The sequence below is a fragment of the Ictalurus punctatus genome, chromosome 22 (assembly GCF_001660625.3).
Source record: "Ictalurus punctatus breed USDA103 chromosome 22, Coco_2.0, whole genome shotgun sequence".
In the NCBI taxonomy this organism is placed as follows: Eukaryota; Metazoa; Chordata; class Actinopteri; order Siluriformes; family Ictaluridae; genus Ictalurus; species Ictalurus punctatus.
The window spans coordinates 12,773,419-13,278,796 of NC_030437.2; the positions used below are offsets into that span (position 1 = coordinate 12,773,419).

Sequence of the window (505,378 nt, forward strand, 5' to 3'; positions counted from 1 at the left end):
GTGAAAACATAAATGTGCTTTTTTAAAGCAATATAAACGTACATTTTGTCCCAAGCAAGATTTCATACACTGTTAAACATTAATATATTGTACATCTATTAGTCACAGTGGCTTATTGTTCTTTTAGCCTGGACTTTGAACTGAGCTGAATCATCACACTCTTACACATTTGTTGTTGCCGGTCAAAATAAACCAAATTTGTTGCGTTCAATACAATCAACAAATTCACAAATTTTACACAATTGAATCTTGTTGTAAATAAGCACTGTGAGAGCATTGTGTTTTAAACTTACTGTGTTCAATTCTAATGAGTCGGTGAATTGCATGTGTTAATGGTTCGCACAGTGTCTGCATTGGGTACTCGAGGCCAAACATTACACTGTGGCTGAACACAGCAGTCTTGCCAAAGGTATTGACATTGCAACATATTAATAAACATATCAATGTGTCAAATTTTGAGGAGGAGAATGTAGGCCAGGTTTTGGTCCAGCTAGTACTCTTAAGCACTATGTGGTAGTAACTAGCTGTTTGTGTGCTTTGAAGAGCACCTGAAAAGTTCTCTTCTATCTAAAGGCAAGACTCGTTTGAGCGATTCTCATCCTCAATAGAGAGCAGTATCAGCACTTTGAATGATTCAAATCCTCAACAGAGGGAAGTGTAAGTGCTTTGAATGATTCTCATCCTCAATAGAGGGCAGTATCAACACTACTTATAAGTGCTGTCTGTTATTCTCTGGATATGAACACTTGTCGTGCATTTAAATATGGCCTCAGCTCTGGCAGTCCAGAAAGGAAAGAAGTAGAATGGGAGGTTACATACAGTATCTCACAAAAGTGAATACACCCCTCACATTTTTGTAAATATTTGATGATATCTTTTCATGTGACAACACTGAAGAAATGACACTTTGCTACAATGTAAAGTAGTGAATGTACAGCTTGTGTAACAGTGTAAATTTGCTGTCCTCTCAAAATAACTCAACACAGCCATTAATGTCTAAACCGCTGGCAACAAAAGCGAGTACACCCCTAAGTGAAAATGTCCAAATTGGGCCTAAAGTGTCAATATTTTGTGTGGCCACTATTATTTTCCAGCACTGCCTTAACCCTCTTGGGCGTGGAGTTAACCAAAGCTTCACAGGTTGCCACTGGAGTCCTCTTCCACTCCTCCATGATGACATCACAGAGCTGGTGGATGTTAGAGACCTTGTGCTCCTCCACCTTCCGTTTGCGGATGCCCCACAGATGCTCAATAGGGTTTAGGTCTGGAGACATGCTTGGCCAATCCATCACCTTCACCCTCAGCTTCTTTAGCAAAGCAGTGGTCGTCTTGGAGGTGTGTTTGGGGTCGTTATCATGCTGGAATACTGCATACTGATCATGCTCTGCTTCAGTATGTCACAGTACATGTTGGCATTCATGGTTCCCTCAATGAACTGTAGCTCCCCAGTGCTGGCAGCAGTCATGCAGCCCCAGACCATGACACTCCCACCACCATGCTTGACTGTAGGCAAGACACACTTGTCTTTGTACTCCTCACCTGGTTGCCGCCACACACGCTTCACACCATCTGAACCAAATAAGTTTATCTTGGTCTCATCAGACCACAGGACATGGTTCCAGTAATCCATGTCCTTAGTCTGCTTGTCTTCAGCAAACTGTTTGCAGGCTTTCTTGTGCATCATCTTTAGAAGAGGCTTCCTTCTGGGACGACAGCCATGCAGAGCTATTTTTTATGCAGTGTGTGGCGTATGGTCTTAGCACTGACAGGCTGTCCCCCCCACCCCTTCAACCTCTGCAGCAATGCTGGCAGCACTCATACGTCTATTTCCCAAAGACAACCTCTGTATATGACGCTGAGCACGTGCACTCAACTTCTTCGTCGACCATGGCGAGGCCTGTTCTGAGAGGAACCTGTCCTGTTAAACCGCTGTATGGTCTTGGCCACTGTGCTGCAGCTCAGTGTCAGGGTCTTGGCAATCTTCTTATAGCCTAGGCCATCTTTATGTATACAATTTTCCCCAACACAAAGCAATAATTTGTTGTTGCAATATGAAATAACCCATCACATACAGCATGCATAATGCACTATCATGCATTATCTTACAGTTCATGTGCATTACGATAAAGAGAAAAGAAAGTTATAATGATAATGAGTTATCGATAGTTAATAGTTAAAGTTAATGAGTTTATTGATCACATATACATTACAGCACAGTGAAATTCTTTTCTTCACATACCCCAGAACATCAGGAAGCTGGGGTCAGAGCACAGGGTCAGCCATGATAGAGCACCCCTGGAGCAGAGAGGGTTAAGGGCCTTGCTCAAGGGCCCAACATCTTGGCAGTGCTGGGGCTTGAACTTCCAATCAGTAACAAAGAGCCTTAACAGCTAAGCCATCACTGCCCCAAAGCTGTGATAGCTACAGCTATACCTGCTGTGAGACTTTTCATGCCCCTAAGCTGACTTCTCTTTTGAGAACCACCTAACAGCAATCTAAAGAGGCTTGCTGGAGCTTTTATTTGGAGTTTCTTCCTGTGATTTGGGATTGAGACATTCAATCATTATCCATCTAACATGGCACTTTTGATCCAGGCCTACTTTAGCGCAGTGTCTCATGTTGGACTCAGCTCCTATTTGAAGTGCACAGTCTCTCTTTGAGGTTTAGTTCTTATGTCATACCGACCATATCTAATTGCATTTCAAACTCTACATAGCACAGCAGGCCATGTGATAATAGAAGTAAAAAGTGGCCTGACAGATCAGCAATCAGTAGTATTAATTGAAGCACACGAGACATGAGAAACTGTAATTTACCTGCAAGAACTTTGAAATGGATTTGCATTTGCCCATGCGCACTCCCTGACTAAATTATTTAGTATAGTAATGTTACCCTGCCTTGCAATACCTAGTTTCTCTAAGATTTATCACAGTTATTATTAATATACACAATATGTGTCCTCCTGGATGACAGATCTGTGTGCACAGATGTGACTGTATAAGAGATAGAGGGAATAGGATGAACTAAAGTTAGCATTGTGCTTCATGCTTCACAATACTATTCTTTTGCATCATCTTAGACTTCGTGTGGGCATGTGGGTTATATTAAATGGTGTGCCAGGCACTACTGTCCTTATATAATCATCATATTCTATCCCAACTTCTTTGTATATAGTATATATTCTTGTAAGACTCTCATATAAGGACAGTGGGGTATTACTTATTTTTTGGTTTTTGGTACATGACCTCAAATGGGATATCATCTCCCTGTACTGGCCTCACTCCACTGCTTACTTAAACATATAAATGAAAAGCTCTACATGGCACAGCACCAAGTTACATCTCTGACCTCTTCTGCTCCATCTCGAACAAATTGCTTTTGAGGTCTTGGTTGAGATTAAAAAACGATCTGACTTTTTCCCAAGATTTTGGAACAGTTTTCTCAGACATTTTAATAGAAAATTTAAATCCAAATAAATACATTTTACTTTTCCCAGGTTTTAGAGTCTTACTACGAACTATAGCATCCAGGGATCAGTTCTGCCTTGTTATGGCCTTATGGCCGTATGGTTATGGACTTATTACTGGATATATTTCATACGTATTGTGATTCATATTTAATTTCATTTGCATTAACCCACTCTTGTTGTGCTATATACAGCGGGGTCCAAAGGTCTGAGACCACATTGAAAATCTGGGAATTTGGACCCCACTGTATGTGCCATATAAATAAATCTAAACTGACCTAAGTTGACTAATTAGTCTTAGCCTTCACTGACCTAAACCTAATCTTTGTAGGTGGCCCAATGGTGCAGCAGATAGCACAGATCCTGGGTTCTGAGATCAATTTTAGTTCAGGTTACTGACTGCGTGGAGTTTCACATGTTCACTCCATGTTTGTTGGATATTCTTTTACCTCCAAAAACATGTCCAAAGATAGATTGGCTTCTTCTTCAAATTGCCCCTAGGGGTGTGTGTGTGTGTGTGTGTGCGCGCACATGTGCCCATCCCACCCAAGATGTATTCCACCTCTTACCCTGTGCACCTGGGATAGACTGTAGAACCAGCGCAACTCTGACCAGGATATAGCAGTTACTGAAGATGAATGAATGGAAAATGAGTTATTTCAATCTGAACACAACTAGAATTAAGAATTAAATGATTAAATGTGGTTCTGAAGTCCAGGGTCAGGTTGATCAAGTCTAGTCAAGCATATAGCATAACAAATCATGACATACAGTAAATATTACTTTTGATCTCATACTAGAAACAGTATAATAGAGATTGATCTGAAATGTGAGCACTAGTGTCCAATTAATTTTCATGGACACTGTGAAACCAGTCCCATTGCTGACACACAGTATCAAATGGCTGACTCACTTCAATGTGTCATTCATAATGACAGCACATTCTGTCCATGTTCTGTGTAAGCCAGTGTGAAACAAAGACATGCAGGTTATTACTACAATGTGCCTCAGCAGGCTAGGAAGAGATATAGGTAAATAAGCAGTCAGACAATGAAAGCGTCGATATTTTCACAGACTTGTCTGCACTATGAATAGTTACTGGAAAAAACGTGATAAGGAAGAAAAAAAAGAGAAATGAAACATGCAAGGAAAAAAAAGAGTCAAATAATTGTCTAGTGACTATGAGCAAATATAATGGTACAATACAATATGATTCCTCTTACAGTGCCTTCAAGGATTATTGGCATCACTGGTTAAAAAAAAAGAAAGAAAGAAAGAAAGAAATCCATGAAAGAAAAAGCTTGTTTAATATCCTTCATCAGACTTTCAAGATTCTTTCTATACTATTAGAAAAAATATTTTTATCTCCGTAAAAGAGAGAAATCCTAACGCGTTTTGATAAAGAAGATGTTGTAGAGTTTTATACATAGAACCTTTAAGGGTTCCTCCAGAAGCACAACCAAAGACCTCTTGACGATATTAGATATACCGTTTTCTCTAAGAATATAGTCTACACTTACATTTACAGCATTTAGCAGACACCCTTATAGAAGTTTGGGTTCTCCATCAAAAACATACATTCATGCTAGGTCACTAGGTCAGCGACTAAGAATACCATTGAGCTAAGAACCCTGTTATGGAGGTTAGTACAGGCTGAAAAGAAAATACAAAAGTCAAGGGTTTTAAACAAACTAACTAAGTGCTAATTCAAGTGTTTGGTGAAGAGGCAGTTCTTTAATCTTTGTTTGAAGACAGTGACTCAACCAGTGAAGTTCTTTTCTATAACATGTCCAGTATAGTTGCCATACAGTCAGCAGTGACTTCTTAGAAAGCATGGTCCATCAGGCACCCTTAAGAGTTTTTCAAGTTGTCCCTCTTAAGGAACCCTGAAACGTTCTATGTAGAATCCCACAAATGAAGGTTCTGCTTTAAAAACAGCCATTTAGAAAGACTTGAGAGATGCAAAATCATAATTCCAGTCTAGACATCAAAAACTCAGGTAACAAGCTGTTTAAACTGGTGTCTTTTTAGCAGTCCTGAAATCTAAATTTACAAGCATCCAGTCACCAGTGCAGAACCTTAATCACTAAGCCACCTGTTTATTTTGAATTCTCTGTTGCCTGCATGACTTCCATGGAAAATGGAAAATTCCTGAGCCAGGAATCCTAAAGTATATACTTCAACAACTAATGCACCATTTTTCCTTTAAGCATAACCTACGCTTGAGAGGTTTCCAGATGGACAGTTTAGAACATTGGGGGACGTTAAAAAATCACATTTGTGCTAAAGTAAATGTAAGGTGTACCCTCTGCTATTAACATCTGCAATTTCCATAACCATTAATGCTCAATGACCTGAATGGAAACCATGTTTTGAAACAAAGTAGCTTCCTAGGAGAGTAAGAGCAAAATAAATAAATAAATAACACACATTTAGGCCATACACAGACTACATTATTTAGCATTATGTTCCACCAAGACATTTACCATATTTCCTTAACTGTGGATTATGTCCAAGAGACTAATCACATTTATCCGAAGCATTCCAAAATTTTATTGAATGTGTGGATGTTATTCAGAAATGCATTCTTTTAAGCTTGATCATTCTTTCTCTTTGCTGTTTACATATAAACAGCATATAAACAGCATAGTGTTACTATATATATATAGTATAGTTAACGTGTATGCTACTAAAACACAAAATTAGATGCTGTCTCTTGGCAACCAAAATTTGATGGTGACAGATGTAGTATTGCCATCTGTTATCTGATGTATTTTATTATTATAAAATGATTAATTTGATAAACATATCATTTTTTATGATTCTATTACTGAATTAATGAAGAGTGATGCTTGATGTTTGAGAAATATAATTTGGTAAAATAATATAAGTTTTACTGACTGATGAAACAATAGTGATTAAAAAAAAAAAAGAAGACATTTTCTTCAATATGCCAAGAAAACTTTTCATAATTCATCAGTGTGATAAACAAACTGTTTATATGGAATTCACCACACATATTTATGTAAAAGTCAGATGTAGCAAATTGACAGGTCATGTGTCGTGCTACATAGTCAATGTTCCACTGATGACGCACAGACAAACCCAATTTCTGTGAAAATTCTCAGGACCAGGTGCTAAAAAATGACTACATTCATTTCTCCAAAGTTGACCTGTGTGTACAAATTTTCACACACACATTTCACAGAGCCTGAGAGCTACTAAATAGTGATCAACCATTAGCTAAAAGGTCGCGGCTCTCCCACGCTAGGGTTTGTGATGATCTATAGTGTCCTTGGGGTGCAGTTTGATTTAGTGGCTGTCTACATGGAGTTAAAGTATTACTCGAAAGATGTGATAGATTGTTAAGTTAAGAAACATGTGATAAGGGAACATGAGTAATGAATTCAGAGCATTTAGAGTCCCTAAGCACTTAAGTGTGTTAAAGCATGATCAAAAGATACAATGCGAAATGACAAGAATGGCATTTCATGCTTTCCGTGTGTGTTAAATCTTTTGGAGAGCCACCTGTTTGCTCAGCCTTATTCCAGTCACCTCACAGTGGGCCTACAAGGAGACATTTTAATAACACACAGTATTGGAAGCAAAGACATCTGAAAGAATAGTTAAGGACTCCTAAGACAGTTCCCGTCATCGTCAAAGCAGTCTGACACACCATGTGCCTCTGGCGCATTCCTCAGCTCAGGCTGAAGCACAGGAGCAGAGCGGGACGTTCTGTAAAAGAACAGACAGGAAACAATACCAAACCCAACCTACACAATATAAAAGGGGACCAGGGCCAGCTGGTATACAGTAAATAGTGCTAGCAGGGTTAAGACCTCCATCTATTTCAAGAAAATATACATGAACAAAATAAGGCTCAATTTTTGGCCGCCACATTGTCTAATTTGCTGAAAACAAATGGCTTAGAATGTTTGTTTTTTACTCTTGTTAAACCAATGAGAGGCAGGATTTGAACCCCTGACCCCAAAGGTACAAGGCAAACATGCTAAAAATTCTAAAGTCTGAAACCATTGAAAACTTGCCAGGACGAGGCACATACTGAGAGCACTATGCCCGTTAACATAGTGAGAAGGAAGACCTCACAAGCTGAAAAATGTTGTGTTAAAATAAAAAATACTGACCCTTTGCATTTACATTCAACATATCACTCAGTATTTGTCATTTTTTTTATAAGTTAATTTGCTCATGTTCATGACAGGTGCTAATAGATCTGGAGTTTGACTGTGAGCGATCCAGTCTGTTTGATAATGACACGTGCACTGCCACTTCAGTGTTCCATGTCCTTTAATGTCATCATCTTTGAAGATGGAAAGATGTAAGCAGATATGCTTATATATTTTCATTACCGAAAATGATCATACTGTTTCCCCTTCTACCTGGAACAGAATTAAAGTCAGACCAGACAACGATCTACTGGTCAAAGTTGGATTATTCTTTACTGGCCAGTTTAAGAGGAGCTGGGAAGTGATGTTAGTTCTGAAGTGCATCAAGAGATTCAGGCTGTTTCACGGAGTTCAGTTATATCCGGTGAGCCAACGCCCTCCTGTGGCCAAATTACACCTGACCCATGAAGTAGAAATACAAGCATCCATCCGCTTAGCTGTTTCACAGAAGCGCTGAACCATAATGTGTGAAAAAGCCTTTTGAAATTTCATGTAATTCTTTTGATTTATTATTTCATTATTTCAAATCAATATCTTGTTATATTAACTCAGCTAATTATTTCAATATATTATTTCTTCATTTCTGACATAGCAAGTCATTATTCTGACATAACACTATTTTAAGATATCACTATTTTGATTTCATAACTCATTTCAAGATATTATCTCAGCATAACTATCAAGATATTATCTTATTTTGACTTGTCATATTTCAAGATACTTCCCCACTGTGATCTATTAAGTTAAAGTAATGCTACTAAGTACTAATGTTATTAAGTTAATGTCATGTTACTAACTTTTTTTTGAAGATATGATCACATGACATTTTTCAACTATTATTAAGATTATTTAGATTTATTAATTCCTTGCTTTGACGTAAAAAAAAAAAAACTCATTATTTTGACTTATTTCAAGATAGTATCTTGCCATTTTGACTTAACTGATTACCTTCACTTAATGACTTGTTATTTCAAGATATCTTGTTACTTTGACGTAATAGCCTGAAATTTCAATAGATCATTATTTTGATTTAGCAAGTTGTTATTTTGTCTTTGTTATTCATGTTTACATGTTCTCCCTGTGCTTTGAGGGGTTCCTCCCCCAGTCCAAAGATATGCACTGTAGGCTGACATTTCCAAATTGTCCATCGTACGTGAATGTGTGTGATTGTACCCAGCGATGTGTTGGCATCCCCTGGCCTTGTGCCCCACGTTCCTGGGATAGACTCCAGGCTCCCTGCGACCCTGTGTAGGATAAGGCGAAGTTCACACTACACGACTTTCAACGTCGGCAGATCGCTGTGCTGTTCACGCTACACGACTTGCTCTCCTGCAATCGGGAGTCATGACGTCATTGTGGTGCTCACACTGTGTGATTGCTCGGAGACAGGGGTCACACACTACAAGATCTCACAACGACTCCATCACCCGATGACTCGATCTGTAAGTGGTGTGGAAAATGGATATCAGATGATGTCTGAGCACCCATTTTCCTGAAGACATATTCATATCAATTAAGATTCAGTTAAATATCATGATGTTCACAAAATGCTATATAAAAGCTAATGAACACAAGGATCTTTACACTAGGACCAAATTATTGTCTATTTTCCATGACATGAAAGCACAGTCCTCCCTGGGATGAATGAAGCTGTGAACTGATTCATCCAACCTCAAACTGGCTCAACTCACTGCTCACAGCCATGAAGTTAAAACTCTTATCACTATCCATCACACTATCTATCTATCTACCTATATCACCATCTATCTACCTATCTATCCATCACTCACTCACTCACTCTATCACTATCCATCACTCTATCTATTCATCACTCACTCCATTACTCACTCAATCTATCTATGGATGGAGCCCCATTTTTGTGCTTAATGCCCAACATAACACCAGATCAGCTAAACAAGCTTCCTTCCAGAAGCTCACTCGATAGTGTCTAGCAGAACAATGAGAGGAGGTTAAAGACTCAGAGACACAGACATCCATGTCAAGTGCCATTAAAGCAATGGCAAGTAGATGGCAGCATTCAGCTCTCTCTGTCACTGTGTAGCAGCATGACAAGTGAGCCTCAGATGATGTCATGATTAAGAATCAAAAGGTTCATGCAGCTAGCAGGAAAATTCCTTATTATTCCTTATCAAATTCCTGATCATAGTAAAGTACAAATTGCTATAGTTACAGCTGTTCCTTTAGGTTTTCAAACACTGGACAGAGGACTGTTTATCGCATATTTGGATCTGCGAGGCAGGAAAACAGTCTATCGCAGTTCATCATACACACACCATATACAGCCATTGGAACACACAGACACTGACGCATTCATTCACACTTGCGTCTAAAATATCTTTAATCCCCCTACAGGCATGATTTGGGGTGACAAGTGATCAGAGAACCTGGAGGAAACCCACAATGACCCACAGGAAGAACATGTGAAACCCCACACTAACTCTCTAAAACTCATGATATTTTATTAACTACAGAACAAGTTTGCTTGTGTGAACTTTTAAAATCGACTGTTACACATAAAACAAGACAGGAAAATCTTGCTCAAACATTTTATTACACTATAAACAGCATTCAATATTGTACCACAAAAGTCTTGCGAGTTACACATTTTTCTCTCATTTCCACTGCATACCTTGTGTGTGTGTACATTATTTACAAGTTTCTCAGAAATAACAATACAGTGTATTCTATCATGGCTGAAAGGAAATGCTAATGTTATTCTGAAAAATGGTCTTGAGAAAAGGCCAAGCAATTATATCTATTACAACATCCTGTTAATATTCATCAGGTGAATCAGACTTAAAAACAAGCAATGTTTTATTATCTAGCAGTAAGGGAATGACAGTCAATAAATTTTGCAACGTTTGCAGCATGTCTCAACAATAACCAATTTCGGAAGATGCAACTGTAGTGGAATAAAACCTCTCGTTATGCTAATAATTCAAAGTGCAAACAACAAAACGGCAACCAATATTAGATCAATATTAGAGTATTCCTAGGATTACACATTAGATACCACAGCCCTGTCATTTATGTGTACGATTATAACACTAGGATTATTTCACTCCATTTATAAACTTACTCCATGTTTTGCTCTGTTTTACATTTATTTAGATCTAGACAAAGAACCTGACAAACTTGCAGGAATAAAGTGAGGGGGGAAAAGTAGGAGAAAATAAACACATGAATAATAATAATTAAAAAAAAAAAAAAAAAAAAAAGACAGATTTTTCTCTGGTTTTCAGCTGATTAATTTTTACTTTCACTGTAGTGGGTTAGATATTGGCACTAGCTCTGTGGTTTACAAGCCTTGCCTATGGAAAGAAGAAAATCTGAAAGAAAGAAACATGGACATTGCATAGTAATCATTACCCTATTCCCTTCCCATCATAAAATGAAAGACCCACCTTAATAAGAACCTATAGGTACAATCAATATTACTATTCATTTAACTACTGAATTACTCTATTGGTACAAAAGTCATGTCAGGTGACTGCGGACTCAGTGCAAAAGATTGAGAGCTATTTTGTGACCAGGAGAAATAATGTATCTTACTCAAAAAAAAAAAGGGGGGGGGGGGGGGGGGGGGTTGGCAGGTGTTGCAACAAAACAAACATCTCCAGCTATAATTATATCAACAGAAATGAGGTGTATTTACTGGCTTTATCTCTTACCAAAGTGTCTACATGCTTTATTCTGCAAGTTACACAAAAAAAACAAAAACAAACAAACAAAAAACCCAAAACCCGAAACACCACAAATCTCCAGCTGTAATAATATCAAGAGAAATGAGCCCTGCGTCCCAACTGGTATACTATCCATCCTAAATGGTATCTGAGATCAGAATTAGTGTGTTCCAAATGTTGAAATGAGTATCCCAAAAGGTACTCAGATGGGTCTACTATTCCCAGTAGACATTTTCGGCTAAAGTTGCCCGCGGCTCCTTGTGCTTTGCCGAATTCAAGGATGCATTTTAAAGAGGTGTAAATGAAATGTGGAAATTTAAATCAAAGGAATGCTAAATATAATTCTATAGTGTAAATGATAAGGAATAATGAAGGAAGAAAAGCTGAAATGCAACCAGGGGTTGATGATGTTTATGATGTCAGTGCTCTCGTCCGGGCAACAACGCTCTCTTCCATTACACGATGCGTTAGTATGTCCCAGTACATGCATACTCAAAAGTATGTACTTTTTCTTCACAAAAAGAGTACATACTTTGTGTACATAGTATAAGTATGCCAATTGGGACGCTTTATCTCTTACCAAAGTGTCGACATGCTTCATTCGCTAAGGTAGAAAGAAAAAACCCAAAACCTGATTTTGAAAGTTAGCACTATGGAGACAGGTGATGGTTTTATACTTTTTTTTTTTTTTTAAAAAAAAAAAAAAAAAAAGAAGAAGAAGAAGAAGAAAAAAAAAGAAAACATGACAAATCTCCAGCTGTAATAATATAAACAGAAATTAAGTGTATTTTACTGGCTTTATATCTTACCAAAGTGTCTACATGCTTCATTCAGTAAGTTACAAAGAAAACCCCAAAAGCGGATTTGGGGGAAAGTTCGTGCTATGGAGACAGGTGGTGCTTTTTCACAGAACAGTTACCATTTGCAGGTGGACATACGCCAGGCACTTACGTAGATACGATCAACTTTTTAGAGAAGAGGTCACACAGACATTAGAAACACAAGGAGTAATCGCCACCTAAGTTAAAACCATGTAAAAGACTAATCCAGGAGCCAGTCCCACAAACCTGTAAAACGACAGAGAAAACAAAACCAGGCTGCTGTGCACAGTAATTAGGGGAGAGGGATAAAACAGCGATTCACTTAGTCTATCTGTCTTTAGAGGTCAGCTTCTCAATCAGCTCCTGAAGAGGCGCTAGCTCTTTCCTGTCAATCAAGTTGAACTCCTATAAAAGAACACAAACAGATGAGACCTGAGAAAGTAAACAATTTTACTCAAATCAATCAAGGATTATTGATGATTTGACTCATTAGTTCACTTCTAGAATGAGAGAGTGAATAAAAAACAGTGAGAGGCCAGCATGTGGAAGTAGAAAACTCTCAAAAATGTCAACATGCTTTGACTTTCGTTTCCTTTCACGGGTGTACCGATAACAGACGCACATACCTGAACGAAAAAGATGAAGTGTTTGAAGGAGGTGTTGAGATGAGCCTCCTCCTGCAGTTGGATGACCGAGTCAAAGTGCTGGTGGTAGATGTGGGCGTAGACACGGAACAGCCGCTTCAGGATCGTCTTCGCCACCGACATGAAGTTCTTTGGGAAAGGGACTCCTGGGATGCAGACAGTTTAACATTATAATTATGTAACAGACTCAGAACTGGCTATGTAAGAAATAAAAAAAAAATAAAAAAAAATGTGCTGTTATAACAAAATAATCAACAACAGGTTGTTGTGTTTTATTCTTCTTATACCACAACGATTAGCCAACACTAACAATTTTATTAAAGAATGACACGTCATACTTGTGATCCATCTATAATGACAATTTTATGGGCAGTCCATGAAGCTCCATTTAATTATTTTTTTTACACTTTAACTCACAACCTGAACTGCATTCAAGATGCCACACATCCACGACTTCACACGAAATTAGCGATCTGTCTTACAGCCACACTTTCTCTCATGTTACAAGCTTAAAAGCGACCAGTCAGTTCCTGTAATCACTTAGAAACAGTAGTTTCCTCACCAGCCTCTCTTCTCGTCTCCCTCTCGAAGTTACTGAGAGGAAAACAACACGGTTTTTATGTCACCAAAACCATTAAACCTTCTGTCCGGTCAGAAAACGTAAAAAGTTACCAATCTCAATCGAGCATTCTACAGGGCTAAGACTAAAACTGATTAGATAACTGTATGGTTTATTATACTTAAACAAACCTGTTTAAAGTGTCTGAAATAATACTGAGGTTACTTCATCCTGCTCTCGGATATGAAACGTGCATATAATTCAACACCCTCCATATACGTCTTACATCTCTACTCAACAATCCTAAATCCTGCTGCTGATCAATCTACATTAGCAGCTAGGCACGAACATGGGATGTCTGTGTTTTGGGATACTCTTCCTGCCACACTTTTTTCGTTTCCTCAACATCTCTTGCTTTTGAGAAAGGGAGACCAGGAGAGTTTCTTTACTTTGACGAGGAAAATATTTAATTTACTGTTCTGTGTAGTCGTTCTTGAATGTTATTGGCTAATAGGGAAATAAGCCCAACCCCTTTCTGTGTCCCATTTCTCTAGAGAGCTTATTGACATGTATATGACGAATTGCTCTTTTGCAATGTAAGTCACTGACTCAACATTGCGTTCAGTATGCTGTAGTAGAAGACATTTTTCACTATCATTTTCCATTAAAATGCAGAAAAAAAAAAAAAAAAAAAAAAAAAAAAAAAAAAAAAAAAGGTCTTCTTTTTTTCAGTGGCTCACAAAATCAGAACACTTACAATGAAACATTACAGTACATTCAGTTCTGGCTCACCTGTCATCATGTAGTGAATCATTTTAAAGGGGGGACAAAAAAAAGGTTCACCTATTTTTGAAGGGAAAAGTGTTTCATCATCAAGCTGATCCTGAACCCAGGTCATCAGGTAATCAATGTACTTTGGAGCAGAGCATTTGATTGGCTTTTTAATGTTGGTCCCATCAGCCCAATGGTATTCATACCTGAAGATAAAACATCACAATTTAAAGATGTAGGCGTTTTTTTTTTTTTAATGCAACCTCTTATTACACAATCACCCTCATACAGAAACTTCTGAGGCTCATTTTTTGAAATCAAAAACAGAAAAATAGTTGGAATCAGATGATCAGCACACTTATTTCAGAAGCATGCGAAGTAAAAAGTAGGTCTTACTTCGGCCCAGCAGACATTAGTGGGCAGCTTTCTTCGGTGCAGAAATCAGTGATGGTCCCATACAGCATGTTGATCTGATTAAAGAAGTCCACAGCTAGAGAAAAACATAATGCCAAGCATTAAGAACATCACCACAAACAAGCTGATCATTTACAATTGCCCAAATTCCTGAGAATGAATCGAATAAGGAAAAGAGGCCATATTCATTCATTATTGAATTGGAAAAAAAACAAAACAAAAAAACCCATGACTTTCAAAATGTCCAGAGCATTCACCCTGTTGACCTTCTGTCTAAAATCCCTTGAGCTGACATGACGAGTTCAAGGAACATTTTCAAAATAAGAAAGGAATAAAACGCAATGGGCTGTTAGAGGAAAAATAATCAATGACAGGGTAGCGTGATTATGTGTTTATTTGTTAAAGACCATGAATGAATGAAATAAATAACACATGCATGAATACAAACCTGTCATTAAAATTACAGCCGACCCTACTGTCAGAGCTGCTGTTACAGAAAATTAATCAACACATTCTAACCGATCAGGTATAAAAGCAAAATGCAATGCAATTGAGTTCAATTTCAAAACTAACAGTTCAACACACCGCTAGACACGAGGACACATTACAGCATCAATGGAAACAAATTAGTCTGTGTTTCAACACTGAGTTGCAGTAAAGGTATCCCTTACAGCAACGAGATGGACAGCTGGTCTCATTTTCTCTAGCTAGGCTGGAGAGTACAGGCTACACCCATCCTTTCTTATTCCTCTATAATTAGATGAAATCAAACACTTCACTCATCTCAAGCAAGCCCCTGCAGTAACAAATACACCCTTCCCTGAGGCGATCACTTACAGTCAGTCATTCACGCTACACTGCAGTGTCTTTGGTGTTATTAAAAGACTGCACTAAAAGGCAACAGCACGGAGCACATGCCTTGGGTCTAATTGGTTTAGAAAATGTGCAGTGCACTAGAAACAGGTCAACGGTGTACATCTGAATAGAAAGAAAGTGCCATGGTATATGCAGTGCAAAAATAATAAATAAATAAATAAATAAATAAATAAATAAATAAATAAATAAATAAATAATCACTATTGGAACATGCCTAGGACTACAACTTCCTCAACCATTCACAGTTTTTTTTAGTAATATATTTCTTCTTGTTACGACTTTTACTTCCTCTAGATAGTCACGCTTGATTGACTTCTTCGAGCTCCGCCAAGGCCCGCAAGGAGCCCCGGCTGATCCGAGGACCTCACTAAACCCTCCGATCGGTAGTAGGGACAGGCGGTGTGTACAAAGGGCACGGACTTGATCAACAGCGCTTACTGGGAATTCCTCGTTCATGGGGAATAATTGCAATCCACAGTCCCAATCACGAATGGGGTTCAGTGGATTACTCGCGCCTCTCGGCGTAGTGTAGGCACACGCTGATCCGACAATTGTGGCGCGCATGCAGCCCCGGACATCTAAGAGCATCACAGACCTGTTATTGCTCCATCTCGCATGACTGCACGCCACTCGTCCCTCTAAGAAGCTGTACCCGTCTTGTTGGGCCACATATTACGAAATCCTCTCAGTGAAACACGAGTGGAAGAGTAGAGACTATAGTCAGTCCTTCCGGGATCTTGTAATCGCATAAATGAACACAAAATCAAGCAAACAAATGGCGCAATATTCGGAAGAGCTTGCAATTTTTCAAAATTACCACAGATTTTCCGCAGATCTGGGCCAAGACAGGTCATGTGATCTCATCACAACGCACATTCAGCCAAAGTGCTCTTCAATTCACGTACGTCAAACATGAGTACAGGTAAAAGGTCTCATTAACCAGCAAACATCACTGCGGAAGACTTTATTGCATTGCAAATTTAGAAAAAACCTGCAGCAAAATCGAGCGTTTTTGACCGCAACAATTACCAAAAAAACCTCCATAAAATCCTGCATGGACTGTATAGTGGCTCTAGCATATTAATATTACATGTGCTGAATACTGTACTAATATTAGGGGACTAAATCTGGAACACAGTGCTCAAAAACACACATGGGTGTGATTTTTAGGTGGCCACAACCTTTGGCCATGGAGCGTACATCAAAGTATATATTCCATCAAGTGCTGTGTCTGTCAAAACTGAATGGGGAAAATGGACCTCTGAACCATGAGGAACTTCTATAACATTATAACATCTATAACATTATAAGTTATATAATGGCTTTCAGCATCTAAAGACGTAATCTCTCTCTCTCTCTCACACACGCACACTAATAATCCGTACACTTTGTATACAAGAAAGCAGAGACCTGGTGAGTTTCAAGCATATTACCAAAAATTCTTTATATAATTATTTAAAAATAAAAAATAAAAAAAACAAACATGGAAAACGGAAAGCCCCGTCCAATATCGTTCACACTTAAAACCCGAACTTGTGTTCATGCTTCCACACATCGAGAGCTGGAGATTAATGATCTGTCCTACAGCCACACACTGCTTGTTCCAAGCTTGGCTGCATCTCTACATTCATCGCCTCAAAGCTTCAGCAGATCTGATTTTCCAATTTCAGAATGTTACTAAAGCGCTTCTCTTAAGTTTTTAGTTCAAAAAGGAAACCGTTTACCACAATTTTATTGTATAACTTCACTAGCTGCCTTCACTAGCTGTTTTTGGAACGTACTATTATGGGGGAAAAAATTAACACTGGGGTGGGGTTACACATGGAGCAGACAGAACTAGCCTAAAGTTGATTATATTTCTATAACAGCATTTCTAGAAGTGTTTTATTTCTCTTATACGACAGCAATTTTGCATCTATTAGCATCGTAACGCCTTCAACAGTTTATAGTTAAGGTTAATGTTGCGGAACGGCCAAGAGACAACTTAGTTCCCGTTATCGCTTATGGTTAAACGTCTATAAATAGTCGTTCCGGTTGTTCCTGCTTACTGTTTACTGCCACCCATTCATTGAGGTCTTCTCCATCTGGGAGCATGACAGCCATGCGCAGGTTGCCGCTGCCCAGCGTCGCCTCGGCATGCTTCAGCAACTCATACTGGTGCGAGCCCTCCGGAATGTTCTTCTTCGGCTTGAAAGTCTTCGATGAGCGACTACTGCTGTAGAGAAAGCAAATACAAATAAATATTTTTCAAGAACATTTATGACTCTGTGTCCAACACATACGTTATACTTTGCCTACAAGCAAATCTTGGCCAGTAATCAATCTGATCGTGGAGGAGTTTTGGGTAGAGAGAACATTCTGTGTGTTCTTCAAAAGCACGGTGTTCATATTAAGACTCAAAATCTTAAGTCCCCAAGTGCAGCTTTTAAATTTAGTCTTTCATACTGGAACAGTAAGAAACAGCACTTATCCGTCAGGCTTTAGAGAACATGGAACCTCACAAATGCTAAAAAAAGATCAAAGCATTTCCACTGGTAAAAATGAGGACATGAGCAAACACAAATATTGCATGATGTTGGTCACAAATAAGAAGAAGAAGAAAAAAAAAAAAAAAATCAGGAACAGGAAAATGCAAATATGCTTAGCATAGCTTAGCCTTTCATGTGAAGTATTCTGAATGGAGGTTGATTATATATATATATATATATATATATATATATATATATATATATATATATATATATATATATATGTGTGTGTGTGTGTGTGTGTGTGTGTGTGTGTGTGTGTGTGTGTGTGTGTGTGTGTGTGAATTCCCCAGATTTTGTGAAGAATATTTGTAGAGTAGTATATTTCATATGTAGTTAATGTTAATGAGTTAATATCATCAAAAAAAAGGTTTATATTAGGCCTATATATTACCAGTTTTATGTCAGTGAAGTAGAAATGTGGTGAGCGAATGTGAAGCCTAACAGGAGGTTTTTTAGAATTCAGTCAATGTTGATATGAATTAATAACATTCAATAAGTTAAGAAATCTTACTTTAATCTTCAGAGTTTAGTTTGTGTTAATTAGAGTAATGTGTTTTCTGTTATGAGACCAGTTACTGTGATACAACTTGTTGAAATGGAGTGAATAAAGTTATTTGCATTCCTTTCTGAATTGTGGAATTAATTATTATTAATTTAAAAGGCATAAAAGGCAGAACTATCGGTAGATATCACTCTGAATAATCAGTATTGGCTGAGAAATTGAGTATCAGTGCATCTCAAATATATATATATATATATATATATATATATATATATATATATATATATATATATATATGAGAGAGAGAGAGAGCTTTTAATTTTACTTTAATTCATTGCTGACAAAATAGAGCAGTGAGAGATGAGCCCAATTCTGGAAACAAACACAAACATTATCACAGGAACCCTATAATTATACACGTCTAAGCCTAAACATGCAGAACCAAACAACAGGAAGGAAGCTCGGGAAGGACATGCTTGGGCAATGACTCCTTAAATATAAATATCAAGAAGAAACAAATGAACAGGAGAGCCAAAACAAGTCCGTCTTTAAAGCCTGAGCCTGAAACACCAATGTCTGGACTTCAAGCAGTGTCGGTTTTTACTGTGATCTCAACCAGGTACAGGACAACGTGCAATACCCATACTGTATATGATTCCATAGAGCGTGAATAAGTATAAAACGAGCTGTGTACAACTGCAGTGCATACAATAGCAAAGCAGGTGGATCTACATAACAATAAAGTGCACTGATTTCAGATTAAACACAGGACAGGAGCAGTATTGGACTAAACCAGGAAGCGTAAACCAGCATTATAAGTAGCATGAATAAGAAAGCATAAGTCTGGTGTGTTTTCTTTCCAATCAACTAGCACACAAAGCACTTCTGTAAGGCTACGTTCACCCTGCAAGCTTATTGCTCAATTCCGATTTATTGCACAGATCTCATTTTTTTGTTTGGCTGTCCACGGTTTTTATTTAATTTATTTATAAAATGTTTATTTTATTTATTTATAAAATTTATAAATGACCAATATCAGATTACAGTGCAAACTGGTTGCGGTCTTGAACTGACCCGCACGCACAAAAGAACAATAAACACGTCAAAGCAGCACGCAGTCACACGGAGGCCAGTGAAGTCTGCATTAACGTGTTGATTTATAAAGTGATGTGCAGCAGAGGCCAGGGACTTTGTGGGCAAGCGATAAGAGGACGAGGATGAGAATAAAGCAAACTTTTTAAATTTTTTTATTGGCTTTTTGGAGCAATGGCTGCTTCATCAATACAGAGGTGTGTGTGTGTGTGGATGGGGAGTCGGTGCTCTAACACCTCACGGTCCCTCTTCTGACTACCTTTGCAGCAGTTTTCCATATTCACAGGGCGACCAAAGAACTACTAGCATTTAAAATCTTTGGGAGTGACTCCTGCCAGTGCAGAATGATGACGCATGACGATCTAGAGTGATGCAAAAGTCACATGAACTCCGGTTTAACTGTTCAGACTGAAGTAGCGTTGCAAAACATCTGACCTGTATCGGACTTAGGACCATATGGAAGTGGCCCATAGTGGAATTTAAAAGATCAGATTCCATGGAAAAAAAAAAAATCTGATTTGGGCCACATTTACCTGCAGTCTGAATGTAACCCAAGTCACTCTGGATAAGGCTGTATGTTAAACACTGTAAATGTAACTGTTAATGTAAGTGTAACGACTTCCATTTGTTATTCAGTCCAGCCCCAGACACTGCTGATATGAGACACTGCTCCTGACTCCTTCCCTTGGGCCTGGCTTTTTCAACACCTTTCAGCGGTGGAGCAACGTCGAGTGACTCATTGTTATTTTTTAGGAGCTTCAACTTAGGCCTGATTTACATTTCTGCCTGTGTGCATGCACGTACAGTGAACGTACGTGCTAAGTGCCAGGGTTACAGGTAACAAAGAGGAATATACAGAAAAAGAAAAACCAGACGGAAGTCCTGCATTTCAGTGCAGCAGGGAGAATGGAAAGAGGTAGTAATGTGTTGGACGTGATGAAGGAAAATGTTGTTTAAACTTACTTGAAGCTTATTAAAGCCTGTTTATTGGAGACTAAAACTCTCGATGAAACCTGCAGAACAATGGTCACAACGTTTCCCTGGTTTGTAACCGGGAACATCTCTCCCTGTCTCAACCAATCAGGATTAACGTGAAGCCGCACTAACGCACAGGACCGAAGGTGCGCATGATTCGCTGTTAGGGTTTACCTTACTTTCAGGCATTTCTCTTTCCCCAAGTGTCTATTTTACTCTCTGACTCATGGCCTACATTTTGCTCATTCTGAGGCTGCCCACTCCCAGTTAATATTCATGTCATCTTCCTCGGTTGACTTACATAAGTATCAGTATACACCAGACCTGAATGCCACAAAAAAATGAGGAGGAAAGAGTGCAAAAATATTTAACCTACTTAACTGTGGGACACATTAACATACCACATCACGTCACTCTTACCGTCAGTGTTTCTAACCAGCGTCCATTCCAAACCTGAGCAGGAACACGTTTATTCATTATTTCACGTTAAGAGACCACAAGCTAAATCGATTACGTTTGTCATGATTCTCAGCGCATGCGAGAGAAACGTGAGGAAAAAAGCTGGGAGACGACTGGGAGTTCTTTTCCTGAATTCTCTCGTCATCTAAAAAACTTCACTTGAGCTAATAAAGCTTTGGAAGAACTTTTACAGATGTGAGAGGAATTCCCCAGAGTGGTGAGCTAAAGTCAGCGAGTTAAAACAGGACTGAAATGCAACCAAATGTAAAGGTAAAAATGCATTAAAGACTTCCTGCATTTTTGTACTGATTGCGCAGTCCTGAGGATCAGCTGTGGAGCTACATTTCTGCACTTTGTCATACGCAACATACTCGAAACGAGTCCACTTACTGGAGCCACAGAGCGCTTTATTCCAGAACAAAACGACATTATTCATATATGCCTAATTATTTCAATTGTGATTGAAATAATCTCCTAACTAATAAATATAATAACGTTGATAATGGTTATGAACTTGGTGGTAAAAATCTAACATGGTCTAAATAAACAGCATTCTTTATTAACAGTTTTCTAAGCTTCCTTTTCACTAATCATGGTTTATAAATGCACTACCAGAGTTTTCATTCATGCTCCACAAGTTTATGTTCTCCATTCTGGCACAAGCCTCTTGTGTGGGCGGGCTTAACAGCGACTCACTCTCATTGGCTAGTGAGATTTGGATCAACGGCTCCCTGACCAAGTAGTAGAGACTTCAGTTCTGGATGCGGTTATAGTGTCTGCACTCTGTAGTGGAAATTGCTTACTTACTTAGTCAATATATTAGCTAGTAATCAATATTTGAGGCTTGGGTAGTCTCACACGGCTTTTATTTTTTGGATATGAGCTCTCAGGAGTGGTGTCATGTCATCGTCCTCCTTCTCAGCTGGACACTCAAGCTGTTGATCCAACTCTCCCTAGCCAGTGAGAGTAAACTGCTGTTAAGCCACGCCCATACATGAGATTTGCGTCAGAATGGCGACCATAAACTTACGGCGCTTTTGACAGCGTGAACAAAAACTCTCGCAGCGCGTTCATAAACCATGATTAGCGAAAACCAAACTTAGAAAACTCTTAAAGAATGCTGTTTGTTTGAAGACTGTCACATTTTTGTCACCGAGTTCACCGTTTTCAGTTTCTGAGAGTTTTTCTTCTCACATACTGTATATTTTCGTTCGTTTCTTGAAAAGATATGTTCAGTACTTTCGGCACAAACGTGATTCCACAGATCACCAACACTGTAACTAAATGAAACAAAAAAACAAAAAAACAAAAAAAACAAACAAACAAAAAAAATTCACAGACCCCCTGTCTACAGTTGACAAACCCATCGGGGTCCCTGGACATCAATTTGAGAACTGCTGACCTACAGAACACCGGTTGTGTCCTACAATACAAATAAGAACATTTAGATGCTACTTAGTAAGGCTCTGTGTACTGGTGAACTTGCTGTTTCGCTTTTTTTTTTATATATAAATCTAGCCACGTTTGTCTGAGAACAGGGAGCTATGAATAATCAAGTTCAAGTGGTTTTATTGTCATTTTAACCATATACAGTTGGTACAGTACACAGTGAAATGAAACAACGTTCCTCTAGGACCATGGTGCTACATAAAACACCACATTAACCACATGAGACACAGAACTAAATAAGTACAGTAACTACTAAAACAGAACAATAGGCACAGTAAGTGACCGTGTAGCGCCGAACAGTACACTGTTTCAGTTTGGAAGTTTCTGATATAACAGGTAGTGCAGAAGATAGGTGCCAAGGAGTAACACTATCATTTAATAATGGTATCAATGTAAACAAAACATGCAATGACTGAGTATTCAGCAAATTAGCTTATACCAAATATGGACACGGCAGTATAGTAGATGCCATATGGATGCAATATGGTAGATGGACATAGTAATGGTAGAGCGATGGAGTTTAGCTGCATGTTACAGAACAGATCGAGTGTCATTCCCTGGGAATTAGAACTCACAGTGGTTTGCTGTTCTTTAATTAAAAGCATCATGTGAACTACATTTCCTCAGGTCTGCTATGTGTGATGAAATAAATGCTCGACGCTGTGCAGAACAAATCACATGCCCAGATAATAAAGCTCATGTTGACGTTTTCTTAAACGGAGGAGCTGTTGTAACAGTGTGTGAGGGCTGTTTTGAGGAACCGCAGGTTTCATGAAACCAAAGGCGAATAACCAATGGGGGGGGGGGGGGGGGGGGGGGGGGGGGGAGTCTAATATAGAGTGACAGCAGAAAATACTGACCTTTTACAAGTACAAGAATAATATATGTAACTCATTTCTTCCATTCAAGGTCACGAGTCATCATAAAAACGTGCCCCTTTTAGTCCTTAATCCTAAAAAGCTAATTGGATGGTTTAACTTAAATGTGTTACTAATACATTTAAGTTTGTAATACTAAAATAATAATAGGTTTACATGTTCTTCTCTGAAGGATCTGACATGACAGAGTGCCTGTTGAGCTGGTTTTACACTCTTTAAGATGATAACTCGTCACACCGCATAGACGAGCGCCGCATTCTGCTTACATCAGTCACAGAGATCTGGTTTGTGCAGAACATCACATAAGCAGAAACAGAAAGTCGCTCTCAAAACTGAGCTTGGTGGAAATAAGGATATTTTCCTCTGTATACTCTCATGTTGTGTCAGTTTTTGTCCTGTCATGAGAACTGATGAGACGTTACAGAGGCGTTGTCGTTGCTGCCACGATTCAACAAACCGCTCTTCTTTAAACCCCATATGTTTCGTTTATGTTTCGCCATCACCGCTAACGTCTTTATAGCTGCCTCATGAGTTCCGTCTAATCCTACGCCTTCCTCCTATTGGTTGACTTTAGACGAGTGTCATTGATTTGAAGCCCAATTTTCAGACACTGCCAGAACATTGTCGCCAGCTGTCTTTGGTCACACTGGCATCAAATCAACCCCCAGTGAGAGACCAAACTTAACGATCCTTTACGATGTGCAACTGTGCCTGCGACAGTCAAATTGGGCCAACAGTCTTACAGTGTAAAGCCGGATTTAAATAAATGTCATAGTATGTCGTAAAACCAAACTTTTCTGGCATTGTCAGAACTTGTTCATCGAATGTCTTTGGTCACAGAGTCACTAAATCAGCCACCGCTGAACATGTCACGTTACGCAATCCGAGACGGCCGACCAAAGAATTTTTACAACGACTGATTTTAATCTGCAACAACAAAATTGGCACAGTAGAGCCAGTTTAAGTTGAAATAATTATTATAATTATTATTTTCTATAACAGCGGCTCTGACATTATTTCCAGCTGCAATGTTTATATTAATGCGCTTAGTCGAATGTGTTATATTTCCTATAGTAACGTCTCACTCACAGGGATTTCTACGTCACATGCCTGACAAACAGATTTAAAAAGGGCAACAATACAGTGAGGTTTCCTGTAAAGAGACCTTTATTTAGCTTTCCGGAAGGAGTCTCCGGTGTCAGTTCTCCGTAATAAGCAGAGGTAAAGTGGGAATATGGAAAAGTCTGTGCGGTCTTTCAGTAAGTGGACAAGCTGCATTTTTGGTCCTATTATATTCAAGAGAGGAAAAAAAAAAAAAAACAATAAACAAAGGCTGGTGAGGGAACGATTATTCATAGCTGCTATAAATGTACATATGTGATGATGTTTCGCAACCTTTAATTATAAATGGATAATAAGTATGGTGGTGTTCTTTAGTGAATAAAAAAAGGTTATCAAATTGCTGCAGTATGAGGATTAAAACGTGTAGGGACATGCTGTTGCTGGAAAATAATCAGTAACCACACCACCGTGCTGTTGATTATTTTGCTCTAACAGCACAGCCCATTGCAACCAGTATTATCTGAAATTAGGGAGGAGTGATATGGACTTAAATCCAGATCATGATATTTTCTGGTATTTTATTGCGGTAGTGATGTCAGTGACGATGTAAATATAGTACCGTTCACCACTGTTTTTGGCTCCAAGTGACGGCCACATGCAGTCCTGAGAGCCTCAGAAACACAAACCTTGATCTAAAAGTAAAACTGATTTTCTGTAACCAAACCAGTTCCAGACTGTACATGTAACTCCTCGTTTAGCGATAAACTCCTCCTCGGCTTCACGTCCGCTTTCTGCCGTACTTGTTTTTGCTCTGCACGTGAGCTGCGAACAGGTTATCATTTGTGATATACCGGTAAAAAATAGTATTCCAGTGGTTATTGAGACGACTTATTATTATCATCATCATCATCATCATCATTATTATTATTAATATTATATTATTAAGTCTATTTATAATTGTTGACATTCCTAACTTTACAACATTCATATTTTGAGTACTACCTTAGACATTAAATCCAGATTAGATCCTTCAAAAAAAAATTTTTTAAATAAAAAATAAAATCCCTGAAAAATAGCATATGATCCCTAATGTAATGTTTTGTCCTCTAACAACCAGATTCAATTATACACACACAGGATTTCATTCTGCTCGCCTTCAATGGACACTTTGTCTGATTTTTAGCTTTACTGAAAAGCAGAAACTGAGAATAACCAGTAAACATATTGTTTGCTATTTGAGTTTCTTCCCTTTACTACTAAAATCAGATCAACAAGCAATAAGAATATATATGTATATATATATATATATATATATATATATATATATATATATATATATATATATATACACACACACACACACACACACACATATATATATATATATATATATATATATATATATATATACACACATACACACTGGATGAATCTCAAACCTATGCATGTTTTGACATGTACTGCACTAGGTAGGGTTCAGATGTCATTGTGTCAGGCTGCATTTGGAGTGCATGTGTAGGGAGGAGACAGGCATTTGGGATTAAGCCTAAATGAAACTATTGGTTAGCACGAGAAAATGGAGTAATTTATCAAATATTCGTGACAGAACAACACTTACACTGCGACAACCTTTAAGACAATATAGTTACGTTTTATTTTCCTTTTTAAACGTTACATAATGTTAATTCACAAATTCCCATTACTGTTTCAGCATGAGGGGGGAAACAGCAGCTATTCGCAAAACCAAACTAGCCATTAGCCGGTGACTAGCTTAAGCAAACTTAAGTTTTTATTATTTTTACATCAGCGGATAGTTCATATATTATTTGTTTTCGTGCTCCCTAGCTAAGCGGCTGAGTTATTTAGTATAGTAAAGAATAGTATTGTAGTTCAGTTAAACAGATTAGCGCGTCCAAAGCTTCCTAAAAGTAATGTCGCTAGCTAGCTTAGCTCCACAGCGACCACCATCATAACAACAGAGAGGAATAAAAGAATAATTAAACAGTTCATACTCACAATAGAAAGCTCATATCTATCTGCGGGGTTATCCAGTTATTAAATCGCTATTATAAGCGTTGAGACAGTCGTAAACGGATCAGGATGTGAGAAATCTCCGACTGACGGTTGACAAACAGACACTCACGGACAGGTCGCTCTTCTGTGCAACAAAACTTCTCCTCGCTACTCAAAGTCTCGTCGGCGCGGTGTTCTCGCGAGACTTGAGAATACTGCGCCGTTCAGCAGCAACGTGAGAATGTTGTTCCGCGCGCGAGCTTATTGGAATTCGCACGAAAGATATAACTGCTATAAAAGATATCAATACAGTAAGGAGAATCAAACAAAGTGTTAAATACACCAGAAAAGACAAGTGGGAAACTTTTGACAAGTGTGGATGAAACCAAGAACAACAGTAGAAAAAGGAACCGATTACATCCAGTCCCAATCTTTTTTCAAAATAAAGGTTTAAATGCAACTGTGCGTGAAAGTAATGACTGAGGATTAGAGATGACTGATTATGTGACTAGGAAGCCAGGCACACGGTGGTTGGTACGTTCGCCTCATACCGCCAAAGTTGGGGGCTCGATTCCCACCATTGCCCTGTGTGTGTGGAGTTTGCATGTTCTTCCCGTGCTGTGGGGGTTTCCTCCCACAGTCCAAAGACATGCATGGTAGGTTGATTGGCATGTCCAAAGTGTCCATAGTATATGAATGGGTGTGTGATTGTGCCCTGCAATAGATTTGTCCAGGGTATACCCCGCCATGTGCCCCATTGGATAGGCTCCCGGCAACCCTGAAGGATAAGCGGTATAGATGATGTATGTATGGACTAGGAAGCCACTAGAAAAGCAACCATAATCAGAATGCGCAACACTGTGTCAATCTTGAGTCGGTTGGGCCACATAAGGTTAAAATATGAGGCTACAGTGGGCACATGTTCACTGAAACTGGACTGATGAAGAGTGAAAAAATATTTTTTAAAATCGCGTGGTCTTGTTGCAATCTTCAATTGTCCAGTTTCGGTCACGATGTGCACACTGTAACCTCTTATTCCTGTTCTTGGCTGATGGTTGTGGAACCCGACGTAGTATTCTGGGAGCCAGTCTCCCTTAAGGTTCGGTGTTTTGTGCAATCTGATAAGCTTTTCTGCTCAACCATGGTTGTAAAGAGTGGTTATTGAGTTATAATAGTACTCCTGTAAGCTCAAACAAGTCTGGTCGTTGTCTTCTGTCCTCTCTCATGAACAAGGCAATTCTGTCTACACAATTGCTGCTCGGTGGAAGTTTTTTGTATTTTCACTGTGTATTCTTCTTTCTGTCAGTCCTGTTATTCATTGCATTGTTATTATTTTCCATCCATCCATCCATCCATTTTCTATACTGCTTATCCTACAGGATTGTGGGGAACCTGGAGTCTATCCCAGGGAGCATGGGGCACAAGGCGGGATACACCCTGGACAGGGTGTCAATCCATTGCAGGGCACAATCACATACACATTCACATACCCATTCATACACTACGGACACTTTGGACATGCCAATCATGTTTCAGTTTCTCATAATTAGGCCTTGGCTGCATTATCCTATAGTTTATTTTTTATTCCAAATGTGATCAAAATTTGCGTAAGTAGTAGATGTGTAGGGGAATTTAACATGTAACATTTTAATTATATTCTGCTGAAATGAATGAAATGCGTTCGCAGTAGTGACGGGAAGTTCGGATCATTTTACTGACTCGAATCTTTGAATCTCGTTCAGCAAAATGAACTAATCTTTTTTCATGTCATTACGTTCATTTCAGCAGAATATAATTAAAATGTTACATGTTAAATTCCCCAACACATCTAGTACATTTATGAAAAAAATAAACTATAGGCTAATGCAGCCAAGGCCTAATTATGAGAAACAGAAATGATTAATTAATAGCTTGGCTGGTCTTCAGGCTATGCAGTCTGTTAATTCACCAAACCTCCCGATCCGAGCCGTTCTATCTTTTGTCACATCACATTTGTCACGTCTGTTCCCCGGGAACAGAAAGGATTGGTTCATCTCTCAAGACTTCGGGTTCGAGTCATTCGTTCATCCCATGACTGCCCCATAGGCTGAATGCGGTGAAGCTGTGACGTAATGAACGAATGACTCGAACCCGAAGACTCCAGAGGTGAACTAATAATTTCTATTTCCGGTACAGAACCTATGAGGATGTTGCAGCGCATACGTGGTCTAAAATGAACGAATCACTCTCTGAGACAACTCGTTGTTCCCGAGTTATATTAAATATTCGTTCAAAATGAACGACACATCATTACTTCTGGGGTGCACAGTGGCTTAGTGTTTAGCACGTTTGCCTCACACCTCCAGGGTCTAGGGTTCGATTCCCACTGTGGCCCTGTGTGTGTGGAGTTTGCATGTTCTCCCCATGCTGTGGGGGTTTCCTCCGGGTACTCCGGTTTCCTTCCCCAGTCCAAAGATTGGACTGATTGGCTAATTGACATTTCCAAAGTGTCCGTAATGTGTGTGCAATCCTGCGATGGATTGGCACCCTGTCCTGTGTACCTCGTGCCCGATGCTCCCTGGGATAGGATCCAGGTTTCCCTGTAACCCTTAAAAGGATTAAGCGGTATAGAAGATGGATGGATGGATGGATGGATGGATTTACTTACATTCTGCTGCAGCAGCCGGCTCTGGAACTCTTATTTTGAAAAACGTGATTGTGTCTTTATTATTTTCCTGTGCTTAACTTCACATAGCATGCGTCATCGTGTCCTCTGCCGGTGCAGGTCAACGTGATAGTTTCTGAACAGCATGTGGTAGTTAGTTGGGAGTTGTTGGGGGTAGTTTTTGTATGTTTCTCAGTTGTTATTTTGTGTAATTTCAGTGTGTTCAGCTCGCTGTAATGGCAGCTTCCGGAAGGATGGCGCTTGTCTCCGCGCTCGTGCGCCATTTCAGTGGGGGACGCTCGTCATGCGTTAGGAAGCTGCTCGAGACGAATCAAAGGCTGCGAGTTGTGTCTAATGTAAAATTCGGACTAGAGAGAGACAGTCATGTCTGGGCAGTGAATCCCGCCAAGGCTCCATTCAGCTGGGACACACAACGCAGAGCTCTGTCTTCTGAAGTAAGCACTATAAAGCTGCTCTACACGGAGCTCTCAGTAGCTTGCTCTTGAATGTTATTTAGGATCTGGTCTGTGTGAGTGTAGGAGAGATGTTCAGTTAACTCATGTATGCTGTTTAAGAATCTTAATAACATTATTTGAAGCTAATGGTGTGTCTGGGAAGAAGCTTTCCATCTCTGATGTTCAGTCTTGCCAGCTCTTTTCAGGGGAAAGTAGCCAATGCATCCTCAGAAGTTGACGGATGACGTCATGGATTTGCATATTTGTTGAAACGTCATGCTCATTTGCATATCAAATCGAGTTACTTGTGTTTTTATTCTCTGCAGACATGGAAAATTGAGTAGAACAGAAGGGGGCGGGGTTATCAAAAGAGGAAAATAATACATCACTTACTTCCGGAAGATAAATATGAATATTTCCAGTGAAAGCTTTGGCTGAAATGTTGGCCACTAGCTATGTTTCCTTCCATGTATTTTTCATTTATGTTTACATTTACATTGGCCAGAGAGACTAATGATTATCGCTGAGCATTGAAGGTTAAGGGCCTTGCTCAAGGGTCCTGCAGTGGAAGTTTGGTGGTGCTGGGATTTGAGCTCATGACCTTCCAATCTGAAGTACAATGTCTTAACCACTTCCTCCATGTGTATGTGAATTATGGGGTAAAATAATAAATAATTTTTAAAAACCTGTTGGGTGGAGAAACCAGATGTGAATCAAATTTCCAATTAGTCATGTGACTTCTTTGTCTCAACAAATCACGTGATTGGATAATTGGCTCAGAAAAGTAAAAATGGCAGAGAGAGCGAGATGCACCACTTTCCCCAGAAGTGATGATTTTGTTCTCTTCGACACATGGATTGGAAACGGTGCTTTATTCGCAAATGTTTTCTGTGATATTCCAATTTTTCACAAGTTAAATTCGCAACTTGGATGGAAACATAGTGACTGACTTGATGTTTTATTGACAAATCTGAAGCACCTTTGAAGAAGAAGATAATGATCATATGCACGTTCCTTTTGTTTTCTCTGTATTAACACTCATCACTAACTTGCCATTTGTTATTCCATTACGTTAGCTACTACATTTTAGCCAAGGCAACTGAAACATAGATCTGGAGCTTCCACTTGCCTGGTGTCCGAGCTAATAAATGTAATTATTTATGTATTTGTTCTCCCTTGAAGTAGCTGATTGGTTGTTAAAATCCCTTTTTGTACCAGCTCTTTCTTGGACCTGAGTAATCTTTGTAAGAATATATATATATATATATATATATATATATATATATATATATATATATATATATATATATATATATATAAAACTAAAATGTAAAAAAAAATAAAAATTAAATGTGTGCAGTAGGTGGCGTTGTGCAGTTTGATTCTGAGTTTTGCCTGCTCTCGTCCTTACGTGACGCCCTTATCCAGAGCGATTCACATTTATCTCATTTATACAACAAACCTTGCTCAAGGAGTGTACAGCAGTAGAAGCTTCCGATCAGTAGTCCAATAGCTACGTTCAGCTTATTTCCTGCGTTGTAGATCTGCTCAGCACAAACGTAACATTTAGTTGTTTCTCTTAGACGCCATACAAAGAAGACGATTATCCCCCTCTTCCAGAGTACCCTTCGACTCCAGAGAGCAATCAGAAGGAAGTGTTCATCGTCCGTGTCAAGGGTCTGCCGTGGTCTTGTAGTGCAGAGGACCTGCTGAAATTCTTCTCTGGTACGTTCCGCTGTCTGTTCTAACAAATGTCAGTCACCATCTGGTATAGTCTGTAATGATGAATGAGTAGACCATTTACCATCAGCTGCTTGTTGTTTAAGGTAGAATTTACCTTCATCTTTAAGAGACCCATCACCGCAGCAGTTTATTTGTTCGTACAGAGTGTCGCATTCACAAAGGAGTGAACGGAATCCATCTTATGTATCACAAAAACGGCAAGCCAACAGGACAAGCTTTCATCGAGCTGGAGGACGAGGAGGATGTCAACAAAGCCTTGGAGATGCACAGGCAGTATCTTGGACCTCGCTATGTAGAAGGCAGGTGCAGCAAATTTAAAATGTATTTATGAGAGCGTAACAACTTTAAAAAGTACTAACAATGGGCATCTGGAATTTATTATTCATTTATTATTATTAGTTCATTTTTGGCCACAGTGTTCGAAATCACATCTGCATCTAGAGGATAACATGGAATGATGCTTATTATTGCAGTATATGAAGTGACCAACAGAGATGCGGAGGCCATACTGAAGGGCACAGATGAAAACCAAGACGGAGTGGTTCGCATCCGGGGTCTGCCCTTTAACTGCGCAGAGGAGGAGGTTATCCAGTTTTTTTCAGGTGAGAACCTCACTTAGCAGGCCGCTCAAACAAATCCTATTAATTTGAGACCTGATTCACTTCATAAAATCGACTCTTTCAGGACTGAACATCGTGAACAATGGGGTCACGCTTGTCATGGATCGCTCGGGTCGGAGTTCAGGCGACGCGTTTGTGCAGTTTGCTACACAGGAGATGGCCAACGAAGCACTGAAGAGAGACCGAGAGGTTATTGGAAACAGGTCAGACCATGACATTAGACTAAAACGTGCCTCATTTGACTGTTAGATATAAGTCTGGTTTTAAGTTTATCATGTCTTGGCCGATGTCTTAGCCTTTGACATCTGCAAACGTTGACTCCCTGAACAGGTACATCGAGGTGTACCCGAGCAAGAAAAGCGAGATTCAAGCGCAGTACAGCAGAGGGAGAGGGGACACTACAGTCACTGCCGTCCGCGCACAAAAGAGTACGTTAATAATAGTTAACTTAACTTAATAATTAGGATTCTGGTATTGAATTGTACATGGATGCCACTTCAAGCAGTTTTGGCTCATATAGCGACATGATCATATACACACCTCAGCCACTTTATTAGGACCATGGTATTAATACTGGGTAGGTGCCCCTTTGCTCTTAGAACGGCCTCAGTTCTTCACGTCACACAAGGTGTTTCTTTGAGCTTCTGGTCCATGTTGAAATGATCGTGTCACAAAATTGCTGCAGATTTGTCAGCTGCACATGCTGTGAATTTTTAGCCACAGATTCATGTTTTTGGATGACTCTAGAGGAACCCGATTTGGTCTTCTGCTGTTGTAGCTCATGTATCTCAAGGTTCAATTTGTTGTGCGTTCTGAGCTTCTTTTCCGCTCAACACAGTTGTAAAGAGAGATTGAATTACTGTATCCTCGGCAGCAAGGCATCCAGCTTCAGAACTGCTGCTCACTGGATGTTGTTTTTTTTTTTATTTAAACAACATTCTGTGTAAAAATCCCAGATGATCAGCAGTTTTTCAAGTACTCAATCCAGCATGTCCGGCATCAACATCCATGCCAGGGTCAAAGTCACTGAGATGACATTTTTTCCACATTCTGATATTTGCTGTGAAAATTATCTGAAGCTCTTTTCTTAATCTGCGTAATTTTATTTACTGCACTGCTGTTGCCACCTGACTGGCTAATTGCATAAATGAGCAGATGTACAGTTTTCCTAATAAAGTGGCTGATGAGTATGTATCTGTACATTGTTTACTAATAATTCAAAGAGTTTCAAAATACTCTTACTCATTCAGTTTACTCATTATGATTTGAAAAATCTGTGGAATACATGTAATCTGAGGCTATGATGTATTCATAAATGTTTGTCCTTCTTTGCAGCCAGCAGCGTCCCTCTTCCCACGCACTATGTACACATGAGGGGTCTACCATATCAAGCCACGGCTGGAGACATAATAAATGTGAGAACTTATTTAAAACTATAGTGTACAGCTTATCAACTTGACATTTTGTTTTGAATTCTACCGAACACCAAGTTGCAGGTTTATGAGGTAAACATATATTACATATATACTTATTGGCCATTTGAACAAATATAATTACATATAGGTCACTGGTACATATAGCTGACTTTGAAAAGGACCAAAAAGATTTGCCTGGCGGATCAGGCGCAGCAGTGTTTCTGATGAAACAGTCCCACAACAAAGAATATCTAGCTAACTGGAACCCTGTGGCAATAAACTGATACTGATGAAGGGAAAGGACAATTACCACACAGCACATGAAGAAAGATCTCTAGTCTCTAATTGTCCACCTACAAAGTGCCTGGCTGGTTTAAAAAAAATTCGACATAACCGCTGCACCTGGTACAACATGATCTGAACATACTGGCTGATTAAGAGAATCTCATCCTTTTCTGCAAACATGACTGAGTTTTCCCTGATTCAGCTGTATAATACAAGATGTGTCAATTGGCAGATTGGAGTCCAGCAAAGGATTTACACAGATCAAACCAAGCACTTTAAATATACTTCAGCAGAACCATCAACTCCAGTTTTCTAAACATGAACCCTCTGTAACAGATCCTCTCCAATAGCAGATCCAATCACGTTTCATAATGTAAATTAGTTAGGTGGGGTGGGTTATGGAAAATGGATGGATTGATGGATTTAGCTGAAGGAGAGTTTTCAGAGACTTTCATAGATTTATGTACATAGATGTAAGTGATGAGGTGACTTAAAAGAAAAAGTTGAGGATGAAAGCGTGATGTTTAAACTTGATTAGACAGATCAGTTCAAGTTCAAAATTTATGTCTCATCTGTTCAAGATCCATGGCTCTAGTTAACAATGGAGTGCCAATGTGAAACAAAAGGCACGTAAAATGATTAAATTGGTTAAGCAGTAAAAGCTGTTGTCACCATATAGCTGGTTTTACTCCCACATTATCTTTGAAGTGTAGTGGAAAGGGAAGTCACAGGAAGACTGTGGTACAACGTTCCTGCACAACCCCGGATGCCCTGGTGAACACTATTCTCAAATGCTGCAGTATGCGACTATATACAGTGTTTGAATGCAATAAACAAGCAAGTCTGTGTACAGTAGCAGGTGTATCCATACCAGACGAATGACCTTAATATTGTGTGCTGGTAAGATACAATTCTCGGCGTATAATTTGTTTTGTCTTCAGTTCTTTCACCCTATCAGAGTGGCAAAGGTTCTGCTCGAGTACGGACCCGACGGGAGACCTAACGGCGAGGCAGGCGCTCACTTCACAACACGACAGGACGCGCTGCAAGCAATGACCAAAGACAAGCAGTATATACGTAAGCTTTATTTACGGAGGTTGAAATGTGCTTGAAGACACACTTTCGCTGGCTTGTTTCTATCCAAGTGTCTTACAAATCTAGTAGATTAAAATGCCAGCATTTGCATTTCCATCCGTTGCAGTGTTAGGGAGAGAGTGAAATACACACTTGTTGCATCATCATGCTATTGCAGCTCATCAAACTTCATCATAGCTTGTCTCTGTGCACTGTATGAAAATGTGCCTCAAAAGTAATGGAAATGTATTGGTAAAAATGTGCATGAACCCTGTGTTTTACTGTTACAAGTGTGAATTAATTTATTTTTCTTGTCAATACAGAGGACCGATATATTGAGCTGTACCTAAATTCCACATAAAAGGAGAAAGAGAATTGAAATGGTATGTTTAACTTTACGGCTATTTTTTAAATCCGTATTAATCACTACTTTGCTCAGTAACACTTCTTATTTTTATTTCTCTCTAGGTGAATGGCTGTCATCTGTACAAAGCATATTGGTGATATTTATTTGAGATAAATATTGGGGAAAAATGTCATTAAACCTGCTCAGTTATGGAGTACATCAGCATTGTGTGGTTTCTTAAAGTAGTATTTATTCAGAATGATTAACACAATCAAGACAAAATACAGTATTAACCAATCCTTTTCCTCATTACATTTGACAGTCTATGACCGATGAAATGTTTACTAAAAAATAAAATCTCTTTCTTTAGATAAAAGGACATATCTGTTTGGAATTGAATTACTCTGAGGAACTATTTTGACATATTATATATTATAATAAATCTTTATTGAGCCATTAGAGCTGAGAAAAACACACAGGGGAACAAACTGTTCTTATTACATAGTCAGTCTAAGTGTAAGTTAGTTTAACCATGCCCATAGCTTGATAAATATGTAGAGATGATTCTGCATGTTTGAAAGCATAATTAGCTTTTAAAAAGCTTTGGCTCCAGTCTGCTAAAAAATCCTAGTGTATGATTAGACATTTTAGCAAATGTACAAAATTCTCTCTAAAATAATTAAAATCATTGCACAATTTATATTTCTCACCCCTGACATCACTGTAGATATCTTGCTCTGTGCTGTATAATCACCATGATATACAGCTGATTTCATAAACAATTCAAGTAGTACTGCATAAGTCCACTTGGTGGACATCTCTCATCTACAACATGATGCTGAATTTGATGCAAATAACATAAGAATTAAGTAACACAAACACTCCCTTTTTGAAAAAAAGCACAACTACACAGAAAACCTCACTGCTGGTGATGAAAGCTTAAACATGGATTAAATCGGGTCTGCTCCGGTTTTGAATATTCTTTACTGAAAGAAGAGTAGAAGTGACTCAGGATGGGTTTGAGGCGTACTGCTGCAGTAGCTGGGAGTAGCACACGTCACACACACGTTCTGGGGTGATGGACGATGGCAGGGGGATTTCGTTGAGCATGCAGTTCTTGCAGAACACCCCTCTACAGTTCTTACACTCCCACTAAAATGATAAAGCAAGAGAAAATACATTTCAACACTGTCCTTTTAGAGGAGAGCTCAATTTCTCAGTGTTGAATATACCATGTACAGTCCTCTCTGAAACTACTGGAACGGCAAGTACGATTCCTTTTTCGTTTTTTGCTGTAGACTGAAGACATTTAGGTTTGAGACCAAAAGGTGAATATAAAAAGAGTTTTGAATTTCAGCTTTTATTTCCTGGTATGTATATGTAGATGTGTTACATGACATAGAACATGGCATATTTTGTATCTGACCACCCAATTTGTAGGTGAGCAAAAATATCGGAACATGCGACTGGCTGGTGTTTCTTGTTACCCTGTTAGATTGATTGTTTCAACAATAAATAGCGCTTAATATCTACTCTTGTAAATAAATAAAATAAAAAATAACTAAAAAGTTTATTATTATTATTATTATTATTATTATTATTATTATTGCTGTTCCAATAGTTTCAGAGAGGACTGAATGAACTCAAGTGTCCAACAGCAAGACTACTAGATTTAAGTATAAAATAATGTTTGAAAATTAATGATAGGATTAATTAGCAAAATCATTAGCAATACTAATGAATGAGAATTTCATTAGATTTCATACAAATGAAGTATCAAAGCTCTGACTGGTAATATCCACCCTCTTTAAGCTGTGTCATGCCTTACAAATTTGCAATTGTTAGAATTTTTAAAAGAGATTTTCTAAATATAAAATTAAAAGACAAATTTCCTGAATAAAAGGGATTAATGAGGAATTTACAGTTTCCTTTGAACTACTCAAAGGCCAAAGAAATAATGGCATTAAATATTTTTATACCACGCTGCTGAACTCTTGAATTTGATTGGTCAGAAGGTGTTCATTATTTATTTATTTTTTTTAAGAACAGCAGCTCTGAAGTAGTTTGGCCTGCAGGGAAAAGCACAGGTTTATATTAATGCACTCATTCTAATGCATTATAGACTTTATAATGACAACTAATTTAGAGGGACTTGGGGATGATAAAAAAAAACTTTATTTATCAAAGAAGTAAAAAGTAAACAAAAAAGTATAATTGTTAAAATGGTGGAGTTTTCCATTATGGCAAATCTCTGATGTATATAAGGCATGTTACATACGCTATGCAAGAACCCAAACACGACCAAGTTGATGCAATTACTTGCACACCTTGGGCATGTTCTGGCACCGTGCCAGAGGTTAACGGCTAATCCGCAAAAAGGGGCAGCAAAGTAAAGGCAGCAATGGGTCAGAGATATGAAACGGCTATTATTTATGGAAATGCATTCTTCTTTGATTTTGATGTGCCTGGGGTAATGCCTCTGGATGCACAAAAATTCTACGTGTATAGCCTGGGAATGCCCCTTGTGTATTTAGCCCCTTGTGTATTTAGCAGGCCTAAATAAAAAAGAAACTTTGCAGCACACCACTGTTTACTATTTTCCAAGAACAATCATGTTTTAATCCTTACTTATGATAATGAAATCTCACCCATTTCTATCCTAATCTTCATGATCTTCCTTGAGAGAGGATAACTGATACCTTAGGATTGCTTAGAGCTTCCGAATGTTGGCACTTTGAGCAGATAGACAGCTCTGGCTCTTCATCAAGTGGCTGGTTCTGCATGAAAGAGAAATAAATTACACATTACCACACAGGACACATTCACCATGCTTACATTCTTACAGAACATGTACATAGAACGATTAGTTTCTGTGCATCAACAAAAAGAATGACTAAACTGTAATGTACCTGTTCATCTTCATGTGAAAGTGACCTAGGCAACAAAAAAATAAGTAGCGATTGAATTTATTTGTACTTTTGAATCACTTCATGCATGATGCAAAGATTTACTTAAACACTGCAAACGCATGTGCTCGTTTAGGTTTGAATAAACAAAGGCTTACAAACTCGAACCGAGACTTGTTTTCTCTTCTAACACATTTCGAAGTGTGCCGTTCTCTTTTTTGACCGCTTCCAGCTCCTGAATAAATAAATTAAATAAATGAAAAAACAATTCATTAAAACAGAAATAATTCTGCAGTTTGAAAATGGCAACTCATTTCTCATTTTCAGATGGAGTGTCACCTTTCTGATGTCCTCTACTTGTTGCCGCATGTCTCTGTTCGGAGGGGTTTTTCCCAGCAGGGTATCTGAATGCTGACTGCCCCGCCTCCCTCGCTCCTTCCTCAGCTCCTGCTCCAAACTGTTCCTGCTCCCCCACCCCCAAAAAACATCATACACAGTTTTAAGTCGTGGTTTGGACTGGTCTGTATTCATTAAAAAAACTTTTTTTTCCATACAGACACAAGCGAGTAGTCAGATAAAACAAAACAAAACAAACAAACAAAAAATGAACAAGAACTGCTTGGTCATGGTTGCAGTGGTTTAAATTAGGCTACTAGTTTGTTTATATTATGGGAAATAGAACCAACTAAATTTGTTAGAAAATACTACAGGTAGATTAAAAAAAAAAAACAACAACAACAAAAAAAAAACACAACAACTGCACCTGCTGGATTAAAAAATTCTCACACACATGCCTAGTTGAGACCAAGTATGAAGTGGAATTATGGAGTGATGTAGCGGAGTTTGAGACAGTGCTGCCATTTCTACCTCTGAAGTTTGCACCTAGTTTTTCAGTGTTGTCCAGTGGCATACTGGTAGGGTTCATATTTACTTACAAAAAAAAATAAATAAATAAATAAATAAATAAAAAAACCCACACACAACCCCACACCTTGTGGTTTAGGCCAAACTTGCTTCTGATTTAAATCCAAAAACAGCACTATAGCACTTTGGAGCACTATACAGATAAATATATGGTGGCACTGCGTAAATAAACTCAGTCAATCAATAAAATGAGTAAAATGAAGGAATGCTGCATACCTCTGCTTTTGTAAATGCTCCACTTCTTGCTGCAGACTCACAATTTTGTCTCCAAACTCCTGCTTGAACAGCCTGTTCGCCTCCTCGGCCAGGTCCCTCTGCTTCTCTGCCTGTTTAGATCTGTAGTTGAGCCAGATGAACTTAATGAGGTAAAAAATGAGAACTAAAATGCCATGACAGGGAGGAGAATCTCAATAACGTCAAACCGAAATGAACAAGAAAGAGACAAAAACAAGCAGGAAAAAAAGTAAAATCCTAAGACAAGGGGATGAGTGTAGGAAATGTAGAGGCTATATGGAAAGTCAAAGAAAGTGAAGAAAGCTCAAGTGTTGGATTTGATCTTTATTATGCTACTGTACTACATTTTACATAGATTGTTAAAGTCCACATACACTTTCATCATTTAATTGCAATCGAGAGAACAACCTCGTGTACAGAAACCTTGAAGAATTTATTTTGGGGTTTAATAGAGGACCACACCGTTCACATTTGGCATTAACCTCCACCAGCATCACATCTGCTGTCAGTTCGGACTCGAGCTGATATTATGTCAATGTTATTTAAGCTCACGTTCTTCTACCAAAGCGAAATCTCCTGAGTGTATGCTTTCACTTTAATCAATTGCATATTTTTTTTACACTCAGGAGCATAATTCAGTACACTCAACTTACACACAGGTGAGTGGTCGCTTATCAAGGTCCATTTCACTTCTGCAATATCACAGGGCTTAAACGTCAAAACATAAGTTAGGCCAAAATATGAAGTTAAAAACTGGCCAGAAAGAGTATTGAAAAAAATGACGTACTTTGCAAATAACTAATGGTACATGTTTAACCAGATCTAGTTACCATGTTAAAGCTTTTGATATCCAAAGCCTCCGTTCTAACATCCTGAAGTTCGGTTATTCAAAGAGTAAAGAGATACACTGTAGAGATACGAGAGATGCATTGTTATGTTAACATTTCCTACATATAAACTCAGAACCCCCCCAAAAACTTAATCAAACAATAAAAAGCTGTTGGATATTAAGCAAATCTTGAGTCTTTCTCACACTATCTGAAACTGCTGTATTTTGTATCTGGCGAACCACAAAAAAAAAAATGCTGGAAAGACTAAGAGAGGAGGAGCGCTTGTGTGGAGTGTGATATTCACAGTAGAAGCAAAAACATGGTAGTCCATGAGGAAAGAGAAAGGAATCGCGACCCCATTCGAAAATAAATATCCTAGTTGTTTCTATGATATGCAAAGTCAAATTGAGGATATGTATTGATGAAACTATTAATATGCGTTTGCAAAAATGATCTATTGTTGCTTTTGCAGCAGTTTTCCTGCAGCCAAATTCAAGTTCCGTGCTTGCTTGACCACGTCTTTCTCGCTGACGAGAGGAACAGAAAAGAATGGATGACATGGAAGGGATGCAAAATGAAAGAACAAAGCAAAACAATAAGAGACATAAGGCAGAGAGGAGTTATTTCAAGAAAAGGTGAGTGCAGAACTTGAAACAGAGCAGATAAGCAATCCAGTAATATTTATGTTCAGCCTAATTTGCATTAGTGGCTACAAAAATAAAAAGGCACGAATTTCCAACATGACTTGTGTAAGTGTTCAAGCATATGAGAGCTTACCTGTGCTCCAGTTGTTTAATAGTGGCAGCCATCTGGTTTGTTTTCTCTTCAAAGCGACTGATGATCTCACTCTTCTGTTTCACACTGGTCTCTGAGCTCTGCAACGCACACAAAACACACCCAGACTCATTAGCACATGCATAAAACCTATTTTTAATGTTGTGTTTAATAGGGCTGTACAAAGGTCTAATTCAATGATATTAATTATACATGTGAGAAATAAAAGCTGACAGGGCATGCTGTTGTAGGAAAATAATCAATGATGGGCTGGTGTTGATTAGTTTCCTTATAACAGCATGTCCCCAAGTGTTTTATTCCTCTTATTCAACAGTCATTTTTATCACTAACGACTTTTTATTTCTTTAAGAATGACCCCTTGCACTTTGTATCCATTTATAGTTAAATTTAATCTTGCGGAACGTCCGCTAGACAGCTTGTCATGTTACCAAGATACCACAAAGCGCAAAGTCCTCCATTCTGAAAACTCTCCCATGTCTGAAACCTTTAACTCTGACTCTCACAAAATGCTAACACTAGAGACTCTTTCCAAAAACTGCAAATAAACATCTGACAGGAAACATCACCATATTAATGATTAAACATTTTAACCACTTATGTGGAGCATCCACCATACTAGTCCTTTAGAATTAGCTGTTACTATAGAAATGATAATGTATGTGAACGAGCGTGTGCATATAAACCTGAGATTTGCCTTGAAGCTGGAGCTGTTTTAACAAATTAATCAATTCACCAGTGCTGTGGTATACTCTTAGTTATACACGTCGGTGGTGATTATACTTTTGTACCTGGGTCTTGTGGGAGAGCTCATGGTTGATTCTGCGCAGATCATCGAGCTGATGTCTGAGCTCCACCAGCGCATCGTGTTTCTCACAAATGTCCTTCTCCAGCATCTTCATAGACAATTCCATCTCCTGTCTCATCCCGATCTGCACCTCCAGCTCTTTCTCTACATCCTACACAGAAGCCATCAGAGTAATGTTTCATGTTTCAGCACCAATTGTTTGGCTAATCACTGCCTAAATGCACATCTCCGATGTTCTTAGATATGAACTAGCTAAATAAAGACATGTCTACTCTAGACAGCGTGCCGCAGTCTCAAGATCTAACTGACCAGTCTGAGCTGAGTTTCCTCTTTGAGCTGCTTGCGAGTTTCCCCAAGTACTTGGCCGTCTGCAGCTCCATCTGGTCTCAATGACTGTGAGAAACACACAGAACTGCATTTTAGTTATGTTTAAATCATGTCAGGTTATTTAAAGCACTTGATGATATTTAAAACTCTGAAATCCCTAAGTAAATAAATATTCTGACATACACCTGGACACAGTTTGTGCACAAAAGGTGATGGTGATATACCGGGTGTCCCAAGTGTCTCCATACATAGGGGAAATTAACACTTTTTAGCTATACGTCTTCCAAGATTTTTCATACTTAGTTTATATTATAATATAAAAACATTATATAATATTTTATTTTTTCAGACAGCCTTTAAGAAAGCCTTTGATAAAAGGAGAACTTATTAAAATCAATCTTGTGGTTGGATCGGGAAGCTGTCGCAAGCTTGTGATAGACTTTAACAGGAAACATGGCCAGCACATCACGCACCACACTGTCGGAAAACTTACTAATAAATTTTAAAAAATTCTGGAAGTGTTGAGGACCAACCGAGAAGCGGACGTCCACCAACATTGATATAGAGCTTTTCTAGACACTCAAAGTGCTTTACATAGTATGGGGGGGAAATCTCCTCAACCACAACTAGTGTGTAGCATCCACCTGGATGATGTGATGACAGCCATAGTGCGCAAGAACGCCCACCACACACCAGCTATTAGTGGAGAGGAGAAAGTGATGTAGCCAATTCAGAGGTGGGGATTCTTAGAGGGCCAATGGGGGAATTTCAGCAGGACACCGGGGTATACCCCTAATCTTTTAAGATAAGTGTCCTGGGATTTTTATTGACCACAGAGAATCAGGTTTAACGTCTCATCTGAAAGTTTTAATGTTTTTACAGTATAGTACAGGTGCTGTTTTTACGGTATAATATAGTACAGGTGCTGTTTTTACGGTATAGTACAGGTGCTGTTTTTACGGTATAGTACAGGTGCTGTTTTTACGGTATAGTATAGGTGCTGTTTTTATGGTATAGTATAGTACAGGTGCTGTTTTTACGGTATAGTATAGTACAGGCGCTGTTTTTACGGTATAGTATAGGTGCTGTTTTTACGGTATAGTATAGTACAGGTGCTGTTTTTACGGTATAGTATAGGTGCTGTTTTTACGGTATAGTATAGGTGCTGTTTTTACGGTATAGTATAGTACAGGTGCAGTTTTTACGGTATAGTATAGGTGCTGTTTTTACGGTATAGTATAGTACAGGTGCTGTTTTTACGGTATAGTATAGTACAGGTGCTGTTTTTACGGTATAGTATAGGTGCTGTTTTTACGGTATAGTACAGGTGCTGTTTTTACGGTATAGTATAGTACAGGTGCTGTTTTTACGGTATAGTATAGTACAGGTGCTGTTTTTATGGTATAGTATAGGTGCTGTTTTTACGGTATAGTATAGTACAGGTGGAGTTTTTACGGTATAGTATAGGTGCTGTTTTTACGGTATAGTATAGGTGCTGTTTTTACGGTATAGTATAGTACAGGTGCTGTTTTTACGGTATAGTATAGTACAGGTGCTGTTTTTACGGTATAGTATAGGTGCTGTTTTTACGGTATAGTATAGGTGCTGTTTTTACAGTATAGGTGCTGTTTTCATGGTATAGTATAGGTGCTGATTTTACAGTGTAGTATAGGTGCTGTTTTTACGGTATAGTATAGGTGCTGTTTTTACAGTATAGGTGCTGTTTTTACAGTATAGTATAGTACAGGTGCTGTTTTTACAGTATAGTATAGGTGCTGTTTTTACGGTATAGCATAGTATAGGTGCTGTTTTAAAAGTATAGTGTCCCCATAACTATACTGGGGCATTAGACCCCACACAGACCACAGGTTGAAGGCACAACCAGCGTGGTGCTGGCAAACACAGTCCGATGTATGGAAACTTTTGGGACACTTTGTAGAGTAACAATACTGTACCTTGCGATTGGACTCCACAAGGTAAGAGCTTTCCTCCTTCATCCTCTCTACTTCCTCTTGCAAAGTGATGATTCTGTTGTTTGCAACTGCAAGCTGTAATAATCAGACAAAAGATTTAGTGGCAGCAGGAACAGATTCCAGTATTTTCCAACCTCTTCTCACAACAAACATCTTGCTGCTTTATACAATGGCAAAGGAAAAGAAATGCAATAAGGATACAAATGAGGAGTCAGGCTACTGAAACCTGGATTGGAGCCATTTTTATATTTATAACCTATAGTGGATTACACTGTTGGATTTAAAATATTAATACACACCTCCTCTGTAAGTTTTGTGTTGGACTTTTCAAGGGCATCGACTTTGGCTTGAAGATTATTCACAGAAGCACTGTCGAAGAGGAGGGATATACAAAGCGTTAGCAAAACAAGGCCAAACAAATCATAAACCAAAGAAATAGCTGAAGCAGTTACTCTACCTTAAATGTCTGTTGAGCTCCTCAACATAATTTTTCTGGTCAAGGATTGCTGTGATTTGTCCATCACTAAAATAGGACAATATAAAATATTGTAATGAGTAATGGTCAAACTATCAGAAGTCATCTCATTCATATTACAAGGCGCAATGAATATGAACTCACCCCTCTGTGCTCTTGCTGCTGTGACCTCCATCTTTTAGATACATGGAAAAATCGATCACACCAACCTGCCGAGATAACACGTGAGTTTAACACACACCCTAACTGGAATTGAAATTAAAGTACAAATACACGGCATACAGTTTTAACCCTACCATCACACTAGCAAGTTAGAATAGGTGATATAGGTTAAATCATGTGGTTATGACATTTCAGAGGTGTTCTATAAAATAAGAAAGTACCTGAGAGTCCAAATCTTCTCCCTTCATGCACAAATTTGCATCAATCACATTGAGTCCCACCAACAATCCAGCAATTACAGCTCCCTCTTCCTCCATCATCAGAGCATTGGGCTCATAGAACTCACTAAAAGGGGGTCCAAACATTTTAGAAGCAGGGCGACATGAAACGTGTCTTTTCACATGCATGCTTGCACATTAGAGCCCACCTTAAAAGATCCTTTCTGTTAATGATGGTCTTCATGTAGTCTGAGAGCTTCTTTTGCATGAGGGCCAGTCTCAGCCATGCTCTGCCTCTTCCTAAAGGAGTTCTAAAAGAAGAAACCGTATCAGTACCAGGAATTATGAATTATAAAACATGTTCATTAAAAAAAAAAAAAAAAAAAAAAAAAAAAAAACAGCAGGCTTGACTTACTTGAGGCCAGGAAGGTCTTTGACACTAGCTGTGATTTCACCAGCTTCTGGAGTCAACTTCTCCACTAGCTCCAGAGGACCCCAAAACGACTTGTTCTGCCCGAGGAACGTCTTCTTGCCTTTAATACATTATGAGTTTGGACAAAGAGAGAGAGAGAGAGAGAGAGAGAGAGAGAGAGAGAGAGAGAGAGAGAGAGAGAGAGAGAATAAGAACAATGGAAAAGAACAAAGAAAGTTGAAATGATTTACGCTCCAAAGTATGCGTCATACTTTTGAGTCCATGTTTAAGACAGTGCTCCATCACGACGAAGAACTGCTGAAGTGGGGCGTAGTCCGAGTCCAGTGTGCGGCCCAGGTTTAGAGCTGACTCAATCAAGCCCTTGATGCTCAGCTTGGCCATGTTCATCAGGTTAAGCCTCTCAATGGCGATGGGGTCCTTGGGATCTGAGGGCACATGAAACACCACATGAAACATTATAAAGCACTTACTGTCAAATAAAATGATCACAAGCTGTTGGCTTGAAGAAAAACTTAAAGTAGAACATTTTGGATCAGTCACTCTGCACAATATAATGGCACAAACAATGCAGTACATTTCTTTCCATATATTTTTCCTTCTCATTTCTATTCACCAGACACCTTAGTTCTTAGACTGCAACTTGCATAATAAGTATAAGAAACTGCAGCATGTGTGACTAGTATGCTAGAAAGGTTACATACAGTACGTAATAAGAACAAATAAGAATCACCAAATATAGGTGCTTAACTTGAAACCATTTAATTACCAATCAATATCCTCAATTTAATCTCTACTCAAACAAAGTGCGGGCACTTTTGTTTAACGTCTCATATAATGGCACCTTCTGCTCTTCAAATGCTGAACCCACTTTAAAGAGGTCACTTCAGTGCTCGGAAAAAAAGACCAAACTTTTTTTGAAACAAAAAAGCACAAATTTAACTTGTTTTTTGGGGGGTTTTTTTGATTAAGAAACAACTGCAATGACCTGAGAGAGAAAAAGAAACCACTTAATCTGCACTTAAGCCTGTAAGCCATAAAGTAAAGCCTTGTTAGTTTCTCTAAATGTCCAACACCTTCCAGTTACATGCAATTAATTACACACAATTACAAGTATGATTAATATATCTTGCATTCTGCAGGACATATTAATGTTTTATTCAGTGTTTGAGTTAAATAAGGCTCATCATTATCATTATAGATAAACACCTATATAATTATTGGAACAAATGCAACAAGACATGATTATGAGTAGAGGTCGACCCATTGTGGATTTGGGCAGTACTTGCCGATAACCGATTAAATCAACAGATTTTTTAGAGTTGATACTGAAGGAAAACCCTCCAAGTAAAATATTACTGAACTTTAGATAAAAAATAAACAGTACTGACTGTACCATGAAAATGTACTGTACTTTAAAAAAAATAAAAAAATTATATATATATATATATATATATATATATATATATATATATATATATATATATATATATATATATATATATATATATGCTATTAATTAATATTAAAGTAAATAAAAGCGATATATATAACTGAACCAAAAAGTAACACTCCAGAGGCCGCTTTCATACTGTATAATGACAGCAGATGCAACCAGGAAAACTATCGGTGTGGATTTTTGCCGATAACAGACAGCTCCAGCAAATCGGTTATTAATAGTGGTAATTCATCGGTAAACTGATCGGTCAACCTCTAAACACGAGTCTAGATAAAAGTGTGCTTTTACCAGAGCATAAAGTTTTCAGCACCAGCATCCTAATGCAAATTGAACACTATTAGCAGTTATTAACCTAGACATGTTATTAAAGTAGACATGTGCGCCCCATAATGTGTAACAGGAATACAGATTGTTGTTGCTCCTTAAAACTGAAAGTGTCAGTGAATTTGATCCCACAGAAGCATAAACTAACCTTAAGATCTGGTGTCAGACAGATGGTTTCAGTTCTCATTTAAAGGAAAGTGATAAGATTTGAAGAAGTGTGGGTCACACCGATATCGAAAAATCTATGCTACTCACAATGTTTTTTCTTTTTGTTTTTTTAAAATCACACTTACAACCTCCATCTTCAGCAGACAGGCGGTTTTGCAGTACTAAAAGTCAGATGCGGTTACAGGATATTCTTGAGACAAGCAAGCCAAAAAAAAAAAAAAAAAAAAAAAAAAAAAAAAAAAAAACACCTTCAACATCTCAGACCTGCAGGAACTAATTAGTGGTGCAGTGCCCTAGGGAATTATAGTGAGTGTGAAATGTCTAGAACACCATGCAAGTGCCAGGAAAAAAAAATCAGCCAGAGAGAATGGGATGTGGCAGACAGTGAAGCAGGATCTGAGAAAACAGACAAAGAGAAACAAGCTCATCTATACAGTGAAGAGAAAACTAAAGAGACAGAATGAGAGACAGTAAACAACTGTGACAGAGACGGCCAATGAGAACTCAAGCTTGACGGTAGCCGTGCGGAACGGTGTTCAGAGGAAATGGAGCTAATGACTGATTGGAGCAGGTCTTGATGGCTACGTCACACAGCTTTCAAATGATGCCTGAGGAGGTGCGAGTGAAGTGAGGAAGCGATGCCGCGATACGCACCTTTGAACTCATCAAGCATTTGCATTTGTTCCACCAATTCTGTGAAATCTTCCCATGAGTCTTTGCAAAGGACAATGGAAAAGAATAAAGAAACAAAAACAAAAAATTGTTTGTGTTTCCATGCATTTCATGGATGTAGACTAAAATCAACTACAAATGCATCAAACATTTTAACTACTTAGGCTGTATCATGCACAAATTTAATTCAAATGATCCCCAGTGCTGATGAATTATCTATTCTGATTGGTGTCGATTCATTTTCTGTTAAAACGGCTCCGAGAGCAGTTCCAGCTGACAGGCTGTATTCATGCATTCCTTAACTTCATGAGAGAAATGTGGCTAGGAAGAAAATGACCGTTTCTAACTGCTGTAATACAAGATAGAACAGGAAATAACTTGTTTCGCTGACGTTCCACATCATCAAACAACTAGAAAGTATGACGTCATTCTTTAATAAATAATAATTGTTAATGTTGGCAAACTGCTTTTGTCCAAGAGGAATAAAACACAATGGGTCATGCTGTTATAGAAAAATAATGAACTGTGTGGTGTAAATTAATCGCACCATTCCGTCGTTGATTTCCTTTCAAGAGCAAGCCCTGCCAACTTTTATTCCTTATGTTAAAACTGTGTTTTGTATAAGATACCTCCACTTTGGCATCATTCGTTCACATATATCTTAAATCAGCCACAAGTGAAAGCATTAAAAACGCTATATTCTTTAATCACTTACTGCATTTGCCCAACCGCCAAAGCCACAGAAATTAAATGCACTGGCCTGCCATAAAATGCACACACCTTTGAAATCTCTTCTCTTCATGGCAGGTTTATGAGCTTAGTAACATGAAGAGAGTCATAAAAAGGCCTGATTACTGACTGAGCCTCAAAGACAGCACAAGGACTTGTCAGAAAGAGACCTTTGCTGATGCAATTGTGTGAATAATGTGAAATCAGACTAGACACTGCCTGTGCACACTCTGAAACAACATTACACCCTGGAAAATATGAGCATTGAACAGTATTATACAAGCAGAAATATGTTTTGATCATTAAACTATATGGGTTATAGTAATCCAGGGGTACAGTGTCACTGCTGTTTAAAATAAAAAATAAAAAAAAAATAAAAATACATTTTATAAAAAAAATATAATGATAATGAGTCTTTATTGGTCACGTATACATATGCACAGTGAAATTATTTTCTTCACATACCCCAGCATGTCAGGAGGTTGGGGTCAGAGTGCAGGGTCAGCTATGATACAGCACCCCAGAGCAGAGAGGGTTAAGGGCCTTGCTCAAGGGCCCAACAGTGGCAGCTTGGCAACCCCCGACCTTCCACTCAGTAAACCAGAGCCTTAACCGCTAAACCACCACCACCCATCCAAAATAATAATAATAATAATAATAATAATAATAATAATAATAAATTAGTTTCATAGGTTTAACATAGCTGAAGTATATTCTCTCAGTCATTATTTCGATTATTATTTCAATAGATTTGTACTGAAAAGGTTTGGTTTTTTGTGCAATATACTTTGTTTTGTTGTTAATCAATTAAAACACCTGTTCGAGATCCGAGGCCTTTCCACAAAGCCACAACAGAATCAGTTTTATTGAGCATATTACTGCCATAACTTCAGACCCACTCCAAGTGTTAATACAGTGAAAATCAAAGTGCCTTAAAATAGCACCATCACAGCAGAACTGTGCACAGAGTACATTCATCTCGCTTAAACAACATCCAATGTGTCTGAATAAATGTCTCTGAGAAACTGCACTTTTAAAGAGCAAACAGCCTGCAGTTCTCTCTTAAGCGCAGTTCCTCATCGCAGATTACACGTAACACCCAACCGTAAAAGGCTCTCACCGAGTCGAATGCATTAAAATGAGCGCTCAGCACAATGGCTAAAGCTGTCCATACGTATAAAATGTTGCTAAAGAGCCTTAACGGATGAGGGGCAACACACAAATGTGAGCTGACTCCTGTCACGGCACTGCATGTCCCTGTGAAGAACACTGAAAGGAAGATTAATTGGTGATGATGGATGTTTATTTAAAAAATTTAATTTAAAATAAAATAAAAACCACTGCACTGCATGTTAGGTGTAAGAGGAACATGGGATACATTGGATTAAATCAATCAATACTGATCAATAAATCAATACTGAAAGAAAAAGACATACAGTGCTATCTTGGTGCTGTTTGGTTCAAAGGTGATTTCTTTAAAACACGTTCATTTGAGCTAATAACATTTTAAAAAGAGCAGACGACTCTTAAACGCTACATCCTGCAACTCTAACAGTATTGCACTAACTAGAACGACAGATGCTGTCATTCAACCCAGAGCTACAGAGAGCATCTCCGCCCTTTAATCACGACTCCACGCGCAATCACACTGAGCGTGTTTACAAGCACACTAATGGTACAAAGCTTTATCTGTTCCCAGATGATCACTAAAACTGCCACAAAGGAATCATAAATAATTTTGTATTGGACCGGATTTGGGTTATTCAGCAAACGTACACTGTTACTTCGATACTGTTTGCTTTTCTTGCCGGATAGACCTGCTCCAAAAGCATTAATGATGTTTAACAGCATGAGAAAAGCGGAGCATTATGCCCAATGAAACGCAATAAGTATTGTTCAGTAGAGCGTTTATATGCAGGTTGCAATGCAGCTGTAGGGGTGCTTCGTGAATTTAGAAAGAAATCGAATTATTGACACGTGTAGACTCCACAAGATTAGATTACGTAATAGCATGCTCATACGTTAATGCAAAATATGATCTGTTTTTTTAGGAATTGTAGCATTGTGTACAAGTAAACGTACTCAATGAGAGTCCACGCTTCAGTGTAACTTCAGTATCTATGCTTTGAAGCTTCAGGATCGACCTGAAAGCTTGGTCAGCACTGGATCTTCACTTAACACCCCTTACAGTGGTTTAAACAATTTCCTCTTTCATAACTAAAATCCAATTTTAACTAAATCAAGTTTACATGCGAGAAGTAAAACAGCTCATTTGTTAACCTGAAACGTACTGTAGGCTTCCTGCAAAGAAGACATAATCCTGCATATAATTCAATAATGATGATCGGACGCGTTAGCGAGACAAAAGACAACATGGCAGAGCCGCAGGGTTTCCTCTTCGATCCTTAATGCTTCAATTCTACAACATGACTACAATTTCTTCAGGAATGCATTTAAGACAAGAAGACAGTGGATGGTTTGTTGAAGAGGACCAATAAAAAACAAAACCAGAAAAAACAAACAAACAAAACAAACAAACAAAAAAAAACATCTACACGCCTACAAAACTACATTTCCCAGAAGGCTCACTGAGCAGCATGGCGGCCCGAGCGCCTACCTTCGTGCGCTGGCTCAGGTTCGGGAGTGAGCGAGATGTCATTGAGTTCACGCAGACACAGCCACTCGCCGTCCACAGACACGCGGAAGTTGCACAGGTAGATGGTCTCGCGGGCAGCCTGCGTGATCTTGTCTGTGGTGGGGGTGGGCGCCTCGCTCTGTGGCGTCAGATCCGACATGACTCAGCTGTGAGGCCCAGTGACTACGACAACAACAACAACAACGATGGCCTCCCTCACCCAAGGGTCCAAATACAGAGCAGAATACAGATTAAATAGGAATGAAAACAACCTCCTACCAACAGCCCTTGAAAGCTAGGAGGACGAGGAAACAATGGGATAAAGAGCAATGAAAGGAAAACAGCAGCCACGGCAGTACTAAGCAAGATGCTTTTCTTCTTGTGTGGATTCCTTTTTTTTAATAAATAAATAAATAAATAAATAAATAAAGTCCCCTTTTGTGTCCCCGAGTGAATCAGGAGAAAATCCTTTGCATAGAATTTAGGCTGCTTTCCGTGCTCGCTCAGCAGGACAAGAGGACTGAGATGCTGCAAACAGCTCAGTGGTGGAGCAACAATCACAACTGTCTCTCTCTCGCTCTCCCCGTCTCACTCCGCACAGCCCCCACTCAAGCTAACTGGATTGGCTGTGTGCGCTGCAACCGAGTGGGTGTTGACCAAGATGGCTGCTGTGATGCTGAGCAGCATTGTGGGAGTCACGTGAGCAGATGGTGCAAGCGGGGAGAGAGATGAATTCCCGGGGGATCAGGATGATGCAGGAGTGTGCTCATCTAGAAATCCGTTTCTCTTGGCTCAGTGAGCACGCCTCAGTGAAAAGCACAGGCTTTACTAATCGAGCCTCATCAACAGAAACCATTTGCTGTTTAGTGACTTCTATATTGCACTGATAAACAGTGATTACATTTAAACCTGACCTGCTGATCGTGCAGAAAAGCAAGACGATTTTTTCCCCCCAACGGATTTATGCAACTCAGTGAGCAATACTCAAACACTAGTCAGGAAATACCACCAGATCAATAAAAGGTGACGAATCAATCAGTGCCTCGCAAGGACAGAGCTAGCAGGTTCAGCCATGTGTGGAAAAGAAAGTATATAAGCCCTCACTAATAAACGTAAATATAGTGTACACAGCTACAGAGTAGAAAGGATATTGGTGCTGGAGTAAGAAACATAAGCAGCAAATTCTACATGATAATGCAATTACTCAATTATAAAGAACACACATCACTTACTTCAGTATACAGAAAGCTTAGCTTTTTTTTCTCCTTCATTTTAAATCAATATTACCTTTGCACTTCAGTGATTTCAAGAATATGTCTATGGGGTTCTTTCTCCCCATTTATGAGCATAAAATATTAATGAAGCTTGCTTGCAGAACGATTATTTCACTGCTAACAAACAATATATACACATGTATGTATGTATGCATGTATGTATGTGTGTGTGTGTGTGTGTGTGTGTGCGTGCATGTACACACGCACATTTAAGAAGGGAATGTATGGACTAACTAGTATCCTCACTGTAACTGCAGCAAATTCAGTTCTGGAAAAAACTGCTTTTAATTATTAGAACATGAACACCAGTCATCTTGAAGCAGCCAGATGCAGAAAAGTTGACTGCTTCAAACCACAATCAAATCAAGATTTTGGTTTGTGTGTACTTCACTGCTTGTTTATCTAGTTTAAAAATAAATTAAAAAAGCTGAGAAACTATTAATTAATAATACAGTAAAATGAGCGTTACTGTCCCCTTCGCTATCCAGCAGGAATATCCACCTCTACCAAATAGTCTCACACAAGTCTATCCATCACTTACCCTACACACACAGCTGCGGGGAGCCTGGAGCCTATCCCAGGGGACTCGGGGCACAAGGCAGGGGACACCCTGGCTGGGGTGCCAATCCATTACAGAGGACAATTGCACCACACACTACGTACAATTCAGAGATGCCAATCAGCCTTTGGACCAGTCTTTTAGGAAGAGCAACTCAGGCATATTTACAGCAACCATGTATACAGGAATATTCCGATGCATGTACGCATATAAACATTGCATTCGGAATATGGCTGCAACCCGAATATAGATCTTAAAAAAGGAACTTGAGGTGCATGTAAACGTAGTCAATTAAAGTAAGAAGTGAGTATATGGTTATTATTTTCTTCTAATAAACTGTCTAATGCACATCATGTTTGTGTCCTTGACAAATAAATGTCAGCACGTTGTTTGCCATGAGATTTGGTGTTCTTCGTAATAAACATATGACATTTAAAAAAAAAAAAAAAAAAAAAAATATATATATATATATATATTTTTAAGTCAACAAGAAGTTTTTTTTTTTTTTTTTTTTTCGGTTTTGTGGTTGTTAAACAAATATCTTGGACCGGAACTCTGCTTGTCCTGCAGCCCAGACTACTGCTGTGTCCACCCCTGCAGAACTGAATTATTTACACATTTAGACTACAAGACACAAAGCTAAAACTGCTGCACGGTGATCACAAGGGCAGACTGTTCGTGTAAACATTCTTAATGTTGACACTTGTTTGGAAATGAGTAACGAAACCCTTCCCAATACAATGCACAGTTTTTAGGTCGTTCTTAACGCAGTAGATCATCAATAAAACCCTCAGTAATGGATTGTAAGAGTACTTGTGTACATTTTCCTCTTACAAATCCAGCTCAAAACAACAACAAAACAAAAACAACAACCCTGGGCTCACTTTTAGGGGTTCATAAAGAAACGTGAAGCTGAAATGAAAAAGGAAAACAAATCTGAAATATAAAACTGTGAGTGAACATGACCCATGATGTTGAATGTGGAATGGTGCAATAGACTTGACTGCTCTGGTTTAACGACCAGCGCTTCATCACATTAGCTCCGTTCATCAACAAAAAAAATTCCACAGCGACTGCAAAAATGCTCGGCTAAGTGTGACCTAAATTCCTGAATGGCCTTGCTCCAGCGTAACAGGACTACACACACACACACACACACTTCACAAGGTCTGGGATCTTAATCAGCATATACATTGTGAAAAATTAAGTAAGAGCGAGAGAATCAAGCTCAGATGTAGGTCTTTACTCACATACTTGAAAATTGGCCTCTTTTTTTGGTTTGTTTTTCAGATGAAAGCTGCAGATCTCAGCATTCACAGAAACAGAATTAAGGTAAAGAAATGGTTAATGGGTAATGGATGGTTTATGGTTTTGCGTTGGCTGAGTACACTACTTTCTGTAGTCTCAGCTGGCACTATTATTGTCATCATAAACACCACGTGTCAAGTAGGCTACTGTGTGCTCCAAACAGATTTAATGACCTGTTATGTCTTTTGTCATTATGCTGTATGTGCACTCCGTTGTATCTTTTGTTGAGCTGTACGTGCACTCCTGTCGAATCCGGCCTGCTCGCTGGACCTCTACGAGTCAACTGCATCGCTCATTCAAATCCATCTAAACCTTCTAATGCTGCCTGGAAGCCACAGAAATAAACACTTCCTCCCGGGGAAGACCAGAGGTTGGCGGGCTTCCCATTTTTATTCTGAGATTCTTCCTCAGAGGAAAAACCCTTCCTAAACAACCTTCATATAAATATGTATACTCTATGTGACCTTCAATAGTCCAAAAGTTTATTTTTTGATTAAAATATGAGTTGAGTTTTGTTTTTTTTGTTTTGTTTTTTTAAACATCTATCATTGACGTGCGGGTTTCCTAAATGACCCACGATTCCAAACAACTACCTGCTGACACCAGTGCCAGTGGGATTTAGCTCTTCTTCATCTCTACCTGAAGAGCACGATGCGGCAGGGCTTCATTTTTTTTTAGTCCGTCAGCTCTCTCACCTCCTCATATGCTCAAACATATCAGCTTCCAAAGCTTCAACCTGCTCTCTTCTACCACTCCTCCCTTGGATTTCTCACTATGACGACGTCGCTTTCAAGATCAAACAGCAAAACCGGATGGTTGAGTTATGGCTGAGATTGTTCAATTTCTTTCACCTATCAAGTGCATTAGTACAGTCACACTGTGACCTCGGCGTAGCAGACAACCACTACTTTCTCACAGGAATAATCAAAATACAGCACCAACCAACACATTAGCACCAGAATCACTTAATCTAGCGTAAATGTGTCAATATACAAGTATATGTTATGAATTTCAGGCTAGAGTTTTCCTTTCAGGAGTTTCCTCAGCATGTGGACTAAAGCTTGCAGCTAATCACTTAGACATATTTCTGTAAACCTGATTTGTCGTGACTGTTGCGTCAAAACCAAGAGAGAAACCAGTCTCCTTCTCTTCAGTCCCATGTCAAGGGAGATGTTTGGACAGATTAACACTAAGAAAGTTAATTTGTTCAGTTTAGTGAGGAAAGAAAGAAAGACACTCTTGTGTACCAAACATTATAAACATTAGTAAATGTGTAATAACAGGTGGGTGTCATGGAGAAGGCTGACATATGGTAATTGTTGATGGGGGGAAGGGGGTAAAATTTCTTACTTACAGGTGGACAGTAAGTAAGGATTCATAAATCTGTGAATACAGGTGTTAGGTTTTTATTTTTACTGAAACTTTAATGGCAGATTAACTACATTACGTGGCGGGGGACATTTTATATGCTGCCTCACAACAATTGTGTTCGTTTCCTTTAAATTTGTTTTTTTTTTTTTTTAAACAGGATTTTTTTTTTATTATTATTATTATTATTATTATTATTATTATTATTTTTACAAAATTAGTTTTCCCCAACATATATAAATAAGTAACGTAAATAACAGTGTTACACAGTTACCAGTTTATATTGCGGTTAAACCAGCCGTTCTTCCTGACAGCACACTTAATCTAACTACACATACATTTTCAGGGGCGCGGCTTTTACACACTTTACGGTAATAGCGCCGAAAGCCGAAAACGAGCGTCCGCGAGCTCCCACACAACAAAAGTAAATAAATGAGTAACAAAACCAAAAATTTACAGCGTTTGAGTTTACAGGCTAAAAGTTTTTTTTAAACAGATATAATTCTTTACATAGTAAACTGGCAAAAATCTATCCAGTTTTACACACAACACATAAAATATTAAGCTGAATACAAGTACCTCTACTAAAACATATTTTAAGAAACTATATGGTTGTCGCTGCTACTGTTTTTATAAATCTAACCTACTCTGTGCTCACAATAAAGATCAGTTCATTTTACTGTAGAAGTAATTGCTCTTCAAAGTCATTCAATCTGTCAATATGTTTGAACCAGAAGGCACTTTTTATAAAATAGATGTTTCAAGTTGGTAGACAATCAAACCCACTTATATCAGTTGACACTACTCCACCTACTCCAGGGGTTCCCAAACTTTTCCAGGGCAAGGCCCCCCAAATGGCATTAACCTTTGACCGAGGCCCCCCTTTTGCAAGATGTCTTTAATACACATTAAAAATACAGACTTCTGAATATATCCCCCTCTTTTATTATTAATAATTACATCTTACATCGTTACATTACATTAGGAATTGATAGTGTGTGTGTGTGTGTGTGTGTGTGTGTGTGTGTGTGTGTGTGTTGGGTGTGTGTGTGTTGGGTGTGTGTGTGTTGGGTGTGTCTGAGAGTGAGAAAGAGAAATCATACTAGTGGGAGGGATGGGCAGACCAAATTGTTGAGGCATCCCAGGCGCATTAATTTTACTGTAGAATTTTAAGGTAATTGCGATTCAGCATCACTGGATCGGTCAATAGAATTGTTCCAGGAGGCACTTTTTAATCAATTATAGTCAATTTTATAATGAATTAAAAAGTGCCTTCTGGTCAATCATATTGATAGATCCAATGATTTGAAGAGCAATTACTTTAAAATTCTCCAGTAAAACGAGTTGATCTTTATGGTGACAATAGAGCAGGTAATTGTGAACTGATTTAACTGGGTTTGATTGTCTACCAATTTGAAATGTCCATTAAAATGAATTAAATTTGTAATATTTTGGAGTCAGACTTCCTCTGTGAAACGAACCATCTACACATTAAAAAAATTATTCATGGTTAGATATATAACTACAATAATAATAATAATGTTATATTTGTTTTGTTACTTATTTATTTAAAACTATCGTCTTGTATAAAAGTTGATTTGCTTTTGTTGTGTATGAGCTCGGGGACGCTCGATTTCCGCTTCCGGTACTGTTACTGCAAAGTGTGTAAAAGCCGCGCCCCTAAATAATTTCTATGCTGCTAATAACCGGGCTTTCACGGCTGGCTTAACCGCAGTAGTGAAGCGAGTAAGCTCCACGTAGAAAGCCAGTTAAAACGTCTCACACACATATATACAATATAGTTATTAAACACAGTAACAAACCCTCACTTTTGGTTTTCTTGGTTGTTTCGATGTGAAACTCATACTTCACCGTGCCAGGAGGATTCGAGTCTTTCTTGGCAAACTGGATGCTAGCAGAAGTCAGGGCTTCTTTAAAGTAAATTACGGAGGTGGGAGTAAACGCGTCTTCCTCCGGACTGCTTGGAAATTGTCCGTTATTGTCGTGAATGGAGGGTCGGCCATCTATTTCCCCCGAAGAGATTAAACTTTCCTCAACTCCTGTGTTTTGATAGTCAGTGTTTGAGTCCAGCTCCGCCGCCATGTTCCGCTTAAAAATGAATCTGATCCCTTTTTTTCCTCAGCTACAGCTAAAATAAAGTTGTCAGCGCTTCTTATTTTTCATTTCATTTCTCACAGTCTCTCGTGGCATTTTAAAAGGAACTCTGAGAATGATGTCTAGTCCCTTTGACGTGTTCTTTCCTTCATAAACACGACAAAACTTTGAGCAGTGGGGTCACGTGGGCATCACGCGGTCACGCGGTGCAGTGCAGAGGAAACACCTTCCTCCTGACCTGGGGTTATTTACTGTGATGGCGGGTCCAGATATTAGCTGGAAGCAGGTGTGGCTGGTATAAATGGACAAATACATGTCTTTATTATTATTATTATTATTATTATTATTATTATTATTATTATAATTTACTTTTGTTGAACCTAGTACAAGAGCAATACCAGCAATTGTAAGAAAAATACACAGAATGGTATGAAAGTAACACTGGAGCTGATTTCTGTCTAGCCCGACTGTATAAGTGTTGCCAGGTCTTAACAAAATATCCAGCTCAGCTACATCTAAACAAAAAATTGCACGAAAGACCTAAAATAGCCCCAAAAATTCTTAAAAATTGGAAAACAGAGACGTCCCTACTGAAATACAAAACAAAACAATAGAATTTATAATGGTTTTAATGCTTATAATGGGAATTGTATTTGTTTTAATGGGAACTGTAATGGTCCCTGTGGGTCCTACTGGTAATTTGTTCCCTTCTATTGGTGGTATGTTATGTGGATACCATTAAGGGTCAATAAGGTTAACTGATGGGTTGTAATGGTATTTGTAGTGGAAACCATTAGAATTTCTGTGATGGTTTCTCTTGTTTGTTTGTTTGTTTGTTTTTTGTTGTTGTTGTTGTTGTTGTTGTTGTTGTTGTTTCAGCTTGGATTTTCTCCTTTACTTTCATCTTTGCTTGAGTACTTGGGAACAAATTCACCATGGTAACAAATTTCTGATTTGCAGTACCTGCAATATGCCTTTTTATCACCATTTGGTACCACCATTATAAATTCTACAATCCCCATTTCCCTCTTCCAGACTTTACAAAATATCTTACAGCAGAAATGATTTGTAGATACGCTGTCTGTCTGTCACTTTCCTTTTGTTTTCCGGTTGATTAGATTTAATTCTCATTATTTGCTTTAAAACCATATTATGGCGGTCATGGATTATGTTTAAACTAGCTTGTTTCAAAACTAGACCAATTTGGAATATACCTCATGATATAATGCATTGCTCAACCCTAATAGTCGCGTTATTGAGCGAATGATAGATGTTAGATTTTAGCCCTCCCATCTAATGTCATGATCAGCCACCACTGCATGGAAGGCTAAAATCTAATGTCTATCAATAATTTAAAAAAAAATAAAAAAAAATAAAAAAAATTAAACCCTAATGGCTGCTGCAAGTGTTTCAAGAATGTATTGTCCTAATGGCTTCATGCCACGTTTCCAATATTTGGTATATCCAAATACCAAACACAGTGAAAAGTACCCAGGGAAGTATGATAGAGTAAATAATACACCTTGTTTGAATTCATTAGACCCATGAATGTGTTTCACATAAGGTTTCTCAGTCACTGCTGATGACCTGTCACTGACGTGTCAGCAAAGCAGGATGAAAAATATCAGGAGCTTTTTGAGCTTGGTTCCAAAAATAAAAAGTCTAAAATAATTCACCTTAAGACATTTATTAACAGCAAGTAATCTGATTTGGTTCTGGCTACACTAAATCTGATCTTTACTGCTCAGAAAGCTGAGCATGATGTGATAATTTAATCAAATTATGCAACTTGTTAAACTGAACATGTTGTTGATCTATTTATGAAGACACTACACATGCAGTATATATATATATATATATATATATATATATATATATATATATATATATATATATATATATATATATATTTAAATATGGGCTATTCAGTGTGATTTGCAGTATTTAAAATTAATTTGCAGTATTTTGGCCAGAACTGATTAAACCAAGACTGAAACCGTAAATGGTGACCGTGACAGACTTCTCCACTAGATGGCACGCAAATACTTCAGATCAATTATCATCTTCCCTGTAATTGATGTAGGTTCCTGCCATTCTGGTTAGTTAAGATTATCTGCATTTTGTTAGCACTTAATGACATTCAAGAGACTTATAATATAACAATATTGTATTATCAACTTGCTTCTACTATATCAGCTTGAAAATATTGTTTTTAATGTATTCTTTATTAGCATTTCTTGCAGTGACTGCAAGGCAGATAAGATGGTCTCTAACACGGAGCTGTTTTACATCCCTTCATATATGATTATCTATCCTAGCTACATACATTTATAAAGCTTATGAAGTATCATACTGCAACAAACCTGATCTCATGAAAAACTATTTTGGTATTTGAGTGAATGAAAGTGACAGAAGTTTAGTTTCTTTTTCATTTTTCAAATGAATAAAGCTGTAAAAACAAGGTAAATGCTAACTCCACCCCTAGCCTTAATGTAATTTGTAATATTAATTGAGTTGTACAAATTTGCAAGTGTGAATGCTAAAAAGATTTGAGGCTAGAATATTTATTATTTAAATAATAAATAATTATTATTTACCATTAACTGTAAAAAAAATATATATAAAAAAGGTATGCTTAGTTTGTTTTAAGCGATGACATTTGTTTAAATAAGATTTAACCATGTGTATATTCTAATGTATGTTGGTGTATGATTTGAAATGAATTTCGCAACTACACAGGACACAAATGTGCATTTCTTAGTAACCCAGTTCATTTCCAGTGAAAAGAGAAATCAGGAAGTTTCGGTTTCTATTGTCCCTTTCAGGGGATGCTTGTAATTACCCTTCTCAACTTTGAATATACCGCTGTGCCAACAACAACAACAACAACAACAAAAACAGTTCTCCTTTCTCTGTAATCCCATTATTACAGAATACCTGAATAATTTCAACAATGCAACAAATCACAAGGAAAGCCAAAAAAATTGTGATTACACAAAGAGAACTTATGAATGTGTAAATATATACTGTACATATTTTGAATTACTGTTACTGTTTACTTACATTTCAAAAGAAAATCCATCTTACTTTCTACATTATATTTGTTAAGTCATAATGTGACTTTTTGGGCATCTTAAAGCTTCAAGGGCTTGATCAGAATTCCTAATAAATCAAGAATGATGCATTATACCTATCACTGTTTACATTGCATTTATCAAGGCAGCTAGTTCTAAGAGTATCATCCAAATTATTACCATCAACCTAACACTTGAGAAATTACGAATAAAGGTGTTATTAGTGCACCATAGCTAATATTTTACTATCATTCTTGGTTCCTTAGTGAACTTCCATTAACTAATACCAGTGTGTGATTTGAGGCAGACATCTTTTTTTATGATTCTTTATTCTGTCCTTGTACTTTCATACTTTAAGTAAATTGATACTTTTCTACATTTCTTTAACCATCACTGATGAAATCCAATGAAAAATTCTTCAAAGGCCATCACGCCTTCAATTCGGACAAATTTTGCATAGAATCCAGATTGAAAGTTTTCCTATGTGTCAGCTTTGATAATAAAGTTGCAGACTCCATTAAATGAAAACCCAAACAAAGTGATGAACGTTTGCCGCAGACACTGCTGACTATCAAACAAACCAGTTCCAAGAAATGAGAAAAGAAAGTTAACGCCAGAGGAAGTACGACTGGAAGTGAAAGCGATTCAACTATAGGGAGGAAGACAGGGAAACACTGATCTGAGCGTATAAAAGAGGAGTAAACACACTCATTCATTCACACAAGCTTCTTGATCAGTGACCAGAAAATCATTAAGAGAATCTTCAGAGCATCGAGTGTGTTCAAGAGCAAGAGGAAAATGAAGTCTGCTGCAGTTTTTGTTGTGTTTGCCTGTCTACTTATTGTTCATGTACAAGGTAAGATTCTGAATCCTCATCTGCACCTCTTTTAATGATATACAGGATTACACAGATTTGTAATAACTCAAAATATGTACAATTTTCTTCTGTTTGCAGGACAGGCCAAGATGAGGTGTTTGTGTCAGGGTCCTGCAGCTAACGTAGTTCATCCACTACGTATTGACAAGATTGACATTCATCCTGCAAGTACATCTTGTGAAAATAAGGAAATCGTGTAAGTTCAGTAACTACTAATATCCATAACAATGTATAATACAACATAACTGAGCTCTATTGAGTTATCTAACTTGCTGTTTATCTCTGTAGTGTCACTCTGAAGAATGGTGGAGGAAAAAAGTGCTTGAATCCGGAATCTGAATTTACTAAGAAATACATCACGGCACGAGGTATTATACCTCATGTACAAGGTAAGATTCTGAATCCTCATCTGCACCTCTTTTAATGATATACAGGATTACACAGATTTGTAATATCTCAAAATGTTCTTCTGTTTGCAGGACAGGCCAGGACCAGTGTAAGGAGGTGTTTGTGTCAGGGTCCTGCAGCTAACGTAGTTCGTCCACAACGTATTGACAAGATTGAAATTCATCCTGCGAGTGCAACTTGTGAAAATGTGGAAATCATGTAAGTTCAGTAACTACTAATATCCATAGCAATGTATAATTCAACATAACTGAGCTCTATTGAGTTATCTAACTTGCTGTTTATCTCTGTAGTGTCACTCTGAAGAATGGTGGAGGAAAAAAGTGCTTGAATCCGGAATCTGAATTTACTAAGAAATACATCACGGCACGAGGTATTATACCTCATGTACAAGGTAAGATTCTGAATCCTCATCTGCACCTCTTTTAATGATATACAGGATTACACAGATTTGTAATATCTCAAAATGTTCTTCTGTTTGCAGGACAGGCCAGGACCAGTGTAAGGAGGTGTTTGTGTCAGGGTCCTGCAGCTAACGTAGTTCGTCCACAACGTATTGACAAGATTGAAATTCATCCTGCGAGTGCAACTTGTGAAAATGTGGAAATCATGTAAGTTCAGTAACTACTAATATCCATAGCAATGTATAATTCAACATAACTGAGCTCTATTGAGTTATCTAACTTGCTGTTTATCTCTGTAGTGTCACTCTGAAGAACGGTGCAGGAAAAAAGTGCTTGAATCCGGAATCTGAATTTACTAAGAAATACATCACGGCAGGATTAGAGAAAAGGTGGGTACATTTTTATTGAATATTGTTTCATTATCGTAATATTGGTCTGTTATTAATATAAGAGATAAAACTAAGTTTTAAAATCTGTTTCTGTTTTGCAGGAGTGCAGTGTAAAGCGTGCACCGTGTCGTTACTGAACAGAAGAGGAAGACGAGAGACAGCTTGCTTAAAATATTTTAAATGTTGTAAAAAGTGTACATGTGGTATGTCTAACTGTTTAATTTATGAGCATCACATCTGCATATGGGTCAATGTATATAGTTTTTGAATAAACATGCAAGATCTTTAAAAAAATATATTGTTTCTGTACCATGACATACTAAATTATAATATAATCAGCACTTAACGGTGCTTAAAAACTAACAAAAACAGTACAATGTGTTTCTTATTAGCCAGACATCAATTACATTTTTATAAAGTTTGGCCAATATCAGACATCCTATAAGCTTCAGCTGTTCAGCAAACTACAGACACATCACTGACACACTAAATTCAGCAGTAAGAAAAACTCACCTGTGTTAAAAGCAATGTTCACTGCAAAATCAGGAGTAGTGTCTCACTACTGCATATTCATAATAATTCACACAAGTACGCTAGTGAAAAGTTATTTTGTGAAAGGTTACACACAGTCAGTGGTGGCATGGTGGTTAAGCAGGAAGTGTTGCTGTTTCACATCTCCACTGAGGCCCATTTCAATTCTGACTGTCTGTGTGGAGTTTGGCGTGTTCTCCCGATGTCTGCATGGGTTTATTCTTATTATTTATTAGTGGAGGCTGTGGCTCAGGTGGAAGAGCGGGTTGTCCACTAAACGTAGGGTTGACAGTTCGATTCCTGGCCCACATGACTCCACATACCCAAGTTGCTCCTGATGGCAAGTTAGTGCCTTGCATGGCAGCTCTGCTACCATTGTTGTGTGAGTGTGTGTGTGAATGGGTGAATGAGACACAGTGTAAAGCGTTTTGGATAAAAGCACTATGTAAGTGTAGACCATTTACCATTTATTCTGGGTTCTCTGCTCTCCCGCAAAAATAATCTCACATACGTGCTCAACTGATTGAAATCTAGTGACTGTGAAGGCCATACCATATGATTGACATCAATTCCATACCCTCAAACCAATCACTAAGCCCTTGTGCCCTGTGGATGGAGGCAGAGTCATCCCGGGAAGAGAGTACTCCCATCAGGATAGAAATGCGTTATCACAAGATTAAGATGATCAGTCAGAACAGGTGTATTGATTTATAATGACTCTACCCTCCAAAGGAAGGTCATCACCTGAGGGCAAGGAGGTTGGGGAGCTTCTCCTGACCTTAACCCAAGGTTCAAATCGGGTAGCAGAGTTCGACCTGAAGTTCCGCACGAATAAAGCTGGTAGAGGATGGAACAACACAGCCCTGAAAGGCACGTTTCAATGAGTTCTCATGGAGATGGCATGCCACATTGAACCGCTCACTTTTGACTCCCTCATCAACCTCGCCATCCGCTTAGACTACCTGCTGCACAGTCATTGCCCCCACCGGGAAACTCTGGGCTCTCAGGGAGCAAGCGCCTCCTCTGAACCCATGCAACTGAGGCACACCAAGCTCAGCAAGGGAGAGGGGGAGAAACAATGCCGCAAGCACTGACGCTTCTACTGTGGCAGCCCCGACCCCTCCTACAGGGGTATATCCGTGGGTTTCTTCTTTGTGGAAAAGAAAGCGGGCATCCTCTAGCCATACATCAACTATCGAGGGTTAAACCAACTTACTGTCAAATCCCAGTACCCTCTGCCTTTTGTTTCGGCAGGCCTCTAACAACTTCATTCCGCCCAGGTTTTCACAAAACTAGACCTCCACAGTGCTTTCAATGTGGTGCATATTCAGGACGGACATGAGTGGAAAACAGCATTTAGCACCACCTCTGGCCACTATGAGTACTGTGTGATGCTGTATGGGCTCTCTTGCATCCCCTCTGTCTTCCAACGTCTGATAAATGAAGTCCTGTGGGACATGCTGGGGAAATACGTCATCACATATATCAATGATATGCAAGCTATGTGCTGGACCAAACTAAAACAAATGATATTTTCTGTATATACTGAAAAAATATTTTATTCTACATCCTGCCCAGTGTTTGAAAAATGTGCAAACTGAAGACTTTGAGAACAAATGTAAATTAATCTAGGATATGCCATACATTATGGACACAAAAAAGGTTTCTAATGTAATGTTTACATTTGAAACCTTTTTTGTGTCCATAATGTATGGACACAAAAACGAACTATTCACACTCGAACTATTCACACTCACAGCAAACTTCGCCTGTTTAATAGCATCATCATCCCAACCGCCATCTATGCATCTGAAACTTGGAAGAGCTCAAGGGCAGTCATCCACAAGCTGAATGTGTTTCAGCAACGATGCCAGAGAAGAATACTTGGTGTATCATACCGTGATCGTATTTCAAATGAAGAAATTCTAAGAAGAACAAACTCCCGCAGCCTGGCAGAAATGGTCGTAGAGCGACGAATGCGCTTTGCAGGACACATTCTACAGATGTCTGACCACCGCCACGCAAAGATCGCGCTGCACTGGACGCCGCCATGGGGGAAAAGAGTAGGGCGGCCGCATAATACATGGCGACGAACATTCATGGAAGATCTACGAGCGCTCGATGTCAAGTGGGAAGATGTGGAAATCGACGCTGCCGACCGAGCCCGCTGGCGAATGCTTGTTGCCTGATGCTGCGCGGACGGAACTAACTAACTAACTAACTAACTAACTAACAGTCCACTTCCAGTAAAAAGAGAAATAATGGCATTTCAGTTCCATTTGTCGCTTTCAGGAGACATGTGTTATTATCCTCCATTTTAATTACACCATTGAGCCAGGAAAAATACACTTCTCCTTTCTCTGTAATCCTACTATTCCACAAAAACCCCAGACAAACACTTTCCACAGCGAAATCAGCAATGGAACAAATCAATATGAAATTCATTATAGAACAGTTCACTGCACATGGAAAGATAAAAACTGATTTCTTACAGAAAAAAGTATGAATGTGTGAATATATTTTATGCTGTGCATTATTTATCTGGCTTTTAAATACACGGCTGTTTATTTTACTGCTTCAAAAATTAATGAAGCAATTTCAAATATTGGACTTTCGATTTCAACATGGGCTTAAAGAGCTCATGGTCTCAAAATGTGGATGACAGCTGCAAGGGCTTGATCAGAGTTCCTAAGAAATCTAAACTTTAACGGATGTGACAGAAGGAATGAGACCGATATGAGACCATCACAGTCATTATGGAGGTAGCTAACATTTGAGAGATTAGCAACGAACTACTGTTTGTTGGCTTTAGCTAATATGTTCCCACGTTGTTATCTAATTTAACATTTGGAATTAAATGTGTGATTGCAGGCTGACATCATTTTCTTTTGGGAATTTTTTCCTTGTACATTTATTTTCATAATTTAAGTACATTTAAGAGTTTATGATGGATCTTTCAAATTCTGACAAATTGTGCATAGAATCTAGATTTAACGTTTAGCCATGCGTCAGCTTTGATAATAAAGTTGCAGACTCCATTAAATGAAAACCCAAACAAAGTGATGAACTTTTGCCTCAGTCACTGCTGACTATCAAACAAACCAGTTCCAAGAAATGAGAAAAGAAAGTTAGCGCCAGAGGAAGTACGACTATAGGGAGGAAGACGGGGAAACACCGATCTGAGCGTATAAAAGAGGAGTAAACACACTCATTCATTCACACAAGCTTCTTGATCAGTGACCAGAAAATCATTAAGAGAATCTTCAGAGCATCGAGTGTGTTCAAGAGCAAGAGGAAAATGAAGTCTGCTGCAGTTTTTGTTGTGTTTGCCTGTCTACTTATTGTTCATGTACAAGGTAAGATTCTGAATCCTCATCTGCACCTCTTTTAATGATACACAGGATTACACAGATTTGTAATATCTCAAAATGTTCTTCTGTTTGCAGGACAGGCCAGGACCAGTGTAACGAGGTGTTTGTGTCAGGGTCCTGCAGCTAACGTAGTTCGTCCACAACGTATTGACAAGATTGAAATTCATCCTGCGAGTGCAACTTGTGAAAATGTGGAAATCATGTAAGTTCAGTAACTACTAATATCCATAGCAATGTATAATACAACATAACTGAGCTCTATTGAGTTATCTAACTTGTTGTTTATCTCTGTAGTGTCACTCTGAAGAACGGTGCAGGAAAAAAGTGCTTGAATCCGGAATCTGAATTTACTAAGAAATACATCACGGCAGGATTAGAGAAAAGGTGGGTACATTTTTATTGAATATTGTTTCATTATCGTAATATTGATTTGTTATTTATATAAGAGATAAAACTAAGTTTTAAAATCTGTTTCTGTTTTGCAGGAGTGCAGTGTAAAGCGTGCACCGTGTCGTTACTGAACAGAAGAGGAAGACGAGAGAACAGAGACAGCTTGCTTAAAATATTTTAAATGTTGTAAAAAGTGTACATGTGATATGTCTGACTGTTTAATTTATGAGAGTTTATTCTGTATATTGCTGGATGTACATAGTTGTTAAAGAAACATGCAAGATTTCTTAATATATATTGTTTTTGTATACTAAAGTACTAAATTATAATAAAATCAGCACATAACAGTGCTTAAAAACTTCAGAAAGCAATTCAATGTGTTTCTTATTACAGGATATCAATACATTTTTATAATGTTTGCCCAATATCAGATTTCTGATCCGTATTATTTGTAGGTGTGGACTGAGATGAAAACTGACTCTTCATTCATGTTATAACACGAATTTATTAATGAGATAATGAGAGGATGGGAGGAGGAGAGGTACTTAACATATCCACACCCACACCTACAGCAGAGATATTCAGCAAACTACAGACACACACATCACTGAAACACTGAATTCAGCAGTAAGAAAAACACACCTGTGAAACCTTTGAAACGATACTAAAAGCATCGTCTGTTATTTTGCTCTCTGATAAATAATCAGTGATTGGTATTGCTGACAGTGTCACACTACTGCATATTCATAAGAAATTCTCACATGTAAACTAGTAGGAAATGTACACACAGTTAATATTATTGGGTGGCACGGTGGTGACGTGGGTATTGTTACTGTCTCACAGCTCCAAATTCTCCAACAGGTCTTTAAGTGGGTTGAGATCTGGAGACTGTGGAGGTCATGTTATGTGATTTACATCATTTTCATTGTCTTCAAATCATTCAGTGAGCCCCAGTGACTGTATATGTGGGTGGGCTTTGTATTAGGGATTTGAAAGTGCAGCCAAAATGTCTCTGAGGCCCTCTAGTGGCTGGCTGTAGTACTTGCATAAATTCTATTTAGCATTTTACATATTAATTGATTAAGAATGCTGTTCTTATCACTTTGAGATAGCATGTAATGCAACATTATTAGCTGCACTTCAGGTAATAGCTCTCAATGTCCACACTACCAGCATGAAGAAGGGGAATGCTCATCATCAATGTGGCTGGGCAAGAAGTGGACCCACTGTCCCAATGGTACTATCTACTGAGCATGCTCGGACTCCGTTTATCACAAGATGGTAACCTTTAATTCCCAAAAAAAGCTTTAAAGCTGCACAATGGGAGTAAATGGCACCATATTGTCCACTCATATATGCAGTCATTGGTGATCCCTCGTGCACTGTGGATGGATGCAGAGTTATCCTGGAAAAAAGCACTCCCATCAGCATAGAAATGTTTCATCATAAGACACAAACGTGTATATTTAATGACCCGGTTCATTTCCACTGAAGAGAGAAATAATAATCTTTCAGTTTCATTTGTACTTTTAAGGAGTCTCGTGTAATTACCCTCTTCCACTATAATTACACCACTGAGCCAGCAATATACACTTCTCCTTTTCCTAAGAAATCCCTGTTTTGGAAAAACCTTATATGAAATTACAATAAGATATACTGAATGCTCACATTACAGGGTGGACATGTTTTACTATCTGGTGCAGAGAACACATCATGCTTCAAATTCAGTGCCCAGTAGTTTTTATCAATGAACAGTTAGTTATCTTTCAGTGTAAGTATTTTTAAAAAAGTCACAGTAATCACAGTGAAGCAGGATGGACAACAGGATGTGCAAAAATAATTTAAAAAAATCAAAAATTAACATAATAATAATAATAATAATAATAATAATAATAATAATAATAATAATAATAATAATAATTAAGTAGTAGATATTTGACCATAGCAATATTTACCACTGACTATAACTAAAGATAACAGAAAAAAAACATGTAAAAGTCAGTTTTAAGCTATGATATTTGGTTGAAATACAGTTAAGGTTTAAGCATGTGCATATTTGAACTTCTGTTGCAGTATGATTTAGATGAAATTCTGAACACTTTGTATACAGGACATAAACGTGCATATTTAATGACCGAGTTCATTTCCACTGAAGAGAGAAATCATGACCGTTCAGTTTCATATGTCGCTTTAGGAGACGCATGTTATTACCCTCCTCCACGTTAATTACACCACTGAGCCAGCAATATACACTTCTCTTTTCTCTGAAATCCTACTATTCCACAACAACCCCAGACAAACACTTTCCACAGTGAAATCAGTGATGTAACAAATCCATATGAAATTCAGAGCAGAACATTTCACTGCACATGGAACTATGAAAAGTGATTTCATGGAGAAATAAAAGTATGAAATCATGAAAATATCATTTAGATACCTAGATTATAAATGCATACATGACTGTACATTTTACTGCTTCAAAGAATAATAGTCATTTTATATAGGCATTCATCAGGTACCTTCAAGGAGGTGATTGAAATTCCTAATAAATCTGAACTTTTATAGGTTTGACAGTAGGAATGGAGCTAGTGTAATACCATCACAGTTATTATCATGATAACTAACATTTGAGAGATGTTGCTAGTCAGATTTAGCTAATGTGCTCACACACGGGTTCCTTGGTGAAAGAGACACTAATTTACAATCAGAAACTAAAATCCGTGTGTGACCTGAGGCAGTTATTTTTTCTTTAATGAATATATTTTTACACTTTTACTTCCATAATTTAAGTAATTATAAGACTTTATACTTTTCTACTTTCAAGTGAGTTAAAAATTGTAAAGCTTTACCAGAGTATTTTCTATGAGTAATTGTACTTTCATCTGAATAAAGAATTTAGGCACTTTTACCCCTCTGATGAAATTCAACAAAATAATCTTCAGTGGCCATTGCTCTTTCAAATTGTGACAAATATCTTGATTGCATAGAATCTAGATTTAACGTTTAGCCATGCGTCAGCTTTGATAATAAAGTTGCAGACTCCATTAAATGAAAACCCAAACAAAGTGATGAACTTTTGCCTCAGTCACTGCTGACTATCAGAGAGACCAGTTCCAGGAAATCAGAAAGTTAGCTCAAGAGGAAGTACGACTGGAAGTGAAAGCGATTCAACTATAGGGAGGAAGACAGGGAAACACCGATCTGAGCGTATAAAAGAGGAGTAAACACACTCATTCATTCACACAAGCTTCTTGATCAGTGACCAGAAAATCATTAAGAGAATCTTCAGAGCATCGAGTGTGTTCAAGAGCAAGAGGAAAATGAAGTCTGCTGCAGTTTTTGTTGTGTTTGCCTGTCTACTTATTGTTCATGTACAAGGTAAGATTCTGAATCCTCATCTGCACCTCTTTAAATGATACACAGGATTACACAGATTTGTAATATCTCAAAATGTTCTTCTGTTTGCAGGACAGGCCAGGACCAGTGTAAGGAGGTGTTTGTGTCAGGGTCCTGCAGCTAACGTAGTTCAACCACAACGTATTGACAAGATTGAAATTCATCCTGCGAGAGCATCTTGTGAAAATGTGGAAATCATGTAAGTTCAGTAACTACTAATATCCATAGCAATGTATAATACAACATAACTGAGCTCTATTGAGTTATCTAACTTGTTGTTTATCTCTGTAGTGTCACTCTGAAGAACGGTGCAGGAAAAAAGTGCTTGAATCCGGAATCTGAATTTACTAAGAAATACATCACGGCAGGATTAGAGAAAAGGTGGGTACATTTTTATTGAATATTGTTTCATTATCGTAATATTGGTCTGTTATTTATATAAGAGATAAAACTAAGTTTTAAAATCTGTTTCTGTTTTGCAGGAGTGCAGTGTAAAGCGTGCACCGTGTCGTTACTGAACAGAAGAGGAAGACGAGAGACAGCTTGCTTAAAATATTTTAAATGTTGTAAAAAGTGTACATGTGGTATGTCTAACTGTTTAATTTATGAGCATCACATCTGCATATGGGTCAATGTATATAGTTTTTGAATAAACATGCAAGATCTTTAAAAAAATATATTGTTTCTGTACCATGACATACTAAATTATAATATAATCAGCACTTAACGGTGCTTAAAAACTTCCAAAAACAGTACAATGTGTTTCTTATTAGCCAGACATCAAATACATTTTTATAAAGTTTGGCCAATATCAGACATCCTATAAGCTTCAGCTGTTCAGCAAACTACAGACACATCACTGACACACTAAATTCAGCAGTAAGAAAAACTCACCTGTGTTAAAAGCAATGTTCACAGCAAAATCAGGAGTAGTGTCTCACTACTGCATATTCATAATAATTCACACAAGTACGCTAGTGAAAAGTTATTTTGTGAAAGGTTACACACAGTCAGTGGTGGCATGGTGGTTAAGCAGGAAGTGTTGCTGTTTCACATCTCCACTGAGGCCCATTTCAATTCTGACTGTCTGTGTGGAGTTTGGCGTGTTCTCCCGATGTCTGCATGGGTTTATTCTTATTATTTATTAGTGGAGGCTGTGGCTCAGGTGGAAGAGCGGGTTGTCCACTAAACGTAGGGTTGACGGTTCGATTCCTGGCCCACATGACTCCACATACCCAAGTTGCTCCTGATGGCAAGTTAGTGCCTTGCATGGCAGCTCTGCTACCATTGTTGTGTGAGTGTGTGTGTGAATGGGTGAATGAGACACAGTGTAAAGCGTTTTGGATAAAAGCACTATGTAAGTGTAGACCATTTACCATTTATTCTGGGTTCTCTGCTCTCCCCCAAAAATAATCTCACATACGTGCTCAACTGATTGAAATCTAGTGACTGTGAAGGCCATACCATATGATTGACATCAATTCCATACCCTCAAACCAATCACTAAGCCCTTGTGCCCTGTGGATGGAGGCAGAGTCATCCCGGGAAGAGAGTACTCCCATCAGGATAGAAATGCGTTATCACAAGATTAAGATGATCAGTCAGAACAGGTGTATTGATTTATAATGACTCTACCCTCCAAAGGAAGGTCATCACCTGAGGGCAAGGAGGTTGGGGAGCTTCTCCTGACCTTAACCCAAGGTTCAAATCGGGTAGCAGAGTTCGACCTGAAGTTCCGCACGAATAAAGCTGGTAGAGGATGGAACAACACAGCCCTGAAAGGCACGTTTCAATGAGTTCTCATGGAGATGGCATGCCACATTGAACCGCTCACTTTTGACTCCCTCATCAACCTCGCCATCCGCTTAGACTACCTGCTGCACAGTCATTGTCCCCATCGGGAAACTCTGGGCTCTCAGGGAGCAAGCGCCTCCTCTGAACCCATGCAACTGAGGCACACCAAGCTCAGCAAGGGAGAGGGGGAGAAACAATGCCGCAAGCACTGACGCTTCTACTGTGGCAGCCCCGACCCCTCCTACAGGGGTATATCCGTGGGTTTCTTCTTTGTGGAAAAGAAAGCGGGCATCCTCTAGCCATACATCAACTATCGAGGGTTAAACCAACTTACTGTCAAATCCCAGTACCCTCTGCCTTTTGTTTCGGCAGGCCTCTAACAACTTCATTCCGCCCAGGTTTTCACAAAACTAGACCTCCACAGTGCTTTCAATGTGGTGCATATTCAGGACGGACATGAGTGGAAAACAGCATTTAGCACCACCTCTGGCCACTATGAGTACTGTGTGATGCTGTATGGGCTCTCTTGCATCCCCTCTGTCTTCCAACGTCTGATAAATGAAGTCCTGTGGGACATGCTGGGGAAATACGTCATCACATATATCAATGATATGCAAGCTATGTGCTGGACCAAACTAAAACAAATGATATTTTCTGTATATACTGAAAAAATATTTTATTCTACATCCTGCCCAGTGTTTGAAAAATGTGCAAACTGAAGACTTTGAGAACAAATGTAAATTAATCTAGGATATGCCATACATTATGGACACAAAAAAGGTTTCTAATGTAATGTTTACATTTGAAACCTTTTTTGTGTCCATAATGTATGGACACAAAAACGAACTATTCACACTCGAACTATTCACACTCACAGCAAACTTCGCCTGTTTAATAGCATCATCATCCCAACCGCCATCTATGCATCTGAAACTTGGAAGAGCTCAAGGGCAGTCATCCACAAGCTGAATGTGTTTCAGCAACGATGCCTGAGAAGAATACTTGGTGTATCATACCGTGATCGTATTTCAAATGAAGAAATTCTAAGAAGAACAAACTCCCGCAGCCTGGCAGAAATGGTCGTAGAGCGACAAATGCGCTTTGCAGGACACATTCTACAGATGTCTGACCACCGCCACGCAAAGATCGCGCTGCACTGGACGCCGCCATGGGGGAAAAGAGTAGGGCGGCCGCATAATACATGGCGACGAACATTCATGGAAGATCTACGAGCGCTCGATGTCAAGTGGGAAGATGTGGAAATCGACGCTGCCGACCGAGCCCGCTGGCGAATGCTTGTTGCCTGATGCTGCGCGGACGGAACTAACTAACTAACTAACTAACTAACAGTCCACTTCCAGTAAAAAGAGAAATAATGGCATTTCAGTTCCATTTGTCGCTTTCAGGAGACATGTGTTATTATCCTCCATTTTAATTACACCATTGAGCCAGGAAAAATACACTTCTCCTTTCTCTGTAATCCTACTATTCCACAAAAACCCCAGACAAACACTTTCCACAGCGAAATCAGCAATGGAACAAATCAATATGAAATTCATTATAGAACAGTTCACTGCACATGGAAAGATAAAAACTGATTTCTTACAGAAAAAAGTATGAATGTGTGAATATATTTTATGCTGTGCGTTATTTATCTGGCTTTTAAATACACGGCTGTTTATTTTACTGCTTCAAAAATTAATTAAGCAATTTCAAATATTGGACTTTCGATTTCAACATGGGCTTAAAGAGCTCATGGTCTCAAAATGTGGATGACAGCTGCAAGGGCTTGATCAGAGTTCCTAAGAAATCTAAACTTTAACGGATGTGACAGAAGGAATGAGACCGATATGAGACCATCACAGTCATTATGGAGGTAGCTAACATTTGAGAGATTAGCAACGAACTACTGTTTGTTGGCTTTAGCTAATATGTTCCCACGTTGTTATCTAATTTAACATTTGGAATTAAATGTGTGATTGCAGGCTGACATCATTTTCTTTTGGGAATTTTTTCCTTGTACATTTATTTTCATAATTTAAGTACATTTAAGAGTTTATGATGGATCTTTCAAATTCTGACAAATTGTGCATAGAATCTAGATTTAACGTTTAGCCATGCGTCAGCTTTGATAATAAAGTTGCAGACTCCATTAAATGAAAACCCAAACAAAGTGATGAACTTTTGCCTCAGTCACTGCTGACTATCAAACAAACCAGTTCCAAGAAATGAGAAAAGAAAGTTAGCGCCAGAGGAAGTACGACTATAGGGAGGAAGACGGGGAAACACCGATCTGAGCGTATAAAAGAGGAGTAAACACACTCATTCATTCACACAAGCTTCTTGATCAGTGACCAGAAAATCATTAAGAGAATCTTCAGAGCATCGAGTGTGTTCAAGAGCAAGAGGAAAATGAAGTCTGCTGCAGTTTTTGTTGTGTTTGCCTGTCTACTTATTGTTCATGTACAAGGTAAGATTCTGAATCCTCATCTGCACCTCTTTTAATGATACACAGGATTACACAGATTTGTAATATCTCAAAATGTTCTTCTGTTTGCAGGACAGGCCAGGACCAGTGTAACGAGGTGTTTGTGTCAGGGTCCTGCAGCTAACGTAGTTCGTCCACAACGTATTGACAAGATTGAAATTCATCCTGCGAGTGCAACTTGTGAAAATGTGGAAATCATGTAAGTTCAGTAACTACTAATATCCATAGCAATGTATAATACAACATAACTGAGCTCTATTGAGTTATCTAACTTGTTGTTTATCTCTGTAGTGTCACTCTGAAGAACGGTGCAGGAAAAAAGTGCTTGAATCCGGAATCTGAATTTACTAAGAAATACATCACGGCAGGATTAGAGAAAAGGTGGGTACATTTTTATTGAATATTGTTTCATTATCGTAATATTGGTCTGTTATTTATATAAGAGATAAAACTAAGTTTTAAAATCTGTTTCTGTTTTGCAGGAGTGCAGTGTAAAGCGTGCACCGTGTCGTTACTGAACAGAAGAGGAAGACGAGAGAACAGAGACAGCTTGCTTAAAATATTTTAAATGTTTTAAAAAGTGTACATGTGATATGTCTGACTGTTTAATTTATGAGAGTTTATTCTGTATATTGCTGGATGTACATAGTTGTTAAAGAAACATGCAAGATTTCTTAATATATATTGTTTTTGTATACTAAAGTACTAAATTATAATAAAACCAGCACATAACAGTGCTTAAAAACTTCAGAAAGCAATTCAATGTGTTTCTTATTACAGGATATCAATACATTTTTATAATGTTTGCCCAATATCAGATTTCTGATCCGTATTATTTGTAGGTGTGGACTGAGATGAAAACTGACTCTTCATTCATGTTATAACACGAATTTATTAATGAGATAATGAGAGGATGGGAGGAGGAGAGGTACTTAACATATCCACACCCACACCTACAGCAGAGATATTCAGCAAACTACAGACACACACATCACTGAAACACTGAATTCAGCAGTAAGAAAAACACACCTGTGAAACCTTTGAAACGATACTAAAAGCATCGTCTGTTATTTTGCTCTCTGATAAATAATCAGTGATTGGTATTGCTGACAGTGTCACACTACTGCATATTCATAAGAATTCTCACATGTAAACTAGTAGGAAATGTACACACAGTTAATATTATTGGGTGGCACGGTGGTGACGTGGGTATTGTTACTGTCTCACAGCTCCAAATTCTCCAACAGGTCTTTAAGTGGGTTGAGATCTGGAGACTGTGGAGGTCATGTTATGTGATTTACATCATTTTCATTGTCTTCAAATCATTCAGTGAGCCCCAGTGACTGTATATGTGGGTGGGCTTTGTATTAGGGATTTGAAAGTTCAGCCAAAATGTCTCTGAGGCCCTCTAGTGGCTGGCTGTAGTACTTGCATAAATTCTATTTAGCATTTTACATATTAATTGATTAAGAATGCTGTTCTTATCACTTTGAGATAGCATGCAATGCAACATTATTAGCTGCACTTCAGGTAATAGCTCTCAATGTCCACACTACCAGCATGAAGAAGGGGAGTGTTCATCACCAATGTGGCTGGGCAAGAAGTGGACCCACTGTCCCAATGGTACTATCTACTGAGCATGCTCGGACTCCGTTTATCACAAGATGGTAACCTTTAATTCCCAAAAAAAGCTTTAAAGCTGCACAATGGGCGTAAATGGCACCATATTGTCCACTCATATATGCAGTCATTGGTGATCCCTCGTGCACTGTGGATGGATGCAGAGTTATCCCGGAAAAAAGCACTCCCATAAGCATAGAAATGTTTCATCATAAGACACAAACGTGTATATTTAATGACCCGGTTCATTTCCACTGAAGAGAGAAATAATAACCTTTCAGTTTCATTTGTACTTTTAAGGAGTCTCGTGTAATTACCCTCTTCCACTATAATTACACCACTGAGCCAGCAATATACACTTCTCCTTTTCCTAAGAAATCCCTGTTTTGGAAAAACCTTATATGAAATTACAATAAGATATACTGAATGCTCACATTACAGGGTGGACATGTTTTACTATCTGGTGCAGAGAACACATCATGCTTCAAATTCAGTGCCCAGTAGTTTTTATCAATGAACAGTTAATGTTATCTTTCAGTGTAAGTATTTTAATAAAGTCACAGTAATCACAGTGAAGCAGGATGGACAACAGGATGTGCAAAAATAATTTTAAAAAATCATTAATAATAATAATAATAATAATAATAATAATAATAATAATAATAATAATAATAATAATAATTAAGTAGTGGATATTTGACCATAGCAATATTTACCACTGACTATAACTAAAGATAACAGAAAAAAACATGTAAAAGTCAGTTTTAAGCTATGATATTTGGTGGAAATACAGTTAAGGTTTAAGCATGTGCATATTTGAACTTCTGTTGCAGTATGATTTAGATGAAATTCTGAACACTTTGTATACAGGACATAAACGTGCATATTTAATGACCGAGTTCATTTCCACTGAAGAGAGAAATCATGACCGTTCAGTTTCATATGTCGCTTTAGGAGACGCATGTTATTACCCTCCTCCACGTTAATTACACCACTGAGCCAGCAATATACACTTCTCTTTTCTCTGAAATCCTACTATTCCACAACAACCCCAGACAAACACTTTCCACAGTGAAATCAGTGATGTAACAAATCCATATGAAATTCAGAGCAGAACATTTCACTGCACATGGAACTATGAAAAGTGATTTCATGGAGAAATAAAAGTATGAAATCATGAAAATATCATTTAGATACCTAGATTATGAATGCATACATGACTGTACATTTTACTGCTTCAAAGAATAATAGTCATTTTATATAGGCATTCATCAGGTACCTTCAAGGAGGTGATTGAAATTCCCAATAAATCTGAACTTTTATAGGTTTGACAGTAGGAATGGAGCTAGTGTAATACCATCACAGTTATTATCATGATAACTAACATTTGAGAGATGTTGCTAGTCAGATTTAGCTAATGTGCTCACACACGGGTTCCTTGGTGAAAGAGACACTAATTTACAATCAGAAACTAAAATCCGTGTGTTACCTGAGGCAGTTATTTTTTCTTTAATGAATATATTTTTACACTTTTACTTCCATAATTTAAATAACGATACGACTTTATACTTTTCTACTTTCAAGTGAGTTAAAAATTGTAAAGCTTTACCAGAGTATTTTCTATGAGTAATTGTACTTTCATCTGAATAAAGAATTTAGGCACTTTTACCCCTCTGATGAAATTCAACAAAATAATCTTCAGTGGCCATTGCTCTTTCAAATTGTGACAAATATCTGATTGCATAGAATCTAGATTTAACGTTTAGCCATGCGTCAGCTTTGATAATAAAGTTGCAGACTCCATTAAATGAAAACCCAAACAAAGTGATGAACTTTTGCCTCAGTCACTGCTGACTATCAGAGAGACCAGTTCCAGGAAATCAGAAAGTTAGCTCAAGAGGAAGTACGACTGGAAGTGAAAGCGATTCAACTATAGGGAGGAAGACGGGGAAACACCGATCTGAGCGTATAAAAGAGGAGTAAACACACTCATTCATTCACACAAGCTTCTTGATCAGTGACCAGAAAATCATTAAGAGAATCTTCAGAGCATCGAGTGTGTTCAAGAGGAAAATGAAGTCTGCTGCAGTTTTTGTTGTGTTTGCCTGTCTACTTATTGTTCATGTACAAGGTAAGATTCTGAATCCTCATCTGCACCTCTTTTAATGATACACAGGATTACACAGATTTGTAATATCTCAAAATGTTCTTCTGTTTGCAGGACAGGCCAGGACCAGTGTAACGAGGTGTTTGTGTCAGGGTCCTGCAGCTAACGTAGTTCGTCCACAACGTATTGACAAGTTTGAAATTCATCCTGCGAGTGCAACTTGTGAAAATGTGGAAATCATGTAAGTTCAGTAACTACTAATATCCATAGCAATGTATAATACAACATAACTGAGCTCTATTGAGTTATCTAACTTGTTGTTTATCTCTGTAGTGTCACTCTGAAGAACGGTGCAGGAAAAAAGTGCTTGAATCCGGAATCTGAATTTACTAAGAAATACATCACGGCAGGATTAGAGAAAAGGTGGGTACATTTTTATTGAATATTGTTTCATTATCGTAATATTGATTTGTTATTTATATAAGAGATAAAACTAAGTTTTAAAATCTGTTTCTGTTTTGCAGGAGTGCAGTGTAAAGCGTGCACCGTGTCGTTACTGAACAGAAGAGGAAGACGAGAGAACAGAGACAGCTTGCTTAAAATATTTTAAATGTTTTAAAAAGTGTACATGTGATATGTCTGACTGTTTAATTTATGAGAGTTTATTCTGTATATTGCTGGATGTACATAGTTGTTAAAGAAACATGCAAGATTTCTTAATATATATTGTTTTTGTATAATAAAGTACTAAATTATAATAAAATCAGCACATAACAGTGCTTAAAAACTTCAGAAAGCAATTCAATGTGTTTCTTATTACAGGATATCAATACATTTTTATAATGTTTGCCCAATATCAGAATTCTGATCCGTATTATTTGTAGGTGTGGACTGAGATGAACACTGACTCTTCATTCATGTTATAACACAAATTTATTAATGAGGTAATGAGAGGATGGGAGGAGGAGAGGTACTTAACATATCCACACCCACACCTACAGCAGAGATATTCAGCAAACTACAGACACACACATCACTGAAACACTGAATTCAGCAATAAGAAAAACACACCTGTGAAACCTTTGAAACGATACTAAAAGCATCGTCTGTTATTTTGCTCTCTGATAAATAATCAGTGATTGGTATTGCTGACAGTGTCACACTACTGCATATTCATAAGAATTCTCATATGTAAACTAGTAGGAAATGTACACACAGTTAATATTATTGGGTGGCACGGTGGTGACGTGGGTATTGTTACTGTCTCACAGCTCCAAATTCTCCGAAAAGGTCTTTAAGTGGGTTGAGATCTGGAGACTGTGAATGTCATGTCATGCGATTTACATCATTTTCATTGTCTTCAAATCATTCAGTGAGCCCCAGTGACTGTATATGTGGGTGGGCTTTGTATCAGGGCTTTGAAAGTTCAGCCAAAATGTCTCTGAGGCCCTCTAGTGGCTGGCTGTAGTACTTGCATAAATTCTATTTAGCATTTTACATATTAATTGATTAATAATGCTGTTCTTATCACTTTGAGATAGCATGCAATGCAACATTATTAGCTGCACTTCAGGTAATAGCTCTCAATGTCCACACTACCAGCATGAAGAAGGGGAGTGTTCATCACCAATGTGGCTGGGCAAGAAGTGGACCCACTGTCCCAATGGTACTATCTACTGAGCATGCTCGGACTCCGTTTATCACAAGATGGTAACCTTTAATTCCCAAAAAAAGCTTTAAAACTGCACAATGGGAGTAAATGGCACCATATTGTCCACTCATATATGCAGTCATTGGTGATCCCTCGTGCACTGTGGATGGATGCAGAGTTATCCCGGAAAAAAGCACTCCCATCAGCATAGAAATGTTTCATCATAAGACACAAACGTGTATATTTAATGACCCGGTTCATTTCCACTGAAGAGAGAAATAATAACCTTTCAGTTTCATTTGTACTTTTAAGGAGACTCGTGTAATTACCCTCTTCCACTATAATTACACCACTGAGCCAGCAATATACACTTCTCCTTTTCCTAAGAAATCCCTGTTTTGGAAAAACCTTATATGAAATTACAATAAGATATACTGAATGCTCACATTACAGGGTGGACATGTTTTACTATCTGGTGCAGAGAACACATCATGCTTCAAATTCAGTGTCCAGTAGTTTTTATCAATGAACAGTTAATGTTATCTTTCAGTGTAAGTATTTTAATAAAGTCACAGTAATCACAGTGAAGCAGGATGGACAACAGGATGTGCAAAAATAATTTTAAAAAATCATAAATCAAACATAATAATAATAATAATAATAATAATAATAATAATAATAATAATAATAATTAAGTAGTAGATATTTAACCTTAGCAATATTTACCATTGACTATAACTAAAGATAACAGAAAAAAACATGTAAAAGTCAGTTTTAAGCTTTGATAATTGGTTGAAATACAGTTAAGGTTTAAGCATGTGCATATTTGAACTTCTGTTGCAGTATGATTTAGATGAAATTCTGAACACTTTGTATACAGGACATAAATGTGCATATTTAATGACCGAGTTCATTTCCACTGAAGAGAGAAATCATGACCGTTCAGTTTCATATGTCGCTTTAGGAGACGCATGTTATTACCCTCCTCCACGTTAATTACACCACTGAGCCAGCAATATACACTTCTCTTTTCTCTGAAATCCTACTATTCCACAACAACCCCAGACAAACACTTTCCACAGTGAAATCAGTGATGTAACAAATCCATATGAAATTCAGAGCAGAACATTTCACTGCACATGGAACTATGAAAAGTGATTTCATGGAGAAATAAAAGTATGAAATCATGAAAATATCATTTAGATACCTAGATTATGAATGCATACATGACTGTACATTTTACTGCTTCAAAGAATAATAGTCATTTTATATAGGCATTCATCAGGTAGCTACAAGGAGGTGATTGAAATTCCCAATAAATCTGAACTTTTATAGGTTTGACAGTAGGAATGGAGCTAGTGTAATACCATCACAGTTATTATTATGATAACTAACATTTGAGAGATGTTGCTAGTCAGATTTAGCTAATGTGCTCACACACGGGTTCCTTGGTGAAAGAGACACTAATTTACAATCAGAAACTAAAATCCGTGTGTGACCTGAGGCAGTTATTTTTTCTTTAATGAATATATTTTTACACTTTTACTTCCATAATTTAAATAACGATACGACTTTATACTTTTCTACTTTTAAGTGAGTTAAAAATTGTAAAGCTTTACCAGAGTATTTTCTATGAGTAATTGTACTTTCATCTGAATAAAGAATTTAGGCACTTTTACCCCTCTGATGAAATTCAACAAAATAATCTTCAGTGGCCATTGCTCTTTCAAATTGTGACAAATATCTGATTGCATAGAATCTAGATTTAACGTTTAGCCATGCGTCAGCTTTGATAATAAAGTTGCAGACTCCATTAAATGAAAACCCAAACAAAGTGATGAACTTTTGCCTCAGTCACTGCTGACTATCAGAGAGACCAGTTCCAGGAAATCAGAAAGTTAGCTCAAGAGGAAGTACGACTGGAAGTGAAAGCGATTCAACTATAGGGAGGAAGACAGGGAAACACCGATCTGAGCGTATAAAAGAGGAGTAAACACACTCATTCATTCACACAAGCTTCTTGATCAGTGACCAGAAAATCATTAAGAGAATCTTCAGAGCATCGAGTGTGTTCAAGAGCAAGAGGAAAATGAAGTCTGCTGCAGTTTTTGTTGTGTTTGCCTGTCTACTTATTGTTCATGTACAAGGTAAGATTCTGAATCCTCATCTGCACCTCTTTTAATGATACACAGGATTACACAGATTTGTAATATCTCAAAATGTTCTTCTGTTTGCAGGACAGGCCAGGACCAGTGTAAGGAGGTGTTTGTGTCAGGGTCCTGCAGCTAACGTAGTTCAACCACAACGTATTGACAAGATTGAAATTCATCCTGCGAGAGCATCTTGTGAAAATGTGGAAATCATGTAAGTTCAGTAACTACTAATATCCATAACAATGTATAATACAACATAACTGAGCTCTATTGAGTTATCTAACTTGTTGTTTATCTCTGTAGTGTCACTCTGAAGAACGGTGCAGGAAAAAAGTGCTTGAATCCGGAATCTGAATTTACTAAGAAATACATCACGGCAGGATTAGAGAAAAGGTGGGTACATTTTTATTGAATATTGTTTCATTATCGTAATATTGGTCTGTTATTTATATAAGAGATAAAACTAAGTTTTAAAATCTGCTTCTGTTTTGCAGGAGTGCAGTGTAAAGCGTGCACCGTGTCGTTACTGAACAGAAGAGGAAGACGAGAGACAGCTTGCTTAAAATATTTTAAATGTTGTAAAAAGTGTACATGTGGTATGTCTAACTGTTTAATTTATGAGCATCACATCTGCATATGGGTCAATGTATATAGTTTTTGAATAAACATGCAAGATCTTTAAAAAAATATATTGTTTCTGTACCATGACATACTAAATTATAATATAATCAGCACTTAACGGTGCTTAAAAACTTCCAAAAACAGTACAATGTGTTTCTTATTAGCCAGACATCAAATACATTTTTATAAAGTTTGGCCAATATCAGACATCCTATAAGCTTCAGCTGTTCAGCAAACTACAGACACATCACTGACACACTAAATTCAGCAGTAAGAAAAACTCACCTGTGTTAAAAGCAATGTTCACTGCAAAATCAGGAGTAGTGTCTCACTACTGCATATTCATAATAATTCACACAAGTACGCTAGTGAAAAGTTATTTTGTGAAAGGTTACACACAGTCAGTGGTGGCATGGTGGTTAAGCAGGAAGTGTTGCTGTTTCACATCTCCACTGAGGCCCATTTCAATTCTGACTGTCTGTGTGGAGTTTGGCGTGTTCTCCCGATGTCTGCATGGGTTTATTCTTATTATTTATTAGTGGAGGCTGTGGCTCAGGTGGAAGAGCGGGTTGTCCACTAAACGTAGGGTTGACGGTTCGATTCCTGGCCCACATGACTCCACATACCCAAGTTGCTCCTGATGGCAAGTTAGTGCCTTGCTTGGCAGCTCTGCTACCATTGTTGTGTGAGTGTGTGTGTGAATGGGTGAATGAGACACAGTGTAAAGCGTTTTGGATAAAAGCACTATGTAAGTGTAGACCATTTACCATTTATTCTGGGTTCTCTGCTCTCCCCCAAAAATAATCTCACATACGTGCTCAACTGATTGAAATCTAGTGACTGTGAAGGCCATACCATATGATTGACATCAATTCCATACCCTCAAACCAATCACTAAGCCCTTGTGCCCTGTGGATGGAGGCAGAGTCATCCCGGAAGAGAGTACTCCCATCAGGATAGAAATGCGTTATCACAAGATTAAGATGATCAGTCAGAACAGGTGTATTGATTTATAATGACTCTACCCTCCAAAGGAAGGTCATCACCTGAGGGCAAGGAGGTTGGGGAGCTTCTCCTGACCTTAACCCAAGGTTCAAATCGGGTAGCAGAGTTCGACCTGAAGTTCCGCACGAATAAAGCTGGTAGAGGATGGAACAACACAGCCCTGAAAGGCACGTTTCAATGAGTTCTCATGGAGATGGCATGCCACATTGAACCGCTCACTTTTGACTCCCTCATCAACCTCGCCATCCGCTTAGACTACCTGCTGCACAGTCATTGCCCCCACCGGGAAACTCTGGGCTCTCAGGGAGCAAGCGCCTCCTCTGAACCCATGCAACTGAGGCACACCAAGCTCAGCAAGGGAGAGGGGGAGAAACAATGCCGCAAGCACTGACGCTTCTACTGTGGCAGCCCCGACCCCTCCTACAGGGGTATATCCGTGGGTTTCTTCTTTGTGGAAAAGAAAGCGGGCATCCTCTAGCCATACATCAACTATCGAGGGTTAAACCAACTTACTGTCAAATCCCAGTACCCTCTGCCTTTTGTTTCGGCAGGCCTCTAACAACTTCATTCCGCCCAGGTTTTCACAAAACTAGACCTCCACAGTGCTTTCAATGTGGTGCATATTCAGGACGGACATGAGTGGAAAACAGCATTTAGCACCACCTCTGGCCACTATGAGTACTGTGTGATGCTGTATGGGCTCTCTTGCATCCCCTCTGTCTTCCAACGTCTGATAAATGAAGTCCTGTGGGACATGCTGGGGAAATACGTCATCACATATATCAATGATATGCAAGCTATGTGCTGGACCAAACTAAAACAAATGATATTTTCTGTATATACTGAAAAAATATTTTATTCTACATCCTGCCCAGTGTTTGAAAAATGTGCAAACTGAAGACTTTGAGAACAAATGTAAATTAATCTAGGATATGCCATACATTATGGACACAAAAAAGGTTTCAAATGTAAACATTACATTATTAACTGTTTGTCCACAGCAGGACAGTTTAACAGGTAAATGTAGAAAGCGCATTAAACAGCACTCGCAACTGACAGGGCAATGGACATGAAACTATTAAGAGTTTAATAAAGTTATCTTCTGCTTTGAACAGCACATTTCCTGCAGCTGCTGGCTCTGTGACTTCAGCCTTAACCCAGGCCACGGTCATCACAGTCACCGAACTCAGTTTCCCAGAACACACCACAGCCTACAAACAGTCTCCAAGGACTACACATCCTAAGATAAATGCGCCTTATTACATTCACAGTCACCTGATATCTAAACCATGCACACCTGTCACTGATCACCAACAGCACTTTACATTGGACTTTAACATATTTATATTATATTTATGTTATATGTCTGTGTTAACTGTTCTGGTTTTTGACTTTTGCTAGCTTCTTTGTTTTTGTGTTTTTGCCTTAGCCCTGATTTTCTGTTTTCTGTTTGTGCCTCGCCTGACCTTGACCTGTTGTTGACTTTGACCTTGCTTAACGTTTTTGGATTTGTCTGCCTGCCTTTCATTAAAATAATGAATCTCAGAATCCATCTCAACCTCCTATTTCATGACAGTATGATTTATAAAAAACAAAACAAAACAAAAAAAAACACTGAACACTTTGTATTTAGGATACAAATATGCATATTTAATGTCCCAGTTCACTTGCGAACGTGCGAATGTTGTACCAGTGTGGGAGACTGGAGCAGCTTCTGCACGAATTCGACAATTACCGGCTTGACATTCTTGGTGTCAGCGAAATGAGGTGGACGGGTAATGGAAAAATGACAAGCGACGGGAAGATCGTCCTGTATTCGGGAGCCAAAGAACATCATGTGCACGGCGTCGGGATGGTCCTGAGCAAAACCACGGCACAGGCACTCGTTGGATGGAAACCGATCAGTGATCACATCCTTACCGCCTGATTTCAGTCTCGCCATGCTAAAATTACTGTTATTCAAGTCTACGCGCCGACAAATGAGGCAGATGATGAAGAGAAGGACGCCTTCTACGACCAGCTGCAAGACACAATCGCGGTTGTCCCCAACCATGACATAAAGATCCTCCTTGGCGGCATGAATGCGCAACTCAGCAGCAACCGTCAGGGCTGGGAAAACGTGATCAGACCTCATGGATCGGCAGCAGTAACGAGTGATAATGGAGAGCGTCTCCTATCCCTATGCAATCTTAACAACCTTTGCATCGGGAATACATATTTCATTCACAAACGGATTCACAAAAAGACGTGGCGGTCACCAGATGGGGCCACTCACAATGAAATCGACTATGTATGCATCCATCGATGTTGGCGCTCGGCTTTACGTGACGTACGGGTTTTTCGCGGCGCCGACGTCGGATCTGATCACCACTTGCTTGTGACCTCAATCCGACTAAAATTGAAAAGAGTGGCCGGACACAACACCATTCGGTCATTTGCGTCCGAGAAATTGAAGGACCGTGTGTTCGCCGAGCACTTCCACATTCCGCAGCGCGATCAAGCAAAGACTGAAGAGGAGCGAAATGAAGCATCGCAGGCGTACCGAGAACTTGACCGCAGGGTCAAGAGGAGTTGCCGAGCAGACAAGAAGGACTGGCTGGACCGGAAGGGCACTGAAGCACAAGTGGCTGCGGACCAGGGTGACAGCAGGACTCTGTTTCGTGTGGTCAGAGACCTCACTCGGGCCCGAAGCGGCTCCACTGGGCCGATAAGGGATACAACCGGCAGGATGCTAGTTAGCAAAGAAGAGCAGGACGCGCGTTGGGTGGAACATTTCAAAAACACCCTAAACCAGCCGGCTCCCGTAGCCACGCACGACTTTACAGTCTTTCCTCCTCCCAATGAGCTGGAAGTGGACATGAGTGACATCATGGATGCTGAGGTCGCTGCAGCGATTTGTCATCTGAAAAACAACAAAGCACCTGGTCTTGACCAAATCTCGGCAGAAATGCTGAAAGCGGGTGGTGATGAAGTTGTACGGGTGCTCACGACGCTGCTCAATGACTGCTGGCACATGGAACGTGTCCCAAATGACTGGAGACAGGGTGTCATCGTCAAATTACCTAAGAAAGGTAATCTCGCAAACTGTAACAATTGGAGAGGCATCACCCTTCTGTCTGTCCCAGGCAAGGTATTTTGTCTCGTCCTCCTCAAACGGATACTGCGAGCAGTCGATCAGGCTCTACGGGACGAACAGGCCGGGTTTAGAAGCGGTCGGTCGTGCACTGAACAAATCTTTGCTCTTCGAAACATCATTGAACAAAGCTCCGAATATCAGAAACCGCTCTTGGTCAACTTTATAGACTTTAAGAAGGCGTTTGACAGCGTCCACCGGAAATCGCTTTGGAACATCGCACGGCTATATGGCATTCCACAGCGGTTTATCGCCATTTTCCAGAACTTATATCAGGATTCTAGCTGTTGCATCCGGACGGACACAGGTCATACTGCCTTTTTCACCATCGAGACCGGAGTCAGACAGAGCTGCATTCTTTCACCATTCTTTTTCCTCATGATGATGGACTTTGTCATGCGACGAGCACTAACACAGCCAGTGTCTGGAATTCCGTGGACAGGCCAGGGACGCCTGACCGACCTGGAATTCGCCGACGATATTGTGCTATTGGCGCAGAATGGGAAAGTCTTACAGGAGATGACCACTAACCTGGAGCACGAAGCAGCCAAAGTTGGGTTACGGATCAGCACTGACAAGACCAACATCATGGCGGTCGGCCGGATGACGCCGGTGCGGATCACGGTGAGCAACCAGCTGATCGAAGAAGTCAAACAGTTCGCCTACCTTGGCAGCATTGTGGCTGCGGATGGTGGGACTAACGCGGATGTCAATCGCAGAATCGGCAGAGCATTTGCAGTCTTCCAGCAGCTACAGCGGATTTGGGCTAGGCGAACTATTCACACCCACAGCAAACTTCGCCTGTTTAATAGCATCATCATCCCAACCGCCATCTATGCATCTGAAACTTGGAAGAGCTCGAGGGCAGTCATCCACAAGCTGAATGTGTTTCAGCAACGATGCCAGAGAAGAATACTTGGTGTATCATACCGTGATCGTATTTCAAATGAAGAAATTCTAAGAAGAACAAACTCCCGCAGCCTGGCAGAAATGGTCGTAGAGCGAAGAATGCGCTTTGCAGGACACATTCTACGGATGTCTGACCACCGCCACGCAAAGATCGCGCTGCACTGGACGCCGCCATGGGGGAAAAGAGTAGGGCGGCCGCATAATACATGGCGACGAACATTCATGGAAGATCTACGAGCGCTCGATGTCAAGTGGGAAGATGTGGAAATCGACGCTGCCGACCGAGCCCGCTGGTGAATGCTTGTTGCCCGATGCGCCCTGCTGCGCGGACGGAACTAACTAACTAACTAACTAACAGTCCACTTCCAGTAAAAAGAGAAATAATGGCATTTCAGTTCCATTTGTCGCTTTCAGGAGACATGTGTTATTATCCTCCATTTTAATTACACCATTGAGTGAGGAAAAATACACTTCTCCTTTCTCTGTAATCCTACTATTCCACAAAAACCCCAGACAAACACTTTCCACAGCGAAATCAGCAATGGAACAAATCAATATGAAATTCATTATAGAACAGTTCACTGCACATGGAAAGATAAAAACTGATTTCTTACAGAAAAAAGTATGAATGTGTGAATATATTTTATGCTGTGCGTTATTTATCTGGCTTTTAAATACACGGCTGTTTATTTTACTGCTTCAAAAATTAATTAAGCAATTTCAAATATTGGACTTTCGATTTCAACATGGGCTTAAAGAGCTCATGGTCTCAAAATGTGGATGACAGCTGCAAGGGCTTGATCAGAGTTCCTAAGAAATCTAAACTTTAACGGATGTGACAGAAGGAATGAGACCGATATGAGACCATCACAGTCATTATGGAGGTAGCTAACATTTGAGAGATTAGCAACGAACTACTGTTTGTTGGCTTTAGCTAATATGTTCCCACGTTGTTATCTAATTTAACATTTGGAATTAGATGTGTGATTGCAGGCTGACATCATTTTCTTTTGGGAATTTTTTCCTTGTACATTTATTTTCATAATTTAAGTACATTTAAGAGTTTATGATGGATCTTTCAAATTCTGACAAATTGTGCATAGAATCTAGATTTAACGTTTAGCCATGCGTCAGCTTTGATAATAAAGTTGCAGACTCCATTAAATGAAAACCCAAACAAAGTGATGAACTTTTGCCTCAGTCACTGCTGACTATCAGAGAGACCAGTTCCAGGAAATCAGAAAGTTAGCTCAAGAGGAAGTACGACTATAGGGAGGAAGACGGGGAAACACCGATCTGAGCGTTTAAAAGAGGAGTAAACACACTCATTCATTCACACAAGCTTCTTGATCAGTGACCAGAAAATCATTAAGAGAATCTTCAGAGCATCGAGTGTGTTCAAGAGCAAGAGGAGAATGAAGTCTGCTGCAGTTTTTGTTGTGTTTGCCTGTCTACTTATTGTTCATGTACAAGGTAAGATTCTGAATCCTCATCTGCACCTCTTTTAATGATACACAGGATTACACAGATTTGTAATATCTCAAAATGTTCTTCTGTTTGCAGGACAGGCCAGGACCAGTGTAACGAGGTGTTTGTGTCAGGGTCCTGCAGCTAACGTAGTTCGTCCACAACGTATTGACAAGATTGAAATTCATCCTGCGAGTGCAACTTGTGAAAATGTGGAAATCATGTAAGTTCAGTAACTACTAATATCCATAGCAATGTATAATTCAACATAACTGAGCTCTATTGAGTTATCTAACTTGCTGTTTATCTCTGTAGTGTCACTCTGAAGAACGGTGCAGGAAAAAAGTGCTTGAATCCGGAATCTGAATTTACTAAGAAATACATCACGGCAGGATTAGAGAAAAGGTGGGTACATTTTTATTGAATATTGTTTCATTATCGTAATATTGGTCTGTTATTTATATAACAGATAAAACTAAGTTTTAAAATCTGTTTCTGTTTTGCAGGAGTGCAGTGTAAAGCGTGCATCGTGTCGTTACTGAACAGAAGAGGAAGACGAGAGAACAGAGACAGCTTGCTTAAAATATTTTAAATGTTTTAAAAAGTGTACATGTGATATGTCTGACTGTTTAATTTATGAGAGTTTATTCTGTATATTGCTGGATGTACATAGTTGTTAAAGAAACATGCAAGATTTCTTAATATATATTGTTTTTGTATACTAAAGTACTAAATTATAATAAAATCAGCACATAACAGTGCTTAAAAACTTCAGAAAGCAATTCAATGTGTTTCTTATTACAGGATATCAATACATTTTTATAATGTTTGCCCAATATCAGATTTCTGATCCGTATTATTTGTAGGTGTGGACTGAGATGAAAACTGACTCTTCATTCATGTTATAACACGAATTTATTAATGAGGTAATGAGAGGATGGGAGGAGGAGAGGTACTTAACATATCCACACCCACACCTACAGCAGAGATATTCAGCAAACTACAGACACACACATCACTGAAACACTGAATTCAGCAGTAAGAAAAACACACCTGTGAAACCTTTGAAACGATACTAAAAGCATTGTCTGTTATTTTGCTCTCTGATAAATAATCAGTGATTGGTATTGCTGACAGTGTCACACTACTGCATATTCATAAGAATTCTCACATGTAAACTAGTAGGAAATGTACACACAGTTAATATTATTGGGTGGCACGGTGGTGACGTGGGTATTGTTACTGTCTCACAGCTCCAAATTCTCCGAAAAGGTCTTTAAGTGGGTTGAGATCTGGAGACTGTGGAGGTCATGTTATGTGATTTACATCATTTTCATTGTCTTCAAATCATTCAGTGAGCCCCAGTGACTGTATATGTGGGTGGGCTTTGTAACAGGGCTTTGAAAGTGCAGCTAAAATGTCTCTGAGGCCCTCTAGTGGCTGGCTGTAGTACTTGCATAAATTCTATTTAGCATTTTACATATTAATTGATTAATAATGCTGTTCTTATCACTTTGAGATAGCATGCAATGCAACATTATTAGCTGCACTTCAGGTAATAGCTCTCAATGTCCACACTACCAGCATGAAGAAGGGGAGTGTTCATCACCAATGTGGCTGGGCAAGAAGTGGACCCACTGTCCCAATGGTACTATCTACTGAGCATGCTCGGACTCCGTTTATCACAAGATGGTAACCTTTAATTCCCAAAAAAAGCTTTAAAGCTGCACAATGGGAGTAAATGGCACCATATTGTCCACTCATATATGCAGTCATTGGTGATCCCTCGTGCACTGTGGATGGATGCAGAGTTATCCCGGAAAAAAGCACTCCCATCAGCATAGAAATGTTTCATCATAAGACACAAACGTGTATATTTAATGACCCGGTTCATTTCCACTGAAGAGAGAAATAATAACCTTTCAGTTTCATTTGTACTTTTAAGGAGACTCGTGTAATTACCCTCTTCCACTATAATTACACCACTGAGCCAGCAATATACACTTCTCCTTTTCCTAAGAAATCCCTGTTTTGGAAAAACCTTATATGAAATTACAATAAGATATACTGAATGCTCACATTACAGGGTGGACATGTTTTACTATCTGGTGCAGAGAACACATCATGCTTCAAATTCAGTGCCCAGTAGTTTTTATCAATGAACAGTTAATATTATCTTTCAGTGTAAGTATTTTAAAAAAGTCACAGTAATCACAGTGAAGCAGGATGGACAACAGGATGTGCAAAAATAATTAAAAAAAATCATTAATAATAATAATAATAATAATAATAATAATAATAATAATAATAATTAAGTAGTGGATATTTGACCATAGCAATATTTACCACTGACTATAACTAAAGATAACAGAAAAAAACATGTAAAAGTCAGTTTTAAGCTTTGATAATTGGTGGAAATACAGTTAAGGTTTAAGCATGTGCATATTTGAACTTCTGTTGCAGTATGATTTAGATGAAATTCTGAACACTTTGTATACAGGACATAAACGTGCATATTTAATGACCGAGTTCATTTCCACTGAAGAGAGAAATCATGACCGTTCAGTTTCATATGTCGCTTTAGGAGACGCATGTTATTACCCTCCTCTTTTCTCTGAAATCCTACTATTCCACAACAACCCCAGACAAACACTTTCCACAGTGAAATCAGTGATGTAACAAATCCATATGAAATTCAGAGCAGAACATTTCACTGCACATGGAACTATGAAAAGTGATTTCATGGAGAAATAAAAGTATGAAATCATGAAAATATCATTTAGATACCTAGATTATAAATGCATACATGACTGTACATTTTGCTGCTTCAAAGAATAATAGTCATTTTATATAGGCATTCATCAGGTAGCTACAAGGAGGTGATTGAAATTCCTAATAAATCTGAACTTTTATAGGTTTGACAGTAGGAATGGAGCTAGTGTAATACCATCACAGTTATTATCATGATAACTAACATTTGAGAGATGTTGCTAGTCAGATTTAGCTAATGTGCTCACACACGGGTTCCTTGGTGAAAGAGACACTAATTTACAATCAGAAACTAAAATCCGTGTGTGACCTGAGGCAGTTATTTTTTCTTTAATGAATATATTTTTACACTTTTACTTCCATAATTTAAATAACGATACGACTTTATACTTTTCTACTTTCAAGTGAGTTAAAAATTGTAAAGCTTTACCAGAGTATTTTCTATGAGTAATTGTACTTTCATCTGAATAAAGAATTTAGGCGCTTTTACCCCTCTGATGAAATTCAACAAAATAATCTTCAGTGGCCATTGCTCTTTCAAATTGTGACAAATATCTGATTGCATAGAATCTAGATTTAACGTTTAGCCATGCGTCAGCTTTGATAATAAAGTTGCAGACTCCATTAAATGAAAACCCAAACAAAGTGATGAACTTTTGCCTCAGTCACTGCTGACTATCAGAGAGACCAGTTCCAGGAAATCAGAAAGTTAGCTCAAGAGGAAGTACGACTGGAAGTGAAAGCGATTCAACTATAGGGAGGAAGACAGGGAAACACCGATCTGAGCGTATAAAAGAGGAGTAAACACACTCATTCATTCACACAAGCTTCTTGATCAGTGACCAGAAAATCATTAAGAGAATCTTCAGAGCATCGAGTGTGTTCAAGAGCAAGAGGAAAATGAAGTCTGCTGCAGTTTTTGTTGTGTTTGCCTGTCTACTTATTGTTCATGTACAAGGTAAGATTCTGAATCCTCATCTGCACCTCTTTTAATGATACACAGGATTACATAGATTTGTAATATCTCAAAATGTTCTTCTGTTTGCAGGACAGGCCAGGACCAGTGTAAGGAGGTGTTTGTGTCAGGGTCCTGCAGCTAACGGAGTACGTCTACAACGTATTGACAAGATTGAAATTCATCCTGCGAGTGCAACTTGTGAAAATAAGGAAATCATGTAAGTTCAGTAACTACTAATATCCATAACAATGTATAATTCAACATAACTGAGCTCTATTGAGTTATCTAACTTGCTGTTTATCTCTGTAGTGTCACTCTGAAGAACGGTGCAGGAAAAAAGTGCTTGAATCCGGAATCTGAATTTACTAAGAAATACATCACAGCAGCATTAGAGAAAAGGTGGGTACATTTTTATTGAATATTGTTTCATTATCGTAATATTGGTCTGTTATTTATATAAGAGATAAAACTAAGTTTTAAAATCTGTTTCTGTTTTGCAGGAGTGCAGTGTAAAGCGTGCATCGTGTCGTTACTGAACAGAAGAGGAAGACGAGAGAACAGAGACAGCTTGCTTAAAATATTTTAAATGTTTTAAAAAGTGTACATGTGATATGTCTGACTGTTTAATTTATGAGAGTTTATTCTGTATATTGCTGGATGTACATAGTTGTTAAAGAAACATGCAAGATTTCTTAATATATATTGTTTTTGTATACTAAAGTACTAAATTATAATAAAATCAGCACATAACAGTGCTTAAAAACTTCAGAAAGCAATTCAATGTGTTTCTTATTACAGGATATCAATACATTTTTATAATGTTTGCCCAATATCAGATTTCTGATCCGTATTATTTGTAGGTGTGGACTGAGATGAAAACTGACTCTTCATTCATGTTATAACACGAATTTATTAATGAGGTAATGAGAGGATGGGAGGAGGAGAGGTACTTAACATATCCACACCCACACCTACAGCAGAGATATTCAGCAAACTACAGACACACACATCACTGAAACACTGAATTCAGCAGTAAGAAAAACACACCTGTGAAACCTTTGAAACGATACTAAAAGCATTGTCTGTTATTTTGCTCTCTGATAAATAATCAGTGATTGGTATTGCTGACAGTGTCACACTACTGCATATTCATAAGAATTCTCACATGTAAACTAGTAGGAAATGTACACACAGTTAATATTATTGGGTGGCACGGTGGTGACGTGGGTATTGTTACTGTCTCACAGCTCCAAATTCTCCGAAAAGGTCTTTAAGTGGGTTGAGATCTGGAGACTGTGGAGGTCATGTTATGTGATTTACATCATTTTCATTGTCTTCAAATCATTCAGTGAGCCCCAGTGACTGTATATGTGGGTGGGCTTTGTAACAGGGCTTTGAAAGTGCAGCTAAAATGTCTCTGAGGCCCTCTAGTGGCTGGCTGTAGTACTTGCATAAATTCTATTTAGCATTTTACATATTAATTGATTAATAATGCTGTTCTTATCACTTTGAGATAGCATGCAATGCAACATTATTAGCTGCACTTCAGGTAATAGCTCTCAATGTCCACACTACCAGCATGAAGAAGGGGAGTGTTCATCACCAATGTGGCTGGGCAAGAAGTGGACCCACTGTCCCAATGGTACTATCTACTGAGCATGCTCGGACTCCGTTTATCACAAGATGGTAACCTTTAATTCCCAAAAAAAGCTTTAAAGCTGCACAATGGGAGTAAATGGCACCATATTGTCCACTCATATATGCAGTCATTGGTGATCCCTCGTGCACTGTGGATGGATGCAGAGTTATCCCGGAAAAAAGCACTCCCATCAGCATAGAAATGTTTCATCATAAGACACAAACGTGTATATTTAATGACCCGGTTCATTTCCACTGAAGAGAGAAATAATAACCTTTCAGTTTCATTTGTACTTTTAAGGAGACTCGTGTAATTACCCTCTTCCACTATAATTACACCACTGAGCCAGCAATATACACTTCTCCTTTTCCTAAGAAATCCCTGTTTTGGAAAAACCTTATATGAAATTACAGTAAGATATACTGAATGCTCACATTACAGGGTGGACATGTTTTACTATCTGGTGCAGAGAACACATCATGCTTCAAATTCAGTGCCCAGTAGTTTTTATCAATGAACAGTTAATATTATCTTTCAGTGTAAGTATTTTAAAAAAGTCACAGTAATCACAGTGAAGCAGGATGGACAACAGGATGTGCAAAAATAATTAAAAAAATCATTAATAATAATAATAATAATAATAATAATAATAATAATAATAATAATAATTAAGTAGTGGATATTTGACCATAGCAATATTTACCACTGACTATAACTAAAGATAACAGAAAAAAACATGTAAAAGTCAGTTTTAAGCTTTGATATTTGGTGGAAATACAGTTAAGGTTTAAGCATGTGCATATTTGAACTTCTGTTGCAGTATGATTTAGATGAAATTCTGAACACTTTGTATACAGGACATAAACGTGCATATTTAATGACCGAGTTCATTTCCACTGAAGAGAGAAATCATGACCGTTCAGTTTCATATGTCGCTTTAGGAGACGCATGTTATTACCCTCCTCTTTTCTCTGAAATCCTACTATTCCACAACAACCCCAGACAAACACTTTCCACAGTGAAATCAGTGATGTAACAAATCCATATGAAATTCAGAGCAGAACATTTCACTGCACATGGAACTATGAAAAGTGATTTCATGGAGAAATAAAAGTATGAAATCATGAAAATATCATTTAGATACCTAGATTATAAATGCATACATGACTGTACATTTTGCTGCTTCAAAGAATAATAGTCATTTTATATAGGCATTCATCAGGTAGCTACAAGGAGGTGATTGAAATTCCTAATAAATCTGAACTTTTATAGGTTTGACAGTAGGAATGGAGCTAGTGTAATACCATCACAGTTATTATCATGATAACTAACATTTGAGAGATGTTGCTAGTCAGATTTAGCTAATGTGCTCACACACGGGTTCCTTGGTGAAAGAGACACTAATTTACAATCAGAAACTAAAATCCGTGTGTGACCTGAGGCAGTTATTTTTTCTTTAATGAATATATTTTTACACTTTTACTTCCATAATTTAAGTAATTATAAGACTTTATACTTTTCTACTTTCAAGTGAGTTAAAAATTTTTAAAGCTTTACCAGAGTATTTTCTATGAGTAATTGTACTTTCATCTGAATAAAGAATTTAGGCGCTTTTACCCCTCTGATGAAATTCAACAAAATAATCTTCAGTGGCCATTGCTCTTTCAAATTGCGACAAATATCTGATTGCATAGAATCTAGATTTAACGTTTAGCCATGCGTCAGCTTTGATAATAAAGTTGCAGACTCCATTAAATGAAAACCCAAACAAAGTGATGAACTTTTGCCTCAGTCACTGCTGACTATCAGAGAGACCAGTTCCAGGAAATCAGAAAGTTAGCTCAAGAGGAAGTACGACTGGAAGTGAAAGCGATTCAACTATAGGGAGGAAGACAGGGAAACACCGATCTGAGCGTATAAAAGAGGAGTAAACACACTCATTCATTCACACAAGCTTCTTGATCAGTGACCAGAAAATCATTAAGAGAATCTTCAGAGCATCGAGTGTGTTCAAGAGCAAGAGGAAAATGAAGTCTGCTGCAGTTTTTGTTGTGTTTGCCTGTCTACTTATTGTTCATGTACAAGGTAAGATTCTGAATCCTCATCTGCACCTCTTTTAATGATACACAGGATTACACAGATTTGTAATATCTCAAAATGTTCTTCTGTTTGCAGGACAGGCCAGGACCAGTGTAAGGAGGTGTTTGTGTCAGGGTCCTGCAGCTAACGGAGTACGTCTACAACGTATTGACAAGATTGAAATTCATCCTGCGAGTGCAACTTGTGAAAATAAGGAAATCATGTAAGTTCAGTAACTACTAATATCCATAACAATGTATAATTCAACATAACTGAGCTCTATTGAGTTATCTAACTTGCTGTTTATCTCTGTAGTGTCACTCTGAAGAACGGTGCAGGAAAAAAGTGCTTGAATCCGGAATCTGAATTTACTAAGAAATACATCACAGCAGCATTAGAGAAAAGGTGGGTACATTTTTATTGAATATTGTTTCATTATCGTAATATTGGTCTGTTATTTATATAACAGATAAAACTAAGTTTTAAAATCTGTTTCTGTTTTGCAGGAGTGCAGTGTAAAGCGTGCATCGTGTCGTTACTGAACAGAAGAGGAAGACGAGAGAACAGAGACAGCTTGCTTAAAATATTTTAAATGTTTTAAAAAGTGTACATGTGATATGTCTGACTGTTTAATTTATGAGAGTTTATTCTGTATATTGCTGGATGTACATAGTTGTTAAAGAAACATGCAAGATTTCTTAATATATATTGTTTTTGTATACTAAAGTACTAAATTATAATAAAATCAGCACATAACAGTGCTTAAAAACTTCAGAAAGCAATTCAATGTGTTTCTTATTACAGGATATCAATACATTTTTATAATGTTTGCCCAATATCAGAATTCTGATCCGTATTATTTGTAGGTGTGGACTGAGATGAACACTGACTCTTCATTCATGTTATAACACATTTACAGCAAACTACAGTCACATCATTGAAACACTGAATTCAGCAGTAAGAAAAACACACCTGTGAAACTTTTGAAATTAAAAGCACCGTCACTTGAAACAAATATGATTCCTAACCTTTTTATTCATACAACATCTATTATTAATATTTGTATGTTTTTACTTATATGTCCATATTAATTAAACTTTAACTAAGGTAAAAGAATTGAAGTATGAAAGATCATGTCTTTTTTATTTGTTCAGGCCACAAGGCTTGGTCAGTAGGTTGAGCTTTGGGTACTGTGCTTCCTATTTCACTTTTTGCTGTTGTTCCAGCTGTGGCATTGTCTCATTCATGACTCAATGACTTCCACTCTCTCACTACTGTTGCCTTTGACCTCATGGCTACTTTCCGGCCTTTCACTCTTTTTGCTGTGTGGAAATTCCACCTCACAAACACTCTCTGGCCTTTCACTCTCTTTGCCCTGTTGATGCTCCGCCTCAAGGTCACACTCTTGCTCCTCTCTCTCTTTGTACAGTAATAATTTGTACAGTAGGTTGTGACAACATGTTTTTTCCCATTACTTTAAAATTTTAACTTGATTAAACTTTTTAAAGTCAGTTTAGTATAATTTAATTAGAAATTATTAATTTTAAGGCAGCCAGGATTTTTATTTATTTATTTTTTGTTGCAGTAATTTGTTCAGTAATTTATTTACAGTAACACGCTCACCCACTGTTTGGGATAATGAACAGTTTTGCCTACTCTATACAGTAAAATGAAGAAAAACAGATAATTATAGATGAACACTTAAATTTAGTCATAATATATTTTGCAGTGCAATGTCTTAAATATGCACTAAATCAACTGCTAGTGGAAGTGAAAGAGACAAACTTCTAAGCAGAAAGAACAGTTCATTTCTTCATAAAATTGTACGCTTGTTTTTCAATAGATTTAACACTGTATTTATGATTTAAAGACTAAAATTAAGTATTTTTGAAACATTAAATATGCTCTAGTTTGTTTGCACTTTGACTTTGAACAAGAGGAAGAAAGCATTGCTTTAAAACTGACTTCCTTGTATCAAATCCATTGGAATGTCCTGGTGTGAGGACATAATGTTTGAGTAAACATTCATATCCAGTTACTGCTTAGACCTCACAGTTGCCTGGGCAGTAAGAAGCATACTTTAAAAACAAGGGGAAGATTTGCTGTAGCTCTCATTGTGCTTGAAGATAATAATGAAGATGTTATTGTCCTTTTTATTATTGTGTCTTATTGCTTGACTACAGCTCCTTTAATGATATAGAATTTAAAATAAATGTGAAATAAAGCAGAGCCATGTAGCATTTCTTTCTATTTTCAGTACAGTCCAAGACCAGCGCAATGAGGTGTGCCAGGGTTCAGTGGTAAACATGGATAATCATATAAAAGTGTACAAATGAAGCAGGCTGAAATATTCATATCCAGAACTATGTACAGTGCCCTCCACTAATATTGGCACCCTTGGTACATATGAGCAAAGAAGGAAAAATGGTCTTTATTGTTTAACCTGATATTTTGTTTAGAAAATTTACAAAAATACTCTGCTGTTATGTATATCAAACAATTGCGAACAAAACACAGGTTTATCCAAAAAAATATGTTTGTTAAATATATGTGAGGCACAATTATTGGCACTCCTATGAATTCATATGAGAAAAATATATTTGAAGTATACTCCCATTGATAATTTTAGGACACCTGGGTGACTAGAAACAGGAAAATTGTTCAACCATGACTTCCTGTTTCACAGGGGTATAAATATATGGTAACACATAGGTCAAATTCCCTTAGTCATTCATAACAATGGGTAAGACCAAGGAATATAGCTGTGATATGCGGCAAAAGGTTGTTGAGCTTCACAAAATGGGAAGTGGGTATAAGAAAATAGCACAAGCATTGAAAATACCCATTTCCACCATCAGGGCAATAATTACAAAGTTACAGTCAACTGGAAATGTTATGAATCAACCTAAATTTGACGTGTGTCTATATTGCCTCAACGCACTGTGACGAGGATGGTTCGAGTGGCTAAAAAATCTCCAAGGATCACAGCTAAACTTGCTCTTTTTCCAATCTTCAAATGTTTAATTTTGTTGGTCAATGAGGATATTTCAGCTCAGGAACAGTTTCTTCCCTCAGGCCATCATACTCCTCAACACAGACATGTCCAACATACAGATCCCTTAGGACTCCATAAAGACTCTACAGTCACTCTGCACTAAAATGACACTCTGCACACTGCACATTGTGTTGTTACTACACATAGTGTAACATACTGCATATTTTGTCCATCCATTTTTTTAACCTTCCCTGCTTATATTGTACGTCCCTTTTTCACATCCCTGTACATATATTTCACATATCTTATCTTATTTCCTATTCATTTTTTTATTTTTAAAGTTTTTTTTTTGTTAGTATTTAATACACACTCTAAAGAGTAGACCAAGTTTTCATTTCACTGCAAGTTAAATGTACTACTGCATATAATTGTGTATGTGACAAATAAATCTTGAATATATTTCTGTCATGTGGAATCCATTATTCTACAGAGTAATGTAACAAAAGTATTTTCTGGTTGTTCCAGATTTGTTGTTTTCTTCTCACTGGGTTTTCCCAAGAGGAAGGAATAGAGCATATGAAAATATAATCTCTGGTCAAATGAAAAAGTGAAAGTCAAATATAACCCTCCTCCCCACTTCTCTTACTATACTTAACTCCCATCACTTCACCTTGTCTTCCACAATATCAGCCAAGCTTCACGATGAAGGCTGCAACTCTCACAGTGCTGCCCTTGATCATCTTTGCACTGACTGCAATACTTTGTGAAGGTAAGCTGGTCTTTATCAACATCCTTAAAATATGCTTGTCTACTCCACCTATATACAGATAGAAGTGCTGCAAAAAAAAAAAAAAAAGTTTCTGCAGGATGGGGAGAAGGAAAAGCAGAGCGTTGTTTCTGCCAAAAGAAAGCAGTGGAAAAGGTAAGACCTGCACTTGTGAAGAAGTTTGAGGTATTCCCTCCAAGTGCCTCCTGTTCAAATACTGAGATCATGTGAGTATCAGTCACTGTTAAACTATTTGCCATTACACAATCTAATACCGCTTACACTTTATGTAGTTATTCATTCTTCATTCATTCATACTGTGCAATAAAAAGAAAACTACTGTAGGTTGATGAATTACAGTCCACATCTGTGCTTTTCAGATTATCTCTGAAGCAAGGAATGAAGGTCTGCCTGGATCCAGAAGGAAACCAAGGACAGAAAGTCTTAACGTGAGCAGACGCAAAGAGAAAGCTTGATACACATAAACACATATTAGCCTTGCTCAAGTACTAATTGATCATGCTGAGATCTTCCCAAATCTTTAATTAAGACAAAATATCGAGTGCTTGCTAAACACACAATTATGCTCATTATGTTTCTTTTATGATTTCAGTGGACAGAAACTAAAGATAAATTCCAAGGGAAGAAGGGGAAAGAAGCAGAAGAAGATCAAACGGCAAAACTGAAGTTTACAGCTGGAGAATTCTACACATATATGATTGCTCAACCTTTTCGCATTACTGTTTCATATGTGATTAGTCAGTCAATATAATAATCTCACTGTGCTCTCTGTTGTTTCAAATGCATTACTTTCCACAGCTAAATCACAGGCCATGAGGTATATATGTTAACTGCATATATATAAATGTAGTAAAGGTGATTATTGTATGTGTATCTTCTTGCTCGTATTTACTCTGATTTATAATAAATGATTAGCTATGCCAAACACTCGCCTGAAGAAATCATGTATGTATTTGTGTGAGCAGATGAAACCTATTCTGTCTTTTTTCTATCAAGTAATTATAAGAAATTGAGCAATATTTTTTTAATTACTTCTAATCAAATTACCTGACAGTGTATTAATAGATAACACACAGTTCGTTACACAATGTATAATGATATTAATATTATGCACACAGTGATACTACAAAATGAACATTTAACAATAGATGTTAGATTGATTGACTACCGGATGGATTGATTGAAAGCTGAACCAAATCAAAATAAAACCTTAATACAGTTGTAATGTATTAACTTTATTTATTTATATATATATTTAATTATTTGTTTATTCTGAGGAAGAACGTCATGTAACACCAATTTGGTACACATTGTTTTGTTTTGTTTTGCTTTGTTTTGATCCATTATTTTATCAGATATTATCTCAGTGCATGAGGTTGTAAAAATACATTTTTAAAAGTAAGCAAATTAAATGTCAAGCTAGAAATGTCAGATCAGCAATGTTTGTGGCCTCCAATGTTGGACTTAGAGACAAAGTTTTGATAGCTGCAAATCACAAACATTATAAAGTTAGAGTTATAATCAGTGAAATAATGAAAGACATGACTTTTTTTCAGTCTCAAAAATGTCGGATCTTGTAACCAGGAACATGCTTTTGTAAACAAGCTGGCAACGGCACTCACACCCCTATGCAACCATAAATCAAACAGTGTGACGCAATTTGAACTTAAACACCACTGAAGATAAACAGACATATTTCATAGGAATTTTGCACAGAACAGAGTAACAGAGTAGTGACACTGAAATGCTCTGGTCTAGCACAAACCTGAACATATAAACCAGTAAATATGTAAGTAGTTTCTTGTAAGACAATATTTATTCATTAAATTGAAAGAATAACACCCTGTATATTTGTTAAATTCTTATTTATAGTCCTGATGTCTATACTTGATTCAACTAAAACCTAGACTGTAAAATTCAAGGCTTGTGTTTAAATGTAATGGCGCAGCCTTATTCCTTTACTGGTTAAATCCCAAAGTTGATAAGACTGTGTTTTACCTACAATAAAAAAATAAGTGTTGCTGTAAATTGTAGAAAAAAGTATAGTGCAAAGTTTTTAGAATTATTAGAAGTATTTAGAACACTTGGATGGATGGATGGTTGGATGGATGAATGGATGGATGGATGGATGGATGGATGGATGGATGGATGGATGGATGAATGGATGGATGGATGGATGGATGGATGGATGGCTTAGACATAATGCAACATCACTGTCTTTTTTTCAAGATCCCAGGAGCAGTATCCTGCCATGTGCATAGAATGTGGTCTGCGTGGACTTTATGGGATGGTGGAGCAGGGGTGGGGGTGGTGTTTTGTCAGGGTTGTTGAGTGGTCAGCACCAAACAGAGCAAACAAAGATTTAATGAGCAGGAGAGAGCAAAGCTCCCGAAAAAAGCAAGCAACATGCCATGCACTGAGCATGGAAGATCCAAGCCAGGGAAAAAAATAAATAAAAATCAGAACAATGTATTCATATCTGGTCACATCCTTAATAAAACTGTAAACGCTGTACAAGATTACTGAAATAATTTTCAATATGAAACATTTGTAAAGTGTTAAAAAATAATCTTCAAGGTTTCATCATAATAATATCATACATGTGTAACTGCAAAAACTGTGTACCCAAAACAAAAGTACGCATTTTCTGTAATGTAATGAACAATTGATATGGCAGTAAATTGTATGAAAAAAATAAGATTTTAAAACAAAATCTAACAGAAATCAATTGTTTTAGATTGATGCTACATATATTAAGAGGCAAGATTTGACCAAAAATATAGTGTCATTTATAGCTGAGGAAATTTAGTCCTTATAGTAAAAATATCATATAGAATCATCAGTCCTCAGATTGATCAAGCTGTTTTCCTTTATATTTATACAGTATACCGTATTACTGCAATATAATTGACCTGATAGCCAGAAATAGTTGGTATTCAAAGACATGAAGAGAAATCACAAAATTTCAGTTTCATTTGTTTCTTTCAGGAGAACCATGTAATTACCCACTTCCACTTTGGATAACCCAACAAAATGTTTTATTTTCCCTGTAATCATACTATTATAGAAAAGCACACTGTATATGAAATTCAGAGGTCAGAGCAGCAAAGTCCACTGAAGTGGGATAAACAATATTATTAGTGATTAGTGAATATCATATTATTTTTCTGCTTAAAGGTACAATAGTTTGTTTGTTTGTTTGTTTATTTATTTATTTATTTATTTATTTATTTATTTATTTATTTATTTATTTATTGCATCTGGAAAATATGTGGAATATGGTTAAAAAAAAATTAGGCCATTGTCTCAACACAAGTGTACACTGTATTATGTTTCTAAGAAAACCAGTTTTGTTTGTATTTACATGGGCCTCTTGTCAGTTAATTGTACTCCTCAATGCCCAGTGCAGCCAGATAATTATCCTGTGGCAAAAACAAAAAACAAAAACATAATGACAAAAACACAGTAAAAGCAGAATAAACAACAGCAGCACTTGTCCATGATGGAGTAATTTATTTCTGTTGAAAGGGATGAAGATGGATGTAGAATTAGCTTTGTCGATACATGACAGATCTTTAAAAGCAATCTCAATGAAGCTTTGAACAGTTTGAATGTCTGACATTATATAACAAATCAAGCAGATACTTTTTTATAGTTTATTTTTGTTTATTGTGTTAGAGCTTGACTTTCAAGCAGCTGGATGGATTATCATGTGGCTACAAATTCTCCAAATGCAAATAACAGAGCTTAAAAGCTTAAAAGACATGTTTTTGTCTTTGCCAGTTCAGCTACATCTATTTTTAGAGATCTAATCTTGGCAAATTTTGACAAATTTTGCCTAATGCGTCTTTAAAAATCTTAATCCCTTAAATCAGTTTAAATTCTTTTTGCATTGGTATTTTTGTTAGATGGTAAACATGTCTCATGCACTGGTTTGTGTTATAAAGCTGCAGATTCTGTTCCACACTGTGCAAATAAAGTGAAATTTTGCCTTAGTCACTGCTGAGTATAAAGCTAAGCATTTCCAAGAAATAAGAAGGTTTTTCTCAGAGGAAGTTGAAAGTGAATGTGGTTTAATTGGCGGCGGAGAGATGGTGGAAGACTGATCTGAGGATACTGCATAAACTTTATACAGTAAATATATATACTGTATAAAGAAGAGTAAACATGCTCATTCATTCACCTCTTCACGCTACAGGCTTCTGGAGGAAAATCAACAGAATCCTCAGAGAGTCAACTCCGTGCAAGATCAAGAAGAAAATGAAGTCTGCTGCAGTTTTTCTTGCAGTTGCATGTCTACTACTTGTATATGTACAAGGTAGGATTGATAATCTCATGCTTCAGATCACAATCCTTTTGAACACAACTGCTTTGTTAATGTACTGCGTTGAATATGTAGATATACCATCATTGACAAATGATGTAATTGACATCTCTCTGCAGGACTACCGAGGATCAATTCCAGGAGGTGTTTGTGTCAGGGTCCTGTGGTTAACGCAGTTCGTCTACAACGGATTGACAAGATTGAATTGTATCCTGCAAGTGCAACTTGTCAGAAAGTGGAAATTATGTAAGTTCAATAACTACTAATATCCAAAACAACATACTGTACTGCATCATTATTTAGTTTCATACAGCGATCTACATTGCTATTTATTTCTTTAGTGTCACTCTGAAGAGCGGCGCAGGACAAAAATGTCTGAACCCAGAATCCGAATTTACTCAGACCTACATCACGAAAGCCATTAAAAAAAGGTGAACACATTTCCACCTAATAGATAGTATGTTACTGTAGATTGTTGTATTATCTGAGCTATACTTAAAATTGTAATAACATTTTATTTTGATTATAGGAAATGTATTTTTTCTTTAAAATATTTATCTGTTTACATCTTTCAGGAACGCAGAGTAAAGAGTGTGATGTGACACTACTGAACTGATGTGAAACGATCTTATCTGCATGTCAACATTTTCAATTCCTGAACTGCTAAAGCTTGTCTTACTACTATATTTTTTGTCTTTGAATATTGTAAAAACTGATTTTTTTCTATATCTACTGTTTACTTTATGTCACAACTGTATATTGTAAGTCACTTTTGGAACAAGATTTTTCTTTTTACATAATTTATTATTTTACATTTTTGTAAACGAATCTACATGTCTTATGTATAAAGAATTAAACACAGAGGTTTCTTAACCTTTCTGAAATTAGTAAAATTTCTTTCTCATTGAAAAGGTGATTGTAGATCAAATTAATTTACATTATGTGCGTCATCTTTTAACTTAAGTCATTTTTAGAAACAAATATTTAGCAGGATAATGTGCAAGCATTAAAAAAAAAAAAACATATACGGTGGTGGCTCTTGAATGTTTTGGGGCTGTTTTTCTGCCAGAGGACCTGGACATTTTGTTAGGATACATGGCATCATGGACTCTTATCAAATCTCAACAGATATTAAATGAAAACCTGACTGCCTCTGCCAGAAGGCTTAAAATGGGCCATGGTTGGATCTTCCAGCAGAACAATGATCCAAAACACACATCAAAATCAACACAATAATGGTTTACTGACCACAAAATTCAAGGTCCTGCCCTGGCCATCCCAGTCCCCTGACTTGAAACCCATATAAAACCTGTGGGGTGAACTGAAGAGGAGAGTCCACCAGCGTGGCCCTCGAAATTTGAAGGATCTGGAGAGATTCTGTATGGAGGAATGGTCTCAGATCCCTTGCCATGTATTCTCCAACCTCATCAGGCATTTATAGAAGAAGACTCAGAGCTGTTATCTTGGCAAAGGGAAGTATTGACTAAAAGGGTGCCAGTAATTGTTACAAACCTATATTTAACAAAGACAGACGCAAACGTGTGCAACAGCACAAGACAGTACAACAACTACAAACAGGACAATAGGCACAGTAAAGGACAATGCTGCACCGACCAGTATACGGTTCTTGTGTGGAATGACTTGCCAAGGGATATTATAATATAATAATAAATATTGTAGATGTAAATATAACATACAAATTAGCAGCAGAAATGCAGTTGGGCAATACAGTCATTTGTTTAGAGTGATTTATCAGCAATTGAAGAAAGAAATGTGCAAAAATTGCAGAGGTGTTCAGTTGAGTATGAGTGTGTGTGTGTGTGTGTGTGTGTCTGGGTTGGTCTTAGTCCAGTCCCTGAGTACAGAGGAGTCTGATGGCTTGGGTGAAGAAACTGTTACACGTTCAGGCTGTGAGGGCCCGAATGTTTTGTTGCCTTTCTGCAGATGGCTGGAGGGTGAAGAGTTTGTGTGAGGGGTGGTTGAGGTCATCTGCAATGCCGGTGGCTTTGCAAATTTTGCGAATTGTTCATTTTTGATAGTTACATGAACAAACCTACTTTTATTTATGCAGTGATCCTACTGACAGTAAAGTCTGAATATGTAATTACTTCAGAATATAAAACTGTGCGAAAATCATGCAGAATGAAAGTAACAGACTAGTTTTGGGCACATGATTTATTCAATACAAGGAGGTATTGCTTTCAAAACTGAAATCGACCTCCTTCCCTTTTGCATCAGAGCAGAAGGAATGTTCCTGTTTCTCCAAGATGTTTACAGTAAGCATACTTACTCATCCTCAGCGTTGCCCATCTTAACATTTTAGGGAGTTAACATCTCAAAGGGTTTTTCCTTGCCACTGTCGCCACCGGCTCGCTCAATTAGGATTAATCCACACACTTAAAATCTGTATCCTGTGTTTATATATTTCTGTAAAGCTGCTTTGAGACAATGACCATTGTAAAAAGCACTATACAAATAAAACTGAATTGAAAAATTGAATTGAAACTGGAACAGGTACAGTATACTCAAAAACATCAAAACAGTGTGTACAAGTTCAAGAAAAGTGGGACATTATGTTACATCATGCTAGTCAAGACATAAACTTAGTAAAGATGATGAAATGACAAAGAACAAGTGTTCTTCATGCTTTAGGCACATGCTTCTTCTGTAGCTGGTGACCAGGAGAGCCTGTATTCAGAGCTTTGAGGAGTGGAAGTCTCCATTGCCTCCATGTTGTGAGAGTTCTGTATCACTGTGCATCTTTTTCATGTATATTAAATTCCATTGCACAACCTGTGAAGAGAGGAACTGAAAGGCTATTTTAGGTGCTCATGAGTGGCACAATCAAATTCCAATGATGTCACAGCCATCTGTGTCCAGGATCCAAAAGAGCAAAATTGGTGGTTGGAGTTGCTCTCTCCCTGTCAATCAGAAGGACTGTAGCCAAGCATGGGCATCTGTATATGGAAGAGGGCAGTTAGGTTTGTTTTCTTCTGTGTGTGTTGTGCTGCCTTGCAATGCAGTGACTGGCGTCTCATGTCTTAGGGGAAGTACGTATTACCCCTTACCATCACTCAGCTGGTAGCTTTTGTGCAATAGAGGACAGCTGGCTAGTTGGTGGGAATTTGGGGAAATTTTATTGACATCATTGAGAAAGCTACATAGTTCATGAGTGTTATACAGGTAACACTGTAGTATAAAGCCATAACATGATGCAGGATCAGCATTACATTTTCTGCATTATCTATATGGATATTACAAGAGAGACTGATCAGCTGTGGATTTAAATTGCATAAGTAAGCTGATTTGGCTGCGATGAAACTTTGGGAATGGAGCAAGAACAGAAAACATGACATTTGTAATGGCATCACTCATGAGCAAATAATATTTAGCACCCAGACCTCATGACGCTAGGTCAAAAACTGCTTGCACAAGGAACAGGAATATGGACAGGAGCTAAACTTCACCAGCTTTATCAGACAATCATTAAGCACAACGACAATGAACTTAAAATTTGAGTCTATTTTTAATGTGTTGCTGAAATATGAATTTGTGTGAACTCATGAAGCCTTGATGACATGTCAGCATTTTCTGGAGTCAAACTATTTGTAGGAGTTCACTTCAGTAAACATGACAAGCTTGTAGAAAGTGGTAGTGATTAGACCAGTACTCCTTTCCTGGAACTGCAAAAATGATCCTTCATAACCCTCACACGACCCAATAATCACGAGATGGAAACTACAGGCATTATAGCTACCTGAAGTAGGACATATGTTATTAGTGTAGTTATATCATGGTCTGTCCGAATACTCGATTCTGATTGGCTGGAAGGTGTGCGTTAAAACTGTGTACACCACAGTTAATTCCAGTCGGTTTAATCACTGGTGTAAATTAATGCACTGCCTATAAACAACTGTAACCATAGTAAAATACAGTTACACTCGCAGCTTCATAATTAGTAGACAGACATCGTAATTCACAAACGCACAATCTCCCTCTCTCTCTAATAACTATTTACTATAATTAATTTAAATATCTCATTCATTCACTACTTTATACCATGTATAAAATAACTAACTAAAATTCGCCGTTATTTCGATCTTTTCTGTCAAATTTTGCCCTGTAAATATCAATGACTGATTTTGGCAGTGCTGGCAAGTGACCCTGGTATAAGCAGGATAATCGCTTACATATAGCTTAGGGTAAAGTATCTTGCTCCAACACAATAGGAATACCAAGGGATTTTTATTGTGGATAAGGGGATATGTCTGTCCCGGATTTTCCACTAGGTGGCATGTCTTTTCTAAGCATTTATTTATATATTTATTTATTTGGCATTTCCTGTAATTGATGTGAGCTCTGGTAATTCTGCTTGGGAAATAGAGAGACCAAGAAAACACTATTAAAGTAATAACAAAAAAAAAATCCATAAAATGTGCTAAATTGATCATTTATATTTACATATCCAAATTTTGCACCAGAAACCCTACATGAGCACTTCATCATATATATATAGGCTAAATTGTGTAAATGCATGTTTAATAATATTATTATACTATATTTGATTACTTTATATTAATATTTACCTTGAAGTATGATAATTATGAGAATTATTCTCCCTTAATTCTTATTTGCATTGTTATTTTCTCGCAACTCATATACAGTATTTCTCTCATATAAAACTATTTTTAAGTATAATAATTTTGTTTTGGCTATGCAACAACAGCCCCTCACATGGTTCTGCATTCAGTGGCAACTCAGTTTAGGACGGTGTTGTTCTGGGTTTTTCCCACGAGGAAGAAATGTGGCACTTTAAGATCGAACACCTCTGGTCGAACGGAAAAGTGAAAGTCCCAAAAACAGACACCCTCCTCTCCACTCCTCTTATTTAGCTCTCAACCCATCAATTTGTGCTTCACATTACTAGCCCAGCTTCACAATGAATGGTGCAACTCTCTCACTGGTGTTCTTGATCATCTTTGGTGTGACTCTGATGTTTTGTGAAGGTAAGATGGTTACTAACATTCAATTGTATCAATTTCTATCAAATATGATTATTTACACATGCTATATGCCTTTAAAAAGCTTACTATTACTGTATACTTCCAGAAAGAAGCTAAAACTAGAACTCATTTAAGGTACTAGTCAAATTTTAAAATTACAAAACAAATATCATTCCTCAGGACGGATTGGAGGAGCAACAGAGCGTTGTTCATGCCAAAAAACAAAGCTGCAAAAGAGCATAATGCCTGAGCTTGTGGACAGGATTGAGGTTTTCCATCCAAGTGCCTCCTGTTCATACACTGACATTATGTGAGTATGCTTCAATCACTGTTAAACAATTACACAATACTCATATAATCACTCTAATATCTACTGCATGTACCTATTGTTTCTGATGTATAATTATTAAGCCAGTAGTTTGATCAAATGCAATACCTTATAAGCAGCGTTCCCAAATATTCCACTTCCTTATTTCTTAATATTTCTTAATACTTAATATTTTCTGCTAATTTTGTACAGAATAACTTCAAAAAGAGGAAGAAAGTTCTGTCTGGATCCAAATGGAAAGCAAGGCAATGTGATTTTGAGGTGAGAAACCTCTATTACTTGTAAATCACATGATTTCAGGCTCACAGGTTCACAGGCCAAGCTCTCAAATCATGGAGAGTGAAATTGCACTCAGTTGTGCTCATTAAATTTCCTTTATGCTTTCAATAGGCAGAAGGCACAAGGTGGAAAGAAGAAGAAGAACAACAACAACAACAAGAAGCCAAACTGAAATGCACAGCTAATCACTACTAATAGCTAACAGTCTGTAACTTTTTCATATAGCAAGTAGAACATGTGATAATCAGATATAAAGTATAACTCTTTGATTTTGAATATATAACTGTGTCAGCCACCATCATTGTCATTTTCTATTAGAGACAACTGGCAGATCTCTCTTTCAAAGAGAATAAATGAGTCTGTGTGTACCTGGTATTTAGCAAAGTGCAAATAAAATGTCTACAACCTGTTCTGCTGTTTATGTGTTCAATTCCCATCAGATATTAATAGCTATCATGGATGGACACAGTGCCGTAGCTAGGGAATGCCATATTGAGAATATTGATTCTATGGTGACATGTAACCTAATAGGGATTACTTACAAAATAATCAAACAATGTTTTAAATGTTTAAATATTACAACAAAACAATGGCATTAAGCCATTAATAAATTCTTATGAATCATTGTTTAAGTTCTCAAGCAATTATTCAAGAGAAACTAATAAAATAAAACAAAAGACCAGAAATTATATATATATTTTTTATTATTATTATTATTTTTTTTTTAAAGTACCAATAAAAGTCTTTTCAGTCAGTCTGGTGTCTAACAGTTGAAGTAAACATTCAGAAATTGAAAAGAATGCAGTCAAATGTAAAAACAAAGACATCTGACCATCACAGACATATATAGTTCCACCCCAGGCTGTTGCCACAAATTCTGAAGCACACAATTGTATAGACTGTCTTTGTATGCTATAGGATAACAGTTTCCCTTCACTGGAACTAAGAGGCCCAAATCTGTTCCAGCATAAAAATGGTGATGTGCACAAAATGAGGTCCATGAAGACATGGTTTGTCAAGGTTAGAGTGGATGAACTTGAGTGTTCTGCACAGTGCCCTGGCCTCAACCGCACTGAATACTTTTGGGATGAACTGTAAAGCAGACTACATGCCAGGTCTTCTCACCTTACTTCAGTGCCTGATCTCGTTAATGCATTCCTAAATTGCCTTACACTGTTCAGTGAACGTTTAGATGAAACTCCTTCTTGTGCTGGGGCAGTTTTTATGTTAAAATGTTGTCAGAGCACTGGAATGTAGGCTACATGAAAGGTCTTCTCACCTTACATCAGTGCCTTGCCAGAAGAGTGGAGATTATTATAACAGCAAAGGAGACAATAAATCTGGGATGGGATGTTTACAAAGCATTTGTGCTTGTGATGGTCAGGTGTCCACAAACTTTTGACAGTAAATTGTCGCTGTATATGTTACTTTCAGGACCTGGGAAACACAACTTGTAACATATGTGTCATTTGAAATCTTTGTTTGTTTGTTGACATAATATTTTAGTGACCTTTTTATTTTGAGGAAGAGCATCGTGTGACGACTTTCAGTATAACTGAGCCTCACCACGGGTCTGGTGACATCAGAGTGGCACGTTATGCTGTTCAGGTTTTATGTTAAAATGTTGTCAGAGCACATGCCGGTTATCCATGCAAAGTAAATGAAAATACACAAAGAAGAGTTTCTGTTGAACTAGTTGTAGAAATATGAACACAACAGTTATAAATGCATGGAACAAGATTTTGCAGTGCTGAGAAATACATTGTTAACATTTAATTTAAGAGCCATAGTGTGTACAACATGTGGGAAACATTGTAAGCAGACATTCAAAAAGGACCTGCATGTAATTTTGGCCCTTGTGAACAGGACCAGCAGTAGTAATTGAATGGCAGATGGCCTTTAATGCCTACTCACTCACAACCCAATCTGTAAAGCATGATCACAAACAGTGATAAGAGCATACCAGACAAGTTCCAGTATTACACTGTAACGCACATGGAAAACATCACACTCATCTAAATATAGTATTTTATTGTAAAAATTACAGAAATTCTTCACCGTGTTGCATTTTAGGATTTAATACACACATGTCACATGTAATAATGTTTTTCATGTGATTATGTGAGTAACATGTGAACACGTAGAGGAGTGTACAGTATCAAATTTCAAATGCTACCCAGATGAGGATGGTTTCCCTTCTGAGTATAGTTCCTCTCAAGGTTTCTTCCTCTTAACATCTTAGGGAGTTTTTCCATGCCACCGTCACCACTGGCTTGCTCAATTGGGATAAATTTGTACTTTTAATATCTGTATACCGTGTTTATACATTTCTGTAAAGCTGCTTTGAGACAATGTCTATTGTAAAAAGCACTATACAAGTAAAATTGAATTGGATTGAATTGAAATGCTCTCATTGCTGTAAGTGAGTAGTTTTTCTCTGGAATTGTACTTTATTAATACTGATATCCGTCCATCCATCCATCCATTTGATGGATCATGCAAGCCTCTGGCACACAAATACATTTTGTCTTGTTAAAAATAATAATAATAATTCCAGGCTGATTTGAACTGGTATGTGCTATTATGTTGCTGGTGTTTGCTTATTCTGCCTACGCAATCCTCCTGGTAAAACAGGTTTCAACGGTTGCTTGCTTTCTATGAGCAGAATTATATTGCTCAAGATGATAATTAGTCTAAGATCCTTTCTCTTCTGCACAGATTATATTACATTACATTCTAAATATGTATATTAACAATATGTACATATAAAGACTTTTAATAAGGAAATGACATTTTAGTCTCAGTCACTGCTGAGTATAAGTCAAAAGCATATCCAAGGAATAAAGAGAGCAGGTTCCAGAGGAAGTAAGACGGAAAGCAAAAGTGACTCAGCCTAAAGCAGAGAGATGGAAAACACCTAGATGTGTATATAAAAGAGACAGCACACTCATCCCTTCAGTTGTCAGTCGTACATGATCAGTTAACAGACTCTTCAGATCCCCACCAAGAGTGTGCTCCAGAGCAAGATGAAAATGAAGTCTGCTGCGGTTTTTGTTGTGATTGCCTGTCTGCTTATTGCTCATGTGGAAGGTAGGATTCTTAATTGCATGATGTCTCAATTAATGTGACTCATTTTTTAAAATACACGATTAAGGTGATTTGTAATCATTTGTTATTTCTTCTTCTGTTTCCAGGAGTCAGGACCAGTGTAAGGAGGTGTTTGTGTCAGGGGCATGGGGCGAACGGGGTTCGAGTACAACGTATTGACAAGATTGAAGTTTATCCTGCTAGTGCATCTTGTGAAAATGTTGAAATCATGTAAGCTCAATAATGCCTAATATCCATAGCAATGTAGCACAGTACAACATAATTCGCTTCTATTATGTTCATCTAAATTGTTTTTGTTTCTTTGGTTTTAGAGTTGTTCTGAAGAATGGAGCCGGTAAAAAATGTCTGAATCCAGAATCCAGTTTAGCCAAGAATTACATCAATAAGGTCATTCAAAAGAGGTGAGAACATCAGCATCATCAGTATTCATTGTTGTTATTTTATTTGATTTTACTTATAACAATGATGGGAGACATTACTCACTGTTTTCATCTTTTTTTTTTTTTTTTTTTTTTTTTAGAAGACAACTGCAGGAAAACAGCACTCACTAAACGAAGAAGGCAGAGATGTGAAAATGTTTTTGAAAATGATTCCACTGTGCCAGTGTGTTTACTTGTATATTTATTCAATAATTATTTGAATATAATTATTAATTTTACTTCAGTGTTTAATTAGTTGAGTGTTTAATTTATTAGATGCCCCACTGAATATTGCTGGATGTAGGCTATTGTTTATACATTTTGTATCTTTTGTAATATATATATATTTTTTTTATGTTTTACTATGTTTGCATGTTATTTCCTGTTGTGATAATAAATATAAACATCTGAAAAGAATGTCAGCGTTGTTTTTCAATATTAACTTGCATATGAAATATTTTGAAATATGTCACCAACAAGGCTAGGTGACTGGAACATTGCGTATGCTTATGAGACGAAAGCAAGCATTAAAAATCCTTTGTGAATACTGTTAAATAGCTAAAACATAAGAGTCGGAGGGCCAATTTTCACAACTTATGATTACTTCAATATTTTGTCTAACTTGCAATAGCACCAATAATTTACAAATATGCCGTTTAACATCCACATGCAGTAATGTGCTGCTACGGAATCATTTTAAGTGACCATACTGCTGACACTGTTCACCCCACCAGATCTGTGGTTATACTGTATGCAGGTCACAGAGGCTCACCTCTGTAAATGTGACAAGACAAGACAAAACTCCTTCCTTATTTAAAGAAAAACAAACCCACAAATTTTGTATCGGTTTCACACTCTTTCAAAATGAACCCATATTCTCCAGCAATGTTAATATTGTCAGAGTTCTGATTCAAACGTAATGGAATTGGAAAGCCATTGAAAATATTCAGTAGATTACTGTGCGGATATTTCTAGAGGATGCGAGGCGGATGCAAGCGCAGATTATTTATTAAGTATTTAAAAAAAAAAAGAAAAAAGACATGAACACAAGGAACATAAACATGAAAAGAGGTTAAAAGCAAAGAGCATACAAACGATGAGTGATACTGTGGCACACACAACAATACACAAAGACAACAACAAACTCTTGACAATGAGATGCTGAAAAACAGAAACTTATACAGTGGTGCGTATCAAGGTGAGACGAGATGTGATGTGTGCTGATGGGCTGATGGGTAGTGTAGTTCTGCACCTCTTTGGCCATGACAATTATAAACATCAATAAACCATGTAGTATGATTTATAGGCTTTTGTTTTGAAGATAAATACAGTGTAAATCCAACTGACACATCATAATTTCATAATTATGGAAGGTGATTTGTTTACTATGAAATACGTTGTCTAATTCTGATTCGAATTTTGGTTGAATCTTTAATGGATAAAGAGCTTTCTATTCCAGATATGCATATAAACTATATTATTAGGGTGTGTTACGTCTATTATCTAATTTCTATTAGAAACTTCAGAGTAAAAGCTCTATGCATTGAATCTACATGTAAATAAGAATAAAAAAACAAAAACTTTGCTTGTATTTTTCTCATTTGTAAGTCACTTTGGATAAAAGCATCTGCTAAGTGAATAAATGTAAATGTAAAAAAGAAATGTTAAAAAATTCAAATCAAAGGTTCTCTTTGTAATAACATGTACATACCTCTCTGGTTAGATTTGCTGTAATTATGAAATAATGTATTAAATATTATGCTTTAAAGCATATATTTTAAGTAGATAAAAAAGACTCAGTAAATCTATTTTTAAATGTTTGTCATAGTTGTGCATTTTTTTTAAGAATCCATGGGAAAATGCGAATATAAACTATCTCAACATATGTATACTAGTGTACAGTATACATCCTTCAACACATTTGCTGAATTATTAAAGCCCTGAGGCAGGATGACAGGTATACAGTATCTCACAAAAGTGAGTACACCCCTCATATTTTTGTAAATATTTGATGATATCTTTTCATGTGACAACATTGAAGAAATGACACTTTGCTACAATGTAAAGTAGTGAGTGTACAGCTTGTGTAACAGTGTAAATTTGCTGTCCCCTCAAAATAACTCAAATTTACACTGTTACACAAGCTGTACGCTCACTACTTTACATTGTAGCAAAGTGTCATTTCTTCAGTGTTGTCACATGAAAAGATATAATCAAATATTTACAAAAATATGAGGGGTGTACTCACTTTTGTGAGATACTGTATCTGCACTTAATAACACTCAGAGAAAGTGATTCCAAGAAACAAAGAATCGAAAAAGGAAAACAAGAAAAGGGGAAACAAAGAGTAGAAGAAAAGGGAAAGTTAAACAAAGCATAGCAACAAAAAGTAAATACAATTACTATGATGCAAGTTTAAAAGGGGAATGCCCTGGAGTCTGGAGTCTAACTGATTACAGACTTACAGCTCAAATTTCCACTGTAGCAACTTTTCTTCTGTGGTAAGATGATGAAATGTGTGAAATGTGTTGAGGAGTCCTGTACAATACATTGTACAGGACTCCTCAAAATTAGATTGAGAAGGTTACACTTTTGACACCGAACCCTTCTAATAAAAAATTTAAAAAAACAACCCAGGAGATCATGTACATGCTGTGACTATTATTAAAAAAAAAATTGCTATTCACTTTAGCACAGTTTTACACTTGTTCTCATGTGCAGTGTCACTCTGAAGAATGCCATAGAAAAGAAATTCTTGAACTCAGAGTCTAAAATAATTTCAAACAAATGCGATTTTTAAGAATTTGCACAAGTATATTTATGTTAAATTCAATGAAATCCAATAAATTTTGCATGAGATGAGAGCTAACATTCAAACTGAATTTATTTCAGATAATTGTACTGTGTGTTGATGACGATCACTTTTTTTTTTTTGGCCTTGTGCCAAAAAAACTGCTCATGTCCTCATTCTCACACACAGATTCAATAGATTTCTGTTTGGAAATGTTCCACTAACAGTTAAATATTTTCCACTGACTTTGTGAGAACAGAGAATCCAAGAATGTAAAGGCCATTCATAATAGCAGGCTTTTCAGGTTTTCTATGATCAATCTGTTTGCTCCTGGAATTATATATTTCCATAACAGCATTAAAGGTTGTTTAATTTATATAATTACTCTTTGTTTTGCTTCCTATTAATAGGCTTGTTTAAAAAAAACAAAAAAATAAACGTGTTTCAAGGTTGAACCTGGGGCTTATTATAGTACCTGTAGATAATACCAGAAATTTCACACACATTATTCTCATTCATTCACGCAACTGTTCAGTCAGTGGAGAGTTGGAAAAAACGTCAGTTGGTCTTTTGGCAACTTCAACAAGTTTCACTGAGCCTGTTCCCACTGTAGCCTCAGATTACTGTTCTTGGCTGACATGAGTTGAACCCGATGTGGTCTGTTGCTGTTGTAGCCCATTTATTTTCGGGCTTTTTCTGCTCACCACAGTTGTAAAGCATGGCCATTTGAGTTGCTAAAAACATTCAGTCAGCTCTAACCAATCTGAACATTTTCTATTATCTCTCTCATCAACATGGCATTTCCAACCGAACTGCAAGTCAGTGGATGTTTTTGCTCAGCACCATTCTGTGTAAACTCTAGAGTATGCTGTCCAGCATGTCTGACACCAACAATCATGCCGAGACAATCATAACGAGCTTCCGATAATACTGTTTCCGGGTCCGAGCTTGGACTGCGTTGGCCGACGCTGTCATATTTTTAACATGCCGCAGTGCTGTGTCTCTTGTTGTTTGAATAGATCGGAGTCCAAAAAATTATAAAGCTTAGGATCATGATTTTTCAATAGTACTACTGCACACCGTGAGTGTATTTTAGCAGCATTTGGCAAATACAGTTCATCTTCACATAATACAATGGCTTTTAACCACATAACGTTAAGCAAATCATTCAAACAACATTAGCATCTATTGCATATGTGTCATCTCAGACACCCTTTGGCTGCAATTTCTAAAACCTACAACTACTATGGCCAAGACAGTTCTTGGAATTTACATTATCAATACCGTAGCTGTATTTAGACCCAAGTCAGAGAAGATTTCGTGAAAGATCTTTAACTGTCAGTGGCATTAATTCTTCTCATGAGAATCAAGTGTAAAATGCGCCGTCTGTCCTGTTTTGCCAAAACACGGTGAGAGTGGGAAACCCCTGTGATGTTGAGCTCTGACACTCAGCCATATTACATATAATGAAAGCATTGGACAAACTCTACAACACCATTAATGGACTGGAAGTTGCACACCCTGGGGCTGCTTTCATCGTTGTTGGGGACTTTAATATGGTGCACTTATATAGTGCGTTTATCCAAAGCGTTTTACACTGGTTCTCATTCACACACACACTCACACACCAATGGTAGGAGAGCTGCCAAGCAAGGCGCTAACTTGCCATCGGGAGTAACTTGGGGTTCAGTGTCTTGCCCAAAGACACTTCGGCATGTGGAGTCATGTAGGCCGGGAATCGAACCACAAACCCTACCATTAGTGGACAACCCGCTCTACCACCGGAGACACAGCCGTCCCATATAGCAAACTTGAGCAAACTTCTTCCCAAATACTACCAGCACATTGATTTTCCCACACGAGGTGATCAGATGTTATATCACTGCTATTCACTGCTATAAAGGACAGTTACAAACCCCTCCCCCACCCTGCCTTCGGCAAAGGTGACCACATTAGCATATTGCTGAGACATGCCTACAGACAATGTTTCAAACAGGAAAAACTGTTTTTGGAACAGTTTACAAATGGAGTGAGGATGACATCTCCAGACTGCACAACTGCTTTGAATCCACAGACTGGCAAATGTTTCACAATGCAGCAGGATACAACATAAATGAATACGCAGACTCTGTGATAAGCTACATCAACAAATACACAGTCAATGTAAAGTAAAATGGGTCAGTGGCCAGGCTGAGAGCACGAAATGTAGCCTTTAACTCTGGGGACCAGACTGCCTACAAGAATTCCAGATGTGACCTTTAAAAAACTATAAGATCTGCCAAAAGAGACTTCAGGGACAGAGTGGAGTCAGACCATTGCAGCGTTGATCCCAAATGCATATGGATCCATCTGCATACTATAACAGACTACATAGGCAGGAAAAGCAGTGATCTACCACCTTACCAGATGAGCACAACACATTCTACACTTGCCTTGAGATAAGCAATACACTCCATGCTTGTAAAAATACCTGCTGACCATGACACCTGCCCTCTGGCTCTAACTATACCCAAAGTGAGCAGGGCCTTTAAGAGAATCAACACTCGAAAGGCACCAGGACCTGATGGCCTCCACGGACGTGTCTGGAAGGTCTGTGCCGACCAGTTAGCAGATGTTTCCACTAACATCCTTAATCTATCTTTGAGTCTGACAATGATCCCCACATGCTTCACGCAAATCACCATCATGCCTGTCTCCAAGAAAATTGCTGTCTATTGCCTGAATGTCTACAGCCTTGTAGAACTGAGATCTGTGATCATGAAGTGCTTTGAGCGTCTTGTCAAATCCCAGAAACCTTGGACCCATTCCAGTGTGCTTACAGCATTTCAATGCCCAATGTACCCAGTGCAACTGTGCAAATGACAAATAAACAACTCTTGACTCTTGATGTGTGAAGTACTGTGTCGAAAAATAGATAGCATAGAAGCATGTCGACGGTTCAACTTGCTAAGAAAACCCTGACTTAAAAACTGTAGACTAGAAGCATCTCAGGAAATTTCCAAGTTCAAAGGTCTTTCACATGATTGTATTACTGAATACGCTAGGGATAAAATAACAGGAAATACATTCTGTCTGCAGCCGTCGATCTGCAGCACTACCCTTGAGGTTTGCAACCAACCACACACTTCCCACGCTAATACAACAGGAGTTGTATTGATGTTGAGGTGTACAGTGTCACTAATCACTGGTTGTATCAGCTCAATATTTAAGATATAACGTCCTTAGGTGTCGGTGTTTCTGGATTTGGAACAGAAACAGAAGAGGAAGTGACAACAGGTTTGGCTACTATCAGAGCTAGTAAATGTACCCAAAATTCTTTACTCAAGTAAAACTGCAGTTACTCATCGAAATAAATCCTGTGGTAGAAGACAAGGTGCAGCTTTACATTCTTCACTCGAGTTAAAGCAGAAAACTGTAAACTCTTCCATTTACTTAAGGAAAGCAACATTACAAAGACTGCCTCAAATCACACACTAATTCTAATTGCTGATGGAAAATTTGTTCCTTATTCAAACTTAAAATAAAAGAAAATTCATAGCTAAGGCTAACTAACAATATATATATATATATTTTTTGCTATAATCTCTTAAATGTTGGCTAGTATTATAATAACCTTGCAAATAGCTAGCTGTCACAATACAAACTAGATTGTGATAAGTATCATCGCTATCACTTATCACTACAGTGATAAGTATTAGATTTTGTGGTAACTTTTGTTAAGTTTACATTTGCGAGGAATTTCAATCTTGAGGTCGTCTGATGCTAAAAAAAAATTCACCTTATGACAACAAGTATACGATTATAATGAAATGTAGTAGAGTAGTGTCTGGAACTGTAACAAGTAGATTTTTTTTTTCTTTTGAAAAGTAGGAAGTAAAATTCAAAAGGATAAGGTGAAAGAAGAAGTACAAATACTTCAAAATCAGACTTAATTACAGCAAAGTAATTGTACTTTCTTATTTCCCACCTCATTTTATAGCTAACCATGTGGTGTTGCCAAACTATCATCTGTAATGTTTTTTTATGTGATCCTCAGTGGCACTACTACATAAAAATAAATAAAAATAAACTAAAATAAAATGATAATTCTACACCTCAAATGTGATTCCAGTTCTGCCCCACAAACGACAACTTAAATTAAATTCTTATTATGACCGAACAGCTCAAACATATAGGATGCTGATAAATGATGACATTTAGAGAAATGAAGAGCTCAAAGTGTCACATTACAGGCAAACCCATCTGACTGTTCGGTTCATGTCACAGCAGACATCAAGGGAAATAACCACATGCTCGATAGAAGTGTGGCTTTGAAAGATAAAATATCATCTTAGATTATTTGCTCACTGGATACCAAAAGTCTTTCTGAAATTGCATAAAGCATCGAAAGACCTCTCCAGCATAGGATATGACATAATAATAATAATAACCATTACACAAATCAGAACATGACAAATTATTAGAATATTTCAAAATGCCTTTGAACTATGGCTGTCATTGTTTTGGAGTGAAGCTTAGGCATATTGAGCATCATTCTTAGATCAGAAATTTTTCCATTAGGCGATATGCCAGTGGGAAGTCCCTATGTTTATCACCCCAGACACTGCTCCCTATAAATATAACTTCCTAACGTTATCTTGTAGCCAGTCAGTCACTTCTACTTCTACTTCTACTGCTAGAGAGTGAGAAAGGAAAGTGAAAGCGCTAACTATGAGCCGATACGTTCTGCTGCTGCTGCTTGGATGTTGGATGTGGGCTTCATTTTGTGCAGGTATGTTGATCTGTGTGCATGAGCTAGTGAAGCTGACACAATTATATAAACAATTGTCTTTTACTCATGGATTTGTAATGCTGTATGACAATTAAAACTGAAGTTATGGGTAGAATCTTATTCGGTATAATATACTGTATGGTGCTTTGTGAAAGATGAATAGATTTTGATGCTGTGTATCACTGTTCCTGTTTAACTTGTCCACACCAGTCCAGTTCCCTAATCATGAAGAAAACACCATGTTGACATTTTTATTAATTCTAGAAACATTAAGATTCATCACTGCTCCGTTTTTGTAGATGCCACTTGACAGGTTTGACTCAGTGTGATCTCAGGACTGACATGAACAGATATAATCAGATGATAAAAGTGCCAGTAATATTATAAAGTATAGCAAAAACTACAGTGCTAGTTAAGTTTGACAGTTTTGTGTGTCATCGTTTACAAATCTTATCTGCTGACAACCCTGTTTCATGGCTTTGCGTGATAATGTCACATACAGTAAGGCAATTATTATATAGACAACTATAGTTGCATTCCAATGCATTTGGCATTGCAGTTTTTTTCCCCTCAGCAAAATAAGCATTTTTATATGGTAAATGTTCTGTACTGACAATAACTTCTTTCTCTGTGTTTCAGCATTCCGAATGGAGAGATCTGAGCGCTGTCTGTGTAAGAAGCTCTACAGAGTCCATCCCGTGAAAATCTTTCAATGGAAACTGTTTCCTCCAAGTGCATCCTGCAGTGCTTATGAGATTGTGTAAGTTGGTCCAAAGCCAAATCTGATATACTACATACTACAGATCAAGAATAACCTGAAAATCTGAGTTTTAATGCTTTTGTTCTTTTACAGGGTGACATCAGTGGTTGGTCGGAAAATATGCCTCCACCCAGAGTCAAAGGCATGGAAGCTCATAATGAGTGGAGAGCGTAGTCCAGTATAAAGCCTAAAACAAGACTCTGGCTGTCAATGTCCAACCCCAAAGTTCACAAATTGGTCAAAAACCCTGGTGAATTTGAGAAGGTATAAAAACCTGTTATGTGTGGTGTCTTAATGATATTGCTATGTGTGTGGTTGAGTACATTGTGCTTTTGGGTGGTACTCGCCCCAGTCACACCCAGAGCCCCAGGCGGGCAAGATAAGTTACATCACTATACAGATCTCACCATCTAGCTGTTGTGTCTATACTAAAACTAGGGAATTGTGTACAATGTTCTACCATATGACCTGTGTCTGAAAGTATTTCTGAAACTTGTATCAAGATAGCAAAGATACTAAGATTTAAAAAATATATATATATGTTAATTAAGTGTCATATATTTTTATGTTTATTATTAAAATCTGAAAATAAGAAAAAATGTGTCATGAGCGTCATTCACTTCACTTCAATTCAATTAAATTTTATTTGTATAGCGCTTTTTACAATAGACATTGTCTCAAAGCAGCTTTACAGAAATATCAACATGGTATACAGATATTAAAGGTGTGAATTTATCCCAACTGAGCAAGCCACTGAGTGGCGACGGTGGCAAGGAAAAACCCCCTAAGATTCAGAGGCCAAAATATGTGCAATCTGACATCACTGGACTATTCATGTTGCGTCAGTGATATTTGACCAGTCCCACGAGATTCTTCATAATAAAGCTGCCTTCTTTTAGACGTGGGACTGACAGGAAATCATGTGACTATGAGGAGGTTGTTATAAAGTCACATGAATTCAGTGTTACAGTGGCTTTGTCAGATTTTGGCAAAAAATCTAACAAAACTTTTGGGAACTATGGGGAATCCCAGCTACCCTACTGGTACAACCACCACCACACAACCACACACACACACACGTTTACTCTCACTTTCAGCAAATATCATCTAGAATGATAGCATTGACCAACTATGAAGAATGATCTATTCACCATGTATGAAGAAGAATTACAGTTTAATCACAGATTTCACATAGTCAGAATATCCCATTTACATAAACGTCACGTTGCTCATTTATTGCCAAAATTTGGGATAAAAATATTGAAGGGTGGATTCTGGAATCCCCTGCCTCTTATATATATATATATATATATACATTGAATTATTTATAATGAGTTATTAATCTACATTTATGTTTCAAAATATGTGATGATATCATATGTGATATGATTTGAATAGCTTGTTCAAGCTTATGAGATTTACTATTCTTAGTTAAAACATTTACTCTACTTTTCCTCTTCACTTGTCTTCACACTATAAAATAATGACAAATATTGTCTGAACTTCTTACTGAGAGAAAGTATATCTAATCAGTATGTTTTGGGAAAGCTTCCTGGTCAGACCAAATACAATCTTGAAGGAACTGTGCATCTACGTGTGTGTGTGTGTGTGCATGTATGCGCACTCTTTTGTCACAGGATGTTCGGAGGTGATCATCTGATGAGACAACTCAAAGCCTAAAAACTCAGATTGATGACCTCAGTGCTTCACGGTGTGCCCCTAAACCAGGATGTGCCTGACATCCATATACTCGATGAGGATATTCTTCTGACGTACACTCATATGTGGAAATTTCCAAAGTTTATCTATGCCTTAAATAATCAGATTCATTCAGCTTGAGGTATTGAATAGTTTAGTGATTGTATGAGAGTATAATTGTTGCTGTCATGAGTGTGTACGCAGAGCGGCCTATGAACTCCTTGCTGAGTGTGAAGCTGACTTCTGCTGATGAAACTGCAAACTATTCTTCAGTAAAACTTTCTTCAGTTGAATGCATCTCTTGACTCCTGGTCTTCATTGTTCATGTCTGGCCCCAACTGGGTCTTTAACTGTAAATTCCCCTGCACTATGTGAAGGTCTCAGTATTCTTGATTGATTTATTTATCACTTTTTCACAATTTTATTTATTCTTTTAATACTGAGAATACTGAGACCTTTATACAGTTTCAGCCCCAATTCTTTCAAAGAATTGTTATAGAATGAGTAACACACTACGTACTTTTACGACATACTGGTGGTCTAACACCCGATTTTAAATGGCTTTGGATTGGACGCCTTTGTCCCTGACCTTAAATTCATTCTGCTTTCAAAAGAGAATAACAGAGCTGTTGTCTTTCAGTGTCGCGTGAAAAGAACTTATTTTACCCAGTCACTGTGACAGCTATTGTTGTTGAATGAATTGAATTTCAACCCTGTTTACTGGAGAAATTTATCAAATCACATAAAATGTAATGCTAAAAAAAAACCTAACATTTTTGTAAGTATTGTTCCACAATAAACAATTACAACACACAAAGTATACGCTCAACTGCATAAAGGAAAAACTTGTGCCACTGTCTTATGAGTGGCACATGAGTGTCCTATGCACCATAAACAGCCACATTATTAGGAACACCATATTAATACTGGATTTGTTCTGAGAACAGCCCAAATTCTTTGTCACATGTTCTTTGTCAAGTTACATTATTTGGAAACAAACACCATGTTGACATGTTTACTAATTCCATCAATGTTCTGCTTTTAAATGATACGTGAAAAACTTGCCAGTAATAGAGGTCAATTGACAATGATATGAATAAAGATTTGGTAAGTGTTCTGTACTGACAGGAAATCCTTTCTCTGGGCTTCAGTGTTCCGAATGTATTCAAAAATAATACAATAATACAGTTTCTAAGAATCAACAATCACTATATTGATCAGTAAACAATAAAAAACCTGGATCTAAATCTAAACTTGGATCTAAACCTGGATTAATCCGGAATTACACACATTTGAATCTTTCAGCGCTTGGCTTCTCAGGCCTCTAGCTCATCAATCCTATTTAGATGCCTCATTAGGGTGACACTACTTAAGCAGTGTGAATCTTGCTTTATATATTGGTCAATATTCTGAATTAAAAGCTGTTAACCTGTCTTCCATCTTTGTATTTTGCTTTCTCTGAAGTGATCCACTGTCAGAATAACTCTGGTGTTTTCGAATTTGTGGATTTGCATAAATAGTCTCAGCCACTGTATTCAAATATGTCTCTGCCATGCCCGAAACAAATAAGTTGTGTAGTTACACAAGTGAGGAATGCAAGATGAAATACTGGACTTGTATAATAAATATGGTTAGAAGTAACTTAAAATTAAGAATAATAAATGACAGGGTACAGAACGGGACATTATTAGACTGGTAATTCTATGGAACTTGGGACTTTTTTGCGAATTGTCAGTATAGACACTACTTTCACTGTAATGCATTATGTTTAAAAATTGCATAATAAGCATGTCTTTAAAGTTGACTTTTTAAATCCTTATAATTAGCATTACAACCTGTTATGAATGTGTTCATGGTTTTCATAGGCTGTGTTAGTGAAAAAGTTTTTCAGTAACATGGCTTGAACAGAAGATGGTGCTATTTAACTTCACAAGCATCTTTCTTATAAAAGTTGCAAATAAGGAAAAATTAAAAGATCATTTAAACATTTATAAAGTTAAATTATTGACTAATGATTTGATGACTACTTACCCATTTATTATGAACATCTAGCTTATACTTACATTAATCAGCTCTTTATCAGGTTTGCATACTATATAAGTGCACTCTGTAGGTATACAATTACTTATTGTAACCCATCTAAACTTAGCAGGCCCCCTCTACCCTGTCCAAGAAGGAAAAAGGCCACCTCTAAACAGATATTTATTTGGATGGTGGAACACTCCCAGTTCAGCACTGACACTAACACTAACCCCCCAAAAATGGAGGGATAGAAAACTGAGCACGTGAGTCAAATGAAAACCTTACTTTCTCAATTTTATTTTGCATGGTGTATTGCAAATAGGTATTACAATAGTGTGTCCGGTTTAAGGTAGCAGTAAAAGGGGCTATTTGAGAACAATAATACACTTACACTTTTGCAAGTATAAGTTTAATCTAGGGGGGCATGATGAATTAGTGGTTAGCATGTTTTCCTCATACCTGTTGGAGGTTCGAATCCTATCACTGCCCTGTGTGTGTGTGGAGTTTGCATGTTCTCCCCATGCTTTGGGGGTTTCCTCCGGGTACTCCGGTTTCATCTCTCAGTCCAAAAACATGCATTGTAGGCTGATTGGAGTTTCTAAGTTGTCCCTAGTGTGTGAATGTGTTGGCACCCCATCCAGGGTGTCCCCTGCCTTCCCTGGGATAGGCCCCAGGCTCCCCTGCGACCTTGTGGAGGATAAGCAGTACAGAAAATGGATGGATGGATGTTTAATCTACTATTTCTCTATTTTACATCATACTTTTAAGGTTTTATTTGAATAACCCTCATATTTAACAAGTAATCAGACAGCCACTGAAGCTGAAGCATGATTTCATGATTTATTTATTTTTTGCATGTTTTTACCCAATCTGTGTTCCCTGTATTATATGTATAATTTGTTCTGTAGCCTGTCAAAAAAAAAAGCTTGGCACAAACAAGATAATAACCCATTAGCTAAAAGCCATACCGGAGGAAAAAAAAAGACGTGGCTCGAATCATTCCCTCTTGCCTAATACTTGATATACTTGAAATCTAAATTGCAGAGAAACTGCCTTAAGTCATTCCCTGCTATGATGCGAGTTCTCTAGCTCAACAATTGGTCAATTGTGTAAGAATACAAATATCAGAACATAAATAAATAGCAGTGCATCTAAGCTGATGTGTAATGCCTACATATGAGTTTCCTGCCTATTCTGACCCAACAGCCTGCTGTGAATTACTATTACAGGACTGACATGGTGACACTGCCACTCAGGAAAATCATATTACAGCGTGTTTTTTGTCCCCTAACTTTAATATGGTTGAGAAATGTGTAAAAGAAATTAGTCATTAAATGCTTAGTAACCTCTTCCTACCCAGTTCTGACAAGACACAAGTACTTCTACCACAGCCATAGGAAGCTAGAAAGAAAGTTGCTGTAGTAAGTCTTAATGGTCTTTCAACTGCATCATCTACAAATGCACTAATCGATAATCACTAACCTTGCTGTGATTATTGATTCCAGTGTCTCATTTGAAGCTCATGTAGATAATGTTACTAGGACCGCCTTTTTCCTCTGAGAAACATTGCTAAGCTAAGAAATATAATGCCCTTAAAGAATGCAGAAAAACAAGTTCATGCTTTTATCAGACTATTATTAACAGCTTGCTGTCTGAACGTTGGTGTATAAACATGCTCCAGTTTAGAATAACCAGAACGTTCATTCTTTCATCTTTACTAACCACTTGATCAGGTCACCATGCACACAAATATCCACACCTTAAGGGCAAATTAGTACAGTCAATCAATCTACAGCCAGGTGGGAGGAAACCAGAGAGCCCAGAGCACACAGGAAACTCCACACAGACAGCTGGTCATTTCATTTCTATTTTACATACTTTACTTTGGCCCCCAGTCATTTTTTTTTCTGTTTTGGTTCCTCTGTGGCATCACTCTAATTGTCAGGTACCTTTATTTTAAGAGCATAGATGGTAAATGACACATTGCACATAGCAACAGTTTACAGTTGGTAACTGATTACCTACAAAGTGCATCTATATGGTAGGTTTTACCTCATAAAAGAGCCAATACATAACAAGAATTATTGTTAATACTAGGATATCCTACATGTGGTCATATGCATAGTTTTAGACTTGAAGAAGTCTTCCCTTTCTGTAACCAGTTTCAAGGAAGAAAAAAATATTTGCCTGTGGTTCCCCCACAAAAAAAAAACCCTCAGACACCCAACACATCTGTATTAGTATAAATTGGCATTAAAAATTACATTAAGAATTATTTAAATATAAATAATATATGTCAAATATTCAATTATTGATATAATATGTTTTGTTGTTGATTTGCAAAACGTAATCATGTGCTGGGTCAAAAAATTTAACTGGGCTAAGTTTCCCAAAAGCTTTGCTGCACAAGTATCATTTAACTAGTAGACGTGGGATCTTATTGAATTCCCTCTACCAGTTAATTAACCTGATTAGTTAGGACTTCACCAGTATATATACAGTAAGTCCTGTACATTTCAGGTAACAGTAACAACAGTTTGTCATTAGTTGACCCCAAAAGTTTATTTCAAATGAATGAATGAATGAATGAATCACAAAATAAAATCTATGTCCCTCACATTGGGCCTCATTTATCAACATTTTGGTTAAGTAGCGTGTAAGTGTCTGGGAAACCAGAAGGGACAGCACATGCCTGGCACAGCTGATTTGCATTTGGTGATGCCCACAAAACTCCACAAAAGTCAAAGCTATAGCACTAAAATGACAAGTACAGTAAACTGCAAAAGAAGAGACTTCCCCAGAGGTAGAAGTGAAAGTTATTTTGACTCACTTCTAAGCTAATGAAAATATATTTTGTTTAACTGCATAACAGCACCTGAAAATCTGAGAATCTGGAGTTAAATTACATACAAGGTGAATTACATGTGAATTAAGCGAGGTGAAAAAAAAACAGTTCGGCATGAAAATAAAATATATGCTGTATCCATGTGATCGTGGACACCAAGCACATCACACAGGGAAACTGCTTTTTTTTCTAAAGCAAAAGCTGATTAATTGAGGTTTACATTAGTTAGTCTTCTTATGCATAAATGTACAGAAACTGAGGAGCATGAGTAAGATACAAAGCGTTTTGGGTTTTTTTTCAAAATGACAAGATTTTTATGAATACCACATTTCTTGTGTAAATGCTTGTATGAAAGATTTATAAATAAATCTATTTGTATTAAGTTTCATAAATGAGCTTATTAAGCTTATTGTCATTATTACTGTTCATAAAAAAAACATTTGGCCACCTAAACCTATGTATGTTCACAGAGTTTGTGAACACGGGTTGTGAAAACAGTCTGAAACATGGAATATTTCTACAAATTGTAACAAACATTACTGTTTGTTTGCTATTATATTACTATTTAGACAGTAAATGTCATAATGCCCTTTACATCAAAGGGGATTTTTACTCATACTTTCATGTCCTTTACGTTTGCAATCCTATAATTTGTTCCCCCACAATGATTAGTCCTCACTGTCATCATGCAATACAGCATGAGCCACCTACAGTTTCTCATCAATATGTCTAGCAATCCTTTCCTTAGAAATGTTTCCAATACCATATCAATGCCTTCATTGCAGTTTTTTCAGTAGTTTTTTAGTAGTAGTACTTAGTAGCACTACAAAGTTTAATAATATAATATAATATAATATATAATAATGAATTAAAGCTACTTAAATATCATGAATAAAGGCTTATGATGTCATTAATAGCTAATACAATTGCAATATAATGTATTAGGAAAAAATAAGTTTTTTAATGGTAACCTGTTATAATTAATAAATAATAACTCTTATGGCTTACTTACTAGCTTAAACTATACTTAAGCATGGAAAAAATTTAAATTAGCAACATAATCAGTTCAAATTTACCATTAGAAATAATAACTCAGGATATGACAATTTATATTAAATTCATTCATCAGTCTTCAGTATGTAAGATACTGCAAAACCGAGAGGAAACCCACACAGACACGGGAGGGTGACACAGCATGTAACGACAGTTCATGATCGACCCTTGATGCTGTGAAGCAACAACCTGCTGTACCAATTTGCTGCCCTTAAATGACATTATATATGCTGTATATTTAGAGGGGTAACAGTAAACCTAAACAGATACAGAACTCAATTTCTAAGTAAAAGGAAAGAGATTTCCCCTTTCCACATCTTTTCTGTCATGGGTTGCAATCAGACAGACAAAGCATGTGAGCTGAATGTGCAAAATGTGCATTTACAGTATGCTTGCTCTAGTGCATGTGCAAGTGTTTGCAACCACAATTCCAAAAAAGTTGGGACGCTGTGTGAAATTGAAATAAATGTACATGAAAATAGAATGCAATGATTTACAAATCTCTTAAACCCATATGTTATGCAAAATAGAACATAGAAAACATATCAAATGTTTAAACTGAGGAAATGTATCATTTTAAGGAAAAAATAAGGTAATTTGAATTTGATGGCCGCAGCACGTGATAACGACCACTGAATTGCTAAAGAAGCTGAGGGTGAAGGTGATGGACTGGCCAAGCATGTCTCCAGACCTAAACCCTATTGAGCATTTGTGGGGCATCCGCAAACGGAAGGTGGAGGAGCACAAGGTCTCTAACATCCACCAGCTCCGTGATGTCATCATGGAGGAGTGGAAGAGGACTCCAGTGGCAAGCTTTGAAGCTTTGGTGAACTCCACGCCTATGAGGGTTAAGGCAGTGCTGGAAAATAATGGTGGCCACATTACATATTGACACTTTGGGCCCAATTTGGACACTTTCACTTAGGGGTGTACTCACTTTTGTTGCCAGCGGTTTAGACATTAATGGCTGTGTGTTGAGTTATTTTGAGAGGACAGCAAATTTACACTGTTACACAAGCTGTACACTCACTACTTTACATTGTAGCAAAGTGTCATTTCTTCAGTGTTGTCACATGAAAAGATATAATCAAATATTTACAAAAATATGAGGGGTGTACTCACTTTTGTGAGATTATATATATATATATATATATATATATATATATATATATATATATAAATTTTCCATATGAAACATAAATAAGGTACAGTTATTTAGTACCTTTTTTCTGAGAGTGAGAGGACAGAAGGTGCTACTAGTCATCTGTGTCAGGGTGAAACATATGCAATAAAATATTAGCTGGGTATATGAGCTGGGTAAATTTACACACATATGTTGTTATGGCTAGAAAAGGACTTTGCATTTTGTTTATACATTGTCAGAGAAGTACCTTATGGATATGTTTTTCTTCCTCACACTAAAAACTCTTCTTTTTTCCTGTGCCTTTGGCACTTAGCACTTTATTTCTTCTTAATTATTTATATATGCATTGTATGTCTTTTATTCCTGCAAAGCACCTTTAATTGTGTACAAACCTTTGTGTACAAATTGAGCTATAGAACTAAACTTGCCCTGACTTCATAACTACAAACCATTCCTATTAGTTTGACTGTAGCTTTCATGTACTGTATATTACTGTTATACTATTATACACCCCCCTCACACCCCCCTAACCCAACCAAAGGGCATAAGGACAGCATTTAAGGTCACTGGCTATATTGCTTCATGAGGATAAAGATAGACCAAATGCTAAGCAGAGTTGACATCTTTCTCTTCCTTATTCTTTGGAAAAAAATAGGGACAGGGAGTTCTAATAAAACATTTGTTAACCCACCTTAGTAAATTGTTTAACAGTGAATAATAATCGGTAATACATTTGCATATTTTCCGTATTCTATCCAAATCTTTGAAACATTTTTCATAAGATGTTTCTGGGTAAAGGGGAAAAAGTGCAAACACTGCAACAGGAAGCCAGCCTAGACACAAAACCTGAAACAAGCAAATGCAGGTTTCCTCGGAATGTTCATATCTACATCGTACACATCCAGACCACAAATTTGTGGTAAACTGTTTCAGCATCTTGTCTACAGATGGAAACTTGTAGATGTTTACAGAGACATTGATTTATGATATGAGATGTCAGGGTATTGAGTTAAAATTTCTAAAACTACTCAATTATCAAAGTAAGTTTCTATTAGAAGCTACCGCTCTTACAGTATAACACTCAGTGTCCACTTTATTTATGCAGGTACACCTACACATTCATGCAGTTATCCAATCAGCCAATCATGTGGCAGCAGCATAATGTGGAAAAAAACAAAAACATGCAGATACCGGTCAAGAGCTTCAGTTAATGTTCAACATAATCGTTATATTTATAACATAATCAATAATTAACATAATCAAACATCAGAATGAAGAAAAAGTGTGATCTCAGTGACTGATTGTGGCATGGACTCCTGGGATCTCCTGGGAATTTCACACATAACCATTCTGTGTAAAGTCTTGAAACTGTTATGTGTGAAAAGCCCAGGAGATCGGCCGTTTGTGAAATATTCAAACCAGCCCATCTGGCACCAACAGCCATGCCACAGTCAAAGTCACAGAGATTACTTTCTTTTTTCTTCATTCTGATGTTTGATGTGACCATTAACTGCAGCTCCTGATCTGTATCTGCATGATTTTATGCACTGCACTGCTGCCACAGGATTGGCTGATTAGATAACTGAATGAATGAGCAGGTGTACAGGTGTTCCTCATAAAGTGGACAGTGAGGTTATGTGTGTGAGGGGACTTTTTACATGATTATAGGATCTTTACCCTTACACTGTATATACTGGATAACAGACCCAAAAAATGCTGAATGGGACATTAGTCAGCAAAAGCTTTGCAACATCATGAAAAAAACCAGACATACTGTATATACCTGCCCCTATCAGTACATATTCCTATTCCCGCCCCCATTTTCCAGTCAGAGGCTCACTATTCAGTCTTTATTCTATAATTAGCAGTCAAGAAGTTCCATTACTTCCTTTTCTGAGCATCCTTATAAACCAATCACAGCAGCCTGTTAGTCCCAGATCCACTCCACTCTCCACTGCAACCTGTGCCATCATGCCACTCAGAGCCAACCTGCTACTGGCAGTAACTGCCCTCTGCTGCTTTGCCACAGTGTTTGGTAAGAGACTATTTTGCATTTACATACAAGCATTTTTAACACCACTTCTCAGTGACTTAGTAATTGCAAGACAACAATGATGCATGATGCGGACACAAATTATTTTGTATTAGTATATGCAACATTAACAGTAATTTTTGCCATTTTGACAGATTTATAGTCGTTTGTTATTGCATTAAGTGATTGCTAATTGATTGAATATGAAATGGTTCCCAATTGGACATTAAATATCCTAATAAATATGGGACCATTTTGGAACTGTGCCCTCGTCTTATGTATTATGGCTTTTTTTTTTGCAGCCTTCCCTATGGAGGGATTTACCATGGATCACCAGTGCCACTGTTTAAGCACCACAAACGACTACATCAACTCTCGATGGTTTCAAAGAATTGAGATCTTGCCTGCTGGGTCACACTGCCGCAAAATTGAAATTATGTGAGTCAGGGGTATCTACATTTATGGGGTATGCTTTGAAAACATTGGCTACTTCCAATGTTACATATCAGTGTACGTACTGTACAGGATAACATGTCATATTATTATAACAGGATATGGTTTTGGATTTAGTCAATGTTTACAGAAGTTTTGGATGTTATTTTATATATACTACACTACACTTTGCCAATCCACTGCCCGTATACTATTTTGTGCTAACTTGACCAGCATTGTAATTAAGTAGCTAGAATTAATGTTAGGTGATAAACTGATGACTTCCAAAGTGCACAGAACAAGTGTGTTACATGCTGTCATTTTTAACTAAATCAATTGTATGCTAGCACTCACTTTTTTTTTCTTTTTTTCTTTCCATTCCCAGAATCACCTTGAAGGACAAAAAAACTGTGTGTGTGGATCCTGAGGCAAACTGGGTCCAAAAACTCATCAATAAAGTCATTCAAAGGTAAATAGATGATATTAGAAATGATTTGCTATTTTGACTTATTTGTCAACAGGTTTGCTGATATTGTTCAGATAGCAAACACTGTGTAAGCTTAGGCTAGTTTCAATAAGCTCAAAGGTTATTTGTTATTTAGCTTTTCAAGTTAAAGCATTATGTACCGTATATTGTATACCACAGCAAAGAATTCTCAACTCTGATTGGTCAGAAGGTGTTGAGAATTGTTCTGTAACAACAACTCTGATAATAGTTCAAGCTCTAAGGTAAATCACAGCTTTATATCAGTGTGCTCATTCTAATTGGTTATTTTTTCTATATTAACAACATACATAGGGACTTGTATGGTGGAGCCTGCGCATAAATGATTTTTTTTTATTTTTTATGTAGCATTTATGGCAGGAGTCTCCAGTGTCATTGCTTCAAAAAGCCAGAGATAAAGCTGTTTCTTTAAGTTTTCTGACACAGAACATGGCATGCTGCATTTCTTTTACCGTATTAACTACAAGAGTGAGGAAAAAAGAGACTGTTTGCAGCTGTTATAACAAAAGTAATAACAGGATCTAACTTGTTCCATGGATATTCCACAATATGTAACAAAAAAGGATCCATGTCATTTGTTAATAAATAAAAAAAATCTACCTTTGGCAATTCGCTGTGGTATAAGAGGAACAAAACACTTCAAGATGTGGTGTTATTGTGTCAGGCTGCAAGTTTTATGTTATAGATACTTGTAGAGAAACCATGCAACAATGTGTCAGTGTCTTTTTCAAACTGTTGTGGTCAGTAGATTTATATGTAACATGTTAGCTAATCTAAGTTTCTTTTTTGAAACAGCCGAAAACGTGGGCAGAAGTGAGAAGTGCCATCTGTGTAGCCTGAAGATGACGAAAGTGCACACTTTCTCTTCACTCAAAATGAACTTGGCATTTCATCATAAAAAAAGTCTATGCTGATGAAACTTTTTAAAACATCTTTTTTTTTTCTTGTTGAAAACTGTTGAAAACCCTGTTGAAAACTGTTTAGATTGATATAGTGCATAAAAGACTACCGTTACAAAGTGAGCCCTGCTTATAGAATATGTGTGACACACAAACATATTTGGTCTTTGTGTATGGGAAAACTTATTAAACTGTGCTTCATTATACCTGCCATATGCTATAACTGAATAAATCCTTATAAAGCAAATGTAGACTTTGAGATATCCTTTTTTTATTTCATAATTGCTCTAATTGCACATAATTGCATTTTTTTATTGCAAGACGTTTTGCACTAAAATCACAACAGATACACTCAAAAAATTAATTAAATAATCTTACTTAAATTTTATCGAAGAACGTTTTTACACAATTTTATTTAGTTCATTCAAAATAAAATCAGTTTAATTTGTTCAACACAATTTAGTTGGTTTAGGTCAAATAAATTTACTCTAGTATGTTTAATTAACTTTATTACATTTGTGAAACTAAATGTTCTTATGTTAATGTTTAAAAAAAATTACTGAGGTTTAATGAATTTTCTTATGTTTAAACAAGCAGTTTCATTCATCACACGATGGTAGTCGCAAAATTCAAAAACTTTAGGGAAACTCCTTCAAAATGTCCAACGTTACTGAACATTAAACACTAACTCTTTCCCTTTACTGAAAAACACATACAATAACTAATTAATTCCTAAATTTTAAATTTGGGATATTGAGCCTAATGTATTACCCTCAAAAATTATGAAAGAGTGTGTGCTAGTGTATGATACAGGGATGCAAACTCATCAGGGGTGAAAAAGGTGACAAAGATGCGAGACCAATATGATGTAATCAGTTTAGGGCACTTTAAAAAAAGAATAAACAGTCAAGTGAGTGTAGAGCTGGGTCCAAAACTGTGTTAAAGTGCATTGAATACACTATACAATAAAGCACATCAAACTAAAATAAAAAATAATATGCACAACACCAGGCAAATCAAAATTCATTTTTGGTGGACAAATAAATTCAAAGCTAATCAAACACCACCTCAAAAAAAAAAAAAAAAAAAAACAAGCCTGTGGTCTGCTAAAAACTGGCAGATGTGTTTCTTCATTGGTGGTTGGTGGTTCTTTCCTTTTGACACTGGGGTTAGTTACCCCACATTATTATGTTTCCTGGGTCTGCGCTATTCCCTTCAAAGCAAACAAACCAGCGTCTTTATTTGTTGCTTAGTGGCGGCTGTGTTGACGTAAGCCAGAAATATTCAGCTATATTTAATATTCACATTGACTCATGAGTTGAGTATGTGCGCTAAATCTGCGCAGATTAAAATCAACTTCACCAGCAAATTGAGTGAACATAATTTGTGAAACCTGCCAAATTGGCTAGTGATTTCACATCATTACCCGCCACAGTTGATTTTTAATTTCAAACCCTGTCATTATGAAATTGCACAGAACATCTTGTGTGTGAAAGCGAACTGTGTAATTACGTTGTGGTTATGACAGTATAGTATGGTAGAGCTCAACTAAAGTTGTATTCGTTGGCAAAATGGTAATGTTAGTAGTGTTCTACAAGTTGTATTTGGAATAATAAAAAAAAAGTAGCTAGCTAATGTTAGATTCGGTGGAAATAATGCGAACAACGTTAAGTCAAAACAAGACAGCCATGTCAGGCTAATTAACAGTCCCAAGCTTGACATATCATTACTTAAGCCAATTAAGGTTATCATAACGCTACTTTAAGAGATTCTTACCTTTAGGCATGTGGGCAGACCTCCAGACCTCCTTTTCTTATGTAACTGGAAAAAGAGTGCTTTAATTTAAAAAAATGCCGTGTTACGAAACCTGGAGGAGCAGTTTGCACTTCCTTTTCTGCAATCACATGGCATGGTGTTAGCCATCAAATGAGAGCTCTCTAAATATGATAATTTTTTCAATATTTAGGCAAAACTGCTTAAAGGAAAAAGAAACACTATCTGAGATAAGTTAACATTTGTCATTTAAACAAGTTTATATATTTTGAATATTCTGTTAAATGGTCAAATGTAATTGTTGCCATATGGCAACAACATGCGATAATGGAACTGTGGTATGTGCATTCATGAACTGAAACAGGCCGGCATAGGAAAAAATTAGACACCATTCTTCACTAATAGTATATTTACATTTTTTTCCACATTGAAAGTAAAAAAAAAACTGTTGCCATTTCAGAGAATTTGCAATTGTACCTTATTTTCTAAATTTTATGTTTGAAGAAAAAGAATTAAAAAGATCCTTCACCCAAAACATCCATCCATCCATCCATCCATCTTCTATACCGCTTATCCTTTTCAGGGTCACGGGGAACCTGAAGCCTGTCCCAGGGAGCATCGGGCACGAGGCGGGGTACACTCTGGACAGGGTGCCAATTTCACCCAAAACATGTTTGGATCTATTTTTTTGTATGTATTTTGAGTGAGTAAATCAACTGTAAATCCTTTCTAGAAAATAAAACTTTTATATGCTTACTAGATGGGGAAAAAAATTCAGCAAATTATAGTTTGGAAAATGAAGTAACTGGAATTGTAATCTCATCCATTTTGTGTTATTTTTGGCTATATGATACTTACCACGATTGTACATTGTTGCCATGTCACCCTGCAGCTCTTGCCTGTTTTCCCACTGAAGCTAAGCAGGGTTGAGCCTGGCTCGCACCTGAATGGGAGCCCTCTTTGAGAAACCAAGGTTGTTCCTGGAAGTGATATTATAGAGGCCAGCAGGGTGCGCTCACCATGTGGGTCCTAACGCTACACTATACTGTAAAAACAGCACCATCTTTCAGATGAGACGTTATCCAAAGTTTCTGACTCTCTGTGGTCCCAGGACACTTCTCATAAAGAGCAGGAGTATAACCCAATGCCCTGGCAAAATTCCCCCATTGGCCCTTATCTATCATGACTACATCACTCTCCTCTCCACCATTAGCTGGTGTGTAGTGTGCGTTCTGGCACACTATGGCTGCCATCACATCATCCAAGTGGATGCTACACACTATCATACAATATAAAGCACATTGAGTGCCTAGAAAAATGATATATAAATCTAAGGAAATATTATTAAATCTAAGGAATTAACAAATGTACCAACTACATCCTTAAAAAAATTGTTCCAATTTTATTTATTTATTTGAGATATTTCTAATTCCCTGCTTTAATTTGAATTCAAGTAATAAAAATCCATATATTTTTTATGTAAATATAATAATTAAGGCAGTAGAGGGTTAGGCGGACCTAATAAAATGGCCAAAGTGGGTATTTTTTTTTAAAAAATACAGCGGCCACTGAATGAAACGTCCAGGAGATCCTCTCCACACTGCAATCGATAGCCGACACGTAACTTTGATCATAGCATGGTTTTGGTGTCAGACAGGCAACCTTGAGGTGGATGGGCTACAACAGGAGATATCTGGGTTCCACTTCTGTCAGCAAAGATCAGGAATTTGAGGCCGTAGTGGGTACAGGCTTAACAAAACTGGACAGCAGGAGCTTGGAAAAACATAATCTAGTCAAAAGCTTCATTTATATGATGGAAGTGGTCTCCTCCAGGATGACTCCACCCTCATCCACAGGGAACAAGAGCTCACAAAATGGTTTGATGGTATGAGAATAATGTATATTATATAATATGGCATCACAAGATCTAAACCCAGTTAAATACCTATGGGAGATTTTGGACTGCCATTTCAAACAGCGCTCTCTACCACCATCAACCAGTACCATTAGAGGGAATATCTTTCGGAAGAAATGTTCATCCCTCCAGAACCATTGCAGAGACTTGTAGAATCTATGATGAGCACTGAAACTTGTTGGTTTTTCCTATATTTTGTCATCCATTTGTATACAAAAGAGCTTCAATTTATTGCTTTACATCTTCACTTACAGTGCACAGCCAAACAAACTCACAGTGAAACGGGAACTACACAAGTCACTATGAGAACTTTTACCGAATTTTACAAGGTAAAGCCGGGATCTCGATGGGCACAGCTTACAAGCAGATAATAAAAATTATTTGGCACATGGCCATACTGAATAAAGAGAAATAATTATTAGTCAAACCGAAACCTTGAATACATTTTTAGTTCTACTTCCTGTAACTATATCTATAGACATTCTCAGAATTATGCAGGAACAGTCGGAGGGAAGACAAGGGATGATACGAAGTGTCAGCAAAAGACCGGACACCCGGACACACGGACACACACCAAGCAGCTAGGTTAAAATCAGTAGGGCTGGGATCCTCTTTAATGGTGTCCAGTTAGGACATCACACAAGTTCATTTTGCATAATTTCTGACATTGCAAATATAGAAATTTACTTCTCTCATCTTGCTTTCTCCCATTTCAGGCATGTATCTACCATAAGCAAAGACAAAGATAGATGTGGGGTTTTTCCTTGTAAAGTACCAGATGCTGCAATAACATAATATACAATAATGCCATATTCTTGTTTGATTGTTTTGCATAAATTCGTAAATTTACAAATGTGGCATTTGTTCTGTTAGAACTTTCAATGGATAAAACACAAGGGGACATATAAAACATGATTACTGACAAAAGTAGAAAACACTTAACACTATTAGTGGTATGACAATGTTATGCTACATAACAGACATCTCAGTCTTTATATATCTGTGACATACACACACCGACACTGCAGAAGTTATATAATCTCAGAACTGACATTCAGTCATCGACATGGACATGAGAGCTGCTTTTGGATTCAGTCGTTGGTATCAAATGTAGAACCCCAACCCTAATTTGGTATTAAGCTTTTTTTTTTTTTTAATAACGCTGGAAATGTACTAATACAATTCTGTGCAATGGTTAAAAAAAAAGGAGTGACTGGGGGAATATTTCACTCCTAGATGACATTTGTAGAAATTTTGGGATGTGTCCGTTAGTGGAGGGTTTTCTTCTTCCACCACTACCTGTGGATGGGAAGGTGCAGGCCGTTGAGGGACGACAGGAGAGGGTGGTACTCCAACTGAGCCAAGAGGGAAAAGTGATCAGAGGGGATGTGTGGGTGGGGGCATCCGGTGATGCAATTATCCGCCAACCACTGGGTCTCAAGAGGACCCAGCAGGCCCAGCACATTCATGTGGGTCTTTGAGAAGAAAATGTAATCGATCACACCCTGAAATGAAAGAAGTGATGGCTGTTATAGAATGTGTCTTTTCTTTAAACACAATTTAATGTAATGAACACCTCTGCTTCTGAACTGGTCACACCACTTAAATGTTGATGGTGTGTGAAATAGAATGACTCTATAATAGGGCTACATATGCAAGAAAAATTTTAAAAACTGTTATGTGTGATGTCTTGGGAAAAACCATCAGAGGTCACCGAAGGTGGCTTTGGCTGTAAATACCAAAACACTTTTAACACTCTAAGCCTAGTGTATGTTATTATGCAAAGGATCAACAACACCTCAGCATTCTGGAAGAATTTCACAATTAGTAATTGCAGTCAAAGCAAAGCAGACTGTGCTCTCTGGAAACAGATTATTCCTACAATACACGTAACGTGATAAAACATCCTATATATAAACTCCGCAAAAGGACTTCATTGCTAGCAGCACATAACAAAAACCAACACTGCAGTAAACACAAGCTAGGCAAGGAAATTATGTAGACAACCAAAAGTGAATGAAAATGCCCTCTTACCCAGTATACTGTTCTTGACGATAAGCAACGGCGAGAGATTCTATAGCCGTGAAACCAAACCCACTCTCTACTGCAACCATACTCGATCCAAGGTAATAAATGTAGCTTGCTAATGTTCTAAAGAATGCAACCAATAGGCTATGCATGTCTGCATGAACACACACACGCTTTTCATGACTACTATTTAAATCAGGGAAACAAACCGAGCTAAATAAAATGTTCCATGATCTCCCTGATTGATTAATACTAAATTGTTTACTCATTTGGTACTGATGAATACCGGAAACCATGAAAAAAAAATGAGTATTGATGCATCCCTACTCAAAACAATATGTAGGTCAAGGGTTCCAGATTCCAGTTCTGGAGAGCAAGAGTCCAGCTCAGGTTTCCAGGTTTAGCAGATACCTGTATGTTAGAGGACGGAAACTGTACTGGGCATTGGCCTTCCAAGACCAGAATTGGGAATCCCTGATAAACTATAGCATAGCTCTTCACCTTAAAGTCATAGGTGTAATTAGTGTAAGGCATCAGATTGCTCTCATAGGCGCTCTTCAGCTGGAAACTGTGGGTGATGCTGCCGTCTGGTTTGCTGTTCTTGCCGTTGCAGCTGAAGTTGGTCAGACACTCACTGTAGCGTAGCTCTTTGAAGTCTTTGTGATTCTCAGCAACCCCGCCATTGCTCAGGTATTCCACAACACCTTCAAAAGCATAATTTTTTTTTTTTAAATCTTAGCTCAATAAATAGCCAGCATTAATCTGGATCAATGACAACAGGCAATGTTAGAAAAAAAAACCCATCCTGAAATAGTTTCATTATAAAAAAGAAAAAGAAAAAAGAGAAGCACGACAATTTAAGCCAGTTGATTACACTAGTGGTTTTACTGTGGTTCCGGTTTCTCTATTGGAGTCTAATATAAGGCTTGGAAATGTCCCAAAATCAAAATATCCAGTAACACAAGCCATTATGTAATAATAATAATAATAATAATCTGATTTTAAACACCACAAACAACTACATATGGCAAAAGGAGTCCTGAAAGAGAAAAAAAAGGAAAAAAAATCTTAAAGTAGTTTATACAGTCATGTAAAAAAGTAAGTACACCCAATTGGCTTTTTTATGGTGATGTGACACCACCACAGGTTGCACTTTCATAGGCACAGTTGAAATAGTGCCTATGAAAGTTGATATTCTTGAACAAAACCACAAGGAAAATTCTCTTTTTCAATCATTTATTCAACAGAAATATCAATTGATGTGATATTCCTCTGTGGATAAAGTACATCCTTGGCCTCTCAAGCTAGTATTGCCTCCTTTAGCAGAAATAACTTCTTGTTGTTTTGCATAATTGTCCACCAGGCTTGCTGGAACTTTTGACCCCTCTTCCATGCAATATTCTTTCAGTTGCACAATGATTGAGGGTTTTCTTGCATGTACTGCCCGTTTCAAATCCCCCAACATTTCAATGGGATTCAAATCCAGCCTTTGACTAGGCCATTCCATAACCCTCCATGTCTTCTTTTTGAGCCATTCCTTTGGATTTTCTAGTGTGTTGAAAGTTCCACTTTCAGTTCAACTTCAACTTTCAGACAGATGGCCTCACATTATCTTCAAGCACTCTGATATGATGCAGAATTCATAGTTGAATCAATGAATGCAAGCTGTCCAGTCCTAAGGAAGTGAAGCAACCCCAAACCATAACATTTCCACCACCATGCATGACAGTTGGTATGAGATGCTTCTCCTGAAAAGCTGTCTTTGGTCTGCACTAACGTGTCTGCTGTTACTGTGGCCAAACAACTCTATCTTTGATTCATCTGTCCAGAGCACATCATTCCAAAAGGCCTGGTCTTTGCCTATATGCTTATTGGCAAACTGTAGTCTCGCAAAGGCTTTTTCCTGGCACGCCGCCCATGCAGGTTAAATTTCTACAATCTCTTTCTGATTGTAGAAGCATGCACTTTGACACCAACAGTTGCAAGACTTACTAGCAGATCCTGTGATGAAATTAAGGTTTTTGTAGACTTCATGTTGCATCAGATGGTCTGGTCTTTGGAATTTGCTGGGACGGCCAGTCCTGGACTAACTGGGAATCGTTTGAAATCTGAGCCATTTGTAGATGATTTTCCTTACAGTGGAATGATGTATTTCAAATAATTTGGAGATCTTTTTAAATCCCTTGCCAGACTCATAGGCATCCACAACCTTTTTTCTGAAGGCCTTACAGAACTCTTTAGATCTTGGCATGATGACACCACACACTGCAATAGCAAAGGGAACACCAGACACTAGATATGAGAGGAGTATAAATAAGACAGGTTCCACCTGCACTCCCTAAGCAGGTTCTAATCACTGACACCCAATCTTGAACACCTGATTCAAATTTTATGGATTTGAAGGTATGATAAATGTAGTGGTGCATTTACTTTTTCCATGTGACTGATTTTTTTTTTTTTTCCATTTAAATTTCTATAAAATGTCATTTTATGTGTCATTTGATAATGTATTTGATAGAGTGTATTAACTTTATTAATAAGCACTGTTTCAAAGAGGGTCAAATGTTTGCTTGACCAAATATGTCAAAAAAGCCAACAATTTTACATGGGACGTACTTATTTTTTCACCTGATTGTAAAGAGAAAAAGAAAAAAGAGAAGCAAGACAATTGAACTTGTTTTAATTTACACAAGTGGTTTTACCGCAGTTTCGGTTTCTCTAGCAGAGTCTAAAATAAGGCTTGAAAATGTCCCAATATCCAGTAATACAAGCCCTTATGTAATAAGAAACATATTATCAATACCACAAACAACTATATATGGCAAAATGAAGATTTATAAACCAAGGGATTTTTGGTCTTTACTGAAAAATGGTGGCTGGTCAAATGAAAAAGAAAGGAAAAAAAAGGTAGCTATTAATTTGTATTAAAAAAAGATTCCGTTGTCAGTCTTCGTGCTATACTGGGTAAATTGGTCTTTCCCTTACCATGTAATGATGCTGCTTGTGTTATTAAGTTAATCTCACATCTAATTTGCTTGAAAAGGCAAAATTTGACACATTCTTTGGTGCTTTGTTATCAGAATAAACAGCTTCTTGGTGATCATACCAGAGTCTGGAAGCGAGTTGAGGTCAGCACATAGGACAATAGGGAAGGAGCTGGAGTCTGAGCTGGATGAGGTGGACCCAGTGGAGCTTAACGCCCTCTCAGCGATGCTTTTCAGCTCGGACAGGAACATGACGGTCTGGATGAGTTTGACGTCTGAGTATTCGGGGTCCCAGTGCATGTGAGCGTTAGCCACCAACAGAAGCTGCTTTTCTGACGGTGGTTTCAAGCCTGCAGTACAACATTAACAGATTACCCTCAATTAAACAGCATGGACAACACAAAGTGATGGAGGTCTTTCAAAGAGCATGAAGAAAATCTTTCATTAATTACCAAAAGACTCTTAATAACAAGAGACTCTAAAAGTCCTATTTTAGATCAGTCAAATTTAACAGATCAGTTTGGAAATCTACAAATTGCTTTTGGAATTATTATCAGTAATTGAGAGGCACCAACTTAACACATAAATTTATCACTCAGCTTGTGCCATGTCCATGAGTTTTTAAGTCTCCACCACATCTTGACTTTATAATATCTCCAATTTTCCCAACAATTTCTTTTTTATTTGTTTTTATTTATATATTTGGGGAATGAGGAGGGGGTGATTATAAACAGATCTGTTTACGTAGGCATATCAAGCATTATGATGACGGTGATGGAAATAACGATGAAAGCACCATTGCACATAGTATCATTTGTGATGGTGACACCTTGCTTCAACTGACCATGAGCATGGAAGTAATCCTGCCATATGTGCGAAAGTCCATAAAAGAGTGAAAAATGGCATGCTCAAGATTCTGATTTAGGCCCTTTGTTTTCTCTGGATATGTAATTTGTAAAACATGACTTTGGCAAGTAGATGCAAGTAGTTTTAAAGGCAAAAGTTTGGCTGAACAAGAACTATCTTCACCACATTTATGATAAAATCATAAAATGAAAGCATCAATGGTAGGTTTCCATTCTGCCCACAATGATTTCACCCGAGTGCTTGATTTTTCTGTGAAACCAAATATTACAGTTAAGAACAACGTTGTAAACCTTGATGCAGGTCTGTAAGCTACAGTTTGTTCCTGTGTGAACACATTGGCTCCACTTGTCATGCACATCTGGCGTGAAAGTGATTGAACAGAGTGTTGCAAGCGGTGCCTCTGTGGTTCTAAAGCAGCATGATTACCACGTGTGAAACCGATTCATATGGATACATATTTCTGCAGCATGCAGAACTTCCTTTCTTCATAAGCTACACAAAGTGTTAAATGACTCATTAATGCCTGTAACAAATGCTGCAAATTCACACCTCTTAATCACATTCTGATCTTTCCTATCTCAAACTAGAATATGGAAACTCACTTTGAAATTGATGACTGTCTTGCAAAATATATAGTGCCTGTGGAAAGTCTGAGTACAGAGTGGGTTCTTGCTAGAGGCTTATCGATTGTGTCAAACAAAACTTTAGGCCTATCGCTTGCTTTATTGATTATTGTGGAAACATAATTAGATCACACAGAGTTCAGAGCAGTTTTGTATGTGTTGAGGTGATCAGTAAAAGCTAGATGGTACACAGTAAGACCAGTTTTCCTATAAAGCCGCTCAAGCCGTCTACCAATTACTTTTAAGGCCCTAAGCTCAGGTGTATACCAGGAGGACGTTGCGAGGAGCGTGCTTAAGCAAAATATGTTGTATTTTGAGAGTATCATTGAAGGACAGAAGATATCAAAACATCAGAAATTGTAGATGAAGCAATGGAAGCAGAAAAGTAATGCTGCATCAGCAGATTTAAGGTCCCGATAGGATATCATTGTGTTTGGATCATTTTCAACTCCGGTTTCTTAAAAAGATAACATCGACTCATTTGTACAGACAGTATATATATCAGCTGTTTTTTTTTTATTCAACATACACTCACTGTCCACTTTATTAGGAAAACCTGTACACCTGCACATTCATGCAGCTATCTATTTGCTGATCAAATGCAATCAAGTGGCAGCAGCACAACGCAAAAAAAAATAAAATCATGCAGATACAGGTCAATCGCTTCAATTAATGTTCACATCAAACATCAGAATGAAGGTGAAAAAATGTGATCTCTGTGACTTTGACTGTTGGATGGATGTTGGTACCAGAAGGGCTGGATTAAGAAGTTCCTAAACTGCAGATCTGGGATTTTCACATACAACAATCTCTACAGTGCAGGTGTAAAGGTGTTCCTAATAAACTGGATATTCAATTATCAGTTACACTATATGGCTAAAATTATGCTGACACCTAACCATAACACCAATATGTGGTTCTTCCCCAAAATGTTGCCACAATGTCTGAAGCACACAAATGTATAGAATGTCTTTGTATGTTGTGGCATTACAGAAATACATGAAGACATGGTGTGCTGAGGCTGGCGTGGAAGAACTCGAGTGGCCTGCACAGAGGCCTGATCTCAACTCCACTGAACAACTCTTTGATGAACTGAAATACCGACTGTACTTCAGATCTTCCTGCCTGACCTCACTAATGCTCACAAATCCCTAAAGTTACACACCAAAATCTAATGGAAAGAAGAGTGGAGGCTTTTATTATAGCAAAGGGAAACTAAATCTATAATGGGATGTTCAACGAGCACATGAGTGACTGGTCAGGTGTCCACATACTTTTGCAATATAGTGTATGTGGTTACAGTCTATAAATATTTTACTGTTCATCATAAAATTAGAAAGAGAGATACAGCCTTTGCTGAAGTCAAAGACATGGAGGTCTGTGATCACAGAGTGATTCTGAAGCTGCAAGTTTCTGTTATCTGCTAATGAATCATATGAAACCACAAACTACCCATTAGCATTAATAAGAAATTCTCAATTTGTTATTTACTGCCATCTAGTGGAATACAATAACTGCAACATTAGCAGACACAACTTCACTAAACGAAAGTTAACAGTCCACTAGCAACTTATCCAGCCATTATGAAATAAATTTTTACAGCCACCAATAAACCACTTAAATTGGGTAGTTTAGTAGAAGATAATAAACTAATCGCCTGGCATTCATTGGTGTCTTATGCGATAGGAGTAACACATCATGCAACACTAAAAACCAGACTGTTATTACTAGCGTCCCGTCCGAGTCTGAACTGTTTACTGCTTGCCATTTGTTGTCAGCCATGACACACACTCACTGAGCACTTTATTAGGAACACTATACTAATACTGGGTAGTGCCTTCGTTTGCTCTCAAAACAGCCTGTGCCCACTGCAGCCTCAGGTTTCAGTTCTTGGCTCACAAACATGGAACCTGTTGCTGTTGTAGACCATATAATTGTACAGAGTGGTTATCGGAGTTATTGCAGAATTACTGCTGTTCGCTGTATGCTCTTTTCTTTATTGCACCGTTCGGAGTAAACTCTAGAGACTGTTGTGTGTGAAAATCCAAGAAGATCAGCAAAGCAGACTGTCTGGCACCAACAATCATACAACATTCAAAAATCACTGTGATCACAATTTTTCCACAATTCTGAAGCTTGATGTGAACATTACCTGAAGCTGCTGGCCCGTATCGGCACGACTTTATGCACTGCTGCCAAACCGGTGATTCAATAATTGCATGAATGTGTAGGTGTTCCTAATAAAGTTCTGAACAAGTGTATTCTGTTCTATTCTTGGTTTTATTTGCATTTTCATCTCTTAATTCAAATAACCATGTTGCAACACAGCAAGTGGTCCAGACGTTACATGCTTACCTCCAGCAAACAGCTCTTTCTTCAGCTCTAGCAGCACGGCTACTCCGATGTTGTCTTTGGTCATCACCCGATTCAGCATGACCTCTGAGCCTTCAGAGTTGGCCATGGCTACTTGATTAAACTCCACTGTGTGTTTCTGAACCAGTGCAAATCTAAAAAAAAAAAAAAAAAAAAGTAAATAAAAAGTGACAACAAAAAAAAATTGTGACATTTTGACACCCACAAAAACCATAATAGCAAATATGGACTCACTTTTCTGTTTTGAAGAACACGGCGCAGCCATCCACGTGCTTCCTTTCCTGCTCAGACATGAGTTTGGCACGAGACTTTGGACAAAAATACCCGTCGTATCCACGCTCCTTTAGAGTTTCCAGAAAAAATGTGTAGTACTGTTCTGTTTCCACCTCCTGCATGAAATAGGGTGGAGAAAAAACTCGGGCTGAAGAAGCACCATGAAGAAATGAAAATAAGGCTGTGTGTAAATGTTTAAGTTTATTTACAGCAATCTGTTTACATTTTTTCCCATTCTTTAAATAATCTAAATCTCCACATAGCCCATGCCAATTTCATTTACAAGTAGAGATGCACCGATACTAAATTTCTCAGCCAATACCGATAACCGATAGTTCTGCCTTTTATGCCTTCTTTTAAATTAATAATAATTAATTTAATAAGTTGTTACACAGTACCTGGTCTCATAAACAGAAAACACATTACTCATTAACATTAACACATGAACTAAATTCTGAAGATGAAAGTAAGATTTCTTAACTTACTGAATGTTATTAATTCATATTAACATTGAATTCTAAAAATCCTCCTGTTAGTCTCACATTCACTCACCACAAACAAAAGCATTTCTACTTAATCACTGAACATCAAACTGGTAATATATAATATTAACTTAATATATTAACATTAACTGGATATGAAATACACTACTCTACAAATATACATTTCTGTGCAATATATACTTGTTTGTCAATTCATCTTCATTTAAATTTTTCATCAGTGTACTGGTGCTTTAATTCAGTGTGAGCAGCTCGAGCAGTGTGGCAAAAAATAATAATAATTAGACTCGACGCCGAAACTCCCACTTCACTTCTGATCACTTCTGCTGTAATATTTTAGCATTGCAGAGATTACAAATTGAAGTTTTGTCATCATTTTTACACAAAGCACAAAATCCATGTGTTTTCCCACCCTCTTTTCATTAACAGGATATAATCTGCCCTGATCGGATGTTTTTAAACTATCGGCCAATAGCCGATAGCGGGAAAAATAGCCTTTATCGCCTGAAAAACTTGAGTGCCTCATTCAATTTTACTGTTTCATGGAAGAAAAACTATGTCATGATTGAAAAAATATTTACGGGAAATAAGATATGAGTGACTACAACAGGCTTTCATCATTTTAATTACTGCTTTATATGCAGCTATTAAGAAACTCCTGGCTCGTATACCTGCAAACTGATAATGTCAGCATCACAGCTGGTGATCTCCTCCATGATGCCTTTCTTCCTATACTCCCAGTTGAGAGCCCAGGAAGGACAGTAGCCATACAGCTGCCTTGTTGCATATTTATCACAAAGCACGTTGTAGCACATTACTGTGAAAACAGCTAGAGGAGGGAAATTAGGAACATCTTTAGCCAGTATACTACACACATAAAAAAAAAAATAAATTTACATGACGTAATCATAAGAAAATGCACAATATTGCAAGACACACGGAAACGTCAAGTAGACATGTCCATATCGTTGAAGATTAACAATTAGAATATGATCGTTCATCGGCATACACTGAAATTTCACTGAAAGTCCAGGCCGCCCATATTACATAACCAAAAGCAAAACATAAATCACATCATATCGTATATATTCAAAACAGTGCAGTGCAAAAGGTATACACTGTCAATTCATTGTGCGGTGCTGTTGTTAATCTACTTCACAGGGCTTCTTTACACCATGAGACACTGGGTTTGTTGGGGCTACGGTAATGGTGGCAAACATATCCAAATAAAGCTAAGTGTGCCAATAAGAGAATTTTGAGCACAAACTTTAAAAAGCACACAGTACAGATCATGAGGTGATATTTATGTGTACCTGCATTCTGTTTTACTGAACTACAATGCTGTTATGTTATACCCTATGTAGTGAACACATACATTATACAAGAAGCCATTTGGAATTCAACCTAACTATGTTGGAGGAGCTTGAATAAATAAATAAACAAACAACCTGCATGACGGGTTGAAAATGAACATTAAGGTTTATAATAGAACAAGTGACATTGATGGTTTATCCGATTTATATGGTACATCTAAAGCAGGGGTGTCCAATCTTATTCTCAAAGGGCCGGTGTGGGTGTAGGTTTTCATTCCAATCAAACGGGAGCCACACCTGGTCCCACCTATTTAATCAGTTGAGCTTGGCTTTCAATAGACTCTCTGCTTGGTTAGAGTGAAAGCCTGCACCCACACCGGCCCTTTCTGGACAAGACACCCCTGATCTAAAGCATGAGCACATGCTCATTACAGGCTTATTAATATTCAAATACTTTTAAATGTGGCATTTATTCAACTGCCTAGTTTTTACAGCTAAGAAACAAACTGTTATGCTTCTGTTATTAATTAAACTGGTGTTGTTAAGTAAAACTAAATAGTTTCACATGGCTGGCAGATTGACTAATCCATGACTTGGTTTTTTTAATGTTTAATGGATAAGATACAAAGTTACTCAAAATGCCTACTACCATAAAACATTTCATTCTAGATTCAATGATAGTGAGACTGATGACTGTAATCAAAACTACAAAGTTGGTAATGTTTTGCTATTGAACAACTGGTCGGGGAAACGTTCTGTACCTGAGGGCATCATTTGGTCTCGCTCCCTCAGTGTGATCCAAGGTCTTTGAGGGAGTTGTTCTGGGTGGACTGATTTCACAAACATATACACACACACACAAATGAGTGTATTATTTAAGAACTTGCTCAAACATTACTAAATGACCACTGCGAAGATTTACCAGTTGTTACAATATACAGTATTTGAACTCCTCAACAGAGACATCACCTGCAAGATTGTCTAGCATGTAATTCAATAGTTTTCTTGTGCCATCAGGCTCCTGGTAGAGGTTGAGTATATCCTGGGACAGCGGGTTACCTGTGAATATTACACGTCACGTTAGAAAAGTGTGTGAGGACGACGAACGCTGAAAATAAGCTGAAACGTTTGAAACGATATCTAAATGAAACAGAAAGAGACGTGCCTTTGAGACCGAGAGTTTGTAAGCGAAACAGCCGTCCAAGTTCGTAAGGCAAAACCCGTAAACAGTTGTTGTTCAAAAGCAATTCCCTGTGGAAATCATGAAAAGAGCTTTATAGCATACACAAGAACATTCATCTGGAATCCAATGTTTCTGTTGGATTGTGTTTATTGTAGGAAACAGTCAGTAATTAAGACCAGAAGAGAATGTGTTCCCGTTCGGAGCCTTTCTTTATACCTTATTTGGGATCTGTTTTTGCCATCTGTGGTTGCCTTGCTTATTTGTGAAACCCACAATTCTGCAAAGCTGCTTTGTGACAATGTTGTAAAAAAAAATAAAAATAATAATAATAATAATAATTAATTAAAAATAAATAAATAAATAAATAAATAAATAGAAGATGATGTTGAAATATATTTCGACGGAATTTAATTAAATTACTGTTTTCTGAACGGTCTTTGAAAAGTATTATTAAAAGAGTATACCAAATATGGACAGTGGAAATAATTTGTATGCGTGCATGACTGTTATAAAATAGCACACTGTATACATAAAAGTCAGAACATGTTCATGCATGGCCTTCAGAATGAAGGCGTCTCTGGCACATATTCACTGAGAGACAGTCTAAATATTGAGATAAGTCGCTCTATCAGTCATTAGAGATTAAGATGTTTGTACTGTCTTTGTTTTACTGGCAGGACAAACATAAAACTTACTGGTGCAGATTATAGTATTTTTTTTTTTTTTTTTTTTAGTTTGAACAGATCCTCTCTATACAGAACGGCACTCATAAAATAATGTGGAACACACTATCCTCAAGCTAAATATGAACGGTATGTACGATATGTGCTGTTATAACCTAGAAAAACTAAAATGCTTAATATCTTTTCATTGTTTCATTTCAGCACAATCTCAACTCTGCCCCTGAACACATTTTATACTAGTCCATCATTACTTGAACACTAGAGATCGACCGAAATTGATTTTTTTAAATAACCGATACAGATATTTGCATGTTTATGCGCCCGATAACCGATAAGCAGAACCAATATTTATTTATTGTTTTACTTCTGTTTTAGACACAATGATAACAGCACTGAACTGAACAAACTGTTTTATTTATAACAATTTAGTCAATTTCACTTCCTCCTTGCAAACAAAACAAAACTCTTATTTATACAACAAAAAATAAAGGGGTGTGAAAGAGTGCAAAAAATGAACAAAAAAAAGGTACTAAAGTGTCTTTTTTTTTTTTTTTTTTTTTTAAATAAAAGCATCGATGAGGTAAACAGATTACGTGACTCTGTGAGTTTGTCTATATTTCTTAGCACCAAGCTGCTTAAACTACATATCATACATTTATGTAACACATCTAATTCGTACGTTAACGGCTGTTATAGCGGTCCTGCACACAATGCTCAAAACGTCCACAAGATGGCGCCATTTATCGGTAGATCCGATATTTTAAAAACCGATAACCGATTAGGGAAAAATTTTTGATATCAGGGAAAATATTGGTAAAACCGATCATCGGTCGATCACTTTTGTCATCATTTCATAAAGTGATATATTTTAAATAAAAGATCCAACATGTAGTAAATTACTGTTGAAATGTTATATTGGTGAAAACTGAACTCTACCTGAGAGACACCATGTTGCCGAGTTCTGCTGGCAGGCTGCGTAGTTTGTTGGAGGACAGATTCAGGTAGACCAGGTGAGGGAGCTTGGCGATTTCAGGAGGGAGTCGGCTGAGGTTGTTGTTGTTGATGTGCAGAGCGGTCAGATGGGTGAGTGTCCATAGCGAACTGCTCAGGTTTCTCACCCGCCCTGTCCAAAATCAATGATGAAGAATTCTTTAAATCCTACGAGAGATCAACTTAAATCTGCATTAACGTGATCAAACAGGCTATTAACCAAAAAATAATGCTTATGTGAGTGGAATAGAGAACACTTTCTCAAAGCAGTGTATTAGATGCTTAACTAATAAGCCAAATAGAAAATAATTAAAGCCACATGCAGAAGAACAAACCGGTAATCTCTAACTCAGCCCAGTGCGACTTCTTCCCACTGGCTGCCTCCTCTGCCGACATGATAGTGTACAGCCTGCGCGGGTCTGGAGGCTCATATTTCTCCTTTGGCATACCTGTTAATCTGGAAAACAAAAAGACATCAGACCTGTGCCATGCGCACAAACAATTTCCCTTCTTAAGTGTGTGATCAGACACTAGATCTGACACTTTTACTGCAGATAGGAATCTATAGAATACCTATTCACATCTAGTCTCAGCCTTGGATGCTTCAAACATCCAAATCTTTTGTACACTTTTCTGGCTACGAGCTTCAAAACGTTGAAAGTTGCAGTCTGACTGACTCAGCATTGGCGTGTAAACAAACTTCTGAATTCCAAACACTTTTCTGAATTGTTACTGGTAGCACTGGCCGGCAGGACGATATAACGTTCTGCATTTACTAACAAAACGTACCAGACTGTCTTGCAAGTGCTAGCTTTTGAAACTAGGTCATACCTGACTTGTCTTCAGTACCAGCTGACTGGATGAACAGAAAAGGCACCTTTCCTTTCACTGGGTTCGTTATGTAAACCTTTCAACAAGTGAGCTTTTGTAATCTGATATCCAAAGCAACGTTAAGAACCTGTGTATTACATTCATGAACAAGCAAACTGCTTGGGTAGTTTACAATCATATTCAGATCAGCTGGTGTAAAATTCTATATTAAACAAAGTGTGAATGAGTTAATGCACTCTAAGACCTAATACTTCTTGGCAGAAAGTTAATCATCCATATCTTGCTAGGAAATCAGAACCTGGGCAAGATTCAAATAATAGCACACTCACACTGGCTCACATTGGAACAATTAAACAAATTAGAAGAATAAAGCACTGGAAAAATCTTAAATAAACTAATAGTGCCAATCCTGAGTACCTGTATCGGAGCTGATAATCTACATTGCTGGACTGGTATCCAAACGAATCTGACATTTTCCAATCCACTTAAACACACTGTGTTAAAGAACTTCACCATCACACCTCCCATGTTTTCACATTAGAAGCAGGAAGAGCCTTTGTTCGGTTAAAACAAGGATGTTGGTAACAGATCAATATCAGGTCTCAGCTCATAGTCAGAGTGGAATCTGCCCCAGTGTGCAAGAGCACCCCGTTGTATGTTTTATTCGCAACATGTCCACATTTCACAGGATTTACAGGATACTGAGACTTTAATGAACATGCAGTATTTGTAATAACTTATGCTAGGCACTGAAGAACTACAGAACAACATACAGGCATATCTCTTGAATTTGCGATTAGTTAAGCAGACAAGGTCGGGTGGGTCTCTCCTCACAAGATAGCAGGCTGCTGCTACACGACAACTGTCAACTGTCTATATGCAAGTAACTAAAAACAGCACTAAATATATATCAATCATTTCTGAACACTGGAGGAAACTGCCTCATTTGGAACAGAATGAGTAATAGGAGTTCATTTACTTTCTATGCAGCTCTAATGCAGCTGTTGCAAAGCAGAACAATATAAATGCACTTTGACCAGTGCAATCATGGCAAGCAAAATCCACACTTAGCTTTAGGCCATGTGGAATATTTCCCCAACTTACTCATATCAGCTGTACACATTGTAACCCGATCGGTGTGATACACAGATTGGGCACTAATGCCGGCCAACAGCTGGAACCTGATCGCAGGAGTTACAACAGGTCATGGGGCTTAAAAACAAGCCAGGTGTAAAGATTAAATATATATATATATATATATATATATATATATATATATATATATATATATATATATATATATATATATATATATATATATATATATATATATATATATATACATACATACACACACACACACATACATATACCTACACACACACACACTCACATACAGTGCTGTGAAAAAGTATTTATGTTCATCTCATACTAAACAGTTTTAGATCTTCAAATGAAATGCAACATAAAACAAAGGCAACCTGAGTAAACACACAATACAGTGTTTTTTTTTTTTGTTTTTTATTGAAGCAAAAAGTTATCCAACAACTATCACCAATGTGAAAAACTAATTGCGCCCTTAAACTTAAAATGTGGTTGTGCCACCTTTAGCAGCAATAACTGCAACCGAACACTTCCAATAACTGGAGATCAGTCTTTCACTTACTTCTAGGACTAGGACTTACTCCTGTGCTTTGGATCATTGTCCTGCTGCATAATCCAGTTACACTTGAGTTTCAAGTTATGGACTGAAGACCGGACATTCTTCTTTAGGATTTTCTGGTAGAGAGCAGAATTCATGTTTCCCTCAATTATTGCAAGTTGCCCAGTTCCTGAAGCAGCAAAGCATCCCCACACCATCACCCTTCCACCACCATGCTTGACCATAGGTATGAGGTGAAATTCTGTGTTTGGTTTACGCCAGATGTAACAGGAGCTGTCTTCCAAACAGTTCCACTTTCGACTCTTCAATCCACAGAATTTTGTCCAAAAAGGTTTGAGGATCATCAAAGCGTGTTTTGGCAAAATGCCTAGTGCTTAGCACGTCTGCCTCGCACCTCCGAGGTTGGGGTTCAAATCCCACCTCTGCTTTTTGTGCACACAGCTTGCATGTTCTCCCTGGGTGGGGGATTCCTCTGGGGCCTCCGGTTTCCTCCCCAAGTCCAAAGACATGCATTGTAGGCTGATTGACATTTCTGAATTGTCCGCAATGTGTGTGTGTGCACTGCGATGGGTTAGCACTCCGTCCAGGTCCCCCTACACTGCCTTGTGCCTCAGATGACCTACCACTTCCACCTCAATTCTGCAGTATGGAACCACTGGACACTGTGGATTCTGCGCTATCCCATAAGGCAACCGGACTGGTGCAGAAGAGCTGTCAGAGTCCGTACCACATAGTACGTCCAGATTGTATTCATGCTTACCGTTTCTACTGATCAGTACATTTATTTACCAGCTGGCAAAGATGGTCTAGCGGTTGAGCAGATCAGGCTGTTTTGGTAGCTGGCCAGAATAAAAACTGGATTTTTTCAGTGTGTGTGTGTGTATATATATATATATATATATATATATATATATATATATATATATATATATATGTGTGTGTGTGTGTGTGTGTGTGTGTGTGTGCACGCACAGTACTTTGCTTGCATAGATTAGGGTTAGGACTTTTGTCTGAAACTTTCTGTTTCTGGAAACGTTGTGTACTCTGGTTAATTTATTATTATTATTATTATTATTATTATTATTATTATTATTAAAGTGCACTGCAATTAGTCCCTGTATTCTTCCTCAGTATTGTGCATATATTTATATACTATATGTGTCATGTGTCAAGTGTTGAAAAGTGAAGAAACAGAAGCCCAATGTGAAGCAAAAAGATCATCTGCAAAATGTTTTAAACAGAAAAGTTTTAATCCGAGTACAAGAAGTTGTTGTTGTTTTTATATTTGGTTACCAGCCAAAGCGGACAGGTGAACTATTACACCGACAGGCTGCTGTTCAAGCAAACTACATTCCAAAACTGCAAATGTTTCCGTTTAAAAAATAAATAAAAATTAAATAAATAACTAAAAGTCAGTACCTCACTGCATTGCCCGGGGCTCTCACTGTTCCCTGGTTATTAACAGGACACTTATACCGTTAGCTAGCAGTGCTAAGTCTCTCCTTGGGACTTGGGATAATTTTGACACCGTGACAGCTGCAAAAAAGCACATAGCAAACATAAAAATTACATCATGTAGCTAAGCAGAAGTTGCTTACCTGCATTCGGAAGGTGGTAACGCAAATGTTGGGGTGATATTTTCCCAGACATGCAGCCAAAGCTCGTCTTCTCCACTGTTCAGTCTCCCAACAGGCAGATGGAAGGACAACAATCATGGCTCCCGCTCGACTCAAAGCGCCCATTCGCGTCATTTTTTTTTCTGCTACCGCATTTCGTGTAACGCACTTGGATTGGCTGCTGGTTTATATAAACAAGCATGCGACATTCTTTATTGGGTATACAGCACGTGAGGATTAACTACTAACCAATCGCTGCGGGGAGGCGGGGTCTTCCTGAATGCGGGTGTGTAAAATAACTCTCTGCATTCCCAGGTCTGAAATAGCCACTGGGAAAGTTTGTAAACAGGCACTACTGTAATTTATTTATAAATAAAGTCGTACACAGTATATTCTACATAATGTCACGTGAATGGTTGATAATCCACTAAATAAGAACTTTTGAGATAGTAAATGTAAAAAAAAAATTAGATAACGTTAACATTTAGAAATGATAGACATTATAATGCTGCTGCCAAAAATATAGGAAACTTTTACTGCATTTTTTTCTTTTCTTTCTTATAAAATTTCATTTTTATCGTCTCTTACGCTTATGTCAGATGTCTCTCATGACCTTTACCTGAGGTACTATATACGACTTAAGACTAACATTAGTTAAATAACTGTTAATGCAGTTATTGAGACAAGCTGCTAATTATTTTGAAGGTTGTTATCTTACTTTAAACACTTTTTTTCCATTTCGGTTAAAACTTCAAATTAAATTCTAAGTCAGCTTTACATTACTCAAAATATTTTTTTTTACTCGCAATATTTTATAAGTGCGTTACGTTGTAGTACCGGAACTATTAGACACATTTTGTGGTCCCACACGGAAAGTAATAACAGCGGCACCAGTAAATATGGCAGCCTCCGCCAGGAGCTTATTAAGAGGTCAGGTTTATAGATTTTTTTCTGTTGTATAAAATATTGTAAGCATGCTGTATTAACATATTTTATGTCTCATTTCAGCATGAATGTGCAGTTTCTCATAACCTGTACTGCGCTGTCATGCGAGTAGCTATTTATTTTGTACAGTATTAGCACTAGAACTAGCAGCACTAGCTGTCTAACATGCTGTAAATTCTGGATGTTTTGTCTCACAGTGTTGGCTGGATGTCAGAGGCAGATCCTTATCTCCAGCGCTTCATCTTCTTTATGTCCGTCCCAGAATGCAGCTAGGCATCATCCTGTCAGGACGTATGCTGCAGCAGCCAAGTTAGCATCATGCATTTAAGTATCTTTCATCAGGAAAGAAAAAAGATAAGCACAGCAGACAAGGGAATTAGAGAATATTTCTCGTTCAGAAAAGCAAGGGCACATATTTGAACCATTTAAAAATTTTATATAAATATATATATATATATATATATATATATATATATATATATATATATATATATATATATATATAACTGTCATTGTTATATGTTGTTATATATAAGAACTGTTTTGTTGTTAAGAAATATATATATATATATATATATATATATATATATATATATATATATATATATTCTATTTAGCATATTAATGGATGCATGAAACAAATAGTGCTTCTTTCCTTTTGTTTCGCAGACCATCTAAGAAGGAGAAAAAAGGTGAAAAGGGAGCAGCAAAGGAAGTAAAGCAAGAAGAGAAGAAGAAGGAGAAAAAGAAGATCGATGATACCGGTCGTCATAAGCCGTACGGCCTGACAGCCTGGGTGCCGATCGATGACGTGTATGTAGTGAGGCACTATCCTAAACAGGTGTATGATGCAGATGTAGCTGTGGACATGCTGAAGAGCTTTCAGAAGCTGGACTTTACCCCTGAAGATCAGCCTCTTTTCATTGAACTGATGCTGGATATGAAACTAGAGAAAAAGGTGCAGAACCCACCTTTCTAATCATGTTTCTTTACGCTGTGTATTGATTATTCTGTTACAAATTTCTAGAAATTTGGAAATATTTTAAGTGCTTCGATGTAATAGGGAAAAATGCTAGAATGGGACAATAATCATGTTCAAATATTTTTGGTCACATTTGGTCAAATAAGCTCTCAATACAGTAGCATTTCTTTTTTTTAATGAATAGATAGTCTACTGTTTTTTTCTCTTTCCAGAACTCATTATATAACTCAACTTTGTTCATGAATATAACAATAAATAGTTACATTTTTAAAATACATTTAGAATTAATTCAGCCAAAAATATGGATGTATTGCAGCTTTATAGCCTCACTAAGCTGACTTCAGGCCAGGCACACTGGAGCTTTCACTTGCCCCATGGCCTAGCTAAAAAAAAGTTGATGATTTGTTCACCTCTGTAATCGCTCAACATGTATACCCAACCTAACTCTCCTAACTTATTATACAACAACTGCTTATGTTAAAAAGTTTCTTTCTTTTCCTCTTCCCTCAGAGAAAAGTAGACCCCTTTGTTAGCACTGTCCATTTACCGCATCCGTTTAAAAACGATCTGAACAAAGTCATGGTTTTCACAGAGGTGAGTATCTGCTTCTAAATCTGCACATTTTAAAGTCTGCGCATGCACTCCGTTCAGTTGAGTGTGAATTAAAATCCTGTTTAAAGCATACTGATTGTAGTACAATGTTCTGTCATGTGTCTGTATGACTGGGGTTATTTTTAGGATCCAGAGGAAGCCAGAGTGGCCACTGAGCACGGAGCAGCTATAGTGGGAGGAGCCGAACTTGTTGAAAAGGTACGACTTATTGATGTTAAAAGCAAACCTTCAACCAGGTTAGTCACTTCTCCTGAACAGCCAGATTTGTAAGATTGTATTAGCCGTAAATGAGTCAGTTAATTGCTCAGTCAGTCAATAACCAACCAATTAATTTGTCAGTCAATCAATCAATCATTAAACCAACCGATTTATCAGTGATGGGACGGTCACACTAGGCTTTAAGCATGCGTATTTTTGTCGGACTTCGCTACAAATATGGACAGGAACAGGAACTAAAAATAATTACTATAGAATGTAATGTAATAATAACGTCCACAGAGCACTGAAGTTTTCATATGTAATTACATTTTACAGCAGTAAAATGTCAGACAGTATTTCAGTCAATCCTTATATCAGTCAGTCAATCAATAGTAAACCAATTAATCAGTCTGTCAGTCAATCATTCAATAAACCAATTAACAGTCAATCAATTATTCAGTTAATCAGGTGATTATTTAGTCAATCAATATACCAACCAATTATTCAGTCAGTCAGTGTTCAGGCAATAAACCAATTACTCACTCAATCAGAAAACCATTAACTTAATTATCCAATTAATAAATAAATAAATAAACTAATTAATAATTCAGTCAGTCAATCAATCAATAAACTAATTAACCAGTAGTTAATCAGTAAGTTTGGCATTCAGGTCAGTAAACCAACCAACATCATTCAATCAAATAAATATTAAAAATAATTGAATGGTTAAAAAAAAATCAGATTTAGACGGTAATTTGATCAGTAAGTTTACATGCACTTACAACTTCATGACTTCATACCTCATACAATTTCCACAGAAGTAGCATGTCTTAATTTACATATGCTGTAACAAATTTCATTTTTAATGGGAGTATCTTTACTATATTAATTTTGTGAGTTTACTTTCTCATAATTAATACAGGGACCCAGAGACCCATTTTAATGTCACATAAAATATGAATAGCCTACTTCCTGAATATTGATCGCAAGTCAAAAATACGGTATTCGTTTCATGAATACGTTATGTAGACAACCTTTTCGAAAACCTGTAGAATAATCAGACAAACACCTAAAAAATGGAACTGCACAGAGAGCTGGGGAAGCAGACTTATTGCTTTAATCAATTATCATTTTTCAGTGTATTTAAACTTTCTTGTTATGGGTGGTGTGCGTGTTTGTGTTTGACAGAAGACAGTAATACAGAGGAATAAAAAAAGGAAGCAAAAGCTTCATTGAATGTCAGTTGATATATATATATATATATATATATATATATATATATATATATATATATATATATATATATATATATATATATACAGGCTGCCGCTGTTGGGCCCTTGAACAAAGCCCTTAACCCTCTCTGCTCCAGGGGCGCTGTATCATGGCTGATTGCACTCTGCACTCTGACCCCAGCTTCCTAACATGCTAGGGTATGTGAAGAAAAGAATTTCACTGTGCTGTAATGTATATGTGACAGTAAAGACTCATTATTATTGTTTGCCTGTAGCTCTACTATAGCAGCACACACTCTGTCACACTATCACCCACTCTGGCATTGTGTTCAATCATCTAACTACCTCTGAGGACACAGACGTGAATATCGAATCGGATGAACAAATCTGACAGTGGCAATGCAGTCTTATAATAATCTAGTGGTCAGTACCAATATTTGCATGTTATATTTAATAAAGGTGAGTGTACATAGTAAAAAAGCTGATCTCAGAATTGCACACATCGGCATTCAGAGATCAGAATGAATTACATGCAGTTGTTAACCTTAAACTCAAATCCATTCCATGAAATCCAAAGCAAGAAGCAGTATCACATCCAGCGCTGCTGTCTGATGAGTTTATTGTACCACAATATTTCATTCATGCACATGTTTTGAGCATTGTAAATACACCCCATGTCTGTGGAATGGTATTCAAGGGCAAACAAAAAATAATCATTTGTGCGCATACAGAAGTGATGAAACTCATAAAATAAAACATTCTTGTTGGTAGTGGACTCAGACTGATGTTTGTATTATTCTTTGTAGATCTTGGAAGACGAGATCACAGCAGACTTTTACGTGGCTGTTCCCGACATCATCCCAAAGCTCCTGCCTTTAAAAAACAAACTGAGGAAAAAATTCCCAAAGAGCAAACGAGGCGAGTGTCTTCCTCACATCCAAATTCTGTCTGTTTAGTGAGAAAATGATGACGTTTAAGTCGTCCTAAATGACTGTTCATGCTGGTTCAGGGTCAGTTGGGGTGAACATTCCTAAAATGCTGCAGTTGTTCAGGAGCGGACATGAGTACATGGTGGAGAGGGATGTCTACGTCATCACGCAAGTTGGAACGGTAAATCAAATTCGAAACCTTACAGCATAGCAATGATTACAGTAAACCATTAGGTATTTCTAACTGTAGCTCTAATGACATTTTACAGTATAATCATTTCATTTCGTAAAATAACAAACAATTTATACAGTTGAGCTCATAAGTTTACATACGCCTTGCAGAATCTGTAAATGTTAATAATTTTTTTTTTTTAAAAAGAGAGATTATTAAATTGCATTTAGTTTTTTTTTTAGTCCTGCCCTGAATAAGCTACTTCACATAGCAGATGTTTAAATATAGTCCACAAGATACAATAATAACTGAATTTACTCAAATGAACCAGTTCAAAAGTTTACACACGCTTGATTCTTAATACCGTGTGTCTTTACCTGGATGATCCACGACTGTGTTTGTTTTGTGATAGTTCTTCACGAGTCCCTTGTTTGTCCTGAGCAGTTAAACTGCCCACTGTTCTTCAGAAAAATCCTCCAGCTCCAGGTTGCTGCTGCTGCTTCTGCATCTTCTTCTCCTGCTGCTTCTTCTTCTTCTGTTGCTGCTTCTTCTGCTGCTGCTGCTGCTGCTGTTTCTTCTGCTTGTTCTGCATCTTCTTTTTCTGCTGCTTCTTCTTCTGCTGGTTCTTCTGCTGGTTCTTCTGCTTCTTTTGCTTCTGCTGCTGCTGCTGATGCTGCTGTAGCTTCTTCTTCTGCTGCTTCTTCTGCTTCTGCTGCTGTTTCTTCTTGTGCTGCTGCTTCTTTGCTGCTGATGCTGTTTCTTCTGCCTCTGCTGCTGCTTCTTCTGCTTCTGCTGCTGTTTCTTCTTCTTCTGCTGCTGTTTCTTCTGCCTCTGCTGCTGCCTCTTCTTCTTCTGCTGCTGCTGCTGTTTCTTCTGCCACTGCTGCTTCTTCTTCTTCTCCTTCTTCTTCTTATTATTATTATTATATGATTTTTTGCAAGGCATATGTAAACTTATGATCTCAGCTGTAGTAGTAGTAGTAGTAGTAGTGGAGGTAGTAAGGTACACGTTATAAAATGTTATTAACCAAAAGTGCCTTATCATTTGGTTAATAATATACTGAAGCAGAAGCTTGACATGTTGTAATTAACCAGAGTAAATGTATAGCACATTCATTTTACTGAAATGAATCATGCAATACTGAATTCTTTCAAACAGCTGGATATGCCAAAGGAACACATCCTAGATAACATGCGGGTCATCATTCAGGACGTTGCATCCCACAAGCCATCAGAATTCGGTGAGTGTTTCGTCACTGCGCTGCATTGACACTGTATTTCAAAGCATTTCAATAAAGCAAACAATATCGTGAAAACAATAAAGTGTTCAAACGTAGCTTCAAACGAAATACAACATAAAACAAAAGCAACCTGAGTTAAAACACACAATGCAGTTTTTATTTAATTTTTTTATTTTTTATTGAAGCAAAAAGTTATCCAATACCCATCACCAATGTGAAAAACTAATTGCGCCCTTAAACTTAATGTGGTTGTGCCACCTTTAGCAGCAATAACTGCAACCGAACACTTCCGATAACTGGAGGTCAGTCTGTCACTTACTTCTAGGACTAGGACTTACTCCTATGCTTTGGATCATTGTCCTGCTGCATAATCCAGTTTCAACTTATGGACTGAAGACCGGACATACTACTTTATGATTTTCTGGTAGAGAGCAGAATTCATGTTTCCCTCAATTATTGCAAGTTGCCCAGTTCCTGAAGCAGCAAAGCATCCCCACACCATCACCCTTCCACCACCACGCTTGATCGTATGATGTACTTTTTGTGGAATTCTGTGTTTCATTTACACCAGATGTAAAGGGACCCCTGTCTTTCACACCGTTCCACTTTCTACTCATCAGTTCACAGAACTTTCTCCCAAAAGGTTTGAGGATCATCAAAGTGTGTTTTGCCAAAATTCAGATAAGCCTTAATGTTCTTCTGGGTTAGCAGTGGTTTTCACCTTCTCCACTCTTCAATGGATGCCATTTTTGCCCAGTGTCTTTCTGATAGTGGAGTCATGAACAATGACCTTTATTGATGCAAGAGAGACCTGTAGTTCATTTGACGTTGTCCTTGGGTCTTTTGTGACTTCCTGGATGAGTCGTTGCTGTGCTCTTGGAGGAATTTTGGAAGGTCGGCCACTTCTGGGAAGCTTCACTACTGTGCTGAGTTTTTCTAGTTGGGGATAACGGCTCCCACTGTGGTTCTTTGGAGTCCCAGAGCCTTTGAAATAGCTTTGTAGTCCTTCCCAGACTGATGTATTTCAATCACCTTCTTCCTCATCATTTCTGGAATTTCTTTCAGCTTTGGCATGTGTGTTACTGGGTAAGACCTTTTATCCAACTTCATGCTGTTGAAAAAGTTCTAAGTGTTGATTTGATTGAACAGAGTTTGCAGTAATCAGGCCTGGTTGTGTCTAGTCCAGCTGAACCCCATTATGAATGTAGTTTCATAGATTTGGGGAATTAGTAACTATGGGGTAAATACATTTTCACACAGGCCCAGTTGGTATTGAATAACATTTTTTGCTTCAATAAATATCATTATCATTTAAAAACTGTATTTTGTGTTTACTCAGGTTGCACTCAGGTTTTATCTTAGATTTTGTTTTAATTTCTGAAACAATTTAGTATGAGGTATACACAAAAACAGAAGAAATCAGGATGGGGCAAATACTTTTTCACAGCACTGTAAATACTATTTTTATGTCTTGAATAAGAGAAGTGGTATTTTGATCAGAAACAAAGCATTTGTATGAAAATGCATATTTGTATAATAAAATCTAGTACATACAGTACAGATGTGCAGTCTTATTCCCTCCACTTTTATACATTAGATGTTAAATGAAGCTTATGATCTTATATGTTGGCTCAGAGGTGATGCTCCTGTTTGATACAATGATTGTATTTGTACTTTTATGCAGGTTCCATTATTGAGAGAGCCATCACAAACAGTCAGACGAGCGAGGCTTTACGCATCAAATATGAAGCATTTTTACAGCAAGAGGTGAAGGAGGCCTGAGTAAAGTCCTCATAGTGTATATTTCATTGTGCAATGACATATATGTAATAAATTTTCTCAAATATGTAATATTGTCATCTGGTGTGTAGGTTTTATTAATAGGGTGCAGAGATGGGTGCAATTTTTCTTTTTTCTTTTGTTTTTTTTGTCCAGAGAGAAGGCTGGATAGTTACATTGTAGTACCGTTGGTGAGCACCAGGTGGCAGTCTTTCTCCCATCATTATTCACCTGCTGCATCCTTATAACTGGCGCAAAAATGCAGAGCATTTAACGTCTCTATTTGATTAGCATAAGCACTTATTTTTCATTTTATCAGCAAAAAACATTCATGGTTTGGTCAGTAACTAATCAATTCTAGTTTTTCTACAAATACACCTATGCAAACATTTGAAACTTGCTATATATGATCACACATTTGATCTCCCCAGGCTTAACACATTTGGTGCTGCCATTTGAAGATACAGTCAGGTTTGTTTCTTATTTGAACATTATGTCAAGACATACATGCATCGAAATGATTTGGTGAGGCTCAGGTCAATTGCTTACATGTAAAATAAGGCACACTATATACAACACCACACACACGAGTAACAGTCTAAATGTTCTCCACAGGTATGGACACGTCTCACAAATCTCATATTTTCCTCACTAAATATTTAGTCACATCAGTAGCTATGCTACAATTTAGTGTGCAATTCATGATTATTTGTCACACTTGAACAGTCTTTGAACCAATATTATGCATCACTTGGTGCATGACGCCCTGTCAGTGTTGCCAGGTCCATAGTTTTCCATTGAAACTAGTCTACTTTTACTTTAACTCTATGAATGCACTTGTGCTTCAGATAATTAGTTTATTCATTCTCATAGTTCTACATTGTGACTTTATACACCATAGCGCCATAGTTGAATTCTCTATTCTGATCGGCCAGAAGGTGTTTATTCATTTTTCATAGCAATGCTGACAGTACTGTTTGAAAATACAAACAAATCAGTTTTTTATTAAGACTTTCCTTCTAATATATTATTATTTATATGGTACCTTCTCATTCAAAGCGGCAAATACTTCACATAAAGAGATTTTCGAAACTTGTAATTGTTGGCATGATGACATTTTCTGTAAGGGCGCATTGATTTTGGAATGTCTATGCTGTCAGAGTTTTGTAACAGTCAGAGGTAAGGCTGTTTACTTTTTCAGACACAAGAAAGTCTTCAGGAGAGAGGTCTTCGCTTTCCAGTTACCTGGTAACATAACAAGCTGCATTTTGTCTTATAAACTTCAAGAAAGAGAAAAAAAATAAGAGTATGGTGATGGACTAATGAGTCTTTATAGTCACATATACATTAGAGCAAAATTTATTTTATTTTTTGCATATACCAACATGTCAGGAAGTTGGGGTTAGCCATGATACAGCACCCCTGGAGCAGAGAGGGTTAAAGGCCCAAGAGTGGCAGCTTGGCAGGGCTGGGGCTTGAACCCCCGACCTTCTGATCAGTAACCCAGAGCTTTAACCTTCAAGACACCACTGCCCTATGACTGTTTATTGACACACATGACATGAATGACTGTTTATTGCTGCTATAATGTAAGATATAACAGGAACTAGCTTGTTTAACTGATGATCCACAACATTAAATGTAACTGTAAATGCTTAGAAAGAAAGACACATGCTTGTTAGTAAAAAAAGATAAAGAAAGTTATTATTAACCATCAGGCTTGTCAATAACTATCACTCACTGTCAACCTTGCAATGTTGCCCATTGCAATGGCATTTCCAAGTTGTCCATAGTGTGTGAATGTGTCTGCCATTGTACCCTGCGATGGGTTGGCACCCCGTCCAGATTGCCCCCTACCTTGTGTCCTGAGTTCCCTGGGATAGGCTCCAGGTTTCCCTGCAACCCTGTGTTGGATAAGCAATACAGAAAATGGATGGGTTGTTCTACATTGTAACTGCCAGTGCATATAACAATAAACTCTTGAATATCTCCCTCAAATTTTATTCCTTGCATATGCAGTGATATGCTCCAAGCAATTTTAAGACCTTGGTGAAAAAAAAAAAAACTTTCTTGAATGCTGCTTCATTTCAAATGTATTATATGATATGAACATGTATAGATGATTTAACAGTGGACTTTTGAACCCGCGTGTTTGGGTGTCTCAGTACTAGTGGACTTCTCATGCAGATCTGGCAACCCTTCTCCCAGGGGTCTGTACAGTACCTAAACAAGACTACAAAATCCTATAAAATTCCTAATATCTCTCCCTGAATTATTATATCTTAATCCACGCTGCCATGGGAGCGTTTCCTCCACCATAATACCTAATAAAACCAAAAAGGGAATATAGAGATAACTATGTCGATGCGATATTCGTAAATAAAGCTAAGATACTAACTAACGCGCGCGCATGAAGTAAACTGTGCATGCATGAATTGAAAATACTTTGCAAACACTAGACGTGCGTAAAGCTTTGGTCCTCAGTGAAAACTTGAATGAAGACACAAGAGCATTGCAGCGATGGTGCACTGACTGGAGCATGGGAGGGGGGGGGGGGGGCGTCCCAATTCTCTAATCAATACCTAACTTCCCCTAGCCAGTGCTCAGAGCTCAGAGTCCTCAGCGCGAGTCTCTCTCTCTCTCTCTCTCTCTCTCTCTCTCTCTCTCTCCACTATAATTAACCAGACTAACTAGCCGTTTCCCACGCAATGGGTTCTCACCCTTAAATTCGAGTGGAGTTATATTTCAGCTAGGAACTGAAGTTGTGTGGACTAGTAGCACGCACTGGAGCGCGCGGATCACTGGCTCGACTTGCACCTCTTTCCTTTTCTTCTTATTCTTGTAGGATTATTGAAGCGACTTGTCTCGAGCCCTGGTGCATCTGCACACCTTCAGAGACCACGATGTTTCACGGAAATTCTGATTTATCCTCTAGCTAAAAACCATTTCGAGGTTGTTTCCTTTCATTATTATTATTATTATTATTATTATTTTATTATTAAATGAATGACTGAAGATTTTCTAAAGTCATAATGGACCTTGTGTGGATTCTTCTCGCCGTGTGCACTGCATTCACTGCGATCACGCGAGGAACCGAAGGTTTGTGGCAAAGTTAATTTTGCTTCTTAAATGACTGTAGTGCTTCATCCAGCTTGATAAAGTTGCTCTTATAACAACAACAACAACAACAACACTACTGTGTTTGTTAATAATTTCAAGCTGTTAGACATGTGTGGTGCGCGTGCTGTTGAGGAATACCTGAACTCACCACTCACATTATGTTTATAATTGCTCGCAACATTTGATTGTGCCCTATTCAGCCCGTTATAAATCATCATTTCAATGCTTTGACAGAAAAAAAAATGCATGAGTTAGAAGTGTGGAAATGTGCTTTGTTATGAATGAAAAGTGGAGCGCGTGCGGAGCACACACTGCACTCAGTGTAACCCAAAACATGCCTTTTTTCGTGCACCATTGTAACAGGTCAAGACTTCATTCAGCTCTCTAGGTGTGTGCACTTCAAATTGTTTTTTTGTTTGTTTGTTTGTTTTTTAGGTTATAAGAAGGAAAGCTCTGTAGCTTATAGACACTTTGGGGTTTCTTGTCAGAGCAAAACTTTGATCTTACTATCTTTAATCTCTGACTTATAAATAATGCTACATGATATTACAAAGACTTTGAATAACCAAAAAATCGTATGCATGGTGACTCATGCATGCTATTTTTTTTTTTTTAATTTCTTTTGTTTGCACAGAAAAATGCTGGCACTGCCTGTATTTCCTGATTCATTGTAATGTATAACAGAAAAGTCCCCAGTGTTGAATTACATCTTAGTGTTGCATTAACAATGGCTGTTGAATTAATTGTATTTGTATCCAGACAGACTAAGGCGTTCATTTCACACTAGGAATCTTTCTGTGAATGTTAAATTTGGAATTTATTGCCTGAGATAAGACTCCAAAGTGGCACATCCGCTGTAGATTTGCTCTAAAAACGTTGGAATGAGCTGGAACTGTGTTTCACCATCTACATTTTTACACTGATCAATAAGCCAAGGAAACACATTTAGAAGCTCTGATAGGTTTGTTCATACTGCCAAATGTCTGTAAGCAAAGTAATCAAACAAAACCAAATAACAAGGTTGGGAGTGAAAGGGGGGAAAAAAAGGAAAAGAAAATCTATTTACCATTTCATCTACAAAAAAATTGTATGTAGATTGCATCCTGTAACAAGACAGCAATTCAGAACATTAGGCAAAACCAACAGGAAAATGGCTTGAACATAACTGAACTAAAATATTGGTACATAACAGATACGTCCAAAAGAATGTGCGAAGCAATCTGGTAGAGATGTTACTGTAGATGAGGATACCAAAGCTGCTCAGATAATATGAAAAAGGTTGGTATTACATGTATAAAAGCAAAGCCTGGGTAAACAAGTGATCACATTCTATGTTATCGTATCATACAGAAAGTGAGATGCTTTTCAAGTCTTTTGAACTGCGAATCATGTATTTATTACTATAAATATCTTAACATACACTATTTGTCATCTTTATTTAGTTTTCAAGTTCTTTTTCAACTCTTACCTGCTATATCATAAGGGAAGCACAACACTTAATTTGTTGATATGTAGCTTGTATAATTATAATAATCCAATATCTACAATTGACATATGCTGATGAAGTTATTAGCCTATTATAATCATGTGCCATTTATTTAAGGTGAATTGAAGTTTTATTAAGGAAAGCATGTTTTCTAAGCTGCCTTTAAAGCTTTTGATGCAACTGTAAGTGACATGTTGCTTCTTTTCCACTCCAATGCCCCTCATCCCTACTCATCTACAGGAGCTTGTGTCCACCAAGGAGTCCTGGTTGCGGTATGTATGTATGGATTTCAGTTACTGTCTTTATCGTAATCAGACTGCTATATCTGGTTTAAGTATGTATCTGCAATTATCCAAGCTTCAAGCTGTAATTGTGCTCGATTTACACAAGCTGGACTTGGCCTCGTTAATAATTCATGAGAAGTACATTATCATGGTGCCGCCTCTGACAGCTGCGGGCTGATTAAGGATCAACGAGAAGAGACCGAATAGTAATGCTGATGAGCAGAAGTACCTCGTGAATAATGAATGCCAGCAGACTTTTTGAATGTTAATGGGGCAGAGAAATAAGCTAGATTCTATGTTGTGATAAATGGATCACTGTCTCATTGAGAGACATCTCACTGTGTACAGGTCATTTTTTCTTTCTTTCTTGTAGTTAGAGGTCTGTGACTAGACATGTGGTAAGATCGTGAAGATGTTTAACAACTCATGTGGCTCCTGAGTTATAACTATTGGTGACCAATTCCCAGATTTTTAAATGTGGCTCAGGGATGAGTGGCAATCTGTGTTCAGGTTTATACCATAAATCCAAATCCATTCCCAGGGGGGATGTCTCCGGAGGACCCTTAACCCTTGTAAAAGCTTGACAACAGAGGGTTTCCAAGTGGAACCCCTTTTGAAATCTTGAATGTCTTGTAGCTGTAGATCAAAATGACCTGACTTGTGGTAAGATCTTGCAGATCTTAAACAACTCATCTGACTCATCCGTTATAGCAATTGGTCACCAGTTCCCATGCATTTAAACATAGCTCTGGGATGAGTGACAAAATGGTCTTCAAGATCATACCATACATCCAAATCCAGTCTTTGGGAGAAAAAGTTCTTAATCCTGGTAAAAACCATACAACAGAGGGCTTCCCTTTTTATAAACTGTTCCATGTGGAAAGCTATGATGTCTCATAGTTGTGGTTGTGATCAGTTATAACAATTAGTGACCAATTCCCAGGCATTTAAAAACAGCCCTGGATTGAAAGGCACATGTCTTAAAATTTCTCCTGTTGGGAAAAGGATCCATCTAACACACTAGAGTCTGAGATATGGATCTCTGGAGAGCCCTTGGAAAGCTTCAGTCCTTAACAATATGAAGAAATGTCTTGAGGAATCCGTCAAGACAATGTTTGAGACATTGTGTTGAGAACCTGAAAAGCTTTTCCATGTCTGAGAACATATCTGAGAACTTCATTTCTGGCTTTCTGAGTAGTAAAGAGCTAAAATGTAGTTGCTGTTGAGTTGCCTCTCTTACTGATGTTTGTAATTTTCCAAGTCTTGCTTGAAATTTCACTACCACCGTTTTGACTCTGACATGGATTTAAAAAAATGCAATAAGTTGCTACCTATTTTTCCCCCAGCTTGTAATGGTGTGTAAAGACTAATGCCAGACTATGAACCTTTGAAACACTAGTAATTACAACCCCAATTCGAAAAAAGTTGCAACGTTGTGTAAATTGTAAATACTTGAAAATAAAAACAGAATGCATTGATTTGCAAATCTCATAAACCCATATATTATTCACAATAGAACATAGAAAACATACCAACTGTTTAAACTGAGTGCATGTACCATTTTAAGGAAAAAAATAAGGTAATTATTAATTTGATGGCTGCAACATTTCTCAAAAAAGTTGGGACGGGGCAACACAAGGCTAGAAAAGTAAGTGTTACTAAAAAGAAACAGCTGGAGGTTAATTGGAAACTGGTCAGTAACATGACTGGGTATGAAAAGAGTATCTTAGACAGGCAAAGTCTTTAAGATGAGCAGAGTTTCACCAATCTGCGAAAATCTGCGTGTACAATTTGCAGAACAATTTCAGAATAATGTTCCTTAGCATAAAATAGTGAAGACTATGAATATCTCATCATCTACAGTACATAATATCATCAAACGATTCAGAGAAACTGGAGAAATCTCTGTGACAAGGGTGAAAATCAATATTGCATGCCCGTGATCTTCGGGCCCTCAGGCGGCACTGCATTTAAAAACAGGCGTGATATGTAATGGAAATCACTGCATGTTCTCAGAAAGACCTCCAGAACTCATCGTCTGTGAACGCAGTTCGCCGTGTCATAAAGCTCTGTCATGCAAAGGAGAAGCCGTATGTCAACATGATCCCGAAACGCTGCTGTCTTCTGTGGGCCAAAACTCATTTAAAATGGACTGAGGCAAAGATAAAATTGTTCTGTGGTCAGACGCATCGAAATTTTAATTTTTTTTTGGAAACCACGGACGCCGCGTCCTCTAAACTAAAGAGGAGAGAGACCATCTGGCTTTTTGTCAGTGCTCACTTCAAAAGCCTGCATCTCTGATGGTATGGGGGTGCATTAGTGGCTATGGAATGGGCAGCTTGCACATCGGGAAAAACACCATCAATGCTGAAACGTATATATACAGGTTTTAGTGCAACATATGCTTCTATCCACATTCTATACCATCTTTAATTCTGAAAGACACTGCCTCTCTAAAAACTCTTTTTATACCCAATCATGTTTCTGACCTGTTGCCAATTAACCTAATTAGTTGAAAAATGTTCCTCCAGCTGTTTCTTTTTAGTTACACTTACTTTTCCAGCCTTTTGTTGCCCTCGTCCAAAATTTTTTGAGACGTGTTGCGGCCAACAAATTCAAAATTACCTTATTTTCAAATTCAAAATTACCTTATTTATTTTTTCTTAAAATGGTACATTTACTCAGTTTAAACATTTGTTACGTTTTCTTGGGTCTATCGTGAATAACGTATGGTGTTATCAGATTTGCAAATCATTGCATTCTGTTTTCATTTACATTTTACACAGCATCCCATCTTTTTTGGAAGTGGGGTTGTAGATTGAAGGTAAATATACAGCAACGGATTCTCTCCTGTGTTGGCTTTCTGTTAACCGATAGCTTTGAGAACCGTTGGTATGCGCCTATAGTGCGCTACAGCATGGCTATGACCTAAGAATGGGGAGGGTTCCTGGAGAAAGAAAGAGGCACAGAGGGGTAGGGTGATGGAGGTGGACAGGTGGAGACATGCTCATACACATTCAGGAAGAGGCCCTTTTGCAGTTCAAAGAGAAAGGCTACCCAAAACACCTGGAGAAAGAGCCAGTCTACACCAGTGGAAATAATGACATTTAGGCAAGACCAAAGACCTTTCATTCACCTTCAAGTCCTTATCCAAGTCTGGAGCATTAGCACCAATAAAAACTGATAATGAGCAGATATGTTTTAAGGGAAGTCTTTGCTGAAGAGAGTTTGCTAAGTGACTGGGGCTAGTCGACCATTGAAGGGGTATTCCGACATGGAGAAAGACTATTAATACCTCCTAGTGAAGCAGTACTTGCCCTTTCTGTAATACTATGTACTCTGAAATACAGTACACCGCAACCAAATATAACACTTGTGCCTCCGGGCAAAAATTCTTGGCATTGCAAGTAGACATCCTTGAAGAAATCAAAATCTAGGGCACTTGGTGAATAGAACTGTCTAAACAGAGACCTCTGGAAATGACAGATGATTTTTATTTTATTTTCTTGGGAAGCATGTGGTAATTCGGGGCAACGTTTCCAACCTGTCAGGAATCTCACAGGTTTTGTACTTAAGTTTCCAGGGAATTAAAGGGAATAGTTTGCATTTCAGTAACTTCTGGCTGGGCATGGACTTTTAATGGACATGATCAGCTTTTAAGTACGCTTTTGAAAAACAAATTGTTTAGCCTTTCTCCAACAGATATGAAGTAATTCCAGTGATAACAAGGAGCATACTCTTGTTTCTTGCTACCATTGTATGGAAACATCACAGATAGACAATGGCATTCCAAAAGACACAGATGTTTAGTTGTTATGTTTATTGTGTCTGATCATTTAGAAGCAAAGATTGAAATACATTGTTGACAAAATTCAGCTATTATTTGTCTGGTAAAGTGATGGAAGCCTTGACGTATGTTGTATTCAAATCAAGGTGAATTCAGTAGGCCTTTTTATATTCCTCTTCACCATATTTTGAAGTATTTCATTATTTAGATGGCTGACAAAACCACTGAACAAAACACTAAAACATGTGTGGCGTTTATTTATCCTTGAAAGCAACCATCTGTGTCAATTGTACATCCTTTCATTCGGAAACTGTATCTAAGGTACAGTGCTCAACCCAAGTGTATGACCAATAGACTTCTACTATATTCATAGTTTAACATGACTCCAGTTCCTGTTGTGAATAACTACATAGTTAATCCAGTTCAGATGTTACTAACATGCTGCTCTATTGGCACTCATCCCATTCTGGCCAAGCACCGAATGCCTTGGAGTTTTTCTCACTGATTTACCTGACGACTATCAATCTTGTTGAATGGTTACTTTCTGTAGAGTGAACTAAACGATGTTTGACTTGCCCTATTATAATTTCCCAAGACTATTACATACTAAAGTGTAGTAAAACTGTGTCAATTTATACTGTAGTTACCAGCCCAGTAGCTCAGCATCAGCAAGCACCAGGTTTGGCTAATAGACCAACAAACAAATCAAACAGACGTCTTTTCTTAGACTGTTTCTGTTCTGCTTGCCCAAGGGCCTTCTGGCTTTTGTCTTGTTGTCCATTCCCAGTGTTAAACCCACAGCCCCACGTTTATACTCTGTCTTTGTGGTGAATAGTTTTCTAATCCCATTTGTGCTTTCTTTGGAAACAAGCCTACTTTTTGAGCGTGCTTGCATAAAATTAAATTAAATAATGTTTACTTGGTCTCAAATTTACAAAAAAAAACAACAACAACAAAAAATCAAGTTAAGTGGTTGAACATTAAAATGAATAGATAAAGCATTCACATTCTATGTAGACTGAGATACCCATACAGTGCCCTCCACTAATATCGGCACCCTTGGTAAATATGAGTAAAGAAAGCTGTGAAAAATTGTCTTTATCGTTTAACCTTTTGATCTTTTGTTAAAAAAAAAATCACAAAAATACTCTGCTCTCAATGATATCAAACAACTGTAAACACAACACAGGTTTATATATATATATATATATATATATATATATATATATATATATATATATATATATATATATATATATAAATCTTGTGCTGCCACAAAGAAAAAGGCACGGGGGCCAAAGTAAAGACCAAATGTAGCCTAATCTGCAATATCATCGCACACAATACTGGTTTATTCAACAAGAATTCCTGAGAGACTAGTACTACTGGTCGTAGAAGGATGCCTCAAGCAGCACTTGAAAATGTGGCCTGTAAGTTTTTGGCATGTCTGCTTCAATCCATTTTTTTCATAGGGTATCAAATCCCCTCTAACGTCCTCAGAGACCAAAACCTCATGTCATGTGTCATGCCTTTTGATGAACGTGAAGCAAGCTATGACAAATGGAAAGCCAAAAATGTCCCCCCAAGTATATCTCCTGCCAAGAGTTAACTTAAATGTCACTCAAAAAGGAGGGGGGAAGGGGGGACTGTTTCAGCACCACTCATAAATTTACATTTTTTATGGACCATACATTATGGACAGCCTCATCAACTGGGAAATGTATTCAGATGTATAGATCTGAAACACCTGTTATCATGGTCAGGTGAAACTAACTTTAAACTTTTTTGCCTAATCAAACTTTTTTATTTATTTATTTATTTTGCTTAGGTAAATTTTGGAGGTTCTTCCACTGTGCTTCTCTTTCATTAATCTCTTTGAGCTGTGGTTGAAATTTGGAGCATGGTTTCCTCTGTGAATACCACAAAGATAGATGATGTCAGAGTGGCATGTGGCAGTTTGAGGAAGATTAAGATCCAGACCAGGCCTGTCTTTTCTTTAGTTTCCTTTCTGCTTCTTAATTTATGGTTTTTATTCATGTTCCTCCATGTTCAAAAAAACAAACCAATCCTTGTTTAGCTTGACTTGGAGAAGGAGAGGAAATAAATCCATCCCTTATGTAAACCTTCTACACAAAACCCATAGGAAGATTTTTGGGTTGTCTACCTGAGTATTAGTGAAGGTAATGAAAGACTGTCTAAGCCTGCTCGAATCATTTTTCAAGCTTATTGTGCCCTTGCTTTCTGTGTCTTCTCAGTGTTTTAATAATTTAGAGTTGAGAAAAGCAAAGTGATTTCTACTTTTGTCTGGTCTCTATGCCCTGTAGTCATATTTCACCTGATTTATTTTTAAATGACTGGCTTGTCTTTAGACAGAGAATTCTCAGCTCTGTTTTCATTATGACTCATTGATGATGCTCTGGCAGAAAGTTATAATGTGGTTTAAATCTGTGAACAATGCGATCATAGCCAGTTTAACATAAGCCATCTGCAGTCCCATTTCAATGAAGTATAATGGAATCCTTTATTGTATTAGTCTTATTTGTGTAGAGAGTACAGCAGTTTGCATCTTACAGGCTGAAACAAATAGCTTGAATTCTTGAGCGTGTTTAGAAGGATTGCACTTGCATGTAATGTTGTTTTTGTAAGCTTTAAAGAAGCCTGTTGCCCCCGAGTCTTTATTTGTTTGCCTCTTTTTTGACTCAGTAGTATTACTGATTACTGGTTGCATGGATTAGAAGAGCTGCCACATGTTTTCCAAACAATTCCCAACACTTGGTATCTTTTGAAAACTGAATGAACTTCACCTCGGTTTGACAGAGGGTGAAATCATTTGTATGCAAGAAGCAGAGTATCTCACAGTTCCTTACCACATGAGTCCTCTAATTAAGCAGAAATTCAGTTCCGATGGAATATTTGATGAAACACTTCCTTATCACAGTGAAATATTTGGAAACATTCGACCATGTGCAGTTTGACCATGGTGTACTTTAAAGTGTAACCTCCCCCTTTCAAGAATACCCGCCTCAGGGAGAGAGAATGGAGATGCTTTCAGGCATTAAGGAGTGAATAGAGCACAATGGAAGTGCAGGGTTAAGTGAAGATTCCGGAGGTGAGTGACCCCATGCCAGTATTGAACCTCCCACATTGCTTTTGTGTGTGTGTGTGTGTGTGTGTGTGTGTGTGTGTGTGTGTGTGTGTGTGTGTGTGTGTGTGAGTGAGTGTGAGTGAGTGAGAGAAAGAAAGAAATAAATCCCTTCTTCAGATCAGTTCTAGAGGGTTATGGGATAATTTTAAACAATTTTGTCTGTTGATTTTTGTCATGTTGGGATGCACACATTTGCACTGGACTGTAAGTAGAGAGTAGCATTGTGCCACAGCATGTAAAATTGCTGTCTCACAGCTCCAGGTTTCCTTTGGGGTTTCCTCCCACCTTCCTAAAACATTCCAGTAGGTGGATCGAATATGCTAAATTGCCCTTGGTGTGAATGAGTGTGTGACTGTGTATATGCATGGTGCTCTGAGATGGACTGGCTTCCGAACCTGGGTGTTTTCCCACCTCACTGAAGAGACTCTTGCTTCACCACAACCCTGAGCAGGATAACGTGGTTACTATGAATGAAGGAATGTAAATAATAGAAAAGAATAGTATGAGCAGTTGATACATATTTTCAAGTTAGAATTTGTTGATTTAATGTGTAGGCTGTCTCAGATGAACTTTGAGCAAGCTTTAAGCAAAAGTTACCTAAGTGGCTCTTATTTTTTCCCCCAGTGTAACATGATGACAGGTATGCTTTATGTCAGCTCTACATAAGCAACTACTATTGCACTTTGTTTCCCTATATTTCTCTCATTGTATGTCCTGAATGCTTTCCTGTTGTGTTATTTAACTGTTGTCTTGGGCAGTTATACATAAAACTACATGTAGGGCAACTATTCACTCTTCAGTCTGCTTCCATATTGTTAATCCATAACTAACTTTGGAAGAAGTCTGCGGAGCAAAGTTTAATTTGTCCTTAGTTGAACCGACTGTGCTGAAGTTTCAGCAAGGATTATTTCAGCAAATCTTCAGGGTCCTCTTTAATCCGAGCTTGTCGATGTGCTTAGGGATGAAATAATAGCGAACATTTACATCTGCCCCATCCTCTACAACTTTTATGTCTTTTGGTATACATGCGCTTTATCCCAATCTTTCAAGGTAGTGAATCAGCAAAGCAAACCACACATTGCCCTTCAGCATAAGAGATGTAGCAACACATCCATCATTGATCTCAGCAGCGCCAGGTCTGGCCTAGATAGCGAACATCAGCTCCAGAACTGTGGCCTGCACCCGGCTGTTTTCCCTTTCCCAAGGTTTCTGTTAGATGTCTGGAACTAAAATAAAATGGCACTGATGTTAAATGAATTGCCTCTAATAACTGTAGTTACAAATACAAACAATGTAACTACTACAAATACAAACAATGTAACTACTGAGGATTTTTGCAGTGTCCCAGATGGATTATTCCAAAAATGTCTTCTGTAAGTACACATTACGGGTGCAATGCAGTGCCATTTTGATCTGTATCTGTTTTAAGTGCATTATGATGATGATTTAATCATCACTCGGATTTTGTGTAGGAGTTCCGCAATGTAACATCGGAGTATGCTGATTTCGCAGACATTCCTCAAGAATACACCAAAAAAAAAGAAGCCTTTTTTTCCCCTCACTAAAATGGAGCCACCTTATTGTATATATCGATCTGGAATGATTTGTGCAGGTGGTTTGAACTCTCTGATATTAACTGACACCACCTGGAAGCCCCGCCCCCTTCCCCCAGAATCACGTGCTCTTGGCTGGAGTCGGAGCGCACCCTTGCTTTCTGTCAGAATAAAATGGAGAATGGTTTGAGTTTGTTAATGTGAAATAAAACCTGTCGTTGTGTGTTTAACTTGCTCAACAACTATATATTTAGCATCAATTTAGTACGGATGTTACTGGAGAAATTCCGAAAGTGCTCTTCTAAACCTTCGGTGTTTGTCCGAAAGAGAAAATATGCAAAATTTGGACCTAAAAAAAAAAAGATTAAATAGGCTCAGTACAGTTATGCCAACATACATTATATGACCATGTGATCAATGATCAACAAGCACTTATTATAATAAAGGTCACATAATCAGTTTGTGCACATAGTATGCATGATTTTTTTTGTGTGTGTGTGTGACTGCTGAACCCATGCGAAATGGTTACTGCAGACATCCTCCGACAACATTATTTAACAGACGTATCTGTAAATCTTATCCCATTTGAATAGTAAGAATTTTTTTATCACGCTTACTTCATGCTAAATAATGCAGTTTTGGACAACTGGAATCCTGCTACCAGAATAAGATACGGCTTTGTGCGTTGATCACAACTTACCCTGCAATGGTTCTTTTTTTTTTTTTGGTTCTTTTTTTTTCCTCCCCACTGTAACATGATATTAGGTAGAGTGGAATGCTTTATGTCGGACCTACAAACACGGCTAGTTTTTTTTCCTCATGTCTGTCATCCTGTGGCACAGAGCCTCAGTGCCTCCCCGATGGCTCTCTGCTGAAAATAATGCCCTTGTTCATGGGCCTGTCTGTCTACAGCCTTAGGTCGAGCACTGGCTAATGGCCAGGCACCGGGCGATAGCTGATGATTCACACACACAGGCAGTGGCGTGAGCCTGGCGGCACTCAGACTCTGTGAGCTCTCCCTGTTGTTATCTTTTGTACTGTGTCCTTACTGCCTGCTCTGTCATCCACCTCAGCATCAAAGGAATGCTACAATTAGCCTCTTTAGATTCCGGTTTATTACAGATGTAACAGATTGTTACACAGGTGAAACACCTGGAAATCTTCTGCGAGGAATAGACTGTAATTTGCAGGGCAGAGCTGAGAGTGGGGGGGAAGGTAGAGAGGAAGGGAAGCAGAAGTCTGTCCTTCAAGGGCTTTTCATAAGCAAGCACCTATCTGTCATTAGATCAGGCTCGGTACTCATTTCCCAGGCATGCTGGGGGGAAATTGTTGCTCAAAACTGCTATGAGGAATTCGTTTGTTCGGTGTAGAAGGTGTGTATTTACACACAGACCTCGAAAACTTTAGTGCCATGAATTTTTTGTCGTCTTAAGTGTATTAATATAAAGACTAGGGGTAACACAATGTCCCAATCTGGGTCTGTATCTGTTTAGTGCTCCAAATATTCATATCTCTATCTGTATTTGGGCCAATGTTACATTTAGGCTACAGTCTTCTTCTTTGGTTAGCAACAAGCTAGCAAGCTAGCCAGCTAACTGTGTTGAGTGGTGTATAGTACAGTTTCCTCCTCAAAACAGTAAACTGTCTTTAACAAGCTAATACTGTATGTCTGTATGTCGATTAATGCAAAGCATATACTTGTGTATGTACAAGGAGACCATCCTGAGTTTCTGACCTAGCTAGTAGTCAGAGCTATATTCAAATACAGCAGTATTAAAACCGGAAGTGGGGTGTGCATGTAACCAAATCAAAAAAAATATTTACTCAGAAGTATTCTCTAATTAATTAATTTAGTTGGTTCACTTTTTCCAGCAGTATTGATATAAATGAAAACAATGAATGCTGTAAATGTATAGTTTAAGTTCAGTTTAATAAATTAATATGAAAATCTAACATCTGAAATGTCTTTCTTTTTTTCCCCCTGAGCTTTATGTCTGACTACTCACCCACATGAAAGTTAAAACCTCCCACTCCCAACTTTTTCTTGTATCCTGTTGGATCCCAGTCACGATGCGCTCCTCCAGCCTCAACCAGATGCCCTGTGAACCTATCTGGCAAGCTTTCTTTAAAAAGAAAAAAATATGTGATCACATTATCTTTTCATTCCAAATAACACATTCATATTTGGATGGTTTCTTTATACTTTATTGTGCGCATGAAATGAACAGAAAGCAAAAAGGAAACAAAACTATTTGTACCACAGTGTTGTTGAATTCTCTTATTTGAGAAGGTGTTGATTAATTTTCTGTAACAGGGGTTGTAGGGGGAAATTTAAAGTTCACATCTGTCCTTTTGAGCACGTCCGCTTCACGCCTCCAGGGTCGGGGGTTTGATTCCCACCCTGGCCCTGTGTGTGCAGAGTTTGCATGTTCTCCCCGTACTCCAGGGGGATTTCCAACGGGTACTCCGGTTTCCTCCCCCAGTCCAAAGACATGCATGGTAGGCTGATTGACGTGTCCAAAGTGTCCGTAGTGTGTGAATGTGTATGATGTGATTGTGCCCTGCAATGGATTGGCACCCTGCCCAGGGTGTACCCCGCCTTGTGCCTGATGCTCCCTGGGACCGGCTCCAGGTTCCCCGTGACTCTGAAAAGGAGTAAGCGGTATAGAAGATGGATGGATGGATGGATCGATCTGTCCTTTTGCTACTAAAGTATTAGACCAACGCTATAATTATCATCCACACTATATGCTAGTCCATTTCTGAACCGTATATATATATATATATATATATATATATATATATATATATATATATATATATATGTATGTATGTGTGTGTGTGTGTATGTGTGTATATATATATATATATATCTATATATATATATATATTTATATATTCTTTATATAATATATAAATATATATATATTTATATATTATATAAAGAATATTTAAATTTAATGTAAACTATTTTGTTGATGTAGCTTGACTATGCACATACTCTATACAGTGGCATAATAAACCAATAATGAATTAAAAATCTTCAGTAGAGTTTTATGGCACTTGGCAGACACCCTTATACAGAGCGACTTTACAGAAGTGCTTTGTAGTCTCTATGAAAAAGCACATCTTCATGCTAGTTCACTAGGTCAAGGACTAAGAGTGCCATCAGTCTAAAAACCCTGTTGGGGAAGTTAGTACAGTATGAAAAAACACTAGGCAAGGATTTTATTTTAAATAACAAAAGTGCTAATTTAAGCACTGGGTAAAGAGGTAGGTCTTTAGTGTTCATTTGATGACAGCCACAGACACTATTTGGACAGCCAGGGGAAGTTCTTTCCACCACCTAGGTGTCTGGACAGAGAAAAGCCTTGACACCATTATTTGCATCTCTAGAGTCCTTTTCACACTTAAACTTTGACACGGGAATGTAATGGCAAATAATCATGACAAGGTTAAGTGTAAACACAAACCAGAGTTCCAATACTTGTGTGATGGGACATTTGTAGCAAATGTAAATATGTGCATCCTGGTAAATTTCCATTTGCAAGTGTGAATGACACACAGCCCAGCATTACTGGTAAAGGTATGCCAGTGACCTCCCAGGCTTTGGGCGTGAAAACTCTAGCGAAATGTTTGTAGATGACAGCTGTGAGGAAAACAGGGGGCGTTTTATCACACTCCTCGGACAGTTTTTATGCCTTTGAGTCCTGTTCATGGAAGCTGTAATGTATTAACGAGCTCTGATTTGAAACAACAGAAGTGTTGACTCAGTCCATGTCTGGTGATCTGATCTGACAGAATTATTTCTCAGAATGGTTCTGATGTCACTGTTGTAATTTACTTTATGTGCTGGTCACTGTTGCAATTTGATGAAAATAATGTTTTCATTTAGTTATTATGTTCCTGATCAGTGAGAAACTAAGCAGCCAAGTTTCTGTGTGATGGTTTGGACTGTTTCTCTCCACGTAAATCCCACGAGCGTTATAGACACTCACTTTGTTTGCTTAATGATGGCTTCAAAGTTTGGAATCGAGAACTCTCACCATGCATTTTATGGGTTAAGCTCCATTTAAAGAGCTTTCATTCCTATACTGGTGTGTCTCGGTGTATTTCGAATACCAACATCAGTCCTCGTCACATTGAAGCTGTATGTCAGGGCTAAAAGCCAGACAGTCATTTCACTCCCTGCCCTAGAGACACACCGTGACAAAGCCAGATTAAAGGACACTCCAGGCTATGTCTCAAATAAAAAATTCCCCCCTTAGCCCTTCCAGGATGACAAATGGGTGATACTATTATCATTCATTAACATCATCATCCCACTATCCCTTCCCCTGTCCCCTTTAAGGTATGGTAGTGGGACTGGGAGGAACCAATTCATGTTGGTACCCAACAGGGGATCTTGTCCTGATTGTTTATTTACTGTTTTGTGTAAACAGATTAAATTAAGACGCCTGCAGCCCCATTCTTGGAGAGACGCATAATACTGCCTTGCCCCATTTTCTCACTGAGATGGCTTTTGTCATCAACATACGTTGGTGATTCACGAGCGGGGGTGAATGGCTGCTGGAATCTGAGGAAATAGTGGGTTATTTGAAAGGTCATAAGCTAATATCTGTTGTCATTTATGCAAATCATTCTCTAAAAATAAGGAAAATTGTGGGGTTTTACCTTGTCTCGGCAGTACTTTTTCATTCTTTTATTTCTGAAACTGGTCATCTGAAGATGATCTTTTTTTAATCTTCAGCTGTCCATTTTAGCCTCAAATTCTTGTTTTTGACTGACAGGAGTAGAAACCCGATTTTGTCCTGTGCTGGTCCACATACATCAAGGATTGATGTGTTGTGAATTCGGAAATGTTTTTCTGCTCACCGTGGTTGTAAAGAATAATTATTTGAGTTACTGTAAACATTCAGTCAACTCAGACCAGTCTAGGCGTTCTCCTCTCTTAACGTCAAGGGGGAAAACAAACAGTAGATGTTTTTTGTTGTGTTTCACACCAATTTCTGTAAACTCTAGAGACTATTGTGCTTGAAAATATTGTGCATGAAAATGCTCAAACCTGGCCATCTTGCACCAGCAATCATGCCATGATCAAAGTCACTGAGATGACATTTTCCCCAATTCTGATGTTTGATGTGAACTAGGGTTGTCACGGTATTAAAATTTCAGTAGTCGGTCCCAAAGCCAGTAAAATTCCACAGTACTCGGTTCCAAATTCGGTACCAAAGCAAAACGCAAAAACATGCTAATTAAACAACACACTATGTTATTAATAAAGTTAAATATAAATATAAAATGTATTTTTAAAAATGCCATTCTGTATACTTCATGTGTATCATTATTAAAGCTACTAGAGTTATCCAGGCAAGAGTAGAAATGTTTTTCTGACTGATATTAAAGACATAAACAGTCCTAGCCACACATCTATTATTTTCTAACATATATATCGGATATATCGGTCATGAAAAAGCTCTAATGTGTAAAATTAGTAAACCCCATCATGTCCTCCCATTTATTTTACCCCATTAAAAGTTGTTAATAAAAGCATTAAATGGTTATATGATAACCATTAAGTAAGCAAAAATGAGGATGTTTTCTTGCAATAATACACTCCAGTTAAACTATGCTGCAACATTCATAATGAAACCACTACCATAATTTGGAACTCACCTGCTTGATCTGCTTGAATAAATACTGCGGGTAAGCAGCCACTCTTCCTGAAAGCACGGTTAATCTATCCGCACATAAATATTAGGGGTGCGGCTTTTACACACTTAGCGGTGTAATAGAACCGAAAGCAGAGAACGAGCGTTCGAGAGAAATATATGTATTTCGCTGCATTGAGTTTTGTAATTAATAAAAGGCCACTTGGCACTTTGGAATAATATAATTTATAGTTATGTTAAAGCTCTTTTGGATCTGAAGTTTGCTATAAATGAGAGTTATAAGTAGAACAATACATTTCCCATAAACCTTTAAAAGAGATAATTGGTAAAGTCCCCCTGTGAAAAACAAGAATATTTCAGATAAGCTGAGCTGAGCTCATTAACACATACACACACACACACACACACACACACACACACACACACACACACACACACACACACACACACAAAAGTTTCGTTTCGAGGCAGGATTCCAAGTAGAGAGTCCAAGTTTGCCAAGTTTGCTTGTGCCAAGTCTTATTAACAATATAACAGTAATCCTGTGTGGTGGCATGATTACTTAGTTGTATTTATTTCTAAAAGTAACACCTTAATCTGGTTGTAAAAATGTAATAAGTATAAAAAAACACCTTGATGGAGTTTGATAGATACTTGAAAGAATTGCCAAATTCTTCTTTTAGCAGACTCAGACTAAGTTTGTAGCATATGGCTAATTGAGTGGTCAAGCTGACAAGGTGTTTCTGAGAGACATTTGCGTTAAGTGAAAATCATTAACATTTCACAATGGAGCACAACAGGAACTTTAGGAATCCGTAAGTGAAAATGTTCATAATCTTGCTGCATCGGCAGAATCGCACTCCATTAGCTCTACAAGTGTCTCATTCTGATCTTCTAAACAACCATGACTGAAGGGTGTCTTCCGAATTAGTCAAATTTTGCAGATTAGCCACTTGTTGTTCAGAGTAGGTTGAGGGAAACTGCCCAAGACAGAAAAGAGCTTAATGGCAAAAAAAGGAGAAAAGAATACTGTAAACCTCCTTTTACATCTAACACAAAGGAATGGTTAGGGATGAGATGTGTGTGAAATCCTGCTACAGTGTGTTTGACTGGCATGAAAGAAGCCATTGTTGGGATCTCTAAGGGAGTTGACCTTGTTCCAAAACTCCCCCTCTACCATCTCCATTCAGCCCCACTGCCTGTCTTCTTGCCTTTCTTGTTAAGTCCCAATGTGATAAAGGATGCATGAGCCAGAAATACGAGCTGCAATACCAGTGTCCATCAAAGGCATGCCATTAAATGCAGTTCTTTAGGCTTTACTGTCAGTGATGAAGCTCAGATCTTGCACTGATCTGCTCCCACTGATGGGGATGGGAAATGAGAAAAGAGATGGTGTTATGAGATGTTGTTATGGATAGGAATGTTGAACTGTGACCAATTTCCGACCTGTTTTTGATGTCAGAAATTCAATATTTTACTGCATTTAATCGTTAGCTAGATAGTTCTACACAGTATTTGGTTTGGGGTAGTAAGTAAGGAATAACACATGATGGGCCGTGCTGTCTGTAACAACACAAATTGATATGTATATTTACGCTTATACCACAGCCTTAGATTATATTTTTTTATTTATCAGTGAATGACACATTGTATGTTTTAACCATTTATAGTTACTTTTGATATTATGTAACTTCTCTGGGACAAGTTAGTTCCTGTTATCACTTACTTCATTACATTCAGCTATAAAGGCTTTCCTTTACCAGACTTTTTTTCCTTGCTCATAACATTAATTATAAAAAAAATTAAATAACTGACACTCAAGATTTAAGACTCATCACATAAATGTTAAATAAACATCTATATACAGAAAGCTTTACCATATCAATGATTATACAGTTTTCATAATCTGTTTTCATAATCTGTTCATTATTAGGCTTCGATTATGTGGGATGTCAACCATAGGAGTCCTGTAAACAAGCTGTTACTATAGAAACAACATTGTATTAGGACACGCCCATTAATGGAACCTGTCATTTATGTTACAGCCAGATCTAATGTCAGCGCTGCCGTTAGAAAATGAATCCGTACTTTCCGATTACAGAATTCAACAACGCTGTTGTAAAAGTACATATCAGAGAGACTCAGAAGGATTGTAGCATTATATTGAATAGAAACATATTTATTTAGGCTCTGGACATGCAAGGGGAACCTTATTAAGATGACCACATCACCATGTAATGCATGGCTGACTTTACATTTAAAGACTTATTCAGGAATTGGCAAAAATCACACCAAGCCTCACTGTGGGGATAAAAGAGGGTGGGATGATATTGTGTTAGTTGGTGAATTGTGATTCAAAATCTTTTTTTTTTCATTGCTGTAAGAATATTTGGCTAGTGTCTACACTTATACAGGAATGAATCAGACAATTAATGTTTGGTCTTGCTGGAACACTGGCGCTAATCCAACATACCATCTGCACCTCTTGTGTTTATACCAGCCAATAGACAGTGCTTTCAGCCTTGGCATAAATAAAAGCATCCATGGAGAGGTTAATATCATGTTACAGACATACACACCATCGACTGTAAATAAGTGTTTCTTGAAGTAGAACAGAGTTGAAGGAAATAAAAACAACTAAGGCTAGCTCAGCTTTGGCCGCTAGCTCTGTGAAGTGATGCCAGGGTCTAGCTGGCAACTGTTTTGTCTGACCAGGCTTAGTGAGAGGCCTGAAGTTTTCTGGATTAAAGCCACTGAGCATTGCAGTGTGTGCCCAGGGACCTGAGTAATTCCTGGCACTTCCCTGTGCCAGGTGACTGCTTCGCTGGTGCTCATAATTGACGCCATGCTCGACTGGCTCCTGAACTTTTGAACTCTGGAACAAGGTCATGACTTGGACATCACGACGTAAGAGCCTGATGTAATCCTGAAAACAATGCTTTACCTGTTAAAAGAGGTACCGATCTTGAGTTTAAGGCGAACCTATTTTAAAAGATACTAACCTTTTCTCTTTGTATTGAATAAATAGGTAATAAGGAAGTAAAAGCAGTGAGACAGTGTCAGTAATTAAGAAATGGCATGGCCCATCGTAGGATTGTTTGGAAGTGTAAATTATGAGCATCTTTCTGGGATGACTGGAAATTTTTGTGTAAATTGTCCAACATGTATGATTGTGGGTGCGATCATACCCTGCCATGGGTTGGCACCCCGTCCAGGGTGTCCTCCACCTTGTGCCCCGAATTACATGTGAATGGATATTGCATATTACCACTGCCTCAGTGCTAATGGCAAAATATATAGAATATGGCCAAAGGTTTGTGGACACAGGACCATCACACCCACATGTGCTTCTTGACCATTCCATTCCACATTTAGTCCCCCTTTGCTGTTATAATAACCTTCACTCTTCTGGGAAGGCTGTCCACTAGATTTTGGAGTGCGGCTCTGGGAATTTGTGCTTATTCAGCCACGAGCGTTAGTGAGGTCAGGCACTGATATTAGGTGAGGAGGCCTGGGGTTCAGTCAGCATTCCAGTTCATCCCAAAGGTGATCAGTGGGGGTGAAGTCCATGTCTTCATGGATTTGCTTTGTGCAAAGGGGCATTGTCATGCTGGAACAGGTTTGGGCCTCGTAGTTCCAGTGAAGGGAAACTGTAATGCTACAGTGTATAAAGACATTCTATAAAATTGGATACAAAATTTGTGGCAACAATTTGGGATGGACCGACCACATGTTGGTGTCATGGTCAGGTGCGATGTAGTGTTGCTAATATTGAAATTGGCTTAAAAATAATGATAATGATAAATACAATTTTTCCTATTTTCAACTGTCTAGTTTCAGTCAGCTTGTGCCCAGTGTAGGCTCAGATTCCTGTTCTTCCTTCTAACAGGAGTGGAACATGATGTAGTCTTGTACTGTTGTAGCCCATTCGCCTCAAGGTTCCGCATGTTGTGCAGTCTGAGATGCTTTTCTGCTCACCGCGCTTGTAAAGAGAGTAGTTATTTGATATACCGTGGCATCCTGCACAGTGTCATCAACATGTTTGGTTAAACTTAACCAACTTACATAAATGAACTTTATTTACTATGTGAATATTTTTACACTTAGAATGCACAACAGATATAAAATGACAGGTGGCACTATGAATTACTTACTCGTGCTTTTAAAATTCAATAAATGATGGATTTGTGGCTTAGAGCAACTTTCTACACACACCCTTGTCTCTCTCACAGTGAGCTGTTAGGGACGTGAGCTTGGTGACATAATCAGGCAGTGAGAGGTAGCACATAAGTGCAGATAATGTCCAGAACCTGTCCTCCCTCTCCTCTCTATCTCTCTCCATCCTCGTTCCATCTTTGTTTGCATAAGCGGTTTAGTTTGCACTTAACTCAGTGGGGGAGGTGAAGCAGAAGGTCAGGAGTCTGGCCTGCATTAACATGACTCAATGCACTTAAAACACACTGCAATTAAAAAAGCGAGGGATTTGAGCTTTGGGAGATTGCATTCCTACTGAACACTGCATCTAAGGGGAGGACCTTCATCACTCACTTTATGGGAGAGAGAGTCTTTAAAAAGATAAAACTATTAACAGCGAGCAAGCTCGTGTGCCCGAGATCTAAAAGGAAAAGCCTTCAAAGTCTCCCCTTGAGGTCTATCTAATTGAAAGGTTTGAGATATAAAATAAAAAGCTCATAGTCGGGCCTTTTGATCTTCTGCTCACCATGATTCAGCGTGTTAATATTAGCACTATGCAATAATTAAATACCTTTTGTACAAAACGTTTTTGGCTTTGGATAAAATGCATTTGTTTGTGCTAATGAAACTAAAACAATAGAAGACCCTTCTCCATTACTGTAGAATCTCCTTTCCTGACCCTTTCCTTCTGTGATGAGCTTCTTATGATGGAGAACAAGAGCTACAAGTGTCCAGGAATCTCATCATGCTATTAATCATCCAATTTGGTCAGTTGTTCTTTTCAGCCATGTAAGGAAAAAAGCACAACGGGGTGTACTGTTATTATAAAATAATCAGCGACAGTGTTACCAACTCTAAGTTGATTATTTTCCTATAGCAGCATGTCCGTAAGTGTTTTACTCCTCTTATACTACAGAAAATTGTCAACAGTTATTTTTTTTATTAATTAAAAATTGAGTCTTCTTTTATATCCATTTAAAGCTACAGTTAATGCTGTTAATGTTCCTATAGTATCTATAAACCGTTGTTCTGTCAAAAGCGCCACTCTTTATCTCTCTCTTGAAGTTGCTCACCAGAAAGAGTCCACTGTCCTGTTGGTTAATTAAATGTCTCCTTACAGAAAGACTGACCTTATTAAATCAAATAGCAACATATTTGTGGCTAGTCTTATTTTATATGGAGTGTCTGCCATGCAAGTCCCTGTGAATTAGTTGTTGCTATGGAAACAATAACGTATTAGAACGAGCACATTAATATAAACCTGTGATTTGCCTTGTAGTTTGCACTATTGACAAAGCAATGCTTTTGTCGAAAAATGGCTTAACACCTTCTGACCAATCAGATTTGAGAATTTAACAGCAGTGTGGTATAAAGAGGGGTATTAGATTAATCCAGTTCATGCTTTTTATGTTATGTTCACTCACCTGCCAATGAGCTTCACTCAGCACCACATTAAATGAAGAATATAAGGTACAAATCTTCTGTTAATAATAATTTAATTATTGTGAAACTCTAGCCTGGAGCCAAACAGGCCAGAAGCTGTCCTTCAGAGTTAGGCCATGACATCTCCACCTCACCTTCTATCTGTTCTGCATCCCTCCGCTCTGGCCATGTTTTCTTCTTAAGGTTACAGTTATATAAAGAAGTTAAACATAAAAGTAGCTGTTGTCAGTTGGTCTTTCTTTTTTCTCAGATGTGAGAGCTCCTCTTTGAAAAGACAGCTAGAACGTGTGCTCACTAAAGCAAAAAAGAAATCTAAAGCAATAAAATAAAAGAAAGGATTATATACAGTTGTGCCCAAAAGTTTGAATACCCCTTGCAGAATCTGCTAAATCTTAATACTGTTAACAAAATAAGAGGGATCCTACAAATCCCATGTTGTTGTTTATTTAGTGCTGTCCTGAATAAACTATTTCACACAACAGATGTTTACATATAGTCCACAAGACAAGATTTATAAAATTTATAAAAATTACCCAGTTTAAAAGTTTACATACCCTTGATTCTTAATACTATGTGTCATTACCTGGATGATCCACGACTGTGTTTATGTTTTGTGATAATTGTTCACGAGTCCCTTGTTTGTCCTGAGCAGTTAAACTGCCCACTGTTCTTCAGAAAAATCCTCCAGGTCCTGCACATTCTTCACTTTTCCAGCATCTTCTGCATATTTGATCTCTTTCCAACAGCGGCTATATGATGCTGAGATCTATCTTTTCACACTGAGGACGACTGAGGGACTCGTACACAACTATTACAAAAGGTTCAAAAGTTCAGTGATGTTCAAGAAAACAACACGATACATTAAGAGCCAGGGGGGTGCAAACTGTTGAACAGGATGATCGATTTAAATTGTTAGTATTTTGTTAAAGATCTTTTTTTTTTTCATTTAGTACTGCCCTTCAGACGCTAAATAAGATAGTTACACGTCATGGGGATTGTGAATGTGTGTGCATGGTGTCCTGCAATGGACTGGTCTTCCATTAAGGGTGTATCCGGCTCCATGCTCAGTGTACCAGGTATATGCAGTCATATCGAATCCGTGTATCCTTCGTTCTTTTCATATTCAATTAAGAACCAAATATCAGAAAATGAAAAGTGGCTTGTTATGTTATTCATTTACAAATCCAAAATGGAAAAACTGAATAACAAGTTGTTTTCCGTTCTTTCAGTCTCATGCTCAAGATAAAAATAAGAAATTAGAAAATGGATCTAATGTCAGGTTTCATTTTAACATTTTATTTTTTTCGGTTGGCGAAGTTACTTGTTTATTCATGTGTAGTGCTGGATAAAGGTCTTTTTCTTTTTCTTTTTTTCTTTTTTTTTCCCCCACTGAAGAGCATTGAGAGTTGCGTGCTATTTAAGGGAGCCAAACGTGTAACCTTCAAAGAGGACTGCAGAAACATTAACTGGTTTTTGAAACACAGTTATATACAGGCTAAAAGTTTTTTTTTTAAAGAATCCTGTATAATCCTATAAAAGTTTTTGTATTTATGCTTTTACATTTAAAAAAATGGGCAAATTCGATCAAGTTTAAAGAGATGCTATAATAAAAATAACTTTTAAAAAACATACTGTATTTTAAGAAACTATTATTATTATTATTATTATTATTATTATTATTATTATTACTAATTATTATTATTATTATTATTATTAAAATCTAACCATGAATAATTTTTTTTTAAGTATTGATGGTTCATTCAAGGAAGTCTCTGACACCAAAATATTTATGTTTTACTTCATCTTCCTGCTGAAATAAAATTTCTGAAACGGTGAACTTTGAGTTGTTTTCTGCATCTCTCCCCATCCTCCTCTTAATATAAATGATGACGATTTGTTTGCATTTATTTTAACCACGTTTAGGGCCTCAATAATTGTTTGCTAATTTCAGCCATGTCCAAGTTGCAGTTGTATCAGTGTTAACTGATGAAACTACACATTACAGATTGAGCATTTTCACAGTGTTGAGCCTAATCTAAAAACAGGAAAAAGACAAATGTTAGATGAACACTTTACAATGGCTTCTTCTTAAGGTACGTTCACACATACAGCGACTCGCAGTGACCGGAGACTATTCATTTTCAAATAGAGCTGGCGACTTCCGGTGAATATCTGAGAAAAGTTTAACGTGATCCGCCAAGCTGCCTGCAAGTCTGAATTGTTACGTGGACCCAGACGGTCCGGCGCTTTCACCTCAGGTGGGTGTTCGCAATGGCAAAGAGCACACACTGCTTCTCCTTCATCTGTTAGGATATGATATGCATATATATATATATATATATATATATATATATATATATATATATATATATATATATATATATATATACACATATAGCACAAACTCTCTCCCTCCAGCATGTTCCATTTTAGCAGCAAGAAAACTGGTTTGTTGTCAAACGGAATGCTAACTGCCCCACCCACTGATAAATGTTACTATGGCAACCAGTAGTCAGAATGCATACTGGCGACTTAATAGTGGCGATTTCCAGCGATAAAATCGCTGTGTGTGAACGTACCTTCTAAAGCTTAAAGAGCAAACACACTTGAAAGAATCCAGAGAATATTGTATTAACTCTTTGTTTTGATAACATAGTTATAGCTAAGGACAATCCATCTGATTTAAAAAAAATTAATCTCTTGTCAGTTTCCCCTGTATAATAATTGTGTACTTTAAACGTGATAATGCAAAGTTGTTAGTGGATTCTGTTACATACTGAAAACTGTGATATTGGGTAGTTGTCATACTCTTTGATACTATATCGGTTGAGTTTTTATACAGCAGAAAAGCATGGGGTATTTAAGTCAGATACTGTTATCTTTATGAGGACACAAATAGCTCACTTGCAATATCATGTGCGCTGCTTAAATATAAGCCAGTCCACAGAGACTGCAGCACAGCCACCAGCAGTCACCGCATCACATCAGCAGGAGGGAGGAACGATGCCGGTGCTGCCAAAAAACTGCCTATTGTTACTTATTCTGTGTGTGTGTGTGTGTGTGTGTGTGTGTGTGTGTGTGTGTGTGTGTGTGTGTGTCCTTTAGCCCTCTTGGACTGAATTGAAGTTTTTGAAATGACTTTGTAGAGACATTTTGCAGTTCGACACAGGGAGAGTTGTGTGTAGTTACAGTTGAGTGAAAAGTTTTCACCCCCATGATATGAGTACAGCAGGACAAAATATATGGCATAATATATAGCAAAAATGGTTGGAAAAGTACTCAAGTTGTCCCTATGACTTGTGATAATGAAGGAATATCTATAAAAACCTAACACACTAACTGTTTCACAGTTTCTTTCACATTTCTTCCTTCATTGTCTTTCTCCTTAGGGTATGCAAACATTTGTACTCTGAGAGTGTGTCCCTGCACATGAGTGTATCTGTGCGAGTGTTGGACATATTCAGTATCTTCACTTGGAATTATTTTTCCTGTAATATACAGTTACAACAAAGTTAAAATAGACAACACATTCTGAGCATGGCTCCAGTGGCAGCTGTATGACTTTAAAGCCAGAGCACTAAAATAATCACCTCCTGCAGTTATAGGAGTATCAGAGGCTTTACTAAATATGGACGGTGCTGAATTAAATGCAGCGTCACACATGCTTTGGCCATTTATGAAGTGCTGGTAGTTTTGTTACTGATATTAAAAAGTATCTTTGCAGCATGATATAATGGAGGGCGCACGGTGGATAAGTCGTTCGCCTCACACCTCCAGGGTTGGGGGTTCGATTCCTGCTGCGGCCCTGTGTGTGCGGAGTTTGCATGTTATCCCTGTGCTGCGGGGGTTTCCTCGAGGTACTCCAATTTCCTCCAGTCCAAATACATGCATGGTAGGCTGATTGGCATGTACATAGTGTCCATAGTGTATGAATGGGCGTGTGAATGTGTGTGATGTGATGTGATGTGCCCTGCGACGGATTGACACCCCGTCCAAGGTATTCCTCACCTTGTGACCGATGCTCCCTGGGATAGGCTCCAGGTTCCCCGTGACCCTGTAGGACAAGCGGTATAGAAAATGGATGGATGGATGATATAATGGAATTTATTATAATATTACTACTTCATGATTTGCTCTGAGTTGGCCTTCAGGCTATATTGATTTGTGTAAGGTTGACCATTTTGTAAATTGGTGGAACAGGTGATTAAACATTGAGTTTGTTTTGGGCAGGAAACCAAACATGACCACGATGCCACAATGAGAAACACAGAAACTCTTTACTTACCAAATGTAAAGGATGGACAAGAATGTGATCTGCTAAGTCATCAAAGTACATCACAGTACAACCTCCAGCAACATGACTAGGCATGCTGTTCTAGTAAAATCAGTGACGTGGTAGTGTGTTGTCACGCAATTTGCCAACAGTAATAATTCTATATTTATTAAAGAACAAAACTTAAACTTACAGCTTTAAAGCTGTCGGAAAACTTTACATCAAACCGATACAGTTCACCAACACTTGAGACTCCTTCAAAAAATGCTGAATAAACAGCTCCAGAAAACTTGATGACAGTTACACAACAATTAGGCTTAAAAAAAATAAAAATCCATCCACTGTACAAGCACTTGTAAAATGTTACTACAGAAATGATCATGTATAAGGATGACCACATGCATATAAGCCTGTGGCTAGAATAATTATGACACAATTTAACTTTGGGAAAACAGAATAGCTGTTTAGGTAATGTGTATGAAGTTCAAAACCACTGCACTCAGTATCCAAACACCAAAGCTATGGATATCAAAGTTCCCGAAACACATTATACTTCCAAAGGCTATATTGTTGAATGAAAAGCTAGTATAATTTATAAAATGCCAGTATATTGTTTAGTGGAAGGCCAGTATGGTGTAGCAGAAGCCCAGTAACCTGTATATCATAGGATCAGTAGCCACGCTCTCCTCTATCCTATCTCCAAAATGGACTAATGGAGTAATCAGGCCCAAGCACCACCGTGTACCTCTAGTTACCTGTAATGAGGTGTAATGGGGTGCAATTACAGCAGCATTCAGAGCCAGTTGGATTGTATTAGCTCTGTCTGGCTGTGTCTGTCATTGCGTTATTATTCATGGATTATGTACTACAAATTAGTCGACCAGCTGCTTTCTGCATAGTCACATGCCTGGCATGTTGTCAGTACACAGATGACTGCTGATATGAACCTGAAGATTGATCTTCAAAACCTCAAACGGGGCGGTATGATGAGAGTAGGTATATGATCAGTTTAAAAGCAGGGGTTGTTACCTTGTTTAACCTTTTTAAAAAATATTCCTCAAACGTCCAGTTTATGAGTCTTAATGGGAAACCACCCTGTTAACACAGTCCTACTGCATTAACTTGTGTTTCATCAAGATATTAAAGTGTTTCAGAACTGGGCAAAAGTGTGGTTTATGATTCCAAGCCCAAGATTTCAACAGGTAGCAGCTGAGTTTTGGTTGATTTATTGATATCTCACGTTCCACAGCCCTCTAGAAAGAGATTGAAGAGACAAATTTGACACTGGTAGCAGTTTTTGTAGACCAAGTACTTACATTGCAGCCATAACTCAGTGGATTTGTACATTTCAGGAGCTGGCCAAGCTCATTCATTCCTACACAAGTCAAACAGAATCCATCCGAGGATCACTTCTGTTTCATGCGCTTATGATTGGGAGACCTGATTTACAAGGTTGTGCATTCTAAACTGTTCAGTAATTGCATACCACATGTGTGTAGTTGTCAAACTACATGTGCACTGGAAAGCATGTTTGGCCTATTAATACGGCTGTGGCTCAGGTGGTAGAGCAGGTTCTCCACTAATCATAGGGTTGGCGGGTCGATTCCTGGCCCACATGACTCCACATACCGAAGTGTCCTTGGGCAAGACACTGAACCCCAAGTTACTCCTGATGGCAAATTAGTGACTTGCATGGCAGCTCTGCTACCATTGGAGTGTGTGTGTGAATGGGTGAATGAGACTGCTTTGGATAAAAGCGCTATACAAGTGCAGACCATTTAATACCATTCCGTGGCTGATGGATCAGTCCCTGTTCATACAGCATTAATCCAACTAGAATATCAAGCACATAAAAGACATGATTTGGCGTAACACTAAACTATAGCCGAGATGCCGAAGGGACAAAGTGCTTGAAACTTCATTTATGATTGTAGGAAAAGGTCAATGCATATTAAAAGCTTAAAAGCTTACGGCCTTAGAATAAGAAGAGAGCAGATGAGTGTTTCATTTTCTTTTAATACCCTGTAATTATTTTTACAATGGTAATGGCCTTAGCTGGATTGAAAGAAAGCAATTTAGGCTTCTTTTACTGAAATTAATTAATGCCACCTTTTGTATTTTGAATGAAAGCGACTCTGAGCAAATCCTACAAATCCAGACATAGTACTTCAGCTTTCGAGAGATTAAATTGCTCTTGTCAATCTTTCGTTTTGTCGAAAAGGAGATTTTAAACGGTTTGAATCATCAGCTACAAGTCAATCACACACACAATGATGTTTAAAGTTGACATCTTGTGGTTCCTAGTTTATGACTTATTCTGGCTATAGATTAGAAATGATTTCAGCACAGTAAGTTCAGCACAAATCAGTGGACTTATAATGTCAAAGTAATTTTTTTTAAGCCCAGCAAATGCAGTATATAGGAAACCACAAATCTTCACTTATTTAAAATATCAGTACATTTTAAAGATGAAAAAGAAGTGACCTTTAGCTATGTCATTTAACTGTGACTATGCAGCCGCTTTACAGACACAAGAAGCAGACTAAGCCTGTTTTCCGAACTCAGCAATAATACGCTAATAATAATACACCAAAATGAATTTTTAGTGGATATTTGTTCAGCCTGAATCAACAAGACCTTCAATTTAATCATTTATCAAAAACAACTGGTAGAAAATAAATTGTATTGGTGTCCTGGGAGTTGGAAGCATGCTACAACTTTTTCACCTGCCGTGTTCACTTCGTCCATCAGGTTCTTGGGATGCTGTAATTGGAGAAATGGTGTACTGTAATTCAAACATACTTATTTCCACCCTACTGAATCCTGTGGAATCTTGTTTAAAGAATATACAGTGAATATATATTTAAAAATATATATATATAAAAAAACACATCAGTGTCAAAATTGCAGGCTTTTTTGATGTAAAAAATAAATATGTCAGAGATAAATCATGTCAGATCTTTTCCCACCTTTAAAGTGATGTAGCAACAAAATTCATGTGAAAAACAAATAGAAAGGGGGGGAGGGGCAAGTATGCACAACCTTGTTTAATGGCGTATGTGGCTGTGGGCATAATACTAAAAGATATGTTTGGGACAAAAAAAGATCACCCAAAAAAGACCATACCCACAGTGAAGCATGGTGGTGGAACCAGGATGCTATGAGGCTGCATCTCTTCAGCTGGGAGTGGGGCTCTAATCAAGACAAAGGGAATCATGGATATTATAGAATTATGATATAGGATTAAACTATATATTGTTGAGAAACAGCTTTTCATGCTTTTTGATTTATATTCTTCCATGCTGGTCTGATCTTATGCATTGTTTACATAATTTAGTGAGCAGTGGGAATTTGATCTGAATGTGCTGTAGCTAATAGGGTATTATTGTGGAGTACAGTAGGTACTGTAATATATTAAGCACATAAAACACGCATGGCTTGTTTAAGGAGATGACGAAGATATCATCTTACAGGTTTATATAATAAACTGTAGGCTTTGTATCACACACCATAAAGTGTGTGGAAGTTAAACAGTGACAAACTCTCCATTGTGAGCATTTTTGTGTTACAACAACTGTTACAACCGCAAGAAACGCAGCATTCATATTTACATTGTGATTCACAGAGTCAGCTGGCTCTGCCCACATCGAGAACTTCACAGCACCTGCACTCACTAAGTGTTTTGAATAATTTATCATCTCTTTCTTGTTCCCACATGAATCTAGTGGCTAACAGTCTCCATAGAGAATTCACAGTGTACCCAAGTAGAGGTCCAGATGCGTATGGAAAGTAAAGACAGATAGAGAAGTCTCTTTTTCTGCTCTTTTATTAAGTTTTACTGCATGAATTATTCATTTGAACACACATGCACAAAGTCGAGCTACTTTCTGTTGTTAGCACAGCCGTGTGTCCGCATCATGGCTCGGCGTTTAGTCTGATTCATCAAGCAACCACAACTTTGCACTTGTATAGATAAGATTTATCCGTCTGATTTTAATGGTTTATATATGAGCCAAAGTTCTGGTACAGTTGAATAGACTGTATGTGTTGGGTAAGCTATAGTCCATACTCTATAGAAGAAATACTTTTTGTTCTGATTCTCCATCTTGCTTCCTGTGTTTCCATTGAGTTGACCAACACAGTTTGGAATCTAAGTGACTGTAGATGGCTGTGTTGGGGTGCAGCAATGTCTGTCATTTAAAGGCATGATATTAATGCCTACCTCTATATTTGACAGTTAGCCTATAGTTAGTTCAGTGGTCTGGTGGTCTTCCAAGGCATTTACAAGGGAATTTCCAGAGTTAATGCCAAGTTCAAGACAGAAATACGGTGCTGAAAAATGTTGCTGTGAGCTCATCTTACCATCATTTTTTGGAATGCATTACAAAAGTATGATCAGAAATGTATTAAAATCGTGCCAATGTGAATTTTTGGCTGCATCCATTTCAATTGTTCCACGTCAATTGATTGGGTGGGAAGAAAAATGCCTCTGTGGAATTGTGGTTCAGGCCAGAAACATTAGTCTTAATTTCTGGTCAATTAGTCTGCTAGGCCCTTGCAGAGATTCTGTGTTTCCTTCTCAGCAAGAAAACAGATTGCGTTTACATTTGCATTTAGTTATTTGGCCGATATTTTATCCACAGTGACTTGCAATGAGGCAGAATACAATCCAAGCATAGCGCTGTTAAAGTAATGCAAGTGCTGCCAAGCTCAGTCTCTACCACCTGACTAGAAACAAGAGAGTTGTAACAAAAGACGAGGGTTGGAGTAAGAGCTCATACTCAGGAGTTATACACACGCCAGCTACAAAAATAAACTATAAATGATTTTACATGTCACAGTAAACCAGTGTTAAATAGAGTGGGGTGATCAGTCACATCAACAGTAGAATATAAAAGCAGCTCACCATGAGGTTAGCACAAAATACTTACATTTCACCAAATGCCCATTCTGACAGGTGCTAAAAATTCCTTGTGAATATAGTCTTAAGGTTAAGCTTTTTTTTTCTAAGAGTGTACTCCGACAGTAACGCGTACATGCAAACGCACTCAGGGGGAGACCATTAATAGTGTTTAAGTACCAAATCTTGAGGTCTTTTCTGAAGAGCTCAAGCTCTTTCAATCTCTCTCAGGTTTTCTTAAAAGTTTTGAGGGAATCTCAGATGAAGCTAGCAGTCCTTTTCACCATTTCTGAACTATTACATCATCAGGCACCAGTCATTCACAGCCTGTGTAGTGAGGAGGATGCAACATACTGCAACAAGGGTCTGAAGACTCCATGTAAGTAGGTGAAATTATAGATTACAAACACCCCAGCAACCTGTGAACATAAATTCTATCCAGAGCTAGTAGGTTAGAACATTTCCTTCCCAAAAAGATTGTATTAATCAGTCAATCAATCAAGATTTCAGCAAACCTTTAGGAAAGGTACACTGTTCTGTTCCTTTCTTTGTCTCTGGGGTGCCTTTATCTTTTGTATGTTGTAATATGTACACCAATCAGAAATAACATTAAAAGCACTGACAGGTTGACGTGAATAACATTGAAAATCTCGTTACAGTGGCACCTGTCAAGGGGCGGGATATATTAGGCAGAAAGTGAACAGTCGGTTCTCGAAGTTTATGTGTTGGAAGCAGGAAAAATGGGCAAGCGTAAGGATCTGAGCGACTTTGGAAAGGTCCAAATTGTGATGCATAGACGACTGGGTCAGCCAAAATGGCAAGTCTTGTGAGATACAGTACAGAAGAGCTACTGTAGCACAAATTGTTGGCTATGATAGAAAGGTGTGAGAAGTCACAATGCATCGAGGCTCGCTGCATGTAGAGATGTGTAGCCCCAGGTGCTTGTAATGTTAAGGCTGATGGTGTCTTTCATCTGGATTTGTACAAATAGTATACCTTTTAAAAAAGATTTAAGGTTGTAAAGCTTTAGTAAGTAAAAGATACATACTGAGATTCAAAGGTTGAAGGTACCACTCCAGTGACAGGAAATGCTACAGTTTAGCCCCTTTTATTTATTTATTTATTTATTTATTTATTTATTTATTTATTTATATGTAATGTCCATCAGTGTCTGAAGATTCCTATAATAACCACTTTCTTTGCAAGAAATTAGCATATAATCATGCTAGGCTTCCATTGAGAAGATGTACATATTGTGGAGAGACCAATTAAAGTGCAAGCACTTCATATATTTGAAGGTGTTAATCTCCAGATTTGTACGCAATAACTATCTCAACCACATGCTGTGATAAAAACATGGTGGCGCAAATGCATATATTTAGGTCATGTACTACTATATTGACACATTTAGGAAGAAGTGTTAAGGCTATGATGATGAAAATTTTTCTTCTCGTTTGTTGTGGGCTAAAGGCTATGCATGTCGGCAGATAAAAGGGGTCTGACACGCTGATGTCATGTCTGCCCTGATTCTGTCATCTCCAGCTGTCCTCGTTTGCCCTGGACTTGCTGTGTATGGTCACAGCTTCCTGTCCTTCTTAACTCATGTTGTATATTGATTGGCTCTTTCCCTGATTGTTTTGACCTGTTGCTTGTTTCTCTTGTGTAGTTTGGGTATTTATGGCTTCTGTGTTTCAGTGTCTCATGTATTTATAAAGTAATTATTGACCACAGTTCTTTGTCACTAGTTTCGTGGTTTTGGGTTTACCTTTTCCTAGTCATTTTCTGTTTCTGGTTTTGATCTATCAGTTGAAAATCTGATTATGATTAATCTCACAACCAGTCTGCCTCCATTTTAACCCCTGCTTATGCTCTTAGTGATCACATCTCATGCATCAGCTTTTCTATTCATTAATGTTTTTTCCCACATTAACATTTCATTAATTTTTGGAGCATTCTTTGGAGCATTTCTCTAATTTGTTTTTGGAGTATTCTTTATATACAATTATTTATATACAATTTCTGTACATTTAAAAATGATCATAATTAATTAATCAGACTGGTCACAGAAATTGACTTGCTGTAGCATTTTGTTGCATGTCCTTTTAGTTGATGACTACATAGACATCAGACCCAGACTCATCAGACAATCTGTTTCCTGTTCAAGGTCTGCTAGGTCTATAATCCAGCCATTTTTACTTCCTCCTGGCTTTAGGAGCTTATCGTCTTAGTTTTGCCTTGAGTAAATGAAAGTCATGCTCAGTTCAGGTCAGGTGATAGACATTTTGGTCAAGCATCCTTTGAGACTTTTAAGACGTTAAGGTGCATCAGAATCGATCTTGCTGTTATTGCAGTTTGCAGATGCCTCAGCTATATGGGTGGTTTGGTTTTTGGAATACGTCTTCCTAATCTGGTGTTATTTGATCTGCAGTTCCCTTAATAGTAATTCACAGTCTGCGCTGTGATTGGGAGTCGGGTCAGAGTTGGGGGAATCAGAATGGATGGCATTTATTAGTTCTCTAATTTTGTGGGAAGCTAGTGAATGAGACGGAGCTTATGAGTTTTATCCCTGTTATGGAACTTGTACCCAGTTGTGAAGTTGTTGAGCTGGAGAACTCATGATTACCAGCTAGTGACTAAGTCATGGTGGGAGGTGTTTGTGTGTTTTTCTGCGTTTTTGTGTTTCAAACTCAGTTGCGAGGCGAGAGTGAGTCATTCGGGACCTGCTTGCCCTCATGTGTATATATTTATTCATCTTGTGCTGAAAATCAAAATACGTTGAACACTGTTCAAACTGAATACTGTTACACTGAAGTTTAATATTATTAATCGGAAGTCGAGTCAAGTCAAGTGGCTTTTATTTCCATTCCTCTATACATCAGAACGAAATGTATTTTCTCCAGGACCATGGTGCAATACAGATCAGTACCCAAGACTACATAAAGTGCACTACACAACAGTGTGAGACAAGTGCAGGAAAATAAATACACAGAACAGAACAATAAATACACAGAACAGAACAATAGATATCTATAGAATTTTCGCTCTAAAGCAGATTATAAATTATACAGATAGCAATTAATAAAGACTGCGAAATAAGCTGCAATGGTAATGATCCAGATTTGGATTTTCACCATAATGTCCCAAGCAAGATATCATTTTTCTCTTGAAATTGATTTATCAAAGGTGCTCCCTGCAGCCAAACTGGAACATGGTCTGAATATATATTACAAAGCAGCCTATGCCCATGGCTTTCCTCTCTTATCCTAAACATGTCAGTTAGACAGAAAGCAGACAAAGCAAAGATTCAATATTTATCCCGTGCAGTACATACAATTAAGTAAAGTGAAGTTTCGCCGGTGATGTATTCTAATGTACTAATATGGAAAAAGATTCAAATCGTCCCTAGTAGTGGCTGTAAATTCTGTGGATCGCTAACCCCTTAAATCTCCAGCTTATTATTCATTTATTCATAAACGCATGTTTTACCTTATCTACTATAAATGATCAAATTACTACAGTACAACTAAGAGGAAAGGTGCTTTGTAGTGTAAGGAAAGTTTGGACCTGCTGACTTGTCCTGGGATTTTAAAGGGTTAAACAATACCTCAAGCAAGGCCTCGTTCAAAGTCTATACTAATTAGCATAATGACATTGAAGATTTTCTTGTCAGCTTTTCTTTTTCTTTTCATCTTCCTAGCTAATCACGTAGTTGCACTGCTGTTATGTAGCAGGTTGATAAGAGGATTGGTGATTGGGGAAATAATGTTTTCCTATCTAGACTTATAGAGGCTAGCAGCTGGCAGAAAAAGGGCATTAATTACCTTTAATTACCTTATCAGTAGCTTGCCAAAGAGTAATTTGATCCTAGTGGAATCCATTTGTAACTCATTTTGAAACAGAATCCTGGTGAAACACCCTTAATTTATACAGTTATAGGGAGTGTGGTGACAGCTTTTCACTAAAACATCTGCTGTGATCTGAAAAGTACCTGGCATGCTAGTGACAAATGCAAGAGTGTTTTTTTTACTTCCTGACAGTAAGTCTAATTTTGTCACTCGAGCTCTGGCGCCACAGTAAAGTCGAAGAGGTCAACTAAATGTAGACCAGCAGCTTGAACGGTTATGTTTAGCGCCTTGTATTTTTGATTTTAGCTCCTCTTAAATGTGTGAAAGCTATGTCTGAAATAAAGGATAAATACACTGACTCAGCATAAATACCGGATGTAATAGGAAACTTTTTTTTTGGTTTATGGAATAGTTGGGTAGACTATGTATGGTATATGAAACCTTTGATTTGTAATTGACGCTTCATTTATTTAAGATGTTCGCAAGAAACTTGTGTAAACAAGTATGTTGTGTGGTAATGCTGAAGGGCTAAGCTTCATTTTTTAAATTTAAACCGTTATGAGGTTTAAAATTTCATTGGAATTTAATATGGGAACATGCTAAATAAGAATTGCATTTACCTTATGATCTTTGAACTCGAAATAACAGCTTATTCGGTTTTTGGTTGGTGTTATAATAATTCTATATCATAATGTCACAAAAAGACCCCCATCCCCCCACCCAAACACACATACACACAGAGTTAGGTCCATAAGTATTTGGACAGTGACTCAGTTTTTGTGGGTTGGCCTCTGTACACCTCCACGGTGGATTTGAAATCCACCAATCAAGAAATGATTGAAGTGTAGTGTTTCAACTTTAATTCAAGAGGTTTAACAAAAATACTGCATTAACCATTTAGGAATTACAGCCATTTTATTTTTACACAGACCTTCCATTTTCACAGTCTCAAAAGTAATTGGACAAAGAAACTGAATGTTCTTAAATGTCTGATGACCTCAACCCAATTCAGCAGGCTTTTCACTTACTGAAGGCAGTAGGGAAGGCAGAAAGACCCACAAACAAGCAGCAGATGAAGACAGCTGCAGTAAAGGCCTGGCAAAGCATCGCAAGGGAGCATACTCAGCATTTCATGATGTCCATGGATTCATATTTCACACATTGAATGCAGAGGATTTGCATCAAAGTATTAAAAATATTCTTAATATTTATGATCATGTTAGTTTGTCCAATTACATTTGAGCCTGTGAAAATGGAGGAACTCCGTAACTAAATGGTTAATGCAATATTTTTGTTAAACCCCTTGAATCGAAGCTTTCATTTCACATTTCATAATCTCAAATTTCAGCCACATCTCGATTGCTTCGTTTCAAGTCCATTGTGATGGTGTACAGAGGCAAAATGACAAAAATTGTGCCTCTGTCCAAATACTTACAGACCTGACTGTATACATACACATTTTATTGTCTGATATGACTCACACAACTCCATTAGCTTTTAGTTACATTGTGTGTTGCACACGCAAAGAACAGCATGACAGGTAGCTGTGTGCACCTCTGTCATAACGGAAACAAGCCATTAAATATTTATTCCCTATGCAGACTTCTCATTCATGTAAGCTGCCAAGCAACATAAAATCAGTGTCAGGAAACAAGCGTGCCAGTTGTCCGAGGCAATGGATATGATGGAGACGGAAGCTGTACGCTGGTGCAGCGTTGCCCTCACTTATTGCAGTTCATATAAAAGCCTGGGAAATGACAAAGGTTTAAGGAACGATGGTACCATTTATTTTATTCAAATTTAGGATTCTGGAGCAACGTGTTGCCAAGAATTCATTCCAGAGTTTGATGAAGATGTAACACCTTTATGACTGTGCTACTCAAAAGGAAATGAAATAAGATGCTAGTGATAGGGGAAAATGATGACAAACTAGATCTACCTCCAGTACTTAACAGGATGTCACATTGATATCAGTAAGCTCAGATTGTAGCTAGCTAGCTAGTAACTTTCAAGAAAATGTTATTAAACAAACCAAGGAATGTGTTCATTTGACGTTTAATATCATCGCAATTACTTCTTTGACCATTTATGTATATAATTATAGGTCAGTTACTGCACAAAGCAATTATTTGGCACATATAATCAGCTGTATTTGTGTTAAGTTAACCAGCCATTAATAAATATTAGGAACATGCCATGAAATATGTCAGGGGGATCAAATGGTAAATTGTCTGCACTTATATAGCACTTTACGCTGGTTCTCATTCACACACACACTCGTACACCTATGGTAACAGAGCTTGCCATCAGGAGCAACTTGGGGTTCAGTGTCTTGCCCAAGGACACTTCGGTATGTGGAGTCATGTGGGCCGGGGATCAAACCACCAACCCTACGATTAGTGGACAACCCGCTCTACCACCTGAGTCACAGCCACCCAAATCAAACCTGAAATCACCTCCAATAGCTACGCCTCTGGTCTGGAGGATGTTATCAGACAACATGAATGTGAAGCCACACGTTTTTCTTTTTTTCTAATCTTATATACTTGTGATGAAAAGCAAACGAATGTCTGTCAGTAGTCCCTTAAGTGCCAGCCACTTGCTACCACTTTACCAAATGCCGTTTTGAGCTTTATTAGCAGTGCAGAATTCCCTAAGGAAATGCATTCTTGTGTTCTGTTTGGGTCGTGTGGCACAGATGGTGTCTCTCTTTCAACTGAGCTTCATGACTGTGTCCCAAACAGCCCAATTTAAACCATGAGACTCAATTTGTTCTGGACAGAGCTCTTGGTATTACCTGTCTTTCAGTGTTCTGCCTTCAAACTGCGCTAAAACACATGTCCACAAGTGTTCGTGTTCTGTTGAAACAAGAATGTTCATCAAAGTAGAGCTAAATGTTAAAATGCCTTCCCAGGTTGGCTGTCATGGATATGTCATGCAAATCTGAAGCAGGAAGGATTTACACTCAGTAAGATTCTGCAGACGATTTCACATATATTTTAATTGGCATATAAATATAAACTGTAAATAGACTTGATTTACTGTCTCTGATTTGGAGTCTCTGGCGCCTTGTTTTTAAGATTAATGTCTCATAACCTGGTGTGTATGAATCATTGAATTGCTGTCACTCTGAAAGTTGACTACAGTAAATTGAGTTTTATTAGTTTGGTACCACTTGCACAGAAAATAAATGCAGTAACAACACAAAATTTGCATCACCCCCTTGCCTGTTTTTATTTTTTTAATCGCCCTGCTAATTTGGTTGCAGTCAGTACTTTGTCCTTATTGTTCTCTAAACTTTCCCGCAATAACTATTCAGACATGCACATTTAATGGCCCTTTTTCAAGCAAAATTTTGCCATTGGACATCTTTTGCCTTTCTGATGTCTACACCGGCAGTGGTACAGATACAATGTAATGAAATGATAAATCTGTCAGACCTCCCACTGGGATGAAGTTCCGCATCATCTTTAGAGCAATGTGAGTGTCAAAGTGTCAAAACGGACCATTTCCTCCACCATCAACTACGACATCATGTTTATATATATATATATATATATATATATATATATATATATAAAATATATATATGTATATTTAACCCCTCGTAGTCCCAGGATGGTCTATAGCTCTAGACTTTCATTCCTCACTCTTGTAACTACAAAGCATTTCCGTGTACTTTTACATGGTTTCACTGTAGATACTGGGTAATTCATTATGGTTGTTAAAGAATATACTTTAGGGTGAATACCTTAATAATAAGCCAGGGATTTCACAAAGGAATCAAACATGATGGAGGCATGCTGTTTTAGGAAAATAATCAACTCCTGGGGTCTTGGTATTACCACACCAAAGTTGTCCGGAAATGTTTTATTCCTTTTATACCCCAGGAATTATCCCACATTTATAATATTGGTGTTAATTAAAGAACAACACATCATACTTTTTACCATTTATTGTTACAGATGATGTTGTGGAACAAGTTAGAAAATCCAATTTAACAGGTTATAGATCACCTATATATGTGTATAACAGTTAATAAGCTGCCTAATAAGGCCTTTATTTTTTATATTTGCCAACTCTGAAACACCAAATCTATTTAATATTTTGTATCTAATGTCTTATATCTTATTTCTAATCATTTATTTCAATTATTTCTAATAATGTTGTTCTTGAGTAAACAATACTGTGTCCCTTTTATGTTAATCATAGAAACATTGGCCGCTGTTGTATAAATAATTTTAAGAGATTGGCGGTTGGCAGTTGGTGGTACATGGCTCCATGAACTGCAATTTCATGCAACAGCAGCATGTTTGGATGCGTATGGAGCCATACCTGAAGGCGTCTGTTTATTATTTTCTCGTTTTTGACTCATTACAGAACAATACATCATGGAAACCAGACGCTTGTCAAGACTGCACCTGCCACAGCGAGGTTGTGATGTGCAAAGCTGCCCAGTGCCAAAATCCTCAGTGTGACTTTCAAAGGGTAAGGCTGATATTATTGCATGACTCAATTATAAAAAATGAAGTGTGTAACGGATGTAAGGATGAGTCGATTGATTGATTGATGGAGCGAAGTGAGTAAGTTGATGGATAGATGGACAGATGGGTGGATGGATGGGTGGGTGGGTGGGTGGGTGGAGGAGACTGTAAGATGTATAAATGAATGGCCCCATTAGCCAGACTGGTGAATGTATAAGTGTCTTTTAAAGAACCGTGCTTCAAGCTCATTACATTCCTCTATTACTTTTGATTAAGTGAGAGACAGATTTATATTCCATTTTTGTTCTTTGCTGCACCGTGCGATCGAGTAAAACTTAGCAAAGTCAACAGTCAATGCTCCTGGCAACTGTTTCAATGCCCTTCATTAAAACTGTCAATAAAACACAACTCATTGTGCTCAGCGAAGCACAGACCTGTATTAAAAACCCGTAATTATCTCTCACTGTCCTTTTTTTAACCTTCCTGAAAGCTGATAGCTTATCATTCAATCTGCGTTCTTCCACATATCCATCAATGTGTCATATCTGGAAGTCAGCGCCTTTACTGGTGCTAATGATATTGTGCTAACATGGCTGTCTGGATGTGTTCCCAGGGTGAGCGTTTGAGAATCCCTGCAAACAGATGCTGCCCGGAGTGTTTGCCACAGTCAGCCGGCTCTTGCCAGCATCAGGGAGCAGTGTATGGGGTAAGTGACACTGCTGTGGATGGGGCCCAGTAAAAGAAGCCAAAGGCTCCCAGTCTAGACTCTTGGTAGATCCTGCCACTTCTTGTAGAGTGCTAAGTGGTCAGTCAATGCACAATTGCTTTCTTGTTCATGTCCCACTCTTGCCTGACAGAACTAGCCTCTTGCTGGTCCTCCTTTGACAAGCTGCTTGCTGTTCTGTTTAACATTCTGACAGTGTCGCTTCCAGCTCGAGTGGCGTTTACTTAGGGAAGCTGGCTGTATTGGCACAGGGGCATAATTCTGTAGCTCATTAACTTGCCCCATGTTCTTACAAACTCTCAAACAGCATAGAACACTTTAGAAAAGTGAAGAATTGATGCATGTGAAGACTTGGAGCTATTACTAGCCAAAGTTACTGACAATTCCATCATGTAGCAAAAGCAAACACCAACTCTCCCACAACCTCATAACCTCTCTCTCTTTCTCGCTGTCTTCTTGTCCAGCATGATAGCCAGTGGAGCGAGTCCAAGTGCTCAGTGTGTACATGTGCTTCTGGGAAAGTGACCTGTGTCCCTCCTGCCTGTCCTCCCCTTAGCTGCGGGAGAGGACAGACTCCTTACGTCCCAGTCGGAGAGTGCTGCCCTAAATGTGCCAGAAATGGAGGTAGGAGGGCAGAATTACTGAAACCTTTCAAAATGACAGTGAAATGACTAATGCTAAACTGTTTCCCATGAAGCTTTTGTGTAGTAGAGGCATTTAAGTATCAGTAATATATGATTAAAGAGGTTTTGTCACTCATTCAAGTGTAAAATTGGGCCTGATCTGGTGAGAAAGGAGCCCAGCACCTTTTGTCTATGTAGAGTTGAGCTCTATATTTGAAGTTCTATAATTTGAAAATAAATTAAAAGAAATTATATTACAATCTTTGTAAAAAATTGTTTTAAACAGTTCAACAAAATTGCACTTACATGGTGTGCTCAATGCAGATTCTAGGTCAGGGGTTCCCAAACTTTTCCAGGGCAAGGCCGCCCAAATGGCATTAACATTTGACAGATGCCCCCCTTTTGCAAGATGTCTTTAAAACACATTAAAAATACAGACTTCTGAATATATCCCCCCCTTTTTTTATTAATAATTACATCTTACATCTTTACCTTACATTACATTAGGAATTGATTGTGTGGTTGTCTGAGAGTGAGAAAGAGAAAACATACTAGTGGGAGGGATGGGCATACCAAATTGTTGAGGCCCCCCGGGCGCCCCCTGGCAACCCCCAAGGGGCCTTGGCCCCCACTTTGAAAACCAGTTCTAGGTAACACCCCAGACTCCACATATTCTAATATTCCATGATCTCACATCCTGCCAAATCATAAGTACCTTTTAAGGCTTTCCTGGTTTTTCATAGTATTCGCTCCATACAGTACTGTATGTAGTGAAAAGTTTTAGGCACCCTATTTTTTTTAGTACAAAAGATTATTTATTTTATGACTTCTACTTTATTGAGTCAGTCTAAAAACATTTTAGATTCCCAAACATTATTTTTCCAGCAAAAAAATTAAATGTTATAGAAAAAATGTTGTACGTCATTAAATAAACTAGCATATTAAGTGGTAAGAGACACTTTTCAGACAAAAAAACACATTGAAGGCTGCTGGGTTTTGCTGCAAAAGTAAGAAGCAAGTGCGACAGTCAAAGTCTCCAGAAGAACCGTGGCTGGTTCTGCAAGATGCTCAATAAAACTTACAGCTCATTTCCTTATAAAACTGCACTAATTGTACATGAGACGACTTATTGAAGGGTCATCACACCAAATATTGCCTTTGTTTCATGTATTACTGTTTACTGATCTATATAGTATTTTCTTAAATGGAGAACTATTTAATTTCAATATTTTTAAGGCATCTTTGCTGTAAAGCGTTTCTTTGCACGTGCCTAAGATTTTTGCACAGAACTGCATATTAGTTATAGATGCCTCAACCATCATAATACAGTTTAATACTATGGAATGCAGTTTAATACAACTTTATTGAAAAAGCATTCATGTAACTCTTGTAAAACATTTTCATTCAGTGAAGACAATTAATCGCTGTATATGTGTGTGTGTGTGTGTGTGTGTATATATATATATATATATATATATATATATATATATATATATATATATATATATATATATACACACACACACACAACCCCAATTCCAAAAAGTTGGGACACTGTGTAAAATGTAAATAAAAGCAGAATGCAATGATTTGCAACACGTCTCAAAAAAGTTGGGACGGGGCAACAAAAGGCTGGAAAAGTAAGTGTTACTAAAAAGAAACAGCTGGGTTTTAATTGGCAACTGGTCAGTAACATGACTGGGTATAAAAGAGTATTTTAGAGAGGCAGAGTCTCTCAGAAGTAAAGATGGGCAGAAGTTCACCAATCTATGAAAAACTGCACCTACAATTTGTGGAAATGCAAATCATTCTGTTTTTATTCATGTTTTATACAGCATCCCAACTTTTTTTTGGAATTGGGGTTGTACTTATGCATTAAAAGCAAAATAATCTCACCTTATTAGCTTAAAAGATTTCCTGTATAATTTATCTTTAACTGAAATTATTATGAAGATGTTTGATGCTGACATTGACGGACAACTTGGTTAGTTGTGATTAACAACCAGTTAATTGTGTCATGAAAGCAGATGGACTGATACAACTGCAGGTTTTGCTTTTTGTTCAGAACAACCAGGTCAAACAAACCAAAAGGGCTAAGCAATAGTCAAAAACGATGAACAAGCTAGAGGTCAGCGATCAGTGGCTTAGCAGTGGTTAAAACGGTGAGAGAAAACCAAGCCATGATCAAAAGGCTGTGTAATGTGTAATGCTATAGTGAGACCTTTTTGAGAGGCATGTTACATGATCTCTTGCTGGGAATCATGGAAATTGGCATTTGTTTGACAGGGATTTGTAGGCTGTAGCTATTTAAGTTGTCTCTTGGATAGAGAAACATATATTTGAAACTTCCAAGCACATTTATTATTCACATTTATACAATCAATCAAATGTAGAGCTCAACATATAATGTATAAATTGAACCATACTCTTAAAACACGACGCCACTTTCCCCCACTTTCTAAATCCCAGTTGAACCCCTGCACTCATGCAGGGCATTTATCACTTCCTCAGAAACAGACGAGTGCAGAAACGTCCCTGTTATCCACTTTCCGAAAGTTTCTGGAATGTGGACATTTCAAGGCACTGTGAGCTTAAGTCCTAATCTAAAAAAATGCTAACAGATTACAATAGATGAAAGCTACTCATTACTATGATTCCATAATGCTAACTATCTCCAGCTATCTCATGTTAATTAGAAAGTAGGTTACTTCACCTCCTGACCACCCTCAGACTTGTTAATTAGATATTACAGAGACATCCAAACCTCAAGGTCTCTAGAGAGACCTGAAAAAACTGGATTTACTGAGAGCTACATTTACAGAGCTATAATCAATAATTAAGGTTACTATGTGTGTAGTCCATAAATACTCCATCTCCATCTTTGCACACCGTGTTTATCAAACTTTTGATCACACTTTTGCTCTTACACAGGAACAAGAGCAAACTTGGGGTTTTTTTTTTATATTGCAACCGTACTATACATCTGTGGGGGCGATTTTTTTATTTATATAATTCATATGCTGTAGCTCAGAGCCTTAGATCCAGCTCCCTCATAGTTGAGCATCTGTTTTGAAGTTTTCTTGATGTACATGTTTTCTCTTCACACAGCTAGAACTGTCTTATCTCTTGCTGTAATCTCTAGAGCAACATTACTGTGTCCTTACCAAACTCCAGGCTCTCAAAACTAGAATGTATTAAATGGAAATGGAACAAAAAAAAAAAAAAAAAACAGACAAAGGAAGTACTCACTTTCACATGTATAGTTACACATGTATATAAACACTAGTGAGTGCCTTTTTCACAGCTTCATGCTCCTGGGAGGGAGAAGAGCACAGGGATGGAGAGGAATGGCGTCCAAGTCCCTGTACGAGGTGTGAATGTAGAAATGGACAAGTGCAGTGCTCTGTCGCAGAGTGCCAACCCATTACATGCAAGCCAGTGAGTACAGAGAGTCAAACAGCTTCATTCAACTTACTGTCCTAATTGGGATGTATTTCAGTTGCATAAACACACTGGCAGTAGTTCTAATTTTTATATACAGTGATGAGAAAAACCGAGTAAATTTTATATAACAAGACGTAAAAGAATACTACTCTGTCCCAACCAGGTCCTAAAAGTAAGTACATCTAACATAAAATATCTGCATAAACATTGCATAAAATGAGTAAGTACCAAAAAAGTCAGGCAGTATTCGTAAATAAGCTTACCCTTGCTTCTACCATAGCAATTCACAAAATAATTTGCAAGCAGGAGCTGCTCATTAAATGCTCTTGACTAGTTACATACTTAACCATTTATACTAATTATATATTATGTGGTGTGGCGACATCTTTAAAAGCAGAACTTTTGGCGGTTGGGTGATCTGAAACATTCAGGTTTGTGTTAACATCATGCCAATGAGAAAAGACATCAGCAATTATCCCAGAGAAACAATTGTTGTTGCTTATCAAGGCCATTTAAAAATAATAATAATAATAAATCATCATTCTACACTGAGAAAGATTATTGGGAAATGGATCACTTTTAAGACTGTTGTCAATCTTCCAAAGAGTGGCGTCCCAGTACATTCACCCCAAGGTCAGAACTTTGATATGAGAAACCACAAAGAACCCAAGAGCCAAATGTGGAGATTTGCTGAATTCAGTTCAAACCTAAAAATGTTAAATGACTCTATTCAGAAAAGACCGAGCAAGTCTGGACATAACTGGTGATCATTTTCTAGAAATGAAACATGGTACATCATCAAAAATGCCCCCATACAAACTATGGTGGTGAAGGGATGGTGTTTTGCAGAACCTACTGTAGGTGCCTTGCAGTCATCAAGTTGAAAATGAACACCTCTTTATATCAATGCATTCTGGAAACATTTATGAAGATAATCTCTTTGACAGCTGAGGCATGGCCAAAACTGGGTCATGCAATAATTACAAACACAGCAACGAAAATAAATATGAATGGCTGAAAAATTACAGTTTCAGACCAGTCCAGACCTAATTCTATCAAGCGCTGGGGTGCAGAATCATACACTCAAACATTAATGAATGAATGCGATGTTGTTACGAGTTGCCAAATTCCACATTATATTTTAATTTATTCATTATTTATTATAAATTGGACTGTTGGAACTGTGTTATCTAATTATGTAATTTTTGGCCCTGGTTAGAAACAGATGAAGTTTTATATCAATATATCAAGTCACAAAATTTTCGCATCACTGTATATGCTATGTCATGCAAAAAAAAATTTAAAATGCAATTATAAACCCCATATGAATCATGTTTGTTTTTGTCTTTTGCAGAACGACAACCTGGTGATCCAGCCAGGACAATGCTGCCCTCAGTGCATCTCAAACCCATGCATAGCTGCTGGAAAAGAGTACAAGGTACACAGATAAATAATAATATTACAGGTCTTGAGAGCAGATCAGAGCCGTGGAGGGAGGCACATTGGTCAATATTCTTTCAAGATGGAGACAGCTTGAAAGAAAATGAGGCATTAATGCAGCACATTAGGTGCAGAGGGTTCTCATCGAGAACACTCTCCTTTCATTCTCTCCCTGTTTTTTCATGCTGTTTTCTCTTTCCCCATTTTCCACTTCTAAGTTTCTGATGTGACTCATCAGGTTTCTATAATGTACACATTGTCATTGGTAAACAATATAAAACATCTGTGGGAAGGACCAATTAAAGAGCGTGGCCATTGAGCCGTGATGTGTCAGGTCAGTCATGATCTACTGAAGAAAATTAGACACGACTGATGAACAAGCACAGTATGGAAAGTTTGTTAATTTCTCAAGTTAATGAATTCTCTATCCCTGAGGACTATTTTCTGCACGATTTGCCTTTTCCTTAATCACCCCTGAACACCTTTAGCTATTTAAAGTGTTGTGAGTCTGTCATGTTGGATATAACACATTACTGTGAATGAGCATTAGGTTCCAACGCTTGATATTGACCAGACCATGGACATTTAGTATATTTGGTATTCGGACAATAATCTGAAAAGTGCCACTTTCTGAATCGTAAAATTTAAGCAATAGGTGGCTGATTAGGAACAGTTGAATTCTGCTAAGCGAGGAGGACTGTGTTTTAAATTACTGTTAGCTTCAAGCCCCTTCAAACCTGAACCCATGTCTTCTCTCCCCAGGATGGTCAACAGTGGCAGAAAAGCAGTTGTACTACCTGCGTATGTCACCGCGGGCAATCACGGTGTCACACAGAAAAATGCGGCCCTCTCCAGTGTGACAAGGTTATTTACAAGCCATTACACCAAATATTTCATACACAATAATAAATCTCCAGTGCAGTCAGCGGCTTGATTTTGCCTCGGAGTACAATAACACGCAGCTGTAACGTATATATTTCTGTTCGAATTGTAATAGAGGTATATGCGATACCATATTTAATTGTGTGTGGTAGTGAGAGGCTGGAATCATTATTAGATTTATAGTTGTGTTTGCCATTTTCCTAAAATCATTTCTTGTGCTGAATTCCTTTTTATGGCTCCAGAGTGGTGCAACAGAAAAGAGTTCACTCTATCTAAAGGAGATCACAAGTTTGAATCCCGATGATGCCACAAGGGAGCAAAATTGGCCGTGCTTTTTATGGTGGGAGGGATGGCGTACTCTTTCTTTGTCTAATCAACGTCTAATAGACTAGCCAATCGTGGACGTCTGTGAGCTCATGTATGAGGAAGAGGGCAGATAGAGCTTATCTCTAAGTGTGTACACAGCATGAGAAGCAGTTTGAAAGAATGTGGCTGGCTTTTGGTGTCTTGAAGGAAGCAGGCATTAGCCTTCACCCTTCCCAGATGGTAGATCAGAAGATATGAAAGCTGTTGATCAAAATGCTAGGGAGCATATTCAGAAACAACGATGCAAATGTTTATACTGATATATATATATATATATATATATATTTTTTTTTTTTATTATTATTTTTTTTTATTATTATTTATACACAAAATGTAGTTATTTATATGTTACAATGAGCCTCTACTAACTGAGACTTCACATATGATCTGTATTGTGTGTGCTGTCAGGGTGAGATGAAGGTGAGGCGGCCTGGACAATGTTGTGAGGAGTGCGTCTCTACCAAAGGCAGCTGCCTATATGAGGGTACAACCCGTTACCATGGTGACATGTGGAACGGTACAGGCTGCGAGTTCTGCGCGTGTCAGCGTGGCCAGGTGTTATGCCAACGTGTCGAGTGTGCCATGCTGGAGTGCCCAGGGGTAGGAGAACCACCATGCTTTTTCTATATTTTAGCTGAATGCATGCCATCAGTATAACATCATGATTGCATGTACTTAGCAGGCTAACTTAAATTTAGCCAACAGCTATTTTAAACATGTTAGGCAAGAATATCTGAATGCAGGCGCTATACAGTATAATGCAGCTCTACTTAAAGGGATTTAGAATTAGTGTAGAAGTTATTTTGGAGAAACATTATTTTGACAAAAAAAGAAATATATATGTGGTTTTCAGAAGTGTTGAACATTTTGAAGTGTGACCTTTAAGGATTCGTACATGCTTTAGCGTGCACTTTTATTATTATGGAATGGCCACTGACGTATGACCACATCAGAAACGGGGAATGAGGTCAGACCTTCCATTAGGATACAGGGTCAGTGCCTGCTGTGCCTTTTGCCATTTCTGGTGGGGGTCCAAGGACTTGAGGAACTACAGGATCCAACTCCACATTTATATAGTGATTTATATAGCAGATATGAGCATTCTTGCATCGGGGCACTCTGCAATACAGCAGTGAAGTGTAGTGTAAATGAGAAGTGTGTGTGATCAGACCAAGACCTGTGTGGACGATTGTGTGAGTGTGATTTATTTACAAGGTAACATAATAAGAACAAATATCTGTGAAACACACCACAAGGGAAGTTGAAGCAATTAAAAAACAAAACTAGAGGAAAGGCAATATATGAAGAATAGATTTTGTTTTTTTAAATTTAATCAGACAAATTAAGAAGTAATTAGTCCTCTACATGAACAGTGATATGCAATAGAGACGTTGACTTCTAGAAAACTGAGTTAAGCTGAAAATTAGATAAGGCAAGACAAGACCAAGCAAAACAAGAACTAGACACACCAAGAACTAGGCGTAACCGGAACTAGACGCAACAGGAACTAGACGCAACCGGAACTAGACGCAACCGGAACTAGACGCAGCAGGAACTAGACGCAACAAGAACTAGACGCAACCGAAACTAGACGCAACCGGAACTAGACGCAACCGGAACTAGACGCAACCAGAACTAGACGCGACCAGGACTAGACACACCAAGCACTAGACGCAACAAGAACTAGGGACTGCTATGAATAGACACTGCTAGAACTGGACACTGCTAGAACTAGACACAACAAGAACTAAACACAACAAGAACTAGACGCAACAAGAACTAAACACAACAAGAACTAGACGCAACAAGAACTAGACGCAACCAGAACTAGACTCTGATAGAACTAGACACAACGAGAACTACAGTCAGCTGGAATTAGACCTGACCAGAACTAGACTTGATAAGAACTGGACACAAAAACTAGACACAAAAAGAACTAGAACTGAATAGAATTAGACACAAGAACCTGACATGATAAGAACTACACACAGCAAGAAATAGACACATATAACTATACAGCATATATAACTAGACATGATAAGAAAATGATACAAGAACAAGACGTAACAAACTGCACAAAACAAGAATGAGATATGTCTAGGACTATACAATGATGGGATGTTTAGAGTGGCATGGAAGTACAGTGTAGATGCAAGAGTTTATAGATTAAGTCTGCAGCGTTGCACTGTTTAAACAGTCCAGGATTGTAGCCACTGATAGGACGCAGGTGTCAGTAATCAGGGATGGAAGGACATTGGGTACACTGCCCTTCTTCAGATTAATGGTGTGACTGTATAATTAGGATATGGCCAGCAACCTTGAGCCTTGTAAATTACTCAACTGGGAGAAACCTAAATGTAATAAATAGAAAATAAAATCGCGTTCCAAGATGGCTTATTAATACGTTATCTACCGCTTCTAATGACAAATTATCCACTTCCCAGTTGGCCAGTGTTTGAGTGAGAGTGAGAGGAGAAAGCTATTATAATATAGTTTCCATTTCTAATGAGATCTCGTTTCTCTCAAATGATGAACACTGAGGTAATCAAACAAGGCCATATAGAAGACACTGACGCTGACGCTGCCTTTCTCATGGATGAAGATGACCAACACTAGCAAAAAAAAAAAAGTTTGAGAACTAGATTGCATGTGGCATTGTTGGTGTGATTTGAGTTTGCTAACACTTTAAGGAAAGTTATTTGCCAGGTTTTTTTTTTTTTTTTTTTTTTTTTTTTTTTTTTTTTTTACACATTAACACATTTTACTGTGTACCAGGGGGAAGAGTTGGTGTATTTAACTGGGAAATGCTGCCCAGAGTGTAAACCATCAGTCAGTTCCTGTGTTTATACGCACCTGGGAAATGAGGTATGGCATGAAAACGAATGTGTCTAATGTAATAAGATATTATGTGCTTTGCTATATAATATATATATACTGTGTATTATTGCAAATAACCCAAAATTCTGACCATTATTGAATTCTTCAGGATGAGAAATCCACTGTGAGGAGTTTCAGACGTCTTGCTGTAAGTAGAGCTGTAAAACTCCATGATCGTACATCATACACGTTCAAATGTGTTAGAGGTATTTTGTCAGAGTTGTGAAGTTTCTTTCATTGGTGATGTCAGAAGATGAAGGTGGCATCATATGTGCATGGGATTTGTTTAGTTGTCACAAAATGTATCACTAAAAGGATTCACATATTCAAATGTGTGTGTGTGTGTGTGTGTGTGTGTGTGTGTGTGTGTTTCAGAATCTGGAGAGTGTGAGTGATGGGCCATGTCGGGAGTGCCAGTGTCGGGATGGTCATGTGACCTGTTACCAGCACTCCTGTCCGACGTGTCCTGTTGGCACCCTTGCTATGCCTCAGCAGGGACAGTGCTGCCCCGAATGCCACCCAGGTGAGATGTGTGTTTGCGTATATGTGTGAAGATGGTGTAGAAAAATGATCAAATTATCTACGTTTCTGAATGCAAGCTCATATTCAAGTTCACGAAACCTTTCACAGTCCCAGGATACCAATGAGCCAAGTTCATTCCTAGTAATTTGATTGGAATTGGAATCAGTCAACACATGGTGGTTAACACTAAAACAGAAATAATAACAATAATAACTTGCTTGGCCCTTTCTGCTGTGCTCTGCTCATGACTACATGCACACACGCTCAGCTCAATGCTTATAGACACGCCGTTACCTGCTATTCATACTTATTCTTGTACTCTACTATTGGGAGGTTTGGACTGGATATTTCCCCATCTTTACCCCAATTTGGTCACCTGTGAATTCTTACCACTATCCAGCTTTCCACTTCTGTACAACAGATACCAGTCAGGGTGGGAGAAGGTTAACATGTACTTCCTCGGAGACACATGACACCAGCCAAATGTTGCTCATACTGTGACACATTTTGTCAACGGATTGACAACGGAGAGAGAGTATGCCAGCCCTCCCACCTAGAGAGAATGGCTAGTTTTGCTCTCTCGACTCAAATCTCAAATTACACAAGTCACAAGTAAAAAATGACACGGCTATGACTCATAATATTTACCAATTAATGAAATGAAAGTTCACCACTAAATGAAAGTTTAGTAATCCATAGTGTAGTATTTATTAATGTTTAAAAAAAAGGCTAAAATGATTGGCCTGTTATATAATTACTCATTTATTATTGATTAAAGCCTTGTTATTATAAAGGGTTAACAAAAGACGCTGTGTGTTATTTGGAGTCAGCTATCTGAATATACAGATCTCTCCATGCTTACTGAAGTGCGACTTGATGCTAATGCACCTCTGAGAACTAACAAGAGCCAAAACAACAGACCAAATGAATCTTGTGCTTGACTGTGGGGAGAAAATTGGATTTCTAGTTCCCAACAGAGTTCCTCGAGAAAACAGTCCTTTTCTCGCTTTGCATTCAGCGTTCATCCAATTAATCACACTTGATAGTGAGCAGCATGCGTCTGATAGATAGCACCTGCTAGCATGCTGGGATTCTGGTTAATGAATTCAGTGCATGTGACTGTGCACCGGTGCGGACCTCTATTACATTTTACCTTACGCAAAGATTTTGTGGCGAAACTCCGAACATAAAAGTTTTGTCTGTTGTTTATCTACAATATGGTGATTTTTCACTTTAAGCCATGTGCTGAAAATGCATGAATGGTTTTTAATAGGTTTGTGGGTATCAAAATTATGTATTTCTTTTATATAAATTCCTGTGTAGTTCTTAAATTAGGGGTTTTCTAAGAAATGACCTGAAGAATCTAACAATGGGTCATGAAAAGAGTTCGAGAACTGCATTATTGTACAAGTCAGCACTTCTTCTGCTCCTGCACTATTGAGTCAGCTTATTAAGGCCCTGATAACTATTTCACAAACAGCTGGTAAGCGTCTGTTTGCCGTTGAACATGCACCCACCTTGCCAGATATTCAGTTCCCTTCACTACAGTTCCACCTGTCAGTATCATTACACTCAGTGTCTTCTTGCTTTCCTTCCCACACACTCAGTCCCACTATTCACAAGAAAGTGGTGCCAAGAAGAAATTGACCAAGTGTGTTTGCAGTAAGACATTTACCTGGTCATTAATTGGCAGGGTATTCGATAGCGGAGATGAAATAATTGTGATTTGTAGTTTTTCAGCTCAGGCTTCTTTTTTTTTTAAGCATCATGTTAAATATACAATAGTTCAGACATCAGTAAAGATCGTTTTTTTAGTCTATTTAGATATTCTTTCTCTTTAGCTATTCATCTTTATGTGCTAAATAAATTAATCATGTAGTAGAACATGACCATCCAAGCATATTCCTGAGGAGGTAGGGATTAGGGGTCTGAAAAAAACCCTTTCAGGTTACTCCTATAGAACCATAACAACTGAACCACCAAGCCATAGTACATAAATCCATGTGGGTTTTATTCACTTTATGACAATTAAATCAAGTCTTAACAGTGGTTGCCTCAATGATTAATGTTATCCGAGCAGTTGCTGGATTACACCTTTAACTATACCATAGCTATAAGGAGTGCCTCATCATTGACAGCTTTTCCAACTATTAATCCAACTTCATTCATTGTGTAATCAGTCCTTTAAACAACATATCTGTGAGCGCGTGTTTGTGTGTGTGTGTGTGTGTGTGTGTGTGTATATATATATATATATATATATATATATATATATATATATATATATATATATGTGGATGTGTATATATGTATATATATGTATATGTATTTAAAATAACGGTTTAAAGGAGCAGTCTGTATCATTCGAGCCCTCTATTTCCTGAGCTTTATATTGCAACTGAAATGAAATCATTGGCAACTCTCCCACTTTCCCCAACTGACTCCACTCCTTTGTGAAAAAAATAATAAACTGTGCATCCTTCATGTATTACCATTTACCATTACCAAGGGAATGGGAGAGGTGGAGCCAGTTTCTGGACCAGAAAAATTAAAACAGAAGCTTGAAATAAACAAGCTAGCCAGATAGTCTATGTTGCATAACATTGACAAGCTGTAAATTTGTATGAATGGAAATCGTAATGAGCATTAAATAACCAGTCTGTAATGTTCACAAGTGTTCCTAGACTTCTAATAATGCTTTCTATTAGTAGAATGTGATAGAGTACACAAAAGGGGAAAAAGATAGATAAACAAAGGAGACAAGATGGATGACGATAAGTTAGAAGAAACATAAGTTTACTGAGATATGGAGCAGCTATCTGGTCTAGTGGTAGATTCTTCACATAATCAGTAATCGGTTGCCAGATTGTGTTCGATTTTTGTTTTGTATCCAGTACGTTATATTTTCTAAGTCTAAACCGTTCATAACAACTGGTAATCTCGGACATACACGTTCTAGTTGGTATAATCACTGTTTTTAGCAATCATTAATGCAAATACTGTAAGCTTTATAGCATGTGTACTAACGTACAGACTGCACCTTTAATATCCGAAGATTTTCTGTGCTCAGGTTTAAAAACCATTTTGAGTTTATCGGCACCTGTTATAATCTCCGGTCACCTTGATTTGGTACTACTTTTTTAATGTGCTGTTTGTGTGTGTGTGTGTGTGTGTGTGTGTGTGGTCAGCGGTCCAGTGTCATCCAGACTGTTTGACATGCTCCACTACGCCGGATCAGTGTAATAGCTGTAAAGACCCTGGAGCTTTTCTCTGGAAAGGACGCTGTGTGCACGTTTGTCCTCACGGTTTTTTCCCTAATGGCCAAGTCTGTGCAGGTACCTTTCAGTGTTTCTTTTCTAGAACTTTTCATAGCTTTCTAGCCTTCTGAATTGTTTTATACGTCTGTCTCTCATTTGCATCTCATTTACATGTTCGTTTCTATTTTTTCCCCTCTCTCTGGTGCTGGTCAGTTAAAGAATTTTCGGCAGTGAAGATTCATAGGCTCATCTTTGTTGTCTTCTCTTTTTGTCTCCCTTTTGGCCTTTTGTGTTTCAGCTCGCCCTCTCTTTCTCTCACACAGACACATCTCTGGTGCTCATCTTAGTGCTTACTGAAGTATTTAAAATCCCATAAATGCTTGGCGCCAAATAGCTGTTTCTCTGCCATAAAGCTATCCATGCAAGATAAAGGTGTTAATGCAACCTCTTTCTGAAGTCTTCGCTCGGGAGGCCTGGGTCATGTGTTTTAAATGGGTGTGTTTTATATATGCCAGACAAATGCACATGTTTAACACACACACATTAACACACCCTGAGCCTACATAGTCAGACTGATAAGCAGTATAATTTTCCCTTCTGAGGTAAAAGGAGCATGTACGTGAGCGTGACTCGAAACGAACAGGTCAGAACGTGTTCCTTCTCTTCGGGAAAATATCCCCTTTCATCCTGAGGTCAGAGGTGGGATCCAACATCACTTGACAGGCAGCTAATGCGCCCCGAGAATGACCTTGTGCTTTTGGCGTCATCACTCAGTTCAGTTCAATACAACTCCTGTCCTGTCCTCTGCTTCACTGCTGTGCCTCCTGTGGCTTGAGTTTCAGTGTAGAATAAAAATGGAAAAAAATGAAATGCTAATTAGGCTGTCACAGCAGGTTTAATACTGTCTCAATCTGTCATGAATATATTTGGTGACTCACACTCTTTATCTTTTTTTCTGACACACACACGTTTAAACCTCCTGTGTAGTCTCCAATTGTGTTATGCCATAATTTATTGTCTCCTGCCCTCTCTCTCTCTCTCTATCTCTCTCTCTCTCTCTCTCTGTCTCCCTCTCTCTCAGCCTGCCAGCCATCCTGTGTCACCTGTGAGAGCAGCTTTGAATGTACAGCATGTGGTGGGTCGTTTCTGCTCAGCGGTAGGCAGTGTGTGGCCGCCTGCAAGACGGGACTATACCAGGACCACACACAGTGCCTGAGTGAGTGCTCCTCCGTCTTCCACCCACACATATGAAACAACACGTACAGTGCGTTCTTTCCCTAGATGACTATGAAAAAGCCGTGCTTGTGAAAATAAAAGCCATTGAATTCTTAATAATGACGTTTAGGCACCGTTGAGTTTAGAGCTATTAAAAGCTATTAATCTCAGATATGCCAAGACAGGATTTATTTCAAAGTATGAATTAATTTTGTCTCAACGTTCAGAGATTTATATTTTGAAAGTCACCCTTTTAAATGCGTTCTTGACGTGTTCACAAATTCAGACCCAATAGATCAGTTTTCAGATATTCAAGATATCTGCACTCAGCCGAGAGATGACACAATACCACTTTTTCTTTTCTGACCGATGCTGAGACCTCAGACGATGCTCAGACGCTCAGAAGCTTTACAGTGGTATTTTAAATCATTTTTGGGAAGTGCTTCACTTAAATGTTTACAGGAAAATATGCCTTGTGTAATGATGTGTGGAATGATATTTGGAATGGGCAGTGGTGGCTTGGTGGTTAAGGCTCTGGGTGACTGATCAGAAGGTCGGGGGTTCAAGCTCCAGCACTGCCAAGCAAGGCCCTTAACGCTGTCTGCTCCAGGGGACGCTGTATCATGGCTGACCCTGCACTCTGACCCCAACCTCCTGGCATGCTGGGGTACAGTGCATCCAGAAAGTATTCACAGGGCTTCACTTTTCCCACATTTTGTTATGTTACAGCCTTATTCCAAAATGGATTAATTCATTAGTTTCCTCAAAATTCTACAAACTATACCCCATAATGACACCATGAAAGAAGTTTGTTTGAAATCTTTGCAAATTTATTAAAAATAAAAAACAAAAAACCACATGTACATAAGTATTCACAGCCTTTGCTCAATACTTTGTTGAAGCACCTTTGGCACCAATTATAGCCTCAAGTCTTTTTGAGTATGATGCTACAAGCTTGGCACACTTATTTTTGGGCAGTTTCTCCCATTCTTCTTTGCAGAACCTCTCAGGCTCCATCAGGTTGGATGGGGAGTGTTGGTGCACAGTCATTTTCAGATCTCTCCAGAGATGTTCAATCGGGTTCAAGTCTGGGCTCTGGCTGGGCCACTCAAGGACATTCACAGAGTTGTTCTGTAGCCACTCCTTTGTTATCTTGGCTGTGTGCTTAGGGTCGTTGTCGATGAACCTTCACCCCAGTCTGAGGTCCAGAGTGCTCTGGAGCAGGTTTTCATCAAGGATGTGTCTGTACATTGCTGCATTCATCTTTCCCTCTATCCTGACTAGTCTCCCAGTTCCTGCCGCTGAAAAACATCCCCACAGCATGATGGTGCCACCACCATGCTTCACTGTAGGGATGGTATTGACCAGATGATGACAGGTGCCTGGTTTCCTCCAGACATGACGCTTGCCATTCAGGCCAGAGAGTTCAATCTTTGTTCAATCCTTTTGGCAAACTATAGGCAGGTTGTCATGTGCCTTTTACTGAGGCGTGGCTTCCATCTGGAAACTCTACCATTCAGGCTTGATTGATGGAGTGCTGCAGAGATGGTTGTTCTTCTGGAAGGCTCTGCTCTCTCCACAGAGACACGCTGGAGCTCTGTTAGAGTGACCATCGGGTTTCTGGTTACCTCCCTGACTAAGGCCCTTCTCCCCCGATCGCCAGCTCTAGGAAGAGTCCTGCTGGTTCCAGATTTCTTCCATTTACGGATGATGGAGGCCACTGTGCTCATTGGGACCTTCAGTGCTGCAGAAATGTTTCTGTACCCTTCCCCAGATCTGTGCCTCGATACAATCCTGTCTCGGAGGTCTACAGACAATTCCTTGGACTTCATGGCTTGGTTTGTGCTCTGACATGCATTGTTAACTGTGGGACCTTATATAGACAGGTGTGTGCCCTTCCAAATCATGTCCAATCAACTGAATTTACCACAGGTGGACTCCAGTCAAGTTGTAGAAACATCTCAAGGATGATCAGTGGAAACAGGATGCACCTGAGCTCAATTTTGAGTGTCATGGCAAAGGCTGTGAATACTTATGTACATGTGCTTTTTTTTTTTTTTTTTTAATAAATTTGCAAAGATTTCAAACAAACTTCTTTTATGTTGTCATTATGGGGAATTGTTTGTAGAATTTTGAGGAAAATAATGAATTGAATCCATTTTGGAATAAGGCTGTATCATAACAAAATGTGGGAAAAATGAAGCGCTGTGAATACTTTCGGGATGCACTGAATGTGAAGAAAAACGATTCCCTGTGCTGTAATGTATATGTGACCAATAAAGACTCATTACCATTATCATTACATTTTTTTTTGCCACTGAGATGTTTGTATATCAGAATTTCGTGCTTTGATCTTGAAATTTGTCTTTAATTAATCTTGCACATTAAAATTCACAAGTTGATTTAAATGAAAATGAATTTGGATGTAAGGTTTCAGCAGTGCAGCAACACATTTCAAATTCAGTTGATGAAATTCTGATTAAAATGTACATGTCGTACGCGATCAAGCATCAGTTTTTGTCTAGAGTTGATTGGACTTTACTTTTCAGTGAATTTGATGCATTAATTGGGATTTTACCATGCTTATAAAATTTTCATTTTTATTTTAAATTTGATTCAATGAAATTTACTTGGGTAAAATGAATCATCAAAGCATGATGTTCAAAATGAGACATAAGGATTGGATCGCAAAGACGTTAATCACTGCTTATGCTCTTCCATTTTAAACCCTAATGTGTCATAACTATTGGAAACCAAAGCAAACATTAAGCTAATATTTTGTTAGAATATTAGGAGGTGTGGAACCACCATGAGTTCTTAAGAGACCCAAATAGAAGCAATCCCAGCCCTGACAAGCTAGCTGTCCATAGGCATTTCAATTCTGAAGGGACTGTGCGATAGCGATCGTGCTAACTGGGGTGTGACAGGAGCACTGGACTGTCCAAAGCAATTACAGCAGCTCGTGTCACTGTTCCATTCCACTCTGTATTGAACTCAGACTAGAAATTGGATTTGTCCTAAATATATAGAGGGAATGCAGATGGAATCTCCGGCTCGGAGGGAGCATTTTAGTGGGTTTAATACAGTATGGCTGAATATTAACTGATGGGAAACAAATATACTTTATAGTAGCATTTAATTCAATTCGGTTGTATTTCTATAAGTTGTATTCAGTTGTATTTCTATTGTCACTAAGCAGCTTTACACAAATCCACTGAAGCCAGGATGAGTCTTGGGCATGGAATTATTTTTGGGAATCTTTAGGGCAGAAACTCCAAGCAGAAGTAGAGAGCATCAGGATGGACCAGAGCTGCAGATGTAGAAGTGTGTATGGGATTTGAGGATGGGGAATGATATTAATATGATATTTTAGTTTTTAATGGAAGGTGAATGATCATCTGACTGAAGTGGAGTATGCACATATGTGAAGGCACATCCTGGAGGATTTACAGGATTAGGAAGCCATCTGTTTTGTTAAAAACAGATTAGTCAGGGTTGTGCTAACAGTGTGGAGCAGTATCAACATTTATACACAGCTGTATCATTAGTAATTGGGCAGTTTTTTGGCCTACAAACATTTTCATATAGATCATGATATATGATTTGATAGTAACAGCAGCAGCAAGTGTATTTTGTTGTGGAAAATGCTGTACCTGTTTAAACCAGACTTGTTAAAAGGATCGTTTTATACTTAATTTTTTATTATTATAATTTTTTATACTTTTTTAAACTTTTATGCTTGTTATACCAAAAAATAATATTAAAAAAGCACATTTGAGAACATACATTGCACGTGGAAATAACTTCTTGCAATAAATGTCATTGTAAAAAATGTATTTGAATGTTTCCTATAATAGAGAGTAAAGATTAAATACAATTTTGTATTCTTTATCTTCTACAGTCTGAACACAGACAGGAATAGAATTTAATCACATGTTCACCATTGACAAATAGAGCTTTGTAATGTATATGTGTGTTATTATTATGTTATTATTATTGTTATTTTTAGACAGTCTCTGCTAACACTGGGTATCCAGTGTAAATATAGTTTTAGGAACATTATGCAAAAAATATTTTGCATCTGTGTTTTTTAAGTAGTCACTCAGGTGGGTCAGATAAATATACACTTACACAGGTTTAATTATTATAAGAGAGCTCCAGTAGCCAATAACTCTCTCCGACGTGCATCTGTGACACCATATTTATTCAGTCTGTCAGCGCTGTTATATTTTATGGCACGCTAGTTTTGGGTTTTCTTTTTCCAGGGCTCACAGTGTAGCTGGTGACACGAGGCTTTAAACATAAAACAAATTGCTCGGTCTTTCTGATGCCAGGAAGTGTACAAACAATCTACAATGAAACATGACTCCCAGGCGCAATGCTCTCATAGTTGTTGTAGGAATGAGAAATCTTATATCGGCTCTCAGGTTTAAATGGAGGAAGGAAGGAAGTGCGGAGAAAAAAAAAGAATCTGAAAAGCTATTTCGAGGTGTTAACAAGCCATCCATATACAGTACGTATTATTTTCATGTAATAGCTTGTAATGGTGATTTAAAAACAAACAAAAAAATTGTCTGTCATAGATTCAAACGAAGTATTTATAGTGTGGCGCTGACTGGAGATAAAGTGACAGTTGCTCAATTTGGAAACAGGAAGCTCCAGGACCATCACAAATATACAGTATGTCTTTATTATTTGTAGTTATTGTACCCCTTAAATAACAAGAACCATCAACAAGACCCGCTTTCTAAACCGTCCAATACATTTACCAGCTTTTGGTTTTGTCAGCAGGTTACATTAATGAATTACTCACTATACAGTCCGTACAGGATTACCCTGTATTAGAAGTGGTTTTGTTTTGTTTTGTTATTGTTGCAACCAAAAATGCTTGATTTTGCTGGTGCTTTTTTAAAAATTTGTGAAATTGTTTTGCACAGTGATGTTTGTTGGCAAATTAGATCTTTTAGCTGTCCTCATGTTCGCCGCACGTGAATCGAAGAGGGCTGAATGCGCGTTGTGATGACGTCCCGAGACACGTCTCGGCCCAAATCTGCGGAAAGCCTGCAGTATTTTTGAAAAATTTTGCGCTCTTCCGAGTTTGCTTGATTTCACGCTAATTTCCATGAGCACAAAAACGCCAAATCCTGGAGGGACTGACTAGAATTTTTATAATGTGTTACAAGAAATGTCCAGCTATATCTTTGAGAATCCTGCTTTACCTTTTTCATCCATTCACGTGCCAGCTTTTTATAGAAACTAATTCAAAATGCAGAAACTGAGTCAGAAAAAAAAAAAAATTAAGCTTTTGATTACAGCTGCTGCTAGGAGCGAGGTAATTTAAGGTTAGATCTCAGTAGGTCATCTACCTTATCGAGGGAAAATCTGGGCTAATTTAGCTTCTATTCAGCTAATTCAGCGCTTTCTCTATTATATCAGCTAGACTTCTCACTGTGTGGTTCAGTGGGGACCGTGTGAACAGGAGGTACTGTAAGTGGGCCGTGGGTGTGTATGTGTGTATGTGGGCGTGTGTGTTTTATAAAGCCCGAGTTTCACAGAAAGGTCATCTTTTGTTCCAATTCGCATTGGCATGTAGTCTAAGTCACGCAGCTGAAAGCTCTCACCAAGGCTTATCAAGCAAGAGTTTATCCCTGAATGGATTCTCAATGGCATATCTGACCTCTTCCTCTGCAGGTTGCCATGACTCCTGTTCTTCATGCCAAGGGGCGGGCCCTCAGGACTGTCTGTCATGCGCTGACCCGTCCCATCTGCTGAAGGACGGCTATTGTGTGGCAGACTGTGGGCCGGGCTTCTATGTCAGTCAGGGCGTCTGTTATGGTAAGCAACTGTATAATTGTTCTCGTATTATCGTGCAGATTTCAGACTCAACATGGGTATTATTAATTCAGCATAGTCAGTTTTTATTGTCTCGTTTACCATTGGCTAAATAAATGCATTAATCTCCTGTAGCAGACAGTCATAATGTAACAGATTTATAAATTAACATTTTTCCCCCCTTCCCTTAGCGTACCCTGAATGTATCATTTTAAATTTGCTGTTATAGCAAAACAATCAGGAGTGTGATGGGGCCCAATATTCAGCAGATTATTTTCCGAAGTTTTTTATTGCACAGTAATTTGCCGATGCTAATTTTTTCAAAAATTTCGTTAAACAATGACACATTGTACTTTTCCATTGTTTATAGCTGTGTCTAATGTTGTGGAATGTCAGTGAAACTATTTCGTTCTTGTTATCAGTTGTGCTACAGCAGCTGTAAACAGTCATTCCTACACCATCCTCTCTTTTTTGTCTCTCTTGAAGTTAATAAGACTTAATAAAAAAAAAAAAGCAGCTTGTCATGTTAGCGGTAAATCCCAAACCCCTCCATCCTGAAGACTTTCCTGTATCTAAGAACAGAAAGTCGCATCTTTAACTCTGACTGTACCACTGACATTGGAAACTCCTTGTAAAAATGCTAAATAAACCTCTCCTCACAGAAAACTTCACAATAGCAGCAATTTTTTTTATTATTATTATTTATTTATCTGTTTATATGGACCATCCTCCAAACAGTTCCCTGTGAATGAGCTGGTGCTAAAAGATAAAAGATACCATACAGTCTACTATAAAAGATAGCATACAGACAGGTTCATAAGTATTTGGACAATGACACCGTTTTCATAATTTTGCCTCTGTACACCACCACAATGGATTGGAACTGAAGCAGTCAACAAATATTGCGTTAACCATTTAAGAATTACAGGCATTTTTATTTAGTTATTATTTTTTTTGCAGAGTCCCTCCAATCACATCTTGATTGTTTCATTTCGAATCCATTGTGGTGGTGCGCAGAGGCAAAATTATGAAAATTGTGTCATTGTCCAAATACTTATGGACCTGTCTGTATTAGAGTGAATGCATTAATATAAACCTGTTATTTGGCTTTCAGCTGACATTACTGTCTGTGCTGCTGCCATTGAAAATTAATCTTCCGACCAATCAGAATCGAGAGTTCAACAGATCTATGAGTATAATAGTGTATGACATTTAAAAACTCATCAAGTAATCATGTCCCTCCAACACCCCAGATAACTAACTTGCATTTGTCACTGGTAAAGTTTGAATTTTAGTAACAGAGTGTTGCTTTACATTGTCATATTGTCATATTAGACTTCATATATTTCAAATTAGCCAATGTGATCAAATATACCATAACAACTGAGCTTTTGTTATATCACACCTATCTAGTGTGTACACCTATCTAGTGTGCACACAGGTTCTGTAGCTAAATGTCTGTCATCCAGGCAGAGTTCAGTTTTAAATCATGTTGTTAAATTTGATCACTTTTGGGGGGTTTTATTTGTCACTGAATAATTCAGTATGAACATAAGAAACCTGTTTTCACAGGAGGTGGTTTTTCAAAAAAGAGCAAAACATGCAGACAGTCACTAAGCACCCAGGCAGATGTTTAGCATTGCTAGTGGCTCAGAATTCCACAGGGGGCTTAGTTTCAATCACCTGTGGCAATTGTAGGTGCACAGACATGCAGGAGGGTCTGTGAAGAACCCTCAGGCTGCAGCATGACAACAAAATCATGAATGTCAGCTTAAAGACTAAATGTCAGCTCGGATGTTGTCGAATTCGAGGAGGTTCAGCGCATTTGTATACAGCTTCCTGTAACTGTTGTCGCCGTTTTATTTTGACGGATTTCACGCTTGTCTGCTCACATCATGGAACAGTTTGCGCACACTGTCTTTGAAAGCTGTGAAATGTGAAGTGTTAGTTATTTCTCTCTTATTTCTGCATTTCCATCCCATTTAGATATTAATAAACTTTTCATTTCAAATTGAATCAGCTTACTGGAGTTCATTAACGTGTCTGTGTCTTATGATGTAGCGTGTGACCCATCCTGTGCCACCTGTAAGCCTGATAACCCCAGCTGCCTGAGCTGCCCCAGTGGCTATGCGCTACATCATGGGAAATGTATTTCCGACTGTCCAGATAAGCATTACAAAGACGGACACAACCGCTGCCAATGTAAGTAACATGAAACCACAAACCAGAAACATTTTAGAATGCTCCCACCCTAAAATCTTTTCTCACACCTGAGTTTATCGGTGTGTTTGTGGTATGTTATTCTTGTAAAGCCAATCAACCTGTATAGATTATTTTTTCTCAAAGCACCATCCAGAGTTATATTTTGTTTCTTTCTTCTTAGTCCATTTTTCATATTATTACATGTTTCAGATCACCTTGAGCTGGAAATCTATATAAGTAATATATAAAGTTTCTTACTACATCTTGAGACTCATAAGCTATGTTTCCAGCCAAGTTGCGAAATGAACTTGCAATAAAATTGCAATATCGCATAAAACGTTTGCGAATAAAGCACCGTTTCCATCCTACATGTTCAAGAGAGCAAACTCGGTCACTTCCGGGGAAACTGGCGCATCTCTCTCTACACCGTTTTTACTTTTCTGAGCCACTTATCCAATCACATGATTTGTTGAGGCAACGTCACCTGACTTTTTTTGATGCACATGGAGGAATTTATTCAGTAAATGTGTTTCAATTGTAGTTTATGCGCTTGTCTTCTTATCAGATAAAAAAAAATATAAGCCTCAATTAAGCGCATACGTTTTTTGTGCGCATTTTGGAAATTTTATTTGCATCTGGTGTTTCCATCCAGCATTTTTTAAAATGCAATATTCCCAAAACAGCTATAGTTCTCAATTAAAGAATGGTACATTTCCATCAAAAAGTAGCTTAGTATTTTAATTTACTCTGATACACTGAGTGACTTTGATTATTGTTTACTGTACCACGCATGCGTAAAAAAAAATTAAAATAAAATAAATTTCTTTCCCAAATAAATATATCATATATATTAGGGGCGGCTGTGGCTCAGGTGGTAGAGCGGGCTGTCCACTAGGGACCCACATGACTCCACATACCGAAGTGTCCTTGGGCAAGACACTGAACCCCAAGTTGCTCCCGATGGCAAGTTAGCAACTTGCATGGCAGCTCTGCTACCATTGGTGTGTGAGTGTGTGTGTGAATGGGTGAATGAGACGCAGTGTAAAGCGCTTTGTAGAACCGCTAAAGTTAAAAAAGCACTATATAAGTGCAGACCATCATATAACATTTTGGCCTATTCCTATGTTGTCATGTCACTCAGTGTGTCACAGCTCGTGTGCGTCCTGTTCCGGGCCCTCAGCGTCCCACTGTGCTTCATGCCCCGTCTTCCTCCTTCTGCACCATGGCGAGTGTGTGGAGTCGTGTGGAGAGGGTCTGTTCAACAGAGATGGACGCTGTTACAGTAAGAACACGTTTTCTGCCCTTGGCTAGATGATATTCAATAAGTAATAATAAATTCACTCTTAGATTATTGACTTGAGCTTGGATTAATAGCATGGAAGTAATATCTTTTTTTGTGGACCTACAAGGGACAAATACAGTACACGCGTCGTGTAATCCATTGTTGAAACTTGCTTGTGAGTTTAAATGCTTCATTATCAAGGCCAGACTTGTCATACAGACATTGCTTTTTAAAGTGCCATGACTCTGAGGATATTTTATGAGCAGTTTCATCAGAGATTAAAGCAGAGTGCAGATGGCAAACATAAACACAAGTTATTGTGCCACCGGGTTGTGTATGAACTGAATTCCAAGTAACCGATATCTGTGGCTCAGCTGAGAGCTAAGCCAGAGATCAAGAGCTGAGGATGCAGTGATGTGTGTGTCACAGAAGCTGTATTTACAGCCATTTTTTCTCCACCTTTTCTTCTACCTTCTTTCTCACTATTACTCTCTCTTCCTCCTCCCACTATATTTCTTCATCCTTCTTCCCCTCCTTTTTTCTATCTGTTCTCCTCATCCATCTTTCCCTCTATTACTTGCTCTCGCTGCAGGTTGCCATGTATCTTGCCGGGCTTGTGTAGGTCCTGAGTCCTCAGACTGTGCACGGTGTGCAAAGCCAGAGGAAGTGCTGCAGCCTCAGAATGCACATGTATCTCATGGCATGTGTTTATCTTCCTGTCTGTCACAACATTACCTCGACTCAGATCTCATCTGCAGAGGCAAGTACACCAGGCCAAGGCCTTAATTTCCTATAGGATTCTCATCAGGATGCTGGAATTACAATGCAGAGGAGATTATGGTAGTTGGAAGAGGTTAGTGCTTAGCTACATTAAGATTTTGTTAAATTAACACATTTTTTAACATTATATTGGTCAGCAGAAGCTCTAATATGAAAACAACAATAAAATTATTAGTATTTCTTGTTGAAATGCAGTGGTTAAGTGTTACGTCTGACAATCCAAGCTTAGTTAGCCAAAGCCCTTTTCTGAGGCTTTTGAATCTACTATGCAAAAAGTATGGTCTCTCTGGACTGACATAGTGTTGAGACCTGCCGGGGGGAAAAAAGTCTATTGCGAAATTGGGACTGTGTTTTATTATTCTAGTTTGTAGATGAAGTTAAAATGTAATTAATTGTAGTTGGCCTCCTGGGAGAAAAAAAAGTTTGCAGTTAATGTATGAAACCCACAGCTCAACCCATAAGGGGAAACGATGATCTGCGTTCCACTTTGTAACTAATCACCTAAGGTGACAGGATGCGCATGCTGGAGAAGCGTGGTTCAACGACAGATCCCAGTAGACTAGAAACCTGCGTACAGGAAAACAGCCTAGAGGTGGTTCAGAGAAATATTTATACAGAGAAATTAATGGCTCAGAAACTCGATTGGGAATGGAAAAGTTACAAGGAATACTGTGACTATAAGTAATTAATCAGCCCAAGAGTTGAGACCAGGTGAAGGGCATGATGGGGGGATGGGGGGAGGGTCCTAACGAGGCTGGAATCTAGGATGTCACTGACAGAAATTCAGAAATAAAGAGTTTTTAGAAGAAAAGTCTTGAAGCTTAGTCCATAGTTACGCCCAGTGCCCCAAGGGTTCTTTGAGCTTTATAATGGGATTCTGCTGGGAACCTTTTTAGTTGTATGGTTCTACATAGAATTTAATGGGCGGTAGAAGAACTTTAGTAATTAGGTTGGTAGCTGACTGCATTTTCTCAAAGAGTACGGTTCTTAGACGAGATTCAGCATCATTGCAGCTCTCCCTAAGAATGGGTAGCCTACAAAGATCATTGCAAAGGACACAGAAACCTGCAAAAAGTGCCAAAGAACTATAGGCAGGAAGCTACTGGTCTACAAGCTTAGCTTAAGCGTGATGTTTGGAGACAGAATCTCCACCCATCCGTGAAGCATAACATTGGGACTATAATGGAATAGAGCTGCTGTGCTGACTAAGGACCTGTGTGAATTGCAATCACTGGAAGACCAAAGGAGTCAAAGGGGGTTCCACCAGACTGATTCCATCCCTGTCTCTAATTTGTAAATTCCTCCGCTGCCTATTCGGCAAATTGCCATTGACAAGATTTTTTTTCCCATAGCCAACCTATCCTACATATCCTAACCTACCATCTTTGTTGAAACTGTTTATGCCTTATGAATTGTCTTTTAAGCAGCCCTGTACAGGCTGGGAGCCGGGCTAATTTCAGGGCCAGAAAAATGTGAACAAAAGCCTGAAATGAAGAAACTAGTCAGAGCTGTTGTATTAGAAGAGTGTGACTGACAGTTTTTCTAATCTTTAAAATTATATGAACCCAGACTCAGTTTATAACATTACAAACTACACCTATAAAACCTGTCCAGCTCAGCTTAAACCAGTCCAAAGTGCAGCATCATATTATATCTGCCTGCTCAAGGCCATTATTGCTAGCCAGAAAATAGCCAAATTGGATGGGAAACCACTTAAAAAGGCAAACCTTGCTCCTACTATTTACTATATGGAGTCCACACTAACTTTTTCTATCACTGCTTCTTTGAAACACTGTTTTTTTATTGTTTAAAAGATTTGCTTAAGGTTGGTTGTAGGATTCTTCATGGAGAAATGGTTTGCTCCGGGGTATTTTTGCATCACATAGACTTCCAGGATAGGCTTTCCAAGATGTTCTAGAAATAGTCATAGAAGGCTTTCTCTCTCCCAGACGTATACACACACCTCCATCAGGCACAAAGGGTCTGGAATTCATGTTCACTGAAATGTCATTGTAATTCATGAGAAAGCTAGTGCTAAGACTTGACTGATATATGACGCTTGGGATTCTGGTAGCAAAACACCTGACGATTGCGTAAATGTGTAGTATTTAAAGATGCAGCTTTCTTTTTCTATTTCTTTTGATTTATAGTGAGTCGGATATCCTGAAATGGATTCCCTGCCTACAATCTTAACCAATATATTTGATGTATGAGGCTTTAGCACACTCGGCCGCACATCATCAACCATGATATTGTAGGCTGTGGAAATTCAGCTTTGGGCTACCATCAATGAGTCCACTGTCAGGGTCCTCCCTAACCCAATGATGATATGTCCCCTTGACATCAATAGCATCCATTATGTTAAGCTTGCATGCTCAGACAAATTTTCAGCTTGCTCCAGGCTACCGGCAGGGTATACATATATGCATTTGTTAGTGTGTGTGTGTGTGTGTGTGTGTGTGTGTGTGTGTGTGTGTGTGTGTGTGTATGTGTGCTGGTTGATCGGATGTCAGTATGAGGAAGTTCCAGTGTGTAAATCCCTTTCGTTTTCCAGTATGTCGTATGTCAGCACATGATGTGTGTATACACAGTGCTGTGAAAAGTGTTTGACCCAATCCCCAATGATTTTTTCTGTTTTTGTGTACGTCTCATACTAAATAGTTTTAGATCTTCAAATGAAATGCAACATAAAACAAAGGCAACCTGAGTAAACACACAATACAGTTGTTTTTTTTTTTATTGAAGCAAAAATTTATCCGACAACTATCACTAATGTGAAAAACTAATTGCCCCCTCAAACTTAAAGTGTGGTTGTGCCACATGTAGCAGCAATAACTGTAAACAAATGCTTCCAATAACTGGATATCAGTCTGTCACTTACTTCTAGGACTAGGACTTACTCCTATGATTTGGATCATTGTCCTGCTGCATAATCCAGTTACACTTGAGTTTCAACTTATGGACTGAAGACCGGACATTCTTCTTTATGATTTTCTGGTAGAGAGCAGAATTCATGTTTCCCTCAATTATTGCAAGTTGCCCAGTTCCTGAAGCAGCAAAGCATCCCCACACCATCACACTTCCACCACCACGCTTGACCATAGGTCTGATGTTCTTTTTGTGGAATTCTGTGTTTGGTTTATGCCAGATGTAAAGGGACCCCTGTCTTTCAACAGTTCCACTTTTGACTCATCAATCCACAGAACATTCTCCCAAAAGGTTTGAGGATCATCAAAGTATGTTTTGGCAAAATTTATATGAGCCTTGATGTTCTTCTGGGTTAGCAGTGGTTTTCACCTCACCACTCTTCCATGCATGCCATTTTTTTTGTTGTTGATGCAAGAGAGGCCTGTAGGTCCTTTGATGTTGTGGGTCTTGTTGTTGGCTCTTTTGTGACTTCCTGGATGAGCCGTTGCTGTGCTTTTGGAGGAATTTTGGAAGGTCAGCCACTTCTGGGAAGGTTCACTACTGTGCCGAGTTTTACCATTTGGAGATAATGGCTCTCACTGTGGTTCTTTGGAGTCCCAGAGCCTTTGAAATAGCTTTGTAGCCCTTCCCAGACTGATGTATTTCAATCACCTTCTTCCTCATCATTTCTGGAATTTCTTCAATTTTGGCATAGTGTGTTACTGGGTAAGACCTTTTAACCAACTTCATGCTGTTGAAAAAGTTCTATTTAAGTGTTGATTTGATTGAACAGGGTTTGCAGTAATCAGGACCGGTTGCGTCTAGTCCAGCCCCCATTTGAATTATGAATACGTTTTCATAGATTTGGATGTAATGTGATATCAATGCACCACGTGAAATCATTTGAAATTCTTCACTAATTGTTTGCCATTTTCTTCCAGAATGTTTCTTCTGTTACAGTTTATAACAAATCAGTTAAGAGTTTAAGAACTCCACTTCCTGACACTGTGAATTAGTACCCCATTGACCGGTATATCAATATAACTTCTTCTCCGGCTTTGTTTTAATCATATTTCAGTGGGTCAAAAGTCCTGAAAATGTAGCATAATCTATAGGAGAACCACATCGGAGACATTCATCAGAAGTGTGCTAGGAAATTGTTTTACTTACATCTTTGTAGTCTAAGTGTGAAGAACACAGTTTCACAACGCGTGGTATTTAATATGCTCGTTGTTCTTCTTGGGGGCATAAACTCAATTACAATTATAGATAGATTCTTTCTGCTGGCTGACAGTGTGAGCTGCAGAGGTTGGATAATATACCAAAGTGGGTGACATAAGGAAAGGATTTAGCTACATTAACAGACAGTTCAATAGCAGACTTCCATATTACAAGAGGATACGTGTTTATCAGTGGCAAGATGTAGCATGTGTGTTTGCATTTGTTTTTACCTGTCTGACTCGTGTTCTGCCTCAAGCACTTTTCCAAACTGAGCCAGAGCTTGTTGTCGAGTGCCCTTTATATAATGGCATGATATATTGTCAGTAATGGGCATGGGCTAGGCTAGCTTTGCCTTTTTATCATGTTTGTGTTTGAATGCAAAAGTCTGCTTTGCCCATGATTCCCGGCTGGGAAAAAAAGAGACTATTTTACAGTTTATTTACAAATAAATAGAATTTCAACATCTTAAATTTCAAGAGGGCATCATGCAGTGAGACAACAATCACAAATGCATTTATCCATGACACTTTTCAGACCTGATTTGAGGCTTAGTGGTTAGCACGTTTGCTTCTCACCTCTGGGGGTTGGAGGTTTGATTCCTGCCTCTACCCTGTATGTGCTGAGTTTGCATGTTCTTCGTGCTTCAGGGGTTTCCTCCCCCAGTCCAAAGACATGCGCTGTAGGCTGATTGGCATTGTTAAATTCTCCGTAGTCTCCGAATGTGTGTGTGGAAGTGTGTCCTGCGATGGGTTCATTTTGATTTTTATTTGACCAACTTGTGATAATGAAACAACATCTGTGAAAAATGAATTTGCGTTGCTTTTAAATGAAATGTCTTCTTCATCTTGTCCTAAGGGTATGCAAACTTTTGCACTCGACTCTTAAGTGGTTTGTATCCAGTGTGACAGTTTAGTTATAATCTCTTTTTGATGCTTAACTGTTTCATGCTATAAAAACAGCAGCATGTTCTCCATGTTTAAACATTTGCTCACAAGAAACTTGTTTTCCTTTTAGAATGCCACATGTCGTGTTCACATTGCACAGCAGGAAATGCCCATAGCTGTACTTCTTGCCTTCAGCACAGTGTCCTCTACAATGGACAATGCCTCGATCGATGTCCTCATGGCTTCCATGTCCAGGACCGAACCTGCCATGGTAAGTACAGTCCTTGTCTACTCTCTCTGACATTTATTTATTTATTTATTTTCGCTAGGAAAGTCCTGTCTTTTTTGTAAAAGCATTCCTCATCAGACTGTAAAAGTCCCAAAAAGCTTTAGAAGATAAATTATCCTGTACCTTTTTAAGAGTTACCTAGAAAACTTTCTGTTATGAAAAAAGAAATGCGCATGAATCAATATGACTGCGAAGACACTGACAGTTTTAAAAGCAATATATGTGGTGGCGTATTGCCGTTTGTCAGTAAGATTCATTATAATGTACGTGGGGTGGGGGGGTGGGGGGGGGGTGTATTAAAGCTTTTCAGCAACACATGCCAGTAATGGGCTGTAATTCCTGACGTGAATCCGGCTCCCTGTACCGCTTTTTGGCTCAGCACTTTAAACATCTTTTAAGAGTCTGTTGGATTCCACGCTGCAGGCATTTTAAGATGAACTACAAGCCAAGAAGAATCCCACATACTTAGAGTTAATGGCAGTATAATTCCTTGTTGGCCGCCTTTTGAAGATAAACCATTAAATATGTTGAGCCAGTGCTAGATGGTGAATGGCTTCGGTGTCAGGCTCATTTAGGAAAGCTAATTGAGCGTGCTAACCTCTTTTCAGTTGGGTGACCCAGCTTGATTCGGTATCAGCCTGTCACGTTTTGAGTCATTCTCTTGGCATTAGTGATTTAAAGGAAATATCTGTAGTGGTGTTATGTTACAGGAGGCAATTTGCTGGCGTCGTTTACATTCATTTTTCCTACTGCAAATCAATACAAGGTTCTTCTGAAGGATCACCTTTATCCTGTGATAGAATATTTCTCTCCTGTTGGGAGTGCTCTCTTTCAGGATGACCCCACCCCATCCACAGGGCATGAAGGTTCACTAAACAGTTTGATGATGATAAAAATGAGTTAAATGGGATGCAGGGCTCTTCAGCTCACCTCTCACTTCCCCTAGCTAGTTCTGGCATTCAAATTAGTAACAAGAAGAGCTAGACTTGGTGGCGGAGGCATTCTGTCGACTCTGTTGGTGTCGGCTTTGACTTGTTTAACAATGTTAAACAAGTTTTTTTGCGGCATGTGTTACAATTAATAGATCAATTTTAATTGAATCCAGGATACAGCTGTGTCTGCAGTTGTTGGTGCAATATGGTCTAGGTCAGTGGTCATCAACGCTTTTCCTTGAGATCTACCTTCCTGCAGGTTTCGTCTCCAAGCAAAATCCAACACATAGTTTCGTTGAACTTCTCAAAGCAAGGATTAGATGGTCAGGTGGGCACGATTATGGTTGGAGTAAAAGTCTTCAGGAAGGTAGAGCTCCAATAACAGGGATGGTGACCACTGGTATAGGTGATTCGAATAGTTCAAATAGTTATATGAAGGGTGTTGTTTGTTTTTTCAGCTTGCCACCCAACATGTAAGGAGTGTTCTGGTCCCTCTCAAGCTGACTGCACAGTCTGCCCACCTAACACCAGCCTACACAACGGCTACTGCCGCACCAGCTGCCCTGAAGGACAGTACCTTAATGCTGTGGGCTACTGTAGTGGTGAGTAAGCCACAATATCCTCACAGTGGTGTCAAATAAATATTTATTCCTTAATATTTTGAACATAGAGCTTTATATGCTTAATATATAATATTAAGCATATATATAGCATTAGTGGTTAGCATGTTCGACTCACACCCCCAGGGTCGGGGGTTCGATTCCGACTGTGACCGGATGTGTGGACCGTATGTGTGGCTGATTGGCATGTCCAAAGTGTCTGTGGTGTATGAATGGATGCATGAATATGTGTTTGTGTGACCTGTGATGGATTGGCACCCTGTCCAGGGTGTACCCTGCTTTGTGCCTGATGCTCCCTGGGATAGACTCCAGGTTTCCCTGTGATACTGAAACAGATTAAGCAGTATAGAAGCTGGATGTAGTTCCTGTCACATGACCTTTGTTTTTATCCTAATAATTGAGACTAGGATGTATTTGAGATTTTATATTGGCCAGCAAATCTTTTTCTTTTCTCTTTATTGACTTTTTTGGTCGATGCAGTATGGTTAACACTTTCTGGTACCACATAAAGGCTTCCTGTGTCTCAGGTCTTGTGTAAGGTTGTGCCTCAACAAGCATGGAGATATGAATAAGAGAATCATAATAGACCAATATATAGAAAATAGACAAGGAATGATAACAAGTTTGAACACAGATTTTAAAAAATAAAAAAAAATAAAAAAACACGGAAATGAGATGAACGGCTGTACCACAAAGGTTTTTCTGGTTTGCCTCATTCCTATTAAACCTTGGAAGACTCCAATGAAACTTTTAACAAGCACGAGATCCAACTGCATTGTGCTTTTACTAGGAAAATTATGCTAGTTGTCATTGATTAAACAAGATTCAGCATGTTCCTCGGAAGATGCAATTAGATGCAAAGCTAGCAAGACTTTTGCAGGGGGAGGTTATTATGTAAACGAATGGATTAATATATACAGGTTTTAATTATACCACCTGAAAAAGAGATAAAAAGGGCTTTTGCTGGCTTCATATCCTCTCTTCAGCTCAACTCATTTATTAAGGGATGCCTGGTGGGACTTCTCAGAGAGGCAATTTTCATCTCTCTCACATAATCAGATGTTCTCATCTCCAATTCTAAGATAATGTTACACAAGCTGTATAAATAAATTTTAATAAATGATCAGATTGTAGATGTAGCGCAGAACTTTCTGCGTTTCCTCTCCTCAGAATCACTGTTTTTTTCCTGTTTTCTGTGTGCAATTACTGCAGATCAGAATGTGTACACATTTTCCTATACTCCAAAAAAAGCCCACTGACTGTAATATATATATATATATATATATATATATATATATATATATATATATATATATATATATATATATATATATATGACTTAGAATGGAAAAACTACTTTAATTGGAAAAAGTGTGACCCAAAAAGTCTAATGGCAGTTCTTGAATGCTTTAAAAAAAAAAATCCTTTTACATGTAAAATGTGTGACTATGTAACACAAATTTAAAGTCTCCATGAAATCAGAAGTGAAGTTTTGTGGCTTTTAGTATGAATATGTCAGCCTTAAGGTTATCTATACGCTAGTGTGCTCTAAAACAATGACAAAATTCACATTTAGAAGATATATGCATTCAAAATGTACAGTCGCTCTCTACCACCGATACAGATCAACAATCATTCTGCATTTCAGCTTCTCATCACATTTTCTGTCCAGTCAAATGCTCTCTAGAATGTGAAGTGTCCCGACCCCAACATTCTAAAAATCACCTTGCTGTTGTTGCTTGAGAGAAATCATATCAGCAAGTATGGGTCGTAAATGTGAATTTGGTTGTTTGAACACACACGTTTTTTCTGTTTTCCAACTTTAAGTTGTTTAAGAAGGAAACGGCTTGACTTCACGCATTTTGAAGAAGGAGGTATTTTACCAGCTCTGTGGTAATTAATGGCACTTTTCCATCTCACGGTACGGCTCAACTCGACTCTGTTCGCTTTTTGGGGGGTTTTCCACTGTGGATAGTACCTGGTACCTGGTACTTTTTTAGTACCACCTCGTCGAGGTTCCAAGCGAGCTGAACCGATACTGAATGTGAGCCACACACTGAGGGAGTAGGGAATTATCCTTAACGAGTGGTTCTGTATTGTGCCTGAATAAATGTGTGTCATTTCATACATACGTTGCGTACGGTAATATTCTATTAATGGAAAATGATGTATAGTTTATCGCATTACAGATAAAATTACAACAAAGGTTTCTGTCTTCGATTTTTGCATGTCTCTTGTTACCAATTTCCAAACAGGCATTAATTGAAGTCACTCCTGTCAGGGCTGAATCTAAATTAGTCATATCGAGCACTATGTAGGTTGTAGAACGCCGTTGTTTTACATCCTTAATACGGTCCATGTTCAGTGAACAGGAAAGGCATTTGGAATACGCCCTGACCATCTATTTGTACAGTGCTTCGATAATACAACATTATTCCTGCGTGAAGGCGAGTGGAAGATGGCACCCACGTTGTCACTAAACTGCAGTGGAAAAGCAAGTTCAGAAAAGTAAAGTGAGCCGAGTCAAGCTGTACCGTGCAGTGGAAAAGTGGTTTAACTGTCCAGTACGGCTTATCCCGGGTTGTGAGGTAATTTAAAAAAGGGGAGGAGCCACTCGATTTGTCCCACCGTGATACATTTAATAACGCTGCACGTTTCAAGGTACCTCACGGGGACTTGAAAACTACAAATGTAACACTAACATTAAAGTTCTTTTGATATGAAACAGGTATAAGTGAAGGTCTTTCCAAAGCTATTTTTATTTAGTTTAGCAAATTTCTTACAGCACTTTTGGAGCAATATTGTAAAAAGTATCATTCCTGTTCATGAAGTCTTTTTGGTATCCATGCATGATTAATAAGTAACTGAGGCACTTACATGTTTACTTTAGGCTACGTTGACTGTGCTGATAACCACAAAATTTTGTCTCGTTGAAAAAGTAGTCCCTGGAAGCAAAAATAAAATTCCACTGATTCATAGCTTTAAAATACTTATAAATACATTTAACTGTGGAATTCATGAAATCATACAAAAAATATATTTTAGGTACGTTTTTGTCTGTCCCAACAACTGCCCTTAGACTTCCATTATAGGTGAGCAAACAGGTTGTCGATTCTTTTCTCAGTACAGAGAATTTTGCTGTGGTAAGCATTCACACACACACACACACACACACACACACACACACACACACACACACACACACACTATAGAAGCAGAAGACAAACGTCAGTGTAAAAAGCGCTGGAGAATTCCTTTAAGAGGATTAAAGCTGTTTTCGGACACTGGACAAGGACAAAAGAGATTTTCAAGTTTCATCATGCGGTCAGTTCTGATCTCAGCTGTTAACCCATTTTAATCCATAATCCATTTGATTAATTTTAATAGAAGGAAGGAGGAATACACCCAAGATTTAAACCCACAATCATCTGGAACATGATCTTCTGGCCTCCTTTCTCTCAGATTGAGCCAATCTGTCTTTCCCAGTATATATACTTTTGTCACCTTAGGTAAAATCTGAACAGCAGCAGCAGTCTTTGGAAGAACAGTAGATATTGTGTCTGGCGCTGTTCTGGCAGTGACTCTGCAGCTAATTAGGCGATCTAGTTGCAAGGTGACCTTGCTCGACTGGCATTATGGTAAACAACAGGAAGAGGGTGGCTGTTTAATATTTAAAAGGATGCGGTCTGAAGGGTTTATGTGCAATAAATACTTTCCTGCAGTTTTTGAATGACCTCCACTCAACCCTTTTATTCTCATCAGGGCAGAAGGACCTACTTTAACTTTTAGAAGTATAGCAATGTGGGAAAAAAATTATGCAACTGTTCCAGTTTAAATCCACTTTATTAGGAACACCTGTACACCTAAATATTTATACAGTTATCCAATCAGCCAATCATGTGGCAATGGCACAGTGCGTAAAATCATGCACATACAGGTCAAGAGCTTTAGGTAATGTTCACATCAAACACCAGAATGGGGAAAAAGTGTGATCTCTGTGACTTTAACCATTTTGATGATTATGTACTGAAGTTGATGAGATATTCATAGTCTTCGCAATTATACATTGAGGAACATAGACGCAGTTTTTCGCAGATTGTTGAACCTCCGCCCATCTTTACTTCTGAAAGACACTGCCTCTCTAAGAAACTCTTTTTATACCCAATCATGTTACTGACCTGCTGCCAATTAACCTAATTAGTTGCAAAATGTTCCTCCAGCTGTTTCTTTTTAGTAACACTTACTTTATCAACCGTGTGTTGCCCCGTCCCAACTTTTTGAGACGTGTTGCGGTCATTAAATTCAAAATTACCTTGTTTTTTTCTTAAAATGGTGCATTTACTCAGTTTAGACATTTGATATGTTTTCTATGTTCTATTGTGAATAACATATGGGTTTATGAGATTTGCAGATCATTGCATTCTGTTTTTATTTATATTTACACAGCATCCCAACGTTTTTGGAATTGGGGTTATATAACTGTGTGTCTGTGTGTGTGTGTGTGTGTATGTGTGCATGCAGGATACTGTATCCTGTCTAGGAATAGTGTCTACGAATTTGGAGATGTAAGGCTGTGTTACACTGCATAACATGACATGTGGCATATTAAAATTTAGTTTATGCCGGGGAATGTCACTATTACAGTCTGTTTTGGTATATTGGGATTCTTTCATTCTTCCTTAGGCTGGCACACACCTAATCTCTCTCTCTCTCACCCTCTCTCCCTCCCTCTCTTTCTCTCTCTCTCTCTCTCTCTCTCTCTCTCTCTCTCGCACACACACACACAAAAACACACACACACACACACATGCACAGTCCATGTTAGAAACACATAAATGCACAAAAAAAATTTTCTTTTGCATCTATTTTGTACTTGTTCTCTCTCTCTCTCCCTCACACATACACACACACAAACACACACTTATTCTACAGCTCACCTAAATTCAAATATTTCTAGGTATGCTATTTCTCTCACACACAGAGAGACACACACACCCACACACACATGATCCGAATCACTTTAATGCAGCCACAGTCTGCTATCAGTGGCTGAGAACATGCCTTCTCTCCTCTTATCAGATAAGACCAGGGTTAAGGTAAAGGTAAAGAACATGATGAAAAGATTGTTTTTGTTGACTGAGCACCGTCTGTGGGCACAGTAATGGATTATTGTGTGACTGATGATGCTGTGATTTCTCACCCTTTTTTGTTTACACATAACTTGTTCATTCAAGTTAGATTTATCCCAATTCAAAGCTATACCCCGATACTTGCATGGGTAAGAGAAAAAATAACAAGCAATATGTACTAATCATGCACCCATTCTTCTCCCTTGAAGAGTGTCAGGACGGCTGTCAGCGGTGTACAGCGGATCTGCAGCTCGGCTCTGGGACTGTGTGTTTGTGGTGTAAAGGCTCCCGGATGCTGCTGCTGGGAGATCACTGTGTGCAACACTGTCCACCGGGACACTTCAAGTACCACGGAGCCTGCAAGAGTGAGTTTGGTAGATGCTTTTATCCAGAGTAAAGCAGAATCTAACCAAGAACAGAGCAGAGTGGATTAAAAGCATAAAAAGAATTAAAAGCCCTGTTTGAAGGCCCAAGAGTGCCTTTCTGCATCTCTGGCGAGATTTAAACGCACGTTCGAACTTCTGTTCACTGTGCAAGCATAGAACTGTAAATTATTGCAATTACAGTGTCATAAACTAAAAGACCATGGACATAGAGAGTCTCAAACACAGAAACACTTGTCATAGTGAGGCCACAACCCTGAAACCCTACCATACAGAGGCCCATACAGAGAAATCTTGCCATACGGATGGTATGGCATGGTGGTACGGATGGAACTCAGAAATTCTGACTGTGGAGAGGCCCAGACACAGAAACTCTCCCATACAAAGGCCCAAACACAGAAGCACTGGCATATAGAGGCCAAAACACAGAAATGCTGGCTATACAGAGGCCCAAACACAGTAACCCTTGCTATGCAAAGCCCCAAACACAGAAACTCTGCTATACAGAGGCCCAAACACAGTAACTCTGGCCATGCAAAGGCCCATGAACAGAAATGCAGACCACAGAGAGGCCCAAACACAGAAACTCTGGCTATGCAAAGGCCCAAACACAGAAACTCTGGCTATGCAAAGGCCCAAACACAGAGACACTGTCATATAGAGGCCCAAACTCAGAAATGCTGACTATACAGAGGCCCAAACACAGAAACCCTGGCAATGGAAAGGCCCAAACACAGAAACACTGGCATATAGAGGCCCAAACTCAGAAATTTTGGCCATACAGAGGCCCATGAACAGAAGTGCAGACCATAGAGTGGCCCAAACAGGAAATCCTTGGCTATATAGAGCCCCAAACAAAGAAACCATGGCCATAAAGAGACCCAAACATACAAAGGCCCAAACTCAGAAACACTGGTCATGCAAATGGCCAAACACATAACCTCTACCCATAGAGTGGCCAAAACACAGAAACCCTAGCAATAGAGAGGCCAAAATACTGTAACTGAATGTAGACACATTGAACCAATGAATATAAATTGACTAGTGAGGGAGTAGAGCATCTATCAGTCTGAAGGAGATCAACGTAACATCATAATCCATCTTGGTGGTTTTTAGGCATTACACATTACCCAGTGTGAGATAAAACTGAAATATGTTGAGAGAAGTAATTGATACAATCTATTTCTCAATCAAGATGCAGCCTTTCAATAAACAGCTGCTGCTCCGTGAAACAACATAATCACCAAGGCTGATAACCAGCACTGCTTCTTCTGTGAACAGCTGCTCTCCTCTCTAATGCAAATATGACGGATTCCTGAATGAAATCGCCTTGTTGCATGTATAACCTTGCCAAGTCTGAGGCTGTGTGCTTGGTACATGTTTTTCAAGCATCTTATAAATTTGTCCTACATTCTCTTTTGCACTGAATGAAGTTCTATAAAGGAAATCTCCAAGGTATTAGTCGCCAGGCTGCACCAGTCTCTCAGCCTTGAAAAATGCCACTGATTATCTAGGCGGACTTATGCAACTATTACACTGCACGAGGAACAGAGCAGTATTGAGACTCCTCACAAGTATTTGTGCACATTAGTGAAGTCGAGTGACCCGCATCTTGCTTTACTTTTACAGTTATTTATTTAGCAGATGCTTTTTATCCTAAGCAGCTAGGCAGAATTCAGCATAAGCACAGAGCTGTTAAAGGAGCTGACAGCAAATCACTCAACACTTTTTGTCAACTAGGAAGAGCCATGGCTAAACACAAGGGTTGGTGAAACTCATGCACACTTTAAACACTGGTCTCTAATCTCTCGGTTAATTTCCAGAAGCTTTTCCAGGTTTTTCTTTTCCAGAATAGCCAGTCACTACACGCTTGCTGAAATCATCCTTATCACACTACAGCTGTGATGGCACAGGCTAACATTGGCATATGAACCTCCCAATGATAGGCATGATAGGGAAAATGCTGTACCCAGCAGCCGTTTCTGCAAAATTCTGAACTTATTTATCAAATCAACAGAAACTTTCATGAGACTGAGAAATACCACACCTTGCCTATAATATCTAGCACTTATCATTCCATATTACTTTTCATGTCTGCATTTCCCAGAATGCCATGCGTCCTGTGCGGACTGTAGTGGAGAAGGACCTCTGTCTTGTAGCTCTTGTATGGCCCCTGACGTTCTTACCTCATCTGGTATGTGCACCTCTCAATGCCCCATTGGGTACTATGCTGATGAGAGCCAAGTGTGTCAAAGTAAGTGCTCCTGTGCATCTATTTATTGTTACATATTTACAGTATTGTACTGCATTTAAGCTTACTGTACTGTAATTACTGCTCTGTGTGTGTGTGTGTGTGTGTGTGTGTGCGTGTGTGTGTTTCACAGAGTGTGACCGTCAGTGTCGGAGCTGTGAGATGGCAGGAGTGTGTATGTCCTGCAGAGACCCGGCGAAAGTTCTGCTGTTCGGCGAGTGTCAGTATGAGAGCTGTGCCCAGCAGTACTACCTCAACACCTCCACACACACCTGCAGGGGTGAGATTATAGACGCAGTACTGATGAGCATGTCCAATGTGATGACGTTGTAGTGCATATTTAAAATGTTCAGTCAAATCCATTTACAATTTCAATTATGTGGTTTAGTTGTAATCTAAAGTACATTAAAGAGGTAAAGCCATCTTGGACATGAGTGCTTATTGCTATCTTTGTATACATGAGCTCAGAGGCACCTATAATGCCTGGCTAATGGCGTTCTGATCAACAGAGACGTAGAACCTCTGTATACAGGTCATCTGCCTTCCATCATACAATGTTATCCGTTATGTACTATATATATATATATGTATATATATATATATATATAGTACATATATATATGTACTATATATATATATATATATATATATATATATATATATATATTTACTATATATATATATATATATATATATATATATATACATATATATTATAGTAAGAGGAGATTTCTTGATGTTGGCTGGTGACTGCTGTTGGGCACATGTCGTGAAATACCACTCACTAAAATGGACTTTCTTTGACAAAAATGGTATATAAATCCATAAACGGTGTAGAATTGCATGTATCACGGATGATTCTGTGGTGATTGCATTTGACCAATTGAACAATTTTGCACTGTTTTTAGCTCTGTTTAGGCCCTGTTTAACAGGTAAACAGATTCAGGACTGCTACTTAGCGTACTCCTTGTTTGGTTGAGGAAATAGAGAAAAAAAAACCCAAATAGACAAAATATGGGATGGTGAATTTGTTACCATACCAAACTTTATAGTGTGTAACATCGCATGAATTTTTCAGCCTGTTTCCAATTGATATTTGATTACTAAATATCAAATTTCTTAACTAGATAGTATGCAGATTAGCTAGCTAGATAAGCAGGCAAGCAAAGCAAGTCATAAATTGGTGGTTTGCACTGTTTTTAGCTCTGTTTTGGCTCTGTTTAACAGATATGTAACATACTGCTTACTTGGCAGGGGAAACAAAATGAAAAAATATGGGAATGAGAATTTGTTACCTATAAATGCATACAACACTGTCTGATGGGAAGGCTCTATTAGTCTTCCAGCAACAAATAATTCAGTACCATTGCGACTAAAGTCAGTTCTGACAGTGTCATAAATTTTGATTCATCTCAGAGTTTGACTGCTGCTATAATAATCCTCTAAAAGCCAGCAATATGGGGACTGCAAAGGATGACACAGAACACAAATATAGTCATTTCAATCGTGAAAAATAAACAAAACCAATGGTAAGGAACAGGAAAAAATATGTTCTTATTACCTCAAGCTTCTTATTACCTAACCCTAACCCCCTAACCCTAGCTCTGATCACTCTGATTGATGACATGGCATTGGTGATGTAGTAATTTGTGTTGAACTGGAAGTCTGTTGTTGGTGGATCTTCGCAATATAATCTGACATGGAGAACACAAATTATCACACCATCTGTTGTCGAATTTTATTGATATCATCTCAGTGTAACAAGCAATGAGACTCTATATAATAAGAGCATATATGCCGTAGTAGTTTTAATAAAATATATAGTTTCAGTGCAAATATGAATCAAGATGTATTTTAATAGCAAATACAAGTAGTATTTATCTTCTAATTATTAAATAATGTAATTTTTAATAATAAGCATCAGTAGAAGTGTACATATTTTGAAAACTGTATTTCCGTGTGTATTTCTTTGTGTGTGTGTGTGTGTGTGTGTGTGTGTGTGTGTGTGTGTGTGAGAGAGAGAGAGAGAGAGAGAGAGAGAGAGAGAGAGAGAGAGAGAAAGCAAGCATGTCTTCCTGTGGAGCATAATGATTATTTTGCCTCCTAGATATTTTCTTCCAAATCCATATTCCACATAACAATCCAGCAACGATGGATATTTAATAAAATCCTCTCTACAATGGCCCATTATGCCAAAATAGCCTGTGATACTCTAACTATGCTGTTAAAAAGCAGAACACACATTACAGAGCTGTTTGATTGAGCTCTTTGTTGACTGTGTATTGAGCAAAAGAAAGTCTGCTCTGTCATTATTGGATATTACAAACTGTTTGTGGGAAGTCTGTTGTCAACATTTTCTGATCCGAGCCTTTCATGTGAGAGAGATGATTTAATGAGATTTTCATCTGTATGGATTGTCCAGTTCAAAGTACCCTGGATGTGGTTTAGAGTAAAGAAGGAGAGAAAAAGATTAAGGTTTGTGAAGGAGGTTGAAAGAGAGCGAGGCAGTAAGCAAAACAAACGGAAAAAAAAGATTAGCATTGATTTCCTGACAACCTCCTCAGTGTTTCAGTACTTTTCTGAACATGCCCTGTTTGAAGTGTGTAACACCAACATCGCGTTATTTCTTAATCATAATCTGCTTGGAAATTGTACAGTCGGTTGATACTGGATTAATATTAAATAGCTAATGTTTTAACTAGCTCGCATGCAGATTAGCTGGCTTGATAAGAAGCCACCTCAGGTATCATCAGATAGAACCTAATCTGAACAGATGAAATCTCTGAATACAGTCCATGCTGGTTGGAAATTAGACTAGAAGACTAGAAAAAGGCAAGATGTATATATAAGGAATGGCGGATGAGGCAGAAGATAAAATAGACTTCCCTACTAAAAAAATATACAAAGAAATAGAGGGGGTACAGGTGAAATAGATGAGAAAGATTAAGAACATTTGCTCTGGATGATGTGTGTGGAGTCTTTTAGATTTGTTTAACCCTTCAGGAGGGTGAGGAAATGTGTAGCTTGAAGGAGCAACGGCTCAGTTCCAATTTTATTGGCAATGCATTTGGTTCGATTTCCATTTCTAGCCCTGGTGTTAAAAGGTTGCTGTCTGGAGGAGATGTTAGATGTGTGCCTGTCTGAATTGTTGCCTTCTTTCTTACGCAAAACCAACAAACTGGCAAAGTAAAACACATCTCAAGGGAAAAAAAAGAAACGTCCTCTCACATTCAACTGCTTTTAATTCCAGCAAATCTCTTAACATGTGTAAATATTTGTATTAACATAAAAACATTCAACAACTGAGACATAAACTGAACAAGTATCACAGACAGTTGAACAGAAATGGAATAATGAGTCCCTGAACACAGGTGGGGTCAATATTAAAAGTAACAGTCAGTATCTGGTGGCCTCCAGCTGCTTTAAGTACTACAGTGCATCCTCGTGGACTGCACCAGATTGGTCAGTTCTTGCTGTGAGATGTTACTCCACTCTTCCACAAAGGCATTTGCAAGTTCACGATCATGTCTGGGGGGGGGACACATGGTTACATGTAATTTTCCACTGCAGGGACGATCAGCTGTCCTTCCTGTCTCCCTGTAGCACTGTCTTAGGCGTCTCACATTACAGACATTGCAGTTTATTGCTCTGAACACATCTGCAGTCCTCATGCCTCCCTGCAGCAGGTCTCTGGCATGTTCACGCAGGTGAGCAGGAACCCTAGACATCTTTCTTCTGGTGTTTTTCACAGTCAGCAGAAAGGTCTCTTTAGTGTCCTAAGTTATTGTAACTGTCACCTTAATTGCCTACTGCCTGTAAACTATTACTGTCTTAAGGACTGTTCCACAGGTGCATGTGCAATAATTGTTCATGATTCATTAAACAAGCATGAAAAACATTGTTTAAACCCTTTCCAATAAAAATCTGTAAAGTTTATTTGGATTTTACAAAATCTCCTGAAAAAGGGACATTTCTGTTTTTGCTGAGTATATATAGTAGAACATGGGGGGTAAACTGGGAAAACCCTTCACGTGGTGAAACTGTTATGGGTTTTTTTTTTTTTACTATATATAGTTATGAAAACTAACTGAAATTTGTCTCTGCTTTGAATTGATCTTAACCATAAGTAAAATTCGAGCATTTAAAATTCTGTTTACCCCCAAAAGTGGAAAGAGAGAAAATTGTATATTCAAAGATTCAATTCTTCAGGCTTATGTGTATTTGGCTACAGCATGTTGCTATCCAACAACTTGATCAAAGCATGAAATTCACTGTGTAAGAAAATCATACATAGCCAGCAAGGATTTGGTCATTTTTATCCCGACTGTTGTCACCACTGCGTTAGTTAAACTCACTTCCTAGCAAACATGATCTTTGTAGGAAGAAAGCTCTGGCAAGATTTAAAAGTCTATTAAAAAACGATCACATTGTTTTGGTGGTTGAAATGTGGTAGAAAAATATGATTTTGCGAAACCTTTTTATTTGGTTGTTTGCCTGAATTAAGCCACGGAGACATACAGTTTGTTTTACAAGACTACCACACAAATATCATAACCGTATTACTGTGGATCAATCCATGTTCCTCTCTTTCTCTTTATCTAACTCCCTCTTCTTCTCTGTCATTGTCTCTTTCTATTCCCCATCTCATCCTGTCTTTTTTGTCTCTGTGTGTATATCTCTCTCAGAGTGTGACTGGAGCTGTAACGCATGTCGGGGTCCTCTCCGCACTGATTGTCTGCAGTGTATGGAAGGTCACGTCCTGCAGAATGGAGTCTGCGTTCCATCATGCTCTCCAGGGTCCTACCAGGACGGGGTGAGATGCCTAAGTAAGTGTCCAACTAGATAATAAACTTTTTATGTGAATATAAATTTCACAGATTTTCTCTCTGAATACATTTTAATTTCATTCTCAGTAGTTATGGACTATAGACAGCTGAGTCTGCGCTTGTAAGTGTCACCTTCCGTGACCTCACTCAGCCAGGTTTTAATGGCAGTGCTTGATGCCAAATAGAGACTCGGCTATTTTTTGTCAGTGAGCATGATTTCATTGTATTTAATGCTGCAATGGGCACTAAGAATGTGAAACATTTGAGACAGTAATTGGAAACAGATTGAGTCATACGGGCAGTGGAACCGATCTCATGAATATGTTTCTATTGTGCTTACATGTGTGCATGGATGACATTTCAGGTTCCCCCAGGAATAAACATAATGCATACCGGAGCAAAAACTGAGCTGTCATATTAGTAAATAATTTGCTGCATGCAGCGAGGCAAGGCACAAGTGTGCAAACTGGGTATGAGCTGTATTTGAGTGAATCCAAGTAATTAGATAGCTGGGGTCCAAATACAAGCAAACAGAGTTTAAAAAAAGACATAATTCATAATCTATGTCAAAAACAGACAAAAGTCAAAACCAGAAAGTACAAAGAAACATGCTAAAAAGAAGGGCTACATTTTTTAACAGATAAGAACATCATTTTTATCTGTTTATTATCAGACTTGACTTACATGGTGCTTACACCAAGTGAACAAAACTATAACGTATTAGAACGACCGCATTTAATACAAACCCATAATTTGAATTTCAGCCAAAATTTCTACCAAACCCATGCTATTATAGAAAATTAAACAATACCTTCTGACTTCTTATCAGATCTGAGAATTCAGCACTGCTGTGGTATAAAGTAGCAATAATGCTTGATTCATTGTGTTGCAATGAACAGGAACACAACAGGCTGTACATAGACAAACTAATCAAGGACTAACACAGGAGAGGTGGACACTGTCAGGTAACAAGCCAATGACAGGACAGTGGGAGAGACGAGCACATGGCTTTCATTGCTGTGGAGACCAGAATGCGAAGCGGGGAATGGTGACATTTTGCTTTGGAAATCTTTGAAGGAAATTAAGTGTTATAAAATTATAATGTAATAATAGAAGAGCAGTTGAAGTCCCCAAATAAACATTAAACATATGTGAAAAAGTCTATTACACTCTAACACGAGAGCTGATTTATTTTGTCCAACTGTCAATCACTGAAGCAATACAGTAACATTTTTCTGTGGTATTCTTTGGGTCCACGATAGCCACACATACACATGGTACGTGTGGTTCAGTACGTGAATGAAGAATGTATGAGCCTTTTTTTTCTTCTTTTTTTTTTTTTTAACAAATATACGTGTCCATTACACATACACTGTAGAAGCAGTAGATTAGATTAAGTTGAAACAATGCTGCTGTATTCCTTTAAGATGTAAATATTTCTCATCATTTCCTCCCACAGATTGTGATGATCACTGTAAACAGTGCCAAGGTCCTGGACGATGTCTTCACTGCCAACTTCCTTATGCCTCTTTGAATGGCCAGTGTGTGCTGAACTGTGGCAGCCACTACATCCTCGATCCGGCCACACAGCAATGTGTTGGTGTGTAATTCACAATTTAATGAGATTCTTAAATATTCCGTTCTAATCAACTCAAATATTTACACTGTGATGATGCAGCTGTTGTATTTAATGAGCTCAAACAAAGCATAATTATTATACTGATTAGATGCTGCAAATAATGTGCGGTGATTTTACAGTCTTTTCATTTAAGTATAAACATGCCTCATATTACAATCAAACAGAAGCTCACCTGACTTCTCTGTGCTGTCATATTTCCCAGCATGCCCTTCTAGTTGTGTGGAGTGTATGAGTGTGGGACAGTGCCGTATTTGTACTGAGAACATGTTCGTCAAGAATGGGCTGTGCACTCCAGACTGTGGTCATGGATACTATGCTGACAAGAAGAGCAGAGAATGCCAAGGTAATACTGCACTTTACTTTAATTTATCTTGCTAAAAATTGAAAGTTCATTTGTTTGGTTAGACTGGGTGCTTAGACTTTTATATAATTATACTACAATACATTCAGATATTACCCCTAAACTATACCTCTGATCTCAAAAACTGGATTTTTGAATGGTTTACTCTTTGTGCGTGCCTGAGTTCTAATATATTGTTCGACTAATGTTAGTGTTGTACAAAGCTGTGGCTGTTATGGTGTTGACGTATATTCTGACAGGATTGGCTAAATAAACCATTCCTTGATTATAGGAATCAATACTCCATCAGGGAAATCTCTTTAGGAAATCCATTAGCAAAATTCCTGATTGTTTCCATCACATAATAAATTGACTTAATAGTCTCCATCAGATTGCTATACGTCCCTTTTAGTGATATTCTTGAAGGCCCTCTCTTTTGTCAGAGGCGTTCATAAAGGCTATCTGTGTGTGTGTGTGTGTGTGTGTGTGTGTGTGTGTGTGTGTGTGTGTGTGTGTGTGTGTGTGTGTGTATATATAATTCAAAAGTTTGTAAGTTTTTGTAAGTCATTCTGCTAAAAAGTGTTAGCTTCCTCTAGGAATGGAAATGTTTTTCAGTGTTTTAAAATGACACATTCAGTTGTTTTTAACTATTTAATAAGATACCCTTAAGAAATATTTGTAAAAGATACATAGTATTGTCCAGTAGAATAACATTTTGGTTATAGTGTTATTTGTCTAATCTTTTAACATGGCTGACAGTTTTATTGTGAATATGTATATATAAAAAGGTGTTATCTTGAAAAAAAGTACTGTAAAATTAATGTAACCAGAAAAGCATTAACAACAAAAAAAATTCAGTCCAAAAAAAAAGTTCAGTCACAGCAATTGTTTTACTATAGTGGGGGGGGGGGGGGGGGGGGGGGGGCTTTCTGGTATATCGTATAATTCATTATCAGCCCTTACACAGCCACAGCCACCCATCTTTATATCCTTACATTATATTTTTATACTTTATAAATATGTTTCCTTTTCATGATTGTATATAATTAATTCTAGTCTATGTAAATTCTAGTTTATATCATGGACAGTCATAAAAAGCATTCCAATACACGCTGTAGTGTGTATGGTTGTGTGTGAGACAAATAAAATTTGAATTTGAATACACATTATAAACTATGGGTCCTGTTTTTAATCTTTTGCTTTATCTTTTTTCTTTTTTTAAGCAAACACTCATGCTCCATCTCTCCACATCACCGGCTCATTTCTGGTCTCTATCGGTGGAGTGACCCCTCTGGACCCTGCGCTCCTGTCAGTCAAAGATTCCGACAGCCAATCAGAGAGCCTGCAACTGCAGCTGGTACAGCCTCCAAGTAATGGCCAGCTAACAGTGCTGGAGGACGGGAGAGAGAGAGCGCTGCACAGTGAGGACACATTCACCCTCTCGCAGGTGAAAAACAGAGCTGTGCGCTTCGTCCACACCGCAGCCCAAATCAAGTGAGTGGAAGTGTCATAACGGTTTACCCATAATCCCATTCAATCATGTGTGATGTTTTAATTTTGTATTTCATTTGAATGATTATAACATGCATGTTACACACTTGACATCTCAGCTTATATTTACGTCATTCGGCAGATGTTTTTATCCAAAACAATTTACAATTGAGCTGAGCAGATGAGAGTTAAGGTGAAAGTTAAGGGTCTTGCTCAAGGACCCAACAGTGGCAGCTTGACAGTACTGTGTGTGTAGAGTGTGTGTTATGTGCTTATGTTTATGAGGACATGTATTTAGATAGCAATATAAGACTTCTTTGAGATTTGTGGCTAGATCCCATTGAACAGTTCCTTTATGTTTGTTTTGTTTTTGTTTTTTTAATTACTTTTTTGATTACTAAGATTAGTGTTATTGTTATATAGGGGTGGAAAATGTACATAAAAATACAATTCAACTAAAATATACTACTTCAATATACTGTACTAATGAAAGAGTATGAGTGTCACTTAATAAAAAAGGAAGAAGATAAAATATACTTGATGGGAAGTTTGAAACCGTCCACACAGACTGAGGTTTTTCAAACTGAAAACTAACTAAAATTACAAATCAGTGCTTTTTTTTTTTTTTTTTTTTTTTTTTTTCCAAAATTATCTACTGTAAATTCTCAGAGTTAGGGTAAAATAAAATGCATCAGAAGCCAATCACATCACTCTTGTTCTTTTGAATTCATACACATTTCTAATAAGTAACTTTTTAAAGTCATTTAAATGTATGAAGAGCATGTGAGACTGATACAGTCACTGAACTAACTGAAATGTTTTTGGTTTTTAGTAGTTGAGCAAAATAAAATAAAAAAATCAGTCAGTCCCTTTGAAGTTGACAAGAAGTATTTGAAAGGTCAAAATCAAAACAGCTGATTTATTTCTTAATTAATTATTGATTTTCACTTAAACCCTTATAATGCATTGTTAATTCACATTAATATAGCAGTAATACAGAATTAAAACAAGTAAGACAAAATAATATCTGTGTGTGTGTGTGAGAGAGAGAGAGAGAGAGACTGAGAATGTGAGAATTCATCAACTTTAATTACTGCAATTAAACACACGTGCACACACACACATCACACACATACACTAAGGCTACACACATTTAAACGTTTCCCTTTCTTACATCTGTCATTCTATTTTTATTTCTTTTTTCTTTTTTTTCTCTATTTCTTTCTCAGTTCTTTAAATTCACACACACAAACACAATTAGTCTTAATATAATATGATATTGAATCATTTATGATTTTTTTTTTCAGGGCTGGCCAGTTCACTTTGAGAGCGGCGGATCCACAGCTGTTCTCTGAGCCGCAGACTGTTAATTTACAGGCTGTGTCTCGGCAGGTACTTGCCCACACACACACACACACACACACACACACAAAGTTACATAAAGTACTTGGGTAAGTAATGGTGGTTTGATTGCATGCGCTCCAACAGAAATAAAATAAGCCTGTATGTGTGTGTGTGTGTGTGTGTGTGTGTGTGTGTGTGTGTGTGTGTGTGTGTGTGTGTGTGTGTGTGTGTGTGTACCACTCCGATCAGGATCCTACATTGATCGAATGCCTCTTAAACTTCAGTCAGAGCTGGCTATAGTAACTCAGTGATATTTTGGAAAATAACAGATTCCCTCTTTCTCTGTCTGAAGCCTTCCTTCCTGCCCCCGATTACATTTCCTAAATATATCACTTGCATCTGCAGTCTCCTGAGGTCTGGCTATGCATCCGTGTGACTTTATGTAACCTCACGCTCACATACACACTTGGAGAAACTCAAGCTCTCTGAACTGGAGGCCACTGCAGGATCAGAATATTGCAACCGCACAAAATATATTACTGCCCCTTCTGAATTGATCATGTTTCAACCATCTCCAGGAGCACTGTGAATCTTTTTTATCATTTCATCTTTGCTGAGGAAGGAGGTAATGCTTATATTTGGTGAACAAGTCTGGGGGGGGGGGGGGGGGGGGGGGAGTGAGAGAGAGAGTGTTGAAAAAGCCTAAGGAACACTTACTTGCCCAAATTGTTAATGTTCATTTGGCTGCTCGAGCTTTAGTTAAATTGAAAGCCTCCGTGGCATGACTGTGACATTAATTGTGCTATATTTTCTGTAAAATAGAGTGTGAAATGAAAACTGGGTAAATGCATGAAAATGAATTCATATATTTAGGTTTTCCATGCATGTATTAAGCCTTGGATAAAATTACACTGCCATTTTCAATTGAACATAGTGTATAGTGTTACACGTCATCTGTTTGTTTATATTCATCTATATGCACATATAAATTGATGGAGCAGGGATGTACACACACACACGCACGCACAAACCCATTCTAATGAAAATTTTGGCAGTTGTGTGTACATAAATGACATCGCATACAGTCTGCTCGGTACGTATTTGGCTTCTTCAAGAGAATGGACAAAATTGACTATCAAATAAGGAATACAGAAAACAATTCAGAATTTTCACTCGATCTTTGCTCTGCACTATAAAACATGGTAGTCCCATTAAGTTATGTGAACTTATTTATTCTCTTTAAATCCAGTTGTCATGACAAGTTTTGGATATTATAACTTAAGTTTATAAGTTTTCAGAAATTAAACTTAAAGTAATCCATTGTCTTGACTTGTAAAACTTTTTGAGTTGAAACGAAGGCTATGTTCATGTTGAGTTTACTCACGTTTTTAAGGTGAACTTTTGTTTCTAAGTTTAACTACCTGAAATGTCTTATAGTGTAACAAAAGCATGAGGATTTTCTTTTTCCTCTCGAAACCATACATTATGTGGCAAAATCACCTTAAAAATATATTTTAAAATTGCACACAAATCATGGTGTTGTGGGGGAGGCATTATGTTTTCGGATTGTCCATCTGAGAGTCTAATTAGTGCAATTTCTCAAGAACAAGTGGATGAATGTTTGTACGATTTATAAGGAATTATGATTGTACCCAGCAGATGAACTGATTCGATTTTGGAATTGATCCAAACAGGGTCAAGGTCACAGCAAGGTCAAATGTCTGAAATATTTTTTTCTTCTTTTTTTTCTGTTTGAAGTATATTTTAAGGTCATACAAATTAATAACAAGAAGGACTAGATTTGTGGTGGAGGCATCCCTGTCAATGCTGTTGATGTCAAGTTCTACTTGTCATTATTTGCTCTTAGGCTATGTGAAATGTGTTTTTGTTTTTTGGGGGTTTTTTTTGCCTGGAATACACATACAAACCCTTTTCTATGAGGTTAAGTAATGATAGAGAGATAATCCCAAACATACCTCCAAAAATGGTTGTAGGGTGTATAGTCAGTGGCCATCTCGGCCTCAGGATTTGAACTTAACCCGTGGTCTGAGTCGAGGTGCAACATTCAGAAACCTAACACGCTAGAAATCAAGAAGATCAAGATTCTCCAATGTCTCCTTATAAATTAGAGGATTGGGCTCAGTGCTGTTATTCTCTACACCAAATATTACTTTTAGGGTGGCAATAATTTTGACACCGCATTGCTGAAAGTTCTACTTAAGAAACATTTTTATGTTTGAGGAAAAAAAATCTTTAAGCTCAAAACACATATTTTACATATTAAATTTTAAACTGTAGACTTGTAATTTTCTCCACAAACAAACCAAACATTTTAAAATGGTTTACCACAGATTTATTTGATATATTACATACCAGCTTCTAGCATAAACATGAACCAATTTTGTTTATAAAAATGAATATAAATTGCAACTGAATATTATAATTTACACATAATTCAGACCACTTTCCACCCATAGTTACACCTTGTATGTGTGAACAATTTATACACAATTTAATTTACTATCACGCTTATCACCTGTTATATTGCAATTTATATTCATTTATGAAGTCAGTTACATAAAATCAGTTCTATTTTTCAGTCACAGCTTGGGCTATTAAGATTATTCCAGTTCATTAAACATGCAAAGCAGATCTCGGCTAGTGATTAAGAACATCATTATCGTTTGAACCCCTTTTTGTTTGTTTGCAGTAAACCTTCCATCTTCCTCATCAAAAGCTGCGCTGGATTCTTTACTTTCGCACTTTGTTCTGTTTGATAAAATCTTTTAAGGCCATTTTAATTAGCCTCTTATCTACTTTCAGTCTCTAGCTGTGAAATGTGGAATGTTTCTGGGTGGTCTTCAGCAGCTCACAGCACAAGCCAATCAGGAAAAGAGATTAACATGCTTCTCCTTAGAGCAAAACCCCATGATCTTTCCTCTTCATGTTCTCCTTCCATCCCATAATACATAATGCTAAAGGACCGTAATATCAGAGATGGGAAGTAACACAGTACAATTATCTCTACTTGAGATTTTTATTCAATACATTTCAAAAGAAAAACTTTTACTTTCTGCTCATTACATTTTAAGTACTATGTCACTACTCTTTTCTTTAAAAGTCCTAAGCTGACTTTTTTAACATTAGACAAGATCTAAACTCGAAACAAAGCTAAAGTTTAACAGACATGACAGCAAGAAAGAAAACTAATACTCATCATTATAATCTATCTACTGCCACGTACACTTGTATTAGAAAACGGCTAGATTGGGTCATCAGTGTTATCATCATGCTAGCTAACGTTTGAGATTAGCAATAAAGCGCTTGTTAGTTAGCCTTTCACTTTCCCTGCTTCCTTGGGGAAAAGACGCTGATTTATCATCAGTAATGAAAGTCAGTTATTTTCACATTTTGAGTACATTTTGAAGCTGTAACACAACTTTAGCACAGTGTTCATTTCAAAGCGTAACTGTACTTCTACTTGAGTTAAAGAATTTGTACTGCAAATTTTTTTTAAAGATATCGTGAATAAAGGAAATCGAATATTTCTCATTATGTGATTATTATATAACAGGCTTGAAATTGATTTATTTCCTTTTAGAAATAAATGCGCTATAGAATGCGCTATAAAATAGAATAAGATATTTTTAAAGCATGAAATGACTTAAATGTTTAGAAATAGGATTGATAGTCATTTAAAAATGATCTAATAAAAGGAAAAATTGATTGAATTTGCTTATATTCAAGATGTTCATACTTGCTAAGATTTTTTTGCATTTATGCAGTGTGCCAACATTTATGCAGTGTGGGTGCTTTTAATACCTCTGGGTAATATCATGCTAGTTAACGACAACTCAGCTGAAGCAAATGCACATTTGAGTCCGACCCTTTGAATAGGTGCTGGAAAATCTTGTCACATAGTTAATCTTCTAAATCTTTCATTGTGTTATAATAACTATTCTCATTGCTTCGTTTTGAAAGCATTTGTTCACATGTTCTCCTAAAATGATTTTAAAATGAACTCAATTTCTTTCCTCTCCCACAGCCACCTGTAGTGTTAACCAACCAACCCATTTACATTGAGCCCGGTGAAACATTCGTCCTTACTAGGTCTGTTCTTCATATTGAGGACTATGACAACCCTCAAGACGTACTTTTAATGGTTCTGGAGCCTCCCCAACATGGCCGCCTGACTCGAGTCCACGGAGATGGGCAGGTGTCGCGTTTTAAACTGGAAGAGCTGGTGCGTGAACAACTCCAGTACATTCACGATGGCAGCAGTGGAGAGCAGGACAGACTTCTTCTGCAGATCAACGATGGACACAGCTACCACAATGTCCTCGTCCATGTCAACATTGCTCAGAGGGTAAGCAATGGGTATCAATCTGTAGGATTATGGAGTATGGAGTTACTTGATTTTGTAGGCAAATTTTTTATAAAATACAGTGGGCTGTTGGTTGTTTTTTTGACTGCTGAATTTGCTAAAATTCAGAAAATCTTTCAGTATTGCATAGGTACACCTCATGCTAGAGACACTATGGAGCAACTTTTTGATATGCTCAGTTTTGTTCCAACCACAAAAAAATCATATGGATAAAACTCTGTTAAAATTATATTTTAAAATTATTATTTTAAAACTCTATTAAAATTATATTTTACAGAAGTGCCAACATTTACAGTTTAGACAAAACGCAAATACACACAGGAAAGCCAGTTCGTTGAGGGTGAATGGATGTGGGACGTGAAAGAGTTTTTCTATGACCGTGAATTCAGTTTGGGTGGGGCTGTTAATTCTGGTCAGTAAAGGAGCAGGGTAGAATGTGGTGCTTATCTTTTTTGCTGTTAGCATACAGCCATCTCGTCTACCAACGTGCAATAGGGTTTTTGTGATAAAAGCCTGTTTTTTTCTCTCTGCCTGCTAGGATTTTCTTTGTTAGATGAAACGTATTCAAAACTTTCTAAAAAATATAACACTTACCCCATGTTCAAGCTGTTAGTGGTGGAGTCTGTAATAAAGTGTCTGCTCTATGATAAAAATCTTATATCCAGATGCCCTTAAATTAACACAACACAGGCAAAAAAATATACATTTTTTTAACACATGGAAAGGTAATATTAATATAATATGGACATAATAAGAGAAAACTACAATGAAATTGAGGCATATGGGAATATAAAGTAGTAAAATACATGCTACACTTACATACTATACATGCTATACATGCTATGTAAATACTACTATGTAAATAGAGCTGCAAGAACTAATCGATAAAATCGATAATAATCGATTATGAAAATCATTGTCAACGAATCTCATTATCCACTAGTTGATCTGCTAACGGCACGGGACATGTTTACTCATTGTATTACTTCTGTTCCGAAAACACGCATCAGAGACTACAGACCAAAGTTGTGTCCCAAATTGAATACCATACACTTTCACTATGCGCTCTGCCATCTAGTCTATGAATTTTAGAAGGGTAGTATCCTCTCAAATGCAACATGAGCAGTTTTTTACTATCCGGAAGTATAAGCCAGACGATGGCACATGACGTCTATGCTAGATTTAGCAGAATACCCAGAGTCAGAGTTTCCTTTTATGTCCAACATGCCTCAGTCATCATCAATGACAGCATAAAATAGTGTGCAAGTTCCAAGTCCTCAAGGCAGGGAAGCATTTTATATTAAATGTAGTGTAGAAGATTGTAATCTGCAAACCTTATAAAGTGGCGCTTGTGTAGCGTGGAAGCACGACAGTGATGAACGAGCACAAACTCATGTTTATATCCAAAATGCTCCACTGTTCAAGGGGTTGGGGAAACCGGTGCGAGTGGCTTAAGAGGTTCAGTTATAATCAAGTTTATTGTCATTATATTATTTGCGCGCTTGCAGTGTAACTTCTGTCGTTTATTATAACTGGAGCAATCTGCAAGTGATCTATTAGTAACGAGGCTGCGTTGCTCCTCACTCACAATGTACATGCGGTGATAAACAGTCGGAGTGCAAGTAAGATCTGTGTAGATGTGTAACAGAAACCATAAGGTGCCGTGGAAGTGAGATTTTATTATTCATTTAGGACTGTAGTATAATTATCAGTGTTTTTTTTTTTTGGTGCATCCATGAAAAATAATGTAAATGTAACTAACAACTTGTAAGATAAGAATAAACAGTTACATATTTATGTATTTACATTTGTATAACGTAAGTCCAACTGAAAAGTTGTCAAGAGTACACAGTAGATGATGTCACAGCTTAAGTCGTCCTCGAATGACATGTTTGGCAGAGCCCTTACACACACACAAACACACACACACACACACACACACACACAATGCTATCATCATATCTCACTCATTCAGATGCTGTCAGCTTCCGGAACAAGACCAGACACGTGTCGCCCTCAGCCCCGCTGATGTCTAGACTGATAGGAGTGTTTCCCACTTTGGTCATGGTCCAACCACCACTGTCTCCTCTTGTCTTTCTTTTCATCCCTTCAGGCTCTAGTGCCTTTCTCCTCACACTCACTCATGGATCTCCTTTGTATTTATCACATTGCCTCCCACCATATTTCAGCTACATAAAAAAGACTTTCTTAGGTTTTTATTCCTGATGCATGGAATTACACAATGAAGCTTTGGACTCGGTAAATGAAATCGTGAGACGCTGTGAGAGACACCAGCCATAAAATAACAATGGGCCAGCAGTTAGCTGACTGATTGCAGCTTCAGCTCAGGACGCGAAGGATTTTACTCCTGGAACAAGAGCAGGTAGTCATTCCGTTTGTTCACAATGAATGGGGGGAGGAAAGAAAAGGTGGAATGCTTTGATTTAAAAGCAATTAAAAAGTGAAAAGCTTTTAGACTTTCTGAAGCAAAGCAGGGTGTTTTGTTGACTGGTAGTGGTGATTAATCCCTGATTAAGCCCATGAAGGTCCTGGAAATCCCCTTGAAAAAGTTCAACTCTGTTGACGTGGTCTGTTTCTGCTGTGTCCTAGGAAATGAAGAGCACAAATCTGCTAACTTAAACACGTCATTAAGTCTATTCCCCGAAAATGAGCATACAGATGCCCACAGGTGTGATTGACCAGGCTGTCCCGCCCTCCAATTTTGCTCCCCAGGCTCCCAGCCACAGATAGCTGTGTCTTTATTGGGATTCAAACTCGTGAACTCCTGATTATAGGGCAAATTCATTTTCACACTCTCATCCAAGGGATTCTACACTACATTTGTTGAAGTAAGACTGCTGTTTTCAAACCTGGGAGCTGTGCTGAGAACCATTCCATGCTCCTCTTGGAAACAGTGGTCTGGGGCATGCTTCAACCAAACCATGGCATGATCCAGATATATAGGGTGTCCCAAAAGTCTCCATACATAGAGGAGGTTAACACCTTTTAGCAAAATGTCTTCCAAAATTTTTCATACTTAGTTTATACAGTGTATATATATGTGTGTGTGTGTATGAATGCATATATTGAAATTAAAATCATTCTCATGGCTGGATCAGGAAGCTGTCGCAAGGTTATGATGGACTTTAATAGGAAACATGGCCAGCACATCACACACGGCACTGCTGCCAAACTTATTAACAAATTCGAAAAGACTGGACGTGTTACGGACGGACGAACCGAGAAGTGGACGTCCACAAACATCCACTGACAAAGGCACAATACATACATAGTCCCCTATGTACGGACACTTTTGGGACACCCTGTAGTGTTGAAGCTGTCCTCTCTCAGCACCGCATGCCGATTGATCGGTTCAGTTTGTCATATTATCTCCTGTTTCAAGTTTTGTGATAGAGGGGAAGGGGTTGTTATGGATATGGTGTACTTTGTTGATGTATAAAACTAGACTTCATAGCCCAGGAACACTGTCATTAGCTCATATTTGTGGTGTAAGAGCTTGCACTGAGAGCATCATGAAAAATGCACATCTCATGCTGTCCTGCATGGATGAAACTCTTCTCATACTGTATGTTTGCAGGTGTTGCTGCACAGTGACATGTCATGCAACCGAAAAGCACTGTTCTTCACCACTTGACTGTTAGCAACTAATGAAAATAATTGAAAACAGAACCTAGTGCCCACCATTTTGATCCACGGTTCGGAAGGAGTTCTTGTAGTTGAAAGCAAATACGTGATTATAAGCCCCGCCCTCACACAAGCCCAGAATCCGCCCTGGTGCGAACTCAAATATTTGGGCAAAATGTGAAATACTATTGACTTCTCTGATACTCTGTTCGCCATTGGTTTCCCCTGACATTTTGTGCCACACTAATTCCTGAACTTTAATTATAATGCCAAGCTTTATATTCAACTTGAAATTGTATGGTTTGAGCTATAAACCAAATTCTACCTTCTCAGTTCCTCACTACCATGTTATGAAAAGATCATCACAATGGTAGAAAGAACGCACACCATCTCATCACACCTGAGCCACTGTGAATGCTGCAGATCTTCCTGAGTGTAGTTATGTTAGAAGTGTTGCCAAGGTATTCCCCCTGAGCTTTCATCTCACCATCCTTCTGTGCTTTTGATGATCTTCTAAGCAACTGATGATATATGAAAATAGATGCTTGATGCTCCTAAGGTGCTCATAAGACAGACACGGACTGGAATCTAAGGGATGTCTCACTTGTCTTATCAGGATGTGGTGGAAGTGAGATATGATGGAAGGATTTCTTCTTTTATAATGAGTTTAGATTATTTGGCTTAATCTCTCTCACACATTTATGTGGTATAACCCTCCTACTTTGAAATCCCACAATTGTCCTCTTTTAAATCTCAACTCCATTCTTTCTTAATTTTCGCCTCTTTTTTTACAACCTGTTTTTTTATGCAAAGTGTAAAGTGGAGTTGTGGGAAAAGAATGTACTATAAAAATAAAAATAAATCATTCATTCATGCAATTCCTTAATGTTCTGTTTGGTAAAATTGACTTTACTTCATGGTTCAGAGGTTTTAAATGCTGTTTTCTTTCTTTTGACCAGTAGACTGGAAATAAAAACATTTAAGCTTCAACCCTCCAACATTTCAAAGTGCAAATTTTAGAAAGTTGATAATATCCTTAATGACTATAAAACAATATCAACACAAAAAATTATCAAATATTTAATGGGTCATATGTTATAAGCAATCACAGAACATGAGGTTAATCCAGGGTAGTAGCACTAAAATTAACGTCAAGCTCTTGTCATACTGTGGAACATGAGAACTTGAGAGATTAATGCAGTGGTGTTCTGGATCAGTAGAGGTTGGCTGAAGCATGTAATGTTTATTAGCAGCTTATATCAAGTAATTAAGTTTTTTTTTTCTGAGCTGATTGAAAGGAATGAGTTCATATAGCCAACTAACTAACAATATTAATGTGTTTTTCCATCCATTGATTTTACATTATAACCAATGACAGTATTGTGTTGTAGAAATTGCTAGTGACTGATGTAGAACACACTGTACCATGGCATTAAATGGCAACAGAGTTTGTGTTTTGTTTCTATAGAATGGACTTGCTCCTCACATGCGCTCAATTCCTAAGACCTGGGTGAGAGAAGGAGGGATGGTGCAGCTGTCCAAGAAACATCTTAAGGCTGAGTATAAAGGAGCCAGTGACTCTGAGATCGTATACATCATCCAGTCTGACAACGGACAGCCCCAACACGGTACCGCACATTCCCTCAAATCTTTACTAGAGCTACTTCCTGTCAGAGTTTCTGTAAACTATTCACGCTTCCTTTGTGCATGCTTCCCACAAAGACATTCTCATTTGCAAGACATGGTTATTAATTAGTATTCATCAGTCAGTTTTCTTTTAATCAAGACAATGCAATATAGTACAACAGAGTAAGAAAAACATTCCACCATATCTTGCTCACTAAATTAATGTAATATTTACAGTATATAATATATGCCTATACTGTTGAGGGCAAAAATTTATATCTGTCTTGTTTTGAGTGATAATATAAAAAATGTACCTCAGCTGTTTGCTGAGAGCAGTTAAAGGGATAGTTCACCCAAAAATAACAATTCTGTCATCAGTTACTCATCTTCATGTCGCTTCAAACCCATAAGACTTTCGTTCATCTTCGGAACACAAATGAAGACATTTTCATTGAAGCCTGGGAGATTTCTGCGCCTCCGTTTACAGTCCATGTAACCAAAACTTTCAAGCTCCAAAAAGTTCATAAAGGCATCGTAAAAGTAAAAGTAATACTGAAGATGAACGAAAGTCTTATGGGTAAGTGATGACAGAGTTTTCATTTTTGGGTGAACTATCCCTTTAAGTTCAGAGTCAGAGGGAATCTGGAAACCAATCACAAGTCTTAAAACAGAAAATATTAGCATTTTAATAAGTGGAGAAGAAATATGCAAAGACATAATCAAAGAGTGGAAGAAAAATATCTAGTGTAGTGAGGAAAAAATTGATATTTTTACTAGAAATATTTTTAACACAAACTTTTTGCCTTTTTTGTTAATTATGTATGATTTAAAAAAAAAAAAAAAAAAGAATCACATTAAATTACTTGTCTTATCATTTTGAAGTAAGTGTATACAAACCTTTGCACTCAGCTGTATTTAGTCCAGGATATAATATAAATATGAACATGTATTAAACTTTTTGAAGATAGTTAGCCTCTTGTAAGACATATCTTAAAACTAATGATTTGTATTAGTAACTACACAGTTGCTCTTTTCTTTTTTGGTAATTTAGCATTTGTGTGTGTGTGTGTGTGTGTGTGTGTGTGTGTGTGTGTGTGTGTGTGTGTTTGTAGGTGAGATTGTGTTGGTGTCCATGGCAGCAGATGGTCCAGTGGAGGCCTGGCAGGCTTTTCCAGAGGGAAGAGATACAACACCAGCCTCCTCATTTACCCAGCAGGACGTCAATGAGGGCACTGTGTGGTACCGTCACTATGGGAGAGGCACTCAGAGAGACACCTTCCAGTTTCAGGTTACAAACACAAACACACACACACACACACACACACACACACACACACACACACACACACACAAAACTGTTTTTATGTTATGTAGGGTCAAAGTGTCCCATTTTAAGTTTAAATAGCAGAAATTGTGCCCTTAGCATGATTGGGTTTTTTTGCTAATGATCATTCAGGTTCAGGTTATCTTGATCTGAGAGTAACAAGGTAAAATAAAAATGGCTGGTCTTTAAGGTTGTTGTTTTTTTCTATTAACTTTTTTTAAAATTCAAAAGTTACCCGTGTATCTTAAATATAAGGACATTTTTGTCATCAAATAAAATCAAGATTAAAATGTCTGAAACAGTCTATTGGACAAAGGTCAGTCTACTGGACAACACGTCCTCATGGTTGTGAATTGAATTTGCTAAGGAAGTTATATAAGGAAATTATCAGAGGTGCACTGCTTGCCACTTGCTTTATACTCATTCACACTCCTCTGCTCTATCTATGTATGCTAATGTTTAGCTTTGTGGATTTTGTTACTACATTGACTTTGACATTTAGATAAAAACTGGATAAAAATTTTTTTTTGTAGTTTCTTATTACACTAATATAATACTAGGGAAGAGGAAATTGCATGCCTGATGTCATTGCAAGTAATTTACTTTTATTAAGTGTATGTAGTGTAATAAATGTGCTAGAGCAAAGCTACTAATTGTGCCACATCCCTTTGAATGATCTGCTTCATTTTATAAATAGTCTTGACTGTATGAACAATTTATCATATATAGCATAACTATCAGTTTCATTGACTACAACTAAATCTAGACTAAAACTAACAATACCTAAATGGCTAAAACTATCATGTGTGTTGGTTAGAAATGTAAGACTGTAATTAAACCTTAGATGTTTCAAATAGTACCGCCTTTTAACATTACTTACATCGTTTAGTTACACCCCGGAGTGTAAATCTGTTTTGTATGTCTGTTTCTGTAAATATCTGAGTCAACTGTGTGAGGAGAAGATGACAGTTGATTGTTGAAATCAAGACGATTGATTGGGTTATATTCTGGTGTTTTGGATTTTCAGAACAGCAATTCCTTCTTAAAGAAGAACATTATGTCTCTTCACTCCTTAAAGTCCCCGTGAAGTGCCTTGAAACGTGCAGCATTAGTCAATGTGTTGACATAATTTCCACTGAACAGGGTGTCAGGGATTCTCCCCCTTTTTAAATAGCCTTTAGCTATTAGCTTATAGCGTTTAGCTTACCTCACAGCCCGGGCTAAACCGTATTTGACAGTTAGTACTATGGGAAAATGCCTGTCACAAAGACATGAGGTAGCACTCCTTCTTCAAAGTGAATTTCCTTCTTAAACAACTTACAGCTGGAAAACAGAATAACATTCACACATTCGAAGAGCCAAGGACACATTTACAACCCATGCTCGCCGATATGATTTCTCTCACTCAACAACGGTAACTTCCACAAGGTGATCGTTATAATGTTGGGGGCGGGGCATTTCAGATTCTAGAGAGCATTTGATTGGACAGAAAATGTGATAAGAAGCTGAAGTGCAGAATGATGTCACCAAAATTGGTGGTAGAGAGAGACTGTAAATTTTGAAAACATATACAGTGGCCTCCACTAATATTGGCATCCTTGGTAAATATGAGCAAAGGAGGCGGTAAAAAAAATGGCACTTTAAAAGTGTCTCTAAACATTAGTTTGTACCAGATGACCCAGTTTAATACTAAATCCAATCCACTCAAATGGTAAAAGTTTATCCCCCCCTTCCAATAAATACCCTTGAGAAGTACTTGAGATATCAGTTCAACCCTCATTGTTCTTGGAGCAATAAATTCTTTCCTGAGAAATAAACTTCTCACCTTTTTTTTGCTCTTGCAAGAAAAATGTTGAACACGGAACTTTAAAATTGTTCGTGTATAAAATCCTGCAGAAATATTTGATGTGTTGGAACAAGAAAACAGTGGTTTATAACTGAAATTATCATGCCTCTGAGTCCAAATGGAGATAAATGTAGAGATGTGGAAATGACTAACATCATGTGGAAGTTTTCTGTGCAGTTATTTTCTGCACATTGCAGACTTGAGATTAAGAGAGCTTAATAAAGAATTGATTAAGTTTAAATGAATACACTGTAGTAACGGGTAGTGACATGTACCGTATGTGCTGTGTTTTTATGCCAAATATGATGCTGCAGGTGTCTGCTGAGACTTTCCCAGACACACGCAGTGACGCTCAGACCTTCACGATTGGAGTGATGCCTCAGACTCCTGGTCTTCCTCAGCTCACTCCTGGAGCAGATCTCCAGATCAATGTAATGGACACATCACAGAGCGCACATTCTCATGTATACTTTCATTGAGTGCAAAAGTTTGCATCCCTAATGGCTTTTGAAATAAAAGGATAGCTATAATCGATTTTAAAGTTATCTATATGGAGGAACCAAAAGCTGCTTATTGAATACGAAAGAAAGAAGGCAGAGGCAGATATCTAAAGTTACTCGAAAACTTTTGCATTGATATAATTTAGATTTTTTAAAAAAAAATATCTATAGCCATTTTTGCTACTTTATGACAATAAAAGAACATCTACAATACTGTTATGGTTATTTCATTTCCTTTACTGTCTCCTAAAGGGATTCAGATTTTTGCACTCTATTGTTTTTTTTAATATCAATAGTTTTAAGATAAATTGTAGGTTAGTCTGAATATATACAAGTCTTGAGGGTAAAAATATTGTCCACATTATTTCTCATTTATGAAAAACTAACTTATCCACTTTTCAAACATCATTCTTCACGCGCAAAGATGTTGATATTTGTTTTTTTACTGAAAGGATTACAATAGCACATAGAAGACTGTATTAACTGAGTCAATATCACACGGTGTGTTAGAAGGATATGTGTTGCCATTTGAATGAAATACACGGTGACATCTGGGGAATTTTCTTTAATTATGGATATTCATATATTGTTATTAAATATTAGTATTTATTTATTATTAATATATTGATATTAGTTCATATTTATTTCAAGTTATTTGTCTCAGTTTAATCCTTTTTGCATAAGCTGATTAAAATATTGTAGTCATTTTTAATAAATCATTAGATAAAACATTTATTTCTTAAATTGAAGGGTTCTTGATAGCGGAGTCAGAATTCTGGACCAGGCTGGACCAAGCTAAATGAAATCTAAGATTAATTTTGGTGCAGCTGTTTTATTTGTGCAGTGCTTTCTGTGTGTCCTCCTGCCTGCTGTTCAGAAGTGTAATAAAGCTGACTTAATCTCAGCGATCTCCAGACATCATGTATTTCATCTGGGTGATTTTTTGTTGTTGATGGCTGTTGTGTGTGTGTGTGTGTGTGTGTGTGTGTGTGTGTCTGTGTGTGTGTGTGTGTGTGTGTGTGTGTGTGTATGCGCGTGTGTGTACACGCACAGGCACAAGAAGATCGCGTTACCCTGATAACACCCTCCGTTCTCTCCTTCACTGACTCAGAGACGCCAAGCAACAAGTTGATTTACAACATCACCAAACCACTACCTCCAGGCCAGGGTAACCTGAACCTCTGTTATAGCTTAATATGATTCAAACCAATAGCTCTGACAAACACTGTGCCAGCGAGCTGTGAAAGGAAGTTTTAAAAATTACAGTCAGTGGATAATTCAGTGGTATTCTGAAAAATATTATTTTTTCACATTGCTTTACAATGATATTGGTGTTTTAGTGTGCTTTTAAAGTAAGATACATTACTTCTCATAGTCCTTTTCTACCAGCAAGATAGCAGTGCTGGCTAAAGACCTTTGATACCAATAATACCTACAGTGAGAGACTGAAGAGTATTACATTACTCGGACAACTGCAAATCTTTTTTATAGTGATTCAGCATCTCATTGCTCTGGAGATCCATTTATAAAACTTCTGTGTTTCTTTCAGGCACTCTGGAACATGGGGACAGGCCGTACACTCATGTCCGCTTTTTCACTCAGGCTGATGTAGATGCTGGAAAAATCATCTACAGGCCACCACAGGCTCCATCTCATCTGCAGGAGCTTTACCAATACTCCTTCACTGGTAGGTCACTGGAAACATGCAACAAAGATCCTTATAACTTGGCCTTCAATCCTGTTTTAGTTTTGTAAGATAATAGTTTTGTATGATAATTTCTGATAATATCCTAGTTGAGCATACATAATATGTCTTCAAGTATCTCGATTATTATCAGTATGAACCACAGTTATTTAAAAACCTTTTACATGAGTGAAATCAAGTGTACTGCATATATCTATATCTATATATGCATATATGTGTATGTATATACATTACATACACACGCACGCACACACACACACACTCACACACAAGCCTGGAAAATGGGGATGGTTGCGTCAGGAAGGACATCCGGTGTAAAATTTGTGCCAGAATCAAAACATGTGGCTTGGTGATCCGCTGTGGCAACCCTAAATGGGAGCAGTCGAAATTACAAAAAAAATAAGTAGTATGAATGTTAATTTATATTTTCTCAATGTTACATTGTATAGCTGTTTAGACTCACATAGCTATTTTAAAATAGATTCAATGCCTGAAGTGAAGACTTACCATTGCATTGTACTACTGGGGTTCAGAATGCCTCAAACACAAAATTGTATGCTACTGTCTGAGAAGTTAAATGTTTAGATTTGCCCAAACTGAACCAATAGTGCCTTACTATTAACTAAGCCGTGTCCTGACTGCATTATTAGCAATTTAAACAGTTATTGACTTTTGACTGCACCTCACAAGCCCTGAAAGTTCTGTGCTCCTCCACATCTACTCTACTCACAGTGTTTCATTTCTGCAGGCCTGCCAGAGTCAGTGAACTTCCATTTCACAGGTATATTGCCTCAGCAGCTTTCTCAACTCCCCTTTTCATCTCTTTGTCACTCTCTCTCTCTCTCTCTCTCTCTCTCTCTCTCTCTCTCTCTCTGTGTTGCTCATTGTATTCATCTCTGCCAGCCTTCAAGCCTTCCTTCACACAGTAACCTAATCTTTCTTCGGCTTTCGTTTCCATGGTCATTATATGTGGGGCTCGGTCTGCAGGATATGACTTATTTTCCCCTTCCTTCATCTTTCTCCCTCTCCGTCTTCTATCATACTATATGCCTCTCTCTATATTCTGTTTGACAAGAGGATACAGCCATCCCTCCATCATTCTCACAGGATGGCTGTGAATTAGAGCCATAATTCCAAACACACACGTTGACTCAAAGGGTCTACCATTTTGAATTTGAGCTTATTTAATGGGGGGATATGTGATATTGTGTTTTTGTACGGCCCAAGCTTGAGTTATAAAATATGTGAGTATTAAAGGATAAATACATAGATAAATTAGATGCCAAGACTGGGAGGAAAATTTTATACAAAAGCAGCTTGTTCACATCACATTGTTGCAATAGAATATTAATGAACGTAAATAATTTTACATCAACAAAACGTATATTTCTTTTAACACTGAACACAAGTAAAATGTGGGCTAAAGCTACTTTAGAAAGTGTGTCACTTCTCTTAATCCTTTTAACCTAAGACCTAACAGGGGTCCAGATTCCTCAATCATATAATTGAATATGTTTCCTTTTATTCTTGTAGTTAATGAATAATTTGTTGTAGTTACTGAATAATATAAGTTAAGGGGAAACACTGAATAATATGATTGAATCTAAATGGATTAACAATTGCAGATAGTTGCAGCTTAACCTTGTGGTTCTCCTTCAAAAACTGTTGGTTTATGACAGACCATTCACTTATGGGCTGATTATTTTTTCTTTATGTGGCAACTTTACCATGGTTTTGTTCGGAGATATCGTTTCATTTGATATTGTAATCAGTTTCCTTATCACCAGTTTCTGTTTCCAGGCCTGAATTAAGTTTAAATTGATTAAAATAGGCAAATTTATTCAAATGCCTTTTGAAGAAGGTCGAAGCAGTTCACCTAAACAAAGTAAAGCTCTGTGCTACTACTTCAATATCAACATCAAAATGCCAAGTTTTCAGTACTTCATCAAAGCAAAATTCTGCATAATCAAAATCTACCCATTGAGGGTTTTTTTTTTAATGAATGTATTTTATTGCCTGTCTATAATCGCTGTGACTGTGCACATATTTAATACATAGACCACAGTTCTCTGCAGTGTTTCATTGCAAATACACATGACAATTTTTTTTAAATCTAAAAGACAGTGTAAAAGGGCTCAGTTACACAGTTTATTTGTCACATCATCCTAGCTTCTTCTTTTTTTCATTGTCTCTCCTGAGAACTGCTGCTGTTCACTCTCACATATGGTGCATAGTGATGTGAATTGCTTATAAATTGAATGGGGCCAAAGTTAAAGTCAACTCTGGCTGATTGCTCTCTACTATCTCATTTATCCTGTCAACCTTGTTATTTCTGTTGTCTTGATCTCTCTGATATTATCTATATCAAATGCTTAGCCTTGCTTCCTAGAAAACTCTCTTTAGATTTCCTTGGCAGCTTTATAGTAATTATGACAACCCATAACCTTAGTTTTGTTTATCATTTATGTCTAGGGCTGTTGCTGAACGTGTGAATGCTCATTCTGTATGTTTGTTAGTGTAAGGTAATCTTTTAACTACTTGGCTTACATGTTCCAGTAACTGATGGACATCATACCACCCCTGAGATGGACTTTTCCATCCTGCTGTTGGCCAATCATCAGCAACCTCCAGTTTTTCAGATCTTGGACCCAGTGCTGGAGGTGACCCTGGGAGGCAGAGCACCAATCGGTACAATACATCTTTAGCAACATGATCCATGCTAGTTACAATTAACTTGAGAACCATTTGTGTAGAATACAGTGGTCAAAGGCTTCCTGAGTTCTCTATTTTCAGTAAAACTGAGTTAAAAGGGAAAATGTAGCCTGTGAGGAAAAAAAAAGTTTAATTACCCTTGTGGTTCTCCTTGCCCTGTAGGTGGTCAGCAGTTGGCAGTAACAGATGCTGACACTGCACCAGATGAGCTAGAGTTTGAGCTGGTGGAGGGTCCTGTGCATGGAACCCTACTCAGAGTGGACTTTGGCTCTCAGACCCCAATGGTTAATGGTAGGTTCACTCAAATACAATCCATGCTTCTTCTAGTGCACTCATAAAAATAAAAAAAAGAAGATTCCTTCTTAAGGGGTTCTATGTTGGACCATACAACATATTGCTCCCCTGTTAGACAGGGTACTTAGAAAGCTACGAGCCCTTAACTATCCATGGAATCTTTGATGAACAATTAGTAAGAGTGTATGTTCTGTGGTTCTCAAATTTTTAAACTTTTGGAAAAAGTTCATTAATTGTAATTCCTGTGAAAAGATTCAGTAGGATTCCGTAGTCTGTTCAGTATGATTTCAGAACCTTCTATACATGCTCATGATAGCACAAAAAACAAATTTCCTATAAAAAACTTCACAAATATTAAATCTTCGTCCGTCCGTCTCTATGCTAAATGTTTGGACCAGGTGACACCTTCACCTTCAATGACATCACCAGGAATGTCCTTCAGTATGAGCATTCTGGTCTCACCACTGAGAAGGACACCATGCTCTTCTCTGTAACGGATGGAATGTCCCTGACACCCACCACGGTGCAGGTGACTGTGTTAGAGGTCAGAGGCGATGGTCCAAGACGTGACCCTAAGGCCTTGCTGTCGATGGAAGTGGGAGAGAAGAGCAGCACTGTAATCAGACACTCGCATCTGGCTTATGTGGTGAGATAATGTGGATTATGTGGAATTGATCATCAGATGTGTATTGTATTCTAGCTTGCTTTTGTATGGTTTTATACAGTAAATCTTTTATCGGGCCAGTTTTTCAGCTGTTCATAAACATTACCAGGGGACATCGTTAATTTGGTCTATGTTCTAAACCACATCTTCAGGACAATGACTCCTCAGATGATAAGATTCGTATCCAGCTTGTTTCGGTGCCCATGTATGGGATCCTTACCAGGACAAATTCTGCCTCAGACCATGAAGAACTCAATGAGTATTCTTCCTTCACAATGGAGGACATCAACCACCACAAGATTCGGTACAGTTATATCATTTATAGCAATAATTGTCATTTGATATGTCATTTGTGAGATTCATATCAGCTTTGCTTTGCTTAAAAAAGCTTTTCACACACAAATGTGGTACCAGTTCACATAGTCAGAACATTATGCTCACTGGCACCTTTTATTTTTTATTTCATATAACAAGTAGTATTTGCATTGTTGTATTACATTAATGGATTTAAAAAAACAACAACATAAATACAGATGAAATAATTGCAGACCGGATCATTTATTGAGTGTTGTTTGTGTATAGAAATATAAATATAGAACCTTATTATTCAGCCTTCTCATAATACTTTGCACTATTATGTGAATGTGAGGAGATGCGCAGTAAATTAGCACAATGGCCTCGAAATTGTGTTACGCATTTCTCCAGTGATGTGCTAAAAGCTACTGAGAAGTTTATTTTGATGAAACCCAAAACCTATATGCACATTTATTGATACCCAAGCTGAGATGATTATTGGCTTTAATGTAACTGAAATAAAATTGCAGTAAGTTTCTTCTGAAAGTGATACAAAACATTAGGTCTTTGGTCAGAAAGTTAGTCTTTTAGACTGAAAGAAAACCAGACTAGAATAGTTAGACTAGTATGACTATTTGTTTGAATATATCCATTAATTAACTGTGTATTCCAGGTCACCATCATTAAATACTCAGTATCTGGATGAGTACGTATATTGTAGCTGTTAGCACAAATTAATTATTAATTTGCTTATGTACTCTGTGCAAACAGGTATGTCACATCATTTGATACCGGTAACCAGCCTGTCACAGATATCTTTCACTTCATTGTCTATGATGCTGAGAACAACCGCCTGGACAACCAGATGTGCACCATTACCATCACCTCTGTGCAGAGACAGCCACCAGTAGTCACTGTACACAGTGGTATCAAGGTTAGCGTTCTCTCCACCTGACTCACTGTTTTATTGTCTGGAATGCTTTGAACTCAAGGGGACACTTTTCACTTTTTTGCCTTTTCAGGTCCAGGAGGGAGGCCGAGTCCAACTGTCAGCCAATCATATCATTGCATCTGACCCTGACACATCACAAAAGGATCTACTTGTGTGGCTGATCAGTCCTCCAAAGTATGGCTTTATTGAGAATACAAAACGAGGTGGGTTTTAAATACGAGTAGTTTGCCACAGACAGCTTGCTTTAACACATGGAGCAATAACTGGCATGAAACATAGAACATATATAATGCACCAGGCCCCAAAGACACACACATATACACAACCACTGAAATGGAAATGGACTAATCAATATATAACTAGTAATATATAGTTATATAATAAACAATAACTGACTTTGTGAACTGATCTAAGTAAATTTGCATAAATGAAAGTAAGTAATAGCCAGAGAAACTGTATATACCCTGAGAAAATGTTTGTAATTAGCCACAGAATTTTCACTGAGCGTGGAGGCTTTTACCACAAAAATACAGCAGACCAACACATTTTTACAAATAATTGAAATGTTAACTTGTCTGATGAGCTGCAAATGATGCAGAAGAATACATTTCTAACTATCATTCTTTGATCAAGTAGTCATATTTCAGATGGTTTTATTCTGCATGTCATTGGATTACTAATTCCTCCAGATCCCCTCGCGTAGCCTTGTCCCCGACTAGTTTCCCTGATTGTCCCTCCATGATGACAGGGTTATAATGCACCACATATCAATTTACCTTTGTCCATGTCTCCTTGGTCAGTAACTTCACTATCCAGAGTTTGAGATCCCCTTTTGGGTTGTTTTCTCTCAGCATAACTTCCTTGAGCTGTCTTGCTGAGTTGTTTTTTTTATTATTATTATCATCACTCTTATTGCCCTTAAAATATTTTGTTAAAATGTTCCCTGAAAAAAGTTCCTTCACAAATTGAACTGAAAACATCCATTGAAGATTGTGTGAAAACTGAGCTTCACTAACTTGTTCATGAATAGAGGGCTCATTCACAATGTTCAAAAAAAGAATGGTGCAAAAATTGGAGAGGATATGAATCATGAATCGTGAAAGGGCACTGAACTAAGAGGGAAAGGAAACTCATTTTTCATCTTGCTTTCAGAAGGAGTGCTGTTGTTAACCATTTGTTTTGTTTTACTCCCTTGAACGGTTTGTAGTTTTTTTTCTTTAATGATTGTAATATATTGCCATACCTAACTGTCAGATTTTTGTGGCTCAAAGTTTATTTTTGGTCTGAGGAATAGTGTATGTTTATTTATTTGTCTCCTTATTTTGTCTTCGATAGCTGCATTTTGATTTAATTCGTTGTGAAGTGTGTTCATGACCTAATCGTAATGGGTCGTGTTTTGTCTGTATGCACTCCTTGTTTGTCCACAGCTGGGTCGACAGGTGAAGCACGTATAATCAATCCTGATGTCCCGTTCACAATTGAGGACCTCACCTCAGACCACATTTTCTATGTTCAAAATGTCCACCAAGCAAATGTCCACCAAGATGTCTTTAGCTTCTACATTAGTGATGGCTCCAGCCAGACAGAAGCTTTTGATGTCACCATTGATATCCAGGTATCACTGTTTTATTTTTCTCCTCAAGACCTTTCAAACGGTGTTCAGTGCACATCATATCCCAGTTTGCTGGACACATTAGATGAATCACACTCTCAAATTCTGTAGCAAGAAGAAGGGAGTTCTGTAATTAAATCTGCATCTGTAAAAATTTCAGCACACTAAGGAAGACCGAATCCCAGTTATCTCTGTAAACAGCATCCATGTGGAGGAGAACACAGGCGTCGTCATCACCAATTCCTCCCTCAGTGTGTTGGATCTGGATACACCAGAGAATGAGATTGTGCTTACTATCACCAAAAAGCCTTCCTACGGTCTGTGTCTTTCTTCTTACGCTTTTTTTTTCTGCTCTCTTCCACCACATCTTTATAAGTAATATAGATTTTTTATGTGCTGTGGGGTTTGTGTTGTCCATTTTGTGCTCTCTGCCTATTATGTGTGTATTGTAAAATTATATTGTCTTTACAAAAGCTTAGTGCATATAATTAAGGCGTCCTAAAAATATCTTTCTGTTTCTGTCACTGCTTTAGAACAGACCTCGAAAATCGACTGGTGAGGCAATGAAAGTTCACTATTATTACTTTTAGGGCTACTGTGTCAGAAGGGGTTCAGCTTTTTTTGAGTCAGTATTATGACTCATTCCTGAGAAGTGGCAGGAACCAATGTAGCTGAAGTATGCCCAAAATAATACAGGACAGGAACGCTGCCGCCTCACTAAAAAATAAATAAGTAAATAAAAAATCACAAAGGCCTGCAGGGAGAGATCAAAACTCTGGCTTTATTGTATTATTTGTTAGGGAGTTGTGTTTTTGTGCTTGGCTGTGCTGAGTCATAAAATGTGATAGAATTTTCTGTAAATGTGTACGGTGTATACAATTACAAATAAAAAAAATATGTTTACTATTGCGCTATGGTCTTGAATGAAACACGATTTCATTTCAGTGTATATGAGCTATAAAGAGGAATGACAGAAAAAAACATACTTGATTTGATACTGAAAATGTCGGAAAACACAACTTTTCTACTTTTTCAGTGAAAGCAGAGGTCAAACCGAACATGAATAAAATTCACCCAGCATTAAAGCCATTTCACTGAAGGGGAAAGGATGTGAAAGATGCAAATTTGCTTTTGGTAGCAGTTGCTTTCATTTCCTGCCCAGTCCATCTAAGTGAATTTGCAAATCATGGTTTTGTGAACCCATAGAAGACAAGAAGGGGGTTGGAAAAAATGCAGGGCAGCATGTTCTGTTTATTATTTATTTTTGTTTGCATGGACACGTCTCCTTCACCAACATACACTAGGGTTTTTTGTGGCTCATTTCAGTTATTTCTCTTCACCTGCTAGGATTTTCTTGTTAGTAATCTCAGCAGTTTTGTGTATACATTGTAATTATTTGCAGGCATTTTCACACTCTGTCAACACTCTTTTAACTTCTTTACAGGCAAGTTGCGCAGAAGACAGTTCTACTCACAGCCTCTAGAGACTGGTAAGGTGCTCCATCAGGGTTCCACATTCACCTACCAGGATATCCTAGACGAGTTGCTGGTGTACACTCCTGATACACATGGATCAGTGACTGACGAGATTCACTTCTCTGTAACGGATGGAGTGCACACGGAGATGGGCCGCCTGGAGATCAGCATGGATGTCAAAAAGAGTGAAGGACCCAGAGTCACAATTAACAGAGGCCTTCAGTTAGCAGCAGGTCAGTATAAAGTCACGCAGCACTACCTGATGGGATATAGAGTGGCTGGCCATTGGAACCACATTTTTCAGGATGTGCAAAAGTGTGAAATATGGTCACTTTGCAGCATTTTCTTTGCAATCTGAACATTTATTTATAATTAGAACCAACGTTGTCAATAATTTCCCCAATAAATTAGTTGGTTACAGAATGGGAATGCACTGATGTTGGAATTCTGGACAATTGCCAGTAGCCAATATTTGTTCTATACATTCCTGCAGCTGTTGATGCACATACAAATAAAATGCACATATGAAAAAGATACATATATAATTCACACATTCAAAAATGAATAATTAAGGATTTGACTGTCTAATACGGTCCTTTAATTGTCAGACTTAAATGCTAACATTACTTCAACTTAACAATTTTCAGTAAGATGTTTTTTTTTTTTTACCTTCTTGTAAAATAACAGCGTAACAAATACAATAACAGTTGAAAACCAAATTACAGTGTTACCGAATATTACAGTTACCTGAAATACAATAAATGCGTCATCAGATATCTTTTTGTATTAGCAGTCAATTCTATATATTCGACTGATGCCGAAAATTGTTTTCAACAATAACCTCCCGATACCAATATAATTCTGATATTATTGTGTATCCCCAAACTACAATTTCTGATGAAGTCCTATGTTTGTTATATATTAATGCTTTTCTGTCCATAAGTCAAATGATCATTTATGAATTATGATACCATTTTGTAAACCTTTCTGGGAATCATTGCTTTTCCACCAGGTTATTCATCTAAGATCACAGAGCAGCACCTGAAAGGTACAGATATTGACTCAGACAACCTAAAACTCACGTTCATTGTGACTAAAGACCTGAGTGTGGGCACACTGCAGCTTCACAAAGGCAGAACCAAAGTCCAAATCTCTGCCAAAGGGTCAGTCAGGAGCTTCACCCAGGATGACATCAACAAAGGTTTCTCCCTTTTCTTTAAGCCGTACATGAGCTATAACCACAGGAACAATGTCAAAAATATGAGGAGGCACCACACATTGCAGGATTTACTGCTGTTAATGACAAATGTTTGTTCATTTTCAGTTGACCCATTAAACCCCTGGATTATTATTCAGTTAATCATCCAAAAGCATATTACTTAGTTACAACACTCGGCAAATTGGTTCTGCCAGGGTTCTGTGGATAGTGAAGGGCTGTTACTTTCGAAAACTAGTTTCTTAAAATTTTCTGGTTAAGAAAACCCACTGCTGTAGAGGGACGATCCAAAGAACATTTCTAGATTCAGATTTGTTTCTAACAGTGCACTATGAGTAATTTATTATTATTGACTATGACAATATGAAATAATAATGAATCTAATGGATACGGAGTCAGGATTATAACCCACTGATGGATCATGGGATTTGTTAAGGGGTTAAAGCATGAAACAATTGGCATAAAATATGTCATATTTATTGACAGGCAGCACTGAACAGGGTAATTTTAAAATAGCAAAACTGGGTTCTATTGCAGGTTTTTTTAAAATGATAAAGTAGGTAAAATACAGCAGCAGCTTTCTGAAACATGCCAAATTGTATTGAATCAATTCATAATACATAGCATAGGGTTCTCATAAAATCAGAGTTTACCTGCAAGTATCTGTGTTTCAGTAGCTCAGCTTTGATTTATTTACCAGACATTCATACTGAAGAGCAAAGAGAAAACTATGAGAGAACACACAGACAAGTATTTGGTAGAATATATTCTGTGAGCTGAAATTGTCTAGTCGGTTCAACCCAGGGGTTCTTAAACTTTTTGCAGCCAGGTACCCCTTTAACTGTAAAATAAATTCCACAGCCCCCTAAGCCTAAGTTTGATATTTAAATATGTACAGTAATATTCAGGTTTTTTATATTTTAATATATTTAATATTTGAAGCCATATAATGTTTTATTCCTGAAAGTTCCACTCACAGAAAATAATAGCTACATGTGAACATTATTTATAGGATACTTGTACATATAAGCCAGCATCAGAATTATTATATAGTTTCTATAGTTGAGGTTCAAATGCAAACGGCGAAAATGGCATCAATGGTAGGAGCCAATGAAATACATTTCATGGTCAAATCCGGATAGTCTTTTGTAAACATTACAACTGTTATGATTATCTGAAAACTGTAAGCAGGAAAACATTTCAATAGAAATGGATTCTAAAATATATAATTGAATGATTTGGTATATGGTATAAGTCAAGAGTCCTCCAAAGCCATATAACAGTATTTTGTCTTTCTTACATCAGGCTTTGTGGAATATATCCATGAAAAAGGAGAGAGTGGAGGCAGCTTCTCCTTTAAATTTAACCTTGAAGATCCAGAGGGCAACAAAGTGATCGATGAGTCTTTCTTCATCACTGTTCTTGGTAGGCAGCTGGGTTTTTTTTTTTAGATAACCAAAACATTGGATCTTATAATGCATAATCAAAAAATTCTGGCATTCTTTTATTCAACATAGAGGATAGACTTCCCCCTACAATAGAAGTGAATAAGGGTTTGGTGCTGGATGAAAACTCTGTGAAGAAGATTACAACGCTGCAGCTGTCCTCCACAGACCAGGATAGTGAACCTGGAGAACTTGTTTACCGTATCAGCAAACAGACCCAAGTGGGCCATTTGGAACTTTCTACCAATCCAGGTACAAACACCACCACATGCATCAATTATAGAGAAGGTGGGCAATACAAGCCTGAACAGATTATCAGTTGCCATAGCAAAGATAAATTAAAAACCTATAGTAGTCAGTACTTGATTGGATGTTAACCCAATAACTGTTTGCCCTTGCTTTATTTGTTTGTTTGTTAATTGAAATACTTATATATTGGTTTTGATATGCCATAAACTAGACTTTACTTTTAATATGAGCCATTCCAGCTTCCAGACTGCACAATATGGATGCAATTTAAGAAAGTTGAAGTTTAAGTGGTGCTACATATATAAAGTCTGCACAAAACAACATTTGGTTCTTCCTGTTTTATGTAATTATTTATCCAGGAACAAAAAAATAGGTAAGTGCTTTGGGTAAACTCATTCAATATTAAGTTTTACATAGGTATTATTTTATACCAACAGACCTTCAGCAAGCCCGTGTGAACAATAATGGAAGTGCGTGGGAGTACATATAAAATGTTTTGAAGATTTGAAGTGTTTTGCTAGAAAATCTCTTGGAAATCTCTTGGCTTGGTTATTCCAATACCAGTTCCAGTTTTTAGATTACTAAGATTATCATATCGAGACAAAAAGTACAACTATACCCTCGCTCTCTCGGCCTTTCTTTTTACCCAGAGGTGGAAAAGTATAGAAATTTATACTTCAGTAAAAGTTTAGGTATTAGGTATTGTGTCAACATCTTGCTTGATTAAAAGTTGGAAGTAGCTTGTTAAAACTATACTTAATAAAAAAAAAAAAAGCTAAAGTGTCCACAATCAAACGAACCTAAAATAAAGGTAAATGATTTTAACAGAAATTACAAGTCAGTATTTTTTCCCCCAACATAATAAAAATAATATTTCAATTCTGAATGTTACAGTTAAGGGTAGAGTTAGTATTCAGACTTTTTTTTAATGACTTTATTTGTGCACAATCGAAAGAGCTCCAACTATATGACCAGCCTTATTTTGGAATTGGTATACATTTTTCATAATATTAGGTTCATTAAGTTAACTTTATTGTTTGATAAGCAAGTGAGACTAATCGGCAATTCTTGCACAAAGATATTTGGTTGTAGTATCCATACAAATTGTTTGGATTTGATTACAGGCTTTAAAAATAGTTTTAAATACAATCTAAATATATAAATATTTTTTTAAATCATAGAAATATGGTTCAAATTTTTAGATTTAGAGCTTTCATGGTACAATATATCATTAATTAAGGTAAAATATAAAACCTCTATAATGGTTAGTAATCAAGTATAGTTACTTTACAGCTCAAATAAAGTTTATTAGTAATATTCATTGCTGAATGCAAACTTCCAAGCTAGATAATTGAGTAATTCCCAGTAGGTTTTTTGCTGAGATGAGACTTAAGGATGATGTAGTTTTTAATAACTGTAGCAGCAATATATATACAGTGCTCTGTACAGAATGGGGTGAATGAGGGAAGTGATTTCTGACATGACAGATTTCATTCAAATGAAATACCCCACTAAAAAGATTGTTTAATCAGTTTAATTGAAAAGCACTGTAGTTGATATAACATTTATTGTAATGTTGCAGGCAAGCGCATCAGCACGTTCACTCAGGCAGACCTGGCCTCACGCAACGTGCAATACGTCCACACCAGTGAAGAAGAGAAACACTCAGACGACTTCACTTTCACCGTGTCGGATGGGGCTAATGAGGTACACACAAGCACACACAAACACACACACATACTAATGAGTGCCAGATATGCTCGAACACACACAAACTACTGAAAGAGATTAACACAAAGCCAGAGAAGCAATCAGCTGAGACTGCTCAAGTGGAAAGCTCTCCTCTGCAAAAAGAAGTGCCACTTCACAGATAGGGAGAGAGAGCGAGGGAGAGAGAGCGAGAGCATTACTGAGAACATTAAAGCATAGAGCTGTCAATAGTACACAGGATCGGCACACCCAATTAGAGCTTTTGATCACAAATGAGCTAAATCTGAATGAGTTGGGTTGTAAATTAAACGTGATCAGTTAAGATCTCTTTTTCCCCCTTTTCCGACATAGTTGTGCCACAGCTCATTTGTACAGGTGCTTGTTTACTCTCTGTCTTGTTTAGTTTTCATTTGCATTTATGCCTTTTTCTTTCTTTTTTTTTTTTTTAGCCTTTTTTCCCCAGTTAAAAAAAACAGTGGCATGCTTTACACAATGTGTCTTACATTTGCAGGTGCAAAGTATATTTTTTTTATCAGCTTTTAACATTTCTTGTCCATGCTGATGAAATGCATTGACAACATGATGCCACCACCACCATGCTTCACTGTAAAGATGGTGTTTTTAGGATGATGAATCATTTTGAGTTTTTGTATTTGCACAAAAAAATTCCGTTTGGTTGCATCAGATTAAAGAATCTTTTTCTTTGCTTAGTCTCCAGCAATACCATTTGGCAAACTCAAAAATGGTTTTTGATATGGTTTTTTTCAGTAAGGTTTTTTTCCTCCACCACCCTTCCATAAAGCCCAGCTATGGCTATAATTGTCCTGTGAACAGCTTCTCCAGTCTGATCTGTGGAACTTTCCAGTTTCTTCAGAGTTACCATTGGAGACTTTCTTTTTTGACCCTTGTGTCTATATAAATGTAATCCCAGTGACATAGATATAAAAATGTTAGTTTTATATATGCAGTATACAGAACTCAAGTACATTCACTTATCACTACAGTGTTCACAGTTTGGCATGAGTAAGTACATTTTTACTAGAGATGCACTGAAACTAAATTTCATAGCCGATACCGATAATAGATTATTCAGAGTGATATCGGCCGATACTGATAGTTCTACCTTTTACGCCTTCTTTAAAATGAATAATAATTAATTCCATAATTCTGAAGGAAATGCAAATAAAAACTTTATTCTCTCCATTTCAACAAGTTGTATCACAGTACCTGGTCTCATAAACAGAAAACACATTACTCGAATTAACATTAACACATGAACTAAATTCTGAAGATGAAAGTAAAATTTCTTAACTTATTGAATGTTATTAATTCTTATCAACATTGACTGAATTCTAAAAAACCTCCTGTTAGTCTCACATTCACTCACCACAAATAAAAGCATTTCTACTTCATCACTGAACATCAAACTGGTAATATTTAATATTAACTTTTTTATGTATTAACATTAACTGAATATGAAATATACTACTCTACAAATATATTTTTCTGTGCAATATATACTTTGTCAACTCATCTTCATTTAAATCTTTCATCAGTGTATTGCCGCTTTAATTCATGAGCCTTTGATTTGAAATAGATTTCGGTGTACGTTCAAAATTATCGCACAGAATAATTTAGCGATTAAAACCCTCTCCGTTTGGAGGTATATTAGAAGCCTAGTGGGAGCTGATTCTTGGAAACTCTTGAGATGAAAGAACTTCCAACATGTCTAACTGTTTACTGGGAACAAAAAAGTTTGAAAAGATTTTGGTGGTATTTTTGGTTGTGCTGGGCCTCCAGTTGTTGTATTCACATGAACATGACAACAGTGTATTGTTATTCCCCCTGCTAAGTGGGTATATTATCAGAAACTCAGACTAAAATGTTTTACGTGCTCGTATCCATGTGTACTGTTTATGGATTTGAATATTTGAATATTCTGAAGCAAGCTGAACATCAGTTAAATGTTCACCAGCATATAATAGCAGATCATTTGATGTCTCTCCTATTAGGCAGCATTATAGAGTCAAATGATACACTGGTCTCTGGCATATATGAACAATATTATAGTGTGTGTGTGTGTGTGTGTGTGTGTGTGTGTGTGTGTGTGTGTGTGTATGTATGTATATAAATACAGTGACTCACAGTGTAGGGTAATCAGTGACTCACAGTGTAGGCAACATGTGTGTTGCAGATCTCACAGACGTTCTACATCAGCATCAGGCCGGTGGATGACTCTCTCCCCGTGCTGGCCATGTCGGGGATGAGGGTGCAAGAAGGAGTGAGGAAAACCATCACTGAGTTTGAGCTCAAGGCCACTGATGCAGACACAGAGGTAAAGCCAACAGAAAAGGAAAGAAGCAAGCAGTCTTAAGCTTCACCGTCTTTTCATATTCTCTATTCATTTTTAACTCGTTTAACTTTTTTTTTCCAAACTTTTTACCTACAATTTCTGTGAATTTAATGGACAATATCTCCAAACTGGCCAAAATGATCTAGTATATTTTTGATCAGTATCCATCCATCCATCCATGTTCTGTACCACTTCTCCTAGACAAGGTCGTAGGGAGCCTGAAGCCTATGACAGGGGACTCGGGGAACAAACTGGGGGACACCCTGGAGGGTTTGCCAGCCCATCACAGGGCACAAATGCGAACACCCCCTCACACACCCACTCACACACTACAGACAATTTAGAGATGCCATTCAGCCTACAACATATGTCTTTGGACTTGGGGAGGAAACCGGGGTACCGAGAGGAAACCCCCAAAGCACGGGGAGAACATGCAAACTCTGCACACACAGGGTGGAGGCAGGAATGGAACCCCAAACCAGATATCCAAAATCATAAAGTGTTAATAAAGCTGATGGCAAAGAAATCAAATTGGAAGTGAGGAGATAAACTTGGTTGTGACATTGGGCCTGCTAATAATAATCATATATGACTTTAGGTGATGATACTGCTTTCTGACCTCTTTCTCGTTTTCTGTCTCATTTTTTCTCTTGTAGGAGGACCTGATCACGTTTACCATCGTTCAGGCTCCTCGTCATGGTACCATCGAGCGCACCAGCAACGGCCAGCACTACCGGCAAACCAACACCTTCACCATGGACGACGTTTATCAGAACCGCATCAGCTACCATCACGACGGCAGCAACTCCTTAAAAGACCGCTTTACTTTTACTGTCAGCGATGGCACTAACATGTTCTTCATCATAGAAGAAGGTGGAAAAGAGGTTAGTCTTATGGATGGTCCTTTTAAATGACATATTGGATGGATATTTTCCTGTATTGCTTTTTCTGGAATCATGCCTGTGTCTTTAGAACATTAATATGAACTGGCAGGATCCCACTTTCCACCTTTGTTCTCATGCTGTCTGATAATTGGTTCTCATCTACCTCTCAGCAGTAACTTCTCTCACTTGGGTCTAAGTTGGCATGTTGTCATTAAAGCTGATGGTTAAATAAAACACCTTTCCTCATAGACTAACAAAATGGCAGCCCTGCTGTGACTGTGTTTAATCTGAGAAAAAGAACTTGTGAGGTTGTGTGCTGTTTCATGATGTGAAGGACATTAGTGTGTAAAGTACATTTTGTTTCTCATTAGCTCTGTCATTACTTAGAGCACAGTGTGTGAACCTTGTGTGTATTATAAGTTGCAAATGGTACTGTGGATTTATAATGATGGTGAATTTTGATTTGTTGTTTTGATGTTTCAGGTGGTTACTGCTGCACCTCAGAAGTTTAAAATCGACATCCTACCTGTTGATGATGGAACGCCTCGCATCGTCACTAACCTGGGCCTGCAGTGGCTGGAGTATATGGACAACAGGGTAAGATATGACTAGAAGGAACAGAACTAAAGACATACAACCTTTTTTTTTAATGCTTGACCACTTGAACAAATATTTTCTCTAACTTGCGGTCAAATGCAAGAGTTTGATTACTCTTAAGACAAAATATTTTTATTTATAGCAATTTATGGCTATGATTTTCTAAGATTTCATATAATGAGTACTAGTTTGTGTGAGCAATCTGATCAACTGAGTGTGTATAATTGAAAAATTGTGAAAACAACATGTGTCCTAATTATATGTGCTGATTGTTCTTAATAGCAGTGGCAAAAAGAATCCCAGAAGAGTCTAACTGAACTTTTCTACACGTCCGTGTAATTGTGAATCAAGTACATGACTGAGTATGAAAACTAAAAATAATTGTGAACATGAGTGTTTATGTCAATACATACAGTATACTATATGAGAAAAAAAAAATTATTCACATGCGATTAGCATCACAGGGCTGTAGCAACATCATCAATTTCAGAAAATGTCTGATTATTTTGAGATACTAAGCCATAAATTCAGTAGACATTTCTATTATAAAATCTTAGTAAATAACATTTTGTTTTCTTCAAATGACCAGCTAATGCAAATGTCATACCTGAACTTTAGTGATATTATTTTATGTGCACAATCACCAAAATGACTTTCGGGCTGTAGTAAATCACACTTAAATCTGTTCGCACTGATACCTCCCAGTGATCCAGACTGCAGATGTAGTAAGGCAGTTAGTTGTGCAAAATTGACAAGGCATTCTGTAATCCTCCACAGCCCTGTTAGCAAATCAATTTTTGGTGTTTTTCAGGTTTTTAGACATAAAACCCTTAGTAAATTAGGGTATTAGTGTATTAGTCATCACAAATGTTTCCTGATTATCAGAAATAACAAAAAAGGTGAAATACTGTATGGTAGGATCATAAATTTGATCCGTTTTAATTTATACAATTCTCTTTCTGAATGTGAAATATTCTCTTGTATTAACTTGTTTGCCCACTGCCTACAATCTCTTTCATATCCTCTTTGGATCCTCTCTGTTGTAATATTCATATTAAGAGGTGACATATGTGTTAGTCATGCAAAAAATTTTATTCTATTTAAAATATTATTCGGTTGAGTAATGTTCTAGATTGCTAGTTTGTTATCAGATACAACCACGTTGCATTTTTAACATCTTGGAGTCATGTTGCTAAACCTAAATTAGCACCTAAAAGCCATGGGGAGTGCAAACTTTTGCACTCAGCGGTAGAAATGATCAATGGACTTGGTAAATAATGGCACTCTGCTACCCCCAGCTGGCGATATGGAACATGACCACAATTACTTTTTTGTCATTTATTACCAAGGTACAGTACTGTACACTGGACAGTCTCTCGTTCTGCTCTTGGGACTGATCTCTGTGATATATGAAATATTTTGACATCATTCTGAAATGGGTTCTAGGCCACAAACCTGATCTCAAAGAAGGAACTCCTCACCATCGATCCAGACACAGATGACGGTCAACTGACTTATGAGATCACAGCTGGACCCAAACATGGTTACGTGGAGAGCAAGCTGAAACCAGGAATCCCCATTACCTCTTTTACACAAGGTAACACTTTAACTGTAACACCTTGAGATATAAATACCTTTGTAGTTACCTAAGGGATCTGTGTCTATGAATATTTTTTTTCTGAGATTGCTCTCACATTTTCATGCGGTATGAAAGAGATTTCTGTCGTTTTTACTGATGTTCAGCCTAATAAAAGGTCTTAATCAGTACTTTAATCAATATCTCTAGAGTCAACTGAATTGTGTTGTTTTTTTGTCCACAGCGGATGTCAACCTTGGTCTCATTCGCTATGTTCTAAATGGTGATGGTGTCCAGGAGACCATGGACAACTTCAAGTTCCTCGTGAAAGACAGCAAGCCCAATATCGTCAGTGACAACGTATTCCACATTCAGTGGTCCCTCATCAGCTTCGAGCATAGCAGGTGGACATTAGTCCAAACATGGACTCTTCCGTAGTCTGAATGTATTAGTGCTTTCTATGAAGACAGTATTCGTAAATCATTATAATTCTGCTTAAAATCTTTGTACGTTTGTAATGATTACTTTCCATTTTTATAAACTCTATATACTGTATATAAAAGGCGTTATTAGTACTGTTCCGTGCATTAACAGTAATGTGCAAAAGTCTTGCTATTTCCTATTCAATGAAATGCTGTAGAGTAAATATGCCTTCATAAATAATGAAATTAAATGCTTCTCCATTTACAAAAAATACTATAAAGATCAGTAAACAGTAATAAATGAAACAAAGACGATATTTGATGAGATGAGCCTTAGCCTCGGATAGAATTAGTGCAGTTTTATAAGGAAATGAGCTGTAAGTTTTATTGAGCATCTTGTAGAACCAGCCACGGTTCTTCTGGAGACTTTGACTGTCGCACTTGCTTCTTATTTTTGCAGCAAAACCCAGAAACCTTCATTGTTTTTTTTGTCTGAAAAGTGTTTCTTACATAATATTCTGCTCTCTTTAATGACATACAAAAATTTTTTTGTAACATTTAATTTTGTGCTAAAATGTTTTTTGTACTGATTCCACCTATAATGTAGAAGTCTTAAAATAAAAAATCGATATAATTTATTATTTATAATTTTATTTTTATATATATATATATATATATATATATATATATATATATATATATATATATATATATATATATAATCTTAGTTTGGGCACCCTATTTTTTTTGTACAAACTTTGTTATAGATTTTTTTATTTCATGACTTCTACACTATAGAATCAGAATAAAGAACGTTTTAGATTCCCAATCATTAGTTTGATTATTAAGATTTTATATATATATATATATATATATATATTACAACAACAGTGTTGTTTCACTATTCATTATAATGCCATGTGCTGTAGTGTGCAATCTTATTATTAATAATAATTATCTTACTAATAATGACCTGTCGATAAATTATAATTATAAAGCAACTGTAATACTTATTAACAATATAAAACATTTACAAACAGTTAATTCCAGAATAATTATAAAAATACATAACGTAAAGACACAAAACTTCCAAAAATGTTCCAAAATGTCCAAAATAGGACATGGACACACATATATAACACTTAGCTTTGTATTTCTCGAAGATATGTGTGTCTTTGTCATTTCTGTAACTAATCAGGAATGGAAAATTTCCATATCACATTACAAAAATAAAAATGATAAAAAATGCTTTTAGAAATCAACAGTGCCTTAAAACTGACTTATAACAAGGAAGAATTTATAATATTACCATTAAGTCAATGATACATCATCATAACATATCATTGATTTTATTTGATGCACTCAGTGATGACATTTAAAAAGTTTATAATGTTGTTTAATTGAAAATGTATTATTATAGAGCTGTGCAGTAGAGAACATGACATTATGATGAATAGTGACACTGACACATGCATTACATCAAGTAATTAATTAGCAAGGAATTGCTTATAGAATATTGTTAGAGCTTTATGAGTCATTATTATAGTTTATAAAAACACTTACACGTAATCATTACCAACTGACTGATAAATTTGTGCTTTAGAGAAAGTGTTAACCGGAACATTTTAAGCATTCAGTGTCGTTATTTTTAGAGATTTATCCTCCTGGGAAGTTTAAATGACTGATATGTCGGTATTACAGTATATTTGTTGGAGTTTAGTGAAAAGCACTTAGGCCCTGAGTATTGGAAAGGATTTACATTTGTGTTGTTGTTAATTGGATGGTTATGAATACTGTGGTTTATCGTATGTGCAGCTATAATGTGAGTGAGAAGGCGGGCACTGTGGCAGTGACCGTAAAGAGGACCGGAAATCTGAACCAGTATGCCATCGTGCTGTGCCGCACTGAGCAGGGAACTGCCAGCTCCACCTCCACTGTTGGCTCTCAGCCTGGCAAACATGACTACGTGGAGCATGCAGGACAGGTACACACTTTAACTCACGCACAAACTATCTGATTCCCAGTTATATAACTGAATATAAACCTAGACCTAATACAATGGCACATATTTTTCATTTTATACTCCAGGACAATCTAATTTTATGTTCCTGAGAGATTCCAGCATCGCATCAGTGAAGCACTAGCTTTGTTGTTTAAGATATAAATGCATTCTCTCTAAGGAAAGATCATTTATCCACCCTGATTCTGCAGGTTCAGTTTGATGAGCGCGAGGACACCAAAGTGTGTACCATCATCATCAACGATGACCAGGTGTTTGAAAACATCGAGAGTTTTATGGTGGAGCTGAGCATGCCCGTGTATGCTCTGCTGGGTCAGGTGACCCGTGCCAAAGTGAACATCAATGACACTGAGGACGAGCCCACGTTGCAGTTTGACAAAAAGACCTACCACATCAACGAGAGCAGCGGCTTCATCTTTGTTCCCATTGAGAGAAAAGGTACATGTCATACTTTCTTCCATGATTCGTTCTGTTGATCTTATAAAATGTCAAACATGGGTCCTTTACTGAGTATATAGTTTTTACTGATTTTATGCTCTTTATATATTCTTGTATACGCAACAGCATTTTGTGGATTTGTGAGAATATGTAGTATGCGTACAGTTTATTTTCTTATTATTAAAATAATTGCCATGAACAGGATCCCTGAAAGGTTAAATTACATGAATATTTGATGTAATATTTTAAGAGTTGAATAATTAGCACAGGACCATTTACATTAATGTTCTGGTGTCACAACATTTTTTTAAAAAAATAAAGTCAACAGGTTGTACAGCTATATTTTAATCGATTAGTAGTTTAATACTGATATTCGGAGACAACAAACAGCTAAACCTGTACTGAAATCTTTACTACAACTCCAAGTTTGAAAAAGTTGGGACAGTATGGAAAATGCAAAAAAAAAAAACCCAAAAAAACCAAAGAGTCATTTGAAAATTCAGTTGACCCGGTACTATATTGAAAGCACATTATTAACATATTATTTGATGTTTCACTTTATGAATGTAATGTATTTTTGAAAATATATGTTCATTTCAAATCTGATGACTGCAACACACTTCAAAAAATTTGGGACAGATCACTGTTTACCACTGAGTAGCATCACCTTTTCTTTTAATAACACTTATGGCTGACGGCTGTTTTTTCCAAAAACTATTTTAAATGTTGACTCGTCAGACCACAAAACACGATTCCACAAAACACGATTCCACAAAACATGATTTGACCGGATTCCTTGAATCTTTTAATTATATTGTACATTGTAGAAGGTGAAATGTCAAAAATTCTACCGATTTGTATTTGGGGAATGTTGTTCTCAAAGTGTTGGATTATTCACTGACGCATCTGTTGGCAGATTGGCGAGCCTCGACCCATCCTTGCTCTTGAAGGACTAGGCCTTTTTTTGAAGGCTCCTTATATACTATGATTAGACGATTGCCTCACCTGTTTCACATCACCTTCTTATTTTAACTTGTCACATCACTATTAGTCCTAAATTGCCTTGTCCCAACTTTTTTGGAACGTCTTGCAGGCATCAATTTCAAAATAAACGTTTATCTTCAAAAAACTATACAGTTGAATAGGAAAAACATCAAATACCTTGTCTTTATACATTTTTTAAAATAAAGTCAAAGTACATTCATAAATCACTCCTATTTGTTTTTATTAGCATTTTCTCTACTGTCCCAGCTTTTTCGGAATTGGGGTTGTAGATTGTATTATAATAAGAGTTGGTAGGTATTTTTTCATGTCTTCTTATTGCAAGAGCTCCACTATATGTTGCGTGAATATGTTTCGTTTTATTTTTCCCTCATTTAATTATTCATTTTAAGCTGCTTGTGTCACACTGATAATTGACCTAAACACAGTCATACTCTGCATGTCATAATCTGAATGATATGTTTTCCTTCATCTCTTAGGTGACACCAGCAGCACCGTTTCTGCTCTTTGCTACACCATTCCCAGGTCAGCGCGAGGCAGCAGCGTCCACGCTCTGGAGTCAGGCTCTGACTATAAGAGTCGCAGCATGAGCTCAGACAACCGTGTGGTGCTGGGCCCTGGGGTCAGCATGTCTACCTGTGATGTCGCGCTGATCGATGACAGCGAGTACGAGTCGTCTGAGGAGTTCGAGCTGGTGCTGTCAGATGCCTCTGATAACGCCCGCATGGGGGACATCACAGTGGCAAAAGTAATCATCGATGGCCCCAATGACGCCTCCACTGTGTTCCTGGGCAATGCGTCTTTTAGCTTCAGTGAGGACGCAGGTCTGTAGTTTTGTTTTTCTTGATTGACTATCACAGACTATCACCAGGCTCTGACGGTACAGGTTTTTATAGTCAAATTAAATTCATAATTCATTGTGGAAATATTTCCATTTCCTCATATAAGGTCAATTAGCAGTTTAGTTGTTTCTAATTGGTTTAGTTGTTACTTAGGCTTTCTTGTTAGCCATTACTTGTTTATTTCTCAATTTGCCATTTTATATCATTTCATATCCAGTAGACAGATATACAGTAGCTGATAATCTTTATGCTGTAATAAAAAAAATTGCTGTACTTCCTATAGGCACAATTGAGATCCCGGTGTTGCGTCAGGGCAGTGACCTTTCCTCCGTGGCGTCAGTGTGGTGTGCCACCCGTCCAGCTGACCAGGACTCCGCCACTCCTGGAGTGGACTACATCCCCAGCTCGAAGAAAGTCCACTTCAAGCCTGGCAAGACTGAAGAGGTATTACAACAAATCTGCAAGGAATTATTTTACACAATATTTGCATTGATAGAGAATAAAAAAAAAACATCTTCGTTTTCTCCAGACTTGTAGTTTGACCATCATGGATGACATCCAGAACCCCACTATTGAAGGAAAGGAGTCTTTCATCGTCTTCCTCAGCTCTCCTAATGGCGCTGTTCTTACAGAACCTCACGAGGCTATAGTTTCTATCGTTGACAGCACACAAGATCGTACGTAAAACTACTAATCGTTCACATTCCATGGCATTGTCTTTAAAGTGTGTTGAATGAATCTGAAACCTTTTGATTCTTTTTTTTCAGTTCCCAGTATGCAGTTTGAGAAGGTGGCATATACAGTCAAGGAAAACGATGGAGTCCTGCACATCCCCATCGTCAGGACGGGCGATCTGACTTACAAATCCTCAGTTCGGTGTTTCACGCGCACCATGTCTGCGATGGTGATGGATGACTTTGAGGAGAGGAGGAACGCAGATGTCTCTCGTGTGGTTTTCCTCAATGGAGAGAAGGTGCTATTGTCTCCTGCTTTCACCTCCTCAAGAATGCATGTGATCTCAGTGATAAACATATACGGAGTTTTCATAAAACGATTCCTACGACTCTATTGAAGGTTACGTTACGCACATGTAATTAAGTGTCCGTATTCAGATTTAACTATAGACCTGAAACAAAGGCATGTCTATTAATGCAGCAATATTACTCTTCTTTCATTTTTAAATAGATTATGTTACATCTTATTACATTTAATAGCAAAGGGGGGGAAAAAATGCTGAACTGAAGTTTTTGAATCTGAATACAGCTTGTTGTGGGTATATTCTATAAAATCTTATACATGACTTTGCATTGCAACGCACTAAGCTTGGACCTTGGATCTACAGGTGAAGAACTGCACAGTGCACATCAATGATGACTCAGTGTTTGAACCCGAGGAAGAGTTCCAAGTCCACCTAGGCACACCACAGGGGGATCACTGGAGTGGAGCCATGATCGGCGTCAATGACATTGTCACTGTGACAGTCACTAATGATGAGGATGGTAAGGGTTTTCATAGCAGTTAGTATGTAGATTTTCCTCCAGACATTGTAATGTTCCACATCTCCAGACAGAGATTGTCATGTGATTGTTATCATCTGCATCAGAAGATCTTTTCAATTTCGGATGATGATTAAAGTGTTTTTATTTTTATTTTTTTGTGACTTGTATACAAGTCAGACCGGGTTAACTGATTCTAATTATTACACTTATTCACTGTCAGCCACATCAGTGTTTTCGGGTTAAGAGGTTAACATGAACACTGATGGTATCTCGTCATCCACATTATTGAGGACGGATGCAATATGAACTAATTGGATTGGTGTAATGCTGTCTGATAATATTCGTGTAGTTTTTTATTATATACCACAGAGATGTTGAATTCCGAAGGTGTTGATTAATTTTCTATAACGTTATGTAACAGCACCAACGATTGAGTTTGAACAAGCTTCTTACCAAGTGCGAGAGCCTCCTGGTCCGGATGGCATTGAGGTCCTGAATATTAAAGTCATCAGGAAAGGAGACTTGGACCGCACCTCCAAGATCCGTTGCAGCACCAGGGACGGATCAGCCCAGTCTGGAGTAGACTATAACCCTAAGAGTCGCGTTCTCAAGTTTAGCCCTGGTTAGTCAAAAATTTAAATCCATTCTTCAGTGGCATCAGTGAACTTTTTTTGTAGACATATAGTACCTTGTGGCCTTGAAATCCTTCCTTTGGTTGTTTCCTAGGTGTGGACCACATTCTCTTCAAGGTTGAGATCTTGTCCAACGAGGAGCGGGAGTGGCATGAATCGTTCTCGCTGGTACTCGGCCCCGATGACCCAGTGGAAGCTGTACTTGGAGAAGTTACCATGGCAACAGTCACTATTCTCGATCAGGAAGCTGCAGGAAGTCTAATCCTTCCTGCTCCTCCAATCGTAAGACCTGGTTTTCAGCACCATTTAATGTATTGAAATTGGACCATTGTTTTTTTCTGGTTTTTAGTCACTCTCGTTATATTAACTTTAGCTTTCATATTTTCAGTGAATTTTCCCTCTTTGTCTCTCTCCCAATTGAGTTATTACCAGTTCCTAGTTTACAGTACCCTCTATTCACGATAATGTTACAAACTTCACGATAACGATTTGTAAGAACATTTGAGCACACGTACAGTGTTCAAAGGGTTTCATTCTCATTCTCATGCAGGTAGTGTCGCTCTCCGACTACGACTATGTCCAGGAGGTGACGAAGGAGAACAGTAAGAAGTCTCCATCTCCAGGTTACCCTCTGGTCTGTGTGACCCCTTGTGACCCCCATTATCCTAAGTACTCAGTAATGAGAGAGCACTGCGAGGAGGCCGGCATCAACCAGACCTCCGTTCATTTTAGCTGGGAGGTGGCAGCACCCACTGACAGCAGTGGATCCAGGTCTCCATTTGAGACAGTCACGGACAACACACCTTATACAACCGTCAACCACATGGTTTGTCCTCGTAGATTTTTTTGAAAGTGATTTCCATCTATAGAATGCAAAACATTGCATATTACCTAAAAGATTATTTTGAATTGTTCCCTTGTTCATAGTATCAGATTGACCATGCTATGAGCACTTTCTGATGTATTCTACTGTTTCAGAGTCTTTTTTTTGTAGAGTTTGCAGATTAGAGTGCCAGAGTAGAAAAGTATAAAATGATTTTATCAGGTCTTTTGTTTTTCATGATTACTTACTACACAGGTTCTGGACAGTATCTACTTCAGCCGGCGCTTCCATGTGCGTTGTGTGGCTCAGGCACGAGATAAGGCTGGGCACCTGGGTACGCCACTAAGGAGCAACATCGTCACCATTGGAACTGAAGGCTCCATATGCCACACCCCAGTGACCACTGGAACTGCTCGTGGCTTCCAAGCCCAATCCTTTATCGCCACACTAAAATACCTGGACGTCAAACACAAAGAGCATCCCAACAGGTGTGTAGATAAAGGACACTTTAACAAAACACAGACTTAACAAAATATAGACTTAAAAGCACATATTGTTTGCAAGCATTTAATAACCACAGATCCGATTTGCCTGATCTACAGGATCCATATCTCAGTTCAGATCCCTCATCAGGATGGTATGTTACCTCTGGTGTCCACGATGCCCCTACACAATCTGCACTTCCTGCTCTCCGAGTCCATTTACCGCCAGCAGCACATTTGCTCCAACCTAGTTACCCTTAAAGACCTGCAAGGCATCTCTGGTAAGCAACTTTTTCTGCAGAGGTATTCTTACAACACAAAAGGCATTCTATCAAACTCTTGCTTAATCTTAATCTTTGAAATATTACTCAATTAATACTCACTTGACCTTTCTTTTATATATTGGTGTGTTTCTTACCCAACTTTTCTGCTTTCTAGAAACTGGCTTCCTGGACGATGTGTCTTATGATAGCATATCCTTGGGTCCTGGCTATGATAGGCCCTACCAGTTCAACCCCAACATCCGTGAGCCCAGAACTATCCAATTATACAAGCATCTCAATCTGAAGAGCTGCATCTGGACTTTCGATGCATATTATGACATGACCGAACTTATCGACGTATGTGGGGGATCGGTCACTGCTGACTTCCAGGTTAGCCACACTAATACATATTCTAAATGCATTCAATTACTCACCCGATACAATGTGCACACATTAGCACATTTATTTACACTTCGTAACAGTGGATGTTTCACTCAACTTTAGATTTAGTTAATCATTTAGTTAAACATCAATTAAAAAAAAATCTATTTAAATCATTTTGTACTCACAGAGCAAATGTCAGAACTTACAAGCCCTGGCAAAAATGATGGAATCACCACACTTAGAGGATGCTCACCCAGCTTTTTCACTTCATAGCAAATAAACAAATCACAGATGTGACACAAAAAAATTAGTTTAATATCTGAACATTCTGGCTTTGTGAAACGTACCTCAAACAAATTAAATTAAATTCTTTTAATTAATGGCATGTTTTTGTCCAGACCACATTGACTCCTGTTTCCGCCCATTTGTTTTTCATTTGTTTTGTTGTGCATCTTCTATTTTCAAGGCATATCGCTTTGAGCTTTCTATCCTGACACTTTGACATCTTCCTCGGTCTCCCCGTATGTTTTCCTTTTATAACCTTCCCATTTTGTTTATACTTGCACCAAATTTTAGACACAGCTGACTGGGAACAACCAACATCTTTTATCACACTCTGTGTTGGATTTCCTTCTTGAAAGCGTTTTATAATCCCTTCCATTGTTTCAATTGACAGCTCTCTTGTTGGGGCCATGTTTCCTTTTAGAAACTCCAAAGTTAAGGTCTGTAAGCACTCTCTTTTAACTGCAGACTAATTTGCGTTTTTAGACACTGGTAATTGTTTTAGAAATGCAAATTGCTTGATCTGGGGGAAAAAATGTGCCTTAAGTAAAATAATGATTTATTGAATGTTTGAAGTGTGTTTCATGAAGCCAGAATGTTAAAATTTTTAAACAAATTCTTAAACAAAATTGTTTTGTGTCATTTGTTTGTTTGCTGCAAAGTAAAAAAGCCGAGTGAACATCCTCTATGTGTGGTGGTTCCATAATTTTTGCAAGGGGTTGTAACAAATAGGTCTAAGAATATGAAGTAATTTGAGTTGTCCAAGTTTGCTAAATGGCAAATCGATACAAATGATACATACTTTAAACTTCTATAACTTTGCTTCTGATTGAAATATATGAAAAAGAGAAACACATTTTTCTGTGTGTGCCACTCGAAAGCTGTTGCTGTTGCTATGTTGGTAGGCCCTGTGTGAAAGAGTAGGCCATTTACATACAATTTGACTCAAATCCTATACAGCAGGTCTCTAGATATGACTATATTGAGATTAATTTGCTTGTGGTCAGTTCGGCTTTATGTAATTGTACAGTGTATGCGTTTGTTTGTTTCAACAGGTGAGAGACTCAGCACAGTCCTTTCTAACAGTGCAGGTTCCTCTCTATGTGTCCTACATCTATGTGACCGCGCCTCGAGGCTGGGCCTCCCTCGAGCACCACACAGAGATGGAGTTCTCTTTCTTCTATGATACTGTGCTGTGGAGGACAGGTGTGTGTTGTATTAGTACTAGTAGCAGTGCTAACTATCAAAAACATTCTTACATCCACCTCATTCACTTTCATATAGTGTCACTTTCACCTAATCCAGATTATTTGAATTGTCTCTGGGCCAAACCTGATCACTACCAGACCCAATTTATAACCATATAATTACTCTGCTCTGTATTATTTTAACCATGTGCTGTAAATATTACCAGCTGCTAAGCACTCTTTAGTCCATGTCCGTCTTCTGAAGACTGATGCATCTGTTCTCGTTCGCCCTCTTGCAGGCATTCAGACGGACAGCGTGCTCTCAGCCAGACTGCAGATCATCAGAATCTTCATCAAAGAAGATGGCCGGCTAGTGATCGAGTTTAAAACGCATGCTAAATTCAGGGGTGCGTTAACACCTTTATGTATTGATTATACAGATCTGTCAGAATCAATATGAGAGCAAATTTCAAGTGTATATTATAGATTTTGTTTATATATTATGTATATGTAAAATTCTGTCTTGTTGCAGATACTTGTGACTTAAAACGACAAAAATTCACTGATGGCTTCACAGTTTAGCAGTAAAAAAAAAAAGAAGAAGTTTTTTTGTTACTCTGTTTGGATTATAATCCAGCACTCCTCAAAGTGTTGTATTTTTATTTATTTACTGTTGAAGTCCACAGCTTTCAAACTAGCTTTTCACCAATCATACATTTAATACACGTAGTAAACCCATACATCTATTATAATCTTTTAAAAATTATATTAAATATTACACTACATATGTATTTTGAGTGTTAAACATGGGTATCAAAAACTAGTGAAAATAGGCATAGGTTTCTGAGAGTTATGTTGCTTTTTTTAAGTAATTTACCTGCAGATTTCATGGCACAATTCAAACTAAAGAGAGCTGTGAGTGGATGGAACTATTTTAATTCTTTTTTTAAACTATGCAAAGTATGTCTTTAAATGATATTTCTGAAACAGCTACAACACAGCATACATCTTTGTCCTATAGGTCAGTTTGTTCCAGAGCATCATACTCTCCCCGGGCACAAATCTCACCTGATGGCACCGGATCACCTCGGGGGCATTGAGTTTGATTTGCAGCTTGTGTGGAGTGCACAGACCTTTGACTCGCCATACCAGCTGTGGAGGGCCACTAGCTCCTACAGCAGGTACTGAACACAGATCCTGTTATTTCAGGACACACTGGTGTTCCTAGCTTCCCAAAGCTAATGATGTATTTCCTGTGTGTTCCAGGAAGGACTATTCTGGAGAATACACAGTCTTCTTAATTCCCTGCACAGTGCAGCCCACTCAGCCGTGGATTGATCCCGGAGACAAGCCTCTCTCCTGTACAGCCCACGCTCCTGAGAAGTGCGTTTTTTCTAATGAATACATGCTTCATTCTGCTTAGACCGGTGTTGAAATAATTAAGTGGTGACATTAATATCTATGACATGGTCTTGCAACTTCTGTTCCCTCCCTGGTCAACAGGTTCCTGCTGCCCATTGCGTTCCAGCAGACAAATCGTCCTGTTCCTGTGGTCTACTCTCTCAACACCGAGTTCCAGCTGTGCAACAACGAGAAGGTGTTTATGATGGATCCTGCAACCACAGACGTGTCCATGGCAGAGATGGACTACAAGGGAGCGTTTTCAATGGGTAACTCTTCCTCATTCTGTAGAGGCTATTTGGCTTTATATTGAATCTTTTTTTTTTTCTATGCACATTTTATTTGATTTCAGTTAAAGCCTGACCAGAATTATTTTATTCTATTGTTTTCTACTGTGTGAGCGTGCTACATAGGTTACAAAAAGAACTGGCTGGGGAGTTTTTTTTTTTAGTTTTTATAGGAAAAAAGTATCTCACATAATGTGCAGTGTAACCATGACAATGCTTTTACCCGTCATAGTTAATGTTGGCTAACTAACTAGCCTAACTTGCACTAGATCAGATTTATTACTATTGTTAATAAAGCTTGAATAAAGATTGGTTTAGAGGAACTGAGAAGAGGAGCTGCTTGTGCGACTTATAGAATATACAGCCAATTAAATCCGTACTTTCACAATGTGTACTGTTGAATGTCCCCAAAATAGTTATTTTTAGTTATATTGCAACATTGGAATATTGGCAATTAAAGGTTGTTGTTAATCTCCTTATATTCAGTCATTAACAAGATAATTTTTTCCCCTTAACATAGTTGTCTCCTGAGCTGCTAATTGATTGTTCACAAGACGATTGACGTCACCGATACTTTTCTGAAATTTTTCTGATTATTATTTTTTGTGTGTGTGTGGCTATGCCAGTTTCCCATAAGATTATATGTAGAATGAGTACTGGCAGTTGAGAAACCCTATGAAAGTAGACATCCGTGCGTGACTGGTTAAAATGGTAATGCCGATGCACACTAAAAATGCAGTGATGGACTGAATAAAAGCTATTAACACCAGTCTTCTTTCCTTTTGTCAGGATGTTTGTTTGAATTACTTCATGGATATACATTATAAGTTCGTAAATATGCTGTAAGGCATCAACTGTTTAGATCATATTTACATTATGATACATTAGATAAGTGAATAATTAGTGTTAATTAATGTACTAAATGTATGCTTATACTATAACTGCAGTAATGGCTGTATAAATACATGTCATGTTATGGTGTTGTGTAGGCCAGACTCTGTACGGCAGGGTGCTGTGGAATCCTGAACAGAATCTGAACTCGGCCTACAAGCTGCAGTTGGAGAAGGTTTATCTGTGTACAGGACGTGATGGCTATGTACCCTTCTTCGACCCAACGGGCACGTTGTACAACGAGGGGCCTCAGTATGGCTGTATCCAGCCTAACAAGCACCTCAAACATCGCTTCCTGCTCCTGGTAAACTCATACAAGTCTCTGCACTCTGTTACTATGGTCTGGCAGCTTCCTTTTGCTCACTGTGTTGCTGGTTGGAGGAAACGCAAGTTTATTCGAGATTATTGTTTAAATTTGCACTTAGTTGCATTTAGAATTCTGAACTGTGACTCTTTACATGGCTCTAATGTCTCTGTGTAGATTTCATTGAGATTATTGGTTATGTTTGATAGATTTGAAAGGTTTAGTGCAAGTTGAACATTTCATTTTTACTGTCTGCCGTCATTTTAAGTCAGTTTTCTGTATTTTCTGTTAAAATGGCTGTAAGTGATCTTAGTGGTTATTGTTAACTACCAGCAGCCTGGTTAACCACTGAAGGACTCCACCATCCTCGTCGCACCTTTCCTTAAACTATCTTCTCTTCACAGAATAAACAATGTGGAATGGAAAGACAGAATGTGTAGGAAATTTGTTTCAGTTCTCTAGAGCCATCATTTATAATATATGCTTCATCAACACATTATATTTGTCATTTTTTAAAATATATTGAAAATATATACTTCCAGTTTTTGGGGTTCGAATCCTGCCTCTACCCTGTGTGTGTGGAGTTTGCATGATCGCCCCGTGCTTCAGCGGTTTCCTCCGGGATTTTCTTCCCCTAGTCCAGAGACATGCGTTGTGGGCTGACTGCCATTCCAAATTGTCCATAGTGTATATCAATGTATATGAATGTGTGTGCGATTGTGCCCTGTGATGGGTTGGCACCCCGTCCAGGGTTCCCATGCCTTGGGCCACGAGTTCCCTGAGATAGGCTCCAGGCTCCCTGTGTAGGATAAGCAGTATGGAAAATAGATGGATGGACATCATACTTATCCATTTATATTTATATTTAATGTTGTGGAATGTTCACAAAGCAAGTTAGGTCTTATCACTTACATTATAGTCATTTCCACACCAGCTTGTCTTTTTCCTCTCCCTTGAAGTCTTGAAGACTGTGGCAGAAATCTTTCTGACTTACTTCCAAAAATGCTAAATGTATATCTCTTTACAGAAGACGTCACAATACTCTAGATTACGCATTTTTGTCAGATAAATATCAACTCATATTTGATTCTGTTTATTATTAATTTTAATTATATGCCATACAAGTCCGCTGTGAATGAGTTGTTACTGTAGAAAGAATAACGTATTAGAATATGTGCATTAATATAAACCTGTGATTTGCGTCAAAGTAAGCACTATTCGTTACATTTGACAGGAAGACAGCTTGTGAACACCTTTCATAGAATGTGTGCTCCCAAGCGCAGTACCTGAAAATTGAGAATCAGAGTGAGTCAAAGGAGTTCTCTTTGTCTTGTAGGATCGAAAGCAGCCTGACGTCTGCGAGCGCTACTTCCATGATGTTCCCTTTGAAGCCAGCTTTGCATCAGACATCCCCGAGCTGCAGTCCATAAGCACAATGCCTGGTGTGGATGGCTTCACCATGAAGGTTGATGCCCTCTATAAGGTCAGTGGACATATATCTAAGACATTGGATTTTTTTAGCCTAACATTTCAGTCTAGTGAAAATCCATATACCAGTGTGAGAGATTTTAAATCTTGCCCTTCAGCCATTTGCCTCAGTCTGTTAGCTTCTCTAAAGAGTAGAGCCAAGCCTTGACTTCATGTCCTTGGGGAACTTGGCTACGGCTCTTGGTTGTGTTCTAAGGAACCATTGTGTTTGCCTTCGAAACCAAAAGCACACTGACTAACATCTAACATGAGCTAACATCAGTCTTTTCCACCTTTAGTCGAATACAGCACATATCCCACTGGCACCACTATCAGCATTGTGGGTAATGCAGGAAACATGTAAACAAAAGAAGTTTGGATTTTGAAAACAGCTGAAGATCATTCATTAGTTATAAAGATTCATATAAGTAGTTCAGGTTGAATTTTCCATTTAAATCCAGTTAAGAACATTCCAGTGTTGTAGCTTGTTGGAGAATGTCGAATTCTTGTGATGTTTTTGATGAGAGATTTCCTTTTTACCAGGTGGAGGCGGGACATCAGTGGTACCTCCAGGTCATCTATGTCATTGGTCCGGATTCAATCTCCAGCCCCAGAGTACGTCGTTCTATCAGCTTAGCATTAAAACGTGACCTGAGCGAGCAATCTGTGCTGGACGAGTCACTCATCTACGACAACGAGGGCGAGCAAGTCAAGAACGGAACCAACATGAAGGCCCTGAAACTCGAGCTCGAACCCTCGGCCAAGTTCGACTCGCACACGAGCGGCTCAGTTGGGGGTGGTGTAGCAGCCATCTTCCTGCTCATTCTGCTGATCCTGGCTTCCTGCTTCCTGTTCAGGAAGTGCCGGATGGTGGACAACAGGAAAGCCATGAAGAATCCCAACATGGAAGAGTATCCGCTGAACACCAAAGTGGAGGTTGAGCGACTTGAGAAGAACCTGAAGAATGGCAAGTGCAACGTTAATCTTCTCAGCCAGAGCGCCGACACCTGGAAGGTCAACGGGGTCAAGGTCAAGCAGGTCAACCTAGAGGTCAAACTGCACAACAACCTTAACGATGGTACTGAAGTCTGATCTGCTCAACACACAAGAACAGAAACTAGAGTATTTAAAAAGACACTGTAAAAACAACTATTTTCTATTACTGTCTGTAATAATGGAGAGATGTTGTATGAGATGAGTATTTTTATACGACCCTGAGAGGGGCAAAAAGGGAAAGTCTGTTTGCCAGCTATGCAGTGTAAAGGATCTTGCAACTGAGCTACCTCAGGAAGTTATGTCATCATATTGAATGATCTCGTGCTGATCTCAGTCTGAATTTCAGTTTGCATTTATACTTTTTTTTAATTGTTGACAAGGAGTTTATTTCTTTGACATTGTGACATTTGTATCATTTGTTATTGATACAGCAATCAGTGGTAGCTCAGCCACGTCATCACTTTATTTAAATGCATTTCATTTTTGCTATAGTTTGATTTACCCATTTCAGTAAAATCACGATCAAAAGTATTAAGCACAGGTTATGTGCCAACACTGTTCTGAATTAGGAAAATGATGTAAATACCTTCATAAAGTGCAATTACATGATGACGTAGTCATCTCTCATACCAGAGTTTTTGTCGATTTTTTTTTCTTGTTGCTTGATCACCATTGTGCCACATTGAATTTTACCAAGTGCGATTTTTGAGATTGAATCCAAATACAACACCGTTATTACATATTGTATTACTGACTATTACTTTTGCAAGCAGTAGTGCTGTCGTTTTTTTAAACAAACCGTAACTTGAGTGTTTTGTGCTAATCCACAATGTTTTACTGTGTCTCTACACTGTTTTTTAAACCCTGTAGATTTATTTGACTGAACTGCACATACAATCTCCATCAGTATCCAGTGACATTATTGACGAGAGATGATTGCCATATTATCTCGCTTTATTATTATTATTATTATTATTATTATTATTATTATTATTATGTTATGCTCATATCATGTCATGTGTGACACATTCAATGTACCTTGCTGCACAGATGTTTTCCAGTGTTGTGTTTTTATGATTTTGTTACATATCACATGGTGCTTATGTGACACATACAGTCTGCAGTCATAGCGGAGCATGATATTTTGTTTCTACTTTTTTTTGTCTGTTTTGCACAATGCAGTGCCTATCGAGCAGTAAAGAGAACGTATGGTGCTATGATTTGTAAGAAAATAATAATGCTCTTGATGTAATGCCTGTACTATGTGCCTTTTTAGTAATAAAAAAAATATCTGTAAAAAGTTTTATTATTTATAATGTCTCTTATTATTCTGTGCCATTTTCACTCCTCCGTCTGCTCTATGCTCTGGGTGTGAGCTTTGTGAGCATTTCTGAGGAATACATTTCATGACTGTAGTCTCTTTTATATAGTCCGATGGTGGATTTCACACCGCTTTCATCAGTAAGTAGGTCTCGTTAAATAATTGAATAATAGGATAATGAAGATAACAGTGGTGTTGCCTGAATACATGAATAAGCAAAAAGGAAAGAGAGATTATTTTGTCAGGAATGCTAACTTTGCTGTTAAGTGTGCCTTCTTAAAAGAAATAAAACTGGCCCTTCATTTTGGACATCTTGGATGAAAAATGCAGTTGCAGCAATGACTGCAAGTAACAAATATTTTGAGGTAAGGAGAATAATTACATTTTAAAAAAGTAATAGACACAAAAACACACTGTACAACCAATGCGCCAGAGTTTGTTCGAGATCAGACCTACACAAACAGCATGATGAAGACCAATGAGCTGTCAAAACAGAATCAAGTCTGGGGCAAAGATCTGGTCAAGAATCAATCAGAGTTCTGGTACACCTCTGGTACAACTGGTGAATATTGTAAATGTGAGAAGACTATACTAATAAATATGCACTACACCAGATTTCCAGTATCCATTTTAAACCAGCTCACAAAACCCCCCCCCCCCTTTTTTGCCAAGAGGCCTCTTTTCTCAGCCCACTCTTACCAGGGCTGTGAATTCCACTCCAAAGCACAACAACTGTCTTTCTCTTTTTCTCACTTCCTCATACAGACAAGATCATTTCGCTCTTACTTTCACTGAGTGTGTATTTGTTTTCATTTTGTATTTGCAATTCTACACCACTCCTTCTTTAATGTTGACGCTTGCAATTTATTGTGAAAGTGTCAATGTAGATGGCTAAATCATCCTAGGTCATCGAGTGCTTTTCTGAAATACCAACATTAAAATGAGATGTGTGTATGTTCTTATGTTCTAGATAACCCTTATCAGACTACATATGTAGTCCCTAAAAGTTAGAGGTCATCAGTAAACCCAAAACTTTGGACTATGTCATAAACATGTGTCTGCCTTTCCAAATCCACAGACACCCTTATATTTGCAGCACATTTTCAAACCCTACACATTTCTGAACATTTCATCTGCTATTCAGCCCAAACTACATACACTGTATTAAAATGATAGGAAATATTCCATCTCACATTAGCTATTCCTAGTTTTATTAAGACTGCAATTAGAATTAAATTTGATCATACTTCAGCCAATTCAATTAAAGTGACAAGTCAATAAGTAGTATAAATATGAAAACTATAAACTATGCCACATAGTGGTTGATAGTGATCTTCACCAATATAACAGCATTTTTAACAAAAATCCTCAGACCCCACTTTGTGCTGGATATAGAGTAGAAGAGATCATTGACCAACAGGGGGCAGCATGTTCTCAGACTCTGAAAAAAACTATCTTGCAGTCTGAGGTTATCCTTCACAAGGCATTTATTACAGAAATATTGTCACAACCACGTGACCACACTCCTATATTATGCAATCTCTCTACCAGTCAACCAGAACTGGTAACCTGATTCTGCAAGTATGAATACTGCTTCCGTTTTGAGGGCTTATGTTCCTAGATGTGGAACAGCCCTGGCTTGACTAGATGTTCAAGTAAATAAAAAAATTGCCTGCCTTTTGGGCTTTATGTGAATAATAAACACTGGTTGCCAAATGACAATATATATGTTTAATTTAGACATAAATACATCATATACAGACTGCAAAGTTTTGCATCCCCCATCGTTTCTGTGCCAAAAAGTTAATGCACCTTCCAGGTAAAAATTAAATACGTATATCCTGCAACAACAATGAGACTGTGAACTACAACTGAAAATGCAAATGCTACTCAGATCAAAGTAGGTTGGGGGTAGTTATTTGGGGGCGTGGACGAGTTGGAGTGGGGGTGGGTTTTGTAAGAGGGTTAGGGTATATGAGTTCCTAGACTAATGGTTCTAGATGCAAATTCTTGCAAAGAGTTTAAAACTAAGAGTTAAATATTACAAATAAATAAACTTAGTGATCATACAAACATAGTGATCACTACAACAATAGCAAATAACCTGGAACTTTCCCAGCTAACAATTATTGGTTTCCAAAACATACTGGAAACGTTTATTGTTTGTTGAGTTCAGCGTTCAAGCGTTATGTTCCAAAAACCTTTAAATAATAATATTATTATTATTAAAAATAAAATTACTATAATAATATTTTACACAATGGCCTATAGATGTAATACAATTTCTATATAAATGTTTACCTTAACAGGCTGTCGGTACCTGAAACGTTAGTTATGTATACAAAAAATAAAACCTAAAATCAACCTCTGGCAAACCTTCAGAAATCACTTTAGAGAACATTACAGAAACATTCCGAAAACAGTAGTTTGTGGTTAAAAAAAACCCTACATGCAACCTTTGGTGAACTTTGAGAACTTCCCATAAGGTAACATTACAGGGACGTTCTTGGGACTTTACTTTGTATTTACAGGGGGGAAAAAAACTGTAAGCAACCTTTGGTGAACTTTGAAAACGTCTCCTAAAAGGATGTTACAGGAACATTCGGTTTGTGGTTACAAAAAAAATTATTCCATTCCCAGATGGTTCTAAAAAAAAAAACCCCAAAGAGAACCAAAATACTAATGCAATCTGTGTTCACTGGGTTGTAGTCATGCCTCTGAGCCAGGGATCATACAATGATGATTACACAGATCCATGGTTCTCAAAGTGGGCTCTGTGATGTATGTATCCAGGGCGGGGTCTTTGATTTATTTATTTATTCATTTATTTTTACATGAAGGTGGTGGTCGTTACTATTACCTAGTATTAAGTTATCATAGTAGTAAGCCGATTTGACAGGTCACTTGAAATGAATGATTGATCCAAAAGAACTATAAATTCAGGTAGAAGTGATATTAACTTGAATCTAATTGGCAATTTCCTTGAAACCAGGAAGTGTTGCTATCATATCTAGATGAGTGAATAAAAAGCTCTAATGAAGCTTGAATGAATTAATATGAAGGCAAACAGCCATCCTTCCATAGTTCTTAACATTAAATCTGTGATGTGATCATATCATAATGTGGTGCTTGGAAATGCAATGATTGGTTGCAAAAAAAAAAAAGTTTAAGAAGCCCTGATATACTGTAGATGACTCAGTCTGAAACACAACTCATTCCTCATCTGTTCATTCACTTTGCCGTTCCCCAAAATCTTCCTCAACCAAACGGTAAAAGAGGCTCTGATGAGGCGGACGGTCAGCCGCGGCGTCCCATCAGAAACTGGAGCGTGTGGCTCACACACCAATCATTACAGCAGCACGGCTCGCGCACGCACACACGCGCTCGAGTTTGGTTGGCGCGCGCTGAGTAACAACAAAACCTCCCACTGCACTCGGTCACCAGAGTTACGGAGTTTCAGTCGAAGGCGTGAGTGGAAAGCCTGGTTATGGTCGAAATAACCGGCGTTCATCGCCAAACTCGGGCCAAGCCGCAGGTCTGGACTCTGTAATGTCGACTTTATGAGACGAGCTGTCCGTCTAAAAGGGCATTTTTTTGAGGCGGGCGGCTAGCACGCTAAGGAGCTAACTCGGAAAGGGGAAGTGTGGAGGAGGCGTTTTCTCCACTCAGAACACTTGGCTAACGTTAGCTCGCCTAGCCTAGTGGCCACACAGCCACACACCCACCCGAGTGTTGGGGGAAACTAATCCACGCCGAGCTGAGGAGTTTGTTTGTCTGCGCGTTTGTTCTGGACACGAAGAACTAACTGACCCCTGACTTGTGGCGTTCGCTACCGAGCCGAGAGGTCTAACGTTATTAATTCGTGGGTGTTCGTAGCTGGCTAGCAATCCGCTGTCGGAGTCGTAATTAGCGTAACCGGCGTAAAGAGCGCTACGGTAACGTCGCGAGTTGCGTTAAAAGCGTAGCCCACAGTTGGAGGGATAGAGCCGCTGGAGGAAGTCTATCATGGTGTTCAAGTGACTTTTTCGCTCTCTCACTCTCTCTCACACACATATACACAGAGCTCGCAGGACTAAGTGAGGCTGGAGATGAGCAGATAGAAGTGGTGAGAACGGTTGGTTTTCGTTCGGGGAGGAATATTCGCTAGAAAGAATGAAGAAGTTTTCGCGCATGCCGAAGTCGGAGAGCGGAGGACTGGGAGGTGGTTCGGGCTCCGGTTCCGGTACCGGAGGCAGCAACTTCATCGGGAAAGTGTTCGCTATTGGGAGATACCAGGTCACAGTGGACGAGCTCATCGCAGAAGGTAATGAAGGGATTTAGTTTTGCGGTAAAGCTTGTTTTGAAGACTTATTATTTAACAACTCATTTTATTGCATTAATATTTAATTAGTTGTGAATGTAGTTTCACCTCGAGCTCGTCGTCCATCTGCTTTTTTTTCTTCTTCCACAAACACCCCATAGTCCGAGGTGTGTCCCAGTGGCCTGCTCCATGTACTCCACTTGACAGTTCTTTACTAGGTTAATCTATAATCTTAATCCTCTTCGACAGCTCCTTCTTTTTCTTGACTCAGCTCTATTACTTTAACTGATCAGGTTCCTAACTTTGGGGAGGGAACCTCTCATCATTTAACCCCTTAGACTCTTATTCTATTAATATCTAGACCCGTTTTCCATACCTGCTAAAAATGATCCTTTACTAAATACAGTAAAACTAATGTGGGTCATAAATTCTCTGGAGAAGAAAAGATCTATCCAGGTACAAACACTTGTCACCTTCCATCTTCAGGAACATTTTGTGCAGTTTAGTCGAATATGAGTAGGGGAACTAGAGGAAGGTACGTAATCGCATCGAGCACTGTTCTGTCCATCATTTTTTTTTTTTTTGCATAAAACAACAGCTCGACTTTGCTTACGATCAGAAAATGCCTCTGGCTTTCAAGTATATGAAGACGACTGAAATTACTGCAGCGTACGTGTGAAGTGAGAATGCTCAGAAGCTCTTTGGTTGGATGTTGTGATGTGTGTGTGTGTGTATATATACACACACACCGGTACATTTACTTCATGAGGAACGTGAAGAAGGGGGGGAGGCACCGAACAGCGCACCCCCAGCCCCCCCCCCCCCCCCCCCCCCCAACAAATGTTAAAGATATGAAGAGATTTTACAGTAGGCCACAGGAACCCATTTCTGTTTAAAGCATGGTAATATCAAATTAAATCAAGTCTAGAAGTTCTAGATTGTAAACGTACTACAAATCCGAGCCACTAAAAATATATATATGATATAGAACATTTTCCGCTTAAAATTAGGCTATCGAAATACCATGAATAAAGCTCAGTACCCTCGAGGGTGAACTTTGACTTCGGTCTTCCTAGCATGTGGCCATCCTGTTGTTGCAGTCCTACGCACGTCAGCTGCTTGGCCTTCATGAATCATGGAGTCAAATCTCCCACCCTCCACTAGTCAAATTCCCCTGTTTTAACAGGAAAGACTGTGGCACAGTTTTCCCCCCCCTGTGAATCCTGAAACGAAAGCAAAGCAGAGATGAGGATGAGAGAAGATTTGTCAAGATATGCTTTTTTTTTTTTTTTTTTTTTTTAAAAACAATCCAATGAGATGACTTCAGAAGCTCCTAAAGCTTTGCACTTTAAGGAGTTGTGGATATGACATTTGAAATCAAATTGACTTGCATAGTGTCTGTATGAACCTAACAATTAATATGTTGTCACGTGACCTTTTAGGTAGAATGTAGATATTAAAGTACATACGTCAGGTGTAGTAGTTCATCCCTTTTATGTGTTCAGTCTCAACAATCCCTGTGAATAAAGTGCATTTTAAAGACCTCTGTATGGCTGCGTGATTAACAAAAGGATCAATTACAAACCAAAACAGATAAATCTGGACAGTTTCATGTCTCGTTTAAAGTGATTATGTTCTCCTTTGGTCTATTGTTTCAGAATAAGGTTAATATTTGTGTTGGCTTGCCCTTGCTTTACAGTATAAAAATGATAAAGCACAGACTTATGATCTTTTACATATAGCTTGTTGGGACTACGAAGCTTTGTGTCAGATGTTCTTTCACTTAAACCCAGACTATGCGCAGCCCTTGTCTTATATTTCAAGTAATGCGAGTAGCAAAGCTTTCCTTTTTGCGAAATGTCATTTTGTGCATTTCCAGTTAAAGGGTCCCTACACTGTGAAACATGCTGACTGCACAGAATTGGGAAACTTCTCTACCAGTGCTCAGTTTGAGTCACACAAACATCTGTAGAGTTTGACTGAGTCTCGCAAGTTCCTTTTTCTTCATTCCTTCCTCCTCTGTGCACTCGGGGATTGGGGGGGGTGTTTGAGCCAAACAGCCAGTAAAGCTGAATTTATTTGTTCGTGGTTGATTTACATGGCAGAGAAAGTCTTTGTTTTTTTAAATTGTTTTGTGGTGTTTTCACAACAGATGGATCTCTTGGCCAGTACGGATATTGAAATGCCATTTTCATGACAGAAATGAAACTTTTCATCCACGCTGAAAGACGAGAGGGAAATGCATACACAGAGAACACACATGCTACTGGAAGCAGGAAGATCATACTATTTGCACATTTCACACTCAGTACGTTTCCATGGACAACAATATGATATTAAGACGATACTCTGATTAAGAAACTAGCATGTAAACAACGATTATTGATTACCTTAATCCGGTTAAAGTCATACTCGAAGTAAACACAAATCAAATTAAGACATATGGAGTATTCTTGTTTTAGTCGCATTATCGACGTGCATTATAGACATGTACACACCTTAATCACACTATTAACGTCGTGTTTTCACCGCATTCTGCGACAGGACACGTACACATCCGGCAGTGCTCAACCGTTTGACGGCAAACAAGAGAGCACGGCTGCGTCCGAAACCACATACTTACCTGCTGTATAATAGGAGAAATACACGTATTCAGGTAAGTATGTGGTTTCGGACGCTGCTCATGGCTTCAAGCAGTCATCTATTTGCATGTATAGCACGACAAATAATTACCTGCACTTGAAGCTTTCATAAAGTTAAAAATGAAACACCCAAAACTGTATATGGTCCCATAACGAAGACGAACTGTATGTTGATACGTAAAATTCTGGAGGGAAGGGCGTGGCATGGGCACATAATGACGTGTGCCGTTAATCGATCTCTGTTCTATAACATGTAAATGGGAACATGAAAGGAGAAGTCTAAAAGCAACTCGTAAACACCTTAATCACAATATTGTCTTACTCAGAATAAGGTCAATCATTAGATTACTGCTGTCCATGTAAACGTAGTCATTGTTTCAGTGGTTTGACAGATGGATCAGCAAAGATATATAAGTAACAGAAAACTCTTGGAAGAGGGGAGGAAAAATCCATTAAGTTTGTAATTAAATTCAGTATTCATTTATCTAGGGAAAGCGCCCATGTTTGGTTGGCCAGAACGTTAAGTAACTAAGCTAAAAGTTTGTGCCTAATGTAATGTATAGCGGGAAAGTTCGCTTATTAAGTGCATTAATATAGACTAAATGTAGAGGAGGATTATATTAATGCCATAGTCCTTATTTTCTTCTAAAGAAAATGGAGCACATCATACTAGCACCTGAGCTGTGCTGTTTTCCTCCTCACATTGCACATTAAATATATGAACCGAGTCTGACTAGCATCTTTTTCACTCCATGTTTGGATTGACCGCATGCAGGCAGGAGAGTTATGAGACGTCCTGCACGTTCCTGATTCTGAACAAATAGTCTCTGATGCGTGCACGCTAATTAATCCGGGTTGTAAAAGTTGTGCTGGACAGCAGACGCTGCCTCGGATGACGTGTGTAGTGCAGCTGGGATTCAGAACGAGTGAGTGTGCTGTAGTTACCGCATCGAGGTGCATCACACCATTACAGTTTAAACATGCGTATCAAATGAAAACTTGTTTTGTGAAAGACAGTCGGTGTAGTGTTTGTTTCTTTCAGGTGGTTGGACGCCAGTGACCACTACATGAGCAGCCTACTGAACCAGCAGCCACAGATAATGAAACCAAAAGCTTGTACACCGCTTGTGTGAGTGATTTGTCCGGTTGGTGAGAACTGTGCGGACGCAGAGGTCAATCACACAGCAGCGATCACACTGTACATTTTGTACGCAGGAACGCAGCAATTACATTTACACAGCGCTAGTCATTTGGAAAACAGTGGCCAACACAACATAGCACTGACAGGAGGTACGTTTACTGGATGTTTTGCAGCCAGAAAATGATGCATTTGTGAGTTTTAAATTATTAGTGTGATATATATATTACACACACACACTACCGGTCAAAAGTTTGGAGACACTTGACTGAAATGTTTCTCATGATCTTAAAAACCTTTTGATCTGAAGGTGTATGATTTAAATGTTTGAAATGTGTGTTGTTGACAAAAATATAATTGTACCAATATATTCATTTCTTTCATTAGAAAACTAACATTTTATTTACAAAAAACCCCCCCCCCCCCTTTTTTTTTTAAATGGATGACTTGGAGTGAAATATTCCGAAAAGCAGCCAGTAAGAGTCCAGCGTAGGTGAGAACTCCTTTAATACTGTTTAAAAAGCATCTCAGGGAAATTCCTGAAGAAATCAGTTGAGAAAACACCAAGAATACATCTCTGGAAATTTCTAGGCAAAAAGGGTGTCTACTTTGAAGATGCTAAAATATTAAATTATTTTTTATTTATTTAGTTGTTTTTTCTATCACAACATAATTCCGATAGTTCCATTTGTGTTACTCCAGAGTTTTGATGACTTTATTATCATTCTAAAATGTGGGTAAAAAAAATAAAAATAAAGAATGAGTGTGTTTAAACTTTTGACCGGGTTTGTGTGTGTGTGTGTGTGTGTGTGTGTGTGTGTGTGTGTGTGTGTGTGTGTGTGTGTGTGTGTGTGTGTATAATATATGGAACCTGTACTGGGTGTATCTCTGAATGATGTCTATGTAACACCTTTCTCTTTGAATAAATCAGTACACCAAGTAGAAGACTTTCAGGTATTTGCTCAGTTGGTAAATTTGATATTGGTGTAATTGTGGTGACATCATCATCTTTGTTGAACTTGTCAGAGCAGTTGTGGAACTTGTGTAAGTTTCATTAGTCATTCCTCACTTTAATGCAGTTGGACACGTTTAGAGTTTTCCTGATATTCCGTCTGAACTAGTTTCTTCAGACAGAGGTACGAGAACTTTCCCAGTTAGTGCAGTTGTTACTTCTGAAGGGCGGTTTGGTAATGTGGCCCTGTCAAAGCTGCAATCTACATTATCTGCACGCCATGCTGGAAAAGAATGGGAGGATTGTGTGCGCTTTTGTCTCGTTCCAGCAGCCTATAAAAGAATGCTGGTACGATGCAGCACGCTGTGCCATGATGGAGATCACTTCCTTTGTGTTTGCCCACCGAACCTAACCGTTTTTGCTTCTCTTATGACCATCCTGCCATATATTGTTATTTAAAACTAGGGTTGAAATGATATAAAAATGACTAGAATAAGCCAGTATCATGATTTTTGGTACATCACAGTAAAAATGCACATTCACAAAAAAGCAGGACCACATTAAAGGATATTTATGGCACTGCTGAGATCTCAGAAGGTGCTGATTAATTTTCTAATTTTGCTGGCTGTAATTCAAATCACGTGTATATTAATTCTCTCAAAAAATGTAAATTCTTTAATACGTTACGGTTTCTGTAGTAAAAGCTCTGTCACTGGGGGTTGTCTCGTGGACGCGCTACATAATCGAAGCCTTTGTAAGAGTCAGAGTTAAAGTTGTTCTCCTCCATGGGAGAGTCTTCAGGACTGACGGTTTTGCGCTTTGGGGCGTCACATTAGCATGAGAAGCTTCAATTTTTGTCTTATTTTGTCTCATTAAGTTGGAAACGATTGTTTGTGTTTTGTTAAAACGTAAGAATGTTAACAAGAATGGATAACAGATTTCCCAGAATTAAATGTGATTGATTTATACGTGGATAAAAAGTGTGACTAAGTAGAAAATTGTAATCACTGGCAAATTGCCGTGGTATAAGAGGAACGAAACACTTTGGGATGTGCTGTTATTGGGAAAATAATCAGTTACAGGTTGGTGGTAATGTTCTTCCACTTCATCACGTTACCCTGTTGTTGATTATTTTCCTATAACAGCAAGGCTTATTGTGTTTTATTCCTTTCATTAGCAGTGGGTAAACGGTTGGATTTGAGAAATGAATCGGCTAGATTAAATAGGCCTCTGCTTCAATTAAATAATACGTTTAATAAATTGCAAGTAGTAAGCGACTACATTGTGGTTTTGAGTGCAGTAACAGTGTGAGATGGTAAACGATAAAAAGTGTAGCACTGGTTGCAGATAACGCCGCTAATGTCGAAACCGAGGTGCTACTGCTAGACACTGTGCAGGCTTAGCTGCTCCTGTGGTGTTGCGCAAAACACTACTGAAATCCAGCTTTCTGTCGCTCTGTTTAAAAAGGATTGAAGCATATGTAAAGCGTGCATTGTGCTGGTATACGGTAACGCCTCTGTTCTGAGTGAAGACTTGTACTTTAGACATGTTTGTAAAGTGTGGGTTAGCGTTTCACTGTAGATGACCGTTTGCCATCGTCAGCCTTTGTTTGTAGCGTAATGAAGCGTTTCAAACTTATTTGTAATTCCAGGTCCGCTTATGAGCTTACATAGAGACCATGACATCATGTTTGTATCCATCTGTAAGTAAATCTTACAATTAAAGAAATTTGATCACGTCACCCCAATTTTAGCACCACTCCATTGGCTCCCGGTCCATTTTAGGATTCAGTTTAAGATTCTGTTTGTCTTTAAAACTCCTTAATGATCAAGCTCCTTCTTATCTCAAAGATCTTACACCACATTCATCTAGCGGATTTCTAAGATCTTCTGATAGGTTTCTTCTGAATGTCCCTCGATCCCGTTTAAAAACTAAGGGAGGGAGAGCTTTTTCGGTCGCTGACCCTCGTTTATGGAATCAATCGCCACTGGACATCCACCTTGTACCTTCTATTATCATTTTTTAAAAAGAGGCTGAAAGCACATCTCTTCTCCCAGGTGTTTAAATCTCATTTTTACATTTTTTGTCTATTGTCTGTCTTTATTTAGTTTGATTCTGTTTTCTATTTTACTTTTCTTTACTCCGTTCAGCACTTTGGTCAGCTTTGCTGTGTTAAATGTGTTTTATAAATAAAACTTACTTACTAAATCTTCCGAACTATATGCTTTTGCAGTGATTTGCATTCCTTCTGTTCATTGTGGTTTTAATTTATTTACATTTATGGCATTTGGCAGACACCCTTATCCAGAGCGACTTACATTTATCTCATTTATATAACTGAGCAGTTGAGGGTTAATGGACTTGCTCAAGGGCCCAGCAGTGGTAGCTTGGCAATGCTGGGGCTTGAACTTCTGACCTTCTGATCAGTAACCCAGAGCCTTTAACCACTGAGCCACCACAAGCCCTATCTATCTATCTATCTATAAATGTATTTATTTATTTATTTATTTTAAACAGTTTCCTTATCTGAACGCTGTAACAAGGCTTTGTGGTCCAAATGTGTTTGTATAGCTGTATTGTTGTATTTATATAGTTCTAAACTGTTTTTCTCTTCCAAGAGATTATGCAATGACTGGGAGAGGCCTAATTATCTGTGTGCACGATTTGGGGATGTGCACACAAACAATGCTGGTGGTGTCCTAAAACAAACATGTTTGTCTCCACTGTCAGGAATGATGAAGCAGGGGGCCGATTTTGGTCAGTGGTGAATTTAGCAGCAGGGAGGATGTCGCAGCATTATTCAGATGACCTTGAGTTTTTTCCTTCTCAGTGACCGTGTGAAGGACAGAAGGAGAGGAGCATCAACACCAACAAGCTCAAACTCACACCAGATTTCTTATCATGCTTCAAATGAGCCACTCTGTGTATTAGGTAGTTTTCAGCCATTTTATAACTGGCATCTCATACAGCAGTTTATGGACTGAAGCATCTGGTTCTAGTGTATGTCCTGTTTACACACCTGGCACATTGCTGAGAGAAGGGAGAGGAAAAGAGACAAAAATACAAACCCCCCCCCTAATTAACAACCACAAAATAAGTAATGAGTCATAGTGATGTATTGGTAAATTATTATTTTATTTCATATCATTCTCCCCATCATATAACTGCCACCAATCTTAGTGGTTGGCTAGCTTCATGTGTATCGGAGGAAGCGCATGATAGCCTTCACCTTCCATCTTTTCAAACTGCTGCTCATGCTGCATCACAGGGTGGTGTAACAGTCTGAGGAAAGCGTTATCTGCATACGTGAGCTTCAGGAAATTTCTACGATACACAATGCGTATCACAATATATATTTTAGCTAGCAAGCTGTCTGCACAGCAGTAGTAGAATAAACAAAAAAAATGTTCAGCTGAGTTTGCTGATACTTTTTCTTTAATGCCGACAAAGACAAAGAAGAATGTGTGTGTGTGTATATATATATATATATATATATATATATATATATATATATATATATATATATATATATATATATATATATATATATAAAAAATTTTTTTTTTAATGATGTCAAATCAACGGCATCCATTCAGTACCATTTAATTTGTTATTAAAAACAAACAAAAAAAAATACACCATACCAACGATATCTCAGAAAAGTGTATGGCGGAATCATTTATCATGATATTGATATAATTTCGATACATCACCATGCCCTATTGGCGAATGTCACTGTGATTGACAGGGGGAGTGTATGCCACCCCTCGCACCCACAGAGCACAGGCAGTTTTGCTCTCTTGGGCTACAGCACACAGATGGCTGCGGCTCCATCAGGATTCGAACTCATGATCTCTGACCCATAAGGTGAACACGCAGGATCCCCAAAACGTTTTATTCTTGAGATGATTCAAATGTAATACAACTTACGAACTGGGAGTACTTGTATAATAATAACTGTAACTAAGCCAGAGCTTAATATTATTATATTTGTATTATAGGGCTGTTGCTTTCTAAGAATGTGTGCTCTCGGTGTAATCTACCTCAGCTTGGAGCGTTCAGCACTTATGACTCGCTTTCTGTGGCTGTGGAAGGTTCCACATGGACACCCTAAAGATTTGCATTTCCCAAGATCAGTTTATGTCCAAGTCTTACTCTTGCTTCAGTGGATAATCTCAACTTAATCTCACCCTGTAGATTTATACCTTCTCAGAGCTGCTCCTGTCATCATAAAGAATGTTCTGTGCTCATCCCAGGACTCTTATTCACAGTCTGCTCATACTGAGCATCATTTCAGCACATGTAGTACTGTTTGACTTTACTCTTCCTGTATACTGTGATGATTCATATGAACACTTCATCACCTAGAAGAGGACAGGTTCGCTTTGAGTCACAAGTGGTAATCTCAGGGAGCTTTTCTTTGCCGCGGTCACCTCTGGCTTGCTGATTAGGGATCTAAATGTAAAAAAAAAAAAAAAAAAAAAAGGATACATACAGAATCTCTGCAGTATGGGAATGGCCTTCCGACAGTTCCTGTGTATTTGGGGCTGTTCAGATTGGGCAAACTGTGATCATCTCCCTTTTTCTTTTAATATGGCCACCAAGTTATTACTTTAATACTTAGTAACAGTGATGCTTCATATTGATTTAAGGCTGTAATCAGCCAGTGCTATAAATATATTTTCCTTTTAAGATAATGTGTAAGGTGTTTTTTTGTTTGTTTGTTTTTTATTATTACAGTTGGATTGTGTGCTTAAACTCATTGTAATTATTAAAAATCATTGTGGTGTTTTTTTTTTTTTTTCTTGTTTATCCAGTTCTCAGGCATCATCATGATTCGTTGAAGTTGTCAAATAAGATCAGGAAGTTGGTGAAGTGTGTCTTGTAGGAAGTAATTGTTCAGACTGTTTAATGTCTCAGCAGATTAGTGCAGAAGATATGGAAATATGACTCCTTTAAATTAACGAGCTGCGTGATGATGTGCTTTGTGAACGAATTCAGATCTGCTGTACTCATCATTGCTATTTAAAGCACTGTCATGGCTTCCCATGACTTGATCTTTTGTGATTGTTCTTTGAAATTTGCCTTCCCTCTCTTGACAGGAGTGCTGCAGTTACTTGTGAAACTTGACAGTGCGAGACACAAGGCTAGGTTGTTTCTTGTTTGCTATGAGAATGTTCTTTTCACAGTGATTAACACACACACCCTGCGTTGAGAAAATGGGTCATTCAAGTCTCTGCTAGCGATAATGTTGGTATCTCGCCCTGTGCGTGGGCTCAGAAGGGTTCCTTAAGTGATTTACCTGTCAAAGCACTTGTATTCTCAGGGTATCAAGCATAGCATAGACAAAATAACCTCGAAGACCTAATTCCATTTGTCTAACCGAGTTTCTCTCACGCTGGATAAGCTCACAAAGCATTCATTTCCCTCTATTTCTAGAATCTGACCTGGCCTGCTTCTTTTTCTGAACAATGCACATTAACCACAGGAGGATCGTATGCCACTAAATTTCAGGGGTTTTTTTTGAGGGAGCCAGTTTTAAGTTGTCAACGTCAGTGCATGTTTCTCATGAATGCAGGTAGAAGGTAAACCATTCTGCACTCTGCTGTGTTTAGGTGCAAATGGACTTCTATAATGCTGTATTTTTTATTATTATTATTATTATTATTATTATTATTCCACAGCGTTGCTGAGTTCTGATTGGGCAGAAGGTCTTGATAAATTTCTGGCAGTAATTCAAATCCCAGATATATATTTATGAACACATTCTAATATGTTATTATTTCTATAGTAACAGCTCAATCACAAGAACTTGTATGGTAGAAACTGCATATAATAAAGATGTATAATTGTTGACATGGTGTAAGGGTTAAAAGGAGATGGAAGGAGTGTCGGGTGTCAGTGCTTTGTAACGGTCAGTAAGTTTTCTGCCATGGGAAAGTCTTCAAGACAGAGGAGTTTGCACTTTTCCGGTTTCGCAGTAGCATGACAAGCTGCATTTTTAAAAACAAGAGAAGCAAATGCGCGAATCTCTGTTTATAGTTGTTATAACGTAAGAGAAAGCTGGAACTAACAGAGATCTTGACGCCATCAGTGTTTGGGAGCCAAAGGAGCAAAATTGTCTGTGCTCGTTCTTTCTCTGTCTCCCTCTCCCCTGTCAATCACAGCGACACTAGTCAGTTGTGTAGTCTGTGTGCTCATATATGTGGAAGGTGGTCAATAGAACTTTCCTCTGAATGTTTTACATGGCCCAGTGATTGAGCATGAGCAGCAGTTTGGGGAAAAAATGTTGGCTGTCTTCACTTATCTTGATGGATGCACATGTTAGCCTTGACCTTTCACGAATGTTATAAAATAATAAATTTAAAAAATAATCCAAATAGGGAATTTGGCCTATGTGTTACCTCATATTTATACACCTGTGAAACAGGAAGTTTAACAATTTCCTGTTCTTTGTCACCCAGGTGTACTAGAAAAAAAGGGGTCGGGGGGGGGGGGGGGGGGGGGGTATATCGATGCAGTTGTTTGATATCCATGAGTGCAGAGTATTTTTGTCAATTTTTTTAACAGAAAATCAAAAGGTTAAACAATAAAGACAGATTTTCACAGCTTTCTTTGCTCGTGTTTTATTCCTTACGTAATATTAATTTTGTCTGATTTTATTTTTTCCGGTCATTTCACATCTTCCACATCTAAATGTCACGCCCCTAATGCTGGAATTTTCCGTGTATAAATTTTAACTTTCATTTTGACCTGAACTAAACATAGAAACTCAAAAGAGACTAATTTTGGCAACATATCCCTTCTAAATCTAAAGAAAATAGAAGATGTATTATGATAATTCTTCCCCCAGACAGGTTTGTTAAATAAAGCTAATGCACTGTAACTTCCCTTGCTGTGGGTCTGAACATCAGACACTGCAGTACGAACAGCACAGCTGCCTTTTGCTGTTACAGTGAGTAGAAGTAATGATGGAACTGTTTCTCCACTGAGTCAGTCCAGGACAGTATTAATCTCTCTCTTGCTGAGGTTTATTTACTTTGACATTTTGGAAAGCATTCTGATCACAACTTGTTTAATTCTGCTCATCACTGCTGCTATAGTGACCAGTTTTTTTTTTGTTCGTTTTGCAATTTCTTTAGGCAGCTTTATCATTAGGGTCTGTAGCTTGGACCAGTACAGTACATTGCGGTCATGCAGGTTGTTCACATGACCTTTCTATGCCCGAGTTCTACAGTGATGCTAACCAGATGCTCTGGAGGGTCTTGATGCTAGCTGTTACTGACATGTTTTCAGCTCCAGTAAAAAGAAGAAAATGAACTCTCGACTAATCATTCACCTCCTCAGAGACAAGTTTGCTCAGGAAGTATACTGTCAGGGTTTTTTAAAAATTTTTTTTTTATAAAAACCCATGTCTGTCTTACCACAGTTAACATATGTCTTTCTAAAAGATACTTGAACTCCCCGTAGTTTTACTTCATGTTTGAAGCTTGTTTTGGATGTTTAACATTTGGTACACAATGACCCCTTTCTTTATAACCTACCATGTAACTTTGTTGATCTAAATTAAATCATGTAACCTTCACTAAGACCTATAACCTATAACTTCACTAAGACCTATATTAGGAAAGGAAGCAGGGGAAGCCTAATAATATTAATAAATGGTATCTATTTGTTGTTTCCTGTAACTTGTATATAATGGATTTATATTGCATTGGACAGAGATTTGGGGGGGGGGGGGGGGGGGGGGACATTGCTTGGTCTTTTCCCAATCTTTATCTGTCCAATTTCAGTGTCTACTGTAGCCTCAGATTCCTGTTCTTGGATGACCGAAGTGGAACCTGATGTGGTCTTCTGCTGTTGTAGCCCATCTGCCTCAAGGTCTGACGTGCGATATGAGATGCTTTTCTGCTCACCACAGTTGTAAAGAGTGCTTATTTGAGTGACTACAGCCTTCCTGTCAGCTCAAACCAGTCTGGCCTTTCTCCTCTGACCTCTCTGCAGAACTGGTTTTTCCACACCATTCTGTGTAAACTCAGAATGAGTTTACTGTGTGAGACTGGTGCGTGTGAAAATCTCAGGAGATCAGCAGTTTCTGAAATACTCAGACCAGCCTGTCTGGTGCCAACAACCATGCCACAATCAGAGTCCCTGAGATCACAATTTCTCATTCTGATGTTTGGTGTGAAGAGTAACCGAAGCTCTTGGCCAGTATCTGCAGGATTTTATGCATTGCACTGCTGCAACATGATTGGCTGATTTGGATAATTGCATGACTGGGCAGGTGTACAGTTGTTCCTGTTAAACACAGTTCTTCTGCCTTTAAAAAAAAAACGTGTTATAAGCTGTAAATATCTGGCATTATATTTATTTAGCAGCCTTGCAGCTGTTTTGCAGCTAAGCTCTGCTTAGCTCTGCTTGGTGTAGGATTAAAGGGGGATTAAAACACTTTTTCATCCCTCTTATTTGATTTTAAAGAAGATTTCATGTAGGAGAATGTAGTGCCAAATTTTGAGGAAGTTATAGATGATAGTCATGCGCTTCTGATCAAGTTATCGTGTTACAGCCCTCCGTCATGACCATGTGAGTAATTAGGCTACTTTGCTTGGTCCCAGTGGGATAAATTTCCATTATGTCTCTGCATTTGTTTCACATTTCCTATTGCATTACATGTGTTATTTGTTCCCTAAAAGACTCGTATGGTGCAAGAAGAGGTGAGTTCCACATTGATTCGCCTTATTTTATCATCAGTGTTATTCACTATCCTCAGTATCTTTTTTTTTTTTTTTAACTTTAATAGATGCGCTTCGCTTTTTACTATCTTTGTAGAAGAATGTTCTCATGTATACATCAATCATCTGAGAAATATTAAAAGCAAATTCTCCCAACAAAGTGGCTGTAAATTTCCAGAAGGATGACTGTGTCATCCCGCTGCGCTGTCAGGGGAGCCATCACTACGTGCAGAATCTCTCGAGCGTACACCAAAAGTGAGCGCGACTCTATTTTTAGCATCGGCAAGTATTCAGGCAGATAAATTTGTGAGCATCATTGTGGTGTAACTTTTGAGTGCTTATGGGAAACAGATTAAACAGTGTTCTGTAGCAGATATTTCTGAGCCGTATGTGGGATCGTTTTAACTCGTCTGTTAGTGTAAGATGTAGGGGTGGGAGGAAAAAAAATTGATCTACTTAACTATTGCGGTTTTTATTTATTTATTTTTAACGATTTTGAAATCGATTTTTGTTTGTTTGTTTGTTTGTTTGTTTATTCCAGAATCCATATACTTTATATTCAATTGCTTTATTTTTGTCTTTGCTTATAAACCAGGTGGAGAGAAGTTACTGCTTTTATTCCAGTAGAGGGCGAAATGTATTTGATGTTATCTGTGAGTATTACATGACATCATGCGTCCCGCATATTGATAGCGGCTTCCTGACACCTGCAAATTATACACAATATACCGGAAAGCAAATTTATTAAAAAAAAATTGAGCGAGAGACCAGAATATTTCTAATAGTAGACAGGCACCCCGTCCAGGATGTCCCCTGGGATAGGCTCCAGGCTCCCTGTGACCCTGGGTAGGATAAGTGATACGGAAAATGGATGAATGGATGGACTATAAAGTGCAGTTAACAGCATTCTGCAAGACCACGCCGATATTTGGCGTGACCACAGTTTTGGTCTTTAAATGTCATCAGTGGTCTTAGGTACACCGCCATGCAGTTTTATAAGGAAATTAGGTGGTCAGTTTTTCCAAGATTCTTGGAGAACCTGCCCCAGTCCTTCTGCAGACTTTGGCTATCACACTTGCTTCTTTTTCCTCAAGTTTCTTCAAGTCTGTTACATAGTTCCTTATTTTCTTTAATGACATTTCAAGCATTTCTCTGCAACATTTTACATTTATTTTTTACTGGCACAGCAATGCAGAAGACAATTATGGTGCTTAAGACTTTTGTGCAGCACTGTGTATATACTATGTTGTGTACATACATGGAGATTTATTACTTGTAGTAACAAATAATATTAATACAAATATTTCCATCCATCCATTTTCCATAACTCTTATCCTACACGGGGTCATAGGGAGCCTGGAGCCTATCCCAGGGAACTCGGGGGCACAAGGCAGGGGACACTCTGGTGCCACTTGATGCCAACCCACCGCAGGGCACAATCGCACACACATTCACACACTACGGACAAGATGGAAATGCCATTCGGCCTCCAACACGTCTTTGAACTGGGGGAGGAAACCAGAGTACCGGGAATTTTATTGCGACTCGCATGAAACAGTATTCACATCTGCTGCAGAGAGAACTGCATGTCGAAGGCGATTACTTCAGTTCAGGAAGATCCGTGTGGAGAACAGGGCTCGATGGGGCCTTTTTTCTGTCTAATGAGGCATTCCTATGGAAACATGGAAAAAGCCAGCCAGCGTCTCACCAGGGACTAGTCATGCCAGTTGTTATTGAGTGGACAATCCTCAGTTCCCTTATGACTTAATAGACACTTACCTACCCTTTTTCAAACGTGTTACAGCACACGCAGATGTGCAATTATGTAAACCTGTTGCGAATCAGGACATTAAATATGCTGTTCACATTTACAGTTTCCTCACAGTGAACTGTTGTGGGAATCTGCTGGTGTTTATCAAAACACAAAATATTTGGGAAGTAATAACATGTTAATGGGAAGTTGCAAATGAGATGCAGGGGTGGACGAATCATAAATGTATTAATTCGGTGTGTGCCTGTCTCCTAAAATTTTTGTGACTAAGCTCAAAAGTGGTTAGATAGTTAGCTAGATAGTTAGTTAAGTGCATTAATACAGAGTTAGAGAAATGAAAAAGTGTAGGTTGTTCTGTCCTCGGATTTGAGTCTTGCTAGTGACTTTGTTTCCTTTGGTGTTATTGTTGCTTACAGCAAAAGATTTACATAAGCGCATTGCACTGGATTTCTTTTTTGCATGGTTTTGTCAAGAGACAAAGATCCATCATCCATGCATGCTGAATAATTTGTCTAGTAACAACCGTTGTACCTTCAACCAGACGGCACCCCAGCCCTCGTGCGTGTAGTGCATCGGGTGGTGGGATTCGGAAGTAGTAGCGTTCACACTAGTTACAGTGTTGAGGTGCTTCACACCGTTGTTAAGGTGCGTCACACCATAAGTTTAAACATGCGTATCAAATGAAAGTTTTGTTTTGTGAAAGTTGATAAGGAGTAGGGTTTCATGTATTTTTCAGGTTGTTAAACAGACTTGTCCTCCAGACAACTATGAATAAGAAAACATTTAATCTGCTTGTCCGCTGTGCCTGAGCTGGCGATTTGTCCACCCGTGAAATGCCATGGTAGGTTATGGTACCTTGAGCTTTTGGATGGTCTTATTCCATATTCTTCCGCTGTCCTGTTTCAGTGCTCTTGTGCCCACTGTAGCCTCAGAGTCCTGTTCTTGGTTGACGGGATGTGGTTTTTTCTGTTGTAACCCATCTGCCTCAAGGTTTGAAGTGTTATATGGTCTGAGATGCTTTTCTGCTCACCATGGATGTATTACACTAGAGTGGTTATTTGTGTTACCAAAGACTTTCCTGTCAGTTCGAACCAGTCTGGCCATTCGCCTCGAATCTATCTCATCATCAAGGCATTTTTACCCCCAACAGTTGCCACACACTAGTCTTTAAATAGTGGGAGGCCATTAGTAATGCAACTGCAAATGTCTGTAGGAGTCGTTTCTCCAAAACCCTGGAGGCAGGGAGGGGTGCAGTGCAGCAGCCCAGCCAATGTGACAGATGATATCATGGGTCAGAGAGAGAACATCTGTGTAAATGCCTGATTTAAAATCCACTAGTCCATTTCTCAGCACGCTGTAGTTTGTTGTCTACTGAAGCAAGGATTTACATTTATTCTTTTATTCATTTAGCAGACGCGTTTGTCCAAAGCGACTTTCACCTTTCTTCATGATGGTTTTCATTTTTTTTTTTTTTCCTTGTTCTTCTTAGGCACTGTTTATTTTTTTTTCCTTCTTGATCTAACGTTTAGGGATATTAGAGATCGAAATTTCAGATAGTTTTTCATATGAACTAGTTAGTCAGGTTCAGACTTTGTGGTAAATCTGTGTTAGAAATTACGTACTTGGAAATCTTTCAGATTGGGAAAGTCTGATTCTGAGTATGTTGGTGGTCAAACTACAAAATCTGGTTCCAAGATTCTTCTGTTGTGAGGCCTGATGAGAATCTCTGCTTTAACCTGCCTGGCAAAACACTCAATTCTTAGTCATGCAGGTGCTCCAGTGCTGCATTACCCATAAAGCCAGGGAAATGCACACCAAGGAATCACAGTTTAAGGTGGATTCAGTGCATTATTGCTGGAATGAGGACTGCTGCACTTTTCTGGGCATTCTTTCAATAATTTCTGTTGCGCTCTAGGTGTTATTGATTCAGTTGGTTGAATAATAATAATAATAATAATGCACTTGTCCTGCTGTTAGACTTGGGACGGAAAATCTTCATAATAACAAGCCCTGTTCAGCATGAATGGCTCTTCTAGCATCAGTTCTCATGGAGGAGATCTCCGTCTTTCCCTATAAAGTCTCAGCTTCTGTCTCTCGCCTAACAAGCTAATGTTCTGCTAATGCTGCTTCGCTATGCCCAATAGTACTGACTATTAATGAGGCTGCTGGGAAGTCAGCGCTCTTCAAGGATACATTAGTGGATTTCAGGTGCGGAGTTTCTTTTACATTATTCTCAGAGACTGTCATGTGTTTAGCACAAGATCTAATAGGATGTGATTCACACACAGAAATGCAACAGTAAGCTGAGTATGATTTTATTTATTTATTTATTAAATTTTTTTTTACAGTTGTGGACAACTCCCATAAATGTATTGTTAACAGACAAGTAAAAGCTCCAATGTGTTCCCCAGACCATGTTTTAGTTGCCTGGTAACTTGAATGACTAGGCAAAACATAATGTAATATGGTTAGCTTGTTGGTACATTACTACAGACTGCAGGAAATGAACAGGTATATATGATCATCAAGCAGATCGAGTTGGCGCCATCAAAAAAAAAAGTGAACAAAGTCGCTGGCCAATGTTTCATTTATGTGCTGTGGTGTTCAGCCATCGCATCACATGTAAAAGATATTATTCGAGTCTGGATGATATCTTTTCTCTCTATGTTTAACATTTACATTTATTCATTTAGCAGACGCTTTTATCCAAAGCGACTTACAAATGAGAAAATACAAGCAAAGCGATGTATCAAACAGCACAAGTAGTGCTGCCATACAAGATCTTTAATTGAGTTCTAGAAGAAGCAAAGTGCACAGAGTAAGGTGTGTGTTTGTTTGTTTGTTTATTTATTTATTTTTATATGGGTTAGTTAAGTGTTCACGGACGGTGGGTCTTTAGCTGTTTTTTGAAGATAGTGACAGATCGTGCGGTCCGGATTGAGGTTGGAAGTTCATTCCACCACTGAGGGACAGATAGTGTGAAGGTTCTGGAAAGGGACCTTGAGCCACGCTGAGTAGGCACTACTAGGTATCGATTGCGTGAGGGAACGTAAGCCTTCAGGAGAGAGTTGAGGTAGGGGGTGCTGTTCCAGACAAGGTCTTGTAGGTGAGCATCAAGGCCTTGAATTTAATGCGGGCGTCTACAGGAAGCCGATGGAGGGAGATGAAGCGCAGTGTGACATGGGTTCTCTTGTTGCTGGTTGAAGACATTTAACCATGAGGTGACTATATTACAGCAGAAGAGTTTGACAGATTAACGCTTTACATTTTTGTTTATACATACCTGTGTGTTCTGTCAGCTGTGCATGATTACTAATTCCCCTAGTAAAACGCTTTAAACTGTAAACCAGACTGTGCCTCAGTCAGTGTATAATTTGCGTCAGGATCACCCTGAAGCAGAGCAAATTTAAACACGGCTACTTTCTTCAGGAATCCTGGTTTTTGGTAATACGGTGATGAAGTTAACGAGTATAATCTACACACAAACATCAAGTCATTTGATATGTGTTTGTGTATACAGTGGACACTAGCAGTGAGCAGAGTCCTAAGGATGGCTGTCGTATTTACTGGAATTAATCACAAACAGTAATTTTGCCCTCTTTGTCTGACGACAGCAAGCCCGTGCTCAAATCACTTCTGCACTTCCTCACACTCCCCTTTTTCTCATGGCGTTAATGAGGTATGTGGAGCTTTGTCTACAGAAAGAGCTCTAGAAGAGTGGGAAGAAAATCCACAGCACAGTCATTTATTGAGAACTTGATCCTGGAGCATACGGACTCCATCCGCGGACAAGCAGGGCCACTGGGACTGAGAATGCCACGGCTTTCTTAAGCCACCCGCTGACCCGAGACTCCTCACCTGTGGGACCATAGACACTTGACAGCTGTGTGTGTGTGGGAGGGGAGTTGGACTGTGGAACGGTGGAGGCTAGGACTGCGGTCTTCCAGTCGTAGTGTAAAGCCTCTGAGTTTAGTGAATTGTCCTGCCATAACAACAATTTTGTGCTCTTGTCTCTCTCAATGGACTCATGAGTTTACAAAGTAGAGCTCAGAAGTTTCACTAATTCAAAAAGAAAGTGTGGTCATGAAGTGAAAACCTCATCCCATTTGCTGTTTGTTTGCTTACGTGATTTGGTTGCGTTTCACATCGTATGTAACTAAACGAACCTAAAAGCAAATAATACTTCCTGTGAGATTTGTGGGAAGAACTGAAATTGTACTTTTGTCAATAGGGGTGTTATGGTGTGATATGAAATGTTCACAGTAGCCAAGTTTCATGCCATCAATCAATGTCTTTGCAGTATGTTTGCAACAAAAAAAAAAAAAAAAAAAAATCACATCCGCTAAGTGTTCCTCTTTATTAAGTTATGTTTGAGAATGTCTTTTCCATAAAATGTCTTCAGTAATCTCACGTTGTTGTAAGCTGAATGAGAGAGGCCTTGGAAAAAGGAAATGGACAGTTGTTTGGTTAACTTTTGGTCAGCAATGCCACGTTGTTCTGTCCATCTGATAGCCGCCAAGTATGATACAGTTCTAAACATGCTAGACGTTACAGCATAGTTACAGTAGCAGCTGCAGAAACTGAGGTTGCTGTAGTGTGATCTAGGGGTCTGCCATGTTATTTATTTGTTGATAGAAGCTATATAGAGGTGTGCATTTTAATCATTTTCACAGCTCGGATAGCGGCTCAACAGATAAATGCGAGCAGAGTCCGTTCACTCCCAGGAGCTGATCACAGAACACAACAGAAGCAAAGTTTTTATCTTTTTAACACAGGCCTATGTTGCTCTCTTTGTTTTTACCCTGCATGTGTTTTTAACGTGATTTAAAATGAAGCACTGAAAAGAAAGAAGCTCATTAAAGCGTTATAACCAGTGTCGCTGCTTTTGTCAGGCTACTAACTGGATCACACGCAGTGGTAACACACATTTATAACAGTCCAATACACATCTTACACAATATATTTAGTGACAAAACCATGGAAATGAAGCTCCAGGATCCAGAGACTGAATAATGAACTTGGAATGAATGAGTCATGGGCAATGTGAAATAAAAAGATTAACTTGCACAATAATTAAAGAGTAGGGCTCCGTTTCTGAATTTTCGTTGCTTAGCGTTGAACTTCGGTTGGCGTTAAATGCATATGAAAGAGTTTCAGTTGAGCGTAAATACTGACGCTTACTATTTCCGTGTTCTGGACGCCACAGTTAGGAAAACAAAATGGGAAAGCTATGGAAGCAAAGCAAAACAAGTACAGTCCAGAAATCACAGGCTTTCTGCGATAGTCGGTGTTCCCGGTGTTGGAGCTGCACAACGATTACATAATTTTCCCACCGCGGCACCGCCCCCACTGTCGTTCTGCCTTTTTCTAGTAATAATCATTTAGTTCAGTTAGAGTATGGATGCTACAATTAAAAACTGAATGCGCTCAATTCAGCATGAGCCGAATGAGTCACAGCACAGACCAGCAGGAGTCAGATTTCATTTATTACGTGACGAGAGTGAGGAGAGCTGACAAAACGGTGGAAGATTTGGTTTCAAAAGTTCGATGCTTAATATACTATTGTACTGTTTTGTAGTTGTTGTGTTTTTCATTAAGAATAACAACGAACCCACCGTTCAAGCAGTTGCTGACTTGAGTTGCCGGGATTCAGAAGCAGGGGGGAAACTACAAGCACCCCCCCCCCCCCCCATTCAACCCCCCTGCGTGATGGCAGTTTTAGGCTTGAGACGCTTGTATCAGAAATCGCCGTTAGATTCCACATCGCAGTGGCCATCAAGTTAAGTCTGTCGTGGTTTCTGCAGCTTTAAGATTGAGGAAAGTAAAATAAACTAATGTGAAATTACAAGATACAACACAATTTAGAGTCCTGTATGAACTGTAATATCCTGTTGTCTGTCTTTGGAGCAGAAACTACATCCTTCTATGATGCATCTTATCTTCGCTCATCTGTGTTTGCCAAACAGATAAAGCAATGCTAGCCTTCCACGCATCGATTATCTTCACTCACAAAACATGAGCATGGCTTAAATGATGAAATTAGCGTGATGTGTGGATGATCAGGGCTATTTCTCTGTACAAGAATTCAATACATATCTCCATTGCTGTTCAAAACAGAAGACATGCAGCCGTTTTTTATATAATTACCTTCAGTTTTATAATGAGCTTGGTTACAGCTAATAACTCGTTAGGTTTATTTACGATCCCATTTTACTTCTGCAAGCATTACTGACAGACCTACATGTTTCTGTCCTGGTTCCACTAAACCTTGGTCCAATCTAGGTCAAGGCCAAGGCTGTTCGTGTTTTTAGCTGGGCAACAACTCGGGGAAACTTCCTGCTTTTGGATCAAAGCAACTCTACTGTCACAAGACACTTCATATGATTCCAGGTCACGTTTTTTTCTGTTGTTATGCTGCAAGTTGGTTTTGTGGGTATGCCCAGGTTTCTTGTAAATTCCTGAAGCTGGTGACTTCCTTTTCTGAAAAACATTCCCTGTATGTGATTTGGACAGTTTTTCGATTCAGCCGTTTCTCATCGAGTGCTGTTTTTCTGAGTAATGAGTAATGTTTTTATGCAAATTGCGGAGGGGAATCTCCGGATGCCCGTCTATCTAAAGGATTATTTTAAGATGTGAGAATTAGAGGTGCTTTTCACACTTTAGTTTATTTGTCGAGTCCACATCAGAGCAGAACCAGATTGTTTGCTTTGTAGTTTGGTTTCATGCCGAACATGATTAAACAAGAAAAGAAAAACAACCGGCGGCAAAAATGTGTAAGAATGACGACGAGCACAGACAACATTTAGCTAATGATAAATAAATGATTAGATAATTATATAATTAACTGTTTTAAAAATGTTTTGTGAATTGGAACACCTCGCATTTCTTCAGTGTTACAGTTCTCCTTCAGCTCAGTTTGTGCCTCGTGGGTCAGTTTAGAAGCTCGCATCTACACAAGACAAAATTTAGCAGAATACACAACTGGTTGGGTTCACATCATGAAGTTAATTCAGGGTCGAATCACACCATGCTGCGCTGTATTCAGACCTGCTTAAACGAACCGACGACACACTGCATCCGTGGAAACACTCCTAGATGTGAATTACCGTGCGTTCAAGTCCTCCTGGGAAGTTTGTAGTTACGAGTTGGGACGTTGTTGTCAGGTGTGTTCACGTCACTTTGTTTGGGGCAAGATGGCGGTGTACCTTCTCTTAATTAACTAGAAAAAATACTGAAAGGTTTAAAAACAAGCAAAAAAAAAAAATGCTCCATTGCGATTGGTGTGTTCTGTGTTGAGAATAAGATACGGCCGAGACTGAAACTCTGAGTTTAGGGTGAATAATGAACAGCTGCTCTGTCACCCCTGACACATTTTTCTTTGCTGTGCGAGATGGAGCACGCTTTACTGCAGAGCAAAGCTTGAGGTTTGCAAAGTGACTTGAATGGCTAGCATGGGTAATAGACTGTGTTGGGGTGTGTGTGTGTTGTATTTGCACTCTCTCAGCGAGTTGATTAGCTACTCAGTGTAGCATACAGAGATAAGTATATCTCCTGAGGGGTAATGATACAAATGTGCCGTGCAGTTCGGCTGGTCTGGCCTCTCCATAATCATAAGGCTAATATACTTAAATATGCAGAGCCAAGTTTTGGCAAATGGAGCACATGGTTTGTTTGTTTTGGGTTTTTTTAATTAAGCTTTTTATTAAGGTTTATTAAAGGCAAACCAAATTTGATTGGTGCATGAAGACAGTCTGGCAAAACTAGCTTTGTTTAGTCAAGCCTTGCATGCAAAGCAGTGCTTTAAATCTGAGCGATTTGGTCGGCAGTTACATTTAAATTCTCTTTAATATCTCCATCCATCCATCCATCCATCCATCTTCTACTGCTTACTCCTTCTTCAGGGTCACGGGGAAACCTGGAGCCAATCCCAGGGAGCATCGGGCACAAGGCGGGGTACACCCTGGACAGGGTGCCAATCCATCGCAGGACCAATCACATACACACTCACACACACACACCCGCATTCATACACTACGGACACTTTAGACACGCCAGTCAGCCTACCATGCATGTCTTTGGACTGGGGAGGAAACCGGAGTTCTTTAATATCTCATCTTCTGATAATGTATTCTGATTTCCTTGCTTACGAATTACTGAAGTGTGACAGGTTTCTAAGGGTTGCAGCAGTTTGCGGAAGCAGGGGCGTTTGCTTAAGTATTAATCATCTGGGGCTGAGGCCAGAGTCTTCTCCGTCAGAAAAAAAACTTACTTAAAAAAAAAATATATATATATTTCTAAATAAACTGCTTCCATGCATTTGAATTATTGTGCGTGTCTGCTGATTGCTTTAAAAATGTGAAAATTGGACTTGGATTTATCATAAATCTTGCTTTGGTTGTTCTCACTGTTTGCAGGACTACCTGACTGATAAAATATAAAACTAATCTAACACAAGACTTGGCTAGTTTGGTGTCACTAGCCATGGGGAGGCACAACAAAGCTAACATTGTATTGGTATAACCGTTACATTACCTACAAAGTACATTAGCTGCCCTTATGGGGTGACTATGGCTCACTATGGCTCCACATGCCGAAGTGTTCTTGAGCAAGACGCTGAACCCCAGGTCTTGCTGTGTGCGTGTGTGCGTGTGTGCGTGTGTGCGTGTGTGTGTGTGCGCGTGAATGAGAAACAGTGTAAAGCACTTTGTAGAACTGCTAAGGTTAAAAGGTGCTATACAAGTGCAGGCAATTTACTATTTATGCTCTGCTCATATCATGTTCATGTAACTTGGAACTCATATTTACACAAGAGTTTTTAACACATCCTTTTTTTTTTTTTTTTTTTTTTTTTTTTTTTACAGCTCAGCATTTCAGTTTCAACTGGTAAAAAAAATTTCTTCAAAATCAGCATATATCCATTTCCCCCTCACACTAACAGACTGTGTGAGCTATCGTTTAGCAGAGTCGAGAGCTGTCAGCCAGTAGGACACGAGTATTTCCGTGTAATTTCCTGTAAACCCTGTCTTGGTCTCGCCTCTGTTCACTGAAGATACAAAATTTTACAACACTGCCATCTTGTAGTGTAGTGACAAACCCCTACAAGTGGAGAATTATTCAGGGCTAAAGAAAAAATATCTTCCCAGGCCAGGTTACACCCCTGGTGCAGAGAATTCATGATGAGCCATAAGTTTTCCACTGCAACAGCCTCTGTGCTAAACTAAAAGTGCAGCCCTTCTCCTGTAGATAAGTCCATAATCCCACACCTACATTATATCAGCTCCCTATTTTAACCTGGTCACGGACATGATTCGATACCTCAAAAAAAAAGCAGCATTGAGGGTCCCCCTTTTTCCCAGGTCTGTCCTGCTGGCTCTCTATCCAAATATGTTCCCTATTCAGGTCAGCTAAGAGAGTTTGTTAGGCAACAAGCACACCATTGTAAGTTCTGTTTTATGGGTCCCACAGTGTGACTCAGCTTGGCGTTAATGAGAAATGGCTGCCAGGTCAGATGCTGCTATGGTTCATTCATCCCTCTTCGAATGGGCCAGACCTTGTGGAGGCATAGCTCCCTTTGCCACTGTTTGCCTGTTCCTGGCATCACTGTGCTCTCTGTGTGAAAGCTTCACACTTCAGATTGTGGCAAGAAGCCCCAGTTTGTCGTGAGGTTTTATTCTTTTTTTTTCCTCCTCCTTTCTCAGGGGATGTTGTGTCCTGCTTTCCCTTCTTTTTTTTTTCTTTTTTTTTTCTCTCTTTTGAAAACCACCTTATGTTTTGGATTGAACCCAGTTAAAGTTTGCAGTTTTTTTTGGTTTTAAGTTTATGAGCATGCTGAGTAGAGCCACTGCCCTGTCAACAAAACATAAAGAACACCCCCATTAAAAATTAGCATCGATCTATCGATCGTATAGTTCTGATGAAGCCTTTTATTGAATGTAGTCATTCTGACCATCTGTCAGTGGTAAATCAAGGAACTGGACTTGTGATATGTTTTGACACTTCTTCAAATACTTTATCAGTGTTCAGCTCAAAGATAGTAGTGGAGCTAAAGCAACACACTGGATTTTTTGTTTGGGGGAGACTCCTTGTTATTTCCCATGGTTTAGGAATGGGCTGGAATTTCCAGTACATTTAAACATAACTAGAAGTGGATAAAAAGTATGAGGTGTTGATCTTTTAATAAATAAACAGTTGCAAGTATTGGTAAATTGCTGTGGTTTAAGAGGAATAAAAACATTGGGAGGTGCAGTTATTAGGAAATAAACTACTTCGCTGCATCACTATCCTGTCATTGATTGTTTCTTTTCCTATAACTGCAAGTTCTGTTCTGTTTATTCTTTACTTGGCTGTCCTTGGTTCCATAATGTTTCTTTCACCACCGGTCCTACAAGCCTCTCAGATAGACGTTAAACCCAGTGTCCTCCTAATGTCTAAAAGTATTTAAGAGCGACCCTGTTCATGCTTTATAGCTAAAGAAATTGGTCTAGGCTGGGTCAGGAATTAGACCCGGAGTGTCCTGGAGTCAACTTGACATCTCTTGTGCCTCATTCCTCATCAGAGGTTTCTTCCTGTATGTGCAGTGGGTAATGAAATTTTAGCATGGCTAATAGAGTGGACTTCATGTCTGAGTGTGGAAATGATCTGGCCTCGGTAAGAACACTTTTATTTCTCTAGAACAGGCTAATTTTCTAGATGTTTCTCCCAGGACAGTCTGTACAGCATTTGGGCTGCACTTTGACCTCAGCTTTGTGTACTGCATTGACGAGCACTCCTAATAGCTTACACTTGTGTTTTCTCTGTGTCTGTGTTCCTAGGAGGTTTCTCCATGGTGTTCCTTGCACGCACCCACAGTGGAGTACGATGTGCACTGAAGAGGATGTATGTGAATAACGTGCCTGATCTGAACATCTTCAAGCGAGAGGTTATGATCATGGTAAGCTGGTAAAATAAATCTCAGAACACCATGAACCTCTTCAGTGTGTACTTTTTATGAATTTCCAATGACCAACTCTGGTTCTTGGGTGCAGCAGTGATCACCTGCGCTTTACATGGCCATTATTGGTGCTTGTACAGCATCCACTAACTTCAGTGCTACTCAGTAACAAGTAGCTGATTGGATCATGTTTTTATATATATATATATATATATATATAATATAATATTTATTTATTATTGTTATTATTATTATTTTTAATAGATCGTTTTCATTAAACATTTAAACATACCCTTGGTCAGGTATCCCTCATTTGGCACCTCAGTTTTGCTGCTGTGTTTCTGCTAAAAATTTGGAATTGTTAAAAAAATGTAAAATTATCATTTCATTTTTGAGCTTTGTTGCTCACCTGAACCTACCACAATTAACTTAGTGTTTTAATTTAATGAATTTCTACTGTGCGCTTCCTCTACATTGGTGTTTAATTATTTCTTTTCCCTAACTTTGCCTACTCTATTTGTCTAAACAGAAAGAGCTGTCTGGCCATAAAAACATAGTGAGCTACCTGGACTCCATCATCAACACAGTAGGCGACAGTGTGTGGGAGGTTCTCATCCTTATGGAGTACTGTAAAGGTACTCTGCTATACTCCTAATGCTATGTTCCTGAGTATTACTAATCATTCATAAAACACATCACCCTGTTTCCTGAACCATATTGAATAGATTTTCACTATTAGGGATGAACTTGTGTAAATTCTGGGCTGAGTATTATTCCTGCTAGTATTTTAGTTATGGAGTATGAAGTCATGGATGCTTTGCAAATTCTCTCTTGTTTTATTAGTGAACTATACACTTCTTGTTACAAGTTTCTCCAAAATAGAAGCTAATTAACACGGCATCATTTGCTAATGCTGAACTAGAAGCAGTCTGTTTATTTATTAACTAATTGATGGACAATAAATCCAAGATTTTTAAACCCTTTTGTGATGGCTGTAATAAGTGTTCCATGCCTGGTTTACTTTAAGCTCATACTTGCTGTTTATTTTGTCAATGAAGCACTGCTGTGAGGTAAACATAGTGAAATAGAACTTGTCAATGCCTAAAATGATGATAGTCGTGCCCTTCGTCCCCAGCGGGTCAGGTGGTAAAACAGATGAACCAGCGGCTGAACTGTGGCTTCACGGAGCTTGAGGTTCTCACCATCTTCTGTGACACTTGTGAGGCCGTGGCCAGACTGCACCAGTGCAAAACGGCAATCATCCACAGAGACCTGAAGGTACTGATCAGCACATGGAGTTCTTAAGTCAAAAATGAGTAGATTTAGCTGTCAGGATTGCCAACATTTTAACGACCTTTTAAATCTGCACGTTAATGTAGGAGTACGCTGCTACGAGTTATCACTCATCGGAACTACACAAAAATAGCAGTCTCACCCCCCAAAAATAAAATAAAAACATCATATTAGACAATCTAGATATAAATCTGGAATGACTGACAGTTTTGTATTGTATTGACACCACATATAAGTGACCCCCTGGAAGCCCCACCTCCTTCCCCCTATCTCACATTAGTCATAATTTTCCTGAATTTTTTTGAAGGATGTGACTCCCTTTCTGTCCCTTTCTGTCCCTTTCTGACAAGGTAAATGGAGAATGTTTTATGTGAAATTACATTTATTAATGCATGTTTGACTTGGCTAACATTAAACAAGTATATCGTTAACATCAGTTATATGTATATTTATTAGTGATGCCATCCAAAAATAGTCTGGGGGAAAATATCACAAAAGCCTATTGTGAATTTTGTTCATGTGTAAGCATCTCTGCGTTAGCTTGTGCTCTCTAATTTTGTCCTCCCTCCTTTTTTTCTGTCTTTTGTCAATTATCTGCTCTGTGTGTAATTATACATGAACAGGTAGAGAGGGAAAGCCAAAAATAGGAAAAATTTATGCACATTGTCCTGACCACTGTTACACCAGGCCTCATTTCTTAAGACAATTATTCTCTCCTAATGTTATTAGCAACAAATTTTAGGGAAACCCAGGTATGACAGGCTTATTAGGCTCAGCCTGACAGGATCAAGGATATATTCTGTCCTCTGTGGGGGAAAGTGCCCGAGTTTCCAGTCACCTTGAGTCGTCCACTCTTGTCTGTCCTAAGCAGTGGTGGTTCTCAGCACTCCTTAAACACTTGTCTTCATGCAGGTGGAAAATATCCTCTTGAATGACCAAGGGAACTATGTGCTGTGTGATTTTGGAAGTGCCACCCACAAAGTGTTGCACCCACTCAAAGATGGCGTGACTGCTGTGGAGGACGAGATTAAGAGGTAAGCCCATGAGTGTGTGAAAAATGTTCAAGTGTTTTAATGGAATGTGTCAGCAATCAGATTAAGATCTGTACTGATTTATAACTTTTATGTGTTCTGAGAAACTGTTTCTTCTCAAGTCATCATTTTAGTCGTGAGGAGTAGCTGTGTATCGAATCAAACTGAATCACCTTTCAGTATTCACCTTGTGGCTTCTGTTAAAAAAATGAAACTAAAAACTCATCTCCTATGAGATTCTATCCAGTTTCTTTTTATGCATTTTATAGTACATTAATATAGTGTGTGCCCCCCCCCCCCCCCCCCTTTTTTCCCCTTCTTACAAAACACTGGTTTCAATATGATCGGCACCCTTGCAATTAATGCTCTTCCTGCCCTGGAGAAGATAACAGCACAAAGTCTCTTCCTGTAATCTCTAACAAGGTTAGAGACACTCCAATCCGTGCAGAACATTTTTAAGCTCTTTTATAGTCTCAGGATTATCCATGTGGACTTCCTTTTCAGTTCAGACTACACGTTTTCAGTAGGGTTCCAATCCAGACACTTGGAGGAACATGGGAAAAACATTGGTTTTGTGTTTCCTTAAGAATTTCTGTGTTGATTTCTAAGCATGTTTGTCTCATTATCTTATTGAAAGCATTATCTCTGGCCAAGTCTGAACCCCCTGGCTGAGGCAACCAGGTTTTAAGTTTATGACGTCATCAATCTTTGCATGAGTTCCTGAACCACCCGCTACAAAACAGCCCTAAAGCATCAAAGATTCACGACCATACTTTTCTTCTGAGTGAAGGTTCTTTAATTTATTTGGACACGCTGTCCTTGTAGGAAACAGAAACTAGTAAGAACCTTTGATCCTCTCTTCTTTGTGTGCAGGTACACAACCCTGTCGTATCGAGCCCCAGAGATGATTAACTTGTACCAAGGGAAAGCCATCACAACCAAGGCTGATATCTGGGTAGGTACACGTACACACATCAATATCCGCCCACTCACACACACACACACACACACACACACACACACACACACACACACACACACACACACACAACACGCAAACCCACACCCACCCTTCCCCCATTCTGTTCTTTGGTGTATGTAGCTTGCACAAACGTACTGTTATGCTGAGGATCTGGTTTGGTCAGGCGGACGTCACAGACCCATAACCAACCGGTTTGCTTCAGAAATTAGGTTTGTAATGGGGAGGGATTTCCTCAAAAGGATTGCTTCATTTTATGTTTATCCTCTGGACATGGAAAAAAATTGTATATGATTTTGTCGAAATGCACGGGTGGAATCGGAGTCCAACAGCAACCCAATTATAGTTTACCGATGTGATGTGCAACAATTAGTTTAACACAGCCTTGCAGTGTTTTATTCTTTAGTATGTTTGTTTATAATGTACTGTTCTCTTAGCATCTGTAATGCTGTTTGCCACAGCCCATGTTGTTTTGTTTATTCTAAAACACCCTATTTACCATCTCGGTAATTAGCAGTTATTTAAACACTATTTTGGAAATTTCTCTCCATGTGTGAGACAGAATTCACTTTTTCATTTGATATTTACAGTCATTTTACAACACTTATATTACACCCAAGTATAGTCTGATTAAAATATTAATTCATGAAAGGGTCATGAAACCAAGAACTCGAGCAATCCCTAAGCAGTAGCACTGCCCTGTGACATTCATATGAACATGAAAAAGTAAAAACAGTGAAGGAAAGGAAATTTCCTGGTTGAACTCTAAAAATAAGATGTGATGGCTTCTGAGCAGAAAACTTCCTCTTCTTCTACTTGCTGTGAGGCAGAGATTCATTTTTACTCCCTCAGCTAACCAAGCAAATGCCTAACAAGAACAATATACAAGACTAAATCTCTTGGAAAGAAGGAATGCTTTATTACCGTTAGACCTTTTCATTGCCTCTGCTTTATGGTAGTCATGTTAAAGCAGGCATAGATAAGCAGAGTGTTAGTGTTTCCTGTAAGTTATTGTCTTCTGCTAAAAATAGAAAGAATCGTGTACAAGTTCATCCGCGAATTTGACAAGCGCTTGTTTGTTTCCTTACATGGCAAACAGTGTGCAGTTTGAAGTTAGGTCCCTTGTTTGTTGTGGTGCAATTCTGGATGAGTTTACATTTCACGTTTTCTACCTCTCTTTAGGCACTTGGATGCTTGTTGTACAAGCTGTGTTTCTTCACACTTCCATTTGGGGAGAGTCAGGTCGCCATATGTGACGGAATCTTCAGTGTTCCAGATAGCTCAAAGTTTTCCTCCAAACTGCACTGCTTAATCAGTAAGTGCCAGCACATGTCCATCAGATCTCTTCATGCAAATCTGCTGATCTGAAACTCATTAAATCCACATCTGGCAAATGGAAGGATTTGCATTAAAACAGATGCTCCCTTGAGGAGGATCAGACTTCAGTGAGATATTTACTGTTGTTGTACTGCCACCTCCTGGTAGTTCTCAAACATTGTAGCTTTTTTCCCCTCTGTTCTTATTCATTCACAAATCCTTCCATTCACATTTTCTTTAAGCAACTTAACCTGGGCAGAAATAATATGTAAAATATTATCAAAATATAAGATATCAACCCAAAAGTAAAGACAAACTGAGTGGATACAATTCTCAATAGCTTTTTGTAAATGTTTTTATTTCTCATACTTATAGGATATATGTTGGAGCCTGATCCAGAGAAAAGACCAGACATCTATCAAGTCTCTTACTTTGTCTTCAGACTAGCTGGAAGGGAGTGTCCAGTGCCAAATCTATTTGTGGGTTCTGTCATTTACATCATACATACGTTATTGTCAGTTGCATGATTGCAGTGGCAGTTGAACGTTTTGCAATGACTTGAATATCTGGATTCTGTTGTGCAGAATTCCCCCATTCCCACCTCGCTGCCAGAGCCACTAACGGCCAGTGACATCGCTGCTAAGAAGAGCCAGACAAAAGCTAGGTATTTGTAATTGTACACCATCAGTCTATTGTTAAAGTAGTTTTAATGAATTTTGTAAAATAAAATAAAAATCAACAGTTAATCATCCACATCAAAATCGATCAATTCAAGACAAACACAGAGATGCTGTAGTTCCACATGTACTGTTAAATGGCAGAAGTGATCGTTTTACTATCGTAATGAGTCAAAGCAGTCGGTATTGTGCTTAGTTTGTGTATGATTTGTTTGCAGAATAACAGATTCTGTTGGCCCTACGGAAACCTCCATTGCTCCGAGGCAAAGGCCAAAGGCAGCCAACAGCAATGTGCTGCCACTTCCCAACTCTGTAACACCTGTGAAAATGAGCGTCCCACCTGGAACAGTCAGCAACGGCCAGAAACGTATGTTTTTATCCTCTGTTTCTTTAGTCCAGTACGCATATTCAGTCCACACTGCTCTAATGTACACTAGGGTGGGTGCCAAAAGTTTAGACACACTCATTCTTTATTTAATTTTTTTGGTCCACATTTTAGAATAATAATAAAGTCATCAAAACTCTGGAGTACCACAAATGGAACTGTGAGAATTATGTTGTGATAAAAAAAAAAAACCAAAATAATTGAGTATTTTAGCATCCTCAAAGTAGACACTGTTTTTGCCTAGAATTTACACAAATGTATTCTTGGTGTTTTTCAACTGATTTCTTGAGAAATTTCCCTGAGATGCTTTTTAAACAGTATTAAAGGAGGTCCCACCTACGCTGGACACATCAGCTGCTTTTCGAAATATTTAAGTCGAAATATTTAAAAATATATATATATTTTTGTAAAAAAATGATAGTTTTCTAATGAAAGAATTGACAATGTCGGCACAATTATATTTTTGTCTACAACACCGATTTCAAACATTTAATCATACACCTTCAGATCAAAAGGTTTTTAAGATCATGAGAAATATTTCAGTCGAGTGTCTCCAAATTTTTGACCGGTAGTGTATACTAGAGTCCCACACGCTTAGTCCACTAAGTTCAGTGAATATCTAACTTTTTTTTTCACAACAGGCGAAATAAACACAACATTTAGAATTAGACTCTTACAGTCTGTGTGTGGTTGTGTTTGTGCCTACATCAGCCCAAGGAAATGGGCAGCCGGCAGCTGTGCAGATGCAGAGCAGCAATCAGCACAACCGAGTGTTACAGCAGCTGCAGCCTGGGGACCTGAGACTGCAATTCCATCAACAACAACAACAGCAACAACAACATAACCTGCACCACCAGCAACAAGTCAGTCCACAGCAGCTGCAGTACATACAGGTAATCTTCAGAGAGTGTTGATGGTATAACAGGGGGTAGAAGTCTGGGCACACACGACAAGCAGATTACATGTCTGGGCTGTAGGTGTTTTATTTGTAGTTGCTGGAAAACGGAGTAGGTTTAGTATGTGTGTATACAGTACATTGTAGAATGCTCATGAAGCAGCATTTTATAAAACTCAATACTTCTAAACATAACATAAAGTGTGTTGCAATACTAACTAACCCTGGCCTACTAGTTCCTGAATCTCACTACCAACTATTTTTTAAGCATCACATAAAATGCTATAAGCACTACAGGAGTATATATGAAAAATTTCATGTATAGTGTCATATACGTTAAAAGTATCTTGTGAAATGACTATAACTTGTAGAATAGGAATGTGAATTTGAGGTTCCTCCGGCAGAATATATGGTTTCTGTTTCTGTGTGCTCCTCTTTATTTTATTTTACTTTATTGGAAGGTAGTGGGCTTGATCTGTACACAGTATTTTGACTTTAGAAATATATTTTATTGGGACAACGACAACAAAGACAACAGGCAAGAACAACCATGCCAACTACTTGTGCCAGTTTGAGCAGCAGTGTGCACTACTTACAGTATATCCTGAAATATGGCATAATTCTTCCTCTGTGTTTTCAGTTATATGCTTCTACAAGTACAACCCCAATTCCAAAAAAGTTTGGACAGTATGGAAAATGCTAATAAAAACAAAAAGGAGTGATTTGTAAATGTACTTTGACTTGTATTTAAAATAAACGTGTAAAGACAAGGTATTTGATGTTTTACCTAATCAACTGCATAGTTTTTTTTGAAGATAACCCTTTATTTTAAAATTGATGCATGCAACATGTTCCAAAGAAGATGGGACAGGGGCAGTTTAGGACTAATAGCGATGTGACAATTTGAAGTAAGACGGTGATGTGAAACAGGTGAGGCAATCGTCTAATCATAGTATATAAGGAGCCTCCAAAAAAGGCCTAGTCCTTCAAGAGCAAGGATGGGTCGAGGCTCGCCAATCTGCCAACAGATACATCAGCAAATAATCCAATACTTTGTGAACAACAGTTCTCAAATACAAATCGGTAGGATTTTGGACATTTCACTTTCTACAGTGCACAATATAGGAATCCAGGCAAGTCTCGATGTGTAAAGGGCAAGGCCAAAAACCCCTTCTGAATGCACATGATCTCTGATCCCTCAGACGTCACTGTCTTAAAAACCGTCATGACTGTAATGGAAATCCTGACGGGATCGGGAATACTTTGGTAAACCTTTGATGGTTAACACCATTCGCCGCTGCAGCCACAGATGCAAGTTAGGACTTTACTCTGCAAAGCAGAAACCAGACATCAACACTGTCCAGAACCGCCGCAGACTTCTCTGGGCTTGGGCTCATCTGATATGGACAGCAGTATAGTGGAATCGTGTTTTGTGGGCCGACGAGTCAACATTTTCAAATAGTTTTTGGACAAAACAGCCGTTGTGTTCTCCGGGCCAAAGAGGAAAAGGACCGTCCAAGCTGTTATCAGCGTCCAAAAGCCAGCGTCTGTCATGGTATGTTGGTGTTTCGGTGCCCATGGCATGGGTACCTTGCACATCTGTGAGGGCAGTATTAATGCAGAAAGATATGTACACATTTTAGAGCATATGCTGCCATCCAGAGCAGAACAACGCCAAACCACATTCTGCTCAGATTACAAGCGCATGGTTGCGTAAACAGAGTGCGGGTGCTAGCATGGCCAGCCTGCAGTCCTGATCTGTCTCCGATTGAGAATGTGTGGTGCATTATGAAGTGCAAAATAAAGCAAGGAAGGCTCCATAAAGTTGTGCAGCTGAAGAAATGCATAATGGATGAATGGGGGAAATTCCACTTGCTGGACTTAACCAGCTGATGTCTTCAGTGTCCAAGCACTCAAGTTTTATTAAAAGAAAAGGTGATGCGACACAGTGGTAAACAGCCGACTGTCCCAACTTTTTTGGAATGTGTTGCAGTCCTCGTATTTGAAATGAGTGTATATTTTCAAAAATACATTACATTCACAAAGTCAAACATGGTGAATAGAATTTTCAAATTTCAAAAGATTTTCAAAAATCTTTTGTATTTTCCATACTGTCCCAACTTTTTCGAACTGGAACGCCAACTTCTCGCCTGATACTGCTAGTTTCTTTCCTCTCGATGAAATATTATAATCATATCATTAGATAGTATTATTAATATATTATCTCATAGATAGATGAATAGATACAATACTGAGACAGTTGATCTTGGTTTGTCTTTTTTTAAGTTGTCACTTTGTTTAAAAGGAGCAAAAGTTCTTTAGCTTAAGAATACCTCTTTTTATTTATTTATTTATTTATTTATTTATTTATTTATTTATTTATTTAAGCTGAAGCCGAAATTCGAGAGCGCGCACAAAAAAACCCCGCTTACTGTATTTTGTATACACTGTAGCTGTAGAAATTCCATAGAGTTAGTGCTTGAGGTTAAATGGCTTAAATTATTTATTGTTTGCATGCAAATAATTAGGCAGATTAAACAACTACACAGTTCATATCATATAAACTACAAAAGGTGAAAATTGTCTCTTTCTTAGTCAAAGAGGTGGTTTGGATATTGTGTTCACACCATTGTACTTCAGTTAGCACATTCTGTCTTGAATTAGTGGAAACAGACTTTGCCTCAGAGTGGACTGTGAGGCCAGGCTATTTCAGGCTATTTCATGGAATGCCCCACATGTTAATGGATTTAGTGTGGGATTATTGACTCTGGCAGAGTTCTGAGTTGAGTTATTTCAGTCACACACAGACAGATGGCAGTGTGGGCCATGTGTTTGATCGAGGACAGGGCAGACTGTATTGGGGAGCACAGCAGGTGGTCAGCTGGTTAATTGTGTATTACTCTGTTAATGGGATAGTTGGCCTAACACAGCTGTTTTACGACTGCTAGAAAACAGTTTTCTCTTCTCGTCCGTTCGTGGCCAGGATGTGTGTTCGGTATTAGCTAAAGGAGGGCTTAACCCCGGTGGGTTCTGCTTTATTTATACAGCATGTTTTTGTTATTCCCACGTTTGTGCCCGTAATTAAGGTCAAGCGAAATGTGTAATAATAGAAATCTCTGTGTAACTTCAAACAATGACTTCAAAAACCTGTTGCCAAATATTTGTTTAAAACCCTTTTATATGATTTCTCTAAATACACTGATTCACATAAATGAATTCAGAACTGTATAGGATTTTCCTCGGAGAGGAATGCTTCATTTATTTGTCTCTGTCCTTCCTTTGGTCTCTCTCTTAGCAGTATCAGGCCATGCAGCAGAGCCTCCAGATGCAGCAGCAACATATGCTTCACCAACAGATGCTGATGCAGCAGTCAATGTATCAACCACCTCAGCAGCAGCAGCATTATGCAACTCTGGTGAGTACTCACGCATTCACAAAGCGGCCTGAGGCTTTCATTCACTCTGTTAAAGGTAATAAAGCCACTTTATAGCATAAACAAATCTAATATTATTAATAATATCTAATAAGAAGTCTTCTTTCTAAAGCATCTGTTTAAAATCAAAGTTTGGTTATGTAGAGCACTGTCATGAGGCATGCACTGTGATGAAACAACAACAACAACATGTGAATGCATGCAGATATTATTCACTTAAGAAAAGTCCAGTTGGATGGCACCACTATGTCTCGATGACTAATTTGGCCGCCTGTACGCCATGCAAAAGCTCTTTGTGCCAAACGGTTGCCGAGTCCAAGTCGATGCCAGTCGGTCGCATTTATCAGTAATTCCTCCAGAAACGTATTTACGCTAAACACGAAGGCGATGCAACCAGGCTTCCTCTAAATACGTAATGTTAAGGCGGCACAATTTTTAGCTCATTTTCCACCGAATGGTTACCATCTGTTTAATTTCAGCTGCAATCTGCTCCATGCAAAGCCATCAGGGGATTGAATGGGGGGTGAAATCGACCGATTCTCTGTGTTAAATCGTAACATATGAAGCAATTACACTGTAGGGAAATCTAAGCAGTTGTCTATCACTCGCTTGCTGTATTCGTGTCCCGAACGGTCACTTTGGGTTGAAAAGGACCGGGTGTATTTTTCCTTTTTGACACCAAGCATTTCTGGGAGCTGTTTGTGTTGAAATACAAGATTTAAAAGGTAATGGATAAAACCCTGTGGTGAAGCGGATTTGAAAAAGTGTATTGGAAGAAAATGCATTGTAACTGTTAACCACTTCAAAGTGTACGTTTGTGTGCTTCTATGTATCCTCAGTAGGCCATACAGTATCCCACAGCCCCAACTCTGTCATTATGGTCCATTATGCTCAAATTATGGTCCTCTTTTTTCTCAATAACAGATCCATCAGTATCAGCAGGCATTTGCTGGCCAGCAGCAGCGTACTCCAACACAGCAAGTCCCGTACGTTTCCCCACTAGATTTTCATGCATCACTGAGCGCCTACAACCCTGCTGGTCCGTCACCTGTGGATGCTCCCTTCAGCAACACCAGGTAGCACCTCCACCTACTTCCATCAGTGTGCTTTATCTATAAAGTGGTTTTATTAACAACACTTCCTCATCATCTTGTTAATTCGCAGAATGACCGTGCCTAGTACAGAGTTGGTCAGTCCGTCTTTTCAGCCTGTCAGTAACCCTCCCGACATGTCTCGCTGGAACCCGTTTGGAGAGGACAACTTCTCTAAGCTCACTGAAGAGGAGCTGTTGGACAGAGAGTTTGACCTTCTCAGAGCAAGCATGTGTTCCAAACTTCTCCTCTTATTCTGGCTTATTACCTAGGCAGACCTGCCAACTTTTATGCATTTGAACATTGGAGTACACTGCTATGAGCCATCGCTCAAAAATATGCCAAAGAGCAGTCTTCTTTTTAAGTAAAATTCAATAATGTATGTTTTATATGCTCACGTTAGGTTATAGTTAACATGTCTTGAGTAAAACAGATGAGTGGCAGTTTCTGTATACTTCACATGCTTGTAGAGACAAGTGAGTTGTGAAGGACTATATTGAAAATGTATTATGTTTTTACCCTACATTTTATTATTCCTTTTCATGGTTGGCAGGTCTGCATTGGTTTAGTGCACATTTTGTACTTCCTTGTTCCTGATTTTTCGCCTGTTACTCATTGTTCTTCGACTCATTTTGTTAAGTGTTGCCCTGTGCTTGAAAATAATGCTCTCTCTTACTCTCCAGCAGATAAACAAGTGGAGAAAGCGGCAAGCTTGCAGGCTGGTGGCACGACCATGCTGCCAGAGGATCCGTTCGGCTCTGTGCCCTTTGTGGCCAATGCAGGCAAGTTCTAGTGGCTATGTCCCAAATAAAGACTCTGCCTCTCTTATTGTCCCCTTCCACATATATATACACGATCAATCTCCTCAACTTCCCACTGCACCTTTCTGCTCCTACTCTCTGGATTTACACCAAGTCACTTCTGGACTCGGGAGTGAGGCGGGATCGGAAGTCCCTAAAATACCATATGGGTTGATGAGTAAGATAAGCAAACTAGGCCCTGGCCCAAGACATGTAGGAAAATGTTACATAGCAATAGGAGTAGCCTTCACAGACTGCAAAAATGTGTGTTCAATATATATGCATGTGTGTGTATATATATGTGTGTGTGTGTGTGTATGTGTGTGTGTGTGTGTGTGTGTGTGTATATATATGTGTGTGTGTATATATATATAATGTGTGTGTGTATATGTGTATATATATATATATATATATATATATATATATATATATATATATATGTGTGTGTGTATATATATATATGTATATATGTATGTATGTATGTATGTGTATATGTATACACACACACACACACACACACTGACCTACATGCGGCGTAGACGGCATCAAGGTTTGTAGTACTAATATTTCTACTTTTTGTGTGTGTGTTCTAAAGGACCATGCTCTTTTTGTTTTAAATTGAAGCCAATGGGCAGTTTAGTGCCTCCATGCTTTTTAGCTTGCCTTTATGACTTTTGTTGGGGAGGCTTCGGCACTTTATTGTTATTGTTACAAACAAAATGCATCTCTTAACAATTTAGCTGTGTACCAAAAGTGTCAGATTTATTATATTACAGCAGAATATCATAGGCCTGAAATTTGTGCCACTTCAGTGTAGGTAGGAATTAGGTTTAAAATATTTTTATTAATGGGAAGTTAAAAGGAGTGCGTTTTCGGAAACCGTGAATTTTTCAGTCACAAGTAACTTTATATGATGGTGAAGTGCAACCAAATTCGCTCGACTTCACTAGTATAAAGTGCTGCTAATAAAAATGTTCGATTCATTCATTTTGGCATTTTCACACTAAATTGCATCAGTTTGGCATGAAAGAATAGTCCTCTTAATTCTTGAGCAAACTGTTTTTCACTTATATTAAAAGCTTCATATTTTGTGTCTCAATTAGTAACATTTTTTTTTTAACTTCATGTTGATAATTGTGGCGAAAGCCAGGATTTCTCAGGTACACACTCATGGATCTCACTTAATGAAACATTTCCAGGGATCTTCATTGCCACTGTGTTTACTTGTCCTTAACATGCCAATTTTGCATGGAGTTAATCACAAGTTTCTCTCCAGTGTTAAAATTGGCTTTGATTCCCTCATTGAGCCTTATCCCTCTTTTTTTTTTCTTTTTTTTTAAACTGTGAAGATACTTTGCGTTGCCAATTTATGGAATGTTGGCAGATTCATTAAGTTAGGATGAGTTTAGACACATAATCAGAGGACTGTTGGATCTGTGTAGGATCTAAATGTGCACAGTCCTCAATTTTCTGTACCCTCCTCCCCCCACCCCCCCAATCTCAGAATGTGATGCTTTGCTATGTAGCCTATGTTTGTGTGCATTCAGTTTTTCTTGTTCACTTGTTACTTTGTGCCATGGAACCAGGCTGTGTCTGAGAATGCATGGACTTTTATATGTTACCAAAAAAATCATGCACATGCTATATTTCTTTGCTGCTTTCTCATTGAACAAAGGATTCAGTGTGACCAAATACTGAGGTGTCGGTTTATTAAACCGGGGTGGGCGAGGATACCTAATAACCTGCTAACCTGGTACATACATACAAACATACTCTTATGAAAAGTACTTTAACAGGAATACCTGCTCATTCATGCAATTATCCAGTCAGCCAATCATGTGGCAGCAGTGTAATACATCAAATCAAGGAAATGCAGTATGATGCTACAGTAATAGTGGACCACATTGGGTTCCAGTCATGTAAGCCATGAACAAATATGAGGCTACAATGGACACAGGCTCAGACACAGGGTTCAACGTGCATTCTGAGATGCTTTTCTTCTCACCATGAATATCACTACGAGTGGTTATTTGAGATACAGTAGCCTTCCTGTTAGCTTGAAACGGTCTGATCATTTGTCTCTAACCTCTCTCATCAAAGGCGCTTCTGCCCACAGAACTGCTGCTCAGTGGATGTCTTATTTATTTTTTTTGTTTTGTTTTTCACACCATTCTGTGTAGACCTGTGTCTGGAGACTGTAGGGTGTGAAAATCCCAGATAAACAGTTTCTGAAATATTCAAACCAGTTTGTCCGGCACCAACAATCCTGCCACAGTTAAAGTCACTCTGATCACATTTCCCCCATTCGGGTATTTGATATGAACATTAACTGAAGCTTTTGACCTGTGACTGCATGAGCGTATGCATTGTGCTGCTGCGACATGATTGGCTGATTAGATAACTGAATGGAAGACCAGGTGTACAGGTGTTCCTAATAAAGTGGCTGATATGTTGTATGTTTGTATGTATTGTTTGACATACAATTATAGTCATTAATAAACTGACCATGTATGTAAGATTGGTTTTCTGAGCACAGATTAAGGTTGCTCTTGGATTAAATTGTATTGGGGTTTCTTTATTGAAAACCCATGCTGGATATAAACTGTGTGCAGAAAACGGGACCTCTAAAGTATCACGTCTTTTGCTTTTGCTTTTTGTTTAACCAAAGGTAAGTTGACAAATTTGGACAGTCCATGTTCTAGCTTCCTAATCTTTTTATTTTTATTATTATTATTATTCATTCATCTCATTGTTTACTTCAGTTCTGACCATCATCAGGACATGACTGGTACATGTTTTATTTGCCTGTCTACTATCTGATGATGTATTAGATAAAGACAGCCATTCTCAGAGACATCTTGGTTCAGTGGGACATTTTGAATTTTAGGGGGGGTGGGGATCTGATCTGAGCCATATTTTACATTAGAAACATGCATGCACATAAGAACAAACAAGGTACGTTGCCATGGTAGTTAAAAGCAAGTGTAATTTTAGATTGTAAAAGGGCTGTTTTGTAGACTTCCTTCATTAGTAGGTGTTAACTCTGTTCTATGTTATCATGTTGTCTCTGAAAATAGGGGTATAGTTTAGCCTAAGGGATTAGTTTATTGTAGCCACTCAGCTTCCAGTGTTAGATGATACGTTTTGTTGGTGCAGTGTGGCTATAATTCTGAATATGTTGTAGCACACCAACAATCATGATGGGAGAATTAATGTAATACAACCATTCTGCCATCTAAGGTTAATGTGCTGTGGTGCTTTTGGGAGTCCAAGATGCTTCCTGGGCCAAATATTTATAAAAGTATAGCAGAAATATAGGTCAATAGGCTTTTCATACATTTATATATAAGCATAGTTGAATAAGATGTTCAGAATGTTCTGTTCTCATAAGACAGAAATGTAAATGCTCATGTATCATAATGTATAACGATGTATTTCTTTACAAACTGCTAATGATGAATAAAAAACTATTAAAAAGCAATATGCACTTTTGTTGATTTTGTTTGAATTAAAAGTTCCAGTGTCTTCTGGTCTGAACTCTATACCACATAATCAAGATGTTTGTGACATGATGAGCATGGCTGTCTTTATCTCTTACATCAATAAAAAAAAAAAATAATAATGTTGAGCATTAAGTTCACTTATACCACGGCGCTGTTGAATTCTCAAATCTGATTCGACTTTAAGTTAAATCCCAGGTTTATTTTAATGTGCTCGTTCCAATACGTTATTGTTTCCGTAGTAACTTCTATAGTAGGTCGTTCACAGGGACGTTTAAACAGGTTTTAAAATGTATAATCACTAATACGGTGACGTTTTCTATGAGATGGTTATTTAGCATTCATGGACAGGAATCCTCTGGGTCAACCATTTTAACTTTTTTTTTTTTTTTTTTTTTTGCTTATTAACTTCAAGAGGGAGAAAAAGGAGAGACTGGTGAGTGAGCGACTGTTTGTCCACTATAACGTAATGAAACGGACGTTCACCAGTGTTAAACATAAATGTAGTCCATTAAATTGTACATGTCCTCCATTAATATATTTTAAAAAATCAGTTGTGGGGGGAAAAAATGCTGTGGTATAAGAGGAATAAAGCATTTCAGGACATGCTCCTATTGGAAAATCATCAACTTTGGGGTGGTAACAGTTCACATCCAGCTGCATCACACCACCCCATCACTGATTCTTTTCCTATAAGTGCATGTCCCATCATGTTTTATTTCTTACTAAGTCTCAGTCCAGGAAATTGAATTGGTTTCAGAACACTGTTCCTTTTAGTCAGTTATTAAGTAATGCCATGTTGGTATTAACAGTTTGTGTAATTACAAAATAAAGGGTTAAAATCTTAAGAATTCTGTGCATCTTAGAAAATTAGTTCTCAAAGCAGTTGGTGCATGGTAAAGGAAAACAAACATCGATCCAAATGAATAACTCATTATTTACCACACGCTAGTTTTCAGTGCTTTAATTCTACCGCTTCGTCTTTGTACGTGGTTGAACTTCGCAGTTGTTTTTGAGCAGGATGGTTTGAAATTACATCGTACATTAATAAGCATGAACAGAATAGCTGACGCTGTACTTATCCATCAGCCAATCCTAATACATCGTTTACAATCCACAGGTATAAAGAAGCACTTGAGTCATGTGGTCATGAGCCGAATGAAATGCATAGTCTGACTCGATTATTAATTTTCATATAACATGGACAGACAACACCGCAGCCAGTTGAGCATCTGCTGACCTCAGATAAACAGCCCTGTGTAATACGTGGGTAGTCATCGTAGTGTAATCTGATGTCCCTGCAAAAGAACAGAACGCAATAAATTTCCAGCTTTAGAGCTCATACGATTAAACTTGCACTGCCCTTGAAGTACCTGTGTTCTGAAATTTCAGTGTAATTAAAAAGGTTGTAATCTCGGCAGTACAGGCTAAACAGATGCTGTACTCGACTTCTGCCATGCCTTCACGCCAACTGTTGTTTCAAAATAATAATAAAATAAAAGTACCCTTCCTATTACTTTTTCACTTTACCCCCTCTAGCTTGCTTAGCTCGCCCCCCTTTCTAAACTTACTCACAGATAACACTATGTCTGGCTAACCCTTCGTCTAGTCTTGCCAGTTTGGAGAGTTTAGATGGTAACAGATTTGCAGATCTGCCTGCACAGCATGAGGTATGGCTCTGACCAGCTATACTGAGGAGTAGAAATGAGGAAGAAGTGGTACAAAATGGTTCAGTAGTTGTGTGTGTGTGTATGTATGTATATTTTATATATATATATATATATATATATATATATATATATATATATATATATATATATATATATATATATATATATATATATATATATATATATATATATATATATGAGTGTACACACACACACAAAGTGCCCTCCAGTATTATTGGCACCCTTCGTAACTTTGAGCAAAGACGGCTGTGACAAATTGTCTTCATTGTTTAACCTTTTGATCTTTTGTTAAAAAAATAATAAATTCACAAAAATACTCATGGATCTCAAACAACTGCAAACTCAACACTAGTTTATTTACAAACAAATCTTTGCTAAATATAGGTGTGCAACAATCATTGGCACCCTTTTAGTCAATACTTTGTGCTACTTCCCAGTAACTGAAATACTCAAAACAGTCCATCTGGCATCAACAGACATGCCACGGTCAAAATCACGGAGATCACATTTTCCCCTTCATACTGAATGTGGATGTGAACATTACCTGAAGCTGCTGCCCCATATCTGCATGACTTTATGCACCTCACTGCTGCCACATGATTGGCCTATTAGATAATTGTATGAATGTGTAGGTGTACAGGTGTTCCTAATAAAGTGACCTGACTGTATATTATACACAAAAAGGACAGTTATGTACATCCTCATATGCTGGGACAATAGTTTGAGGATTACAGCTACAGTATGCACCTATACATTGTGTATATAATCCAATGCAATGTTTGGAAATTATTTTAGTTTTTCAGCAGTTGCTGCTGTTGGAATGGAACAGAATAACCATGTTAATGTTTAATGTGTAATTGTTATTCATTATAAGGGCTATGCACTATAGAACAAAGCTGTGAACAGGTTCTGCTTTTTAAGATGCATACCCTCCTTTACGTAGTTTTTTCGTTGTTACCTCTACACCTGTGTTCATATTAAAAGATGGCCCATCTCCCACATTCACAGGGTGAAAAGTACTTATTTTTGCAGGACTTAAGAGGAAAAAGTCATAGTGTGGATACTGTAGACTTGTAGACCCTAAGAACTGCTGCTGTGCTCATCCCAGGACTCTTACTCACATGATGCTCACACGGTACATTCTTTCACCACACTTAGTGCTGTTTGACTTTACAATATAAAAATGTATAATCCCACTATGCGTTTTCATCCAGAAGAGGATGGGTTCCCCTTTGAGACTGGTTCCTCACAAGGTTTCTTCTGAATGTTGTCTCAGGCAGTTGCCACCGTTGCCTCATGCTTGCTTATTAGGGATCTAAATCTACCTCCAGATTTCTATAAAGCTGCTTTGTGACTGTGCTATACATATAATTGAATAGAATTAAATATAATTTGCATATGATTCTACCCATTGTCTTTTTCTGTATTGTTTCTATCAGGACCTAGTCTTCACATAGAGCAACAAAACACACAGCCTGGTGTTGCCACTGATGTACTATCTGCTGTTGAAGATGATGTCCAGCTACCAGTTACTAGGGAACAGAAGCCTGTGAAAAAAAACAGCTCCTCTGGCCCATTGCCTCATAAAACAGGGGAAGAGTCAGAGAGTGACTTTGAGTCAGATCCTCCCTCGCCCAAAAGCAGCGAAGATGAGGAGGTTGAGGAAGAAGAAGGCCTCAACAGTGAGCATGAAGACACTGAGCCGGAGAACTTGGGCCAGAGGCCACTGCTTATGGACTCTGAGGACGAGGTTGAGGAGGAGGAGGAGGAGAAACACAGCTCTGACTCAGAGTGTGACCAGAGGAAAGCAAAAGTCACTACTAGGAGACTGCCAGGAGACAAAGATTCTGCATTCGCTAAGGGAAGTGCTAAAGGTGAACCTGGAACCAATCTAATCACCCCTCCTGACTCCCCCAGTGTTGCCATGACCAGTACAAGAGAAGTGGATGTATTTGGCGCAGTGCCCTTTATCGGTGGTAGTCAGTCCAGAACACCACCGGAGAGCATAGATGTCTTTGCTAAGGCCCCTTTCAGACAGGCAAGCCAGGAAAATTCAGCAGAAGAGTTAGATGTTTTCACCAAAGCTCCTTTTAGCAGGAATCTTTCCAAGTCAAGCAGGAGCAGTGATGCTCCCTCTGGACAGACACCCCCAATCTCTCCAGTGAGTGTAGATGTTTTTGGCTTCTTGCCCTTCCAGCCCAGCCACACCATATCCACCTCCAGAAGCCAGGACGACATCTTTGGCCCAGTGTCTTTTGAGGAGGCCCAAAGCCCACAGCAGCAGAAACTAAAACAGCGAAGCCTTCAGAAACTTTCCTCACGCCAGAGACGCACCAAACAGGAGACCAGCAGCGGTAATGGAAAACGACACCACAGTACCCCAACAAGTGGCCGGAAGAGCAACAAGCCCAGCTTTCGTACGCCGGAGCGTGCACGGCGGCACAAGAAAGTGGGAAGAAGGGATTCACAAAGTAGCAATGAGTTCCTTAGTGCCTCCAAAGAGAACATCAGCATCAACATGGGAGAAGTGATAGAGAAAGGGGCATCTTTGCCTTCCGAAGATGCCATCTTGGATCCCTTTGGCGCCAAGCCTTTCCATCCACAAGACGGTGTTCGGCATGGACAACATCCAGGTCTGGGGGACAACAAAAGTGATGTCAACTCAGGCAATGGCAGATCTAGGACTGGCTCTCTGCAGTCCACATTTGACGGGAACAAGATGGATGACTTTGGGGCTGTGCCCTTCACTGAAATGGTGACCCATAGTGGGCCTCAGCAGCCCCCACAAATGGATTTCGACCCCTTTGGAGCAGCACCTTTTCCCTCAAAGCAGTGAATGTCTTGTCTTCCGGCACACACAGAGTGCATTTGCACAAATGCTGCTATATTATGCAAAGTTAAAACAACCCTTTGAAATTTACCTAACAGATGGCAGCTGTGTGGTGCGATCTCAGGCTGGGGCCAAACAGGTCACAGGCCTTTGTTTTGGTTGAAATCCAGATTACAGCATTTTAAACTATTAACACCTAACTTGACATCGGATTAACTTTCTCTTTTCCTGAACTTGACTTGAATTTAGGTATGGATTGATTAAGACTTTTTTTTTTGGCATTACCTGATTGCTGAGAAGCCGTTTATGCTGCATCACAATGTTCTCCAAGAAAACATTAGCAATCCTTTGTTTTTATTAGATCCCAGATTTAGCAATGAATCCAGTCTACGTTCGTGCTCAACCACGGACCACCAAATTATCAACGGTCCTCGTGTAGATTGTTGCTTCCTGCATGATCTACGTGATAGGTCAGTTTCACACCATATTGCCTTATATGGGTATGTTCCACCCTGCTTTATTGTACCTCAAATACACAGATGGCTGGATTGGTGCCTTTGTGTCAACAGAACCATTTGTGTAGGCCTTCCTTCTTATTTATGTACCATTTTCTATGCATAGTGCACAATTTTAAGTGCATTTAAATGGTTGCCATTGTTTCCTTCCAAAATCCTAAATGAAAGAGATACCCAACAAAATGACTGATGTTTCAGCTTGACCACTTATTGGTTTGGGTTTAGTGCGGGAAAGTTTCATGAAAAATCGACGTAAGCATAATGTAATATTGAACCCATTAATAGCCACAATGTCAGACCCAGCACAGTCACACACACACACACACTTTTGAAAATCAACCAACAATCATAGACAGGCCTCTGTAAAAATGGAAAGGACATGTAGTTTGTACTTTTTGAATGTATTTTGTCCAGTTTTCTTTTGTACAGAATAAGGTTTTGAATTCAACTAACACAAAATAAAGCATATAAAAATACACACACTTAATTTAACTGGAAATGAGGAGAAAAGGGTGTTTTACAATACATAAAATGAGACAAGGACTTTTATAGCACTTGGGACACCGACTACAGAAACATTTTTAGCTTCTTTTTATCAATTGACCAACTAGCATTGCAATATTTACTGTCTTTTTATTTTTCTTATTTGTTTTGATTTGTCTTGCTACACTGCTCTCTAACAATGCAATAAAATATTGAGTTCTTATTTGGAAGCTTTTCAGCTCTTGGTCTAATTTTGTTAATGATTAAATCATCTGTTTTTTGTTTTTTTTTTAAGAGGCCGTTAAGCTGTACACTGAAAATAAACGTATATAAACACACACACACACACACACACATATATGAGAATCTATTTTCTTCTGAAAACAGCAGGGTTGAGTTGTAAAGGACGGTACAGTTTTCAATTTAATCTCATTAAAGGAAATTTCTCATAGGACAGGGCTTCTCGTGATATAAAAAAAAAGCTTGTGCCATCAAGCTGAGAACAAAGCTATAACAGAAGTCTCTAAACACTACACGAACACTGAAAATAAATTATGTATGATTACCTATTCTGCACAGGAATAATGCCTACAAACAACATACAGTGCACCTTAACAGTTTTAAAAACTACAACAAATACTGACAAAAAGAAGTGACATTTTCAAAAGCTATAGTAGTACATTTCTGCAGTAAAAAGGCAGACAGCTTATTAATATAAAAGGGAAAAATGCATTTTAGCTTGTCAAAACCCTTTAAAAAAAGAGAAAAATATTTTATCACAGCATTTTAGTGCTACAATGAACCTCATGTATAACATACATTTTGCATTGCATCAAATTTCTCTGCACTTTGTCCCAGTCAGTTTTACAAGTATCAAGTAAATTATTTAAACTTTAAGTACTAATGGTGACAACTTTCCCAAATTAAACTGCAGCGTACAAACAGCTGTTCATTTTATTTGTTGCGATGTTTCTAATCTCCATTACTGTAGCATCAAATCTTTGGTATGATATCCAAATACCACTGGGTAGTTTGTTGACAAATTCACAAGAAATTTCTTCAAATATTAACTACAACAATTCTCATATAATCTCTATTCCACTTGATGTTAGTGAGTGATAATGTGGCGATGATAAACGTATGCTTATCATCGATTGTCATTCGTTATGACCCAGATACAAGATGCCAGCTTGACTGACGAATACTGCCGTGAAACTCAGTTGTGTTTTTGTAAAAGTTCTTCCCATCATCTCCAGCTACAGCAGTGCATGGTCCTATGGTGCACTTTAAAACTAAAGCGCATCGGATGAAATTACTAGGCACTTCTACAATAGTTACAAACAAATTGCTTAACATGTATAGAAGCTAATGCATTTGAGATTCACTATAGACTCTCATAGTGACCAAAATGGCCTGTAGTCATGATTAGCATTAGCAATGGAGTGATTAATTAATCTCACCTGAAATACAATCACTTGACAAAAAAAAGCTGTGCGGTAAACAATCTCATGATTTATATTCCAGTTGTGCTGCTTTCTCAGAGCGGATCTTTCTGCCCTAAGCATGCTGGAGGTAGTCAGGGCAGGGGTGTGTGTGTCTGTAGTTAGTAAGAAACAGTGCAGACTGATGCCACCAGTAAAACATGAATACCACCAATATGTGCCAAATCTGGTGGCTGGAGCCAATGTAATTCAGCTGACCTGTAAGAGATAGAACGACATTGGAGTGCATCAGATATCACTGCCCTATGTTCAGTCTGGTGTTCTACCTTCGACCTCTAGTCCTCTTTAAGCTCAATACAATCATAACCCCTCATCATAAATCACATTAAGAGCACCTAAAGATCAAAGATCAGTGTTTTGATGAGCATTTTTACCCTCGTCAGCATATCACAAACCTGGTATTCCTGTTTCTAGGCTGACATTTAGTCACGCTGCACTTTTTTTCTGAACATCATGACATTTTCTCTAAAGGAAGTAGCTTTGTAATGGTTTTCCACCATGGGAAAGTCTTCAGAAGAGAGAAATTTGCACTTTTTCATCTTATTAAATGGGAGAGACTGCTGAGGAAGCTACTGTTTATCACTGAAAATAAACCGCTAAAGTCTGCACTAATCATAATACATTAAAATATTGTAATCTTCAGGAAATTGTGGTTAAAAAAAAACCCCAAAACAAACAACAAACAACTTTGCTGTGTTAAGAAAATAATGAAATTTGAGGTGGTAGTGTGTCCCTTCAGGCCACGTTGTTTATTCTCCTATGTGTGCAAGTATGTCAAAGGATTATTTATTTATTTTTTAAACATTTGAAAATATGTATGTCCCAAACTTCTGAAGCGTTCCTGCGATTAATAAATAGAATGTGCTTATGGATGATTTTCTTCACCTCTATCTTTTGTAGCTATAAACCAAACATATACATGAATAATATAATGATGAATAATAATGAATTCACGGATACCAAGTGGATACAATCAAGTAGCTTCTTAATCAATCAATCAATCTTTTGCCTCTCATTTTACCTGGAAAGTAGCGCTCTGGAACTTTGGAGATATAAAAGATGAAGGCAACTGCAGCAAGCAAATACATTATGAACACTCTGGGAATAAAGTCCTGGGGGAAAAAAAATACAATTTTACGAATGAATTATCTTGAGATCATAATTCAATTATTTGATAGTCACTTTGTAAAATCAATACCAGTCATTATGGATATTATGGATATTGTGATTACAGTAAAAAAAAAAAATAAAAATTACTACTTCTTTAGTTGCTTTCACTCTTGATAATTTGCTTTTTACAATGTGTGTCAATGAGTCACTACCATGTTAGATTCATCATAAGTAAATTTGACAAATTCTGATTCAGAAATTACTGGCACCCCTGCCGCTGCTGTTTGCATGTACCTGCACTATTTCTGAGCTGAAACCTCCACTAAGCCAGATCCAGTGGATGGTTGGGATGAGGCCATACGCCACTACAGAAGAGAAGATGACTGAGCGCAGCTTCTGCCACTTCTTAGTCAAGTAAAGGGGGTGTATCTGGGCAAAGAACTCCGCTAGTGTCATTGCCAGGACCATAACCAGATACACTTGCCGCCAGTACTGAAAAACATGAGAGCAGAGAATGTGAAAAATAAAATGAGGAAAAACAGACCGCACATAGGATTAATGCTGGAAATGATACACAGTAGAAACACAATGGTAAAGAAACAAGTCTCCTACAGCATTTCACAGTTCAAGAATCATGTCACTGGGTCAGCGCTAGATTGTGGTGTTGAAGAACAGAGCCGTGTCCCAACCAATCCATGGTAAATGACCACGTCTGTCTGCTGATGTTAAACTACTTCCATTAGAAGTTCAAGTAATTTAATGAGTATGGATCCATCCATCATTCCCTGAGAAAAAAAAAACAAAAAACTTCCTTTTGGAAGTATAGCACAGTACTACAGCCTAGATAAACTTCCTTGATGGCTGGATAGAGAAACTGATTGTGAGAAAATGTGAGAGAGAGAGAGAGAGAGGAGAGAGAGAGAAGAGAGAAGAGAGAGAGAGAGAGAGAGAGAGAGAGAGAGAGAGAGAGAACAGTCTCTCTTTCTCTTGGGGGACTTGGCTGATTGAGTAGTCACCCAAAAAGCAGAGCTAAACACTTGGCAGGGGTAGAGTGGAGATGGCTCACCCACGTGTGTGAATGTCATATGGTGGGGAACAGGAGTGACAGAGCGGGTCCTCGAACATGGCCATCTGCTTTGGGCTGGAGCAGATTTCCGCCGCATTCTGGGGCACAATAAGCTAGCACTTCCAATATGTGGGGGGAGGGAGTGTGCCGTGTGTGCGCGCGCAGAGCGACGTGGCCAATCGCCGCGGCCCACCGCAAAGAGCAAGTGGGAGTTGGGGGGGTGGGAGGACGAGAGTGAGCAGCCTGCTCAGGATGTTCCAGATCCAAGTTTCTCTGAAAGCTCTGCTCGTCGCTTGCTCGAGACAAAGGATACTGTGTTCACAGCCAAATCTGTTTAGTCAAGTAGTACTTTATAGGAGAAACTCTACAGAAAAAATTGAATGCAACTAGCATCACAGAGATATTACACACATCATGTATACAACAATTAGATGACAGTACTACTGTGCAGTCAAGTTCTATGGAGTTACTTGTTTGAGAACAACGCAAATTGTCCTACGCAAATGTGTGAACTCTTGCTCTGTATCTGTTGCACAGGTACCGTATGGCCACAACAAAAGCAGGCAGACCATCTGCTGCTACACCGCTTTGGGACGATGCTTCTCAGGCCAACTAATTAATCTACTCCAGTCTGAATCTCACCCCTCATACACACAAATACACTCACCGCAGGCACAGTGTAAACACTCATCTTTTCATGTCAATCACATGGGACAGTTTACTTCTGCATGAATTGGATTCAAACGAAATGCGACTGAAAGCAACTTCGCAGTAGCATCCGTTTCCAGGCCAGTTACATGATTAAGTCAAATTACATTTTCACTTACAGGTGAGGCAACATGCGATCCAAAAAATATTATATTAAATTAACACACACATATACATATATGTATGTATATTATATATATATATATATATATATATATATATATATGAACCAGTAAGGGGTCAAGTGACTTGCTGAAGAGTCCTGGGATTTGATGAAAATTTACAGTCATATGAAATTGTTGGCAAAAAAAACCTTAAAAAAAAAAAAAAAAGGAAAAAAAAAATAAAAAAAAAATTGCAAGTCCTCCTCTATGTCGAAATCTGCAGACATCTTTGTTACAAACGCTGTTCTATGTGATTCAGTTTGTGTACGGCGCCCGTCTTCCTCTGCTGTAAACAGTGCAGTACTTCTGGGTCCCGGTGTATCATGAGAACATGTACATATAGAACAGTCTTTGTAACAAAGATGTCTACAGATTTCGACATAGAGGAGGACTTGCATTTTTTTGGTCCGCTCTCACGTCAACACAACAAGCATGATTCGTGGTTCTCTCGTGAATGCGTGTTGGAGATCTGTGCGGAAGTGAAGATATTTTGTGAATAAAGACTTAATTTGAGGTTTCTTGCATGCACACAGCATTCATATCACTTTGTAAACCTGCGATTAAACCACTGGAGTCACATGGATTACTTTTACGATGCCTTTGTGAACTTTTTGGAGCTTGAAAGTTTTGTTTACATGGACTGTAAACGGAGGGACAGAAATCTCCCAGGTTTCATTGAAAACGTTTTCATTTGTGTTCCGAAGATGAACGAAAGTCTTCTGGGTTTGGAACGACATGAGGGTGAGTAACTGATTGACTGAAATTTTCATTTTTCGATGAAGTATCCCTTTAAAGTAAACAACGTATCGAATATAAAAATCCATGTCATGATGCTCTCAAACATCCATAAAACAGATGTACGTTATGTTACATACGTTATTGCAGTAGAAGGCATAGAAGACACCTGGGACGTAGCAGCCCAACGTTCCAATAGATATCCCTGCGTAGTCCAGTGCCATCCAGCGCCGGCTGGTTTTTTCCGAGCGATGACAGCAGAACAGGTGATATCCCACTGAGCACAGCATGCACACCTAAACACATCAGACTCCATGTTTAGACTCCATGCACACCACTTAAAAATAGAGATATCCAACAGGCCAGTTTCATGTTTTCAAACAAGCGCCCACCCAATTGTGAATTTCAGTGCAATATGGATCGCCCACTGTTCTGCATTTTCTGAGGTCATTCAATTATGCGGTTATCTTAAGCCTACCTAGCATTCACACAGTTCCATATGAACTGTGATGCTGTGTTTCTGCCTCTGATTATTCTGGCATGATGTTCAAAGTGTATGTTCTGGGAATTAGCGGAGTCTCTAAGCTACATCCTTATGCCTGAGAGTGTAACTGCCAAAGTACGAGGCAGAGCAACAACTGAAAATAAAAGTATGGCACACTAAGAACTACAAGCATTCGATTAATTGACTTCAAAAGGTATTTTGAATAGAAATTGAATAGCATGTTGTGCTACTTGGCAGTTAACATACCCAAAGGAGACTTTTATTATTTTTTTAACTGCCTGAATTAATGGAATATTTTGTACAATACTATAACAAAAGTCATTATTGCAGAAGAAAATTTCTCTTTGCTGATTAAGATGTTCTGAACATGTTTATCACAGAGCATGCGCACACCAAAAAGTAAATAAACGCACCTGGAAGCAGAAAAGCCCTATAGAATAGATGACATAATCTTCTCTGGAGGCTCCGACCATAGGCAGCACAGCCACCATGTCGTACACTCCCAGCGAGAAGAACAGGAAGAACCCGAGCAGGTGACTCCAGATGTTCACAGTCTCGTTGGAAAGGATGAAAAGACTAGAGAGAAAAAAATGGAATTATCAGCACAAATGGAGGAATTATTTATAGACAGGTTGGCTTAAGCGATGACTTAAAAAGTTAAATTCCACAAAAGAGAGCTGATGAAGCCATGCAGAGAAGCATTAAAAACACCTTCAAAATCCAGTGATCTTGACCTATGCTTCTTTCAAATGCGGAGTCTACAGTCTTATTTTCCATTAACATGGACATAATTTGGAAGTCAAACCATGTACTTACTGTCTACATAGTAACCGAGATACATGTATTCTTCCCCACTACAGGCCTATAGTAGGCAAGTTTGTGGATTGGGACGCAGCCGCGTTCTCTTGTTCGCCGTAAAATGTGAGCATTGCCATGTGTGATCGTGTCCTGTCGCAAAATGCGGTGAAAACTCTCACACGATGTTAATAATGTGATTAAGCTGTTTACATGTCTGTAATACACGTTGATAATGCGCCTAAAACAGGAATATTCCACATGTCTTAATTCAATTAGTGTTCACTTCGAGTATGACCTTAATCAGATTAAGGTAACTAAAAATTGCTGTTTACATGGTAGTTTCTTAATCACAGTATTGTCTTAATCGGGTTAATAGTGGATTATTGTTGTCCATGTAAACGCACTGATAGTGCAGAAGACAAGATAATAGCGGAATTTATCAAAATTACCCAGTTTAAAAGTTTACATGCCCTTGATTCTTAATACCGTGTGTCGTTACCTGGATGATCCATGACTGTGTTTATGTTTTGTGATAATTGTTCACGAGTCCCTTGTTTGTCCTGAGCAGTTAAACTGCCTACTGTTCTTCAGAAAAATCCTCCAGGTCCTGCACATTCTTCACTTTTCCAGCATCTTCTGCATATTTGATCTCTTTCCAACAGCGGCTCTATGATGCTGAGATCTATCTTTTCACACTGAGGACGACTGAGGGACTCGTACACAACTATTACAAAAGGTTCAAAAGTTCAGTGATGTTCAAGAAAACAACACGATACATTAAGAGCCAGGAGGACGTAAACTTTTGAACAGGATGATTGGTGTAAATTGATATTATTCTGTCTTCCGGGAGACATGTAAATACCTTATGTAGCTTCTGAAGGGCAGTACTAAATGAAGAAAATAATATCTTTAAACAAAATAATAACTAATAATAATAATAATAATAATAACAACAATAATAATACTCCATGACGAATACGGACATGTGGCTATCATGGGTTGGTACGGAGGAGCAGCAGTTGGCATTGCCACCTCACAGCTCCAGGATCCCCGGTTAGATCATGAGCTCAGGTTACTTTCTGTCCACGTTCTCCTTGTGAACATGGGTTTCTTCCAGGTTCTCTGCGTTCCTCCCACAATCCCAAAAGCATGCTCGGAGGTGATCTGGCTACACTGCACTGCCCCTAGATATGAATGATCCAACACCATCCTGACCAGGTTAAAGCTGTTACTGAACATGACTGAATGAATGAGGCTTTCTCTAGCTTCAGTGTAAAGTAGCATCTGATCACTTACCTTTTAATACACAGTCTGGAGGTGAGGTAAGCTCTATAGCCGTCAGTGATGTACGGATTTTCCCTCAGAAATCCTGGCACTTGCTCATAAGTGTACAGTCGGATGCCTCTGGGCACAAGGACAGGCCAGTACTGATAACTGCCCAGCTCTATGTACTGGGTATTCTTCAGCACCTTCGCCGAAGGCATCGTGGATAAACACAGTTACTCTATAAAGAGCTGGAACACAAATTCAAGTTTGGATTAGACATGAAGTTTATATACATACGTCTTTTTTAATGCCACGTAGACAGCTAGCATTACTAAGTAAGTTCCCACCGAGCATTCATTTATTTATAGTGCTGTCTAACTCAACAAGATGCAAATAAACATGAAATGGTTAATGATTATAACCGACATTAAAGTGCATATTTACACTATATATTTCGAGTTTGCTCGGTTATTAATAAAGTCCCCATTTTCGGCTAACGCTAGTTTTCAATTAGTGTCTTTGTAATGCTAACCAACTTTAGCTAAGCTAACGTCAGTATACTCCCGTACCATTTTCAAGAAAATAAACACATAAACCCGAGTTTAGCTGTTATCCGAGTTAAACACTCAATATTCTGGGTTAATCCAACACCATAAATACTACACGGCTGTACAGACAGAGCTAGGTTGCTAGTTACCGATGCCAGTCGAGAGCTTTTATAGCTAGCATTTGAGGACAGCTAGTTTGTAAGGGTTTTGTTTTACACGCACCACAACATGCTAACTTTATCATTTGTTTACTTACCACTGAATCAGCTAAATATATGTACCAAGCAGTCCATTTGTATATATTGGCGCGTAGCTCAATTATACCGATTTAAACCCTACCATGTCTAATAGCTAATCTCAACATTGCCTGCAATACAGCTGTAAACTCGCTAACAGGCTAACTCTGATGCAAACATCCCAACCTCCAAAAAAATCATTTCAGGGAGGTGGCTTCACCGGTTAATGACATAACTGCTATAAAGCTCATTAAATTTCTGTTATTTTTCGTTTTTGTCATGATGGTCCATAAAGTAAACCGTTCATTGCACACAATTTATGGCCAAACGTTTGTGGATAACTGACTATTACACCCATATGTGCTTGTTGAACATACAGTTGCATGCAAAATTATTCAACCCCCATTGCCAATCAGGTTTATTGTCAAACTGTACAGACTTTCAGCTGTTTGCAATGAACAAATCAAACAAAAGGAATTGAAATAATTCAACACAATGAATGCTTCAAGTGGTTTCCCCCAATTCAACTGAAAATGCAACTTATAATGATTTCTCCAGTTTCTAAATTATTCAACCCCCTGAACAGAATCAACAGTTTGGTGGCAACAGGCACTGAGGTGTCAGTGAGCACTGTAAAGTGCGTACTAAACACAGAAGGTTTCCATGCCATAACTACACCTCTACTGACCCAAAAGCATAAGAAAAATCAGTTCAAAACCATATAAAAAGCCACAGAAGTTTTGGGATTCTGTTCTGTGGAGAGATGAAATAAAACTGGAACTTTTCAGCACGATGGATCAGTGGTATGTCTGAAGAAAGAAGCATGGTGGTGGCTCAGTGATGCTCTGGGGCTGCTTTGCATCCTCTGAAACTGGAAACCTGCAGCGTCAGGAAATCCTAGGAGAAAACATCATGCTGTCTGTGAAGCTGAAGTTTGGGCGTCATTGCACCTTCCAACAGGACAATGATCCCAAGCATACCTCAAATTCCACTAAGGCTTGGTTGCAGAAGAAGTCCTGGAAGATTCTACAGGACCATCACAGTCACCTGACTTGAACCCCATAGAAAATCTCTGGTGGGATTTGAAGAAGGTGGTTGCAGCACGCAAACCCAAGAATATTACTGAACTGGAGTCCATTTCTCACGATGAATGGGCCAAGATTCCTCAGGAACTCTGCCAGAAGCTATGCATCTCGTTTGCAGCAAGTCATAACAGGGAAAGGGTGCTCTACTAAGTATTAAAGATGCTTGTAATGAAAGGGTTGAATAATTTTGGAACTGGAGAAATCATTATAATTTGCATTTTCAGTTGAATTTGGGGAAACCACTTAAAGCATTCATTGTGTTGAACTATTTCAATCTCTTTTATTTGATTTGTTCATTTCAAACAGCTGAATGTCTGTACATTTTGACAATAAATCTGATTTACAATGGGAGTTGAATAATTTGATTGCAACTGTAACATAACATAACATAACACACATCATTGCCACAAAGTTGGAAGCACACAACTTTTTGTATGTCTTTGTCTTTGTATGCTGTAGTGTTAGTTTCAGTGAATTGAAACTGTAAGAGGCCCAAACCTGTTCCAGCAATGCCCCTGTGCATAAAGCGAGCTCCATGAAGACATGGTTTGCCAGGGTTGGGGTGGAAGAAGAACTCGAGTGTCCTGCACAGAACCGTGACCTCAACCCCACTGAACACCTTTGGGATGAACTGGAACACTGACCTCCTCACCTAACATCAGTGCCTGACCTCAATGAGCGAAAATCCTCACAGCCACACTCCAAAATCTAGTAGAAAGCCTTCCAAGAAGAGTGGAGGTTATTAGAACAGCAAAATGGGGACAAGATCTGAAATGGGATGTTCCAAATGCACATATGAGTGTGTTATCAGGTGTCCACAAACGTTTGGCCATATAGTGTATTACAATTCCTTAGGCAATGATTAAAAATTTGTCAACATCTCTAAGTCACTTAAAATACAGTACTGCATAGTATGACATGATAAGATTTTGTTTGATAATAGATTGATTCAATATTTGACCATACCACTGAATCTGCGACGATACGATTCAGTTTGATTTAATAGCATCTGATAGATATGTGACCAACTTTGTTCCAGATCTGCATCTACTGTTCACGTTTTCACTAATGATGACTATTTACACATCATTTTCAAAATATGACTTTTTTGTTTTTAAATTGCATTTGTCTGTACTTTGTAGATGATAATAGATTTATAATCAATTATAATTGATAATAAACTATTCATAATGAATTATAATTGATAATAATCCATTTATTATTGTTGCCTCAATTCATTTCAATTCATGCATTTTAAATCGATGCATCAATCCAAATCATTTGATTGTTACCCATCCTATTCTAAAGCAGGGGTATTCAACTAAACCTTATAAAGGTTTAGTGAAATAAAATTTCTTGCTTACAAAGTTCCAGATAAACAATTAACATAATTGAATTACATTAATGCTTAACCATTAATGATTAGTTCATGGCTATAAGTAAGACATTTTGATGTGGTTATGCTCCCGCAGTTATTTTTGATTGTATCTCACTTAATTTCAGTAACTGCTTTATCCTGATCAGGGTTCATGTGGATCCAGAGCCTATACCTGAAATGCTGGGCGTGCGGTGAGAATACACCTTGGATGGGATACCAGTACATCACAGGGCACCATTCGTGCACACATTTACCTCTGCGGGCAATTTATTTTAGCCAGTTCTTGATTGTATCGGCCTGTGATATTTTGTAACAAACATAGTTGCTTTTAATTCCCAAATATAAACAAGTTAATCAAATAAAATTCAATTCAATTTTATTTGTATAGCCCTTTTTTACAATGGACATTGTCTCAAAGCAGCTTTACAGAAATATATAAACACAGGATATAGATATTAAATGTGCAAATTTATCCCTAATGAGCAAGCCGGTGTTAACGGTGGCAAGGAAAAACTCCCTAAGATGATATGAGGAAGAAACCTTGAGAGGAATCAGACTTAAAAGGGAACCCATCCAGCATCTGGGTGACTTCGTATCTGGACCTCTCCCCACTTACAAATTGGTAAATTTTAACCACGCTGACTCCAACCAGGATAAAGCATTTACTGAAGATGAATGAATGAATGTGATAAATGTACTACATAAGCATTTACATTACAAAAAAACATTAGTAGAAAACCACTTTGTGCTGTTTTCAATCTCTTATATATTGTCTTCTTTGATTTCACTACACAGCCCAGTCATTTTTTAAAAAGTAAGTTCAAATGTAGTTTAAACATAGTGAAAAGTGCACTTAAGTAGTCATTAAAATGTCCAAATAATCAAGCCAAGGAAAATATACAAAAATTGCACTTATGTGGAGCATTATGTGGAGTACATTAGAGTATTGCATAACTTTCTACCACAGGGGAATGGTCATAAAATTTGGCTCTCACTAAAAGCCGAAAAACATTTCCTGTACTATTCTTTTAATTGCAGCAGGAAAAGGGCCAGAACAGGACCCATTTATCTTTTGTTAACTGACATGGAACAATTGCTTACTACTAAATGACTTCACACTTTACTGTTGTGCAAGCTTTTTCTTCTTTTGGATGTCTCATTATCTACATGCTATCAGGTCTACTCAACACTCTGGGACAGAATGAAAAAATCTACATTTTACGATGTTAAACAATGGTAAGGAACCAGCTGGTAAGAACTGCACACAATAAACAGACTTAACCCCTGTCTTGAGCTCAGGTTCAATGGTCCTTTCTACACAGTTCCCACAGAAAGGGTGCATTGAATTATTCCACTGAACTGAGTGGATTTTTTTTCACTCAAGGCCCTGCAACAGTAACACAAGCAATCATCAGCAAATATGCTCCAGAATTAATGAATTTGTGATTTGATTTTTCCAAGTAAACCCTTTAGTGGAAAGCAGTAAGCTTCTTAAATGACTGGAGTAAAAATTCTGGTCAGATTGTGATTACCTAAACCCTATCTCCCAAAGCATGATTTTTTTTTTAATCTTTCCAGGTGATGGTTCATTGGCTACACACTGTAGGAGGCAGAATCCACCTGAGAGTTCCCAGATGACTCAAAAACACTATTGCAGTTCTAGAATAATATAAAAATGTTGTGTCTTATGACTTTCCATATCTCACATCGCAATATGTCATAAATTTAGGATGTCTCTGACACTAGCTGTGATTCTAGTGGTAAATAGAGTTCCAGTAGAGTTAAATACGTTTGAATGATTGGGTGTTCAAGACCATTAAAAGGTTCCAGGTTCCAAAAAACTGGAATGGGATAAAAATGGGACAAGAGTCGGAAATTAATGAGGGTGTATAACACAATAAATCAGACATATGTAACAGACAAACCTAATTTTTTTTTAAAAAAGCACAATGATATGGCTGGTATATTTGCTGCCTCACAGCTCCAGGATCCCTGGTTCAATCCTGAGCGCGGGTTACTATACGTGTACAGTTTCTGTGCATGTGCATGTTCTGTGCAAGTGCCAGCATGAGATTTCTTCTGGCTTCCAGTTCCCTCCCAAGCAGGTAAATGGATTGGCTATGCTAAATTGCCACTAGGTGTGAATGTGTGTGTGAATGTGTTTGCATAGTTATTGTAATGCACGGGTGTCCCAGACAGGGTGTATTCCCACCTCCTACCCAAGATCCCAAGGGCTCCAGATCCACTGTGATTCTGACAAACATAAAGTGCTTACTGAAGATAAATGAATGAAAAACCTAATTATGACAAACTTAAAAAAAATGGAGCTATATGACCAAAAGTATGTGGACATCTACCCACAATCAACTGTCTAGAATGTCTTTGTATGCTCTAGCATTAACATTTTCCTTTCACTGGAGCTAAGAGGCCCAAACCTGTTCCAACGTGGCAATGCCCCATGCACAAAGTGAGGTCCCAAAAGCTATGGCTTACCACAGGTCCACAAATTTTGGCCATATATTGTATGTAAAAAGTAGAATCCTTCACTCTGGTGAAGGATTTGTGTGAAATTGTGTAAAACAGTCAGTTGTGTAGGTCTTTGATGGCAGATATTTGCATGTACCTGAAATCTGTAGCAGACCATGAGTCCTAGAAGGCTCAGAGGGTTCCTCTCTGACTGAACTACATTGTACCCAGAATATAAATCTTAAAAAAGAAAGAAAGAAAGAAAGAAAGAAAGAAATGTCCTAAAGATCTTTTCCAGTTGGGTGGTTATAACTAGTAACAGCAACACACAGGAATCGTATCACCCCTGTCTTGTGCGATTGCAAAACTCTGAATTGAGAGTCTTCTGTCAACATAGGTTTCCACCAAGATATTTTTATTCCACTAATGTCTCAGGTGGAAGCGCCTATGATCCACCTCAGAGGCAAAATCACACACAGACTTCCCTCAGCTTTTACACCCAAGATTAATTGCCTTCTCAAGTGGGAGTGTGTTCTTCATTAACACTCCTAATTCACCTTTCAGCACATTGCTCTTCAACAGGCTGTCAAATGCTCTGCCAAGACAATTTGCCCAACTCAGGCAGTTCCACCATGGCAGCTACGGAGTGCTATCACGATTTTTCTTCCAGTGTCTTTGGCCTGAGGAGCAGTCTAGAAACATGTCTATGTGGTTAGCAGTTTTCAATCATAATTGAGAACCCAAAGAGAACAACTAACCTTCTAGTAGACACTGTACATCCACACCTACAATACACAACCTGCTAACACCGTTGACATTTGAACTTTGATCAAAACTACTCTGCCCCACATCTTTTGCTCAGCTGTCTCCATCCAGTCTTTCTGTGTTGATTAGATATGGAATTTGGTCACAACCTGACAACAATTTCATTTGAAAGAGTGATTCCGTATCCCGTCAAACAATGTTGCCTTAATGATCTAATATACTACTGTTGTTAATGAAAATCAACATGACACCATGGAATCCTGCATGCCAGCAAGTTTGAAAAAGCATTATCACGATATCACTACCTCTTTCAGTTTAGTGCAGCAAATATCTGTATCTGAATCTGTATTTAGATTTAAACCTGAAGTGGGTGTGGCCTAAACCAGAGTTAAAAAAATAATAATTCAATAAGACCCTACAACTTTGCACCTAGAAACACTGGAAAACACTGGAAAACCCCAGATGTAGAGGTAGCATGGTCTGTGAATTCTGGCACTGACAGTTCCTCAACCTCAGCTATATCACTCAAGTTGATAATTGGTCACACAACTACAGATGTGTGAAGGGTTGTTTTTTGTAATCACACATCTTTTTGAAGCTGTCTGCAAAATTTCCTAACAGATTTAATTGGTTCTATTTCTCTAAATATAAACATACGAACGGCCTGATTTAAATGACTGCAACCCAGACCAGGCACTTATGTTTTTTATGAGCCCGCCCACAAACAAGGCCAGAATTGATCCTGGGTGTGGACTTGAGTATTTGGATCAAGTGTAAAAGCACCCTAAAGAATGAATACGTGCTGTGAATTAATGTGCTCTTTCTTGGTCCCGTGAACACCAAATCTCACATGAAATCCCACGTGAAAGTACACCTCTAGTATTTGTATCCATTTACAACACATTATCTGTTCATTTCAAATAATATGTTTGTATTTGGCACATCTCTAAAAAGCACAGATAAAATAGTTAAAACATAAATTAACAAGTCGTATCTATGTATAATCAACCCTGTACAGCCACTTGGTCTCAGCTAAACTTTATTCATAAACTCTACTCCCCGATACATGATACACCCTGCTGACATTTACCCTTTTATTCGAGCGACTTTGTTAAAATCCTTTGCTTCTGTTGAGTTCTGATTATGATAAGGAATCCCAACTTGTCATGACAACAACATCAACTGCAAGGCCACCTCCAGACACAGCAGAGACCAGCATAAAGTCATGCTGAGAAACACCACAAAAAAGCTGTCCAGCCTGGCAGTAGCCACCACCATCCCCCCCAAACTCTCGTCAGCTTTATTTATAATCTCCGCCATGAGACATCTGCTGTGGACAAGCCTCAGTTTGCACAAAGGTTGTGTCAACGGTTTCGTTGCAACTTGTTCCGAAGTCTTGCTCATCGTCATGAGACGCTCCAATAGGATGGGTGTCATGGCCGATCCCGTTCCCTACTGTCTGATCGCTACGATATGGGGGACACAGAGAGGCTTCAAGGCGCGAGTAGCTAGGCTTGCTGTTTACTCGATCTGAATGCTTTTGTTTGTTTGGTGTCTGGAGTCTGGTCACAGGTTTATTTTTGGGACGGCTGACACGTTAGGGCAGATCAGGAGCTGGAGGATGTGCTCTGCCCTGACGCTGCTTTCTTAGCCTAGCATAGCAGCAGGAGGTCAAACAATAGTCTTGATGCAAAATAACAGAGGCAGTTTTCTTGCTTTTTTTTGTGCCTCCATGACGATCTCTTTGATATTAAGAGAATAAAATGCCATCTGAACTGCTTTTCCTGAAAATAATTTTGGGTTCCACCCAGGGTGCGTTCCCGCCTCAGCTATGGATTCCTAAAAACAATGACCAACATAAAGCACGTTGTATAAATTAATATATATTTTTTCTTTTTGCCTAGATTCTCATCTGATATTCTGGTCTGTGTTATCTGATCCCTAAACACAGAAACCAGTTGAAAATGGACCATCTAATTCTTCTACTTTATGACATTAAATGTTTGACTAACTAAAACTAATTTCCATTTTTTTCCTTTGACATCCAATGTAGTAGATTTATCAAGATGCATGGTCTCTAAAATTTCAGAGCCAGTAGGCAGGAAGATTATGAACAGTAGTTAGCATGATGCGGACAGAACTTGCCTCAAATGACACTGTTCAGTTAAGTAGTATAACGGTATAATTAATACTAGAGTATTAGTAGTATATTTGGCACTAGAGTATTAGTAGTATAATTAGTACTAGAGTATTAGTAGTATAATTAATACTAGAGTATTAGTAGTATAATTAGCACTGGCGTATTAGTAGTATAATTAGCACTAGAGTATTAGTAGTATAACTGGCACTAGAGTATTAGTAATATAATTAGCACTAGAGTATTAGTAGTATAACTGACACTAGAGTATTAGTAGTACAATTGGCACTACAGTATTAGTAGTATAATTAATATTAGAGTATTAGTAGTATAATTGGCACTAAAATTTGTAGTGAATCCAGAATTTGTCATATGAGCTGAAATAATTTCTTGATTAACATTTAGGAATGAAGACAGCAAAGATGAAATCTGCACACATGTTCCTTTGCATTGTAACATGAGCTTAAGTGTCTTGAAAGGCACCCATACATAAAATATAGTATTACAATCTGAAATAGATAGCATGATATACGGTAAACACATGTATTAAAATGTTTTTACTCACAATATAATGATCATCTTTTCTAATCACAATATTAATATGATTAATAAATTGTGACTTCAATTTGAAAATATTGACTGAAACAAGTATGTGTAAAGAGGTTCGAACAGAGAGAGTATTGTGTTGGAGGATGAGTACATGTTCTATCTGTCCTGTAGATGTCACTCTGCAGCCATAATCAGGACAGGATATTTATAAGGACTGGATATTAATGGAAGTACAAAACCTAACCTACTGCAAGTGAAGGATCTACTAATCATCTTTAAGAAGTAATTGTGGTTATCCTATATCAAAAGAGCTAAAGCTTATCTAGAGCTAAAGTCGCTCTGGATAAGATTGTCTGCCAAAATGCCATAAATCTTAGATTCTTTAGGGTCTTATGCCATTGTTTTATTCTATTTTTTATTTGCTAATTTGGAAAGCAAATATTGGCGTAGATTAAATATCTCTATATAAAGTAAAACCATTTTCATGGGAATATGTAAGACTGGCATTAAAATGTGACTTGAATTTACATACATGTTTATAAAGGGGTATTCTCATAGGCTTCAACTGTTATAAAGACCTCTGTAACACTTCTTTTAATGATGGCATAGATAAAGCTATGGCACCTATATAAGACATTCATGACAACTGATTTAAATCTACTTAAATATTATAAAGGCTAATTTTAACAGCCATCAACTGCCATATAGACAGAAAGATTCATAAATGGCTTATTCCAATAGATATCATAATAATAATCTGTTTGACAGTTGATGCTTGTTGGAATAAGCCTTTATAAATGTGTATGTAGGTTTATGTCAGTCGTCATGAAGGTCATATGCAGGTATTATGTTTATACTTGCACACACACACACACACACACACACACACACACACACACACACACACACACACACACACATAGGGCTCATTCTGTGCCCTATTATTTGTTAATACGATGTACATAATGTCTATTATCCACTAGATGGTACTATAACAACTCTTTCTGTTAAAGTCTTGCCAGAGCTTTCTATCACCACTCCTCCTCCACACACTTGCACGCTTTCTTTTGCAGTCTCCTCACTCTTAAAATATGTTTTTCAAACTAATAAATATTGTAAAGACATTATTAAATGGGGAATTCCCAAACTGAATGCATTAATTGTGATCTAAAATGTGTGCAAATGTGGGCAAGCAGTAGTGTCTGATGGAATATAACATGATGAAAAGACCAATAGTCAAGGAGAGAGCCGGCCATTAAATCTTAAGATATAAATCTAAATTTATGTTAATGTATCAGCAGTTGAAGGAGCCTTTTTAAGGTGTAATGAGCACAACCTGTATATGACTATCAGTACAGCTAGTTGAATTAGTGATTACGGAATAATGATTAATTCTAATACGAAAATACAGCAAACTAATAGTAACAAAAGTAACTTTACACATAGAGGTTGTATTGTCTTTGCCTTCTACATTTTTTCTTGTTATATACTGTAGTGTAAGTTTTTTTTTTAGTATAAGTGCTTCCTTGAATGTACTATAAAAGAGTTCTCGGTGTGAGCGCCTGCTTTTTCCACACAGAAGAGATTAGTACTTATATAAAACAAATCAAGTGATTACAGATTTGAAAAACGTAATAGATTGGTTCCAAATACTGATTACAGAATTGTATGAATTACATTGTTGTATGAATTACAATGTTGTTTTTTAATGAAGTTGAATTAATGTGTCTACATAATTAACTTATATTCATTTTTATACTTCAGTGCTTCTTGGATTTGTTTCTGGTCCACTACAAGCCTTCCAGCATTTTTATTACTCTCAGCCCCTTTCCTAGCTTTAAAAGCATCTGCCAAAATGAACAGATTTAAAATGTAAATAGTACCTGTTTGAAAGAGCGTGATCAACAATTCAATTTGGCTTTGAGACATGTTTTAAGTTTTTTTTCTTCTTCTCCAAATATAATGATCTCTTGAGAAATATTCACACCTGGTAATTCTCCAAAGAACATCCAGCTCTCGGAGGAACCCAAGACTGTACAAGGGACTTACCTTTACCTTAGGCTAGAAAATAAGGGAAAGGAGAAGGCTTGTCTTAGTGTGTGGGGGTTTCTCAAGGTCAGGGCTGGGGGGATCTGTGAATGTGTGAACTAGGTTAGAAGAGGAGAACTAATGAGATTTTCATTCTTTCCTTCTCTCCATCACTGTGGCATCACCTTGTAGGCCCCGTCAATCCACAACGTTTCATCATCCCTGAAAAGGACGACGAGAGGAGGTGGGAAATATGAGAGAAAGGGATAAAAACTGTTTATTTTTTAACAGGACACTTAATCTATTTGGACTGGGTGTAAAAGGACATTTGCATGGAGACGCTTTGGTGATAACGGTGAGGTTGTGACACCCCCCGCTGAATATGCTGAGCTCTCTCTAACCTCTCATCAAACACCATGATCTTTATGGACTGTATCATATTGTCCCGTAATGTGCTTTATTGTCCACAGAATAAGCTTTTCTTAAAAGTAATTGGAAAGCTGGAAATGGCTGCTATCGGCTGATTTTTAAATACATTATTTCGGAAATGTGGCCTGGGTAATGACCCTGTCGGTGTAAAACGTAAGATTTATCTTGGCAGAGGAAATTGATCCATTTCACCTTTGTCTAATGGAAATTTTTATCAGGGATTATCTGTTTATGTAAATGAGCGTTGCCCCGGAACAGGGAAATAAAAGGAACTTGAGGGGGCAGTTAATCTAACACTTGACACGTCAATGTGGACATAATGCATACAGAGTGCGCTCTCTCTCTCTCTCTCTTTCTCTCTGGGGGTTGGGATGACTATTACAAGCCCAACTGAATCTACCTCTTCATTACCATATAAAGAAAATGCTCAACTGCACTAATAGAGATGTTACATAGCTGTGGGTACACAAAAAAATCCCTTGCCCTTCCATTTGAAATCATATTTTGATCATATTTTGTCATATACTGTACATATGTCATGTCTAGTGTTTACCCTTATGCAACCAGACAGCCCAGTGTGCCCACTCTAGATCCTTTGGGTGCAAATTCATGCTGAGGCGCCATACATCTTCAAATACGTTTTACTTATTCAGTGGCCTTTTAGACCTCAGGCCTCTTCAAACCTCACAAAATGTCATACAGCATAAACATTTGTAGATCTATAGCTCAGCCTGAAGCATCATAGCCCATGCGGTGGCAATCCATCCTTTCACTTGAAAGGCTTTTATGTGGTAGCTGTCGAGTGTTTGACAGAGTAGTCACTCAAAGAAAGGCAGTGAGGATTGACAAGGCTTGTGTCTGTGGTGTGTGGCATTGTTTTGAAGGTGGAGGTTGGTTTGGATTTCAGGCAAAGGATCTTCCTTGTTGGATTAGAAAAATGACTTGTTGTAGTAGAAAGCATGACTAAGAACAGTATTGCAGGATGATTTATGCTAATGTTCCTGTTGACCAGTGAAATAGCAAGATGGTGATATGCATTTGTGTTTGTTCAACAGGGGATACTATTACTTAAATACTTACCTTTCCTTTAACAAAAATAATCCTCATAAGAGCATTTTACATACAGTAAATGCAAACAAATGATCAACATTGAAACAAATTTGATGCATACATGCATACATGTAAAAATCTTTGATATACATGACCATGGGGAAAAGTTTCGACATAAAAGAGACAGATGGTTATTGAACTGCACAAGTCAGCTAATGGATATTATTAAACTGTATTAGAATCTAACATTAAAGTCCCCTTAACTCAATGGTCACCAATCCTGTTCCCAAAGACTTCACCCTGGAGACCCTTACTGAAGACTTTAGCTCCAACAATAATCATGACCACCTGACCATCTAATCATTTGAAGCCTTAAGAAGTTCTTGATCTAAAACAGATGTGTTAGACTTGGGTTGGAGATGAAACCTGCAGGAAGGTAGATCTCAAGGAAGAGGATTGGGACCACTGCTTTAACTAATATTTATTGCAGTAGTTAACATGAACAAATCATACATTTTAATGAACGTTAACAAAGTAGCAAAATATGTTGTATGTTAATATGTATTAATTGATGTTTGTTTAAATATTAGCAAAATATACTTGCACTTGCTAATGTTTATTTAACCCAAGACTCAATACACATAAATTAGCAAGAAATAAATTACAGCTTGTTCCTAAATGTAGATAACTTATTGAACAACCACAAACGTGTTCATTATGGTGTTGGCTCACATTGCCATATTGGGATTCATTTTACTCATTGATGGCATGAGCATTAATGCAGGTGTTGATTATTTGCCTTGTATGGTTTGTCATAAAAACATTAATATATACAGTATATCAATAAAGTGTTAGTGATGTTGTTAATGTCACTTTTTGTGTATTAATGTAGCATATTATTGACTACCATCAGTAATTTAGCAGGATTACTGGGACCACTGAACTGGGACCACCCAACCATGGCCATATAAAAACTGATTTAACTTGTATGATGATCAAATGGTGTCAAAATATCACCACTTAAATAGAAACCACCATCATTCACCTGTACATGCAAACAGACAGACAATAATGAGAATGAATAATGTTAGTTGTCTGAAAATTTAGGCCATAGAGAGGCCTTTGTGGGCCTGCTGTCTTAAAAACACTTTTGATAACAGAGAGCTCAAACCAAGGGAATTGGCTTTGAAGGCTGGAACTGACTAAATGCCAAGTGCACAATATGAATAAGTTAGGAGCTAGGGATATGATTGTGTGAGAGGTGTAATTTAATTCCAAGTGTTTTATGGGCAGCTAACATGTGATGTCCTATAACATTGTATGCATATGCTGCATCAGTGTAGCAGAATGTTAATATGTACAATCGGGTACTGTAAAATTAATGACAAATGTACATATATATATATATATATATATATATATATATATATATATATATATATATATATATATATATAAATTATTCAACCCCAATTGCACATCAGGTTTATTATCAAAATTTACAGACTTTCAGCTGTTTGCAATGAACAAATCAAACAAAAGTAATTGAAATAGTTCAACACAACAAATGCTTCAATTGGTTTCCCCAAATTCAACTGAAAATGCAATTTATAATGATTTCTTCAGTTTCAAAATTATTCAATTCCCTGAACAGAATCCCTCACAACAGCACAAATATGCAAAGCAGGTGTTGTCTCAAGTACACCTGATACAACTAATCAAGGGCTTCATTAGTTGCACCAGGTGTGCTTGAGCTGGAACACATGAAATACCTGAACAGGCTAGGAGCAGAAAATGTATGAAATACCTGGACGAGGTATAAAAAGGAAGCCATCGACTGCTGCAACCAGATTTCTGAGAAGGCAGGTTGTGAAATCCCTTGACTTGGTGGCAACAGGCACTGAGGTTTCAGTGAGCACAGTATGGCACGTACTAAACACAGACTATACACTACTACTGACCCAAAAGCACAAGAAAAGTTGGCTCAAATCATATAAATAAGCTACTGAAGTGTTGGGATTCTGTTCTGTGGCGCGAGGAAACAAAACTGGAACTTTTTGACACAATGGATCAGTATGTCTGGAGAAAGAAGCATGGCTTGGTGATGCTATGGGGCTACTTTGCATCCTCTGGCACTGGAAACCTGCAGCATGTGGAAGGCAAGATGGATTCACTGAAGTATGAGGAAATCCTAGGAGAAAGTGTCCGGCCATCTTTGAGAATGTTGAAGCTTGGGCATCATTGGACCTTCCAACAGGACAATGATCCCAAGCATACTTCAAATTCCACCAAGTCTTGGTTGCAGACGAAGTCCTGGAATATTCTACAGGGCCATCACAGTCACCTGACTTGAACCAAATCTCTGGTGGGATTTGAAGAAGGTGGTTGCAGTATGCAAACCCAAGAATATTACTGAATTGGAGGCCATTGCTCATGATGAATGGGCTAAGATTCCTCAGAAACACTGCCAAAAGCTATGCATCTCATTTGCAGCAGGTCATAACAGCAGAAAGGTTCTCTACTAAGTACTAAAGATCTTTTCATGAAGGGGTTGAATAATTTTGAAACTGGCGAAGTCATTATAAGTTGCATTTTCAGTTGAATTTGGGGAAACCACTTGAAGCTTTTTTTTGTGTTGAACTTTTTCAATTGCTTTTGTTTGATTTGTTCATTGCAAACAGCTGAAAGTCTGTACAGTTTGACAGTAAACCTGATTCGCAGTGGGGACTGAATAATTTATATATCCAGAAGCCTTGAACCACTCATTGTGCTATTTTTTTTTAAAACCTAACCAGTTATTTCAAGATTTTATCTTGTTATTTTGACTTCAGTATCATGTACAGTTCAAGTAGACAAAATGAGGACTATGACCATTATGGAATTCTGTCAATATATGGTTTAGGAGTTCATATCTGTACACATTTCAGTGATTATCCAATCATGTTACAATAAAGCAGTGACTGGCCTACCTACTGTTTGGGAAACTGCATACAGAATAAGAATTATAAGCTAATATTAAATGAACTAGTCTAGTAAGTTGGATTTTCAAATGAAATTACATTCGCCTTTAAATTAGGATCTTTTTCCAGGAAAACACACATAAATTTGTATTAGTTAAATATGTATTAATATCACCGCTAACCCCAGACAGCTAGTGGAGTTTTCCATAGCAATGTTCATTGCTAATGCTAGCTAGACAGTTACCATAAGCTAATTTACCACAACAAACCTAAAAAACCTCCTTGAGTACAATCATAAGTTTACTCAAAAAGTTGTGTCTCAAAACTTCACTTGGACTGTGAGATTATGTTGCCAAAAATGGCAATTAGAACAATTTATAGTGAATATACTATTAAAAATACGATGTCTTAAAACATTGTTTTTTAAACATACCTTCGCCCCAAAAGTACACACATATACACACCATATAAAACATATACACCATATTGCCTCTTTCTCCAAACATGCCTACTGTCCAGAACGTCCAGTAAAGTCTTGCCTTATGCTGACCCTCTACTGTCACACCATACTTTCCACTTCTTCTCAAACTAAAGCGGGAGATTAGAAATGACAGTATGCACTCTTCCTCACTCCTGTGTGTAGGGAGGGATTTTTTTTATTTATTAAATGAGTTTCAAACCACCAGGAGCATTAAAAATGAATCATGGGGAGCAAATGGAGTATCCCCACTCTTTAGAGATCATATGTGTTCTAGAGGAAGCTTGTGACAGATGTTTGGAAGAGATATTCCAACACACACACACACACACACACACACACACACACACACACACACACACACACACACACACACACACACACACGGCATAGTGAACAGTTTGATGTCTGAGTTAATCCCCATTTAATGCACCTACTGTCAATTACTAAAGACCAAAGCGCACTAGGCTGACAGTGATTTTATTGCAGTTACCTGTCCCTATGCCACCCAGGGGTATGATTAATTATTAAAGCTACAAAACGGGAGCAGATCTGGCTTGCAGATTGTTCATATTAATGATTCCAAATGTTTTGGGTTTTTTTTTTTTGCACTTGAATTGGATATAGTTAGTAAGCCAAGAGTAAAGGTATTTTTTCACCTGGGGATTCAGTATGTTTTGAATTTCTCACAATTAATCCTTTGTTAATCATGAGAGATGAGTAATGTTTTATATAGCAAACTTAATACTTTATAATGTGTAGCCTGTATACAGTGGTGCTTGAAAGTTTGTAAGCCCTTTAGAATTTTCTATAGCTCTGCATAAATATGACCTAAAACATCATCAGATTTTCACACAAGTCCTAAAACTAGACAACGAGACTTAAACATTAAACAAACGAGACAAAAATATTATACTTGGTCATTTATTTATTGAGGAAAATTATCCAATATTACATATCTGTGAATTGCAAAAGTATGTGAACTTCTAGGATTAGTGGTTTAATTTGAAGGTGAAATTAGAGTCAGGTGTTTTCAATCAGTGTGATGATAATAATGTGACTTAGCAACCTGTTTCATTTAAAGAACAGGGATATATCAAAGTCTGATCTTCATGTATGTGTAAGTGTATCATGGCACAAACAAAGGAGATTTCCGAGGACCTCAGAAAAAGAGTTGATGCTCATCAGGCTGGAAAAAGTTACAAAACCACCTCTAAAGAGTTTGGGCTCCACCAATCCACAGTCAGACAGATTGTATACAAATGGAGGAAATATTAAAGGAAGACCATTGTTACCCTCCCCAGGAGTGGCTGACCAATCACTCTAAGAGCAAAACGTATAATAGTACATGAGATCACAAAGGATCACAGGGTAACTTCAGAGCATCTAAAGGCCTCTCTCACATTGGCTAATGTTAATGTTCATGACCCTACCATCAGGAGAACACTGAACCACAATGGTTTGCATGACAGGGTTACAAGGAGAAAGAACATTGCTGCCCTTCTGCTAAAGAGCACGTGGACAAGCCAGAAGGCTATTGGAAAATTTTTTGTGAATGGATGAGGCCTATATAGAACTTTATGGTTTTAACAAGAAGCGTTATGTTTGGAAAAAGTAAAACACTGCATTCCAACATAAGAACCTTATACCGTCTGTGAAAAATGGTGGTGTTAGTATCATGGTTTGGGGCTGTTTTGGTGCATCCGGGCCGGGACAACTTGCCATCATTGATGGAACAATGAATTCTGAATTATACCAGTGAATTATAATGTAAAATATCAGGACATCTGTCTATGAACTGACAAGAGAAAGTGGGTCATGCAGCAAGACAACAAGTCTAAGCACACAAGTCGTTCTACCAAAGAATGTTTAAGAAGGATAAAGTTAATGTTCTGGAATGGCCAACTCAAAGTCCTGACCTTAATCCAATAGAAATGTTATGGAAGGACCTGAATCAAGCAATTGAATAAAGCATGTGAGGAAACCCACCAACAGCTGTTCTGTACTGAGGAATGGGCTGAAATCCCTCCAAGCCGATGTGCAATATTGGTCAACAGTTACTGGAAACATTTAGTTGCAGTTATTGCTGAACAAGTAATATTCACACCAAATATTGGAAGCAAAGGTTGACATACTTTTGCCACTCACAGATATGTAATATTGGATAATTTTCCTCAATAAATAAATTACCAAGTATAATATTTTGTCTACTTTTAAGATTTATGTGAAAATCTGATGATGTTATTTATGCAGAAATCCAGAAAATTCTCAAGGGTTTGTCATATAATCAGAGAAGGAAATCTGAACTACAGTTCCCAGTGGCCGCTGCATCACAGTCACATGACCACCTGCACCTGAATCACGTTCCTGTTAACGAGCACTCGTGTATATAGCCACAGTTTGCACTGGATTCTTTGTCTTACGTTTGTCTTTCTTTGCCATTTTCCCTGTTGCTGTGATTATGGTCTTTGGTTTATGTTTATTCTTAGCCTTAGTGTTTTTCTGCTGATTCACAGTTCTTGAATTGTGTTTGGTTGTGCTATTAATTAAAGGAATTCTGCACTTGCATCTGTCTCCGGCTTCGAATCGTGACAGAGTTCATAAACTTTCAAGCACCACTGTAACTGCTCATAAGTAGTTACAGGTGTTTGAAATTCCTGTCTAAGACTTCAAAAGTATTTTTCTGATTGGTTGATTTTAAATAATCTGCTTTTGAATCCTTTTAAGATGTGAATCACCAGTTAGTTGTGTTTTTTCTCAGTTTACTCAAAAAACTGTAAAGAGAGCTTATAGTGCTTTGTCAGAAAAAAAAGTTCACTTCACTTAAAGCCCTTGATGACTTGACATGATGCCCTATTATGTATTATATCCTTTTATATCCTCTTAACACTTGAATTGAGTACAGTGTAATGCACAGGTGTGTATCCCAGTGTTCTCCAGATATACTGTGACCTTGACTAGGATAAAGTGCTTACTGGAGATGAATGAATGAATTAGTGCATATGCTATATATCTAGGGGCATGCTTGGGGAGACTGAAAGAGGCAGGTGATAGATTTATTAAGCTGTTATTTATTAAACTGATGGTATGTGTCCAGTTGTACACTTTGTTGATACTACGTACACTATATTGATAAACGATTGGCATTTATATAATTATAACTACTCCTGCAAAACAGCGAGTCAGAATTTGCAGCAAGGATATGGACCATATCTACCATAAGCCACCATGACAGAGTGAACCGTGGCTGTACCATAGCCAACGATACCAGACACTTAGTGCTTTGCTCAGCACCAAGCTTTCTATTCACAACCAACTATTACAACAACACAGCCAACCCAAGGCTGAATAAAACTCAATACTCCTTTTAATAGCACATTTTAACTTGTCACTTAAATGACAGCTATGACCAGATAAAAAAAGAATTTACTAGTTAAAATATGTTACAACATTATTTTTTATCACTAGCAAAAATCACTGCTAAGCCTAAATATCCTTTCGTTCTGATAAGTGCTTGTATCTAAATTCATTCTATGTCCAATTTATCATACAAAGTAACATTTAATTAAATTGATTTTTAACTAAATTTATAATCATACATCTTGTCATTTATTATCTTGACTGGGACATGATTTTCCTTATCAGATCTGTTCACTTAGCTGGGACTTGTGTCCTAAGTGTATCAGTTCCACATCAAAAAACAATGTTGTATTCCATTCCAAACAGAATAGTGCCATCAACTGTCAAAACTAGTCTATGTGTAATTAATCTACTAGTCCAGCATTTCCAGTGTTACAATACAAATACAAAAATATTTACAGTATGTATAAGTCATTAGACATAGGTAGGTAGCGATGTTACGTGTAATATAGCATATTACTAACCGTAGTCAAATTTTTTGTATTCATCGATGGCTCTCATGCCTTATTCTGTGCCACTTGTTACTCTAGTCATGTCACGTCACCTCAAAAGATGCATAGGAATAGTTAACATAAATGAATTTATACCCAACATAGGTTCACACAGCCTACTTCTTAAAGTTCTAAAAGCTAACAGGATTAAGAATGGGGCTAGCATTTGTATGACTCATACAAATTTTTTACTTGAAATCCAACACATAGCCATCACACATTCCAAGTCATAATTTTTTTTATGTTAACAGTGCCCACCTAACCACATGATTATTACCTTAAGAAGTTCCTGATCAACTAAAAGAGGCGTGTTAGATTTTGGTTGGAGATGAAACCTGCAGGAAGGTAGATTTCAAGGAAGAGGGTTGGTGACCACTGCTCGAGACACACTACTGAGTGATAGCATGAGTTATACAGCAGTGATTCTCTAAGTGAACAAATCTAATCAATTGTTTTATAACCGGGACAAGAGAAGTATTCAAATGATCACTGCTGCAAAATGTCATCATACTCAATGTTATCATATTACGTTTCATTTAGACACAGAGTTAGATCTGGAACTAAATGAAGTACAACAATAATTCCTGATTGGATCTTTAAACCAAACAACATGTGAACCATCAGTGAGGACCATCTTCTATAGATTCCCTAGATTCCTAAGTTCAACTGCACTTACTGCTGCTAATGCTACAGCTCCAGATGTAGGCTATAATTTAGCCTTCCTTGGCTCTCGGCTACGTCACTATCCCCCACCCTACCCCTGAGTGTCAGAGTCCTGTCCTGTTGGTAATTTGTTGCTAATCAGCTGTCAGCTTGCGAGCGATGATGAGGCGATCACAGCGCAGCGTGCGGGAAGGTAATGGCCTTAAAAGTCACAGAGTCAATGTCAATGGGATCACTCGGATTCAATCAGGGAGCGGCCATGACGGATGGCGCCCGCTGCCATAACCACTCATTTTGAGCTCAAGCATCTGGGCCCTAGTAAATAACCATCAGAGGGTGGGTCCAAGGGACAGGTCATTAGCCCTGAGAAAAATAAATATCACTCCTCGTGCAACGGCTGCAAGTCATTTAGCACAGACTAGGAAATTTCACCCTAGATTAAGTATGATGAGGCAGTAGCAGTCGGCGCCATGTCTCGGTGACATGGCCAGGGAAATTTTAAACGTGGGACTGCCCAAGAAGGTAATATGATTTTAAAGAGTTGATGTGTTTGGTCGAGGGGTCATGGCAGAGAGATATTTAGCCTTCTTGCCCCTAGTCTATAGTGTCAAGACAGTGCTTATGAAGGGGACTGGTTCACATTTTGTCCTGTGTACTCTAAAAGGACTGAACTTTCTCTATGCATTGATGGGACCATTTAATAAGGCCAAGCGACATTGGTGTAACATTAAATGCACTCTCTTTCTCCCACCCAGTCTATCTCATTTTCTGTCTGTTTAATGAAGGACAGTCTTAATTAGCTAATTAAGCTCTCCAAGGATTTCAATCCAGTCGGTTATCTATTCAGTAACTTTGCTCTATTGCTACTAAATCACAGGGCAAGTTCTTTGATTAGGTATGCATACTCCTGCCTCAGTGGTGGTCTTATTTTCATGTCACTGTACGAGACCCTGCCATCCTAGTTTCAGTCACAATTGTCCTAATTATTTAAGGAGGAACTTTAAAGATGGTACATGCGTACTATCAGGTAGAGTGCCAAAAGACAATGTGTAAATGACCCTAGGGGCTTTCAGCTGTCATTAATCCAATTAATAGTAATGACTTGAATCCATCATTCACAATCTTAATATAAACATTATCATATTAACCTTTAAAGTCAATTCAGAGTCTATCAACATAATTAATTTAATCAATTTGAAAATGAGGTTTATCTGAATAATTGATATAATTCGAGCAGATATGAAATATTCATATTGCCTGACTGTGAGCTTCGGCTAAAACGGTGGTGGAATAGCAAGTGTCTCCATCCAATCTGTACATAGCGAGAGAGTGGGACAGAGTCAAAGAAGTGTCTGCAGAGCATAGGACCTCAGAGGTGGAGGACTGACCTTCATGCAGTGGACTGCCTTCACAGCTGAGTTCCTACACTGTTTCAAATAAGTCATGGCCGTATATCTCTATGCTTCGTCCCAGTTCCCTCACTCAGCAACTCTGGGCAAGGCTTCATTAGGTCTAATGTTCTCTTCTCAGGCCAGTCTCTTGTGGCTATTCACAGAGAACAGGGAAATGCACTGACCTGTGTGTAAGGCGAATGTGTAGGGAAGTGTCTCTGATTTGCAGGTTAGTGGACACTTGAAGAATGAGTTTCTGTAGTTTTGACAGCATTGGAGACAACAATAAGAATGAGATCCAATGCTAATCGTCCACTAATAGAAAGACAGCATCTTCTGCTAGTACCTGATTTGGCATGTTACAAAGCCCTGACACTGAAGTCTCCTTCCAAAAATGACAGTATTTAGCATTAATCAAATATAGTATTGATAGTATTTAACAATAATCTTCTCACGGAAAACTTCACCATATCAACGATTACACACGCTCTAATAAAACAACATGTTTATGAGCCCCGTGTAAGTTGTTACTATAGAAACGATAATGTATTATAATGAGGCCATTAATATAAACATTGCAGTCAGATCTACTGTCAGAGGAGTGATGTTAGATAGAAAACTAAACAACGCAAATTAGACCAATCAGAACTGTGCATGTGACATGGCTGTGGAATAAAAGCACATAATAAACACCATGAAGGTGCTACTGTGCTACTTCAGTTTAAAGAACTCTTCACAAAAAGTGGTCAAAAGCCATTTAGCAAAAATGTCAAAAAGCACCAATTAGATAACCTTGTATTTTGTCATATTTTGAGAAATCACACTGGTATAAAAAGGGACATGCACACAAGAAAGCAAACACACACTCATCGGGACTTTTCACACATCCATTTTTTTAGGACCTGAGTCATTTCCAGTGAGAGTTTGGAATGTTTTATGTAGTGCCAAAGCTGTTTTCAAAACCTGGTGCAGTTTCAGGGCGCAATCTCTAAATGCACCACTTGTGAAAGCTACAGTCTTAGAAAAATAAGATTCCATATAACACCATAAAGCATTTCTCAGTTTGTCTAAAAGATCTTAAGATTCTATGTTAAATCCGACAACACTGTTTCCCTTTCAGAAATGGTCTCATGTAGAATTGTTCATTTTTCAAAGCTCCCTTTTAGATACTGTTTATTTGGGTGTGACTTAATTGCCAGGGACAACATAGAATGAAGTGACTGGTAGAACTTAGAGTTACTTCCTACATATTTGGGAAGTAATTTAGACCCCTCTCAAAGTTTCTCAAACCCAAACAACAGAGTGTCCAAGTAGAACCCTTTTAGGGATCCAAGAACCTCGAACTGTTTTGAGACTGAATTTTGTTCTGAGAGTGTGTTTCAGGTTTCATGAAGACATGTTTTGGTCTGTAGGGGATAAAACATCTTCCTGCAAAGAAAACATTTAAACAGATGTGACGACAAGTAATGAAAACTCCTAATTTATTTTAAAATTCAGTACAAAAAAATGATTTGTGCATATGTGTGGCAGTCACACATCAGTCACATCAGTATTATTTATTTATTTATTTATTTATTTAATGTTTTTCTGCCTATAACTTACTATAACTTTGATAACTTTAAGAAACCATTAATACACTATATGACCAAAAGTATGTGGATGCTTGAAATTTTAAAATTACCTTCCAAAACCATGGGGATTAATATGTAGTTGGTCCCCCTTTACTACAGTAATAACCTCCCCTCTTCAGCAAAGGCTTTCCTCTAGATCTTGGAATGGGGCTATGGAGATTTGTGCTCATACAGCCACAAGAGCACAAGCGGTTGGGCATGATGTCAGGTGAGGAGGCCTGGTGTGCAGCTGTGATTCTAGTTTATCCCAAAGGTGTTCAGTGGGGTTGAGGTCAGGGCTCTGTGCAGGCCACTTGAGTTGTTCCACACCAACCTTGGCAAACCATGTCTTCATGGGGAGCTTGCTTCATGCACAGCAGCATTGTCATGCTGGAATATGTTTTGTCCTCTTAGTACCAAAGGGGGGAAGCTACAGCATTCAAAGGCATTCTAGACACTTGTGTGCTTCCAAATTTGTGGCAACAGTTTGGGGAAGGTCCATATATGGGTGAGAGGGTCATGTGTCCACATATTTTTGACCATATAGTGTATATTGCACAAAAATCACAGGGAGATGGTTTTATAACATTTTTAACATTGCCATGGCTGTCTGTGTGCAAAGATCATGTTAAGTAAGGGGCCAGTGTATCAAATACTGTAATAAAAACAGCTATTAGGAGATGTGCATTCCTCACACAAGTGAGTGTCATGCTTTGATTAACTTGTTGCATAGCTACACATGTGCTGTAGCAAAATTTACATAAGATTGATTAAGTTTGTAATCAATTACCAGCTTACAAAATGCCCATGGTTGAATCTTAAAATGTCTCCTTTTCACTCTTGGGTAATTAGAATGTAAAGCAGAACGTCTGTTGTTTTCAGAATTATATATATATATATATATATAAAAAATATATAGTTTGCGCATGTCTGCATGTGCTTCCTCCGGTTTCCTCCCCCAGTCCAAAGACATGCGTTGCAGGCTAATTGACATCTCTAAATTGTCTGTAGTGTATGTATGGGTTTGTGAGTGTGTGAGATTGTGCCCTGCGATGAGTTGGCACCCTGTCCAGGGTGTCCCCCGCCTTGTGCCCCTAGTCCCCTGGGATAGGCTCCGGTCTCCCCGCGACCCGGTGTAGGATAAGTGGTACAGAAAATGGATGGATGGATGTCTACAGTGCTGCTTGCAAGTTTGTGAACCCTTTAGAATTTTCTTTATTTTTATATTTCAAAATTTCAACATTGGATGGGTTTTTCCATGCTGTCACTCATTTATTTGAGCATCCTTGTCTTCACCAGCTATTGATAAGCATAGAGTAAAAGTAAAAAAACAAAACAAAACAAAAAAACCTACCAAATAAAGAATACATGAATTATTAATTTTTCTTTTAGAAAAACAACATGGTATGCACCAATTATCTCCCACACACACACGCACAGACACACACACACACACACACAGAGTCCAGCAAGGACACACCAGAAGCAGGTGCTGTGCCCAGGTGGAAATTCCACTGATGGACCTGGCATGGACAGATGGGTCAGAGGAGGTCACAAGTCCACAAGCAAGGCCTCACTCTGTCTTTGTCTCTCTCTCTCTCTCTCTCTCTCTCTCTCTCTCTCTCTCTGTTTCACTCACACACACACACACACACACACACACACGCACACACACACACACACACACACACACACACACACACACACAGAGTGCCTACTTGTTGCCAACTCATTAAACAGGCCATTAAGAAATCCTCCAAAATCGATGCGCCAAAATAAAACTTATCTGCTCATTCCGGGAAGGATAGATATCATTAGAGAGTAATTAATTTGTATTTTGTTCCTGTGCTCCCCGCAGGGCCTCGAGCTTTTCCACCTTGCAGTGCCAGGCATACTTGCCGGAGGTAATGGCAGATATTTGTCTGAGTTTTAGCAACGGCCAGTTCCCTATTACAACCTGTCAGCCGCTAAAAAAGCACCTCAGCTGGTGGTTTGGACCTTCAAAGTAACACATTGTTTTGCAAATAATATGCAGGACGGAAAGAACTGCTCACTTTTCATTTACACTAAGCACGCTGAAAAGTCAAGGAACGATATATCGTTCTTTTTTTTTTAGTTTCCTCCTCGTCTGGCCACTTTTGATTGGGCGAAAGTGTTAAGAGTCTGGTTGCTAGATAACACATTCCGGATCTTCACACTCCTCCGTCCACAATCAATCAGCATGCTACAGTGTTGATGCCGCTCCATCTGCTAGCCCTAGCGCCGTCCATATAACAAACGCTTGTCAATTTAAGCTGTTTTATTGACTCATCTGCTGAGTTAGGCTTTGATCACAATCCCCCTTTCTCTCTCTCTCTCTCTCTCTCTCTCTCTCTCTCTCGCTTTCTCTCACTCGCTCTCTTTTTTATGAATACATTTTCATGAATACATTACCAGCTCCTCTCACCCATGTGCTGGGGTGTTGTTTCTCGCAGTTAATCACTGGGCAGATAAATCATGCACATATTTGGTGTCCATCTGCTGGGAAGGTGCTGCATGCATGCTCCCCCTCACCTCCTCACCCCCCCATTTCTTTTTCTCGGTCTCTCTATTCGCACTGATGGACAATAACAGCAGTGAAAAGCACAGAGACTTGCTGCCAGCAGGTTACACCTCTGCATTGGCACACACTTCCTTAAGGCCAGATTTTGGTGGTGGTGAGGAGATGGTGTGATGGAACAGAATATTCTTTATTATCTTTTAACGCCCTAAACGCACAAGAGCAGTCAGCAAATCCGGATTTCTCACACTCATAACTACATAGGTTTCCTATTAGTTTCAGTGTAGTTAATGAATAAATATGCTTTAAGATAAATACCTAATAACCTGAGACTTGAAGGATTGAATAATAATAATAAAAAAATCATTCTAAGAAAAAATAATTGTATTTTTTTCCCCAAAAGGTGAAATCTAGGTACTTAATTTTTTAAAAAAATTTAAATTGACAAAATAAAGCACAAATTATATAAGGAAACTTATTTGTGTATTTATTTATTTATTTGTTTGATATTGTAATTTAGGGTATTTTTTTTTAGCTGATAATCTGATATATCCCAGAAATAATGCTGCACAAAATACATTCTTCATTAGCATCATTCATTCATTCATCTTAAGAGAGCGGTCCTGGTCAGGGTCATGGTGGATCAGGAGAACACGCTCCGGTGGGGACACACTCAGAATGGGACACTAGTCAATCACAGGACACTGCACACACACACACACACACTAACACACGCGCACACACACACACACACACACACACACACACACACACACACACACACACACACACACATACACACACACACACACACACACACACACACACACACACACACACACACACACACACACTCATTAATACCTAGGGGCAATACAGCTAATCCACCCTACTGACACGTTTTTGGGCAGTGGGAAGAAACCAGAGAACCCCAAGAGGAAGAATTTCAATCAAACAGCATGTTGACATACCATCCTTGTTATTTATGAAAGGTTTTTCCAAAACTCTTAGCTGGTCAGGTGAGGAATATATAATTAAGAAATTTACTCCTACACTAAGGCCTAATTAGAATTTGTAAAATTAAAAAGTATTCCTGAATATTTAGGAGCACTTTAGAGGTATGCTAAACCTGTTAAGAGTAGCGAAAGGTGGCAGCACTGAAACAGAAAAGACATGAACACACATCCATACTGTACCATTCAGTAAAGAGTGAAACAGGCATGGCAATTACACCATAAACTCTCGTGGCTATTAGTTTCAATGTAGTTATTGAATAATTCCTAATAGTTGCCAAATAACATGCTTTAAGATAAATACTTTAACCATAAGCTGAGAATTTAAAGTGTTCAAAGTCCTCCTCTGTCAAATCCTTCCTTAAAAAAAACATTTCTTTCTTTAAAACTTTGCTGCGTCAGTCATTTTCTAAGCAGCGCTATTGGAGATATGAGTGTAAAGCAATGTGAGGGTTAACTGGGACTGTCGCAATAATGATGGATGCACTGGAGGCAGAGGTGCATGCACTCTCAAACCCTCAGAGCCACGACAATTTGTATGTGATGGAAAGAACGAAGACAAAAACAGGAGATGAGAAGGTACCACTGCTATGTGGCATGGCAGATAGAAATCTGAGCATGGAAACGAGAACGCAGTTCAAAGGATGCTCACTTTAGAGTTCGAGAACTGGAAAATGATGTTAGGGATATAAAGCAGAATTATCGTTAGCTTAACACAGCTGAAGAAAGCTCCCCATTATGCTAATTATACATTTGGTACTTTGATGTCCAATAGTCATTAAAGATTCAATTGGGTCTGGAAAAATTAATAGAGCATTAATCAACATGCGTTAATTAGCTAATAACATGTTAATTAAATCGGGTATTTAAAGTTCAGAGACATGTAATGCTTAGCCTAGCGTGGAGCCCTCAGTGCTCAGTCTTGACTGTCATGAGATCTGTGACTGTAACGGCAAATTAGACCAAAATAGAGACTTCAATTAGCACGTATATTTTCTTTGTCCTTTTCTGTGTCCTTTTCCAAGCATGTGGGCCACTTCCTTCTCCACTGATCAATCACACAACGTAACAAAAAAACAAAATGGCAATAAATGACCGTTTGATCGCCATTGCAGCTGGCCATTTTAAACTGCCATATGCTTGCTGCTTCTTTTGACACAGGGATGTAAATACAAAGCGGCAAGCAGGATGGAGAATGGCAGAAAGCCAATACAAACGCATGTTCTTGAGCATCCCGATCAGTGAGTTATCTCAAGAGGGTGTGGGAGCTTTAATGTGAAATCAATAGGCCCTGGCAGAATAAAACGCTTGACCTGAAGTTCCATTTTCTTCATCCTCACCTTACCTTGGGTTGTGAGTGGACCATGTAATAAAGGCCATGTCTTATTTTAGCCACTATTACACATGATGTGAAAGCAAAGTGTGTTAATCATCCCGGGTTATTCTACTAATCCATAATTGCACCTGTAATGTGGTGGGTATGAGACATTCAGGCACTGAGCTATTACAGTGTAACTTTACAGTAATTACATGTGATGTGATCTCTCCAGGTGCAGTGCTACAATGATGATGTTCCTCCACAGTGATTAGATATGATACGTGTGACAATGTACAGTATAGTATTATCCTGGTTGTCTTAAATCTTATGTTCCACTTTATCAGGAAATCCAGTCCCATTTTTGTGAGTCTCCCAAAGATGATGCAATGGCACCAATGTCCTGATTCTCACTTCTTCCCTGCAATAGCTTTGCACCACATGACGAGCTCTGAGTCGCCAAGACCAATATTTCACCCTCTTCCTTCGGTCACTTCTGTTGCAAGAGCTGCATCCACAGATCAATACTTTTGATGGAAGGCAATAATCGGCCCTATTAAGTGACAAAGGTTTACTCTGTAACAGCTGGGCTGGCGAGAGACCGGAGCTTGTCTGACTAATGAATCGTGAAACAATCAGGCAGTAGCCATTTGTGTTTAGATCTGTAAATATGGCGCGGTACAAGTGCCAGACCATCGCCGGAGCTCCAGCTGGGGCCACAGATGGTCTGGATTCAGAGCAGTGCTGGAGCTGTTAGCTTCTTCGGCCCACACCGCACCTCTGCTGTCGCTGAGTGACAACTTCACTTTCACACTAACTTCCTTGTATACCCTGCGCCAGGGAGCCAAGTTTCTTAAAGTGGCTGACAGGTTCTCTGAGCAAGGGTGTCCCCAGAAGGATGCAAAGAGGGAGAGAGAGAGAGATAGAGGGAATGGGAGACAGAAAAAAACAGCCGTGATGAAGAGCAATGTGATCTTGCTATTTAAAGACATGATCACCTAATTAACCTTGTAGGGCAATGACTAATTCGGACACGTCGCAGACTAGAACCATGGCAAGGGCTGCAATAAATCTCATTAAGTAGCGCTTTCTCAAACATTAACAGCCAAGCTGGAGCTTCATTTATATATGAGTGTACATGCGTGTGCAGTTTGTTTTAAGAACTGAATATATAGTACATAAACTGCGTATCAGTGCAACTGAAAAATGGCCTCATAGAAAAAAAATGGACTGAGATGCAGTTCATGCTTGACATCCAAAAGAATTCTGAAACATCTGAAGAGACTGATAAGCACTGTTTCTATTCACCCACACAAATATTAATAAAAGGAAATGGGACTTGTTCATAGACTAAGGAAGAGAGATCCATTGAAGATCAAAAAAGAGGAAAATAGATGAAAGGTGTATTTAAGCTATTTTCATGGCACATGATCCTCAGCTCACATCTGGAAGGATGATTTTGACTGAAATCTGTGCAATGCCACCGTGTCTCACATGTAGCACATGAAAGAGGTTTGGAGAAAATAGCACTGCTATTTTGTGTAATAGATATTAACTTGTTGGTGAGCCATTTTGATGATGTTTTTGTGATAACGTTCTTGGTTTTATCAAAGTAAATGCATGGCATTGCTCAAGAGGAAGACTAACACTATAATGCTATTTCCCACTATAGAGTATGAATCAGACTCACCTGATATTCTAGTGCAGGAGTCGCCAATGTATTTTGGCAGACCGAACTAAAAAAATACTGTATAACATTTCAGCTATATTCCATAATATATACTGCTATATTTCAGCAACTCCAGATTTTTAAACTGGAACCAGCACAGCTTCTGTAGCAGATCCTCAATTCAATCACGTACGTTTATGTAAAATGTAAATATAAAGTCTGCTTACCACACTGTAAAAAATGCTGTAACTTTTACACTAACTGTAAAACTTATTTACAGTAAAGTACTGTAATATCTTACATAATATAAAATAACACATAATCCAGTATACAGGATTTGCTCATTTGGCTGATGAAGACTTATCAGACTTATCACTGATGAAGGATACAACTGAGCTGAAGATTAAGATGTTTACTCAAAGAAAAAACTATGGAAGCTTTTGCACTGCTGGGATTTGAACCCTTGATCTTCTGCATTCTAAACACTGAACCACAACAATTAGTGTTAGATGCTTGCAAGTGTACTAGATTACAAGTTATTTTGTACTGTGTAAGATATAAGGAAGTATATGTATGGATATCCTAATAATTATATGTTCAATAGTGTATTTATTATCTAATCTACGTAAGATAAGCATTAAAAGTATTTTTGCCATTCAGTCATGTTAGTTATTTATGCAGACTTTTGTAAGCAAGAAAGTTCACACATCGGTTAAACAGCTGATGATTTGGACAGTGTTTTGCTCTAAGACACTTGGCTGAGCTATGAAGCCACTATATAAAGTATAGCCGATTTCGTTCAAAAGGCTCTACTGCTAAATGAAATGCTGAATATGAAGAGACCATTTGGTTGGCACACACCAAGTATCAGGTGAGACAGTATTTATGGGCACCCAATGAATATGACCAGGTCAGCCGTTACATTCATTTCACATCAATAACAATACCAGTAGGAGACCTGCTGTCCTTGCCTTTCTCCGTATCGCTCTCTCTCTCCTCTCCCCAAGCCTTCATGAATATAGAACCTGGCCAATGAAACTTTTCACTGCGTTAACTGTCGTGACCTCACACAGCCAGGCAGAATGACTTAACTAAGCTGTCAGGTCTAATCAAGCCAATAAAAGGATCAGATAAATGTTTATTACACTGTAGGAAAAGATAATTTCTATCCTGAAATTGAAGATGACCTTTCTGGATAATTCCTGACCACCTCTTTTTTTTTAAGGCTGATAAATCAGTGTCTCTTTGTTTGAAGCCAATGTGGTGGAACCTCACTGATGCTGGACATAAAATGTTATGACCTCTACTTCTGTCTCAATCTGAGATCCAATGTGTTCCACTCAAATTTACAAAACTAACTCAACATACGTGTACAAGTCCAAAGTAAATAACTATGTGCCATTCTGTGGGCCAGAGATTGCAGGTAGCTGAACGTATTTGAATGAGTAAATCATTTTAAATGCACATAGGAGATAGGGGTGCACTGGGAGAAACCACTTCAGAAGAGACACAGCATTGCAATAGAAGGAACAGCATGTTGGAACTTGGTTCAGTGAAGAAAATGTGATATAATAAAGATATTGATGGTAATTACATTTGAACACAATTTCAATTCATGCCATTAAACAAAAACAAATCAAAAAGTACTAATGTACTGTCGTAGCACAATTGTAACAATTAAGGAATAAAACATGATGGAGTGTGTTATTGGAAAATATCTTTTTCAATAACACAAAAGAGTTTTGTTCCTCTGATACTATTTTAATGTATTTAAAACATACTTTTAACCATTTACAGTTGCTTTTAATATTTCATATTACATTTAATGACAACCACAAAACAGGAAAAGTCCTCTGTCCTTAAGACTTTCCCATGGCAAAAAACTTACTGATTGTTACAAAGCACTGCCACTGGAGACTCCTTCCATAAATGTTAAGTAAACTCCTCCTTAGAGAAGACTCCTCCCTACATATCAACAATTACAAGTTTTTTTCTTTTTAAATAGCAACACATTTTTAAAACTGTTGATTATTATTTTTAGATTATTAGGAGCATCCACCATACATGTCCCAGAAGCGAATTTGAATGATTACATTAATAATACCAAAATTTGAAATATAGCTGGCATTACTGTCAGAGCCATCCTGGTACAGGACATTAATTAACACCTTCTGACCAGATTCAGGAATTCAACAATGCTGTGGTATAAATAAAAAACAACCAGTTAGCATATACTATATACTATATGTGGAGCAGATAGATGTACATTTGTTGAGATATCATTTGTTGAGATATCAGAAATATCATTTACTTCAGGAATTATATCATTTTATGAATGATGCTGATGTGTCTGCATTTAGTTTAATTATAAATGGATGAAGTCATACACAAAAGCAGTGAATGCTAATCCCACCCCAGGCCTAACATTAACCTTTATGGTTTTTTGTTTTTTTTTTAAAATACACTTTTTACACACATTTACATAGAACACAGTTACTTTACTACTTAATAAAGCAACTTTTACAAAACAAACTCAAGGAGTCCAACATACAAGAGAAGGTAGAGAGAGGAAAGGCATGTGGAGGCCATTATATGTGTGCAGGGGGCTGTGAGGCGTTGTATCACTTTAATTAGCAGTGGGGGCTGAAGGGCTTTAGTCATAGCTCTTATGATCTAGAGTGTCTTCTATAGAGGCCTTTGTCAAGCTTGGCTTGCTCTCCCAATACGTGTGTCAAAATACCATATTATAGATCAGGTTTGATAGTCCTCATTGTGGCCTGGAAGGTATTTAAACCAGCATACTGACTGGAAAGTTAATTTATATGATGTTACAGTCCTAGGATTAATTACAAAGCAAAATTGGATATCAGCTATTAATTGAACATGGTCTAGGTGAGAGGCAATGTTCTGTTGATGAGATTATGATTGGAGCAGTGTCAAAAACTATGTAAACAAGAGAACATGCAAAAACTTTCCAACAGGAAAGACATCGTACAGAATATTGAACCATGCACACTACAAAATGAACTGAAAAGTGAGAGTTTTTGTCGTTATGGCTGAAAATTTTTTAAAAGTGTTTATTGTTACATATTAGACATTAATCTATAGCTATTAATGTGAATATAAACAACAAACACAGCAGCTATTTGAAAACAATAGTAGCTTATTATTGCTTTATTTTTTGATTTACCACCGTGCTGTCAAATATTCAATTCTGATCTATATGGTATTATTATGTCTGTAGAAACAATTTACATAGGGTATTGTATGGTGGACATTCCACACACACAGGTAAAAAAATGTGTTTAATCGTTGATATGTTGAAGTTTTCTGTGAGTATTTCTTCTTTCTTTTTTTTTTTTTTGGAAGCTTTTGGAAGAAGGGGCACGGTGGCTTAGTGGTTAGTATGTTTGCCTTGCACCTCTGGGGTTGGGAGTTTGAATACTGTCTTTGCCCTGTGTGTGCAGAGCTTGCATTTTCTTGCATCCCTGGGCTTCAGGGCTTTCTTCCAGGTACTCCAGTTTCCTCCACCAGTCTTAAGATGTGTTGTAGGCATGCGTTGAGTTCCCTGGGATAGGGTCCAGGCCCCCCTGCGACCCTGTGTAGTATAAGCAGTATGGAAAATGGTTTGATGGATTTTTAAAGAATTTTGGAAGATGTTTTCAGTGTTAGCACTTTGTAAAAGTCAGAGGTAAAGCTGTAACTTAAAGGCTGCAGGATTGAGGGCTGTTCGATTTCTGTGTAAGATAACAAGCCTAATTTTTTTCTCTTATTAATCTCAAATGAGAGATAAAAGCATGGCTATTGAGGGAACGATGCAGCTATAGCTGTTACAATACAAGTTACAACAGTAACTGTCACTGTAACTAATGTAACAATAAATAATTAAAATTGGGGAAAAAACATTTTGGAACACGCTGTCATTGCAAAATAATCAACTTTCGGTTGTTAACAGTAACTCCTACACCCTGTCATGTTTTATTCCTTACTTTATTATATTCTTACTTTACATGAGTTACTGTGGATCGAATGAATGAATTAAAGCTTGAAATTAATATCTCTTGTGACACTCTATAGTGTTACCTATTTATATTTATATTTTATACCTATGTATATTTATTCAAGAATCCCAGCTTTTTTATACAGTCACTTCATAATGATTACTATGACAGGACTGTTCAGTTGTATCTTGGTCAGTCATCATTAGACTAAGTATAAAGGAGTTAACTAAAGAGCTGATTAAAGAGGCTCATGGTCAACACAGTAAACAAATGTTGTAGCGTTATGATAAGTTATAAGAGTAATCATAATTTTATTTGACTACATAGATTGAATTGTGCCATTTCAGTCACCTTAAGTGTGTTCAGAAAATTCTCATTACTCTTAAAAAAATCCTACAAAATGTACTGTATCACATGTATAAGAATATATTATGCAATGCAATTTTGTAATCAATAATATTAAACTCAACCGAGTGAATATCAAATTCATGCTTTTGGACTTTGAAAGATATTTTGTTGGTTATTTTGATAAAATCTGGTTAATGTAATCTTTTTCTGGTAGGACGGACTTTTGTGTGTGGACACACACACACACACACACACAAAGGACATTACAATCATTATATTTTTGCATTACAGACCACATATGCAATAGATTCTGTATGAGATGAAAAGAGGACATTATCCTCATGCCTAAGGTATGGACATATTTCACTAATAGTGCACAGGAAATAAAGACTTATGGAAAATCAAATGAGGTATGAACTGCCATAAGCCCAAAGACAGCTATTCCCTTTGGAAAATCGTATATTTGCTGAAGATAATTCCTCCGGAACGTGAAATGTCTCCGCGTACTTGACCCTGCACCATTATCTCCTCTATGCTTGAACTCTCCTTGAACTTAGAATAAGCACTTCACAAGTGGGTTATGGTCACCTCTTTTGCATCCAGTTATTCTAGCTCCAATTTTCTGCCTAATACTGCAATTACCTTGATCTATGACTGAAGTCGCCCTTTCGGGTATTAATATTGGAATCAGCACATTTATGGAAGGAAGCACCTGACTGACCCTTGCTTTTACTTCTTAATATCCTGATTAATTGGGAAAATAATTAATTGACTTTGCAGGCTGGACATTCCAAGTATATGTCCATTGATGCTTAGTTTTTACAGTATTGTATATGATGGAATGTCCTCAGACAAGACAATCTCATAATTCTAAAGAAAAGAATGTTCTATATTTCATATATTAGTATGCTATTACTTATAATAATAGTGAAATTGCATTGCCACCTCTCAACTCCAACATGGTTCAAGCCTGAGCTCGGGCTACTGTCTATGAGTCTGTGTGGGTTCTCTCAAGGTTCTCTGGTTTCTTCCTCCCTCCCAATAACACATCAGTAGGTGGATTGACTACACTAAATTTCCTCTAGGTGTGAATGAGTGTGTGCTTGAAGTCCTGTGAGGGACTGGTGTCCCATCCATGTTGTAATTCTGCTTCATGGCCAGTGTTCCCAGGATAGGCTCCGGATCCACCACAATCCTGACCAGTATAACGTGCTCACTGAAGATAAAGAAATTATTAAATAATGGTCACAAAAAGTACAGTATTTGAAACATTTGGATGTGATTAATAGACATTTTTAAATTTGCTTCTCATATTCACACGAGCATGATGCAAACCAATCAATGCAAGTATATTTATACTGTGACGTGTAGTGTGAATACAGTGAAACTACAATTGCTTTGCAGTCTAAACTGTATATATACTAATCAATTTTATCCAAACTGACCACTCAGATGTAACACTGCTATGCAGACATTGACTGCACAGCAGTGGATATTTTACATGCTATACATAGTCTATATTTAAGAGCACCATCGCACTTATGTTGCATAGTTTGCTAATTGTTGGTGTGAATGTGAGCTTCAAATTTCCACTCATATAAAATGAATTTCTGTGTCACGGTCAGCTGTGTCATAAAGCTATAAATCTGGCAGTCCATATGCTGCCTCTTCAGTCGTGTCCTCTGGCAGCATTTACTACAGAGTGAGACACTTTAATACTGCATAATAAAATGACACTTGAACTTTATGCAAGAGCATCACAAGGCCTGACTTGACACCTTTGTGGGAAATGATAATGATTAAATGAAAAAAAAAAATTCAACAAAATAAAAGTGTCAAACAAAGTGCTTACACTGTCCTTCAATAGATGAGAGAGAGAGAGAGAGAGAGAGCGAGAGAGAGCGAGAGAGAGCGAGAGAGAGCAAAAAGAGCTTCACCAGGAGATGAAAAAACAGATGGCCACCCTCAGCAAGACATGAGTAGAGGAGATTTGAAAACATCTTGGGCCCCAGCAGCTAGTAGGTTCTGAGTCTGCATCACTTCTGCAAGGGCAAGCAAAACAACAATGCCACACTAATGAAGAATGCTTCCATCCAAAAAGATTCATTGTAATGGCACAAATAGATAAAGAAATTAATGCATACTGTGCCAAATGTCAAATGCCAAATGCACAATCAAGACAGTTATTTACTTAAATTTTTACCTAAAACTAGGTTGATTCATAAATTATTTGTATCAAAGTTGCACACAACTTTTAAGGTAAATTTTAAAATTTTCTTATGTTACTGTAAAGAAACTGTATATATATATATATATATATATATATATATATATGTATGTATGTATGTATGTCTGTATATATATCGACTGTCATAGTTTGTTTATTTTTTTGTTTATCAAGATTAAATTTAGGAATGTATGGATTCAACATTTTGATACCAATATCATGGCTCTGAGTAGTGGTCCATAACTGATACTCGTCACATACTGTCATCCTCTTAGCAATCCCCTTAGGCTCCCTGTTGCCAAGTTATATGACACATCAGAGATGATATGGTGAGATGCTATGGTTTTACTGTATGTTCACACACAGGATCTGTCACGCTAATCAACATAACACATGTTCATGACGTGGAACACATCAAAGCATATGATTTGCAAATATGTCAAATACACTCTCTAAAAACACCTACAGAAGTATATACAGTATCATCTGTAAACAATATGAAGGTATAAGGTCATAGGCTTTAAGGTGATTTTCAGACACTAACCACACATCATGCTAAATTTATAAGAAATCTGTGAGCAAGAATCTAAAGATATGACTACAAATATTGTACCTAACATTATCCGTTAATTATTCATAATCAAAATTGTTATAGAATTTTGATAGAATGATTACAAAATTGCAATTGTGAAAACAGATGGTAAAAAGGAAAGTGAATCAGATTTTTATAACAGTTGCCTTCTGCCTAAAATCAGTGAGTATTTAAACACTGGTTTCCAACAAAGTTACTGTTGTGATAAAATGTTGTCACTGCAAAAGGCTATGCTTTTCTTAAAGAAAGCGTTCACCATGTTTTCATCAAACAATTTCACATATCATTGGCTTTACCTTCCCAGATATTTCAATTGCCTGTTGATAAGAACAGGCATCAAATATAGTGGTGCAGAAATTAAGCTAATCACATGAAATTTCAAGAACAATTGTGCAATTGATCAAACCTATGCATAATTGTAGCACAATAATCATTTTCCCACTATATTTATTTGCAATATTCCCACCTCTGCCCTGTGTGTGTGGAGTATGTATGTTCTCGCCGTGCTTCGGGGGTTTTCCCCAGGTACATTATTTTCCTCCTCCAGTCCAAAGGCATGCACTGTAGGCTGCTTGGCATTTCCAAATGGTCCATAGTGTGTGAATGAGTGTGTGCGTGATTGTGCCTTGCTATGGGTTAGCACCCCATCCAGGGTGTCCCCCGCCTTGTGCCTCGAGTCCCCTGGGATAGTCTCCAGGCTCCCTGATACCTGATAGGATAAGCGGATGGAATATTTCATGTATTGACTAAAAACGCAAATATATAGCCTAATGAACAACAGTCCTTGCTTTGCTAACATATAGCATAAATAAAAGTTAAAATCTGGTTTTCTTTGGGAACTCATGCATGAACAACATGGTACTGCAAATTGTTTAGAAATTGTTTTTCTGTATAAAATGAACTCAAGTTATTAACGGTAAAGGTTTGGCAAGTAGCTGACAGCTTTTAATACAAATTATATAAAAAAACATTAAATTCAATGAATGACAGTCAAAAGAAAAAAAAACAACCTGGGTATAATGGTAGAATGCAGTGAATGTTAAGAATTGCCATGCTATTATTGTATGAAGACATACAGTGTCGAGACACAAATCACCCAACTGTCTACATTTAAGACATTAAGAACATTATGAAAATAATATACAGTAAGAAGGCCATCTCTAGTTTTGTGCACTCAGCATAAAAGCAAAGGCAATTCATTTATTGTGATTTATGCAGAAAGTATGCAAACTACACATCTTGTGGGACATGCTATCCGGAAGTGTGTTCTAACAGACGGTGAATCTCTGTGTCGCAGGGAGTAACCGAGGTCACCAGAGCACATGCTGCACAAAGCAGTGTCATTATTTACACAAATGAGGATGACCCAAAACTTGAGGGTGAAAAACATCTCAGGCACAGCTGGTACACAGACATAAACAGGCATATAGTTAGACTAAACAGCAATAACATAAAACAAAATGAAACACAAACATGGATTTATATTAGTATTTTTATCTTTATTGCTATGTCTACACATGACCTCATTATCTTCAGTAACCGAAAGGAAATCACTTGGGTCTTTCATTTTCCAAGTCTTCACAACATTTTGTGCAAATATGCATTAGTTCTCATGGGAATCTAGAAAACATTTGGTAACCACATGGAGAGAAAAATGGAGAATACTTGCAAACAGACAAATGTCATACATAGCTAGAGCCTTGTGCATAGAAATAGTGCCAGAAAAAATTTATGCCATAGTGCCATATTAGAATGTTAAATTGGTTAATATAGCACTTAATTTGTAGGAAAGTTAGATTACAATAAACCCTTAATAGTGACTTGGCAAATGTGTTTTTTTTTCTGGATGGAAAAGCATTTAAAGGCATCTGCATATTACTTTGCTATTTCAGAGTGTCTTGTTATACAGTTATTATTATTTAGTCAAAAAATAGGTCGCCTCTCAACCTGATCTCATGAAAATTTCATATCAAATGACAATGTGGTTGGACATTGTTTGATTTCATACAGTATAAGTATTCATCTCCCTTTGAACCTTTCCACTTTTTGTAGTCTTAAATCCTGGAAGTGAAATGGACTTAGCTGGAATTATATGACAAGATTTTGGGCCATCAACCGAACACCAAAGGAGGGAATTAGTCAGAGATGAAACCAGGAGGCTTAGCAAACTAGTGGAAAAAATTAAGACTCAGCAAATATGTGGAAAAATGTTCTTTGGTCTGATGAGACAAAAACTGAACTTTTTGGGATTAGTACAAATTGCTACATTTGGGAGAGACCAAACACTGATCATCACCCTATGAGCACCTTTTTCACAGTGAAGTATGGTGGTGGTTGGGTGTTACCCTTGGCCTCTTGGTCTCTTCTCTGACAAATCCTCTCTTTACCTGGTCACTGACATTTGGTAGACAGCTTCTGCTGGACAGAGTCATGGTTATTCCATTTTTTAATAATGCATTTAATGGTGCTCTGTGATGTTCAAAGTTTGACATATTTTTATAAACATCTATCCATCCATTTTCTGTACCGCTTATCCTACACAGAAGCCTAGGGCCTATCCCAGGAAACTCGGGGCACCCACCGCAGGACACAATTGCACTCATACACTACGGTCAATTTAGAGATGGCCTGGGGGAGATGGGAATTGAGCCCCCCACCCTGGAGGTGCTAGGCAAATGTGCTAATCACTAAGCCACCAAGCTCCCAATATTTTTAGAAACATACCCTGAATGATTCTTTTCTAAAACTTTGCCTTGGACTTTGTTTTTTCAAACAAATAGTTTTCATTTAGAATTTTGAGAAGCAGCCTGGAGCTTTGCCTATTTTGGGAACTTGAAAAGCCTCTTGGGAGAAGCTCCGTGATGATGCTGGTTGATAAGATGCGAAGAGTATGAAAAGCCTCATCAAGAATACTGTTAGAAATGTTAAAGATAAAATAGCTTTGTGAAAGCCCATATATGAGAAGGTAGTATTGTATATATTTCACAGTGATATTTAGGCTGATGGGATGTGATAGATTAGTAAAACCAACATACTAGATTCCAGACACCCTTGAGCTAATTACTGAGATTCTCATGATGCTGTCAAAACTGAATTTGAACAACATGTTTATCAGCATTTTAGATACATGTGTTGCCTTAAGGAAAGGGATTTGAATGATTAAAAACTGTACTGCTGCTTTATCCCATTAAACGATTTAACATTTTACTTGGAGGATAATAATTTTCCTAGATGAAAGCAACAAACTGAGATGTTAAAAAAATCCTTGTGTGAAATGTTGTGCGAAACAGGTGTGATAGTTACATATGTATGTAAATATCACACATGCAATTCGAATATTCATGCGATAGCTATATATTAAAATATGTTAAAATGGTAAAATTATTCTTCTAACACACTATTAACACTTGATATTGACAGTTAGTGTGGTGCTATACTTCCATCCATCCATTTTCTGTACCACTTATCCTTACCAGGTCGCGGGGAACCTGGAGCCTATACCATGGTGCACAGGTTGGGCGACACCCTAGATGGGGTGCCAATCCATTGCAGGGCACATTTACACACCTATTCATACATTACGGACACTATTTGTACATGCCAATCAGCTTACCATGTATGTCTTTGGACTGGGGGAGGAAACCGGAGTACCTGGAAGAAACCCCAAAAGCACAGAGAGAACATGCAAACTCCACACATACAGGGCTGTGGCAGGAATTGAACCCTTAACCCTGGAGGTGTGAGACAAACGCACTAACCACTAAGTCACCATGCCCCCCTACTGGTGCTTTACATATACAACCACATTTATAAAGAATGTATTCTTGATAAATTTGTTTGAACTTTCAATAACTGATGAAATAATATCAATTCTCAGAACTGGCTGCAGACATTTAGACCTCCACTGTACACAATCTGGTGTTTAGATTGTGCTGGTAAAAAAAGTTAATCAAAGTGAGCATTAGCATTAATAATGAGGCCACATCAAAGCTCCAGAAGAAAAAAACAGATGGAGCAGATACAGGAGGTCCACATATTGAAGTGGAGTTCAGACCATGTTTTACCAATCAGAATTTTTATCTCTAGGGAAAAGATGAAATTCGGAATCAGCAGTAACACAGAAGACCTTGGTTTAACATTTCGTTGGAGTCGCATGCCCACTCACCGCCCAAAGCTTGCACTTGGTATTCTGGCAAGCTGCTTGGTTCCACAGACTGATGGTTTCTCCTCGGGCAATACTTGACCATGGATCACACACACACACACACACACACACACACACACACACACACACACACACACACACACAGGCGCCCATGATATTATTTATTATAACAAACAGATCAGATGTTGCAACTTAATCACTTAAACAGAGCCAGTTCCATTACTGTATAATGAAAATGTACAGTTGCTTTGTAACAGTGTGATGCAATTCAATTCAATCTTCACTATTCAATATCAAACAACAAATATTTTACACAAACAATTAAAAAAAGAACAAGCCAAAAAAAACAAACAATTACGAGCTCCATTTACATGTGAACCCTTGCAATACCACATTTAAAATGCATTGTATCATTCATGACCTCATGCACACACACAAACATTTGTCTCCTTTGCAGTCTGTCTCCTTTCCCGGTCCGTCAGATCTGTGCCTATAAACACCCACTTGTTTTTTTTTTCATCCTTGTTTTTTTCCCCCCTCTTCTCACAAGCAAACTGTTCGAGCCTCTTGCCTGCCAGTCAGTCAAGATGGCCCCCGGCCTTGCAGCCAATCCGGCGGTCTGGCACGAAGCGGAAGATGGCAGGCCAGCTGATCTGCTCCCGACTCCCTTCATCTGCTCTTCTGGAAACTTTTGGGATGAGTGCAAATTTCCGAGAGCTTAACGGTCTTGGGGCCAGAGTATTTTGAGGGAGTAGAGGAGAGAAAAAAAGAGCCCGTAGACATCTATGAGCTGGAGAAATCTGTTACTTGATAACCCTGCTACAACTGTCTTGCTTACAAAAAAGACCAATGTCAGATCTTAACTGGTGAAACAAGGAGCTGTGGGTGAATGAAGCTTGTTTTTAGAATCTGGACTGGAAGCTGAAGCTAAACAGCTGAAGGAGACATTGTTTGTAGTTCCACTTAGATTGGCCATGGCATCAGATGGTGCTGCCATTGCACATGAATGAGTGTTCATGCTGTGAGCATCCATTCTGTCATTTCATCATAAGGTGAACATATGAACAGCTTTTAGATGCTAGTTTGAAGAAGGAGAAAATTAGGACTTAGTAGCTCATTAGAAAATAAATGCTATCATTAATCAAATCTCTACTTTCCTCTACCTGGAGAGCAAAAGAAGTGGTCTTATGGGGAGGGTGTAAATAGATTATGATGAACTGCTTGAACCACAGTGTGTGGCGATTGGACCCAACAGCAGTTTAGGCAACAATTTGGGATGCAGCTGCAGCTGCTGTTTGGTTTAATGCAGTAATTGATAGACTATCAGTCATTAGAGGGAACAGAATGAAATCTTAAACTACGATCATTATGGCCTCCTAATTGCGGCATACCATGCAAGGCGACTTTTCTTTTATTACACTTATCACACTTATCTAATTTGGCAAAACAAAAACATTTACAACAACAATTATTATTATTATTAGAAGAAGTTGTGCGACTATTGACCAGATTAATAGAATGGTACTTAAGAATTAATATTACAATTATTATTATAGTGGGGATAGAAATAGATATAAACACATTCTTGGATCACAAATGCACTGTCTGAGAATCCAAAGCAATAGCCATCTTCCTGACTAGCCTAACTGTTGTGCTCTAATCAAATAACTCAACAACCACTGGTAAACTTTCCAGTGTATGTATGTAAGTATGTAAGTATATAAGTATGTATGTGGGAGGACATCACTGTGTGCTCAGAATCTGTTTATTAGCTCTAATCCAGTATCCACCCCAGTTTCCAAACTGCACAGTTAAAAGATGTTAGCAGAACACCTGCAATGGTACTACATGACTGAGGGCATGGCTTACACCATCAGCAAGAGGAAAGCCCACTATAGACAGGTCTTCCATCTGTAGCTGCTAGTTAAGTCTAAGGAGCAGCTAGGGTTCTTGGTTCTTGGTCAAGGCCACACTGTAAACAGCAGTCCCCCACACAGGAGCTTGGATATAACTGCCTAGCAGTCATTATGAGAAAACTTGAAGTTGAAGGCAAATAAATATAGTATACAGACTTTTTCCTGATAGTATGTGGGGTATTCATGAGCTACAGAGCCTGACAGGCAGTCCAGCATTCCTAAGTGCAGCATCCAATTGACTTGTTAAAGCATGTTTATTAGGAATAATTCAAAAATTGCCCGTGGTACACCAGGCAGGGTTCACAATCCCAGTTGTTTAAAACACTGAGAGGTACTCTATTCTCAGAAATAAGGTCAAAACTAAGTAAAGGAAAAAGACAAAACTAAGGAAATGTAGGGAACAAAAAAACAAGGGTCCAGGCTAGGGTAACGTGATAAGGAAAGATGGAGCCAAAAAATCTGCATGGAGGACCAGGAATCTGCATGGCAGACTGGAAATCTGCATGGAGGACCAGGGGTTTGCCTGGCAAAACAGGAGTTTGCCTCGTGGACTAGAAATCTGCATGAAGGACCAGGAGTCTGCAGGAAGGACTGGGAATCTGCACAAAAGACTGGGAATCTGCACAAAAGACTGGGAATCTGCACAAAGGACCATAAATCTTCATGGAGAACTGGGAATATGTACAAAGAACTGGGAATCTGCACAAAAGACTGGGAATCTGCACAAAGGACCAGAAGTCTTCATGGAGAACTGGAAATTTGTACAGATAACTCTGAATCTGCATGAAGGTCTGGGGAATCTGCATGGAGGACTGGGAATCTGCACAAAGGACTAGGAATGATTGGTGACTGGGAGTCTTTATGAAAGACTGGGAATCTGCATGGAGGATTGGGAATCTGCATGGAGGAATGGGAATCTGCACAAAGGACTGGGAATGACTGGTGACTGAGAGTCTGCATGAAGGCCTGGGAATCTGCATGGAGGATTGGGAATCTAAACGGAGAACCAGGAATCTTTTTTTTTTTCTTTGTATTTTCTCATTTGTAAGTCGCTTTGGATAAAAGCGTCTGCTAAATGAATAAATGTAAATGTACAAGATTAGCAAGACTGGCCATTTGCTCAGAGAACCAGGAATCTGATCAGAGGACAGGAGATCTGCATGGAGGGCCAGAAATCTGCATGGTAGAGAGGCAAAAAGAAATAATGCATTAAATGGTGCATCTGTAGTCTCTCTCTCTCTCTCTCTCTCTCTCTCTCTCTCTCTCTCTCTCTCTCTCTCTCTCTCTCTCTCTCTCTCTCTCTCTCATATTCTGTTGTGAATCTCTCTTAGCTGTCTGGCTTCACATACCAGCCAAGAGCACTTAGAGTCATTATCGTCCTTCAGCCACGGTTGACTGAACCCCACCTCATCACTGGTGCACGTGGTATTATGTTTTGAGGGCTGTTATGCTTGCTGTTCATGATGCTGACACCATTTCAGCATGGCGTTTGATGTGGTGAGACCATCCTGAGAGGTACAGCATCACGACCTTAAAGTTGACATCCTGATATTCATATTCATTGTTTCTGTAGTAAAGATTCAAAACCCCAATAATTGACACCATCCAATTATTTTACAGCCTACAATGTATATTTTTTACCCACCCACATCCTTTGTCTCTGTCCTCAAACCTAATACCTGTTTCAGTTATCAAGCTTTAATGATTATTAACCATGCACACACCCACGTTGGGCAATCGGAAGGTTAATCGACAGGCGACGGCTGTGGAGTCCCATTTATCAGTTTCTATTTATCTCTCCTTGGGAGGTGGCAGGTTTACTGTAAATACCTTCTGTCCCTCTAATTTCCTAATGATGGGGATAATGATGGAGAATGGTGCAGTCATTAGCTGGGACGGGGCTCTGTGCATCACTCTGTCAGCTCTGTCTCTCCCAAGCCCACAATGAGAAGTGATGGAGCCCAGCTGTTCTGAGGACTTAGCCCACAACACACACACACACACACACACACACACACACACACACACACCCACCCACACAAGCACACACAGACACACTACCACCAGGAACCTACAGTGAACTAACCAGCTAGGGTGGCCAACAAATGAGTCCCTAGATAGAGGATTGATGAAGGTCTAGGATACAAGTGTTCAGGCTTTTCCCCACTTTTTTTTATTTTCAAATGCTGTTACACATTCAAACACAAAACCACTTCTGATGCTGAGGACACTTCTGAAAACAGGTGTGTGTGTGTGAGTGTGTGTGTGTGTGTGTGTGTGTGTGTGTAGAGTATATAATTCAAACTTCACAGTTTGTCTTTTCTTGTCTTATAATCATTTAATTTAGAGAAATGAGTGCCACCGGTTATCCCACATTTCCTTCGTATTACACAATCCCTTTTAATTGTTCTGTTACTCTTCATCCCATACAGTTCACGTGCCTCTCTTTCCTCCAGTTCTGCAGCTTTGTCTGTTTTGGCAAGAGGAAAATCTGAATAAAGGACATGAATCTCTCCTGGCCTCACTTCCACTTTGTCTCTATAGCCCCTCCTCCCCCTCTCCCCTGCCTCCTCTCTCTCTTCCTGTCTATGAGAAACAGTCTTTTGTCTGGCACCTGCTTTAATTGGTAGTCAGCACCACGTGTCCTGCTCTCAGCCTTGCAGAACATGTTACAATTAGAGCTGATAGCGAATTAGCCCTTTTCTTTCCAAAAGATTAATTTGGGAATGTGTCATATCGAGGCGAAGCTTCTTTATGTTGGGCTATCGTGTAGAATAGAAAGGTAAAAAATAATAATAATAATAATAAATGGAAAAAAAGTTCATTAATATAATTGTTAGCTCAAAAGCAAAACATATGGACATATGAATGACTGAAGTTGAATAAAATTCTAATTGCTAGACTATAAAATTGTATAATCACATAAGCACAGGTCTGTTATATTTTCAGGCAATATAAAGTGCCAATACTAATACATAAATAATTTGGGTGCAATTATACATAAACCATTCTAGTACTAAAAATAAAACATAAACTGCTCTCATTAACACTAACACCTAAATAATACTAGTACTAACAATATCTAATAAATGATTCTAGTACTAACACTAAAATAAATAATACTAGTACTAACACTATCTAATAAATGATTCTAGTACTAAGAGTAAAATAAACAATTCTAGTATTATTAACACTATCTAATAAATGATTCTAGTACTAACACTAAAATAAACAATTCTAGTTCTATCTAATGAATGATTCTAGTAGTAACACTAAAATAAACAATTCTAGTACTAACACTATCTAATAAATTATTCTAGTACTAACACTAAAATAAACAATTCTAGTACTATTAACACTATCTAATAAATGATTCTAGTACTAACACTGAAATAAACAATTTTAGTACTATGTAATGAATGATTCTAGTACTAACACTAAAATAAACAATTCTAGTACTATTAACACTATCTAATGAATGATTCTAGTACTAACACTAAAATAAACAATTTTAGTACTAACACTATCTAATGAATGATTCTAGTACTAACACTAAAATAAACAATTCTAATACTGTTTACAGTGTCTAATGAATGATTCTAGTACTAACACTAAAATAAACAATTCTAGTACTAACACTATCTAATAAACGATTCTAGTACTAACACCTAAATTAAAGAATCCTAATCCTAATACTAATAGATTCTAGTATTAACAGTACAATAAACAATTCTAGTACTAACACTTAAACAATTCTGTTGCTATCTACTAAATGATTTTTTCCAGGTCCCTAGTTGTGTCAATCCTCATGCTGAACTTCTCTGTAGGCTAGTTTTCTCATAATGACTGCTGACACTACCAAGTTGTCACACTAATGCCTGTTCCCTCCATCACCCCCTTCTCCAAAGGCCTCGCACCTGACTGCTACTAGCTACAGATCATCAGCTGACTGCGAGTCCTCGCCTGCTCTCCTGGAAAGACCTTGAGATCTCAGCACCTCCAGCCATGCAGATCAGTAGCTGGCGTGAACTTGTCAGAGCAGTAACAAGATCCTGTGTGACTGAGCATCACTAGAGATGTCAGGCCTGGAGCTAGAGGAGAATGAACCTGTCTGGATAAGCGCTGGTAACTGAGGCAGATCTGCCTCTACCTAACCATCTCAACTTACTTGCCTCAAAGTAGGACTGAGAATGAAAGCACAGACAACAACCAGGGAAAAACATTCACACTTTAGCCTTGTTTTAAACAAACAAACAAACAAACAAAAAAACATTTTTCCAATGCAGAAGCATTTACAAGAAATAGTTTCTAAAAGTTTTAGATATTACCAGGATATTTTATTCTTTAATATATGCTGGAAAAGTTCTAGCTAGCAGGTAAGCATTCATTACAAACATTACAGAAGTTAAATGTAAAATACTGCATGTGTAAAATATGATAATTATCCAGACACTTTGGCTAAATTGAAATGTTTTATATGAAGCAGAAAAAGCATATAATATACTACTTATTGAAAAGTTATTTGGAGTACTATAATACTCCATATTATTGTGAAATTGAGATGGAAGTTAGCCAGACAGGTAAAAAAAAAACAAAAAAAAAACCTGTCAGTATGACTTTTATTTCATTTATTTCGCTGGGAACTGTTATGCATTTTGCTAAATAAAAAAAACGCAATAACTCCGAAAATTAGAATAAGCTCCTCTTTGCTTGTTATATTGTAGGTGGTGAGGTTTATAACCTACGTACCAGTCTACTATTATAATTGCAAGTTTACGCTTTAGGATAAACCCCTTGAGATGAACCATTTTGTTTTAAAGGGGGTCTGATACAAACAAAAGTAAAAAGCAAAAAAAGTAAAGCAAAACCATTATGACAAAATTTAACTGAACCTGGATTGTAGAAAAAAGAAGAACAAGATTCTGTTATAGAACAAGATATATAAGAATAAGATATTTCATTTTTATCTTTCCTCTACCTATTTCCTCTCTTAAAAATCATATGAAACATTTGGAATAATCCACAAGTCAGATGTTCAATAGGAAGTTGCATCATCTGAATTTTCTAAAGATCCTGGGTAGAAGAAAAGTATGTCCTCTCTTTTTCCCCCAATGATGTTATGATTTTGTCTGACAAGATCACTTTGAACCTACAACTCAAAATATAGATTGAAAAGAAACTTTTCTTTTTGAGGAAATCATTAGATTGTTATTAAAATGTCACCACGGATGCTATTTGGATGTTATTTAACCACATTTTGTGTCATTTGCTAAGTCTATGCCCAGAAAATCCAACCCTGCTATTCATTTAAGGAAAAAAGTGGAGGTATTTTCCTTAAAGAAACCGTGTAAAAAATTTGTGTCTGAAATCAGTTAACACATTTTTATAAGACTGGGAGATAAGATGTGAAAGGCTAAGAGAGAAAAAAAAAAGCTGTATGACTGAACAGCTTTGTCAGATTGCATTTGATTTCACTCAGAATGATGCCTTAGATTTGTAATGGAACATATTTAATGGCACACAATATAATGAGCCTGTATGTGAAACTGCTCGCTTCAAGCTCTGATGGCTTCATTGAAAATACGTGCTTGGAAAACTTCACTGTTGATGAGACTTACTGAAATCGAATGGTGTTTTCGCTCAGTACAGATGTCTATTAGATGTCAGACATCCTAAAAAGGGTTTTGATGGAATGAACATTGCAGGTGCATGCTGTTCCTTCTTCAATCTCTTCTACTTTGTCTCTGGTTTTCCATATTTTGGACATCATTTACAAAATATAATCAGCCTTCTGGAAAACAATACACTTCACTGGTGATGGGCGTGGAGAACATTTTAAAAATTGTGCTTGCTCGTGTCCAATAGACCATGTCCGGGTCTTATTGCTGAATTGTTGAAGAGTCAAAATGTCTTGAGAAAAAAAAAAAAATCAATGTGCAGATGGATTTAATATTTGCAATCTGAATCTGACTATATAGTTCATATTTGCTTGCCTTTTTTAATAACTCTAATTATACTACATTACTCCCAATAGAATGTCCCACATCAGGAATCACCTAGTTGGCTATATTGGTTTCCAGGCTATCAAAACAATAATGAGTCATAAATTCTATAAAACGCCTTAAATATTACAGTAGGAAAACATGAATTGTACCTTAAAATAGGGCTCTTATCCAGGTCAGGAGCCTGCCTACTTTTAGGGTTGGTAAACTGGGTGGGTTGCCAAGTGCTGGATTTTACTGGCAAAGATCCAGTAAGTTTTGGTGGGATGAGGTTGGCTGCTTGGCTACTTGTTTTCTCAGTCCTTCAGCTGCAAATGATCCTAAAACCACATGACATCACTCTAAAAATGTACTGCTCACTTCCATTACATATCATTAAAAATAAATAACAAAGAATAATCAATCACGGGTTTTAGACTGTGCAATATCAGCGGTCTGTTAGATTATTACGTGTCACACGGTACAAGAGGATCTGAATAAAACAGACTGTGTAACAATGTGTTCTCCATGTCAGATTATTCAATGAAGATTCGATGAAGATAGACCTCTGATTAAAGAAGATTACTGTATACTACTTATGTCAACAATCAGTACGATCTGGGCTGGAGCAGAAAATACTGTTGGATAAACAGAATCATTCTTCAAAGTGAGCTTGAGGTGGTAAGGATATATTTTTTCTGTCCATTAGCATGTTTTGCTTATATTTCACCATTGTTGCTACCGTATACAGTCCTCTCTGAAACTATTGGAACAGCAAGGACATGTAATTTGTGCTATACACCAAAGATGTTTGGGTTTGAGATCAAAAGATGGATATGAAAGGAAAGTTTATTTCAGTTTTTATTTCCTGGTATTTACATCTAGATTTTTAGGTGAGCAAAAGTATAGGAACAAATGAGTCTTGAAGTAAGTGAAAGTAAATAACACTTAATATTTGTGTAATGCCTCTGATAAATTTTCCCTCTTTTCTCAGCTTTGAAAAGGCTTGCTTTTTCACCCTGATCTTCGTGTTAGCTTATCCTTTTTTAACAACAAATGCAGTCTTCACAGGTGAAACTAAAGGCTAAAACCAAGCGTAGATATTCAAAGCTATTCATTGTTGAAACAATCAATCTAACAGGACACATCTGGGTTACAAGAAACACCTGTCAGTCACATGTTCCAATATTTTTGCTCACCTAAAAATTGGGTGGTCTGATTCAAAATGTGCTATGTTCTATGTTGTTTAAAACATCTATAGCTACATACAAGGAAATAAAAGCTGAAGTTCTAAACTCTCTTCTCACATTCATCTTTTGATCTCAAACCTAAATATCTTCAGTCTACAGCAAAAACAACTGAATTGGCCTTGCCGTTCCAATAGTTTGGGAGGGTAACGTATGCAGCTGTCCTGTGAATTTCGTGTCATTCTATGGCATGCTCCTATTGGGGAGCTTTTAGATAAGCTTATGTAGCATCTAAATATTCTGAGGCTTTAAAAAAGATTTCGGACATTGCCAGAACGTTGTCTATTTCACGATTTTTTTTTTCTGCAGCAGCAAATACAGGGGCAAAAGTGTAAACCCAGCTTAAGTCTGTTTACACTGTTTATTCAAATCAACCTACAATTTGCACAGTTCAATTAAAAAAAAAAGTTGTAAATGTTAGGGCTAGAGTTAGCAATCGTACTTTTGTTATATCTTCATTAATAAATACAAAATACTATACAATATATACTCAAAACATTACAAAACATGATCTGTGATTGATCCAGTATCCTGTGATCAAATAATAACTTAGTAGACAAAACTTTTCTTTTCTTTTATTCTGTACTGTTCATCAACCATCACTAGACAGAGGGCGAGAAGGCACAGGTTCCATAGATTAAGACAGGGGAGTTCTCTTGACCTTTTTGTTGAAATGCCACACTGTTTAAAGCGCAGAAGCATAATTAGATATGATAGTCAACTCATGCAGGCTGATCACACAACCGATTGCAGGCGTTCATTAGCTGACTTTTGGATATCGGGGGCATTATAGGCTAATGATGGCAAATGCTGAGGAATGAGTAACATTGTTTTTCATTCTTCATTGGGTTTTTCACCCTATCACATGCACAACTGTTGCTTTTGCTCAACACAACACCGTTAATGAGGGGATGTTGACACTGGGTCCAGTTAGTCATCGTCAGGAAAATTAAGCTCTCTCAAGGCTACGCAGCTCGTGATTTGCTCTGACATTTAGCCATTAGCTCCGTGCTGAATTGGACAAACGAACAAAAGCAGAAGCCTCCCCACAAAAAAATATCCACAAATCATTTCCAATTAAATGAAGTATCAAACAGTGAATATCCTAGCAGGAGATTTTACGGGCTGTGCACGGCAAAAGGTCAAGCTTCAACTGTACAGGGCACAGGCAAAGACCTGATTATGGCTAATGAGCTCTTGCCTTTAGACAAAATTAGCTGCATTACACAAAGGCCCCCACTCCCTGCTAGTCATGGCAAAGTTCACAACATTTGTGGACAGACAAATTTATAAGAGAATGGGTGATTCAGTTCTTCAGTCAAACCTTGCTTTGATATGTCATGGTTTGATCTGAGAAAAGAACCTGGAAGATATTCTTGTTAATTGATAGAGTTGATCCAATTTGTTGAATTCATTAAAATATTTAGAATAAATAACTATGAATAATTGATTCACACCATTACAGGTCATTCTTAATATCGAAAGACATTCTATATCAATAGGTTTTTATTATTATTTAAACATTTGAAACAATTAAATTACTTATGTTTTCTGTATAAGTGATCTTTCCCGTTTTCCTTTTTTAAAAAAAAACATCGTCTTCACTCGAGCTACAGGGCAAACACGTTCAAATTTTGGAGAAAATGTTTTAGTGCCCTTTTAACCAGAGTGGATTTTGAGAGGGGGAAGCAGCTGTGTCCTCGCTCCCTAGATGCACGCATGTGGTCCTGTATTTGTAAGTGTTTATGGAGGAGAGCAGCCGAGATTGTCTGTGACAGCAGCGAAATGAGGCTAACAAACAGCCTAATGGGAGCGAGGCAGGCACGCGTCCGAGTTCCCACTGAGAGACACTATATGTGCCCTTCCTGCCGCAATAATCCACTTAATGGGAGTCGGTATACTTAGCTGCACATTGCCATTGAGGCCGGTTCAAATGTAGAACGGCAGACAGCCAGAAACAGGATCCACTCAGTGCCAATAGGGCAAAAGGAAGCAATTTATCTATTAGAAATAGCAAACACAAAAAAGCATATTTAATTAATATGGAATTTGGCTGAGCGCTCACTTCTGGATGACACAGAGACCGTTTACAATTTATGCCTCCTGCCCTTATGGCATCTGGATGCAACACGAGCCCACTTGCTTTCTGCAAATAAGCTCCAAAAGTGATTTAAGACGTGTCTCACAGTTGCTTCTCCAACTCTGACTCAAGTCCAGTTTTGAGCTTTTTCATTACGCTGCAGGAATCTTTGCTAGAGGCCAGAAATACACACAAGAGCCAAGACGACAGCCTCTACAGCAACTGTGCTAATACTTGCTCACCAAAGGAGCTTCAATTACTTCCCAGTTTAGACTGGCAAATGCCAGGCCAACTCACAGGATTAATTCACAGTAGAGAGATATTACTGGCAGGGATTTCAGGTGCTGAGGTGAGTCAAAAATTTTTTGTCACCCCATAATAATGAATCTCATGATGAACCTAAGGATGGTGTCACCTGACTATGCCACACAATAAGCATTTGAACTGGCTCAACATCATGCGAGGAAGATGAACACCGTGAGGATGGTCTGGAAGAGACACCTTTTGATTTTGGAAGGGCCCTCTCTCACTATCCCTATTTATGTCCCTCCCCCTTTCTCTCTCTCTTTCTTTCTCTCTCTCTCTCTCTCATTCCTGGCAGGCTGGGCAGCCATAAGGTGGGGTGGTGCCTGAGGATAATGGCAGCAGAAGGCGAAGGAAGCAGACAGCTGGCGAACGCTGCCCCAATATGTTTCCATGAAAGAGGCGAGGAAATTTCAGAAGATGAGACGCGTACCCGGACGACACGCTCAGCAGTGAAAAGAGAAAGATTAAAAAAATAAAATTAGTTAACATCTTGCCCGTTTCACCCTGCGATGCACATTTTGGCATGCAAAAACTGATTGCAGAGCCCATCTACATTACAAAAAAAAGATTGGGGGGAAAAATGTACAGTTAATGAGGAGAAATCATGTATCGCCTACCGCAGCTAATTCGGCTAACACAGATGTGGTCCAGAATTATTTAACCCCCTCTCTAGAAATCATCCTTTCTGCCTGGCATCATGGCTGATGCTCCCCGTCTTTGGAAGCATATTGTGAATCTGAAATGCAAATGCCTGACTTTTTTTCAGTCTCCAATCATGCTAGTTCTAATGAGGTGTAAAATATGTACATTAATGACAGAGAGTTATTTAGTTCTAGGGGAGCACTAATTGCTCCTAATCATTGCCTACATCCATCTGGTTACATGCGAAAAACAAACCACTTCATCCTGCAGGCTCATTAGACTTCTAGTAAATCACTGTAAGTTACAAAAAACAAACAAAAAAACAAAAACGCAGCCCACATATTGATCTAGTATTATCTATGCACAATTGCATTGTTATACTTCATACTGAAACAAGTGGGAGACATTTTTCTTGGAACTGTTGAAGACAGTTGAATGTTGAATGTTCATACAAGTGATCCAGGAACTGTACAAGAATTATTGCATTTACTAGAGACAAAAATGTGATGATTGCATTGTTGGAAAGAAAGAAAAATATTGTTGGCAATAGTGAATTCCCAACTGCACGTACTATTTGAAATTTGTATCTTTACTTAAATGCTACATTGAGAAACATTTTCCACAGCTTTTCTTTTCTTGTCTCTTGCAATCATGAATAAGAAAAAATTGCCATATCGCTGTTACATATGGCAAGAAAATGTAATTTCTCAGATGATTAATAATTCAAACAGTTGATATGAGGTTGACAGAATTTACTGATCATGGCTGTTCACTGCGGAGTCCATACATTAACAAAACAAATTACTTTAAAAATTAATTTAAGATCAATTAAAGTCCCTGTAAAGTGCCTAGAAACATGCAGCGTTATTTGATGTGTTGACATAATTTCCTCTGAAACAGTAAGTCAGGGCAGGAAATACTGAGTGGCTCCTCTCCCTTTTTATATAGCTTTTAGCTATTAGCTTATAACGTTTAGCTTACCTTACAGCCCGGGCTAAGCCGGACTTGACAGTTAGTACCATGGGAAAATGCCTGTCACAAAGCCATGAGCTGGCACAAATACCTCCTTCTTCAAAGTAAATGAATTCAAGCCATTTCCTTCTTAACCAACTTACAGTTGTACAGCTGAATAAAACGCACGCATTTGAACAGCCAAAGACACATTTACGACCTACACTTGCTGATGTGATTTCTTTCGCTCAACAACAGCAACTTTGGTAAGGTGATTTTTATAAATGTTTGGGGTGGGACACTTCACATTCTAGAGAGCATTTGATTGGACAGAAAATCTGAAGAGAAGCTGAAGTGCAGAATGATGTCATCAAAATTATTGATCTGTATTGGTGTTAGAGAGAGACTGTAAATTATGAATGCATATATCTTCTAAATGAGAATTTTGTCATTGTTTTAGAGCACACAAGCTTATAGATTACCTTAAGGTGAACATATTCATACTAAAAGCCAGAAAACTTCAGTTTTGATTTCATGGATACTTTAAATATGTATTATCCCACAACCCATTCATTAAAACCACCTTAAAGTTGTACTGTAAGTAGTATTTCTGACTTAAGTGGTTCTGTGTCATATACGTCATAGAGGTCTTGTAAGTCACAAACTGAGAGTAAACATGGCCATTAGCCAATTCATTCTTTCTGTGGGAATCTGGGACATATGCAGCCATCCTTGTAGGGCTGTAATCAAGACTGCCACTATCAAGTTGAGACCAGGACAAGTCAAGATTGAGTCAAGTCTGATTTTATAGGGGGTCAAGACCAAGTTCACATAAAGTGAAACGGAGTCAAGACCGATACCAAAAAACAGCAGACTTTTGGTTTTGAGGGCCCCTGGGCTTGAATACATACACCATGGGGCCCTTTACATACACCATTACACAACTGCTCCAAGCAGAAAAAAGCAAGGCTGCTATAACACAAAACAGTAGCGAGTAACTACTATTGTAGAACAAAAAAACAACCCAACAGCATGTATTTTCTGAGCACAGAGAAACAATGAGAGGCAGTAAGTCAATCCTTATGGACAGAACTAAAGCACAGAACCTGAATGAGTCATGTGCAGTGGAAAAGCTTCAAGTTATAATTAACAGCCATAGCAAGGCAAGAATACAAAAGTGAGCAAATTATTTATCGGTAGTCTGTGTGTGTGTGTGTGTGTGTGTGTGTGTGTGTGTGTGTGTGTGTGTGTGTGTGTGTGTGAGAGAGAGATAGAGAGAGAGAGAGAGAGAGAGAGAGAGAGAGAGAGAGAGAGCAAAAAAAGAAAAAGAACAAAGAGATTACCTTGGCAAACAAGAATGAAAATATCATGGTCACCACTACAGCTATTTTAACAACCAACAACCAACAATACAAACAAGATAAGGTGCACAATATGTATATCTTATAATATCAGTTTATATTATAATATAACTCAGCAGATAATTTATGATATAATAGCAACTACTCAGCCACTCTTATACATTAATTGTACAAATCAGTATTAATTACTAATAATTATTTAAACATTTATGATATGTTTATTACAAATATGAGGTTTAATATAACCAAGTAATGAGTGTTGTAGAAGTTGTGCAACAAGAGTTTTGGAGCCACTCTTCTAATGACACGTTCTAATTACTTCCACCTGAATATTTCATTCATTCAACTAATGAATGAATGGCTTGCATTTCATAGTTCCACATACAAAATCCACCTCACTAAAATCCAGTTCAAATCCACTCTCTAAAGACCTTCTGTGCATTTAACCATCATATTTTCCATTGTCTTACATTATACCACAGGTATAAAGCATTAGAATGAGCTCGTTAATATACACCTGTGATCTGTCTGACAGCATTGTGGTATAAAGAAATGTAATTTACACAAACAAAGCATTTATTGTTTTAGATTTTCCTGCATTATCACCAATAACATATATGCTTATGCTAAGAACCACTATATCGAAAAAAATTTGTGGACACCTGACCATCACACTCATTTGTGATTCTTCCCCAAACCGTTGACATAAAATTGGAATCACACAATTGTATACGATGCCTTCAATTTCCCTTCATTGGAACTACGAGGCCCGAACATGTTCCAGCATGAAAATGTCTCTGTGCACAAAGCGAGGTCCATATTTGGCCATGGTTGATGTAGAAGAACTCAAGTTGACCTCAACCCCACTGAATACCTTTGGGATGAATTGATACACAGATTGTTCCCAAGACCTCTTCGCCGACCATCAGTGCCTGACTTCACTACTGCTCTGGTGGCTGAATGGGCAAATCCCCACAGCCACGCTCCAAAATTTAAGTGGAAAGCCTTCCCAGAAGAGTGGAGATTATTATAACATCAGCGGGGAGGACCAACTCTTTGTTAATACCCATGGTTTTTGAATGGGCCCATATGACTGTAATGGTTCATATACTTTTGCTCATATTAATAATGAAACAATTAAAACTTACAAATTTCAAAATATCCCTTTCTGAAAATAAAGGGAGCGTATAAATACACTCTAACAACATGAATGCCCATTCTTTGCCTATTTAAGTGCTTTCAGTTGTAATATATATATATTTTTAATATTTCTTAAAGATGTCATTTATTGTCATCTTCAAATCCGGAGACTGGAAGTGTGATGAAAAATGTTGAAATTGTTGACATTTTTTACTTTGCTCACCCAGAAACAAAAATTAAAAACACTGATTCTAGAAAATTATTTGCTTAGAATTAGTGTGTGTGTGTGTGTGTGTGTGTGTGTGTGTGTGTGTGTGTGTGTGTGTGTGTATGTGTGTGTTTTTTTTAAGTGATTTTAATGATAAAATGCTTCAAGGTAGTTTTATTTTTGCTTAAAAAACAAAACTATATGATATGATTTACAATATGATTTTTGCCTAGCAAATTTCTTTGGATGGCAAGCTAATTAATAACAGAGTTTAAATATACTGAATACCGCTGGATTAGAATTAATCAGGCTATCCAAATAATCTAGTGTGTCTCCACTGTGTTGTGGTATGGTGCATATACTGAAAGTTTTTGTTGTCATGTTAAGTATCCATCAGTAGCTACGCAGCAAACATCTTAACTATACCCAGTGCAATTATACTCTTAGACAACATGTGGCAACATAAAGCAAGAGACTTCAAGTAGACTGAAGCATTAACTCCAGTGATACATTTCATTTTATCACATGCTGTATCAGCTGAATATGCAACTGTTGATTGGTAAAACCCTGGACATTGTGCCAAACCATCACAGATCGCATACACTCATTATGGACAATTTAGAGATGCCAATCAGCATACAATGCATGTCTTTGGACTGGTGGAGGAAACTGGAGTACCCGGAGGAAACCCTTGAAGCACAGGGAGAACATGTAAACTCTGCACACACAGGACGGAGGTGATAATTGAACCCCCATCCCCGGAGGTGCGAGGCAGACGAGCGAACCACTAAGCAACCGTGCCTATTTAAAGCTATATTTTTTTGTGTATTTAAGTGCAGGTGGAACCTCTCTTATTTATATCTCTCTCATATATATATGTGTGTGTGTGTGTGTGTGAGCATGTGTGTGCATGTGTGGGTGCGTGCTTCTGTGTAAGATGGGGAGTGAATAAGTGAATATAACTGCATCCCAAATTCTGACAAAGCACAGACTGAAAGTAAATCCCTGGTGGTGTCCTCACATATGTCCTTGTGTATTTTTAGTGAAAATGGTGAAGCAACTATGCCACATTTGCATTTCCAGCCTGGACTCCTGCACCCAGCATATATTTTCTGACATACGCTTTGAGCAAGCCAGTGACGGCCACCCTCTGGAGCTCTGCATCTGTTGGGTCTCATTATTATGCACAATGCCCAGAGCTAACACATTCCCCAGTTACCCTAAAACTGTGAGTGATCCTCAGCTAGCCAGCACTGACAGCACACACCACTGTACTGTTTAACTCGAGCCAGTGGCTTATTCCCTCTAGCAACAGCTGTCCTTTAGAATCGAATATGCTAACTTATTCCTGGACAAAAAACGAGACAGCAAGATGAGTGTCAACATCTTAGAACTTTTCACATGCCTGAGCACTTCAGACTGTTTCTTTCTCCCATCCAAACCCAGAGTGCCAAAATTAGCATGCAAATTGATTCCTCTCTTTGTTTTATTTGTTTATTTATTTATTTCTGAAGCACATCCATGTCAGTGTTGCTCTTGAACTGTGACACAGGTTGCAGGAAATGATGCAAATGAGCAAGAAGGAGGGAAAAGAACCCAAATTGTGTGCTAACGAATGCATGCTAGCTGGAAAAAAAGATTACCTGGAGAGGCAGACAAAGTGCTATCAACACAGCTGGGAGATTACAGAGTGCTCTAAACAACTCAAAGTCTTCTTGTACCACCTAAATAAAGCATCTCTCCCAAATTGTCAGAGCACCGTCTGAGCACAAGCACTCGGTGCCACATCCCTGACCTACAACAACCTACAACAAGTTCAACAGTCACTCCAAAAAGGCTAGAGGGCAGAAAGGAGGCACTAATTAGGGAGGGGAACATGGATGACGAAGTCCCGCAAGATGTGGCACACGGTTGGAGAGTATACTGAACCTTCTCATGTAGGTCAGCGTGAAGCTTTTAGCAAAGCCATGCATATTAATGACTTCCCCCTCCCTCTTTCTGTCTCTCTCACACACACAAACACACACACATAGGAGCTAGAACCTGCCGTATGGCTCTGGAGGCTCGGGGTGAGTTAACTGTGGGCTTTTTCCAGAAACATATGCATTGCAAATTGAAATTACGGCTGGATACTCAAAGGTCCCCCTAGCATTCGGCACCTAGCGCACAAACGAAGTTGTGTGATAAAGAATGAGTGATGAGCTTGCTTTGTATAAATTAATTAGGGGTGTGGAAAGAGATGAGCATATGTTTTGTACAGTAACTTCTATCCTATCCTATTATATTTGAAAGTTTATGGAAAAATGTGAGTAGAATTTTATAAGAATTCACATTGGCCAACATTTACAAATGGTTAAGTTTAGAGTTGATGGCAAGATTAATGGTCTTAGGTTTTCCCAATGCGTCAACTAAATCACTCTCACTTGTTAGTATTAGTATTCCTCTGAATTCTGCATGAAATGTGTGTTGAGCTTCGCAAAAGCACCACAGAGCAAATATCAATGTTAAATTTGATGTGGTGGAGTGAGGAAATTCTCCACCAGCTAAGATGATTCACATTAATATACTTTCACAAATTGGTTCTGAAGTTATCTGAATCTTGTAGGTTGTATCTTGCATCTTGTAGTAATGTCTCGTAATGAAGTGATGTATTGAAATACTTTTTTACTGTACTTAAGTATGTTTTTGAGAAAATTCCTAGTTTACTAATGTACATGTGCTTTCTTAGTCCGGGCAGGATAACACACATGGAAGAAAGTTGCTCTCTTCCTCATACATGACACCCACGATTGGCTAGTGTTGCTGTGATTGACAGGGGAGAGATTATGTCATCCTTCCTAGCCAGAGATCGAGGAAAATTTTTGCTCATTTTGCTGCCAGTTATGGGTGGCTGTGGCATTGTTGGGATTCTTGCGATCTCCCAATGATAGAGTGAACGCTTTCCTGTTGCACCACTCATTGCATTTCCAAAAGCAAATGCTTTGCATGCAGCACACATTTGTTGCTTACTGCATGCTTCTTATTTTTATTTAAAAACATACAAACAAAATACATTCATTCAGATGACTTTAGACTTTTTATTACTCACTGGTCCAGCCACCTAAACCTTTCAGCGAACCTTGGTTCCCTTCATTCACTGACTCCTTTACAAAATGCACATCACTACTTTGACCTCATCAGAGAAAACCCCAAGTATGACTGTGGTAAGAAAATTGTGTTAAATTATTTGTTAATATGTCGATTTCTGAATGAACTGTAGTGTTTATATTTACTGCTAATATTTATATTTGGGGGGGATCATGGTAGCTAAGTGGTTAGCATGTTTGCCTCGCACCTCCAGGGTTGGGGGCTCAATTCCTGTGCAGAGTTTGCATGCTCTTCCCATGCTTCGGGGGTTTCCTCTGGATACTCCGGTTTCCTCCCCTAGTCCAAAGACATGCATTGTAGGCTGATTGGTATTTCCAAATTGTCCATGGTGTGTGAATGGGTGTGATTGTGCCCTGCAATGGGTTGGCACTCCATCCATGGTGTCCCCTGCCTCCTGCCCCGAGTCCTCTGGGGTAGGCTCCAGGCTCCCCCATGGAACTGCGTAGGATAAAAACCATAAAAATGTATGGACGGATTTATATTTAGATAAGAAAGCTATATTTGATCTATTAATCTTTGGACAACATTAGTTCCCAGCCACATCCTCTCCACATATCCACACATATCTACCAGTCTATTGTTAGCCATCACTGAAGAAAACTAAGTGCTTAGATTCTGTTGAATGTTTCTGGAAAATGGTGAGTGAGATAAGAAGCTCATGCTCTTTTATATTTAGGAGCTAACAGACAAACCTGACTGTTTCACATGTTTGAGATTGCTGAAAATGTTTCTCCTGTTAAACAGCCGTGTGTTTGCTCTAGCAATGTCACCCTGTGATGTCAGCGCAGAATACAACTGCTATTGGGTACTTGCTGAGATAGAGTATGTCCAGCCTGATTTTCAGACTGCAGCAGCTTGTAGATCAGCTCATGCTGACAGAGAGAGTCTTGTGCGAGTGCAGCTTGTCTGAGCGAGTCTTCTCTTCATGCGTTCGTATATTTATCCAGCTTCTGGCAGACGATGGCGTGCTGGCACATATCTTCAGCTAGCCCTCATGCTCTGTGCGGCCCTGTGTCACTTACCCTCTGCTTTGTTTATTCCGAATTTGTCAATCCGTGCCTTTCCCACCCCTTTAAACTTGAACTCTGGGATGTGTGATGTACATCAGTAGTAATCAGATAAGTTGGGTAGCGTGATCCTTCTGTGAGAGCTCTGCACAACATCATCACTGAACTGAGTGTCAGAGTGCAGCTGTCACATTACAAGCCAAGAGAAAGCATGGTCTGCTGCTCTAAGCAATAAAATGAAAAAAAAAAGGAAAGAAATAAATGGGGAGAAACAAAGGCCAAAAGCTGCTTTGTGTAGCAGAAAAAGCACTAACACTTTGAGCTGAGGTCAGAAGAGCCAATAAGCGATCAGCATTCTGTTCCCCATTTGAACTCTTTAACCAATTAAAATGGCAGATTGGAGTGCAGATTTTAACATGCATGAAAAATGGCAGATTATGGAGGGAAAGAAAAGAAATATCATGGCTAATTATGCGGTCAACGGTATGCCGTGATGCCATTGTACCTTCAGTTTAATTTGCACATAAAACTGGGCCTTCATGCAGGCGATGTTTTTGATCTCGTAGTCAAAAAAAAATACTACAGCTTTCAAGTGTATTGTTTTAATGAGTCCACCAAACATTTGGAGAGTTGTTTTTGCAGCTGAAAGAAAATCTGCAGCGCTGATAGTTTTTCTTGCTACGTGTCATTATCTCATAATGAGCAAATATAATTAGCATGCCTTGGTATATCATCAGTATTTAGTCATTTATACTGTGTTTAACTTTCTTTAACCATGTTGCTATAGGAGAGTGATAAGGAGTACACTTTAATGTTATGGGTTAATCACACGCTAGCAAAAAAATAGCATTTGTTTATTTCAGGCTCAGATGATCAATCTTTGTTGTGTCCAATGTGAATAATCAGATAATCCAGTATACAGTACACATTGTTAAAAAGGTAAAACACAAAAGGAATATCATTAACACATCTTTACCTACACAGAGTACAACCCCAATTCCGAAAAAGTTGGGACAGTATGGAAAATGCTAATAAAAACAAAGAGGAATGATTTGTAAATGTACTTTGACTTGTATTTAAAATAAACATATAAAGACAAGGTATTTGATGTTTCACCGAATTAACTGCATTGTTTTTGAAGAAAAACCTTTATTTTTAAATTGATGCATGCAAAACATTCCAAAAAAGATGGGACAGGGGCAATTTAGGACTAACAGCGATGTGAGAAGTTAAAATAAGAAGGTGATGTGAAACAGGTGAGGTAATCGTCTAATCATAGTATATAAGGAGCCTCCAAAAAAGGCCTAGTCCTTCAAGAGCAAGGATGGGTCGAGGCTCGCCAATCTGCCAACAGATGCGTCAGTGAATAATCCAACACTTTGAGAACAACATTCCCCAAATACAAATCAGTTGGATTTGGACATTTCACCTTCTACAGTGCACAATATAATTAAAATTTTTTAAAATGTTAAAATTTTTAAACTTTTTTTTGCTTATATTTTTCTCATTTGTAAGTCGCTTTGGATAAAAGCGTCTGCTAAGTGAATATATGTAAATGTAAATGTAAAATATTCAAGGAATCCGGTCAAGTCTCGCTGCGTACAGGGCAAGGCCGAAAACCACTTGATAGATATCTTGACATGGGCTCAGGAATACATTGGTAAACGTTTGTCAGTCAAAACCATTCGCCGCTGCATCCACAGATGCAAGTTAAGGCTTTACTCTGCAAAGCAGAAGCCAGACATCAACACTGTCCAGAAGCACTGCAGACTTCTCTGGGCTCGGTCTCATCTGAGATGGACAGTAGCACAGTGGAATCGTGTTTTGTGGTCCGACGAGTCGACATTTCAAAAACAGCCATCGTGTTCTCCGGGCCAAAGAGGGAAAGGACCGTCCAAGCTGTTATCAGCGTCAGGTCCAAAAGCCAGCATCTGTCATGGTATGTGGGTGTGTCAGTGTCCATGGCATGGGTAATTTACACATCTGTGAGGGCACCATTAATGCAGAAAGATATGTACACATTTTGGAGCAACATATGCTGCCATCCAGAGCAGGACAACGCCAAACCCACATTCTGCCTGGATTACAAGTGCATGGTTGCGTAAGCAGATAGTGCGGGTGCTAGCATGGCCTCCCTGCAGTCCTGACCTGTCTCCGATTGAGAATGTGTGGTGCATTATGAAGTGCAAAATAAGGCAACGAAGGCCCTGTACAGTTGTGCAGCTGTCTTGGGCACAGTCTTCAGTGCACAAACTTTAACATATGAACAGGTGAAAAAAAATGTTTATGTGACACGTCCACCATTGCAAGACCTGTTCAAACAGTAATGTATAAACCTTGCAAGTGAAACTGCTGTCAGAGATGCTCTTATAGAACATTAATCATCACTTTCTGACCAATCAGAATCAAGAATTCAGTAGTGCTGTGGTATATTTTGTTTTATTATTGTGCTTTCCTTAAACCTCACTGAATGTAGTCCATTTATTATGTTCAGGAAGATGGTTTCTAAAAATACTTTAGTTTCTACAAACACTATAATACAACTACATAGTAGTAATAGTGCCATAACCTAATGGTGTCACCCCTCCTCTCCTGAAAAAAGTTTCCTTTTTGGGCCAACCCAAGAAAAAAAAGGCTCTTCTCCTCCTGCCCATCTTTTTTTGATCCATAAATACCACTGCTGATTTTGCAGTGCTTGCCAAAAGCGCAGCTCATCCAAACTCATTTGCAGCAAAGTCCATTATGATCATCACTTTCGGTGATGAATTCCCCACGACAGTAGCGGCGCTTGCCGCAGCCTCCACGCGTAATGACATTCTGCTCTCACTGGCAAAGCTCCCATGCAGATAGCTCACTCTAAACTGTGTGCTTGACAGACAGCGTGGGCCTGCAAAGTCTGTGAAGAGGGTATCTGTCAGTTTTAAAGGGGCAGAGGGTGAGTTATTCAAAAAACATTATGGCACCACAGCTCGAGGAGAAAAACAATTCCGCTTGCAGCCAGGGATGCTGTGCTTTACAGAGGGTTTAAGGTCAGTGGTGAGTATAGCAATGTGTCAAGGTCAGCACAAGGTTGAATTTAGATGTTTTTTTATTTCTTTCTAAAAATCTACCCTGAGAGCAATGTTCCAGCTATGAACTAGCAATGTGCTACCACCCACTGCTATTCAGGCTAGAACTTTGATAGTGCAGTAGACTCAATGTTAAGCCTAAGGCCTTGGCTGTGCTGTTGCGGTAATAGAAGAAGACATGTTGCATACCTGAACTGAGAGAATTGGCTTTTTTTTTGCTCATCAAGATAAAGGAAATGAAAAAAAGAGAAAGGAAGGCAAAACAGCTTCATAAGCATCAGGCTACCAGTGATGGGAGAAATTAAGGTTGATGCCCCATGAAACGAAATGTATGAGGAGGCACTGGGCCGATTATGGTTAAAAAAAAGAGAAAAGACTGCAGGACAGAGTCATTCCACCTGAAATAAAAGAGTCTGTGGACACAGTAAGCTTATCCTGTCCAATACTGCATGTCTCAGCAGAACAGAGTCCTAGGTGAGGGAGAACTGGAGCAGCTGCCTACTATCATGGCACTATTGTCAGAGGTTAGCTCTTATAAACCTGAGAAAATGCTAAGTGAATTGAAGAAAGTCAAGCATGATCACTAGCCCATAAGTAGCAAGTCTAACATGAATTGACAAGTCTAAATATTACATGAATGAACAAGTGAAATAAGTAAAGAAATACATACATAAAATATAGAACAAAGTTTTAGTTCTATATTGTATGTATGTATTTAGTTTAGTTTAACAGAAGGCTTATACTACAATAATGCTCACTTAAGTAGGGTTGATATATACACACAGCATATGTAATATAGATAATTACATACAGTATGTTGTTGTTCTTTCGGCTGCTCCTGTTAAGGTTTGCCACAGTGGCTCATTGGTCCAGGTTTTTTCGCCGGATGCCCTTCCTGACGCAACCCTCCCATTTTGTCTGGGCTTGGGACTGGCAATAAGTGCAAACCGCTGTGGTGTGGGGTTACCTGCCTGGGAATCGAACTCAGGCTGCAACGGTGAGAGCGTGAGATCCTTATATCACCAGGGAACAGATAATTACATACAGTATATGCATTATAAATGTGGTTGGTTCTGGATTTATTCCTTCTTAAGCTTAGAAAAAAAAACCCTTGATGATTAGACTAACAAGGAAAGAATTTCAGGTAAATGTACAGGTAACAAATTTAATTGGCTTATACAACCAAGTTTTCAAAGTGTTTCAACAGAATTGGACTACTTTTGACTTTGGTCTAAGTGGTTGGTATTGGGGTTTTGCATACACTGTATCAATTTGCCAACCGCATTCTGACTTATTTTATCATTACTCACAGCTAACTATGAAGCTGTATTCCTTATGCAGGATTTCCTGTAGCTCCTCAGCATTCATATGCCGAGATACTAAAATAAAGACGACTGAAGGTGACACTTTCTTTCATTGAGGGCGGCTTCCAAACTCAAGCAACCAGAAATGTCCTTCGTCTAGAGCTGACAAGCGGTGATGGTCACCAGGTGGGATATGCTACCCTAACAGTCTGGAGCTCTTGTGAATTATATGCTGATAGATATAAACAGCTGTTATTCTTGGTAATGGAAAGCAATTAGAAACATCTTGGCGGTGAGCGATGCCTTCCTGAGCTGCCCTCTTCCCAGGTGCCACTGGGAAATAATTACATCATCGGGACACTGCAGCCGAGCCTCCAGGACTGGTACTGATCTGTGAAGAACAAGAACAAAGCCCCTCCTTTTTCTGGAACAAGAGTAAGCAAGCGTTCAAAAGTTTGCACTCCCTGAGGCCAATAAAAATGGGCAAGTAGTATATTAATTAAAAACAAATATTAAATTATATGAGATTATACTGATATACTGTGATTATATCAGTATTGGTTTTAGATCAGTTAATATACAGCCACGGTACCTGGTTAAATTTATAACATTGGCCATACTAATCGCTGTTTTGAGAAAGTAATCATGAACATTAGCGTTATCAACGTTAGCAAACTAGCTTGTTGCTAATCTACTCGCTGTTGTCCGCTGTTCTTGCTGTACTGAAATTTTAGTCCAAAATGCTGCATGAATGTTTGAAGGTCACTGTAGTAGAACAGTACCTGTAGCCACTCAGGCATGTAAATGTAAAAGTGCAGTTAAAGTAGCTTTTTTTATGAGCTTTACGTGCTCTGACGGAGCAAACAAAAGACACACTTTCATGTTTTTTTTTTCACTTTGCACATTGAACGTATCATGTGGGAAATGATGTTATTACAACGTGCACATTACCACTTAGAAGGCACTACAAATGCAGCATTGCTGTAACATTAAGTGACTTGTTACATGGAAATGTTAGCGGCTGCAAATTGCTGTGGTATAAGAATAATAAATCATTTCAATGACGTTTCACTTCATTCACACCTGTGTTAATCTGCCAGATATCACGGCAAAACTTTGACTTCTTTCCTTTTGGTTCTTGTCATTTCTATGCTGTTAATTTTGTCTTATATTTTGGATTGTAGTTATGAAATTGAGGTTACATTGTTTCACCCAAACCATATGAAACCATGAGGAATTCAAACCATTACACATAACATGAGGTTTTAAATCACATGTTATGTGATTAAAAGATGATATTGCTGATATTCCAACTTTCGTTTTGGGAAACAATCCCAATATGAACATACAAAATAAATATACATATTGATATGGAAATAACTTCCTCCTCATGTGGTCAGCCCCCCTCTGCTAAATACCCTTTTCTTCAATTAACTGGCAAAGCCCACCTAATCACCTTTATTCACTCCTCACACTCCCACTGTGCCAAGCATGTGGAATTTCTCCCATGAAAGCATGACTGTGACGTTAATGACTTTGACCAGACCCCTATGGAGAGACGTCATCTGTAAATACCACCAGCCTCTGGTGTGCTGGATATGGCTGGAAAGTGAGAATGGTGATCTTGAGTGACATCGATGTTTTGGTGGCTATAACGCATGCCTGATCAGGTATTAACCAGGTAAGTGTGTTATAATCTCTAAAGTAATTAAAAGAGACCACTTTAAACTGTAGAAATTTAAACTAAAGTACTCATAGAGGGTGTGCAAGTTCTAGATATTAAGAAGGCAAAGTACAGGACAAACACAGTAGAACTGGTAAGGTTGGGGTAAAAAGATGCTTTTTTTGTTTGTTTGTTTGTTTGTTTTTTTAGCATTAAGGCAGTTTAATACAATTTCCCTGAAATGTCAGAAATGTTCAGGGAATTAAAAGAAATGGACATAATTAAATTCCTTAGAGAAACTTAGCTGTACATTGTGTAAACAGACTTGAGTGCAAAAAAGTGATGAGGAAATTATCACTTTTTTATTTCCTATTCCAATGTTTAAAGCTACCAGCAACATTAAGCCAAGCACATAAGTTAGATGTACAAAAAGTTTTATTTTTAATAAAACATTTAACAGTGCCATTTTTACCTAAATCAAACACAAGTGTAATACAGAAATCCTGAGTTCAGTTTGTTCTGCTCCTCACTTCCAGGATTCAAATTATTGTAGCAACAAGCATTTTGTTGTCAAGCCCATAATTCCACAGGCAATAAGCAGAAAACTTCCATCAGGTCAGATGAGGCCAAAGGTAGCCTGATGAAGTTGGATATGTTGATGCTGGCTGGCGTATGTGTCACAGGAATCTGCAAGCGCAGCTCAGGATAAATGAGGCAGCTGGTGCCATGTGAGTCCAAGCAGAGACAAAGTGAGGAGTATTAGCAAACACACACATATACACTCACAAATCCACAAAGAACGGACAATGTGTTCAGGTTGAAGTCACTTTCTTTCGGAAAACACAACAGCAACTGGCTGTTGTGTTAAATATATCTAAATGTTGCTACAACCCATATGTCATGCTCAGGATAATGTGTAAGGAACATTTGTGTTTCACAGCTAACTATGTACCTAAAAAACATGAACTGGCTAGCTATCTACTGAACCTAGCAAGCTACTGAAACCACAAAAGCATTTGGTGAAGTTAGCTAGCAAGCTAATGCGGCTTTTCTTCATGTACTGTTGATAATGGAGGCATAACTTACTTGGTTAATTATCATTATTAAGAACATAATAGAAAATAGAACATTTTTCGGAAAAGCCGCATCAACTCTTGAGTCACTTCTTGATCACTACTTTTAGTCAAGTGAATTGTTACATATCACATGCAAAACAAAAAAATTCTCTCATTCTCCCTGCTGAAAAACAAAAAGAAAACAATAGAAACCCTAATAGAATTTGTAATGGTTTTAATGGTTAGAATGAGAATTGTATTGCTTTTAATTGAAACTGTAATGGTTGTAATGGTACTGGTAATTTGTTGCCTGCTATTGGTGGCACGTTATGTGTAGTGGATACCACTAAGTACCTACATCCTTCATATGTCCTACTACTATATGCTTTAAATATAAATAAATAAAAGACACACAAGGACATTATGGGGTTTAAAAAAAAATCAATTCATTTAATTGTCTTGCTCAGAATGACACAAAACCAGGGTTTACTTTAATTTGAGTGTCCTGATGTAACTGCTTGAATCTCTTTATACACATGTTCGTAGTTCCCTGGTGGTATTACGAATTATTGTAATATGGGCCGATGTATTAGAAGGGAGAAAAAAAGTTTCCTGCACAGATGGTACATTCAACCTTCTAATAATGAAATCTGCTTTTGTGTTATTTAAAAAAAAATACAATAACCTTTTCCACTAATCCCTTGACTTGTGGCCTAGTACACCTAAACTACAACAGCTCAATCCCTGTCTGTCCATATTAGGATTATATCTGCGGTATGTTTTCCCCCTTGCTCTCACAAATATGTTAGATACACATATCTGTTTAATTGAATTCTCTTTGAATGCAGGATTACACTGTAATGCATGACTGTCATTGTAATTACTTTGCCAAGTGCAGATGATTCATGTAAACATCTGCATGACAATTTATGAGACAAAATGTATTACTTCATTGTGTATTTTGGATGCAAATGCATTATTGTGTATGCAATATGGACCATATGGGATGCACGCACATAGACTATATAAGTAGTCTGTGTGATTAGAGACAAGTACCAGCAATGTTGCATTTGAATTAAAAGCCTTTCTTTCCATATACGCAGGCTTTTCCTTTGTGTATTGCATTTGGACAGCAGGTTGCTGATGTGATTTTGTACAAAACAGGATTTTCGGCGATTATAAATTAAGCCCCTTAACTACTTGATTTAGTTAGGAAAAGCTAAGAAAAGCCATACACTGCAAATCCACGATACTTCAATGTCTTTATTTGGCAGCAAACTCTCTCTGTGTAAATCTGTGCCTTTCCCAATTGTCTTTACCTCACGTGCTGGGCAGAATATTGCTGCACCTGCATGTTGTAGTGATTTCCCTCAAATCTGGCAGATGGTACACTCAAACCCCTTCACACACATGCGCGCAAACATACACACTCCAGCCCCCTTCCACATACCCCCTGCTCAAACGCAGGCTCTGGCACCTGAGTCTATTGGGAATACTGCCATGCAATGCTACGCTACGCTAGCTTCCAAACAGACTGTTGGAAAACACACACACACACACACACACAGACACACACACACACACACACACACACACACACACACACACACACACACACACAGAAGGTATAATCCATTCCAAATGTTGTGCAAATTTTAGGCGAACTTCTGAAAAGTGGGGAGAAGTGGAGATGGCATCCAGCTCCACCCACATATCCAAACTCCTCCTACAATTCCCTTCTCCCTTATTTCTCCTACACTCTGCCAAATACTCAGGAGCTGTGTCCCAAATGACGTACTATACACTATGCACTTACACTATGCACTATGAACTCTACCATCTAGTGTATGAATTGTAGAAGGCTATTATCATCTCAAATGGAACGCTAAAGTGTTTGCTAATCAGAAGGATAAGCCGTTTCCCAATCTCTGGCAAATGACGTCCCTGTTTACGTCTTTGACCTCTCGATTTAGATTTGTTTTCCAGCTCTTTGAATAAACTCTAACTGCATTTACATCTGTTTCAGTCTACCTTTCATGGCAGTTAAAAGATGCACTTTTTTTGCCATTATCAGTCATTCAACAGCTGCATTGGCAAACAAACTCATTTATTTATTGGTAGTAAATTTAAATTCATAGCTGCTTCTCAAAACTTACTGTAATTTACTTATCAAGGTCATATAGTTCTATATTAATACAAAATAAAGCTTAATGGTCTTTTTTCTCACTTGTACTCCGGTTTCCTCCCCCAGTCCAAAGAGATGTGCTGATGGGCCTTTTCAACTTGACCTTTCCAGTCAGATACGAAATACAGTAGAATGCAATGACAAATTATGTCAATTGTCCATATGTAGTACTTAAAGTTTACCAAATTGTATTAGTTTGCAGGGCGGCACAGTGGTGCAGTGGGTAGCGTTGCCACCTCTTGAGTACACAGTCCGATCCTGAGCTTGGGGAACTATCTATATGGAGTTTCACTGGTTCCCCCTGTGTTCACATGGGTTCTCTGGATTCCCCTTCACATATTCAATACATGCCAGGAAGTGGACTGGTGTGGATAAGTGTGTGTTTGTGTGAGATGCCCTGCCTTGCACCATGATGACCATGATGAATGGAAAATAAATTAATGACTATTAGCTAGCACCATATTTTATCATCAGTATAAATGCTTTATGTATGACTGTCTAAAACTATATAGTACTAATAATAGTTAATAGTATCTCAAAACAGTATCCTACCAAAGATTACCAAATTAATAAGATATTTTGGATATAGACATGAAGAGAGTGGAACACATTTAACAAAACAGTTGCCATGTATAAGATATTGCCTCTATTAATATTCCCCATATTTCATCAGGTGCAGTATAAACACATAATTAAACTGAAACATTAAAGTGTTTAGGATTTCTTATGCACAAATAAAAAATGTGGCAGATTTAAAAAAAACTACACATACTCTTGCACAATGTCTGACCTACCAAGATGAATCACACAACAGTTTAATTCCTTTTTATGATCAAGACATGTTTCTCTCCTTTAGGCCTAATGCAAAAAAAGAAGAAAAAAACCCCCAAAACTCTGAGTCTAAATATGACTCTTTGGTGTGAGTTGGAGCAAAACTCAGAGCGAAAGATTCCCCCCTTATTGCAGCTGTAGCCTTGCTCTAATCTGATTTAATCACACAATTCCAACCAGCACAAGTAGTACAAGCGACATTAATGGGAAAAATAATTACTCATGTACAATGCATGAAGTACTTATATTAAAACGAGAGGCAAAAGAGCCTTTAGCTGTTAGTATTAATTAAGGTCGCGCATCAGTAATATGATGTACCACAACTGACAAATATCAGAGCGTTTGAGTGCATTTGTTCACAATAACAGAAATAGGAGTAGAGTTATGAGAAAAGAGCAGTCTTGTCTTCAGGCTTGAGGCTTGCCCTACAGTTACAGCTACTACAGAGAGGCAAAAATAGAGTCAAGTTTTTTAATGTAGGCATAAAATCAAAACACACTCTTGTGTGATCATTATTTATGCCGTATTGAGGGAAACACCGTGTTCTCCCTGAAAGCAACCCACAAATGACAGAATGAATGGAAGTACTGTAATGGTTAATGTGCCAACATTTAAGCTAAAGGAAAGTCATCAGTTATCAAATACATATCAAAATGTTCTTCAGTAAAACGGTGTCTTGGTCTGAAGTCCATCATTAGCTGTAAGTATAATGCTTTTGACTCTGTAGTACAGGAGACCCTAACCCTAAACCTAACCCTAGTCCAGATGCAGACACAACAGAGTAATTCATTAAACCAAACGGGAAAAATACTAATGCAGAGTTGTTCAGTGTATAAAAGAAAAATCGTGGTTCGGCGTTTCTAGATTTTTAAACACGAACCAGTGCAGCTTCTGTTGTGGTTTAACCAATCACATGCATTTATAGAAATTATTTAGCTGAAGGAAACTCATCAGACCAGAGACTAGCTACAGGGCTACAGACAATAAATAAGAAAGTGAAGGATTTTCACAGATTTCCACAGATTCTTATAAAACATCTATGTTTTGTGGACTAGATAGTGAAAAGATGGCTTGTACAAAAAAAAAGAAGAGAATAAGAGAGAAAAAAGTCAACACTTATAGTCAAACTATAGTAACGTGAAGTGCCACTATGAAAAAAAAACCCAACATGACTACTTAGAATTGATCAGTCTTCTTTATAGGCATCAGTGGTTAAGAATTAAAATGTAACTGTTGTAAATGTCGCTATTCATTCATGTTAGTTACTTATCCGGACCTTTATAAGCATGGAAATTTATAAAAATAGACATTCACCAATTTTATTTGAATACCCCTGCTGTCAGAGATGAAAACTCATTTCTATGGAGGAAACAAATACAATATAAAGATGAAATGACAACCTTGGGTACAACAAGGTTGTGTAGTAAAGTCAAGGAAAGGACCACCATAGTCATAATATGAGTCATAAACCACTCACAGAAAAGATAACAGTCTTCCATTTGGAGTCAACAGTGTCATTCAGAGTCGCCGTATCACTCGTTTGACATAAATCTCTGTGATTTCCAGAGTGCAATCTTTTGACACCTGGATTATTAATGAAAATCCCACACTGTATTCCAATCCTTGACAAGATCAGACAACACATACATTTGATAGAGTGTATGATCATGCTTGACAATGTTTTGAAATTTCATGATAGAGGGTATTTTTTCCTCTATATTACCTCAAATGAAAGATATATGGAAAAAAAAAAAACCTCTTAGCGATACATGACCTTCTAACCGGTGGAAATCAGGTACCCTGTAGCTGTAGCATGTGTGCTGGCCATGATCCACACCTCTATAAGTACTGGCGGCTATGGGATGAGTCTCAAAATAACCTGGCAGGAGCTGGAGTCCCAAATGGAGAGGGAGTGTGAGACAGACAGATAGAGAGAAAGCTTACCAAGCCATGCTTATGAGCAAAGTGCGGGAAAACTATTACCAAATGGCTTTATAGACACAATGTTCTCTCAATTCTTCATGACTGGTTTATTGCAATTGTATATACAATATTTTACCATCTAGGCAGCTCAACATTGCTGTTTTTTTTTTTTTTCTTGACAAATCTTTTCTTAGCCATGTCACTTAATTTGTTTTTGTGTCCTCTGGAACACATGATGTTTATAGAGCCACTTGAGGTTTAACTGCACCAGTTCTGTACTTGTGAAAGTAAGCTTTCTTCTCTGCCCATGCAATTCTCCTGGTACGGACATCTCATGCTTATCATCACAGACTTCCTCTGAAAAGTCATGTTTACAATGTACTACCAGTAACTGTTCCACATTCTCTATAGAAATTCTGTTGACTGTAGCACATGAGTGTGTATTGTCATCTGAGATGGTCTCAGTTGGATTCTTGAGTGGGCTTTTCAAGATCCATCCAAGTGCAGCCTTGACAGCAGATGGTCCACTGTCTTCGCTGTTAATTGCTCTCCATGGCTCTGAAAGTTGGAGCTTTTTGGTTCCAATGAGGAGTTCCACTTTTTAATATCACTTTGCTGACTGACACTTTCGAGTTTTGACTCATGTACAGTATACTGTTACTATAAGTGATGACTTCAGGAATGATGGTGCGCTTTGTCATTAATTCAAATGATTGTAATCCATCCAATATGTTTATATATAATTGTCTCATGTTGTACAGCTTTATTTTGTACTCAGCAACAGTCGTGCAATATGTCTCAACACTAACAAATGTACTGCTGCTTGCATATGAATCTTTAATGAATTCAAATAACTAATACAGTCTAGTAAATAACTATTAAGTATCAGAAGTATTAGGTAGAACTTTAATTGGGTACCTAGATTAGACCAAGGGCACACGGTATCTTAGTGGTTAGCACATTCGCCTCACACCTCCAGGGGTTTGGGGTTCGATTCCCACTGTGGCCCTGTGTGTGCGGAGTTTGCATGTTCTCCCCGTACTGCGGGAGTTTCCTCCGGGTACTCCAGTTTCCTCCCCCAGTCCAAAGACATGCGTGGTAGGCTGAATGGGTGTGTGAATGTGTATGTGATTGTGCCCTGCAATGGATTGGTACCCTGTCCAGGGTGTACCCCGCCTTGTGCACGATGCTCCCTGGGATAGGCTCCAGGTTCCCCCGTGACCCTGAAAAGGATAAAGCGGTATAGAAGATGGATGGATGGATTAGACCTTCATAGCACTATCATAGGCAATGCATATTTATAATTTTTTATTATCATTTTTTATATATAAAACTGTCTGATTTATAAAGGGCTTATGCCAAAACCTGTGAGATGACAAAGGAAAAGCCATTTTGGGTCAACCCTTTGAGACTGTTGCATCTGTAAACTTTTAAAACGTGTCTTAGAAGTTAAATTTTTTCCTTTACCAACAGTATAAGTGAAATCTTCTATGAAGCGGTTTATTTATAGAAGTTTATAGAAGTATGAAAATTAAATTCTCTAACTGAAGTGCTGGTGGTCCATTTGCATTCAAAATGATTATGAAGCACCATTTCAGTCCAACTTCATTTCATTTTATTGTCCTCAAATTCCCTATATGTATATGTACTGTGCACCTATGTATACTATATCTTCTATACGTTTTCTCAAAGTGCAAGGAATGCACTGTTTGTGAAAAGAAATGAATAACTTGCAAGGCAAGACTGACGGAGTTTACAGTAACATGTTCGAGCCGTGATGATTTTTCAGGATTGTTCTCTCCTCTCTTCTTATGTCAAAACAAATAAGTCACATAACTCCTCTAATGTCACCCTGTGAGTTTTTACATGACTATTTTATAAATTTAGCATTGCTTTATAAAAGATCGGAAATGGAATGGTTATGAATGTGTTAAACCAATGGATTTACATTAAATTCCTTCACAAAAAAGTCACGTGAACATGAAAAGTCACATGACTTACTTGTGATTTTTTTCACATGAAGTTCATACTGTGTAAGGTTTTGTGTTTTTCAACCTTTTTCCCCCCTGATTAATTTATTTCCTCCCACAGGTTGTATAAAGAATATATGGGACACGTGGTTGTATCTTTCACATATTATTTACATGATGTCATATGTGTTTACTCAAATACACTTCAAGGTGTAACACACTGACATTAACCTTCACATGTTTTTCCACATTGTTCATATCTGTATGCTTTGCCAGGCCTGGAATTTAGGGTGTCCAGTTTAGGGAGCATGCTTGGTAATAAAATAGAGGCATGAGTGGAAATCCTGGTTCAAATAACTAACACTGTTTTGAGTTATTCATAAGCTATGTCATATGTTAGTCCTAAATGCGACTTAGAATCTTATTAACAGCCCCTGTGTGAGCAGTACATTAATGAGAAGTTGTCATACCAGCCTTAAGCTGCTAACAGAAGGGCCATATTAAAAAAAAATTACATGAACATTCTCATTGCAGAGATTAGACAGATGTTGGAATATTTAAATCTAAAAAAAAAAAAACAGACATAAAGAAATTCATAATGTAGTAATGGGAAGATGGATTGTCCTAAAGGTGCTTGAGGCTAAAGCTTAAAAGGAGCTTATATTGCAGCAGAGAGCATAGGCAAATATGAACTCATATTCCATTTAACCTTTGCATAATCAGATAAGGTGTATCTTGGGATGGCATTATGTGTGCAGCATATGGTGAAAAAAGAGATTTTGGGTATTCTCTGTGGATGCTGGGTATTAAGAACAACATGTTTTACATCAGTTTAAAACATTATTGTTTTATTGTTCCCCCCCCTTAGATAAACTTTTAGATTAACTTCCGGCTTGTTCACAGAAAGGGCTTTTAAATTCAAAGGGATATAATATTCTGCTTAGGTTTTAGCATATCCATAAATCTGAGATATACATAGAAGATATTTTGCAATTTCTGGTGCTGCCACAAACAAAAAAACCCCCAAAAAACACCACCATCACCACAAGAAAAAGTAAAAAAAACAAAAAAAACAACAACAACAAAAAAACTTTTTTGGTATCAGTTTTTATGAGTATTGAACCTTTTAATACACTATTATTATTACTTTATTTTTGTAAAGTAATATAGAAATACTATCTAGTTTTTTTATTTTCAGGAGGCTGTATTTTAAAGATGATTTTCTAAAATCCAATAAGCTTCACAGATCTTTATTGGAAAGGGTTTAAACGATGTTTTTCATGCTTGTTCAATGAACCATGAACAATTATTGCACATGCACCTGTGGAACAGTCCTTAAGACACGAACAGTTTACAGGCAGTAGGCAATTAAGGTCACAGTTACAATAACTTAGAAGACTGAAGAGACCTTCTACTGACTGTGAAAAACACCAGAAGAAAGATGTCTAGGGTTCCTGCTCACCTGCGTGAACATGCCAGAGACCTGCTGCAGGGAGGCATGAGGGCTGCAGATGTGTCCAGAGCAATAAACTGCAGTGTTTGTAATGTGAGATGCCGAAGACAGTGCTACAGGGATTCAGGAAGGACAGCTGATCGTCCCTGCAGTGGAAAATTACATGTAATCATGTGTCCTCCCCAGACATGATCGTGAACTTTCAAATGCCCTGGTGGAAGAGTGGAGTAACATCTCACAGCAAGAACTGACCAATTTGGTGCAGTCGATGAGGATGAGATGCACTGTAGCACTGTAGTACCCCCCCCCCCCCCCCCCCCAAATATTTACACATGTTAAGAAATGCAGTTGAATGTCAGAGGACATTTCTTTTTTTGCTGGGTGTATATATATATATATATATTGTAGTTTGTAATTCTTAATATATTCATCAAGGCACATTGCAGAAATCTCATTCTAAAACATCAAAAATTGTCAGGTATACACAGTACGTAGCACCTACTTGCATATTGTAAAAACGTTAAAAAAAAAACGCATATCACTTAAGTACATGTGTGTCCTAGTCCTTGTCCATGTCAGTGATGATGTTTTACATTTTGAAAACATGAAAAAAATATTTAAAAAACATATAATCTAAAATATACAGTATTACAGATTTATTTATATTATTTATAACACTTTATTAGAGATTGACAGGCATGGGCGGAGCTAATGGGTGGCCAGGGATGGCCAGTGCCACCCTAGCATGAAGCTAGATCAAACTTTTTTGCATTGATTGAAAGATTGATTATTTGGAGGCACACATTTGATCTTCTGTAGTTTGTTATTAGCTACTTTTATTGAAGTCATAATGCTAGTGTAGCGTAATGTTATCTTAGCTATAACTTTTTGTAGTTTGCTAGACAACAAACAAATGTTGCTTAAGAGCATGCCGTTTTATATTCGATGGGGATTGTACTCAGGTCATCCATATGCAGATGAATGAGCTACATTATGTCATTTTCTATGGAGGTGGATTAGTATTTTGCCCCACCCTTGACTGACACGCCAAGAAAGTCATTGGGTTAGTCTGGCCACCCCTTTGATCTGGCTATGTCCCTGTTTATGAGCCATTATTAAAAATGTTTACAAGCACTCATTACTAACTTACACAGAAATATAAGCACTGTTATAGTGATGTATTAAAATGGCTATGCGAAAGTGATACCAATTTTTTCCCAATAAGATTGTAAGCATTTTGAAGCTTGTTTCAGTTTAATGAAATACCATGTACCATCTAATTTGGCTTTTGAGGCCTGCTAAAACTGTAAACTGTACACAAAAGGTATACAGTTAATGATCGATGAAACTCATTTCTGCTTTATGAAGGGGCCAGCAAGTCAGGCACACTTCATTTGTAACTGCAATGACATTAACATCAATCTGTCTCAACTGCTGCTTAAATGACTGTGAAACCTTTACAACTCTGTTAAGAAAAGATATATAACTTCAATTTAAAGAGACCTTCTATAATAATGTCCAGATGACACATTTTCCTTTTAGTAGATATGACGCCTTTTTTATGTCCAGTCAAAAGTGGAAGCTCACAACATTTGCAAAAAAAAAAAAAAAAAAAAAAAAGAAACAACGTTTTTTTATTTTTTTTATTCCAAAGACGTTATGGCCAAGAAAGAAAGCATTAAAATTATGTGGTTTTTTTTTTTTTTTTTTTTAACAGATTCCAAAATTGTTGGAACAACAACAGATTGAGACTCATAAAAATGGTGTAAAGCCTTTTATTACCTAGTGACATTCTGTGCATAATGGAAATATTTTACAATGCCTCCCATTTATGGACCTCAGGCTGCTGTAAATTATATTATACAAGAAAAAAAACATCAGCAATGGCATAATCAGCCATATATTAAACAGGTTCTTGCACAGAAAAAGTAGGGAAAAAATAAAGATGATCTCTCTACATGTTCCCTGGAATAAAATTCATTCTGCCACCATATTTAATGCAACGTTTTTTTATTATCATGTAAGCATATGCTGAAATGTCTACAAACAGTGAAGCTAGCTCTCGGGCAAAATGATCCACACCACTTTCCATCTTTATTCCAATAACATGATTGGGCAAAGACTATGTGACCTTTGTCAAGAGCTTTGAGGCTAGTTGTGCTAGCCTGCAGCTATGGCCATGAATATGCAAAGCTCTCATATTCTCTTTCTCCGTCGATCTCTGTTTCAAATGCGAAACAGAAAATAGTTTGGAAACATTATGCCTCACAGGGCCATCACTGGACTGAGCTCCACAGAACTGAGGTCTGCAAGAATATCTGATGGTGTTAACTTGCTTTAGCATCTTCCACAATCTGTTGGATGAGCAATTCTGCTTGATCATAGTGAAATCATTAAGGTATCTTGTTAAAATAAAAAATCAACACCGAATGTTTTGCATATTCATCTTTATAATTAACATCTGCTCTTCAGTGGCATCCAAGATTTATTTTGGAATGAATTTCTGAGTTGACTTTTTTAGTTCAACTTCTTTCATCGACATGTTGGTCTCTGGTGTCTGCATTATGCCATTCAACTACCTGCTGATAGTGCCGTCGGTGAGAATTAGTCCTTACTTCATCTCTATCTAAAGATAGCAATGCAGCAGTGCTTTAATCCTTTAGTCTGTCCAGCTCTCTCATCTACTTATCTGTGCATTCTGCTCAAACAAATCAGCCTTCAAATCTTCTTTGTTTATGCTAATACCGCCATCAACACCATGGTGCTTGTCGTCTTGTAGGTCACTAACTGGCCAAGTTGAGTCTCTGCTGTAACTCAGAGCAACTGTGGTGTATAAACTAATCAGCTGTAACATTAAAACCACTGACAGGAGAAGTGAAAAACATTAATTCGTTACAATGACACCTGTCAATTAGGCAGCAAGTGAACAGTCAGTTCTTGGAGTTGATGTTGTGGGAAGCAGGAAAAATGGGCAAGCGTAATTATCCGAGCGACTTTGACAAGGGCCAAATTGTGATGGATAGATGACTGGGTCAGATGGCAGCAGGATGCACTATGGGAAGAAGGCAAGCCAGAGGAGGCAGTATGATGTTCTGGAAAATGTTCTGCTGGGAAACCTTGGGTCCTGCCATTCATGTCGATGTTACTTTGACACACACCACCTACCTAAACATTTCTTGCAGACCAAGTACACCCCTTCATGGCAATGGTATTCCCTAATTGTAGTGGCCTCTTTTAACAGGATACCACACTCAGGCTCAAGGTGTTGACTTGGCCTCAAATTCCCCAGATCTCAATCCAATCAATCATCTGTGGGATGTGCTGGACAAACAAGTCCAATCCACAGAGGCCTCACGTCACGACTTACAGGGCTTAAAGGATCTGCTGCTAATGTCTTGGTGCCAGATACATCTTCAGAGGTCTTGAGTCCATGCCTCGACAGGTCACAGCTGTTTTGTCGGTACAAGGGGGACCTACCCAATACAATAGGCAGAAGATTTGATTGTTTTGGCCGATCGGTATAGCTGCATTACATTCGGGAGTTCAACATTTGCTGTCTCCACTAATTTTAACAGCAAAACCTGACCTTTATCCCTTATTTTTTAAATCACTGAACATTTTTACTCCTTTTGAACACCATTGCAACGGTTCATGCGACATCAACTTGTTATTATGAAAGAATTTCTAACTTCTCTCATAACAAAAATACAGTATCAAGCTCAAATTTGCACTAAGCACATCATAAATATTTCAATATAAACATATTCGATGTGTTTCAGCGTGGCGTTCTTTTAAAGAAATTAAATAAAATGCAGTTAGATATTCCTACAAAAGGAATTACGAGAGTGAATTAATAAAGCCATGTCTTGTCATGATTTGTGCAACAGCAGACCAGAACAGTTTCTGAAAGATGATTAAAGGGAGCAAACAGGAGTTCAATTATTCATTGAAATGTTCTCAGAGCAGAAAGTGTCATGATGGGGTTAGTTAGACGACCGATCAATTTAATCTCAGAACATATTTCAATAAGTGAATCTCATATGCGCAGAGATGATATTTGCTCTGAAGGAGTCTTGACAGACCTTTGCATGTCATTATACATGATTACAGGAGATCAGCTGTTCCTAATTTCACTGACATCTGTCCACACATATCTATAAATATGAATAATACTACAGATTTACCCTCACAACAGTGAACCTTACCATCACCTTACGTTTGACTCGTCTTAATTCCAAATCTAGATTTCACCATCTGTTGCAACAGTATCTCAGGCATTGTTCTTAAAGGATGATACCTGTGTGTGTATGTTTTAAGCTTTTCACTTATAAGAAGAGCAGAATGTATCCAGAAAGTCTAGAAAGCCTGAAAGTCTGGCCCTTTCTAGTCTGTGTAATTTATTTATATTTCAAACTTACTGTGTTAAAGGTATTGTAAAATAGTTTTTGTATAACAAAAATAGAAAGCAAGTTCATTATCACAAGTTCAAGATAATCTTAGTTATAAAATTGTTCAAATATACTACTACTTGTACATACTACTTGTATACAGGAATACTAGAGCTATACAGTGCTGCATTAGCCCTTGTTGCTAACTACATTGCTAAGTCAACTCCAATGCTAATGCTAGTCTATGAAGAGATGCAGCATACTTAACAGGCCGTGACTTTGGAATTAATAAAGTTAATTCCAAATAAATTCCCCAGTGTGTCTCTGTCGCTCTTGGTTTTGATCTAACATCCGTATTTCCGCCCACCTTTTTTCACTACTCCGCCCTTCTCTTCCTCCACACCCACCTGCAACTATTTTGACGTTTGAATTCTAAGTGACCAATCAGTCAAAACAAGCCACTCTGGCATTCTGTACTGCTATCACTCGAAATTCATATCCTGTGTGTGTGTGTGTGTGTGTGTGTGTGTGTGTGTGTGTGTGTGTGTGTGTGTGTGTGTGTGTGTGTGATGAAGCAGGGGAAATACAAATTAATATTATAGAAAAATAGTATATTAAAGAGCAGTAATGTCAAGTTATTTATATGGGACATTTTAAACATATTTATATTTATAAAAATATATTTATAGTTTTGAACAGCAGAAATTATTTTCAGAAAAGTTCAGAGAGACTCATTTAGTTGTAGTGTACACAACACAACACACATTTTGATTGAGATGTAATTCCCCACTTGCAGTTCCTTTTTTCATGGCTGTATTAGGGCTATATACGGTCTGAAACAGACGTCCATTTTGGGATAAATTCAGACCAAATCAGACGGACTGAACAAAGCCCAAATTTCAACGACTATTTTTGGACTAAATAAAAGCCATGACGGGCCGACCAGATTTAGCCCCCCAAAAAAAACAACGTCTATGGACGTCTGGTGCTTGGTGGGAAGCTCAATATCAAACCAAGCTTCAGGACCCTGAAGCTATAAGGCTGCAACACTGCCCACTGTGCCTCTATGTTGCCCTTTATAACAACATGTTCATCATGAAATGATCAGTTAACAGTTTTAACTAATGTTAATGTGACAGGCACCTAATGTGTTAATATTTAATTATGAATGATTATGCTCCAAGTTAAACATATCCTACCTGAGTGACTAAGTCTGCAGTAGACAACCAAACTACTAATCCAAACTAATCTGACCTAAACTTCATATTAATAGTGTTTTGCTTCTTTTTACCTTTACCTCAGTTCTTAGCCAAACAGTAATACTCTGTAAACTCACCTTGCTAGCTACCTTAATCCCACATAATCATACATTTTCATCTGTGAAGATTAATTCCTTGTTCTCTTGCTTCAAGGTATTGTGACTTGTACATCCAAATGCTGCACAGTTTGCTAGCATTTTCCCACTAAAATGTTTACAGACTATCTCAGATTACTGAAGTAAAAAGTCACCTCAGCAAGAAGGCTTGGCTTTGTCCAATGCATGTCATCTAAATGGTAAATGGCACACTTATAAAGCGCTTTTATCCAAAGCACTTTACACTGGGTCTCATTCACACACACATTGGGAGAAACTTGGGGTTCAGTGTCTTGCCCAAGGACATTTCGGCATGTGGAGTCATGCAGGCCAGGAATCGAACTGCCAACCCTACAATTAGTGGACAACCCGCACTACCAACTGAGCCACAGCCATCTAAGTTGCCTATAGCTGTGAATTTGCACTGATGTTTACCTTATGTTAGCTAGTAGCTATTTTACTACCCTAATGTTAGCTAGCTTGCTATCGCTAGATCAGCTAGATTAGCTAATTTTGCTAATAATATTTGTCATTTAAATACTTTTTTTCCTAAACAGTACAATAAGCCACAAAAATTAAACGAAATGTTAGTAACATTACATAAAGCATCTACTGAAATGATTCTTTATATATATGAAGTCTGACATTATGTTTATAGTATGAGTTATTGTTTTGTGCAGTATTGAGTTACATGGCACTGCATGCTGAATATAAAATTTACCCCAGATTTCCTGTCATCCTTCAAAAGTTCACCGGCTCTCTCAAGATGGATTTAAGATGGTTCAAGGACATGATTGCATAGTTCATAACAGGAAGACTGGGATAAAAGAGGTTCGTTAGATTGCAAAAGCCGGCTGCCTTTGTACAATTACCGCTAAATCCAGCCACGAGGTTAAAAAACTCGCTTCCTCAATATGGAGCCGAGGGATACATTGATTCCGTCTTCATTTTAGAGGCTCAGGAACCAAAGTCTAAGCTAAATCCTTTCTTCATTTCATCTCAGAGATGGATTAAAATCCATAAACATATGGCCCTAAATTACTACGATAACTCACTGACATAAGTCATTCAGGGCAGCTTAAATGTATTCTTGTTCTCCTTTCTTTTTTAAATGCTCTACATCTGGGATTAAATGTCGATGTCATGTTTAAAGCTGCTGAATGTAAGATTTAGAAATTTCGCCCTCTCTGGTGGAAAAATATTGTTACAGAAAAATATGGTAACAAGGGTTGTGCTGTGTCATTCTCCACATTATGTGGCTTAATCTCACATAGGTAAGAGTACTAATTCACACATAGAGAGATTTCGGAGAAAAAGGCATGTCACAAACCACATTCTGCGCACTATGTAGTATCTCTAAAGACAACAATAATGTGGTATTACCACAGTAGTATGAAAGGTGGTATGTGGACACAAGCATTAGTTCTTATCACTTATCACTTATTCAGGATGACATAAGCTCTATGAGAATATTGTGAATGACACAGTGATGTTCAATGTGAATGAACATGAAATGATTTTACAGCAACCAAGAAGTTTAGCTAGATAGCTAAAACACAGCATAGAAAATCAAACTCCTGTTGATCATTCTTCTTCATGGATTTCATCATCTAAAATGTGCATTCTGTTCTCCAGCATATCAAAAATACTGGGCCTGAGCTGGATAGTCTTGACATGCTAGCTAAACACAGAGCAATAAATACACAAAGAGAGGTGAAAACACCTCATGTTAATCACTAGCAGTATAGTGTATTATGAATTCTCTACATAAACAACCTCACAATTAGGTAACAATACAAATTACACAACAAGGATAATAGCTTTAAGGAAAATCCCTGAACCCATGCAGAGACCCAAATAATGGAAAATAAAAAGACTCTCTATATAGGAAAAGTGATATAGGAGCAATGAAGATGTACAAATGACCAAAATGTGACCACATGTGCACCAATTCTACCAAGTGATGAATCTGGACTGTCTTCCCTGCTGAAAAACAACAACAACAAAAAAAAACATTAGAAACCATCACAGAAATTGTAATGGGTTCCACTACAAATACCATTACAATCCATCAGCTAACCATTCAAACCATTACCATTACCATTATTGGTTCTTATTGGTATCCACAAGACATAATGTCTCACCAATAGAAGGCAACAAATTACCAATAGAGACCCAGGGGGGCCATTGCAGTTTCCATTAAAACCCAGTACAATTCCCATTATAACCATTAAAACCATAACACAATCTATTTCAGCAGCGTTCATAGACCATGAAGAACATTTCTTTTAGAGATTTACATTGATATTCAAAATGAAAGAAATCTTAATAGAAAATTGCTTGTTTATGGTACAACATGTTAAGGAACAGTAGACAGAAGAGTCATGCTATATTGTTCATATAATGAGGCAAAATGGATCATTTTTAAAGACTTGTTTAAATGATCAATGCTAATGAAACAACAGGAACATTAAGGAACTGAGAACCTGAAATAGACCACTGCACACTGAGAGCTATTTTGTTAATAAGCCACAAATGAGAAGTTAATGGTGAAATTACAGGCTTGTTTTCCTGTCATATACTACGTGTCCCAGCACTATACCCGTGAATGATGCCTACTTTCACTTTGCCACCAGAAGCGTTTATGAAAGATTAGAAGCTGGCTTCCAACTGCATTTCTGTCGAGTTATTTTTGTTCTAATGTATGTGTGAATCAATTAATTGTGTCGTAAAAAGGCCACCGTAAACTGTGTTCTGAAGTTAATGAGTCTGACATTATCGCACCATCACACCAGCTGGCATAATGGAGCATGTGTTGTTTGTCATAATATACACTGCCATGCTTCACACCCATTAATTGTTTGCACTAGGAACTTTATGAAAAACTTCTAAATGTGCACTGTGTTATACTTTCTCTGTGTATGTATAGAGTATATGAGTTACCTCATACATACAGGATTACCTAATATTTTAATTATGCTATATATGAATAAAAATAAGAAGTTGAAAAAGTACAGGACAAATGGTATCTTAGTAAGGTGTTGGGCCACCATGAACCACCAGAGCAACTCTGGTACACCGATTGAGTGATTTCTCAAATGTTCTGTTCAATAATTTGTCCTTTTGTTAGAAAGAACTACTCAATGTACACCAACCATCCCAATTTAATTATGGATCCCCTCCAGAGCTTCCTTCACCTGGTTTCCAAAAAGACCTGCCCTAATTTTCTTTCACCAGCCCTAAGTTAAATCACTGTGCAACAAATGAACTTCAATGCCAAACCTAAATTCAGATGGCCAGCTAAATTCATACTTATTTCTTCACTCCAGAGAAAATTCACAACAAGCAGTCCATTCAAAGATAAAGTAAGACAATCCACACTCACTCAAGCAGCAGCCCTATCAGTCCTGCAGGAGAGACACCACTGTGCCCAGCTTGCCAAACTACCCCACACCATCTCAAGGTCACTTCCTCCTTCAGCTCTGAGGGATGATGGGCAACACCAGCCGGGTACCCGCCTTCAACCTGGCCCGTTTTTTTTATTCCTGAAAGATGAGGGGAAGGGCATGGCGGACTCCCTGCTGCTCAATAACTGCTAGCAAATGTTGCCTCCCCTTGAAGGTGCTGACCCTTGAGCAGGCAAAGTCCCAGGGCACCTTACTGCCGAGCAGAGGACAAGCAGACAGCTGTCTTCTGTCAGCTAGCTCCAGATCAAAATCCCTGAACAAAAAGTCACTTACCAAAAAAAAAGGGAAAAAATGGTCCTTGACTTCACCTGAGTCCTAGAAAAAGTTTAATGGACAAGGACATTTTTTAAAACCTTCCGCATGAAATTACTTTACATACTTTTCAAAATACACAGATACACTGTGTATAATGTTAAAATGATAATAATGATTGCATGCAGGAGCAAATGTGTCTCCCAACTTGCAACTGGCTGAGAATAAGGATGCTGATATAAGATGACAGGAAATGGGATCAAAGCCCTCGTCTTTTGTGTGGTGCTGAATTTTGCTTTAAAACAGAAATTAAAAACCTTTAAAAATTGTCTCAGAGCTCTCTCTACATCTGATCGCAAGCCAGAATATCAGAAAACACATTCTAGCTTTCCTTATGGGAAGAAGCTGCATAATTAATTTGTATATTCCACAGTGACAGATGTTTGATTTTGGCCATAAAAGTAATTAATAAGGGGAGCGGAGAGAGGCAGATTGCTTAAGGATTATTTATGAAGACCTAAGTCTCCTCAGTGAAGGATGGAGGTGGGAGGAATGTCAACTTGCCTTCATGCTCTCCTCTCTTCACCTGCTCCCTGAGACACAGATGTTTGTCTGTGTCAGATGACCCTTATGACTTGCTTAGTGGGCACTGAGAAAGAGAACAAGAAGGAGAGAGAGAGGGAGAGAGATAGAGAGAGAGAGAGAGGGAGAGAGAGAGTGAGAGAGAGAGAGAGATGAAAAAAAACTACATCTGCAGCGAACCTTCATTGAAGAATGAATTATTACATTGCTCATTTGTATTTATTTACACTTAAACTTAATTTGGTTGGTTTCAAAAGACATTACTGTTTTGCATTATTTATGCTTGGGCTTGAGTAATGAATTGGTCAACTGTCTATTTTCTGTAAGCTGTAATAAGTTACATTTATTTAGAAAATAAAATCAGGAAACTGATTTGACTCAAATTTGCAGTTTAAAAAAGTTCATTTTAAGTTGTTAAAGCTTTTCTTAACTGGAAAAAAACATTAATAAGGTTGACGATCTGTCAAGATGCAACTTTGATAGCATATCTAACATCATTCGACATCATTATAGCAAATCTTTCAGTCAGTTACCTAAAATAGGGGCGCCACACTGGTGCAGTGGTAAGTGTTGCCTCCTCACAGCTCCAGTGTCCCCAGTTTCAGCCTGAGCTCAGGTAAAAGTCTGTGCATGTTTTCCTCTATGAAACATCCAGTTTCCTCCCACATCTCTAACACAAGTGCCTCTAAATTGCCTGCAGGTATGAATGTGTGTGTGTGTGTGTGTGTGAATATGTGGGTGGATGTTGCCTTGCGATGCATTGATGGTCCAACCAGGGTGATTTCCTGCCTCGCCCCATAATAAATTAACGTTATTATTTAACCTTTTGATCTTTTGTTTAAAAAAATTCGCAAAAATATTCTGCTCTCATGGATATCAATTGCCTTTTGGCAATAAACACCAGAGGTGGTTTTGGCGCACACAGAGAGGTAGCCATATGGAAAAGTACCTTATGCCCACGGTTAAACATAGCGGTGGCTCTTGAATGTTTTGGGGCTGTTTTTCTTCCAGAGGACCTGAACATTATGTTAGGATACATGGCATCATGGACTTTATCAAATATCAACAGATATTAAATGAAAACCTTACTACCTCTGCCAGAAAGCTTCAAATGGGCAATGGGTGGATCTTCCAGCAGGACAACGATCCAAAACATACATCAAAATCAACAAAAAAAAATGGTTTTCTGACCACAAAATCAAGGTCCTGCCATGGCCATCCCAGTCCTCTGACCTGAACCCCATAGAAAACCAGTGGGGTGAATTGAAGAGGAGAGTCCACCAGCATGGACCTCAAATTTTTTAGGATCTGGAGAGATTCTGTATGGAGGAATGGTCTTAGATCCCTCGCCATGTATTCTCCAACCTCATCATGTACTATAGGAGAAGACTCAGAGCTGTTATCTTGGCAAAGGGAGGTAGCACAAAGTACTGACTAAAAGTGTGCCAATAATTGTTGCACACTTATATTTAACAAAGATATTTCTTTTGGATAAACCTGTGTTTTGTTTGCAATTGTTTGATCTCCACGAGAGCACAGTATTTTTGTGAATACACAATAAAGACAAATTTTCACAGCCTTCTTTGCTCATATTTACCAAGAGTGCCAACATTAGTGGAGGGCACTGTACTTCACCAAAATGTGTTACACTTACTTCAGTGGATAAACTCACCTAGATATTGTAGATTTGTCCCCTGTGAAGAACTGATCCTGTAATCATAAAGACTGTCCTGTGCTCATCCCAGGTCTCAATTCATAATATGCCCCTACTGGACATCTTTTCAACACAATTAGTACTGTTTGCTTTTGCTCTTCTACACCTGTATACTGTAACGATTTATAATCCCAATATGCAGTGTCACCCAGAATATCCTCTCAAGGTTTCTTCTACGAGTCTTCTCAGGGAATTTTTCCTTGGAACTTTCACCTCATTAGGAGTCTAAAGCTGCTTTGAGACAATGTCTATTATTAACACTGCAAATAAAATTTGCAGCTGGTCCAAAAGAAGCTCAGGTCGTAGAAGATGGTGGGGTATAAAACGTATAGTTCCTCATTCCATAGTTGGTACAAACCTGATCTTGAAAGGAATTTGTACAAATTTGATCAAGCGAGGGCAATGTAGTTGGACTTCATCAAATTTCATATAAATGAAAGTATGAAGATATGAATGCTAACATTGCCTTTAAAACCTAATTGTAACAGTTGTGCTGTTTGTATACAGTAAATCAAGTTATGCGAATTGATGAGAATTTGTGAATGGTAAGTGAGTACATATTTGCATATATGTGGACGACATCCTCCCCAGTGCTTCACTGGATCAACTTCTAAATCATACTGAAACCTGGACAAGAATAGCGATATTCACTTTTCAAGTGTCTATCCTTTTAATATCCCACAACTGACTGAGCAGATGACAATATTTTTAAGGACAAAGCTAATTGCCACAGTAGTGTATATGGATTAAACAGGCCAAGCTAATACACAAATGCAGAGAGAAGGAAACACAAGAGACCCATAATCAAATTCCAACCACTGTTTAACAGCAGTATTGTTGCCTACATTTGCCCAAACTTCTGTCCTTCTTTCCCCACCTCCAGCTTCCTTGAATGTTTATATGTGTGCCAGGCTAACAGTATCAGTGAGGACAGGGTAGGAATGCAATTTCTTCAGTGAGCGGATAAATCAAAAGCTTGAAGGCTTTACTCGAAGTTCTTGTGGCAGTTCGACACCATTATGGTGACTGTTGCAATCAGAGTGGATCACTGTGACCATAATTCGACAGTGCTGGTGACCCGTCACAATGTGATCCTGTTTATGGGAGGAAATTGCAGCAAGATTACTCTCCAGGGTCTTATTAGATGGGCTGTGATTAAAAACAAAGCTTTGATATGTGCAAGGTGAGAGGCACAGCCTAGAATTCTGATCGCTGTTTTATGCGAATTATGCCTGTGTATGATTTTTCATAACAATGGTGCCTAATAGATCATAGTTAATATTTAGCCTCATAGTAAGACAGTGTGAGAGGCTTATATTAATTCAGAGCATAGCTTCTTCCTGGGATTATAGTATCAAAATATTAATAATGGCAGCAGAGAACATGCGGAGACAGATAGTCTGGGATTAAAATCCTGCTGATCCTTCTAAATCCAAACTCTTCAGATGAGAGGGACCCCTCGGCTCAACAGCTTGATGTCCCGCAGGTTTTGTAAGTTTTCTCAGAATTGGGGATTCTGGAAGAAGAGCAGCATTTTGTTTTCAGACCCTTGTAAATAGAGATAAATAGGCACCAATATCTCACAATTGCAAATTTGTAAGATTTCATATGAGCCAGTTTACCAACAAATTAGTTGGAATAGTACATCTGTGCTAGTATTTTAGAGAATATTCATTAAGATTCATTAAGTTTTACAAAGCAACATTTGTTTTTTTCAACAATTAGATTAGTTTGGTATATTAAAACTTTTGAAGTTTTGAACCAACTACCAAACAGTTATCAGTGGTCAGTTTGAATGAGGTTGTGATTCAAAGTAAAATAGTTAGTTGCACTTGTAATATAATAATAATAATAATAATAATAATAATAATAATAATAATAATAATAATAATAATAATAATAATAATAAATATGAACCCTTCCACTATGCCCCCGAAAGCAGTGGTGGCCTGTGAGTCCTGGCTCTGACAGTTCCTCAATTTCACTTCTAACAAAACTGGTTGGTCCTCGTTCCCAAGATATAAACAAAGTATTAGCCTAATTTAAACCACCATGACCCTGATCAGGCAGGTACTAAGGATGTTGTAAATGCATAGTACATCACATTCCTGTTGATGAACATGGTCTTTCTTTGTCCCAGACCTGTTGCTTTCACTTGCATGAAAGTATTTACATCCAGCTTGCTCTCATGATACCTGTAGTCCCTGTGAACCTTCTAGTCAAACTTTCGAAAAAAATGAAACATCTGTATTTGTATCTATTTACAATAAATTATCTGTTCATTTTGAATATTGTATTCATGTTCAGTTAGATCCCTAGCCTGAAGACAAGGAATCCTGTTTTGTCATCCAAGCTAATATGAAATAAGAGTTAGGAGCTTAAGTTTTTTCAGAGCCTTGTGGGGAACAGCTTGAGTTTACTATAAATAGCTCTAATATAGTGAAATTTCATGCATCTGTAGCAGAATTTGGAGAAATGGGACAGATGTTACTTATTAAATGCAGTTGTCCCTTCTGTTCTTCATATTATTTGTTTCTTCAAACTATTTGAGTGAAAGAAAAAACTTTTTTCCAATAAATTATGTCTAACAGAATTACCATATATCTATGACTTTTGCAGCAGATATGTATGGCATTAATAGGCAATGCATTTCAAATTACAGTGCTATAAATTACTGCATATTTTTACACAGTAGACATGGGTTCAATCTCTCTCTTACTTCGCAGATAAATAGAGAGATTAAACATAATGAAGAAGGTGATCGTAAAAGAATACATTTGCATACTAATTAACACCACGTAATACACTCGCCAATATTCTTGCCAAACAAGTATTAAATTGAGTCATCATAGTAATTTATTGATGAAATGTTCTCAGTAGAATGTAAGAATTTAGGATTAAGCGAATATAAATGCTACATGTGCTTAGCTGAACACTTTTGGAAATTGAATGACAATTAATTTAATCAGTCGACCTTTAAAACTTTGGCAAATTGCAATTTATAGCTGAATTACCTGATAAAATCGATGTTTTGCTTTTGACCATAGTACCAGTGAACAGTTCAAAACTTTTAATAACAACTTCGCTAAAACTGAGCAGTGAAAAACTACACAGTATTTGTATTAAAAGCTCAAAACTTTATGCATCTTCTAGTTGTGAAAAAGCATTACATTATTTCTGAAGCCCACATTCATAATCATTATAACTGTCCATAATCATTATAAATGTATAATCATTATAATTCTTTGTAAATTGGAAACAAGTTTTTGTTGATCAAATCTATTAATGCCTCATAAAGCTTTAATAATAATATATTAATGACAGTTGTGTTAATTATTTATGAATATGGACTTCATAGAAAATGCTAGCAAAGCATCACTACATAAAATTCAGTAAAGCACAATATTCTCTATTTGCCAGTGCATTCATTCTGTGCACAGACAATGAATTTGAGGGAAATTTCTATTTGACTGTTTTTCCCCCTTTTAGTGATTTGTCATTAAATCTTGGCAAATAAGTGTTCCCTTTTCCTATAACAGATGCCTGGTCTTAAGCAACCTTAAAATCTTCTCTTTTGATGAAGAATACATCTGCTCTGACCCCCGGTCTCTCTCTGCAGTAATATGTCAGCACTAGCACCCTCCTCGCACCACAAGGTTAAAGCTCTCTACAGCAATATGTAATTAAATGCAAGGACCATATTTTTAATCCTAAAAGCTATTAGAGTTTCACTGGGGAGGGGGAGCTGACGCATTGTCTGAGCCTACAGTGGCTTTTTTTTTTTTTTTTAAACCCCGGCTCTTATGTGAGAACTGTAACCCATATATGTTCTTAAATGAACTGATAAAGCATCTTAAATATGGGAGCACTTGCACAATTAACTAATCCCTGTTCTTTTTTTTTTTTGTAATATTTGGATTTAGAAAATGTGTGTTATCTCCCAACACTGAAAATTTTAATTATTCCTTATACGCATCAAGTTCCATCATAAAATATTATTTAATATATGAACCATGTTACAGGGAATAATAATGTAGGTATGAAACTGTAATTACAGTGTATTCATTTTGTACCCCTGATGTATAAAAGTGCAGACAATGTTTAATTATTCTGTTTAAGTGTTCTACCTTTGAGAATGGCTGATTAAAACTGACCTATCCCTCAGACATAATGCTTTGAAATTCAGCAAATACTTAACTTAATTAGTATTTGTAGCTTAAGCCTACATTGTTCTCATGCACTGAGAGTGTGTAGAACCATAGGGAGGACACACACTCTGGTTTCTGATGGAAGGGCGTTGTTCTACAGTATCGCGCTAAGCAGTTGGATACTTTGTCCTTCTCTGTCACACCACAAGCAGGACAATCATCTGGGTCTGGACTCAATGTTAATGTATTCTCCCTTATTTGACTTTTTAATAGGCTTTCACCTAATTATCATCACATGGATCAGAACAAGGGCCGAGCGAGTGGAGAAACAAAAGGAGGTCATCTTGCATTTTTCTGGCAAACGGCCTGCTCTTGAGCACCCACCGTCCCACCAGCCTGTGCTAAATTTTTTCCCCTTGAACACGATGTCAATATGTTGATGTGCCTGCCTTTATTAAGACACCATCCAACTGATAACAAGTCCTGCTGTGTGTTACCAACATAAATAATTAGTGCGGAGACCAAGGAACGGCAGGTGGCTTTTGGCACAAAGAAATAATCATACTTGATGTGGAAAATAAAGTAAAAGGAGCCATCTGTTCCCGGCAGGGAGACAGGATGGGAAAAAAACATGTTAGCATATTGTCACTAACGTTATGAAATACACAGTTAATAATTTAGTCATGGCTTCAGACTCTGGCCACTTATTTAACGGATAGAAAGTGAGCGATGGCGGCCATGTTGATGCTTAAATTAACCTCGCCGTGTACCGCTCCTGCTGCCTCTACTGGGGATTTTTTTAAGCAGCGTGCCAATATTTGCTTAAAAGGTGGGGGGAAAGACGCTATTATTAGGTTAGGGTGCACATATTTATCATATCTAATATGTTCATATCTAATCTCAACTGTGGCTGAAGCAGAAGTGATAGAAGGGGAGATGATTCCTCAGTAATAATAATTTAAAAAACGCTGTGTAGTGGACAAATAGCCCTGGTTTACATTTTTACACAATAATGATAGAAACTACAAGGAACTGGTTAGATGACGCACTAAACACATTCTCAAGTTACTCAACCCTCAAAATTGCTGGGTCCCTAATAATATGCATGCCATATTAAAACTATATATACACTGTAAAATCAGCCAATGTTTCAGGTTCAAGAGAAGGTTACATCAGGTTAAGGTTATATCAGGAGCAGGGTTAGTGTTACTATATCTTTCTACATCTTCATCCGTATTAAACTTTAGCATGGTTATTTGGATTTGTACAAAGTTCTTGCATGATCCAGTTAAATCAGTGGTCTTTGTAAGTTACAAGTTTGAAATGACATTTGGGATAAGTCGTGTTTTCCAAAATGAGCTTTATCAAAGCATTGATGAACCTGATTAAAACATTAGTTTAGCTTCAAATGGCTGATCAAAACCACACTGTGGTACCAAACAAAATGGATATAATTTCCTAAACTTTCAGGGCCAGGGTTTACATGCCTTGATCTCTTAGCTACATACCTTTACTGTTGTAACTGAAGTCACAGATGTTGCTGAATAATATGCTTTGCATGCTTACTGTATGCCAGTCATTATGAGGCATTATAAGGGTGCTACATAACATGTTTTAAATGCACTGCTGTACAGCACTGGTGAATTCTCAAATCTAATTGTTTAGAAGGTGTTGAATATTTTTCTGTAGCAACAGCTAAGACAGAAGTTCCAGCTGTTAGCGAAAGCACAGGTTTATATTAATGCACTCATTGTAATGATTACGTGGAAATTTTTTGTGATTGTTGCAGCCAGAAATGCTTGATTTTACTGTGAGTTTTTCAAAAATTCGATACTACTTACTTTTTATGCTTTATTTTTTTTGCGTAAAACTACTTAAATTGGCAAAATTGCAATTGTACACCTGAATCACATGAATCAAAGAGGGCTTTGGCTAAATGCTCATTGTGATGATGTCAAATGAAGCATCTTAGCACAAATCTGCAGAAAATCTGCAGTAATTTTGAAAAATTGCTTGCTCCTCCAAATATTGCGAAATTTGTTTGATTTTGCATTCATCTCTGTGATCACAAAATCGCTAAATCGCAGAGGAACTAAATACATTAGCATTTCTGTAGTTAAAACTTACACAGGGACGTGTATAGCAGACACTCCACAAACTTTAAGTTTAATAATCAGATTACATCAGATGTTGTTATTTAACAAAGAAAAAGATCTAATCATTGTTATACTTGAAATTTTTTGTAAGATCACATTGTTTTAATATTCCTAGTAGGAGTCTCCAGTGTCCACGCTTTGTAAGAGTCAGAGGTTAAGCAGTTCCTTTCATTTTTCCTCCCCAGGAAAGTCTAAGAATGAAAAGCTTTGCGGCCTCTTTGTGTTTTTTTGCCTTATAGAGCTAAAGAGAAAGAAGTGATTAGGGAACAGCTGTTTATAGGTGCTATAATGTAGCATGTGATAACAAAAAGTTAGCTTGCTTCAACATTCCACAATATAATTATAAATGGATAAAAAAAATATGAACTTTAATGCCACATCTGCAAATCCCTTGCTGGCGAATTTAGTTCCTAACAAAGCTCTAACAAGTACTGCAGGTCCTTGGAGGCTTTCAAGAGGAAACACTCGTTTGCCCAGAAGCAAAGAAGCCATTACAGCCTGTAGAGGAAGATTTAATAGGTGTCATAATTTATCATGTAAACCCAAAAAGTGTTTCTTAATTAAATGCGTGTGTTAATGAATTTTTTAATTTGATCCCTGTAAGTACTTGGCTATGCTAATTGCAATATTCCACACATTAGTTATCAGCTATTGCCCGTGGCTATTTGCTGCACTTGGAGAGAGCCTTTTTTTTTACTCTGAAGCTAATCTAAAGTTCATTAACTCGTTTAACCGAAGAAATTTTAGGACAAGGGTATCTTTCAGATGTTTTTTTTTTTTTTTTTTTTTTTTTTTTTTTTGGCGTAAGTTCCATTATAATTCTGACTCTTAAACACTTACAGAAATGAATTATTGAATTGAACTATTTTACCTACCATTTCTATGTTTGCTAACCCTGTTTAAGGTAATCTTAATAATGCTCTGTAGATTGTTGATTGACAGTTCATAGGTAACTAAGATACACATAGATTTGATCGAACCATAACAATTGATGATTAAAAAACATTCTTCCTAGATTAATTAAAAACTTAAGTTCACTCCACAGTTTGGTTAAAATGAAGCATAGTTTACTGCATTCATTTTATCAGTCACTTTACTTGAAATAAATGCTCTAAATGCTAATTGTTTTGTAATTCTTAATAAATATTTAAGCAGTTTTATAATTATTCATAGGCTATTATCAGTTATAACAATAATGTGCAGTAGACCATATGTGCTTAAAGTGAGTTGTGGAACTTATGTTACAACATGTTTATAAGTCATCAAATCATTAATTATAATACCTTAGGCTTGATCAGAGATTATAAAAACATTATTATTATGTAAAGTTAACCAAACATGATCTATGATTTCAAGCTTACAGTAAGGATCATAATTAATAATTAACTGTTATATATAATTAAATAATCCCTGAATAAGTTTAAGTAAAACTTACACAGTTTTACAATGTATTCTTGTTATGTAATCCAGTTTTAAAAATGTATACAAAATGCCTCTGAAGGGAAGGTGCCTCTGAAGTTGGAGAATGGACACTTACTTTACATAGCTACTACTTTTGTTTATCAAACATTTATCAATATAACTTAATAAATTAATTAACATATAAATCGACAATTAATGTCAAAATGTTCGTTTACTTCTACCCTTTAATATGCTTTCATCTTTAATTCTATTAAATGTACTTGTTTTCTCCTTATCGTTGTATTAAGTACATTTTATAATGTACTATGAACTAATTCATAAGTATGAGTACATAAGCATTCATAAGACTATATAGAATAATACATAAATAAATAATAATAGGTCTATAATAAACAATACATTATTAAGCAGTGCATTATTACCTCAATTGTTAAAATTGCAATAATTAATATTTAATTAGATGGAAAATGTTAGCTTTCATCACTAGCATTAGTTAATGATAAATACATATTATCTAACTGTGTAGAAATGCTTTATATTATGTGGGGTAATGTACCCTTATTTTATAGCATTTTTATTTTATTTAACGGTACTTTACACTAATATGTAATTAAGTGAGGTTACTTGGTTAACTCTGATAACTCTACTTGGTTTCCAAGAAAAAATAAAGTAGTTAGTATCACTAAATAATGTTGTAAGAGTGTCTGCTCTATGATGTTGGTGTCTTTGCCATTATAGAGAGTTCTAATCTCCTTTCAATCAAATTTAATGCATTAAGCCTGTGTCGTTATTGTCATGTGTGCTGAAGATACTGTTGGCCACACATGATGTATATGGATGTGTTCTCAGCAGGATGAATTGTAATTCCATTGAAGAGTATAATCCCTTGACAGCAGGTTAGTATTACAGGTTTAAAGTATTCTTCTCTTAATGGTACCATCATGCTCAGTTTTAGTTATTACACTAAATCTTTTATTAAGCTAAAAGCAGAAGGTACATTGCACTGCAGAGCTTATAACCTTTCGGCTGCTGTCACTTTGAAGGGATTCATATGAAATAGTCATAATGTGCAGATGAGGTATTTATTTATTTACTTACTTACTTATTTATTTACTAACTTGCATACTTAGCTTGACATTATTTCTGATTTTTTATTTATTTATTTATTTTTTTTATAGATATAGGTTACAGAATATGGTCTACAAATCTAATAAAAGACAGATGTACTTATGGGATCTGCTGGAGTCAGATGAGAACTAGGGGGAAATTAAAATAACTTCTTATTTGATTAAAAGGCATTGTTAATACAGGGTTAAATAGGATTTAGAACTGCACTCCTGGTGTTGTGAATATCAAGAGACTATCAGCAGAAGTATTCGTCTATCATTGGGAGAGCATGGCAGTCATGTTGCAGCCATCCATGACCAGGAGTTCAAGAGAGCAAAAATGTGAAAATAAAATCCAAGAAGAAGATGCAGGAAAAATAAATCTTCCAGTTAATCCAGTATTCATGATGCATTATAAACTTTTCTAACACTTTATATAGCATACTTAATAATATTAATAATTATTAGGATAATGCCATGCATGAGCTTGTATAATCGCTCATGAATAGTTATGCATAATAATGAATGGCTTAATAATGTCAGGTTACACAACACATTATATTGTTTGTTTACTATTGTTGTAAACACAAACTGTGCTATAGTACTGTATGTACCAGAAGTTAAAATGCACTGGGCTTTTTAATAAACATACTTTAAATGGTTTTAAAAGGTATGTAACTCTTAATTTGTTATATAGCTTGACATGATGAAGTCATATACTCATGACCTATAAGTTGGCATTTATTCAGGCTTATGTAAATGGAATTTATTCAGGCTTGTATCGTGTATGCTTTATAACAAATGTGCTCACAGTGCATTATGAATACAGAAAAATACAGTTTTGCATTGAGAACATGGTGGATCAATGAGTGAGACACTAAACTAATATGAATTGTAATAAAATATTTTCAATTGTCTATACAGTATCTACATTATGAGGTGCACCTCATTGCTCTTGGGATGATACTAACATTATTCTTATATGATTCACTACACATTGGGTTCTGATCAAATTTACACATAAAATATATTTGTAAGGTTAAAGTAGCTTGTATTCATTCATGCTTATAAATTACTGTTAGAAAGTGACCACAGGTCTCTGTATATTTACACCCATATCATGTTTCACCAACTTAGTATTCTTTTAAATAGTTGGTATTCTTGGTATTTGTTAGCTGATTTATCATTCTTGATGAACATTGGTGTGCCAGTTTAGAGATATCTCATTACTGATAAAGCATTACTGATGTAATGTAAAGCCGCCGAATTAAACTGTATAGCTTAATTGATTATTCTAGATATTCAAGCATAATGTATGCTATCAGCTCATCTCTCGTGGTCCATTCAATGACCTCATGTAGCCATGTTTTCAAACAAAATGCAGCTCTCAGCAAGCCTGGTGTGCCTGATCAAGCTGTTCAAACAACTGGAAGACATCACAAGTTAAACACTCATTATTTTAATTTGATGCTAATCATGTGTTAATGAGACTAATCCTTGCAATGATTCAGGTAATTTGCTTAATGACTGCCCAGAGTACAGATTACGGCAATCAGTCACGTTTGATAAGACGTCTGTTGTGCTGTTGGGGAAGACAGACGGGACTTTCTCAGGTAGTAAAGGAACAGAGGCAGAATGTAAGGGGAAATGAACTCTCTAGCGTCTTTTTGAGACATGACACTTTATATCCTTTATATCCTGTCAAACATGAAATCCTATTCATTAGCAACCCAGCCACGACTTATCTTTTAATCGCTCATCACTTCAGACTAGGTCAGTTTTATAAATAGAGGAGGGTGATGTTGACTGATTTACATAATGTTTTTTTCACAAAACCTGATTCTGATTGTGATTTGGGTGCAAATTATTTGAACACAGGAAAATCACACTGTAATTATTTGTATTATATTGGAACAAAGTTGTGTATTATTCTTGAGATGAGGTTAGCTAGTTTATTAGTTTCTATCAGATTTATATCAGATTTATATCAGTTTCTAACAGTTTGTGAGGTTATGGATATGATGATATACAAACTACTATGAATAATACATCACTTCCTAGTGTAGTAAAGCATCCAACAGCCCAAGAACCCAAAGTTCTGAAGGAAAGTCAGTGTCATGATCTTTCAGTTCTGAGAAACCAGGAAGAAAATTACATCGTGTTGACAAATGACTCTAGGATAATGACCCATATGCACTAACAAATACAAATTGGTTTTGCTTACAGTTAAGCACCATCTAAACAAATGCCCATTAGTGTATTATGAGGCATGCATTTGAATAATGCATATATCTTGATTAACTCATCACAAAAGCAAATTGATCACAATAATTTCCTTGGTGCTTTGTTTTCCTCTTTATTTGTGACTTTCAGCATCGGATAACAAGTTAATAATGTACAAGACAACAATGTACACTCATTCACCAAGGACATATGCAAATTTTCTGGCAAATAAACCAAAACAGACCTTGCATCAGTATTGGTGTGAAGAAAAAAAAAAAGATCTCTATTGTGAAAAGGGAGAGTGCTGGGCTTATCATGGGATAACCTATATTTCCCGTTCTTAATCTGGTCGGAAACATTTAAAATACCCATGCAGGGTTTTAGGCATCCTTTTTTAAATGGATATCCATTTTTAATTCTCATGCATTGTGCTGGGCTTATACTTGTTTAGCATGCTGAGTGACAATGGACTTATGTGGCTTTTCTATCTGCCAAAGGAGCTTTGGCACCACAGATTGCCGCCCAGTTTTCAGCTTGCATATCTCACCCAGTCCAATCTGCTTTAACACTGCTTTGTTCAGGGCTAAATCATCCATTTTATAAACGTCATACAGTATTTATGTTACACAGATTATACTCTGGTCATTTTGACCTATAAGATACAAAAGTGAATAAAGGTGATAAAAATGACATGTCTTTGTAAATCCAAGACACAAAGGTGATTTTAGACCCCGTCAGACGAACTTTTCTTTGCATTGTACCTGTGCACGCATGTATACCTGCCATTAGGATGAACCCAAATGCTGTGAGGGGGGTCATGGGATTCATCTCTTGTATTATTACTACCAATTGGGTATTTTTTTTTTTATTTGTATAAAATCTAAAAATGAACATACTTAATGAACAGATCATGAGGGTTAAGACTAACATGAAACATCACTATGCTCCAATTCATCTAGCATTCTTCAAGTTCTTCAGTTTCTCCCACTGTGGAAACCCTTGAAGTATCTATATAGGACACACACTATATTACAGAGCATCCCAAGCAGAACAGAAGCTAAGAATCTTCAACTATTTCTTAAGGAACCCGTTTTTCTAAGTGTGTGTGGTCAGTTGGAGAAGTATCCAAAAAATCACATTTTCATAGCCCTATGGCCCCTTATAACCTCTCACTGAATAACAGACAAACCATTTACACTCCTAAGAACAAAGATTATAAAAGTGATGCAATCTTTGCTTTAATTCACATTATTGTGCAATGACAGAATCACTGTTTAGTGGATTACAGTGAGGTTACGTCCATTTGATTAGTAACTGCAATTTAGAATATTAGAGATTTCAGAGAAAAGCAGGATGCACTGAGCTCCCTCTAAAACAAATAAGATTAAATTATAAGCCACAGGATTCAAGTAAATATAAATGTATTTAAAATATACTGAATGTTTTCTAAGTATATTCTAAACATGCTAAGTATATTCTAAAGAGTCATTTTTAAATACTGTATATAAAATATTATAGTAATCAAGCAAGTTTTTAGTGTTCCAATGGATTTGGCCAAAACTATGTGGACACCTGAACATCACACCCATATGTGGTTCTTCCTCAAACTGTTGCCACAAAGTTGGAAACCCACAATTGTATAGGATGTTTCTGTTTGCTGTAGCATTATAATTTCCCTTCACTGCAACTAAGGGCTCCAAACCTGTTCCAGCATGTGCACAAAGCAAGCTCCATAAAGACACGGTCTGCCAAGGTTGGAGTGGAAGAACTCGAGTGTCCTGCACAGAGCCCTGACCTCAACCACACTGAACACCTTTGGGATGAACTGGAACACGACTGCACCCCATGCCTCCTTACCTGACATCAATGCCTGACCTCAATAATGCTCTTGTAGCTGAATGAGCACAAGTCCCCACAGCCACTTTCCAAAATCTAATGGAAATCCTTCTGAAAAAAAGTGGAGGCTATGGGTGTGATGGTCAAGTGTCTACATGCATACATATATGCCCTAATTCTTCCATCCATCCATCTTCTACCGCTTACTCCTTCTTCAGGGTCACAGGGGAACCTGGAGCCCATCCCAGGGAGCATCGGGCACCAGGCGGGGTACACCCTGGACAGGGTGCCAGTCCATCGCAGGGCACAATCACATACACACTCACACATACATTCGGACACTTTAGACACACCAATCAGCCTACCATGCATGTCTTTGGACTGGGGGAGGAAACCAGAGTACCCGGAGGGAACCCCTGGAGCACGGGGAGAACATGCAAACTCCACACACACGGCCCCGGTGGGAATTGAACCCCGGACCCTGGGGGTGTGAGGCGAACGTGCTAACCACTAAGCCTAATACTTTCATAATGTAATTCATCATATTTGCTTATTGTTTAAAATGGAAATAAAACCAGAATACAATGATTTCCAAATCATTTACATCCTATGTTTAATTGAAAATAGTACAAAGACAACCTTTCAAATGTTGAAACAGAATTGTTTTGAGAAATATATGCTTATTTTGAATTTGATGCCAGCAACACATTTCAAAAAAGTTTGGGACACGGCCAACAAAAGACTGGGAAAGTTGTTTAATGCTAAAAAAAACACCTGTTGCAACATCTTACATCTAATTAGGTTAATTGGCAACAGGTCATTAACATGATTGGGTATAAAAAGAGCATCCTAGTGAGGATTTCACCAGTGTGAAACACTGCGTGGGCAAAGGGTTCAACAATTTAAGCATAACATTTCTCGGTTTAAAATTGCAAAGAATTTCATTAGTTCATCATCTTCGGGTCATAATATCATTGAAAGAGAAATCTCTGTATGCAAGGAACTTGGCCAAAAAGCAATATTAAATGGCTGTGATCTTCAGGCCCTCAGGCAGCACTACATTAAAAACAGATGCAATTCTGTAGTGGAAATCACAGTCAGTGAACACAGTTCATTGCTGCATCCACAAATGCAAGTTCTTCCATGCAAAAAATAAAAAAAAGGATACAAACAATATTCAGAAACGCCGCTACATTCTCTGGGCCTGAGCTCATTTAAGATGGACTGAGGTGAAGTGGAAAACTGTCCTGTGGTCTGGTCAAAATCAACATTTAAAATTCTTTTTGGAAATCATGGACAGCGCGTTCTCCGGGGTAAAGAGGAGAGGGACCATCCGGCTTGTTATCAGCACACAGTTCAAAAGCCAGCATCTGTGATGGTATGGGGGTGCCTCAGAGCACATGGCATGGGCCCCATAACTTACACATCTGTGAAGGCACCATTAATACGGAATGATATATACATGTTTTGGATGAACATATGCTGCCATCCAGATGACGTCTTTTACAGGTAAGGCTTATTTCAACAATACAATTCCAAACCACATTCTGCATGTATTACAGTACTATGGCTCTGTAGTAAAAGCGTTTTGGGTGTTAAACTGGCCTGCCTGCAGTCCAGACCTGTCATCCATTCAAAACATTTGGCGTATTATGAAACAAAAAATATGACAAAGGAGACCCTGAACTGATTTAGGTTTATCACGCACATTGTGCTCCAATATGGATATTAAGCAAAGCCCAGGAGACAACGGGTTCCCTTTTGAGTCTGGCCTCTGAAAGTTTCCTCCTCATGTTGTTTTTCTTTCATCTGGATTTCTATAAATGCTTTTTTATGACAATATCTACTGTTAAAAGTGCTACACAATCAATCAATCAATCAAGCTAAAGTAACAATTTATATGCTAAGGGATACCTATAATAAGATTCATCTTATTGATTCATCCTATCATTTAATTTTTTTTTTTATATATACTTCCAGTATCATTATTTATATATATATATTTATATTTTATACACAAACATGCAAAACAGCACATGCTTCAAGACTGAAAGCATGAATGCTTAAATGTCTCATGTCTAATGTCTAGCAGCTGTTTGAACCTCATACAGCACTCAGTAGGTGACAGAGCCCTCTACTGGTTGGAGTCAGTATTTTCTCCTACACAGCTGGCTCTTATTGTATAAAGCAGAGCAGAATCTCACATTTGTCAAATCAATCCATTACTTATAATAGTAAAAGCACCATGCATGCTAATCAGCAACATATGACATCCAAGTTGCCTTCATAAGCTTACCAACATAAAGAGGATGAACTTGAAGCCATACTTTAAGCTGCTTTCACATTGCAATGGTGCAATCACTATATTGAGGTCAGGATGCAATGACAGCATAAACACTGTAAGCATCACTGAGCAGCTGAAAAATATTACAAAATATTATTTATTATTTAATATTATTTACAGCAGTCTTCTTTAAGGAGTGTGTGTGATTAGAAACAGATTTACTGGTGATAAAAATATATCATATTTTAGTATATATATTTATTATTTATGTAAATGCTCACAGTTTGTGTAATTTTATTATCAGTATCATTTCTTCTCACATAGATAACGTATAAGTGAATATTTCTGGTTGAACCCCCCCCCCCCCCCCCCCCCATTCTATATCGTAAAGATAATTACACACTATGCGTTGGTGTAAATATGAATTTCCTTCATCCATCATAATTTCATTTGATAATTTCCCTTTTTACTTCCTTCTTTTCTACTGCTGTATGAAATTGTTCTTGAAAGTTTATTTTAATGGACATACATGCCAAGAACAGATTTTTACAATATTATTGTGCCCTCAAGCATACTGTATGTATATCACAGCATTCATACCTTGTGTAGAGCCATCCATCCATCCATCCACCTATTCATCAATTCATCCATCCATCCAATCATTTGATAATGTGTATTCATACCAGGGACAGGTATTGTGCATTCATACCAAGGACCCTCCTTTCACCCATCCATCTGACCATCTATCCATCAATCCCTCTATCCATACTTCCATTCATGTGTCCATCTATTTATTTATTTATTAGTTCATTCATTCATTCATTCATCTGTATTAATTCCATGTACAGGTCCTTGGAGACCCTCCTTAATTCCATCCATCTGACCATCCATCCCCATTTGCATACTTCCATTCATGTGTCCATCTATTATTCATTCATTCATTCATTCATTCATTCATTCATTCATTCATTCATTCATGTCTATTGATTCCATGTATGGGTCCTTGGAGACCCTCCTTCCTTTCGTCCATCTGACCATTCATCCCTCCATTCAACCTTCCATTCATGTGTCCATCCATCCATCAAGCCACGTATGTATGTATGTATGTATGTATGTATGTATGTATGTATGTATTTATTCACTCATCCATCCATTCATGTATATTTAATCCATTTACTAGTCCTTCCTTGTGTCCATCCATCCATCCATTTATTTATTTATTATTATTATTTTTATTTATTCATTCATTTATTTATATTCAGAACATGTACATGTCCTTCTAGACCATCCATCCATCCATCCATCCAGCTGCCCATCCATCTATCCATCTCTGTCTATCTGTCTATCTGTCTATCTGTCTATCTATCTATCTATCAGTCAGCATGTAAATGAGTTTTATTGGCTACTTAGATTCACCTCTTAACCAAGTATAACATGTTGAATATTTAAGCTAAAGAAACATTTGCACATTTTACAGGAGAGATTCTTTAAGCAAAGAGAATGAGCTCAGTGACAGCACATGGAAAGCTCTAATACGTGGGCCATAATTTATTCACTGCATTTCCAGACACAGGGTCGTGTAGTTAACCTGAAATAGATGGGGTCTTTTAGGCGTAGTGGGCGAAGGAATCGCTGATTTAATATGAAAGTGTCAGAGAAGGCATTGGAAGCTATATTTGTTAACAAAACACTGCGGTTTAACCAGATGCTGAGGTGTTACATTATAAATATATAAACCAAAAAAAAAAATCCCAATGATCACAAAGCAATACAAGACTCATTGGATTGAACATTCCTGTACGTTGTAATGTATCTTTTATGGCTCAGTTGGAGTTCCCAATATACCCAGTCACTCCTTTCTGCTTGTGAATACTGCAGCCCGTCAGAGAGGGGAAGAATTATAGAGAAAAGGCCTGAGGGAAAAATTGGAGTCCGTTTGTCAGAGAAAGTACCAGAGCTTCAACCTGCGTCACTTTACATTCCTGCACACTCCACATGATCCTCCCCATTCCTGACTAGCCTGGAGACAAAATCATGCAACAGTACCGACAAATGATTGATTCCTTCCTAATTCTCTCAAATAAGATGTGCAGAGATGAAGTGGGGCAGAGAGAATAGGCTGAAGACAAGAGTGATTAACTGTGCCACCCTGTATCAGGTAAAGTCTTGCTTTGGAGCTTAACCGGGCATGTCAGTGTGGCTAAATGTTTTACTGTCAGTTTGGGACAGTGGGGTTTAAAATGCAGTCATTATCAGCTGCAATCTAGTACGATAGATTTTATTTAATATAATTGCAATAATGATCAATAATAATCATAATATCCCTAAAATGGATGTGATCACACTACGTATAGAAATCACTTATGCAATGTGCTTTATATCCAGCACAGAAGCAAAACAACAAAAAATGTCACTGACCACTTTATAGACTCCAAACATAGAAGCAGGAAGACATCTTGCCATTTTATCATTTAGATGCTTGTAAGAAAACATGAAAAGGGAGGCACACTTTTACAACCAATTTAAGGCAATACACTAGAGGTGAATAAGATCATTTTAAAAACAAAAGACTTACCAATTTACCAATCTTTACCAATTGATTGTTGATATTCATACAAATATTTTTGCATGGGGACTTTAAATAAAAACACTTATTATACAAATTAGGCATCATCAAATTAAGTATGCATAAACTTGCATACTTAATAAATGTTGTTAGAATCAAAATATTTATTTCACTGTGAAGATGCTCTTATACAAAAGACTTTTAAAGAAAATTTGTTGGGATATAGTTTCTGTCATGTTTAATTAAGAAAACACCATGCACGGTTATTAAAATAAATAAATAAATAAATAAAAATTCAGTATAAAATCGAACATAGAGTAAATCCAACAATAAGCAACAATTTGAGGACGTTCCTGTGTAAAATCCTTCATCTAGAAACTGAAACGTTGTTTCAGAACATAGAAAAAAAAGAAGTGATTTTGAAAAATGCTTTAAAAAAATCCGTTATGGTTTAACGTGTTTCCACTCAATCAATTTATAAGGTTTATAAAGATAACTGATGTGTACATATTTCATTTAGAAAAAATCTCCTTCATGTGCCCTGCGATGGACTGGCACCCTGTCCAGGATGTACCCCGCCTAGTGCCCGATGCTCCCTGGGATAGGCTCCAGGTTCCCCGTGACCCTGAAGAGGAGTAAGCGGTAGAAGATGGATGGATGGAAAATCTCCTTCAAAGATATTTTTAAGAGAAGACATGTTATAGATGTCATTTATCAAAAAAAAAAAAAATCTGAAAAATGACTAACATGACCATTGTTGTTTCTACCTGCAGTGTCAACAGAATATCATAGAAAGAATCATTGCTATAACTGATAATTTTATAGTTAGTGGGCTATTTATCATCATTCCTGTCAAATCATAGCAATGTTGTTCAAATACAGGCTGAACATTTAAAATAAATAAAAAAAATAGTGGTCACTGAGTCTGTAAAACTAGTTACTTAAACCTATAAAAGCAGCCCGTATGAGGAGCAGAGACTCCTCATTCTGTCTCAATCCCCACTTGCTTATCAACGATAATGAGTTCATTAATGTGCTAAAGCAACACGAAGGACAAGAGGACAATAGCTAGCATCAGAGCCAGACCGCTTCATCTGAGCTGGAGCTGGACTGCTTCTATGCCATGGTTTTAACAGGCATCCCACACAACACATGACTGGAACTCTGATTTTCACACTTCTGTTGAACGTCAATTGCCTGGTTTTGTTAAGTGATTTTTTTTTTTGTGGTCCTCATGGAGAGGAATATGATTTTGACAAAACACACCTCTGTAGTGTGGGAATAATGGCTTAAATACTTTAACGAAACTCTGACTCTAAAATCAGCAATGATCATTAAAACCAAACTTGAATATAATTAATTATTCATATGTATGGAATATGTTATGAGGGTAATAGTTTGTTAAAAGTCAAATAAACGTAACTCATGTTTATAAAAACGTTTGCTGATGGCTTGTTTAACACTGAAGACATTATGACATTTGGAGCTTGATTGCATTCTAGAGCAGAAGTCAATGTTACGCAAATTCAAGGCCCCGCCCACTTTCTCGTCCCATTTTCACCTTCGTCTAACGAGTGTCTCCTCCAGTAAACCGCATTCTGTGTTTACAAATTAACACAATTTAGGTAGTGCCAAGTCCAATTCATCGTCTTCAGCAATATTTCTGAATCGGTTAAATATTCAGTCATTCCGGTGGAACGAGGTGAAGGCGCAGGCTAATAGTTCATTTCTGGAGTCTCTTAGCAGGGAAGCCAGAAGCTGGGCAAACAGCAGATGTGATGGACCAGTTTCAAATTGCAGATGATAGATGCAAATTGCTGGCTTTGATCGCTTTCCAGTGTCCAATCTGAGTGTGAGAGAGGTCTTGATTTTCTTCTTCTAAGCATCATATAAGCTCATTTTCCCCTGATGTGACACTGCCTAAGCATTTCACATGGTTTAAAGAAGCAGTCAATTTACCGTTGCTTTGCTATCATTAGGTAGAACTTTCAGCCCAGTTATAGCGCCTTCTATATGATCCCCTCTTAAACATGCTCCTTCTTTAAATACTGCTGATTTGTTATAAAATTATTGTCAGACATATAAGATCTTATTTCATCTTGAGAACAAGAAGCGGTTAATTTTTAGGGATTGTCTACAAATAATTAGCTAAAACGTGACGGTTAATCATACCAGGCATCAGAGTAGGGCAGGTAATGGAACCAGCTAAGTTCTATACCTATAACAGTAAAATAAAATAATTTATAGAATAAACATGACTGACAGTTTTTAATCCAGCTGCCCTTCATACTGCTGTGCCCAGTAGTGATGCTCAGATTGGTAGATCTTCAGTATATCAAGAAAGCAACTAAGCAGACTATTAATCTATATTTTTATAGGTAAGAAATAAACCACGGCAGTATGTGCTCTTAAAGAAAAATAATCCACACTGGGGTGGTGTGTAAGGCCGGACATTAATCAGAGTTACTGTTATATGGTTTATTCCTTTTTACTACAGCAATTTGCAAACGATTACAATTTTAATTGCTTAATGAACATCACATCATACTTTTTATGCATTTATAGTTATATTTAATGTTGTGGACTGTCCATAAGACAAGTTCTTTCATAACATTGTAGCAGATATAAACAGTTGTTTCTCTCACCAGCACCTCTTTTTTTATTCTCTTCAAGTTAATAAGACAAAAACACAGCAATTACCCTGAAACCAGAAAAAGCATTGGCATTGGAGGCTCCTTCCATAAATGTTAAACAACCTCTACAGAAAGATTTACCAAATCAACATTTAGAGTGAACTAAGAGCATAGCCTTTAGAACAATTTATGAAAAACACAAGCCTATTTCTAAGTTTGAAGCGTTATGAATAAAGTGCAGGTTTTAACTTAAAATGCTGAACTCTTTTGTTAAAAAATAACCTCCATCACGGGGGTGTTCCATTAAATGGAACTCAGGGCACCATCACACACTACAGTCACTGTGGAAATGCCAATCAGCCTATTATGAATGTCTTTGGACTGGAGGAGGAAACCAGAGTACCTGGAGGAAACCCCTGAGGCATGGGGAGAACATGCAAACTCTGCACACACAGAGTGGTGGCAGGATTCAAGCCCCCAACCCTGGAGGTACAAAGCAAACCTTCTAACCACTAAGCTACTAAGGACAATGCTCGCTACACATTGAAAAAATCAGATGAGACGAAAAATGGGCAGATCATGACCAGTTTAAGATTCAGGACCAGTGGACACACACAAGCCCTATGGTTAGCACTTGTATTGTAGCACTTGTAGTTGTTCTTATGACTATGAATTTTAGTGCAAGATCAGGTTGGCATTGCCGAAGACACTCCAGTAAACCCATATTATTCGCTAACCTTTATTTTCAACTTTAGATTTGGTGAGTGCATTTTATGTTTTGGAAGATGACTTGTATTGGGTTTACACATTATAAAGAATGCATGCTGGCCTGTTGCCGCTACACAAAGCTAACTCTATTTCTTGTGATTGTGGATGGTGAAAATCCATGACTTCAGCTCAGACTGTGTTACAGGCAGAAACTCCTACTCAACACAAAATTACAACTGCTTTCAATTCACTTTCAATTCTTATTCTTCTTGACCAAACTCAGCCTTTGACGCTGTGAATTACACATTATTTCTCAACCGACCTGAAACTGTCTTTAGTGATTGGTTTAGATTGTACTTTATTGATCATAGCCAGTTCATATTTATGGGGGGGTGTTGGTCACAGGTCTGAGATTGGGCCTGTTCACATTGGTGTCCTCCAGGGCTCGGTTCTAGGCCCTTCACTTTGTAGTATTTATGTTTTACATGTTGTATTTGTTTTGTTGTAAAGCGCTTGGTAAAAGCAACTTTTATAGTTTTGATACAAAATGAAGTTATTATTATTATTATTATTATTATTATTTCTATTATTATTATTAAGTGCAATGGTATGGGATGGAAATAAAAACAGCTTCAGTAAAGCTCTGTAGGACACAAACAATATACGAGTCAGACTGCCATTTTTTTGTAAAATAATTATTCAGTCTGTTAAAATGAAATCAACAACAATGAATTTAATCATTTTTGGAGAAAAGGATTGTTGATGGTAGTGATTTATTCTAATGATCATTTCTAATAACTTTAGTAGCGTGCAACTGTGACACTACTAAAGACTTACTGGAAAAGTTTTTTGTGGGAACTACGGCAGGAAAATGGCACCAAAAAGGAGATAGACTGAATTTCAGATATGTGCAAACTCTCAGATTAAAAGAATCTCTATTACAGACCAGCCTATGATCATGTAACACTTTTAAACAGCAAGTGCACAGTAGCATGCAAGGGGGAGTGATGTTATAAAAAGCAATAAGTGTAATTACTCCTGTTGCTAATTGGTCTTGTAAAATTGATGCACTCCTCTTCATTACCAAGCCGTGCGCCAACGCTTGCTAGCCCGCTCCCGATCAATTATTCAGGCCCATTTGCCTTCGAATCTGTCACTGACACTTAGTGAGCAGGAAGCTTGTAGTGCCACCTGGAGACACCGTGGGGGTCGGCCCCTGGGAGAGAGTCGCTCTCAGCAAGTCTGTTTCTTGTGCGTTCTTTTAACATGTCACTAAAAATTAGAGGGAACCTTTATTTTTAAGACCAGGATTTCCCCCTTGTCTTAAATAAATGAGCACATTCCTCATGGGGTCTGTGTTCTGCCTGGAGGTCTTTTAAAAATACAGCTTGCATTTCTTATTGCTGGAATGGGAAGCGGAAAGGAAAGTAGTCATGGTTTGAGATGGAATAAGTTTATAAAGTCACAAAGACTCAGGAACAACACTGATGCGGTATTACTGTTTGTTAGTGTTGGAATAGTGACCACAGAGAATGAAACCTATCCAGTGCACCATTGTGGGGATTTTTGCACAAAATCGTGAATGTCTAATATATTTACACAACCCTAAAGCATAAGGTGGTTGAAAAAAATTAATCCTTTTCTAAAAATTGCAGTCTTTACCGTATGTAGTGGTCAAGGTTGAAAAAAGACTTGAGAAACCAGAGTTGTACAAAGTTCTAGAAAGTTCTCCTCACTTATAAGCTAATGTCTGCTCAGATAAAAATGTCATGCTCTGTGGCACACCAGCTAAGAAAACATTTAAATAAATTATGTGGACCACCAATTAGCATTCATGAATGGTTTGGCTAATAGTTACCTAAAGTTATTTTCTTAAATTTGGCAACCAATTTTATTTACACATTTAAATGTTTAGAAAATGCTAAAAATGTCTTAGGGTTAGGGTTAGAATGGCTAGGTTTCATTTACACTATGTAACAGTTTAATTGCGGGTAACAAATCAGTTAAACAATACAGTAGTAGTCAGTTTAATGATAGCTCATGCGCTAGCAAACTTGGCCAGTGGTTACACAATCTAGCAGTTACCTACTGTTATAGCAAGCTTGCTACCAAAATTGCTTTTCATAGCACATCATAATAGTTATTCTAATGTTAACTGACTTCTTGTGAATGTGGGTAGCTACTTAAAGCTATCCTAAAGCTAAACTATAATATTGCATAGTCAAACCATTTCCTGGAGCAGAAAGCAAGCTAGCTAACATTAAGCTCTGCATAACGCACTGCGTGGGAACAAAACAAAACAAAACAAAACACCATAGATGAGCAAAACATGCATGAGCCTGAACTCTCACAAGAATCTTATCTCACAGCTTTTATCTGCAGTATGTAAATGTCTGTAAATGTTTTATGAAACATTCCAACCAATTTGATTTGTGTAGAGCTTTTAACTTTAGACATTGTAACAAAACAACTTTATAGAAATCTGGATGTTGATTTAGATCCCTATTGAGTAAGCCAGAGGCAACAGTGGCGAGGAAAAACTCCTTAAGACAGCACGACTAAGAAGCCAGACTCATCCTGATTTAGGTGAGGGATAGTGGGATTATAAATTATTACAGTACACGGGTGTAGCTGAGTAAAGGCAAACATACTGTTTGAAGTGTGTTGAAATGATGTTCAGTTTGAGTGTACTGTGAATAGGGATGTCACGAGAACCAATACTCCGGTACCAAGTCGGTACCAACATTCTTAAAACGTGACGGTACTTGTTTTTCTGCAGTATGTAGGTACCAGTAGTAATGAATGTACCGAAGTTGCAGTTCTTCTGGAACTGATGGGGGCAGCAAATACGCGCAAGTGTTTTAGTCGGTCCACAAGTGGTAAAGAAGAAGAACGCCTACAAGCACACGGGGGAAAACTACAGAAGATTAGCTTAGCTTAACAAGTTTAACTCCACCCCGACTCATTGAGAGGAAAAGAGAGGAAAACTAGCATCGGTTGCCGGTGTGCAACTGATGCTATCGTTCATTTCAGACAAAGCGAGGAAACACCTGGAATTTGGCGAAGCACCTGAAAGATGGTCCTGTATTATATTTGTTTGAGGCAGCCGGCATTGTGGCCGTGAAACCAGCTAACGTTGGGCTCCATGTAATGTTTGCGATATCCTGTTATTTGTTAACAACGCTAAAACATTCCAATGTTATAAACTACCTCCGAATGGGCCACCGTGCATCGCCATTCATACCGTGTCCTGTCAGCTAAATGTAGCCTAATGTCACTAATAATTATTCAAATGTTGATGCTTTTAATAAATCTTTTTGGCCTGACACCATATCAGTGAATTTAAACTAATGCTTGCATTCAGAGTATAAGGTGTGTGTGTGTGTGTGCGTGTGCGTGTGCGTGTGTGTGTGTGTGTGCATGTGTGCGTATAGGAATGCACCTTAGCACTTGTTATTAGCACTGTTTTATTAGTCATTGTCAGACTATCAGTTTGATAACTAAAATATCCCCCTCACTCTTTCTCTCTCTCTCTTTTTGCCAGTATTTGCCAGAGAAGGATGTCCTCCAGGAGTTTTTAATTTTATTTAAAAATCAATTCTTTTAAACCACACCGTGGTATCGCCTTTGGTATCGAGTATCGTACTACTAGATTTTTGGTATAGTGACATTCCTAATTGTGAATGAGTGTCCTGGGATGAGCACAGGAGAGTCTTTATGATTACAGCAGCAGGTCTTAAGTACAAGTCTAGTGTCCAGCTGAGATTATGCACTGAAGCAAGGGTGAGACTTGGGCATGAATAGTTTTTGGGAAATGCATGTGGGAACATTCACAGCAGCAGAAGGCATGTCAGACGTGTGACTCCTTTGTTTATGTTTTCCAAAAGTGCTGATTGAAGTTCTAGTTTAAAGTGAACACATGAACATGCCAGACACTTTTATACACATGCTGATCTTGCACAAATGAAGAAGTCTAGGAGCGTTCTTAAAGGTGATTCAGTGAAACCAAAGCTTGTTTTTAGAAAGCTACTGGAGATGATTATAGAATATTCATGCTGGGAAAAGAACAAGGTCAGTGTGTGTGTGTGTGTGTGTGTGTGTGTGTGTGTGTGTGTGTGTGTGTGTGACAGCAGTAGATCCATGGCAGCTGTTTTGTTCAATGTTTCATACTCTCCGCCCCAGCTGCTTCAAATGAGAATTAATATTGCAGGGGTCCTTCCACTCAGGACGGACACTGTCACATACGCTGAGTATCAGCCCTGCTCCCTGTGACACAAGTGGAGAGGACACTTTTTACCCTCTCTCACTCTCTTCCTCTCTTCTTCTTCCTCCCGGAGACAATCCACAGGACTGCCTGTCCTATCCGATCTGGTATCGGGAACAGTGTGAAGGAGTGAAAATTGTGTCCTCCAATGGAACAACAACAAGTCTCTGAAATTCTCCAGACTGCTGAGATAGGCTTCTTTGCTTCCTGTGGTCAGAGCAAGTATTGGCGTGATCGTAAAATGTGCCCTGTGGCTGACAAGTGTTTCATGCGCACACACACGCGCACATTAGTACACACAGCTGTGGCAGACAGGATAGTGTGGATGTGCAATAGCAACCAGTTGAGAAATTATTATTGTTGGAACACTGAGCACTCTGAAGAGGAAACTAAAATAACTCTAGCATACGAATTTCAGTTGTAATTTCATTTATAAGTATTATGTGCCCTATGGATGGGGGGTGTGCATGGTGGTTTAGTGCTAAGCAGGTTTGCCTCACACCTACAGGGTTGGGGGTTCAAATTCCACCTCCACCCTGTGTGCATAGAATTTGCATGTTATCCCCTTGCATTGATGGATGATCTATGGATATAATTATTGTTATTATACTCACTTCACACTTGTCTTCATGTAGCATGATAGTGGTGTAATATTACATTTGTAGGCTTACGGTTAATGATCCACAGGGTGCACATGGTGTGGTATGTTTGGAAGTGCTCTGTCCAAGTTGGTTCAGCTGTATAAGAGAAGCAGATGCTGAACTATCCCAGGCGCCTCGCATGTCTCCTGAGATCTATCACAACGAGTTGCCATCTAAGCCTGTAGAGTCACTATGGAGACGCGTGTACAAAGACATCTGCAAGATGGCACAGCACACAACTCCCTCAGAGAGAGAAACACACACACATACAATCAATGTACAGTATGTTTACATTTTCGTGCCACATGTGACAGAATTTATGTAGGTTATTTAATTTTTAAAAAAACCCTGACTGTTCTTATATTAATAGTTTGACAACTGTATAATGCGCAGTTTATTTTTTTAATGGATAAATGAATTTCTGTATATTGAACATTTAAAGATAAATGTTGGCAAAAGTGCTACAAGTAAATTCAAATCTTAATAATTTAAGTGTCATGGAATTCCGCTCACGCTGAATGCTCCTGAAGTGCCACCAGATTGCTCAACAGCCCGTTTGTTTTGTTTTGGTTTCTGTCCTGTCTCTGCACATGTAATGTTATTGGTTGTCCCTAATGTGTCTCAGCTGTTCTGCAGTATACCCTGTGATTAGTTTGTATATGTAAACCCCTGTTTGTCTTTGTTCCAAGTGAAGTATTGTTGCTGTGTTTCTGTGTTTTGCCGCCAGTACTGTAAATACTAAGCTTTTTGTTCATTGTCCTCTGTTCCCAGTGTTTTGATCCTGCTCTCATCCTCATTTCTTGGTTTCTCTTCTCTGCCTAGTTTTGCCCATTTGGTCATTGCCTGACCCTGTGCTGTTTTTTTTTACCACGTTTTTGCCCATCGATTTGGATTTGTCTGCCTGTCTCTTTAAATAAAGCTTTTAATTGCACTTGCATCCGTCTTCATCCTGATTACCTGATATTAAGGTAAAATTCAAATTAAATTAGAATGAACTAATAAGTTGAAAACCTGGAGCTTACAGGTCTATGAAGGCAATGAAAGTATATATATTTATAAGGTGTTTAATTATATTAATGGGGAGGCAAGGATGTGGTTGAGTGCTGGTTTGTGAATGGAGGGTGGAGTCATGGTAGTGAGGATAAAAGGGGGAGAGACAAGAGCAGAGAAAGAGAGAGAGAGAAAAGAAAAGAAAATAAAGGAAAGGAAAGGAAAGTATATATTTATTGTGTGTGTGTGTGTGTGTGTGTGTGTGTGTGTGTGTGTGTGTGTGTGTGTTTGAGAGAGAGATAGAGAGAGAGAGACAGAAAGTAAAAGTAAATAAATATGTATATATCTGTTGTGTGTGTGTGTGTGTGAGAAAGAGAGAGAGAGAGAGAGAGAGAGAGAGAGAGAGAGAGAGAGAGAGAGTGAGTTGAGCTCCATAGAACTTTTGTTTTTGTGTGTGCTCATGAGAATAGAGGAGTTGAAAAGCAAGAGATCTAAAAAGAATAAAATAAAGAGCATAATCGATAGATGTCGAGAAAGAGGGGTTTGCCAGTTTTAATTGAACGTTTTGTTTTTAGAGTAAACCCATTAAGGATGCCCAAACTGCATATAGTTTAAAAGAATAATATAGAGCTGACCATGTGCAACTTTGTGCTCAAATCTAGTACATTTAAAATAGCACACTTTCCAAAATCCATAGTTAAATGCAGAGTATTTAATGACATTATTTTAGTAAGGAGGGCAAACTCTGTGCTGTAGTGTTGTGTTAAATCTGATGAAAATCTAGAACATCCTTCTTACATCAGGAATCAGAAAAGCTCAGGAAATCTTCTCTAAAACCTTTAACATAAAGGGTAATATAGAATTGGCTTAATTATATAAGTGGCTGGTTGTTTAAAATAGGATGGATATGTGCTACTGGTTAACTTGAATTTATTATAGATGAAACCCTGGAACTCATGGTCTGCAGAACGTCTTTCAGAAGTGTTGGGACAGGTGCAAGTAGTAGTCATAGCATTAGTATGTCATACAGGACAGCAACACAGGCTAAAGCTAGTTTAAGGAGGAAAAAACATATAGATAAATTAGAGGGGTCATGGGCCAGGGGTGAATTTAAATGTGTAATTTTATAATGCCAATGTTGGCAACATTTAAAAAACAAACAACAACAATAATACAATTCATACAATCACATTCAGTCTATTTCAGTTTCTCTCCTTTCATTTTCTGCCAGTTGGGCATATTTTGGTTTAGAGAACAAATTGTCTTATGGTGAAATATTTTGCTCCTCTGTCTCCCATATGGCCATTCATAAGGAGAGAAAGAAATCCCACTAGTGTCAGCTCCTGTGTCAACTGAGCATTTATTCATTCTCTCCTACTATCCTCACTGAGGAATATCAATACTGACAAAAGTATATTGAATAATTATCTTCAGATTAGTGCATTATTTCGTACTTATATCCATGACAGAGAAGCAATATTTTCTCTTCTGCAAGAGCATAGGACATTTACCTTTGTAATTATCAACCAACTCTCTCCAAATTGCCTGGTATAATTGCATAAATTCTTACACAAAAAATGAAGACTTTGACAGTCATGGCGAGAACTTATATAATTTTATATAATCTGTAAGATTTAACACAACATAAGATATAAGATACATGGAGTTCATATTCATGTGCTCCTTCCCATAACAATGGATTAAAACATTCACTTTTCATTCTGGATCTCACATCCACAAACACTAGTACATGTATATGAAAACTTACATATTTATATAAATTGTGGCAGTCCAGATGTTATAAACATGGCAGAAAGGGATCCATAGTCTGGGCAAAATGTAGCAAGATGACAATAAAATCAACAGGTCAGAATTACAAAATCTCTCTCCCTAACCAAGAATAGCAAGCATTTACATATTTATAATGTTATCGTGCTATTGAATTCTTGGATCTGATTAGTCAGAAGGTTTTGATTATTTTTGCCAGTAGTGCTGACTTCAAGGAAAATCACAAGTTTATAGTAATGCACTGATATATTTTTACATTTAAGGCATTTGGTAGATGCCCTTATCCAGACCGACTCAAATTTATCTCATTTATACAACTGAGCAATTGAGGGTTAAGGGCCTTGCTCAAGGGCCCAACAGTAGTATTTTGGCAGCCCTGGGGCTTGAACTCCTGGCCTTCTGATCAGTAACTGAGAGGCTCTACCCACTAAGCCACCACTGGCCACTATGTTCCAATATGTTATGTTAGTAAAAACGTACACAGGGACTTGCATATGGCCAATATACTACAATCTTTGGCAAATAATAAAACAGATTTTTTTTAAACCGTGTTGTTATTTAGCAAAGAGAAATTACTATATGGTGAAGCTTTCTCTAAGGAGATATCAATTTAACATTTATAAGGAGTCTCTAGTGTCAGTGCTTTGTAACGTTCAGTAAATTCTGGGTTTCTTGGTAACATGACAAGCGGCATATTTTATACTTTTAGACAGAGCAAAAGGAGTGACTTTCGAGGGAATGTGTCATGTCGATGCTGGAATCTGCATCTAACTATCCATCCATCCTTTATACCGCTTAATCCTTTACAGAGTCACGGGGAAACCTGGAGCATCGGGCACAAGGCAGGGTACACCCTGGACAGGGTGCCAATCACGCAGGACACAATCACATACACACACGCTAATCATGCATGTCTTTGGACTGGGGGAGGAAACCAGAGGAAACCCCCGCAGCACAGGGAGAACATGCAAACTCCTCACACACAGGTCCACAGTGGGAATCGAACCCCCAACCCTGGAGGTGTGAGGCGAACGTGCTAACCACTAAGCCACCGTGCACCAGACGCTCTCACGTTCACACCCCAGATTACTGATTACACACACCTGGACTCTATTACCTTCACAACACAATCACAGTATAAATAGACTCTCAGTAACCGGAGTGATTGTGAACCATGCATTCTGTGTTGATGTGCCAGCTGATAACAAGCCTTTGATAACTGTTTGTGTACCCGGTCTGATCTAGTTTCTGATACTCATGTTTTGCTCTTGCCTGCCCTAGTTAATGTTGTTTGTTCATTGCCTGACCCTATTTTGTGTCTGTGTTTTTGGATTACATCTCTGTCTTCGTAATGGTAAATAACACCCCTGATTATCTACACTTGCATATTCAACTGTTTCCTAACAGAATGACTAAAGCTGTGTAAGTGATTACAGGAACTAACTTGTTTCACAGACATTCCACAACATTAAATATAACTCTAACTGAAAAAATGTCATTGGCAACAAATAAATGTGGTATAAAAGGAATAAAACGCTTCAGGACATACTGTTACACATATCACATATGACGTTGATCAGGATCAGGGGGTAACAGTGACTCCTTGTCATGCCTGACTGCATCATACAACTACGTCATGTTTTAGTCCTCACTTATAGCACAGGTGCAAATGTAATAGAAGTTTGAAGATGTAGTATAGAATATCTTAATTCTATCCAAAATATTTTAATATTACATACTTGTTAATTTTGTCATAATGTATTTTTTTCTTCTTTTTGTTCTTTTGTTGTGGTCCTTTTACAGAAATAAAATTAGTGATAAACAGCATGGCCTTTTGCATCAGGTTCTACCTAAAGCATGGTGGATTTGACAGTGCTGAAGTTGATTTATGGCTTCTTGAGGGCTCACAAGCGAGCAGTGGGCTTTACCATAGTGCCTCAGTCAGATTTAATAACAGCGGCATCCTTTAAATGCTGGATGCAAAGCAGACAGTTAATTAAAAGCCAGCCTTTGGATTGAGAGTTAATGAATTTCAAAGTACATCAATTATGAGCTAATTGGGTTACATGCCGGGATCCGGAGAAGTGCTCAGTGAATGGTACAGGCTTCACTACAACTACATAGCTTGATTTCTCTCTATATCACGGAATGGCAAATGGTGTGCGCTTTTTTAACCTTAGGGGTTCTCTATATCTTGGAATTCGTTCACTTCAGTAATTCTGTTCACAGAGGATGTATGTATGTATACACAGAGTGTATGTTTGTATTCAAATTCAGTTTCTTTTTATGTTCTTTCAGTTGAATTAGAATGTAATTGTGCAAATAATGTCTAAAACATGAAATGAAGAACATAAATATACAGCAATTCAACACAGTGGGTGAAAAAGTAATCACAATGAGTGAAGAATATTTTAAAATATTTCATTAAATAACTCTTATGATTTATAGACATACAAGATAAACTGATAGAGGTCCTTAACTTTTCAACACATATCTCTCAGAAGTCCACAAATTGTCTTCATACAATTCACAACATCAAACAAGCGCAATTCATTCAACATATTAATAAGTACTAGTTATTGCCTCGTGACACACTAGCATCATTCATTTTTTCCCTTTATTTTTGTCCATCAGACTACTGTTTACTCCATTTAACCATCTAGTGGTGTCAGGCAGATTGGCCAGGACAGCCTTTAACATGTCACCACGTTCTGCTCATATGAAAAGGATGACCTTCAGATAATGAGACCTGCCTGCAGGGCCCTATCGCCTGCCTGAGAAGACCTGTACAGCTGTGAGTCTCTCTCTCTCTCTCTCTCTCTCTCTCTCTCTCTCTCTCTCTCACTTCCTTTCTTTTTTCACTCTATCTCTCACCTGGTGTGCCCCAGGGTTGGGGTGAGTGCTATTGTGAGTCCTGCTCACCCCCAACCTCTTGTCTATCTCATCTGCTACATAATACCAGAGTGGAAAAAAGAGAAGACTCATTGTGCATAGGTAGCTCAGTTAAGGATAGACCAGATACTGTCTTGGTGACTTTAAGAGCAATATCACAGTTTCTTCTGCAGCAAAGTAAACTTAAATATAGTATTTTAATCTCACTGTTTTTCCTTGTGTGCTTGAATGGCATGCTCAAATTAGTCTGCTTAGGAAATGTAATAAAACCTTAGTCATTAGCTGTGTATCAGGTACTGTAAATTTTGTGCAAAGTTAATTTGGTATAAATTAACACAAATTGTTCTCTGAAATGCTTTTGTTATCGTGACCATACATCCTCTTTTTCCCGGACATGTCCTCTTTTTCAGACCTTAAAAAAGCGTCTAAATTTGAGAAAATGTCCGGGTTTCGACTTTAGTTTAATTATGATGTGCTTATCTCCGCCAGGGTCGGGGGTTCGATTCCCACGGCACTGTGTGTGTGGAGTTTGCATGTTCTCCCCGTGCTGTGGGGGTTTCCTCCCCCAGTCCAAAGACATGCGTGGTAGGTTGATTGGCATGTCTACAGTGTCCGTAGAGTATGAATGGGTGTGTGAGTGTGTGTGTGATTGTCTACTCTGCGATGGATTGGCACCCTGTCCAGGGTGTACCCCGCCTTGTGCCCGATGCTTCCTGGGATAGGCAGCAGGTTCCCCGTGACACTGAAACGGATAAGCGATATAGAAGATGGATGGATGGATGGATGATGTGATTATGGTCTAATACTACAACATGTGTGTGCATATTTGCATTGCTTTAACCCCTCTTTGTAATTACCTCCTTCTCACACACCAATTGGATGATTATAAAAGACTTGAAGCAACTATTGGCCAAATTCCTCCCTCTCAACCGTTAGCCTACTCTCAGCGAACGCACGAAGGAGAAGTGTAGTTGTGTACGGCGTCAAACAGTTGCTTGACAATAGCAGCAAATGACAGCTGTCCTGAGTCGAAACAATGCCCATGGCCATATAAGGTCATTTTTAATTTCATGTTTTCACATTGCTTTGTATTCCATGGCCATTCAAATATGTGAATGATTGCAGAACGGATACTTGTGGCATCTGATTTTTTATTTTAATCCATGGACATTCGAAAGAATGTAGGAAAAAATGTAAAACGTAGGCAGAGTGAAACCAATTTTATTTATAAATATTTATGTGATGCTAATAGTGTGTCTTTTTCAGTGCATTAAAGTCTGCATTGATAGTACCACTGTTTTGAACGCTATTAAGACCCCTGCCCCCCATTACATTTTAAATGTACATAATTTGATTACAGTTACTAATGTCAATAAAATTGTGTTACTTGCATCACAAATTTATTAAGAAAACAATATTAAGTAAAATATATTTTTTAAATAAATCACATTTTGCGTGGCTGCCAGGGGTGTAACCTGGCCTGGGCATTTTTCTTTAGCCCCGAATAATTCTCCACTTGGAGCAGTTTGTCACTATGTAACTGAACGTCAGTAAAAGAAAACAGCACAGTTATAATTTTATATCTTCAGTGAATGGAGGCGAGACCAATCCGACAGGGTTTGCAGGAAAATGTGAATACTTGTGTCTCATTTACTGACAGCTCTCAATTCTGTCAAATGCTAGCTCACACAGTCAGTGTGAGGGAAAATGGATATACGCCGATTTTTAAAAAAAATTTTTTGTAAACCAGTAAAGGGGTTTAAACTGAACCGTAACATCCTCTGATGCTGAGCAGGAAAACAAGGTGTGTAAATGTCTATATAAGTTCCAGTTTACGTGAACGTGATATGAGCAGAGCATAAGGAAAGATAATGTAGCTAAACTGTAGCTAAACCCATAGCTTAGTTCTGCCTCCCTTTGGTTAGCGACAACAAACTAGCCTATTTAGAAAGATATTTTATTTTATCAATCTGGTAGTTCTACAAACAGTGACAACACCAGAGGCAAGTTTCATGATAAATCCAACTTTTTCTGATCATGTCATACATTGGCAGGTAAGTTACCTCAGCATCCATAAAACAAAACTCTGGCTACTAGCTGAGCTGGAAAAAATGCATGTAGAAGAATCTGATCTCAGCACTAGATGATTAACATTACAGCTAACACGCTTGGTGGCTGCGTCAGTTAATGAGCAATGAGCATGCACTTTAATCACCGGAGAATGCACGGTAAAATTACTGAAAGGACTATGAGTTTCACTTTGTAGTGTATTTTTGTAGGTTTGATAGGTTTTGAAATTAACTTGAAAGCAAAGTCATTAAATTGCAATTTTAAAGTAGTAATTAGTAATCTGTAGTGGATTACTTTTTTGGAGTAACTTACACAACATTGTTTGTAACTGTAATGGAATACATTTTAAAAGTAACCCTCCCAACCCTGCTTGTGACGTGTGTTTGTTTTGGTTTCTATCCCGTCTCCGCCCCATTATGTTATTGGTTCTTTCCTAATGTCTCAGCTGTTCTGTGTTATGCCCTTTGATTAGTTTGTGCATTTAAACCCATTGTGTTTCATTGTCACATCATGAAGTATTGAGCTCAGTGTTTGCCGCCTGGGCAATACTACGCCTTTGATCTTTGTTCCTTGCTTTATGTTTTTGATCCTGCGCTCGTCTCCTCATTTCTTGCTTCTCATCTACGCCCAGTTTATGTCCATTTGTAGATCCCCTTACCCACACCTGTTTTTGGATATTGATATTGCCTTATGGTTTGGATTTTCTGCCTGCCTCTCATTAAAGCTTTTAACTGCACTGGCATCCATCTCCACCTTGTTTACATCACACACACACACACATACACACACACACACACACACACACACACACACACACACACACACACACACACACACACACACACACACACACACACACACACAGCTGTGATACACAGAAATGTGGATGTGCAATAGCAAGCAGTGGAAGATTGTAATTGTTTGAGGAACACTGAGCAGTTTGAAGCATCTGAATTTGTAATTTAATTTGTGTGCCCTTAAATTTAATTTTGTGCCCTAACTACAGCTAAGTAGTTGGAATTTGAGAAACAAATGAACCTAAACAAATATGTAACTGGGCCCAGAGGAAGTGAAAAGGACAAGCTGAGCAATCATTCAAGTTTTACAGAAATATTCCAACAATCAAAAACTTAGGATGTTAGAATTGTCCAGTCATTTCTAAGATTTATATTACACCACTTAACTGTCCTTACTAATGAACCTTTTGTTGGAATGTGCTTCATTTAAAGACAATTCATGCCTTGCCCACTTCTATTCAGACCTTAAATTGTGTAAAACTACATAATATTGATGGATGGAGGAATCAATCAAACGGATCACAAGTATTTCTTAACAATAAAAGTGATTGAATTACAGCACTCTAAGCATTAATACAGCTTCGGACCATAAAATGTGAAAGTAAAGGCAGTTTTAGGCTTGCTTTATTAAAATGAGGAGGGTATGTCCCATCCCACTAGCTCTAAAAGGAAGAGTTATGGACTCTAACAGGAGTATGAAGTGCTGAAGAGTACAGGAGAGTTTAATACAAAGATGATAATGTCATTGAACATTGACAGGTCAATTCATATCTCACTATGAGCCAATATGAAGGATATTATGGCTCCAAACTCCACTGTATTATATGTACTAAAGGGACAGAAATGAGGGACAGAACCATTTAGAATAATGTGAAAGGAACACTTATTTTAATCCTGCCATTAATTGCAGTAGTAATGGTAAACATAGACACTGATCACAGAGATAGTGGTCATGCATAAAAAATTGACTGGAAGGAGTGGAAATCAAAGTCACTAAGCAAAATAATTTATGATTACAAAAAAGTTATCTAAATTGCAATCAAAGAAGCTAGGAGTCCTCAGAAGAGACTGTTTTACCCTTGAAACATTACTGATAGTATTAGAATCAAATGACAAATGAAAAATGTGGAAACTCTCTGTCATCCATAATCCTGAGGAAAGTCAACGCGCATAAGCAACGACAAGCAACAAAAAAGTTAGATAACGGTTGACCTGAATAACCCAGGTAAGATACATAAATATCTAAGCAGTGACCTTAAAGTGACCTTTAAGCAGTTTAATAACCCCATGATGCACATCTCAGAATTGTATGGTTGAGTTGATTACTGAGTTTATCTAGTATTAAAATCAACTGTTAAGTGCCACCTGTATAACAGTAAACTGTTTGGAAATGTCCCACAAATTGCTACAGTACTTGACCAGGTGGAATTGAAATTAATGCTTAAATTGTGTTGGGATTAAACTATTTTGGTCACTTACAACATTGACATGTTATAGTTATACATTTATTTTTTAAATTAATTAATGGGGTTTGGGGTTCCTCTGCCACAAGGTTATGACTTGGCCATAGTTGCAGTGGTGCTTGAAAGTTTGTAAACCCTTCAGAATTTTCTATATATTGGCATAAATATGACAATTGGGACAAAAAACTATACTTGGTCATTTATTTATTAATTATCCAATATTACATATGTGTGTGTGGCAAACGTGTGAACCTCTAGGATTAGCCATTAATTTGAAAGTTAAAAAGGAAAACACTGCATTCCAGCATAAGAACCTTATGCCATCTGTGAAACATGGTGGTGGTTGAATCATTGTTTGGACCTGTTTTGCTGCATCTGGGCCTTAATGGTTTGCCCTTATTGATGTTCTCGTTGTCTACTTTTAGGACTTGTGTGAAAATCTGACGTTGTTTTAGGTCATATTTATACAGAAAGATAGAAAATTCTAAAGGGTTTACAAACTTCCAAGCACCACTGTAGATTCTTCAACAATATATAGAGCGCAAACTTACATTCAAATCCACACAGAAATGGTTTGTAGACACACAACCAATGTTTTGCAATCATCATGCCATTCTGCATAACTCTGAAGAATGTCTGTCATAAACCTGTGGTCTGAATTGAAAAGGTTAGTCCACCTAACATAAGGGAGCTTGAAATGTTCTGCATGAATTGGCGTCTAAAATCTGAACTGGCTTCTAAAAACTGTTTCCATCCATGTTAGTCATTATGAGACAATTTGCTTTTGACATATCTTGCATATTTTTGGTCTGAAGTGCACATACTCATACTTGTTTTTTTCACAGAGGACTATATTAAGTGTTCGTTAGTGTGGTGGAGGAAGGAAAATTCTTGTCTTATGTATAGATACAAGTAAACTTCTGTGTACAGAATAATCACATAACATGGCACAGCTGGTGGCAGTTAGGGATTATAGTAGAAGGTCATGTTAGCTGGGGAATTTGTATACTTGGATAAATCATTTTTAAAGCCAAATGGCAGTAAACAAACAAGACTGCATAAAAACAGTTTTGTATGTTTTGTAGGATGGAACAATAGATTTTTTTCTGGCTAATTGCCTTCAATTTGGGAATTCAGACCATTACAACCAAATTTGCCTGTTGGAAATGTTGGATTCTGTAGGAATAAGTGCAAAATAAGTCCATAGGGATTGAATAAGGACAGGAAATTGCAGAAAACACAGATCTGCTCAAATATCTCTTTTATGCTATACTATTAGAAAAAAGGGTGCCTCGAAGGTTCTCAGGGTTCTTAGCTTCCAGAACTGATTCTACTGGACGGGAAATGCTCTGTTTCAGGTTTCTAAACAGACATTTTAATGGTTTCCCCATAGAAACACAACTCTGGCATTTAGCTGTGGCTCTCTTTGTTCTCCCTACAGTTCTTGCATTTGTTTCTGGTTACTTTTATTACTGTCAGCTCCTAGCTCCGTGGTTGAATGCAGTCTCACTTGTTAGTCAAATAAATGTGTCTACTAAAACAATATATATGAATGTAACTGCAAATTATGCTTCACAAAGGCGTACTTTTATTAAATGTCCAGAATGTTTGTGCTGCTGTTCTCCCTCTTAGCAAATCTGGGAATGTATTACAACATGAAAATCATAACAAAAACAGGGTCAAGGCCTATATCACAGTATATATATTTTTTAATTTAATGTCATCCAGTTTAAATCTGTGTCTGACAAATAATCCAAAGGACTTTAAGTATTTTTTCTCTTTTATTTTCAACAAAAACTGTAATCAGTTCACAAGCATATTTAACTGTATACTTCTTATAACCACAGTGTTGTTAATGACCATTGTTTGTAAATACCATTTTTTTTTTTTTTTTTTTTTTTTTTACTTAACCCATTTTTATATCCAGGCAGGTATTAATCCAATCCAAAATGTAATCTTTTTTTAATTAATTTTTAAAAATAAAAATAAAAACATGGATATAATCAGCTTTACTTAGCTGTTTGTGTTTTAATGTTTGGGATCACACATTTTGTAGCCATAACATCATTTCTACATTTTATATGACATCCTGATCTGTTTGAATTTCTTAATTGAAATATTCTCTACCATTAAGATATAAATTCCCCAAAAGAATCATAATCTAAAAATCATTGTTAAATGGTCGAGTGAGTATCACACTTGACACACTCACTCCCAATTTAGACGATCTTAAATTTACAATGCAATTGGGAAACCCAGTCCAGATTGACCTAGCGCTCTGCTTTTTATTGGCATCCTGTACTCTGCGGTCTCAGAGCTTCCACTTGCTCATAAAAGAGCAATCATTGTACAAGTTAGTGGGATGCCAAAAAATAAAGTACAGAAAATCATCAAATGTATATTGTCACTCAGTTAGAAATAGTAAAAGTGAAAATGTTACCACACTTAAATGTACTCATGTATGTAAAAGTAAAAAGCAACTGAAAATAGAAATCAAGATGTTTGTGTTTTTTCAGCACTGTCTAACAAATTCTTAAGAATTCACAAATTCAGTTTGCATGAAGGTTTTGGTTACAGTTAAAGGCAGTGTCAGCATTAATACTTTTTCATTACAAATTTAATTCATATAAAATATAACTATTGAAGTGTACTCTGACAACTTTGCTGCCAATTCTGTCACTGCATTTAAGATTTACACCAATCAGCCATAAAATTAAAACCACTGACAGGTGACGTGAATAACATTAATTATCTCGTTACAGTGGCACCTGTCAAGGGGTGGGATATATTAGGCAGCAAGTGAACAGTCAGTTCTTGAAGTTGATGTGTTGCCCATTTTTACTGCTGCCAAGTGTAAGGATCTGAGCGACTTTGACAAGGGTTAGAGCATCTCCAAAATGTCAGGTCTTTGGGGTGTTCCTGGTATGTAGTGGTTAGTACCTACCAAAAATGGTCCAAGGAAGGACAACCAGTGAACCGGTGACAGGGTCATGGGCACCCAAAGCTTATTGATGTGCTTGGGGAATGAAGGCTAGCCTGTCTGATTGATCCCTCAGAAGAGCTACTTTAGCACAAATTGCTGAAAAATTTAATGCTGGCTATGATAGAAAGGTGTCAGAACACACAGTGTATCATAGGTTGCTGCTTATGGGGCTGTGTATCTGCAGACCAGTCAGAGTGCCCATGCTGACCCCTGTCCACCACTGAAAGTGGCTGCAATGGGCACGTGAGCATCAGAACTGAACTGTGGAGCAAAGAAGGTGGAAGAAAGAAGGTGGACTGGTCTGATGAATCACATTTCTTTTTACATCATGTGGCTGGCCATGTCCGCGTGTGTCGCTTACCTGGGGAAGAAATGGAACGAGGACGGCACCAGGATGCATCAGGATCGGCACAGACCAAACACAAGAATAGAGAATAGCAATTAAACTAGGAAATTGTTGTGGACTCTTTGATATTGATAGTATTAACTCACTCTCACTCACTTTCAGTGACTGCTTTACCCTGGTCAGGGTCGCGGTGGATCCGGACCCTTGAACACTGGATGTAAGGCAGGAATACACCCTGGATGCGACCAAGGGCTATATGCACACACAACTAGAGAAATTTATCTTAGCCAACCCACCTACTGGCATGGTTTTGGGAGGTGGAAATGACATTCGATTACATCTACAGTGTTCCAATAAATGAGTCATTTCTAACATTTTTCATTTCGCAACATTTAATAATAAACATTTTTCTATTCATTCTATATTTTTTGGTTTGATTATCAAAATTATTTGAAATGAAGTCATTTAAATGGTAAAATAAGGTATACTATTCTACTAATTTTAGTTACTCTATATGGCCAAATGTTGTGGAAACCTGTCCATCACGTTCAAATGTGCTTTTTGAACATCCCATTCAGCCACATGAGAATTAGTGAGGTCAGACACTGATGTCGGGCGAGGAGGCCTGGGGTGCAATCGGCATTCCAGTTCATCCCAAATGTGTTCAGTGGAGTTGAGGTCAGGGCTCTGTGCAGTGCACTCAAGTTCTTCTACTCCAAACTTGGCAAATCATGTCTTCATGGAGCTGGCTTTGTGAACAGGAGTACTGTCATGCTGGAACATGTTTGGGCCCCACTGCACTGTACGGCTTAACTCATCTCGGCTCGCTTTACTTTTCTGAGCTTGCTTTTCCACTGCAGTTTAGTGCTGCCTCAACGTGGTTGCCATCTTCCACTCGCCTTCACGCAGGAATAATGTTGTATTATCGAAGCACTGTACAAATACACGGTCAGGCTGTATTCCAAATGCCTTTCCTGTTCACTGAACAGGTTCACTATTAAGCATGTAATATAATGGCGTTCTAGAACCTACGTAGTGCTCAATATGACTAAGTTAGATTCAGCCCTGATAGGAGTGACTTCGATAAACGTCTGTTTGGAAATCAGTAACAAGCGAGATTTAAAAATCGAAGACAGAAACCTTTGTTGTGATTTTATCTGTAATGAGATAAATTATTCATAATTTTCCATTAATGGAAAATTGCCGTACACAATGTACATATTAAATGACACACATTTATTCAGGCACAATACAGAACCACTCGTTAAGGATAATTCCCTACTTCCGCAGTGCGTGACTCACATTTAGTTTCGTCTCGGCTCGCTTGGAACCTCGACTGAGGTGGTACTAAAAAAGTACCAGGTACCAGGTACTATCCACAGTGGAAAACTCCCCAAAAATTTAGCAGAGTCGAGTCGAGCAGTACTGTACAGTGGAAACGTGCCATTAGTTCCAGTGAAGGAGTACTCTTAATGCTGTAGCATAAACAGCTATCCTATACAATTGTGTGCTTTAATCTTTGTGACAACAGTTTTGGGAATGAACAAATATGGGTGTGATGGTACGGTGTCTACAAACCTTTGGTCATATACTGTAGTGTATGTTAGCTGCTTGTTCTTTGCATTGTATTGATTATGTTGCAAACTATCTGCAATTGATTCAATGGAAAAAAACAAGTTTGCCCCATAACTAACCCCATTTATTGTTGATTTAGATAAAAGGTAAAATCCTTATTATTAACAAACTAGGTCAAAATAAATCTGTATGCCAGACATGTATCTAGTGTAAGTATTTACCCTTTCAGCTTGTTTGTGTGGTTTCTCATCCCAAGCCCAGAAAATGTTGGAGAGTTGATCTGTTTCATCACCTGCTGACCCATGCTAGAAGCCATAAGAAAGGCTGGGCCCATCCCACCTTGTGCTTTTTTCATATTCACCAAGGATAAAGTATTTATAATCACTGGATTTTATATCGACCAAAACAGCTTGGGCCCATCAGCAAATTGCGATGGCATATGGTATAGGTTTATGATTCATCTGGCACTCGCATAGCAATGAGGGCCCATCATCCATCAGCAAACACAGAGAAAATGTCGTAATGTTCAATGATGCCAGTGACAGGGAAGAGGTGCGTGGGAAGGCTGTTTGCTTGAGAACTTGGAGCAGCTGAGGTAGTAAAGCACGTTGTCTTGGCCCCACTCTCCCATGGCAGGTTGGATTAAAGTTGGCGTTCGCTCCAGACAGCCTGAGCTGGACCAATCTGGAGATGGGTGATCTGCCTTAACATGACTTTACAAACACAAAGAAAGAGATGATCACATATGTGATGGTGTTGCTTTCTCAAAACAGAGCTGATTTTAAGAATGAATACATTTTTAAAGCCTGAAATGGCGGAATACTCCTTGTAGAGTAGCATGTTATGGCGTTAGGGGCTTGTGACACTATGCAGCTCAAGGACACAGTGGACTCAGGGTGAGATGGCTGGGGAGAGGAGTGTTTTTTGTCTGTGACTCTACATAGGAGAAGAGAGGCAAACCACACATTCTAAAAGAATCAGCAAATCAGCAGCTTTCCAGCGGCTCACTTCTGTTCAGTGCAGATCTGCTTTCACACACACATACACACAGAGAGAGAGAGAGAGAGAGAGAGAGAGAGAGAGAGAGAGAGAGAGAGAGAGAGAGAGAGAGAGAGAGAGAGAATCAGTTACTTTCCAATGGCTTGGTTCAGTTCAGTTTAGTTCAGTACAGATCAGTTCTGCTGTCACACACACATACACTTTGGGACACACACATCAGCCTGATCACTGATAGAGATAGAAAAAGCGAGAAAAACAGCATATTAAATAAGCAGTTACAGATGAGTTACAAGTGTGCCACATTAATTTGCTCATTCCCCCACACTCCCACTGCAGACTCCTGCTAAACCATGCCCCCACTCACCACAGAGCTGCATGTTCAGCCCACATACAGGTCGTGATGGTAATGCCTATTTATTTGTGGATCAAATAGCCACCATTCAGTCCAAATTATACTCTTAGGTGCATCATTCTGAGCACCAGGTTCACTGCAAGGTTAGTTGATTCTGGCCAGCAATGAAAGGCAAGCTTATTGTCAAGACATGCAGTTCTCCCAAGTTTTGGCTGAGGTGATTGCTAGCAAAAAGGAAGTTTTATAGACACCAATTTCATTTTGGCTTCCTGTTTGGACTCATAAGAGAGAGAATCCCAAGGTGGAAACCCTTTAAACCCTTGGAAACTGTTTTAGAACGTACAGAGAAAATGGTCACTGATATGTTAGTCAGGAGATTATGGGAACTATTACAAAAGGTGCAAACATTCACTGATGCTCAAAAAGAAACACTACATTAAGAGCCAGGGGGGTGTAAACTTTTGAACAAGATGATTTATATAAATTTTATTATTTTCATTCAGTGCAGCTTTTCAAAAGCTATATAAGATAAAATTTACACTGATTATCCTGTTAAATATTTTCTCTTATTGTATTGTGTCGCCTTCTTGAGAATCAATTAATGTTTGCACCTTTTGTAATAGTTGTGTATGAGTCCCTCAGTTCTCCTCAGTGTGAAAAGATAGATCTCAGCATCATATAGCCACTGTTGGAAAGGGGTCAAATATGGAGAAGATGCTGGAAAAGTGAAGAATGTGCAGGACCTGGAGGATTTTTCTGAAGAACAGTGGGCAGTTTAACTGCTCAGGACAAACAAGGGACTCGTGAACAATTATCACAAAACATGAAAACAGTCATGGATCATCCAGGTAACGACACACGGTATTAAGAATCGAGGGAATGTAAACTTTTGAACTGGTTCATTTGTGTAAATTCAGTTATTATTGTGTCTCGTGGACTATATTTAAACATCTGCTATGTGAAGTAGCTTATTCAGGGCAGGACTAAATAAAAAACTAAATGCAATTTAATGATCCCTCTTATTAAAAGAATATATATATATATATATGAAATTTTGGGAGATTCTGTAAGGCTTATGTAAACTTATGACCTTAACTGTACAGTCATACCAGTAAAGCTGTTAGAATTAAAATTAATTGAATTGAATCTGGGAACAAACATGCACAGACACACACACACCAAGCAATGATCTCACAAAGACTGGTCAAAATGTCACCTCACACAGGTTGTGCATAATATGTGCAATTTCAAACATTATCACAAATTTCCATAACATCTGCTCGCAAATTTTAAAAGCTGTTTGAACCGTCTTTTAATGCTGGGTTTTAAAATGTGATGACAGGATGATCACCTCTAGCCATCTCCCTGCTCCATGTTCATTAAATGAACTTTCCTGACCAGCAGCAAGGTGACTCTCTGTGCAGTGTTTGAGGCGAATAAACGCTCCTCGTTTTGGATTGGCTGCGAGGCTCCTCGGTCATTTTCATTGCCAGGTTGAGTGGAACCAAAGGCTGCCTGCACAATATTTTTACTCTCATCCAGGGGCCTTCAGTGAACCGACACTTGTGTGTTGGGTTTTTAGCGTTAACAGACGGAGCTCTGGCCCTCCAGCACTGAGGTGAGTGTTGGAGTCTGAGTCAGCTCATGCCTGCTGGTAGTTCACTATACATATTGTGCTGAGCCTTTTTGGGTTTGTTTTGTGCAGTCTGGTTTTCTAGTAGGTGATGTTAATATTCAGGTAGCATCACAAAATCTGCTTTATAGATGGTTATACAAAAAATATGTTTAATCAAATGTACTGTGCTCTAAAATTTTTGTCTCTATCATATTACAGTGTGGGTTACAATACAAAAGAATATGTTTATGAAATAAAATGTGTGGCAGTTCAGTTTTATTAATTCATTATACAACTCCATAATTATTGGCACCCTACATGAAGCAAAAGTGAATATGTAAAAAAAAAACCCCACAATGGTTCAAAACTTCCCCATAAAACTTAATACATATATTTTTAAATATTTATATATTTTTTTAATGTGTCCCAAAATTATTTGTGTCCACAGAAAAACGATATATATAAATAAATGCAAACATATTATCATAGTTTTTTTTAGAAAACATTTTTACAAATAAGGATTTACACATAAAATGTACATAAAATAAAATTATTTTGTCATTGTCAAAGCAAGTCACATGACTGTTAACCTGCACATGTGAAGCAAATACAATAATACACACAGTTAAAATACCCTCACATCATATTCAGTCCATAATTATAATAAAAAAAGATTCAATTGTTGAAAATTTAGGTGAACAGTTAAATATTTGGGTATCTAAGGCCCCATGAGTACAATAATTCTGCACAGTGAGGAGAGAACAAGGAGAGAACAATCCTAATTAATAACAAATTAATCATCCTATTTTGGGGTATATTCCAGACTCGTGCTCAGTGTTTCTGGGATAGATTCCAGATCCACCACAAACTTGACCAGGCTAAAGTGGTTACTGAAGGTGAATGTCTTTAACAATAATTCAGTGTAAGTCCTACAAATCATTTTTAGCTACTTAACAAAACTTTCTGATTAAATCCTTAATGTCAAAACTGTTGAGCAAGAAAGCCATAAAAGTATAATCCTCTATCTGTGCAATGTATAATCCTAGAAGCAACAAAATATTTTACAGTATGAGATGGATTAGTTTTTATTTGCTTTCAAATACAAGCGTGAAGTCTTAGCGTCCATGGAAAAGCCACGTTATGAAAGGTTATCATCTAGTTATATGATCCTAAAGATTCTGTAAAATAAAACTGTGACAACTGAGGCTTTAGGAGCAAACAGCTGCCTAAGCCAGTCATTTCACTTAAAACCAACCACAGGAAGTGCAGTTTCATTTTATTACTGCTATAAAATCAGCATATGGTCTCTTGTTCTTATTCTAGCTGCATGTCAGTTAAAGACCTTTTTTTCTATACTGAATAAGGACTTACCCAATTTTTTTTGGTTTGTTAAAATCCATAAAAATGGTTACATTTTTTTTCTCCATCCATCCATCCATCTATGTTCCATACAGGGTCATGGAGGAGCCTGGAGCCTATCCCAGGGAACTCGGGGCACAAGGCATGGGGACACCCTGGATGGAGTGACAAACCATCGCACGGCACAATCACACACACATTCACACACAACGGACAATTTGGACATACCAATCAGCCTACAACGCATGTCTTTGGACTCGGGGAGGAAACCGGAGTACCCGGAGGAAACCCCTGAAGCACGGGGAGAACATGCAAACTCCACGTACACAGGGCAGAGGTGGGATTCAAACCCACAACCCTGAAGGTGTGTGGCAAACATACTAACCATGTCCTGAAAACTCAGTGGCAACCCTTTCTGTTTAGACAGATGCTTTTTAACTATACATATGCCCATGCAATTGTGATGATAATGGTACAAAAAAAAAATCTTAAATTCAAAATACACTGCACATATAAATATAATCTACTTCAACACTTTTAAGGTTTAAAAAAAAAGTTGCATATCCACGTAATTGTAACGTGATATATTTTAATATAAAGCTTGATTACATATTACACATAAAAATTCACTGTGAGTTTTGTTTTCTTAAATGTCCAGGGCTCCACTTTCTAGGATACATTTATCATTTTAACTTCGCCATTTTTCAAAATGGGAAGATAAAACTGCTTCATCAAGCAACTGCAGAAATGGAGTTATTCATTTAAAACCATGTAATTCAACATTTCCGCCTCATGAGCTAACCATCAGACAGTGTGAACGCTGTAATAATGAGCCGTCCACTGCTACTAATTCTTAATACTTTCCCAGCGTGGGCATGGTATTTTCTCCTTTGACCTGTCGCTGCATTGAAGCTGTTTTACTGCTAAAAGCAGCTTCATGAAACTTCAATCATGCCTCATTTCAGACATATATGGCCTTGAGAGATGTGAGATGGTGTTAGTCATGCATTGTAATGATACAAGATTCAGCTGGAGTGCTAAACGTAAAGTCCTGCAGACTGGAGCAGGAAAAGTGTTAGTAATAAAGTCTAAGGGCAGGTGTTGAATTCTGTCACTAAATGTTTAAAATGATTGAGTATATTACACAAATTCAACACTACAACCATTATACTCTAACAATAATAATCTTAGAATGAGATATATATACAAAGCTGTTCTTATGGACTTTCCTCCATTTCTAATCAATATTTACCTATCCCAGGGAGCATCAGGCACAAGACAGGGTACACCCGGGACAGGGTGCCAGTCCATGGCAGGACCAATCACATACATACACTCCGGACACTTTAGACATGCCAATCAGCCTACCATGCATGTCTTCGGACTGTGGGAGGAAACCCCCACAGCACAGAGAGAACATGCAAACTCCACACACACGGCAGGACTCAAACCCCAGACCCTGGAGGTGTGAGGCGAATGCACTAACCACTAAGCCACCATGTGCCTTGTGCAACTGCCTTTAGACCTCCAATAAAAGTGAGTTTTGAGCAAACAGCTTTTTCGTTCTTTTCTCAATAGCGGAATTGTCAACATAATTGTCTTTTGGTAATTGCACATATGCTACGGATGTATTAGATGGGGATCAGGTTGGAAAATATTCCAGTTTTTTCCTTAAAGCGCACCTATTGTGGTTTTTCAAATATTACCTTTCATGTAGTGTGTTACATCACTGTTTGAGAATGTAAAAAGTCTGCAAAGTTTCAAAAATCAAAGTGGCGTTATCGACTCCCAAAAGAAGAAACCGATTCTGAACAGCTGGAACAAGTCGTTAGTGATTCCAGACTTTACTTCCTGTACAAACCTATGTAGGTTTGTAACAAAAAGCCCTGCCTCTGGTCTTCATTTCTTTCCTACAGAGCTGAAACTCGTTATAGTAGTGGGCGTTTCCTTTCGACACACTGACAGCAGTAGATCAATCACAACAGACTGGGACATCTGACCAATCAGAGCAGAGTATCCTCTCTGAAAGGAGGAGTTTAGAATGAATCCTTCAGAACGGATCATTGAACGAGTCATTTTTGACACAGGGGAAAAAAAGATAATGGTGCAATTGAAGTTATGAGCACATTAAAGTGTTTTTTGTCCTTAGATGCATATAAATCCACAAAAATTATGAGACAAACATACAATATTACAATAAGTTTTGTTACAATAAAACAAAATTAGGCACGTTTCAAAACCATAATAGGTGCGCTTTAACAGTCTTTCAGGCTGAAGCAGGAAATAGTGTTAATAAAGACCTGCAGGTTCAGGCAGGGGTATTATGGGATAAATCAGTTGAGAGAAGTCAATAAGAGACATTTAATCATTTTATTTTTCAATTCATATTTAGTAATCACTTTATCCTGGTCAGGGTCATGGTGGATCCAGAGCCTATCCTGGGAACACTGGGAATCCATGGATGGAATGCCAGTTCATCGAGGTCAACATGCACACATACATTCACAATTATTCACATCTAGGGGCAATTCTGTGTAACGAAACCACCTACATGTTCTACATGTTCTTGGGAGGTGGGATACATGGAAAACATGTGTAAAGCCATACAGAGAGCAACCCGAGCTCAAGATCGACTCGTGGACCCTGAAGCTACACCATCGTGCTGCCCTTAAATACATTTTTTATTTTATGTGTATTGTAATGAATTATTAGTAATGTATAAAATGATCAAATAATACATTTTAATTGTGCATAAATACAGAGCGTAAATTACTGCTTTAAATAAATAATCTAAGAAATGAAGTTTGTAAAGAAGGATGTAATTTAAATGTTTGTAGTATGGGGTGGTGTTAGTATGATGTACTTTATTTCAGCCCCATGAAAAAGTTCTTTCATAGGACTGAAAGATATTTTATATAAAGCACTCCTAAATGAGGAGAATTAAAAGCATATGAAAAGACGGGTTTGAATCTTTGAATGTTACTGTGATGTGTTTTAAGCTGCACAAAATGCTCAGCTGAGTGTTAATCTGCTTATGTGTGTGCCTGATGAATCTGTTCGTGTTCACTGATACCATCTGGGTGCTTATGCAGAGTGACCACAGTTCCACTTGGCAAAATATAGCTACATTTATTTCATACAAATGGACAGAACAATAATGCAAATGAAATGTTTCAGCAAAGATCCATGAAGATGGATTTCACTCACAATGAATAGCGGTATTTTGTGAATACAGGATATTTTAGCACACGTGAAACATAGTACTATATCTGTGAATACTGCTGCAATGTATAAACTTTTATTGGTTTACTTACAAACAGAAACAATGCCCTCTGTAAGGCATCACCCGGCAAACTTGTTTCCACTCATTTTTCACATTTTCATTATACATATCAACAATATTAGCAATATTTAATATGATTGAGAGTTACTGGAATATTAAAAAAGGACATAAACGGAGTATCATGGTAAGGTTGGAGTAGATCCACATGAACTTGTATGTTATTGTTAAATAAATTATTCCTAAAAATACACACTTTTTTCTCTTTTGAAGCCAATTAAATTACACATTCAGTGTTTAAAATCACAGCATTATCATAGATTTAAATTCATAAAAACAAAAATGGTAATAACAGAATAGTGCATTCTTATGTTGATTCCTTTAATTGAACATTTTTAATTAGTTGATTATTTTCATTAAAATATATTTAACATTTTCTGTTAATAATTATTATTATACTGATTCATAGTATTTGTTTTTACCATGTGATTTGCATGTCACTTTAAAATGAATGAGTTCAAATGAATATAAAATCACATTAAATCATTATAATAAAACTGACAGATTTTCATGCTGATGGTGATGTTTACTGAAGTTTACACACAGAAATATTTTTTAAATTTCACTCTTGTAAATGCAAAAGGTGCAAAACAGGGATATGAGGCATTTCAGTTTAAGTGAAGCCACTAATCCCTGTGAAAGTAAATTATTGTGCACACAAAAAAAATAGAGACTCAATGGGTTGATTATGAAACATAAATATAAAATGCATTTAAAAGAAAAAAAGAATGAAAAAATACTCTGTACGTATATTTAAAAAAAAAAAAAAAACATTTACAAATTAAAAAATGCTATGACCAAAAAAAAAAAAAAAAAAATACAAACAAACAAACAAACAAAAAACCCTTTAAGTGCTCCAAAACATTGCACTGGAGAGACCAAGGCAGAATGTGCTGCTAACTTTTATATGCTAAGATAGTATAATAAAAAACTGTGTTAGCGCTGTGTAAATATCTAATTATGATGAATAACAGTTCATGAATCTGTGACATAAGATAAAATAAGAAAAAGAAATAAAATTTTTGTACATGTTATCCTAAAAATTAGTTTAGCTGTTCCTAAATGCAAAAACATTTTCTTTTCTTTATTTTTTGATGTTTATTTCAAGACTTTTTTTGGTTTGCGGCCTGAGGAGAAAATCACGGCTTTTAAATTTCAAATGAAGACAACAAAGGAATAATTAGAGCGGCGTGCTCTCGCCTGCACACCGAATAGAAGCGCCTGCACCCCTTTTCCGTTCCCCCCTTAAACTTGATGGTTGTTGAACTTATTTTTAGTGTCATTTGATAAGCTTCCCTGCTTGCATCGAGACATCCCACTGACCCAGCCACTGGTCATTGTCTATACTGCTTCCCATCAAAGCTGGCGCGCTTTGTCAGATTTCCACTCGAATATCCATTCTGCATCTGAAGTAGTGCATCCAAAGTGACTGGATTGTTCGAGCCTTTTTTTTCCCCTCAGCTGCTGCCCTCTTTCCCCCCCGATGGCATTTCTATCCATACTGGCATCATTTCCTGAACGGCGTCATGACAGCGCGTCGGACGAATGCACAAATACTATATATCGCCTGCTTTTGCGTGTGTGTGATGAGGATAATATCTGGAAATGAACAATACTCGTTCATTTGGCACCCTTTCCGAATTCGCATTTTGGGTTTTGCATGATGGGTCTTTTAATTCCATTTGATGCAGATAGAGTAATGGGTCATTCAGTGTCAGAAGGCATAAAAAAGATGAGCACATGCTTCGCAGGCTGCTGCTTGCTCTTGCCTTTAATTATTTTAATTAAGTATGATACTTTTAAGCCAGAGATTTGAAAAATCTTGCAGTGGCTCGACAGCTATATCTATATCACTATGTTAAAAGTCGGCGCCTTTTCCAGTATGAATCTTGATAGTCAATGTATTATTGACGAAAAAAAAAGTGACAAAAAAAGGCACAGAGCTCTTAAAGTCCACCAAAAGTAGCTTCTTTGGTCATGTGATGTCTCGTGGTGAAATAACGCTCTGTTAATTTCTCTATTCCTGAGTGCACGATGATGGAAAGGTGTCTCCACAAAACTAAAGGGCAAAGTCCTAGCGTGTCCAGACCTTAGGGCATTCTGTCTATAGTTTGTCATGCGTGTGCACTTCTCA

At 37.9% G+C, this 505,378-nt stretch overlaps 23 protein-coding genes across 43 annotated transcripts in view; 18 read left to right on the top strand and 5 right to left on the bottom strand.

Annotated features, from left to right (window-relative positions):
• Positions 1-10,206: 10,206 nt before the first annotated feature.
• mob1ba (MOB kinase activator 1Ba) lies at positions 10,207-26,766 on the bottom strand. Of its 2 annotated transcripts, none has more exons than XM_053674230.1 (6): positions 26,407-26,766; positions 17,491-17,654; positions 14,549-14,642; positions 14,225-14,358; positions 12,805-12,968; positions 10,207-12,583 (listed from the first exon to the last, which is right to left on the bottom strand). In XM_053674230.1, the coding sequence occupies exons 1-6, from the start codon at positions 26,418-26,420 to the stop codon at positions 12,506-12,508; spliced, it is 648 nt and encodes a 215-aa protein (XP_053530205.1). In that variant the 5' UTR covers positions 26,421-26,766; the 3' UTR covers positions 10,207-12,505.
• Positions 26,767-29,121: 2,355 nt separating this feature from the next.
• Positions 29,122-35,202, top strand: grsf1 (G-rich RNA sequence binding factor 1). The gene is made up of 10 exons (XM_017451837.3): positions 29,122-29,502; positions 31,086-31,227; positions 31,389-31,544; positions 31,719-31,847; positions 31,930-32,068; positions 32,196-32,293; positions 33,201-33,280; positions 34,507-34,642; positions 34,963-35,022; positions 35,108-35,202. Exons 1-9 carry the CDS (start codon positions 29,284-29,286, stop codon positions 34,998-35,000), a joined length of 1,137 nt encoding a protein of 378 aa, XP_017307326.1. The 5' UTR covers positions 29,122-29,283; the 3' UTR covers positions 35,001-35,022; positions 35,108-35,202.
• Positions 35,203-35,356: 154 nt separating this feature from the next.
• rufy3 (RUN and FYVE domain containing 3) lies at positions 35,357-57,884 on the bottom strand. 9 transcript variants are annotated; one of them, XM_053674358.1, is made up of 19 exons: positions 51,331-51,664; positions 51,034-51,234; positions 45,319-45,492; positions 45,050-45,167; positions 44,844-44,945; positions 44,638-44,761; positions 44,399-44,463; positions 44,237-44,302; positions 44,079-44,148; positions 43,762-43,854; positions 41,789-41,872; positions 41,463-41,630; positions 40,657-40,754; positions 39,032-39,151; positions 38,231-38,354; positions 38,050-38,126; positions 37,895-37,919; positions 37,685-37,762; positions 35,357-36,137 (listed from the first exon to the last, which is right to left on the bottom strand). In XM_053674358.1, the coding sequence occupies exons 2-19, from the start codon at positions 51,209-51,211 to the stop codon at positions 35,994-35,996; spliced, it is 1,908 nt and encodes a 635-aa protein (XP_053530333.1). In that variant the 5' UTR covers positions 51,212-51,234; positions 51,331-51,664; the 3' UTR covers positions 35,357-35,993. The 9 variants fall into 9 exon arrangements, 8 of the variants coding, with proteins under 8 accessions (XP_053530333.1, XP_017307318.1, XP_017307319.1 ...); XM_017451829.3 differs by lacking the exons at positions 51,034-51,234; positions 51,331-51,664 and adding an exon at positions 57,390-57,883; XM_017451830.3 differs by having other exon boundaries at positions 51,034-51,664.
• Positions 57,885-61,445: 3,561 nt separating this feature from the next.
• LOC108255699 (uncharacterized) lies at positions 61,446-63,166 on the top strand. Its single transcript, XM_053674528.1, has 8 exons — positions 61,446-61,605; positions 61,705-61,822; positions 61,915-62,015; positions 62,106-62,232; positions 62,325-62,425; positions 62,516-62,642; positions 62,735-62,824; positions 62,926-63,166. The coding sequence occupies exons 1-8, from the start codon at positions 61,548-61,550 to the stop codon at positions 62,936-62,938; spliced, it is 735 nt and encodes a 244-aa protein (XP_053530503.1). The 5' UTR covers positions 61,446-61,547; the 3' UTR covers positions 62,939-63,166.
• Positions 63,167-66,539: 3,373 nt separating this feature from the next.
• On the top strand, positions 66,540-67,483 carry LOC128628945 (C-X-C motif chemokine 11-6). The gene is made up of 4 exons (XM_053674536.1): positions 66,540-66,711; positions 66,802-66,928; positions 67,021-67,110; positions 67,212-67,483. The coding sequence occupies exons 1-4, from the start codon at positions 66,654-66,656 to the stop codon at positions 67,222-67,224; spliced, it is 288 nt and encodes a 95-aa protein (XP_053530511.1). The 5' UTR covers positions 66,540-66,653; the 3' UTR covers positions 67,225-67,483.
• A 2,852-nt stretch (positions 67,484-70,335) lies between these two features.
• LOC128628938 (C-X-C motif chemokine 11-6) lies at positions 70,336-71,262 on the top strand. Its single transcript, XM_053674447.1, has 4 exons — positions 70,336-70,494; positions 70,585-70,711; positions 70,804-70,893; positions 70,995-71,262. The coding sequence occupies exons 1-4, from the start codon at positions 70,437-70,439 to the stop codon at positions 71,005-71,007; spliced, it is 288 nt and encodes a 95-aa protein (XP_053530422.1). The 5' UTR covers positions 70,336-70,436; the 3' UTR covers positions 71,008-71,262.
• Positions 71,263-74,624: 3,362 nt separating this feature from the next.
• Positions 74,625-75,548, top strand: LOC128628939 (C-X-C motif chemokine 11-6-like). The gene is made up of 4 exons (XM_053674448.1): positions 74,625-74,776; positions 74,867-74,993; positions 75,086-75,175; positions 75,277-75,548. Exons 1-4 carry the CDS (start codon positions 74,719-74,721, stop codon positions 75,287-75,289), a joined length of 288 nt encoding a protein of 95 aa, XP_053530423.1. The 5' UTR covers positions 74,625-74,718; the 3' UTR covers positions 75,290-75,548.
• Positions 75,549-78,424: 2,876 nt separating this feature from the next.
• Positions 78,425-79,375, top strand: LOC128628946 (C-X-C motif chemokine 11-6). The gene is made up of 4 exons (XM_053674537.1): positions 78,425-78,545; positions 78,636-78,762; positions 78,855-78,944; positions 79,046-79,375. Exons 1-4 carry the CDS (start codon positions 78,488-78,490, stop codon positions 79,056-79,058), a joined length of 288 nt encoding a protein of 95 aa, XP_053530512.1. The 5' UTR covers positions 78,425-78,487; the 3' UTR covers positions 79,059-79,375.
• Positions 79,376-82,160: 2,785 nt separating this feature from the next.
• On the top strand, positions 82,161-83,087 carry LOC128628956 (C-X-C motif chemokine 11-6). The gene is made up of 4 exons (XM_053674623.1): positions 82,161-82,319; positions 82,410-82,536; positions 82,629-82,718; positions 82,820-83,087. Exons 1-4 carry the CDS (start codon positions 82,262-82,264, stop codon positions 82,830-82,832), a joined length of 288 nt encoding a protein of 95 aa, XP_053530598.1. The 5' UTR covers positions 82,161-82,261; the 3' UTR covers positions 82,833-83,087.
• A 6,234-nt stretch (positions 83,088-89,321) lies between these two features.
• Positions 89,322-90,238, top strand: LOC108261914 (C-X-C motif chemokine 11-6). The gene is made up of 4 exons (XM_053674625.1): positions 89,322-89,466; positions 89,557-89,683; positions 89,776-89,865; positions 89,967-90,238. The coding sequence occupies exons 1-4, from the start codon at positions 89,409-89,411 to the stop codon at positions 89,977-89,979; spliced, it is 288 nt and encodes a 95-aa protein (XP_053530600.1). The 5' UTR covers positions 89,322-89,408; the 3' UTR covers positions 89,980-90,238.
• A 2,739-nt stretch (positions 90,239-92,977) lies between these two features.
• Positions 92,978-93,959, top strand: LOC128628744 (C-X-C motif chemokine 11-6-like). The gene is made up of 4 exons (XM_053674624.1): positions 92,978-93,187; positions 93,278-93,404; positions 93,497-93,586; positions 93,688-93,959. Exons 1-4 carry the CDS (start codon positions 93,130-93,132, stop codon positions 93,698-93,700), a joined length of 288 nt encoding a protein of 95 aa, XP_053530599.1. The 5' UTR covers positions 92,978-93,129; the 3' UTR covers positions 93,701-93,959.
• Positions 93,960-96,702: 2,743 nt separating this feature from the next.
• LOC128628743 (C-X-C motif chemokine 11-6) lies at positions 96,703-97,741 on the top strand. Its single transcript, XM_053674611.1, has 4 exons — positions 96,703-96,911; positions 97,002-97,128; positions 97,221-97,310; positions 97,412-97,741. The coding sequence occupies exons 1-4, from the start codon at positions 96,854-96,856 to the stop codon at positions 97,422-97,424; spliced, it is 288 nt and encodes a 95-aa protein (XP_053530586.1). The 5' UTR covers positions 96,703-96,853; the 3' UTR covers positions 97,425-97,741.
• A 2,772-nt stretch (positions 97,742-100,513) lies between these two features.
• On the top strand, positions 100,514-101,908 carry LOC100304595 (interleukin-8). 4 transcript variants are annotated; one of them, XM_017451175.3, is made up of 4 exons: positions 100,514-100,669; positions 100,767-100,893; positions 101,047-101,115; positions 101,280-101,908. In XM_017451175.3, exons 1-4 carry the CDS (start codon positions 100,603-100,605, stop codon positions 101,350-101,352), a joined length of 336 nt encoding a protein of 111 aa, XP_017306664.1. In that variant the 5' UTR covers positions 100,514-100,602; the 3' UTR covers positions 101,353-101,908.
• A 2,835-nt stretch (positions 101,909-104,743) lies between these two features.
• LOC108255700 (C-X-C motif chemokine 11-6) lies at positions 104,744-105,884 on the top strand. Its single transcript, XM_017451841.2, has 4 exons — positions 104,744-105,005; positions 105,131-105,257; positions 105,353-105,442; positions 105,587-105,884. The coding sequence occupies exons 1-4, from the start codon at positions 104,855-104,857 to the stop codon at positions 105,597-105,599; spliced, it is 381 nt and encodes a 126-aa protein (XP_017307330.1). The 5' UTR covers positions 104,744-104,854; the 3' UTR covers positions 105,600-105,884.
• Positions 105,885-109,772: 3,888 nt separating this feature from the next.
• Positions 109,773-111,030, top strand: LOC108255701 (C-X-C motif chemokine 9). The gene is made up of 4 exons (XM_017451842.2): positions 109,773-110,017; positions 110,195-110,324; positions 110,535-110,603; positions 110,733-111,030. Exons 1-4 carry the CDS (start codon positions 109,951-109,953, stop codon positions 110,791-110,793), a joined length of 327 nt encoding a protein of 108 aa, XP_017307331.1. The 5' UTR covers positions 109,773-109,950; the 3' UTR covers positions 110,794-111,030.
• A 2,479-nt stretch (positions 111,031-113,509) lies between these two features.
• Positions 113,510-114,559, top strand: LOC108255702 (C-X-C motif chemokine 11-6). Its single transcript, XM_017451843.3, has 4 exons — positions 113,510-113,711; positions 113,816-113,939; positions 114,041-114,130; positions 114,250-114,559. Exons 1-4 carry the CDS (start codon positions 113,648-113,650, stop codon positions 114,278-114,280), a joined length of 309 nt encoding a protein of 102 aa, XP_017307332.1. The 5' UTR covers positions 113,510-113,647; the 3' UTR covers positions 114,281-114,559.
• Positions 114,560-133,114: 18,555 nt separating this feature from the next.
• On the top strand, positions 133,115-135,347 carry LOC108255703 (alveolar macrophage chemotactic factor). The gene is made up of 4 exons (XM_017451844.2): positions 133,115-133,267; positions 133,567-133,702; positions 134,082-134,165; positions 134,997-135,347. Exons 1-4 carry the CDS (start codon positions 133,204-133,206, stop codon positions 135,016-135,018), a joined length of 306 nt encoding a protein of 101 aa, XP_017307333.1. The 5' UTR covers positions 133,115-133,203; the 3' UTR covers positions 135,019-135,347.
• Positions 135,348-139,370: 4,023 nt separating this feature from the next.
• Positions 139,371-156,855, bottom strand: cnot6l (CCR4-NOT transcription complex, subunit 6-like). The gene is made up of 12 exons (XM_017452263.2): positions 156,698-156,855; positions 152,941-153,062; positions 152,552-152,738; positions 150,915-151,000; positions 150,719-150,808; positions 150,511-150,579; positions 149,108-149,265; positions 147,898-148,052; positions 147,646-147,797; positions 143,923-144,150; positions 141,318-141,520; positions 139,371-140,293 (listed from the first exon to the last, which is right to left on the bottom strand). Exons 2-12 carry the CDS (start codon positions 153,050-153,052, stop codon positions 140,084-140,086), a joined length of 1,650 nt encoding a protein of 549 aa, XP_017307752.1. The 5' UTR covers positions 153,053-153,062; positions 156,698-156,855; the 3' UTR covers positions 139,371-140,083.
• Positions 156,856-157,498: 643 nt separating this feature from the next.
• On the top strand, positions 157,499-164,879 carry mrpl1 (mitochondrial ribosomal protein L1). 3 transcript variants are annotated; one of them, XM_017452262.1, is made up of 10 exons: positions 157,499-157,645; positions 157,724-157,764; positions 157,858-157,969; positions 158,330-158,618; positions 159,153-159,236; positions 159,381-159,452; positions 161,494-161,605; positions 161,697-161,797; positions 162,947-163,028; positions 164,713-164,879. In XM_017452262.1, the coding sequence occupies exons 2-10, from the start codon at positions 157,725-157,727 to the stop codon at positions 164,808-164,810; spliced, it is 990 nt and encodes a 329-aa protein (XP_017307751.1). In that variant the 5' UTR covers positions 157,499-157,645; position 157,724; the 3' UTR covers positions 164,811-164,879. The 3 variants fall into 3 exon arrangements, with proteins under 3 accessions (XP_017307751.1, XP_017307750.1, XP_017307749.1); XM_017452261.2 differs by lacking the exon at positions 157,724-157,764 and having other exon boundaries at positions 157,543-157,645; XM_017452260.3 differs by having other exon boundaries at positions 157,592-157,764.
• A 2,549-nt stretch (positions 164,880-167,428) lies between these two features.
• Positions 167,429-306,671, top strand: fras1 (Fraser extracellular matrix complex subunit 1). 2 transcript variants are annotated; one of them, XM_053674449.1, is made up of 74 exons: positions 167,429-167,906; positions 169,654-169,685; positions 206,890-206,997; positions 207,607-207,699; positions 208,182-208,341; positions 211,645-211,778; positions 213,139-213,222; positions 213,987-214,088; positions 214,881-215,072; positions 217,248-217,337; positions 217,459-217,497; positions 217,725-217,872; positions 221,060-221,206; positions 222,210-222,344; positions 228,035-228,178; positions 230,237-230,377; positions 231,519-231,659; positions 232,252-232,419; positions 237,582-237,722; positions 239,131-239,274; positions 244,631-244,786; positions 246,912-247,058; positions 247,189-247,335; positions 251,741-251,881; positions 253,341-253,481; positions 253,723-253,863; positions 255,084-255,354; positions 256,659-256,743; positions 260,741-261,061; positions 266,193-266,352; positions 267,463-267,638; positions 269,835-269,951; positions 271,074-271,188; positions 271,570-271,707; positions 272,474-272,506; positions 274,282-274,413; positions 274,600-274,728; positions 275,130-275,377; positions 275,548-275,699; positions 276,461-276,623; positions 276,712-276,844; positions 278,069-278,256; positions 278,414-278,570; positions 279,698-279,961; positions 280,741-280,929; positions 282,250-282,369; positions 282,462-282,641; positions 284,221-284,345; positions 286,543-286,683; positions 287,358-287,585; positions 288,069-288,182; positions 289,629-289,779; positions 290,003-290,162; positions 291,996-292,164; positions 292,392-292,638; positions 294,120-294,464; positions 294,766-294,926; positions 295,012-295,159; positions 295,250-295,455; positions 295,825-295,981; positions 296,403-296,603; positions 296,708-296,895; positions 297,164-297,439; positions 297,692-297,924; positions 298,039-298,199; positions 298,357-298,571; positions 299,903-300,053; positions 300,334-300,441; positions 301,056-301,215; positions 301,301-301,417; positions 301,538-301,704; positions 302,712-302,917; positions 304,254-304,400; positions 304,928-306,671. In XM_053674449.1, the coding sequence occupies exons 1-74, from the start codon at positions 167,840-167,842 to the stop codon at positions 305,474-305,476; spliced, it is 11,985 nt and encodes a 3,994-aa protein (XP_053530424.1). In that variant the 5' UTR covers positions 167,429-167,839; the 3' UTR covers positions 305,477-306,671. The 2 variants fall into 2 exon arrangements, with proteins under 2 accessions (XP_053530424.1, XP_053530425.1); XM_053674450.1 differs by lacking the exon at positions 272,474-272,506.
• Positions 306,672-310,073: 3,402 nt separating this feature from the next.
• bmp2k (BMP2 inducible kinase) lies at positions 310,074-358,316 on the top strand. Of its 3 annotated transcripts, none has more exons than XM_017451928.3 (16): positions 310,074-311,004; positions 337,048-337,166; positions 337,696-337,801; positions 338,302-338,444; positions 339,372-339,493; positions 340,364-340,445; positions 341,652-341,784; positions 342,162-342,265; positions 342,371-342,450; positions 342,682-342,830; positions 343,560-343,741; positions 347,039-347,158; positions 348,101-348,252; positions 348,341-348,495; positions 348,951-349,049; positions 355,698-358,316. In XM_017451928.3, the coding sequence occupies exons 1-16, from the start codon at positions 310,854-310,856 to the stop codon at positions 357,092-357,094; spliced, it is 3,294 nt and encodes a 1,097-aa protein (XP_017307417.1). In that variant the 5' UTR covers positions 310,074-310,853; the 3' UTR covers positions 357,095-358,316. The 3 variants fall into 3 exon arrangements, with proteins under 3 accessions (XP_017307417.1, XP_017307418.1, XP_017307419.1); XM_017451929.3 differs by having other exon boundaries at positions 348,954-349,049; XM_017451930.3 differs by having other exon boundaries at positions 347,042-347,158.
• Positions 350,967-366,924, bottom strand: paqr3a (progestin and adipoQ receptor family member IIIa). 4 transcript variants are annotated; one of them, XR_001810166.3, is made up of 8 exons: positions 366,745-366,922; positions 365,971-366,188; positions 364,290-364,452; positions 363,512-363,667; positions 360,993-361,190; positions 360,610-360,700; positions 359,547-359,786; positions 350,967-353,865 (listed from the first exon to the last, which is right to left on the bottom strand). XR_001810166.3 is itself a non-coding variant. In XM_017451935.3 (7 exons), the coding sequence occupies exons 2-7, from the start codon at positions 366,156-366,158 to the stop codon at positions 353,759-353,761; spliced, it is 903 nt and encodes a 300-aa protein (XP_017307424.1). In that variant the 5' UTR covers positions 366,159-366,188; positions 366,745-366,924; the 3' UTR covers positions 350,967-353,758. The 4 variants fall into 4 exon arrangements, 3 of the variants coding, with proteins under 3 accessions (XP_017307424.1, XP_017307421.1, XP_017307422.1); XM_017451935.3 differs by lacking the exon at positions 359,547-359,786 and having other exon boundaries at positions 366,745-366,924; XM_017451932.3 differs by lacking the exon at positions 350,967-353,865 and having other exon boundaries at positions 358,492-359,786.
• A 136,089-nt stretch (positions 366,925-503,013) lies between these two features.
• Positions 503,014-505,378, bottom strand: part of antxr2a (ANTXR cell adhesion molecule 2a) — a 48,785-nt gene continuing 46,420 nt past the window's right edge. The window contains exon 17 of the mRNA XM_017452288.3: positions 503,014-505,378. This exon is cut by the window's right edge and continues 624 nt beyond it. The gene's annotated coding sequence lies outside the window, so the exon portion shown is untranslated.

What these genes read in the sequence shown, in the direction of transcription:
- LOC108261914 (XM_053674625.1), top strand. Translation starts at nt 89,409, where the DNA reads ATGAAGTCTGCTGCAGTTTTTGTTGTGTTTGCCTGTCTACTTATTGTT. An exon ending in ACTTATTGTTCATGTACAAG is followed by an intron (nt 89,467 to 89,556) that starts GTAAGATTCTGA and finishes TTCTGTTTGCAG; the next exon opens with GACAGGCCAGGACCAGTGTA. An exon ending in TGTGAAAATGTGGAAATCAT is followed by an intron (nt 89,684 to 89,775) that starts GTAAGTTCAGTA and finishes TTATCTCTGTAG; the next exon opens with TGTCACTCTGAAGAACGGTG.
- LOC128628938 (XM_053674447.1), top strand. Translation starts at nt 70,437, where the DNA reads ATGAAGTCTGCTGCAGTTTTTGTTGTGTTTGCCTGTCTACTTATTGTT. An exon ending in ACTTATTGTTCATGTACAAG is followed by an intron (nt 70,495 to 70,584) that starts GTAAGATTCTGA and finishes TTCTGTTTGCAG; the next exon opens with GACAGGCCAGGACCAGTGTA. An exon ending in TGTGAAAATGTGGAAATCAT is followed by an intron (nt 70,712 to 70,803) that starts GTAAGTTCAGTA and finishes TTATCTCTGTAG; the next exon opens with TGTCACTCTGAAGAACGGTG.
- rufy3 (XM_017451829.3), bottom strand. Translation starts at nt 57,663, where the DNA reads ATGGCGGCGGAGCTGGACTCAAACACTGACTATCAAAACACAGGAGTT. An exon ending in AGGAAACTCAGCTCAGACTG is followed by an intron (nt 41,631 to 41,788) that starts GTCAGTTAGATC and finishes GCTTCTGTGTAG; the next exon opens with GATGTAGAGAAAGAGCTGGA. An exon ending in AAGCTCTAAGCAATCCTAAG is followed by an intron (nt 36,138 to 37,684) that starts GTATCAGTTATC and finishes TTATCATTTTAG; the next exon opens with TGGGAGTGTAAGAACTGTAG.
- LOC108255703 (XM_017451844.2), top strand. Translation starts at nt 133,204, where the DNA reads ATGCCACTCAGAGCCAACCTGCTACTGGCAGTAACTGCCCTCTGCTGC. An exon ending in CTGCTTTGCCACAGTGTTTG is followed by an intron (nt 133,268 to 133,566) that starts GTAAGAGACTAT and finishes TTTTTTTTGCAG; the next exon opens with CCTTCCCTATGGAGGGATTT. An exon ending in TGCCGCAAAATTGAAATTAT is followed by an intron (nt 133,703 to 134,081) that starts GTGAGTCAGGGG and finishes TTCCATTCCCAG; the next exon opens with AATCACCTTGAAGGACAAAA.
- bmp2k (XM_017451928.3), top strand. Translation starts at nt 310,854, where the DNA reads ATGAAGAAGTTTTCGCGCATGCCGAAGTCGGAGAGCGGAGGACTGGGA. An exon ending in AAGAGCCAGACAAAAGCTAG is followed by an intron (nt 342,451 to 342,681) that starts GTATTTGTAATT and finishes ATTTGTTTGCAG; the next exon opens with AATAACAGATTCTGTTGGCC. An exon ending in GTTTGACCTTCTCAGAGCAA is followed by an intron (nt 348,496 to 348,950) that starts GCATGTGTTCCA and finishes CTTACTCTCCAG; the next exon opens with CAGATAAACAAGTGGAGAAA.
- LOC128628743 (XM_053674611.1), top strand. Translation starts at nt 96,854, where the DNA reads ATGAAGTCTGCTGCAGTTTTTGTTGTGTTTGCCTGTCTACTTATTGTT. An exon ending in ACTTATTGTTCATGTACAAG is followed by an intron (nt 96,912 to 97,001) that starts GTAAGATTCTGA and finishes TTCTGTTTGCAG; the next exon opens with GACAGGCCAGGACCAGTGTA. An exon ending in TGTGAAAATAAGGAAATCAT is followed by an intron (nt 97,129 to 97,220) that starts GTAAGTTCAGTA and finishes TTATCTCTGTAG; the next exon opens with TGTCACTCTGAAGAACGGTG.
- LOC108255700 (XM_017451841.2), top strand. Translation starts at nt 104,855, where the DNA reads ATGCTCATTCATTCACCTCTTCACGCTACAGGCTTCTGGAGGAAAATC. An exon ending in ACTACTTGTATATGTACAAG is followed by an intron (nt 105,006 to 105,130) that starts GTAGGATTGATA and finishes ATCTCTCTGCAG; the next exon opens with GACTACCGAGGATCAATTCC. An exon ending in TGTCAGAAAGTGGAAATTAT is followed by an intron (nt 105,258 to 105,352) that starts GTAAGTTCAATA and finishes TTATTTCTTTAG; the next exon opens with TGTCACTCTGAAGAGCGGCG.
- cnot6l (XM_017452263.2), bottom strand. Translation starts at nt 153,052, where the DNA reads ATGCCAAAGGAGAAATATGAGCCTCCAGACCCGCGCAGGCTGTACACT. An exon ending in GGCTGAGTTAGAGATTACCG is followed by an intron (nt 152,739 to 152,940) that starts GTTTGTTCTTCT and finishes GATTTTGGACAG; the next exon opens with GGCGGGTGAGAAACCTGAGC. An exon ending in GGCAACATGGTGTCTCTCAG is followed by an intron (nt 151,001 to 152,551) that starts GTAGAGTTCAGT and finishes TGATTTCCACAG; the next exon opens with GGAATTGCTTTTGAACAACA.
- LOC128628946 (XM_053674537.1), top strand. Translation starts at nt 78,488, where the DNA reads ATGAAGTCTGCTGCAGTTTTTGTTGTGTTTGCCTGTCTACTTATTGTT. An exon ending in ACTTATTGTTCATGTACAAG is followed by an intron (nt 78,546 to 78,635) that starts GTAAGATTCTGA and finishes TTCTGTTTGCAG; the next exon opens with GACAGGCCAGGACCAGTGTA. An exon ending in TGTGAAAATGTGGAAATCAT is followed by an intron (nt 78,763 to 78,854) that starts GTAAGTTCAGTA and finishes TTATCTCTGTAG; the next exon opens with TGTCACTCTGAAGAACGGTG.
- LOC128628945 (XM_053674536.1), top strand. Translation starts at nt 66,654, where the DNA reads ATGAAGTCTGCTGCAGTTTTTGTTGTGTTTGCCTGTCTACTTATTGTT. An exon ending in ACTTATTGTTCATGTACAAG is followed by an intron (nt 66,712 to 66,801) that starts GTAAGATTCTGA and finishes TTCTGTTTGCAG; the next exon opens with GACAGGCCAGGACCAGTGTA. An exon ending in TGTGAAAATGTGGAAATCAT is followed by an intron (nt 66,929 to 67,020) that starts GTAAGTTCAGTA and finishes TTATCTCTGTAG; the next exon opens with TGTCACTCTGAAGAACGGTG.
- mrpl1 (XM_017452260.3), top strand. Translation starts at nt 157,710, where the DNA reads ATGTCTCATTTCAGCATGAATGTGCAGTTTCTCATAACCTGTACTGCG. An exon ending in GAGCCGAACTTGTTGAAAAG is followed by an intron (nt 159,453 to 161,493) that starts GTACGACTTATT and finishes TATTCTTTGTAG; the next exon opens with ATCTTGGAAGACGAGATCAC. An exon ending in TCATCACGCAAGTTGGAACG is followed by an intron (nt 161,798 to 162,946) that starts GTAAATCAAATT and finishes TCTTTCAAACAG; the next exon opens with CTGGATATGCCAAAGGAACA.
- LOC108255699 (XM_053674528.1), top strand. Translation starts at nt 61,548, where the DNA reads ATGAAGTCTGCTGCAGTTTTTGTTGTGTTTGCCTGTCTACTTATTGTT. An exon ending in ACTTATTGTTCATGTACAAG is followed by an intron (nt 61,606 to 61,704) that starts GTAAGATTCTGA and finishes TTCTGTTTGCAG; the next exon opens with GACAGGCCAAGATGAGGTGT. An exon ending in TGTGAAAATAAGGAAATCGT is followed by an intron (nt 61,823 to 61,914) that starts GTAAGTTCAGTA and finishes TTATCTCTGTAG; the next exon opens with TGTCACTCTGAAGAATGGTG.
- LOC108255701 (XM_017451842.2), top strand. Translation starts at nt 109,951, where the DNA reads ATGAATGGTGCAACTCTCTCACTGGTGTTCTTGATCATCTTTGGTGTG. An exon ending in GACTCTGATGTTTTGTGAAG is followed by an intron (nt 110,018 to 110,194) that starts GTAAGATGGTTA and finishes ATCATTCCTCAG; the next exon opens with GACGGATTGGAGGAGCAACA. An exon ending in CAAGGCAATGTGATTTTGAG is followed by an intron (nt 110,604 to 110,732) that starts GTGAGAAACCTC and finishes TGCTTTCAATAG; the next exon opens with GCAGAAGGCACAAGGTGGAA.
- LOC128628956 (XM_053674623.1), top strand. Translation starts at nt 82,262, where the DNA reads ATGAAGTCTGCTGCAGTTTTTGTTGTGTTTGCCTGTCTACTTATTGTT. An exon ending in ACTTATTGTTCATGTACAAG is followed by an intron (nt 82,320 to 82,409) that starts GTAAGATTCTGA and finishes TTCTGTTTGCAG; the next exon opens with GACAGGCCAGGACCAGTGTA. An exon ending in TGTGAAAATGTGGAAATCAT is followed by an intron (nt 82,537 to 82,628) that starts GTAAGTTCAGTA and finishes TTATCTCTGTAG; the next exon opens with TGTCACTCTGAAGAACGGTG.
- LOC108255702 (XM_017451843.3), top strand. Translation starts at nt 113,648, where the DNA reads ATGAAAATGAAGTCTGCTGCGGTTTTTGTTGTGATTGCCTGTCTGCTT. An exon ending in GCTTATTGCTCATGTGGAAG is followed by an intron (nt 113,712 to 113,815) that starts GTAGGATTCTTA and finishes TTCTGTTTCCAG; the next exon opens with GAGTCAGGACCAGTGTAAGG. An exon ending in AATAAGGTCATTCAAAAGAG is followed by an intron (nt 114,131 to 114,249) that starts GTGAGAACATCA and finishes TTTTTTTTTTAG; the next exon opens with AAGACAACTGCAGGAAAACA.
- fras1 (XM_053674449.1), top strand. Translation starts at nt 167,840, where the DNA reads ATGGACCTTGTGTGGATTCTTCTCGCCGTGTGCACTGCATTCACTGCG. An exon ending in AGGCCTTCAGTTAGCAGCAG is followed by an intron (nt 279,962 to 280,740) that starts GTCAGTATAAAG and finishes CTTTTCCACCAG; the next exon opens with GTTATTCATCTAAGATCACA. An exon ending in ATACAACCGTCAACCACATG is followed by an intron (nt 297,440 to 297,691) that starts GTTTGTCCTCGT and finishes CTTACTACACAG; the next exon opens with GTTCTGGACAGTATCTACTT.
- LOC128628939 (XM_053674448.1), top strand. Translation starts at nt 74,719, where the DNA reads ATGAAGTCTGCTGCAGTTTTTGTTGTGTTTGCCTGTCTACTTATTGTT. An exon ending in ACTTATTGTTCATGTACAAG is followed by an intron (nt 74,777 to 74,866) that starts GTAAGATTCTGA and finishes TTCTGTTTGCAG; the next exon opens with GACAGGCCAGGACCAGTGTA. An exon ending in TGTGAAAATGTGGAAATCAT is followed by an intron (nt 74,994 to 75,085) that starts GTAAGTTCAGTA and finishes TTATCTCTGTAG; the next exon opens with TGTCACTCTGAAGAACGGTG.
- mob1ba (XM_053674230.1), bottom strand. An exon ending in TGAATGGGTGGCAGTAAACA is followed by an intron (nt 14,643 to 17,490) that starts GTAAGCAGGAAC and finishes GTTTTTCTCTAG; the next exon opens with CTGTGGACTTCTTTAATCAG. An exon ending in ACTTCATCTTTTTCGTTCAG is followed by an intron (nt 12,584 to 12,804) that starts GTATGTGCGTCT and finishes GTTCTTTTATAG; the next exon opens with GAGTTCAACTTGATTGACAG.
- grsf1 (XM_017451837.3), top strand. Translation starts at nt 29,284, where the DNA reads ATGGCAGCTTCCGGAAGGATGGCGCTTGTCTCCGCGCTCGTGCGCCAT. An exon ending in GCAGAGCTCTGTCTTCTGAA is followed by an intron (nt 29,503 to 31,085) that starts GTAAGCACTATA and finishes TGTTTCTCTTAG; the next exon opens with ACGCCATACAAAGAAGACGA. An exon ending in GGTTATCCAGTTTTTTTCAG is followed by an intron (nt 31,848 to 31,929) that starts GTGAGAACCTCA and finishes CGACTCTTTCAG; the next exon opens with GACTGAACATCGTGAACAAT.
- LOC128628744 (XM_053674624.1), top strand. Translation starts at nt 93,130, where the DNA reads ATGAAGTCTGCTGCAGTTTTTGTTGTGTTTGCCTGTCTACTTATTGTT. An exon ending in ACTTATTGTTCATGTACAAG is followed by an intron (nt 93,188 to 93,277) that starts GTAAGATTCTGA and finishes TTCTGTTTGCAG; the next exon opens with GACAGGCCAGGACCAGTGTA. An exon ending in TGTGAAAATAAGGAAATCAT is followed by an intron (nt 93,405 to 93,496) that starts GTAAGTTCAGTA and finishes TTATCTCTGTAG; the next exon opens with TGTCACTCTGAAGAACGGTG.
- paqr3a (XM_017451932.3), bottom strand. Translation starts at nt 366,158, where the DNA reads ATGCCTTCGGCGAAGGTGCTGAAGAATACCCAGTACATAGAGCTGGGC. An exon ending in TCCAGACTGTGTATTAAAAG is followed by an intron (nt 364,453 to 365,970) that starts GTAAGTGATCAG and finishes TTTTCTCTCTAG; the next exon opens with TCTTTTCATCCTTTCCAACG. An exon ending in ATGCCTTCTACTGCAATAAC is followed by an intron (nt 361,191 to 363,511) that starts GTATGTAACATA and finishes CATGTTTTTCAG; the next exon opens with TACTGGCGGCAAGTGTATCT.
- LOC100304595 (XM_017451174.3), top strand. Translation starts at nt 100,603, where the DNA reads ATGAAGGCTGCAACTCTCACAGTGCTGCCCTTGATCATCTTTGCACTG. An exon ending in GACTGCAATACTTTGTGAAG is followed by an intron (nt 100,670 to 100,757) that starts GTAAGCTGGTCT and finishes AAAAAAAAAAAG; the next exon opens with TTTCTGCAGGATGGGGAGAA. An exon ending in CAAGGACAGAAAGTCTTAAC is followed by an intron (nt 101,116 to 101,279) that starts GTGAGCAGACGC and finishes TTATGATTTCAG; the next exon opens with TGGACAGAAACTAAAGATAA.